This window comes from Calliphora vicina, chromosome 5 (genome assembly GCF_958450345.1).
Source record: "Calliphora vicina chromosome 5, idCalVici1.1, whole genome shotgun sequence".
Classification (NCBI taxonomy): domain Eukaryota; kingdom Metazoa; phylum Arthropoda; class Insecta; order Diptera; family Calliphoridae; genus Calliphora; species Calliphora vicina.
Genome location: NC_088784.1, coordinates 31,593,950 through 32,170,665, shown reverse-complemented (window position 1 = coordinate 32,170,665; position 576,716 = coordinate 31,593,950). Strand labels below are relative to the sequence as shown.

Sequence of the window (576,716 nt, the reverse complement as noted above, 5' to 3'; positions counted from 1 at the left end):
TTTGTGCAGATGTTTGTAACGCCCAAAAATATTGGTCTAAGACCCACCTTAAAGTATACCGATCGACTTAGAATCACTTTCTGAGTCGACTAAACGATGTCCGTCCGTCCATCTGGCTGGCTGGCTGTCCATGTAAACTTTGTGCGCAGAGTACAGGTCGCAATTTTGAAGATATTTCTATAAAGTTTGGTACATACAATTTTTCGGTCCAAGGACGAAGCCTATTGAAACTGGCTGAAAACGGTCCATTATTTCACCTAGCCCCCATACAAATGTCCTCTCAAAATTGGACTTTATCGGTAATAAATGTTTAATTTATATATGTATCTACACAAATTTCGCTCAAAATAACTTGTATTTATACAAAATTCATGTCACCAAATTTTGTTACGATCGGTCCATAATTAGTCATAGCTCCCATATAGACCCGCTTCGAAAATCATTTTAACGTGCTTAAATCTCTTAAAAATGTTGGTATATACACAAAATTCAACATAAATAACTTTCATATAGACATAAATCACACGACCTAATTTCATGGTGATCGGTCAATAATTGGTCATAGCTCCCATATAAATCCCACTTCCGAAAATCACTCACGAATATAAATTATTGATATTTTAAGAGAAAAATATTTTTAATCATTTACTTGGTGTAGGGTATTATATGGTCGGCCTTGACCGACCATACTTTCTTACTGGCTTTTATTATCAAGCGATGATAAACAAGTTTGTTTACTATTGTATGAATAAGAAATCTCCAAATGGAAAGATAACGTGAATCACGGCTTCAGCAAATACGTCGCAGTGCATCTTCATAGATGGCTGTAGAGACATCCCCAACAGTATATCGAAACACTAGTATCCAATCGCTCCCGAATGGCTCGAACAAGAGAATGAATCGATTTAAAGTTGGCAGCATTTCATTACAATAAGGATGATGACTACTGGAATCACAAGGACATACTGATTGGCGCAATGAGCAAACTTTGCTTACATATGAGAGTTTTGAAGTTTCCTAAGGAATCCCCCGGAATATGCTGTTCGAACGGTAAAGCAATTCTGCCACCAATTATTGAGCCGCCTTAGTCACATGTCTTGCGCCACTCCGACTTCCTAGCACTTCCTTCAAAATATACGAAAGTACAACTCATGCTTACAAATGACGTCCTTCGGGGCAAATAATCTCGTGAACAATGTCGGCTTCATTCCCACCTTTAAAGTTCAAGGCAAAATTGGATCATTGATCCCGCTTCCCAATGATGATGCGAAGTTTCTTCAAATTTAATTCTCAGGAAATGCAACTACAGAAGCCGAACGCTATCGAACAACATGCGTGGCATTTGCTGCTAGACTTTTCTGCCGAAACATTCTCAAAACAATTGTTAAACATAGGAAATTGAAAAATTCCAATTGATCCCGTCCCAAATGAGATTTCGGTCCCGCCGAACTTCTGCCAATTGCAACTGAATATTGAAGTCGTTGTCGACATGGTCTTACAACCAACTACAAAAATTCGGATTGGTTGTAGGAACGTGCAATTTTGGCAATGAAAAATTATAATGTCAACAAACTCATTGAGCAAATGGAATTGAAACTGCCTGGTGAAACAATGAAATACAATCGATTGACACATTAATGGATGAAGAACAAGCCCTCAATTATCCAAAGTATCGGCGAAAAAAATATCACTCAAATAAATACTTTGGGAAATCTGCAGTATCAATTTCAATAGTAAAAAAGTGGATTAATGAATTCCGTTGTGGCAGTACAAGTACAGAATATGCTGAAAGTTCTGGAAGCCCAGTTGAGGTCTCTACAAACGAAATAATTACGATATGGTGTTGGCCGATCGTAGATTGAAAGTAAGAGAGATTGTGGAAGCCTTAGGCCCAGTGGTTTAAATTTTGAATGATCACATCGGTATGAGAAAGCTTTCCGGGTGGACAAAATGGTACACATATTTGCAGTTTCTGTGGTAAAAATCAATGAATGCCCTACTCACCGTATTAAGCACCGAGTAACTATTTCCTGTTTCCAAACCTGATTGAGATTTGACTCTCACAAAAAATACTTATTGTGATGACCTCAACAAAACTTATTTTTTGGAAGGGATAAAAAAAAGTTGGAGAAACTTTGAACATAATGACAGTCATGAGACTGTACAGACCAGGAGGCCTAATGAATCCACCTGTGTTTTGCGATGTATATGGGGGATTTCACGTTAAGTGAACCAACTTTTAAAATCGATGTCTTCCGATCGGAATGAAATTTACACCAAGGTTAGACCCCTTCAATAGTAATTCAGACACAATTTTTCAACAAGATCCGTCCAGAACTCTCTGAGTTAGACATTTGACATTTTGGCCAAACATGTGACTTTTTTCATCCATGTAACTTATTACCTATTGTTCTTAGCAAAATGTGTTCCAAATAGTTTAGATTGCTATTTCTTCAATCTTTCGAAAAAAAATATTTAAAAAAAAATAAAAAACTTTTTTTTTCAAAATGGGACTTTTTTCAAAAGGGGCCCTTTTTTAAAATTTATTTTTGCTCAAAAGAAAGCTTAAGAGCTTTTTGGTCTCGTAGTGGGATGCGAGTGGAATATCTATCAAAATAAATATTTTGTAAGTCAAGACATTAAATTTTTGTGTTAGAACATTTATTTTGATACTATCCCACTCGCATCCCACTACGAGACCAAAAAGATCTTAAAGGAATAGACCTAAGCTTTCTTTTGAGCAAAAAAAAATTAAAAAAAGGGCCCCATTGAAAAAAAGTTCGATTTTGCTATATATTCCACTCGCATCCCACTAAGCGACCAAATAGATCTTAGAGGACTAAACCCAAGCTTTCTTTTGAGCAAAAAAAAAAAAGAAATTAAAAAAGGGTCCATTTTGAAAAAAAAGTCAACAAAGTTTTGGATTTTGCAAAAAAAGTCAAAAATTGCATGTTTTGAGTTACAAAACATTTTTTTTTTATAGATATCAAACTCGCATCCCACTAAGCGACCAAAGAGGTCTTTAAGGAAAATATCTAAGCTTTATTTTAAGAAAAAAAAATAAAGTTGAAAGAAAGTTAAAAAAGTTTTTGATTTCGAAAAAAAATATTAAACATTTTTTATTTTTTTTTATATATTTTTTTTTTGAAAGATTGAAGAAATAGCTATCTAAACTATTTGGAACATTTTGCTATGAACAATAGGTAATAAATTACATGGATGAGAAAAATCACATGTTTGGCCAAAATGTCAAATTTTTACACCCACTAACTCAGAGAGTTCTGGACCGATCTTGTTGAAAAATAGTGTCTGAATTACTATCCAATAGGTCTAACCTTGGTATAAATTTCATCCCGATCGCAAGACATCGATTTTAAAAGTTGGTTCACTTGACGTGAAATCCCCCATATATAAAATCCGTTGTAAGTAAATAAGTCTAATTGTTTCTTTTATTGCAGGTCACTGCATAATTGTATCACGTGCTAGAAAACTGGGCCTACAGTTTAACGACTACTGTAGAAGCTGTCAAAACGAAGACGAGGACTGTGTCTAACATATTCTGTCATTGAACGGCTCTGATCAACATGAGAGATCGTATTCATCTCGTGTTTAGAATAGGTGTCGAATGAGAGACCTGCTGTTTAATTATTGTGTATCACAATAGACTCAGTTTTATGAATGGACCCAATTGAGCTGTTTGAAGAGTGGCTGCTCACGGAACCTAACCTACATTATTTTATTCATTGTCTTAATTAAAATGGTTCCAATTTGTTTACTTGAAAACCTGACAAATAAACACAAAAGCTAAACTCACTCAGTATTGTTTACATGAACACAGTAAATATCATAAAGAAAAAATATGGTTTGTGTCAATATTGATATGAGACGACTACAGAGAATAAATTGTTTTACCTGGATATTTCTACATTAATGTATGTATGTACGTAAGTAAGTAATATTATATATCTGTTGAACGTCTGTGTTTAAACTTAAGCATCAAATGTGAATCTACATGCATCTATCTAACAATAACAAAATACAGTAGCAACACAAATGTTTGCATACAGATTGTTTTAACAGTTTCATTTTACTTTCATTAGTCAACAAGTACGAGTACTTATTAGAAGTAGAGAAAGGTAAAGATGATAAATACCTAGCTGGTAATTAATTATCATGTTCTATGAAGCACTAATCTTACAATTAAAATTATAAATATTTTCATGGGGTTTTCATTGGTTTAAAAGTTTGATATTTGGATAATATTGAGTATTTATTAGACAGATGTTTTATTATAGGGAGATTGTAAAAAGTGGATTAAACTAGTTTTTTATAAGTTTTTGACGTGGAATAACCTAGGAACTAATCTGGGTTGCAATATTTATCTAAAAATCAGAATCCAATAGTAGTCAGGATACATTCAAGATGATCCAAATCTATCACAGAATTTCCAATATTACTAAGCAATCATCTATATTAAACTCATGGCTTTAAAGACATCAACAAGTCAATGTATATCAAAATTTTAATCTTTAATCAAAACACTCAGAATATTTTTTTTTTTATATCTTTTTTCTCAAATGACAGCAACTCCCTGGCAAGGGGATTTGGATGATCCATTAGTTTTGAAATGTATTTTATACTGGAGAGTTTGATCTCCTAGCGTATTATGGGGACATAGAGATCCCTATGGATATTACTATTGCGAATGTACCATAGAACACCTGTTATTGTCCTTAACAGTGCTGACTGATTTCTTTGCAATTTTTCAACGTTAGATGAGGAGGCTCTTCCCCATAGCTGAATGCCGTATATACAAATTTTGACATTTTTTCAAATTGGGCCACTTTTTGTTATTTTTTTTCCACAAAAGAAAGTTCAGGTCATTTCCTTTAAGACCTTTTTGTTCGATTAGTGGAATATCTATCAAAAAAATGTTTTGTAATTCAAAACACAAAATTTTTGATTGTTTTTTTTTTTGCAAACTTTGAAAAAAAAAGTTTTTGATTTTGAAAAAAAATTTCAAATTTTTTTTATTTTTTTCGAAAGATTAAAGATATATGTATGTACCTAAGGACTGAGATCGTAAAATTCTTAACACACGTTTTTCATTAAAACATTTAACCCAAGTATTATTTGATTTTTTTTGATCAAGTTACCTTTGTAAGCGTGTCAGTTATTATATTTAATGTCAATTATGTTCATTTCTTGTTAATCTGATTAAAATGAGTGACCAGAAAAAAGTGCGTGCTAAAATTATTAAATATTTTCAACAAAACCCAACTTGGTCCTACAAAAAGTTGGCCAAACAGTCAAAGGTCTGCTATCAAAATGTTTCCAATGTTATTAAACATTACCGGGAGAACTTGTACGTTGATAAAAAACCTGGTTCAGGTAAAAGGATGGTCCACATTATGTTTCTAAAGCCAAAAAAATAGAAAGCATTTTCAAAGAGCTCCCAACACCTCCGGTAGGAAGGCAGTCCGGTTAGGTCAGTACTCGGACTATTTGGTATGAAAAGTTAAAGCAGGTTTAAAAGCATACAACGCACAAAAAGTTCCTGACAGGAACTCTGCTAACAATTTAGAGGCCAAAGACAGAGCACTGAAATTGAAGTCAAATTTTATAAAAAAATATACCTGCTGCATAATGGATGACGAAATGTACGTATGGAAAATTTTTCGCAGCTTCTGAGTCAATTTTTTTACGTTGCATATGCTAAAGGGAATATTGTAGAAAAGTTTAGGACCCAAAAGCAGACAAAAGTTCCCAAAAAGTTCTTGGTATGGCAAGCAATATGCAGATGCGCCAAAAAGCCAAACATTTGTTACAAAGGGCTCTATTAATACCGAAATTTACATCAAGGAATGTTTACAAAAGAGGATGTTTCCATTCATAAGACTTCTTAATGTGTCCACTCATTTTTTGCCTAATTTAGCATCTGTCACTATGGTAAGAAATGTCTTGAGTGGTACAAGAACAATAATGTGGTATTTGTAGCAAGAGAGGCAATTCCTCCAAACTGCTTGGAGCTGAGGCCAGTGGAGAGATATTGGACTTTTGTTAAAAGAAAATTGAGGAACACAAAAAAGGTGTCCAAAAGTGTGGTAGATTTTAAACGGAGATGGACAACCTGTTCGAACAAAGTGACATAAAGCACTATAAAAACCATAATGGAAGGGTTTTCGAAAAAGGTTCAAAATTTCATAATTAGTGATTAGAACTATAAAAAAAAAAAAATATTTTTTTTTTTTTTAAATTGCAACAATAATTTCAATCAAATAAAACAAGATTCAACACTGTAAGTTTAGTGGTTTCATTTTTATTAACATATAGTTGTATATTAAATATTTTTCGATCTCAGTCCTTATCTAAACTATTTGGGACACATTTTGCTAAGAACAATTGGTAATAAGTTACGTGGATGAGAAAAAACACCGGTTTGGCCAAAATGTAAAATTTTGACCCCCTCTAACTCAGAGAGTTCTTGACCGATCTTGTTGAAAAATCGTTCAGTGCACATCACCACCACAGCAGAGGCCTTCTGAACGGACTATCCTATTGGCACTTGACCTGTCGAAGGCCTTCGACACTGTCAGTCACGCAACACTCTTCCAGGACATCCTGCAGTCCACAATGTCCAACACCACGAAGAGATGGATAGTGAATTATCTGAGTGGCAGGCAGTCGCTTATGGAGTTTAGAGGGAAATGCTCAAAACCTCGTAGAATTAAACAGGGAGTCTCTCAGGGCGTGGACCTGTGGACCTGTCAGCGTTTACCTCCACAGGGTGTGGAGGTAAACCCTTATGTGGACGATTGCATAATTTTGTTGACAGGTCACAACGTTGATGAGCTTTGCGGTTTGTTAAATAGTTATCTCAATGAAATCCACAATATCTTCACTGCACGCAACCTTCAGCTATCACCCACAAAGTCATCGGCAACAATCTTCACAACCTGAACGAAGGAGGTAAAATTCAATGTCACTGAACCAGCCGAAAATCTTGTGGTCACTTTTTACAGCCCCTGCAATCACGCCTAAACTGTGAAATAGGAACAAGGTCCTCAAGGCACTAGCCCGCAGCAATTGGGGTATGGACAAAGAAACCTTGCTAGAAACCTACAAGATGATTGGCTGGTCATTGGTTAACTATGCACAGTGGTTTAGAAACTTTTTTTTTTTTGGAAATAATTCGGCATCTTGGGAACTATTGGAGATATACCTACGAAATTTCACATGGTTTGAGCTGAGGTGTTTTCGAGTCCATTTACGATTGTTCAGCTTCCTAGCGCTAATGGGGGCCAGTGCGTAGCCCCTCAAAGTTGCTCACCTCGGGTCTCAAATTTTTTAAAAAAATCGCCAAAAATGGAACTTCTGAGGAGTAAATAAAGGCTTATTATATAAGTATTTGATACTGTTGAAAACCTTAGGACTTGTGGATTGATGTTTTAGTAAAATTAAATAATTTTATAAATTTTTGGGACGTTATATGCCTCAAAAACTAAAAAAATTATAATATGGAGATTTTCCACGAATAAAAATATAAAATTTGAGTTAAAGTAAAATTTTAACAGTTAAAGATATCATAACAAAATTTGGAACCAATATAGACTCAAATGTCCTTAAATCAAAGGCATTATTATTTTTGACATTTTTTGTTTTTAAATACCGAAATTCCTAAAACGGGGAAAATGTGTTCCAAAAACTGAGTTTTTTTAGAAAAGTGCCTTCTGTCACGTTATTTACCGTGTGATAGTAAAACCACGTAGTAAGTATTTAAGAAACATATGGAGTTATATAAGTATGGATATTTTTCGAGGATCGCTGCTTTGCCTTTTTAGAATTTTTTACTCAATCCGAAATTTTTATTTTAAAATTGGCCAAGTTTGGATAGGTCTGGGGGGTGATACGTCCGCTTAAGAGAGCGGAATTTTTCTTTACACGCTTTTGCATTAAGTTATCTTTCCGGATCATATCAAAATTCAATATAATCCCGAACAAAATTTTTTTTTACAAAAGAAAAATTATATGGGCTTTTTTGGGAAAAAACGTAAAAAATACGGCCCTTTTTACAACTTCCAACTTTGGATGCGTATAACTTTTTATAGGGAAGAGATAACTGTTAGCAAGTTGTTTTTATTTTATTAAGAATTTTATCGCCAATATAGCTGATACTTTAAAAATAAATTTCGACCCTACGTAGGGCCGCCATATCTAAAAAACCGTAAAAAGATCAAGCTAAATTTAAAAAAATAAATCAATAAACCTGAATATCTCTTCAACTGATAGAGATAACCTACTGTGCCGGACCAGAAGACATTAAGCCTGTTGCTCTATCCTGATCTTAGTTGTGCCAGAACGACTCTTCTTTTACGCGGCAGAATCTTCTCGGCGTCTGCTATCGGTAGTGGGCGACCTCCAAGTACGACATTCATACGGTATCCTGCTACCTCGGAATTGATGGCGTCTCTGTAAATGTCGTTCAAAGCTGTCATATACGAGCTACGATCAAATAGATTCTGCACATAGCTCTGTATGCTCTCCTCGTATTTTCTAAGGTCCTGTCTGACATGCCTCGTGGGACTCCAACTGTGTGATGTTAAAGTTTGGACTACTCCTCCGGTGACATCCCAGAAGGAACTGTTGCTTCAGTATGACGTCATGTTCCCTGACCTGTAGAATCTTAGTTTCGTCGTGAAGGTGGTGTTCGTTGGTAATTTGGTGGCAACCTGCAGTTGCCCGTAATGCATTTTGGCAGCTTTGAATATTTATCCACAGAGTATCACTTAACGAGTAGCATAGCACAGTGGTTTAGAAACTTTTTTTTTTGGAAATAATTCGGCATCTTGGGAACTATTGGAGGTATTCTTACGAAATTTCACATGGTTTGAGCTGAGGTGTTTTCGAGTTCATTTACGTTTGTTCAGCTTCCTAGCGCTAATGGGGGTCAGTGCGTAGCCCCTCAAAGTTGGTCACCTTGGGTCTCAAATTTTTTAAAAAAATCGCCAAAAATCCATTTATGATCCGAATGAGCTGAAATTTTAAATATAAATAGTCCTTGAGAAAATCTACAAAAAATACGCTTATCAATTCCGAGGTAGCAGGATACCGTATGAATGTCGTACTTGGAGGTCGCCCACTACCGATAGCAGACGCCGAGAAGATTCTGCCTCGTAAAAGAAGAGTCGTTCTGGCACAACTAAGATCAGGATGGAGCAACAGGCTTAATGTCTTCTGGTCCGGCACAGTCCGTGCCGTCATCAACTTATGCTTAGCATGTGGTCAGGGTCCCCATGACACCCTGTACATATTCAATTGCCCAACCCTACTTCACTACGTTCAGTGAATTTATGGATCCTTTGAATCTTATAAAACCAAAAGAAAATGAATTTCGAAATTCAGGAGAATGTTAAATTTTGTATGGCCATCAGAAGAGTAAAGGTCCAAATATTAATTTTTTTGATCAACATCTTTCGTTTCGTCCCATGTATAAATTGTGAGTCATTATAAATCCCAGATTTGTTTAATAAACAAATGTAATACCGCCCTTCTATGATGAATATCTGTATGTTTTTGGCCGAAACCATAAAGCCAACATAAATATGTATGTATGTTCATATGTAAATATTTATGTCTACATATTTGTCAGTTTGGTTTACTTTATGTATTTTTTGGTTTTTATGACATTCACTGTCATATTGTTATTTTGCTAATTGCACTTAATTATTTAAAACTGCCACACCACCACTGCTCCCTTCAGTTAAGCTCTCAGTTCGGTGCGGTACGCTACAGTTCAATTCTACCAAAATAAAATAAAACACTATTTATTTTTATTCTTGTTCATTTGACATGGCAAACGAATTATACATATCGCATGTACTACTCGTACATACATATGGATGTACTAAATATTTGTTCTGTTAATTTTTATATTCGTGCTGATTTTTGTTTTCATTTTCGTTTTGGTGTGAAAAACTAATAAAAAGCATGTATGTATGCTCAAACAGTTTGAGTAATAAATATCCGCGGGACATGTATCATATGAACTTTGCATATGATAGACAGACAGACAGATGTATGATGACCTGTTTCGTAGTTACGTTTATGAAAAATTGTTATTGGAGGGGTGAAAGGCAATATATAGAAGAGCATTTTTTCTATACGAGTATTGACAAACTGTCTGCAGTATGAGTTTTAATTATTTTAATGTATTTTATTGTTGAGTACATAGAGTACGGACTGTTGGGGATTTGGATCAGTTGGAATCAGATAAGATTGTCTACAATTAAGTAAAATATTTAGTTTCAAATGCGAAAACTTTTTTATTAAGTTGATTAAGTGACATGAAATATCTAGTACAATGTAATGCACAACTAAACTGCTAAAATTCCTAGTTTGCACAATTTTAGCTATAAATCTCTTCGTCGATTAACTGATGCCCCTTATTGTGGACCATGTGAATTTCAGACGTAACTTGCTATAATTTAGCACAATTCGGTTTTGACTCAAAGACGAATATTTAAAAATTTTCAAAGTCGATCCTTATTATCACCTACCACCCACAACAATGCACTCCCAAATTTACGTCAATATTAAGTGCTTTGATTTTATTGGTCGCCGAAGTATAAAAATTCCAATACCATACTTACTGCCTTGAAAAACTATTTCAGTCACCTTAGGATAATCTCATACAGTTTATCTAAATTTATACTTTATTTCAGGGAAAATTGAATTTTTAGAGTTCCTTCATTAAAAAGACAAAAATAATTCATTAACACACCAGATCTTAAGCTGACATCTTACCTCCCCTCTTAATTGTAAAATGGGTCCTGGAACAGTTAAAAACTGACCCTAATTTTCATCAAAAAACCATTTTCAGCGATGAGCTAGGCCTATTTCTGGATGAACGGGGACGTCAACAAAAATAGAGCTTCCAATTCATCCCGAAAAAGAAGCTGTTTGGAGTTTAATTTAGGCAGGCAGTGGAGCACGATATTGGTCAGACCATACCGGCAGCAGCGAGCGCTATAGATCGATGATTACCAACTTATTTTGCCCTGAATTTGATGATATGAACTATATGTGCTTTCAACAGAACGGCGCACAGAGGGGCCAAACATACTAATTTTGCGGATTAATTGAAAAAACAAATTTCAAGTATCGTGAAAACTGAAAGTGCCAGCTTAAAGAGCACAAAATTCTACATCAGCAGGCAAAAAATTAATGTGAAATATTAAAAGGTATTTTTATAGTCACGTGTTGAAATTACATATTGTGAGAAAAAAACCTAAAAAATTTATAAAAAAAAAATAAAAAATTACGCAAATAAATACTATTTGTGATAGGTAATTTAAAAAAATTAACAAATCTAATTTTGCAGCCATCAAGTTCAGGTATTTATTGATATATTTTGGTTAAATTTAAATTTGAATTATTTGTGGAAGTGCCTTTGATATTAGTTTTTATATTGGAAGTGCAAAAAAAAAATGGATTTTGTCAGTTCAAATGGACATAAAGTTATTAGCTGGGCTCAGCTGGGCAGAGAATTTAATATAATTTAAAAGCCTGGACAGCTAGGCGTTGTTTCAGAAAAAATTAGGTTGCGCATCGCTGCGCCTCATAGGTTATATGTAAATTAGTAAAAGCTTCACCCTTTAAGTCTACCATCAAAAAGCACTTTGCGATTCTGATAAACGTTTAATTGCTGTCGTTGTTGTAAGAGATGTGCAAGTGTTGTGATTAATAATACGAGAGTCAAGTGTGAGTCAGGCCTGGACGTGGCTATATTCTTGTATTATAATGAGATAAACAATAATAAACTTTTACCAATTACTTTTCTTTATTTCAGTTTAGTTTTCCATCCGTTGATTTTCTAATCGTGAATGAATAGCACGCGGAATTTTAAGAATTTAACTCTCATGCACTCACGCTTGTATATGCTTGTTTAAAAGTTTTTTTTTTGTGATTAATTCGAAATTTTTTCTTGTGGTTAATACGAAGTCATCCGATAGCAGACAATTTAGCTTAATAAAAAATCATGTTAGTGAGCGCGATCGCGAGAATTTTTAAGTTTTATATCACTCACGTTCAGATCTGCAGTATTGTCTCATTTCAAATATTGTGTTGTATAAATTTCAAAGCAGTGCATTTAAACTTTGCAAGTCTTTTAGTGGCAGGAGTTGGGAAATATCTCTATTATTCAACCTCCCATTACAAATTAATATAATGATATCATTTTAAAACAATATGGTAGTCTTTTTATCAATAACATGCATAAATTTAGTGTGTCTCACTGATGTAGTTCTATAGATATAGGAGAATTAATAATTCATTTGTATGGGGGGAACCCGATTCCACCCTTGTATACCCTTCCGATTTTGGCGGAACGTGCAGTTTGTTTTTAGAGTTCTCCTCAGTAAATTTAGTGTGCATAACTATTGTAGTTCTATAGATATAGCACAGTTAATAATTAGTTTATATGGTGGGTAATTGACTTCCCCCTCCTATATCCCTAAAATTTTGTTACAATATGCGGATTGGTCTAAGGGCTACCCACGTAAAATTTTGCGAGTGTCGCTATTATTGTTGTTGAGATATTAATAAATCCGTAAAAAATGGGCATTTGACCCCACTGTGCGGCGTTACGTTCCATATAGCTCATCCGACATTGGACATTCTGAACGAGCGATTTGAGGACGTAGTCATCTCTCGTGGAGCCCACCTAGATCGTGCGATGCTCTCGGTCAAATTCAGTCTGACTTATGCGGCAGAGTCATTGAAAATTTGACATTTCGGATGCGCGCCACAAATCAAAGACACATTTGCACGATATTATATTCCATACATAATTTCATCGATAGACCTTTAATACGAATTAAAATGCGATGATGTCTCACACATACTTTGTTTTATTTAAATTTAAAGGCACTTAATGAAAGACCCTTTAGTAATTTTCTGTTATTATTTCTCGATTTCTTTTTAGATTAAAGCATGATACAACCATTAGAAGGTAGAATCATTAGGGAGAGAGTTAAAAATGCTATGCCTTGTTACGTCAAATAATAGAAAAATGAAAATTGAGAAATATTTTGTTTATACATACAGTACGAGACACAAATGTGTAAATAAATTTGGAAATATCTATAATTTGAATTTTTATGCTCAACATTTACCAATCTGACAATATTTTTTACACAATATGAAGATCATGATTAGTGAAGTATAGCAATACAAAAAAATTAATTTCAAGTAATGGCATTTAAATACCAGGATATCAAAAAGTTAGAAACTGAATTACACAATTTTGTCGCATTTTCTTTAAAGTTAAATAAACTTGTTATTATTATTTAGAAAAAGAACAATTTTAATCAATTTCATTAATGACAGTTAGTTAAAACATGTTACTAGTTAACAATTTACAATTCTTTAAGGAATATTGAATATGAAGAAGATTATCACCGAAGTTGCAAATTCTGTTACCGAGCAGCTGAAAAATGGTATCTCCCATCGAAAAATATCCACCAAATTCAATATTTCTTTTAATCTGTTGAGAACATAGCGAATATATGTGGTTTGGCTTTTCCAGCACCAATTTGTGGACGGAATTCAATTCTATTGTTAAAATGTGGTCTCACTGTATAACGTCTAGTTGCATCAGGAGAAGAAAATAGTCCCCGTGAGGTACAACCAAAACTATCTTCATGCTACCAAATTAAGATTTCAAAACGTGCATCTCTTAGAGAAATCAAAAGATGTGGTTTTTATGCAATAAAGATTGTTAAAAAACCTCGTTTAACTGAAAGACACAAGTCTCTTCGACTAACATTTGTAAATTTTTTTAAGAAATGGACCTTTGATGATTGGGAAAAAGTTATCTGTACAGATGAATCGAAAATTAACCATTTTAGAACTGATGGACCAAAATATGACTACCAAAAACGAAATGCGCCATTAAAAGACCGTGATTTTATGACGACTATGAAATATGGTGGTGGAATATTGCCATTTTGTAGTTGTTTTTCTGCGAAAGGTGTAGGAAAACTCCATAAAATTGGTAGTAATATGAATGCAGAAATGTATATAGACAATATCAAGACAACAGATGTGGATAGTCTGAATGATTGGCGTGGACAAATTGAAAACACTGTGATACTACAAGATAACGACAACAAACATAAGTCTAAAAAGACGCTTAATTTTTTAAAAACCGCCAAAATTACATTGCCACAATCTCAGAATTTAAATCCGATTGAGAATTTGGTGCGAATTCTAAAACGTCGCGTTTATAATTATCAAAATGCATTTAGAAACACAACTCAGCTCTAGGAGCGCTCCCATGATATCTAGGGATCTATAATGCAAGAAGAGTGTCGCAAACTGGTGGAGAGTATGCCCTCCAGAATTAAGGCTGCCATTGACGCGAAAGCAGGTTATTCGAAGTACTAAAAAAGTTACTTTAGTAATCTGCGCCAAAAGTGTGTAAATGGGTTGCAGTTATTTTTTTTAGATTACTGGAGTATAATTAAGGAAATATTTTATTTATTTAGTCCTAAAATATCCTTAATAAATATTGTTTAAAAAAACACAAAACGTTTCTTTATAAACATTGCACTTTAAAAATGGTGTCACAAAGTGTAAATATATGACCATCATTTACACATTTTTGTCTTACACTGTAGATATTTGAAATACGAAAAAATTAATTTCCGCCTTTTACTGGCTCAAGAGAAGGTGTCGCATTTGGCATGCACGTTTTGTGGCTTGATGCAGTTCAATATAATCGGAGTCATTGAAATGATGCATCCAAATCCGGGAGTGTTTCTTTTGCTCAACACCGCAGGCACTCCATTCTTTAATTTTATTTTCAGTACATTTTATAAATCTTACGAGATTTTGTTCAAATGAACATTTACACAAACAATATTTAACACGCATGTTTCTTATATTTTTTAAATTGAATTTAAATTATTTTTCAATTTAGTTAATTTTTGATGTTTTATTTCAATTGTACTTTTTTATTTTATATTAGTCTGACAATTCAAGGCAGGATGCACTAAGTAAGGTGAAATCAACAACATAGCTGATTTTTATTTATCTATTTTGAAAGTGCTTGTGTTTTGTCAAACTGAATTTATTTTGAAAAATGTTCAAAGAAAAAAAATTTTAAATCAAAAAACATGAATGAAAATGTGAATAAAATGATTTCATATAATGAAATTTGGATAAAGCACTATTAAACCTTTGTTCTTTTTCAAAAATAATTTAAATTTAACGGTCGTTTTTTAGTTAATATGCAAAAATAAAATTTTTTTATTTTTTATTTCAACAAATTCAGACAAATTCAATTTTGACAAAACCTATGCTATTATCAGCAAGAAATATTGTGTTTGTTGTCGAAACGCTCTAACCTTACTTATTACATCATGATTGAAGGCATGTATAATTGAGAACATATTTTGTAGTGATTATACCTTTTAGTGTTATATTATGGATTAAAGTATTTTTTTTAGTTGGCAATATATCGATGTCAAATACAAAGTGTTTTAGTAATTAGTCATGCAATTAGTAGCCAAAATTGTCGGGAAAATGACTGAAGTACCATGTGAGTCTCTCACGGAGGTCTACAGATCTTCTTCCGTGAGCTAAATAAAATTTGGCCGTGCGGTAGCACATCTGAGAGATATAATAAGAATGAGTACTGATGGGGAGGATATCGCTTTGATGGAAAAACCTTTAATCATTCAATAAATATTAAGATTCAAAAGCATCGACCCTTTGGGAAAGGAATTATAAACTATTTTATGACTTATACCGAATTCTGGGGTGACTAGAGTGTAAATGGGTGATTAGAGTTGTAAATCCCGACTGCAGTTATATAGTCGTTCTATAGAACTAATGTACTTATGCTTATATGTAAAGGCCTCGCTTGAATGGTCTCGTATTCCAAAATCATGGACCAATGAGGTATTCATACCTGAGGGAGGGAATGTATTACATATGAAACTGAAAGAATAGAGACCTACTAGTAACTCCTCCATTCTAATGCTGACAGATGTTCGCCTCTCAACATGACTATATCAATTGATAATATATTGATACTGCGCTTGTACGCAACTCTCGAACATAGGGGATATATATTGGTGACTTTTTGGAGATAAAGAGACTTTAGGGTAATTTCCTATACTTCCATCCTTCAAACCGCGGAATTCCTCAAGAAGCTGTTTTTGAATCCATAATGTGGAATCTTACCATAAATTCATTACTATTGGAGCTCGACTCTATGGGTTATAAGTATATATGGACTCTATCTCGTTAAAAATGGAATCTAAACTTTGGACACTCTCAGCTTGGAGCATTACTTTGACGTTGACGTCACAGGATCAGAATTGAATTAATATAAATTACGTGTCCCCATATTTCCACTACCCTATCTAACCAATCATACTCAATATGGCAAAGTATCATAGATTCAATGCAAGCTTGGAATCAAAATTCATGGGCGAGAGTTTATAAGTCATCTGTGTCCACTTATTCGTCTAGAAAGATCTTACGAAGTACTTCATGCATTACACCCAATAATACCACATGATTTTTCACTTTATTCGGTGGATGTCTCTCGGCAGACCCAGCCGCCGTAAATCCTTTAAAGTATCCCTAGTACATCGGCAGTAATTATTACGGGTGCAATTAGTGCTACTGGCGTATGGAAGTTCGGCGATGCAATCATATTGATTTGTCTCGATGGACTCCCATACACAATTGACTACTGCATTACCAAACCTCTTTGGCAATTGCTTAAATGTGTCGATCACGGATGGCAATAATTTTGGGATATAATTCTTCCAGGAGAACCCATTTGAGATATTCACTGATGGCTGTTATATTTCACAGATAGATCTATTTCATAGACTACTTTTCGAATATTAGGGTAGTAGTTCTAGGGTTCTCCAGATTGAGACCACGGTAAGGGCTGTTAAGTGGTTGAGGTTTTACCGTGCATACGGGGTGGATATTATAGTATGAGTGTCTACACGACATCCAATCTAGTTCTGAAATGACAAGCGTCTATGAACAGAACATCAATACATTCTTGAATTTTAATTTTATAATTACAGATACACCCAAATGTTCATGGTTATTGCATTGATGATTCATTGATTATTGCTCTTGCATAATGAGTTTTATTGATTGGTTAGTACAGTGGGACGGAATCAAAATTGTTTGGAAATAAATCGATCGGGATAAAATTTAACGTGGACGTAGCCAAGGAGTATAAGATATATTAAAATGGGACCTAGAAATGCTCCAGGGGTGGCGCTATGGATGCTGAAAGTAGGGTACCGTCGACATATACAATTTTTATACATGTGCCATTGTTTTGTTTCCCATCCGATTTCAAAGATTTTTATATTTTTGGAAAACGAAAGGTTAAAAAGTCCACAACTCCTGAGGGTGACACAAGTGGTTCCTGAAGGGGTAAAAATGAAGAAATTCCCCAAGCGCTCGGCTAGGTCTTGAAAAATTTTGCTTGAGTGTGCTTTTATCTCTTATATGTAATTTCCAAGTCATATGTATTTCAAAATTTAAAGTTTTAAATTTTGCCATACCTTGGTCCGCTTTTTTAACCCTCCGTTAGTCGCAATCATTTTCAATTGAAACTAGTAGCAATGTATCAAAATTATATTAATAAACAATAATAAAGAAAAAGCAGCATTTGAAAATAATATCTTCACTTTTTATTTCGTAAATATAAAAACAATATTATATTCAATGTATTAAAAAGAAAAATAAAATAGCAGTAAAAATATATTTTTTATCAAAAAAATAGCTTAAAATTCTAAAGCAAAAAAAGTGGGAATATTAAAGAAAAAGGTTTGTATGATGCTAGTTTTCGCTATCATCATCCGAAAGATTTTGCAATGGATTCCTTACAATTGTAGTACAATCATCACAAAAACGTTTTATATGCTGTAAACAAATAGGCTTATTACATTTGATATTTTGTGAGTCGCCGAGTGGTCTTGCAAGTCTGGCACCTTTTCCGGCATATAGGTTGTCATTTTCTATAGCTGCAACCGGTCTGAAGCGTTCTAAACTCTGCTGAAGAGTTATACTTATGCCTCTCTTCATTTCACTTCTTCTTTGGAGCTGTGGTAAAACTAACTCGTCCGACAATTTCTTAAGAAATTCCTTTTTTCTTACTATTGGTTGATTATTTAGGAAAAAGATTACCTGTGCGTTGATTTTACTCATGTTTATCATTGTGAAAAAGATTATCATTGGCCATCGGCGAATATTTCTCACTAAATTGTATGAGGCACATAATTGGTCTGTTGTATCTATTTCTCCTTTAGTTTGGTTATAAAATGTTATTACTGTGGGTTTTTGCTTTGCCCCTCGAGGCACGGATATGCATCTTGATTAGCTCCAGACCTTGATATTGTGCTTCGAGGGGAGATATGGAGCGAAACCGGGGCTCCGAGATGCACGGATCTCATTCCTGGTGAGATACTAGATAAGACTCTAGTCCTTGGCCCCAGGACTCCGGTCCTGTAGGATCACTGGGTTGGTCACTTTGGGTGACGTCGTGCTGGCTGTGGTTTAAACCCAAAATCGCGGGAACTCTCTTTGATGGCTCATTTTCATTCCATTGTGTTTCTTTATCCTTTCCAATAAAAAAATGCTTATATTCCTGAATTGCGACATCATCCCATTCGTCGGCGTCTTCCTCTGTATCTGAAATTTCTTGGCAGTTTTCGATCACATCTTCACCGGCTGATGTCGAGTCTTCATCCCGAAATCCTCTTCAGAGTCCGTATCTTCTTCCAAAAGTATTTTTTGGATTTCGGCTATATGCTGGGTATTATAAAGATCAAATTTTTGTCGTTCACTACTCATTCTACATTAATTATATATATACATATAATTAATAAAAACTATTGTAAGCGGTATAATTATTGAAAATTTACTTACTATATTTACGAAATGATAACTTTATTAATGCTTGAAAATGAAACGTGAACGCTCGCAATGCATCAAATTGAACAAATCAGCTACCACGTGCTTTTATCAAAAGCAAACCAAATACTAAACACATAAACAAGTGAAAATATACAAATTTTTTGTTTGTATCAACTAGATCAGTTGCGACTAACGGAGGGTTGAAAATATAGGGCGTACTTTTGGACCGAATGGACTCGAATTTCTTTAAGTGCTTTTTTAACTCTTTTTTAAAAAAAAACAGCTTTCTTTAAGAGCATATATTTATGTTTTTCTGTAAGGTATCTTTACGGAGAACATTTTGGTATAAAAACCGTGTCCTCTTTTTCGAATATGCCGCACCTACGTCTTTCAAAATCAAAGTTTCAAATTTATGCTCCGTGTTGGAAATCGGATAGGAAACAAAAAAATTGCACGTGTTTTTACATATCGAAAATACCCTACTTTGAACCTCTATAGCGACATCCCTGGAGTATTCTTAGGGTCCATTTTAATAACTTAAACTCGAATACTCCTTGCCTTCGCCCACGTTAAATTTGATCTAACAAACAGTTTAGAAATTCCAGATTGATTTCCAAAAAAATTTTATTTTTGGCGCAGAGGGGCAGAATCAAAATATTCTCATTCAGGGGGACTCTATGATTGCGCATACATTGAAGGATGTTTAAGACCACCTGTGCGGTCTATGTATGACTGCCGTTGAACCATGACACTGATAAATATAATGTAGTGGCACTGATCACACGTCTGATTGTTGTGAAGTCTATATGAGTTGTTTTTATGATGGGGAGGAGGCAACGGCTGAGGACTAAAATTGGTAAGACCATGGGGAATTTCTTCCTTCTTACCCCTTCAGGAACCACTTGAATCGCTCTCAGGAGTTGGCGACCTTTTCAACCTCACCAAGTAATTAGTTTCATCTCGCATTTAAGTATATGCATATGTAAAAATTATATTATACAAATGATTTATAGATTGATTTTGAAACCCATTTCGACTTTATCTAGCCACCATTTAATTTAAAATTCTCTATCAATTTGAATAAGCATGTAGCTAATAAATTTGATGTCATGGCAATTTAAATTTTATTAAATTAAATTCCAAACTCTTAAATCAAAATTTAATTTAAATTATTGGCTTTACATGCGTTTATTAAATACATTAAAAGGCGGTATTTTGAAAAGAAAAACGAAACACTAAATCATTTGATTTTCGACAACAAATTTTAATTGGCTGAAATTTGTTATGAACACAGAAAAACAACAAGGTTCGCTGACCTTCAAATACTCATTTGTTATAGTAATTTTGTTTATTTTATTAATTTCCTTTGACAGACATCTAAAACATACTCGTAACACTGCCATGCTGCGTTTCATGTAGAATCTTAAGAATTCTTATATTGTTTCGAATTTTTTTGCTTCCTATACTCTCTTAGTTTTAGCGTTATTTTAATTAAGATTCTTGTTATAATACTCGTATTATTATAAGTTTTGTGTGTGCTTTTTGTCTGTATGTAAAATATACATACTCATATTTATACATTTACTGGCATAGAAAAGAATTTGAACTTCAAACATCAAATGTTAATTGATTTATGTTCTACAATGATGTATTGAACACAAGAACACAATTTATGATAGAATCTTAAGATGTTAAATATGTGTATAGGAGTAAGTAATGAATTTTGTGACCGCTATTGCTTTGAAAATAAAAATTTTTGAAATTCAATTTTTGAATAAGAGACAAATTATGTTAAAAAGTCTCCCTTATATAAACCAAATTAATTCTAAGCTAAAGAAATGCCGAATAATGAATATAAATAATCGGTCCGTTCGTGGGTTCTCTAGATTTTACTATTTTTACTAGCACTGGAAATTTTCAATTCCAAAAGCAAACAAAATAATGGGAAAGAGTAAAACTACCAGGCAAACGAACAGAATGAATAACTTTTGAAGAATATCCAAAATTTAAAATGAACCTAGTAGACATCTAGTCCACATGTAGCGTACAAAGTTCAACAATACCAAACACTTGCTAATCATAGAATTAATAAGAGGAGGACAAACGTTAAGCACCATCTTAATGAAAAATACAAACAAAAAACCCTAAAGGGGGCAACATCATACAATAAAAACCGATAAATAACAATTACATGCACTCCACCATCATAGGAACACTTCCATCGATCCATCCATCCATCTATACAACACATACCACTTACTCCAACAATTTAATGTTCAACTAAACGCCACAACATAAATGGTGACACTTTTTTTTTTTTTGAATTCAAGCGCTAATTTAAACGCTTCTACTTCTTCGAATTTTCCACTCAAACATTGGACACATCAAGATTTTTACGCCACTATTGAACGGCAGAATGTTGGCAGTCCCATCATGCATTCACCACCATACTCCTCGTCCAAATACTTATGGTGGGTATAACGAGATTCCAAAAAAGCCGCACAAAAAAAAATAAAAGAAACTGTTTATGAAGGCCATTTTTTATTATTGTTTATTATTGCTTTTTTGCGTTTTTTGTTCACAGTCTTCTTTGTTTTTTGTACATATTCCGCGAATATTCATATGAAGTATCATAAAATTATAATTTATGATCGACAAACTGACATGCATTTCAATGATTGAGTAGAGTGAGTGGACCCCTTTCAATTTTGTATCATTTTTATTTTTTTTTTTGCTTTATCTCTTTGAAAAAATCGCTGTATATAGATTCGTTTATACATACAAAAATGAGTTCAATAAATATGGTGAGAAGTCAAAAATAAGGAACTTGAAATTACTTTTTTGTGGGTTATTGCGAATTGTGACTGGGCCCTACGTCAAAGGTTTTAATATTAAAATCACTGTACTTTAGATAAGTTTTACAATTGTGGAAAAAATCTGAAAATGTTTAAATGAACTTAAAACCGAATATTATCAATGAGATCTCTAGGAGGAATGTTACATGACTAGTTCCAAAATGATAGCGACCGGTAATAGTTCTAACACATTCTATGAAAACAATCCTTCACTTTAACATGGCGATTAAGTGGCAATCTAAATTCTGCTTTACTTCTTTAATTTGAAAAAAAAACGGCACCTCCAATCATTATGTCAGTTCGAGCGTAAAATACGAGAATGGTTCATTAATGACTGAAGTATGAGCTAAAGCCCACCTATGTTTTTTGAAGTATGTTGGATGTATGTATGTCGTATGCTCAGAAGTGTTCGAATGTTTAGTTTTTACTCATAAAAATGCTATTTACGGAAAAATATACATTAAAATCAACATTCCGTAGCATCCAAAGAACTTACATACATGATTCATATATCAATATATCGGGAATTCTTTGGGCTCAGTTACTATTTAAAATCGACAAAATCGGCATTAATGACTTAGTAATCGAACAAATGGATTACTAAGTCATTAATGTAGACAATATGGATATCTAATGATAGATATTTCAAAGTCCATTGCAAAGCTATAGTAAGTATATATAGTAAATATAGTAAATATTTTTTAACCCAATTTTTTTTTCATCCAAAAAATTTTTTATCATAAATTCCTTTTCCAAAAAAAAAAAATTATAAATTTATAAAAATATTGGAAAACCTTATTCAAAAAAAAATTAAAAAACAATTTCGTGAAGGGTATATAAGATTCGGCACAGACACATATAGCTCTCTTACTAATTCATTGTCCATGGACCCTTGTCATACAATTTCTCTTGATTATTTTCGCCTTCGGAATACTTTCGATTTATCCTCGCTATTATTATGTACGATTTCTGTATAATTGATAATTTTTTCCTACGACATAGAGTAAATTTAATCTTATTTAGAATCAACAATTTATGTTCAGCATATTACCTATTTTTGTACTAATGCTGAATATTTTATGAAACTCAGATCGACTGTGGTGTTTTATATTTGGTAGCTGAGATGAATAATGCCAATACAAAGCATAAAGATACTGGGCGTTAAACAAGAGCAATTACTGAATTTTAACACTGACCCTTTCTAAGCATAGGAATTTACTTCCTGGAATATAAAAGACTTCTGTGATCCTGAAATTATTACCACAAATCAGTAATTTTATAGGGAAAAATCGGTGAAGTAGAACTATTGTTTCGGAGCAAGACGTGATACAACCTCCAAAAAAGTTTATATTTATCAAAAATGCTATTTGTTTTAAATCTCCTGCAGATTAAAGAACAAGCTGTACGGAAAATGGTAAGAATTAAATTTCGATTAAGCTTTATGGTATATAAATGTCTATAGAATAGCAGTATCCATACAAAATGCAGCAAGAAAAGTTCCATCTAAAAAAAATTCACATAACGATATTTTGTCCATATTTGACAATAGGCCCCACATAAAGTTCACTTCTTAAAATCAATTAAATACAATTACAATTTTATCAGTAGTCAATAATAAGCCAATATAAGAACTACTTCTGGGACCATAAAACTCCTGCAAATATCGTTACTGAGACAAAATTTAAAATAATCATAACATACATATATATCAACGTACAATATTTTACGACGATCGCCCCTTAATAAAGAAAAGTTTGATTTTTCCCAGACTCACACCCAGTTTGGTGAATTTTGGTAAAAAAAAATATATCCCGAAAAAAATTTATGTAAATAGGTGCCGCAAGCCCCCTGAAGTTTTAAAATGCATTTACAAGGGGAACAAACAGAACAGATTTTGTAAAAATTTTGCCATTAAAGAATCACTTTTGCAATTTAATTTGAAAGAATAGAAATGTGTTTGTAATAGTCGTTCTAATGAGATATAAACGTCAAAAATTGGTTAAAAAATGTTAAAGTTATTAAAAATTTCCCAGGCCATTAACGTGCTCAGGCCACTTTAACAAGAAATGTACGAACAAAATTAACATATTTTGAGAAATCTATATATATAAAAGTGAATGTGTGTCTGTATGTATGTATGTTTATTATTTTTAGTTTGGGATCTATAGACGGCTAAACGGCTGAACCGATTTGCTTGAAATTTTTACAGTATATTTATGTATGTCTGGAAGGAGCTATAGGCTACTTTTTGTTTTGAAATTTTAAGTGGGCGTGGTACCTCCCATACAAAGTTAATTTTTAAAATCAAATATTTAGGAAACTATAATAGCTATAGTCCTCAAATTTTGCATGAGCAATTCCACTGTTTGTTTAAATATTTGCGGCAAAAATGGGAGTAGTAGCCACAGAGGGCGTATATATAAAAGTCAATGTGTGTTTGTTTGTTTGTATGATTGTTTGCGTATTTGTAATGGCACTCGACTTACAGTAAGGCAATTAATGAACAATCTAATCGGAGCGACCTTTATAACTGGGAATTATAACTTCAGAAATGTCATTTGATTTTATTCGATTACAGTTTCCTATTTGCTTAGTATTTGCAATGACAATTGATAAAGCCCAACGTCAGTGTTTGCAAGTTTGCGGACTAAATCTAGAAAATCCATGATTTTCACATGAACAGAAACTAATTTTAGATAGACTAAATATATTGTAAATCTTTACGGTACGGGTAGCGAAGCACACCGGGTTTTAGCTAGTATTAGAATAAAAACTAATATTTTGGCCATGTTTTGTTGAATGATACCAATTTTCTTACTGTTATGAATTTTAAGTAAAACCTATACATGATCTTATAGGAAAGATAATTCTAAATACGCTCTGAAAGTTTTACTAACATCGGACAACGTTAACCCTTAAATCGTAAAGACCAAAGGTAAAATTTTGCAATATTTGAAATTTCTAAATGAAAGATAGCTAAATATTATAAATTGTTTCGCCGATTTTAATGCGAAAAATACAATAAAATATAACCTAAGGTCTAGAATTTACAATAACAGTGTAAAAATGAAAATTGACCCTTAAGAGCACTTGGGGACAAAATACCCTCAATTTGTTTCATCAGTTTTTCGTGATTTTAAAAGTTTATGGTAATTTGTATCCAAAGTGTTATTAAAGGTTAATTTAAATTTTTGTGCTGCTGTTGTAAATACTGACTTTATGTTATATTTTTCTCAAGTTAACTTTCCATTCGCCAAAAGATTGAAAAAAAAAAATAATTTTTTCCGAAAATCGCAAAATTTTAATCCCAAGTACGGAAAAACTGCAACAGTTATTGACATAAATTTTTCATATTTTTATTCCCTATTATAATCTCAATAAATCCTAATGTGATGATCAAAAAATTCTGAAATTTGTTTAACAAAATTTTTAAAAATTTGAAAATGGAGATTTGAAACTGCCGTTAAAAAAATTAAATTTGGTTGGTCATACCTGCGAATAGGTTAACTGTATCCTATGAAGACAAAACCTCATACATAAGTAACTACGGATACATTTTAAGTTAAAATTACCTTTTATTTTAATGCTTATCAAAATACGTTAATTTGTTCCTAAACTAGTTGTTCAAGTGGCCTGAGACACGTTAATGGCCTGGGGAATTTTTAATAACTTTAACATTTTTAACCAATTTTTGTCATTTATATCTCATTAGAAGAACATTTACGTATGTACATATTTCAATTATTTCAAATTAAATTGCAAAAGTAATTTTTTAATAGTAAAATTTTAACAAAAACTGACAAATTTTAATTTTTTTCGAAATTTAGCGACATTACAGTTTTTGGTTCATCTCCAAAAGATTTTTACTGCAATTGGCACAAATTTTCAGCACTTAACTTTTTCTGAAGACCGCATATATCTTCGGGATCGAAATCTTCAATAATTCTGTCAGACATGTTTTCGAGAAGTTTCCTATTTAAAATCAGCGAAATCGGTCCACAAATGGCTGAGATATGAGGAAAAAGCCAGGACAACCTCGATTTTTGACCTATATCTGGATTACTAAGTCATTAATATATAAAACTAGCTGAACCCGGTATTCGTTGTTGGCCCTTAGAAAACATCTGTTTTATATTGCACCTCGATCTAGATTTTAATATACAGTGTCGTATAAAGTCGGTGATCCAACTTTCAATGTTAACACATGTAGTGTCATTCAGCTGGTTCCAATGAATTCAAAAATTTAGTATAGAAATTTCTTATTCATGCACCTAATATGCAAGAGCAAACAAAATTTTTTATCACATACCGAAAATCAAAAATCTAACTTTACACTGTTACCCAAGAGGCTTTTCTGAAGATTCCGTGAAAATTTCATCAAAATCGGTCCAGCCATTTTTGAGTCCATATGGAACATACATACACACATCCATTTTTATGAAATATAGGGCATTAGCAGTATAATGTAAAAATTTGATTTCTACACGCCCCTCCTCCCACAGACCGAATATTAAAAATCTGATTATACAATGTTAGCCCTGAAAATTTCATCAAAGTCGGTCCAGCCGTTTTTTATATATATAGATGGCATTATCTGTATAATGAAAAAAAATATTTTGCCACACCCCTCCGCCCACAGACCGAAAATCAAAAATCTGACTTTAGAGTGTTACCCGCTAGGCTATTCTGATGATTCCCTGAAAATTTCATTAAAATCGATCTAGCCGTTTTTGAATTCGTTCGGAACATGTATATTAGATCAGCGAAATGCAATGAGCTCTCAAATGAGCTCTCTTGTTTTTATTTTCACATGTACTCAAGCACACACATTGTATAAAAACAGTCAGTCTCGCATGAGCATTGATAGAAGCAGGTTGTGTTACGCTTTTATGCTTGTTTATTTCATTATTTCAGCTAGTTGTTTTTGTTTTTGCCAGAGAATAATTCTCAACTCATACAACTACAATATCTAAAAACTGTAGTGGTATGAGTTTGCATTTCGCTGTATTAGATGAACAATTTTTGTATGAGAAAATTCAAAAATCTTCTTTACGAATGGACCGAATGGACCTAATGTTGTATTTTAGGTGTCTAAAACCATACTCAGAAAATTTCCTTTACAATGATACCAGTTTATAGCTAATCGTTTGGATGGTCTCAGAGTCTATAACGGACATAGGTAGAAACATTTTTTGTATTTTATATATATGGGGCATTTCATGTCAAGTGAACCAACTTTTGAAATCGATGTCTTCCGATCGGGATGAAATTTGCACCAAGGTTAGCTCTATTGGATAGTAACTCAGACACAATTTTTCAACAACATCGGTCGAGAACTCTCTGAGTTATAGGGGGTAAAATTTTGACAATTTGGTCAAACAGGGTTTTTTTTCTTATCCATGTAACTTATTACCTATTGTTCTTAGCAAAATGTGTCCCAAATAGTATAGATAGCTATTTCTTCGATCTTTCGAAAAAAAATATTTAAAAAAAAAAATAAAAAATTTTTAATATTTTTTTTCCGAAATCAAAAACTTTTTTGACTTTTTTTTAAAATTTTTTCTCTTTTTTTTTTTTTTTTTTTTTTTTTTTTTCTTAAAATAAAGTTTAGATATTTTCCTTGAACACCTACTTGGTCGCTTAGTGGGATGCGAGTGGGATATCTATCAAAATAAATATTTTGTAACTCAAAACATAAAATTTTTGACTTTTTTTGCAAAATCAAAAACTTTGTTGACTTTTTTTTTTCAAAATGGACCCTTTTTTAATCTTTTTTTTTAGGTCAAACAAAAGCTTAGATATTATCCTTGAAGACCCTTTTGGTCGCTTAGTGGGATGCGAGTGGGATATCTATCAAAATAAATATTTTTTAACTCAAGACTTACAATTTTTGACTTTTTTTTTTGCAAATACGATTTTTTTTCCAAATGGGCCCTTTTTTTAAAATTTTTTTTGTAGTCAAAAGAAAGCTTAGGTCCATTCCTTTAAGATATTTTTAGTCCCTTAGTGGGATGCGAGTGGGATATCTATCAAAATAAATATTTTGTAACGCAAGACATACAATTTTTTAATTTTTTTTTGCAAAATCAAAATTTTTTTCCAATATGGGCCCTTTTTTAATTTTTTTTTTTGCTCAAAAGAAAGCCTAGGTCCATTCCTTTAAGATATTTTTAGTCCCTTAGTGGGATGCGAGTGGGATATCTATCAAAATAAATGTTTTAACACAAAAATTGTATGTCTTGAGTTACAAAACATTTATTTTGATATATATCCCACTCGCATCCCACTAAGCGATCAAAACCATCTTAAAGGAATAGGCCTAAGCTTTCTTTATAGCAAAAAAAAAAAATTACAAAAAGGGCCCATTTAAAAAAAAAGTCAAAAAAGTTTTTGATTTTGCCAAAAAATCAAAAATTGTATATCTTGAGTTACAAAATATTTATTTTGATAGATATCCCACTCGTATCCCACTAAGGGACCTAAAATATCTTAAAGGAATGGACCTAAGCTTTCTTTTGACTAAAAAAAAATTTTTAAAAAAGGGCCCATTTTGAAAAAAAATTCGAATTTGCAAAAAAAAAGTCAATAATTGAATGTCTTGAGTTACAACATTTTTATTTTAATAGATATCCTACTCACATCTTCCTAAGTGACAAAATAGGTCTTAAAGGAAAAGACCTAAGCTTTCTTTTGAGCAAAAAAAAATGTTTAAAAAAAAGTCCCATATTGGAAAAAAATTTCGATTTTGCAAAAAAAAATTAAAAAATTGTTACAAAATATTTATTTTGATAGATATCCCACTCGCATCCCACTAAGGGACTAAAAATATCTTAAAGGAATGGACCTAGGCTTTCTTTTGAGCAAAAAAAAAAATTAAAAAAGGGCCCATATTGGAAAAAAATTTTGATTTTGCAAAAAAAAATTAAAAAATTGTATGTCTTGCGTTACAAAATATTTATTTTGATAGATATCCCACTCGCATCCCACTAAGGGACTAAAAATATCTTAAAGGAATGGACCTAAGCTTTCTTTTGACTACAAAAAAAATTTTAAAAAAAGGGCCCATTTGGAAAAAAAATCGTATTTGCAAAAAAAAAAGTCAAAAATTGTAAGTCTTGAGTTAAAAAATATTTATTTTGATAGATATCCCACTCGCATCCCACTAAGCGACCAAAAGGGTCTTCAAGGATAATATCTAAGCTTTTGTTTGACCTAAAAAAAAAGATTAAAAAAGGGTCCATTTTGAAAAAAAAAAGTCAACAAAGTTTTTGATTTTGCAAAAAAAGTCAAAAATTTTATGTTTTGAGTTACAAAATATTTATTTTGATAGATATCCCACTCGCATCCCACTAAGCGACCAAGTAGGTGTTCAAGGAAAATATCTAAACTTTATTTTAAGAAAAAAAAAAAAAAAAAAAAAAAGAGAAAAAATTTTAAAAAAAAGTCAAAAATGTTTTTGATTTCGGAAAAAAAATATTAAAAATTTTTTATTTTTTTTTTTTAAATATTTTTTTTCGAAAGATCGAAGAAATAGCTATCTATACTATTTGGGACACATTTTGCTAAGAACAATAGGTAATAAGTTACATGGATAAGAAAAAACCCCTGTTTGACCAAATTGTCAAAATTTTACCCCCTATAACTCAGAGAGTTCTCGACCGATGTTGTTGAAAAATTGTGTCTGAGTTACTATCCAATAGAGCTAACCTTGGTGCAAATTTCATCCCGATCGGAAGACATCGATTTCAAAAGTTGGTTCACTTGACATGAAATTCCCCATATAGATAGATAGATATGGATATATAATGATAGATATTTCAAAGACCTTTGCAACGACGTATATAAGACCATAGTAAGTTGGACTTACAATGGGTCAAAATCGGAAAAATATTTATTAACCCGAATTTTTTTCCCCAAAAAAAAATTAAATTTAAAATTTAAAAAAAAGAAAATTTTTAAATTTAAAAATTTTTAAAATAACAATTCGAAAATTTTTTTTTCAAAAAATTAAAAAAACAACTTTGGAAAAAATAATTAATTTTGTTTACCTAAAAATATTTAAAATTTGTATTTTGAAGTATAATTTGGTGAAGGGTATATTATTCGGCACAGCCGAATATAGCTCTCTTACTTGTTTTTCAATACAACTGATTGTCACTCTAATGTACATATATTCTGGGTCCATATAATAATGATGGTGGGTATAAAAGATTCGGCACAGGCTCTTGCAAAAGTCATGTCACATAAAATTCCATATTATAATTGAACCATGTGAGCGTACATTAAGAGTAACAAACTTAACCATCATTTCTCTTGACTTAAAGTACAGCACAATATACAAAAAACAAAGTATCCTGTATATTTATCTGTTTACTTTGAAATGCAAAAAAAAAGCAACACAAAATATGCTAAACATAAGGAATCATATTAACAAGATGTTGGAGACAGTATAATAGATTTCTGCATCTTCTTATTATTTATGATAAACACATTGATTCTTGCAACTACAGTACAAGCATATAATGCAAGCTAATGTGCAAGACAAAAGTATTGTGCCACATAAATTTTAACTTGCCAGCACACACCCAAACTGCTAAGCTTTTGCAACATGGGGGTGCAATTGTTTTTTTTCAGAACATACGATTATTATTATACTTATTCATACAAGGAGTAGATGATGTGTTTTATGTCGTTTGGCTTTTTTATAAATTTTCTCACTTCTTAAAATGAAACAAGAGGCAACAATAAGATGTATACTTAAGAATTTCTTAGAATCGTAGCTATGTGTGTGTGGAGTAGCAGCAGTGGCAGCAATTCGTAAGTCTCCTTATTGCTGGCTTGTAGATGCAAGTAGTTGCTATAGTTGTTGCTTATAGCTTAAGGCAATTTAACAATATTTCAATTTATTTACTCAACCGTTTCTTAACAGTCATTGTCTTTATTTATTTTCCTTTCCTTTCGTTTCAATTTTATTTTTTTTTAGTTTTTTTCGAATTTGTTTCTTTTATTCCTTTACGTGCATAGTAATGGCCACTTAGGAGTTAGTATATTGAAGTAGTGAATGAAGTCAGTCCTCTGTTGGTATGCCTGCCTCTTTAATAAAGGAGTTACTAACTACAACATGTCTCCTGTATTCCTTTATCCATATACCGAGTGTCCTATTCAGAATTCCTATGGAGGCTGCCGATATTGTTTGGCTTTTCTATAAGGTTTTGTTTTATTCTCTTATTCAGTGACTTCGATTTTGTTGGGAGTGTGTTTGAAAACTAATTTAGTTTTCTAGTGAAACGAAGACAGTTATTGTTCATGTTGTTATCGCTGCTGCTGCTGCTGATAAATGGATGAATAGACGGATGTTTGAATGGCTGAATGAAGAAATGAATAGTTGAATGGAGGACTGCTGTTTTCAATTTAATGCTAACTGTGACCTGAAACGAAAGGTTAAATTAAAACAAATTAGTTTTCGTTAAAATTATAATTTAAATGCAACTAGATGATTGAAAGTTTCTTTTGACACTGGTTAATGGGAATATTTATGTGTAGTCTGTCGCAGACAACAATATCAGTTTCCTATTATAAAGATACGATTTATATATAAATATTTTTAATATTATGTTCTAAAGTAATTGATTTAAAATTAGTTTGACAACATTGGAAATAAAATGAACGTCCCACAGAGGTTTAGAAACATATTATTATAGAAATTATTCGGTAGCTAGAGAATTATTGAAGATAGATAAAATCAGAGCTGATGAGATTCGCATTTTCTCAGTTTCGTGGTTGGTTCCGACTGATGTACAATGGTTTGCGAGCCACCAAATTATTTACAAAGCAATATGTTTCTAAACCTCTAAGCGACACCTCTAAGCGACTAAAACTATCTTTAAAATATATTTGTTATTAATGTTTTGTTTTTGTTTCGAAAATATAGTTTGAAAAATATTTATGACATACAACTTACAACGCTAACACAGAGATTGTGAATTGTATAATTATTTTCCTACTAAATAATGTTTAGATAAACTTTTGACCATAATTTAATTTACTTTTTTTCTTTCACCAATAAGAATAAATATGAATGTATGTAAACTTGTAATATGTATATCAAATGTTGCAACACTTTGCTCTACTTAATTTATATAGGAAAATACAACATATAGTTATGACTTGTTATATTTAATTTAAAGAACTTTTAAATTTATAATTTAAATAAATTTACACAAGTAACAGTTTGTGACTTACTATTTGAACAAGTTGTTTACTACAACCACAATGTAAATAGGAAAACACGCAATTATGAAAAACGCTAAAGATTTAAAGAACAACCCACTTGTAAAACATAAACTTCAAATATAATAAAAAATATAAGAAAACATGATGAGATAAACTCTATTCAAATATCACCTCTTTAGAAATACAAATGACTAGTTACCAGCAAACAAACAATCAAATGGAAAAGTATAACAGAGATATTGTCAAAAAGAGACATTTAAACCAACGATATAAAACGAATGTATTACACCCTAAAACTAATCAATATAGTTTTCAAAATATTTTTGTCATGTTTGCAATTTTACCGCGGAACTTTGACACCATCCTACGAAACACAGTGGTTTAAAAACTTTTTTTTTGGAAATAATTCGACATCTTGGGAATTATTGAATATATTTTAACGAAATTCCACATAGTTTGAGTTGAGGTGTTTTCGAGTTGATTTTGTTCAGCTTCCTAGCGATAATTGGGGCCAGTGCGTAGCCCCTTAAAGTTGGTCACCTCGGGTCTCAAATTTAAAAAAAAATCGCCAAAAATTCATTTACTAAATTTTAGATGAAGAGATATTCAGGTTCATTGATTTATTTTTTTTTAATTTTGCTCGATCTTTTTAGTTATGGCGGGCCTACTGAGGGTCGAAATTTATTTTTAAAATATCAGCTATATTGGCAATAAAATTCTAAATAAAATAAAACAATACTTGCTAACAGTTATCTGTTCCCTATAAAAAGTTATACTCATCCAAATTTGGAACTTATAAAAAGGTCCGTATTTTTAAAGTTTTTACCCAAAAAAGCCAATATATTTTTTCTTTTGTAAAAACAAAATTTTCTTCGGAACTATATAGAATTTTTATATGATCCGGAAAGATAACTTAATGCAAAAGCGTGTAAAGAAAAAATTGGCTGACTTAAGCGGACACATCACACCCCAGACCTACCAAAACTTGACCAATTTAAACAAAAATTTCGGTTTGAGTAAAAAATTCTAAAAAGGCAAAGCACCGATCCACAAAAAAGCTCCATATTTGTATAACACCATATGTTTCATAAATAAATACTTACTAAGTGCTTTTACTATCACACGGTAAATAACGTCACAGTAGGCACTTTTCTAAAAAAACACAGTTTTTGGAACACATTTTCCCCGTTTTAGGAATTTCGGTATTTGAAAATAAAATCGAATTCCTTTGATTTAAGGACATTTGAGTCTATATTGGTGCCTCAGCTCAAACCATGTGAAATTTCGTAACAATATTTCTAATAGTTCCCAAGATACCGAATTATTTCCAAAAAAAAAGTTTCTAAACCACTGTGCGAAACTTAATTTTTACCTGTTTCCGAAGTCAGTTGTGGTCTAAGTAAATGTTGTCCAAAATCAGCTAATCTAATCATTCTTAGGGAAACTTGTTATATCAAACTTATCATGAGAATAAATGTAAAACTTATCTGCAGCCTAGTAAAAATATGTCAAAAATAAATTTTAAATTAACGGTATTAAAATAATCCACATAAAATTATTATTTTTACTTTCCACTACCTAAAGTGGTGAATGAGGGTATATATAAGTTTTTCATTGCGTTTGTAAAATTAAGACATATTCATTCATTTGGGACCATAAAAAGTATATTTTTTTGTAACTACTTTTACTGAAGCATGAGAGCTTAATGTAGCAAGTTTTACAACGATAGCGAATGTCAAAGACATATTCAATTGCTTACCCAAAATTTACTTATAGCGGAGCCCCAAGAAAACGCCAAAAAAACGAAGAAATGCTATTTGTAGATTTTTTATTTTTTTTTAGCATGGACCAGCACTCAGGGGATACCCCACTCATGCAATGCATTATATTGGAACTAGGAAAATAGGTTATGGGAAGGAGGATAGAGGGAGTAGTGTTTGTGGACATTTGATTTGAATTTTCCTACATTGAAAGGGACAGGAAATACTTCGACAGGAAGCTTATTCCACATACGGACGGTACGGCAAAAAAAACGAATTTTATCTGTAGTGTGTTGTGCGATCCACTGACAAATCGACCACGAATGGATGAGCCCCCGCTGATTTTTTTTTCATCATTTATTTATTGTATCTTCATTATTTAATGAACTAACAATAAGTGGTTCAAATCTTATATCTAATATTATTATTTAATTAGTCCAGCCAGTGCCGGACAAAAAATGATCATGATATAAAGTAGAAGTTTACAATCTAAACTAAGCGTGGAGTTTCTGCCAATAAGCCAATTAATTTGAATTGATTTCAATTTCATTTGAGTCAACTTTGCATCTATATGACTATTCCATGTAAGGCGACGATCGAGATGTATTCCGAGGTATTTCACTTCCGATTGTTGAATTATTGTTTGGTTATTGATATGAATAGGGGGGCATGATTCTCTACGCAATGTAAATGTAATGTGTGTACATTTTTGCTCGTTGACTTTAATTTTCCATTGTTTTAACCATTTTTCTAATTCTTCTTCTTGAGGGTTTTCATTAATGCTTAGAATAGCAGTATCATCAGCAAATGTTGATGTATGAGTGCGATTGTTAGTTGGCATATCAGACGAATACATCAAATATAAAAAAGGCCCCAGGATACTGCCTTGGGGGACTCCAGCTTCAATGGGTTGTGCAGTACTTAAAAAGTTTCCCTCTTTAACCTTAAATGTTCGACCAGTTAAATAGCTTTCCAACAGCTTATGTGTGTTTGCCGGTAAATTTTGACTCAATTTGTATATTAATCAAACGCTTGAGAGATGTCGATGAAGAGTGCAGAACAGTATTTCTTTTCTTCAAACGCTTTTCTCACCATATTTACAAGTCTATGGGTTTGTTCGATAGTACTGTGTTTTCTTCTAAATCCAAATTGATGATTCGGAATACAATTGTTTTCAGTTAACATCGGGTACAACTTGTTCATAATATCTTCTCAAATAGCTTTAATATATTAGACAATAGGCTGATGGGTCTGTATGATTCTACTTTTGTGTGATCTTTTCCCGGCTTGGGTATCATGGTAACCAGTGAAACCTTCCATTCTGGAGGATAATATTCAAGTCGCAATATAGCATTAATAAAAAATAAAAATAATTATTTTTATTGCTATCCGGGGTAGCTCCATAAGCCCCCGCTGATGAACGCGTATTTCGTAAGAAACTACGGGTATCGGGAACAAGTTCATTAATTTCATCAGAACACATTCCATTGTAGTATCGATAGAACAGTAAAACATAACCCACATTGATACCCTACTGTAGCCGATAAGCACCTTCGCCCTCTCCTGCCCATACATGAGAGTTGTATTCCATTTTGGGTCGGATATAAGTGGTGTAAATAGTAAGGAGATCAGATGAAGTGAAGTATTTCTTACACCGTCTTAGAAAACCTAGACACTTGAATGCTTTTGACACTTGAAAAATATGTTTTGTCCAGCGAACATCACACTGAATTCTCATGCCTAGAACATCGAGAGCTTCTGATTCCTTAATATTTACACCACCCATAGAAACAGATGAAGCAACATGATATGTCGTGCGTTTGTGTGTTAACATACAACATTGAGTCTTACGTGCATTAAAATTGACACAGTTCGCATGACCCCATTCGGTGATTGTCACAAGATCTTGGTTAAGTGTATCATTCATGTTTTGCCTCATTGCCCCAATCTCTTGGCCTATAGTTGAATGAATATGAATGGCAAATGTTGCTGTCGTTTGCAAAAGAATAGATAGTGTTGGAAGTTTGACTTAGAAGGTCATTTAGAAAAATAAGGAATAGAGTAGGAGAAAGACGGAGCCTTGCGGTACCCCTGAATTAATCTTGAATTCATTTGATGAGATCCCATCTACAACTCGTATAGTGCGATCTCTGAGAATGCTCGATATAAATCGAGAGAAGTCGTTACCGACACCAAAATCAATAAGTTTCGATAAGACCGCACCATGCCACACTCTATCGAATGCCAAGAAATATCTAGAGCCACCACTTTACTTTCGCCAAAACGGAATTTCATTATAGCATCACCAATATTCTATGCTTCCACTGTACCCCTTTTTCTATTGTTAGGTTTGGGCCATTTTGGTAAATTTTTTTCATTCGCTTTGACTATGGAACGGTTCAACATGTCAACTTAAAACGTTAGCTAATGTGGTATTTTTATATTTTATTACTTCTACGAAATTTTTAATTATCTTTGATGTAAAGAAAGATAACAAAATAAAAAGTTACAAATCTTATGTTCAGGAACATTTTGGTCTGTTCGGAATAAGTGCAAAAATCGAGTTTTGTTGTTTTGATGTTTTATTTTATTGTTTTGATGTTCTAATTTCAATCAGACTTGACTTAAGATAGATCTAACTGCCTACTTTCCTATGACATGCACTCAATGGTGCCCACGAAACATCAATTTCAAAAAATTATATAAACGCTTTCAATGCGGATATGTAAATCATAATTGAAAATACAAACATTATCAGAATAAAGGAATAGTGAACTCTATACAAACATATAGTTGAGTCATATTAGAAGACTATTGCTAGTTTTTTCTTTTGATGCATGTAATAAATTTCTAGTGTTTCAATATTTTGATATTTCAAGCTTTCAGTGAGATCCATAACGACCCACTTCTCCTGATTTTTTTCAGGCTGTTAATTTTTTTGATTTTACAAATTATGGTTGTACTTTCCATACATATCCTTATTTAGAATCGACAGCCAGCCAAAATTTTAGACCATACTTCACAGGTTTTCAGGGCATATATTGCCAACAAGGACAACGAACTCGACCTGTTTATAAAGATTCACATTTTCAAGACTGTTGTAATACATTGGAAAACTGACTTCCCAGTGATCCCACAAATTTCGAATACTTAGTACATTTATTGTTTTTAAAAACAATATGGAGCATAATGGTCCTATACATACGATTCGTAAGTTTATTTTTAACCTAACGGCAGGGTTAATAGATTTTAAATATATTGGGTAGAGTCAATTATGGACCGAACCTCACAAATGTTAGTAGTAAGGTTCATATAAAACTTGGTTATATCCAATTTCATAACGTTTGTCCCGGGACTAGAGACTAATGTTGGCCGATTTTCGCCATTCTTTACAATATAATTTCCGAGTACTTAGAAATAACTTTTACAAAATTTCATTAGAACTACAGTATAATCAATATATTTATGACTGCTCAAACAGCATTCCCTGGGGACACTTGTTGTTGGCTAATTTCCCATCTTCAATACCAAACAAACCTTATCAACGGAGAGTATTTGTGGAAAATGTCTGCCACCTAGCCTTGTCCAAACATAGATCGGAAACTCTCCTGTCAAAGACCTAACTCAGTTGTCAAAAACCTAAGTGGTGAAAAAAAACTATGTGAGAAAAAACTTATTCAAAAATAATACTCAAAATAATCAGAAATATGTACGTTTGTTGTTTCTCTTCACTTAGGTTTTTGAGAACTGAGTTCGGGCTTTTACGGGTGAGTTTCTGACCTATGTTTTGAACAGTTTCTTACAGGAGTGCAGAGTGGATGTGACCGTAGCTTAAACAATAAAATAATTTGAATCAAATTATAATTTTGAATACTATCGTTTAAACAAAAATGTTTACACGATTTCTTGAAAAATTTAATAATATTTTGAATTTGAAAATTCTTAATATACAGTATTACAGCCAGTATAAATACCTTTAGTAGAGTACCCCAAAAGAAATCTCTACAAACTGTTAAAATTAATGTTTAAAAATGTTGTGAACTACTACCACCACTTGAAATTTTCAGAAAAAAAAGTTGGGGAAAAAAATAGTTAAGTTATAAACAAACAAATAGACAGAAAGACAGACAGACAACCAACCAACATGTTGTGATGTGGTGATGTTTATTTGTTAAGTATTTTGGAAGCTTAGCTACTGTCTGAGCAGCATTAAACACACACAGTGGGCACCTTTCACTCCACATACCAAACAACTACTTTAAAAATCTCTTTTTTTTGGTTTGTCCTATTCAAAAGACGAACGAAAAAGAGTTGTTTTGTGATTATTATGAATATGACAGCTACATTATAGAAATATGACTGCATAGTGGCAGCAGTAAACATCTAACATAGAAGTAGTTGCAGCATGCAAGTACAATGCCTACTTAAAAACTTGATTCGTAGTACAAAAGATGCAGATACAGATAGAGATGAAATGTTTACCAAATGTTGTTGCATGTAATTTGTATGTGGTCGATGGTAGTGTTTTGCGGCATGTGTAAAGTATAACGAGAGGCACCAAATAAACAACACGGTAGTCATTCATCATATTTGCGTAGGTTGTATGGTTAAATGTTTCGTTTAGATTTGTTTTTCTAAGTTTTTTACTTTTGTTACTTTAAACATCAAAAAGAGTTGGAATTAGAGTTTTTCTTTTTTATTTTTTTAAACATAAAAACTTAGATGTGTTTTTTGAGTCTGTTTAACTGTCTTGCATTGTGTTGCAACACTTTGTTCCTTACAACTTGAGTTTTTTTTTTTTATTTCATACAAATAAGTTGTCTGTATTATTTGTTTGTCTGTTTTACTATTTGAATTTATATATAATTTATTTGTTTAAAAATTCATCATAACAGGTTGTTGTGTTTTGTTAAAAGAGGACCTTAAGTTGATAAAAAAAAAATCATTTTGTGTTCTTTGTAAATTTTTGATGAGTTTGTGCTTTTGTTGCTGAAATATTAAAACGAAAAGAACCATTATCTTTTTCTTTGAAACTTTGAGAATCAGTGCAAGAGCAATAAAACATAACTAAAACATAAATTACAAATTTCTTTTATTTTTATTCTTTTACGTTGATCAAATCATGTAGCCGTAACTGTGGTAACTGCCTTTGTAAATATTAAATATTATTCATCAGAAGTTGGTTCTCACAGTTCTAATACATTTGAAAAGTTATATGTAAAGGGTGTTTATTTAAGCCCAATATAACTTATGCAAGCGTTAACTGTCAAATGTCATACTGAGCTCACATTTTGGCATTTGACAAATCATCATGAATAGATTGACGCTTGCAAAACGCTATAAAAGTATACAAATTTACTTTCAAAATCAATAATTTATTCGTGCTACATATAAACGACTGTTTAATTGCAAAATTTTGTTCCGCGATGAGACTCATTTTTAACGTGTGACCAATGTACAACAGATCCTGTAGACTCCTTTACATCCAAAAAAATTCACCGTTTGGTGCGTTTTACACGCTGATGGCATAATCGGATCTTATTCCTTCAAAAATGAAGGCGGAGCTCGCGTCACTGTCAATGGAGATCGTTACCGCACCATGATCAATAATTTTCTGTTTGTAAATATGGATGACATTGATCCGGGCGAGATGTGGTTTGAATAAGATGGGGCTACGTGCCACACGGTGACCGTGAAATCAAAATTTGGCGATAACTTGATTTCTAGAAATCGACCTGTCAATTGGCCTTCAATGTTATGCGATTTGAAACCTCTCGATGGTTTTCTGTGGGGCCAAATGAAGTCACTGGTTTATGCAACAATTAATGCATTGGAGGCCAACAAATTCGTGTTATTCGTGACATATGGCCAGCAATGCTCGAAAAAAATGGCCCAGAAATAATTTTCAGATGTTCATTCAAGGAACGATCATTCGAATAAAAAACTGTTTTTGATTAAAATTTACTTTTTTGTGTTATTTTTTACAATTTCAAGTGATATTGGGCTTAACAAAGCACCTTTTATACCCGTTTTTATTACTCTATTAAATATATCTATTACTTAGGGGAATCAATCTGAAAATCAACAGCAATTGGATTTAAAATCTCAGCTTTCAATAAAATTTCTGTTTTGAAATTGAGAGAAATTTGGCTGAATTTATGCTTTTTGCAACTCCACAACTAAAGAGAGTTTGAAACTCTACACACATATATATGAGGGTTCAGTTATTCTCAAATATTTTATAAAGATTTAAAAAAGGTCAGTTATGTCTTTGAACTTTGTACCCCAATAATGAACCTTTGAGCTATTGAAATTTGCATTTTTATAACTCCATAATAAACTGGAGGTAATCGAAAAGATCTCCTCCGTCTAACTACATGGAACAGGTCAAAGGTCCAGGGTTTCTGAATTATGTCAAAGTTTAGACCTTGGTTGCAATGTCTTATAATTTCTGCACAATGTGAAGTAATTTGAAAGCAAGAGAGCCGTCTGTGCTTAAAGTTCGTCTGCAACACCGCCTTCTCAATCTGTTGGTCGTATCTATTACATCTTGATATTACTCATACCGAAAAAAAAGCTTGCAATCCACCGTATCAAGCGCATCTAAATCTGTTATTGAGATGACATGAATTAGGCATGCGTTGCTAGCGATGAATTCCATTTTCAGGTTAACGGACCACTCATCCATGGTTGTATCATGGGCAACCAAATAAACCCAAATAAGTTTATTACTTAAACCATCCACCATCTTTACCTTAAATATTTTAAATTTAACTTTAATCAAGGCTAGCCTAGTTGGTGACTCGTAGTTAATTATGAACTTAAGCAATTTATTATCACAAGTGTTGTATATGTAACCAACCCATTCATTCATTATATTTGTTCCTTTTAACTCCTACAAGATCACTCCAATATAATCATTCTGATGCACGAAGTTTTATTTCCTTCCTACGTAGATGAAGATTGGATGTTTCTATTTCGACTTGTCATTTCCAGGTATGTGATGATCTACCTATTCATTGACTGCCTTGAGGATTCCAATCCACGCCTTGTATTGCAATATCTATCGACCCTTTCCACAATGTATGTACAATCCAACAGCATTTACGTTTTAGAATTTCCAGATCAATCGGTTGTTGTCTTATTTTTGACCATAGCTCGTTGTTCGAAATTGTTTTGGGTCATTATATATATAGGATATTCCTTAAGCATTTGTTTACTTAATATAGATTTTAGGTCGTAGTATAGATTTTAGGTCGTAGTTAAACAGATTCAGCTTTGCACGTCTTGATATGTACTTGTTGTCTGAATGCTTAAGTTGTTTGAATGCTTGACTTGCCTTGTTTATGCGGCTTGAGATGTCAGCCTTAGAAACACCATATTTTTTCAGTATGCTTCCCAGATAATAGAATGATTCTACCTCATCAAACTATTGATTCTGCACGGACTGTCTTTGCTCATTATTAGAGTTTATTCTCATTGTTTTATTTTTGCCAATATTAATTTTCAAGCCAGCGTGTGATGCAGTTTCTTGGAATACTGACTACCTTTGTCGACATGTCTAAAAATGTGTGGGTGAGTAGGCAGATATCATCGGTGTAGTCGAGAACCTCCATTCTAACTCGAAGAGCGCAAGTAATTCCCCTTCTTTGGCAAGTTACATTATTCATCACAAAGTCAACTACGCAATTTAATAAAAGAGGAGCGGAAAACACAGTCTTGTTGTACACCATAGTTAATGATAATTTTGTTGTTACCTAGTAGCAGGAAGAAGAGCAGTTGATAGACTTTTGTTAAGTATTTATGTGCACAATCACCTTTTTAATCATACTTAAAAGAGTAATCCATCTTCAGTTTTTACGTTCTGTGAGGTCCCTTTTTTGGTATATTTATGATTACGCCTTCAGCAATTTCCTCAGAAAGAAGTTTCGTATACCAGAATTTTCGATGGACAGTGGACAATGAACCGGAGTAGCCGAGCACTGGTTAGCATTTCTGGAGAAATATTGTCTATAGCAGGCGATTATTTTTTAAGCGATTTTATTGATTTGCATATCTCAGAAATATGTGGCTAATTGATGGAAATAATTGTGTGTATCGGCTGTGGTAGGCGCTGATGAAAATAATGTTTTACAATATAAATCTTCCCAAACTTGTAATTGTTGTTTCTGGAGAAATATTATCTACAACAGAGGATTTGTTTTTTTTAAGCGATTTGATTGCTTCGGATATCTGAGAAATATATGGGCAATTGATTTGGATATTTATGTTTATAGGATGTGATTCATAGCAGCATATCATATGTTGTGTAGGAGTTGTTGAAGATAACGTTTTTCAATAGAAATCTTCCCAAACTAGTTATGGTTGTTTCTGGAGAAATATTTTTTATGTCAGGCGATTTGATTGATTCGCATATCTCAGAAATATCTTGGCAATTGATGCGGATATTTGTGTTTATCGGATGTGACTCACACCAACATATCGGTTGTTTAAAACTTCGCAAAGTAGTAATTGTTGTTGTTTAGATGTTATACGTTCCCCACCATCGTTTTAAAATGGGTTTCCTGAGGCATTTGTACTTCCGGTTAATTTAGTTACCTTACGATAGAGATCTCGAGCCCGGTACGTTTCGCCAGTAGCTTGAGTTTTTTTTTGCGATACTGTTGATGCAATTTCGTTTATCACGCCGATCACTTCGATTTACTTCAGGATTGAGGCTATTGTGCAACTGATGTAGAGTAGATTGCAGTCTTAGCTTCCTTCCTCTTCAATACCAGTCTCCAAATTTCATCGTGAATTTTTCCTATTTCCTAGGTGATTGTCTGCGACTTGAGTAAATATTTTTTTAGCTTCTGAGACACTGAGTTCCAGAGATGATTTCAATGAACCCGTGATGAGACTTGGTTATTGTTTTCAATAGCAGCTATTTTCAAGCGGATAATGATCACTTGTGATATCTGCTCCTCTTTTGTTTCGCACATCTTAAAGCGAACCTCGCCACTTTCTACTTATAGTGATGTGATCGATTTGGTTCTCAATTTTGCCATCAGGTGATGGTCAAGTAACTTTATGTATTCTTGGGAAACAACGCGCCACCAATAACGAGATTGTTTGTTGTACATGTTTTTAATAGCAATTCAACATTCTTTGTAAGCTGGCCTAATCCATGTTTACTCATTTTTCTCTCGTTGCTGGTATTGTCTGCTGAAATTTGTGCATCATTATTACAATACTGTACTTTTGCCAATACTCTACCCAGAAGTTCATAAAATGATTCCTACATCGTTGGTGGGTGATGATCTAAGTAGTTGGAGCAGGAACCCTCATATTAGCAAGGACTATTGATCCTCTTGGGAATTTACTAGGGTATTCATTCGTTCGATTAATCGAATAATTTCTTACGAATAATTATTCGAACAATTTAAAAATGACTATTTTCGAATAACGAATAATTCGAACAATTTTATATAGAATAATCGAATAAAACGAATAAATGTTCATATATATTAAATTGCTTAAAATTTTTCCAAATTCCCAATTTAAATAAGTAATAATGGCTTACAAAAATTGTATTGTTTCTGAAATTCGACACATAAATAAAGATAAATGGAGTCTTGCCATCACTGTAAATGAGTGTTCCGATAGCTCCTTCTATTAATACATAAATACTACAGCAAGAAGTTACAATTCTAAAAACAAGTCTTTCAAAATGTTTAATTTAGGACTTGAACCAATGAAAATAAAATGTAAGACATAAAATATTTGTTGTTTAGTAAAAAAGGCTGAATAATTGATTTTGAAACAGAAAACCGTGGTGGCCGTGGTCTGAACATATGCTGGCCAAATATTAGCAGAGTCGCCATTAATAATAAAAATATTAACTTAGATTAAAGTGGTGTTGAAAGTGATGGCGAATGTGATTTTGAAACGGTCATCGAAATTGATATTGAGGATGACATTTATATTGATTACATTGAAGTAGACGAAGGCCATAATCTTAAAATATATGTAAATAAGTGATGTTATTAAACGCGTACGTAAGTGTAGCAAAATATTTAATAAATCGAATGATAAACACAAAATATTAGCAAACTTACGTATGAGTATTTATGAATGCGTCAATCATGCGCTGTCGGACTTCAAATTAGCCATGTTCACTGACAATGATATCAAACTTTGGACAGATTTGTGTAATTCCTTAAGACCAGTTGATTAATCAAAAAGATTCGACAAAAGAGCTTGAGGATGTAATACAATTTGTTATAAATAATTTCGAAAAAGTGATTAATTAATTTACTAAAGAATTAGTTACTCATTTTAAACCCCGAATTAATGAACGACATACAAAAGTTCTTAATACGTTTATATTGTACTTGAATTCAGGATCATGTGCAACTACCTCAAATTCAACTGTTTTGATGAATGTTCGGGAAGGAATCTGATCAGAATATATTTGATGAAAAGTCGATCATTAGATCGACTTTGTTTTCCAATGTTTTTTTAATAAATATTATAAAACCTACATCAAAACTTCATTCTTTACTTTTTTTAAAAAAAATCAATTATTCGAATAATTCGATTAATGTTAAACGTGTGATCGAGTTAATCGAACAAGTTATCTCTTATTCGAATTATTCGAACTGGAGAAAAATCGAATAATTTGAATACCCTAGAATTTACACGATGTAATGTCTGTCAAGTTATATACGCTTTATTCCAACATATCTTGAATGCAGGCGAGAAGTTTATCTTCAACATATAGGAGATCTGAAAATATTATCGACTTAAGTTAACAGCACCCACTTTCACATGCATAGAAAATAATAAAAAATCCGACATATTTAAACAATACTAATAAATATTACTTAATTTTTCCATTACTCATACCTTCGCCCTAAACAGGATCCTTGCACTATATAAACCATTTATTTTTTCTTTTGTTTTAATTTTATGTAGTTATTTCTATATTTTTTGCAAATTGCTGTTGCTTTGGAAAACAATGAGTCAATTTGTGTTGCATTGCAATGTCATTACAAATATTATACAAGTCGTTATTGTCAATTGTGGTATAATTAATCTAGATAAAGTGTTTTATCCTTTTTTATTGTTATTTGTACTAACAATGTGACAAATGTGCTTTGTTACTGTTGCTGCTGTTTGTTGGTTTATTTGTTTTTAAAATACCCTTCACCATGAGTGACCCTTCACGATTAAGTTTGTTATTCCATTTGTAATTTCAACATTTTTCATTTTCTACTGCATGAAGTCTATATATTCTGGAGCGTTATAGATATCGGGGTCGATATAGCAATGCCCGCCTATCCGTCTGTATATTTGTCCATCTGAATGTCTATCCGTCTGTATGATGAAATCAATTTTCCATAGCCCCCAAATAACTTACATACATGATTCATACAGCAATATATCGGCTATAGTTCCGGTTCAGTTGCTATTTCAAATTCAGAAAACGGCCCACAAATGGCTGATATATAAACAGATAACCACGGCTACCTCGATTTTTAATCTATATCTGGATTACTAAGTCATTAATATAGACAATATGAGACCTCAAACTACGTAAATAATGCCAAAGAAAGTTGGACCTACAATGGATCAAAATCGGGAACAAATTTTTTAACCCGAGTTTTTTTCACCAAAGAATAGTAAAAATTGTTTTTCACCACAACATATTTGCAATCTTTACCTTAAAATATACTTTTGTAGAGGGTATATGAGATTCGGAATAGCCGAATACAGCTCTCTTGCTCGTTGTTTTTTTTTTGTTATCTATTTTAAATGAAAACAACTTGTACGAATATAAATGAAGAATGGATGAATGTTTTGAAAATAAAAACGAAAACGAAGTTGCATGTTTGAAATGTAAACATTTACAATTGTGGTAATTGAAAATCGATTTGACTGTGGGTGGGTCTTAACGTTTTGTTGACGTCGTTGTTGTTGTTTTCCCTTTTTTGCATTTGAAAAATTAATATTGTGCATTTGTTGTCATGTTGCAAATGAGTTTGAAAATTGAGGTAAAGAAATGCTGTGTGTGTGTGTCAGTGTTATGTGCTCTGACCACCAGGGATAGTAGTGGTCGCAGGTTTAAATTCAATTTAATCACTTATTACATTTGTAAAAAAAAATTAATTACTTATTAGTTATCAGTGAAATAATAGGTATTTTCTGCATATATTCAGGAATATAGAGTACTTTACAAAAATAGTTTATAAATCTTAAAACTAGAGCATAATATAGGAATTAGAGTTGAGTGCAACTTTTTGTATGATTATTTAATTTCACAAGAAATATTTAAGGTTTTAAATTGATAAGCCTGTAGCCATACTAACCATGTTCGTAAGGGACAATCAACATAATTTATATTCACATATTAATGATTTAGAAATAGCCCATTCTTAAATATTTCTTTTATGTTATATTTAATCATACAAACATACTAAAATACATGTTTATGTGTATTAGGGTGGCCCCTATTTGGTACTTTTTTGATTTGGATCTAAAGACCAAATGTTTTGAAAAAACATTTCAAATAATAAGTTTTTAGGGGTTGCACGGTCCCAGTTAAACCTCTCATTGAAAAGTAATGAGTTAAAATGCTGAAATCTGGCACATTGATGACAAGCGCTTATTAATATTTCATTGCTTTAACATAACTAAAACTAGTTACAAGTAATGACTTTAATAACTCAAGCCTTGACACTTCCCTCAGGAATACCAACATTGATCGCATATTAGCTTGTCACATAATCGCCACACTTTATCCTAAACAAGCGATGCGATAGGCTCTAGTATTTTGTTTATACTAGAAGGCAGACGGTATTTTATGCAAAACCTTGTCAAAGCCTGGCACTGTGGTTCCAAATCAAAATCTAGGTGAACAAAATTATTTGGCGATCTTTTTATATAGAATTGGTATCTCCGATTCCAAAAAAAATCTTTAAAATATCAATATACTTTTTTTTCAAGTTACAGTAGGGTCTAAATATACATATAAAAAAAATTAATAAAAAATTAAAAAAAATACGTTTTCATATCTTTCTGAAACTAAATTTTTAAAAAGATCTATATTTCAAGTTACAGTAGGTATATAAAAATCTATAATAAAGAAATATTTCTAAAAATTCAATTCCGTAAAAATTAAAAAAAAGTATTTCGGCAGGTGCTGGCGGCTACAATTTTTTTACAAAGACATTCCCCAGAAGTTTCTTTAAATGATGTATATAGTCATTGGACGGGCTTCGACGGTCTTTTTTTTTGCAAGCTATATAACATTCTTTAGAAAAAAATATCAGTATATTTGTGAACCAATTTTAAGGGACTATAACAGGAAAATGGAGAGGCCCATAAATATAAGATATACATTTAATAAAAGCCTATATCAATGTTTATCTATGTTTTGAAGTATGAATTTTTATATGGTAAAACCATTGAGATATATCTAATTTAGTAAAGCAGTAAAATATTAAAAAAAAATTAACGAAAATATGATTCAAAATTTGTTAAACTTCTGGCGCTTCTGTCGAGAAAACGAAATGTCCAATTGAAAAACCCATTTGCATTGGAGGAGAGCAGATTGTCAGCTTCCGAAAAGCTTAGTTTTTCCAAATTCTGAAGATACCGATTTTCATAATTTTGTCCACCTAGATTTTGATTTGGAACCACAGTGCCTGGGCAACATCTAGAAATATTATTGAACAGTACTTTTTTAGTTCAAAAGATTTTCCTATTTCTCCAATTTTTCCGCAATGCTCACGGAATCCGAATTGACATAACATTTTTCCTTGGATCATCTTCTCAAATAGTTTAGAAAAACATGGCAATAAGTTAATCGGTATGTAGGCTGATAGGCCTTGGTATCATTATAATTTGTGAGATTTTCCAATCATTTGGAAAAGTTCCTGGAGTCAAGATCGCATTAAAAATAATACTGTGAGCACAACAATGGCAACATCTGGTAGATTTCAAAGGTGTAATTTTTTTATAACCTAAACCAACATGGTGGGGAAGGTATATTGAGTTAGTGCAGATGTTTGTAACGCCCAAAAATATTAGTATAACATACTGATCGACTCAGAATCACTTTCTGTGTCGATTAAACGTTGTCCGTCCGTCTTTCTGGTTGATTGACTGGCTGTTAGGGTATTCAAATTATCCGATTTTTCTCTGGTTCGAATAAAACGAATAATTCGAATAAGAGATTTTAACCTGTTGAAATAATTCGATCACACGTTTAAAATTAATCGAATTATTCGAGTTATTTTAATTTTTTAAAAAAGTAAATAATCAAGTTTTTATGTAGGTTTTTTAAATAATTTATTGGTAAAGAAAAACCAAAAATAACGTTAAAGTTAACAATTCAAGTATTGATAATGTTAAAAAACATTAGAAAACAAAGTCCATCATTAAATTTTCATCAGAAATAGTCTAATCATAGACCCTCTCGAACAATCTACAAAACAATACTAGCAAACTATTTAGTTTCCGTTTTGGTGCTATGTTTTAAACAAATTTTGTTATTTGTATATGATCCTGAATTCCAGTACAATATAAGCGTATTAAGAAATTTTATACATCGTTCATTAACTCGGGTTTTAGGGTGAGTAACTAATTCTTTAGTAAATGAATTATAAACTTTTTCTAAATAATTTATGTTTCAAAATTACATTCGCCATCACTTTCAACATCACTTTAATCACTTCTGCTAATATTTCGACATATTTTCTTTTTACAAACAAATATTTTATTCCGTACCTTTTATTTTCATTGGTCCAAGTCCTAAATTAAAAATTTTTAAGGAGTGCAATTTTTGTATATATTTTTAGAAGAAACCACTCATCTACAGCGATCGAAACACTCCCTTTATCTTTAGTTATTTGTCGAATAACTAAAGACAAATAACGAAAATCACACTATTTGCTTAATGTTCTTAGCTGCCTTCCAAAGGTAGAAGTTTGTGTGCTTGGTACTGGTTAATCTTTCATTTCGAAAGTTCGATTTATGCGATTCTCTTCCCAATGAAGGTCTCTTTTTAGTTTCATACTTGCAATGGACAGCCTCTGCTTGACAGCAGGAAATCTGCTATGTTGACAATCTTTGCTACATATCCTCTTTTCGATTAGGAGTATTTGAATTTCAAACTTTGTCCCAATATCACGCTTATCATTTAATATAGTTTGGTTTAAAATGAGTGGTATTGAATTAGTGGACGTGGCACCTCACATATTTTGTTAATTCCGCATATCTGAAGAACTATAATTGCAAAAGTATTTAGACTTCCTTGCCATTAATTTCTTATCACTATACGAAGTTTAGATGAAAATGGGCTGGATTGTATTAGTGGGCGTGCCACCTATCATACAAAGTAAATAGTTATTTTCGAATACTTGGAGTACTATAATTATGAAAGTCTTCATATGAATCAATTTATTATCACTGCATGAAGTTTAACCAATAATGGGACTTATCGGAAATGGGAGTGTGAAATATAAACTTTGTCCGAATATATATCTTATCATTTTACATAATCTGGCTGAAACCACCCGTGCAAAGTAATTAGTATTTTCGAATATCTGCAGAACTATAATTGTGACAGTCTTCAAACTTTGTACGAACAAATTTAGGAGGAATTTGCCGCTTAGATTGGACCAAGGCCTAAAAGATATAAGAGTTGAAGTCTCTGATACAATAGCTGATATCTTCCTCACACTGTTTGTTAAAATCAGTGTAGATATGGCTGCTTATGTATTTTTGATATTTCAACCAATCAGTCTTGAACAATGAAGCTTCTGTATGAGATGATGGATATTGTCTGTAATAGTTTAGTAGAACGGGATATTGATCAGACGATAGTTCGTATCACTGACCGGATGATACAAAATCTAAGCAGTTTGATCGATCAACTAGAGTCATCTACAGCTGTCTGCCTTTGGGATTTGTAATCTGGAACCCCAATATGTACGCCTAGCGTTGTAGTCGCCACAAACCAGGGAATTTTTCAAAATGTTCCTTATTCACAGAAAATCGTGTTGGGCAATATATTGAGCTTATAATTAAATCTCCAACTCCGTATTCTAAACGAATGGATGTTGCTTGTAAATAATATTTGCATAATTTTTCTAGTGTCTAATGGCGGTTAAGAATTACTGGCCAAAATATAGGCCACCCTAATGCATATGTAGTGTATCCCTAACATCCCCACTTTCATTACTTTCTTATCCCAAATATTTTATTAATTTGTCAAATGTCACTTGGTTGCCAACACAGAGACACTCCTCCAAAATTTTCAACACAAGAGCACAGTTCTTTTCTATTTAAACAAACAATGATGCTGTTCATTTTCCATATGCACATGGTTTTCAAGGAAAACCTTTTCTATTTTATTGTAAAACAAATTAAAAATTACATACAAAGAAATTGAAAAAAAAAGAAAAGATAAAAGCAAGACCCTCAAATGTTGCCACAGACAAAAATTCATTCATTTTGGTAGTAAACTCCCTCTTTTTTGAGTCATGCAAAAAAAAAAAAACAAAAATAACAATGTCAAACGCATTGTTTTGCCAGTGACATAATAATGATGGCACAATACGACGACATGAAAATGTTACGAAATGGAACAGTAAAGTAAATGAAGGAGACAAAACTGTCGCCTTCTTTAGAGATGAATTAGTGTTGATAGAAGCCAACAATGACGATGATGCTGCTGCTTCTGCTAGTACTGTTGATGATGATGACGTTGGTGGTCATGCTGCTTCTATGTATTCCTTTTAAAACCCATGATAACACGAGTATTTTTATTCATATGTAATTTGTTCATGACATTTTTAGTCTAGATTAGATATGTATTTGTTTGGCTTTCTCTAGCTATTTTAATATTATAGTTGTTGTCATTATAATTAGTATTGTTGTAGTTGTAACCCTAAGGGTCATAAATAATTAAAGTTAAGATACCAAATGGTATAAATTAACTTGACAATTGTTAATTTAATGCGTTTTTTGACATTTTACCAGGGATAATATTTTATAACAAAATACAAACATACACTAATGTACATATGTATGTATGTGTTGTCTACATGTATATGTTTGTGATGTACATGTATGTCAAAGCAAAAAAGGGATTTGAAACTCATTTGTAATAAATAATTTTGTACATTAGTAAGGCTGCTGTAATTTATGTTAAGCTTTACATATGTAAAGGGTTTGTCACTAGGGATATAACAATTTATGTTTTATATTTTAACTATTCTTTAGACTTGTGTCAATCTTCAATATAAACAGAACTGTTATGGAAATGTTCTGAAAACATAACAAAATAAACACCAAAACCCCAAAAATTCAAGCACTTGAACATTTTGTTGGAATTTGACTTGTATTCACAACATAATTATGTTGTAAACTTGAAAATTATTTGAAAAAATTTAATTTTTTTCAAGCAAACAACATATGGCTTGAATTTGTGTTTCCATTTTACTGGAGAATGCTATTGAAATAAAGTGTAGTTCTACTGTAATTGCTTGATTATAATCCAACATTTGAATTACACTTGATTTCAACCTGAATTCCAGTAAAAATGCTTATCGAGAATGGATTAATGCTTAAATTTTCCCACAAATGTAATTAAAAGTGTACTGAATTCTACTGAACTTAAGAAAAACACATAACAGTGTCATATTTGACTTTGACGTGTTTCAAATACCCACCACCAATAAATACGAGAACCCATTGTTGTGGATTCTATATAAAACATTTATCTGATTCAACCGATTTAGATTTGTAGTTTCTATTACTATAAAATATCATTGGTAAATTTCACCTTGCTACATTCATGCATTACAATGATGATAATGTTCATATAATTTAATCCAAACTTTTTACCAATTTAACCTATTTTTGAATACATAAGTTAGTTTTCATCAGTAGATCGTCTTATAATTTTATAGAGACCCAGAATATATATATTTACAGTGGTTGACAAAATAATGATAACTTTTCCAAATATTTCATTAGTGGCCTAAAATCCGAAATATTTTTTTAAAAAATTTTAACATTTTTGTAGTATTTTATTTGTATACTTTTATTAACTTAATTTAACAAAAAACAAAGGACATAATTAATTAAATCCTAAAAATGAGAAAACAAAATTAAAAGATTTCTTTATTACGGCATTGACAAAACAATGGAAACTTAGGTATTATTTTAACAAATATGGTCTAAACTTTGCAATAACTCAATATTTGTTTGGGTAATATTTGGTTGGGTATCCCTTATTTTTTATAACTGCTACACATCGACGATGCATTGAACCAATTATGGTCTCCTTTGAAATATTTTGCCATTCCCTTATAACCACCTCCGATAAATCTTCCTTCCTGGTATAATTTTGAGTCTTTATTTTACGATCTACAATTTCCCATAGATTTTCTATGGGATTGAGATCTGGCGATTGGGCAGGCCACTTTAAAACACGTACCTCGTTGGATTGTAACCACTCGGTTACAACCCTAGAGGTGTGTTTCGGGTCATTGTCGTGTTGGAATCTCCAAACTAGATGCATATTTTCCTCAGCGTATGGATACATAACATCGTTTAATACGTTGTATCCTATACCTGTCATGGTATCTTTTATAATATGAATTGGTATCTTTTATAATATGAATCTTGGTATCTATTATAATATCTTTTATAATAATACCATAATATTGCCACCGCCAAACTTTACAGTCTTATTTGTGTACTATGGATCTAATCTTTTTCCCTTTGATCGTCTTACAAATGTTCTCCCATCACTGCCTCTTAAATTGTATTTGGATTCGTCCTAAAAGAGAACAGTATTCCATTTCTGTATCGACCAGTTTAAATGATCCCTGGCAAATTGTAGACGAGCAGAACGGTGGTTTTTCACAGGACGATAGCAACCAAGACCAGCCTCATTTGCCCTGCGACTAACTGTTCGGGTACTTATTTCTAATTTTAGGCTATTAACAACCTCTCGAGGAGTTATTTTTGGGAATTTCTTGAACTCTCTATTAAATTATGTTGTCTAGGAGTAGTCTTACGAGGTCTTCCACCTAAATGTTAAGTTTTTACAGAACCGGTCTCACGAAATTTCTTTATAATTTTTGAAACTGTTGATTTATTTATTGAATATTTGTCACAGATACTTTTTTGTTTTAAATCAGCTTTAAAATCGTTAATTATTTTATTTTTTAAGTCTTCACAAATCTTAGAGGATGCTTTTTACATCGTTCTTTTAAATATTATTTTCGTTTTACACTTCTTTCTTGCAGAAGTTTAAAAGTTTCCATTGTTTTGTCAGTAGCGAAATAGTGAATATTTTTAATTTGGTTGCCTTTTTTTAGAATATAATTAATTATGTTGTTTGTTTTTCAGTTAATTTATATAAATAAAACTATACAAGTAAAATACTAAAAAAAAAAAATTTATTTTAAAAAAATATTTTAAATTTTGGGCTACATATGGAATATTTGGAAAAGTTTCCATTGCTTTGTCAACCACTGTATATATTCCAATAATTCGATGTATTACAAATGGAATGACTAAATCAATTTACCCCCATATTTTTAGTGTAGGTTAATATATGGTTACGTTTTAACCTTTTCAAAACGCTGGTTTATTTCCTTTAAATAAACCGGATACTTTTGATTGCAAATAAAAGCCGTTTAGTAGTTTAAAAATTGTAACAACTCTTTATTTCTTTAAAATGTACAACAACAACAGAATTAAATAGCCACACAATGTTTTTTATACAAGTTTATAAATTCTCAGAATTACAGACACAATTTATAATGTACACGAATTTACTTGAAACAAGAACAACACACTTTAAGGCACTTAGATGATGTTTCTTCGAAAAGCGTCTCTGATCAACTCACTCACGACTGCAACCTCTGCCACTATTTATAACACTGCATTACCGTCTAGAAAGCTCTTTAACTGTCAAAGTTCGAATATTTTAGATCATACGCCATCTGTGGTGTACTTTCTACAATGTTCTTTAACTGATTATTCGAACTCGAATACAGCGTTGCCAACTTACAATCAAATCAACTGAAAGCTTTTATTTAACAATGCCCACAGATATGTTACAGTTTTACAGCACTATTACTTGAAAGCACTATGCTACTTTTAAATCAGCCGTTAAAATCGTTATATTTGAATTCAAGTACAATTTCGTAACAATATTTTCCGGATGTAGCACAGTGGTTTAGAAAAGTTTTTTTTTTGGAAATAATATGGTATATTGGGAACTATTGGAGATATTGTTACGAAATCTCACATGGTTGCAGCTAAGGTGTTATGTTTAGTTTCCTAGCGCTAATAGGGGCCAGTGCGTCACCTCGGGTCTCAAATTTTTTAAAAAAAAATCGCTAAAAATCTATTTATGATCCGAATGAGCTGAAATTTTAAATATCTACAAAAATCAAATCACGCTTACATGTGTAGGTTATCCCTATTAGTTGAAGAGATATTGACGTTTATTGATTTATTTTTTCTCGATCTTTTTAGATATGGCGGGCCTACGGAGGTTAAAATTTTTTTTTTCAAAATATCAGCTATTTTGGCGATAAAATTCTAAATAAAATAAAAAAAACTTGCTAACAGTCATCTCTTCCCTAAAAGTTATACGCATCCATAGTTGGAACTTGTAAAAAGGGCCGTATTTTTAACGTTTTGTCCCAATAAACCCCATATATTTTTTCTTTTGTAGAAAGGTCTTTTTAAATTAAGCTATTTATATTTAAAATTTCAGCTCATTGGGATCACAAATGGAATTTTGGGCTATTTTTTTTAAAAAAAATTGACACCCGAGGTGACCCAATTTGAGGGGTTACGCACTGGCCCCTATTAGCGCTTCCTAGCAATCGTAAATCAAGTTGAAAATACCTCAGCTCCAACCATGTGAAATTTCGTAACAATATCTCTAATAGTTCCCGAGATACCGAATTATTTACAAAAATAACTTTTCTAAAGCACTGTGTGTTAGTTTGGTGCACCAAACCAATATAAATATTGCTGTTTGCGCACAGCTTGTATTTATATTAAAGGTGTAAACGAAATTTTCCATAAACCTATCAAATTGCTGCGCATGTCCAAAAAATAGTCGACTTTTCGTTCACAAAGCAATACTTAAGCACAACAGTTGATGATTTAAAATCTTTTTTGCTCAGACATGCGCAGTAATGACTAAAATTCGATTATGTACAAGAAACACAAGTTTGTGTATCTTTTTGCAGAAATTTTACGCTTGTGCACCAGCTATTTATACTAAAACTTTAAACCGAAGCGTATGGGAATTTTTGTACTAAACAAAATTTTCAATGTCCAAAAAATAGTCGACTTTTACGTTGACAAAGCAGTACTTAAGCAAATAGAAAAATAAAAATTCTTTTTTGCTCAGACATGCGCAGTAATGATAAAAATTCTATTGTTGAAAAAAAAGCAAATAAGTATGTGCATCAGCTATTTATACTAAAACTTTAAACCGAAGCGCATGCGAAGTTTATGTACTGAAGTGATGAACGAAAATGTTTATTTGTTAGTTTGTTAGTTTGTTAGTTTGTTAGTTTGTTAGTTTGTTAGTTTGTTAGTTTGTTAGTTTGTTAGTTTGTTAGTTTGTTAGTTTGTTAGTTTGTTAGTTTGTTAGTTTGTTAGTTTGTTAGTTTGTTAGTTTGTTAGTTTGTTAGTTTGTTAGTTTGTTAGTTTGTTAGTTTGTTAGTTTGTTAGTTTGTTAGTTTGTTAGTTTGTTAGTTTGTTAGTTTGTTAGTTTGTTAGTTTGTTAGTTTGTTAGTTTGTTAGTTTGTTAGTTTGTTAGTTTGGTAGTTAGTTAGTTTGGTAGTTAGTTAGGTTGTTTGTTTACGGAGCTCCGCGGTGGTTAGCTGAAAATATGCGGAATTGTACTAGTGGGAGTGGCACCTCCCATACAAAGTAAACAGATAATTTCGAATATCTGGAGAACAATACTTATTCAAGTCTTCAAACTCTACATGATTTTGTTTCTTGCATGAGGTTTAACACCAAAAATGGGAGAGCTCTGATAAAGGGTTGAGTCACCTACCAAACAATGTTAACAGTTATTTCTAAACATCTTGATAACTTTAATTGCAACATTCTACTAACTTTGTCTCAATCATTTCTCATAAATTGTCTGAAAACGATCGGGATTTAAGAAAGTAAATACAGTGCAACTTCCACAATCCGGACACATATAGTTATAGGATCTGTTGAATTATCGAGTTGTCCGGACTATAGTAGTGAAAATTATTGAAATATTCTATGTGATTTAAAACATGCATTTACTCTTTTGTTGCAGATATATTTATTCAAAAACAAAAATAATATTATAAAAATTCTATATAAATAAAGCAAAAACATCGTCCTTTCCCTTAACTTTACATAAAAGAATTTTGCTTTTAAAATTTCTGATGAAATCAGGATATGATTGTTTTTTTGTTGAAAAAATCATGTGTAATTCAGCATTTTCAGCATTTGATTTGTTATAGTTGTAGATGGTCTTTGGCTATTTTCTTATACTCAATATGATTTACTTCATTACTTACACATTTTAAAATGTTCAATTTTATCTTCAGACCACGAAATAACCGAACGGTCGTTTTTCTTATTTCCATTGAGAATAAATGGTTTTTGATTTACCATAACCGAATAACATTTAAGTTCACATGCTTATTTTGGAAGTAGAAAGTTCTTTAAACTTTAATGTTAGTGAGCAAAGGCCGAGTACCTTAACTTGGTATTGAATGACATAGACATCTTTTTTAGCGAAAACAAAAAATAAATAAATAAAAATATAAATAAACCAATATAAATATCTCTTGAACCAAAAGAGATAACTAACATATGTATGCATGTTTGATCTTCTGAAGGACTATTTATATTTAAAATTTCAGTCCATTCGGATCATAAATGGATTTTTGGCATTTTTTTCAAATGTGAGACCCAAGGTGGCGTTTAATTTTGCTAATTAAGCATAAAGAGCTTTATTTACAACTTTTTATATTTTGATTATTAAATGTCCTTTTTGAACGGAATTTTTTGGATTTTCTCCTAAAAGTGGTCAAATTGACCCCTAAGAGAGGAGCTGAACCCCACTGAAATTTTCCGGGAAAAATGTTCGTAGAATATTTTAATCCTTAAATTTATGTTTTTATATTTTTGGAAATCGGATGGGAAACAAAAAAAATGGAAAGTGTCTAAAAATTTTACATGTCTAATGTACTCTACTTTGAGTCCCCATAGCGCCGCATTTGTAGGGTCGATTTTAGTAACTTAAACTCGAATACCAAAAAGTTTAATTTTATATTTTTCTAAATTTAGACTACTTTGCCTCAGTGCACTATAGGTCAAATGACCACTTTTTCTGTGCTAAATTAATAACGACTACAAAATCATGTTATTCAAACCAAAACCTGTAAGAATTTCATAAGTAAGAATACTTCTATTAAAAAAAAATGAAATTTAACCCACTAAAGACCAACAATTAACCCTTTTGCAACCATTAATGCAAACACAATTCATTTATTTTAATTATACTAAAACATTTAGTAATTGCTTAAATCTAATTCATTTTGTAAATTTAAATCAAAGAGGTCCTCTTCACTTTCATTAATTTCACCGTTTTGGTGGCTAAGGCGAAATTTTCAAATGGGTTCACTGCAACATAATAATTCAATTACTTCAGGTGGAAGTGGGGAACGATTCCGCTTGTGTAAGCGCAAATTTAAAAATGATATGGAAATTAATGGATCTGAAGTATCAATAGCTTTATATTAAGTCGGAAAATTCGTCTTCTCCGCTTCCCTTGCATCACAACAATTCTTTCAGCAATATGCAGTAAAATAGATTGCAACGGAACTTTGGCAAGGGTATCATTTGCCTTTATCGTTTTTCTTTTAACATTTGAATAATTTATATTCTTGAGTGATTTTCGGAAGTGGGCCTTATATGAGAGCTATGACCAATTATGGACCGATCGCCATGAAATTAGGTCGAGTGATTAATTTCTATATTAAAGTTATTTCAGTTGAATTTTATGTGTATACCAACATTTTTAATAGATTTATGAACGTTAAAGTGATTTTCGGAAGAGGGTCTATATGGGAACTATGACTAATTATGGACCGATCGTAACAAAATTTGGTGACATGAATTTTGTATATATAAAACATATTTGGAGCGGAATTTGTGGAGATACATATATAAATTAAACATTTATGACCGATAAAGTCCAATTTCGGGAGGACATTTGTACGGGAGATAGGTGGAATAATGGACCGATGTCAGCCAGTTTCAATAGGCTTCGTCCTTGGGCCGAAACATTATATATACCAAATTATGGTGGGTGTTAGACTAATACTTGTGGACGTTACAAACATCTGCACAAACGCATTGTACTCTACCCACTATGGTGGTGTAGGGTATAAGAAATGTATTGCTTGCGTTATATTCATCTGAAAATATGTTAACATCAATTAAAAACCGCATCAATTTTTTCTTGTTTTTTCTTTTCGTCATATTTGAAATAGATAGTTTTTTTATACAGAGGTTACCTGAAATAAAGAGGCATTACTCCAAAAAATTGCTAATAACTTACTAATTATTATTTAATCTATTATTAAAATTTGAAAGACGTCAAATGGGGTCAACATTTTTTATGGCTTACGAAAAGTCAAAGTTTTGGATAAATTTTACCGCTATGAGGTTATGTAGGAAACTGAGTTATTTTGAGGTATATCGACATATATATAAAGCAGCTTTAATGAAACACATTTATACTTACTTGTCTCTTTATTTTCCATTTTATACCAATGAATTATTACGAATACAATTCGAGAAACACGCACTTAAATTTGATCAAGCACTACTGAAATTGCAAGCACATTTATAGAAAAAATTACATCTATTGACTTTGACGCATAGCTGTGTAACGGTGCTTGATATTTAACTCATATAAAAACAAGTAAGGAAGTATGGTCGGTCAAGCCCGACCATATAATACCCTACACTAAGTAAAAGAGCAAAAACATTTTTCTTTTAAAATATAACTGGCTTATATCGGTCCATTATTTCACCTATCCCCCATACAAATGTCCTCCCGAAATTGGACTTTATCGGCCATAAATGTTTAATTTACTGGTATCTCCACAAATTTCTCTCCAAATAAGTTTTATATATATAAATTCATGTCACCAAATTTTGTAACGATTGGTCTATAATTAGTCATAGCTCCCATATAGACCCGCTTCAGAAAATCACTTTAACGTGCATAAATCTCTTAAAAATTATGGTATACACACAAAATTCAACATAAATAACTTCCATATATAATACATCATACGACCTAATTTCATGGTTATCGGTCCATAATTGGTCATAACTCCCATATAAGTCCCACTTCCGAAAATCACACACGAATATAAATTATTGATATTTTAAATGAAAAATGTTTTTGCTCATTTACTTAGTGTAGGGTACTATATGGTCGGGCTCGACCGACCATAATTTCTTACTTGCTTTAGCATATATTGTGTCCCAAAAACTAAAAAAATTGACCCAGAAGGTGAAAATGTTAGAATTATTCGATTGTAGTCAAATGTTCTGCAAATAAATCACAATTCTATATAATAAACATAGCGTATTTGTATGTATGGCTAGCAGCTACTGCAGTAAATAATTGTCAGAATGACAAAAAGAAAAATTTGCTAATCTTATGCAACTAATAGGTTCGATTTTATTTTAACTTTTGACTATGATTCAAGCACCTAAACTACTAAATCCATCACTTTTTCCTTTCTTAGTTAAAACAATTTATTTTCAAAGAATGTATTTCCATTCCTGTAATTTATTTTTAATATTTTACCCATATCAATTCTACCACTAATTCCTTAACATTTACAACATTTAATTTACCTGAGCTAATGACACTGTTGACAACTTGTTAGCCATTTAATTAATTTATGTGCTCGGGGCAACTTACAAACATACATCACCAACATCATCATCATCAACAAAATGTCTGCTTACTAGAAGAGACGCATTTGAAAAATGCAGATGCAGGATTATCATATCAAAGCAGTTGCAGCACAATCTTCTCGTTTTGTATTCAAAGTTGGACACAAAACATATGAGAATTTCTAATTATAGTTGCATTAGGAAAAGTATCTAGTTACTGGTTTAAAGTTTCATTTATTCGTGGCAGCGTTCTTAATGGACATATATAAGAGTTTGGAAATGTATACCTGAGTTTCATCATTACTTTGTTGCGCTCGTTAACGTTTGTGTAGTTTGTATACCCTACATCAGCGTAAGTGGCAAGGTAAGAGCGTATTTGTTAATGAACCCTTTTGTAACTGGATAGACTTGGTCCTAGAGTCTTCGCTTTATGCCCGTAACAAATAGATATCTACAGTGTAAAATACCAAGCAGATAAATTTACCTAAAAGGTAACTTGACATTAATTTCAAGTCAATATCTACGGATAAAAATTAACAAATATTTTAACTCCATAAGTAACTAAGCCCTGATAGATATCTATTTGTTGATATTATGGGCATTAATAGGGGAAGATATCTGACTACAATCAGATATGTGCAATGCACAAAACCATTCATGTATAATAAATCATATCTAAGGCTATTAAGGTTTCTGTGTTCACACCAAACCAAGTTTAGAATTATATTATCAGTCCAATAAGCTTACTGAACGAAGAAAAAGTTTCTATGGATGAAAGCCCTCCTCGATAGCATACATAGTGCCTATATTCCTAATGATGTTCATTTAGTTCTTTCCTGAATAACTACACAGGGAAAACAGATTAGTGATAGCAACCGAATTTATTGCCAATCGAATGATTCTACCTTAGTGACCGAATTTTACAGTTGTGGTTACAAAACTTTAGAAGGTGTAACAAAAGTTTGGTTGCTTCAACCGAAATTCTTCTTTATCAACTGCCTTTCTGTTGATAGAACTCAAAATTACTATGTGTGCAACCGAATCATTCGATTGGCAACAAATTAGGTTACTATTATGAATCTGTTTTCTCTGTGTAGAAATTTTGTATGTATTTAGATAGTACTTGAAAATACCAATATTACTTTCATCCACAGCGATCAATTGAAATGAATGTTCCCTAGCATGGAGAAACTTATCAATGTTCAAGAACCATTGTAGTATAAACACATGGTTAGCTGACCAAAGGATGTCTATGATATTTGTTCAATTCAAAAGCCACTATGTATTGTTGTACAATTAAAAAAATATACAACATACATCGATACAACACCGGTTGTGAATTGGACAATTGTTTTTTTTATGTAGCCGGACTAGATAAAAACAACCTTTACGATTTATTCTAACTGATTTTACCAATAAGGATACTTATCCTATCGCCATTGAGAACAATAGGGCAGTAGTCTGGCTTGTTCTATGACACACGACTCTGAAGAGGAACCACTAAAAATTATCACAAGAACAGAATTTAATCATTACCAAGTTTTTGCTTGAATCCCACTACGAGACCAAAAAGCTCATAAAGGAATAGACCTAAGCTTTCTTTTGAGCAAAAAAAAATTAAAAAAAAGGGTCCATTTTGGAAAAAAAAAACTTCAAAAAAGTTTTTGATTTTGCCAAAAAAAAATCAAAAAATTTATATCTTGAGTTACAAAACATTTATTTTCATAGATATCTAAAAAGGTCTTCCAGGAAAAGACCTAAGCTTTCTTTTGAGAAAAAAAAAATGTCAAGAAAGTTTTTGATTTTACAAAAAAAGTCAAAAATATCTTGTTTGGAGTTACAAAACATTTATTTTGATAGTTATCGAACTCGCATCCCACTAAGCGATCAAGAAAGTCTTCAAGAAAAATATCTAAGCTTCATTTTAAGAAAAAAAAGGGCTGATTTAAATAAAAAGTCAAAAAAAGTTTTTGATTTCGGAAAAAAAATATTAAAAATTTTTAAATATTAAATATTTCTTTTCGAATGATTGAAGAAATAGCTATCTAAACTACATTTTGCTAAGAACAATAGGTAATAAGTTACATGCATAAGAAAAAACACATGTTTGGTCAAAATGTCAAATTTTGACCCCCTATAATTCAGAGAGTTCTTGACCTATCCAATAGGTGCAAATTTCATCGCTATCGGAAGACATCGATTTTAAAAATTGGTTCACTTGACATGAAATCCCCCATATATAAAACTGCTTCCTAGTAAGTGTAATATCTATAGCCATTAGGGTGGCCCGCTTTTATATAGGATAAAAAATATGTCGATATTCACAACTAAAATTAATGTTTAGTTTGTTTTCGATTAACCGACTTTGAAAAAACAGGTTTAAACGACATTGAATGGAATTATTTTAAAAGTTTAAACAATACATTTTTATATGTAGAAAACATAAAATAACCAATTTAATTTTAGTTTTTAGTAGTCGCGAATGGTTAAAACTTACACAGTACAACACATGATTTTGGGACTCAATTCTGACAATTGCTCGTGAAAGTAGCCCCAAAAATAAGATAAGTTGGCTGCCATAATAATTTAATAGCCTTACGAATTTTTTTCCTCAAGGTTTCTTTTTTTTCACTTTTTCTATATTTTAGCATGGTTTTATCTCGTATACCGTACGGAATATCTCTTTTGTGGCTGAAGCAAAGTTTTTACTATTTTTCGACTCTAAAACAAAGATTTTTTGTTAAAATAGTATGACCAAGTCCACACGTCTATGTTGTGCTGTATTTTTTACTCGGCTGAGGTGTTCGGAATGGGGATCAGTGAGTGGACCCTCAATGTCACACATTTGAAAAAAAAATCGCTAAAAAGCTGAAATTAAAAATATATATAGTCCTTGAGAAGGTCTACAAAAATATGCTTTTATCCGTAGGTTATCTCTTTTAGTTCAAGAGATATTTAGGTTTATTTTTTTTTTAAATTTTGCTCGATCTTTTTTTTGTATTTTATATATGATGGGCCTACGAAAGTTACACGCATCCAAAGTTGAAGCTTCTTTTTATACATTGCAACTTTGTATGCGTGTTTTTTTAATTTTTTTCTCAAAAAAGTCCCTATATTTTTTCTTTTATAAAAAACTAATTTTCTTCGTGGCTATATACATTTTTTTATGATTTGGAAAGAGAACTTAACGCAAAAACGTATAAAGTAAAATTTGACTATGACCCCAGCCCTATCCAAACTTGGCCAATTTTGAAACAAAATTTTAGGTTTGAGTAAAAAAATTCTACAAACGCAAAGCACCGATCCTCAGAAACTCGTCATATTTGTATAGCCCTATATGTTGTTTATATACATACAAAACGATTTTACTATCATATTCCTGTTTTAGGAATTTCGATATTTGAAAACAAAGAATGGCAACATTAGTGATGCCATTGACTTAAGAACATTTAGATCTATATTACTTCCAAATTTTATTGTGATATCTGTAACTGTTCAAATTTTTCATTAATTCAAAGTTTTTATTTTTCTTGATGGAAAATCACCATTTTATAATATTGTTAGTTTTTAAGGTAAAATACGTCCGAAAAAACACAATATTAATTTATTTCACTAAAATGTCAATCTACAAGTCATAAGGTTTCCACCGATATCAAAAACTTATATAAAAAGCTTATATTTACTCTTCAGAAGCTCCACAAACCATGCCCACTTTCAATTCAAATTTTAATGTTTTTTCATATCTTGCATCAAGTCGGTCTTGCGTGATCAAGATTGGATAAAGTGATGCGCCCGGATCATACCGATAATGATTTGCCCAATCTTCGTTATTCCAGCACAATAGAGAAGTATACACTCGAACATAAATTTTTAACAAAAAAATTTTGTTTTAGAGTCAAAAAATATTAAAAAACTAAAATTTTTATGCTACAAAGTGATTTTTGACAGCTACTTAGAATGCCTAGATATGTTCGGATTGCATTGATATATTCACAAGAGTTATTTAGATTTATCGTAGCTACAACTTTGCAAAGTATTGTTATTGACAAATTAGGAGTCCCTGGAAGTTATTCTAAAAAAAGTAAAAAAAAAAATTTCCTATATTTTTTCAACAAAAGTGCACGAAAAAGCTATTTTGTGGAAAAAATTTTAACAAAATTTATTTGGCGGACTCTTAGCTATATTATTGTCATATAAAGTTAAGCCGTATCACAAAGTCTGAATTAGCTTAACCAAAAACTGATGACACCTTTTTTAGAGGCCCCACTGATTTTCAGAAATTTTGGGGGCCCATAAAAAAAATCGGTCACCAAAATGGACAAACTGAGTATAGAGTTTTACTACCCTTTGGTAGTAGAGTCGAACCTATATAGTCATGATCGTATGTTTTTTTCACTGTTGCACTGTGTTATGGACCGATCGTAACAAAATTTGATGACATGAATTTTGTATATATAAAATTTATTTGGAGTGAATTTTGTGTAGATACATGTATAAATTAAACATTTATGACCGATAAAGTCCTATTTCGGGAGTACATTTGTATGGGGGCTAGGTGAAATAATGGACCGATTTCAGCCAGTTTGGTTCTTGGTTCTTGGGCCGAAAAAATTATATGTACCAAATTTTATCCCAATATCGTCAAAATTGCGCAGAGTACAGCGCACAAGGTTAACATGGACAGCCAGCCGACCAGCCAGCCAGACGGACGGACATCGTTTAATCGACTAAGAAAGTGATTCTAAGTTGATCGGTATTCTTTAAGGTGGGTGCTAGACTAATATTTTTGGGCGTTGAAAACATCTGTACAAACACATTATACCCTCCCCACTATGGTGGTCAAAAATCCTAAAGTATAGTTTTTCTTTAAAAAATTAAATTTTTAGAAAATTAAATATACATAGTAAGTGAGAAATTTAGGTATTTTGTCGAATATATCTCCAAGTTTGTTTTCGGAAATGGTCATTCCAATCGTATGTAAAATGTATATTGTTACCTTTTAATATTTAGCTTAAACTTTAGATTAGAGAAATGAATCTGGTCATAAAATTCGACAATAATAAGATTTTCTGCAAATACGGATTTGGATGTAAAAATGTTATCATATTAGATGTATTGGAAATACGCATATAAATATATCTATTTTATATCCAAAGAATATAAAATAAAGTTCACTTTTTGTTAATATATTGCTATTATCGATATATTTTAAAATATTCCTAATAAAATCTCCTGTCCTCAAGCGAGTTGTCTGTCTCTAAAAGCCCTACATATTTGGGGGATAAATCCCTAAGACTGGCAAGCCTGGATCCAGCTCACAACATACTGAAATTATGATAAAAATTTTGAAAAACGGTATCTCGAAATGAATTAAACTTTCAGTTTAGTTTAGAATATCCACCACTTTTGTTGGGGTCACCCTTATATCCATATATAGATAATATTAAAACAAAAATTTGCATTTCATGTTTCAAATTTTGTTTGAAACACACTACTTTAATACCCAAATCACTTTAATTTATTAAAGTCCAAATATGTTTTGACAAAGGACACCATCCTTTGATGTATGTCTAACACTAAATGGTTTTTAAAGTGATTTCCTCTCTGACTCTCTCTCTTCTATATTCTTTATTCATATGTATATAGTACGTCTTTGGATTTATGTATAAATATTTCTCATATTCGTGCTCGTATGTACGTACCCAGATACCAAAAGTATCGTTATGATGATGGTGATGTAATAAAAAACCAACAAACAAAACTGTCAGTTTTTTGTCATTTGTCAATGTCTGGTGTAAAATGTACTTTTTTTGTTTTTGTTTTTCTTCAATCTCGTTTAAGCCACTCTAATACTCGTACTACTTGTAGATATTTTCTTAAGGGGGTTATGCATTTTTCATAAGTGTACTCTATAAATTCTAAGTAAATATTTTATATTTATGCATGATAAAGAGTGAACATTTTTTTGCAAATATTTTCTAAATTACAATTTATATATATGAATATTTAGATAATTTTGCATTATCACATGATTCAGAAAATATTATCAGGTGTAGTGTAAGGATAATCTGATATAATATGAGGTTTCAGGGAATTCAGTTATTAATGTAAATGCATTATACTCTTCAGGTTGAGCATTTTTATCAGAATCCACAATTATTGTCTAAATTGTCCAGGTCTTTGCCGAAATGTTACACCTCCTTTGAACATATAAAATAACAAATTTGTGAGTATTCCCAGACTTATTGTAGTAAATATTTCTAGTTAGGTAAACATTCATTAATGTAGGGTATTTATGAGTCGTATTCTTTACTATTATTTTCTCTAATAGTTAATTTATGTATATATTTGTATGCGTGTATATATTTTTATTATTTCATATAGTTGATAATAACACCCTGTCATCATATAAATCATACAAGAAAGTCTGCAAAACCTTCTTTTGCAAAACACACTAATCTTAATGTCTCCTTCCTTAAAGAATGTAAGTAGTAAGTATGCATTGCAAACCGGAAAGCAATGTTAATATTTACACTGAATCCTCTTTATACAACAGCGCTTAAATTATGCTAGAATGTTTACTCAGTGGAAGTTATACTCCTCTTCCTCGTCACACGATCTGAAGATATACTCTGTACAAAATTCTCAGTATATACTATTTCGTCAAACCCACTCCTTAGTTATTCTTATTATAAGATTTTGTTTCTACCTCTAGTCTAAAATTATCCTTTATAGATAATGTGTCACTCAGTAATGTACATCCAAAGCCTTTTCAGAATTGAATTATCTTGAATACAAATCTGCCATTTTTAACAGGCTTTTGGTAAAATGTTGAACGATGGATATCATAGACCAAACGGAAACAGTGCTCAAAGTAAGGCACTTCATACAACAGTTTGTAAACGCTTGCAAATCGATTAGGCATAACTAAAAATGCTTCTCTGTGCTATTTACCTCACAAAGTTAATGAGTTATGTGTTAAATTCAAATTTCACTATACCATGGTCCAGTTCTTTTAACATATAGGATAAACAATAAATAAAAATCTCACGAAAATTTTTTACAGCAATGTCTTGGTCCAAAAATAATTTATTTTAAATTTGAAAATTTTCAATTTTCGTATTTTTCGGCAGAAAACCCGCTATTAGTCTTTAATTCATAGAAAAGAGTTTCTTTCGGAACTTCTAATGTGCCTAAAACAGGCACGGATCCAGGTCAACCATTTGGTGGGGAAAAATTCAAATTTGTTCTACATTTTTTTTTAATTTTTATATTAAAACTTTTAGGTTTTGATCCGCCCCTGCCATAAAATATATTAATAGGGATATATTTTATATCATTCATTATTCTACTAGCCCTGGGTCAATTGTGGAGTTAATGGGCAAAATTCCAAAAATCTATGGGAAATGGGATATTTGTTTGTATTTTTTTGTGAATTTCTGGATTTGCTTATCCTAAATCGTAGATTTGTTTCCACCTATACAGTTGCTATCAAAAAATATACAAAAATAACACATTTCATTGCTATATGGGCAATCCACGAGATTCGCTACCACGACTGAAAACACAAAAACCCTATAAACTTTTTTCAAGCTGATTTGAATAGGAGAAAACATTATAATATTACTATGTGTAAGTATTTAGATATTACTACAACATTTTAAAGACAAAAATAATAGTTTAAAATGATTATATTTAATTTTTTAATATTTTAGCTATATTTTAGGCTAAAATTACGGCGAAAACTAGGCTCCCAATTAGCTTGTAGTATGAAATGAATTTGACTCTGATTGTTTTTTTGCTACTGTCAAATTGTTTATTGAAACCGAGAGTATATTTTCTATTCTCTTTTTTTGTTTTCGTATACATATATTTACAGAATATTTATTGTTTTATTATAAGAGAAAAATCTGTCACCTACGATATTAAATTTTATTTATTATAAAATCATCCAAAGATTGAGCCAAATTAAATTACTTTAATAAGTTATATTAAGAAATATTTAAGGTTTTAACATTAAAGCAAAATGTTAATTTCCAACATTTTCAATTAAATTTCACGGTCCTCAGATAAAACTGTTAAAAATACGATTTTAAAATGTTTTGGTGTGTTCAGCATGCCAAAATTATAGAAAACAGGTTTTCTTTACAGACCCCTTTATGGCCGAAAATTAGAGCTATTAGTTAATTCATTTAATTTTTACTAAAAAAAGTAAATCAAACATTTTATTGTAACATTTTTAAATTTATTATCATCCCAACTACTGATATAAAAAAAGTCTATTTCAGTGACAATAGAGACTTTGGCACTAATTTTGTAAATCACGTCACCAAAGTGATATTTTGTGCATAGCAAAAACAAAATTTACTTTATTCCAAAAAAACGGAAAAAAACCAGTGTGCAGTGGGCGTCTTTGAATTATCATAGAGTAATTATAATAAATGGATTAAATAAAAACTTTAGGTTCAAATTATATAAAATAAAAATAAGTTGAAATAATTGCCAAAATGAAAAAAATCTCTAAAATGAAAAAAATGTTCTAATAAAATATGGTAAGTTCACTAAAAAATACAAAATAAGTAATAGAAAATGCTCTAAGTCCAAAATGAAAGTACAGTCCGACATGTCCGACTAATTATCATATTGGGATTTATTAAGAACATAATAGGGAATAAAAATATAAAAAAGTCCTACAGTTTTTCCGTACCTGCGATTTTTGAGAAAAACTAATTTTTAGCCATGTTTTGGCGAATGAGCCGAATTTCCTTACTGTTATGATTTTTAAGTAAAAGCTATTCAGAATATTATAGTGCAGGTAATTTTAAATATAGTCTGAAAGTTTTACTAAAATCGGAAAACATTAACCCTTAAATCGTGAAGATCAAATGAATATTTTATCAATATTTGGAATTTCTAAAGGAAAGATAGCGAAATTTTATATTTTTGGACCGATTATGATGAAACTTAAAAAAAATATAACATGATATCTAGTATTTATAATAACAGCACAAAAATTAAAATTAACCCTTAATAGCACTTGGGGTTAAAAAGACACTCAACTTTTAAAATCACGAAAAACATATTCAATATGAATGGTGCTAATTTTAATGTTTTTCGGAGTTCAAGTTATTTTTTAAATTTAATAAGTTAAAAGTACACTAAAGGGTTAAAATCAATTTTATTATTCAAAAATTCTCAATAAAATATTAATTATGTTATTAAAGCAAAAATCAGGTATAAACACAATATTTTGCCGTTTGAAAAATGTGTGGTCAAAATTGAACAAAATTGTGAACATTTTTCACAATGGTTTCGTAATACTATTTTCTAATACACAACACAATATTTTAAAGTTTGTTTCCTATAAAAATCAAATTTTCATCAGCACTATTGAAATTGGCAATTTTTGAATGGTTTTAGGAGTTTGGGGTAATTTTAACCCCATGTGATTCTATGGGTTAATTTCAACTTTTCTGCTGTTTTTGTAAATACTAGAACTTTGTTTATATTTTTCTTAAATTTTATCAAAATCTGCCCAAAAATATATAACATTTCGCTATTTTTCCATGAGAAATTCCAAATATTGAAAAATTTGAATTTTGACCTTCTCGAAGGTTGGTGTTTTCCGATTTTAGTAAAACTTTCAGACTATATTTAGAATTGCATGGACTATAACATTATGAATAGGTTTTACTTAAAGTTTATAACAGTAAGGAAATTTGGCACATTCGCCAAAATATGGCCAAATGTGCCAAATGTTTTTCGCAGGTGCGGAAAAACTATAAGAGGTATTGTCATACTTTTTTCACAGTTTTATTTTCTATTATGCTCCTAATAAATCCCAATGTGATGATTAAAAAATTCTGAAATTTGTTTAACAAAATTTTTAAAAATTTGAAAATGGAGTTTTGAAACTGCCGTTAAAAAAAATTAAATTTCTTGGTCATACCTGCGAAGAGGTTAACGGTATCCTATGAAGACAAAAACTCATATACAAGTAAATATGAATATATTTTAAGTAAAAATAAGCTTTTATTTTAATATTTCTTAAAACATGTTAATTTTTTTCCTACATTTCTTGTTCTAGTGGCCTGAGACACTTTAATGGCCTGGCGATTTACTAATAACTTTAACATTTTTTAACCAATTTTTGTGTTTTATATCTTTTTAGAACGAAAATTACGTACACATTTCGATTTTTTTAAACTGAATTGCAAAAGTAATTATTTAATGGCAAAATTTTTACAAATACTGAAAAAATTTAATTTTTTCCCCTTGTAAATGCACGACAAAACTGAATCGCAAGTCGGCACGGGTTGCAATCATGATAGAAAGACAAAATTTCATATTTAACTATAGTTTTATATATATATAAAAAATAGACGGTATGCGTTCCAAAATTCCAAAAAAAAAAAAAATTTGGACACTCTAATGGTTATTAATTAAATCAAAGTCTGATGTTAGTGAGATTCTGAGATCTTTATCTGTAATTTAATGGATAAATATAAGAATTAATTTGTAACAACATTTTCAATGATGAACATTTTTGTTTAATATTTTAGATTCAAAATAAATTTATTCCAGGATTCGGTCATTTTTCAATAATTGATCGTATAATCATTCGAATATAAATGAATATTCCAACCATTTATGAAAAAATATGTTTTCTGTGTAGAGTAACAAAAAATATTTAATTAAAATTAAAATTAATGTTTTCCTTTTAAAAGCCAAATAAAAGCTATATAATTTATTGTAACTTAAATTATATTTCAGCAGTTCAAATGTATTACATACATTTAAGGTTATCGTAAATATTCATTCCTCCCAGTATTGATTAATACATAAATTTAATTACAAAATATCCTTCTTACAATTGATAGAAATTTACCAAAAACCTAATTATCATTCTAATAGTAGGAGTTGTAATAATAATTATTAATATTTTGCATTAAATAAGTAATACTTAATATTTCCTATCTTTAGGTTTTGGTTTGTGTATTAATAATAATAATATTACTAAAATAATAATAATAAATTATGCTTTTACTCTAATAACATCAAATGTTTACAATCAAGATAATTTAATAATATGCATATTATGGGATCTTAATATACTTGACATGTTTTATTACATTTTTATTGATTAATAAAATGAGACGCCATCGTCTAATTGTCTAAATGTAATTGTCGCCTTTTGAATGCCCTAGACCAATAATTCACTCATCTCCCCCTCCCCCAAATTGATTTACAAAATATACACCATCATTACAGACAATAACAACAATTTATATGTTTGTATTTGGTTTATAGCTAAAGGGGGAATGAGTCTGGGAGTAGGGAGGGGGCAGTTAAGTAGAAAGTTTACTTTTCTGTACTTGCATGTAATAAAAATACTCAAGTAATTAGAATTATGACCCCTCAAACAAATGTTTAACCAGCCATTTATTAATTTAGCTATTTTCGAAATTTCCCCTTATTAGTTTTTTTTCCTCCTTCTCAGTTTGTTTAACAGTTTACACTTTACTGTATTGTGGTTGCTATAGTTGTTGGGGTTTTTTTTTACAAAAATTTTGAAAATTTATAGCTATTGTTATATAATTTATGTTTATTATAATTATTTAATAATGCGTATGTTGGTTGTTTGGTGCATGTGTGTGATACCGAGAGTTTAACTCCTGCCTCAAAATAATATTCAATAAATAAGCAAAGTTTGTTTTACAAATGTGTTGCACATTAGGGTGGCTTGAATTTTGTTGTGGCAGAGAGGAAAGACGTAATATGTATCTAAACACCTCCGCAGAAATTGTGTTCAACATCCAGTCGCTACGCATGACACCCAATGACTCAGAGCCCAGCTATCACATTCACCATCACAGATATATGGCTCCTACCAGGTACTACTGAATCTGCAATCATTAATTTTGACCAATCTCATATTCGCGAAGTAAAAGTTTGCAAAACCTGAAGAAACTCGAAGAGTAGTGCCCTTTTTAGATTTTCGCTACTCTCCATCATCTAAAAACAAAATGATGAAAACTTAAATCGGATAACGTTTAGTGTTTGCACATTTTATTTTATTTGAATTTTTCCCAAATAATTCCCAACACACAATTAAAAACCTCCGGGCAAACATACTTGCCTGTGGTCATCAAGGGTTAATAAAAAAACGAATTTTCATCCAAACGGAGATTACTGAATTAATATTAGATCTCTCAATCCAAGAGATGTGCCAACCTAATATTTATACACTAAAGCATTAAATGTCTAAGAGTGTATTAAATTTATGCATGTTGGAAATTTATGACATTTGCATGTCTATTGTTAATATGGCGCCAATGTGTCATCAATGCTTTTTAACGTTCGTTCGTTCGTTCTTTACTTAACTCATTCATTCATGCATTCATTGATTCATGTTTATATCGATTCATTCATTCTCTACGATAATTGTCATTGAATAAAGTGTCTGCGAAAGGTCTTCAATTGATCTATGTATGTACATTTGGTTATGCGTTACATTGTATTAAATATTTTTAAATTTATTGATAAAAAGCTTTTGCCAGACATAAAAACACTTGTTTCATTTTAGCAAAACACGTAGAATTGCTTAGAAGAGCTTTTCTAAGGAAATAATATGTTATTAATTTTGAATAACTCACTTGACAAATTGGATCACAACACTGCAAAACATAAAATTTCTTCATTATTTAAATCGTTGAAACGTTTTCTCAGTAAGTGGCAATCTTGACTATTTCCAATTGTATTTTAAATTTCCAATTATACTTAAGAATTTTCAAATTGCATATCAGAAAATTTCAATTGTATTTTATAAGCATCTAAATATGCTTATTTCAAAAATTTGCAATTGTATTTCAGAATTTTCTAATTATATATCAGAAACTTTATACTAATTATAAAATATTTCAGAAATTGCAATATCTACTTCAGAAATTTCATATTGTATTTGTATTTAAGAAATTTTCATTTATATTTCTGAATATGACTAACTCCAGATGGGTATAAAAATACCCTTATAACTTTATACGAATATCAATTTTATTGTTTTTTTAGTAAAAACAAGACCGACTTTGTAATACCCTACTTTGTGCAAAAACTCCGAATCCGTTGTCCGATTTTGATTTTATAACTGCAGTACTTATGGCATTTATATTGCCGTGTATATTTTTAATTTTTTTATCTGCCATACCTGAGCCTTTAGAGTATGGACATTGTTCTACCCACTTCGGCATATATTGGTTCTAAAACGTATGTTTTTTTTTGTCATTAACTACGTATAAAAAGGAAGCTCTTAACGCATTTGTTCGATGTTTTGATAATTAGGTTGTAGATTTATAAATACCTAGCTACAGGCACGGATCCAGAGGGGGGTAATAGGAATTCCCCCCAAAACCGAAAATTTTTCATATAAAAAAGGAAAAAAAAAATCTGGAACAAATTTATATTCGAAAACTAACAAAAAATTGGTTGATCTGGATACGCGCCTGCCTAGCTATCATATAGATGGTGAAAAGTTGAAAACACATATCTAACAAGTTATGTTATGTTAACCATTTACCATCAATAGATCTACATAAGTCTGGCTTGATAAAAAATATTGTTACATTTTTTGATAGAGTAAAAGAAATTCAATAATAATTCAAAAATAAAAATTGACAAAGTTCTGAAATTTATCGAAAATTCTTCAACATCTTAAAGTTTTAATAGTTGTTGGCTAACAATTATAAATGGATGAGGCAAATAATGACGCAAACCACAGATATTTTCCATCAGCTAAAGTTGATACTTTTAGAAAATATTATAATGTCTGATTAACCCATTATTGCCCGGTACCCGAAAGCGTTAACCAATTTCAATGAAACTTTGTACGTAGTGTTTTTTAGGTCTAACTAAGGAATAATTAAAGTTTCAAGAAAATGGAACGATTGGTTTTTGAGATATGAGATGGTATGTTTACTTACCAGTGGGCTGATATGTTAAGGGTTTTCGGAATATTCCAAAATAATTTTATTAACAATAAAATTGATTTTTTCGTAAAAGTAAAGTAAAAAGTTAATACATTTTTTGGAAATAAGTTTACATTTACCATATAAAATAAAATTTTATACTTTTATATGTTTTTTAAAGCATTTTTGATGTAAACAGACATTGCATATTTGGCATTCATATGTTGTATGGGTATGACAACCAGATTTCGGTTTCCAAAACGTCTTGAAATACAATGTATTGTTTTGTTAAGGTTTGCCAATTGCTACTAATGGTCTCTTGATAGTGAAAATTCTTCACTTTCGGGTGGTCTTATACTGGTCAGCAGTTCATTTACAACAGCTGCACGAAATAGTAGTTGCGAAAATGGTTTTATTCCCTCTTTTGTTGAGACCAACACATGCAGTTTCTACGAATTCAAAAACAATGGCCACCAATATTTTTTTGATCGTACATAAATTCTATGGTTAGCTAACGGATTGTCATGTAGATCCACTCCACCCATATCCAGTCCAGTGTGGTGTTTGGTTTTGGATCCACTCTGCCGTGATTTGTCTCTCCAGCGATCGCCGTTTGTCGTCTTTTCTGGGAGTTGGGCCCCTTCATAATTTGATGATGAACCGCCATAGAGTTTTACGTTGTAAAGATATCCGTTTGATGCAGTCAAACACCATGCCTTCAATTCAAAACGAATAGGCTTTCTTTTAATAAACTTCTTACAAGAATGCATACCGAAATATGGAATCATTTCCTCATCAATGGCTAAATTATGAGCAAATATTACAGACAATATGAAACGTTTGTTTCATAAGTCTGAGAATGCTACTAAGTCTATAACTTTACTGAATATATCTTTTAGATCAATGTTCCTCTTATCAAATAAATTAATGTATCCTTTTATCATTTCGGCACGATTTCATGATATAGCTTTATAAATAATTTAAACGCCAAAATATGGGTCCTTTGACCAATATATTTTCCATTCCGGTAATTCATGAAAACCGATAAATAACAAAAATCCAACAACATTTTTATATCATGCGGCTCAACAGACAACGTGACATTGTTGCATACTAAATTCACTAGTCAGCATAAGATATATAAGGAATTTCCCTTTTTTAGAATTTAATACGAATTAAGCGAATTTTATAAATTTTGCCGAATTTGCTACACATTTCTGCCCATTGGTAAGTAAAATTACCACAAGGATAGGTGATAGTATTTCAAGTGTTTAGGTAAATTTATTTGAATTATTTTTTATAAGTAATAAAAGTGATACAAATTATTGCTTATAAACAGTTTACTGTTAGTCAATTTAACATTTTATATAATTTGTATACTTATCTTAAAATATGTTCAATTTTGGAGGTTGTCGAAAACGTTCGCCAAAGACACATAAATTAAAAAAAATAAATATCCTCCAAATTGTTTTTTTAAAACTCACTAAATTAAAACGTTTTTGAAAGAAAAGTTCACTATTTTATACATTATTAGCTTTAGAGCTGTTTAAAGAGCTGGTAAGTGAAATTACCGGCTGGGCAATAATGGGTTAAATTCAAATAACTTATGAAAAGCCTGGTAAATCTGAAATGGAGTGTATTTATAAGATCTAAAGTTGTATCTTGACGTTGAAAATAATGGAAATATTGGTCTCCATAATATAGAACAATATTTTTGTTAATGAAGAGAAAGTCTAGGAAACATTATATAGAAAATATAAGGGGTTATTGGGATTTTCAACATCACTAATAATCCAATTTAACTTTTCTATGACTACTATTAAAACCATGGTAACATGGTAACTTGATAGTGGTTCTGGTAAAGTTTTCACAAATGAATAACAAATAGAGGAGGAATGGAACTCTCTAACCCTACCCAGCACTTAGACAAGGACGCAATACACACGTAAAATTCACTAATTTTCACTATTGTCTAAACACATGGTAGACTCTAACTTATGTATGTATTGGGTCATTCGTCAAGAATGTACTCTTTGTAATGCAAAGTGGAGACAGTTGTTATTTAAACATTCCCAGATATTGCATGGTGGAGGCAGTCGTCACTTTACTGGTCCTAAGAAATCTAGAGATGGGGACATTTGGCACTTGTTTTTTTTTTGCATTGTACTTCAGAGAGCAATTATTTAACCTGTCATAATAAATCAAATGCAGAGTAATTTTTCCATTTGCAATCGACAAAATGTAGGTAATGTCTCCAAAGAGTCTATTAACTTCCTCTTAGTACAAACCTACTAATTCTGTGGCTATTGGTAACCTGAAAGTGGATTAGATTGCTATTTTCGGACTACCACCAAGAACTGTTGGTTCTAAAAACCCATACACACACATAACTACCATTTTTTTCAACATAATATAATTGTGGTAATCACCATCAGTATAAAAGAACAGATTTGACATCATCATAAATTTTAATTAAGTTGTGTCTACCTTTCACCATCTATATTTTATATAGTCATATCCACAATATCCTACTTGTAGCTTAGGAAAGTGGGTGTAATCACTTGGTTTATTTGTTTGCTGATAGAAGACATCTAAGACTACTAGACACACGGAGGGACATCTAAGACTACTAGACACGTTTTCTATAGAAATTAAAAATAAAAATAAATAATAAAAAAAAATAAAATAAACGGCTCTATAGAGCCGTTTATTTTAGAATTTTATGATTTTTTAAAATTGCTCAAATTTCACCCACTAGTTCCGCACCAAAGAATGACCTAATATTTTAAGTAGTCCAATTCTTACTTTATCTATTCCAAGATAGATACCGTTCTCCTACAATTTTCTAGAATTTTTCTAAAATTGCTATATTTTTTTGTAGTTTTCTACCCATTCGGCGTTAATAGGTTAAAATTTCAATAATTTATATTCGTGCGTGATTTTCAGAAATGGGCCTTATATGATCACCATGAGATTCTGCCGTGTAATTTTTTCTATATGAAACTTATTTTTGTTTAATTATTAAAATAAATTATTGGAGTTTGAATTAAAAATGCGGAGTTTTTTTAAAATTTGTATGTTTTATTTTAAAACATTTGACCAATATAAATTTATTCAAAGTATTGGCCATTGTTAGCTATGACTTTTCGCATCATTCTGGAAACATGCGGTTTTCGAGCCAAAAGAACTGCTCGTCTTTTGAGGCCATGAATGATTCAAGCCAATATCGGATACTATGCTCCAAAGTGAAGCGTATCCCAGAGAGAGCGTTCTGCATCGATTTGAACAAATAGTATTGGGACGGGGTACAGTCTGGACTATAAAGCGCATGAAAACCACGTAATTTTAATATTCTGGATGGTTTTCGGCAAATGCTCGCTTCAAATAATTCAGTTACGTTTGATAAAGTTTCCCTGTGATTGTCTGCTCAGATTTTAGCAGCTCATAAAAATTGAAACCTTTTGCTGCGAAAAAATACAGAGAATTTCCTTAGTGCCTTGGATATTTGCGTTTCCGGACTTCACATACGATATCTTACCTTTCGGGTTAACGTAGTGGATCCAATTTTCACTGGAAGTAAAGACTTGGTGCAAAAATCATTTTCTTTTATATTGAAGGGGCCTTTAACAATGTGACGCCAGAGACGATTATGGATATAGATCAGTCTATTATCTGCTTCATAGGTAGACTTCTGACAACTAGAGTCATCACTTCTTCTATATGGACTGCTACTATCTTTAGATTAGCGAACCGAAGCACTCCATAGGGAGGGGTTTTATCGCCACTCTTCTGGAGTCTTGCCATTAATATATTATTGATGAAATTAGACTCCATGAAGTGCAAAACTGTTGCATATGCTGATGATATTTCTGTAGTTGTTTCTGCGAAACATCTTGACACATGCTTACAAACTTCACTTAGTACACTCATCCAGTGGAGCACTGCTAGTGGACTTGGTGTGAATCCTGAGAAAACGGAACTTGTGCTTTTTTCAAGAAGGCACAAAATAACCTCGTTTCCATTATCGCGCATTAACGGAGTGTAAATAGAAGCGAAAAAACAATTTTTTTGGTACATCCTTTTATGTTTAGAGCACATTTATATCAGAAAAACTCTTGTCCAATTTTGCGTTTGAGTCACTGTATATAGTACAAATAGAAAATTCTGAAATAATATTAGAAATGGCTAAAACAGAATTATATATTGCTGAAATTCAATTGAAATTGTGTACATTTCTTTGTCATTAAAATTACAAAAATCCATTAGCCGTTGACTAAAAACATTGGTTATTTATTGGTGTCCAAACAATTTTCCATTGAATAGAAATAGTTTGAAGTCAGTCAAGTACTTTGTCACTAAAATCTGAAAAGTGGCGTTAATCACTTTGTCGAATGATTTATTCAAAATAACTTTACATCTCAAGTAAATCCATATTTCATCTATTACAAAGTTCAACTTAAAATTCAATATTCAGTACGAAAAAATTCAATATACAATAATTTTTGCTAGCCCTCTTAAATCATGAGATTAAGACTCCAACTATTCGTAAACATCTGCTGGCTGCAGTCTGCGGTAGTTAATTTACAAAAAAAAATCCTCCAAATGCGTCTCATAGCAAAAATAAACTAACAAGGAGAAACTATATGTATAACAAACCTTTCGAAATCTGTTGACATTTTGTGTGTGTTTTCGAAACGACCCCAAACTAAAACTGGAAAATCTGTCACCACCTACAAAATACAAACCAAGCGAAACAATTGCATTTGCTGTTAAAAATTTATGGACCACATGCAATTATTGAAACGCAAATATGTTACACAAAAACCCCGACGCAATATGTGTCCTGTATAGTATGTGTTGGAATACACATATATGGGCATAGAAAGATTATGACGAGTGGGGCCATTCATAAATATAAAAATATGGAAACCAAAACTTAACTCTAACGATATTCTGTTGTTATTGTTTCATTTCCAAACCCCAGTAAATAAACATTCACAATTAAATATTCCCACCTCAGCTCCTTTTAAATTAAGCCACTCTCTATGCGTTTCTAAAATACAAAATCATATTCCTTCATACAAAGTATTTGTTACTTCCATATTTCCTCTTTCATCCACACACAATCATCACCTCTAGTCGCGCCCTTCCCCACCACTAACACTTTGTACAGAGAGGGCGGAGGTGGTAGTTTTATGATCTTCAACATTTATTGACGACACCTAATTGTATTTTGTCGTGATGCAGAGCGTTATGGTTAAGGCCATAAAAGCCTGACGGTTGGGCCAAACAAACCAAAAGTAAAAACAATAACAACGTCATTCGACCGTGGAACGAGGACATGGCATTGCAACGATTTTATATGTGTGTATGAGTTACATATGGACTTTTCAATTTTCAATAGCATTATACGGTTGGTGGCGGTGAAAACTGAATATATCAAATGAAATTTTTTCGGTTTTCAATACATTTTTGAAAGTGTCGTAAATACTATAAATCTTGCGAATGTCAAATTCCAGCTCCGATAAAATAAGATTTTTTTGTACATCATGAATTTGAATCACATAGATTTTATGGCGCTATGCTCGTTGATATCATGTCACGTCCAAGGCCTATCTTGAGTGGTTTAGCATTTCAGTCTCATGGAGTAGGTGCAGTTTGGTCTTCATATCTAAGAATGTGAAGACATCTCATGCGAAACCGAAGGACTACAGACTTATTGCTTAATTTTTCATCCTTTTGAAAACTCTGAAGTGGTTGCTTGGGGTTCATCTGATAATTTAGATTAAGCCTACTTACTATCCGCCTCTCATTGTGCCTATATGAAAGACCATTTTATTGAGCTGGCACCTCTTACGTATGTGGATCATATTGGAGCATTAGTGGCTTTCTTTACCTTCGCTTTACCAACGTTTTTTATGTACGTGGTTTACCAATACCCACCCGGGTGGTACTACACTTCTATACATATATGCGACGAACAAAATTTTAAAAAATCGAAAAAACTTTATAAAAATTTTAAAATGTTTTTACTAAATTATACAGAACTGTAAAATTTGTTCAGTGAGTCTAAATTTCATTTAAATCGAAACAAAATGAAAAAAAATATTAGACTAATAAAACCTCAAAGGTCATACGGGTGGGTATTGGTAAAGCAAAGGTTAACCCTCAGAGGTATAGGGGTTTTTTGCGCCAAACGGTATAACCAGGTCTGGGCATGGGTTTTGGAAATATATAGTCAGGTGTCCCTAAAGTGTGTGTAAATTAGTTTTGTGGTAGGAACAACAAAAAATTAACAAAAAAAAAATTGAATACATCTTAGGTAGCTACATATGTTATTTTATTTTAACAAAACAAATATTATGTACTGCCTTCAAGGCCCGAATACCTGGCATCTGAATGCTGTAAACTAACCGGCTTAATGCAATACATGCAATAAAAAAAATATTGTTTGACGTATCTCATGCTTCGTACAATTGGATACCATTGCTCTTTGTTTCATAGTTGTTCTGCCAGTTCCATAAGGAAGACACGTCATCTATATTTTGCTTGAAATGCTCCAACTTGTCATGAATGACAAATGCAGACAATCTCGCAACGTCCAACTTACTGAAAAACAAGGCTAACGGCCATTGGTTTGTGGCTCATTTGCAAGACTAACCACCAATCATCTGATCCATAGTGTCCACTCCGGATTTTTCTTATTGTAATCCAGTATTTGAAATGGCTTCTGCGCTGGTTTCGATGAGTCTATGGAGGAATTATAATGCTCCGTCAGGATCGAACATCTCCTTCGGCTTCGTTTCTTCGCATGGTTCCAATATAACCCAACCATTTTATCATCAATACGTGGCCATATCATATCTGGAAAAAAATATCAACATATATTGTTTGTCAGAATCACAATATTTTTACACCAATTTAAGAACAACGTTTTCGCCTAGATTCGCAGAACGTGCTTCGTTTGCTTGTTTTCCAATATAAATTACTCCTTTCAGTGGGTAATTGGAGTTGGAGTTGCACTCCCACCAGATTGTTATGCCGTATTTGGCTGGTTTGATGGAATATATTGACGCTCCAACTTTTTTCATATAGCACACATCTTCGTCTGGTAGATATGGTTTCCATAATTGCTCCAAAACTCAGATACAGGCTGATGGTTTGATCCAACTAACAGAGTAAGGCTAATAAGAGCATATATTTCGTTTTCCGTCACAGGTTTCGTCAACGTTCGCGGAGTCTGCTCAGACTTCTGCTTCATAGGTCTGCACAGACCTGGTTATGACGTTTGAACTAAAATATTTGAAAATCTGGATTAAGCCTAACCCGGATCCACAATCGGTTTGATTTTTTGCTCATTGTATGCGGATAGTGTTGTTCCAGGATGTCATGAAATGATTTTTTTCTAATACGAAAAACAATAAACTTAAACACATTTTTATATGCAAAAAGTTTGCACAGACCTGGTTGTACCTCCGAGGGTTAAACAATGTTACCCGGGAGAAATAATATAGGTTCTACAGGTTTTTAGAAACGATCTATCCATAATAGGCTTCATAGAGAGACTTCTAAGAGAGACAAAGAGGTGTTTTATCAGCCCTTTACGTATGCGGATGATGTCTTCGTTACAGTTTCTGAAAAATATCAGGTCACTATCTCGAAGATAATGTAATCGGCACATATACTCTCTTCTTGGAGTATCTAGAGTGGACATAGTGTATTTAGCGAAAGCCGCTAATACACTTCCCAAGGAAATTCATCTTAGTGATGTGAAAATGACTCAATCCAATAGCGCAGTATTATCTAACGCCGCGTCATATTTTGTTGTCTAGATCAACTCCAGGATAACATTGAGTACTACACTCCCAGAACCTTCTTCGACGAGGCTTTAATGTGTCGATAACGGATGGAAGGAATTTTCTAATACAATGCCTTCAGAATAACCCATTTGAGACCTTCACTGATGGCTCCAAATCGAAAGAAGTGGTGGCAAGAAGATTTAACAGTATTACGTTCTTCAGACTGAGAAGATTGGATACCATCATAAGTGAACAGAATTTCTTCCTTCCTGACCAGTTTCTCATTCTTAGGAGTTAAATGCATGTTAAACATAATCTAACCCACACGTTCTAGTATATGTACAATCATAGAGTATACCAAATTATAATAAGTCTGACCTTCATTAATACAGGCTAATGGCAATATTCCGGAGAATAGTGTTTGCGGGCCAGTCATCTTTGGATTATGCCATGTTTAGTAAGGTCTTGCTTCAGTCCGCCTGATATTTAGATTTAGAGCGAATTAGCATAGTTGCAATAGAGAAATAAATGGAGTACAAAGATCAGTTCCATCAGACAAGAAATATGATTAGGTCTTAAGAGCGCAATGAGGGTTTGAGGCCTCATCTGTTATCAAAGACTATCTTAAAAGTAAAGAGTTTCCAAAATGTAAAATATTTTAATTAAATACATTGTTATTGTTGGAATAGACCTAGAACTCGAAATAAACCCTAAAGAATATATCAAATTGTCTTAAATCTTTAATATTAGATGTCAATTCTGATCATCGAAAAGAGAGAGTACACGACCAGGAAATGTCTCATCCAACAATTGAATGGTTTCACGAGCTATGTGGCAACTGGTAACGCTTCGTTGAAACTAAATGTCGTCCAAATCAATATTATCCAATTTAGGCGGAAATAATTCTTTTATAATCTCTCGATAGCGAGCACTAATAGCAGTCAGTGCTTGACCAGCCTAATTTCCAATGATTCCTCCAGCCCAAAATCCTCACCACACGGCGACAAGTTGTAGATGCATTTATTTTTCAACAATCACATGAGGGCTCTCTGAACCCCAAACGCGGCAAATTTGATGATTAACAAAACCATAAAAATAAAAATTATCTTCCTCTATTAGGATTCAAATTTGTTTTCCAAATTATTAATAAATCATCTATATTTTCATTGAAATCATAGATGGACTAACCAACTGCACTACACTTGATTTGAAATCTACCCATCCACCATATCTGATAATTCAACTTCTTCATCAGGCCTCTTTCCTTTATTATATTGTACAAATTGTTGGTTTCCACACCGACTTAATCAAACCAACGCACTTTTTGTCGCCTTCAGCTGTATTACCCCTGTGTCCATACATAGTTGCCTAAACAATTGTTGTGAGGTTTTGTACGATTTTGTATTTTTTTTTCATCTGTTGTTCTCTGATTCCTTCGAAAACACACGTTTTTGCGTTTATTTGCACACGTTCTTTACCGCATACAAAAATAACATGTTTCACTTTATTTCTGTTGCTCCCGTTGCGTTTGTTGTTTGGATGTGGATGTGGATGGCCGGTCGTCGTTGGTTGCTGGTTGTTTGTATCGGTTTTAGATGTGAATGCATTTTTCCATGATGTATGATTTGTTTTTTAGGCGGCCACTGTCAATGTTTGCACCTATTGTTTGACGAGACAAACAAAAAAATACGGAATATGTACAACAATAACAAAACGAATCAACCTAAATACAATACTATTTACAAGTACAGAGAAGGAAAACAAAAAAAAAACGAAACGTTACAATGAAAACGAAAAACAATACCAACCAACGACAGTAAACAAATTGCATTGGCGATAACGCAGAAATGGTTACTAGAAATTGTATTCATATGCAGTTTTGCATTTTGGCAGTGATGGTGAAAATAATAGCACATCTACGGATTATCTTTATAATATCGGTGCCGCTGATTAGATTAATCTCAACTTATTTCAGTAATGTTGCAAGTAGATGTTTAATAGTCGCTACCTTGGCAGGCTTAATGCTACTGGAATTAGTCTCACACTTTTGACTACACCAGTATACGTCTCCCTCCCTTGTAAGCATTTCAGGAGTACAAATTTAAAATATGAAAACTGACAATTAGCATTTCACTCCCTAAGTATTTGGTTATTACTGTAAACATATGCATACAATTCTTGCAACAATTCATGAATATGCCACAGAGGAGGCAAATCATATTTGACATACAAAGCAAAATCAATTTCATAGCTCAATAGAAACTTTCCCTACATTTACACTATGAAATCCATAAATTCGAACATTTTCAAAAATCATCTGCTTATCAACACTTTTGTTCACACGTGCCTTCGATTTGCCATGGCAGCTTAAAGATTAAACAAACGTTCAACACTTACAATTAGAAGCTGTTTTGAAAAAAAAATCCTCTCCTCCCCCCATTTCTTTAGTTATTCATTTGGTCAGTCATTCATACAAAACAAGAAGTAATTGTGCGTAAAATGCATGGGTCACGTTTTGTCGTGATACGACGAGTTTATGTTTGTCCATTTAAAGGTCTAGTATTTTGTTAATCTAGTTTAGAAAACGAACATTTGGAGAACAAGATGAAGAAAACACTTTTAATGATCATTTTACAGGGATTAAAGTTGTTTATTTGTTTGTTGGTTTTAACGGTTAATAAATATTTATACTCGTACTCTCCAGCACATAGCGAGATAGCGTCAAATGCAATCCGATTATGGGTAAAAGTTTATTGGCATGATGATTGTTAATGATGAACGACTGGGGCACAGGAAATGATGGACAATTAATTTTTGAAAACTAGAAGTGAAGTTTGTGTTTTTTCTAGGGTTTTTTAAAGAGTTTAATAATACTAAGCATAAGTGGCTTAATGAACATGTTTAAGGCTTGAAGTTAACAAAGGGTGTTTTACAGCAAGAGCTGCTATTGAACTGACCTTAGTTGAACCAAAGGGAACAAGAAAATCCTTCTGGTGCCAGCACATACAAATGTACGATATCTGCAGTATTTATGAGAAATTGTAATTACTTATTTAATTGCTGTAGAAAAGTCATACAGTTAAATATTATCACATTGTAGATAAGTAAAGAGTGTTGCAAAATGAATGCAAGATTTGAATTCACCGCCATTTGTGTAGTAAAGTGTCAAAAAACCAACCAACAACAATTTGACAGCAGCCACTTTAGTAAAATATTAGTCAACAATGTAATAGGTACCATTGTTGAATAATATCTCATAAATAGTGAATTATTTGTGGCCATAGTAAAAATTATCTTAAGCGATATAGCACTGTTTTGTGCAAACTTTTAGCTGGACTAAACTTCTTCAAGAAGTGATTGTTACTGGTGCTCGATATCGCTACAAGAGAACATCTTAAATATATTCTAGCTGATCGTACCAATCTATGATAGGTCCACAAGCAGGGAGAGTCTCAATGTGGTCTGGTGGTGATTTTCCACGAAGAAAAAAGGTTAAAGATAACAAAATTTGGAACTAATATACCCTCAAATGTCCTTAAATTAATGTCATTATAATTTTTTATTTTCAAATACGAAATTCCTAAAACGGGGATGTTTGTTCCAAAAACTGACTTTTTTTTAGAAAAGTGCCTACTGTGACATTATTTATCATGTGATAGTAAAAAAAAACTTTGTAGATATTTAAGAAACATATACAGCTCCTTCGTAAATCGGTTCTTTGCCGAATTTTTTTTTTTTTAAATTGTCCAAGTTTGGTTAGGTCTGTGGGGGTGTTATATCCCCCTAAGTGAGCGAAGTATTACTTCACACATTTTTACATTAAGTTATCTTTCCGCATTATATAAAAATATTATTCAGTCCCGAAGAAAATTTTATTCTACAAAAGAAAAAATATATGGGCTTTTTAGGGAAAAAACTTTTAAAAAAAACTGCCCTTTCTACATGTTCCAAATTTGGATGCGTATAACTTTTCATAGAGACGAGATAACTGTTAGCAAGTTATTTTTATTTCATTTAAAATTTTATCGCTAATATAGCTGATATTTTAAAAATAAATTTCGAACCTCTGTAGGCCCGCCATATCTAAAAAACCATAAAAAGATTAAGCAAAATTAAAAAAAAACAAGTAAGAAAGTATGGTCGGTCAAGCCCGACCATTTAGTACCCTACACCAAGTAAATGAGCAAAAACATTTTTATTTTAAAATTTCAATAATTTATATTCGTGAGTGATTTTCGGAAGTGGGTCTTATATGGGAGCTATGACCAATTATGGACCGATCCCATGAAATTAGGTCGTGTGATTTATGTCTATATAAAAGTTTTTTGTGTGTTCAATTGTGTGTATATACCAACATTATTAAGAGATTTATGCACGTTAAAGTGATTTTCGGAAGCGGTTCTATATGGGAGCTATGGCTAATTATGGACCGATCGTAACAGAATTTGGTGACATAAATTTTGTATATCGAGGCTTTATATTCAAATAGTGCTGTAAGACATTTTCTCGAAAATTAGGTTTTTATAGCAACGTATTCCCTGACTAATTTGTCATCTGAAATTTAAATTTAAAAAAAAATCTAACACCCAATTTATTTTGTTAGTAAAAAAAGTGCTATATGCCTATGAAATATTCGTGTATTTAATAAAATATTAAAAGTGTTTTTTATAAAATATATATTACACGTACAACACTCAATATTAGACACGAACCGGATGACATGCGTCTAAAACTACAAATTAAATGGAGAAAAACTACGTTTTCAGTTTTTCATATCGTGATCCTGTTTTCTTTTAAAAAGACTTCAAATTTTCAGAGGAGTAAACTTTTGAAAACATGTTTTAAAATACTTCTGATCATTATACTATGCCAAATTTGATGTCAAATGATCAGGAAGGGTTGTAAAATATTTCGTATTATTTTGATTTTACCCTGTCGGGATCGAAAGATGTTAAAAAAGTCCTTTCAAATTTTTATCCCTGAATATCCTTTTATATTTCCAATAATTTTTTTTCAAAAAAATAGTGAGTTAAAGATCCATATATTGAAAACCACATGACAAAATTTCATCCTTCTATCTTCACTACTTAAGTGTTAAATAATATTTTAAATTTGCATTATTTGATTTTTTATTTTAATATTTCATTCGAAAAAATATAACAAAAACCATTGTGAAAAGAAACGAAGAATACTTTTTAATAAACAAGTAAAATGGTATAGTCGGGCAAGCCCGATCAACCAACAAAATGAATTCCCTACAGCCTACATTTGAAACGTTTTGGAGTTTGTCCTGAGTAAGTAAGCTAATTTTTTTAAAGACCCACGTAGCACAGCTTCCTACAAAAAGAAATTCTGTGGAAAATTCTAAGAAGCTGATTGTAAACTTTCTTACAACTACGAAGTTCTTCTCGTATGTAAAACTATGTCCTATTCAACTAAGCAAATATTAAAAACTCGTGTTTTAGGGCCCATACCATCATGAATGTGCAATCAAGTGATTGTGCCGCGTATGAGCTTATAGTGTGTTTGTACCAGCTGCTGGTGATTACCAAAACTAGTTTCATATTTTTTTGATTGTACCAGTATGATTGAACCGATTGTTGTAAAATTAGCTCATAAAAGTTAAATAAAACCTAGCTTTCCTTTGTTTTCTAGCAATTTCTTTATTCAAAATCGTTTTTTTAGTCCTTTTTCGTTTTAGGATAATAGCAATAATAAATGCATTACAAATTTTATCGTTATTCATTACAACCTTTTCCACACAATTTTTGGTAAAAAAATTATTTTGTACCAGCATGCTGGTTGTAGTGTGTGTGTCCAGCTAAATTGCACAATCACTTGATGGCACACCATTGATGGTGTTGTATATGAGCCCTATTACTTACATAAAAACCTCAAACTTTACATTAAAGCTCATTTTCATTTTTGGTCAAATAGTGCTATCTGCTTATTTCACTGTTAGAATCGAAAAAACTTCAACTTGTAAAAACAGCTATCTAACATATAAGCGCGAATATCAGCAATTAATAAAAACTTAACATATGTAGGATTTAGACGTATTTTTTAAAAAACATTGTAAAATAAACTTTAGTTATTATTCTTATACATAGTTAACGAAAAAACTGTTTCATCGCTCTCCTGTAAAATGTTGATTTTCCTTATAGCACTATTTGAATATAAACCCTCGATATATAAAATTTATTTGTGTAGATACATATATAAATTAAACATTTATGACCGATAAAGTCCAATTTCGAGAGGACATTTGTATGGGAGCTAGGTGAAATAATGGACCAATTTCAGCCAGTTTAAATAGGCACGGTCCGTGGGCCGAAAAAATTATATGTACCAAATCTTATCAAAATATTACAAACATCTGCATAAACGAATTATACCCTCTCCACTATGGTGATGTAGGGTATAATAAATCAATAAACCTGAATATCTATTCAACTAATAGATATAACCTACCCATTTAAGCATATATTATTGAAGATCTTGCCAAGGACTATTTATATTAAAAATTTCAGCTCATTCGGATTATAAATGGAATTTTGGCGATTTCTTTAAAAAAAATTGAGAACCTAGGTGACCACATTTGAGGGGTTATGCACTGGCCCCTATTAGCCCTAGGACGCTGAACAAACGCGACTCGGAAACACCTCAGCTCCAACCATATGAAATTTCGTAACAATATCTCAAATAGATTCCGAGATACCGAATTATTTCCAAAAAAAACTTTTCTAAACCAATGTGCAACATTAGAATAAATGACAGGTATGTACTCTTTAAAATGACATGTAAGTTATTAAAGATAATCCATCTATTGTAAATCCCCCATACACCCAATATATTCTGATTTAAAACAAATAAGAGAGCAGTATTCGGCTCTGTCGAATCTTATATACCCTTCACCAAATTATACTTCAAAATACAAATTTTAAATATTTTTACGTAAACAAAATTTATTATTTTTGTTTTTTTTATTTTTTGGAAAAAAATTTTTCGAATTGTTATTTAAATTTTTTTATTTTAATTTTTTGTTTATACCCTATACTTTTGTAAAATGTAATTTCTACATTTTTCATTTCCGACCCTATAAAGTATATATTCTGGATCCTTATAGATAGCAGAGTCGATTAAGCCATGTCCGGCTGTCTGTCCCTCTGTCTGTTGAAAGCAATATTTTGAAGACCTCAGATATCTTCGGGATCCAAATCTTCAATAATTCTGTCAGACATGCTTTCGAGAAGATTGCTATTAAAAATCAGTACAATCGGTCCTCAAATGGCTGAGATATGAGGAAAAAACCAGGAAGGACAACCTGGATTTTTTACCTATATCTGGATTACAAAGTCATTAATATAGATAATATGGATATCCAATGAACGATATTTCAAAGACATTTGCAATGACGGTTTCAGAATATATATACTATATAGGGTCGGAAAATTATATTGTGCAAATTACAAACGGAATGATAAACTTATATATACCTTTCTCACGAAGCACACTGTGGTAAATCACAAATCTAGCTGGACAAAATTAAAAAATAAATGTCTGGCAACATTCCTTCTGATCATTTAATGAGCTTCTCAATACAATAAGGAACTGTAATTCATGTTTTGTTGTTTTGGTTTTTAGCTCCGATTAGGAAAAACTAAGCTTTAAAGTCAGTTGAAGTGTATTTTTTGTGTGACTTTGGTTTATGATTAAAAAGGCTACGGTGATTTTATTGTCATAATTTTTTTATATTATTATTAAGCTCCATTTCAAAGAAATATGCAAGAATTTTCATTTAATTATTTCCATTGTAACTATTAAAAAAAACTATTTTTTTTGAGAAGATCAGAAATTGGAAAAAATAAAATATTATTTTTTAAAGCTGTTTATTCCGCATAGTTGCGCTGTAAAACTATATTTGGGTTAATCTGTCAAGTGTTCACTTTAAGGTAAATCAAAAACATCTTGTGCATTTTACCGACCGCCATACTTTTTTTTTTCACTTTTCCAGTATGACCTACACAAATAAAATAAAATATTTCCTTTTTTCAAATAGAGTTAAAGCTGTTTATTCCGGATAGTTCCGGTGTAAAACTATATTTGAGTTAATCTTTCAAGTGTTCACTTCAAGGTAAATCAAAAAAATCTTGCGCATTCTTGCGACCGCCATAAATTTTTTCACTTTTCCAGTATGACTTCTACTTTTTCACGAAAGAAAATTTTTGAAGAATGGGTAAAAACTCCCAAAATACATTGCGAAAAAAAAGATGGTTTTTTATAATCGTTTATATATTTGAACTCATTTTTTATATGATTCATAAGTGAAAAGTGAACCCAACGTGATTTATTAATTTTGTCCAGTTAGATTTGCGATCTATCACACTGTGCGAAGGGGAAGGGTATAAAATTTACATTTTTAAAACGAAATATACATTTTTTCCAGATTTAACCTTCGCTTTACCAAAGGTTTTTTTATGTACATGGTTTGTCAATACCCAACCGGGTGGTACAGCATTTCTATAAATATATGCGACAAATGAAATTTTAAAAAATCGAAAAAACCTTATAAAAAGTTCAAAATGTTTCTATTAAATTGTATAGAACTCTAAAATTGTTCAGTGAGTATAAATTTCATTTAAATCGGAACAAAATTAAACAAAATTAAGTGGTTACCCGTGGGTATTGGTAAAGAGAAGGTTAACGCAGTAAGAGGCCCCACTACATATTTTAATAAAACTTGTTTTTCTAATATTTCCCGGGAATGGAAAAATTCTGGAAATTTAGGAATCCTAGTATGGACGTATCGTTGGTTTTTTAAAAAGATCATGCACAATCGATTGTCTTGCCAATTAATTAATATTGCATTTCTTATCAGATATATATTTTAAAAAAATGTTACCAATTTTTGTTGTCTCTCTAAACTAAATACTTTATAACTGCCTACATTAATTTTTAAAATTTCCTAAGTCATATAAAGACAAGTTCACTGTATAATTTAAAATCTGTTAACCATTTAATATTTTCTCTTATATTTCAATTTAACTAATAGGAATTATATAGTCCTTAAGAAGTATTCGACTCTTGTACGTGTTGCTTTCTACTTCTTTCAAGGATGTCTACCATCTATGTCTACAAATATATAATAACACTCGTTTTAAGTTAATAATTGAATACATGCAGTTAATGTTTGAGTGTCAATTGTAATGAACTTACACATGTAGATTTTAGGAATGCTTTAAACAAAGAACTTATTTACATGTTTATTATTCAAAAGGATCCTTTTATTGCGAATAAACGAACAGGGGAAAGAAATGTATGTATATAAGTACAAACAAAAGATGTAAATAAAATCATTAAAAATTCACATGAGATTTACGCTTAAATAAATTTTAACGCCTACAATATTAAATTACAAAAAAATATGCTCGTATGTATACATGTGAAAAGAAATTCTCAGTATTTAATATTTACATTAAATATACTAAGAAATTAGGGATATTCGCAGGTGAGCAAAATAAATTGTTGTTCTGTGTTAAATTTGTAACATTTTATTAGGCATTTATTTAGAACTTTTTAAATGATTTCTTTTAAAGTTTCAAAATTAGAAGAACTTCTGTTATGACCCGCCATGAATGCCCTTACTGCCTTTACATCAGAATGACTCAAATGAAAATATGGATTTTCAACAAAAACAAAACGTTTGCTATACATATATGTACTTAAAAAAAAGCTTCATTCAGCATATAAAAACAGCCAAAATAATAAAAAAAGAAATACAATACAATATATGGCATATTATTTCATTTTATTTTATCAACTTGACATTTTGCATATTAAGTCTCATATTTTGTATGTTAAGTACCTTAAGGGTAAATAAGCTTTCGTTTCAGAAAATAAAAATTTACAAAACATGAAAAATAAAGATGTGAATAAAATAAACAAACTTGAAATCAACTTAAGTAAATTTTGTGGAAGTTAAAGAAGTCACTAAATGAAAACAGGAAAAATATTCTAAAATAAACACTTTTTCTAATGCATACAACTAAAGTTGTCATTCGAATAAAAAATTATTCGAATAACCGAATAAAAAAATATTTTTTTTTCGATTGAATTGGAATAATTAATTTGGAATAAAATATGCCGAAACTTATATTCCCACCATCAATATAATACTGTCACAGATTGTTGTGCATTTTGTATAAAATATATGTATTTGATTTACTCGGTTCACTCGATTTATTTAGTTTTGTATGTTCTATTACTACAAAATATTAGTGGTAAATTAATATGGGATCAAAATATCTATAGTAGTCTGAACAAAGTTATTCATATATTTTGATCTTAAACTGCTATTACCAATTTCTAAAAAATTTCATTTTTCTAGGTCTCCTCATACTTGAAACATCAGACGGAAGTTTTGTTCTGATTTTTATACCCTAAATCACCATAGTGGGGAGGGTATAATGCGTTTGTGCAGATGTTTGTAACGCCCAAAAATAAATCTTAAAGTATACCGATCGACTTAGAATCACTTTCTGAGTCCGTCCGTCTGTCTGGCTGACTGGTCGGCTGGCTGGCTGTACATGTAAACCTTGTACGCAGAGTACAGGTCGCAATTTTCAAGATATTTCGATCAAATTTGGTACATATTATTTTTTCGGCCCAAGGACCAAGCCTATTGAAACTGGCTGAAATCGGTTCATTATTGCACCTAGCCCCTATACAAATACCATTCCGAAATTGGATTTTATCGGTCATAAATTCCGCTCCAAATAAGTTTTATATATACAAAATTCATGTCACCAAATTTTGTTCCATCGGTCCATAATTAGTCATTCCTCCCATATAGACACGCTTCCGAAAATCACATTAACATGCATAAATCGCTTACAAATTTTGGTATACACACAAAATTCAACATAGTTAACTTTCATATAGACATAAATCACACGACCTAATTTCATGGTGATCGGTCCATAATTGGTCATAGCTCCCATATAAGGCCCACTTCCGAAAATCACTCAAAAATATAAATTATTGTAATTTTAAAAGAAAAATGTTTTTGCTCTTTTACTTAGTGTATGGTTGGCCGACCATACTTTCTTACTAGCTTTTTTTTGGGTTGGAACAAAATCCAGTATCATAATTTTGCATACGTATAACTGATCTGTGTAAAATGTTGCTTCGATATCGATATTTATAACAAAATTATGTTGGTTAATGTATTTTTCGGAAATTGTCCTATTATGGGCAGATCTTCATAAAATTAGGTATGGAGAGATTTGTGTATATCGAGGGCCTATATTCAAAACCCTCTATCTTAAAAAAGACAACTTTTAAAGAGAACCAAAAAACTGTTTTTTTCATGTATTACTTGAGTTATTAAAATTCAGTGTTCAACAATAGTTTTTAAAAGCAACTACTGAATCTCATGCAATTGGTTTTTAAAATTTTGCATTATTGGGGACTTTCTGATAGATAGAGGGTTTTTCTTCTCAAAATATTCAATGTTTATGCATGAAAATGATAAGATAGAGGATTTTGCTTTTTAATAAAATTAAATTATTTTGATTTCATTTATGCCATCCGTCAGTTTTTAACGTGATTTATTTAAGATAACGGTTAATAATAAAACATAAGATAAAAAAATAACAAAAAACAATATTAAACAAAAAGTTATCGAAAAAATGTTTTTTTTGGAGTTTGATTTGTGTAAATTATCGTAAAATAATAGATGACACTTTAAAGGTAGACACTTTTTTAAGCAATCTCCAAGTTTAACCATTTATTTTTATGCAATGGACATTATAGTTTCCAAAAATAACAAGTAAGAGAGCTGAATTCGGATGTGGCGAATCTTATATAATCTTTACCAAATTATACTTAAAAATTTTTATTTAACCAAAATTAAATTTTTTTAAAAAATTGTTTTTAAATTTTTTTTTAAAAATTGTTTTAGAAAAAGTTTTTTCCAATTTTTTTTTTAATTTAAAAAAAACATGGCGAAGGGTATAAAAAGGTAAAATATTTTCATGGTAATTCAATTCAGAATCGGCATTCGCTATTTTGATAAATGATTGAAAAATGTAAAATTCATGTTCAGTATGCAAAAATTAGTAAGAAAACATGAATTTCAAGAAGAAATATTCCAAAAATAAATATTTGAAAATTAATTATTTATGACCAATTATGGACCGATTACCATGAAATTAGGTCGTGTGATTTATGTCTATATTAAAGTTAACTATGTTGAATTTTGTGTGTATACCAATAGGCTTGGTCCTTGTGCCAAATTTTATCGAAATAACTTCAAAATTGCGACCTGTACTTTACATGGACAGACAACCAGCAAGCCAGCCAGACGGACGGACATTATTTAATCGACTCAGAAAGTGATTCTAAGTCGATCGGTATACTTTAAGGTGGGTGTTAGACTAATATTTTTGGGCGTTACAAACATCTGCACAAACGCATTATACCCTCCCCACTATGGTGGTGTAGGGTATAAATATGTTTGTTTTGAAATTCACACCATCGATGAGGTCTGTTTTACTGAACATTTTACCATAAAAAAGTCATTTTCGTGAAAATCAAAGATAGAGGGTTTTGAATATAGACCCTCGATATGTGGATTATCGATGACGAACATATTGATTACGACATTTAAAATAGGTTTATGCATATTTATGTGGTTTTGTGAAGCTGACCTAATATTCGGCCTATGTCCAGATAAGTACCGATATTAACAAAATCCAGAAATTGGATTTTTGCATACACATTTCTTCTATGTGTAAAATTATGGTTCGGCTATGATCAAATGTAGATCGATCCAAACAGAAAATCATTTTGTGATTTTATTTTTACATGAAATTTATTTGCTGAATTTTGTGTGGATATTCGTATTCTATATTTTTGAAAAATAACATCTTTGTTGGCTTTCTCACATTTTTATCCATAACTCTGGTTCTACTTGTCCTATGCCCGTAAGTCTGTCTGTCCGTATGTACATGTAAACCTTGTAATCAAACTGCTAGATTGTCCTATCAGAAAATAGTTAAGCTTTCATAAATATCTTAGTTATATTCAAAACAATTTCAGCACAAATAAGTTTTATATAAGCAAAACTCGCACCACCAAATATTGTGACCAAATAAGTAGTCATAAAAATTTTGGTATTCCAAAATTCAATACAAATAAAGGGGTTTTAATGTTATACAAAATCCAATAAAAATTTAATATAATGAGATAAACTGACTCGATTTTTAATTTTGGTTATATACAAACCTGTCACCATTTGCCATCTGTACCGAAATGGCTTCCATTTCCATTAGATTTTTTTGTACGTTCGTTAGATTCCAATTAATTCAATTAATTCGCAAAAAATAAACATTTAATTTTTATACCCATCATCATGAGTAGTAAGTTTCAACATTTTTCCTTTGCGACCCCACAATCGTTATAGATAGCGAATTCGATATAGCTATGTCCGTCTGTATGTTGAAATCAACTTACCGTAGCCCCCAAATAACTTACAGACTTGATTCATACATCAATATATCGGGAATTGTTCCGGCTCGGCTTAAAAAAATATTTTTAAGTATAATTTGGTAAAGGGTATATAAGATTATATATGTCAACGGATAGGGAATTTTGTCTACTTTTCAAAAATATATATAATTTTTTACAACTAAAAAAATCATGGAATACTTTTTTGAAAAATATGACAAAAAATTTTTTTTTTTGAGTTTTTTCAAAGATACAAATAATTTAATTTGAAATAAAATTTTTATTATTGCATATTTTTTAACAAAATTTTACAGTAATATAGATTCTTCGATTTAAAATGAAAACCTGAACACCAATTTTTAAATTTGTAATCAGGAATCCCGCAATTCCGAAAAAAGTGTTGAAAACTCCCAAAAATGGGTTTTTTTAGTTTTTAAGCTTAATATCCATACCAGGGGTGGGGTTATCGGAACCCTTTACAAAATAATTAAGAACATATTGGGCCATGTAAAATGGGTTACTATATTTTGATATCGAGTATGCGATTTGAGAATTTTTGCACTAAAATTGAATTTTACATAAAAAATAGCCCTTATTTTAATGGACCTGGTCCCCTCGGTATTAAAAATTTAAAATTTGTTTTTAATTTAAAACATTCGATGTAAAGTTAGCTTTTTAAAAAGTACAAATTTTTTATACATCCTTTTAGAAATTTTGTAGATAACTTAAAAAGAATAATAGTACTTTTCTCCCAAAAAAATAGCGAAAAATCGCCTTTTTAAAATTTTTAAAATTCAAATGCATGAGACTTTGGACTCAGTCGTTATTTTTCTTTCTATTCTTTCTATATTTCATACATAAATTTATTGTTAGTCTAATAAAAGAAAAATGGAGAAAATCGGGAAATTTTGAACTGGAGTAGGGTGGGTAAAAATTATGAAAATTTAATTTTCAAATGCGAGTATCTCCTAAGTTATAAGAGATAATTGATAGCTGCTCGACGAAGAAATAGGATCGTTTTAAAAATTGAACATACCCGAGGTGTCCTACTTTGGGGAACCCTGGCCGCACCAGCGGTAGGCCCGTGCGGTCAAAATTCTAAACTTAAACTCGTCAACACTTCGTCTGTACGCATGTCAAATTTCATTCAAATCGGACAAAGGTTTAGAAGTTACAGATTTATTTCCCTCTTTTTTTTCTCATACTACAGTGCACCGGTCGACAAAAAAAAATTCTTGTGTTTCTGTTATAATGCATAAATTCTATTAATAGACACCAAAAAACACCTGAATACCAATTCCTAGCTTTTAAAGTTTGTTTTTGTCTGTTTTACGTCGAAAAGTAAGTTTTGAAGATTTTTATCGAATTATCGAACATAAGGTCGAATGGGTGGGAACCAGTTGTACATCCAAAAAGTATCTTAATTCGGCCATTCCATATCAAATTAGGCCTAATGAAACAATTTGATCCAATAAGCTTTCGAATATTTAAAAGGATTCTTTCCCAAATTATCCGAAGAGAAGATAAAATCAGGAATTTTCGTAGGACCACAAACAAAAAAATAATAAACACTGATGAATTCACAATATTACTCAATACCATAGAAAAACAAGTATCTATATTCGTATGTGCCGAATCTTATATATACATTTTTTTTTATTAAATTTTATAAATTTATTAAATTTTTTTTTTTTTATCTAGGTTGTCCTGGTTTTTTCCTTATTCTCAGCCATTTGTTGGCCGATTTTGCTGATTTTATGTAGGAAACTTCTCGAAAGCATGTCTGATAGAATTATAAAAGATTTGGATCCCGAAGATATCTGGGGTCATTAGTAAATTGGTTTCAACAAACATACGGACAGACAGACAGACGGACATGGCTTAATCGACTATATATACTTATAGGGTCGAAAATGAAAAATGTAGAAATTACATTACAATTACATTCACCTTCTCACGAAGGTGAAGGGTATAACAAGCCTGGAACAGTTTCAAAGATGTAGTTAATGGATAATTATTAAGATTTAATTGAAACTATGCTTGAAAACTTTAAGGTTTTGGGCAGCCGAATGTTCCATAAAGTTTATATGCTATATGCTCATCTGGACCAAATTAAGGATAATATGGGTGCCTACTCAAAAGAGCAAGGAGAGAGTTTTCAAGATGTGATGGACTTCGAACTGCGTTACCAAGGACAGTATAACGAAAATTCATTTGGGGTTTAATACGAGAAAGTCCAAACAAAAATATGAAAATGACTAAAAATATTAATTTTTGAACTTGATTTTATTTTAGTTTCTATCTCTAAGCTATTATTTATAATTAGTCTTGAATAAAAAGTACTATGAAGTTCAGCAAATTTTTTTTCTTTGTAACTTATCATAAAATTTTGAGAAAAACAGTCATTATTCTTAAAAATTGAAAGACTGTCTTATTTCCACAAAAACAAACTTTGGCAAAAAAAATTAGTTTTCCCCTTATTTCCAACATAGAAGTAACTAAAAAATTACATTTAGAAGTCAGACCCAAAAGTGTTATCTAATAACAAATTGGATAATACTAAAACAAGTAAGAAAGTATAGTTGGTCAAGCCCGACCATATTATACCCTACACCGAGAAGAGCAGTATTCTTTTAAAATTAGGTGTCATGTCTTCTATATATATGAAGCTTATTTGTGTTGAATTTTATTTGAATACCAAAATTTTTAAGAAATCTATACTCGTAAAAATGATTTTCGGAAGTGGGTCTTATATGGCAGCTATGACTAATTATGGACCGATCGTTACAAAATTTGTTGTAATGACTTTTGTATATATACAACTTATTTGTGTTAAATTTCATTGGAATACCAACATTTTTAAGAAATTTATGCTGTTAAAAGTGATTTTCGAAAGTGGGTCTTATATGGGAGCTATGACCACCACAAAATTTAGTGCGAGTTAGGCTTTTATAAAACTTTTTTGTGCTGAATTTTGTTTGGATATCAGTATATATAATATATTTATTAGTGCTTAATTATTTTCATATAGTGCAATCGTATGGGGACTACAAGAAATAATGGACCGATTCTAATCAAATTCAATAGGCTCCGTCCTTGGGACAAAAGACGGAGGATGGATGGACATCGCTTAATCGACTCAGAAAGTGATTCTAAAGTTCCATAGATCGTAATGAAATTCCACATAGTTATAGCTAAGGTGTTTTTGAGTTCATTTTTATTTACATGGCCTCGTAGTTAGAATGGGGACAAGTGGTGGGTCCCACAAAATTGCTCTCCCTAAACCCAAAATCAGTTGTATCCGAATGTCAAGAAATTTTATATTTAGATAGTAATTGAAATTATCTACAAAAACATACTCTTACTTGTGTGCATTATCTCTTTTGGTTCAAGAGATCAACATTCGGGGGCCGTACACTAGGGCCTTTTCCAACTGCGAACCCATAAAAACACTTATCTAAAATCATTCACGAGTTACCGAATTATTAATAAAATAAAAAGTATCTAAACCACTATACATACTAAAATTACAAGATTACTCACTAGTTTTTGTGGATTTACTGGTACTCTAAAGCTTAGAATTTCATCGAAATAGGTTGGTAAATGTTCATATCTATAACTAAGTAAATGAGGAAATTCAACACCTTTAATTTTCCGTCAATAACGTAAATTCTCCTACTTAACATACAAAACAGAATATGTTGTTTTCATTATAACTGCAGGGTAACTAAAAGAAACATGTACATTTGTTTGCCTTTAAATATTTACATTATGTGTCACCTTTTTGATCTCTTTGAAAATTCAAAGTGTTATTTCCTTAAGTTTTCCCCTCTATCTATTACTTTTTTTTAAGAATCCTCACAAATAAGTTTATATTGTACATATTTACCGGAAACCCTCCTACCCTCATATTCACACTTTTTTTCAATAATTTTATGTCTAATTTTATTTCCTATATTATGCAAGGTGTCCCTGCCCCTAGCTATTTGGATGATTCCTCTTATTTTTTTTGTATATTAAATAAATTATTTCCTTTTATTTCTTTTTGTTTTCTTCAACTTTGGCTAAACACAATATTGTGACATTTGTTTGGTACAGTAACAATAATAATAACAATATTATTATTCTTATTATTTTTATTATTGTTAGACGGTATCTACTCTACTGTCAAATTTATGCTGATGTATGTATGCTTACATAAGTCGAAGAAAGCCTAAGTGGCCAACGACAAAATTCTAGTGCAAATATAAATAAAAGGTATAATAATGTTTAAAACATAAAAATACAGAAATATGTATTTATAAATGTACCTTAAAGGTTTCTTTCTATCTACTCAAAAATGTACATAAATATTTATACTTTCATTTTTAAACCCCTAAGATTTTCATGGCCTAACAAAACTAACTTTGAATTCATGGTTACAGTGGCCACTCAAGTCGTTTATAGGAGGAAAACAAACAAACACAGGAAATTATCCTATGAAATTCTGCATGTTAGATAGTGCAGCAGGACTCAATGTTAAGACTTTTTTACATGGGTTAAGGATGCACTTTTATATCCAATGGGATAGAGAAAATTAAAATATTTTTGTGAACGAGTAAGAAGTAACAAACTCCCATTTGGGTTTTGTTACTTTAGCTGCTATTCGTAATGTATGGCCTTATGTGTATTTTGGCTAAAACTTGATTTTTCCAGTCATGCATTTTTCCTTTGGGAAACCAATTGGAATTTTGTTTTTCTGTATTTAGCACAATTATAGCTACAGAATAGAAGAAACAAATGTAAAGCAATCTAACCCAACAAAACTGCATTTCAAAATTTAAATTTTTTATATGTATATTTTCACTATTTTTGGTCCATTACATTACTGCATCACCATGACGAGTTTTTACTCCAATTGCCTACTGAATCTGAAGAACGAGGAGAGCAATTCCATGTCAATGGAAAAACGATACAAAGGAAAAAAAATGTATGCATTGCTTGCAGAAGTGGAGTCATTAGGATGAAGATGTATTCGCCGAAGTCGCGGAGGAAAATATATTTGAAGGACACACCGGAAGAGATATGCCATTAAATGTGCTATTAAGCTCAAACGGATATTAATTAATTCATGTTTTGAAACATTTTTCATTTCTCGAATTTTCGATTATTTCCAATATTATAATAAGGGATAAGCTGCAACTTAAAAATAATGTTTATTATAATAGAAAAATTAACTATAACTTTAAATTAATATTGTTCCATATTAATTTACTAGACTTTCGTTAATGTTTTTTATTGATTCAATATGGTTTTCTAGTAGTCTATAACTACAATTGTGCCGAAGACAGTTAAACATGTTCATCGGAAAAATCAAGTTTAAGCCCAAAAATTTACATGAGGCCATAAAATCCGAACAGCAGCTATACTAGCAAAACCCTATTCGAGTTTTGTTAGTTTCGAGTACTTCCAGAATTTCCACACGAGAAGAAGTTTTCAGGTTGGTATTGAAAATCAGCTAAAACGGTGCACAGTGGTATGACAATAAAAAAAGATGGAAATAAATCTGTAACTTCTAAACCCTTACGCCGATTTGAATGAAATTTCACATGCGCAAAGAGGAAGTATTGTTGAGTTTAAGTTTCGAATTTGGAGCTCATGGGCCCTCCAGGAGCGGGACCAGGGGTTCCCAAAGTAGGACCCCTCGGGTATGTTCAATTTTTAAAATAATCCTATTTCTTCGTTTGTGTTCCGATTTAAAAAAAAATACACATATAGAATCTCCTCGTCGAGCTATCAATTATCTCTTATAGCTTAGGAGATATTCGCATTTGAAAATTTAATTTTCAACATTTTTACCCACCCTACTACAGTTTTTTGGTGACCGCGGTTCCAAATATTCCCCGATTTTATCCATTTTTCTTTTATAGGATTAACAATAAATCTATATATCAAATAAAGATGTGTTTAAAAATCATGGCTGAGTCCAAAGTTACATGCATTTGAATTTAAAAAAATTAAAAAAGACGATTTTTCGCAATTTTTTTGGGAAAAAAGTACTTTTATTCTTTTTAAATTATCTAAAAGGATGTATAATGAATTTGTACTTTTTGAAAAGCTAACTTGACGCCAAATATCTTAAATGAAAAAAACATTTATAATTTTTGATACCGACAAGATCAGGTACATTCAAAAAATGCCTATTTTTTTATGTAAAATTCAACTTTAGGGCAAAAATTCTCAAATCGCATACTCGATATCAAAATATGGTAACCTATTTTAGATGGCCCAATAAGTTTTTAATTATTTTGTAAATGGTTCCGATAACCCCGCCCCTGGATGGATATTATAGCCAAAAAACTAAAAAATCCCATTTTTGGGATTTTTCAAGATTTTTTTGGGAATTGCGGGATACTTGATAACAAATTTCAAAATTTGTTTTTATTTTTCCATTTTAAAAATCTACACAACTGTGAAATTTTATTAAAAAATATTCATAAATAAAACTTTTATTTCAATTTGAAAAATTTGTATCTATGCAAAATTCAATAAAAAGCTTTTTTTGTCATATTTTTCAAAAAAGTATTCCATGAATTTTTTAATTGTCAAAAGTTATATACATTTTTGAAAAATAGACAAAATCGTCTATCCATTGATATATAATGTGTCTACCTTATGTTTTTTACGTGTCAAATAAATCAGGGAAAACTAAACAACTCGCTGAGAATTTACCCAATATAGAAATTCATAATAAAGCATGTTGCCTACATAATAACATTTTTATGAATGTAAATAACAGAAGATTCCATATACATAATTTTATTGAAATCGGAACACAAACGAAGATTTAGAATCATTTTTAAAATTGAACATACCCGAGTTGTCCTACTTTGGGGATCCCTGGTCCCGCTCCTGGTGGGCTTATGAGGTCCAAGTTCAAAACTTAACAACACTTCCTCTTTGCGCATGTGAAATTTCATTGAAATCGGTCTAAGCGTTTAGAAGTTACAGATTTATTTCCCTCTTTTTTTTCTCATTCCACTGTGCGGTGCTGTAGAATCAGAGATATGGATCAAAATGTGAGACAACCTTCAAAAAAGTTGATATTTTTCAATTTTTTTTTCCTGTTTTGTATAAATGCAATGAAATTTTGCATACGTCATTCCTATGATAAAAGTACAAATTCAGTACAAATTGAAAATAGTAAGTAAATAGTAATCGGTCCATGATTTCTTCTATATGAAAATCGCTGTACCGAATTTTGTGAAGATCAACCCATAATTAGTTATAGCTCCCATATGAGATCGATTGGTAATTTGTACTCAAAAATCATGCTAAAGATTTTATGAATATCGGCTCCCATATAGGGTTCGCTTCCGAAAATCTCTTATAAATTTCTATATCAGGTTAAAACTTGTCCTAAATACCAATATATATTGGTACATACGAAAAATTCATTACCGCACATAAACATCGTTTGTAACACATCGAAATACCCACAAGAATACATATCAGGGATGGTAAATGATTTTTTCTTTCGGTATCAAAATATTTTACTGATAGTACTTTTTTGAACCCCAGGGTACTAAAACCATTTTTTTTAAATATTTATTAACAACAAGAAAAACGTATTACAATTCATTTAAAGCATAGAAATAATAATAACTTAAAATTGAATTCAGTTCTGTTTAATTATAATTATAACATTTATGTTTATGAAATATTCTTTTATAATTCATATAGACATATTTTATAAAAACAAAAATTATATAAATAACATAAAACAAATTGAGATCATAAGTAGTTGTAAATGTCAATACAAATATACAATTTTTATGTATTTTTGGATAATAATTTGTTGCAAACATATAAATTGAAACAGCAAGTATTTGAAGATTTAGGCCCTAATTTTGTAAATCACGTCACCAAAGTGATATTTATGTGGAAAGCAAAAACAAAATTTCAAAAATTTTAAAAATTTATTTTTGTTTTATATACAAAATTTTCAAATTATGAATGGCAAATCAACGCTTGAATTTTGGTGCGTTTGTTCTGTTCAGAATTTGTACATAAAACAAAAACAAATTTTTAAAATTTTTGAAATTTTGTTTTTGCTTTCCACATAAATATCACTTTGGTGACGTGATTTACAAAATTAGGGCCTTAAGTAAATCTTTGGTTTAAATAAGATTAGACAATGTTTTGCAATGAAGTTTGTTCCTTTCTTTGGTTTTTATAATGTTTTGAATTGAAAATTCTCTTTCGACCTTAACCTTATAGACAAAATTGCAGTCATAATTCTAGAAATGTCAGAAAACATTAATTTTAACCTTTTAACGATAAATTTATTAAATTTATTTTGATTTTCTTGCGAAAACAATAAAGCAAGTTGTTTTATTTTAATTTTTTCTTTACTCACTTACACACTACAGTTTGTGTCGGCAAGAAACCTACCAATTGTAGTAAGGAAATGTAAGAAAAGATAAAATCACTGTTTATTGTTGGTGTTTTGTTTAAGCTTTGATATTTTTACAAATAAAGCTTGAGTGTCTGTAATTCTCAATCACTCTATGGTTTTATTTGTATAATACCTTTAGTTTTTCTAAAGCCTTTTGGGAAAAGGTTTCCTGATGATCTGGCCTAAGCAACCAGTGAAATGCGCATAGGAACTAGCTTATCCCCCAACAATAAATTTCAGTGAATTTATCAATAAAATTGGGAATTTAGCATAAAAACAATTTTACTAAAATACTAACACAGTACAACATTTTTCAGTTCATTGCTTTGGGACTCAATTCTGACAATTGCACGTGAAAGTAGCCCCAAAAATAAGAACTTCTGCATCATTAGTTTTGTCAAGTTGGCTGCCGTAATAATTTAATGGCCATACGAATTTTTTTTTCCTCAAGGTGGATTTTTATCACTTTTTCTATATTTTAGCACGGTTATATCTCGTATACCGTACGGAATATCTCTTTTGTGGCTGAAGCAAAGTTGTAGATATTGAATAGTAGAAAAAAAGTACGGAACATACCTACCCGAAAAAGTTGCATCCAGTGCCTTAAAAATCGCAAAAATTCCCATTTTTTTAAATTTTTTACCAATTTTTCACCTTTGTTGCTCAATAACTGGATTACAAATCCAATTATGGACCGATCACCATGAAATTAGGTCGTGTCATTTGCGTATATATGAAAGTTATTTATCATGAATTTTGTATGTATGCCATAATTTTTAACCGATTTATTCACTTTAAAGTGATTTTCGGAAGCGGGTCTTATATGGGAGCTAAGAATAATTATGGACCGATCACAATAAAATTTTTTGACAAGAATTTTGTATATATAAAACTTATTTGGAGCGAAATTTGTGTAGATACATATATAAATTAAACATTTATGACCGATAAAGTCCAATTTCGGGAGGACATTTGTATGGGGGCTAGGTGAAATAATGAACCGATTTCAGTCAATTTCAACAGGCTTCATCCTTGGGCCGAACAAATTATATGTACCATATTTTTTTTATGATCGGTCAATAATTAGTCATAGCTCCCATATAAGACATGCTTCCGAAAATCACTTTAAAGTGAATAAATCTGTTAAAAATTATGGTACACATACAAAATTCATGATAAATAACTTTCATATATACGCAAATCACACGACCTAATTTCATGGTGATCGGTCCATAATTGGATTTGTAATCCAGTTATTGAGCAAAAAAGGTGAAAAATTGGTAAAAAATTAAAAAAAAATTGGCATTTTTGCGATTTTTAAGGTACTGGATGCAACTTTTTCGGGTAGGTATGTTCCGTGCTTTTTTTCTACTATTCAATATTTACAACTTTGCTTCAGCCACAAAAGAGATATTCCGTACGGTATACGAGATATAACCGTGCTAAAATATAGAAAAAGTGATAAAAATCCACCTTGAGGAAAAAAATTCGTATGGCCATTAAATTATTACGGCAGCCAACTTGACAAAACTAATGATGCAGAAGTTCTAATTTTTGGGGCTACTTTCACGTGCAATTGTCAGAATTGAGTCCCAAAATCATGTGTTGTACTGTGTAATTCATTTAATTCGTTTTTTAGTCGCGATACCTTTACCAAAAATTAAATACATATATTTTCATTAGCTAAATGTTTAATTTCAATTATGTCAGCCAATGCTATATATAGAGTGTTAATTGACTCAAATGAGTTTTTTTCGTTTGGAAACATTTTCATTAAAAACGGAATAATACCATTAGTTTTTCCACTCAAAACATTTTCTAGAGAAAATTTGTTAAACTAGACCAAAATATCGTCATCGAAATCCAAACGTTCTCTTAAATTTTGACAAAACTTTTTATAAAATTTTTTGCAGTTTTCTCTGAAATTATTTACAATGTCGGTATCAATATGATTTATGCGTATCAAATGAGTCTCGGGAGTACCACGGTACTTTTGAACATCAAATAGTATCAAAAAAAGTACGATGGTATCAATTTTGCCAACCCTGATACATATATGTATATGTATGTATATTCCCACAAAAGTTTATATATTCTGGGTCCTCATAAGATAATAAGGTGATCAAGATATGTCCGTCCGACCGTCTGTCTGTCTGCTGAAAAAACGATAGGCCCCAAAAGAAAGGAGAAAATGACTTGAATTATTATAATTGTCTTATCATAATTAATATCGTAGTGAAATTGGACATAATCAAGTTTTATATGAACCTTAATCTACATATCTACCAACTTTTGTTAGGAGCGGTCCAGAATTGACCAATTATTAAGTATATAAATTGTCATATATTGTAAAAGGACAAACTCTATTATAAATTGCTGAACTAGATAAAATATCGTCTGGGTAAACTAGTCTTTCTAACAAAATATAAAATACTAACACATAACTTAACAAGAGAGCTATATTCGGCTGTTCCGAATCATATACCCTTCACCAAATTATACTTCAAAATAAAAATTTTAAATATTTTTAGGTAAACAAAAATTTTTTTTCCAAAGTTGTTTTTTTAATTTTTTTTGTATAAAAAATTTTTCAAATTGTTTTTTAAATTTAATTTTTTTTTTTTATTTTTTAAATTTTTTTTTAGTATTTAGTAAAATATTTTTTAAGATTTTGACCCATTGTAGGTCCAACATATATACGTCGTTGCAAAGGTCTTTGAAATATTTATCATTAGGTATCCATATTGTCTATATTATTGACTTAGTAATCCAGATATAGGTCAAAATCGAGGTTGTCCATATTAAGTTGGACCTACAATGGGTCAAAGTCGGAAAAAATATTTTTTAATCCGAATTTTTTTTCACCAAAAAATAAAAAATTTTAAAAACACAACAAATTTTTTTAAAATTTAAAAAAAAAAATTAAAATTAAAAAAAATATTTAAAATTTTAAAATAACTTCGAAAAATATTTGTTTACTTAAAAATATTTAAAATTTGTATTTTGAAGGATAATTTCGTGAAGGGTATATAAGATTCGGCAGAGGCGAATATAGCTCTCTTACTTGTTCTTATAATGCCCTTGTACGTCATATTGAAGGGTACATATCTATCATTTTTTCTCACTTCGTTATTGAACATTACAATGTAAACAACAGAGTCTATTTTTGACTCGAAAATATAGAATTTTGTACCACCATATGCGGGAAGTTTTGCTTTTCTTCTTTACGTGTCCGAAATGATGCTGGATTGTTATAAAAAAAAATTATTTTTGCACCGAATCATTACTTGCGATGAAAAACGGATCCACTATGAAGCCCGGCCAACACCAAAGCTAAATATCCATGGCGCTAAGGTAATGCGCCATGGAGCAAAAGAGTCCGAATGCAACTGGTTCTATCAGGAGAATATACGGCCACATGTTGCATTACTTGTTAAAAGTATTTAGGTTGGGAAGTTTTGCCTAACCCGTTTTATAATCCAGACCGTACCCGTCCGACTAATATTAGTTTCGATTGTTAGTTCTTGGGAGAGTCGAAAATCCAAAAAGTGCCCTGCAATTAACATACCTATCATTAAAGTTCAAACATCTTCTGAAAACTGTCTTAGAAATACTATATTAAAAGCCAGCAGAAAAAAATGCTCAAGTTATCGAGTGTGGAATAAATTTGCATCTTAGGACTGGTGAAATGACTGCCCTTATTCACAACTATTAGGAAATATATGTGTTAATATGATTAGTCACATCACTAGTGAATGGTAGGCAAGTGACTAAGCAAAACAACATATAAAATCTTAAAAAAAAATTCAAAACTGGTAGTAAGACATCTACATATTTCTTAAGTACCACTGTTCTGTATTTTTTGTTATATTTTTTTTCAAGAACTACAGATGATTTTTCTGTTGCTTTTTATTTTTTTTCTTGCCTTTACAGCAGCAACAGTTTCATAAATCTTGTTTATTTTCATTATTTTCTTCTACAATACATTTTTTTTTTACTCAACCCTAATTTCTTTTATTGGCTGTGTTATTATTGTATACAAAATTATATATATTTTTACTGTTTTTATTTAATTTTTTTTCTTCTGATACCCAAAAATAAAAAAATTAAAGGCTCTTGGCAAAATTCCCCCTTTACAATGTATTTTTTTTTTGATTTTTTCATATTCTGATTCGTGGACGCCTGTTAGCGCTGGCTTTAACAAGTACCAAAATGAATGCATGAATGAAAAATACACAAATTGTAAAAAAAAGAGTTTAAGTACTTGTACTACTGTTTGGCAACGCACTTCACAAAATTTTGCTGTTTGTTATTAAACAAACATGAGTGTGTGTATATTTTGTTTTTATAAAAAAAAACCAAAAGAAAACAACACAAATAAAAAACTAAAAATAAGTTAAATTTCTACAACTCAATATTATTACTTTATGGGTTTTTTTTATTCCTAAAGTCCTTTTCTACAAAAAAAAACACAGTTTTTTTTTTGTAGATATTGTGGCACTTTGTCAAATCGTATGTAGAATTTGGTAGCTTAAATATTTGGCAAAGATTTGTAACATCTGGCAAACAAAGCTAATAAAATACTGAGACTTTTAGGTGTACTTTATGGATTTAAAAATGAATTAATAATTAGCCTGAAACTGGTTTTACTCATTCAAAAATTTGCAAATCTATAAGGTTGCTCCTCTCAAATTGGTTGGAGACAAAATATCTGCTCATATTTAGAGGCCAAGAACCAATGAAGCCAATTTCGGATACTCTGTTCCAAAGTGAAACATATCGCAGACAGAGACGGACGGGACAAGGTCTGGACTATAAGGCGGGTGAGGCGAAACTTCCCAGTCACTTCATTATAAATAGTTTCAGATTTTTCGGAAGAGGTTTATTAGAGGTCGCTCAAACCCGATTTTAGGCAAAATCTCGACTTGAGCGACCTCTAAACCACTTTCGAAAAATCTGAAAAAGCATTCAAAATAATGGTCATGGCGTAATATTACGGTTTCATGTCTGGCCGCATATTCTGGGCGTTTTTCGGCATCAGTTGCGTTCGGTACAGGCTCCCTGTGATGTTATGGTCAGGTTAAAGCAGCTTATAATAGATAGGACCCTTTTGCTCCCACGAAATACAGAGAACTAATTTTGCCATGGATATTTGGCTTTGATGTCGATTCAGCTGGATGGCCGGACTTCATATACGATCTCTTATGCTTCGTTTCTTTTAAAGCATCTTTCTCAGCATTAATTCAGGGAAATTGGGTACCATACCAAATTTCCCAGCATTTGGCTGAATCCTGCTGCTTCAAAATTGCTGATTGAGTAGCTCCCAATGATTTTGAAAGCTCTTTTTGAGTTTGACAACAACCGTCATGGTGTAATGCCTCCAATTCTTGGTCTTCAAACTTTTCTTTGTCTTCAGTGTCAAAATCATCACTTCTGAACCGCACAAACCATCTGTCGCACGTGGAAATGGAACACATTCATCATAAGCTTTGGTGAGTAATCGGTGTGCTTAAGCGTCACTTTTTATACCCTTCAGCTTCGTGAGAAGGGTATATATAAGTTTGTCATTCCGTTTGTAATTTCTACATTTTTCATTTCCGACCCTATAAAGTATATATATTCTGGATCCTTATAGATAGCGGAGTCGATTAAGCCATGTCCGTCTGTCTGTCTGTCTGTCTGTCTGTCTGTCTGTCTGTCTGTCCGTCTGTCTGTCTGTCTGTTGAAATCAATTTTCTGAAGGCCCCAGATATCTCCGGGATCCAAATCTTCAACAATTCTGTCAGACATACTTTCGAGAATTTTGCTATTTAAAATCAGCAAAATCCGTCCATAAATAACGGAGATATGAGCAAAAATCCGAGACAACCTCTGAAAATTTCATCAAAAAACACAATGTATTGCATGCTTTGACAAAAAAACAACAAAACGTATGTTTGGATGTGCAAGTTTTGTGTATTTTGTTTTTTTTTGTGTTTTGTTTCTTTTGGCGTTGTTGTTGTTTTTTATACAACTAAACGTTTGTTTGGTTGTGTGTTGGTTTTTTTGTCAAAAAAGCAACAAATCGTATGTTTGGATGGAAGCATATGCTTTGCGTATTTTGTTTTTCTTTTGTGTTTTGTTTATTTTGGCGTTGTTGTTTTTTATACAATTAAACGTATGTTTGGATGTGTGTTGGTTTCATTGGCTTGCGTATTTTGTTTTTTCTTTTGCTGTTTTGTTTCGTTTGGCGTTGTTGTTGTTTTTTGTGTTCTTGATAAATTTAGGATGCTGTACGCTGAAAGTGGGCAATGTACAATGTACATTAGGGTGGCCCCGTTTGTATGGAGAAAAAATAAGGTATCGATGTTCCCGCCTAAAATGAAAATTTGATTCATTCTAAGACTACGTTTTGAATTTTTTTCGTCCTGGGGTCAATATTTGGCGAGCTGGATCAAAGGATAAAAAGGTCCTTTTTTGAGGTTTTTTCCATTTTTTACATATTTCTTCCAAAGGAAGTATATGTAAATTTGGTATCACATGAAAGGTCTTTGAGAGACGCATTCAATTGTTTAAAAGAAATTTAAAAAAAAAAAATTTTAATTAAAAAATTTTAAAAATTTTCGACAAAATTTTAGTTTTTTTTAATTTTTTCATAGAATTTATTCAAATACATAGATGAAATTTCTTGATCATAAACATCATGTAATTTCACCGAAATGGTTTTTCTCGTTTTTTAAAATTCAATCCAGTTCAATGTTTATTCAAATTTGTTTAAACCTAATTTCATCCCTATCTGACAATCTCTGTACTCAATTCATAGTATATGTAATGGGCATCAAAATAACTCAAATTTTATAAGCTTTCCATCGATGTATAAATTCGTATACTTTTCTTTTGTTACACTACGAATATTTAAATTTAAGCTAAAACATTATTCCATAATAATAATAATTTGCTTTTGAATGTTGTTGTTTTTTGTCGTTTATTTTTAAAGTAATGAAGAATTTGTATAAAATCATTGACAACTAGTAAAATTTTAAGAACAAATTTTTTCTCTTTTTTTTTAATTTTTACAAAAAATCTTATATATGGTCACCTTAAAATCAAAAGGGCATAACAACCAAAAAAATAAAATTTTACATTTTGATTGGAAATAATACATTGCAACATAACACATTTTAGAACACTGTTGTCAACAATACCAATTTTATTTATTTTTATTAAAGAAAAATTCAAAGGGCATATCAGACATGATTGTGTAGGTTGGGAGATAATAAATGTAATAACAAATCATTTTTATAACAAAAATAGTTTTCATACTACATATTTATTATATACTTATTATTTATTATATACTTCGTCAATTCACAATTCCAACACTCAATTTTAATTGTCAATCGTACACGGATTTAATAGATTGGAAAGAGGTAGCCTTCTCAGAGCACCCTTGCATTAAATTTTACTCAACAGAACAATTAATGAAATACAACGACTCAAGCAACATTCGATATTCCAGGTAAAACATTATAAATTCTCATAAAAATCGCGATAATAAAATTAAACTTTTTACTAGAAAATTATTTTATCTTTGGTTAAGCTATTATGTATAAAATCGCGATATTAATTCCTTTCGGATTTTCTATGTCATTCACAAAATACAGAACGATTTGTACATTTTGTCAGTCAATCCATGCTATCAGTAATCGAAAAAAATCGACCTTCTTATATTGCTAATAGAATATTTTCTATGAATTTATATTGTTAAGTTTTAACTGTTAATTAATATTTCTCATTTACCCCCAGTAACACGAAGTCTGGAAGTCAGTTTTCATACAAAAATATTCTTAACCGACAATTTAACTATTAGTTAGGCCATAACCAGTCTTCGTGTTAATGGGGGTTAGCAAACAATATACTAAATAATGTAAAAATATATGTAATAAGCAGTTTTTCACATGTTACTTAAAATTAACAACAACATTCCAAAGGAATAACATTAAAATAATCATTATAGCGCGATGTATACTAAATGTTTTAGCTTAAATTTAAATATTCGTAGTGTAACAAAAAAAAGTATACGAAATTATACATCGATGGAAAGCTTATAAAATTTGAGTTATTTTGATGCCCATTACATATACTATGAATTGAGTACAGAGATTGTCAGATAGGGATGAAATTAGGTTTAAACAAATTTGAATAAACATTGAACTGGATTGAATTTTAAAAAACGAGAAAAACCATTTCGGTGAAATTACATGATGTTTATGATCAAGAAATTTCATCTATGTATTTGAATAAATTCTATGAAAAAATTAAAAAAAACTAAAATTTTGTCGAAAATTTTTAAAATTTTTTAATTAAAATTTTTTTTTTTTAAATTTCTTTTCACCAATTGAATGCGTCTCTCAAAGACCTTTCATATGATACCAAATTTACATATACTTCCTTTGGAAGAAATATGGAAAAAATTTAAAAAACCTCAAAAAAGGACCTTTTTATCCTTTGATACAGCTCGCCAAATATTGACCCCTGGACGAAAAAAATTCAAAACGTAGTCTTAGAATGAATCAAATTTTCATTTTAGGTGGGAACATCCGCAACTTTAATTTTGGGGCCACCCTAATGTACATACATATATACTAATTATAAAAAATAATAATGCATCCACAACAAAGGTGAAGGGTATATAAGATTCGGCATAGCCGAATATAGCACTCTTACTTGTTTCAAATTAAAGAAGTAAAGCAAAACTTCCCGCAAAATTCGACTTTTTCGAAGCATAAAAAGCTTTGTTGTTTACACTATAATTTTCAATAACAAAGTGCGAATAGATGAAAGATATTTACCTTCAAAATAATATATAAGTTATTAAAAACAGAAACTGCATTCGAAAGCTACGTCGCGACGTCGCACAGTACTCTGTTCTATAGACAAAATTCGAAAATAAATGTTTCTTCCAAATTTTAATAAGATATATATAATTTGAAAGCTAAGAAGACAACTAATATACGTATCCATAAATTATTTTGATATGAACATATTTATTATTGAGAGAAGGCTCTAAAGTCAGAAAATTTTTCAGGGAAACGAAAGTGCTTTTCAAGATAGATTTTCAAAAAATATTATAAAAATTTAGGTTTTAAAAAAAATGTTTTTTGGTTTAATATTTTAAATAACTATGTATACGTTCAATTACCAAAAAACCATTTATTGTGAAATTTCACTCCTAGAATGTTTTTACATAGCTTTAAAAAATGCATATTAAAAATTAAAAAATATCTCACTTTGGTGGAAAATATAAACAAAGTGTGTAAAATGTAGTATTTTTTTATTATTGCTTTTTATAGTTAATACATTTATTTATTAAAAATAAAAATAAAATTAACGGAATTTTTGCCGCATCTTTGAAATAAATTATTTTTAAAAATCCTTATTATGGTTAATTTTAGTATAAAATGTTAATTATATCCCAAATTGAAAATTAAATTAAATCATTTAAATTGTAATATCAATTGTACAAATTATGTATTTAAAATTTTGAATAAATTTTCTTAAAAAATTTGTCCTGTTTTTTTATTTTCAATAATTGGTTCATTGGAGTTGCTAAGTATTGTTTATAATATTTATGGTTTTTGTCACTTAAAAAAAAATATTCTATAATTTTGGAATTTTGTTATAATTGTTCTCGATATTAATATTGATCTTTGAATAATAAGTGATGATGTTGTTTGACAACATTTTAGTAAAATTAGTGTATTGAAGATCGTTGAACTTCTTACAAAATATTTTTTTTATCAATATAGTTGTTTTAAAACATTTAGACTTGACTGATTGCTGGTTTCAGTATCTTCAAGTAAAAGAATAATAAAAATATATAAATTTGTAAGAGAAAAAATTGGTAATGTACAGTAGTCCAAGAAAGTCTACATACATTAAAAATTATTGTGTTACTTTAATTTAAAGCAGTTTTTTAGTTTTTTTATGAGATATACATATAGTAATACATGTCTTATGTCGATTTTAGCAAAAAAACAATTCAAATAACGCCCAAAAGTTCATCGTTATAAGAGTTATTGGTTCTGAGTAAAATATCGAAAAATTTATTCTCGGTCATGCCTACTTTTAGGTGGGCTGGGCTATTATGTTTCATAATATTTTGAACATTAAAGCCCAAAAAACCAAAAAAAAATTTCGTTATTTGGCTCAGAATCAATAATTCTAATAACGGTGAAATTTTGGACGTGATAGGAAATGTTGCTAAACCCGAATTAAGTGATGTTGTTTTAATTTTTTTTATATGAATTTATTTTTTAAACAAATATATTTCATTACCTTTAACTTACAAATGCAGCTTTCAACGAAAGAAATTTAATTTGAATTCCTGTATGTAGACTTTATTGGGCTACTGTATGTATATTTTGAAAAAACAAAACTATTTGAAAAAGTAAACTTTTTTAATACGCGTATAACTAAATTCAGTAAACAGTGCTATTATAAATGTCATTAATAAAATTGAAAACAATCCTTAATTATAAATTAAGAAATAAAAATCACTGAATATGAATTTTTAATTTACCGTTTTTAGAATTAGCAAATTTGAGACTAATACATATACCCTTGTAGATTATTTAAAAAAAATTTATATTTCCAATAAATAACTTTTATAATTATTACCATTTATTTTGCAATTGAAAATTGGATAAATTAAGTGAATTATCTCAAGAATATTCAAAAAATAGTATTTCGATTTGTATAAAATCATCGAACGAATTTTATATAAATTAGGCTTATATGGAAGTAAAAGGAGTCCATGTCTTTAAGGTTAAATTTGTCATACAATGAAACACCTTAATTCTAGAGAAAACTGAAAATGTCTGAGACATTTTAATCAATATTTTAGCTAAAACGTAATTTTTAATATTCAGGATATATGGCAGGTAGGCAAGTCCTTCATCCGAATTTGCTGAAAATTTGTATTTTATTTAGCAATGCAAAAGGGTATTAGTGTACCAAATTTCATATCTCTACGAAAGCTCCTTCTACTTTTGTCCATTCGTTATATGGGGACAAAGCACTGTGCGTCGTGTTGAGTTGAGTTTTCATCGCAAGTAATAATTCGGTGCAAAAATTATTTTCTTTTATAGCGTTCTACAATCATTTCTGATATGCAAAATTGTCTTTCAAGGTCTATCGAATTCAATTTGTATGATACCCAATTTCCCTGCTTTGGACGAATCATGCTCCTCGCAAACGTTTTGAAATTGCTGGTTGAGTAGCTCCCAGCTACGGTAAGTTCGATTTGTATGAAGTTTCACACGCACAAATAGAAAGTGTTGTCGAGTTTAAGTTTTGAACTTGGACCTTATGGGCCTAATAAGGGCGCGACCAAGGGTCCTCAAAGTAGGACACTCGTGTTACATTTTTAAAACGATCCTATTTCTTCGTTTGTACTGAAAAAATGTAGAAAATATAATTTACAAATGCGAATATCTCCTAAGTTATAGGAGATAATTAAAAGCTATACCACTGTGGAACGTTGTAGCCTATGGAACACATTCACCATAAGCACTGGTGAGAAATAGGTGTGGTTCAGCGGCACTTCTTTCAAATAAAAAAAGTAAAGCAAAACCTCCCGCATTTGATGATTCGTTGGTACAAAATTCGACATTTTCGAAGACAAAAAAAAAAAAATATTCAATAAATAAGTGAGAAAAACTGTCAGATACATATGTACTAGGGTATTCATTCGACTAATGATCGTTCGATTAATCGAATAATTTCTTACGAATAATTATTCGAATAATTTAAAAATGGCCATTTTCGAATAACGAATAATTCGAACAATTTTATGTAGAATAAAGCCTAGTACTCTGTTCATATTTGCGAAAAATCATGGTTTTTTCATGCGAAAAATTTTATATGCAGTTTGACAGCTCGCTGTTGCTTTTAATTTCGTGCGAAAGAAGTGCTGCGTATGTTATTTCGTGTGGAAAAATAAAGTTGCCAAATGTATTTCACATGTTTTCCACTATAAAAACAGAGTACAACTTTTGCGAAATTATTTCGCATATATTTCATTCCAAATATTTTATATGTAGTTTGACAGCATTTCGCACGAAGTTTTGAACAGAGTACCTAGCTTAATCGAATAAAACGAATAAATGTTCATATATATTTAAATTTATCAAATTGCTAAAAATTTTTCATAATTTCAAATTTAAATAAGTAATAATGACTCACAAAAATTGTATTGTTTCTGAAATTCGACAAATAACTAATGACAAAGGGACTTTCGATCCCTTCTGTATATATTAATTCTATTTGAGTGTTCCGATAGCTATAAATATATAAATATTACTTCAAGAAGTTACAATTCTAAAAAGAAATCTTTAAACATTTTTAACTTAGGACTTGAATCAATGAAAATAAAAGGTACGGAATAAAATATTTGTTATTGATCTGGCGAAATATTAGAAGAATCGCAATTAATAATCAAAATAATAACATAGATTAAAGTGGAGTTGAATGTGATGGAGAATGTGATTTTGAAACGGTCGTCGAAAGTGATATTGAGAATGACATTTATAATGATTACATTGAAATAGATAAAGGCCATGGCCTTCATACATAATTGATGTTATTAACCGCGTACGTAAGTGTTGCAAAATATTTAATAAATCGAATGATAAACATAAATATTGCAAACTAACGTTTTGTTGCAAGAAAAGCATTTTTCTTATACATTTTTTGAACATCTTTGTCTAACATGGTAATAAACTTTTTGCGTATTTGTAAATGCGCCAATCATGCACTGCCTGGCTTCAAATTAGCCACATTCACTGACTATGATATCAAACTTTGGACAGATTCCCTTTATTGCGTAATTAACCAAGACCACTTTATTAAGCAAAGATTCGGCAACGTTGATAGAACTTGAGGGTATAATACAATTTGTTATAAATAATTTAGAAATAGTGAATAATTAATTTACTAAAGACCCGAATTAATGAACGATATAAAATAGTTCTTAATATATATATTATATTGTATTTGAAATCAGAATCATGGCCAACCAGCTCAAATTTTTTAAAGCATAGCTCCAAAACGGAAACTAAAGGGTTTTTTAGTTTGTTTTGTAGATTGTTCGGGAGTTAATCTGATCAGAATATTTCTGTTGAAAATTTAATGATGGACTTTGTTTTCGAATGTTTTTTAACATTTTCACATCAATGAGTTTGAAAAATCTAAAATGGAAATTTTTCAACGTTTCGTGCACTCTAAGAAGTGGTAGTTATCCTTTCCAATATTGATTAACAACATTAAAGCAATTAAAGTTGTCTTGGAATCGTCTTCGATCACACGAGGTTGTTAGGATCATTGAGAGATCACTTGAATTCAAACTGTATAAATTTCCATATTTTTTTTAGATATAACAACTTAACAGTAATCCCAAATAAATGGTTTCTAAATGAAATAATAGTTTTATCACTGCATATCTTGGGAACATGAAGAAGTAGAAACAAGTTGAACATCCGAAAGTGATTGAATCTATCATATATGTTGTCTTATTCTTAGATATCCATAGTTGGTTAGTTGAAGCAGATATTCCTTCCCTATTTCGGCAAGATCGGAAACTCTTGACTCAGAAATTAATCAAAGTCATAACAAGAAGGGCGCTACGAACAAAGACCCCAAACCGCAAATGAATAAAAAACCCCAAAATTGGGTGCCTAATTCATTATGAATTAAAACCCAAAAGTTCTAAATGAAATAAATCCCCAACAGAGGGAACTAAACCCCCAAACTGAAATGAAAAAAAACACGGCTTCGCATACTAAAAACTCTTTGCATTGCTCTTGGCTTTGCTCAGAAAAGATGTGTTACATTGCCGGCATTCGGGCGGTCGCAAAGGTTTCCTCATCTGGGGTGTATCAAAAACTGGCTCCGCTCAGAAACGTTGTTTTGCGTTGCGGGCCATCGGCCGGGAGCAATGGTTTTCTCTTCTAGGGTGTAACAAAAACCGGCTTCGCCCGGAAAACCCAAGAGGAGAAACTCTTATCGGCCGAAGACCGTCTATGCAAAGAAACTTTTCTGAGAGAAGCCAGTTTTTGATACACCCCAGAGGAGGAAACCTTTGCGTACGGCCGAAGGCCGGCAATGCAAAACAACGTTTCTGAGCGTTGCCGGTTTTTGATACACGCCAGAGGAGGAAACCTTTGCGACATTTGCAATGTAAAACAACTTTTCTGAGCAAAGCCAGTTTTTATTACACCCCGGAGTAATTTCATTATGAATTAAATCCCCAATTTAAGAAATGTGATAAATCCCCAAAAAATTAACTAAGTCCTTAAAGGTTTGGGGACTTTTTCGTAGAGTCAACCAGAAGATTTCGAGATTTATAAATGTTAATGAAGTTCATCGGTTAGAGGTCACTACACTTCTGACTAAGACTATTTATCTCAATATGCAACTCATTGGAATTATAGATGTAAGAGCTAAACAACATGTCTTACCGACCTAATTGAGGCAAGCGTTCAAATTCTTTGAGACGAGTACTCTAAATTTCATTTACTATTTTTAGAAATTGATGGGATTCGTTTTTCTCTACTGTGCTCGGCATTTAGCTATCACCGTATCCATAAACAGCTTAACCAAAAAGAAATAAATCTGTAAAAGAGCTAAAAATGTACATAAATAGTCGTATATACTTTCAATTGCAAATCAATTTTTTTATAAAAAACTAGAAAAAAAATATTATTTATGTTCATTAAAACAACACTGCAGTCCTATCGATATCATCGTTGGTATTTATTTAATTTCTCGTGTAAACTCCCAACATAATTATTATAATTATTTGCAAAGTGAAAGTATTAGTGAACACCTTGCAATAAAAAGATATGCCATGTCAGCCAATAGGGACAACATTTAGTCGTACTTGACCCACTTGCTTAACTCAATGTTTCCCTTAGTTGTGCGGCACTTCGTGTACAAGTTGCTCGTATCAGTGGTGGCAGTAGAAGTTTTGGCTTCTCGTCTGTGTTGATTTCTTTCAATTTTCTGCTTCTTTGCTTTGTCACATAATTAAGAAAGTAATTTTTAAGTGGTCACAACAGCATCTGCAGTATTAAACTGACTCAATATACGATACGATGCGATAATGTACTAACTATGTACTATATAGTATATATGGTTTAAAAGTACAAGTAGTTGTATATATAGTGTAGTACCTTGTAATATACCCTCTACTCTAAGCTGGAAAAAAACGTAGAAATGGGTTTTGTAACAGAAAAACACATAGTAAATATATTTGTAAGAAAAAAAGAATTAAAATCTTTTAATTTCGTGTTTCTATGTGTTTAAAATGCTATATTTGATACGAGGGTCCTTCAGTTTTTCAGATACAGGTGAGAGGATCCATTTTAAAGCGGACAGCAGTCGGTTTTACCATCTCCGATTTTAATGAAATTTACCACATACATAATATATCCAATATGTTCCTCATATCAGTGACCTTTTCAATTGAAGCTCATTCCGATGTAAAAATATCGCGATTTGAAAATTTAAAATTTGTTTATAATTGTCTAAAATTATATACACATAATTTTCAATAGCTTTGCAATTATTCAAAGACCAGCATAATTCTTGATTCCGTTTAAAGGCAAAGATATTGTCTATAATATGGTATGAATAAAATTGTTTACGTCCAAAAGGTTAAAGGTTCAAATTTCCGAAAATTGACCTTTAAACTTTTGCATGTAAACAATTCTATTCACACAATTTTATTCACAATTCAATTTGCTTTTAAAATGGAATCAAATATTATGTTGGACTTGGAGTAGTTTCATAGTTATGGACAATTATGTGAATATAAATAAATTTCATTAAAATCGTTTTCTGTCCGTTTTGATATGGATTCTCATAGGTGGAATAATGAACTTTCTTACGTTTAAAACGAGTTCTAGTGCAATATTAGACTATGATGAGAATTTATTAATGAACGCCCTATAGGAATGTCAACTGATACAAAACTGGTCATGTGAATGATTTCTCGGATTCTGTGCATATCTTTCCAAATAATAGCCTGTTTCACAATATCGAATGAAAACTATTTCATATTTCAATAACAATATTATAATTACTCAACTCAGCTGGATTATTGACCATACATTGTGGTCTTACCACCAATTTATTTTAGGTGATGTAGGGACAAAACATTTTAGAGTTTGCGATCTACACTATAAGATCTCTGAGAACGTGTTTTTTGACTGCCTAAAGTTAGCGATGAGCAGAGCGAAGTGTTTAATAGATAATTGGCTCATTGCCGCTTCAATAATTGAGCGATCATTTGAATACAAACAATCTACAATTGAAGCTATCATATTTCAATGGAATCCAGATGATATATGTAGGTGTTCAAATGAACATAAGCAGCTGGATAGTACCATGATTAAATTGAAAGTTATTACTATATATCATAATAATATTGAGAAGACAAAACCATTTGAAAAGTTACCCAATTCAATTGGATCTAAAATTTCTAAGTGTTCACAAAAAAATAAGCATCTGGATAGTGGATTTTGATCGAGAGGTATCACTGCATATCTTGGAATAAGCGAGAAGTCCGAACTGGTTGGAAAATCCCAATGCGATTTGATCACTCCTCCTTTAGCTGATTGTTGATGACTCGATTATTGTCGAATTAAAAAAAATATGGGAAATGAAAGCTATTGCAGACGATGGTATATTAGTGGTTCCGGGAATGCTTCTGAATGTATATTGCAACCAATATATTGGAAATGCACAAAAATTGGGCCATATAAAGTCATATAGAGGTAAACTCAATTAAACTCAAGTATCAAACTACAAACGATAGGGACCAAACGAAAGCTAGCTGGCTGAAATTGTTCACAAGGTTGATAAGGTTTATTTGATACTGAAAATAGAAAATATCGTTACAGAATTTCACCTAGCCCAGTAATGAGCAATCATAAATATATCGATTAAATATGGCGACAATCCTTATCAAATTTTGCAAAAATTATTTCTAAGCATTCTGAAATAATACTGTAAAGTATGGCGAAAATCTGTTAAAATCTAGTCGCCACACCAAGGTCTCCCTCAGAGAGATATTGTTTGTACGGTTGAGAACTGATGATTTTGACACGTAAGACAAAGATCGCCAAGATCGTTTGAAGACTATAAATTAGAGTCATGAAGATTGTTCTAAAACTGAACAACAGCTTGCAGAATCATTGGGAGCTACTTAAGCATCAATTTCATTGGCTTGATTCGTTCTTGGCCTCAAAAGATGAGCAGTTCTGTTAGCTCGGAATCCATATGTTGCCAGAAAGATGGGAAAATATCATAAATATGTATTGTACAAATGTTTCAATATAAAAGCTACAAATTTTGAAAAATCCCGCATTTTTAAATTATAAACCCAATATAAAAACAAACAAGTAAGAAAGTATGGTCGGTCAAGCCCGACCATATAATACCCTACACCAAGTAAATAAGCAAAAACTGTTTTCTTTTAAAATATCAATAATATATATTTTTGAGTAATTTTCGGAAGTGGGCCTTATATGGGGGCTATGACCAATTATGGACCGATCACAATGAAATTAGGTCGTGTGATTTATGTCTCTATGAAAGTTTACTATGTTTAATTTTGTGAGTATACCAACATTTTTAAGCGATTTGTGCACGTTAAAGTGATTTTCGGAAGCGGGTCTATATGGGAGCTATGACTAATATGGTGACAAAATTTGGTGACATGAATTTTGTATATATAAAACACATTTGAAGCGAAATTTGTTGATATACATATATAAATTAAACATTTATGATGGATAAAGTCCAATTTCGGTAGGACATTTGTATGGTGTCTAGGTGGAATAATGGACCGATTTCAGCCAGGCTTGGTCCTTGGGCCGAAAAAATTGTATGTACCAAATTCGATCACAATATCTTCAAAATTACGACCTGTAGTTTGGGCACAAAGTTTACATGGACAACCAGCCAAGCAGCCAGACGGACGGACGGACATCGTTTAATCGACTCAGAAAGTGATTCTAAGTCGATCGGTATACTTTAAAGTGGTTGTTAAACCAATATTTTTGAGCGTTACAAACATCTGCACAAACGCATTATACCCTCCCCACTATGGTGGTGAAGGGTATAAAAAGTGTGGTATTTTGGAGCGTGGCAAAGAAATAGTTTTTAAGTTTCTGGAATTATTTTTAGTCGTATGGTAAAGTTGAGCCATTCAACTTTATTTTTTGTATAGGGACCCACCCACTCTAGTATATGCTGATGGTTTAAATATGAACAGTGAAATTGTCTTTGATGCTGTCTGTGATGTATTCGGGTTAAGGTTCTCAATACGTCCTCTAGATTAAGCTAGTAGTTAACTTTCAACCTAAGGCTTTGGTCATCAGGGAGGCAAATAAAGTTTTACACCAAAGCACGGTGGTCAATTCCTGCCAAAAATCCATAACTTCTTTATTTCTTCATAAAAATGTTTGAAATTTGGTATTTGTATTAAGAATAACATTACCAACCGATCGATAAATATTTCGAAGTTCAAGTACAGGGTTTGGTCAAAAATGCATGGACGTTCTAAAAATATCAAAAAATTGCATGTGAGCGGCTGAAATTTATTCCAAAAATAAAATATGTGATTAGAAAAAATTAGATTATTGATGTAATGCCTGAAATTTAGTCCAAAAATGAAGAATAGCATAAGTGATTGAAAAAAATGGTCGTACAAATTTCGGAATACATATACAGGGTTTGGCCAAACAAACGTGGACGTTTTGAAATTATCGATAAAGTTAGGTTATTCATGTAAAATTTGAATTTTGGTGTACATTTAAGAAAAACACACTTGATACATCGCAAAAAATATTATAAATTGCATGTAGGAGCTGGCCAAATAAACATTGACGTTATAAAAGTATCGAAAAAAGTATGTAATTTTTGTAAATTTCTTCAATTAGGTTTATAATTAAAAATAACATACATCCATTCCAAAAATTTCGACATACAAACACAAGGTTTGGCCAATTCAGCATAGACGTAAATAACTCTGAAACTTACATATTTTTGAAATTGACCAAAAAAATACCAAAAATATGTAGGCACTGAAATCGTTCTGGTTATTAGAATGGCAGACAATTGCAGCTGAAATTTATAGTACTTACTAGGGTATTCATTCGACTAATGATCGTTCGATTAATCGAATGATTTCTTACGAATAATTATTCGAACAATTTAAAAATGGCCATTTTCGAATAACGAATAACTCGAACAATTTTATGTAGAATAATCGAATAAAACGAATAAATGTTCATATATGTATATGGGGCATTTCATGTCAAGTGAACCAACTTTTGAAATCGATGTCTTCCGATCGGGATGAAATTTGCACCAAGGTTAGCTCTATTGGATAGTAACTCAGACACAATTTTTCAACAACATCGGTCGAGAACTCTCTGAGTTATAGGGGGTAAAATTTTGACAATTTGGTCAAACAGGGGTTTTTTCTTATCCATGTAACTTATTACCTATTGTTCTTAGCAAAATGTGTCCCAAATAGTATAGATAGCTATTTCTTCGATCTTTCGAAAAAAAATATTTAAAAAAAAAAATAAAAAATTTTTAATATTTTTTTTCCGAAATCAAAAACTTTTTTGACTTTTTTTTAAAATGGGTCCTTTTTTTTTTTTTTTTTTTTTTTCTTAAAATAAAGTTTAGATATTTTCCTTGAACACCTACTTGGTCGCTTAGTGGGATGCGAGTGGGTTATCTATCAAAATAAATATTTTGTAACTCAAAACATAAAATTTTTGACTTTTTTTGCAAAATCAAAAACTTTGTTGACTTTTTTTTTCAAAATGGACCCTTTTTTAATCTTTTTTTTAGGTCAAACAAAAGCTTAGATATTATCCTTGAAGACCCTTTTGGTCGCTTAGTGGGATGCGAGTGGGATATCTATCAAAATAAATATTTTTTAACTCAAGACTTACAATTTTTGACTTTTTTTTTTGCAAATACGATTTTTTTTCCAAATGGGCCCTTTTTTTAAAATTTTTTTTGTAGTCAAAAGAAAGTTTAGGTCCATTCCTTTAAGATATTTTTAGTCCCTTAGTGGGATGCGAGTGGGATATCTATCAAAATAAATATTTTGTAACAATTTTTTAATTTTTTTTTGCAAAATCGAAATTTTTTTCCAATATGGGACTTTTTTATAAAAATTTTTTTTTGCTCAAAAGAAAGCTTAGGTCTTTTCCTTTAAGACCTATTTTGTCACTTAGGAAGATGTGAGTAGGATATCTATTAAAATAAAAATGTTGTAACTCAAGACATTCAATTATTGACTTTTTTTTTGCAAATTCGAATTTTTTTTCAAAATGGGCCCTTTTTTAAAAATTTTTTTTTAGTCAAAAGAAAGCTTAGGTCCATTCCTTTAAGATATTTTAGGTCCCTTAGTGGGATACGAGTGGGATATCTATCAAAATAAATATTTTGTAACTCAAGATATACAATTTTTGATTTTTTGGCAAAATCAAAAACTTTTTTGACTTTTTTTTAAAATGGGCCCTTTTTGTAATTTTTTTTTTTTGCTATAAAGAAAGCTTAGGCCTATTCCTTTAAGATGGTTTTGATCGCTTAGTGGGATGCGAGTGGGATATATATCAAAATAAATGTTTTGTAACTCAAGACATACAATTTTTGTGTTAAAACATTTATTTTGATAGATATCCCACTCGCATCCCACTAAGGGACTAAAAATATCTTAAAGGAATGGACCTAGGCTTTCTTTTGAGCAAAAAATTAAAAAAGGGCCCATATTAGAAAAAAATTTTGATTTTGCAAAAAAAAATTAAAAAATTGTATGTCTTGCGTTACAAAATATTTATTTTGATAGATATCCCACTCGCATCCCACTAAGGGACTAAAAATATCTTAAAGGAATGGACCTAAACTTTCTTTTGACTACAAAAAAAATTTTAAAAAAAGGGCCCATTTGGAAAAAAAATCGTATTTGCAAAAAAAAAAGTCAAAAATTGTAAGTCTTGAGTTAAAAAATATTTATTTTGATAGATATCCCACTCGCATCCCACTAAGCGACCAAAAGGGTCTTCAAGGATAATATCTAAGCTTTTGTTTGACCTAAAAAAAAAGATTAAAAAAGGGTCCATTTTGAAAAAAAAAGTCAACAAAGTTTTTGATTTTGCAAAAAAAGTAAAAAATTTTATGTTTTGAGTTACAAAATATTTATTTTGATAGATATCCCACTCGCATCCCACTAAGCGACCAAGTAGGTGTTCAAGGAAAATATCTAAACTTTATTTTAAGAAAAAAAAAAAAAAAAAGGACCCATTTTAAAAAAAAGTCAAAAAAGTTTTTGATTTCGGAAAAAAAATATTAAAAATTTTTTATTTTTTTTTTAAATATTTTTTTTCGAAAGATCGAAGAAATAGCTATCTATACTATTTGGGACACATTTTGCTAAGAAGAATAGGTAATAAGTTACATGGATAAGAAAAAACCCCTGTTTGACCAAATTGTCAAAATTTTACCCCCTATAACTCAGAGAGTTCTCGACCGATGTTGTTGAAAAATTGTGTCTGAGTTACTATCCAATAGAGCTAACCTTGGTGCAAATTTCATCCCGATCGGAAGACATCGATTTCAAAAGTTGGTTCACTTGACATGAAATGCCCCATAAGTATATTTAAATTTATTAAATTGATTAAAATTTTTCATTATTTCAAATTTAAATAAGTAATAATGCCTCACAAAAATTGTATTGTTTCTGAAATTCTACAAATAATTATAGACAAAGGGACTTTCGATCACTGTAGATGAGTGTTCTGATAGCTCCTTCTATAAATATATAAATATTACTGCAAGAAGTTACAATTCTAAAAACAAATCTTTAAAAATTGTTAACTTAGGACTTGAACTAATGAAAATAAAAGGTACGGAATAAAATATTTGTTATTTAGCTGGCGAAATATTAGAAGAATTGAAATTAATAATCAAAATTTTAACCCTCTATGTTAAATGGGTATGTTAAATGTATGTAATGCTGACTTCAAATTAGCCACGTGCGCTGACAATGATATGAAACATTGGACAGATTCCCTTTATTGTGTAATTCCCCAAGACCACTTTATTAAGCAAAGATTCGGCAACGTTGATAGAGCTTGATGTATAATACAATTTGTTATAAATAAATTAGAAATAGTGAATAATTAATGTACTAAAGAATTAGTTACTCAATTTAAAACCCGAATTAATGAACGACATAAAAAAGTTCTTAATACGTTTATATTGTATTTGAATTCAGGATCATGTCCAACTAGCTCAAATTTTTAAAGCATAGATCCAAAACAGAAACTAAATGGTTTGCTAATCAATTGTTTTGTAGATTGTTCGGGAGTTAGTCTGATCAGAATATTTTTGTTGAAAATTTAATGATGGACTTTGTTTTCGAATGTTTTTTAACATTATCAATACTTAAATTGTTAACTTTAACTTTATTTTTTGTTTTTCTTTAACAATAAAATATTAAAAAACTGACATCAAAACTTTATTCTTTACTTTTTTAAAAAAATTTAAATTATTCGAATAATTCGATTAATTTTAAACGTGTGATCGAATTATTCGAACAAGTTAAAATCTCTTATTCGAATTATTAATTTTATTCGAACAAGAGAAAAATCGAATAATTCGAATACCCTAGTACTTACTCTTTCTTGATACTTTACAGTATTAGATGTAATTTACACTTAACCTCTAATAGCCCCATTTAATTTGTTCTGGCCTTTCAAACTTTTTTTTAATTTAGTTTCTATAGATTTTAAACTAGTTCCAAATCATTTCAGTTTTATATAAAAATAACACGCAAAAACACCTTAACAACTGCTAACTGTTTTATAAAAGCATGTGCTAATTTGCAAAAAAAAAACTTTAAAGAAAAAAGCACAGGCTACTTCAATTCAAAAGTAAAAAATCGCATTTTTCTAATATTAAAATGACAAGAAAAAACCTTTGACTTTACAGCTCTATAAATAACCATATAGTTACTTTATAGCCAAAATAATTATGATACTGTATATTCTGAAGTGTTAAGAAAAATTTACCATCATAATTTTATAAAAATTAAAAAAAACAAAAAAAACATTTTTGGCCGGAATTTACCACCGTGCAAAGGAACATTCGTGGGAGCAATGGTATTTTTGTAGAGAGTCAGGTGGCTCTTATTCCACTTAATTTCAATACTTCGACTTCATCGTCTTTCTAACATCTCCATAGTTTGGTTCCCTGAGCATATTAAGTACTACGGTAAGAAGGAGCAGCTTTGAAATGTTTTAGATGCCGTGTTTATCGCTCCACTACATGGGTATATTAAAAACGAAATCGTCACACAATATATCTAGAATGCTGACAATGGAAACATATGTATATGGTTTCAAGACAAACTTTTGTCGTTGGATCAGGTGTCGACTGTGTTGTGTGGGGGTTAAGCTTCTCAATACGTCTTTCAGATAAACCTGGCGTCTTTGAGGTAATATATTAGCTATCAGGGAGGCATATAAATATAACGCGAATGGAAATAGTGTCTCGAACAGGACACTCGAAGGACATTTAGAGGCTATGATCAGTGTTAATGTTTTTTTGAACGATCAGTAAAGCCACGTTTCCGCATACACTGTAATCGGCAACGAAAACGAAATTCCATACATTTGCACCGAAAAAAAGGTCGTTTCAGAAATCGGCAACGAAAATTGGGAACGAAACGGTACCGATCAGTAACGAAAAACCTGTCATTTGAAGCCGGAACGAAAACAACTTCAAATAGGTTGTTTTTCGAAAGTGGACCTTATATGGGAGCTATAACCAATTATCGGCCGATCTTCATAGAATTAGGTACAGCGATTTTGATATATATAAAGATTATTTGTGTCGAATTTCAACTTGATAGCGACATTTATGCTTATTTAAGAGATTTTCGGAAGTGTACTTTATATGGGGGCTATGGTCAAATATGGGCCGATCCACGAAAAATTTTGTAATATAATTTTTTTTACCACGAAACTTATTTTTGCTTAATTTTATATGGATATTCCTATTCTGTAGGCATTTATAGACAATAGAACCATATTTCGGGAAGAAATTTGTATGGGGGCTAGGAGAAATCATGGACCGATTCTTATAATTTTCACCAGAGTTACTCCTTTAATCATAAAAGTAACGAGTGCAAAATTTTTTGATATTAGCTGCAATATATTTACAAAAAATGTCCAAAAATATTAATTCATAACTTTGGTTCCACTATACCGATTTCGCTGATTTTCAATCCCAAACTGCTTATGGCAATAATAAACATTTTTCTTGTAACTCTACTAAATTTGTTTGCGTATTTTGGGCGTGAGCGTGTTTTACACAGACGGACAGACAGACGGACATGGCTCAATGGACTTAGAATTTCATAAGGATCAATAATATATATACTTTGTTGGGTCTTAGATGAATATTTCTCAATTTTACACACGGAATGACAAACTTATATATACCATCATTCACCACTTATGGTGGTGGATGGTATAAAAAACAAAAAAACTATACAAACAAAATTTTTGTACAGTAGAATCTTTATTTACCTAAATTACAGTAGAACATGGATGTGCTTTTTAATAATTATACATATGGGGCATTTCATGTCAAGTGAACCAACTTTTGAAATCGATGTCTTCCGATCGGGAAGACATCGAGCATAGAGCACCAAGGTTAGCTCTATTGGATAGTAACTCAGACACAATTTTTCAACAATATCGGTCGAGAACTCTCTGAGTTATAGGGGGTAAAATTTTGACAATTTGGTCAAACAGGGGTTTTTTCTTATCCATGTAACTTATTACCTATTGTTCTTAGCAAAATGTGTCCCAAATAGTATAGATAGCTATTTCTTCGATCTTTCGAAAAAAAATATTTAAAAAAAAAAATAAAAAATTTTTAATATTTTTTTTCCGAAATCAAAAACTTTTTTGACTTTTTTTTAAAATTGTTTCTCTTTTTTTTTTTTTTTTTTTTTTTCTTAAAATAAAGTTTAGATATTTTCCTTGAACACCTACTTGGTCGCTTAGTGGGATGCGAGTGGGATATCTATCAAAATAAATATTTTGTAACTCAAAACATAAAATTTTTGACTTTTTTTGCAAAATCAAAAACTTTGTTGACTTTTTTTTTTCAAAATGGACCCTTTTTTAATCTTTTTTTTTAGGTCAAACAAAAGCTTAGATATTATCCTTGAAGACCCTTTTGGTCGCTTAGTGGGATGCGAGTGGGATATCTATCAAAATAAATATTTTTTAACTCAAGACTTACAATTTTTGACTTTTTTTTTTGCAAATACGATTTTTTTTCCAAATGGGCCCTTTTTTTAAAATTTTTTTTGTAGTCAAAAGAAAGCTTAGGTCCATTCCTTTAAGATATTTTTAGTCCCTTAGTGGGATGCGAGTGGGATATCTATCAAAATAAATATTTTGTAACGCAAGACATACAATTTTTTAATTTTTTTTTGCAAAATCAAAATTTTTTTCCAATATGGGCCCTTTTTTAATTTTTTTTTTTGCTCAAAAGAAAGCCTAGGTCCATTCCTTTAAGATATTTTTAGTCCCTTAGTGGGATGCGAGTGGGATATCTATCAAAATAAATGTTTTAACACAAAAATTGTATGTCTTGAGTTACAAAACATTTATTTTGATATATATCCCACTCGCATCCCACTAAGCGATCAAAACCATCTTAAAGGAATAGGCCTAAGCTTTCTTTATAGCAAAAAAAAAAATTACAAAAAGGGCCCATTTTAAAAAAAAGTCAAAAAAGTTTTTGATTTTGCCAAAAAATCAAAAATTGTATATCTTGAGTTACAAAATATTTATTTTGATAGATATCCCACTCGCATCCCACTAAGGGACTAAAAATATCTTAAAGGAATATCACTAAGGGACCTAAAATATCTTAAAGGAATGGACCTAAGCTTTCTTTTGACTAAAAAAAAATTTTTAAAAAAATTTGAAAAAAAATTTGAATTTGCAAAAAAAAAGTCAATAATTGAATGTCTTGAGTTACAACATTTTTATTTTAATAGATATCCTACTCACATCTTCCTATGTGAAAAAATAGGTCTTAAAGGAAAAGACCTAAGCTTTCTTTTGAGCAAAAAAAAATTTTAAAAAAAAGTCCCATATTGGAAAAAAATTTCGATTTTGCAAAAAAAAATTAAAAAATTGTTACAAAATATTTATTTTGATAGATATCCCACTCGCATCCCACTAAGGGACTAAAAATATCTTAAAGGAACCCCTGGGGCATTTCATGTCAAGTGAACCAACTTTTGAAATCGATGTCTTCCGATCGGGATGAAATTTGCACCAAGGTTAGCTCTATTGGATAGTAACTCAGACACAACATCGGTCGAGAACTCTCTGAGTTATAGGGGGTAAAATTTTGACAATTTGGTCAAACAGGGGTTTTTTCTTATCCATGTAACTTATTACCTATTGTTCTTAGCAAAATGTGTCCCAAATAGTATAGATAGCTATTTCTTCGATCTTTCGAAAAAAAATATTTAAAAAAAAAAATAAAAAATTTTTAATATTTTTTTTCCGAAATCAAAAACTTTTTTGACTTTTTTTTAAAATTGTTTCTCTTCTCTTTTTTTTTTTTTTTTCTTAAAATAAAGTTTAGATATTTTCGTTGAACACCTACTTGGTCGCTTAGTGGGATGCGAGTGGGATATCTATCAAAATAAATATTTTGTAACTCAAAACATAAAATTTTTGACTTTTTTTGCAAAATCAAAAACTTTGTTGACTTTTTTTTTTCAAAATGGACCCTTTTTTAATCTTTTTTTTTAGGTCAAACAAAAGCTTAGATATTATCCTTGAAGACCCTTTTGGTCGCTTAGTGGGATGCGAGTGGGATATCTATCAAAATAAATATTTTTTAACTCAAGACTTACAATTTTTGACTTTTTTTTTTGCAAATACGATTTTTTTTCCAAATGGGCCCTTTTTTAAAATTTTTTTTGTAGTCAAAAGAAAAAAAGAAAAAAAATTTTAAAAAAAAGTCAAAAAAGTTTTTGATTTTGCCAAAAAATCAAAAATTGTATATCTTGAGTTACAAAATATTTATTTTGATAGATATCCCACTCGCATCCCACTAAGGGACTAAAAATATCTTAAAGGAATATCACTAAGGGACCTAAAATATCTTAAAGGAATGGACCTAAGCTTTCTTTTGACTAAAAAAAAATTTTTAAAAAAGGGCCCATTTTGAAAAAAAATTAGAATTTGCAAAAAAAAAGTCAATAATTGAATGTCTTGAGTTACAACATTTTTATTTTAATAGATATCCTACTCACATCTTCCTAAGTGACAAAATAGGTCTTAAAGGAAAAGACCTAAGCTTTCTTTTGAGCAAAAAAAAATTTAAAAAAAAAGTCCCATATTGGAAAAAAATTTCGATTTTGCAAAAAAAAATTAAAAAATTGTTACAAAATATTTATTTTGATAGATATCCCACTCGCATCCCACTAAGGGACTAAAAATATCTTAAAGGAATGGACCTAAGCTTTCTTTTGACTACAAAAAAAATTTAAAAAAAGGGCCCATTTGGGAAAAAAATCGTATTTGCAAAAAAAAAAGTCAAAAATTGTAAGTCTTGAGTTAAAAAATATTTATTTTGATAGATATCCCACTCGCATCCCACTAAGCGACCAAAAGGGTCTTCAAGGATAATATCTAAGCTTTTGTTTGACCTAAAAAAAAAGATTAAAAAAGGGTCCATTTTGAAAAAAAAAAGTCAACAAAGTTTTTGATTTTGCAAAAAAAGTCAAAAATTTTATGTTTTGAGTTACAAAATATTTATTTTGATAGATATCCCACTCGCATCCCACTAAGCGACCAAGTAGGTGTTCAAGGAAAATATCTAAACTTTATTTTAAGAAAAAAAAAAAAAAAAACAAGTAAGAGTGCTATATTCGGCTGTGCCGAATCTTATATACCCTTCACCAAATTATACTTCAAAATTTTAAATATTTTTAGGTAAACAAAATTTATTTTTTTTCCAGTTGTTTTTTGAATTTTTTGGAAAAAAATTTTTTTCGCTTGTTATTTAAAATTTTTTTTTTTTAAATTAAAAATTTTTTTTTTTTTTATATTTAAAATTTTTTTTTTTTTAAATTTTAAAAATTTTTTTTTTTTTAAATTTTAAATTTTTTTTTTTGTTTTTTCAATTTTTTTTAAAAAAAAAAAAAATTCGGATTCAAAATTTTTTTCCCGATTTTGACCCATTGTAGGTCCAACTTACTATGGTCTTATATACGTCGTTGCAAATGTCTTTGAAATATCTATCATTAGATATCCATATTGTCTATATTAATGTCTTAGTAATCCAGATATAGGTAAAAAATAGGTCAAAAATCGAGGTTGTCTTGGTTTTTTCCTCATATCTCAGCCATTTGTGGACCGATTTTGCTGATTTTAAATAGCAAAATTCTCGAAAGCATGTCTGACAGAATTATTGAAGATTTGGATCCCGAAGATATCTGGGGTCTTCAGAAAACTGATTTCAACAGACAGACAGACAGACAGACGGACAGACAGACAGACAGACAGACAGACAGACAGACAGACAGACAGACAGACAGACAGACAGACAGACAGACAGACAGACAGACAGACAGACAGACAGACAGACAGACGGACATGGCTTAATCGACTCCGCTATCTATAAGGATCCAGAATATATATACTTTATAGGGTCGGAAATGAAAAATGTAGAAATTACAAACGGAATGACAAACTTATATATACCCTTCTCACGAAGGTGAAGGGTATAAAAATATCGAAGAAATAGCTATCTATACTATTTGGGACACATTTTGCTAAGAACAATAGGTAATAAGTTACATGGATAAGAAAAAACCCCTGTTTGACCAAATTGTCAAAATTTTACCCCCTATAACTCAGAGAGTTCTCGACCGATGTTGCTGAAAAATTGTGTCTGAGTTACTATCCAATAGAGCTAACCTTGGTGCAAATTTCATCCCGATCGGAAGACATCGATTTCAAAAGTTGGTTCACTTGACATGAAATGCCCCATATATAATTCAAATAAAAAACAAGTAAAAAATTGTTTTAGATAAACGTAGTATTTAAACAGTCTGAATTTATTAAATAAGTGTTTTAATAATTTTTTTTTTTAAAAAAAGCAATATTAGGTTTTTTGAGTCCTCCTTTTGAAATTTGGTTAACACAAGTGAAGTCTTCTTCGTTATTTTTTAGTTTTAATTTTTGAATTATGTATCCAGCTACATACTCTAATGCATCATCCTCAAAACAATCAAAATCATTTTCAATTACACTTGTCAATTCATCGGCCTACTTCTCAATTTCATTCTCTAAACCGTCAACAATTTCTTCAGATTCTTCAATATTTTCATTGGTGTATTGCAAACATGCTTTTTTAAACAGGAATTTGTCAGTTTCATCGCACTCAGCATTTCCCGCAGTCCACAAACTGCATTGTTAGTTTTTTCATAAAAATTTTAAAAGTTATAAAGCCTTATTTACTAAATGAGCCAATTCATTGTAAAAACTAAAAAATGTTTGCACACAAAAATTAAAGCATGGACATTTTTCTTTTAAACTGTGTCCTCAAAAGTACTGAAAATCGTGGGTCTTGACAAAGTAATGAAAAAAACTCAAAAAAAGGCCGACAAACCCGATTTTTGGCAAAAACTCGACTTGAGCGACTTCTAAATCTCTTCCGAAAAATCTGAAAAAAATTCTCAAAAATACTCTACCCTATAAATTATGCTTGAGCCTCAACAAAATTTTTTTTTGGGACGCCCTAATATACATATGTAAGTCTGACAATTCAAGGCATGAAAAATTGAGAACTTACTTTTCTACTGATTCTACCTTGTGATAGTTATATTATAATTTACAAGGTAAATTTTGTGGAACATTTTTCGAAAAAGTTTAATAACTTTTGCAAGTTAAAACCGATTTTAATAAGTAATGTCTCATTTTTGTCTATATAAATTTTTCTTTACAAAACTTTGCAAAGAAAAATAGGTATTCATAGAAAAATATTAAAATAACTTTTGTTGAATTTGAAAAATTACGAAAAAATAAAAAAGAAAGCGAAACTATTTATAAAAACTTAAACAATATAGATTTTATACATACATTTTATGAATGCTTAATTATTTGCCTAACTTTAATTGTTTAAAATTTTTAAATCGGTCTAAAAATGTGTGAGTTAGAGGTACTAAATTACTACGACCTACCCTAAAACAGTTTTTTCATAATATCTCAAAATTTTGAGGGTGTTTCAAGATCTTTGAAAACGGTTTTAGTATGTACTCACCTAGGCCTACAAACTCCATTATGTGGATTTTCAAGTTCTGACAAAAAGTGTCATTTTGTAGCAGAGTGTTATTATTAATTATTTTTTATTTCAAATTTAAAGAAAATCAAAATGAATAAAAAAAAAAAATTTTCTTTATTGGAAGAGAAAAAAATAATGGATTTTTTCAAAAATAATGAAATTCTATTTAATATGCGACATTAAGCATGTAAGTGAACTTGAACTTCCCATTCAGCAGTTATGGCAGATCTGCGAACGTCCGATTTCTCAATTGTTTTCTGAATGGTCAACAACTGACCGATCTGTTTGAGATATCTTGTAGCAGACTCTATGACCTTATTGAAAACCTTATTGTGACAGGTTGGATATAGTACATCAGTCTATTTAGTTTATTCACTCTATTGCTTTATTATTTCCCTATTTATCTTACCACCCTCGTATGTTTATCTTATATCGTTATTGCTATTTTATTTTATTTATTTTTTTTTTTACTTTTTATTTTGAAAATTCTTTAAATTCTTCTTACCAGGACTGAGTTTTATTTTTACTCGTCCCATAAAGGAATCTCCGTATGAACCGATTTATTTTTTTTCCTTCAGCGTCTTATGTTGTATTTTCGATGTTCGTTCCATTTTTTTGGTAGTGCTGCTGTTTGTAATTGTTTGTGTGTTTGTTTGTGTATAAATATTTCAGTTTCATTCCTTTAGTTACGTTTTAATGAGCTTAAAGGAAATAAAGAAACCTTTTTAATGTGAATTTTAAGGGTTTTTTTTCCCTTTTCTTTACTCATTTCATTTTGGCATTGAAAGAAGGAGGTATAATGACAGTTCAAGTGTGAAATACTTTTTCATGGTTATATTTAAGTTTAAATGTATTTGTGTGTATCTGTGTGTGTACATGTAACTGTATTTGTAATACTAGTAAGTATAAATAAACTTATAAACCTGTATCTGAACATACAAATATATACATTCATACATATACAAAAAAAATACATTTGCACTTATACTTTAATTATTTTTCATCGTTCTTTTTTTGTTGTATCGCTGTTACCGCTGTTATAGGAGTATTTCAATGACAATATCAACAATCATGACAAGGGATAAAAATCAGAAAATTTAAACGACAAACTATGTCAACGTTGTGTGCAAGCACCGTTAAATTTAATCCGTTAAATTTCAAACAATTTCAATTATTTGAAATGTGTTGAATATTGTTTTCTTTAGGTGTAATTAATTTCAATACAATTTGTATTGAATTTTAAATACACTTTTGATGTTAAAGGATTTCTTTTAGTTAATTCCTGTTTAATGTGACTTTGATGTTCTTTGGTTATTTATAACAGTGGTGTGCGGGGAAACTTTATAGCTATACATATTAATTTAGAATTTCATAAGGACTCAGAATACTTTTTTGGAACGTCAATCATTGTATTGATATGTTACATAAGTAAGACCAAATTAATATACACTTCACTCATATGTCCAAAATGAACAAGTAAAAAATAACTGGCAAATCTTCTAACAGAAAAGTCATTAAATAATCCATGATCCCAACACGGCAAGTAAAATAACGGCAGATGTTTATAATATGTCGTTGGTATTGAAATTCCTTTTTGATAAGCTGTGCGGTTTAAAAATTTTCCTTCTCTTAATACAGCTTAATTTGAAGACAAATAAGTTTGAATGGAGGACACATAATTTGTCGATGTTCCCAATTAATGTGAGAGATAATCTCTTTTGAAGAAACCATTCCTCAAAATTTTTGTCATGACGCACAGTGGTATAGAAAACAAGTAAGAGAGCTATAATCGGCTGTGCCGGATCTTATATACCGTTAACCAAATTATACTTCAAAATAAAAATTTTAAATATTTTTTGGTAAACAAAATTATTTTTATACCCTACACCACCATAGTGGGGAGGGTATTATGCGTTTGTGCAGATGTTTGTAACGTCCAAAAATATTAGTCTAACACCCACCTTAAAGTATACCGATCGACTTAGAATCACTTTCTGAGTCGATTAAGCGATGTCTGTCCGTCCGTCCGTCCGTCTGGTCGGCTGGCTGGCTGGCTGTCCATGTAAACCTTGTGCGCAGAGTACAGGTCGCAATTTTGAAGATATTTCGATAAAATTTGGTACATATTATTTCTTCGGCTCAAGGACCAAGCCTATTGAAATTGGCTAAAATCGGTCCACTATTTCACCTAGCCCCCATACAAATGTCCTCCCGAAATTGGACTTTATCGGTCATAAATGTTTAATTTATATATGTATCTCCACAAATTCCGCTCCAAATAAGTTTTATATACACAAAATTCATGTCACCAAATTTTGTTACGATCGGTCCATAATTAGTCATAGCTCCCATATAGACCCTCTTCCGAAAGTCACTTTAACCTGCATAAATCGCTTAAAAATGTTGGTAAACACACAAAATTCAACATAGTTAACTTTAATATAGACATAAATCACACGACCTAATTTCATGGTGATCGGTCCATAATTGGTCATAGCCCCCATATAACCCCACTTCCGAAAATCACTCAAAAATATAAATTATTGAAATTTTAAAAGAAACATGTTTCTTGCTCTAATACTTAGTGTAGGGTATTATATGGTCGGGCTTGACCGACCATACTTTCTTACTTGTTTTATTTTATTTTTTGGAAAAAAAATTTTTCGAATTGTTTTTTTAAATTTAAATTTTTTCCCTAAACCACCATAGTGGGGAGGGTATAATGCAATTGTGCAGATGTTTGTAAAGCCCAAAAATATTAGTCTAACACCCACCTTAAAGTATACCCATCGACTTAGAATCACTTTCTGAGTCGATTAAACGATGTCCGTCCGTCTGGCTGGTCGGCTGGCTGTTCATGTAAGCTTTGTGCGCAGAGTACAGGTCGCAATTTTTAAGATATTTCGATCAAATTTGGTATATATTATATTTTCGGCTCAAGGACCTAGCCTATTGAAACTGGCTGAACTCGGTCCATTATTTCACCTAGCCCCCATACAAATGTCCTTCCGAAATTGGACTTTATCGTTCATAAATGTTTAATTTATAATGTATCTCCACAAATTCAGCTTCAAATAAGTTTTATATATACAAAATTCATGTCACAAAATTTTGTTACGATCGGTCCATAATTAGTCATAGCTCCCATATAGACCCGCTTCCGAAAATCACTTTAACGTGCATAAATCGCTTAAAAATGTTGGTATGCACACAAAATTCAATATAGTTAACTTTAATATAGACATAAATCAGACCTAATTTCATGGTGATCGGTCCATAATTGATCATAGCTCCCATATAAGGCTCACTTCCGAAAATCACTCAAAAATATATATTATTGAAATTTTAAAAGAAAAATGTTTTTGCTATTTTACTTAGTGTATGGTATTTATGGTCGGGCTTGACCGACCATACTTTCTTACTTGTTTCTTTCCAATTGTTTTTTTTTTAAATTTTTTTTTTAATATTTAGCGAAAAAAAAACTTGGTTTGAAAAAAAATCGGATTTAAAATTTTTTTTCCGATTTTCACGCATTGTAGGTCCAACTTACTATGGTCTTATTAAATATCTATCATTAGATAGATATCCAGATATATAGGTCAAAAATCTAGGTTGTCCTGGTATCTCAGCCATTTTAGCAATCGAGCCGGAAGAATTCCGGAGATATTGATGTATGAATCTTTTATGTAAGTTATTTGGGGACTTCGGAAAGTTGATTTCAACAGACAGACGGACATGGCATAATCAACCCCGCTATCCATACTCTATTGGGTCGGAAAACTATATTATGGAAATTACAAACTGAATGATAAACTTATATGTATATACCCTTCTCACGAAGGTGAAGGGTATAAAAAAGGGAATTAAATCTTCGAAACGGTTAGTCCGAGGAAGTGTGGTCGATTTTAAGTTTTGAATCTGAACCTCATGGACGCACTAGAGGCGCGGTCAGGTGTCCATAAAGTAGGACACCTCGGGTATAATACATTTTTAAAACGATCCCATTTCATCGTTTGTGTTCCAATTTCAAAAAAAAAATAAAATAAAAAATCTCCTCGTCCAGCACTACAAAAAACCACTATTAATATAAGAAGTATATAGTTCAGGAGATATTTGCATTTGAAAATTAAATGTTCAACATTTTTTTTATACTAATATATACTATTAATACAAATGTATATGTCAAATACAGAAAGAATTGTTAAAAAATTATGACTGATTCCAATGTTACACCTTGTATACTTATTATTGTGAACTAGTACCCAGGACAGATTCAATTCGAGTTTTTCTTTGATAGCATTTCACAGCGTCTACGCACGTTGCTTGTAACTAACATTTTCATAGACATAAGTCATACTACTTCAGCCTGAAATATCAATTAATCTGAAACTATTAATATCTATTGCTATGTTCACATTTCCAGAGTTAATCATTTCAAACGTGATTAAGCTATAATCACTTCAAAATCGAGATGATTATCCATACATTTAAATGATTTGTTAATCACTTCAAATTGACATGATTAAAACTTAATCACTTCATTAATCGCATAGAATCACCTGAACTACCTCAAACCGACTATGATGTAGCATCGGCCACCTTTCAATGTAGTAACGATAAATAAATTTTGACAGAAGTTTTTTTCCTTAAACAACCTTAAATAATTCATCAATGTTCACAATTTCATACCCAGTAAGCACCAAAGCCCCAAAAATTCAAGCAATTGAACATTTTGTTGGAATTTGACTTGAATGCAAATGTAATTATGTTTTAAACTTGAAAAATATTTGAAAAATTAAACATTTTTCAAACAAAAAACATATGGCTTGAATTTATGTTTCCTTTTTACTGGAGAATGCTATTGAAATAAAGTGTAATACAACATTAATTCAATTGCTTGACTATAATTAAAGGCTTGAATTACACTTGAATTCCAGTAAAAATGCTTATTGGGATAATTAAAAAATTTAAAGTAATCTCCTGATATCTTTAATAAAGAATTTATTTTCATATTTACTGCCTTAAAGAAATATAAATTTGTTTGTTGTTTTTTATTTGTCAACTTAATCATCTCGAATGTAATGTGAACGGCTTTGATTAACTTAATCAAAATTTTGCTTAAACGCGTTTAAAAGCCCAAGTGTGAACAAAGCATAACTTTTCATATGATAAAGTTTTCATTTCTTTTAGCCAATATATTCAATAGGGTGGACCGATTTGTATGGATAAACATTTCAATCGATATTTCGATAGCTTTTAACATGAGGCAACAAATTTCCACTACAACATATCAAAAAAATCATTTTCGAGGTTCCCAAATTTCTGAAAAAGTAAAAAAATTTACTCTAATTTTTAAGGTTTTTAAAACAATGAAAATAAAATTTGAGAAAAAGTAAATTTTTTTAATTTTTCATTTACAAAGTTATCGACGACACAATATGGATTGTTAAATCGACCCACCCTAATATTCAATATTACGATTTTTGATCTACAATTTAACCCTCATTATAAACCCCATAACACAAAAAATTTGAGATGACATCCCTAATATCGTTATAACGAAATTGATATTCTACTGTCCATTCATGCCCCGATAGTTGTCTGGAGCCTAATGAGCCTTCTGAGTGTTTAGGTTCAAAATCTCTTTTGTGCTCTTTAGGTTTGAATTTCCCTATAGGATGCCGGCCGTTCTGCTGCGGGCGGTACAGATTTATCCAATTACTTAAACGTATGTATGTATAAGTAAACAATACATTTGAATAATGTTTGTGTATTTTTACAATGTATGTGTAAGGTAACATATAGTCGCCTTTTACCCACTATTATTTCCTTATTTGCAAACTTAACTTCAAAATAAAAGAGTCCGACAATCACGAATCTTATATAAATGCGGTTACATGTAATTCGGCCTATCAAAAGTCGCAGCTCATAAAAATACACACATTATACATATAAATCCCACTAGAATCTTAATAGGATGCATTTGAAATATGTCTGCCTACTTTTGGACACATACTGTGTGAACAATTTGCGAATCAACATTCCCACATGATCCTGTCATCGATGGAATCCTTTATATTTTTTTATCTGTCTACATATGAAATTTTTTGTGTCCGATGTCAGTCAGGTAGACAACACATAAGCTGCTAACCAGGCCTTTATTTTTTGCACATTTAGAATTGGGTAGAGAGAGAAAAAATAACTATTAGAATTACTAAAGATAAATATTGAAATTCGGACAAAAAAAATGTTTGCCAACAACAAGAAAAAAATCTGATAAATAAATATACGGGCTCTCATTCCATGTGTCAATATTAAAAAAGGAAAGAAAAATGTCATACATAGTTGGCGACAGTATGTTGATGATGGCCACATAGGCCATGGTTATACAAAAAAGTTTATATTTATATAACTATTTGAATACTTTTGAATGTGTAATAGGCTGGACTTTAATTTGAACTTAGTCGAATTTATATGCTCCCAAGGTATAATTACTCTCCCTTTGTTTTTTTGTTAATACATATTAATTTTTGTATTCTATTGAAAATTACAAAAATAATATACTTCTTTACTTGGACATCTTTAACCTATTTTTACCTGAAGTCAAAAATATTGTTGAAAGCAATTTCGAATACCTTTCTGTCATCTCGGTTATGTCAAAAATTTAAAATGATGCCAAATTTTTGTTTGCATTCCGATTTGAAAGATTTTGATATGGAATCTATCAAAATTTAAGAATAAAAATACCGATTGAAAACTTTTTTCAAAAATATGGGAATAAAATTGAGAGCAGATTTTTTAGGAAAATTTTAATTTTTATAATTCAAAAAAGTTTTGTTTAAGAATAGTTTTTAATGAAATTTTACATTTATATAGAAACTTTTGATCAAAATCGAAAAGTTAACATTAAATTCCCAACAAAATTTTCAAAAATGGTATATTTTAGTTGACAGTGTTTATGGTACCGAGATCCGGGCTATAAATTAAATTTGCAAAATATTTTACATGTTATGGTATAAAACAGGTTTTAGTTTTTTGAAAGCAGCTTAGCGATTAGAGAAAATGCTGACAGGTGTTTGGTACTTTTTCGAAATTCGACCCTTTAAGGGGAGAAAACGTGTAAAAACAGTATTTTGGTACTTCTTTGGCACTAATAAGATTAACCAATAAGTATAGAAACAAATTTTAAATCGCATTATTTACTTAACAAAAAATCGTGGTTGTCATAGAATCCAATCGTTATCGGAATCGGTTTTGATAACGACAGAAAAAGTACATTGGTCTCGTGAAATCGAAAGTTATCGGTTTTATATTCGATCAAGAAATAAAATCTTTATCTATTAAACAAAAAAATTACATTCGATTTCATAAGTCAAATGTATCTTTTTTGTCGTTTTCAAAACCGATTCCGACAATGATTGGATTCTATGACAACCCTATTTTTGGTAATTTTTTCATAAAATAAATTTTTTTATAACAATACAGACAATTATTTGAATAAAATTTTACCACCGCAATGGGGATGAAAAAAGCACCAAAAAGGGGGTAAAAACAGGAAAATACATTTTATTTGAAAGTATTAAGACAATTTTGATAATTTTTTTAATATTGTTTCCTGTATTCATATAAAAATTAACTAACAGAGTGTTATTTGGAACTGTGAGTATATTGGGCCAAATCCAGGTAAACAGTTTAATACTTTTTTTAAAAAATATTTTTTTTTTCAAAAAATGTATGCAATTTTTATGATTTAAAAAATTTATAAAGACTTTTTCAAAAATATGGGAATCAAAAATTTTTTTGAAAAAATTTGATTATTAAAAAGCAATAAAAGTTTACTTATGAATCGTTTTTATTGAAATTTTATACATATATACAAAATTTTGAGCAAAGGCGAGAAAAGAATTTGTGAATTATTATTGATAATCCCACAATACCCCAAAAATTGTATTTTTTAAATTTTTGATTCAGTTGACTATATCGTGGTCCAGGCTATAAGTACCCTGCGCCATGAGTGGCAAGGGTATATATAACTTTGTCATTGCAATTTCTCCATTTTCCATTTGCGACCCCGCAAAGTATATATATTATGGATCGTTATAGATATCGAAGTTGATATAGCCATGTCCGTCTGTATGTTGAAATCAACATTCCGTAACCCCTAAATAACTTAAATGATTCATACATCAATATTTCGGGAATTCTTCCGGTTCGGTTGCTATTTAAAATCGACAAAAACCGGGAAAACCTCGATTTTTGGCCAATTTTTAATTTATATCTGGATTACTGAGTCATTAATATAGACAATATGGATACCTAATAATAGATATTTTAAAGTCCATTGCAACGATGTATATAAAGCTATAGTAAGTTGCAAATTTCGAAAAAAAATTTTAATTTTGTTTACCTTAAAATATTTAAAAAAAAATTATTTATACCATCCACCACCATAAGTGGTGAATGAGGGTATATATAACTTTATCATTCCGTGTGTAACATTGAGAAATATTCATCTGAGACCCAACAAAGTATATATATTATTGATCCTTATGAAATTCTAAGTAGATTGAACCATGTCCGTCTGTCTGTCCGTCTGTGTGTCTGTCTGTCTGTGTAAAACACGCTCACGTCCAAAATAGGCAAACAAAATTGGTAGACTTGCAAAAAAAATGTTTATTGTTCTCCTAAGCAGTTTGGTATTGAAAATCAGTAAAATCGGTTCAGTGGAACCAGAGTTATGAACCAAAATGTGAGACAACCTAAAAAAAAATTTATAATTTTAACATAGTTTTCGTTATTTGTGCAAATATATTGCAGATAATACCATAAAATTATACACACGTTATTTTTATGTTAAAAGGACTAACTCTGGCGAAAATTATAAGAATCGGTCTATGATTTCTCCTAGCCCCCATACAAATTTTTTCCCGAAGTATGGTTATATGGTCTGTAAATGTCTACAAAATTGCAGTATCCACACAAAATTCAGGAAAAATAAGTTTCGTGCTTTAAAAAATTACAACTCCAAATTTTTTGTGGATCGGCCCATATTTGACCGTAGTCCCCATATAAAGTTCATTTCCGAAAATCACTTAAATAAGCATAAATGTCTTATAAATATCGCTATTAAGTTGAAATTCGTCAAAAATAGTCCCCATATATACAAAAATCGCTGTACATAATTCTCTGAAGTTCGACCGATAATTTGTTATAGCTCCCATATAAGGACCACTTCCAAAAAACACATTAACCTACATAAATATCTAAAAAATAACAATATCAAAACAAAATTTTACATAGATCCATAATTTATACTTGGAAATTATACTACAGGATTTTGTGAATATCGGTCTATATTTGACCCTAGCTCCCATATAAGGTCCACTTCCGAAAATCAGTTAAGTACTTATAAATCTCTTATAAATATCTTTATTATGCTAAAATTCGACAAAAATAATACTCATATACATAGAAATCACTGTACTAAATTGTATGCAGATTGGATGATAATTGGTCATAGCTCCCCTATAAGGCCCATTCCGAAAAAGATATTAACCTAAAAAAAATATTAGAAACATATCGATATCAAAATGAAATTATGCACAGATCAGTAATTTGTATCCAGTAATCATACTTTTGGATTTTGTGAATATCGGTCCATATTTAACCATAGCTCCCATATAAGGTCCACTCCCGAAAATCACTAAAATCCTCATAAATTTCTTACAAATATAGTTATCAGGTTGAAATTCAAAACAAATTTATTCAATATATACAAAAATCGATGTATCAAATTTTATGATGATAGGCCCATAATTGGTCATAACCTACATATAAGAAGCACTTCAGGAAAACACATTAACTTGCACAAATATCCATACAAATTTATACTGAACCAAAATTTTACACGCATCAGTAATTTGTATCAAAGGATCGTAGACGATTTTTTAAATATTGGTCCATAATTCGGCATAGCTCCCATATAAGGTCCACTCTTGTTAATAGCGTGGTTTATATGAAATTCTACAAAAATAGCCCAGGGAAAAATGTTGATCAAAACGTATTAACTAATTATTATGTATATAAATTGTTAAATTTCATACATTCTAATAGGAAATTAAATTAAAAATTGCTGAATTAAATACAATTTTTTGTACATTTGAAATAAAATATCTTCTTCGTAAAATAGTCTTTCTAACAATTGTTATATTATTTCTGTTGTTATACCATCATACTTAGGCGGAGGGTATTTAACTTGTTTACTTGTTTTTCAGTATTAATTTGGTGAAGGGTATCTAAGATTCGGCACAGTCGAATATAGCTCTCTTACTTGTTTAAATTTAAATACACATAACCGTTGACTTAGTATCGATTTTGAAATAATTCTTTTTTCTGAATACTAATAGATTTGTTGCCAATTCAAAAATATATGTGTATGGTTCACGTCAAGTGAACCAACTTTTAAAATCGATGTCTTCCGAATCGAATCTGTTGAGCAAAAAAAAAAATTAAAAAATGGCCCATTTTTTAAAAAAAAGTTAGATTTTGCAAAAAAAAATCAAAAATTGCATATTTTGAGCTACAAAACATTTATTTTGATAGATATCCCACTCGCATCCCACTAAGCGACTAAATAGGTCTTCAGGGAAAATATCTAAGCTTTATTTAATAAAAGGGCCCATTTTGAAAAAAAGTCAAAAAAGTTTTTGATTTCGGAAAAAAAATATTAAACATTTTTTATTTTTTTTTTTAAATATTTGTTTCGAAAGATTGAAGAAATAGCTATGTAAACTATTTGGGACACATTTTGCTAAGGACAATAGGTAATAAGTTATATGGATGAGAAAAATCATAATATTTAATGTCTGTTTTATCAAACACTAATGGGCAAACAAATGCGCGTCGTGTGACCAGAAAAAAAAATTGGTATTGTTTCAAAAGTATTTTGGGCAAATACAGTTTACTGTACCTTTAGTTTAAGGATATTTTAAAAAAGTAATTTTCCACTTTAAAAGATTTTTTGTTTCATTCCAATCCTTATCTGATTTTCTCAAATTTGCAACATTTGATATTTAGATGATCAAATTTAGACATGCGAATATTGAAAATTCAAAAGTGCAAACTAAGGGCCACCCTAATATGTAGGTATATGAAGAGGCTCGATTTGACGGGATCAAAAAAACAATCGGTTACTTGTATTATAAATAAATATTTGAAATTTAATTATTAATTAGCGTTATGTGACGTTTCATTCTATTGATGAGTAATATTCATATTATTTTATTCCTCATTCGTGTCCTTACACCTTTGTCAATATTAAAATCAATTTCATTCAAATTTAACAACTAACAATTGAAATTTTTATATATGTAAATGCGTGTATGTAGTATTTAAATTGAAAAGAATAAAATAAAATAATAAACGTTTATTTTCAGTTTTCATGATTTGCATTTGTGTGAGAGCGGAGCCAATTCTATCAAATCCCTCATGTGGAAAATTTTTCCTTTCTTTATATTTATTTCATTTTAAAGGTCATACAACATTCAGAGATTTTAATATGTTACAAAGTTCAGGTTTACAAAAACAAAAAACTATATATATTTTTATATAAAAACATGTAAGAAAATATGATCGGTCAAGTCCGACCTTATAATATCCTACAATGAGTAAAGGATCTAAAACATTTTTCTTTTAAAATTTCAGATAGTGATTTTAAGAATTTGGCCTTACAAGGGAGCTGTAAGCAATTATGGAACGATCGCCATTAATTTGGTCGTCTGATTTATTTCATTTGTATGGGGGCTTGGTGAAATAATCAGCCAGTTTCTATAGGCTTCGTTCTTGGGCCGAATGAATTAAATTTTCCAAACTTGAAATAAACAGCCAGGCAGATGGAAGGACAGACATCGTTTAGCCGACTCAGAAAGTGATTCTGAGTAGATCAGTATACTTAAAGGTGGGTGTTCAACTAATATTATAGGGCGTTACAAATATCAGTTCAAATGCATGACACCTTCCCCTTTATGATGGTGTAGGGTATAAAAACCTAAAAAATATGAAAAAATATATTTTCATTTCATTTAAAATCACACATGACAATGGTCATTGAATTGAAATGAAAAACACACAAAATGGGGCAAAAAAACAAAAACTAAAGCAGAACTGACACAACACAAAGATAAAACAAATTGAAAAGTTCACTGAGATTCAGCTCGGTTAGACTCATTTGGATGGTACCATAAACCAATTTTTCAAAGGTCATGTGTGAAAAATTGTTTAAATGTATGTACAAATATTCATTCCATCATTCGTTTGTTCTTTCGTTTTTAGTTTTTGGTTTTTCATTTTTACTATATAAAAAAATAAATTTAAATTAGAGAGAGTTTATTTGGTTTTTGGTTCAGTTTTTTATTTATTTTATTATTTTGTTAGTTGCTGTATGTGGCTCTGTTTTAAGCCACGAAAATGAATTCTATTTTGATTTTTTTTTATTTATTTGTCTTTTTTATCTTTATTTGTTAGTAAAAAGCGAAAAAAATAATCCATACATACTCATAAATATTTCAACAGTATCCGCAACCACTTGAAAAATGCAAAAAAAGTAAAAAGAATACAATAAGGCAAGTAATACGATTTTGCTAAATAAATATTGCATTTTTAGAATGAAATAACGCAACACCTCTTCCAAATCTATGCTAGGTTCACTTCAAGCTAAATAAAATAAAAAGTGGAAAATTCTGGAATGTTCTGATGGGTTAAATGAACTATGGCTCTGCTGAACTATGATGATGATATATAGACACAGATTTGAATACAATCAATTTTAAATATAAAGCTATTGGTAACTATTAAAATGATGCACTGACGTTAACAAATTCCAACTAAAGTAAAATTGTATACGTGAAATAAGAAACAAAAGAGCCAAAACAGATAATGCCGTCAAAGACAATTGTATAAAATAATAATTGGTCAAATTACACATATGTATCGCAAATTGTTTCTTCGCCTTATCATGATCATGATCTAATTCTTATCTTTAGCAAATATCTAAACAAATAATTCAGGAAATAAAACTGAAATCACATATGCAAGGTATTAATATCAAGTTCTGTATTGTTATTACGAGAGTAAATCGAAAAGTTTTTAAAGAAACATGATGTTAATGATGTTTCGAAATTCTTTAGATCTTAAATAGGAACACTGCACAACAATTTCAAACTGTTTTACTGATGAATGACTTATGTGTCACTGATTCTAAATATAACCTCATTTATTACTATAATTTGCTATGGCAACGTCAAGAAGAGTTTGTGCCAATGAATATGAAAACCAAGTTAAATATAAAAGTGGCAATAACTCGGTGAATATTGATCCAAATGAAAAAAGAAATATAATGTGTGATCACTTATATTTTCAACCAAAAATCGATTTTTTTTATGAAACATTATAATTCTGTAATAGTGGTGTAAATGTAAAAAGGACGATAATATGTAATCACTTATATTTACAAGAAAAACTTTATGATATGAAAATGAACTGAAACAGGACTGCATTCTTTGATCACTTATATTTTCAAGGATAAATAATTTTTTTTATGAAAATTAACTGAAACATAAACATGGCTATAAGTCAGTAAATAGTGGTCCAAATTTATAAAGGTCTATATCTTTATCAATATTTCTATTAGTGGGCACTTCTAACTGTAATCAATGTTGAATACATGTTATTAGCATTGTATTAGACCAGGTATAACCAGGTCTGTGCAGACCTATATGGGATTTGTATGGAAATACATAGTCAGGTCTCCTAAAAGTATGTTTGAATTTGTTTGTTTCGCATTCAAGGCATGAATACCTGACATGTGAATGCTGTAAACAAACCGGCGTTTTGCAATACATGCAATGAAACCGCAATTATGCACATGCATTATTAATGTGTGAATCCCCTTACAAATAGCTACCATATGTACAGTTTCCTTTTATAATTTTTATTAACGTTCAAATTATTCATAGCTCTGCACAGACCTGGTTATGACGTTTGAACCAAAATATTCTAAAATCTCGATTAAGCCGAACCAGGATCCACAATCGTTTCGATTTTTCGCTCATTGTGTCCGGAGAATGTTGCTTCAGGAAGTCATGAAAGGATTTGTCTCTAACACGAAAAACAATAAAGATATACAAACTTTTATATACAAAAGGTCTGCACATAACTGGTTACACCTCCAAGGGTTAAAATCACTCTATGATCATTGTAGAAATAGAAATGACTCTGGTATGAGCTATTTCTAATTCTCGTGGTAACGAGAACTAGAACCAGTCAGGGCAAACACCAAGAGCATCGAAACAGCTAGAATTTTAATAGTGTTTTTGGTGTTGATTATAAGCACAAAAACGTTGAAATGTTTGCCCGCTCTCTATTAGCTTGAGAGTTATAGGAATTTAAAGTCAATATATATCAGTGCTTTAATATGATTAACATTATGAACTAAAAATTCTTTTTGAATTTGTATGACAGTACTTCAGAAATTTTTTATATACAGAAAAAGTGATTTAGCTAAGCCGGTTTAAAGTCAGAAAATATCAATATTAACAGGAAACAAATTACACTGCGTTACAAAAAAATGTTTTTGAGTACCCGCTTCTAAATGTCACTTTTTTCTTTATACCTATCGTTTATTAAACACACATACAAATTTTTTTCTATCACGTCTCATTTTTCTTCCGTAAGACTGTGCCAAATTATATCTTTCTTATATATAAGTAGGTCTCACGTTTTTTTGTGGTACACTTTTAAGTATGTTATTGTCCACCAATTTTGATGAAATATATATGGTTTAAAAGGTTATTTTTTTTCAAAATTCTTTAAATAAAAGTGGTCGAATTTCCTAAATAAAATTAAAAGGAATATGCATATTTTAAAGAAATCTAATAAAAACAACCAGAATTTTTTACATTAATCAAGTTTAAATTTATTTTTAAGTAAAAAAAAACACAAAAAATCGTCTTATATAATTTGCACACAAAATATCGTGAAACTTTAACTTTTTCTTTTGAGCTTTGATTGATCTTCTCGTTTTTAACGCCAACAGTAATCACTTAGCATAGTTGTGTTCCAATGGCCTTTAAATTATCTTTCAAGCTTCTTTACATGGTGGAAGCAGGATGTAAATATGAGCAGGATGGAACCCAACTTTTCATAAGCTTTAAATATGTCGTTAACTAACTATTCTACATTATCGGCTCTGTTGTCTCGAAAGCCTGTCTGACAGAATTATTGAAGATTTAGACACCGAAGATATCTGTGGTCTTCAGAAAATTGATTTCAACAGATGGACAGACAGACGAACATGGCTTAATCGATTCCGCTACCTATAAGGATTCAGAATATACCGTGGTTTGCAAAACAATGGAAACTATTCCAAATATTCCATATGTAGCCCAAATTTTAAAATAAATTTTTTTTTTAGTATTTTAGTATAGTTTTATTTATATATATTAACTAGGGTATTCAATCGGTTAACCGATTAATTTTGGACGGTTAACTGTTCGAATAATTTAAAATTGCCGATTTTCAAATAACAAATAAACCGATTAATTTGTGTCGATTAGCCGATTAACCGAAATTCCGTTTTTTTGCACTTTAGCATATTTTTTTTGGAATTTATTTTTCCATTTCAAATTAAAATAACAACTGACATATTTAATTTACATGTATTTGAAACTTTGTTTGCATTTACATGTACAGAACTTAATGAAACTAAACGAAACTATCAAAAGTATTCAATATCTAAAACAATCCAAAAAGGACACCAATGGTGTAACGATATATTTGATATGCTTAGAAAAAACTAAAAAAAGGAAATATTGGATATTCTTTATCATGCTTTCGATTTCTCCAACATCTACAAAAAGCGAGAGAGTTTTTCCTAAGTCAAGTTTTATTAAATCTAAAGAAAAAAATCGTTTAAAAGAAAAAAAATCAAATTATATTCTTTTTTAAAAGATTATTTCAGAAGATCACACTAAAATCCTAAAAAAAACTCAAATGTGTATACAAAAAGAATCTCAAATACAATATTTGCTATTATTTTTAGGTTGAATTGTTATGTTTTGTTTGTTTTTTATATTTTTGTACACAAAATTCGTCGTTGTATTTTCAATTTCAAATTAAAATAGACATTATTCGGTTAATCGAATAAGTTTAAATTAACCGATTATTAACCGAATAAATCTAAACCCCGATTAATTATTTGCTCGGTTAAACGATTAAACCAGAACCCCGATTAATTGAATTCCCTAATATTAACTGAAAAACGAACAACATAATTTATTATATTCTGAAAAAGGGAACAAAATTAAAAATATTCACTATTTTCATACTGACAAAACAATGGAAACTTTTAAACTTCTGCAAAAAAGAAGTGTAAAACGAAAATAATATTTAAAAGAATGATGTAAAAAGCATCCTGTTTACAGTTATTATATTTTATTTTTAATTTCTGGTAATTTTTCACAATTTCTTTTTCTAAGTTTTTCGCATAATTGCTTGTTTTCAAAGTTAACGAAAATGGCTAAAGTTAAGATTTGTGAAGACTTAAAAAATAAAATAATTAACGATTTTAAAGCTGGTTTAAAACAAAAAAGTATCTGTGACAAATATTCAATAAATAAATCAGCAGTTTCAAAAATTATAAAGAAATTTCGTGACACCGGTTCTGTAAAAACTCAACATTTAGATGGAAGACCTCGTAAGACTACTCCTAGACAAGATAATTTAATAGCGAGAGAGTTCAAGAAATTCCCAAAAATAACTCCTCGAGAGGTTATTAGTAGCCTAAAATTAGAAATAAGTACCCGAACAGTTAGTCGCGGGCAAATGAGGCTGGCCTTGGTTGCTATCGTCCTGTGAAAATACCGCTCATTTCTAAAAAGAACCGTTCTGCTCGTCTACAATTTGCCAGGGATCATTTAGACTGGTCGATACAGAAATGGAATACAGTCCTCTTTTCCGGCGAATCCAAATACAATTTAAGAGGCAGTGATGGGAGAACATTTGTAAGACGACCAAAGGATTATATCCAAAGTACACAAATAAGACTGTAAAGTTTGGCGGTGGCAATATTATGATATAGGGATGTTTTTCAGGGCATGGTATGGGCCCAATTCATGTTATAAAAGATACCATGACAGGTATAGGATACAGAACCATATTAAACGATGTTATGTATCCATACGCTGAGGAAAATATGCCCCTAGTTTGGAGATTCCAACACGACAACGACCCGAAACACACCTCTAGGGTTGTAACCGAGTGGTTACAATCCAACGAGGTACGTGTTTTGAAGTGGCCTGCCCAATCGCCAGATCTCAAGCCCATAGAAAATCTATGGGAAATTGTAGATCGTAAAATAAGGACCCAAAATTACACCAGGAAGGAAGATTTATCGGAGGCGGTTATAAGGGAATGGCAAAATATTTCAAAGGAGACCATTGACTCTTTAATTGGTTCAAAGCATCGTCGATGTGTATCAGTTATAAAAAATAAGGAATACCCAACAAAATATTGAGTTTAGACCATATTTGTTAAAATAATACCTATGTTTTCATTGTTTTGTCAATGCCGTAATAAAGAAATATTTTAATTTTGTTTTCTCATTTTTAGAATTTAATTAATTATGTCCTTTGTTTTTTGTTAAATTAAGTTAATAAAAGTTTACAAATAAAATACTACAAAAGTGTTAAAATTTTTTAAAAAATTATTTCAGATTTTAGGCCAATAATGAAATATTTGGAAAAATTTCCATTGTTTTGTCAACCACTGTATATACTTTATAGGGTCGGAAAACTATATTGTGGAAATTACAAACGGAATGACAAACTATAAAAATAAATTTTCTTTATTGGAAGAGGAAACAATAATAGATTTTTTCAAAAATAATGAAATTCTATTCAATGTGCGACATCCAAAATGCGGAAACCCAGCTTTAGTGGGATCTTGATTTGTCCCCCAGTCAGTTTATGAAAAATACATTTCTGAAACATATGTACACTCAGGTTTCGTTTTATGCAATAGATGCGTTCCAAAAAAATCGCATAAATTGAATTCGCATAAAACGATACTCTAGCTTCATATAAAAACTAATGATTCGTTCCAAAATTCTGAAAAACCGCATAAATTCAAATTTTAATTAAAAATCCAAAGCAAAATCGCATAAAAAAAACAACAAAAATATATTTATTTCCCTTTAAAAAAAATTAACAAAAATATAATTGGGGTATTCAAACTGCCTCCTGTTAGGTCGTATTTTCCTAGTGTCATAAAATATTTGTTTAGTTTAAATACATTTTTATTGGGTTTCAAACAAAAAAGTTATAAACTAATAAACTTTTAGAACTACATATGTTTATTGGTTTGTCATAAAATAACACCTTTTTGGTTTGCAGCACAACAAGAATTTGTTTAAACTAAAAAAATAGCCTAAAAATAGCCTAACCGTTTGAATCCCCCAAATATTAATTCATTAATAACAGAAAAAACAGAAAATGACAAAAAAATAAGCTAAAACATTTTTTAAGGAAATTCTGTAAATATGTACGATCAATCTGAATGACTGAATAATTGTCGGCATAGTTTAGGGATTGGTTCAACGTCACTTTCATCACTAGATGATATATTCATATCATCATATTGTAAGATATCATTTTCACCACTCGAATTTAAAAAAAAACATCTAAAATTTTAAAATCTGTTAAAATTCCAAAAAAAATCGTATAAATCGCATAAATTTGAATCCGCATAAAACGAGACCTGAGTGTATATTTTAAAATTCGATATCGTGTAATATTTACCTTTGATATTTCATAGATGAAGTTTAATTAAATGATATTTTAAAGCCTTTCTTATCACTTCTGTATTGAGAAGTAACATGGGAACAATTTTAAAATATATTAGTGGATTTTTCTGTCTTCTGCAATTGTTAAATTTAGAACTTGTTATTTCGTTCGATTACTGCAATATAATGTTGCTGCATAATGTCATAGATTTCGGAGAGGATGAGGTATTTTAGGTTTTATTTGTGTGTAACTGAAATTTTCTCATTTGTGATTGCAATCGTTAAGGTTGCCGCATAAACATTATTTCAACGATGATGAGGTTCTCGCAGCTATTTTCACTTTTAACTATTGTTTTACAGCTACCCCAGCCGATTTGTGCAGGACAGATTACATGCATAGTTTTAGTGAGTACTTATGTTTAGTTGTAGTTTTTGTTGCTGCTATTGCCGCTATTGTTGTTGGCGGTGGTGTTACTGTGGTGCCAGTAGCTGTGGCTGATGCCACACAAAAGTTCACTGGAATGCATGCGTATTATTTAGCACTTCCCGGAATAGTGGTTTTATTTTCATTTTGTCCCTTTTTTTTCGTAGATTTTATACCCTAAACAATATGCATTTTGTTTTTGCTTTATTGCATTTTAGTTGTTGTATTGTGAATTTTTGGTGGATTTTTTAGCAGTTTTTTTTTTGTTCCGATTTAAGTTTAGTTTTATTTTATTTTTCCTAAGGATTTGCATAGAGAATAATGTCGCATCAAAGGATTTGCATAGATTTATGTCATGTTCGCGTAGAATGAATATACGATAGTGGTATAGAATTTAAAATCTCTGTAGCATAGATTTGATAATTTGTTGCATTTATTTTTCTTTTTTGTTTGTCCTGGTTTTTTTTATTTTATGTTGCTAAAATTAAAATGCTGCAGAGTTAAGGAATTTAGTTGGAATAAATTCTGGTTGTGTAAGGATTGATTTTTTGTATAAATAAATAGACAAAATTTTGCTGTGTTTTTTTTAGTAGGTTTAACTAAAAGAATTCAATGGAATGTATTAAAAGGGGTATTTAGATGGCGTAAATGAATTCGAGAACAATGTGGAATCATTTTGGTTTCAATTGGTGCAACTCATTAAACTTAAGTCGAACATAAGAAGTTCCTTAAGAAACTTCTTTCTAGGAAAATACGAAACTAATTCCGATTTATATTTTCCAAAAATGGTTTCCTACTATAACTCAACAGAATATTTGTATAGCTTCGTCATTAGTATTCCTTTAATATGATAATATGGCGGATAATATCTAAAAAACCAAAAAAAAAATATCGAGCAAAATTCAAATAAATGAGATAACTTTCACACAAAACGATAGTTTTTGTAGATCTTCTCCAGGACTATTTATAGTTTAAATTTCAGCTCATTCTGATCATAAATTGATTTTTGCCGATTTATTAAAAACATTTGAGACCCGAGGTGACCAACTTTGAGAGGACATGCACTGGCCCCCAGAAACCTGAACATTGTCATGTGAACTCTAAAATACTTCAGCTCCAACCATATGAAATTTCGTTACAATATCTGCAATAGTTCCTGAGATACCGAATTATATCCCAAAATAAACGTTCCTAAACCACTTTATGCAGCAATAACAATTTTCTGAACGAAAAACCCTACAATCTATGAACCTCCATCACGTCATTCAATTTAGTAAATGTTGCGTTTACAAAAAAGTACTTAAGCTAACAATATCAAAAAAAAAAAAACGAAAAAGCACGAGTTGCAACAAAACAACAACAAAAAACTACGAATGCGCAAAAGCTGATAGTACAAGGAATAATGAGAAGCGCATAGTAAGCAATGCACATTTTGCCAGAATCTAAATTTTTTGGAAATAAATCTAGAATTTCTAAACGGCTTGTCCGATCGCGATAAAATTTGACGCAGGCATTGACAAGGAGTATTCGAGTTTAAGTTATTAAAATGGACTCTACAAATGTTCCAGGGGCGGCGCTATGGGGGCTCAAAGTGGGGTACCTTCGACATGTAAAATTTTTAAACACGTGCAAATTTTTTTGTGTCCCAACCGATTTCAAAGATTTTTATATTTTTGGAAAGCGCTCATTCAGACCTTGAAAAAACATGCTTGCATATGCTATTTATCTCTTATAATTTCCAAAATATAGGCATTTCAAAATTGAAATTTTTCCATACTTTTGTCCGCTTTTTTAAAAATACAGGGCGCACTTTCGGACGGAATGAACTCAAATTTTCTTTGTTAGTTAGACAACTACATTACCAATAATATAAAAAAGATTTCAGAGCAATATTTATTATGGATAAAAAAAATCGATTTTCAATTTAAAAATTCAAAAAAAAATAGATTTTTGCTGTTTTTTGGGCGAAAAGGTGCCTTAACTCTTTTTCTATTTAAAACAAACTTTCTTTAAGAACATATAACCATTTTAAGTTTTTCTATAAGGTATTTTTACGGACAACATTTTGGTATAAAAAACGAAACCTATTTTTCGAACATGTCGCCCCTACGACCTTCGGAATTTAACCTATTTTTTAATAAAATTTAAAATATGGGTCACATGATCTAAAATCCCAAAGCTGGGATCAGAAAACAGAAAGCAGTTTTGGAAACCCTGATATGTTCCCTATTTATCCCCAAACTATTTTTCCAGCCTCGGAGGAAATGTGGACCCTATGGACAAAATTGTAAAAAATAAAATTTTTGTGATTTTCGCTCAAATTTTTTTAAGAATTTCGGGATTCCCTTTGACCTTTTGACAAGTTTTTTAACAGTTTGTTATTTAGAATAACAAATTTAAAAAAAAAACGTTAATAATTTCATTTAGTGCTATTAATGAATAATGATTTTATTACATATTGGGTTTCTAAAAGTAAAATTTGTATAAATATTTTAATAGGATTGCAAATATTAGGAACAATTTGATTCATATTTATTCCGAACTAATTTTTTTGGATTAGATAAGTTAATCAACTACATTACCAATAAAATAAAAAAGATTTCAGAGCAATATTTATTATGAATCCAAATATAAACGATTTTCAATTTAAAAATTTAAAAAATAGTAGATTTTTGTTGTGTTTTGGGCGAAAAGGTGACTTGACTTTTTTTTTAATTAAAAAAAAACTTTCTTTAACATATAACAATTTTAGGTTTTTCTATAAGGTATCTTCATGGAAGAAATTTTAGCATAAAAAATGTCCTATTTTTCGAACATGTCGCACAGTGCTTTGTTCAATGGACAAAAATCAAAAACAAGATCATGTCTTTGATGTTAATAAAATTTATATTTTTCAATAGACAACTAAATAACTCATTCGTGTAAAAAAGACTTTTTTATAAATATCTTTTTTTGTCGTCACTAGAGGTCGCTAAAGTTAGTGCATTTTCAACATAAATTTTATGGAGAAAAATTTATTTTTTTTAAGGTTAACTAAAACCATTGTTAAAAGTTCGTTTTAAAAGATATAAACTCGCGATTGGCTGCAAATGAAAGAATATGAATGCGGAATTATGGAAAATTACTGCTTTTGTCAAAACATGTTTAACAGTTTAATCTGCGCAATTTTTAATAATTAACATTTTTTTTATTGTAAGCCTGAAATTCTAAAACTTTGTTGGAATATTAGTAAACTACGTGTTAATCTATTTTGATTATGTTTTACTATAGAATAGCCATAAGTATTATCTATAAGAAAATGTAATCATTAGTTGTCCTTTCTTATGAAAACTATTAAAATTTTGTTTTTGTTTAAATGTATAAATTTCCATTTCGTAAATTTTTAATTTGATGGTTTAGGGAAATAGCTCCATATTTTTGGGTTTTTATAAAATAATACCGTTTTTTCTTTTAAATAACTAAGAAATATTTCTTTATTTAACAAAAGTAGTTTAATGGCATAAAGTGTATTAATAGGTCTTTATTTGGTTCTTGATGTTGTATGTTTTTTTGCTGAAATCAAAAAAAATTCCAAAGTTTGATTTAATTTTGAAAAAAAACGTGTTAATCAATTTTAATTTTTCTTTAATTTTATCTAATGCCTATCTATTATTTATTATAATGTGAAATCATTATTTGTCCGTTTTGACTAGAACTTTAAAAAAAAATGTTTTTGATGGCACCCATAAATAATACATTTTTACCGTAAATGTAAGTAACTCAATAATATAATATAACCTACATATCCTTAGATTTAGATATTAATATGAGCTTCTGCTGATATTAGGAACACTTAAAGTATAGTCCAACATCCAGTTTCTAATATTACAGCTGAACCATAAGGCTATCAATATTTGAAAATGTCCGTCCATCCGTCCTTCCGAATTTAGAAAATATATAAAATATTTCAGTATTTTTTTTAAAAAAGGATATATGGCAGTTATGTAAATCCTTGCTACAATTGAAATGTTAATAACTAAATTAATGTGATATTATAAGAGAACAATAATTTCTGAAAATTAATAATTTTATTCAGGTTTATAGGTTTTTAAGGAAAAGGATGTATGGCAGCCACCCGAATCCTTGCTGCGATTGTAATAAAAATTTTCACAAACAACAATAACTTTATTAAAATGATTATAACCAAATCGGTTCCAAAATAAGAAACGATTTTTACGAATTTAAAAAAAAAAAAATTTGTGTTATACAGGATATTGAAATCTTGATGTCTTGGAATTATGAATATCCTTCCGATAAAATTTTCATAACTTTGCATCTAATATTATAAGAGAACAATAATTTCTGAAAATTAATAATTTTATACAGGTTTATAAGTTTTTTAAGGAAAATGATGTATGACAGCCACCCGAATGCGTGCTGCGATTGTAATAAAAATTTTCACAAACAACAATAACTTTATTAAAATGGCTATAACCAAATTTTAAAATGTTAGGAGTATAACTGTGAATTTTATTCAAAATTATATGTTCAGGATATATGGGAGGTACCCGTGTCCTTTCACGGATTTTTTCAAGAATTATATTTTTTCTTAATCTTACCAAAAGGTAATATTCCACTAATTTTTATTCGTCTGCAATAACTTCTTCTATTTTTGTCCATTGCCTATATGAAACCAAAGCACTGTGTGTCGCCCCTACGACCTTCGGAATTTGACCTATTTTTTAATAAAATTTAAAATATGGGTCACATGATCTAAAATCCCAAAGCTGGGATCAGAAAACAGAAAGCAGTTTTGGAAACCCTGATATGTTCCCTATTTATGCCCAAACTATTTTTCCAGCCTCGGAGGAAATGTGGACCCTATGGACAAAAATTAAAAAAAAAAAAATTTGGGGATTTTCGCTCCAATTTTTTTTTAGGAATTTCGGGATTCCTCTTGACCTTTTGACAAGTTTTTTTGCAGTTTGTTATTTAGAATAAAATATTTAACCTTTAACTTATGAGATGGTGGTAAATTTTACACCCTCTCTTCATTTTTTTAAAGTTTTATCAAAAAGGCTTGCGAAATAAAGTGCCTGGATTTTTGTTTCAAATAACATTTTGCTTTCTTTTTTTTAATTTTTTTAAATTAAAATTGTTGTATCTTATTTTTGAAAAGCAAATATTAACGAAAAAATATTAAAGCAAATATTAAAGAAAAAATGTTTTTTTAAAGTAAAATTGTTTGCAAAAATTATAAGGTGTAAAATTTACACCACATCTGCGACTATGTCAAAAATTTTCACGTCATAAGTTAAAGGTTAAAAAATTTCTCTGAGTTTTGTTAATAAATAAGAGTCGCGATTGATCAGTGTAAGTGACCAGACGTATTCTGTGCGCTTGATATTATTCCTCAGTTTAAAAAAAATTATAAGTTTCAAAAATTAAAACATTAATATTTACCAAAAACAATTACATTGCGTTTACGCATTGAAAAATAAACTCGTTTTTAAAAAAAGCAAAAACAAAAATTAACACATTTATTTGCTAACAAAAACAATTCAATTCGAATTGCAAAAAACAAGTAAAGCAATATACATAGAATGAATTCTGAAAGTGATAGCAGTGAAGACAGTGTTATGAACTGGCAAGTGATGAATAGCAGTAAACGTAAGAAAACAACAATTAGCTTAGACATGCAAAAGAAGCCAAGACATGAAGAACCTACTTAGTACTTCTAACAACAAATTTGATGCACTTGATGAAGAACCTGAAGCTGAAGCCCAACCACCAGAGGAAAGAACCCCAAAACCACCACCTATATTTATACCATGTGTAGATAATATAAGTAAAATGATGCTTTGTTTTGCTAGTGTTATTCCTAATAGAGATTTTAATTACAAATCCTTACGAGATGGTCAAATAAAACTTTTAGTTAAAACAATAGAGTCCTATAGGAAACTTATAAAGTATTTAGATACTAACAAAATTTGTTTTCATACTTATCAGCTTAAGAATGAACGTGCTTATAGAGTAGTTCTCAAAGGTATTCACCATACAACATCGACTGCAGATATTAAAGCTGATCTCTTAACTTTGGGTCATCAAGTCAGATGCGTTACTAATGTTAGAAGCCGAGTAACAAAACAACCATTACCAATGTTTTTCGTCGATTTGGATCCTTCCCCAGACAATAATAAAATATATGAAGTAAGATATATTAATAATGCTGTTGTTAAAATGGAGCCTCAACGCAAAACAAATGACATTGTACAATGCCACCGTTGTCAAGAATTTGGTCATACAAAATCGTACTGTAAAAAACCATTTGTTTGTGTAAAATGCGGAATGGATCATCCAACCGCCGAATGCCAAAAATCTAAAGATGCATCACCCAAATGTGTCCATTGCCTGCAAAATCACACCGATAACTATAAAGGATGGTGTATAAGTCGTTAAGACAAAAAATAAATAGCAATATTCGAAATTATCGCCAACCACATTTCGTTACCAACTCGCCGGAATTTCAACAGACTAATTCTCAAAGAAATTATAATAATATCCCTGCAAGTATTACAGCAAAATAATAAAACACAGGAAAATGAAACAACTGCATTAAAAAATATTGAAAATATGTTTAGCCAACTCATGAATATGTTGTCCCTTTTAATAAGCAAATTATGCAAATAAACATTAGAATAGCAGTATGGAATGCCAACGGTATTTCTCAAAAATTTAATGAAATTGAACATTTTCTTAAAACAAAATATATCGATATATTTTTAATTTCCGAAAGCCATCTAAACAAAAAATCACATTTTAAAATTAGAGGATATGATTTAATTACAGCAAATCATCCTGATGAAAGATGTCACGCTGGAGCAGCTATACTTATCAAAACAACCATTCGTTATGAAATAGCTGAAGAGATTAGAAAACCATTTATTCAAGCAGCAGGTGTTAAAATAAATTGCAACAACAATATTATACCTATATATTCAATATATATTCCGCCCAGGCATAATGTTAAATGTCAAGATTTTGAAAACTTTTTTAACCAAATTGGTCATCGTTTTTTAGTGGCTAGAGATTTCAATGCTAAACATCCCTGGTGGGGTTCTAGGTTAACAAATCCGAAAGGTCGAGAACTGTATAAATGTATTTCAAGAAATCGTTTTTCCATATTATCGACAGGCAGACCTACGTACTGGCCATCTGATCCCAATAAAATTCCAGATCTCTTGGATTTCGCTGTATTTTATGGCATTTCAAGAACATCGTTAGATATACTGAATGATTATGACCTTGACTCAGATCATACAGCGTTGGTAATAAATCTTAATTCAGTATATATTATCACCTAAAACAGACTTAAAATCTTTCTGTTATTGGATTGAGAAAAATCTTAATTTGGGAGTTTCAATTAAAACTCCTGAGGAATTAGAGAGTTCTGTTGAAAACTTTACTAATTTAATTCATGAGTCTGCATATATGTCACAACCATCTCCTATACCAAATATATCTAATGGGTCCAATGTATACGTTTCCCACGAGATAAGGGATCTCATCAGAAAGAAGAGGCAACTACGACGAATATGGCAGCGTTCCCGAAATCCGAGAGATAAAACAATTCTCAACTTAGCAACTAAACTTTTGAAGGAAAGACTATCCGAGCACAAAAACAAAGAAATTGGAAATTATCTAAATAAATTAAAAGTAAATGCACAAAAAAGTGAACATAACCTTTTGAGGGCAACTAAATACCTAAAACGACCTGTTAAACGAAATATTCCAATCAAAGATATAAACGGGCACTGGAATAGAACAGACAAGGATAAGGCCACAGCTTTTTCAACCCATTTAGAAAACACATTCAAACCTTTTCAGTTTAACCAAAATGATACGCAAATGATACGCACTTGCCAATAAAACACTATTCACCGTCGGAAGTAAGGCAGGAAATTGCGAAGTTAAATAATAAAAAATCAGCAGGATATGATAAAATTGATCCTTTTGTACTAAAAAATTTACCAAAAAAAGGAATTATTTTTCTGACGCTAATATTCAATTCTATCTTGAGGCTTCAGCATTTCCCTATTCAATGGAAATGTGCCGAAATTATTATGATACATAAAACACATAAACCTGAGAATTGCGTGACATCATACAGACCTATAAGTCTACTATCAACATTTTCAAAAATATTTGAGAAATTATTCCTTAAACGGTTATTGCCCATCTTAGAAAAAAAATCTATAATACCTGATCACCAGTTTGGCTTTCGCCACAAACACGGTACACCGGAACAGTGTCACCGACTGGTAAATGAAATTATGAAAGCACTAGAGGAAAAAAAGTACTGTTCAGCTGTATTTTTAGATATACAACAGGCATTTGACAGAGTCTGGCACTATGGGTTGCTTTATAAAATTAAAACAATTTTGCCAGCACCATACTATTTAGTACTGAAATCATTTTTAGATCAACGTTACTTTTATGTTAAAGTAAACAATGAAATTTCAAATTTTTGCAAAATCGAAGCCGGAATACCTCAAGGAAGTGTACTAGGTCCGATGTTGTATACCATATTTACTTCTGATATGCCTTGTATGGATGAAGTAACGGTGGCTACTTATGCTGACGATACCGCTTTCTTAGCAATAAGTCCGTCGACAACAGAAGCATCAAATTTAATTCAAACCCAGATTGACGAACTGCAGACGTGGTTAAATAATTGGAATATAAAAGTAAATGAGCAAAAGTCTACCCATGTAACTTTCACCCTAAGACGTGATGATTGCCCAGCAATACTTATGAATGGGACTCAAATTCCAAAAAGTAACCATGCTAAATATTTAGGAATGCATTTAGATAGGCGGCTGACGTGGAGGGAGCTCGTAAAATCTAAACGATCTCAATTAGATAAGAAAATTAAGAAAATGTATTGGCTTTTTGGTCCAAAATCTGAACTTAGTCTACACAGAGAAAACAGTACCTAATAAATACATAGTAAAATAGAACAACATTTATAAGATTTCTCTATGGTTTTTTTTCAAGAAGAAATTCTTATTATTTTTATAAGGAAAACCTTTTTTAAAAAATCAAGAAGAAAACTTACGATTTTTACTAGGCTTTCTTATTGTTTTTTTCAAAAATGTTTTCTTCTTGATTTTACTAGGCTTTCTTATTGTTTTTTTCAAAAATGTTTTCTTCTTGATTTTACTAGGCTTTCTTATTGTTTTTTTCAAAAAGATTTTCTTCTTGATTCTGTATGGCTATCTCTTTGTTTATTTAAATAATACTTCTTGATCTTGTTTGATATTATAATTCAATTTTTATTCATATATTTACTTATTCATATGTTTACTTAGAAATAAAAATTAAGTATTTTATTAACAGTATATTTTAAAAATATAATAAAATATATTTACTTAGAAAGTAATTTAATATAAAAATAAAAATTTAATATTATTACCAGTATTTTTTTACTCGAATAACTTTAAGTCCATTGTTCAGTAAGTAAAAATGGATAGGTGGACCGTCTATATCGAGCAAGTCAATGACATGAAATGTTTCTGTTTCATTTCCTATCAAATAAGATTGAAATCTTTGAGAAAAGTTCAGGTTTATAAATTTCTTACCAACCATTTTTATATTGTCTTCTTTGCATAAAAAGTCGACAATTTCATAAATATTTAGGGTATCGTCTTTAGTTACAGTGACTATATAATTAACTTTAAACGTTTTTCCACGAAAAACTATTTTATTCGTTCTTTTATACAAATGAAGATCGGTGAAATTTACTGAATACTTAACTGGTTTAATATTCTTTACTTCTTCAAAATAGAATTCATGCTGAAAGAATTCGTTATTTAAAATGAAATTTGCAAATCTTAGAGAGGACTTTATAGCTAAGGTTAGTGGGACATTTGTTCTAGAAGTAATGTTACGTACATATTGCTTGTGCAATTGATGTTCAGCCTCGAACATAAATGACCATAAATATTTAAGAGGACCTAATTTTTTAATTATTGTAGGATAATGGACAAGATTGTGGTATTTTGGTTTCAAATGTTCTTTAAATAACTCTTGATACATTTCATTATGTTGTTTAATTAACAATTCCAAGTTATTTAAGGTTGTATCATTGTAATTCGGTAATAGCAAAAGATCAAGCAATTTAACAAACAAAATTAAGAATTTATTTACCATATCCTCAGGATCTACTAGATCCCCTATCATTAAAAGAATGAGATGGAAAAATGTTTTCATCTGCTTTGCGTTCATTTTAAAAGTAGCGTTATCTATATGATGTTTCTGAATGGGTGGACTTATATTTCCAATTTCAGTTTCACCGTACTGAAACATCTGCTTTCTATAATTTAAGGTATCTATACAAAATTTTTTTTTGGTATAAATAAAATAATTTAAAATTTGCGAGAGATTGTATTTACAAACTCCAAGAAATATATCGTGCATTATATCACACGCAATATTACCAGTAATATGAAAACATGGCAAGGAATTGAAAATTGACACATTTTTTATACCAGTAATATCTGGACTATTTAATAAAACATCGCGATTATAATTACTTATATTGCGCAAAGAAGAAGGAACTTGAAAGCAATCAGTACGAGTGTGATGTTTGTTCCTCTTGCATACTCTACAAAAATAATTTGCTGAAAACGAACTGACATAACCTAATGCAGTATTAAGGCCAAGATTATCACCTAATATTTGTGCCAACTTAAAAAACAATCTATAATTAGTTCCATCTACATTGATTTCTAAGCCATCAACTTCTAATGTCTTCAATATTTTTATAAGGGGAGTTAGAGAAATAGTGATTCCATTATCACGTAAATCTTTACTTTTTATAAATCCTGCAACAAATACATTTGCAAGTTTACTTATTTGAAAGTGTGGTACGATTGGAAAACTGTAGTATATGCCACAAATTTGTTGTTGTCCGGACTTTGAACCCAAAGGGTCATTTACTTCAAAATCGTCAAGATACAAAAATAATGGAAATGTTTCATTGAATTTACCCTTGTTTGAATTTTGCCAGAAATCGCCATTAATAAAATGTGAATAAGAACTACTTTTTAAATATTGTGTAATATTTAGAAGCGATGCTTTAAGAACTCCTTTGCTTTCAAAATATTTCTTTATTTGAAAAGGAATGTCTGCAAGCGTAATTTCTGTTTTTGCTGATGTCAAAGTGGGATTGTTGTTTACAACGACTTCAGAAAGTTCTTCGCTAAGAATATATTTTTGTGGGTGTTTATAGAGATTAAGATTTTCTAGTTTTTTTAAAAAATTGTATTCACTATTTACACTAGAGAATGGCTTAGAAAATGCATTGATGGCTTCGACTAGCGAAGAATTCCCATCATCGATTTTAAGAGATGTTGTTATGAAATTATAGACTGGTGTTGTGATACACTGTGTAACTGAATTTTGAATATCAATTATGTCCTTACGAGAAAAATTTTTGTTAGAGTGAAGCTTTAATAGAAATGAAGAATGCAACAGAAGAAAAATCCTCAGACTTCAAATCATAAAAATACTGCTCTAAAAATGACCATACTTGCTTGATTTTCGGGGAATATTCAGTATTAAAAACGTAGGATAACTACAATAATTTCTATACATTTCATGTAAGAAGGACACTTCCACTTTAGGCCATCACAAAATACGAAAAAATCAGAGATTTTGGAAAAATCTGGTCCAACAACCATTACTCTTGGCTGAAGTCTTTCTTTTCTTTCTGCATACATTTCAACAATTTGCAGGATTCTTGGTTCAATATCATTAAGAGTTGGTACTAAAGTGACGAAGTCTGTTTGAGCATCGGCTATCGAAGGCTTATGTTCTTTATTAAGATGTTGTGGCTGTAACAAAGCGTGAAGCAGTATTGTACATATACAATACTTACAATCTGAATAGAATTATAAAAATTAGTAAATGCGAAATTTTACATATGTCAACATTTGAAAGAATATTTTACCTTTATTAATATTTTCATTCCGTAGATATTGTAGGTATAATTCTCTTGATGCACGGTCTTTAATTTCATTGTCAAAGACTTTAACCAACTTTTTATAAAAAGTTTCCAACTTTAGGAATAACTTATTTACTTTGTCTGGGTACAAAAAATCAAAATCTATATCGACCTTTTCAAAACAAAGTAGATATTAAAAGTTAAATTAAATCAGAACAAATAAATTTCAATACTTACAAGATCATAACCCAAGAAATCATTGTATCGTGGCCATTCTTTAAAAATATTCGTCAAAGAACTGGCATTTTTTATCTCATCCATTCTAATGTTCCTTGTTTCCCCCCAGAATGAAAGTACCTGATCCCTTGGACTGCAATTGTGCTGCAGCCAGCACTTTTGCTCGAAATATTTATCTTTGAGGGAGAAAGATAGATGTTTAAAGATTTACATACATATCTATATTACTTTAAGAAATTTTATATATCCATACCGCTATCAAAATCTTTAAAAGTTTCCTCCACAGTACTGCCACTATAGTCATCGAATTTTCCTTTTTCAACATTAGTCCATCGAGAAAATAATTTTCCTGTTGGATTTTTCTTCCCGTCTTTCCGTTTCAAAAAGTATGTTTCCTAGAATAGCCAAAACTGTTAATAAAAATATATGTACATTAAATAAAATTTGGTTTAGATTTCTTACCGGTTTTTCTTTAGGAAATACATCACAGATAGCATAAGACCATTGCTGCATTTCTGCTTTTTCTGATTTTTTTAGTCAAGATAATTATTTTTTTCATTAAAAGTTAGTACTAGCTTTCACGGTATTTCTAAGGAGGTTTGTAAGGCTAGTACCACATATAGAATTGTCTCCTGACGTTTGTGTACTGAGTGGGCAGTCAGAATATCCTGAGTTACTGAGTTTCTCTGAAATTTTTTCCAACCAATCCAATATCCGACTATTTGCCGATAAAGTTTCTTTTTCACATATGAACGGTAGGTTCTGAAAAGATGCCTAAATTAAAATATTTTTTTTATGAACATTATTTTGCACGAACAATATTTCTTCTCCATTCCCTTAGGCCTGCTTTAAATTTAATCAACTCCCCAGTATATTGTTTGTCCAGTTTCTTGAATAAATTTTCAACGTCTTCAATTTCCATTTTTTTTAATATGGTTGTTGATGTAATTCCAAAATTTAAAAGAATGTCACACGTTTCATCACATAGTTCCCAGGATTTATAAATTGGAAAAATGTCTATATTTTCCGTTAAGCTTTTGTGATCTCCCATTATTCAAAATATTATTGTTTATGTTTTTTTATGTATTTTTTTTTGTTGACATTACATTCAAATGTAACACTTTTCAATAAATAAACAAAAATAATTTTTAATTATTTAAACCACATCCACTGTCAATAATTCAATTTTTTATTTAAATTTAATTACATTTTTTAGAAAAATTGTTTTATTATCTCTTTCCACTTCTTTACTTGTCACTTGTCAACTTTCAACTAAAAGTTGTTCGCCGCAACACTTGTACAAACACGTAAACAATTATAACGGTACAAAAACAAAAAATTCATAAAAAAAAGTCTTTGTGTTGATTTGTATGCATTCATGAAATAACAAGCCAGCTAGTATAATCAAGAAGATATTCTTATTAACAAATTCAATAAGATAATTTGCACATGATCAAATAGAAACCTAATAAAATCAGTAAGAATACCTAATAAAAAACAGCTTATTAAGTAGCCTAATGAAATCTATAAGAAGTACCTATTGGAAAAAAATTATTAGGTAGACTAATGAAATTAATAAGAAATTCTTTTTTCATGCAATTCATAAGAAAACCTAATAGAATCAAAAAGTTGTTCTCTATGGATTGTGTTTTTGTTGCCAAAAATTACGGAATTTGAGTAAAAACATTGTAAATAACAAGCTTTTCTTCTTAATTTTATGTGTTTTACTTATTGAAAAAATTAAAAAGATTTATACCATTAAAATAATAAGGAATCTCTTTAAAAAAATCTTCGTTTCTTTCTGCCGGAATACTCCTCACCCCAAAAGCGTTTCATAGAGAACATCTTCTTGATTCTACTAGGCAGTTTTCGCTCTGTGTACATTTATAAAGAAGTAATTTATTCTCTATAGAGAATAAATTACTTCTTTATAAATGTATTATAAAACCGATATGGACGTATGGTATTCAACTCTGGGGTACAACAAGTAACTCAAATATAGAAATTTTACAGAGATTTCAATCAAAAACACCTCGAATGATTGTCGCAGCGCCATGGTATATTACAAACAACGCAATACATAAAGATTTAGATATTCCATACATTAATGAAGAAATAAAAAAAATTAGTAACAGATATCTTCAAAGGTTAAGTGATCACGTTAATCCATTGGCCATCTCATTGTTAGATGAAAGTGATAGTATTAGAAGATTAAGAAGAGTTCATATTTTAGATCTCCCATTTAGATAATAAACTATCTTAATGTATATATTTGTACATATGTATATATTTACTTAAATACTTTTTTATATTATTTACTTTATAACATACATTTTTATTTATGTAAATACATGTAAAATTCATACATGTATAGATAATGCTATTGATTACACTGGTAATCAATAACTTATGTGAATTTAATTATACCCATCAAATTTGCTTAATGTTCTAGGATAGATTGCAAATAAAGAAATTGATTTAAAAAAAAAAAAAAATATTTATTGAGTTTCTAAAACTAAAATTTGTATAAAAATTTTAATAAGATTGCAAATATTAGAAACGTTTGTTCCGAACTAATTTTTGGCCCTATTTGGAAGCTTACAAAACAATAATCCCTCAATTAAATTCCAAAATTATCCTATTTCATAAACATCATTTATCCTTTAAACAACCACAACTATTTAAAATTCAATTCACAAGATTGTAAATTCGAAAGCAATCAAATGATTATTGGCAACAACATCGCCCACATTAAGGTGACTTGACTTTATTATTTCTACATTTTACTTTATTTTATCTCAAACTATTTATTTTGATCTGACAAAAACGACCGCATGAAAAAAAAGCAACACAAAATTATACAACATGCATCAAGCTGTACAAAATACAACCAACCAGTAAAATGATAATTTGATTTGATAATATTTTGCTGCATTGACAACTTGTGAACATTTTTAGTTCAATATAACGAAATATAAAAAGCCATAAAAATAAGTACGTTTTCGTACAAAAAAAAAATAAAACAAAAACACTGCAAAAGTCACATGCAACCGCAAAAAGGTCACGTACTACTTTAGTTTATTTTCTTTCCAATATTTTTGTATTTTTTTTTTGTTGATGATGCTGGTGATCTTTGACATGATGCTGTAATAAAGTCACTCACTAAATATATAATGCTATACAACGTAGATATTTATCCCTAAAAATATTTATCTACCCTTAACTTAACATTTTAAAATGCATTGTATAGAATACTAAACTCATTTTTGATGATGTTAAATATTTTACAGTGATTTTGATTTTTAAATTTTACACACATACTCAAACACCCATTTATCTATAGCTACATAAAGATACGTTACTCCTCCTGCCTTTTGAAAATTTAATGTTTTATAGTGTTTGTTGCTGGTGGTTTCACAAAAATGTGACTTAATGATGCTCCTTCATATGGAGTGTGTATGTGTTTAAATTTATTTATTTCAACTGAAATACTTTTTGAAAACAACTTTATTATTTTCAATGATAAATTTTGTGGTGATTAATGTGAAAACATTAATTATAACACGGTTGGAGTTAAAACAAATATATTGTTTTATTCGTGTTTAGTTGCGAACTAAATACCTACATGTGTGGAGAGTATAAACAGGAGCGTTGTTTCGGAAATACTTGTGGTGGGATAAATTGATATGTATAACGATCTGATATTCAAATATTGATATTATGTTATTCAAAAATTAAATTAATTAATGTTAGAACATCAATAATACTTATTGCACTAAATAATTATATAAAAAAAACTTTTATTAATATAGAGAAAATCTCCTGGGGCTCATTCGCCAGATGCCTGGTGGGGTGGTTCCGCAAGATATTGTTCTATTGTAGACAAGTTCAACTCATCCACCATAGACGTCAGTTACAAAATATTTATTTGATGTTGATATGTCTCATTACAATGTAAAGTGAAGGCTGAATGCGTTTGTGCAAATGTTTCTAACGTCCAAAAATCTTAGTATAAAATCTTTAAAGTATAACGATCGACTTAGAATCACTTTCTGAGTCGATTAAACGATGTCCTTCCTTCCGACCTTGTGCGCAAAGTACATGTCGCAATTTTGAAGATATTTCGATCAAATTTGGTACATATAATTTTTTCCGCCCTAGCCCCCATACAAGTGTCCTCCCAAAATTGGACTTTATTCGTGATAAATGTTTAATTCATTTATATATATGTATATTAGAGTGCTCCAAGATTGTATGGGCGAAAAAAATGTCTAGGTACAGGACGTCCCCCCCTCTAGAATTGTTCTATGTATTGTAGAAACACGTCGTGTAAAATATTAGGATGATAGGATAACGTTAATTGGTGGCGCAACGACGCTGAAATTTTGAGGTGCATTTACAAGGGGAAAATATGCAATTTTTTCAGTTTTTGTAAAAATTTTGCCATTAAATAATGACTTTTACAATTTAATTTAAAAGAATCCAAATGTGTACGTAATTGTCGTTATAATAAGATATATAGATTGGTGAAAAAATGTTAAAGTTATTAGAAAATCGCCATGAAATGTAGGAACAAAATTAACATATTTTGAAAAATATTAAAATAAAAGCTTATTTTAACTCAGAATATATCTATATTTACTTGTATATGAGTTTTTGTCTATTTAGAATAACATATATAATTTAAAAGAATCGAATATAGAAGACAAAAATTGGTTAAAAAATGTTAAAGTTATTAAAAAATCGCAAGGCTCAGGCCTCTAGAACAAGACATTTATGAACAAAATTTACATATTTTGATAAATATTAAAATAAAAGCTTATATTTACTTAAAATATATCCATATTTACTTGTAAATGAGTTTTTGTCCTCATATGATACCATTAACCTATTCGCAGGTATGACCAACAAAATTTAATTTTTTTAACGGCAGTTTCAAAACTCCAATTTCAAATTTTTCAAAAATTTTGTTAAACAAATTTCAGAATTAGCTGATCATTACATTGGGATTTATTGAGAACATAATAGGGAATAAAAATATGAAAAAAGTATGTCAATACCTCCTATAGTTTTTCCGTACCTGCGATTTAAATTTTGCGATTTTCGAGAAAAACTAATTTTTTGGCCATATTTTGGCAAATGAGGCCAATTTCCTTACTGTTATCAATTTTAAGCAAAATCTTTTCAGAATATAATAGTAGAGGTAATTTAAAATATAGGCTGAAAGGTTTCCTAAAATCGGAAAACGTTAACCTTTAAATCGTGAAGGTCAATAGTCAAACATTATCCTATCATCCTAATATTTTACACAACATGTTTCTACAATACGTAGAACAATTCTTGATGGGGGGGGGCGGTCAAAATTCGCAATTTTATTTTTTTGGAGCACTTTAATGTATATACTTACAGAAATCATGTCACCAAATTTTGTTATGATCGGTCCAATTAATTAGGGAATTTAGATTTTTTGAGGTTTTATATAAAAAATCGATTTTTGTTCAGAAATATGAGAGATCACAGATCGAGCTCCCTTTCTTGATTAAACACTTATTGGCCAAGTTATTAGCGAATTTAGATATTTTGAGCTTTTAGAGCTCCTTTTCTTGATTAAAAGCTTATTGGAATAGTTATTAGCGAATTTAGATATTTTGAGTTTTTATATATAAAAACCGATTTTTGGTCTGAAATATAAGTGATCACAGATCGGGATCTTTTTCTTGATTAAACGCTTATTGGCCAAGTTATTAGCAAATTTAGATATTTTGAGTTTATAAGTGATCACGGATCGAGCTCCTTTTCTTGATTAAACGATTTTAGATATTTTGAGTTTTTTTTACAAAAAAAAAATCGATTGTTTGTCTGAAATATGAGTGATAACCGGAAACCGGAAATATGCTATAAAAAAGAGTTTTAAGCGCTTTAAATATGCAGTAAAAACTTTAAAATATGCTCTTAAAATTTAAAAAATATCCTCTAAAAAAAACAAACTTTTAAATAACTTTTATTTAAAAAAATCAATACAATGCATTTCTAAAAAAGGTAAAGTAACATAAAATAAACAAAAATAACATGAACTAAAATAAGTATAACAAAAAATAAATACAACATAAAAACTGTAGGTATAATCTATAAATATAAATTCACTTCTTCAATTAAGGTTATTATTGCAATAAATTACAAAATATTGACTTAAATTTTCAAATAAAAATCGTTGTCTATTGGATCTATTATACATATACATATACATACAATGTTCTTTGGACATCAACTGATGTTATAGGAGCAAATTTAAAAGACAATTGGGGTATTCACACGGTCTACTATTTGGTCATATTGTCATAATGTCCTAATATATTTTGATAGTTTAAAGAAATTTTTGTTGTGTTTCAAACAAAAAAGTTATAAACTAATAACTAGGGGGCGGATTTATATGCAAATGCATGTTTTTTCTCGAACGTCCAAATACAATGTAGACTAATTATCTATCCGAATCGCACATTTTGCTGCAAAATGGCATCGATTTGTTAATGCATATTTTATTGATAATGCATATTTTGTTATATTTTACCTCAAAATGCATATTTATATACATATTATGGCAATTTTTAATACAAATATAATTTTTTGTCGTTAATGGGCAATACATTGTTTCGATTGTCATAGAAATAGCAGTAAATTTGATCGACTAACTTTTTTCGACATCGAGAAACTGAAATTTAAAAATCCATTAAATGTGTCGAAAACATTCATATTTGTTCTCATTGCAAATTCGATTTATAAGAAATTTCGTTATCGAAAGAATTTGTAACTTCACCTACACAGTAACCGCTCCAAGCCGTTCTACGAGACTGTCGTAAACTAGTGATTTTGGATAACTTAGAGACAAATGCACTACAAAATTAACGTTTAAAGTCCCTACACTATAGATTACATATAGACACTTAAGTGACAATTGTCTTTATGATAGATTACATGGGATGTATAAAGTAACCAATTGACTTCTCTCTGCATTACAAATAGCACGTCAAAATATATAAATTGAAGTCAGCCAATTTATCAGACATTATTAACAATTTCCGTCTATAAGGGTACATTTACTAATTGCTTAATTGCTGGGTTATTACGAGATACAAATTAAGGTTCGATGCTACTTTACAGCATGATCAAAATATTGATGATTTTAAAAAGAAAGTCACAATATAGAAGCTCTATGGCTATAAACAAGTATTCATACCAAGATATTACAATTAATATAAATATCCATCGTTTTTTCAGAAGAAAAGTTATTTTAAAAATAGTTTTAGAACTTTAATTGTTTAATTCCTGGTATAATTTATAGAGTTCTAACTGCTGGCAACAGTGTTGTGCATTTGTTGGACATTTCGAAATCCATACTTAATTATTTTATGTTTCTGCACAAAAATATAAGTGCATATTTCTTAAATTTTTAGGTCATATTTTGATTTTTTTGAAGCATATTTTAGGCGCATATTTTCCAATAATAAATGCATAAAAATCCGCCCCCTACTAATAACACTATTTGAACTATTGGGGGATTCAAACGGTCTGCTATTAGGTCGTATTGTCATAATGTCGTAAAATATTTTTTTAGTTTAAACAAATTCTTGTTGTGCTGCAAACAAAAAAAGTATTATTTTATGACAAACCAATGAACATAGTTCTAAAAGTCTTATTAGTTTATAACTTTTTAGTTTGAAACCCAACAAAAATTTATTTAAACTAAAAAAATATTTTATGACATTATGACAATACGACCTAATAGGAGACATATGTTTATTGTTTTGTCATAAAATAATATTTTTTTTTGTTTAAAACACAACAACAACTATTATAATATATTAGGACATTATGACAATATGACTAATAGCACACCGTGTGAATACCCCAAATATTTCTTTAAAACTTAGAACGGTTAAGTTTGAATTAGAACTAAAATTTGATGTTTAGATGGCGCTATTATTAAAATAGTGCTTATTTTATATTAAAGCAAGTAAGAGAGCTATATTCGGCTGTGCCGAATCTTATATACCCTTCACCAAATTATACTTTAAATAAAAAATTAAAATATTTTTAGGTGAACAAAACTTTTTTTTCCGTTTTTTTTCATTTTTTGGAAAAATTTTTTTTTCGAATTGGTTTTTTTTTCTTATTTTTTTTAATTAAATTTTTTTTCTTTTATATTTTAAAAAAAAATTTTTGTTTTTTGAAAAGCCATCTTTCAATTTTGAATTTTAAACAAAGGAAGTAAAAACCTGTAACAGCGAAAAATAAGTAAGACAAAATTTGTTTTTGATAAAGTCAAAATATGCTATTAAACAGTAAAATATGCTCTAAAAACGCAAAAATATGACATAAATATGCTAATAAAACAAATATATGCAAAAATATGCATTTAAGGGTAAAATATGCACTAACAAATCGATGCCAAAATTCTTAAATAGTTCTGAAACGTGTAAATATCTTATCCATGTGCTCATTAGACTCACCAGAAAAACATGCATTTGCATATTTTGGTTTCCCTGGTGATCACAGATCGAGCTCCTTTTCTTGATTAAATGCTTATTGGCAAATTAATTAAAAATTCAGAAATTCAGAAAACAGATCTAGCTCCATTTCTTGATTAAACTTGGCCAATAAGTCCAAGTTATTAGCGAATTTAGATATTTTGAGTTTTTATATATAAAAACCGATTTTTGGTCAGAAATGTAAGTGATCACAGATCGAGATATTTTTCTTGATTAAACGCTTATTGGCCAAGTTATTACCAAATTTAGATATTTTGAGTTTTTATATAAAAAATCGATTTTTTGTCAGAAATATGAGTGATCATATATCGAGTTCCTTTACTTGATTAAATGCTTATTGGCCAAGTTATTAGCGAATTTATATATTTTAAAGTTTTTATATAAAAAATCGATTTCTTGTCAGTGTGTTCACAATTTAGATATTTTGAGGTTTTATATAAAAATTGATTTTTGTTCAGAATTATGAGTGATCACAGATCGATATACATACATAAATACATATTTCAAACACAATTTTGCTGCACTAATTCTAGGTTATGCCGTTTTTAAAATATAAAATTACCTGTTCACATCCCTCTAAATTATTTTCTAAAGTTATTGTTCAATCAATTTATTTAAATTTCTTCGGTCGCACATCTTAGTTAATTCTCAGAATAAACAAATGAGCCTGATTAACAACGATAATGATACTTGATTTAAACTATTTACATCATAATTATCAAGAAATTTTGAAATATACTACTCATTTAGGAAAAGAGCTCATGAAAAACCCGTAAAGAATACACTTATGTAGAAATCACAGGAAGCCAAAATCATCTTTACCATTAAAAAAGCGTATTGTAAACCCTCTATTTAATACCCAACAATACTATTAAGATCAAGATACAACATTTCTATATTATTCCTAGGAATTCTATTAACAAGACAACAATAAAACTTAAATCCCAAGATACATACGAGTATCAGAAATAATATAATAGAAAACAAATTAAAATCTCATTCAAAAGACAAAAAAAAAAATTAAAAAAAAAAATAATACGATGACCAAAATGTTTATTTTCAAACTCATAAAAAAATATCTTAAAATCCTAAAGATACACTATCTAAATGTGTGGTCTATAAAATGTAACAAAAACACATAAATACACATTTAAACATGCGGATGGACGTACCCGTAGTACAAGTAGTTGAACACATTTAAGGCCAAATTATAAAAGGTTCAAGACAAAATAAAAACACATTTCATTTGTTTCATTCAGGCCCAAAAAGCTGGGTTGAAAAAAAGGAACGACAACCCGAGGAGAGACCAACCACAACAAAAGAAACCAAATGTAGCAAATAAATTACAAAATGCGACAAGTAATAAAAATGACTTAATTTATTTTTCTGTTTTATTTATTTTCTGTTTTTTGGTTTATTTTTCTCTTTTTATATTTAAATAAATAAAAAATACATTTCAATTAATTATGAGAATAACAAAAACAACAAACAGCGGTAAAGATTCTGCAGGGCACCCTTTTGTTTGACTGAAACAATAATAATCATAAAAATTCCTTTCGTCTTTCTACTCATTTTTGATTAGATGAAAATGAAATAATAAGATATTATTGTTTCTGTTTTAACAAATTAACCTGAACTGTTTAACAATAATAATAATAATAATCAACAAGAGATTTTAATGGAATTAAATGATTTAGTTATAACACTCACTCCCAATGAAAGAAATGACCACAAGCATTTATCATATATAGAGTAGATAGAAATTGGTAAAAAAGGGGGGCTGTAAAAAGTTGATTCAAAGGAATTTCAAACCAAATAATTGAATTTTATAGATGAGATTTCCAATATGTAAGAAAATACTTCTAGTAGTGTAAGGGGATAAATATTGATAGCGAGTGAAGAAAATATATGATTAAAACAGAACAAAACACACGGAAACCTAATTCCAAGTGGGCATTCACCATTACAAATTTGCGAAAGCGTGAGAGCAAACCATACCAAATTGGACAAGTTTTGTTCTGCTTCTTTTTATACCCTCCACCACCATAAGTGGTAAATGAGGGTATACATAAGTTTGTCATTCCGTGTGTAACATTGAGAAATATTCATCTGAGACCCAACAAAGTATATATATTATTGATCCTTATGAAATTCTAAGTTGACCATAGCTCCCATATAAGGTCCACTTCCAAAAATCAGTTAAGTAATCATAAATCTCTTATAAATACAATTATCATGCTAAAATTCGACAAAAATAATACTCATATATATAGATATCACTGTACGAAATTGTATGCAGATTGGCCGATAATTGGTCATAGCTCCCCTATAAGGCCCATTTACGAAAAAAGATATTAACCTTAAAAAATATTAAAAACATATCGATATCCAAATGAAATTACGCACAGATCAGTAATTTGTATCCAGTAATCATACTTCTGGATTTTGTGAATATCGGTCCATATTTAACCATAGCTCCCATATAAGGTCCACTCCCGAAAATCACTAAAATCCTCATAAATTTTTTACAAATATAGTTATCAGGTTGAAATTCAAAACAAATTTATTCAATATATACAAAAATTTATGTTCCAAATTTTATGATGATAGGTCCATAATTGGTCATAACCTCCATATAAGAACCACTTCAGGAAAACACTATACTATACTGAACCAAAATTTTACACCGATCAGTAATTTGTATCCAAGAATCGTGCTACAAGATTTTTTAAATATTGGTAAATAATTCGGCATAGCTCCCACATAAGGTCCACTCTTGTTAATAGCGTTGTTTATATGAAATTCTATAAAAATAGCCGTTAAATACTTAGGACCATAATAGGTCATAGCATCCATATATTAAACCAAAATAGTACACAGATCAGTAATTTGTATGGCAACAGCATATAAATACATAAAAATCACGTAAAAATATATTATGACAATCGAATCATAATGGGCCATAGCTCCCACATAAGTCCCAAAACCAAATATTTTGAAATTTGTCTAAATATATTTGTATACCCTATTTTATACTCTGTTTCTTCACTTGAGGTTAAAAGGGAAAAATGTTGATCCAAACAAATTAACTAATTATTAAATATATAAATTTTTAAATTTCATACGTTCTAATAGGAATTTAAATTATAAATTTGCTGAATTAAATACAATTTTTTGTACATTTGAAATAAAATATCTTCTGCGTAAACTAGTCTTTCTAACAATTGTTATATTATTTCAGTTGTTATACCATCATATTTAGGTGGAGGGTATTTAAGATTCGGCACGGCCGAATATAGTACTCTTACTTGTTACATCTAAGAATCGTCATCGAAAACAAGTAGTCTTTCTATTGTATATGGTACACGATCGTGGCGAAGGATCACTGAAATCCATCGCAAGGAATATAATTTATGCAGATACTAACGCATACCATAGACATCAACCAAAGAGCTAATTCACTTTTCAACTTCATAGTTTAAAATAAACTAATAGTAGTTAACCCTGATGTTAATAAAAGTAAACATTTAATTTAAAATACATTTAGTTGTAGGATTCCTATTTTTGCATTTTGTTATGAAAAAGCATACAAATTTACACTGATTTGTTCAGTTTGTGTTTTGGTTTCCAAATATGCCTTCTTTTTTTTCTTACTATGTGAACCAATGGCAAAACAACGTTAATTAACCAAGACGATATTCGTGTTCAATTGACTCGGATACTGACAATAATTCGGAAAATAATGAAACAATTAATTTTGATACAGAAAGTATACATACTAGAAGTGGTAGGACCTGCTGCTGAGAATACTATCTCTCTTTTTTGTGCTTCTTTTCACAATTATCAACGAAAATACTAATAATTAAGGCAGATTAAAATAACAAATGGACCGATATTGATGAATACTCATTGCTAGCAATTTTTTCTCCATAACCCCTCTTGGGAGCATATGGCTTCCACAATGCATCTCCATTTTACACTATTTGTTGCGCCATTCGTTGATACTGTACTGCCTAGATAGCAGAAACTTTCTACGTATTCAACTGGTTAATCTTATAGCATGATGTTATCTGTGCCAACGTTGTTGATTCTCATAGCTTTGATTTTCTTGATATTTATCTGAAGTCCAAAATTCCGTGCTAATCTTTCCAAATCTTCTACTTTTGCTTGCATTGTTGGAGATCTTGTGCGAGAGCACATAAATATCATTCGCATAATCCAATTCGTCAAGTTGATGTGAGAGGCTCCATGTTATTCCATGTTAAAATAGCCATTTATGATCCGAACGAGCTGAAATTAAACATAAATAGTACTTGAGAAGGTATACAAAAAATACGCTTACAAGTGTAGGTTATCTCTATTAGTTGAAGAGATATTCAGGTATTGATTTATTTTTTTAATTTTGGTTGATATTTTCATGGTTTTTTAGATATGGTTTCCCAAAAAAGCCCATATATTTTTTTTTTTTTGTAAAAACAAATTTCATTTGGGACTATATAGCATTTTTATATGATTCGGAAAGATAACTTAATGCAAAAGCGTGTTAAGAAAACTTATAAAATTTTGGGACGTCATGACGCGTCATTTACCTTAAAAACTAAAAAATTACAATATGGTGATTTTCCACGAATAAAAATACAAAATTAGCAGTAAGGTAAAATTTTAACAGTTAAAGATATCATAACAAAATTTGGTACCAATATAGACCCAAATGTCCTTAAATCAATGGCATTAGAATTTTATACATTTTTTATTTTCAAATACCGAAATTCCTACAACGGGGAAAATGTGTTCCAAAAACTGAGTTTTTGTAGAAAAGTCCCTACTGTGACGTTATTTACTGTGTGATAGTAAAAACACTTCGTAGATATTTAAGAAACATATAGTGTTATACAAATATGGCGCTTTATCGTGGATACGTGTTTTGCCTTTTTAGAATTTTTTACTCAAACGGATTTTTTTTTTAAATTGGGCAAGTTTGGATAGGTCTGCGGGGTGATGTGTCCGATTAAGCAAGATATACCATGGATTCGATAGTATTATGCTGCATATGTACCGTATTGAAGACAACCTCGATCACGAAATTTCTGTTGTTAAACCGGAAGATTTGCAGGATATGGATTGCAAAATCACGGACTCAACACTAAAGGATTCAAAGATTTCTACATAAAAATCACGAGTAAAATAAGATATGACCTTTTATCTATAAGGAGCACGATCACCACACAATCTGTGGAACTTCAGATATTAACACATGTGGTGTTGTTGTCAATATGTGTTCAGAAACTGCTTTTCTGGTGGTAAGTAGATAGGAAGTTTTGGATAGATAGGAAGTTAGTCATTGCAATCCATGATAAAAAAAAACTGGAAAGTTTTACAAGTGTGCTCATTTTCAGACCATAGATATATGATATTTTCAATAGAAACTTTTCTGAATAGGAGAAAGGCCAAATTGGATGGACAGACACAAATAATATAACACTAATATCACGCTCTCTTAACGAGGCAACAACCCGAACGTGCACACCCACTATACGTAGAGCAAAGGCAAGACCTCCTTAGCGGTCTTCATACATAGCGAACTCCAGACGAAGTTTTCGCAAACTCTTCAACCAGGCGAAAAGATCTGGAAATTGGTCAATATGTTGAACATTTCTAAGAATCAGATTAGGGAGGATCCATATCAAAACGGACAGAAAACTGCTATTTTCGGATTTGACATCTTCTATTTTAATGAAATTTACCACACATATTACGGTTCCAAAGGGTTCCTCAAATCAATGACTTTTTCACTGGAAACCCTCCCATTTCAAAAATATCGCGATCTGAAAATTAAAAAAAAATGTTTAAATTGTCTAAAATTATATATACATAATTGCTCATAACATTGAAACTAATCAAAGACCAGCATAATTTTTGATTCCATTTTAAAACTAAAGATATTTTAAAATGGTGTGAATAAAATTGTTTAGTTCCAAAAGGTTAAAGGTCAATTTTCGGAGTATATATGTATTTCAATGGAAAAAATATCAAAGATCACGGTATTAAAAATGAATAAAGAACGCGGTATGAGGACACCTAAACTCTCTACTATATTCGTACAAAAAAATTTCGATGGAGACTCGATTAGTTCAGAAGTAATACAGAAAAGCGTTGTTAAAAGTACGTTTTTTCATATAAATTCATATAAAAATTTTGTAAATTTCATTAAAATCGGAGATGGAAAATCCGCCTGCTGTTCGCTTTCACTTGGATCCTCCAATTAGAAGGGTAAAACTTAAATCCTGGAGAAACTTCTGCAGCGGCGACGAAAGTTTCTCCGAGAAAAGTTGTTTGTGTGGGATCCTATCGAAAACACCACCATGACACTGAAAGTACTCATGGACACACATTGGGAACCTACCATTAAATATAGCTGGTAGATCCCAACCATACAATAGGATAACCTCTAGGGAACTTCGATCCCAACAAGGATCTACAAAACAATGTAAATTTTGTCACTCTATCATGTCTGTTTCACATGCTCGTGTATACCCGATCTTAGGGCCGAATGTAATGTGACGTTCGTTCCGAAAAGAGGAAAAACTTAGCAAAGTTTATCGTCCGTTCTGCTGATAACGTTGGAGATAATTATTGACAATCACATGCGAATATCTGTCAACCAAGAATTACTACCTTTTTCGGTTTTGCATTTCTGATTGGTGATTATGTGGTCAATTGGGTGTCGAAGAGGAATTTTCAATAATTCAATTCGTGCGTGATTTTGTAAAAACTCTTTATCTACACTAATACATAATATACATATTAAATACTTCTTTGCTTAAAATGTATTAATAATCCGCTACCTGTTGTATGAAGACATACTCATTTTCAATGATACAGGACGTTTACCCTCAACTAAAGTGACATTATCTCTAACGGATTTTGAAACTCGAATTTAAATTATTTTAAGGAATCCCTCTCACTAATGCAATCATTGACCTGAGCATCAGCATCACACAACCATTGAGTAAAACAGAAGAGAACAGACTTTAAATGAAAAAGAAGGGCCAGAAATTCAAATGTTACTTTAATGAATTCAAATCTGATGACAGAATCTTGATAATATAATACTTACCGACTTACACACATACACAGCAATCAAACATTATTATCGCATTTTTAAATCATGAGACACCTGAGCAACAATCACAGTCACAATCAAATGGGCGGACGGACGGACGGACGAACGAAATCTCTAACGACAAGTACAATTGTTGAGACAGGTAAAAGAACAAAAATGAACAAGAAACAGAACAAGAATAACAATAAAATCCACTTAAAATAATAATGGAATTTTGTATATATATTTTTTTCAAGTTGGATTCTCTTCCCAAAAGTGCAATGAACCGCCGCCTAAATACCAAAAAATCGAAACAAATAAAAACAGTACAAAAGGAATAAAAAGAAAAACAACGACAACGACAGCCAACAACGAAACAAGCGATTTATACAAATTGATATTTTTTTTATCAGTGATTTTAAATCAGCTTTTTAGTTTTTGATTTTAATCTCAACATTTAAAGCGGATTTTAGGTCATTTAAAGTGAAGCATATTCCGATTGTTTGTTTGTTTACAAACAATTCAAAATAATAACGTTACGAAAAAAATAAATAAATAAATGAACGAATAAAAAAGCAATACAAACAGACTGCAACATACGAAAAACATAACAAAACAAATACACAAAAAATAAATAAAACAAATATTAAGGGATTTAAAATAAAAACCTTTAAAAAAATAATTTGCATTTTAAATACTCTACACTGTGTCAAACGGAATATTTAAGGCGGGCGAATTTCAGCATTGGCGGAAATTTGTAGAATGAGATATTTTCGTTGAAATTAAAAATAAAACTGATAATTTAATTGCTAAAATATTTTTTTATCTATATCATCATAAACAAATAATGAGCAATAACACTTTTTTTTATTTTATTTTAAAATTTCAATAATTTATTTTCGTGAGTAATACTCCATGAAATCAGGTGGTGAGATTTAATCTAAATGAAACATATTTCTGTTAAATTTGACTTGGATTCCAAAATTTTAAGAGATTTAGATTGGAGTTATGACTAATTACACAGTGCAACAGTGGAAAAAAACACACGGTCATGACAGAATAGATTCGACCCTACTACGAAAGGGTAGTAAAACCCTATACTCAGTTTGGCGATTTTGGTGACCACTTTTTTTTATGAGCAGCCAAAGATTCTGAAATTCAGTGGAGCCTGAAAAAATGGTGTCATCCGCTTATGGCCAACAGCTAATTCAGACTTGGTGATACCGCTTAACTATATATTGCAAACAAATTTTTTGCCAAAAAAAGAAACTTTTTTTCACCTTTTTTAGAATAACTTTCAGGGACGCATATTTTTTATATTTAGCAAAATTATTCCGTTCCTACTATGGTGGTGTAGGGTATAAATAGAGCGTTGAGGCACACTGATTACTCACAAAAGCTTATGGTAAATGTGTTCCATTGGTTTCAACGTGCGAGTAATGGTTTGTTCGGTTCAGAAGTGATGATTTTGACACGAAAGACACAAATCGTCCAGGCCAGCCAACAATTTTTGAAGACCAAGCATTGGAGGCACTACTCCATGAAGATTGTTGTAAAACTGAACAAGAGCTTCCCAATCATTAGGAGCTATTCAAGCAGCAATTTCAAAAGGTTTACGAGCAGCGGGATTCATCCAAAAGCAGGTAATTTAAGTACCATACGAATTGAAGCCGAGAGACCTTGATAGACGATTTTGCATGACAGAAACGATGTTTTAACTCTATTGCGCTGAAAAATGGATGTATTTCAATAACGCGATGCGTATGTGAAGCTCTACAAATCACCCGAATAGACACCAAAGTCAAATATCCATGGCGCTTAGGTAGTTCTTTGTATTTGGTAGGAGCAAAAGGCTCCTGCCTATTATGAGCTTTTGAAATCTATCCAGACCATCACTGGGGACCCGTACCAAATGCAACCCGTACCAAATGCAACTGATTCCTTTTTAGCATTGGCCGAAAAACACCCAGACATGAGACCGTGAGACATGAGATGTCTAAACAAAAATTACCATATGTTGCCATGGATCAATCAATGAAACAATCGCCAATACCTTGAAGAATTTTATATTGTGCAGATGTTTCAAAATAAAAACTAAAAATTTAAAAAAATTAACCACATTTTTAAGTCATACACTCAATAAATAAAATAATAAATAAATTTTTATCTAATAACTAGCTAAACCCCAGTGTGTTTATAGTTAAACTATATGTAAAATGAGAGAGTTATTCGAACAAAGTTTTATTAATCTCGTAATTATAGTTATCAAGATATTTAGAAATAACTGTTCCACGCCCATTTGAAATTTCCTTTTTTTTTAATATTTTATTTATTGTCTCTTCACAAAATAATGTGAACTATCAATAATTTGTTCAAATCTTAAATCTAAATATTAATTTTTATTTACGTCCCACCACAGTTGGACGAAAAATTATGTTTAATTTATAAATCCTATCATCAGCGCAGGTCTGTTGGATTCCTTCTTCTTAGTCAAAATTTCAAAATAAACAGTATTCTATTGTTCCTTCCAGATATAGAGAAACATACAGTAAAAATTTCAAGACGATCGGTCCAGTAGTTAAGGCTCCTGTAAGTCATAGACAGACATTGAAAGTCGACTTTTTAAAAATCGAAGGGTCGAAAAGTCGACTTTTTATTTCAACTATAGAACAATATAACAATAATGTGTATCTGAAATTTGCCAAGTACTTCCAAAATCTTGAATTACTGTTGAAAACCCGGAAGATGTAAAAACGTTTTTTCTAATATCTCAATCCTAGTCATAGCAAATACTAAAATTTTGAAATGAGTATGAAAAATGCATACATTTTGACAAAAATAAAACTTATTTTTTTTAATTTATCTTAAAGATTTTTAAACAAATTTATAATATTGAAGCGAACTAGCTATTCGTGACTACTGGGATAACACGTCCAAGCAATTTGCAAATGCAATTTCTTATCTAAATAACACCTAAACCATGTTTAAGAGATCATTATAATATTTGAATAAAAACAATGGTACATGTTAGCATATTCATTTAGCTTGATAATGAATTTCACAATATTGTTGAAATTTGATCACTTTGGAAATCACCCGCACAGTAGTATAAAACAAATATAGAGGGAAATAAATCTTTAACTTTGAAAATGGATATACGCAAAGAGGAAGTCTTGTCGATTTAAAGTTTTGAGTTTAAATGAGGCCAGGGGATCCCAAAGTAGGTCAATTTGGGATCACCTCATTTGAATTCCGATTTCAAAAAAAAAATAAGAATCTTTTCGTCAAGCACTATAAAACTATCACTTATCGTAGCTGTCAAAATTTTTACAAACCTTGCTTCAGTTTTTTGATATTAGAGGGTCCAAATATTTCCCGAATTTCTCCATTTTTATTTTATTAGTAGGTCATACTAGTCTTCGTAAATAATATTCTGATGTTTTATTAATTTTTTTTAATTTCGAATCACCCATCAAGAACACTTATTGGGATTATATGTCCCAGGATAAAAGGGTGATTTCAGGATTTCTGTGTGTGCAGAACATAATATTTTTTCCTCATCTTTTAGAATATGCAAAATAAAACTCCGTCCCGAAAGTGTTAAAAATTACTAATAATAAATTTGTATGTCGATATAAACGTGTACTCTACTGGCAAAATTCTATATTTATCTTAAATGAAAAAAAATATAATTTCAAATTTCTTCACAAATTTTAATAAATATATTTTTTGGGAAATATATTTAACTAAATGATGAAAAATTCAACCACATTAATTCACATATGGGGCATTTCATGCCAAGTGAACCAACTTTTGAAATCGATGACTTCCTATCGGGAAATTCTATTAGATAGTAATTCAGGCATAATTTTTCAACAAGATCGGTCCAGAACTCTCTGAGTTAGAGGGGGTCAAAATTTGACATTTTGTCCAAGCAGGTGTTTTTTCTTATCCATGTAACTTATTACCTATTGTTCTTAGCAAAATGTGTCCCAAATCTATTTGGTCGCTTAGTCTGATGCGAGTTCGATATCTTTGCAAAATCAAAAACTTTGTTTCCTTTTTTTTTCAAAATGGAAATTTTTTTAATTTTTTGCTCAAAAGAAAGCTTAGGTCTATTCCTTTAAGACCTATGTGTTCGCTTAGTGGAATGCGAGTGGGATATCTATCAAAATAAATATTTTGTAACTCAAGACATAAAATTTTTCACTTTTTTTTTTGCAAAATCTAACTTTTTTGCGAAATGGATCCTTTTTAAACATTTTTTTTCCTCAAAAAAAAACTTATGTACATTCCTTTAGTTCTTTCCGCAGTTCCTAGAAATAAACATATATGGGGAATTTCATGTCAAGGGAACCCAATTTTGAAATAGATGTCATTTGATCGAGATGAAATTTTCACCAAGGTTAGTTCTATTGGATAGTAATTCAGATACAATTTTTCAAATCTCTGTGAGTTAGAGGCGGTCAAAATTTGACATTTTAGTCAAGCAGGTGTTTTTTTCTCATTCATGTAACATCGATTTCAAAAGTTGGTTCACTTGACATGATATATACGTAGCTGCAGTCAAATGTATTCTATTTGGAATTTGCAAGGTTTTGGTTAAATTTTGAAATGACTGAATGGATGCATGTTATTACTATATGTGTCTTTCATTATAGCTGCAACTATCAGTCGGATTTTATGATATAATTAGTGATGACCATCGAGTTATAGATTCTTATGTGGATACTGTGAGCCCACTATTTGCAGGATGTTATTTAGGCTCAATTTTGCTCAAGTTCCCACTGCAATGATGGTACCTTGGAGGAGACCAATAACTGCCAAAGACCTATAAGCGGACCGTACTTTATATGTATATGTTCGCTTTATTCTATTTTTATTCTATATTTAGCAGTTACTAATTATTTGTATGGTAAACATTAGTTTGTCATAACCAACCCATTAGTCCCAAATTACACTGACATTTTATGAAGAACAAACACAATGTATACAACAAAACCAAAAGGATGCTAAAAATTTAAGCACAATAATATACAATAGAAATATTTAGCAAAATGAAATTCCTTTATTCTTCTAAAGAGAATTTAAATGCCAATTAGGATGCTCGTGTTCAGTAAAATTTTTACTTTCAGCCCAAAATAAAAATTGTACTACCAAAGGTTGGTTGAATGGTTTGGTCGGTTCTCGGTAAGCGTTGCTAGTAAAAGTTTGTGAAAAGACATCGCTGCAAAAAGTATGTAGGTATAAATAAATAAAATAAAGCATTCTGTTGCTTTGAATGCGCTTTGGAGTTTTCGTTTTCCTCGCATTGTACTGCCACCAAAAAAAAATATAAAAAAAAGACAACGAAAACCTAAACTGAATGGACATCAAAGCCTTAGGAATTGACTACAGTAAAATGCAAAATAATTGTAATAGAAAGTTGGGGAAAAAACTGAAAACAAGAAAAGAAAACCAAAATAAAATAATACATTTCTCTTATTTTTTTTTGAGGGAAAACAGCACAATTTTCCACAAATTAGTAATGGGCGAAAAAGAAATTACATTAAATAAAATGAGATAAATTATAAATAATAGTTGGTGAAAAGCATTTACAAATAAAATGTTACTACAAAAAAGAATTCACGAAAATTTAATGAGTCGGTTAAATTAAAATGAACAAATGCTAACGTATTTGGAGGGTCATTTACCTGCTGTCAGGATAATCACAATACAAATGTTTAAGGCATAAATGTTTGGAGCAAAGTTCGATAAAGTTCAGTGAAAGGTCGAATTAAGGATAATGCACATTATAAATGCATGAAGAGGAAAATTCCTCAGGAAATTTAGTATTTTAATCACAAAAGTATGGTTTTTAAATGAAACAAAGGATTTTTTATTTGAATGAAGCGAAATATTTTTAATGAAATTTTATATTTTTAGATAATGAAACGAAATATTTATAATGAAATTTGAATTACTCATCAATTGAATGGTTATTAGAAGATGGGGTTTATAATGGTTTTGTTATTAAGTTTGTAACTATATCGAAATATTGGTCATTGAACCAAAAAGTTAATACATATATTAGGGTCTTTATAAAATTCTAAATTGATCAAGCTATGTCTGTTGAAGGTAAAGGGATAGACTTAGTGAGTGAAATTTTTCTCAAATATTCGCTGTTGATCAGAAAACTTTGGTATGGATAATGCGAAAGATCGGTGGAGTAGAACCAGAGAATTTTTTTTAGATAATTTCCTTAAATATGTTGTAGAAAATACCATGGAATTTTACACATGTTGTTCCTATGATAAAAGGCCAAGCTCTCTAGGAAATGGTAAGAATTTCTACATGATTTATGCTAGCCCCTGTGCTAGCATAAATATTAAGGTGGACCTTATTTTTTATATTCGATTTTTCAAAAACAAAGGGCAGTTTTGTGAGAGGTTAGGATAAAAATAAAATTTGACAAAAGTTTGAGCTCGATCGGTTAAAAATTGGGGTGCCACTCGAGGGTTGAAGTTCCAGAGAACATTTAAAAGCTGAACAATTTTTCAGTTTTTGTATATTGTTGCCATTAAATAATTACTTTTGCAATTTAATATAAAAGAATCGAAATGTGTACGTAATTGTCATAGTAATGAGATATAAAATACAAAAATTGTTTAAACATAAAAATTATTAAAAATTCTTCAGTCCACTAGAAAAAGAAATGTAGGAACACAATTAACAAATATTGAGAAATCTATATACATATGTATATAAAAATCAAATGTCGTTCGTTGGTAATTGCATCAGTTGAGAACGGCCGGACCAATTTAGACAAATTTGTTTTTTAAATGTTGGCTATAGTCCATCTGAGGTTTTTACGGAATGAAAAATTGTCCACGCCTACTTTTATGCCCACTTTTTTCGATTTATCCAAAATCGGAAAACGGCTGCACCGATTTGGCTATTTTTTTTTTAAATAGTAATCCAATTTAAGTTTTTACTGAAAGAAAAATTGACTACGCCAATTTTTTTTGAATATATCCAAAATCCAATTTTAGTTTTTACTGAAAGAAAAATTGACCACGCCAATTTTTTTTGAATATATCCAAAATCGCAGGACGCATAGACCGATTTAGCAATTTTTTTTAATGCTCGCAATTGTCAACAAGAGTTTTCACAGAAACAAAATTTGTCCACGTCCACTTATTAAATACATCTGAAAAATACATCGATCTGTGATCACTCATATTTCAGACCAAAATTCGATTACTTATATAAAAACTCACAATATCTTAAATCTTTAATAATTGGGCAATAAGTGTTTAATCAAAAAAAATGAGGTCGATCTGTGATCACGCATATTTCTGACAAAAAATCGATTTTTTATATAAAAACTCAAAATATCTAAATTCGCTAATAACTTGGCAAATGAGCGTTTAATCAAGAAAAGGAGCACGATCTGTGATCACTCATATTACTGAAAAAATATCGAATTTTTATATAAAAACTCAAAATACATAAATTTGCTAACAACTTGGCCAATGAGCGTTTAATCAAGAAAAACAGCTCGATATGTGATCACTCATATTACTGAAAAAATATCGAATTTTTATATATAAAAACTCAAAATATATAAATTTGCTAACAACTTGGCCAATAAGCGTTTAATCAAGATAAGCAAATCGATCTGTATTCACTCATATTTCAGACCAAAATTCAAATACTTATATAAAAGCTCAAAATATGTACATTGATTATATGTATTCTGTTGTTGCAAGACAACAGACTTAGGTTTTTTTTGTCTCTCAGTAACGCTTCTATGTATATTTTATTCTACGACCATTCTATTGTACATATTTTAAAATCAAATGTAAATCAAACATAACCCAAACCTAAATACATACATATATGAATAAAAATTATCATTCAACAATACGTTTTTTTCCTTTGTAACTATTTTTACCCATTTCAAACCGCTTCCCACAAATTCACAAATCGAACACAAGCATTTTTTTAATTTGAGAGGACAACGTCTGTCGGGTCAGCTAGTATATATATTAAAGTGTCCCTTAGAATTAAATTTTTTGAAATGTTGAAAACATTCGTAATGACCTACGAAATTCCTTCTCCACGTATGAGCTGATCGTGCCATACTTCTGATGCCTTGTGGATTCAACTCTTGTGATGTCAATCCATGACCTTCTTCATGAGGCTATGGGCTGTTGATTGAATTGTTCCCAGAGCAAAATATTTGATATCACCCTCAGCCGAATATTCGCAAGTTTCTTCGAAGACAAGAGTTCACAAACATTTGGTATCCACGTCTCCCAACCGTAAATAGCTCTTAAACGATCGAAAGTTTGATGGCCTTTCTGTATAAGGTTGCCAATGTCTTTACCCGACTCTAGAGACTTAGAATTAACTCGGTAGGTTTTGGTTTAAGCAGTGTTTATTTTAAGGACAGTCGAATCTGTTTTTGTTATTATGTTTCGCAGATTTGATGCAAATTTTGAGAAGCTGTGAGTCAAAAGGCAAATGTCATCTGCGTAATCAAGATCATTCGGACAACCTTACTGTCCCCATGTATTTTCCTTGCCGTTTTGGAGAGCACTTCGAAGAATTGTATCTGGTGATAAGACACAGTCTTACGGAGTACCGATTTTAAAATCTGCAGTTAAACTGAGCATTTTAACGTGTTTAATTCGGCAGCATGCGTTCAAATAAAGACATTTAATAAATGAGACGTGGGTATTCCTTAGTTTTCTTCAAATCACACTGTGATTAAATTTGTCAAAGTCTTTCTTGAAATCTATAAATAACATATAGAGTGGTGATCGCCATTCCTCTGATTGCTCGACGATAACACGGATACTGTTTATATGGTCGATTTGTTGAGTCTGAATCCAGCCTGTTCTTGTCATAATGCTAATGGAGATTTTTTTAGAGATTATTTGAGCGATGACCTTGTTGAAAATGCAGAGCAAAGTAATACCACGCCAGTTATTTGGGTTTGTAAGATTTCCCATCTTTGGGATATTTATCACTATCAATTCGGCAAATAGACTTTCATTTTCCAGGTGCTGATGAGTGGGTAGTTTTTGAGTGGGTCTGCCTTTAGTAATTCAGCAGATATCTACACCTGTTGTTGTATTCCATTTAAGGCTATTGATGAGTTTGTATTATCATCTTCGGTGTGACAGACAGATAATTTACTTGGATCGTCTGCATATAATTCACATTCGCAGCTGATTTGAGGATAGTACGCCACTGCAGAAATCTGCCCAAACATTGACTTGTTCCTCAGATGATGTTGGAAGTACTTCGTTTTTAAGGGCCGTTGTGGCGTCGCATGTTCATTGTCGCATATTCAAGTTTTCTCAAACACCTATAAATAAAATTGGTATGATGTGTTATCGCCGCCGCTTGTGCTTCCTTGCCGATGTCATCGATTCATTTGAGTTTGTCGTGTCCTTTGCTTCGTTTGACCATTCTGTCGGGTTCGTTGTGCTGTGCATGCAGGCTAAGTTTTGCATTACAAGTTTACGCTCTGATAATATCAGCTTTTATCGATTTGCATTGTTCGATGATAAGTCAAGTCTCCTCTAAAATCTATTGTTTTCATTCATAAAAACAGATATAATTGCTTTCCACCCGTTTAAGCCGTTCTCCTGCGATGCTATAAAAGTATGGCTTATTACACCCAAGAGGTGACCTCGCCATTTGCTGCTTATTGTCACGTAGTCAATTTGATTATAATTCTATGGAATATTACTTTGTCGGAGAACGGTTTTCTAAAAATAAGGACCATTTTTGCTCTCTTTGTTAAAAGGAATTCAACGCCACAAAACTTTTGATTATTTGGTATGTTATATTGATGATGGATATATAGAATTCATATCACTCTAACTTGTTTAAATTATAACTGTGCAAAAGCAATTAATTTAATTAAACGTAAGCAATATACTAATCTAGACAATAACTTTTCTTTTATTCGAAGTTATTGCATTCCATTTCGACTTCCAAACAAATGATATCGTCTTTTGTCTTAACATTTAATTAATATTTTATTATAAATTTAAGTGCACATAATTACAAATTGTGGGTTTATTTCTCTGATTTGTATATGCACTTCTAACATATCTTATCTTTAATTCCCTGCTACTACTACCATTTTAACATAATTAATTACTTACTTTTTTGGGAATTCTAAAAAATAACAAGATCATTGATAATAATTTTATAACTTCATCAGAGTCTATGTCTCCCTCCCTGCTAGCCCATGTAATCTGAAGAAATTTCTCACACACAAAACAGAAAAAATTAAAAAAATAAAAACAGTTGTCATCGACACAAAAATTCCTTATCAATTTTGATGAAGTTATAAATGTGAAAAAAAAATGTGAGCAACAAAGAAAAATTTAAATCAAGCCACCTGCCTAATCAAGACATCAAAGTAAAATCAAGTGAGACACTCACACAGTTGTATGAGCCAGAAGAAATTGAAGAGTAGAAAAAAAAGAAGAACTATAAAAATTAAAATCACTAAAACAAAAACAAAAAAAATACAACAAAGAAAGAAATGGGCATAATCCCTGTAATATAGTAGATGCAACGAACAAACCTACGTTGCTCATCTTGAACTAAAACGTGTAAAAAGGATGTAAAATAAGGGTGAGCCGAAAATAGATATCGCGTAAGGAAAATACTGTTCATAAGATGACGACTGACTAAAGCATCCAGTCTAATACCTATGATCAAGGACAAGGTCGCAATAATACTCGAGGTAAAGAATGGAGATATGAATTAGCATGAGCTAGCACGGATTGAGATATACATCGGTTGTTAGAATATACAACACGGCCTTAACTTTAACTTCAGACTCGTTGCAGACGCATTATATAGAGTAAGTTCGGGTAATGTGGAATACCTATTTTATATTTGATTATAATTTTTAGAATCTTAATTCGATTGGAACAGTTCTCAGCTGGTGTTCTACTACAAGTATTGGGTTTACATCCATAAAAGTAAAAAAGTTTTTTAAGTTCAAGTTTCAGAGAAATTTGGGAAAAGAGAAAAAACAACCCATTGAAAAACTTGGCGAGTAATGTGGTATACCATGTTCTTTTAATATTGTGTACTAAACCACATAACCGATGCATACTATTTAAGTTTGTAAATGAGTTGCGTTTTACTTAAATCATCTTCAATGGATGCGATTAAAGTTGGCGGCTGACCAAGCTTACCAGAAGCTTCTCAATACATTCTTCGCTTCGTAGGAGACATTGAATGACTGATGCGAAAATAATGTCCATCTTGTTGTTTCTAATAGCTCAGATAGCTTTCTTCAAATCCTCCGCTGCCCGTTTTCTTACTTCACCATTCATTGGCATATTATTTGTTTGAAATTCTTTAGCTTTACCACATTAGCCGACCAAGTGGTTTATTGAAATTATTATAAAATTAAACATATACCCTAAATATGCATATTGTTGCATGTGTTCTTCAATAGCAAAATATTCCCATTTGACTTTAAAATTAAATTAATGAAGTTTAAAACACGCGATTTTAGAAAAAAGTTAATTTTTAACAGATAACAAAAAAAATTCTACCACAAGATCACGCTGATTTTTTACAACTGACTTTTTCCATGACCTCCAAAAATGAAGTACACTCACCCAATGTTAATTTTCTGAGATCATAAAACTCTTAAGCTTGGTACCGTTACTCCTATGCTCTTAGTTTTAGAGAAAAGTAGCTATACCACATTACCCGCCTATACAATATTACCCGAACTTACTCTACCTTCAAAATCTTTATGGAAATTAATTAGCAATATAAAATTGAACAGAATATTAGGCATGAATATACCAAAGGATGTAGGTAAGTATTGGGCGAATGTCTCACAAATGCGATACTTTTTAAAATTTTGTAGCTTTTATTTTGAAACATTTGTACAATAAAATACTATTCATTTTCCAATGAAAAGCTATGACCTTTCCCCATGTTTCTGGATTCCGAGCACTTCTTTTGAGGCCAAGAATGAATCAAGCCAATATCGGATAATCTGTTTTAAAGTGAAGCGTATCCCAGGGACTGCATTGATCGAAATAAATAGTTGTCGAACCGGGTCACGGTCTGGTCTATAAAGAGGGTGAGGCCAAACCTCCCAACCTATTCTTTAAATAGTTTTTAAAAGTTACTGCAACATATGGCCGAGCGTGTCATGATGGAATATTACGATTTCATATCTGGCCGCATATGTTGGGCGTTTTTCTAACAATACTCTCTTCAAATGAATCAGTTGCGTACGGTACAGGTTCCCTGTGATGGTCCTGTTAGATTTAAGCTGTTTATAATAGATAGGACCCATTTCCTCGCACCAAATACACAGAATTTCTTTAGCGCCATGGATATTTGGCTTTGGTATCGATTCACATACGATCTCTTATGCTTCGGCTTATCGGGATGGATAAATTTTTCATTGCAAGTAATGATTCGGTGTAAAAATTATATTCTTTTATAGCGTTCAACATCATTTCGGACACACAAAATCTTCTTTCAAGGTCTTTAGGTTTCAATTCGTATGATACCCAATTTCCCTGCTTTTGAATGAATCCTGCTGCTCACAAACATTTTGAAATTGCTGTTTGAGTAGCTCCAAATAATTTTGCAAGCTCTTATTGAGTTTTACAACAATCTTCATGGCCTCCGATTCATGATCTTCAAACCTTTTTGGATTAATGAAGTAAAACAATGACGCTTTGTTGGTACAAAATTCGACATTTTCGAAGCCAGAAAAACTTTTTTATTTACACTATAATATTCAATATCTAAATGAGAATAAATGACAGATATGTACTCCTCAAAATGACATATAAGTTATTAAAAACAGAAAGCTGAATGTTTCGCTCTGGAGCGAGGACAAGATTTGCCCTAGTGAACTTATTTAAACGATTAGAAATTTCTAAGCTTTACTGACAACAACTCTTATATTTCAAGATCCAGGATTTATGCGCAGTGTTGGTCATCGTGAATTGTATGATGTTCTAGAGTAGTGTGATCTGGCTGTTCGTATGGACATAAGACCATCCGTTTCCAAAACCACTGAAGGTTTAATTCCAGAGATATCGATTATACGGTGTCACACAATTAACGGCATATGGAATCCTCTTATTGAAACCATATGTCGTCCATATGAATATCATTTAGTTTAGGCTGAACAAACTCTGTTATCACATAACGATATCGAGAGAGAATATAGTCCAATGATGCCTACAGTCCAAAATCGTCACCAAACAGTTATATGCTGCACTTGATAACTAATAAAGCGATCAATGTGGTAGTGTGGCTTTCTATGATCAGCTTCCACTTGTTGATGTTCATTCAACGAGCTCTTCTTGAAATTTACCAATCTGGTCACCGTACATCGAATTGATGGTTCTGGACTTATACCAATAGTTTTACGTACTGGTTCGATATTGACATTTGAACGGCTTGTTTTTGGACTACGAATCGATCAAATATCCACTAATTTTTCAATTACTGTGACCATATTTCGTTTGAAATTTTCGAACTGTGGCCGCCAAAGTTTATTTATTTTTGAATTGTTGAACAACGAAAACGATTGGTTGTGTCGTATAACCATTGTCAAACTATCTTTTTATACCCTACACCACCATAGTGGGGAGGGAATAATGCGTTTGTGCAGATGTTTGTAACGCCCAAAAATATTAGTCTAACACCCACCTTAAAGTATACCGATCGACTTAGAATCTCTTTCTGAGCCCCCATACAAATGTCCTCCCGAAATTGGGCTTTATCGGTCATAAATGTTTAATTTATATATGTATCTCCACCGCTCCAAATAAGTTTTACAGTACGAGACACAAATGTGTAAATAAATTTGGAAATATCTATAATTTGAATTTTTATGCTCAACATTTACCAATCTGACAATATTTTTTACACAATATGAAGATCATGATTAGTGAAGTATAGCAATACAAAAAAATTAATGTGAAGTAATGGCATTTAAATACCAGGATATCAAAAAGTTAAAAACTGAATTACACAATTTTGTGGCATTTTCTTTAAAGTTAAATAAACTTCTTATTATTATTTAGAAAAAGAACAATTTTAATCAATTTCATTAATGACAGTTAGTTAAAACATGTTACTAGTTAAGAATTTACAATTCTTTAAGGAATATTGAATATGAAGAAGATTATCATCGAAGTTGCAAATTCTGTTACCGAGCAGCTGAAAAATGGTATCTCCTATCGAAAAATATCCACCAAATTCAATATTTCTTTTAATCTGTTGAGAACATAGTGAATATATGTGGTTTGGCTTCTCCAGCACCAATTTGTGGACGGAATTCAATTCTATTGTTAAAAGATGGTCTCACTGTATAACGTCTAGTTGCATCAGGAGAAGAAAATAGTCCCCGGGAGGTACAACCAAAACTATCTTCATGCTACCAAATTAAGATTTCAAAACGTGCATCTCTTAGAGAAATCAAAAGATGTGGTTTTTATGCAATAAAGATTGTTAAAAAACCTCGTTTAACTGAAAGACACAAGTCTCTTCGACTAACATTTGTAAATTTTTTTAAGAAATGGACCTTTGATGATTGGGAAAAAGTTATATGTACAGATGAATCGAAAATTAACCATTTTGGAACTGATAGACCAAAATATGACTACCAAAAACGAAATGCGCCATTAAAAGACCGTGATTTTATGACGACTATGAAATATGGTGGTGGAATATTGCCATTTTGTGGTTGTTTTTCTGTGAAAGGTGTAGGAAGACTTCATAAAATTGGTAGTAATATGAATGCAGAAATGTATATAGACATTATCAAGACAACAGATGTGGATAGTCTGAATGATTGGCGTGGACAAATTGAAAACACCGTGATACTACAAGATAACGACAACAAACATAAGTCTAAAAAGACCCTTAATTTTTTAAAAACCGCCAAAATTACATTGCTAGATTGACTCCCACAATCTCAGAATTTAAATCCGATTGAGAATTTGGTGCGAATTCTAAAACGTCGCGTTTATAATTATCAAAATGCATTTAGAAACACAACTCAGCTGTAGGAGTGCTCCCATGATATCTAGGGATCTATAATGCTAGAAGAGTGTCGCAAACTGGTGGAGAGTATGCCCTCCAGAATTCAGGCTGTCATTGACGCGAAAGCAGGTTATTCGAAGTACTAAAAAAGTTACTTTAGTAATCTGCGCCAAAAGTGTGTAAATGGGTTGCAGTTATTTTTTTTAGATTACTGGAGTATAATTAAGGAAATATTTTATTTATTTAGTCCTAAAATATTTTTAATAAATATTGTTTAAAAAAACACAAAACGTTTCTTTATAAACATTGCACTTTAAAAATGGTGTCACAAAGTGTAAATATATGACCATCATTTACACATTTTTGTCTCACACTGTATATACACCAAATTCATGTCACCAAATTTTGTTACGATCGGTCCATAATTAGTCATAGCTCCCATATAGACCCGCTTTCGAAAATCACTTTAACGTGCATAAATCGCTTAAAAATTCAACATAGTAAACTTTCATATAGACAACAATCACACGACCTAATTTCATGGTGATCGGTCCATAATTGGTCATAGCCCCCATATAAGGCCCACTTCCGAAAATCACTCAAAAATATAAATTATTGAAATTTTAAAAGAAAAATGTTTTTGCTCTTTTACTTAGTTTAGGGTATTATATGATCGGGCTTGACCGACCATACTTTCTTACTTGTTTTTCAATATAAAAATTCTCAAAAATACCTCATTTTATTCAAACATTGTACAAATTCGTTAAACATTGAAATATTGGCATATTACTCGGTATTTATATTTTATCCATTTTTTTTCGGAAATCCTCCCATTAAAGATTTTTTATTTGCTTCTGTTACCTTTACGGACGACACGGTTCACTTACGCTTAAAATTGGACATGCTCTGGGATAACTTTCCTTGTGTTTATTTACAAGAGCCCCATACCTTTCCACAGGCCGAAGTTCTGGACAGTTGAATGGATTTACCTCCATCATTGTTTAAATACCACTCATGGGTATCTTATCCATAGTGGGCTAGAAATATGAACGCATTCTGTGTTTTTTTAAGAAAAGTTTACCCGTTTTTGTAGACACTCCGTAATGTCTGAAATGATTGGCTTCTTTTGCCACAACTGCAAATGGCTTGCCACACAAGAAACTTCTTCTTTCTGAACTTTATACGACTTCAACCAAGCATTTGCTTCGGCTATACGAAATAAATAATCAGAGCAATTAACTTTACGAGCTGCTTTTCTGATATACAGTGGTGGCCAGGAATTTAAGACAAAAATTGTTTGCTAAATTTCACGTGATTGTCAATTATTTTTTCAAATATTTCCACAAATATGTATGCATGAGGAATGTTTTAACACACAAGTGTATTTTATTCGACTGTGTCAATTCATACATATTCACCACAAATACATAAAATTTTTCTACAACTTGAACAAAAAATTTTTTTTTTAATTAAACATGTTTTCTCACATTTATATCATTATATTTTTAATATTATAAAATATTCGGACCAAATTTCGTATTTTTTGTTCCATTAGTTTCGGTCATATCATGTTATTAACATCGGATGTTCGCTGAGGTGGGTCAACGTATTTCCACATATCTTTGTCCATATATGTTTTACCGATTTTTCCAAACATTTTTCAGAAACTAGAAACATTAATAATAAATTTCATGCCCTTAGAGGTCCTTTTATTTTGGCTCTATCGCACTTAAAATTCAGTTGATGAAAAAATTCAAGTATTTGTCTTAAATTGGTGGCCACCACTGTATGTATTCGGTGCTTTTCGAAAGAGTTGTTCGACTTCTTCTGCCTTACCAATATCTGTTAGACTTTTTATTCTTCCTGATCCAGGTTTAATTTCAATGTTCAAGTTTTCCTTATATTGTTAAATGGCTTTGGAAACAGTGTGGTGGTAAACATTCAGATTTTTTTTCGGTGAACATTTTGACCGAAGTAAAAGTTGAAAATTAATGATTTAGTAAAGATAATATCTGACATATTTTTAAAACCTAAAAAAATATTAATGTGTTGGACCAAGGATAAGTTTTGACTGGAATAGTGTGTATAAGTTTTTTTTTGAGCTCACATTTTACGACTTTTCTCACACCAAAGAGCACCTACAGCGGCATAGATAATGAGTTTATGTCAACAAATTCGTTAGTATAATTGTGAATTTCTGTATAATTGTGAATTGTACTTGAATGTAGGTTAATTAATTTAGTTTTTTAGTCTTGTTGTGCTCAAAAACAAAGCCGGCAAGAATCTGACAAACACCGCTTATGCCCAATAATAAGCTTTTGCCTATGATCCTTTTTCGTCAACTTATAGTCGACCACAGCTAACCAGCTGATATCACGGTTCAGCTGGGTATTCCTCAGGTCGTTAGTATTGGTACACTTATGTTCGAATGCAGCTATTTGGGGTGAAAAGTACTACTATTTTACAGATTTCCTCTCGGTTTCGTAAACGATAACAGCTAAGTGATCAAGTCTCAGAGGAACTGTTGATTACCAGTCAACGACAACGCTCACCTTCGGTCTTCCCCAGGTCTGCAGTGCAAAAGGTGATAGTGCGTCTAGAAGTTTCTGGTACCATGACGAATGTCGTGATCTATTAATATAAAGTAGTGATCTAATGTTATGGTGGTAGCCTTGCAGGCAATTACAGTTTAATATATTATGTACCAAAGTGCATCGGTCAAGGGCAGTCAACCAAACCACAAATATTTTGTTCTAAAATTATTTTCGGGACACCCTATCTCTGACATGTACATATCTTTCGATTTTGTAAAAAATTCTTCGACATGAACTCAAAAACAAACCTGTGACAAATGCCATCGTTTTTATTATCTATCCTATGGCTAAATGAAGTTAATCGCTTTGATTGGGAGTTTGTTTTGTTGTGTGTAACTTCAGAAAACGGCAGACAAAAAAAAATCGAATAAAAATCAACAGCAGTCATCAAAGTGTATTTAAAAACTCTTGATATAAATACAAAGACTACCAGAGTACTCTACATGCAAGAACACTTGAGCGGGATAGAAATAAAAATGAAACACAGTCATAAAACCAAATCAACTTTGAAATGCTGAAGGAAGGAAGAGATAGCGAAAGAAAGAAGCACACCATGGAATAAATAAAAAAAAATATATATGAAATTGTACATCTTTTTATGGAGTTTATTAATCTCAGCAATGCTGTAAATAAAGGTCTGCTTGACTACCTTTTGATAGTGGCATTTCGAAGCCGTCCAAATGAAGGGTTGACTGACTTTAAAATTTATATTTACTCAATTAGAGTGTCAAAGGATTGTAGTAACTAGGTGCATATTTATATTTCACTACAAAGAAATGGAAGGAAATTTAAAGCTAATATTAAACGACAATTTAATAGATCCTAAATTAAGATGTTTTTTTACAATAAACAAATTTAAAAGCATTCCAAGAGGCGACTTTATAAGATTTTCGAAATTAATTTTATTTATTTGAAAATAGAAATAAAAAAAAAACATTTAAAGGCGTTATATTAATTTAAAACTGATAACAAACTGACGAAATTAAATTTAAAACGAAAATAAATAAATAAAATTGCTGTCTTTATGGCTGAACAGAATACGAAATAATGGAACGAACAAAACGAAAGTAAAGCAATCTTTGTTTTATTATGCAGCCCATAAGCTTCCGTCCGATAATGATAAAAAATATAAAGAAATACTTTAATTTGAGATTAAGATAAATTAACTGAAATATTCATTCCAAGGTGAAGCAATCACCATCAGCCGGCCAAACAATATGCTGGAATGCTGATGTGATGCGATGTGCTGATGTTAAGAAAAGTGTTGTGTGGTGGCAGACAATGGGCTCCATAAAATAAATGATGATTGTTAAATTAAACATTTCATTTTAAAGACAAAACATACAAAAGACACACGAAATTAAGGAGCTTTGCGCGACGCTTTACAGATAATAAACTCAATTCAATGGATTTGTGCACACCGAAACCCTTTTAAAGTGAAATAAAATTGAAATTAAAATGAAATAAAGAATTTGGTTGACCATGTCGGCTTTTTCCAACACTACTACTGGCAAGGCTATTTTTGAATTGATATTAGTTATTTATGCACAATAATAGATATCGCATTTGCGCCAACAAAAAGTCTCATGTATAATTAAAAATTACACTGCCATCCGTTAGCATGCAAGGTTCATATTCAAAACATAAAACCAGTTATACCAAGCAAAATTTTATTAAAATCGGACTATTCATTTTGAATTCTTCCACTGTGTGGTTTTGATGGTATCTTATAAGGGACAGTTATATTATGATCTGATGACCCCACAGAGCTGGATAAGCTTCCCGATAATAGCTTGCGAATTCTTTTCTTCGTCAAAGCTCCTTGCAAGGTAATACATCGCCACTGCTTGATCTAGATAAAAGAGAACCGAAGAATGTGAGACTTGTAATCGGGAATTGATCTCAATTGGATAATGTTATAAGTACTAAAAGTAATAGGTTTGCTGATACTGGTTTGAGGAATAGGTCCCATTCATTGCGACAAGAAGTCCATGTTATAAACTGTCTTGAACCACTGCGACATATTTGCTTCATCTAAGCTCTTTAAAAGTTGATACACTAACTCTGCCACTGCTTGATCTAGATATAAAGAGATCCGGACAATTTGAGACTTCTAATCGTAAATTGACCTGACTTGGAATATGTTTACCGATTAATATAGGGAACAAATCTACAGAAGATACAGGAAGTAATAGGTTTGCTGAGCCTGGTTCATGTTAGAAACTGTTTTGAACCACTACGACATCTTTTCTTCAGCAGTACTTCGATTAATATGAAATTTCACACGGAGGCATGGCAATGGAATAATTTAGTGTTTTTTAGACGATTGATCCTAAAGACATCACAGCAGTGGCGTTTTGTGGTCTCAAAAAACTACTAGTACTCCTTTCTTCCTAGAAATAAAGTTCTTAAGAAACTTACAATGTTTTGATATTATTTTGAAAGGTTGGTTAACGTGGTAGTTCAATGTTAGTTGGTATGTAGTTGCCCAGAAATATGTGTTTATTGACAGCTAGGGCGTTTCGTATTTTGCCTTGAAGGGACCCAATGCCCCTTTAATATTTCCAACAACTTTGAAATATCCCTTCTGTTACGTTAACTTCGCCACCCTACATTTATCTAAATTACATCATCTATTTTCAGCATTTTGTAGAAAATGTCTGAAGATACTACTTTTAGTAGTCCCCAGCTGAATTGCAATTGAAGGCATGTTAGAGATATTCAAATCAGATCCCATTCTGACTCGTTCATTAGTAGTTGTATCTTTGCGCAGGGACCCAAACTAAAGTAATGGCAGATATACGACCTAGCCTTGACAACTCATTATTACATTGTCTGACCAATTAATTTATAAATTTCAGCCTGAAAAACACTACATTCATTCGAAAGACGGTGTGAAATACCTATCTCAAGTTCGTTACAGAACACACCAGATCCAATACCACAGCTCATTTTAGAACCGTCTGTATATATTCTGGTATCAAGTTTACTTCTACACCGCTCACACCTGGAAGGAAATACAACTTCCAACACCCTATCAAAATCTGTATGTGGAGTAATATAGACAAAAAGGTTTGTTAAAGATCAGAATCTTTGGTCTGATAAAGATCAGAATCTTTCCATGGTCCTGAACTTTCGATCTTCAACAACCAGATTTATTAAGACTTGCTGAGGCAGAGGTGAAAATTATGTGAAGGTCAGCTGGAACAAGGTGCAGTTGTTAGCTGATCTCTGGACTTTATATAGTTGGTCTACGACATACAAGAGCTCCATATGTAAGAATTGCACGTACTACAGCCATGTACATCCATTTGAAAGGTAATTCAATAGACATTAACCTAGGCCCTACCGAATTTAAACTGTTTTTTTTATAAAAATTTTGAATTTAGGCTAAGAGTCCTAACGCTGGGCTTCCGAAACTGGCAGGATTTTCAGATGCTATGATACATTCGAAATTATGGCGCAATTGTCTCAGAATATATCTTCTCATGCCTTGGGACGTGTCTTCCGTTCTTCCGAATAATGCTGTATGTTATTATTTCCGATTGTTATTGTATAGGATCAAGGGTCCAATATCATTTACTGCCTTAAGAACCATCGAATGCCAAACTTATTGAGAAGCGTGTTTCAGATTTGGGTTGCTTGGAACACAACACTCTACAGAGGCATCACTCACATGTCACCCAAAACAACTACGCACTTTGTTTGCGATTATTTTAGCAACATGCTGATCAACGCATCCACGAGAACTGTGGGAACCGCATCGCAAAAGCTTATATGAAGATATTTTCATGTAATCACGCGTAATTGACCCTAACCAGCAGTATTCAGGTGCTATTTTCAGCCAAGCTCTATTGCTAATTGAGGACATGTGCATATTCATTAACAACAAAGTCTTAACTGAACTAGGAATGCCGGCTTCAATTCGGGATATAAACACTTTGCAAGACAGAGGCTTACGAAAAAATTATGCAACGTATAGCAAACGGAAATGGTGGACCATTTTTCCTCGATGCATCAAGAGGGAGAGGCAAATTATTCCTAATCCATTTAATACTGCTGAATTGTATTGTACTCGCAGTGGCATTATCGGGAATTGCATCGACGTCATTCGACCGCGGATGCAATGCGCACTCCAACTCACACTTAATTTGAGCCAGACAGAATCACCAACTTGCAAAATCAGCAAAAACTCCGGTATGGCCACAATCCTTAAACGTGCAAAATTGGAATAAATGCAAAATGACACATAAGAAATTGCTCGAAGCGCTCGACCGGAACCTGCGTGATTTTCAAGGAAACTACCAACCGATGGGAGGCACTCTGATTCTTCTTGCTGGTGACTTCCACCAAACTTTGCCCGTTATTCCTCGATCAATGCCCGGAGGTGAGTTGAAAGCATGCTTGAAATTTTCATACCTTTGGAACGCATGCGCATTTGATGGAAGACTCTTCTGCCGAAACATTCTCAAATCAATAGCTGGACATCGGAAATGGAAAAATTCCAATTGATCCCGCCACAGATGAGATTTATTTCTTTCGCCAGACAGATTTATTTCTGTCTGGCGAAACAATGAAATACAAATCGATTTACGCTGTAGTGAACGAAGAATAAGCCGTCAATTATTGTACTGAATTTTTGAATTCATTTTCTTAGCTATAACCATTCATAAAGCACAAGATCAGTCGTTGACTATTGGAGGCTTACATTTGAAAAATTCATGTTTTTCACACGGTCAATTGTATGTGGCTTGCTCTCGAGTTGACACACCAAATAATTTAAATATTTTTACTCCAAACAATAAAACAAGAAACATTGTATATCCCCTGGCCTTAAGATGAATTCACAAATATAATATCAAATTTGCCTTAAATACATTCGTTTCTTTTTAAGGGCATTGCTTGGCATTGTACTGCTACAACTTTGTCATAGGACCATCTCATCCGCCGTCATCAGGCGGATAATTAATGAGACCGTGCTTTAGTTTTTTCCGACACTGTATATTAAAGTCGAGATCGAACAGATGAGGAGCCGCAGAACAAAAGGTACTTTTTGAAAATTTAAAAATTTTGGAAAATTGATTTTTTTTAGAAGATTTCAACCCAAATATTCGAAAAAGTACCCTTTGTTCTGTTTTCTAAGGGCCTACAATGACGACCGGGTTCAGCTAGTCAAACACCAAGACAGCGGTGGGTCTAACATATGGATAATTTAATAAGCTTTGTTACTATAATTTAATTTATATCGGTTCAGATTGCACAATATTCCACACATTATACTAAACACACATATTGAACATATTTCAACTTATTTTTGGGGCAGCTAACAAAAAAACAAAATAATTTCTTTTAAATACATTTTAGATAAAATATTCAAGAAGCTTTAGATAAAGTATTTTTGTTTCTTTCCATTTTTCTTAAATCCTAAACATTTTGCCGCTTAAAATAATTTTTGGTGTTTAAAAAATGTTGGAAAAAAACGAACACATAATTCTAAAAATGTGTTCAAGTATCTGTTCTTGCATGGATTTCGTTAGTTTTTTGTTTTTTCTTCTGGCTGTCCAAGTGACTGGCGTTGAAATATTTCGTAGTCAGTTTTTACGCTTCTTTAAGATAAATATCTTTATTTTTGTTCATGCCTTTAGTTGCTTGTTGGTTTTTCTTGAGGTACAAGTATTTAGTCTTTTTTAATAAAACGAAAAAATCATTTTAATTAATTTCACTTTTTTTTTACAACTACCATTGTCAAGATTAATTTCATGTTTTCAGAGTAAAGTGTAAACTGATCTGGGTGTTGAGTTGAAATAATTTAAAAGATTAATATGGACTGGACTCGTTGCTTTTTTTGGTAGTGTATATAAAAAACTCCAATGTATTTTAGTAAAAACCACTAAAGACATCATTAGGCTGTGAAAAAAGGGTGTTAAATTTCAAAGAGATTTATAAATTTAAACTTGTAGGTTTATGAAATAAAATGCATGAAATAAGAGTTAATTTTGTGTGATCATTACACCAGTAGTCAAGATTAAACGATAAGAAAAAAGTTGAACATGCAGACCATTTTTGTTTTGGTCGTAAATTTATCAATGGTACCAGACAAATTGTGCAAAACATTTATTAAAATCTTTAGTAAAAAAAAATAAACATTCATTTTAATGTGTTTGTTTTTTTTATAATATAAAATATGTAGTCTTTCTGTTCATTGGGCGTACAATGACCACGTGCAACAATGTTTGAGATTGTGTTTAAGAGAAGCCAGTGCCAAACAGAGGTTGGAAGATATGGCCTTACTTTATGATATTTTTTCACAGATATTTAATACAGTCGTGGTCTTTGCTCGCTGCAGCCAAATGGAGTCAAAATAGTTATCGGGATATTCAAGAAACTTCACAAGTCAGAAAAGAAACATGGTAATATCATACGCCGAACTTAGGATGAGAAAGTGAGAAACGTCATGTGAATGTCTCTGCCTTATCTGGAGAAGATGGCTTAGAGTAACCATGAGCTGTTCACTAAAAGGGAGCGTAACGGAATTCTGGCCCTGTCAGTTCTATTTGAATATTGTAGTTACTCAAAGCCTTAATCCACAGATCGTTTAGGATATAGGGTTATGCTGAGACTGCCATATCAAAATAATGAATTGAATCTGACTTAACCTAAAATCAACTTTCAGTTGTATTGACTTAACGGTCGTTAATAGAAAGTAAACATTTTTTTCATCAAGAACACATCCCTTTGTGGTCGATTGGCCGGTGGACCGCACAACACACTACAGGGAAAATTCGTTCTTTAGCCTTACTGTACGTATGTGGAACCAACTTCCCGCTGAAGTGTTTCCTGTCATTTTCAATGTAGGAAAGTTCAAATCGAATGTCCATAAACACTACTCCCTCTTTCCTCCCTCCAATAACCTATTTTCCTAGTTTCAACACAATGCTTGACATGAGTATGGGTCATCCCCTGCGTGCTGGTCTAAGAAGAAAAAAAAACAATTGAAAATATTCACGATATAATGCTAGCCGATATTAGTTTGAAATTGCGAGAGATTGTGGAAGCCACAGACATCTGACATGGCTCAGTGGTTTCAATTTGGAATGATCACTTGGGTATAAGAAAGGTTTCCGCAAAATTGGTGCCACGTTCATTCACAATCGACCATAAATGCAAGGGTAAACACATGTGCAGTTTCCATGGCAAAACTTCACGAATTTGGCTATAAATAGCTCCCTTATCCGCCATAATCTCCAGATTTAGCCTCAAGTGACTAATTTTTGTTTCCAAGCCAAGATTGCCTCAAGGCATGCATTACAAAACACAAATTATCTCAAAAAGTAATTAGTAATTATTTTTTTTTTAAATTTAACTTTGACTTTAGTTACAGATTTGTTAACATTTCCCTTGAAGGTCGAAAGTTTTACTAACTTGTAGTCTCCCGATCTATTCGAAATATTTTTTATTAGTTCTTTTTCATTAGTTTTTCAATAAAATCGTATCATAATTATTGTTTTTTACACCTAAACCGACAACAATGGCCTGAGGCACTCTTCACGTTTTTGCAACTGGTTCCTAAACAAATTAATCTGATGTCTCTACTGAGTTAATTGGGTCATAATTACCCTAAACAAAATTATTCGACAACTTTTTTTTAGATTTTTAAAGTTTGCTGGTTAGAGGGTTAACTTCAACGATGAAGTCAAATATGTCACGGACTTATTGACCCGGTCTCATGTGATACATTTTATTTATATATCGGTACTGACTTAAGTATGCACAGTCTGGTGGGGGTCTATGAGATTGGATAGTTATTGGATAATGCTCAGTAAAGCGCCTTACTTGCTACCAGTGCTTGGACTATACCTGTTGAGGTATATTTTGCTAAAGTGGCATCAAGGATATCCGACTATATAAGTTGGCTTTAACGAAGCCAATGTCGGGGGTGTTTTACTATGAAATTGGCTGCATTGAGCAAGAAATTAGTGTTCCTGGAATCACGGACTACAAGGTCTCAATACTCGAATTCCAAAATATACAACCTCAATAGCATTTGCGGAAAAGCGATACTCTCACTAATCACATAGACTGTTTTAAGGGTACGCACTATTCACAGACGTATCTAAGATGGATAAATGCACAAGAGCTGGTGTCTTCATAAATGAGACTAATATACTCGAATATCATATAGATTTTCCGCATATTTCAATGTCTTTCAGGCTGAGATCTTAGCGGTCTTAAAAAACCTTCAGGATAGATAACTGCAATGTCACTGATGGGAGCAGATGTAACTTTTTATGTTGATAGTCAAGAGTCGTTGAGAGCTATGATGAGCCATGTGGTTAACACCAATGTTGAGGTTTACCACAAGAGAGCTCTAAGCTGTAATAGGTCTGCTGGAACAAGTCAAGTTTTTACACTTTACTTGGTGATAAGGGAGAAAGCTCCGGTCTGTCACTGTTATAAGACAAACTATGAGTTATATATGGATATCGCAAACCAATACTGGACCAAGGTGCTATATGACCCAAGGTGGACATTGCAGGGACCAGATTCCACTTAGAATTTGGGTTCAAGGTTCGACAAGGTCTAGAATTTGTAAATTGGAAAATACCATGCCGGGTTTTTGTAGGATTCAATATTATAGTCCAGGAATGCTGGGTATCCTTAAACAGGATGGCGAGACATTCGAAAGGCGTACACATGTAGGTACGTGAACACGGAGATATTACAGGTAACTGTGTTGCTGATGCTTTGGTGAAGTAATGCCTGACGGAGACATAGACTTCCTATGCAGGATTCCGTTACATAATTGCAAGCTACAAATTTGGAACTTTTACTGTGAGATCGCTCAGACAAGATGGGGATTCGTACCCACACGACCCAGAATAATATGGCCCCGACTAAACCGAGGGCGGACAACATATCTTCTTGGCCTGTCACGTTCATAATTTAGTAATGTAGTGGTGGTGATAACCGAACACTGCACATTTGGCAAACATGCTAGGAGACTTGACCTTCCCTATAACGACTTCTATAGAAGTTGTCAAGATGAAGAGGAGGAAACTATTTGCCATCTTCTCTGTCTTTGTCCAGCAATAGGAGTAGGGTATTCATTCTACTAATGATCGTTCGATTAATCGAATAATTTCTTACGAATAATTATTCGAACAATTTAAAAATGGCCATTTTCGAATAACGAATAATTCGAACAATTTTATGTAGAATAATCGAATAAAACGAATAAATGTTCATATATATTTAAATTTATTAAATTGCTTAAAATTTTTCATAATTTCAAATTTAAATAAACTCACAAAAATTGTATTGTTTCTGAAATTCGACAAATAACTAAAAACAAAGGGTTTTTCGATCACTGTCGATGAGTGTTCCGATAGCTCCTTCTATAAATATATAAATATTACTGCAAAAAGTTACAATTCTAAAAACAAATCTTTCAATATTTTTAACTTAGGATTTGAACCAATGAAAATAAAAGGTACGGCGAAATATTAGAAGAATCGCAATTAATAATCAAAATATTAACTTAGATTAAAGTGGAGTTGAATGTGTTGGAGAATGTGATTTTGAAACGGTCGTCGAAAGTGATATTGAGGATGATATTTATAATGATTACATTAAAATAGATGAAGATCATGATCTTAAAATAAATCGAATGTTAAACACAAATATTTCAAACTAACGTTTTGTTGCAAGAAAAGCATGGACTTCGTCTTATACATGATTTTGAACATCGTTGAACATCCTTGTCTAACATGGTAATAAGCTTTTTGCGTATTTGTAAATACGTCAATAATGCACTGCCTGACTTCAAATTAGCCACGTTCACTGACTTTGGACTGATTCCCTTTATTGTGTAATTCGCCAAGACCACTTTATTAAGCAAAGATTCGGCAACGTTGATAGAGCTTGAGGGTATAATAGAATTTGTTATAAATAATTTAGAAATAGTGAATAATTAATTTACTAAAGAATTAGTTACTCATTTAAAACCCGAATTAATGAACGACATACAAAAGTTCTTAATACGTTTATATTGTATTTGAATTCAGGATCATGTCCAACTAGCTCAAATTTTTTAAAGCGGAAACTAAAGGGTTTGCTAGTCAATTGTTTTGTAGATTGTTCGGAAGTTAATCTGATCAAAATATTTCTGTTGAAAATTTAATTATGGACTTTGTTTTCGAATGTTTTTTTACATTATCAATATTTGAATTGTTAACTTTAACGTTATTTTTTGTTTTTCTCTAACAATAAAGTATTAAAAAACCTACGTCAAAACTTCATTCTTTACTTTTTTTAAAAAATTTAAGTTATTCGAATAATTCGATTAATTTTAAACGTGTGATCGAATTATTCGAACAAGTTAAAACCTCTTATTCGAATTATTCGTTTTATTCGAACAAGAGAAAAATCGAATAATTCGAATACCCTAAATAGGATATCTGCCCATAAAGTTTCTAGGACATCGTTCTCTAAATAGTCTTTCTGAGCTTTCGGACATGAAGTTAGAGTGCATCAATGCCTTTATCAGAAATAGCTAATCAGGCCAGACACGGGAATCTCCACGGAGAGACCTAATATCCGTTAATAGACTGGTGCTTAATATTCTCCTCTCCACTATTTTTTCGAACCTCCTTCCTCTTCACTTCTTCATTCCATCTTACTGTCCCTTTCTCTTTTCATTTCCATCTGTCCCACTTTTCTACCTTTATTTTCTGGTTACGCAAAGGGGCCCATTTCCTGGACCAAGTGAGCTGCTCTCTTTCATGTCTCCACTATGCGGCTGCCTGAGAACCTAACCTAATATAATAAATAGGGTTACTATATGGCTGTGACGATGAATCTACGATAGAACGGGGAACATTGTTGGTTATAAATTGAGGAATGTATTAATTTTAAGGGGAATCATGTGGTTTAATGATAGGACAAGATGAATTTAATACTTATGTTTAAAGTGTGTTGATTTTGGTTAAATATGTAAAATATTAATATTTTAAATAAATGTTATATAAAGCTCGAATAAAAATTCTATAACTACCTACTTCTAGCAAATTTAAATAAAAATTCATTACTAATCTATGAAATGATTCATCATTTTCTTGTAATATGGTTTATAATAAAAATTATGTTCCTTCATTTTTTATAAGTTCAAATGCTTGTACATTTACCACACATTTAGACATATTTTTTGGTATGAATTTATATTTATGGGGAAAAATGTGTGTTTATTTTTTTAAGAATTTATGATTATGCTTTGATTTGAAGGAGTTTTTGATACATTATTTTTTATTTATTTTTATTTATATTCAGTTTCCACCAGTATGAGTTCGCGTATCAATAACATGTTGAGGCGGTAGGAAATCAAAAAAAAAAATTTAGAAAAAATTTACATGACGAGATTTTTTTCCAAGGGTTACGGTAATATAAATTAAGTTATACGAAGGTTTTTTTTTTCAAATACTTGTATGAGTTCAAATAAAAAATGACAGAGGGAAATATATTTATGTATATGTAAAACGATTAGATTTGTGTTAGTGAAATGTACAGAAGTGTATGAAAATGTATGTGTGCATGAGGGTAAACGGAATGTTTGTGTGTGAGCATGGTATTAATTTATGATTGCCGCCTGCTAGTTGTTGGAATTTTTTTCTGTTGTTCTTGTTGAAATTAAAACATAAATCGAAAATGTAACAACATGATTATGTTGTTGTTGCTGTTGATTTTTTATGCTTATAAATTGATCCTTTTTTTTTGTTGTACAGGTTTTTTTATAACATTTTCCTTTCAATATTTTATTTTTATTCTCCCTCCCTTTTAGAGGGTTTTACAGGGCGATCAGAGTTAATGTGTGTATATGTGGTATTCTGATACATATTCACACACACAACGAAAATAATGATTATATTGTTTTTCCTGTTCATAAAGTGGAATTAAATTGTTTATGGTTCAAAGGTATGATGCGGTATTTGATTTGCTGCTTTTGCTCGCCAGTTTCTACCGTTGGCTGATGATGGTTTACTACTGCTAGTATTATTATTTTGTTACTGTAGTTGTTTTTGTAACGCACCTGTGACCTTTGATTGTATGGGGGAAAACGAGGGCAGATGTGAAATTCCTTTAAAATAATTACATAAAGAATTTTTGGAATTTAGCAGAAGCCTGTGAAAAGAAGTTAAAAATTAAACAAAAGTTCCTGCACCATTAAGGAATAAGATTAGGAGAAAGCTGAACATTTTCACATTGATGTATACCCTATTAAACTAGTCTGTAATAGGGTGGACCTTATTTAGCTGTATGTTGATGCTCCCAAGGTCTAAAATTATTCTCCGTCATCTAAAAACCAATTGCTTAAAATTTGTGTAAAATCGGGAATGTTCAGATATTGCACATTTTATTTTAACTTTTCAGTTTTGGGTCAAAGCAGAAATCTTTAAAATAAAAATTCCAATAAAAAATAGTTTTCATTGACATATCTCTTCAATACAAAGAGCACAAACTCTAGACTAATTGAGGTTGAGCGTTGATTTTGTAAGCCACCACGGAAAAATCCATTACAATGAAAAGACGAAAAAGAAGAACAAAAAATGTTCTTGACGAACACCACAAACGAATAAAGGACCAAGATTTAAAGATAAGGAACTGGAATGTTCGAACCCTTTATAGACACGGTGCTGCCATCCAACTGGCAAATGCTGACATCATTTGTATCCAGGAAATGCGATGGTTAGGGCAAAGATGATCCAAAAAGGCAACCTGTGATATATTCTACAGCTGACATATAGAAAAGCACAAGTTCAAAAATCGAATGCGAAACCATGACGTCGGTTTTACACCCGTAAATGAATGGCTTGCTGAAATCCATATTAAGGCTAAATTTTCAACATAGCCTGCTTCGCGCACACGCTTCAATCGAAGAGAAAGACGATGGGGTTAAATACAGTTTATGTGATAGTCTTGAGGAACTCTACGATCACTGCCCGAAACATGACAAAAAAAATTATCCTTGGTGATTTCAATGCCAAAATTACATCTTAATATCCACAAGGCTGATCAGGGGATATCCAAGTCCCTGATCAGAACACGAGAAACCAAATTGATCACGTTGTGATTGATGGAAGTCATGTATTGGATGTACGGTGCATACTGGGTGCAAACATTAAGGACCACTATCTTTTTACGCCAAAAAAATCAAAAACTACCCGCGCTGATAAATAAAGAAAACTGGACACCACAAAGCTCCAATCACAACAGATAGCTAGAAGCTACTGCGCTCGTCTCTCCGAATTGCTTCAAGAAAATGCTATACATATATATGAACAATGGACCCATATGTCCCATTTAATTCGGACCTCTGATCGACCTCGATGCCACTGCAGCGAAAAGTATTGCTGATACGTAAGTCGACAGGTAGAAGAGAAAGAATGAGAGTCGCATGTTCAGATGGACGAAATAAGAACAAGAAAGGAGTGAGTGTGAAGAATTTGAGATTTTTACATGCTTTTGGCAGGCGATGAAGTCAACAATACCACAAATGAAAATTCCTCACCTGAAACGGCATCGACATACCACCGCACGACTAAATTGCGGTACAAACAGCTATAGCCCGCTTGAATAATACTAAAGCCGCTGGAGCCGATGGCTTGCCCGTTGAGCTTACCAAACGGAGGCGAATAGTTGGTAAGCCAACTGCTGTGCAAAATATGAAAAATATTCCAGATGAATGGAACCTCAGTGTACTGTGTTCTATTAACAAAAAAGGAGACCCTACCCTTTGCACCAACTACCGAGGTATATGTCTCCTCTACATTGCATACAAGATACTTTCTAGCGTGATATGTGAACGACTGAAGCCATACACTAACAAGCTGATAGGAAAGTATCAGTGCTGTTTGAGACCTGGTAAGTCCACCAAACCCTGAAAAGGACCAAAGAAAAGCAAATCGACACCCACCATCTATTCGTCGACTATAAAGCTGCGTTCGATAGCCCGATAAGGGAAAAATTTTATATCGCCATGGTTGAGTTTGGTATTCCTGCAAAGATCGTACAGCTTTACATAATGACGCTGAGAAATACTCAAAGCTTCGTAAAAATAGGAGCAAACCTCTCCGATCCATTTATGACAATGAGACAATTTAGGTAAGGCAATGCTTTATCATGTGATTTTTTCAATTTGCATGAAAAAAAATTCAAGAAAAATTATATTATCTACAATAAAAGCATTTGCTGACGACATCGACATCATTGGTCGTCACACACGAGCAATAAGCAGAGCATTTGCAGAACTCGAAAAGCAGTCAAATAATATGGGTCTAAAAGTGAACGAAAATAAAACCAAGTACTTTATTTTGAGTAGTAAAATGTCGAAGCATATCGTACAGCCCAAAACTTTCGGAGACTACAATTTCTAGGTTATTAAAGATTTTGTTTATTTAGGTGCCAGTGTTACTAACAACAACGAACTCAGCTTAGAAACAAGCGGAGAATAACTCTTGCCAATAGATATTACTTTGGGATTAGTAGACAATTGAGAAGTAAAGTCCCCTCTCGAAGGACGAAGATAACACTGTATAAATCGCTCAATTTACCCGTCCTCTCAATGGTGCTGAAACATGGCAGTGTTTGAAAGGAAAATGCTCCGTAAGATTTACGGCCCTATACTCGTTGATGATAGATTCAGAATTACAATGAACGATCTATACGCCGACGTAGATGTAGTCAAGCGCATTAAAATCGAACGAATTCGTTACCTCGGACACGTTTGGCGAATGGATAATGATGCTCTAGCTTTAAAGGCATACAAAGATGAACACACCGATGGGCAACACAGAAAAGGGCGGCCCAATCTCCGTTGGAATGACCAGATGTGAAAACACTTGGTGTCTCCAATTGGCGCCAGCATGCAGAAAACAGGAATAGCTGGCGTTCTGTTTTGCTTCAGGCTCAAACCGACCCCTGGTTCTAATAGCCATATAAAGTAAAAGTACAAAGAGCACATTCGTGTCAAATGAACATAAATAAAAATTTGAATCAGTCAAGTGATCAGACATAAATGAAAATTACTGTCTATAAGGGATGACTATTGGCTTACTTCTGGGTATTTTAGAATTACCCTCGTACAAGTCTATGTGTACATTCATATGTCGAGTATATGTATATGCAGTATGCCTGTTTGTATCAGAATGTACATAGATGAAGAGTTGTTAGTTGGCATAATTGTGTTTACTTTCAGTAAATTTATGTTAAAACAAAATAAAAGGGTATTAAACTCGGCTCCGTAGTGGTGTAAAAACATTTATAAATTGTGTATAGGTGAATTTTTTATTTCAGTGGTTATAATGAAGTTGTTTTTGTTATTTTTTATATTATTCGTCCTGTATAAACAATAAATTTATTTAAAACTATTTATTATATTTACTGCACCCTATGTCCTACTACAGTAATTTGCTTAGACGTAGGGAAAATTAAATATATTTTTTGTACTAAAATTAAAATCGTTTCCCATGAAAAGGTAAATTAGTAAAAGAATTGATTACTAAATAATTAACGTCTGCGACAAAAAATGCAGCCAGTGTAGTTTATTATTTTTGTGTTGTGTTTAGAAAATTAAGTATTTCAAAAATAATATAATATTCATGCATAACTAATAGAATTTTTTTAGGCCGGTTCAGATCCGGCCATTTTTGTAAGACTTCGATCGAACTGAATGTGCACCAATTATTTAAGGTTCCGCCGAACCCGAAAATTTCTATATTTACACAAGATTGTGCCTTACGCACAAGGTCTATACAAGATGGTCAAATTGCAAGTATATTTTTAAAAATTAAATAAAATTTTCCAAGAATTTGTTGACTGTTTCTAGTTCTATTTCACAACTGGATATTAGCCTTTAATGGCACTCTGCAAGAAAAATTCCACGACGCCAGATAATATGATTACCGAAAATAGTGCGCAAGTCCAAATTCAAAACTTAAACTAATCTATAGTCGTGGGAAATTTTATTAAAATCGGGATAGTACGATTTTAATAAAATTTCCCATTAAAATAAGTAAACGATTCATTTCCACTTTTTGTTCATTTCCCCACTTTGCCTCCTACCTCAAGACTGGGCAAATTTCAGTAAAATATTTACTGTGACATTGGAATTTATCATATAACTAGCTGAACCCGGTCCGCGTTGCTGGCCTTTAGAAAACATCTGTTTTATATTGCATCTCGATCTCGATTTTAATGTACAGTGTTAGACAAAGTCGAGAACCAAACTTCAATGTTAATACATGTAGTAGCATTTCGGCTGGTTCCGATGAATTAAAAAATTCAGTATGGAAATTTCTTATTCATGCACCTAATATGCAAGAGTAAACAAAATTGTTTATCACAGTTACCCGCCAGGCTATTCTGAAGGTTCCCTGAAAATTTCATCAAAATCGGTCCAGCCATTTTTTAATCCATACGGAACGTACATACACAAATCCATTTTTATGAAATATAGGGCATTAGCGGTATAATGTAAAAATTGGACTTTTATACGTCACTCCGCCCACAGACCAAATATCAAAAATCTGACTATACAGTGTTACCCGCTGGGAAATTCTGAATATTCCCTGAAAATTTCATCAAAATCGGTCCAGAAGTTTTTTATATATATAGATGGTATTAGCGGTATAATGTAAAAATTTGATTTTGCCACGCCCCTCCGCCCACAGACCGAAAATCAAAAATCTGACTTTACAGTGTTACCCGCAAGGATATTCTGAAGATTCCCTGAAAATTTCATCAAAATCGGTCCAGCCGTTTTTGAGGTCATTCGGAACATACATATATACATACATACATACCCACATACAAACATCCATTTTTATATATATAGATTAACATCCAAAGATGTTATTAATGAAATCAAAGAGAACGAACTAAATTAGCTGTATAAAAAAATGATACTTGTCTGTCAGTATCTGGTCTGTATCCCTGCAGCCTGCTTATGATCTTTGTTGTTCTTGTAATAGCTAAATCTAGAAAATTTGAGGTTAATTAATATTACAGGGTAAGTCGATAAGCCCATTGACTGCAACCTTGATATAAATTGGGGATGACACGATTCATAGTTGTGCCAGAGCTACATTTGTTTCTACGTGTCTGCTATGGGCGAAATCTCATTTTCAGCTGCGATATACGAATTTCTATCCAAAAAAGCCTGCACATATATCTATATGTTCTCCTGGTACATAGGAAGGTCCTTCCAACTGTATAATGTCGTAGTTTAGGTGACTCTCCAACGACATCCCAGGAGATTCACTGACTGGTAGAACGTTCAATTTCTCGTGTACCTAATGTTCAAAGGTAATTACAAGTAGATTGTGATAATTCTGATGACAATATTCTGGTAGTTTTCAACATTTCTTTACTGAGTACAACTCAGGAGCAGCGTAATTGATCACTGACCGACTAATTATCTTATAAGTAACAAGCAAGGTTTCTTTACGCCTTGATATCCTTGAAGACTGTTACTGATGACTTCGTTGAAGATGATTATTTTTGTTTATCGTCTCGGTTATATTAGCTAAATTATAACTTTTAATTGTATTGTAACATACAAAATAATTCAATAATATAAAACTATGTAACTAAGACCAACCGCCGATTTCTTTCTAAATTACTAGCAATATGATTAATGATATTTTATTCAGTGTTCTTTAAAATTACTTCTTTATAGAGAAAATGCTCTATAAGAATTTCCCAGATTCTGAATGAAACTGATAGTCTACTGCAAATTAAGGGTTGATTCCTAATGCAAACATCCTATTAATTTCACTGCTAGTTTCCAAGTGTTAAAAAATTTCAATTGTCCTAAATATCTTACACTTTGGACACATACACACATGAATATTTGTTTAAATACCTGACACAAGTATAATTAAGAAAATAATTTAATATTACAGTCAAAACCAGCCGCACACTGTACATTTGAGTGACCACAACACAAGTAGAGGTTCATTTAGTTGGTTTTCACCGATTAATTGTTGTTTTAAATTATAAAATACATTCATATGTATGTACTCACATAGATACATATATATGTAAGTATGTATATGCATATTATATACATTAACTTTCATAAATACATTTATTATTTTAGCTGTACTTCTTTCACTTGTTGTGTGCAAGTAAAATGCGCACACCCTGCTCGACAAAGAAATGAAAAGTATATTAAAAATTATTTTAGTACCAGCGTTAAGAGTTTCTCCACTCACCTCCTTTAGCATTTGCTGGTTTGTTAAGTAATTAGTATGAAAATACTGGAACCTTTAACCCAAACGCCAAGTACAACAGTTTACTTTGCCACCCAACATATACTACAAAATGATTTGTTCCATGGCTGATTATTACTGGGCAAAATACGTATAATTAATTACGTGGGTTTTTTTTACAAGGATTTCGAAGAATTTAAGAAATAATCACAATTATTTTGCAACATGCAAAAATATGTTTAAACAAATAAGTTGGTAGGTAAACAAAGTAGAGGTAGTTTTTATAAGAAGAAAATTATTTTGTAACAAAACTAGTGGGAAGGGAGCTGTCACGGTACTAATCACATTATTAGTTACTGGGTAATAGGAATCATTTAATTTCTGGTTTTTACATGAAAGAGATGAACAATTTAGACAACTTTTATTGATGACTTTAAAATTTTATGAACTTTTTGAAATCGATTTGTATTTTAGGCGGCCCATAAGAAACTCCAATTTCCATAAGAAACAATAATTATTTTTTTTTGACTGAATCCAATTCTAGACATTAAAATCTATGTAACCATTATTAAAATCCATACCAAAGTTCAATAATTTTACGGCAATTCAATGCAAAATATAATAGTTCAGACCAAAAATTAAACATATCCAATATATCGAATAAATTTTAAGAGCGATAGTGCCAAGACAAAAGGTCCTAAGGGTATGAAATTTAGTATTAATGGATTTAGTTGCTCAAAAAGGTTTCAAAAAAATCGTTACAACATTTATGGACGAAGAAATACGTTGGCCTAAGTCAACATCCACTGTTAATAATATGATATGGCCGAAACAAGTGGAACTAAAAATTTGTTCTGAAGATTTTCTAATACTGAAAGTATAATTACATAAAAGTTAATAAATAAGTTTTTTTTAAAAAAAATTTTTTTCATATTGCACAGTGGGGCAAAATTTAATTTTTTTTGAAAATAAATCTGGCATTTCTAAACGGCTATTCCGATCGGTATAAAATTCGACGCGAACAAGGATTATTTGAGTCTAAGTTATAAAAATGGGCTCTACAAATGCCCCAGGGGCGGTGCTATGAGGGCTCAAATTAGGGTATCTTCGACATGTAATATTTTTAAACACGTGCCATTCTTTTTGTTTCCCATCCAATTTTTGGAAAGTACTTGAAAAAAAATGTTTACGTGTGCTATTTATCACTTATAAATTCCGAGTAATAGACATTTTATAATTTGACCATACCTTGGTCCGCTTTTTTAAAAAGACAAGGCTTACTTTTGGACCAATGAGACTCGACTTTCTTTTGTTAGTTAGACAACTAAATTACCAATTATATGCAGAAGATCTTAAAGCAATATCGACTATATCCAAAAATAAACAGTTTTAAATTCAAAAATTAAAAAAATAATATTTTTTTTTAATTTTAATAATAAAACTTTCTTTAAGAATATATAACAATTTTATGTTTTTCTGTAAGTTTGTAAGGGATCTTTACGGAGAACATTTGGATTTAAAAACAAGTAAGAAAGTATGGTCGGTCAAGCCCTACATATATAATACACTACATTAAGTAAATGAGCAAAAACATTTTTCTTTTAAAATTTCAATAAGTTATATTTTTGAGCGAAATAAGGTCGTGTGATTTATGTCTATATTAAAGTTAACTGTGTTGAATTTTGTGTGTATACCAACATTTTAAAGAGATGTATGCACGTTAAAGTGATTTTCGGAAGCGGATTTATATGGGAGCTATGACTAATTATTGACCGATGGTAACAGAATTTGGTGACATGATTTTTTTATATATAAAACTAATTTGGAGCGGAATTTGTGGAGATAAATTAAACATTTATGACCGATAAATCCAATTTCGGAAGGACATTTGTATGGGGGCTAGGTGAAATAATCTACCGATTTCAGCCAGTTTCAATAGACTTGGTTCTTGGGCCGAAGAAATAATATGTACCAAATTTGCGACCTGTACCCTGCGCACAAGGTTTACATGGACAGCCAGCCAGTCAGACGGACATGGTTTAATCGATCGTTATACTTTAAGGTGATATTTTTGGGCGTTACAAACATCTGCACAATCGCATTATACCCTCCTCACTATGGTGGTGTAGGGTATAAAAATGTACCGTTTTTTGAATGTACGCCCTTCGAAAATTAACATATTTTTATCAAAATTTCGAATTTGGGCCACACGTTATAAAATCCCAAAGCTGGGATCAGAATACGGTAAGCAGTAGGGTATTCATTCCACTAATGATCTTTCGATTAATCGAATAATTTCTTACGAATAATTTAACATTTTAAAAATGGCCATTTTCGAATAACGAATAATTCGAACAATTTTATGTAGAATAATCGAATAAAACGAATAAATGTTCATATATATTTAAATTTATTAAATTGCTTAAAATTTTTCATAGTTTAAAATTTAAATAAGTAGAAATGATTAAAAAAAATGTTATTGTTTCTGAAATTCGACAAATTATAAGACAAAGGGACTTTCGATCATTGTAGATGAGTGTTCCGATAGCTCCTTCTATAAATATATAAATATTACTGCAAGAAGTTACAATTATGAAAAAAAAATTTCAAAATTTTTAACTTAGGACTTGAACCAATGAAAATAAAAGGTACGGAATAAAATATTTGTTATTTAGCTGGCGAAATATTAGAATAATCGCAATAAATAATCAAAATATTAACCTACATTAAAGTGGAGTGGACAATGACATCAAACTTTGGACAGATTCCCTTTATTGTGTAATTCCCCACGTCAACTTTATTAAGAAAAGATTTGGCAACGTTGGTAGAGCTTGATGTATAATACAATTTGTTATAAATAATTTAGAAATAGTGAATAATTAATTTACTAAAGAATTAGTTACTCAATTTAAAACCCGAATTAATGAACGACATAAAAAAGTTGTTAATACGTTTATATTGTATTTGAATCCAGGATCATGTCCAACTAGCTCAAATTTTTTAAAGCTTAGCTCCAAAACGGAAACTAAGTGTTTTGCTAGTCAATTGTTTTGTACATTGTTCGGGAGTTAATCTGATCAGAATAATTGTGTTGAAAAGTTAATGATGAACTTTGTTTTCGAATGTTTTTTAACATTATCAATACTTGAATTGTTAACTTTAACGTTATTTTTTGTTTTTCTTTAACAATAAAATATTAAAAAATCGACATCAAAACTTCATTCTTTACTTTTTTAAAAAAATTTAAATTATTCGAATAATTCGATTAATTTTAAACGTGTGATCGAATTATTCGAACTTATTCGAATTATTCGTTTTATTCGAACAAGAAAAAAATCTAATAATTCGAATACACTAGTAAGCAGGTTTGAAAACCTTGATGTGTTTTCTACTTTTCCCCAAAGTATTTTCCCAGCCCCGAAGGAAATGTGGACCCTATGGGCAAAATAGTAAAAAATACCATTTTTGGGATTTTCTCTCCAATTTTTAGAAATTGCGGGATTCTTTTTGATATTTCTACAAGCTTTTTTATTTTTTTTAAAATGAAAAAGCAAAAAACAAAACTCAAAAAAATTGAGTTTTGTTAATAAATAAAAATTTTATTACATATTTATAGTTTCTTAAACTAAAATTTGTATCAAAATTTGAATAGGATTGCAAATATTAGGAACAATTTAACACAAGTTAATTTTTGGTCGTTCAAAAATATTGCACGTTTCCATATTTTTGTGCCGAGATAGCGTTAGTAGTTTTGTTTTAAGTGTGCATTGGTTACACCAATAATGTTCTCAAATTGTTTATTCTACGTGTAGTTTTGGATCTATCTTAATTTTTCAATATTGGCTGTCATTAGTAAATTCGTGTGCCCGTTTCGTAATCTTATATAAACCTTTCTATAAATAAATTGATTTTAACATTATGTCCTCATCGCGAAAATGTTTTAGCAATGACCGAAATGTATACTGTTGCATTTGTGGTGAATTCACAGTCAAAAAAAGTTTAGAAATTCAATAACAAACTTAGTGAGAAACACATATTTCAATGGTGAATTAGGACCTGAATAAGACGTGGGTTCGAAACAGTTTAGCTAGACGCACTTCTTTCTGCAGTATGCGTACTTTTTTTTAGTCTGCATAACTAATAAAAAAGTTCGCTAAAGTACTTTTATTGCCTTTTGTACCTTTGTACTTCTGTTTAGCAATTTTAGCAACATTTTTTTCATAAATTTAAATTAACAGAATTTGAACTATTAAATCTACAAAAATTTCCAATAAAAGAATTTTTAAGCTGAAGCAAACATTTATATTTCTTGAATACCAAAATCACTTATTTCATTGCAATAAAAACCACACAGAGAAACCCTATATTATTCCTCGCTAGCAACTTGTTTAAATTTCCAAAATGTATCTAAATATACAATCCACATTGGAACACTAATTCAACATGTTGCAACATAAATTTAAGAGATTTTTTAAAGCACTATGCATTAAACACATTGAAGACAGCAGGCTTCACGACTTCACGAACACAAATGCTGCTGGCTGAAGTTGCAGCCGTGCGGCAGCCGGTGAATTCTTTTAAAGACGACAGCTTCAAAGTAAACAGCTGATTTATAATTCAGTGATGTCACTTTAATTTTTTATTTTAATAAAAAATAACCGTACAAAATTCCAAAGTAATTAAACGTTAAACAATTATTTTGAGTAAATATATATATGTGGTAATAATTTATGTACCTGTTATTAATTCATTTCAATATGGTTATCAGAAACTTCTCTTAATTAAGTAAAAAAAAATATATTTTTTTAAGCACTAATTTGATTTACATTTTTTATTATATTAGCAACACTATTTCTGTTTTGAAGTTGACAAAAATAGAAATTAGCCTAATTGGGCAGCAGCAGCAAACGAAGTCGTGTCGTCGTGAAGTTGTGCTGTCGTCAAAAGAATCGTCTTCATATAAACGTGTGTATTCTATTTTTGACAGATTGAAGTCGGAAGCCTGCTGTCTTCAATGTGTTTAATGCACTATGAACATGTTTAAATATTTGTTTTACTCTCCCCATAAATTGCTATAAAATGTTTATATAGAATTTAAACATGTTGCTATTACAATTTCAAGTTAATAAAATTATTACAACAAATGTTGCCTTAAAATTTAACTGTATTAACTACAGTGGGCTATTGTAACACAGCCCACACTAAAAGAGAGACAAATAAATTATTATACAATCGTGTATAAAATAACACTGCATTTCACTAACACAAGGTCAGAAATTGTTGCTGTTGAAATTAGCAACATCTAAATATATGTGAAACATTTATATTCCATGTAATTGGAACATTTAAAGAAGATACAAGATTCATATAAGAAATACTATAAGAATAATGGAAAGAACATTACTTTATTCTTTGCTGTATAGATTTGAAGAAGAAATGAAAGAAAATTCAATTAGATATTGAATAATACTAACATGGTACCTGTACTTAGGTATTGTATTATTAGTAATTCGTATAATTGTATAAAACGCTTATTAGTATTGATATAGAGGTTAAATTCAGCAAATTCGTTTATATTAAAACCCTGCTACTGGATTATAGACGCCTCATAAATGTCATGAGAAAATGTTGTTGTATTTATTCATATCATAGCAAAATGATTTTTAAAGTTTATAAAAATATCAACAAACTTGAAAACTGTATTCCTGCGACATTTCTTCTTTATATATTGTGCCCTAACAGTGGAAAATATTTAAGTAACATTAAAATCTAATCAAAATTTAATGGATGTATCAAGTATTGGTTAGATTTTTTAACAACAATTTTTGAATTTTTTTTGAAAATAAAAAATAATATAAATTTCCTCATTAACTAAGTAGTACCAAAAATATTAACTAGCAAACTAGCATTTTGTAAGGAAAATATGTGCAAGACAAAGTTTGAGACTTTGTCTTGCACATAGTAAAATTTACTAAATGGATTGAAAGTTATTGCTTGAAGTTTCCCAAATCTGACACAATGTTCTTAACCCTTCACATCATGTTGTTTTTAAAAAATTTTTTACGTCATATGATCTTCTGGTAGAACGAAAGAGGATTTCGAGCAATTGGAACTCTGTGCGATTCAAGAACAATGAAACGTCTACTAAAAACAAAAGCACTATTCAAAAAGGAAAAGAGAGGATATTTTGACTGCAGATTTGACAAGACCAATAAAATAAAATTTGTTCAATGAAACGACAATAGTGAGGTAACCGTGGGGTCCAATTTCGAACCAATGCATATGGTAAAATGCTGTTGTTTTACCAGGTTGATTGCAGAATATAATTCGGGAATGGGTGGCGTTGACATTCATGATCAATCTGTCAATAATTACAGAATAAAGAAATGGTGGTGGACGCTTTTTACCGCAATGTTGAGTTCTATTGTGGTAAATAACAGGTGGCGCAAAACTAATCCTCCTATCAGAAAATGCTATAAATTTTGCGATTGGCCCCTAATGTCAGTTCTGTTTTGACATTTGTGTAGTAAACACATGCGAAATAAACGTTAATAAACAATGTTACGCTACACTGCTCCAGAACGCGGAATATTTGCTGATTATTTATTTCACCAAAAATCGGTCGGCGACTTCATCAAAAATAATCATGAGTGATGAGGCCCATTTCTATCTTAGGGGGTACGTAAATAAGCAAAATTTACGCTTCTGGGGCACTGAAAATTCGCGTGTAACCCACGAAGAGCCATTACACCCGCTCAAAGTCACTGTATGGTTTGCTGTTTTCGCTGGAGGAGTCATCGGACCTTTTTTCTTCGAAGACGTCGCGGGCCAAACGGTTACTGTGAATGGTGAGTGCTACAGAGCAATGATCAACGAGTTCTTTTTGCCTCAACTTGATGAATTGGGATTGGAAAACATGTGGTTCCAACAGGATGGTGCAACGGCACACACTGCACGTGCCACAACCGATATGCGGAAGGATGCATTTCCCGGGCGCCTAATCTCCCGTTTTGGCGATTTGCACTGGCCAGCAAAATCGCCTGATTTGGCCGCTCCAGACTTCTTTTTGTGGGGCTTTTTGAAGTCGCGGGTTTATGTCAACAAGCCTCAGACTCTTGCAGCTCTTAAAGACAATATCCGTCAAGAATGTGAGAACCTATCGCCGGAAGTTTTGGCCAAAGTGATGGAAAATGCCATAAAAAGGGTTCAAATGACAATCAACTGTGGCGGCGGCCATTTACATGACATCATATTCTCGACTTGATGTAAAAAAAATTAAAAGACCAAATAAAAATAATCCACAAGAAGAATCAAAGTTTTTCAGTTTTTTTTAATTACAGCCAAAAAACATCGGAAGTTTACTTTTGCGCCACCTTGCAAGAAAATTGTTTAAAACTGCAAACAAACCCCAAATGGTCTTGCTAGAGTTTAAACGTAATATTGTCCTATTTTACTTACTAAACTATACCCAGAAAGTATGCACTTCCAAATGGTCATTGGCTTCTGGAGTCGCAACTACTGCTGGCCACCACTTTTCTAAAAGGATATAAAGTCCCCTACGATGATTTGAATGTCATAAAAGGGTAAGATGAAGAGCTTACCAACACATTCCATAACATTAATGAAGGACTCGTAAAGATAATCTAGATCTCTCAAGTCTTTATTAAAACTAATTTAGATCCAATAACAATAAATTTATTTTCTTCTAGTTTGGAAAAAGCTTGAAGGAAATTTGTCCTTATGTTTAGTCTTATCTTTGGAACGCGGATTTTGTTTTTAATAACTTATATGTTGTTTTGAAGGGTACATATCTGTCAGTTATTCTCACTTATTTATTGAATATTAGAGTAAAAAACATAGTTTTTTGTTTGCGTCATATGCGGGAAGTTTTGCTTTACTTTGTTAATTTGATAAATGTGGCGTTGAAGCACACCGATTGCTCACCAAAGGTTATGGTGAATGTGTTTCATCGGATTCAATGTGTGAAAGATGGTTTGTGCGGTTCAGAAGTGGAAGACGAAAGACAAAGATCGCCCAGGCCAGACCAAGAATTATTCCATGAAGATTTTTTTCGAACTCTACAAGAGTTTGCAAAATCATTGGGAGCTACTTAAGAGGTTCATCCAAAAGCAAAATTGGGTACCATACGAATTGAGGCTGAGAGACCTTGAAAAATGATTTGGTATATCTGAAATGTAGCTGGAACGCTATAAAAGAAAATCGTTTTTGCACCGACTCATTACTTGCGATGAAAAATGGATCCATTACTATAACCCGAAGCGTAAGAGATCATATGTGAAGCGTGGCTAACCAACCGAAGCTACACCAAAGCCAAAAATACATGGAGCTGAGGTAATGCTCTGTATTTGGAGACCAAAAGGGTCGTATTATGAGCTGCTGAAATCTGGCATTGGCCAAAAAACGATTATGAACTCCAGACATGAAACCGTAATATTCCATCATGACAACACTAGGTCACATGTTTCAATACCTGTTAAAAACTAGTTAGAAAGAAGTGGTTGGGAAGTTTGTCCTCACCCGCTTTATAGTCCAGATCGTGTCCCGTCCGACTACTATTTGTGTCGATCGATGCAGAACACTCTCTCTTGGATACACTTCACTTCAGAACAGAGTATCCGAAATTGACTTAATTCGTTCTTCGCAGAAGATGTGCAATTCTTTTGGATCGGAGCTATATGATGCCAGAAAGATAACTAACAATGGACAATACTTTGAATAACATGGGTCGATTCTCACCACTATCAAATGGCCCCATATATGTAGTGCCCCGCTTTATCGAAATATCATAAAAATTTCGATTTATACTTTGATATCAAGGTTTACATGGATATTAAGATGGATGGACGGACATCGCTTAAGCAACTAAAAACGATTCAGAGCCGATTTGTATAATATACGGTGAGTGTGGGACAATTAAAGAGGTATAATTTCCTTATTTGAGATTATGGTCTTCGATACTGAGCAAGAAATTTAGTGCATTTTAGTAAAAATTCGATAACGAAATATCTTTTTGATAGGATAGCTCTTTCGATTACGAATGCGGTCCCTGTTTTATATCAAACAAATAATAATTTTCGTCTTATGAATAATTTCCAGTACATATACCAAACAAATAATAATGTTCTTCTTGGGAGGATAATAAAATTAATTATTGGTTGGTACTGAACTATTGGTTGGTACTGACATAGCTTTTTATTTGATAGAAAAAATGTAATTCTTACAAACAAATAAAAAACCTTATCAAATATGCCAATAAAATAATCATCTCTATTTAATTTGTTTGAAGGACTTCGGCAAAACAGTGTGCTAAACCATGCATGTCCTACATTAGCATCGTGACCATCAAATGGTCCTTCGAACGCAACAACTTCCTACCTTGTCAAAGGTTTCTTAGGAATTGAAAGACCTCTTTAAAATTTACAACATTTAAATGAACAGAACTCAGGAGTAATGCACATATATAATTCAACTAAAGACCACTAAAAGCGCATGAGCCATGACACAGAGAGCCAAGCAAAACTATAGTAAAATAAAACTTCGGTTTTTTAAATACTCTCTTACATGATATGGTGATATATTTATGCTCGCGCTCTCAGCTCTCTGAAATTCTTAATAAACATATTCAAATACATAAGTGGTAAGTAACTGTGTGCAACATAATATCCACTGTAACAACAAACACACAGCTGAAGAAACTAGTTCCACAATATTTACACATAAATTGAGCAAAAAAAACTGGAGATTTGTTTGAGAATAAAACAAAATCCACTAACAGTCAAACAAATTAATGTGCTCTCGGCCAAAAATCTGAGTGTATTTTTGTTCGTGGTGAGCGAATAGTTCGTTTGTGTGAATGGGATTTTTTTATTATTGGGTGCACCACACAAAATATCTGTTCGCTCTACAAATTATACACATTGTATGGCCAGCGTAGTGAAATGCACGCAATTCATAAATTTCGTAAGCAGAGTGAATTCAGTGTTGCCGGGATATTCAAACGATTTGGTACTCGAAAAGGTGTTACACGTATTTTAACAATACACACCAGAAAATCTTTTACGAAATCATAGAAAAATACAACAAAATAAAGAGTTTTCTTTTAATGAAACCAAACAAAAAAAAATAAATAACGCACATTTTCGTCAATTGTCGTGATAAACGGAAAATCATACAGAGTAAAAATTTACACTTGCAAATAAATTCGGATATATAATGGTCGTCTTATAGTAAATAAAAAGAAAAAATTTTGCAAAAAAGATTTAAAGAACGGGACTCGTTATAATTCGTGAAAATTCTCCTAGATAAACATAAAAAGTTATTTTCAAAATTAAAATAAAAATTTTAAAAGTTATAGTGAAAAATTGTATTAAAATAAAATGCAAATTTAAACAAAAATTCTAAGAAAAAAGTGATTTAAGCAAGCAAATTGTAAAACCTTAAAAAAAAATTTATAATTTTTGCACATAAATTCATAAAAATTTGAAGAGTAAAATGTGCAACGTGTTTTCTTTATAAAAATCTAACAAAAAAATCCTTTTCATAACCATAACAAAAAGGATTATTTTGCCACAATAAGAAAAAAAAAAGAAAAATACAGAAATAATTATAAATGTTTTGTGTGTGTATGAATGTGAGTGTATAAAAAGGATTAAAGTGAAAAATTATAAAATATTGCAGTGTTCGCACAATAACAACAACAATAGCATAACTTTTCTTTTAACAACAACTACTACAGCAACAACAACAATACATACAATAAATAAAACGAAAACAACAGCATAATAAAAGCACAACAAAACAAGGATTAAACAAGGATTATTAATAAATTTCTAGGAAAATAGAAAAAAAGTAATGTTATATAAATTTCTGTATTTATTTATGTTTTAAAAGCAAAAACACACAATAATACTTATTTAATAAGCCTTAAAAGATTTTAGTATCAATTTTTTGTTAAGAAATATATATAAAAATAGGATTTAAAGGACATTTAAGAAATCTAAAAAAAATGTTTGTGTTTTTGAAAATAATATACATACATATGTACATAGTTAAAATAATATGAAATAGTGGCATTTATTTTGAGATTTTGTTTAAAAACAAATTGTATTATGTGAATGATACATTTTTTCTTGAATTTAAGTACATAAACGAGACAACTATTGTATAAATAATGACATTATCAACTTCTAGAATAAAATTTAGAGGAAAATAATTTTCATAATTTTTGTATGACAATTTTAAAATAATTGTTGAGTATTTTTATACAAAATTTTGAAAACTTTTTTCGTGTTTCTGAACCAGACCCTTAAACATAAGGTAACATAGAGACGAGACGTAATTGTCAAAAACCTATCTCTTGCAACAACAAAATACATGTTAGTCAACGTATTTTGTTGTTGTATGAAACATTATTGTATTTTTGTTTGACAAAACGGGGTGTCTCGTCTCTATGTATAATTCTCTATGCTTGACAATATTTGTTTGGTGAGCAATTAAATTAGATCAGTATTGTGTTACTAATACCTGTTAGAAGTTGGAATTGCTGATAAAAATTATGTATTAAATACCTATATTTTTCATCAAAATTATTCAAACTGAAATGTCCATAGACTTCATTTAAGCTCATAATAATATTCAGCACGCAGCAGTTGATATGCTTTTACTATATTTGTCTAAGATTTCTAGTCTATACCAAACAATATAATGTTTGGAGAATAGATTTGTTTGGCAATATACTATAGAAATATCTTCCAAACGATGGTTAAGACAATCGGGACAGGATTTTGCAATTCGTTTCGAGATATTGAAAATGTAAATCCCGGGATTTCCTGATTTTAGTTTTTATATTGAAAAACATTAATTTTAACATTGAAATCAATTTATTCCATTTCGCTCCGCTGCAGCGCGCTGTTTGATTTTTCGAACAATAAAATTAAAATTTTTCAAAAAAATTTTATATGTGAAAAAGGTGGAATTTCTGAAAAGTTTTGGTATGAATGTTAAGTCTCATCTTTCAGCTAATAAAAAACTATATCCCGACGTGACCATCTCCCTTCCCCTCGTAGCTTAAGGTAAATTTCAGCAATTAAATTAATTTTAATTTTTTAAAAATAGTAAAAACAATAAAATTAAAATAATAAACATGAGGAATTTTTGCCAATAACTGTTTCATAAAACATAAAAACCATGATTTGCATGCAAATGCGGACACTTATGTATAAAATTTTGAACAGGCTTTTCTGGGAAAGCAGAAAATTGGAAAATTGTTTGATCAGATATTTGCAATCAGGGCTCCTAATTACCCTAAAAAAAATTTTTTTAAACAAATAAAAATTGTATCTCGGAGCGAAATGGGTTAAATAAAATAAAACAAAGCCAAGTTCATAGAATTAAAATAAATTGGAAAAAAACGCAGTGATGCAAAAGTGAATAAAAAATTATGTAGTGGTTTTCATGAAGCAATTCTGTTTTGTTCGAATCCATAGAGTACGGAAATATTTATAGTTTTTTGCGATTACTTCAAACTTCAAACTTACAACTTAAAAACAAATACTTATGATGTACTTTTGAAACCGATTTTTCTTTTGTTTCTAAGGTAGAAGCTTTTCCTTTTAAACAGTAAAATATATTTGAACATCGGTTGGAAAATGGCTGAGATACGGTAGTTCAAAGTCAGGATGATCTCCAGCTAAAGCAAAATACTGCCAGATATCACAAAAATTAGTAAAATCATCGAAAATTAAGAATATTGAAATTTTATTAAAAATAACGTTTTTCCAACTGATTTTCAAAGAGCCTCTACTCTCTAGTCTCAAAGATTCTCTTCTGTAAGCGGCTCCCTGCTTTGAATTAAAAAATTGGGACGTGAAGCACGATTAATATTAGCAGAATGGTAAATTTAATTTTTCAAGGTTATTTTGGAGTTAAGAAATAATAAAGAGAAAACTCCAAAATATCAAAAATCATGGAATTACTCACGATTTATATTAAAAATTCCAGGTTAAGTAATAATTCATAATCAAGGGAAATTTCACAAATCACGGGATTTTCGTGATCGGGACTCAAAATCAACTATTTATATAATATGAAAATTTTCAAAAGAAAAAATTTTAATTATTTTTTTGGTATTTTTCTCCTAATAAGTAGGTTTAAATTACGAATTAAATTCCAACTGTTTTAAATGTGCGATTTTTTTAACAAATTGTATTGATGTTGTGATTTTCAATCTCTGCACTGGTTTCGAAATTGAAATCTAGCAGGCCATTTTCGATGAGTTTCAGGCCTCTGAATTAAAAAAAAAATGTTTCGAAATCTGTAGAATAAGTATTTAATCCTTAATATTTGGCACTAACTAAAAATTCTGACTAAAAAACTTAAATATTATGTTATTACGGATTAATTGAACATCCATTTAAGCTCAAATTAATAAATCTTTGTCAACGCAAAGAAAACAGAGCAAATTTTTGATCCCAAAAAAATGTACATATATACAATTAATTTTTTACATTAAGGGAACTCATTTAAATGTTTAAGTTTCCCATTTGTGCTAATAAGCTTTATCAAAAGTTTTTCTAAATTGTATAAATTTGAATTTTAAAAATTTATAATTTAAGTGAAATCTTTGCAACAAACGATGACGTAGTTTGTAAAATTTTTCTTATGTTCTTGCAGTTGGGTAACATTTCGTTATGTGCCATTTATTCATCGTTCTGTTCTAAAATCACACATTTATACAATATTTACATTTCTTGGAAACGACGGTCGCGCTAGAGTTTGGCGAAAGCGAGGAACTGCCTTAGAGTTTTGCGACTAATTCAAATGCACAATAAATCAGTTTAAGTTTGAGAGTCTAAATTGTCGCGCAAACTTAACAAAGTTGTGCAAATTAATTTCAATACAATTTTTTCTGTTCATACAGTTTAAAAGGCATTACGAATAAAGTAATAATAAATAAAAGCAAACGTCCACTTTTTATGAAAATTTAGATTTTAATACAAAAAGTTATAAAATATACTGTTTGCTTAAAAAGCGTTTGTAATTATATAGTTTTTTCTCATTGTTATAGTGTGGTATGTAAAAGTGCTAAGTCCATGTTTTTTGTCAAAATTTCGATCTCCAAATTACGTATAACTACGTTAATAAATATATAATAGCACCAAATTTGTTTCAATTATTAGCTTATTCATCTAATTTTAAATAGATCATTTTGAATTTTATTGTAATTTCGACTTTGATGGCAACTTTAGTGGTAATAGGCATTTTAAATAAAATAACGGAGTAAAATACATAAGAAATAAAAAACAAATGTTATAAGAAAATATGTTCCAAAATAAAAGTTCACCTAAACTGTATTTATTTATCATTATAAATCACACCAAATAAGTATTATTTAAAAAATAGAGGATTTTAGAAAATCTTTCGTGTCTGCTGTAAAAATGTTGAAAAGGGACTTATCACCTTTGCACACTAAGCTAACGAAATTGTTATATTATTTTCTGTGTGTTTTATAAACATTAGTTAGTTATTTATCCGTTTTAGACAATTTTAAGAATTTTTGTCATCGATTTGTGAATATTTTTGCCTATTTTGCTCTTTAAAGAATATTTTAGCATATTTAGCTTTTTATAACATATTTTTGCATATTTTACTCAAAACTGCATATTTTTGTTGCATATTTTTCATTTTTTTCTTAATGTATTGTAATTTTATTGTTTGCATTTTAATGTTTATTTTCTGTACTTTACAATTTTGTTAATGCCCAATGATAATTGTCTTCAGCTACTAAGAAAAGAGTCAATAAATTAAAATATATGAAAGGTATATAACCTTTAAACGACATATGTACATTGAATGTTAACCAAATATTTATTAACGTAAGAGAACTTAATTTTCTTATATTTGAAATTAATTGAAAAAAATACACACACGAATATTTTAAAATGAAAAATCTTTAAGAATATTTGATATTTTTTTTCAAAAATTTAACAAATAGTAAAAAATGCTTAAAAATATTAAAAGAAAATTTCAAAATGTTATTTTACTATGGACAACTTTTTAAGTATATGACAAAATTTAACAAAAAGAACAATTATGGTAGGGCACAGAACAGTGTGAAAAAGCTTTTGTAAATTACATTTGTTGTTTAAAATTTATTAAATTACCTTTCTGTTTTCATAATTATTAAAAATCATGTTAATAATAAGCCAAATTAGTTTTCAAAAACATTAGTCACCTGTTCACTGTCTGCAAAAACAACGACAGAGAATTCGTTCAAGCGCTTAGTTCAGTTAACCTCAGAATATTAATGAATAAGTGAACAAAAATATCAAACTTGTTCATTAAAAAAAAAAAATTATTTCTAATTGCAAATTTTTTTCATTTTAAGAGCATTTTTTTTCCTTTTTAAAGGCATTTTTTATGCACTTTAGAGCATTATTTCGGTTTTTCTTGGCAGACAAAAGACAAATTTTAAATAATATTTTAATTACATACTATTTAAATTAAATTTCTAACTAAGAACTTTTAATTTTAAGACCTGTAGTTAGTGTTAACAATGAGCTAAATTCTATTAATGGGAGTAAACAACTACAATATTAAATTTCCTTATTGTTTTTTTTTTCCCCGAACTGTTTTATTTGAAATACATATTTAGCGGCAAGTTTCAAATTCTCATTTAATATATGCAAAATAAATCACAACGAACAACTTACATCGGCTTAATAATTTTTAATTAATGATTTGACAAAAGTTCATCAGAGTCAACATATGTTTTTTCTTTCAAAAAAGACAATTGTCTCTAGACAATTAAACAAAAAAAAAACGCTTGACGCCAATATCAGATTACATATAAAATTGGTTTTACTTATAAGCTTTATGTTTTTAATTAAAAACACAAATAAATTAGGGATTTTTTATAGTTATTTTTTTGTCTAATGATTTTGAAAAGAAAACTTCGTAAAGAGGTTAAAATGACATTGATTGATCAAATAATAATTAAAGTGTAATGTTTTACAAAAATTCCCATGTACTTACAAACATATTTTTACATACAACATAAATTTTTATTAAAAAACCACTTCAATATTTATTTTTTTATTTATTGGAATTTTTGGTTTGAATAAATTGTATTACTATTTACAATTTGTAGGTTTTATAAATGTAATTTTTTATCAGATTTAGTTGAAGTATTTGAAAGGGGAAATTAATATAATTTTACTAACGACTTCCTTCCTTTTAGCAGAGATTTGAGTAGTTCTCATACTCAGAATCTTAGTTTCAATACCACCCTGAGGGAAATTGGTGTTAATTGTTTAAATTGTATTATCTCACTGAACTTGTTTAAATTCTCTGAACTTGTTTAAATTTTGGCAATTTATCAATAGATTTTGAAAAACTGTTGGTCAAAATTACGTGTGTTGTTGAAAATTTTACTACGATTTTTTTTCGTATATAGGTCGTTTTCGATATTCTTAATAGGGTAGGCCCATCAGTTCTAGAATATTTTACCTATTATTTAGGGTGACAACTAGTTACATAACTATCTAATTATGTAAAATTACAATGAGACTTTTTGGTAGCTGGTCCAAAGTATTCAATGCATTGGCTTTACTACCGTTTACATAGAATCAGTGAACATACTAGCTACCCAACTGGTTACTTGATCCGCTACTTAGCTAGTTATTTCAACATGTACGGGTGCTAAATTAACTCAAATAGTCAGTTAAAAATACATCTCATAGACAGTCCAATAACCGATTGCTTGTAAACAAACGTTTCATCGACAACTCTCAAATAAATTACTTCTAAAGTGCAGTACAAAATAAACGTTTAAAGTGACTACGCTCTAGGTTACTTAGAGACACTAAAGATACAATTGACTTCACGCTAGGATACATGGGATGTCAGTATACTGAAGCAAAAAGAATATAAACTGTATGAGAATTAAATCAACACAATTTGTATAAAAACAGTTTGTACGAAAGAAACGTTTAAAGTAACTAAAACTACTCTATAGATTACTTAGAGACACTTAAGTGACAATTGACTTCACGCTAGATTACATGGGATGTATAAAGTGACCAATTGACTTCTCTATATACTACAAAGAGCACATAGTCAAATGACCCAAAATATATTAATTGGGGCCAGCCAAGAGATCTGACATTAGTGACAATTACTGTCAATAAGGGTTACATTGACTACTTGCTTAACTGCTGGGTAGTATATAATAATTTGAAACCAATCCAACACGTTTTTTCTTTTTAATTTCCAGACGTTTCACAAAGTATCTAAGAGTTGTGACAAGTGCCTTTCATATAAAGTGTTCATACTAGAATCTGTTCTTGATCCCCAGAAACCTGTCAATGTGTCTATTTCCTTTTCTCTAGAGCTTATTAAATTTTAAATTTCACTTCAAGATGAATTGAGGTTTGATTTTTAAAACATTGTCAAAATGAATGAAATTTTAACAAGGTTTCGAAGCCAAAAAACCTGCTAAATTCTATCAAATTCAGTTTTATCCCATTATTTCGAATTCAAATTATTTCACAGTTCATTTCACTTATCCACCTTTCACAAAATCCATCTCTCATTTCCAACTATTTACATATGTACATTCATCTCTGTTATTTCAAAACGTTTTCTAACATTGCATATCATTTGTTTTAAAACATATTCTACTATTCATATTTTAATACCATTAACATTTATTATTTGCACAATTTCATTCGTTTTATTGCAATCTCCCCTGACAGTTGTCTTTACACTTTTTGACACATTTGCCAACGTTCAAACAATTTCAACAAAAAAATATATATCGTTACATGCACGGCAACAGACAGACTAGAAAAACGAACAAATGTTTAAACAACAATTTACTTAGAAATTTATGGTTTTTTAAAATATTAACAAAAAAAAAAATGAGAAATATTATTCATTCATAAATGAATACAGAAACTGTACTAAAGTAATGTATTTGTAGTTATCCTTTGTTGAATGCATATTTTCAGTTTGTCTATATAAAATTACTCAAATGTATACATGTAAACGTTTCCCTTATGTGAGCTCACGTTTCGAGAAAATCTCCCAGGATTAGGCAAACGAAACAATATCAAAATGTGTTTAAGCCTAAACACCAACAACAAGTCTGACAATAAAGAAAAGACAAGAGAGCTACCGACTCATCAGAATCATCAGCATTTTAATGTATGTAGCTGTTGCTACAATTTCGATGTCAGTTTTTGTAGAAAAACTCATGAAATAAATGAAGCCACGTTATTTTCAGCATCTAAACAATTTGGTAAATGGGTGTTTCCATGAAATTTTAGATTGAAACAAATACATATCAAGAGGGGATACTTCCAGTACGCAGGCGGTACAATGTTTTAAAATTGCTCAAAAATAAATCAAAAGTTGTACCCCAGGGGGAAAGGAACTAACGCAAATCTCGGCTTTTGAGAAATTCCAAAGTGATAGGGACCTGTTCTAGTTCTAACACTTTATATGAAAGAGACCTTTCACTTTAATATGGGGTTGTTCTAGAAGGGTGTAAATTGACAAACTTTAGTAACTATGTGACATTTTCAATGACTCTATTTGAGTTGGTGTTCGTCACCGTCTCGTTTCTGAATTGTTTTCGTTTCAGTTGGGTGCGTTGCGGCATAAAACAGAAACGAAATTATTTTTTAAGTTGTCAATTGGAAATTAAATAGAATTTCATTATTTTTGACAAAATCTATTATTTTTTCCTCTTCCAATAAAGAAGATTTATTTTTTTATTCATTTTGATTTGCTTTAGATTTGAAATAAAAAAATAATTAACATAATTTCGTTACTACAGCAACGAAAACAACCCACTTGAAGTTGTTTTCGTTCCGGCCCCAAATGACAGGTTTTTCGTATCTGATCGGTGTCGTTTCGTTCCCAATTTTCGTTGCCGATTTCTGAAACGAACTTTTTTTCGGTGCAAATGTATTGAATTTCGTTTTCGGTGCCGATTACGGTGTATGCGAAAACGTAGCTTAAGATGACCATGCCCACAAATTTCTCGTACAGAATTTCCTTGGTGTTCACATCTTATAATTCAGTCCAAAATAAGCTGGTAATCATCTACTTATAGCGCTCGCCGCTGACGGTGATGGCCTGTAAGCCCAAAATCCACACCAAACAGTGACTTTTTTGGGATGAATTGGACCCTCTTGGAACTCATGTGGATTGGTATAGTCCCAAATTCAACAGTTTTGTATGTTCACCCAGAAATGGCCCTCACCCTAAAATCGACAAAGCGTGCGGAATAATGCCTTAACAGAACACCCATTTTGAGATACAAAATTTATCATTTGCACTTGCTGTTGATTTGGCAAATAATTTAATTAAATGACAGCCAATTCGACATTTTTCACAATATGGCCGCTAGCATAGGTCAAAGTTTGAAAGTCCCCTTTGGAATACCCTTTATTATTAAGTATAAAACATTACCAGAGACTTTCTTTATTTCGTTCATACTATTTTGTATTTTTTTCTACAAATATGATGCAATATTTATCAACTTTTAATCATACGTTTTTTATTTACAAAAAAAAAAACATGAATAAACATGTCTAAACTTGCCTTAAAAAAACAGTGATTTGCTACATCATTCCCCTTTCCAAAATAGTTTATTTATTTTCTTAGTGTTCTTGTTAATAGCATTTAGTAGTTTATTTATTAATATCAACATACCATTTCTTAAATTGTTTTTGACGCCGTTTGCTCATTACTTTCTTAGTAAATTGACGAAAATAAATAATATTTATTTATTTTATTACACATATAAAATATATATGTACATGCAAATATGTACTAAAATTTAACTACAATATATTTATCGTTAACTTGCCAGCAAAAAGGACTAAGTTCAACTTATAGAAAATTATTTTATATTATTATTTGATCATTTAAGAGATTTATACCTAGACTAGAGTTACAACTGATTCCAAAGTTATTCATATAAAAACTATACAATTTTTGTTTGCTTTCCTTAACAAATTGTTAAAAAGCACATATGGTATTTTGCAGACAACGATGTATACTATTTAATTAATATAAATCGAAAAATGGCTTAATAGGAATAGTTGACAAAACCTACAAAGCTAGCAATTTACTTAAAACAGAAAGAAAATATTTAAATATAATAGCCATCTTTATGGATTTTAATTCGACTTATTTTTGTATTTAGGCTGCAAAATATCATATAATGAAAGGTGCTAGGTAACTGAAATTCCACAAATATTGGCAATATTGTTCATGACTTCACCTAGTCCCCATACAAATGCCCCCCATGAATACTGTTTGAGCAGTCATAAGTCAATTCAACTCTACTACTCCGAAATTACATATATACTGTATACTGTAAAGTATGTCCCTAGTCCCCATAGAAGGCCCCCCTCAGAAAATTACTTGATCATTCAAAATTGTCTTATAATAATTAATATCGTGTTGAAAGTGTACGTAAACAAATTGTATGTGAACCTAAATCTTTCTACCAAATTTTGAGAGGATCGGTCCATAATTGACCCTACACCCATATCAGCAAAATATTTTATTGTCACAAATTATTATTAAGCGAATATCTACAAAACACAATTTTCTGATATTTCCCAACGGTTTTATTATCCATCTATGTGACTAGTTATTGTTACATGTGCGGTTCCAAATGGAATACATAGGTTATAATGAAAAAAACTAAGGGTTACAAAAATACACATAGAGACAATAGAATCTCCATTATATTACTCCTACTGGGTAAAATAACTAATTTGTAAAATTTAGTACAAAAAAAGTTTAAAATGGCTACACTGTAGATTACTTAGAGACAATAAAGTGACAATTGATTTCAGGTTAGATTACCTGGGATGTATAAAGTAACTAATTGACTTCTCTCTGCACTACAAAGAACACATAAATGATATAATGTCTAAAAGGGATACATTGATTTCTTTAGCAAAAAATGCTTTACCGTCAGTAGTTGTTGTTCCAATTTCAATCAAGTTGGTGAGACTAGAACTAAAAGATGTATGTTGAAATCAACTTTCCGAAGCCACCAAATAACTTACATACACGATTCATATATCAGTATCTGCGGAATTTTTCCGGCTCGGTTGCTATTTAAAATCGGTCCACAAATGGCTGAGTTATAAGGAAAAAACCAGAACAACCTCGATTTTTGGATTACTAAGTCATTAATATAGACAATATGGATATCTAATGATAGAGATTTCAAAGACCGTATATAAGACTATAGTAAGTTGGATCTACAATGTGTCAAAATCGGAAAAAATATTTTTTGAACCGACTTTTTTTTTCACCAAAAGTTTTTTTTCGCCAAATAAAAAAATAAAATTTAAAAAAACAATTCGAAAAAAAATTTTTTTCCAAAAAAATAAATTTTGTTTACCTAAAATTATTTTTTGAATTTTTATTTTGAAGTATAATTTGGTGAAGGGTATATAAAATTCGGCACAGACGAATATTGCTCTCTTTCTTGTTTCAAATATTTTTATTTTCAGGAATTTTGATACTCACCACCACATTACAGTTGTAACACAACAAAATAATAATATTCTAAGACGATCTAGCTATGTCGTCCATCCGTCCGTCTGTTGATGTTACGATAGGGCCTCATTGAAGCACTAAAGGGATCGATATGTTTCCCAAATATCGCTATCTAAATAGTTCTCATATATAAAAAAATCAAGGTACAAAATTTTATGAAATCGGCTAATAATTAATGCTGGATTTTGTAAATATCGGTCTATAATTGATCATAGCCACCATATTAGGTCCCATTTATAAAATCTCTTAGGTACTCATAAATCTCTTATAGATGTCGGTATCAAATTCCACATATATAATACTGATGTACACAAAAATCGCCATAAATAATTTTATATAGATTTTAACACATCGAATTATTGTTCCTAGCCCAACAAAAGTATGTATGTTTACATGTTGAAGGCCTGATAGAGGAAGCGTCTTTTGTTGCTGATGTTGATTAGAAATGTTTGGTGTTGAAAATGGGAAAATCAATCCAACCAAAAAAATTTTAAACAAGAACTCTTTACTATTTCAGCTATACTCTATGCATTTTTACTATAATTAGGGGACATATATTATTAAAAATAATATACAGCTTAAGGTTTTTAACTAGGTGGTTAGTTTATTAACCACCATGGCGGTTGGCATTAAAAATAATCATGATATAAATTTACGTAGCGTATAAATTTGTTTGAAAACTTATCATTTTGACTAAATTTTCTGAACAAAAGAAACGAAATACCTGCTTAGTTGAGATATTCTCCTTCTGTGTAATCATCCGGCTCTTCCAATGGACAATTTTTTCCACCATTTTGGTTGAACCACAGCTTTAGCCAAATTTTATCATATTTTAACATCATACCACCATAATCAGATCGACTTGCTCCTAATAATTCTCATTTTCGTCGATGGTATACCTTCATGGAGTACACCCTTGTGTACATCCTTACCAAATAACATAATATTATGTAGAGAAACACTTTATATAAAACCTATATCAAAGAGTATAGTATAAAATATTACTTTGTTAGCACAAGCCAACCAAACAAACACTAAATAACAAAGTAATACTGAATTTGATGAACAATAAACAGTCTGACTTTTTTATTGAATGCTGGAAAACCCCTTTACAATATTTTCAAATTAATATATTAATGTAACCAGAGCAACCTGAAGGCAAAGGTAAAATTTAAACGATGACTTAAAAAAATTCAATTGTTTAGCAAAATGCCAATAGATGTCACTAAAAATTGTTTCAAAATTCTAGAAAAGGTGTTTAGAAAAGTGACCACTAAACCGGAATGAGTTAAAAGTTATTAATAACTTTTGTGTTCATTACGCTATTTGAAAATCTGAAATAAATTTGCCGATTACTTGACTGAAATGCTAGGCCTCTTAATAAATACTCCTAGGATCCTTCAAGGTCTCTTTGATTATGACCACCACCACTTTCCATCTTTCTTTCGATTGCAAAACCTTTATTTAAAATTTGAATACATAACTAATTGAAATAATTTAATATTTTAAAAAACTATTGTATTAAAAATTACTAAGTTCAGCCTTTAGAAAAAAATTTCTTATAAATATTTTGCTGTTAGGACCTTATTCAGTATCAGTTAAGTGCCTTTAGAATTAATGTTATTTCGTGTATTTCATTTCATTACTTTTTTGTATGTATTTTTTATATTTATTTATTTGTTTGTTAGTTTTATATTCTATATGTTTAAATATAAAAATGATAAATATCCTTAACACATGCAGACATGCAATACACTCTAGCTTTCATCTCATTCTTTTTTTTAAATAAAATCATGTAAACATGAGGGTTTTCCCTGAATCATGTGTATATATTAATTTCCAAACAATTATTGTGAGTTATAAACCAGGGGTCTGTCTAAAAAAGAAACTGCAATTACTGTGTTAACTATTTAACTAAATTTTATTTAACAATAACTATTATTACCAAAAAATTTTAGTTTTTTTTTTATTACAGAATAGAAACAGAAATTTAATATTTCAAAACTCCCCAAATTGCAACTTTATATAACAGACATAACTTAAATTCTACTGTTTAATTACATATTTTGAAAACCAAAAGAAAAAAAACTATTTGAAATAAACAAAATTAATATTAATTACTTTCACAAATTTTGGTTTACTAGAATAATGTAGAACAGCCACAAAAAAAAACTATATAAAATAAATACATATATAATTATAACTTTAATTAAAAATTTTTTTGTTATTAAAAATTTATGATATTTGTAGAATATACAAAACACAAAAAAAATGTAGATTGTTTATGCATTAGAAACATTGATAAATTATTTAAATTTACTATTTAAATTTGTTATTTTTCGTTTTAGTTACAAAGCTTTTTTTGTTGTTTGACTTTTTTTTATGTCATTGTTATTGTATAAATATTTAATGATAAATTGGTATAATTTATTTTACTATGGTCTAATTGCAATAGAGTTTAGTTAATATAAATTTTGTTGATAGTTTTTTTTTTTTGGGTAGCAAATTTAACACTAGTTGAACCTGTTGGCTTTTACAAATCTTAATGGGTGTTTTGAAGCAGAGTTAAATATTTAAATTTTCAAATTTGCCTAAGACTAAAAGTGTTCTAGTGTCGCAAAGAAACGTGTCGTAGATCTAAACTATATAGGGACAATTGACTCTACAATAGATTACTTCTGGTGGGTAAAATAACAATTTTTTAAAGAGCAGTACCAGAAAATTTTAAAGTGACTACATTCTACATTACTTGGAGACATTTAAGTGACAATTGGCTTTACGGTATATCAGCAGGTTTGTTTGTATCTTAGCATTACAAAGACCACTTGCATATCAAATGAGCCAAACACTTATAAAGAGATATCAGTCTGGTAGTTAGACATTCGTAAAAATAACTGTCTAAACCCTATTTGATCGTGATGGTATACTGACAGTTCTCATACAAAAATTGCATTATTTGGAAGTATAAATGGGACTTACAGGGGTCAATATATTCCCCTAATAATACTGCTGGACGATTTAAATTATACTTAATTTCTCCTTGTCCCATTTCTAACCTCCCCTTTACAATCTAGTGTTAATAAAGAATCATTTCTGTAACATTTCATGTGTGTTTGTGAATAAATTTTTAAACAAAGGACAAATACCATATTTTATTGTATTCAACTTTTTACAGACTTTTTTTTTAATTTTTAATGAGCATTTTTTGTCTTTTTTTACAAATCGATAAATCGTACAAACAAATTATTGTTTTTATTATGGCCATAAAAGCCAATAATTTTAAATTTACTTGTCATGCATGTGGCTTTTATAAAAATTTATTAAAGACAAATATTTAAAATTATTAAAGGAATTAAATACTATAAATGATTAGCAGGTAGACCTTGATAGCACTTCTATTTTAACTAAAGCAGGAGTGGATAATTAATAATGTATAGTGTTCAATAGCTGTAGACAGACAGATGGTTTGGGGGGGAGTTTGAAGTGTTATTTCAAGGATTAAAATAAAAAATGGGATTATTTATTGAATGTTTTCATGTTTTTTTATTCTCAATTAATTCATTAAATAATAAATTAAGAAAACAAATTGATGTGCTGTTTTTCTATAGCGAACGATTGATTTGAGTGGACGTTTTACATGTATTTTGTTTCTGTTACAATAACAAAACAAATGTTAAATTTCCACTCAAAGTGCTCGTTCGCTATAGAAAAACAGCATATAAATGTTTTGGTAAAAGTATCGAAAGCTTTTGTTTTATATAAAGGTCTTACTGCAGAAATATGATAAGTCTCATAGACGTTTCGCAAACTAATTTGAGGTGTTAAATTTGTTTCTTTAAAACTTTTATAAATTGGGTTTATGATATAAAAATGCGGGATGTGTTCAATTTTTTAGCTTTTATTTTGACACATTTCTTTCAACTTTCTTTTTGTAAACATATGGATTCCAAGCCAAAATAACTGCTCACTCCATTCCAAAGTGAAGAGTATCCAAAAGAGAGCGCTCTGCATATATCGAAACAAAAAGTAGTCGGACGGTCTATATTATAAAGCTCTTCATTCTAAATACTTTTTAACAGGTATTGCAACATGTGGCCAAGCATTGTCATGATGGAATATTACGTTTCATGTCTGGTCGCATATTCTGGTAGTTTTTCGGCACCTTCTCGCTTCAAACGAATCAGTTGCTGATGGTCTGGTCAGATTTAAGCAGCTCATAATAGACAGGACCCTTTTGCTCTCACAAAATACAGAGAATTTCCTTATCGCCATGGTTATTTGGCTTTGTCGAGAGCGGCTGATTGGCCTGACTTCACATATGATCTCTTACGCTTCGGGTTATTATAATGGTTCCATTTTTCATCGCGTGTAATGATTCGGTACAAAAATGGTTATCTTTTATAGCGTGAACGCATCATTTCAGGCATGCAAATTCGTCTTTCAAGGTCTCCCGTCTACAATTCGTAGGCTACCCAATTTCCATGCTTTTGGATGAATTCTGCTGCTGGCTGCGACATTTTGAAATGGCTGCTTGAGTTTGACAACCATCTTCCTCCAATGCATTTAATAGTTAAAACTAATTTCTGCGCCTTACTTTTTCGTGCATGCTAGGTCTTGTTTCGTCAGTAGTGCTTTGAGTGTTGGCTTCTAAACGATCAATCATTCCTGGTTTATCAGCATTGATCAAAGATTTGACATGCCCCCACAAGAAGTAGTCCAAAGGTGTCAAATCACAGGTGGAACTAGGTGGCCCATTTACAGGTCCAAAAAAATGATGGTTTAACGCGCGCTGTATGTCATGTTGCGCTGTCTTTTTGGAACCAAAAAGGAAAAAATTATAAATCATTTGCCTATGGCGTTCGCTATTCATGATAGTGTTGGCACCGATTTCGGATTTAAAGATAACCGCATTAAACACTGCCTTCGGCTTATAAATGAGTGGAGTCTTAAGAGTCTCATGAGGACTGCACTCCCTCCAGAACAAAAATCATAAATCATTTGCCCGTATCGTTCGCTATTCACGTTAGTGTTGGCACCGATTTCGTATTTAAAGACAACCGTACCAAGCAGTGCCTTCGACATGTAAACCTTAGCAAACAGTGAGTTTTTCTGAATGTAATGGAGTCTCTAGAGTCTGATGAGGATTGTGCTCTCTCCAAAAACGACAATTCTGCTTGTTTAAGCCAGAAATGGGACTCATCGATAAAGATATTTAACGATAAAAGTCTGTTTCAATACACGACACAATTAATGTTCAGCTGGCTTTAATTCTTGCACTAGTTGAATATTATATGGATGTAGGCCAAGATCTTTCCTCAAAATTTTCCAAGTAGTAAACGGGCAGAGACCGATTTTCGAGTCCTCTGTCACTGTAGGGTAGAAGGGGGATCATACGCCAGAGGGGCACATCTGCCAACACTGAATAACTTAAAAACCGAGTAATCGATTTTTGTACATTGTCAAGTTATGCATTCGTTTATCGATTATTTATCATCTCTGAAAGTTTGAAAGTTTAATTTTACATATGATGTGAGGCAGACCGAATGGTTTTTCAACAAGCTGTGAAAATATTTCAGTGTGTGAATTTTTTATGCTAACTTCTATAGTTTTTGAGATAAAAAAAAAGATATTGGTTGGTGATAGAATGTCAATAGTAGTGAACAATAAGTGACAATAGTTTTTTCGGTCATTTAATTTGAAGTATGAAAAAACTTTATATTAAACCTGAAAACTCTCTCTGGGGAGAATTTTTTATGGGGGATAGATGAAAGCGTAGACCAATATTGGCCATTTTCAATACCAAATAAACCATATCAATCCCTGTGATGTAGAGCAAAATGTTGATAAAATATAGAAAAAATCAGTCACAATTTGTTTAAATTTTTTTGCTGCTATGTTATATGAAATAAACAATAAATATCTAGTTTATTACACTTTGTTTTGTGAATTAAGTTATAAAACAGTAAAGTACGTTTATATTTTTTGATATTTTTGTCTTATTTTACAAATGACAAATCTGCCCCATCCCTATGACGTATTTACCCCATGGGTGGGGTGGTTTCGCCGTTTTTGGTCAGTCAGCTCTCAAACAAAATTCTGGGAGAATTTTTTATGGGGGATAGGTGAAAGCGTAGACCAATATTGGCCATTTTCAATACCAAATAAACCATATCAACAGAGGAGCAGCAGAACAAAAGGTAATTTTTGTGAAATTTAAAAATTTTGGGAAATATATTTTTTCTAGAAGATTCAACCTAAATATTAAAAAAATATCAAAAAATAAATTTGTAAAAAGATTAGAAAAGTACCTTTTGTTCTGCGGCTCCTCAATTGTGAAAGATATCAGTCAGATATCTCCTTTAGTTTGCGCCCTATCATGTTTTCAACATACAGACAGACGGACAGACATAGCTAGATCGTCTTAGAATTTTGTGGGGAGCCAGAATATATATACTTTTTGGCTCTAAGACCTATATTTCGATATTGATGGGTATAAAAATAAGCTTTTAGTTTCCTTTCACTTACTTCTAGTGCTCGGACTCTAAATATTTATATTAAATAGAATTTATGAGTTATATTTATAAATTTTTAAATTTTAGATTTAAAAATATTTTATTAAAGTTCTTAAAAGGAAATTGCTTACCTATAATAAAATTTATTACCAGGCCACATTTCAATTTGGACACCTTTCGAATTAATGAACAAATAATTTGTTCTCGTTGCATTTAAACTGTAAAAGATATTTATTCTAGCAATTATTTTTATTTGTTAATTTTTTCTATAATTTCCGTGAAATTTATGTAAATTTTGTTTCACACTAAATTTAATAGATATTATAAATTATACAATAACAAATTTTAAACAAGAAACAAAAAACCATTAAACAAATTCTGGTAAAAAACGAAACTTTTTTGTGTGTTTTTTTGGAAACTAAGACAGGCATAGAGAAAAATGTTTTGCTACTAAATGCCACAAGAGATTAAATGGTTTTAAAATATCACCCATATTTAACATAAACTTAAGTGGTAAAGCAAGCAGCGCATGGTGGACGACGACGACGACCTTATTACAGCCATCTCGGTAATACCACAACTATTATAGGGAGAGCATGGGATGGATGATGATGAAGAACAAAATTGTTTGTTTGCCACAGCCTGTACAGTGTTTCGGTCTGCAGCGGCTTTCTTTGTTTTGTAAGGCAATAATATGAAAAATATACAAATCTCTGGTGGCACAATATTTGTGTTTAGAGTTCTTCTTTTGTTTGCTTTTTATAAGATTTAAGACTTTATTAAGATCTTAAATCCTAAAATTAAGGTAATTAATCCAAACATTTTTTCATATAAATATATTTGTATAAATTTGTATGAGTGTAAGTTTTTCATAAGTGTGTGTTTTATGACAGACTCTCTTTAGCTACAATTTAAGAGCTGTTGTATATGCCTTATTAAGTTCAGTTGTTTGACGACATAAAGAGATTATTGTCTTCTTTAATTTTGTTAATACATTTTTATTTTAATTTTTGTTTCCCTCAAATTTAAAGCACTTTTTTTTCAATAAAAAAGTTTCATAAATTTGTAGGAATAAACATATTTATTTGGCTTCATGCTATTTTTTATTAACGGTTAAAAAAGTTTTATTAGAATTTTTTCAAAAGTTTGTTTTTTGAAAGCTATAAAGAAAACTGTTGACAGTTTGAAAATGACTTTAGACTAGATCAAATTACATGCTTATAAATTAGTTAACTTATTTTGTGTTGCATTTATATGTTAATAACACACAAGAGAAAGAGAGAAAATTTTCATAATTTTTAAATTAAAGAAAAAGAACATAAATATTAAGGGCAACATATTTTAATATAGAATGATAGTTTAGTTAGAAAACAAAGCATTAATGAGAAATCTATTCTAGCAAGTAAGCAAGATTTTAAATACAATAACTTAGGATTGTTATGACCCTTATGGAAATTATTGTAAAGAAGTCAATGTCAAAGTGTATACAAGTTTTTCATTCAGCCTGTAACATTGAGAAATGTTAATAAATGAATCGGATAAATATATATATTGATCATCGCAAAGAAATTCTAAGTCGACTTAGGCTGCCTAATAGGCATGTAAAACACTATCACTTCTAAAATTTAAGAAATTTGTACAATATTGTTCTTGAAACAAGAAGTTATGGACAAAAACGAGATACATTTCCCAAAAATGTATGTATTTTTCCAAAACAATTCATTACATTAGGTTAGTATACCCTATACCACCACAGTGGAGAGGGTACTATGTGTTTGTGCTGATGCACAGTGGGGCAGAATCAAAATTTTTTTGGATATAAATCCGGCATTTCTAAACGGCTGGTCCGATCGGGATAAAATTTGACGTGGGCGTAGACAATGAGTTTATGGTATTAAAATGACCCTAGTAGGCTCAAAGCTCAAAGTAGGGTACCTTCGACATGCAACATTTTAAAACACATGCCATTTTTTTTGTTTTCTATCTGATTTCAAAGATTTTTATATTTTTGGACAGCTCAACTCCGTCCTTCAAAAATATTACACTTTTTCATAATAAAAATTTGTATAAATTTTCTTAATATTTTATTCAACAAGAAGTTAGTAGTTCAACAGCAAGTGAGTGGTTTTATACTAAAATATGAAAACGTGCAATATTTTTGGACGGAGAACGGAGATTTAAAGTGCCATATTTTTTAATCAAATTTAGATATTGACGTGAATTTTTTTTGTAAGAACAATAATTAACTTATCTAAACAAAAAAATTAGTTCGGCATAAATGTGGATCAAATTGTTCCCAATATTTGCAATCCTATTAAAATTTTGATACAATTTTTAGTTTTAGAAACTCAATAAATATGTAATCAAATCTTTATTTATTGACAAAACTCAATGAAATTTTCAAAGTTTTTTAAATTTGTCATTCTAAATAACAAAGTGTAAAAAAACTTATCATAAAGGTCAAAGGCAATCCCGAAATTCCTAAAAATTTAAGCGAAAATCCCAAAAATTGTACTTTTTTTTACAATTTTGCATATAGGATCCATATTTCCTTCGGGGTTGGGAAAATATTTTGGGATAAATAGGGAGCACATCAAGGTTTCCAAAGCTGCTTTCCGCTTTCTGATCCCAACTTTGAGATTTTAGAACATGTGGCCCAAATTTGAAATTTTGATTAAAAATAGGTCAAATTCTGAAGGGCAAATTCGAAAAATAGGACATGTTTTTTATACGAAAATGTTCTCCTCAAAGATAACTTACAGAAAAACATAAAATTGATATATGTTCTTTAAGAAAGTTTTTTTTTAATAAAAAAAGAGTTAAGTCACCTTTTCACCCAAAAAACAGCAAAATTCTACTAGTTTTTGAAGTTTTAAATTGAAAATCGTTTGTTTTTGGATCCATTATTGATATTGCTCTGAAATCTTTTGTATGTTATTCGTAATTTAGTTGTCTAACCAACAAAAAAAAATCGAGTCCATTCGGTTCAAAAGTTCGACCTATATTTTTAAATTTTGAAATGCCTATAACTCGGAAATTATAGGAGATAAATAGCACACGCAAGCATGCGCTTTCGAAAAATATAAAAATCTTTGAAATCGGTTGGGAAACAAAAATATTGCACGTGTTTAAAAATTTTACATGTCGAAGGTACCCTATTTTAATCCCCCATAGCCCCGCCCCTGGAGCAGTTGTAAAAAGTTGCTAGTTCTCAAAGAAATATGAGCAAAATTATGAAAATTAGGAACAGAACGCACATTTTGTTAAAACCATTTTATCATTTGCACATGTTGCAAAACAAACTAAATATATGACAGCTAATTCGACAGATATATAACTTCAACTATCAACAGTCAAAGTTTGGAATTTTACTTTTCTTAATTACTTTTCCGACAATATCCAAATATTTCTGGGTTGGATATCTATGTATTGCCACCTGTACAATACTTTCTTCAACATATAAATACCCTGAAGGAAACCTGGGGACAATTGCCAAGTCACCAGTTTTGTAGACTATTTTGGTGAATTTTTGTGGACATTGTCAACGAACCGTCTACATTTTTATATTTGACTTTGATCAGAAAAATAATAACATGAATTTGAAGACGACTCTTCGAACTGTTATGAATTTGTTACTTTTTGCTTTTTTAATTTTATTAATACATCGTCAAATGTTAACAAAATATACAGTTTCGTTATCGACATCTACTTCAGTAAAGAACCAAAAGTGTTGATTAGAATTACTAAAATGTACTAGTGTGTCTATGGTTCCAATATCTACATATGGCCATAATAGAAGTCCCTAGTCAATAGTACTATCGTCAGTAGTAGACTTCCAATGACATGTCTATAGTAAATCACATTGTAGGGGATATAATAAGTCACCAGTACTGGTGACTGTGTCAATAGTAAGTCAGTACAGTTTCACTATTGACATTTTCTGCACGTCAAATGTTAACAAAGTATACAATTCCATTATCGACATCTACTTCAGAAAAGTACCAAAAGTGTAGACTAGAATTACTAAAATGTACTAGTGGGTCTATGGTTCCAATGTCTACATATGGTTCCTAGTATTTCTTTAAGTTACTAGGAAGAAAAATTTCCTTTTTAGAGTGATATGGAGGTCACTAAATTTGCAGTTTTTGCAATTTTCATTTGCGACCGCATAAATTATACTAATGCTCCCTTAGAGATAGAGGAGAAAATTTTGCAATGTCTCTCTGTAAGTGTGCTGATAGGAATATGTAGATTTTCCTAGTATCATGACAAACCCATGAACACTGTAATTGTAATATTTAATTCAATACCACAGATTACGAAGTATTATACATGTAGTTTATTATGAAGTATTATCATTTCTTAAACCCACCCACAACTCTTTTGACCAGCAATTAACCACCACTCGTCATATTACTTTATATAAACTGCTTGTTTAATTGATATTTCATTTCAAAAGAAGGGTACCACACCTCCTTGAAATCTCCCCATAAAAGTCTTAATTAAACTCTATGTGTTTAATTTTAAATTTACTAATAAATCATGCTACTTTCCTTCTAATGGTTTTTAATCGCTTTATTGTTTTCTAATACTAGCAAGAAAAACCTATTAAAGTCATTAATTTAATTCCTGCTTTTGTTCTTAGAACTAAATATTTACCATAAATAACCACCTCCAAATGATACACTAAATCCCTACATTTATGCTTCAATATTTATTGTAAAGCAATTTATAGGAAAATTTTACGATGTGCTATTTAAATTGTCAAAAACATTTTGATTTATAACGTCGCTATAGTGAATTCAAAAAACATAATTTCATACAATATTTATTTAGTGGTAGATAATAAATATACCCCTCAATAAATTGACCTTAATACTAAACAAATATTAATTTAACACAAAACTATTAAGCAACCCTCATATTGTAAATAGGAAATAGAAAAACGAACAACACCCACTTTTGACTGTAAAAAACATCCTTCCTTCCTGTACATTCCTGTTTTATTTATTTTCCCTGTTAATGCTGTTAAGCTAATCAAACAGCCAGCTAGCTACAATTAGAAGTGTATATCCCACGAGACTGATTAAAAGGGACAAAACACTACAACAAAACTACCACAATTGACCAAACCCCAGACTGAGAAACATTTTTTTTTTTACAGAAAAGGACTAAACTGCAAATTATTAAAATCCACAGGCCATAAAGTATTTTAAGTTAAATAGAATTACAATGTGGTTGATAGTGGCCAGAGTGTCTAAGTGTTTAAGCTCATTTGTCTCATACCTTATCTGTTTGCTTTTATTTTAACAAAAAAAACCCTGAACGAAAACTGAAGCCAACTTAAGTTAATCATCATAAATCATCAAAAATATATGTACACAACAAATAAACAAACAAAATTTAACTATAGTCTTGAAATTAAACCCACTACATTATCATCATCATCATCTGCAGCATATTGTTTTCTGGACTTAAACTCCTACTACTTACGTTTTCATTTCCATTTATTTGCCCACATAATGCCGTTGATTGTTATTCATCCGAAATGTGTGGTCAGCTTGGAATGGTTGCATACCAACAGCAATTGCTATGGCAAGCTTTTCGGAAAACTAAATTATGAAATGTTAGCAACATAATTAGAATACTCTACATTTAACCATGGGCAGTTAATATGGAAATAAACTTAAACTTTTAATTTAACATACAATATTTAAGGTCAAATTCCTTCTTGAAAACTTCAAGACAATTAATTGAGTTGTTTAAAATTTCTTCAGACAGTTAATAGAATAGTCTGAACATTTGAAACTTATCTCTGGATATTTTAAAATGAAAATCATACACATTAGTAACATAACGAAACACAATTTAGTACAACCAGAGAAAAAATATAATTGTACATGTTTACTGCAACCATTTCAACATGTTTACAAGTTTTTTTTAACAATATTATACTCACAGTAATTATTTATATGATTGTGGTCACAATATAGTAAAGTAATGATTCACATGATTGCCGCAATCATATATATGATTGTAGTAAATAGATAAATATTGTATTTATGGCAATCATGTTCATGATGAATCAAATTATGATATCCATAAGCCGAGAACAACATTATATTATAAATCCGTCATCATAAAAATGGTTGTCACAAGCATAACTTAACATAACTTTATCATATTATTGTTACCGAAAACATAGTTATACTTACAGTGGCCATAATATTGTTCAACATTTTTGGAAAATGTTTAAATGGTTACAGTAATCATGTTCAACTATATTTTGTCTATGCCTGTACTTTTAAGCTGAAAAACTTCTGTACTGGTGCCAATACATAATTATCCAGTTATTGACCGAAAGTACTATAAAATTACCATAATTCCAAATATTCCAAATAAAAGAGAACTTTTGGATTTTTAACCATTGTTTGGTCCAAGGCTAATACGAAATATAAAATCAGTAGAGTAACTTCGGGTAATGTGGACTACCGTTTTGTTTTTTCTAAATTTTGGCCACAATATATATGGATATTAAAAAAGTTGTGAAGCAATAAATTAGCTAATGTATTCTCTAATTGTTTTTGCAGTTGAAAATTTTTTCCGTCAAAGCATAAAAAATGTATGTGAAAATATTGTAAGGAACCCAAAAACCAGCATTAACAAAATTGGAGGGTAATGTGGACCACTATATGAGGGTAATGTGGACTAGTATTTAATACATAAAATTCATGAACCAGCTAATCATGAATGATTAAAAAATTTAATTTCAATATATTTTTATTAATACAAACTAAAAAGTCGCGTTCTTGGCTTAGATAGATTGCTTACAAAGTACATAGTTATTGTCGGGTAATATGGACCAGTAGTACATGATCAAGTAATTTAAGAGGTCCACATTACACGAACTTGGGTTACAGTGGTAACAAATTATTTTTACTTAATAATCTAAATGTGCTTAAATTCTTACCAAATATATGCAAAACTACGTGTCAACTTTAACTATATAAAACAACCAAACATTAAATTCTACCAAGTAACTGTACCAAATTTTGTTTCTTACTTGAGCCGAAAAAAATGTTGAGCACGCGCATTAATTTCAATACAAGAATAAAAAGCCAACATATCAATTACTCATGAAAGCAAATGTGCAATTGTCGTTTCAAACAAATTGTAAAATGTACGACAAATCAGTTTTATCATAACTCCAATAGTTTCTGAAAAAAGACACTGGTCCACATTAGACGCATAGTCCACAATACCCGAAGTTACTCTATTACATTGCACAATGGGGCAGATTCAAATTTTTTTTTGGAAATAAATCTCGCATTTCTAAAAGGCTGCTCCGATCGAGATAAAATTTTATGTGGGCATAGCCAAGGAGAAACTCGAATTAACTTATTAAAATGCGAACTACATATGCTCCAGGGGCGACGCTATGGGGGCTCAAAGTAGGGTACCTTCGACATGTAAAATATTTAAACATGTGCAATTTTTTTATTTCCCAACCGATTTGAAAGATTTTTATACTTATGGAAAGCGTTCCGCTAGGTTTGTGCTACCTCTTATATTTTCCGAGTTATAGGCATTTAAAAATATAAATTTTAAAATTTTGTCATACTTTGGTCCACTTTTTTAAAATATAGGGCGGACTTTTGGACCGCATGGACACGAATTCTTTTTTGTTAGTTAGACAACTAAATTACCAATAATATACAAAAGATTTCACAGCAATATCGATTATGGATCCAAAAATAAACGATTTTCAATTTAAAAATTCAAAAAATAGTAGATTTTTGCTGTTTTTATTAAAAAAAAAACTTTATTTAAGAACATATAACAATTTTATGTTTTTCTGTAAGGTATCTTTACGGAGAATATTTTGGTATAAAAACCATATCCTATTTTTCGCCCCTACGACCTTCGGAATTTGACCTATTTTTTTATTAAAATTTAAAATTTGCGCCACATGTTCTTAAATCCCAAAGTTGGGATCAAAAAACGGAAAGCAGCTTTGGAAACCTTGATATAATCCCTATTTATCGCCGAAGTATTTTCCCAGCCCCAAAGGAAATGTTGACCCTATGAGCAAAATTGTACAAAATACCATTTTTGAGATTTTTGTTCCAATTTTTAGGTATTGCGGTATTAACTTTGACATTTAGAAAAGTTTTTTTACACTTTGTTATTTAGAATGACAAATTTAAAAAACGTTAAATATTTCATTTGGTTTTGTTAATAAATAAAGATTTTATTACATATTACATATTTATTGAGTTTCTAAAACTAAAATTTTTATCAAAATTTTAATAGGATTGCAAATATTGGGAACAATTTGATCCACATTTATTCCGAACTAAATTTTTTTGTTCAGATAAGTTAATTTTTGGTCTTACAAAAAAAATTTCAGGTCAATATCTCAATTAGATTCAAAAATATGCCACTTTAAAACTCCGTCCTTCAAAAATATTCCAATTTTTCATAATAAAATTTTTTTTTTTGTATTTTTATTGGTTTAAAAGATATGCCAAAAAAGTTCTTAATAATAGTTTTTACCCATTTTCATTTCTAAAGGTTAAGAAATCCAAAAGAGTATAAAACACTTGTCTGGTGTTTTGAATGTTTTTGGTATCTGTATTAGTTTAGAAGATATAAGATGGCGAAATTACCCGTTTTTACCCCATAAGCCAAATTTAAAAACTCATTTTTTAGTGCATCTGTACCAAACCTTTTAAAATGCATTGTCATTTTTCATTTTTGATTTAACCATTTGTGGTTGAGTGGTCACTTTACTAACCACCTTTTCTATAGTCTTTAAAACATAGTTTATTCGCATCTATTGCCATTTTGCTAAATAATTATATTTTCTGAAGCCATCTTTAATGATATTTTGTAAAACTTTGCCGTCAGGGTACTCTGGTTAGATAAATATATTAATTTGAAAATATTGTAAAAATCAGTTTTTTAAGAGAGTTTCACGCATTCAATAAAAACAAGCACAGAGTGTTTATTGTTCATCGAATGCAGTGTTACTTTGCTCTTTCGGTTATTTGGTCACAAAATTTAGTAAAAAATATTCGATTTCAAAAAAATTTATACGAAACAAAAATTTTTATCATATTTATTTTTAATGTTAACCGCTACGGTGGTTAGTAAACTAACCACTTGGAATGGGATGGTTTTTTTGGTTTTGATTTCTTTTTTTTAAATTTGATTTATTTATTAAATTGTTAATAATTAATAGACATATTTAAAGAATTTATACATCTAGTTTCCTTTCACCACTAACATTTTTTACCCGTCCTCCCTTTGTATTTGTGTAAGTTTAAATTCGTCTATCTATTTTCTTTTTTCCTATGAAGGCTTTCAATCAAAATCTAATACTTAGTAGCAAAATTGTTTTACAAAATACTCTTTTATCTTAACTAATTGTACAATTATCTTAAGTACTATTTCCAGGACAAAATTATCGTTAATTACCTTTAAAGGATTGAGTTTTGTTAGTCATAATTAAATGTGTAGTTATTTGTAGAAAATATCAAGGACAAATTGTTTGACAGTGACTATAAATAATAACAAGTGTACTAAATATAGAATTTAAGTCATTGATTGTTACAAATGTAAATTTAGCTGTAATAATATTTGTTAAAGACAAGAGAATACCAAAATAAAGTGTTGAAGGGGCTGAATCATGAGGAAATTGGTTCAAGGCCAACTAAAGAAAATTTGTTTCTTGTTTAAAATTATCTAATTATTTGAAAAACAAATCATTAAAATGTTGCAATAAAATTTTAATACAATTAAGTAACCAGTATTAGTTATAGTATTCAAAATCCATAGAACTAGAATCGATCCCTACCCCAGAGTAGCCAATCCCGGAACCAGTTCTTTGTTAATTCCATTTTCTCGAGGGATTTTTCAACTTTCAACAATGCTTTAGAGTCATAGCTTAATTTAAAAGCTTCATACTTCTTTATTGTCTCCAGTTACATACCGAGTTACGTCTGAAAATGTTTGGCAAACCACCACCATCTTGAAACTTATTTTGTAATGTTTTGAATAGAGCTTTGGCATTAACTAAGCTTTAAGCTTATTGCAAATATACAAGAAGTTAAGCATCTATGTATTTTAAATACCTAATTTATGAATTATATTTAAAATGGCTATGTAGGGTATTTCAACTACATATTTCTAATTGTAATATCTACTAATTTGTTGTTAAAATTTTTTAGTTTTTCCAGCGTTCAGTGCTCTTTACAAAACAGCTTTTATAATTCATACATTCTAATAAACTGCTATGATGGTCGTTTGTGGCGTTATTTTATTTTTTTTCAAATAAGTTTATTAGTGAAAAGGGTTTTCCTTTATTTTTATGTTTTTTACTTCAACATAATTGCGGTTGTAATGCAGACGTGAATTATGACTCAAAAAAGGGTGTTAAATTATTGTAAATGGAGAGAGTAGAAACAGCGAAAAACGTGAAAGATAAAAAATTATGCAAGTTAATAAATTTGAAAGAATTTTAAAAGACATTAAGATAAACTTTTTCATGTAAATTATTGTTGTAATGAATGAGTAAATTTATAAAAAGTTGTGTTAATGATTTAAAGTTGTGTTTTATGTTGGCTGGCTTTTACAATCAAACTTTTTTTTGTAAGAACTTGATTTAAAAAAAAACAAAATTAATTAAAAACGGATTACTGGAGAAGGTAAGGGAGAATTCTGGGTAGGGAATTGTAATGAGAGAGCCCTAACTGTGAAAAATGCCTAAGAGCTAAACACAGAACTATGGAGGAGAATGTAAAAAAAACCCTATGTCCTTAAACTAAATTACGTGTGACCTAGAAACTTACACTTTTTGGAAGAAAATACTTTATTTCTGAAATTTCTAAAGACTTTGTTTTAAATATTTATGGTAACAGTTCAAATGGTATCATAAATTTTCTTCACTTAATATCAAAATCTCCTAAATGGACATAAATCAATTATTTAGCTGGAATTGATGAGGTAGCTGTAACTCTTTTATAATATTTATAAGGTTGAAGGTTTTCATAATGGCTATATACAATTTTTCTCCAAATGATGACTAATGGATTTTAAAGCATTTTTTTTGCCATATATCTAAAGTTTTTTATAGCACAATGTAAAGTATACATTTTCACATGCAAATTTTCATAAATACACTGAGAAAATTAAATGAAAATTAAACAATAGCTTCAAACTTGGAATAGTTAAAATATGAAGATACTGATACTGAAATTCTGCATTCAAATCAAAATAATATTTTGAAAATTAAAGAAATTCATAAACATTGGCTACTTAAAAGACATAGGTGCTTAAGTTCTTGGTCATTTGTAATGAGCTTAAAGCTTAATTAAAGCTAAAGCTCTGTTCAAAACATTAGAAAATAAGTTTCATTATTGCAGTCGTAAATAGGGATGTTACTGGACACAATAAATAAGTATGAAGCTTTTAAATTAAGCTTTATTATTGAAAGCTTAATTGTAGCTTTTGAGCATAATACTTAGTTAATCAAATTAAAATAATATTTTGAAAATTTAAGACATAGATGCTTCTGTTTATGGTCATTTGTAATAAGCTTAAAGCTTAATTTATGCCAAAGCTCTATTCAAAATATTACAAAATAAGTTTGAAGCTGGTGATGGTCTGCCAAACTATTGCAGTCGTAAATCGAGATGTATCTGGAGACAATAAATAAGTATAAACTTCGTAAAAATTACAAAAAGCTTTATTATTGAAATCTTAATTATAGCTTTTGAGCATATAGTTTTTATATATGAAACATTTCTAGCGGAAACTAGAAAAAAGCTCAAACAAAAAAAGTTACTCAAAATAATCACACATAAGACTGTTGTTTTTGTTTTCACATAGTTTTTTCTACTAATACATTCTCACCACTTAGCTTTCTGACAACTGAGTTAGGTCTTTGACAGGAGAGTTTCCGCTTTATGTCTGTTCTCTATGATATGAAAGCATTATTACAATAAAGATCCTTATTAATATCGAGAATACTTCGATATTTGTATAATTAATATAATTTTAACATTACAATTTTTACTACCCCTTTTTCATTTCTCTTAGTGTTTTTTTCCCATAATCTCTGGTGTCCAACACACCTACAATACTAAATATATACATACATGTTTTCTAACTAAATATATGGTATTAGAACATTTTTTTTTCTAGAGTTAAAACAAATATGCTAAAATATAAATTCATTTACACTCTTTTTTTTCTACCTTAATAAATAATAAAAATAAAACATTTTCCATTCGTTCGTTCTATTCTTTTGGAATATTAAAAATAAAAGTTACACCACCATAAGCGCCTGGGGGATCAAAATACGTAACGAAATCGTACGGATGTGTTACAGTATAATGGTAGGGATGGAGCAACAAAATACAATAAACAAATTCTAAAATGAAAAAAAAAAAATACCTTTAACATGAAATATCTCCATACACAATTGTCATAAATTTTGGGAAAATATAAAGCATTGAAAAATGTTTTAGACAATTTCATATATATACATAAATTTAGTTTTTATTTTATGTACTAAGTATAGGTATGCATACGTATGTAGTGTTTTCATATGTAACCATATGTTCTGTTATAGATAGAATAAGTTGGGTAGATGCATCAAAGGATTTGTAACAATCCTGTGGAGATAGCCACTTAACAGCTACACTAGTTACCTATTAAACTACTTGCAAGGCTTTCAAAAGGCGGTGCACAGTGTAGTGATGGCGGCCAAAAATAAAAAAAAAAAATTTGATATCTAAAAAAACTAATAATGCTATTTCATAGGCAACAGTTTAGCTAAAAAGAAATTTAAATAATTTTTTAAAAATCTTTATTTTCTAAAGAATTATTAAGATTCAAAGTTGAAAGTTTATGGTAAGTAAGTTATTATTTAAAAAATGTTAATAAAAGTTGCAAACTTTTGTGGGTTAATTTAAAAGAATAGGTCGATAAAGCAGTAAATTTTTGCTTACGATATGTGAGTATTATTATTAAAATATGGTTACACTATTTTTTAATACTATTCTTTATCCATATTTGATATACCGTTACATTGATTGTAAACAAAAGTAAAAACTAAAATATTGAAAAAGTCTCAACTTTAGTGGACCATTAAAAAATAATATAAAAATATATATTTTTCAAACTTTTATATAATATTTTCACAAGTACGTAAATTAAAAAAAATACAGTTTCGCTTCCCCAACTTTCCCCTTTCAATTTTTTTTTACAATTTTCAGTGACAATCCAAATTATAATTCGTGAAATGTTTGATATTTGGCTTAAGCATAGCAGGCATAGTGCAGCAAAGGCTGAAGTGATAAGTTATGTGGAAGATCTTTTAAAAATAAAACTTTCCAAAGAAAAAATTAAAGAAATTAATTTTATTCTTTTGAGAATAAAAACCAATTGGGAAAAGTGCCATTATATGAGAGATAGATTTGAAGATAAATGTTCTTCATGGCTAGGTACATCTTTTTTTTAAATGATGAAAACTTATGTTTGGTAAGTACAAATATATATTATGTTCGTTTTTGTTTTTATCTAAATTTTTTTTAAGGCTCCCAGTACCAGTCAAAAGGGTAGACCACTGCTAGTCTTTGATGATTGCTCCGAGCGAACTAAAAGGAGGAAAGTAAGCGATTTAGTAGCTTCAACAGACCAAAAGCTTCTGAAAAGTGCATTTAAGAGAGTTTCAGATCCAGAAATAAGAACATCTATTTCTGTTGATAAAACATTGGCTCTATTTATGGATATGAATTTATCAGTTAAGCAGTACCAGACGATGAAAGCGGTTGTAAATTCCGTACACAAAAACTGTTTTCCCTCCTACTATTCTTTACAAAATGAAAAGAAAAAATATATTCCAGATGGTATTTCCATAACAGAAACATCTGTAGAAGTGCCACTACAAAATCTGCTTAATGCAACAGCTAAAAGTTATTTGGATATCAATAACTTTGAACTAAAAAACGATGTCATTTGTGAAATTAAGTGGGGATTTGATGGCAGCTCCAGTCATAGCATCTATAAACAGAAGTTTAGTGATCAAGATGCTCATGATGAATTTCTTTTCATGGTTTCTTTTGTTACGCTAAGATTTATAGATTTTTTTACTAGGGAAGTTTTGTGGAAAAATCCTAAAGCCTCATCCACCAGACATTGCCGACCAATTAGTTTCTATTTAGAAAAAGAAAATTCAAATTTGATCCGAAATGTTCAAACACGTATTCAATCGGAAATAGATAATTTGGAACCATTTTGTTATAAATCATCTGACATGGAACTTAATGTTCATTTCAAGCTACATTTAACAATGGTAGATGGAGCAGTGCTGAATATTTTGACAGAAAACAATAGCTGTTCCTCTTGTTTTGTGTGTGGAGCGAAACCATCACAAATGAATTCGATTGAAGTTTTTGACAGAACAGTTAAAGAAGATTTTTATAAATATGGATTGTCCACATTACATGCATGGATTAAATTTTTAGAATGCATTTTACATATATCATATAAATTGCCATTAAAAAAGTGGAAAGTATTCAAACTCGATGAGAAAAAAATGTTAAGTGAACGCAAATTAAAAATTCAAGCCGAATTCAAAAAGGAAGTTGGAATTATTGTTGACAAAGTTAAATCTGGCTTTGGTACTACGAACGATGGTAATACTGCCAGAAGATTTTTTAATGACTTCCAAATTTCATCAAATATAACAGATGTTGATCCAAATCTTATAAAAAATTTTTCTTTAATATTGAGAACCCTTTCCAGTGGAAAAGAAATTAATTTACATAATTTTGAAAATCTTCTCAAAGAAACGTGGAAATTGTATGTAACAAAATATTCTTGGTACTATATGCCTGCAACGGTCCACAAAATTCTTGTTCATTAAGCTGAATTTATAAAACACTCAAACATACCTATTGGCATGTTATCTGAGGAAGCTCTAGAAGCAAGCCACAAAATTTTCAGAAATACAAGAAATAATCATACTAGAAAAAACAGTCGTCAGTCAACTAATAAAGACCTTTTCGAACGAATGATATTGATGTCGGAACCGAAAATATCTCTGTTTAGTCAAGATAATAATAAGAAAAAAAGATTTTGCTCTGATATTAATAGTTACATAGTTGAACAGGACAACACTGAAGACAATATACCAAATTTAATGTTAGAAAATTTCCTAAGTGAATATGACGAAAGTGATTCTGAGTATGAAAGCGATGATTAATTTAAGTTCATACATGTATGTATACGAAATACTATTTACTTTTATTAATATTTAATAAAAATTTATCTAAAAAAATAAATAATAAGTGTTTTTGTATTAAAAATTAAAATATTTTCTATTTTTCTAAAAAAGGACATTTTAGGGTTGTACCTGTCCTTACTCGAGATCAGTCAATTTTTTGTTGTAAAATTATGGACATTTAAAGTAATTCGTATAAAAATTTTATGAAACTGATTTTTTTCCATTTTAGCTTATTATTATTTTTAGGTTATATGGGAAGGACACAAATCCTTGCACCAATATTTTCCAAATTTTCGAATTTATTATGTTTTATGTATTTAAACAAGTATACTAAAGTTTGTCCTACTGGTGCAACTCCTTCTATTTTTGGCCGGTCAATATATGAAAACAATACACTGTGCGGTGTTTTTACATTTGCATTCACTATAATAACTAGTGAACAAGAATTTAACACTACAGCATGAATTCTTTGCTGTCAATTTCTTTTTGAGTACTTCTTAAATCCTTCATATCAAAACAGGTCCATATAGCTGTATGTTCTTAATTGTAAGCTTCGCTCGGTATTAAATTAAACTCATAATTTACTTGTGCAAAGAATTTTAAACTTGTAATAAGTTCGACAGTTGTTATGAGCATAGATAAACACACATAGATCGGCAACTCTCCTGCCAAAGACCCAACTCAGCTCTCAAAAACCTTAGTGGTGAGAATGTATTAGTAAACAAATCTATATAAAAACAAAAACAACAGTCGTAGGTATCATGATTTTGAGTAATTTTATTGTTTGAGTTTTTTTTCTAGTTTCCGCTCCATATGTATTTCTCTATGGCTATGAACTCAAAATAAATTATATTTAAGAATGACTGCGAATGTATTAATCTAAAAATTAGCTTGTTCCAAGTATTCCGAACTTATTTTGAGCTCGAGTTCCTACTAGGTGTAATCCAAAAATAGGATTGATTTGAACTGATTCAAAATGTAATTTGAATCATGCAAATATATCAATAAATACATCACCAATCGGATTTTACGCTACAATAACAAATAATTCAAAATAAGGAAACAGAAATTCACTTTCTAGCTTTCAACTAAGCATATTCGTAATGACTTTTTTTAATGGTACAGATATACATTTAGAGCATTTATCTTTATATTATAGAAATACTAGACCTCTCTAATTAACGAAACATGTAGTTAGATCAAGGGAGGATCGTACAGTTAACTGTGTGAGTTCACGAAACAATATGCCTGGTCAATAGTAAATTCTCAAAGTGTTGAAAGATTTTACCTTCTCATTACTCTTTTAAATACGTACACAGAGAAAACAGATTCGTTGCACACATAGAATTTTTCGGTTCTATCAACAGAAAGTCAGTTGATAAAGAAGAATTTCGGTTGAATCAATTAACTTTTGGTTACCCCTTCCATAATGATATAGCCACAACTGTAAAATTCGGTCACTAAGGTAGAATCATTCGATTGGCAACAAATTCGGTTGCTATCACGAATCAGTTTTCTCTGTGTAGTAATGTCGGAATTTTAGATAGCAATCCCTTATATTTGAAAATTTTGCCATTTTTTCAAATCCACTTGATTTTGACAGAAATTAAAACCGCAAGAAATAAGTCGGGTGAAAGTTACTGAAACTGGGAGATATTCCCCTCTTCCTCGCCAATCCATCTCTGGATATCATTCGTACACAGTCACGAATTGTCTGTATCGCCAAACATGTTTTTTATGAAGTCTGGGTCTGTTGTAGTTAACTGTGCGAACTTAGAGACCAATTTGTCTGATTCGTAGAAATTCCTGAGGAGTTTAATAGATTTCACTGTTCTCTCACTATTCTTTTAAATACGTAATCATCTCGTGACTCTAGTTAGCGTTCTCTCATCCTTCTAAATTACTCTACTTTCAATAGTTCACTTCAAAATATATTTATTGTGAAAGCAATTAATGCCGATACAATTATATCAGGTATTCCACTACATTGTCGGAAAAACTGAAAATCTTGCCATGCTGTCTTAAGACACAAATTTGCGTCTCTCACTAAACTGGATAATCGGCTTCACATGAAGCGTGGGTCTGCTGTAAGATAGTTAAGGACTGCACAGTGGTATAGATAAAAAAGGGAAATAAATCTGTAATCTAAACCCTTAGTACGATTTGAATGAAATTTGGCATGCACAAATAAGAAGTATTGTCGAGTTTATGTTTTGAAATTTGAATGCATGGGTTCACCAGGGGTGCTGTCAGGGGTCCCCAAATTAGGACACCTCGGCTATGTTAAATTTTTTAAACGATTATATATCTTCGTCTGTGTTTACTACAAAACAACCTCGCCTTAGCTAGCAATTATCTCTTACAACTAAGGAGATATTCGTATTGGAAAATTAAATTTTCAACATTTCTACCCTACCTACTAGGGTATTCAATCGATTAACCGTTAATCGGTTAACCGATTAATTTTGGACGGTTAACTGTTCGAATAATTTAAAATTGCCGATTTTAAAAAACAAATAAACCGATTAATTTGTGTCGATTAACCGATTAACCGAAATTCCTTTTTTTGCACTTTAAACAATTTTTTTGTATTTATTTTCCCCTTTCAATTCATATACAAATTTCAAATTAAAATTAGATATTTTTGGAACATCCAATAAACATGATTATTATTGAGTATGTATAACAACTGACATATTTAATTTACATGTCATTGAAACTTTGTTTGTATTTACATGTATAGACGAAACTTTTTTTTTTAAATGAGTCTTTTGTCATAACTAAACGAAACTATTAAATTAATCAAAATCTAAAACAATCCAAAAATGAATATGTATTCTTTATCATTCTTTTGATTACTCCAACATATACAATCATCGAGTGTTTGTCCAAGAAAAGTTTTATTAAATCTAAAGAAAAAAATCGTTTAAATTATATTCTTTTTATATAAGATTATTTCAGAAGATTTCACTAAAACCTTAAAAATTCAAACATCGCTCATTTGCTGCAACAACGTCATAATTCAAAAAAAGTTGTTTCGATAAAAACGTCTTTGAATGTTTTATGACATTTTACTATTTCTTAAATAAATTTTAAACAAATTTTTACTTATCAAATATACGAGAAAACATGAATTTTAATTTTGATGTTTACAACAAAAAAATACACTCATACAAAAAATAATTGACTTTTTTGAAAACTAATAATTTTGTATTACTCAGTTCAAAAAACAGGGATTTTGAGTTATGACGTTGTTGCAGCAAATAGGCGATATGTTCACAAAAATTATCTCAAATACCTTATTTTCCGTTTTTGTACACAAAATTCGATGTTGTATTTTCAATTTAAAATTAAAATAGAAATTATTCGGTTAATCGAATAATTTTAAATTAACCGATTATTAACCGAATAAATCTAAACCTCGATTAATTATTTGCTCGATTAACCGATTAAACCAGAAACCCGATTAATTGAATACCCTACTACCTACTCCAAGTTTTTGATAACAGCGGTTCCAAATATTACAAGATTTTATCCATTTTTCTTTTGTTGAACTAACAACAAATGTGTTTGACAAACAAAAAAAGAATTGTTTAAAAATCGTGAAAAACTTCAAAGTTATATGTATTTGAATTTAAAAATTATAAATTTTTTTCCGCTAGTTTTTGGAAAAAGTACTTTTTTCTTTTTAAGTTATCTAAAAAAAATCTAAGAAGTTATATCAAAAAATTATACCGTATGAAAAGCTAACTTCAAATTTAATATTTTAAATGAAAAGAAATTTGAAAATTGTTGATACGGACGGCACCAGGTTAATCCAAAAACATAAATTTTTTATATAAAATTCTATTTCAGGGCAAAAATTCTCATATCGCATAGTAGATATGAAAATATAGTAACCGATTTTAGATGGTCAAATATGTTCTTAATTATTTTGTAAAGGGTTCCGATAACACCGCCCCAGGTATGGATATTATAGCGAAAAAACTAAGAAAACCCATTTTTGGGATTTGTCAACACTTTTTTGGGAATTTCTGGATTCCTGATTACAAATTTGAAAAATTGTGGAATTTCATCAAAAAATATTCATAAATAAAAATTTAATTTCAATTTGAAAAATGTATATCTTTGCAAAAATTCATTAAAAATCATTTTTTGTTATATTTTTCAAAAAAGTATTCCATGAATTTTTTAATTGTTAAAAGTTATATAAATTTTTGAAAAATAAACAAAATCTCCTATCCATTGATATATAACATGTCTACCTTCTGTTTTTGACCTAACAAATTAATTAGGGAAAACTTAACAACTCGTAGAGAATTTACCTAGCACTGTTATCTACATTTGAATACATATTTGGGGTATTCACACGGTCTGCTATTAGTCATATTGTCATAATATCCTAATATATTATACTAGTTGTTGTTGTGTTTTCAACAAAAAAAATATATTATTTTATAACAAAACTATAAACATAGGGGGAATCAAACGGTCTCCTATTAGGTCGTATTGTCATAATGCCCTAAAATATTTTTTTAGTTTAAACAAATTTTTTTTGGGTTTTAAAAATAAAAGTTATAAACTAATAAGACCTTTTGAACTATATTTATTGGTTTGTCATAAAATAACACTTTTTTTGTTTGCAGCACAACAAGAATTGGTTTAAACTAAAAAAATATTTTACGACATTATGACAATACGACCTAATAGCAGACCGTTTGAATCCCCCAATAGTTCAAATAGTCTTATTAGTTTAGATATTTTTTGTATATTTTGTATATATTTGGACATTATGACAATATCACCAAATAGTAGACCGTGTGAATACCCCAATTGCATATATTAATTAGTACAGATATGCAATTAATATGACAGGTGTCAAAAAAGTACTCTTGAACCATATGATTATTTTGACAACCATTTTATCATGATTATGGTTAGCAGAGCAAAAATATAATTTTCCATATTCAATTAGTGTGAGATATAATTGTTCCTTTATGTTGCCATAATATTATAATCATCTGGTTCCTATACATATGTATTTATGTGAAACTTATTGATTTTTTTGAGACTTAAAGATATAGAAAATGCCAAATTTCATAAAAACTACACAAAAATTATGCAGATCATCATGTCGAAGGACCACCCAAAACAAATGATCCTCGCTGTCAAAAATAATCACAACACTAAGAAGTGTATACAAATTTCGTTTCAGCTGCTTGTAATGCTGACATTTTTGTTTATATACATACATAGTACATTCAATGGGAAATAGAATATTTTTTTGAATTATGATTTTCCAAAAAAATAAGCTGGAATATAGAAAAAATATTACACACCACAGAGCTACATTTGTTGGATACGTTTGATACTTTAACAGCAGTGTTTTATTGTATAGCAGCACATGATGGCATGATGGGTATTGTTTATAAATGAGACACAATAATTCTTTGTTTATACTCGAGTATGAAAAGTGAAAGAAACGCAACGCAACAAAACCAAAGCAAAAAAAAAATTAAATAAAATTTCATTTTTATTTTGAAATACAAAAACAAATGATGTTTGTTACAAACAGCATATAAACTCTAGGGATTTAAACAATATATGAAATGGGGTTATATTCACGGTAAAATCATACTGGCTACATAACATTTTGCTGTTACGCTTGTTTTTCATTTATACCAAAAGGCTTTTAATCTAAACATCATGACAGAAAATCTATGGCATTGGTTTTGTTGGCAGCAGGCTGTAGTAGTAGGCAGCAGTCATTCAGTATGGCTGTCTTTCTGTCTGTATGACTCTCGGTCTCTGTCGGTTATTGGCATGGTGTTGTAAACCGCAGGCCTGGTAAATACTTTACAATTTATTTTTGCGTTTTGCTGTTGTTTGTTATTGGCCAGGAGTAATGCGTTGGTGTCTGAATATGTTTTTTGTTTCTTTCGGATTTCCAAACAAAATGAAATTGTTAAATTTCTTTATACTTAAATCCTTAGTGATTTGTAAAATGAAGCATATTAGAAGCGTATGCATATTAGAGCATGTCAAAACAAAAACAACAATAGCTAAAAATGATGATAATATAAAGTAAACACTCGAAAATAAATGTTGGTAAAATGTACTTCAAAAGTAGAGAACTTTATAATACTCCAGGTGGAAATTTCATTTTCCTACTGAATTTTTTACCTGCGCCGCTACAGTTTCAGGCTGTCAACCAAATTTTCAGCCCATTTATCCCTCGATATATGGCCGAGATATGAGCAAAAACCTACAGCAAATCTGCCACCAATAACTCTCCAATTGGTTACTTATTTTGGTTAAAATAACTGCATTCTAAAGTTTAGTACAAAATAAACGTTTAAAGTGACTACCCTCTAGATTACTTAAAGACACTTAAGTGACAATTGACATCTCGCTATGTTACATAGGATGTCAGTATACTTCAGAAAAATTATATTCTTTTATTAGAATTATAGCAACACAATTTGTATAAAAAAATTAAAGTGACTACACTCTACATTACTTAGAGACACTTAAGTGACAATTGACTTCATGCTGGATTACTTGGGATGTAAAAAGTAACCAATTGACTTCTCTCTGCACTACAAAGAGCACATATGTGTCAAATGCCGCAAAATATATAAACTGGATATAAATTAGTGAAAATTACTGTCCGCAAGGATTGCTTAACTGCTGGATGAATTTTAGGACTTTTGTCAGCATACTGCTTTATTTCTTTGAGTGTTTTGATCCATATTCTATATCATTAACGTTGCTAATACATGTAAAACAAAAAAAGGATTCGTTTATTCTCATTCATTCTAATCCAACAATTGCTAAGTAAATATATCGCTAGGGAATTTTTTCCTTTATACTCTTTGCTTATAATACGAGTACAGATACATATATATCAGAAAATTGTATGAACCCAGCAACAAATATTATTAAAACTTCAGCCAATAATCATTTTTACTGGAATTCAAGTTAAAAGCAAGTGTAATTCAAGCCTTGAATTATAGTCAAGCAATGGAATTACAGTTGTATTACACTTTATTTCAATAGCATTCTCCAGTAAAAAGGAAACATAAATTCAAGCCATATGTTTTTGATTGATAAATATTTAATTTTTAAAATATTTTTCAATTTTAAAACATAATTACATTCAAGTAAAATTCCAACAAAATGTTCAAGCGCTTGAATTTTTGGGGCTTTGTTGCTTATTGGACAACTTCAACTGATGAGGAGAATAAGTAGTAAAAGACTAGATTTAACTGACTATGAATTTGAATGAAACTTGATTTGAATATTTGGACCAGTGTTGCCAGGAGCTGGCGAAAAAAGAAGCTATATTGGCTTCAAAAAAAGCCCAGAAAAAGCTAAACTGATTTAGAAAAAAAGCTAAAATATTATAAATTAAGAATTTTGGTTTATACATATTTATTTTTAAATAAAAAATTAGAAAATATGTTCATAAAATTCATCTGCTTTACTTAAAGGAAGTACTAAAAAGTTAAATACTAGATTAACCATGTCAGAAAATGGACATTGTTGGTTCTATATTTGTCCATTTGTAGTTTAATATATTCTGCCCCTGAGCCTTAAGCTTCGTAATTTTATTAGCACTTTAATTTTTCACTATCAATATGACATAATATATTTTTTTGGTTTTACTACTTTATTATCAACGGGAAAAAAATTGATTTTGCGTAGAGTTTTCATATGGTAATCTTTGTCGCAATTGCTCAATTAGTTTAATTTGTCGTATTATTTTTGTCATAATCTTCACTAATTAAAACGTTCTTTATTTTATCTCTCATTCATCAAACTAGTATGAAAAATGAGTCAAAAACATTAAACAATTTTCAATTGGCGACGATAATGGATCAAATTCCTTGAATTTTAAATCAGAAAATGATTTATTTACTTTTTGTACTTTGTGCAATACTGGTTTTAAAAAAAGATGATACGCCAAATTATAATCAGTGTATTAATTACTTAAAAGTTTGGCTTTTTAGAATTGCTGGTTTGACGAAATTAAAACAAAATGGGTTTTAACTCGAAGCATAGATCCACAAGACGTTTAACGGCTATTGATCGCCATCGAGTATCACAAGTCTTCAAGAGTTTGTGGGGCTCTTGTCCATTATATAATGATGAATATAATGTGTAATAACAATTTTGTCTTGAAAGAGAATTTGCTAGACATTTAAGCTTTCAGATATAAAATACTCTATTTCATTTTGAACCACTTGATATTGGCAATTGTTATTTGTTCTTTTAATACTGCACAATTCTTGAGTATGTTGAAAAGCTAAATGAAAATCAGTAATGAATTAAAATGAAAATGGCTCACAAATATAAATTTAGCCTTTTTATTTACTCTTTAGTCTCGAAATATTTAGCCTTTTTTAATTTCAAAATTAATTTTGATACAAACAGGTGTTCTGTGTAAATTTTATATCAATTGCTTAAAACTCACTAGCTCTAAAACATTTGAAATTATGTCATATCACTCAACTTGTCAAATAAGTGTATAAAATATAAGATTTCCAGGTCAATATTAAAATATCCAAACTCAACCAGTTCTCCAGTTCAAGTTAGTTCAATTTCCTATTACAGACTGTCTATAAATCGTCACTTTACCCCCACCAAGATCAATGTCAAAGTGGCAGGTTCATTTCATATACATAAAACGTTCGATCTAGAACCGCCCCCTAATCTCAATGAACTACAACTAGGTATAAGTCTAGTCCCCTCTCATAGTCAATAGGGGTGGCACATAATGGTTTAGTTTCCTGCTAAAGACACGAATGACCACAAAGTTTATGCAAATTACCAGTTTAGAAAAAATAATCATAATCAATAGCTTGTCAGATTACAACAGAGGATGAGAGGATAACATGTTGTTATACTCTATATTTCATATTCTCTTTATGCCGACCACTGTTCTAATATGTACATGTAAGCCTAAAATAAATTTCAAATTCAACTGAAATACAGAAATGCTTAGATCAGAATTTGCCTCAGTTATTATTAAGTTTGAGATCACTCTTATTTATGAAAACATTTAAATAATTTTAATACCATTGTTTTTTTATTGCTAAGAAGTCCTGAAAACTTTACTCATTATGTGCTACTCTCACATATTTTGCTGGGTATTTTCTGTAATTTTTTATTATTTTGTTTTTTTTTTGGTTTAACCAAAATTATAATTATGTTTGTTTAATTTAAAAATAACAATACAGCTGAAGGTAGAAAAAAGAGTAATTTGCCAGCAGTTCTAATGAAAAGTAAATAATATTTAAACAATACAGATTTGTTTATCCCAAAATATTTTTTCATATTTTTGAGGCATATTTACTCAACTTTGTTAATGGTTAAACTCTGAATGCGGCAGGAAATTTGTGGGAATATCAAAAGCAATATTTTATATAATAGGAAATAATAAATTAGCAAATTTTTAGACTATATTTCCTGTCATGTATCCCTTTTTTAATCACTTAATCAATAAGTTAATTGGCAAGATCAAATTATCAGAAATTTACTTTTGTTAAGATTAATTGTGAAATTCTAGCTACGATAAATGCCATTTTCTTTATGAGGACATTTAGCAGAGACACAATAAGCGAAGACACAAAACAGTGTTGCATAGAAAATCGTAATTTCCATATGATTTGAAGCAAATTCAGTAGTTTGAAGATTTATCAGATGTTTAGAATGTGTGACAAATCGTATAGTTAGCAAATAACTTATTTTGAGCAGACTATGGGGTTTTGTATAATACTACAATGTCATGTGTTCAGATGATATTAGGAAATTTTACCCCTAGAACATACAGATAACATAACTGTGGACATTATTAACATATCTGTGGATATTGTTAACATTAACATTATAACATCGAATAAAAGCTTTGAGTTGTTTATTGTAGAAATAGAACTTTCAAGAAGCATCGATAGATGATACTGGAATGTTCTGGATGGAAATGTAGTGCATATAAGGTAAGGCAAAGCATTGTGAAATTAATAAGGATGAGTAATATAGATAAACACACCAGGGCAGACCTAACACAATTGTCAAAAACCTAAGTGGTCAGAATGAGAAACAATATGAAAACAAAAACAACACTTTTATGTGTGATTTTTTGATAATTTTTTTGTTTCAGTTTTTTCTAGATTTCGCTCTATGTGTATTTCTCTATGCTAATACTCCGAATGGAATTATTTGGAATACAGCTGAATTGAATTAATAGCATCATTTAAGATATAATTTGTTTGTCATTTGTACTAGAATATGATTTGTGGCAAACAAAAGTTAAAATTGTTGATCATTTGGAGCCGTTATTGGTAGTGACTCTATGGATATTTCCTTCCATACCGACAATCGTCTCCGCATTAGTAGTGATTCCTTATAGCGGTCTCTTGAATAATCTGGCATTAATATTAAAAACAGATGCCTACAACGTTCAGACGTTTCAACGTTCTCAATCTTAGATGATTGCTAGAATATCAGCCTGATTCCTTGTATAATGTTCGACCAACGTTTGAAAAATATGAAATATGATTGCTTTTAAGCCATCGTAGTTGATTCCAAATTATATTAAGCTTTAGTTTGTAGAATATTCTTCACAGATCAAATTGATTTTTGAGAAATTATTGTGAAAGCAATAAGGCCGGCTAATAATTCCTCTTGAAAAGAAAAAAAATTAAGTAAGAAAGTATGATCGTTCAAGCCCGACAAAAACTTTTTTCTTTTAAAATTTCAATAATTTATATTTTTGAGTGACTTTCGGAAGTGGGCCTTATATGGGAGCTATGACCAATTATGGACGGATCACTATGAAATTGGGTCGTGTGATTTGTCTATATGAAAGTTAACTATGTTGAATTTTGTGTGTATACCAACATTTTTAAGCGATTTATGCACGTTAAAGTGATTTTCGGAAGCGGGTCTATATGGGAGCTACGACTAATTATGGACCGATCGTAACAAAATTTGGTGACATGAATTTTGTGTATATAAAACTTATTTGGAGCGGAATTTGTGGAGATACATATATAAATTAAACATTTATGAACTATAAAGTCTAATTTCGGAAGGACATTTGTATGGTGGCTAGGTGAAATAATGGACCGATTTTAGCCATTTTCAATAGTACCAAATTTGATCGAAATATCTTCAAAATTGCACATGGTTTACATGGAGCCAGTCAGTCGACCAGCCAGACGGACGGACAGACATACATCGTTTAATCGACTCAGAAAGTGATTCTAAGTCGATCGGTATACTTTAAGGCGGGTGTTAGACTAATATTTTTGGGCGTTACAAACATCTGCACAAACGCATTATACCCTCCCTACTATGGTGGTGTAGCGTATAAATATTGAAGAACACTACTTAATTGGGTTAGGCATTGAATAATATTTCTGGCAGAATTTCCAGCCGAAACCTTCCAAACAGAAGTTTCAGTGTTCAATCACATGTTGAATCATTTGGAGCCTTGTAATAGTACTAACTCTGGGAATATTTTCTTCTATATCGACAATCGTCTTTGGATTATGAATAATCTGACTATATAAGCGAAACTGGGCAACTGTTCTTCATATTTAATATTAAGGACTTGTCAAGACAATTTGCAAATCAAATATTACAGCATAATACTGGCAACCTGATAAAAGACCATTCAATTTTAAATACTTTCAATATTGCTACAGCAACAACTACAACCAAACCTGCCCAAACAGAATTCTCATTAAAAAAAAGTAAATTATTTTGTCTTGATCTCTTCGTTCATAGACATTTTTGTGTGAAAAGTTACAAAAGTGAAATTAATTGAATTTGTTGCTCTGGCTGCTTGTCGTTTGCCAAGCTATGCCACAATCTAATTTACGTTAAATTTAAACCAACAAAAAATGAACAGAAAAGCAAGCATGAAGAACTTCAATTCCCCAAACCCAAGAAACCAAGCAAAAAATCGTATTTTGTATACATTGATAAGCCTATAAAATGTTTTGGATCCAAACAGCAATTGTAGCTAGCAAAAAAAAAAAAAAACCAACATAAATTGTTGTTAATTACAAAAAAAGAACAACAACAGCAAATGCCAACAACAACCTAACCAAAGAAAATAATTTCACCTTGACTACTACCACTACAAACCAAATTACATACCTATTTACACTCACTCTCTCACTCACACTCTGTTTCGCTCTCAATCCTTTGCTGCTTTACCGTTAGGCCTAGAAACACGCAGGATTTCTTAAACAAATTAATGTTGAAAGAATGAAAAATAAAGGAGTAAAAAGTGAAAATTGTATTTGAAAAGGTGGCAGGAGAAGAAAAGAACGACAGCAGCTTTTACACGCATATTTGGTGGCAATATACATACATATTTAAGTAAACATCGATGACACTATTAACGGCACTAATTTGTTAAAGTTTTAAGATATGGTTAAATTTTTAAGAATAACCTAACTTTCTATGTCATAACTAAAAGCATTATAGATTTTTTTTTCCAAATTTCTCCGTTCTCATAGTCTGTGATGTTGAAATTTTCCTACCAAAAACCAAAAAAAAAAACTTATAATAAACAAAATGTGCGTGTATCTATGTTCACCTTTAGTGTTTGTTGTCGTAGTACTATTTTATTATTATAATTTTTGTTTTCATGTTTCTTCATACACTACTAAGTATAAGTTGTTAATTAAAAATTAAACCGCATAACCTCAAAAACATGACAAAATCTAACGAAAACAGCCAAACGAAAAACAACAACGGCAAAAAGAAACATACCGCCATCAAGACCACCAGCAAAAAAATGTTTGTTTATGTGCGTGTGCACCTTGGGTTGGTTGGTGGTTTTTTTTTGGGTGGTATATTAAATATTGCCACCCATTATGTCTTTGTATTCATTCCGCCCTAAATGTTTGGCGTTTCTCGTTAAAACGCCAACAGAGTTGAGCACCTGTAAGAAGGAAATTTGAGAAAAGATTTTAATTAAAACACCTAAAGCAAGGAGTATAGAAATTTTATAAAATGTATATGTATGTACGTGATAATTCAATAAACGATTGAGAGAAAATAGTTTAGTTTTATTTATTTGAGACAAATATTTGCAATAACTAAAAATAATAATATTTTTTTCTCGATCAATTCGTTTCTCACTAAAATAAGAAAAAACAAGTAAGAGAGCTATATTCGGCTGTGCCGAATCTTATATACCCTTCACCAAATTATACTTCAAAATACAAATTTTATATATTTTTAGGTAAACAAAATTTATTTTTTTTCCAAAGTTTTTTTTTCATTTTTTGGAAAACTTTTTTTTTCGAATTTTATAATTTTAAAAAATTTTGTTTTGGTTTTTAATTTTTCTATTTAATTTTTTTTTTTTAAATTTTAAAATTTTTTTTTTAAATTTTTTTTGGTGAAAAAAAAAAATCGGGTTAAAAAATATTTTTTCCGATTTTCACACATTGTAGGTCCAACTTACTATGGTCTTATATACGTCGTTGCAAAGGTATTTGAAATATCTATCATTAGATATCCATATTGTCTATATTAATGACTTAGTAATCCAGATATTGGTCAAAAATCGAGGTTGTCCTGGTTTTTTCCTCATATCTCAGGTATTTGTGGACCGATTTTGCTGATTTTAAATAGGAAACTTCTCGAAAGCATGTCTGCCAGAATTATTAAAGATTTGGATCCCGAAGATATCTGTGGTCTTCAGAAAATTGATTTCAACAAACAGACGGACATGGCGTAATCGACTCCGCAATCTATAAAGATCCAAAATCTATATACTTTATAGGGCCGAAAAATTATATTGTCGAAATTACAAACGGAATGACAAACTTATATATACCCTTCTCACGAAGGTGAAGGGTATTATAACAAGTAAGACCCTACACTAAATAAATTAGAAAAACATTTTTCTTTTAAAATATCAATAACTTATATTCGTGATTGATTTTCGAAAGTGGCAGCTACGAATAATTATGGACCGATCACCATTAAATAAGGTCGTGTGATTTATGTCTATATGAGAGTTTTTTTATTCACCAAATTTGATCGAAATATGTTCAAAATTGCGACTTGTACATTGGCTCAAGTTTTACATGGACAGCCAGCCAGACCGACGGACGGACGGACGGACGGACGGACGGACATCATTATATCGACTCAGAAAGTGATTCTAAGTCGATCGGTATACTTTAAGGTGGGTGTTAGAATATTAGTTTTGGGCGTTATAAACATCTGTAGAAACGCATTATACCCTCCCCACCTTCTGCTACAGCAAGAAGAAATTTTTAGCGACAGTAAAATAAATTTTTCAACTGATTTTCAAAAAGACTTCACTGTTTGAAAGGTAAGATATATGTATCTCTTTTCAATAAAAGAAACAATATTAAAATCAATTTCAAAACAACATATGGATTCCGAGACAAAAGAACTGCACAGTTTTTGAGGCCAAGAACAAATCAAGCCAATATCGGATACTCTGTTCCAAAGTGAAGCGTATCTCAGAGAGGGCGATCTGCATCGATCGGAGCAAATAGTAGTCGGATTGGGTCCGGTCGAACTATAAAGTGAACGATAAAGTGGTAAAACTTCCCAATTACTACATTCTACATACTGTTTAACATTATTGAAACGGTTTCATGTTTTGCTGCATATTCTGACCGTTTTACTACCAATCCTTGCTTCGAACGAATCAGCTTCAGCTCTTAATAGATATACGACAGGTTGTTCACGTCTCACATACGATCTCCTACGCTTCGGTTTATCGTAATGGATTCATTTGTCATCGCAAGTACTGATTTCATGGAAAAATTATTTTCTTTTCATTTCGGTAATGCAAAATCGTCTTTCAAGGTCTTTCGGCTTCAATTCGTATGATACCCAATTTCCCTGCTTTAGGAAGAATCCTGCTGCTTGAAAACATTTTGAAATTGCTGCTTGAGTAGATCCGAATGATTTTGCATGCTCTTGTTGGGATTTACAACAATAATTATTCATGGAGTAATGCCTCCAGTTATTGATTTTCAAACTATTTTTGCTGGACAGGGCGATCTTTTTCTTCCGTGTAAGAATCACCACTTCAGAACCGAACAAGTTATCTCTCGCACGTTGAAACCGATGGAGCATGTTCACCATAAGCTTTGGTGAGGAATTGGTGTGCTTCAGCGGCACTTTTTATCAAATTAGATAACACTGCGGAACAGAGATTTTGGTGCCCGAGATTTGAACTACCTTTTGTACACGTTGATGAACCCTCATTACTATGTTATACTTGTTTTTTTCCAGTCAGCTCGCGTTTTCGAAATATCGCGGTTTTTATATTTTCATTGAATACCCTATTTTTTGTGTTTTTCTTAAAAATTTTGGCTAATGCAGCTAAGAATGTGATTTTTTTTAGCATGAGACTGGTCTACATAAACATATGCTTCTTTTGAATATAATAATTCTAATGGATATTTTGGCATATTTGTCTGATCTTTCAGGAAAGTTGAAATTTGACTTTTTTAGCTTTATCTTTAATAAAATTGTGCATTATGAAAATTTTAAATAAAAATTTATCACTGCACATTCAAGGCATTATAGCGAATATAGTTTTTAATTAAAATGAAAAATTAGTTAAAAATTTAGTGAAATATTTAGATAATATCCCGAAATTTTACATCCTAAAAAACAATTTTTTTTATAAATAAATTTTTAGGTAGTCATTAGTCTTATTTTTTAATACACATTTAAATTTAACTAAAGGAATGTAAATACTTCATTTGACGTTTTTAAAATATTGCGAATTTTGAATTTACGTGATTTACAGCGTTTTTGGTGAAATTATCTTAAATTTTTTTTAAAAAACACTAGTATTTTACAGAAAAAAATAAATTTTTACAAACATATAGATTTATTTCTACATTATATATACAGGAATTGTCTATGTTGCGAATTTGAATACCAAAGTAAGCAAAATATAATTGAAGAACAGTGTTGTAATTGATTTTCGCTGATCTTTTAACATATATTCGTCACAAATGTAACAAAACATATTAGGATCTTTAACACAGCATCTCATCTTACTAGCCATAATGAAATAATATAACAAGAGAAATTATATTTATAAAAAAAAAAACAGATGTAAAACATTCAAGTTACGAACATTTATATAGTTTTTTTAATATGAAATACATATGAAAAATACTGTAAAACTTTGAGTTATTTGCCAAATAGTTTAGTATATTATCAGCGAATTTTCAATATTTTTATATAAATTAGTTTACTGATAAGTTTTTATTGTATATAGTGAAACAATTTTGAACCCTTTTCCCATAGGTCAAACTTATAAGGATGAAACTGAAAAAAGTTAATTTTCAACATCCTTGCGATATCACCAATATATCCTGAAACTTTGATAAACAAAATTGATGTCAAAGAAAAGATAATTTTGTGTAGAATACCAGTACAAAGATGCGCTTTTAATTTTAGTCTCCATTTATGAAAAAACCCAACAAAAAGAGAAAAAAATACAGAATAACCAAAAAAATTAAAACCGCGATGTCTTAAAAACAAGAGCTCCTCAAGAAAAACTAAATATAGTTTTGACTATGTAATGTCCCATACATGTTTTATCAAAAACATTTTCCGCGGCACCAAACCAAAATGTCAATTTTGTTCCTCTGTGTAATCAAAGCAAAACTTCCCGCATATGACGATTCGCCTATTAGGGAAAAAGTGCGATCAGATAAGGTCAATTTACATTGACCAGCAAGTCACACGATCTGTCAAAATGTGAACGAAGTTCATAAAAATAACAGATAAGAGAAAAGAATCACAATCAATAGCTGGTCAGATTACAACAGATAAAGGAAGCGCATTACAGATTATTATATTGTTTTTTCTATGTTGTTTTTAAGCCGGCCTCTGGTCTAAATGTTATTTGTAATACACCTTTTTACATGGTGACAAAATACGGATGATAATTCAATAGTCCAGTAACTAGATCTGTGAATTTGTTGATTTTTTCTTACCCAAGCTTATGAATTTTGATTTTCTCTTCATAAAGACATCTACAATGTCTTAAGGTTTAAGGGCAGCTTAAAAATGCCTCTAGTATGCTCCACAACAGTCTATACTGAACTTTTTCAACTCCACTTGAATACCTAGAAGGAGCTCTTAATACTAGTTAAAGTTTCCAATAATCTTTTAAAGAATGTAAAGATTTCTTTAACACCGAGAAATTGCGTATTTATTTAATGGCTTTCTATGATATTTTCTTATTCTTTTATTTTAAGAAAATGTCACAAATGTTACATCTGGGGAATACATTTGGGTATGAGCATATAAAAATAAGAGAAGAAAACATGTTAAAAAGAAATTTTTTCTAAACTTAATTTGATGGGTTGAACTTTAGAAATAGAACCATTAACTTTAACTTAAATATATTAAATACTATACACATGAAATTTTCTAATATTAAGGATGTTAACCGATTAATGATTATTGAAAAAAACAAAAAGCTTTTTATTTGTTAACCATCATGCACTGGTAATCTCACTAGTAAATAGGAATCCTCATATAAAAGTCTTTATTTCTTTATAAAGTTTAAGTAATCGCAAAACAACCAATTTTTACTTCTAGTATACCTTAAGTCTTCAACACTGGCAGTTTAAATGACCTTTAAACTTTTAAAAGTTTCTGAAAATTTACAAAACCAAGAGATTTCTTTCAAATCAAAAGTTGACCTAGAACAACATTAAGGTTAATAAAGTTGTGTAACTGTCTATTTACCACCACAAAGGTGTATAAGGCAGTGGATGGGTGGTTGTGGGTAGATTTCAGTGGCTGTTTAACTTGACTATTACGCACATTAACAACTGGAAACGATGTGGAAGCAGCAAAAAAAGGCAAAAAGAAAAACCTCACAACAAGACTGTCAATAATGTCAACTATTTTCATGTGTTTTTTTGTTTTGTTTTTGCTACTCTGTTTATAGCCTTTATAAACCCACAAAGGTATTTGGCATAAATAAGGACATTATTTCTGTCGTTTTTATTTCTTTGTTCTTTGTTTCACAAGTTTATTTGTAAGAGAAAAATGTTCTTAGCTGGCAAATAAATAGACAAACCAACAAAAAAAAACTTGCTTTTAATTACTTTCTTTAGTTGTTCTCTAAGGTAAAATGATAGATGGATGGCATGTTTTTAGATACATATGTATGTTAATAAATGAGTATAGTTTAGATTTCTATAACTATTTATGTCCTTGGGTTTATTAGTATGTGAAGCATATGAACTAGTTTTATTTAATGTCGTTATCTAGAAGCTTTAAGGAAAGAGCTAATTTTTGCTTTAGGACATTTTTTGATAGGTATTTAACATTCAACTAAATTAATGTTAATGAAGACACGATAATGCTGACAATTTACTTAGTAAGAAACTGAGTTGAAATGTTGAATCCTTATATGATCATCCTTTACAAAAGTAAAGGATTTAAGGATACTTTTAAAAGACTGGCAAAGTTTCTTTTACTTTTTTTTTTTTGAAAATCGATTTATATTTATCTGTGTGTGTGTAAAACACTTTCCTTTTCAACAAACTAGTCCAAATATAATGAGACTTACCTACAATAATGATTATTATCCTAGACTGTTCGGTATTGAAAATGAATGGAATCGGTTTGGTAGAAGAAAATTTGTGACATAAAATGTAAGACTAACTCGAAAAAGTCACATATTTTTTTAAGAAAAATCAGCAAGCAGTTGCACTGAATGTTTGTTTGATTGTGGGAAGCTGTAAGAATTTGTTTCTGTACAAGTCGGGATTAATTTGCGTAATTCTAGTTTCAGTTGAAGGTTAAGCAGTTTTTCTGAGAGTCGATTTATATTCTTTTGTGTGTGTAAAACACGTTCACGTCCAACATTTAAGCTCAAAGTTAATAATATTCACCTATACGGATTATGAGTAACCTAGACTGTTTGGTATTAAAAATCAATAGAATCGGTTTGGTACAACAAATGTTAAGAAGCAAAATGTAAGACTACCTCGAAAAATTCACAAATTTTTTAAGAAAAATCCACAATCACTTGCATTGAATATTTGTTGGATTGTGAATAGATATAAGAATTTGTTTCAGCGATAATTTGCGTAATTCTAGTTTCAGTTGAAGGTCAGACAGGTCTTTTGAGATTTCATTTATATTTCCTTGTATGTGTAAATCACGTTCACATCCAACATATAAGCTCAGAATTAATAATATTCACCTGTAATGATTATGATTATCCTAGACTGTTTGGTATTGAAAATTAATAGAATCGGTTTGGTACAACAAAAGTTACGAAGCAAAATGTAAGACTACCTCGAAAAAGTCACACATTTTTAAAAACAAAAATCAACAATCACTTGCACTGGATGTTTGTTGGATTGTGGGTAGATATACGATTTTCTTCAGTGCTAATTATCGTAATTCTAATTTCAGTTAAAGGTCAAGCAGTTCCTTTGAGAGACTATTTATATTCTTTTGTGTGTGTAAAACACGTTCACGTCCAACATATAAGCCCGAAGTTACTAATACTCACCTACAATAATTACTATTATCCTATATTGTTGGGTATTCAAAATAAGAGGATTCGGTTTGGTAGAAGAAAAATTGGGAAACAAAATGTAAGACTACCTCGAAAAAGTCACAATTTTTTTAAAAAAATCAACAATCACTAGCACTAAATGTTTCTTGGATTATCTACCCACAATCCAAGAAATCCAAAAATTTGTGTAACAATTTATTTTATTGTTAATTTGCGTAATTTTATTTGCAGTTGAATTTCAAGCAGTTCTTTTGAGAGTCGATTTATATTCTTTTGTGTGTGTAAAACACGTTTGCGTCCAATATATAAGCCCGAAGTTAATAATACTCACCTAGAATAATTACTATTATCCTAGATTGTTGGGTATTGAAGATGAGTGAAATCGGTTTGGTAGAAATTTTTTGTGACGTTTATAGGTAGATGTAAGGATATATTATTTGAGTTAATTTCAATAATTCAAGTTTCAGTTCTTTTGAGATTTGATTTAAATTCCTTTGTGTGTGTAAAACACGCCCACGTCCAACATATAAGGCTGAAGTTTGTAATACTCACCTATAATGATTATGATTATCATAGACTGTTTGGTATTGAAAATCAATAGAATCGGTTTGGTATAACAAACGTTACGAATCAAAATGTAAGACAACATCAGAACAGTTGTATGGTTTTTAAGAAAAATCAACAATAACTAACTCTAAGTGTTTGTGGATTCTTTGGAAAGAATTGTTTTCAATAATACAATGATTATCTTTCACATAGACTATTTGGTATTGAAAATTAGTAGAATCGGTTTGGTAGCAAAGCATTTAGGAAACAAAATATAAGACAACCTCGGAAGAGTTTTGTATGTTTTAAGAAAAATTTACTACATCTTACTCTAAGTCTTTGTTTGCTTGTGTGTAACTGCAAGAATTGGTTAAATTGAGTTCAAGTTGTGCAGTTTTAGTTTCAAGTGAGTATAAGATTAATCGTAATCCCTTTAGTCCTCAAATTTCCAAAAATTAATAATTAATTTCCATAACATATTCATGTATAATTAGTATACTTCAAACTGTCAAATGAAATATTAACAAAACATTTAAATACTTTTAAAAACAAACTACAGTATTACCAATCAAAGTCGCCAGTAATAATTCTAAAACTCCTGTCCTTCTTTGTTAAAGAAAATTCTTCCAAAATTAGCACTTGAAAATTTCCTACCTGCAACCACTTAAACCAGAAATTTTTCCTTAAAAATCATTTTTTAATTCCATTATCATCTTTAACCAATCTACACATACAACATATCTGGCCTTTTTTTACATTCTGTTCTTGGCATAAGTGTAGTTATAATATTTTTTTACAAATTGAAAAATTGTGTTTTTTTTTTGTGGTTGTTTGTCAAAAAATTACAAACAAATTTTTGTTATTTTTTTTTTCGTTATTGTGGTTCGTTTTGGAAAATTTAAGCATAATGTTACATAAACTCATGAATAATGTTTTCAGGAATAAAAAAAATATCGAGAAAACGGATTTTTTGTTTTTTTTTCGTTTTTAGTTCGTTATTTCAAGTGCTTTTGTAAGTGTTTGTTGTTGTTACTACTGGCATTTGCCGTAAAGGATTATTTTATAATGTTGCTCTGCTGTGCTGTGTTCAAGGCAACATTTATCCTTTTTTTTATTATTTATGTATGTTTTATTTTTAAAGAAAAACCTTAAGATGGTTTCTGTTATTATTTGTTGTTTTTTTTATTTTGTTTTTCAATTCACTTAGTTCTTGTTAGTAAGTAGAGTAAAAAAAATTACTTGATTTAGGTGTACAAGAAGTAATGACGTCTGTTTTGAAAGGGGAAAAAGGGGATTCTTAAATTCTTTGGGAAAATATAGAATATATATAGAAAAACCTTAAATTATAAAGTAATGATATTTTCGAATGTTAAAAAGTATGGAAAAATCAATAATGTACATTTTTCATTGAATTTTTTTAAAGTACCAAAATAGTACTTTCTCTAGACATGTTTATCCTAAGACTTTAGAAAGGGATTTCACAATGTTTTTAAATAATAATTAGAGAAATACTTTTTTTTACCATAATACCAAAAAAATACTATTACGAGTATCTAAAACAACTTTTGTAAAAGTACCAGAAAAAATACTAAAAAAAAGTACCAACAATTTATTTTTCTTAAACTCATGTTTAACTGAATTTTGAAGCGTTTTCAAGTTTAATCAAAAATTTTCTTTTTATCGTTCAAGAAAGTACTTTTTAATTTTTTTTTAAATTTTTAGTTTTATAGCTGTTTTCAGTATAGTACAAATCTATTAAAAAAAGTATTTTTTTGATACTTTTGTACCAAAAAACGACTTTTTTTTTAAACTTCGTTTAAGAAAGTATCAAAAAGTACTTATTCTAAATATTTCATAAACTTCGTTCAAGAAAGTATCAAAAAGTACTTATTCTAAATAAATTTTTTTTAAAGTTTTCAGCAAAAGTACTAAAAAAGTACCAAAGTACTAAAAAAAGTATCTTTCCTAAAGTCAGGTTTATCGCAATTATAAATTGATTTATCGATATTTATAGCATTGTTTTTTAATAATTATTAGAGAGAGATATTTTTTACAATAGTACCAAACGTATCAAAGTACTTTTTTCTTAAACTTCGTTCAAGAATGTACCAAAAAGTACTTTTTTAAATTAATTTTTTTTTCAAAATTTTTAGTTTTATAGCTGTTTTCAGAAATAGTAAAAATCAATTCAAAAAAAAAGTATTTTTTTTTTTTTACTTTTGTTTTATAGCTGAAATTTTGAAAAAAAAATTAATTTTTTTTTCAAAATTTTTAGTTTTATAGCTGTTTTCAGAAATAGTAAAAATCAATTCAAAAAAAAAGTATTTTTTTTTTTTTACTTTTGTACCAAAGAGTACTTTTTTCTTAAACTTCGTTCAAGAAAGTACCAAAAAGTACTTTTTCTAAATATATTTTTTTTTCAAAATTTATAGTTTTATACAGTTAAAGCAGTTTTCAGCAAAAGTACTTAAAAAGTGCCAAAATATTAAAAAAGTATTTTTCCTAGGTCATGTTTTTCCCAATTATAAATTGTTTTATCGATATTTATAGCATATTATTTTTAATAATTATTAGAGAAAGACATTTTTTACAATAGTACCAAATGTACCAAGAAAGTACTTTTTTCTAAAACTTTGTTCAAGAAAGTACCAAACTTTTTTCAATGTAATATTTTTCAAAATTTTTAGTTTTATAGCTGTTTTCAGCAATTAATTAAAATAGTATTTTTTTGGAACTTTTACTTTTTTCTTAAACTTCGTTAAGAAAGTACCAAAAGATACTTTTTCTTAATTTATTTCTTCTAAAAATTTATAGTTTTATATAATTAAAGCTGTTTTCAAAGTCATGTTTATCGCAATTATAAATTGATTTCTCGATATTTATAGCATATTTTTTTAATAATTATTTTATAATAGTACCAAATGTACCAAAAACATGAATTTTTCTAAATTATTTTTTTTTTCCAATTTTCCAAAATTATTAAAAAAGTTAAAACATACAAAAGTATTTTTACAAAACTTATATTTATCCGAATTATAAAGTGATTTCAAGTTATTTAATTAGATAAATATTTTTTTTACAATAGTACCCAAAATGTACTTTTTTCTAAAAGCCCAAACTTTTTACTAAATAGTACCCAAACATTACTTTTGTAAACTAAATTTTTTATAATTTTAAACTACGCTTTTAAATTTTTAGTTGTTTTCTGTAATAATACTAAAAAAAGTAAAAGGTACCAAATACTATAAAAAAGTACTTTTCCTAAATTCATGTTTTACCCAATTATAAAGTGATTTCACGTTATTTATAACATATTTCTTTGAGAAATAATAAGAAAACATATTCTTTAAAATAGTACCAAAATGGCACTTTCTTCTAAAAGATCTTTAATAAAAGTACCAAAAAAGTACTTTCCAAAATTTTATTTTTTTTTAACTTTAAAGTATATTTTTAAATTGTTAGCTGTTTTGAGTAATATTTGAAGATAATTTTGTATTTTTTACACAATTTTTAAAAAGTACCAAATAATTATTTTCTGAAATGCTGTATTTTTTCAAACTAAAAGTTTTTTAAATGCTGTTTTATTTTTGAAAAATAATTTTAAGAAATTCATAATCATTTTGATACCAATGTTTTCTAACAAGGAACTTTCTTAAACGGATTTCAAACAGTTATTTAATAGTTTCATTTTGAAGGAGTTTTAAATTCTATTTAGGTGAGGACAGTGAGGAAAAGTATCCAAAGAACCTGGTGGCGAATGTTTTGTCTTCTTTGGTATACTTACATAATAGTATTTACCATTTAAGAATCTCTGGCTTCCATTGTCTGACTAAAGCTCTGGATATTAGAATTTTAGCCTGTGTTACAGTAGCTAACAAAATCAACACGTGTTGTTTATTATGATGTTTTTCTTACACACAGATGTTTATGTTTCATTTTTACAATATTTTTTTTTGTTACTTATCTGCTCTGCTCTTCTTTTACTTAAAGGCATTTGAAATGATTTTTTATGATATTGTTGCTGATGCTGGTACGAGTACAAGTATGGCATAAAAAATATTATGATACAAATGTATAAATCACATAAATTCTTTTTGTTTTTTTTTTTATTTAACAATACCATAAATCATATTTTCTCCATTTTACGTGGAGGTTTTTATTTTGATTTCTTTTTATATAAAGCTTTTAAAACTTACAAAAAAAAGAAGAAAACAATAAAAACAAAATTAATCTGATTTTCCACACGTTTTTTAACACATATTTTCACTTTCTTTACAGGCAGACCTGAACACCCAACCAACCACCATTTCCTTGGAACGTGCTTTTTAAACGCCAAGTGTTTGCAAAAATGTCGCGGTTTTTTTTATTATGAAATTTTCGTTTAAATGTTAGATTTCCCTATGTTTTCATGAAATCTTAAATTATTTTGTTTGTTTTTTGGCCAAAAAGAAAACAAAACAAATTTTTTATTTACTTTTATTTTCTTATTATTATTTTTTTGTAACCAAAAAAGAAAAAAAATAAAGAAAAATTTATGTTTTGAACATAATTTTGAAGAAAATTCTAATTAAAAATAACAAAACCAAAATAAAAATAAACCACCATCATCAAAAACATAAATTATAATAATGCCTAACCTCAGCTGGTATTATGTGACAATTGGACTGATTATAAATGGTTTTGGTTTTAAGGGATTACAAGCCGAACAGCATCCAGCTACAGCAGATGAAGGTAAGTGCCTTTAAATTACATTTTTTGTTTAAACATTTCCCTTGTAAAATAATTTCCCATCATGAATTATTGAGAGACAAGTACTTTTATTTAAATATTTAAGTGCTATAATAAATAGCAATTAAAAATCGTCAATATTTTTCTGCCTATTTACTTGAATACTCGTAATCCTTTTGTAAATACCCACTCCTATGCATACCTACAGTATAATGTATATAGATGGATTGTTTTTTGCTGTTGTATCGGTTTTTTTTTTTTTGCTATTGTAGTTGTTAACAGCAACTGCAATAAAATCCCTGCTCAATCATTTTCAATTAAATGTATTTAAAAACATGAACTCAATTCAACCACTTCAGTAAATGGCACAAAACGAACAATGCCTCACTTAAAACAATACAATAAATACTTGTGCTGCTGCAGGGGCCTCAGAGGAGGGGAAAAAGGGTAAAAGTGAATTGTAAATAAACTAAGTATTTATGTACTTTATGCAAAAAACTACTAGTTAAAGTAAAACACTCCTAGTTTAAGCTTATCAAACAAATGTTTATAACAAAAATGTATTTTTTTTAATTTAAATTTTTAAAACTTATGTCAATAAAAATAAGCATCCTTTTACATTCTTGTTTGATAAAATCATTTTAATTACTTGACTAATGGAAACTTTCATTACGCAGTAATAGAATAAATTGCAAATGTATATACCACGACTCGAAAAGATTTTAAGCAACGCTCTTTAATTCACCATATCAAGTTATGTTGCCTAATCATCTATTCCGTGAGAGTTTAGTATTACCCCCTTGGACCTACATGATTTTAACAGAGGACAATGACAAAATACATACTTCGAAGTTTCGTCTAATAACCCACAGAATCGACACATTCTCATAATCAGCAAGCAATCATGTATGTATCCAAAGTTCGCCCTTACATAATAAGAATAAATGAATCCATCAGCGCAAAAGTGTTGTAACCCGCAATTTTTTTTTGTTGCTATTTTGGTGTAACATACAGTTCTTACATTACCAATATCAACACAAAAGTGGGGTAAGCTACCTTTTGGTATTCAAAAGCAGATGGAGCTGAAAATATAACAAAATAATGTAGCAAAAGTGGTGTAAGTTAAATATACCACTAAATAAATAGTTTTGAACTGATAGCTCAACAGTAGGAAAGTAATTCCTACTCAATCCAGGAAGCTGAATTAAATTTTCCAAGGCATATCCAGAAGAGATACTAAAGAAAGGCATCGTAATAAAATTTATTTTAAAAAAATATTATAAAATTAACGCTTATTTTTATATAAATTTAGTTTGAAAACTTCCTTTTCAAAAAGCACCAGAAATAACAATAATTTACTCTATAATGTTAAATGTTAGTCATTGTAAACTGAAAATGACAGTTAAACGCAATTTTCTGCACAAATTTAGTTCTACTACTGTGAAAAGAACTCTCAAGATAAAGCAATATATTTCAGGAAAAAAGTACCAGACACTAAATTATAATAATTTTAATACGGCTTTGTAAAATGGTATCCAAAAAATATCAACTGCAGCAAACATTTCTGATTATTCATAAAAAAAAATTATTTTCATTAATTTTAATAAAACAATAAATTTTGAGATTTTTTTATTATTTGAAAAAAGTACCAACATGAGTAAAAGGTACTTTATAGTCGAAAATAAAACTGAATTTCTTTATTCCAGTGATATTTCCATATCAATTCCAATCATGTTTAGCACTCATATTTTCAAGAAAATGTTTAACTTTTATTGAATTTTATGGTACTTTTTTAATGCGTACTTTTTATTGAAAGTACTATTTCATGATAATTGAATTTATAGTAATCATTGAAATGAAGAAACTCCATATTTTTTATCTATAAGTACTTTTCTAAAAACTTTAATAAAAAGTACCAACTAAAAAGTACCAAATTCACATCACATTTTTTTTAAATTAAAAAATTAATTAGTTGTTTCAATAAAGATGTAAAAAAAAAGATAATTAATTAAAAATCCTAGTTTAGTACCTTTGAGAAAAAGTACCAACTATTGTAAAAAGTACCAAATAAAACCAAAATACTGAATTTCATAGTTCCTTTGATAAAAGCATTAAAAAATAACTTTATGTACATGTCTAGCACACATTTTTCAAGAAAATCATAAACATTTTTTAAAATAAATGGTACTTTTTTAATTGGTACTTTTTATTAAAAGTACTAAAGCTATATTTCATGATAATTTAATTTATAGTAATCATTGAAATGAATAAATTCCATATTATTTATCTATAAGTACTTTTCTAAAACCTTTAATAAAAAGTACCAAATTCACATCATATTTTTTTATATTAAAATATTAATTAGTTGTTTGAGTGAAGAACTAAAAAAATAGATAATTAATTAAAAATCCTAGTTTAGTACCTTTGAGAAAAAGTACCAACTCTGGTAAAAAAGTACCAAATAAAACCACAATACTGAATTTTGTATTTCCTTTGATAAAAGCATTAAAAATAACTTTATGTACAAGTATAGCACACATTTTTCAAGAAAATCTTAAACATTTTTTTTAAAATAAATGGTACTTTTTTAAATGGTACTTTTTATTAAAAGTACCAAAGGTATATTTCATGATAATTTAATTTATATTAATCATTGAAATGAAGAAATTCCATATTTTTGTATCTATAATTACTTTACTAAAACCTTTAATAAAAAGTACCAACTAAATAGTACTAAACTTTACATCATAATATTTAAAATTAAAATAAATTAGTTATTTGAAAGAAAAATTTATAAAAACCATCAATTATTTTAAAATATATATTAGTACCTTTGAGGTAAAGTACCAACTCAGGCAAAAAGTACCAACTAAAACCAAAATACTGAATTTCATAGTTCCTTTGAAAAATACATTTAAAAATAACTTTAAATACAAGTTTAACACATTTTTCAAGAAAATCTTAAACATTTTTCAAAATTAATTGTACTTTTTTAATTGGTACTTTTTATTAAAAGTACTAAAGCTATATTTCATGATAATTTAATTTATAGTAATCATTGAAATGAAGAAACTCCATATTTTTATCGATAAGTACTTTTCTAAAAACTTTAATAAAAAGTACCAACTAAAAAGTACTAAACTGTACATCATAATATTTAAAATTAAAATAAATTAGTTATTTGAAAGAAAAATTCATAAAAATATATATTTAGTACATTTGAGAAAAAGTACCAACTCTGGTAAAAAGTACCAAATAAAACAAAAATACTGAATTTCTTAATTCCATTGCTATATGCTTTTCAAAATAACTTTAAATACTAATTTATCATAAATTTTTCAAGAAAATCTTAAATATTTTTTAAAATTGCTGGTACTTTTTATTAAAAGTACTATAGCTATATTTCATGATAATTTAATTTATAGTAATCATTGAAATGAAGAAACTCCATATTTAAGTACTTTTCTAAAAACTTTAATAAAAAGTACCAACCAAAATGTACAAAATTTCACATCGTATTTTTTTTATTAAAATAGGAATTAGTTGTTTTCAGGAAAAATTAAAAAAAAACATCGTAGTTAGAAATAGATGTTGTGTACCTTTCAGAAAAAGTACCAACTCTGGTAAAAAATACCAAATAAAACCAAAATAATGAATTTCATAGTTCCTTTGATAAAAGCATTTAAAAATTACTTTATGTACAAGTCTAGCACACATTTTTCAAGAAAATCTTAAACATTTTTCAAAATTGATGGTACTTTTTGAACTTGTACTTTCTATTAAAAGTACTAAAGCTATATTTTAAGTTTATTTAATTTATAGTGGTCGTTACAATGAAGAAATTCAGTATTTTTTATGTGTAACTACTGTTTTAATGACCTTAAAGTAAAAAGTACCAATTCAAAAGTACTAAATTTGACATCATATTGTTTTTAATTAAAATAATAATTAATTGCGTTAATGATAAACAGAAAATTATTTAATAAATTAGAAATTCGTATTAAGTACCTTAGATGAAAAGAACAAACAGCTTAAAATTAAAAATTTTCAGTAGTGGCAAAAAACTGTTTTTTTTTAATACATTAAAATGAAAGTTGAAGACGGATACAACTCTATTTTTCGGCGAAATAGTTGAAAAAATTATATAAGATTTTTAAAGTGGGTTGATATGACCACTGTAGAAAGATATCTTGCAAAAATTGAAAAATTTTGAGTTGATTACCTTTAGAGGAATGTGTTATTTAAAATACTAGTTATTTGCAACTTTTGGTACTTTTTTCTTTGTACTTTGAAAAAAGTACGAATTAAAAGTACTAAATTAATATATTCTGTAAGGTGGTAATTGGTACTTTTTCCCATTGGTACTAAATTTGTACTTAAAACTAGTTTTGTAACTAGTTCTCTTTAACTACAAGTTTGTCAGGGTACTTTTTCTAACACTATTTTAGTACATTTGTAAAAATGTGTCAATTAAAAGTACTAAATTGTATAAAGTTATATAATTTTATTTTACTTAAATATTTGATATTACTTTGTTTTTATTATTACTATTTCAAAACTAATTTAGTACTTTAAACGATAAAAAGTACCAAATGTTTCATATTTCAAGAATGTAACATATTAAATATTAAATTTAAGATTTATTTACTACGTATTACTAAATAAGTTAGCTAAAACTTATAATACTCCTTAAACTAAACCCATATTTTTTTCTCAAGAAAAATGTCCTCTTTTTCAAAATCATTTTAAGAATCTGTAAAATTGTATTACAACAGCAACAAATAATCTGTGTCTATATATAATAAGACAACAATTCAATAGATTATTGTAATGTTTTAATACTTGTTACAACAAATAAAAAAAATGAACACATTACAAAGGGACAATACAATTTCAGCAGCAGCAACCAGTACAAAATCACACACTCTTTTATGAAAAGTACAGGAAAATGAAAACGCAATTTAATAAATAACCAAAAACCATTCAAGTGTAGCAAACAGAGATACATACTACAACCATTTCAGAGTACACTAAAACACATGGATACAATAAAATTTGATGTAAAATCAATGCTGTATAGGGTAGTCCACATCTCTGCCACAGAATTGCTTGACTAAATGACGAACTAAATGAATGACTGCCAGTGAACGACTGAATGAATGAATGAAATACACATGATGATGATTCAATGAAGTTAGAGAAGCATTGTTTGTTCTGCCATTCAATACAATACAATTACAAGTACATTTTAAAGTGCTTGTGAAAATATCTAAAATGAAATATTCTACACTCACACTCCAACCATGCAGCAGTTTGTAATAAACTTCCAACAAAATAATTGAAAATAATCGATTTTTAATCTGATTTAAAACACTTAATACCAAAGTCATGTTATTTAGTATTTTTTATTTTTTTTTTTGTTTTCCTATTTTCATTATTTCATTCCTTATTTGAAATTCTTTTGACTTTAACTTTAGTTAACAAATGTTATACAAGACAAAATTACAAAGAAGAGCGAGCGCTCATAAAAAGAATCATTGAATACAAACGACAACTGTCAATAAATTTTCTTTTTTCTTTCCCGAGAAATAAATACATGATGTGTGTTTGTGAAATGCCACCACCCTGCAATGCAATTGTATCATAAACAATTTATTATGGTGGGTTCTTTGTTGGTAAAATATTAAATGGAAATGAAAATTGTACCCAGTAGGAAATTAAGGTGAGAGTTAGGTTTGATTAAATTAATGAAATTATGAACCAAAGGATCACCATAACAAATTGAGTTTATAAATGAAGATCAAAATCCTCTGTAATAAGAGATTGAAAACATTCCATGGATTCACTTTGATATAGCACTACCCAAAGTTTACTGGTACTTCAGAAGACCACAATGTTTATTAAATAATCTCTAGAGCATTGGTAGGCGTTCATATTGTTGAGATTACGAACATTTTCGTGAATTTACACGTACACAACCCGAAAGTAAACAAAACACACAGCAAGAGCGTAAAAAATACAAATAACTCATTTAGTTGCAAACAATAGAGCGTAAAAATACAAATATTTCATTCTGTTGCTTGATATTGTTGCGAATTTTTTATTTTTAACCCATAAATGCACACAAACTACAATTTCTCTTTTTGCGCTTCCCTGCTCTAGAGTATCATTAGTATTGTTGCGTTTTTTACCTTTTAAAAACGGTAGTTTATTTTCTTTAAATAAAACGGATACTTTTTATTTCAAATAAAAGCAGTTTAGTAGTTTAAAATTGTAACAGCTCTTTTTTTTATTCAAATTTACTCAACATCAGTTTAAATAGTTACTATGTGTTTTTAATACACACACCATTTTACCATAGTTATAATATTTAACTTTGACTTTACTTTGTTTCTTACTTAAAGCCTTTCGTCGACTATATTTCTCTTATTTCTGCTTTATTGCCAGCATTATCTCTTGAGTTGCTCCCCTTTTTAGCTCTTGAAACTTCATGACTGCTTATTATTAAGCAATCCCACTTCTAACGCCAATTGGTACGTTTTTACCTTTTAAAAACGATGGTTTATTTTATTTAAAAAAACTAGATACTTTTGGTCGCAAATAAAAGCTGTTTAGTAGTTTAAAATTGTAAAAACTCTTTATTTATTCAAATTTACACAACAACAGTTTAAATGGTCACACACACACTTAAATTACACTTTATACTGGACAAGAGCGTAGTTGATGTTAACAGCGCCTGTGATAAACTGCAACCTCTGCAACTATTTATACACAGCGCCAACTTTCGAGTAGCTTCTATAATGATCTTAATGGACAAAACTAAAATATTCGAATTCTAGAGCTTTTAGCAGCTTCAATGTGAGTGCCAGACAGTTACAGACCGTTAAATTCAAATCGCTAATGCAAATTCGTAACAGTTTTATTTTTTCTCATAGAATTCATTAGTCAAGCCACTTGATAAGGGTCTGAAACCTGAATTTTTTAAATGCCTCTAGAATATTCTGGCTCAGATTATTTGTCAGTACACTTTCCTCGCACTATTTGAGAACTAGATTTAGATCCTACTACATCCTATCCAATATCGTTACATAGTCAAACCCAGTCAAAGATATAAACGGATGGTTGGCATAACCAAATGTGTGGAAAATTAAGTTTCTTTAACAGGCTGTCACAGTAGGAACTATAATACGGCATTTTATATATCCAACCTAATGATCCTCGAGATATAAAGCAATCAATCACAAAATCAGATCTGTTTGGAGTTCCTTTCATGTAAGTTGCCTTTAACCAAACAAAGAATGCGGATTCATAGTAGCAAACGAATTTATTGCCAATCGAATGATTCAGATTTAGTGAGAGAATTTTACAGTTGTGGCTACAAAATTTTAGAAGAGGTAACAAAACTTGGTTGCTTCAACCGAAATTCTTCTTTATCAACTGACTTTCTGTTAATAGAACCAACAAATTCTATGAATACAACCGAATCATTCGATTGGCAACCAATTCGGTTGCTTTTACGAATCTCATTTCTCTGTGCAGAGACAATATATAAGAGAAATGGTTTTAATGAGATTGTATTTGCTTCAAAAGTTAAATAATAATATATTGTTACGAAATTGTACTTCAATTCAAATATAACGATTTTAACGGCTGATTTAGAAGTAGCATAAAGCTTTCAAATAGCTGTGATGTAATATTTACATTGAATAAAAGCTTTCAGTTAACCATTGATCGTAAGTATGGCAACGCTGTTTGCTGCGACCGTATATTCGAATTCGAATATTCAGTTAAAGAACATTGTAGAAAGTACCCACAGATGGCGTATGTATTAGAAAGCTCTAGACAGTTAGAGAACAATCTAGAGTGCAGATGGCAGTGTTATAAATAGTGGCAGACGCTTTTCGAATAAACATCAACTGAGTGCTGTGTTTTTCAAGTGAATTTGTGTACATTATAAAGTGTGTCTGGATTTCTGCAAATTTATAAACGTGTATAAAAAAACATTGATTGACTATTTAATTCTGTTGTTGTACATTTTAAATAAATAAAGATTTGTTACAATTTTTAAACTACTAAACGGCTTTTATTTGCAATCAAAAGTATCCGGTTTATTTAAAGGAAATAAACCAACGTTTTGAAAAGGTTAAAACGCAACAATATTTTTCCGTAAGGTAAAATGTGAGTTTATTTTGAACGCATTTGTCGAAGCTCGCACATTGTGCATATGAGCTGGACGTAACTTGTTTAGACCACCAGATTACATTGCAATTATTTCTCCATCATTTAAATATGAACAAATTTCAATTCTTTATTTCCTACCGGGATCTTTTCACATTTTGAATAATATCCAGCACATGACTTGCTTAGAGGATGCTAAAATGTGACACTTGCAGTCATGTGTATTACATGAAAGCGACATAATGACATTATGATTAACAGTCAACCACTAAACAAATTCAAACACCCAGAAAGTAACGAGAGACGCAGAGTATGCAAGCGAAACTCTAAGGGGAAATAAAATATTTCATCAAATTTTTGGTACCCAATAACTGACATTAAATATAATTTTTAATACTTTAAACAAAAAAGGTTTTAAATTTAAATAAGGCCACACACAAAAAATCAAACAAATGTACAAAATTACAAAATTACGGCTCATAAAAAGTTAATTTTTTTTCAGCCCTCCTTTGTAACGAGTACATTTTTTGTTTGTTGTTGGTGCGAACCCATTTTTATTAAAATCAAATTACATATTGAATAATTTTATTTTTTTATGGTCGTTATTGTTGACAGTCAAGCAATTTGCACGAGAGAGAGGGAGGGTGAAATGACATTAACATATGGGATACAATAAATGAAGCTGTTTTAACGGCTTAAAATTTCCATCCATCAAAAGTATAGATTTTTAGCCCGTTGCTCAAGGCCTGGGTGTTTTAGGCAAAAATAAAATCGGCATTCGAACCAGTCATTTCAGGTCCATTTATTTGCTTTGTTTGATGAAGTGAAGCTGAACGATTTTATACTCACACACTCTGAACACATTAAGTGCCATTGAAATAATTTTGTTTTCAATATACATTATTTTTTTTCAATAATACATTCCCTGCTACATATATTTTGTACGACTTCTAGTACTTTTGTTGAGGTTTTTCCCCATTATTGAATGTTTCATTCATTTGTATTTTTTGTTTGTGTGATGACGTCTCTCTCTATTGAAAATAAAAACATTTGTTACAATTTCTGTTACATTGTTAAACTTTGTTCCGTTTAACAGCTGTGCAATGTCTGAATTTCCGTAATATTAAAAAGGGAGTTACTGCTTTCAACCTTTTTTTCACTTTCTTCTTCCACCCCGTGTTCCATTGCCATTTAGCGGACATTTTTCAGTATTACAATATTGTACAAATACTCTATTATTTAAATTTTTCATTTGTAATAATTTGAGGTTTTCAATTCATTGTGTAAATTGTTGCGTTGTATTTTGTTGTTTTATTGTTACGCCAAAGTGTTAATGGTTCTATTTACTTTTACATCATTGAAGGTTGACTGTTTTTTTCTTTCATCATTTCATTTCTATTCTATTTATTTAATGCTCTGGCTGTATGTTATTTGTTTGTTGCTACCGTATTACAGAGCAGAAAATTTATGATAATAAATAAAAATTGCGTAAATTTTTAAAACATGATGTTACAATTATTTATTTAAACTCGATTTCAATTACAAAATTGTAAACGAAATACTCAGTGTAAATACAATGTAATAACGCCCACATAGAGTATAGTGTATGATGGATATTTTTGTGGCAATTGTTAAAATAAATACTATTTTTTGTTAAAGGTTTGAAAATATTTGTAATGTGTATTTAAGCATTTAATATAAATTTTTTGAAATGGTCCTAACTTGACTTTTTAGGGTCTAATAACAATTTATTTGTCAATGAAGTGATATTTATTGACTTTTAATATTAAAAAGATTTAAGCAACCCAATTGAATTAAGTAAATATCATTTGCATATTTGTCTATGTTTGTTTTCAATATTATATAATGAAATTTGTAAATAAGGAGTGAGATCGAAAAATTCTTAACACACGTTTTTCATTACATTTTTTAACCCAAGTATTATTTGAATTTTTTTTTGATCAAGTTACCTTTGAAAAACATGTCAGTTATTATGTGTAATGTCAATTATATTAATTTTTTTGTTAATCTGATTAAAATGAGTGACCAGAAAAAAGTGCGTACTGAAATTATTAAATATTTTCAACAAAACCCAACTTGGTCTTACAAAAAGTTGGCCAAGCATACAAAGGTCTGCCGTCAAACTGTTTCCAATGTTATTAAACAGTACCGGGAGAACTTGTCAGTTGATAGAAAACCTGGTTCAGGTAGAAGGAATGGTCCACATGATGTTTCTAAAGCCAAAAAAATAGAACGCATTTTCAAAAGAGCTCCCAACACATCCGGTAGGAAAGCAGCCCGGTTAGCTCAGTGCTCGGACTATTTGGTACGAAAAGTTAAAGCTAATGCAGGTTTAAAAACATACAAGGCTCAAAAAGTTCCTGACAGGAACGCTACTAAAAATTTAGAGGCCAAAAACAGAGCACGGAAATTGAAGTCAAGTTTTATAAAAAAATATTCTTGCTGCATAATGGATGACGAAACGTATGTTCTGGCAGATTTTTCGCAACTTCCAGGTCAAAAATTTTATGTTGCTGATGCTCGAGGGAATGTTGAAGAAAAGTTTAGGACCCAAAAGCAGACAAAATTTCCCAGAAAGTTCTTGGTATGGCAAGCAATATGCAGTTGCGGCAAAAGAAGCCACTCATTTGTTACAACGGGCTCTATAAATACCGAAATTTACATCAAGGAATGTTTACAAAAAAGGCTGCTTCCATTCATAAGACTTCATAATGTGTCCACTTATTTTTGGCCTGACTTGGCATCCTGTCACTATGGCAAACAAGCCCTTGAGTGGTACAAGAACAATAATGTGGTATTTGTACCAAGAGAGGCAAATCCTCCAAACTGCCCGGAGCTAAGGCCAGTGGAGAGATATTGGGCTCTTGTTAAAAGAGAATTGAAGAGTACAAAAAAGGTGTCCAAAAGTGTGGTAGATTTTAAACGGAGATGGACTACATGTTCGAGCAAAGTGACAGAAAGCACTATAAAAACGTTAATGGAAGGGTTTCCGAAAAAGGTTCAAAATTTCATCACTAGTGATTAAAACTATAAAAATAATTTTTTTTGTAAATTGTAATAATAATTTCAATCAAATAAAAAAAAAATTAAAGCTGTAAGTTTAGTGGTTTCTTTTTTATAAACATATATGTATGTTAAGAATTTTTCGATCTCACTCCTTAAGTACATTTTTGTACTAATTAAAATTGGCTTGTAATCATTAAAATAACTTGAATTAGTACCAAATAAACCATGAAAATATGTTAAAGCTTAAATTTGTAATAAGTACTTTTTTGGTACTATTCGTAGTTATCCTAAAATCATTAAAATAACATGAATGTTATGTAATGAAATTTTTACATAAGTACTTTTGGTTCTATTTAAAATTGGCTTGTTATCATTAAAATAACTTGAATTAGTACCAAATAAACCATGAAAATATGTTAAATCTTAAATTTGGAATAAGTACTTTTTTGATACAATTCGTAGTTGTCTCAAAATTATTAAAATAACATGAATTAGTACCAAATAAACAATGAAAATATGTTAAAACCAAAACTTAGAAAAAATACTATAAAAGTGCCCACTGTTCCATTATTTATGGTGTTATAGTAAAAGAAGTTTGTATGTATTTAAATATCGTATAGGGTTATACAAATATGAAGCTTTTTCGAGGATCGGTGCATTGCGTTTTTAGAATTTTTTACTCAAACCTAATTTTTTTTTTTTTAAATTGGCCAAGTTTGTATAGGTGTAGGGGGTACCATGTCCGCTTAAATACGCCAAATTTTACTTTACACGCTCTTGTATTAAATTGTCTTTCCAGGCAATATCAAAAATGTATATAGTCCCGAAGAAAATTTTTTTCTACTAAAGAAAAAATATAGAGACTTTTTTGGGGAATAACGAAAAAAACATGTTTCAACTTTGGATGCATATAACTTTTTATAGGGACGAGGTAACTGTTAGAAAGTTGACTTTTTAAGAAAAGAAAGGCAAAAGGTAGGTCCGCCATATCTAAAAAAAACAAAAAAAATATCGAGGAAAATTAAGAGAAAAAATCAATAAATAAACCTAAATATTTTTGCAACTATTTTAAAACTCTGTCCTTCAAAAATATTGCACTTCTTCATACTAAAAAATTTTAAAAATTTTCTTAATATTTTATTCAACAATAAGTCAATGGTTCTGACTTAGTCACTTTAAAATATTGTTACGTTTTAACCTTTTCAAAACGTTGGTTTATTTCCTTTAAATAAACCGGATACTTTTGATTGCAAATAAAAGCCGTTTAGTAGTTTGAAAATTGTAACAACTCTTTATTTATTTAAAATGTACAACAACAGAATTAAATAGTCACTCAATGTTTTTTTTATACACGTTTATAAATTCTCAGAAATACAGACACTTTATAATGTATACGAATTCACTTGAAAAATACAGCACACTTTAAGGCACTCAGTTGATGTTTATTCAAATAGAGTCTCTGATAAACTGACTCACTACTGCAACCTCTCTCACTATTTATAACACTGCATTACCATCTAGAAAGTTCTGTTTCTACAATGTTCCTTAACTGAATATTCGAATTCAAACAGCGTTTCCAACTTACGATCAATGGTCAACTGAAAGCTTTTATTTAATAATGCCCACAGATATGTTACAGTTTGCTATTACAGCACTGTTATTTGAAAGCATTATGCTACTTTTAAATCAGCCCTTAAAATCGTTATATTTGAATTCAAGTACAATTTCGTAACAATATGAAAAAGTGGAATATTTTTGAAGGACAAAGTTTTAAAATGGAATATTTTTGAATCAAATTGAGCTATTGACTGGAAATTTTTTGTATAAGATTAAAAATAAACTTTTCTAAACAAACAAAATTAGTTCGGAATAAACTTGGATCAAATTGTTCCTAATAATTTAAATTCTATTAAAATTTGTATACAAATTTTAGTTTTATAAACTCAATATGTAATAAAATCTGTATTTATTATCAAGAGTCAATGAAATTTTCTGACTTTTTTAAATTTATCATTCTAAATAACAAAATGTAAAAACATTTGTCAAAATGTCAAAGGGAATCCCGCAATTCCTAAAAATTGGAGTGAAAATCCCAAAAATTAAATTTTTTTAAATTTTTCCCATTGGGTCCACATTTCTTTCGGAACTAGGAACATATTTTGACGATAAATAGGGAACAATTCAGGGTTTCAACAGCTGCTTTCCGTTTTCTGATCCCTGCTTTGGAATTTTAGAACATGTGGCCCAAATTTGATATTTTGATAAAAAATAGGTAAATTTTCGGAGGGTGTAGGGACGTCATATTCCAAAAATAGGACATGTTTTTACAGCAAAATGTTCTCCCTAAAGATACCTTACAGAAAAACATAAAATTGTTATCTGTTCTTAAAGAAAGATTTTTTTTAATAAAAAAAGAGTTAAATCACCTTTTCGAACAAAAAACAGCAAAAATCTATTATTTTTGAATTTTTTAATTGAAAATCGTTAATTTTTGGATCTATAATTGATATTGCACTGAAATCATTTGTATATTACTGTTAATATAGTTGTCTAACTAAAGAAAAGAAATTCGAGTCCATTCGGTCCAAAATTATGCCCTGTATTTAAAAATAGCAGACGAAGGTATGGCAAGATTTTTAAATTTCAATTTTCAAATGACTATAACTCGGAAATTATAAGAGATAAATAGTACATGCCCGCATGTTTTTTCAAGATCTAAGCAAACGTTTTCCAAAAATATAAAAATCTTTGAAATCGGATGGCAAACAAAAAATAGGCATGTGTATAAACCTTTTACATATCAAAGGTACCCTAACTTGAACCCCCATAGCGCCGCCCCAGGAGCATTTCTAGGGCCCATTTTAATAACTTACACTCAAATACTCGTTGGCTACGCCCATGTTAAATTTTATCCCAATCGGTCCAGCCGTTTAGATACACCTGATTTAATTTCTAGAACATTTTGATTCTGCTGCACTGTTGACAGCTGTAAAAATGTTTCTGAACGAAAAAGTCTACCTTCTATGAACCCCCAACACGTCATTCAATTTGAAATGTTGCGTTTACAAAAAAGTACTTAAGCTAACAATAACAAACGAAAAAGCACGACTTGAAACAAAACAACAACAATAAAGCAAAGAATGAGTAAAAGCAGTTAGTACATGAAATAATGAGAAGCGCATAGTAAGCAATGTGTAACATAAGTAAAGCTAGTAGGGAATTATTTAAAAGGAGTGATTTGTTCAGTAGAATTTTGAGGTATAATAAACAATAATATATGACATATTACATATCATTGGAAAGGTAAAGAAGTCTAGTTTTTGAAAATATTAACAAAAACTGTAATTTTAGTAGGGCTCCTTAAGGAAAAGCGTGTTTAATCAACCAAATTTTTTTCGTTCAAAACCAAATGTTATTCCCTGTGATTTTCACAAACATATACAATTTTTCATTATTTGGCAGTACATTTAATGTAAATTTAAAACTCCCATGACTATTTGATTTGTTTTATATTTAACTTAATAAATGTATAGCTGGCTCTAAACTATTTTCCTCTAAACATTCTATTTGCAAAATTAACATTTACCACTATGTACCAATTTAGCTTATTACCCAATATTACCTAATAAATATTTATTATATTCACTATTTAAATATTATTTGAATTAAATAAAAATTGTCCATATACAAACTGTGAAATTAACTCGGTTTGTTGCTCTAAACAGCACAAAAGAAATCATAAATTGTATAATTTCATGCAAAATTTGAATTTTATATGGAAACAATTTGAAATTTTAGGAAAAAAAGAACTCAAACACAAATAATGCCAATAATTACAATTGCCAAAGTGGCATGTTGCAGCAAATGGCTTTTTCTATTTTTTTCTTCTATTGTATAGTACGTTTTTATGGCAAATTGATGTTGTACTCGTATGCAAATAATTTTTAAACAATATACTTAAAATGTTAGAGAGACATTAAAAAAATATGTGAAAATTGTGTGAAATGCAAAACGGAAAAGTTCATAAAATAAATGGATGATTTTACTGGGTGAGTTGCGCACGATTTGAATAATCATGAACGGGAATTGATGTTGAAATTTGGAAAACTGTTAAGTTACTCAATACTCGTAATATAAAACATCTGTTGTTTAAACAGTTTAAAGTAAATGGTGGAATAAACCTCTTATCATATAACTTTTTGAAATCATCATTGGTATAAGTTAAATTTATTGGTTTAATTATCAACAAATCGTTAACTGAATTATTATAAAATCAATACAATTATTGGGTGTATGACTTAGAAATGCAGGTTTTTTAAAATTTTTAGCTTTTATTTTGAATTATTTGTACTATATAAATTTATTCAAAGTTTTGGCCGTTGTTAGCTATGACCTTTTCCCATCGTTCTCGCAACATATGGATTCCGAGCCAAAAGAACTGTTCAACTTTTGAGGACAACAACGAATCAAGCCGATATCGAATACTCTGTTCCTAACTGAAACGTATCTCAGAGAGTGCGTTTTGCATCGATCGCAACAACTAGTGTCAGACTTGCAAATCAGAGATGTCATGATGTAATATTATGGTTTCATGTCTGACCGCATATTCTGGTCGTTTTTCGGCCAATGCTCTCTTCAAACGAATCAGTTGCATTCGGAACATGTTCCCAGTTGTGGTCTGGTCAGATTTCAGCAGCTCATAATAGACATGACCTTTTGTTCCCACCAAATACAGAGCATTACTTTAGCTCCATGTATATTTGGCTTTGGTGTCGATTCGACTGATTGGTTGGCCATCCTTAAGTACGATGTCTTATGCTTTGGGTTTTGTTTGCAGCTAATGATTCAGTGCGTTTTATAGAGTTCAAGCATAATTTCGGACATGTAAAATCGTCATTCAAGGTGTCTCGGCTTCAATTCGTATGGTACCCAAGTTCCCTGCTTTTGGATGAATCCTGCAGCTCGCAAAAGTTTTGTAATTTCTGCTTGAGTATCTCTCAATGATTTTGCAAGATGATGTTGAGTTTGACAACAATCATCATGGAGTAAAGCCTCCAATTTTTGGTCTGGACCTGGGCGATCTTTGTCTTCCGTATCATTGCTTCAGAACCGCACAAACCATTTCTCTCACATTGAAGCATATTCCACAGAAGCTTCGGTGGGAATCGGTGTGCTTCAGCGACCCTTTTTTAAAGTTAAAGAACTAGAGAAAAACTTCCCGCCTATGACGATTCGTTGGTACAAAATTCGAAATATTCAAAGCAAAAATAAACTTTATTGTTTACACTGTAATGTGAGAATAAATGACGGATATGTACTCTTCAAAATGACATATAAGATATTGGGAACATCTATTGTATATTGAGCATTTTTAATTCATACACCCAATAAAATCTAGAAAGTCGACCAGAAAATCTCTGAGATATAAGCAAAAAACCAAGACTACCTTTTTGGCCAATTTCTTATCTATATCGATTACTAAGTCATTAAAATAGACAATATAGATTTTTATGATAGATATTCCGAAGACCTTTCCAACGACGTATATAACGGAATGCAGGCACGGATCCAGGTGCCTGCATTCCGTTTTTTAACCCCTGAATCCGCGCCTAACATAATGGCTCATATTCGGGAAAATATATTTTTTAACCCCAGCTTTTTAACGTTTTATAACAGGAATTTTCTTCTATTTGTTTTCCTATTGATAATTTTAAGGAGTCGATAATAGAGAATTGCGTTCGTTACTTGACAACTATGATTGCCGGTCACTGCTCTATATACACTGCACACTCATGAGTTTTCTAGATTCGAGCTGTTCTGTTTCCTTTTTTACAAATACTAAAATCAATATTAATACAAATGTTTGCAAATTCCTAGAAAATAACAGTGTTGCATTTAAATTGTTCATAACGTTTCAACTCGTAAAATATTATGGAAATGCATATGTAGGTTATAACTATTTATTTATATATAAATACCTACTTCAATATTAATATATAGAAACACAAGTACCTACTCACTTATTTATGTACATATATAAACACATGCACTAAATATATATTTAACAATAAATAAGTACATAAATATTATATACAAAAATGTGTTTTATATAAATGTTTTCCAAAAGGTTTCATTTGATTATGCCCTGAATATTGCTACAGAATTTATAGATAAATTTATATTATTAATTAATGGCGCCGCCATTAAGGTACTCAATGTGAATATTTAATTTAAAGTTTTTTTTTATTAAACAAATGTTTGAAGACCTATTAAAAGAGATTATTTGGTTTTTTTATTTTTTGTATTTCGTATTGTATTATTATAAATAAAACTACGTGCTGTTCTCTATATTTAAATACCACTACGTTAAAATGTTAAATATTTAATAATAAAATTAATACTTATTTCCACTAACATGATTGTTATAGAAACATTAATTGATTTATATGTTTTAAATTCAGTTTTTAACAGGAATTGAAAAATTACGTTTCAGGGAAAAAATCATACAGACAAATTAATTAAAGAATGATGTTTTATGGAGTATTTCAAAGAATTTTAATATTTAATAAAAAAACATTGGGTAAATTATAATGAAAAACTACATTCACATTTGTTTGTAACGGCATGCGCCAAACAAATAGCTTTTATATGTTGTGCATTCCTCGGCCCAAACTTGAGAATTATTCCATTCCATTTTTGGTGTAAAAAGTAAGGAGATCACATGGAGTTCAGAAGCTCTATTTTGTTTTATTGCTAGATTCAAGTATCGTTAACAGAGAATGTTTTAGGTAAAGAATACCATAGAATAGTCAAAGAACTAATAAATCTAGTTACAATTGACAAATTCCAACAAAACACACTCATGAAATAACTACTTCCAGAAGCGGTCTAAAGAAGGTTGCTTGTTTTTTTTACCGATTGCATAGAACAAGTTCCAATGTTTACAATTCCAAGCCAAATATGTTGATTAAAGAATTGTTTGGATTCTGAAATAAATCTGTCATTTCTAAACGGTCCGATCGGAATAAAATTTGACGTGGGTTATCAAAATGAACTATAAGTTATCAAAATGGGCCCTACAAATGCTTCAGGGGCGGCGCTATGGGAGCTCAAATTATTGTACCGAAAAGGTGACAACTCTTTTTTATTAAAACAAAAACTTCCTTTAAGAATCTATAACAATTTTATGTCTGTAAGCCATCTTTACGGACAATATTCGAGTATAAGAAACTTGTCCTTTTTGGAATTTGAACTACTTTTTTTATCATAGTGGGGAGGGTATAATGCGTTTGTGCAGATGTTTGTAACGCCCAAAAATATTAGTCTAACACCCACCTTAAAGTATACCGATCGACTTAGAATAACTTTCTGAGTCGATGAAGCGATGTCCGTCCGTCCGTCTGGTTGGCTGGCTGTCCATGTAAACCTTGTGCGCAGAGTACAGGTCGCAATTTTGAAGATATTTCGATCAAATTTGGTACATATTATTTTTTCGGCTCAAGGACCAACTCTGTTGAAACTGGCTGAAATCGGTCCATTATTTCACCTAGACCCCATACAAATGTCCTTCCGAAATTGGACTTTATCGGTCATAAATATTTAATTTATATATGTATCTCTACAAATTGCGCTCCAAATAAGTTTTATATATACAAAATTCATGTCACCAAATTTTGTTACGATTGGTCCATAATTAGTCATAGCTCCCATATAGACCCGCTTCCGAAAATCACTTTAACGTGAATAAATCGCTTAAAAATGTTGGTATATACACAAAATTCAACACAGCCAACTTTCATATAGACATAAATAACACGACCTAATTTCATGGTGATCGGTCCATAATTGGTCATAGCCCCCATATAAGTCCCACTTCCGAAAATCACTCAAAAATATAAATTATTGAAATTTTAAAAGAAAAATGTTTTTGCTCTTTTACTTAGTGTAGGGTATTATATGGTCGTGCTTGACCGATTCTGTGTGGTGGTGAGTAGGCGCATTTTTCAAACTATTTTATAGCCATTATTGATTTAATTTACTTTCAGTGATATACCGCCGAAGGAGTACGGTAATAGCTATTAATTATCTTAATCTGATGTTGTTATTTGGCAGCGGCTGGGAATCTAGCCCAGGCCTCAAATACCATATCAAGCTTAATGATCGAACGCGTTTTAACTCATTATTTGGTAATTAATGTTTTTGTTGGGATGTTATTACCGACAACTAATACAAAAATTTTAAAAAATGTGAACATGCCTGACTCTATCAAATAACCTGGTATTATGTAGACCAAATAGAACGAAATACCGCACCATGGCGGTATGCATTAATCGGCATTAAAGAGTAATTACCACAATATGTTTTCCGACCCTATAAAGTATATATATTCTGGATCCTTATAAATAGCGGAGCCGATTAAGCCATGTCCTTCTGTTTGTCCGTCTGTCTGTTGAAATCAACTTTTCGAAGTCCCCAAATAACATACTTACACGATACATACATCAATATCACCGGAATTCTTCCGGCTCAATTGCTATTTAAATCGAGAAAATTGGTCCACAAATGGCTGAGATATAATGAAAAAACTAGGACAACCTCGATTTTTGGACCTATAATGGGTCAAAATCGGAAAAAATATTTTTTAACTCGAATTTTTTTTCACAAAAAGTTTTTTTTTTCGCTAAATATTAAAAAAAATTGAAAAAACAAAAAAATTTTAAATTTAAAAAAAACAAAAATTTAAAAAAAACAATTCCAAAAAATTAAAATAACAACTATGGGAAAAAATAATTTTATTTTACCTAAAATATTTAAAATTTTTATTTTGAAGCTCTCTTACTTGTTTTATCTTAAAAAAGTTCTCTAAAGAGTACAAAACTGTTCATACCAGCCCTGTAACGACATAAGTAATGTGTTGTTAGTTTTCTACACAACCGGCTTATAATTTAACAGATTTTCCACTTAATCCCCAAAACAATCGGAGTAACTTTTGTAATGAAAAATAAATCTAAAGACACTGTTGTTTATAAGCGAAATCTTTTATGTATATTTTGTCACTTTGAATTTACTCCGTTAGCAAATGCTGAAATTGATTACATGTCTTATTTTACAAAACCCTTTTTATTTTAAATACTACTCTACTTCCAACTCTGTAATTCTTCTCTTAATACCCATTATAATCCCTGTATATTGTTTAACAAATAATTCCTCTAAAACAAAACACATTTGTTTATTAAATCATTAATTGTGATATGTAAACAAAAACCACCCTCTGCCACCCTCTTCCCAGTATCTGCTTAATCTGTTTTGACACATTTTGGGCCAGATGATAAACAGGTATTTAACGTATCTTCTTTTTCTATTTACAAACTACTTACATATTTACTATTTTGTGTTTGTGTTGTTTTTCGCTGCTGAAATTAATTTCCAGTCATTTTATCTTTATAAATCACTACGTAATTTTCGTTTTAATTTCTTGATAGTGTTTCCATTTAAATGACACAAGATTGATTTCCGGCAGTGAATTTGTCTTCTAATGCAAGTAATTAATTATATTGGCCAGTATTGCCAGCAAAGTAAAAGTAAAATAATGCTGTGTTTTTATTTGTGCTAAAGATTAACAATTAATTACGACAGCTGATGAGCTAAATGGAGGGTGTATCTGTCTGGTCTCTCATTATTTCATAGTGTGATTGGCTGATGTTTTATTTGTAAACGTAAATTTCTATTTACAATGTTATTTTATTTCGTTATTAATGACATTCAAACTAAACATGTCATGTTTTTGTTTTGTTTTGTTTCTTTTTTTTTAAATGTCAAACAAAATATTGTTTATTTAAGATTGACACACGACAACCAGAATATATAAAAATATAAAATTTTACTACAAGATTTCATATAATGTTGATGTTTAAATGCCTTAAGAAAAATTAGTTTCATCACTAGTACATGTTCTAAATAATTTTGTTTATGTTTTTTTTTTCAATTCATTTAAATTTTTAATACTTTTTGGTGTTTATACTAAAACATTTTAAATATGATTTTAATCCCTTTTTTTACACAAAAGAAAACAAAAACTACCAAAATTCATGCATACATGCTACATATGTTGTTTGTTAATAACAACCAAAAAAAACATGATATATTTTTAATAATCTCAATAAATTTTCAGTTTTTCATAAATTATGACATTTATTATCTGTAGGTGTAAATATAAATTTTATTTTATGTTGTATTTTTGGTTTATGGGGTCCATTATCTGGTGACATTTTTCTTAAAATGAAAATAACTGTGTGAAAGTATTTTGTTCAATAATTTGTTTTAGAGTAAAAGGAATTTTTTAAAAAAAACGTTTTTAGTTATGGTATTTGAAATATTAGGACTGGAAAATTAGATCACAAAATTTAAGAATAAATAGATTTTTTGGTGATAAAAAGCAATCGTGTTGGGCATCTCCTCTTTCATTTCAATTACAGAACTAGGTATTCGAGATATATAGAAATTTATTATACCCTTCGCCATGAATGGCAAGGTAATTTCTACCTTTTTCATTTGCGACCCCACAAAGTATATATATATTCTGGATCGTTATAGATAGCGAAGTCGATAAAGCCATGTTCGTCTTTATATTGAAATCAACTTTCCTTAGCCCCCAAATAGCTTACAAACATGCCTCATACATCAATATATCGGGAATTCTTCGGCTCGGTTGCTATTTAAAATCTAACAAAATCGGACAACAAATGGCTAAGATATAATTCAAAATCAGGGACAACATTTTACTCGATATCGAATAAAAGAATCTCAAAACAAAAAAAACTAGTAAGAAAGTATGGTCGGTCAAGCCCGACCATATAATACCCTACACCAAGTAAATAAGTAAAAATATTTTTCTTTTAAAATATCAATAATTTATATTTTTGAGTGATTTTCGGAAGTGGTCCTTATATGGGAGCTATGACCAATTATGGACCGATCACCATAAACTTAGGTCGTGTGATTTATGTCGATATTAAAGTTAACTATGTTGAATTTTGTGTGTATACCAACATTTTTAAGCGATTTATGCACGTTAAAGTGATTTTCGGAAGCGGGTCTATATGGGAGCTATGACTAATTATGGACCGATCGTAACAAAATTTGGTGACATGAATTTTGTATATATAAAACTTATTTGGAGCGAAATTTGTGTAGATACATAGATAAATTAAATATTTATGACCGATAAAGTCCAATTTCGAGGGGACATTTGTATGGGGGCATAATAATGGACCGATTTCAGCCAGTTTCAATAGGCTTGGTCCTTGGGCCGAAAAAGTAACATGTACCAAATTTGATCGAAATATCTTCAAAATTGCGACCTGTACTCTGCGCACAAGGTTTACATGGACAGCCAGCCCATATTAGGCCCACTTCCGAAAATCACTCACGAATATAAATTATTGATATTTTAAAAGAAAAATATTTTTACTCATTTACTTGGTGTAGGGTATTATATGGTCGGGCTTGACCGACCATACTTTTTTACTTGTTTTCAATATAAATCACGATTTACGTTGTTTATCCTCGTGTGTTGTTTTTCACACATACGGTTTATCAACGGATTTCACACTAGCAACATATTTGTTTGTCTTAAAAATCATGATTTACCAACAAAAACATATTTTTCTTAAAATTGTTTTGTCTTTTTGTCATAAATTTAGTTTATCTACAGCACAGTTTAGACAAACATTTCGATTATGAGTAAGATTACATACATAATATACCTTTTTGGCAGAAAAAACTTATTTGTCGTGCAAAATACATTGAAATTCCATATGTGTGGAATACCACGCAATGTAATTTTTTAAATATCTTGACATCAGAAAATATTTTTGAATAAAATGAAATTGATGAGGCAGGAAAAGTCAAGAAATAAAATTATAAGTTTTCTTGCTAAATTGATGCGACAGCAAAGGTTAAGTAAGATATTTTATGAATATCGCTAATACATTTTTTTTAATAATATATAGAAATTAATAAATTTGTGTTGTTTCCCACACAAGGGTGAGATGAGGGCTAATATATAGTATTTAGTTGTTTCATCGTTTTCGTCAAATATTGTACATTTAGTATAAAACGTAACTCACCACAAAAGGCGGCAGTGCAAACAAATTTGACATTCTGATACATTGGGCTAAAGATGGTTAAAAATAAACCCACTTCTAGCTCCTATAAACATGAAATTCAAACCAACTTTGCAAGACACTACTAAGATTTTTTAAATGGTCATTCATTAAGCGCTTCATATCTTTGAATTTAAGTAAAGCAAAGTAGGTGTAAGATATCATCGAAATTTTGGATCACAGCCTATTTCAGAATATCGAAAGGAAGATTTGGTTTGTATTCTAAGCGAAATTAAACAGATTTTGGATTCCCTAACTTCATATTTATGTGAACTTCATATGAGTGTTCTTTTGCTTAGAAAGCAAACGAAATATTGAAAGGGCTATCGATGACATTATGTGTGGATTATAACATCGTGACCCACAACGCCGAGTGGCGCGCATCCGAAATATCCAATTTTCTATAACTCTGACGCATAAATTTGGCTGATTTGAACAGATGGCAATGTTTTATGTTGGCTTTGAGGACTGCTTATTCGCACCGACGTGCCACACCACAAGAAAAAGTCTAATCGCAAGATCCCGATGGCCAGATCGTATCACCTCCACGTGACAGGACCATGCCCTCAAATTGCTCATGAAGAGTGTCCAATATGGCATGAGCTGTGTGGCACGTAGCGCTATTCTGTTGAAACCACATGTCGTTGGTGTCCAATTCAGACCAAAAGAAGATGGTAAACATCGACCTATAGCGCTTGCCGTTGAAACTGAATAAATATCAGCCAATTCGACTGATGTAGCTTCAACAGTATGGCCGCAATCAACTGCAAAGATCTAATGCCCTTATTGGAAGACCCTTTATTACCGCTGGGCTACTTTTATTTCGCATTGTAATCATTCACTCAGTGTTAGCAATTAAAACCAAGTTATTAGCTCCTTTTAAAAAAAATAGTCAATAAAATGTTATTTTCCCTACTACACACTATAATAGCGCTTTGTGAAACTTTTCCACTTGACCTTTTCATGTTTCCAGTTTGTTCCCTTATAAAGTACTTAGAAACACATATTTTTGTTGTTGTAATACCTAACATCTCTCAAGTACATTAAATTCGGCCAAAAAAGCACTTCTATCAAAGACTTTTGACCTTTATTGGTTGGAAAACAAAAAAATTTGTAGAAAACTATAATCATAAAATATGTAGCAGTATGTAGGTACACATGTTTAAAAGTACAAGTTGTTAAATAAAAATTCAACTTATACTTAATAGAAATGAACTTAAATACGAGTACCTATGGTAAAGTAAAATATCAAGTACTACTAGAAGGATATGGCTGAGTATGATATAAATTTTGTGTGTTGGAGCTACAATTGAATGGGTAGTATATTAAATTTATAGGAACACTGGAGGTCTGATATTTAGTTTCTATTTATTATATAAGTAAAATGTCCATTTAGTCATAACCTTTCAAATAAAGTCTTGAGAGAGCAAATCAATAAGTGTCTACTGGTTCGAAAGGCTTAAATGGAAACGGAAACAGTTTTTAGCGGTAACCGTAATTGATGTCATTTCGGTAACAGTATTCGGGATGGAATGGTCAAACTCGGACTTAGATCATAATTTCAGTTTCAAGCTTGAACAAAAAATAAATTTCTTGTGTAGCGTTTCCAATGTCTACTCTCACTTTTTTGCTCCATAAACATAACAATCCTTTTTATGCTCAACCTGCTCCAAACACACTGAACACAATGGTAGAGTATGTGTTGTTTATTTTATGCTTAACTTCCAGTTAACCAGTACATAACACAAGAATAACCAAAAAGCTTTTACAAAGAAATCACACAAGTCAAGGCTGTTTAAAGGAAGAACAATAAAAAAAAATCCATTACACAAATAGAAGAGCATGGGCGAATTTCGCAAACACAGCCATAGGAAAATGCCAATAAATCTGAAAATTCAAAAGAATATACTTAACTCCTTAAGTACTGAATGACCAATGAAGAACCTAATGTTTTTCTGTAGAAAGCTTTGAAAGCTTCTTAAAAGTTTTTTTAAATTAACTATCTAATGGTTTTCTGTATCTTTAAGTACGAAATAATTTGATTTTTCTGGAAAATTCTGCCTTCGGAATTTTAACCTGTAGTAGTTACTAGGGCTAACATGTTATGATTTGATGATGATTTCGCAGAAACAGTCCATTATTTGTTCAGGTTCTTAATGAAAGTTTTTGGAAATACCTAATATTTTTCTGTCGAATAAAACTTGTTTCTAACTCTTTATAAGAAATTAATGTATTTAGTTGTTCTTCTGTTTTCTTAAGGCCTTCAGAGTGTTAAACTGTAGTTAGTAGCTGGCATCCCACCAAATATATTAGATTCAAATAACTGTCTAAGATGTGAGCTCAATATAAAATGTTAAAGCGATTACTCTGTGTAACAAAAATCTTCAGTCTCAATCTAAAGTCTCAAGGCTGAAGAATATGTCCTGAATTTTGTCACGCAGCTAATTCATGGTTTGATAGTAAAAGAAGTTTGCATATATTTAAGTAACATATATGGTTATAGAACTATGGAGCTTTTTCGAGGATCAGTGCTTTGGGTTTTTAGACATTTTTACTCAAACCTAATTTTTTTCTTAAATTGTCAAAGTTTGGATAAGTCTTGGGGGTGTTATGTCCGCTTAAGAGAGTAAAATTTTTATTTACAAGCATTTGCATTAAGATGACTTTCTGGATCGTATAAAAATTGTACATAGTCCCGAAGAAAATTTTTTTCTACAAAACAAAAATATATAGGTACTTTTTTGGGAAAAAACGTAAAAAATACAGCCCTTTTTACATGTTCCAACTTTAAATGCATTAAAGTTCTTATAGAAAGTTGTCTTTATTTCATTTAGAATTTTATCGCCAATATAGCTGATTTTTTGAAAAAAAATTTCGACTCTATGTAGGCTCGCCATATTTTAAAAATCAAATAAAGATCGAGGAAAATTTAATAATAATATCTCCAATAGTTCCTCAGATAACGAATTATATCCAAAAAATACGTATCTAAACCACTGTGAGCAGCTATAAAAATTTTTCTGAACGAAAAAGTTTACCACCTATGAACCTTCAACACGTCTTTCAATTTAGTTGAATGTTGCGTTTACAAAAAAGTACTTAAGCTAACAATAACAAAAAACAAACGAACAGACACGAGTTGGAACACAACAACAACAAAAAAGCAACGAATGTGTAAAAGCTGTTGGTACATAAAATAATGAGAAGCGCATAGTAAGCAATGTGTAACATAAGTAAAGCTAGTAAGGAATTATTTAAGAGGAGTGATGTGTTCAGTAGTATTTTAAACTAAAGTAAACAATATAATATGACATATTATATATCATTGGAAAGGTAAAAAAGTCTAGTTTTTGAAAATGTTAACAAATTTGTAATTACAGTAATTCTCCTTAAGCAGAAGAGTGATTAATCAACCAAATTTTGTTCATTCAAAACCAAATGTTCTTTCTCTGTGACAAACATAATAGTTTAGCCTCACTGTTTGGCAGCACAGGTCAAAAGGCTTTTAGCAATTTAATGCAAATTTAAAACTCCCATGACTATTTGTCTTGTTTTATATTTAACTTAAACTATTCTAAACTATTTTGCTCTAATTTAGCCATTTAGCTTATTACCCAACATTACCTAATAAATGTTTATTATATTCACTATTAAATAGTACTTGAATTAAATTAAAATTGTCCATATACAAATTTTGAAATTAACTCGGTATGTTGCTCTAACAGTACAAAAGAAACCATAAATTGTATAATTTCATAAGAAACTGAATTGGAATATTTTAGAGAATAATTGGATTATAAGACGGTAGACTGATAGACTAAAACTCTGAATGTAAAATTCGACATTCAGCGACATTTAAATAGTAGAATTTTCGACTTTTTCCAATGTGTGAAAATCGGCTTTTCGAGTTAAATCATTTAATTATACTTAAATCAATTTTGTATTCATACCAAGATAATAGTCTGATTATAACGCGGTATTATACTTGCCGAGGGTAGTGTTTTTTAGAGAAAATTCTGATATTAATCTCAGCATATAAGAAGAAGTATTAAAATAAGAAGTATTAAAATAAGATGGAACAGTCGAAATATAAGTCAGCTTTCGGATCATAGGTCAGGCTTGTAGTCGGTAATTTGGGTAGTATAAAATGTTAGTCCAATTCTAAGACTGATTAAAAGTAATCTGACTACTTATATGACAATAGTCTAGAGTATCAGACTGTTTTTTGAATATTGTCTTACAATAAGTGGACAGTCTGAAAATAGGACGTCTAAATATGAATATAAGATGGCAGTCTGTGTATAAAACAGAGGTCTGATTATAAGATGACAGTCTGAGTAAGAGACGCTAGTCTGAGTAAAAGGCGGCAGTCTGAGTTAAAGACGGTAGTCTGAGTAAATGACGGTAGTCTGAGTAAAAAACGGTAGTCTGAGTTAAAGGAAGTAGTCTGAGCAAAATACGATCGTCTGAGTAAAATACAGTAGTCTGAGTAATAGACGGTAGTCAGAGTAAAAAACGGTAGTCTGAGTTAAAGGAAGTAGTCTGAGTAGAATACGGTAGGCTGAACAAAACGGTAGTCTGAGTAAAAGGCGGTGGTCTGAGTAATAACAAAATAAGAGTTATAAGATCGTGGTTTGACTAAAAGGTAGTCTGAGTATCGGATGGTAGTCAGAGTATCTTAAGGTAGTCTGTGTCATAGAAAAATCTAGAGCGGAAACTCAAACAAAAAAAATTACTCATAATAATCACACATACGAGTGTTGTTTTTGTTTTCACATTGTTTTTTCTACTAACAAATCTCACCACTTAGGTTTCTGGCAACTGAGTTAGGTCATTGACAGGAGAGTTTTCGCTCTATGTCTATTCTATATGGTCTGGGTAACGGATGGTAGTCTGGGTCGGATGGTAGTCCAAGTATAAGACTTATTAGTAGTCTGAGTAATAAGAAAATAAAAGTCATAAGATCGTGGTTTGACTAAAAGGTAGTCGGATGGTAGTCCGAGAATAGGACTTATTGATTGAACGTAGTGTCAGTTTATGACGGTCTGAGTTACGATTATGACTGAGTATAAATCAAACTAAAAACTGTGTATGAATATATAAGTATATAGCGAAATCAATATTGTAAATGGTCCTGTGACAATAAGACGCAAGTCTAAATAAATGATGGTGGTTTTTTGTCAGATGCAAGTCTGATTATATATGATAGAGTAACACCCAAAACTTTCGCTGGGTTATCTCATACAATTCACACTAATAAAAGCAGTAACTGACCACACAGACATGAATAGAAACCAAAGCTACAATAAAAAAGTGTTTTAAAAGTAAAAGTATATAGTTTTAACTTTTTCTTCTTTTTGGCTCGTTTTTATTTAGTTTTTTTTTTTTTTGTTTTCAAACATAATTTCAACAATTTTGGTTTTCTGTAATTCATTTCTAGTATGCTTGTGCGTTTTTTGTTTTGTATTTTCTAAGTGTGCTGTTAAAAGTTTGGCTTACAAATAAAGTTAGTAAAATATACATAAACAAACAAACAACCAGGCAAATAAATATATAAACAAAAATATCCATCAAGCACAACACTAACAAACAGAAAACAAACACCAGGAATACTTGTGTAATTTAAGTACATATGTATATTTATATATATATACTGTACCTATATATATACATAAGAGATCCTTAGTGTTTGTCCTTACACACATGAGTTGAAAACACAAATTGATTTGAGTTGGGTTGTTTTTAGTTTTTCTTTTTTTTGGTTGGTTTCATGGCATCACTGCATCCTTCTTGGTTTTCATGTTGTATGTCTTGTAGTAAAGTCTACATATTCGTTGATTTTATTTATTGTGGTGGTTGGCTGCTTTTTGTAGTGGTTTAAAAGGGGGCTGTCTGAAAAGTGATTTTGAGGGAAATACAGGAAAACTAAAAAATAAATTCCCTTGAAGTCCGCCATATACAAATCAGTCCCACGATTACCTATAATAAAATTATTTTTTTCATTTAGATTCGAAAAAAAAATTTGAACTTTTTGCAAATGTATAATTTGTGATTTGATATACGTATGCATGGAATTTTGTGACAAAATAAAGGCTGGCCGAATGAATATGCTTTCATAATACGCCATTTTGGTAGAAACAGCACATTTAACAACAAAATTCTTAGAAATTACGTATGTGTGGAAAATCACACACCAACGTAAGCAACGTTATTTTGTAAATATCTCGTTATCAAAACAAATATGTGAATCGATTAATGCATTTTCTGTGTTTAATTGATCCGGCACAACAATTTTTTTTTTTAAATGTATAGAAATGTTAATTTTGTGTGCTTTCCCACACAAAGGAGATATGAGGGTTAAAAGCAATGAACATAAATTCTTTATTTGGTAATGAATTTACTATCACCATGCTCTCTTAGCTTTTCCTAGGGCAAAATACATGGAAATTACATACGTGTGGAAAACCACACATCAAAGAAAGCAACGTTACTTCTTAAATATAAACAATATTTTTTATAAAAATGTATTTTTGAATAATTTAATGAGTTTTCTGTTTAATTGTTGTGGCAGAAAATGCCGTGAAACTTCATCAACATTGAATTTTTTAAATAAAAAAATATACTAATTTTGTGTGGTTTTCCACACAATTGTTAGATAAGGTTTAAAAGCCATGAACTATATTACAATTAATTACTTAATACCAATTTACTTAGAAATTACGTATGTGTGGAAAACCACACACCTCAGAAAGCAAAGTTATTTTGTAAATATCTCGTTATCAAAACAAATATGTGAATCAATTAATGAATTTTCTGTGATTAATAGAAGCGGCACAACTATTTTTTTAAAGAAATGTACATATAAAAATTTTGAGTGGTTTCCCATACAAAGGTAATATCCACATGTATTTTCAAATCATTTAATGGGTTCTTTGTTTAGGGAAATGTCATGAAACTCCATTAACTTTGAATTTTTTAATTTAAAAAAAAAATTAATTTTGTGTGGTTTCCCACACAATCGTGAAATGAGGGTTAGAAGCCATGAACTTAATTTCTTTATGTGGTAATGAATTTACTATCACCGTGCAAAATTTTAAAACCTTGTTCAGTTAGCCTTCCCCTCTTGATAGCTGCTTGTTGTTGATTTAAGGAAAATGTTTTATGAAATCCTTCCTATTAACCTTGTTTTCTTCGCATTTTTTTACTTATTTGTTTTTTATTTCCATTTCACTTGTATTTGTTTATTTGATTTCTGTTTTACGAGAAGATATATTCATACATACCAAAAAAAAAAGGCAAAGAAATTTGAGAAATTTAGCTAAAAATCTTCAGAACAAGAAAATGTGCAAATATACCAAAAAACCGAAAGAAAAAAAATCGAAGGATATTGTGGTTGAGTGACTTCTTAAGTAGTTTTGTTGATTTTTGTTTTTAACATTCAGCTCGTAAAATACGAATTTGTGTTGGGTTTTCAACTCTACTTTGCTCGTGTAGCTGATTTGTTGCTTTCAGTTCTTCAATTTGCTTTTTGTGTTCTATTTCATTTGAATGCTTAACATAGCGGCAACAGCTGTATTTGTTTGTTGTTTGCATGAGTCTGTGTGTTTGTTAAAGGAAACGGAAATGCCAGTAGGTTACTAAAAATGCTGTACAACAACTATTAAAGTTAATTTTTTTCTCTCTTCTTATACTTGTTAATTTTGTTTATGTATGGATAAGTGTGTTAAATTGTATTTGTAGAAATTAGTATTTGTGTAGTTTTTGTTTGTCAAAAAACTACAATTTGTTGCTGGGTATTATTGCCTGATATTAGGATTGTGTGAATGAATGAGTGAGTGACATGTTATTAGGCGGAATAAAAGAAACATGTTGGAAAGTTTAATATACTTTTAGGCGTTAAGAAACTTCAAATTAATTGTTAATGAGTTTGGAATTAGTTGTAGGGGAAATACTACAGCCTTTTAATATTTGCTTTTAACAACATTCTCTTGAGTTATATAGCCTTCAATTTCTTTAACAATATTTTAACCTGATCTTGTAACTACTCCAGATATCATGTTTTCATTAGTTTTTATTCCTATTTATCTTTTTAACAATTTCCCTTTGTCTGCTAGAATTTTTCGCAACTATGTTTTAGTTATTAAACCTAATATTTTCTGCTGTAATATTTCCTTTTTATATATTCCTCACAATAGCTTTACATTTTCATTTATTACATTATTTGTATTGTTATTGATATTTTTTGTGAAATTTCCTTTATTTTTCAGTTTTTACACGTTTTTTTCAGCATATTTATTTATTTTTCTCTTTTTTTTGGGGGGAACATTTTCACTGTTCAATGTGTGTGACTTTGCTCTTTTATTTTTTGGCTGCTTGTTATTTTTACCAAGTCCTATTTGTTTTACATATTTAAGGATTAAGTTTTAGTTGACACAGCTGTTGTTCTAATTTTTGTGCAGTTTTTTTTTTGTTTTTCTGTTGTTTTTCATTATTTTTTTTTGGTTGTATTTGTATAAGTTTTTAAGCCAAAAACATAAGCAAACAATAACAAAAAAAAATATCCATAAAAATTTATACATTTTTGTTTGTTATTTGTGTGTTTCGTTTGGCCAAATTAATAATGAAATTAGTCCAAAACAAAAATATTTAACAAATGTTTACTACTCAACAAAAATACATAAATTTTCTATTTAACTATTTAGATTGCTGGATGTGGCAGCGGATTATATTTTGCCATAAAAATTACTAATAACAGCTGCTAGTTAAATATTTAGGATTTTGTTATATTTTTTGGCTTTTCATGTGTATTAATTTTTGTGAGCATATTATGTTGAAAATCCTCTTTAGGTGTTGAAATATGTGTATTATAAAATATATGTGTTAAGAATATTTATAAATTGGGAACAGTTTCTTCTCTCAAACTGAGAAGAGTTTTATTTCTAAGTAGGAACAGTTTTAAAAAACTGTTTAAAACATGTTTGCTAATCCGAATGCTTTTGTAGTTTGAGCACCCTCCCCCCCAACATTGTTAAAATCTTAAGTGCATAAGCTATTATTTTCGGACCCTGGTAGGTTCTACAATCATAGTTCTTTACACAGTCATATTTATAGCATCAATCATAAGTCTTAAAGTTATATTTCAGCATCAATCGTTTGCATATATACAGTTAAATTTCAGCAAAAATCATGGGTATCTGCACTGTCATATTTCACCAGCAATCGCATATCTCTATACTGTCATATTTCACTAGCAATCGTATGTATCTATGCTTTCATATTTCACCAGCAATCATAGGTCTCTATGCTGCTATATCTCAGCAGTAATCGCATTTCTCCATACTGCCATATTTCAATCTATGCTGTCATATTTCAGCAGCAATCGAAAGCCTCTATACTGTCATATTTCAGCAGCAGTCGTAGATCTCTATACTGTCATATTTCACCAGAAATCATACTGTCATATTTCAGCAGTAGTTGCAGGTCTCTTTGCTGTCATATTTCGGCAGCAATCGTAGGGAATATGCTGTCATATTTCAGCAGCAATTTTACGTCTCTATACTGTCATATTTCACCAGCAATCGTAGCTCACTATATTATCATATATCATAGCAATCGTAGTTCTCTATACTGTCATATTTCAGCAGCAATCGTGGGTTCTATATTGTCATATTTCAGCAGCAATCGTAGGTCTCTATACTGTCATATTTCAGCAGCAGTTGCAGGTCTCTTTGCTGTCTTATTTCAGCAGCAATAGTAGGTCTCTATGTTGTCATATTTTAGCAGCAATCATAGGTCTCTATACTTTCAGATTTCAGAAGCAATTTTGCGTCTCTATACTGTCATATTTCAACAGCAATGATAAGTTTGCTAAAATTTCAAGTTCTTCAGCCTTTTTTACCATTATTTCAAATGTATGGCAAGTTATGTTAACCACTGTATACAATTTCAAATATATTTTAAATTCTAGAGTGGACTAAATCACTTATATGAAATTTATAGCAAGAGTTGAGTTAGAATTCATATTGTATTACATCAATACAATAACATTTATTATGTTGAAAAATTCCCTCAAACAAATTGATGGATGATAAAATCAATATTATGAATTATAAGGAAAAATAACTAAAGTTTAAAAATATCCTACTTTATGTATAAATTAATGGGAAATGCTTGGGTTATATGATGAAAAAATTGCTATATTTTGCAGTTGACTCCTTTTTTTTTTGAAAGTTCTTCGTTGGTAACAAATTCTTGAAGTAAAAGAGGGAAATATTTTTAAACGGAAATTATTAGTGAGTTAAAGTAAACCCGTTAGCCATTAATTTTAATTTGAAAGTCTTTATATTATAATAAATAAATCCACACAAATTCTGATGGCACTTCGTTTGAACTACTTTAGCTATCACTATTCTATGAAAGTTGTACTTACAGTTATTCACGGGGTATAAATGTGCATAGACTTTTTCAAAAATGCCTTTATTATGTAAAATAATGGTGAATGTTAATGTAAAATCCCAGATATTCTCGAAACTTATGAAATTCTAAGTCAATTTAGCAATATATGTTCAACTGTGTGTGTAAAACATTATCTCACTCAAAATACAATACCGAAATTAATAAGATTTATCCCAAAATATTATCTATTGTCATAGTAAGTTTGCTATTGAAAATCAGTTAAATACGTTTAGTGCAAAATTATTTATTAAGCAAAAAACAAGTAAGAAAGTATGGTCGGTCAAGCCCGACCATATAATACCCTTCACTAAGTAAAAGAGCAAAAACATTTTTCTTTTAAAATTTCAATAATATATATTTTTGAGTGATTTTCGGAAGTGGGCCTTATATGGGAGCTATGACCAATTATGGACCGATCACCATGAAATTTGGTCGTGTGATTTATGTCTTAATGAAAGTTATTTCTGTTGAATTTTGTGTATAAACCAACATTTTTAAGCGATTTATGCACGTTAAGGTGATTTTCGGAAGCGGGTCTATATGGGAGCTATGACTAATTATGGACCGATCGTAACAAAATTTGTTGACATGAATTTTGTTTATATAAAACTTATTTGGAGCGGAATTTGTGGAGATACATATATAAATTAAACATTTATGACCGATAAAGTCCAATTTCGGAAGGCCATTTGTATGGGGGCGAGGTGAAATAATGGACCGATTTCAGCCAGTTTCAATAGGCTTGGTCCTTGGGCCGAAAAAATAATATGTACCAAATTTGATCGAAATATCTTCAAAATGGAGACCTGTACTCTGCGCACAAGGTTTACATTGACCAGCCAGCCAGACGGACGGACGGACATCGTTTAATCGACTCAGAAAGTGATACTAAGTCGATCAGTATACTTTAAGGTGGGTGTTAGACTAATATTTTTGGGCGTTACACACATCTGCACAAACGCATAATACCCTCCCCACTATGGTGGTGTAGGGTATAATGAGGCAACCTCGATAATAATTTATGCATGTATATGGCACTTGATAGCGCTCATATTGTTGAAGCTACATCCATCGAATTGGTTGTCTTTTATTCAGTTTGTTTTGCCAAATCACCATTAACGGATATAGCGTTCAACAACACGTACAAATGATAAAATTGTTTTACCTAAATGGGTGTCCTATTCGGCCAAAGTTCCGCGTGCTTCTCACTTTCTCATTTTACGGTGAGGCCCACCGTCATCGTTGACGGCGACCACTATAGATAAATGATTACCAACTTTTTTTGGTCTGAATTAGATGTGGTATGGACACCAACGACAAGTAATTTCAAATGGATGGCGCCACATAGCTCATGTCACTTTGAACTCTCCGCACGAGCAATTTGACGGCATGATCTTCTCACGAGGATGTGAACTGGCCATCAAGATCGTGCGATAAACATTTTATGGTGGGGTTTTCTTAAGTCTCAGGTCTATTAGAAGAAGCCACAAATCACAGCGAATCTCCCTTTCAAACGAATACAAAATTTCGATGATATTTTACACACACTTTGCTTTATTTAAAGACAGGAAGCGATTAAAAAATGACCCATAATTCAAGAGAAACTTATTACACAAAACTCCATTGTATCCAGAACTGTGGTTGGCATAAAGAGGACATGGATTATTCATTGTAATTTTTGAGTTTTATTTGATCAGATCAATTCATAATAATAACTTCATTGACATTTGTGCTGCTTACAGTTGAATAAATGATCTGGTTTAATCCCTTGCTGGCTATGATTGCCAACCACTGATCTAGTATGTTCTTTTTGGTTTTACAAAATTTTATTTATGTAAAAATTTTCCATTTTTAGTGGCTTAAAATTATGAAATATCATGATTTTTTCCCCATTTATTTTTTGCTGTATACCTACTACCTACCTATCAAATATTGGCTATTAATGTTTTATTTTTGTATTCTTCCATTTTATTTTTTTTATTCCACCAACAATGACCACAACCAATGACAAAAAATTGTGTGGTCATGATAAATTTAATGTATTCTTTTTTTTCTGTTGCTCAGTGTCAATCTAAAACCAATACATCATCTTAGGAATTGTTATTTTGGCTGTGTCATTTGGAAAAATTGCCACTTTCTTAACAGGCTTTTTTTCAAAAAAAAAAAAGAATAACCTAGCACTTAAATTACTGTAATATCCTTGAAAGGCATACAAATTTTTTTTGTCATACAACAGGCTTGTTTAGAAAAAAAATTACAAAATTTATCAAAAAAAAAAAAATGTAAAGAAATTCTGGGAGGTGGTAAGAAATCTGTGCTAAGGAGAATATTTAAATACATACACAAGAGATATATATAAACATAGATACATTTATCACTTTCCTGTTAAGAGTGATAAATAGAGAAATGTTATGATAAATGATTTCTGTAGTTGGAAACTTAATTTAAAACTGACAAAAAATATCTTTAATGAAATTTAAAAAATACAAAATATTGGTTTAATGTTTAAATCATAGATAATAGATATAGAGCGGAAGCTCACCTGTCAAAGACCTAACTCAATTGTTAGAAACCTAAGTGGTGAGATTGTGTTGGTAGAAAAAACAATGTGAAAACAAAAACAACACTCGTATGTGTGATTATTTTGAGTAATTTTTTTGTTTGTGTTTGTTTTCTAGTTTCAGCTATAATGATCATTTGCTTTAGCGTTATTGACGAAAAAGTACTGCTGCTTCAGTTTTAATGAAATTTTTATAATAATTAATTTTATTTCTGTAGTTGCTTGTTAAACCGCAAATTATTTTGTAAAATCACCAATTACCGAAATGCGTGTTTGTTTTATTTAAATTTGTTTCTAGTAAAACATTCATTACCTTTATTTTGGCATCTCACCTTAAGGGCGTTTCACTTGTTTTACAATTTCTTTTTCTTCATTCATTTTTCATATTTTGCATTCTAATTATTTTAATGAATTCTAATTAACCTGATGCTTAAGAAAATAATATTATGTAATGATTAAGGACCAAACAAAAAATAACATGAAAATAAAATTAAATTTTTAAACAAATTATAACAAAAATTTTCCTTTTAATTACTGGCGTTTGAGTGAGAAGTTTGCAAGTCTAAATCATATTTTATTTATCACATTTTTACGAGTATTTAATTACCATATGAAAGTTTGTTAACAAACAACTTCCGTTAAATCCTGGCGGAAAAACAAATGTTGAATATCACTCCCTATTTTCAATTAAAAATCTTTATAATTGTCACAAATGTGTGTGTGTGTATCATAACTTTTACTTTACTGTTTGTTTTATTAAATAAAACAACAATTTCGATAAAAATATATAACACTGCTGGCAAAACAAACAAAAAAAAACTTTTTTTTTTACACAAATTATTAAAAAAATAAGATAAAAATAAAATTACCTTCATTATTTTTCATGGGTATTTTTTTGCCATTGTTTTGTTGCCCAGGAAGGCTTTTTTCAGCGCGTGCCATTCAACAAACAGCCATATGTGTTTGCATTACATAGATTTTTATCAGATAAAATCTTTTATTTTTTTATTATTTTTATTATTATTGTTTTATGTTCGTATATTTTTTTAAATTATATAAATTTTTTTCCATTTCCCTTTAACTACTCATATTTATTTTTAATATCATGGCCAGTACAGCGTAAAACTGAATTAAATCTGTTTGCAAAAAATATTAAACATTTTAAATAGTTATATACAAAGCAAAAGTTTTTTCTTTCTTAAACAGCAGCTTGTTAATGAATCAAATGAAAGTCATGAGAACACCAACTGTTCTCAATTGATTTATTTCTTTATTTTTCGCTAAAATTTAAACTTTTTTTATGAATAAATCATTTTGGCAGAATCTATTTTTTAAATAGTTCTTTGTTGGCAAATTAATTCGCTATGAATTCAATTAAACTGTGCTGTTTTGTAATAAAAACTGAAAATGCCTTTGCATAAACAAGCAAACATATAGAAAAAATTATACCAACTGAGAATAATTTGTATTTAAAACTGATTTAAACTCAACAACTGTGTTTACTTACACATCATTTCGAATTGTTGGAAAATGCTTAAACAAAAAAAAAAAGAAAACACATATGGTCAATTCACAAGGTCTCCTATCATGTCATGCTGTCATAATGTCCTAATATTTCACGGCTTAACCGACTCTTAAGCGCTCGGCGCAGGTCAACAGCAGTGGTTACCATAACACAATAAACATACCATACCGAGTATTTTTATTTGCTTGAAAGACAATAATAACATTTTCAAACCATTGTGAGATATTAAGACATTATGACAATATGATATGATAGTAGACCTTGTGAATTGATCAATAATCTTGGAAATCGTACGTATGTTTACAACATTGGTCGGCACTCAAAGCTACCAGTGACCGAAAATAATGGGCTATTTATACATAAATAACCCGCATGTTAACGAAGTTCATAAAAATTATCAAATAAGAAACAATTATCAAATTATACTTCAAAATAAAAATTTTTAAGTAAACAAAATTTATTATTTTTCCAGTTGTTTTTTTCATTTTTTGGAAAAATTTTTTTTCGAATTGTTATTTTAAAATTTAAAAATTTTTTTTAAAAAATTTTTTTTTTTTAAATTTTAAAATTTTTTTTTGTTTTTTAAATTTTTTTTTGTTGAAAAAAAAAATTCATGTTAAAAACAATTTTTTCCGATTTTGACCCATTGTAGGTCCAACTTACTATGGTCTTATATACGTCGTTGTAAATGTCTTTGAAATATCTATCATTAGATATCCATATTGTCTATATTAATGCCTTAGTAATCCAGATATAGGTCAAAAATCGAGGTTGTCCTAGTTTTTTCCTCATATCGCAGCCATTTGTATATCGATTTAGCTGAGTTTAAATAGCAAACTTCGCGAAAGCATGTCTGACAGAATTATTGAGGATTTGGATCCCGAAGATATCTGGGACAGATCGACATGGCTTAATCGACTCCGCTATCTATAAGGATCCAGAATATATATACCTTATAGGGTCGGAAATGAAAAATGTAGAAATTACAAACGGAATGACAAACTTATATATACCCTTCTCACGAAGGTGAAGGGTATAAAAATCATATTAAATAGCTGAACAGATTATATCACACAAAAATATTGCATAATATGTTATGATAATCCATGTTCTCTTTATGCCGACTACTGTACTAGATGTAATGGAATTTTGTGTAATAAATTTCTTTATAATATAGGGTCCGTAACGGTTATAAGTGATATCAAAAAAGTTATTTTTTAACAGTTATTTTGTGAATTTAAAAATTAAAATCAATCTAAAACAGTTATTTTTCAACGTAAAAATAAAAGTTCGCATGAAACTCTTAAAAAAAGAATTTTAAATAAAAAAACTCATTTGAGGAGTTTTATTTTTCCCGTCAGAAAAAAACTCATTTGAGGACTTTTATTTTTTCCGTAATAAAAAAAAAGTTATTTGAGGAGTTTTATTTTTCCCATCAGAAAATAAAACTCATTTTATGTAAATAGACACCTAAAGCTTGACACTGGTTACATTACAATTTTTAAAGCCTCTTGCATTGCAATTGAATAATTTTTCATTAAAATAAAATCAAGTGAGATTTTAATTTGTTATTGTTTGATTCAAATTATTAAATTGTAGTTTTTTTTTTCTTAAACAAATAAATTACTACAAAAATTACATCAGATAGACTCAGTAAAGAAAGATACTGAAAAAAGTAGAAAATAAACGAAAAGAGTATTATTTTCAGACGGGAAAAATAAAACTCCTCAAATAACTTTTATTTTATGACGGAAAAAATAAAAGTCCTGAAATCATTATTTTTATGACGGCTATTTAAACCCCCTTTTTTAAGTGTCTCATGCGAACTTTTATTTTTACGTTGAAAAATAACTGTTAAATGTGGAGTTCGGATCATTTTTTTAATATCAGCATAGATTCTGAAAAAGCAGGTCAATACGAATCTAGTATATGACTCCGTTGATTTTGATTTAAAATGTTCTGGATAAACGTTGTTTACGGTCCCTGTTATAATATTATGTACACAGAGAAAACAGATTCGTGATAGCAACCGAATTTGTTGCCAATTAAATGATTCGGTTGCACACATAGAATTTTTCAGTTCTAACAACAGAAAATCAGTTGATAAAGAAAAATTTCAGTTGAGGAAACCAAACTTTAGTTATCCCTTACAAAATATTGTAGTCACAACTGTAAAATTCGGTCACTAAGATAGAATCATTCGATTGGCAACAAATTCGGTTTCTATCACGAATCTGTTTTCTCTGTGTATTGATCTCAATTTTCGGAAAATCTGAAGCAAATAAAACTTAAAAAGAACACGTTGCAACATTGATGACCTTTCACACATACTCTCGATTCATATACGAATTACAAGAACAAACTAATCAACAATTATTTTCTTTTAATATCTGTGTAATATTTTTCCAGGTCGTCTCGGATTTTGCTTTATAACTGTTTTTCTTCTCAACAGATTTAACTAATTTTTAATACCAAATTTACTAGGACAATAGTAAATATTGTATGTAAATCTTCATAATTTCGGTATTGTATTTGAAGCGCGAGAATGTTTTATACATACAGTTAAAAAGACAGCTTAATTGAATCGTTTATTTCAAAAACCAGTCAAGCAGCAAATTTATTGATTTTGAGTAAATCAAAGAGATCTTTCTATCAAACTAAAAATTACTTTGACAATATCATATTTTTTCCTATGAAAGTTGTTAATTTGTGTAACTGTTTGATAAACATAATACTTGTTTATCTATATTAACATATATTTAAAAATAATAATAAAATTTTCACTTGACTGGTTTCTGAAACAAACACCATCACTATTGTAAATTTCATACAAAATATTCTAATTTTATTAGGAAAATGGATTAGGGCCTAGTATTACACAGTATAAAGAAAATCACTTGACTTATTTCTGCACTAAACTCGGATTTCTCGACTTTGCTTCACCACGATAAAGGGCAGTAATTATTTTTTTTGCATTAAAGGATGCATTTACCTTTATAAAACAGTAATCGCGTAACAACTCAATTTATGATTTTTTGTTGCTTGACTGGTTTTTGAAATAAACGATTCAATTGACTTAAACTTGCATAAAGATCTAGAATATCTGGAATCTTAATGAAATATTCACCATTAAGCATTTTTTAAACAATTGATGAATATTTATACTGCCTAAATGATTTGCAGTACAAATATCCAAGCGTTATGAAAGTTTAAGTACTTCAAATGAAAAGCGAGTAAAACTTATTAGCAGTTGACTATGTTATGGAAACTGTACAATACATCAATCTCTATTTCCCTTTTAAAACATAACCCAAAATTTCAATAAATGTCTTGTTTTTATCCAAAATTTTGCTAACATCTAAGAATTTTCTCAAGAAAAAAAAAAACCAGTCAACTGAAAAATTATAGCTACCACCTTCATCACATTCATCTATTTCATATTAATTTATTTATAAAAAAGGCTATTTTTTACCATTGTCCTTAAAATAGAAATTCATATTATTGATTTTATCATCAATCAATTTGTTTAGAACCTAAAATTTCATACAAATGTGGGGGTATTTCAACATAATAAATTTTTTTTGCACATTTTATATGTGAAATCTTACTAAAACTCTTATAAATAATATATATTCTGAAGACAAACTACTTTGTTACTTTATCAACACTTTAAACTAAAAGCTTTTGCAAATTGCGTGAAGTTTTTTTGAACTAAAAATATGTTATATGCAGTGGGAAATATAATTATGCTTACACTTGAAATAATTCAACACTAACTTTATAGAATAATGGGCAGAAAAACTTTAATTTTAAAATATGATACCACTGGTTTTGATACATATATCACTTTGAAAACATACTCAGAAATATCTAAGCAGGAAATGACCTATTATAACTTTATTGTTTGATATACATATTTTAACATAAATTATAAATAATATGACTGCATAAAGACCTATGATTGCAGCTAAACTCTGACTGTATAAAAACTTACGATTCTAGCTAAACTTTGACTGTATAAAGACCTATGATTGCAACTAAACTCTGACTGTATAAAAACTTACGATTCTAGCTAAACTGTGACTGTATAAAGACATTCTATAGCAGCTAAACTGTGACTGTATAAAGACCTACGATTGCAGCTAAACTGTGACTATATAAAGACCTACGATTGCAGATACACTGTGACTGTATAAAGACCTACGGTTGCAGCTAAACTGTGACTGTATAAAGACCTACTATTGCAGATACACTGTGACTGTATAAAGACTTACGGTTGCAGCTAAACTGTGACTGTATAAAGACCTACGGTTTCAGCTAAACTGTGACTGTATAAAGACCTACGATTGCAGATACACTGTGACTGTATAAAGACCTACGATTGCAGATACACTGTGACTGTATAAAGACCTACGGTTGCAGCTAAACTGTGACTGTATAAAGACCTACGGTTGCAGCTAAGCTTTGACTGTATAAAGACCTACGATTTTTGCTGATATAGGACTGTATAAAAACTACGATTGCAGATAAGCTGTGACTGTATAAAGACCTACGATTGCAGCTAAACTGTGACTGTATAAAGACCTACGATTGAAGCTAAACTGTGCCTGTATAAGAAGCTTCTATTGCAGCTAAATGGTGACCTTCGACGGTTGCTGATATATGGCTGTCTAAAGACTGATATATGACTATGTAAAGACCTACGATTGAAGCTAAACTGTGGCTGTACAAATACCAACGATGTTTGATGATATATGGCAGTATAAAGAGCCACGATTGAGGATCTTGGCTGCTGCTGTATGACTGTATAATGACCTACGACGGCTGCTTATATATGTCTGCATGATTGAAGCTAAACTCCGACTGTATATATACCTACGATTACTGCTGAAATATGACTGCATAAAGACTTCCGATTGCTGCTGAAATATGATTTAATAAATACCTAAGGTTGATGGAGAAATATGAATGTGTATATAGGCCAAGAACGAGTCAAGCCAGTTTTGGATACTCCGTTTCAAAGTATCACAGAGAAATAAATGGTAATCGGACTGGGAAATTTTTGGACTATAAGGCGGGTGAGGCAAAACACTTCACTGTAAATACTTTTTAACAGGTATTGCCATCTAATGATGAAATATTACGATTTAATGTCTGACCGCATGAATCAGTTGCATTCGGTAGTAGTTCCCTGTGATTTGGGCAGATTTCACAAGCTCATAATATTTCACATCTAACGTATCAGATTATCGTAATGGATCCATTTTTCATCGCAAATAATGATCCGGTGCAAAAATTATTTTCTTTTATAGCGTTCAAGCATAATTTCGGGCATGCAAAATCGTCTTTCAAGGTCCCTCGGCTTCAATTCGTATGCTAACCGAATTCCGTGCTTTTGGATGAATACTGCTGCTAGCAAACGTTTTGAAATTGCTGCTTGAGTAGTTTGACAATATTCTTCATAGAGTAAGACGTGAGCAATCGGTGTGATTCAGCAGAATTAAAGAAGTAAAGCAAAACTTCCTACATATGACGCTTTGTTGGTACAAATTTGAAATTTTTGAAGTAAAAAAAAATAGTTTTTCATTTTCAAAAACTAAGTGAGAATAAATGACAGATATGTGACCTTAAAAATGACATATAAAATGTTAAAAACAAAAAAACTCGTTCAAAAGCTACCTCATCTATTATAAATCCCTCATTTTTAAGTAAAACTCCCATATAATACAATCGATCCCACTAAGTCATATTTCCTTCATTTCATTTATTTTTATTTCCATATTCATCAAATCATTGAAATGTTCTTTTAATAGTTTTACAACCTCAAAACCAGTCAAACTCAAATAACAATTAATTGATTGATTTTATTAACTCTATAAATTAAATAGACATACTAACCATATACCTATAATTGTTTAAAATTGTTAGCCATAAATAAAAAAAAATATATCAATTCGTTTTTTTTTTAAATTTATTAAAGTTTTGTGTTCGTTTCTTAGTTTATAGTAGAAAGTATTTTATTTTGTTATGCTAATTATAATAATTATTATAAATCGCTTAAACTTTTACTTAAGGATGTATGCTTAACACGCACATGATTGTTCTTTTGCTAAACAATATCTTTGCCACATAAGAAGTATGGTTTGAAAAACCTAAAGAAAACGTTATAAAGTAAAAAACTAAATTATTAACATAATTTTTATAACACCCAATTGAAGAGCACAACATTTTGCAAAATGATGTTTTAGTTATTATGACGCTGGTTTTTTCTTTTACTAACTATATGTTTGTATAAAAAATCAATAAAAAACCTTAAAAGTTTGCATGTCTTTTGGCAATTTATTACTAAGCAACACTCATTATATATGATATTTTTTTTAGTTTCTTTTTCTAAAATACATACAACAAATTCCTAGACTCTTGTTAGTGGGTTGATTGCACTCCATTAATAAATATAAGAAGAAAACATTTGAAACCATAGTATATTTACAGTCCTTATCAATTTAACAAGCCTGCCGCAAAATAAAAGTGGCTCCTCAAAGTAGGCAACATAATTTATAACTAAATAAAGCCTTATTGCAGTCTCTTTTTGAATTTGTAATAAATTGTTTACAAAAATCATCATTATAATCATTGATTTTATTATTATAAGATTCTTTATTAAAACTAGATAAGACATTTTGTTTTGCTGGTATTAGGATTTGCTGTTTTGTGGGGGAACTGTTGTGGTGTTTCCTTTGCTGATTTTTGTATTTTTCTTTAATTTGTGTTGGGCTTTCATTCCTAGGGAGAATTTCTTTCAACGCATGAAAGCAACGACGATTGCTAATTACTCTAGTTATAACAAGAATTAATTGATGATAAGGTAGGCTGGCTGAAAGGATAAACTTAAAGTAAATAGAAAAGAAGAAATGTGTTTTTTAGAGTCGGCATAAGAGAATTTTAACATGGCTCTACTTGTTAAGAAAATAAAATCAATCAATAAAATCAATTAATCTTTAGGATCAAAATCGATTTTTTTTACCTTTTTTCCCTTGTTCAGGTCCATAGGTAGCAAACCGTTCAAAATTCAAGGAAAAAATCCACTACAAAAATGTACCTAAGATCTCGGTAAACAACTTTCTAGAACATATTACTTCCTATAAACAAAAGCATACTTTTAGGCAGCTTTAAAACAAATTATTTCGAATTTTTTAAAGTTTTTTGCGATTTTGATCTTGAAGATGAAGTTTTTTTTGATTTTATATGTTCACAGTTTTTATTCTTTATGACAAGGGCTACAACTCTGTCTCAGAGAATAAATCAAAATTCCGAACTGTTTACATGATATGAGCCTGAGAAAATTATCACTTTTTTGCAAAAATGACACCGAGGCCCCAAATCTTTGGGGTCCCATAAAAAATGTTCATGAATTTGGGCAGAACTGGGAGACACGGGTCTTTTTTATACCCTCCACCATGAGTGGCAAGGGTATATATAAGTTTGTCATTCCGTTTGTAATTTCTACATTTTTCATTTGCGACCCCACAAAGTATATATATTCTGAATCGTTATAGATAGCGGAGTCGATATAGCCATGTCCGTCTGTGTGTTGAAATCAACTTTCTGAAGCCCCCAAATAACTTATATACACGAATGATACATCAATATCTCCGAAATTCTTTCGGCTCGGTTGCTATTTAAAATCGAGAAAATCGGTCCACAAATGGCTGAGATATAAGGAAAAAACCAGGACAACTTCGATTCTTGACATATATCTGGATTACTAAGTCATTAATATAGACAATATGGATATCTAATGATAGATATTTCAAAGACCTGTACAATGACGTATATAAGATAGTAAGTTGGACCTACAATGGGTCAAAATCGGAAAAAATATTTTTTAACCCGAATTTTTTTTTCACCAAAATTTTTTATGATTTCCTCGTTCGAATTAAAAAAAAGTGTTATGAAAATGGGTTCAGACACATTCTCAATTTGAGTTTTATTATTTAAGTGTGTCAAAAGCTTTGTACATCTATATTTCTTAGTTTCCTTTGTAGGGCATTAATGTAAATAAGAAATGTAAAACAATAAAGTGTTTAGTAATCATAATGAATAAGATTAATATTGTAATTATAACATAATGGAAAAATTAATTATTCTGTGGCTGTGAAATACACAAGCCAGTGAGAGATTAATTTCATTTATAATCGTGATTTAATACAATCTAGATTATGAATTAATAAGCAACATTATTTTTATCGCAAACTAATGATGAGTTTTTAGCAAAAAGTTCATCTAATAAGCTTAAGGTAAAGTAGTAAAGACAACAAAATTTAAGCAATGAAAACACAGGGCAACAAAATCTAAAAAATTTTAGAGACTTTTAAACCACTACTAAATTTTGATGTATTATGGTTCCAGTAATACAAATAAGGTCCAAATTTTAAATTCTTTGGAGAAATTTTTATGTGAAATTTTTTAGATGTTTCTCCACATAATTAATGATAACTAAAAAACGGTTAGTCCGATATTATTAAAATAAACTTCGACTGATTTATATTTACAATAAACTTTAATCCGTTTATATATTGCGTTTTCATCGGCTCAGTAGTTTCGGAGTTATAATAACAAATTGAAGCACAAAATATATTTTTTACGTGAAAATAGCATTTTTTTGTATAAAAAAAATCATGAAAAATCGAAAACGACAGAAATTGTTCAAGTTTATTATTTTATCGAAAAGCCATATGAAATCGAAACAAAACAAGATATCGGTCATAAAAATCGATGGATTTTTTTCGAATTTATTTACAATTAAGTGAATTCGCCCATTTTCACAAAATTTTTGTTTTTTGTTTGATATACATAAAATTGAATAGTTAATGTTCTTCTTTCGCATGATTGAATTTTGAAACCATTTTCTCCATGCTATGTACAAATTTTCACTTATATATTGCGTTTCAATCAGCTCAGTAGTTTCGGAGTTATAATAACAAATTCAAGCAAAAAATATATTTTTTACATAAAAATTACAATTTTTTTTGTTTTAAAAAAATCATGAAAAATCGAAAACGACAGATATTGTTCAGATTTATTACTTTATTGCAAAGCAAAATATAATAGCAACAAAATGAGATATCGAGCATAAAAATCGATGGATTCTTTTCGAATTTATTAACAATTAAGTGAATTCGCCCATTTTCACAAAATTTTTGTTTTTTGTTTGATATACATAAAATTGAGTAGTTAATGTTTTTCTTTCGATTAATTAAATTTTGAAAACATTTTCCCCATGCTATGTGCAAATTTTTACATATATATTGCGTTTCAATCGGCTCAGTAGTTTCGGAGTTATAATAAAAAATTTAAGCAAAAAATATATTTTTTACATAAAAATTTAATTTTTGTTTGTTTTAAAAAAATCATGAAAAATCGAAAACGACAGATATTTATCGCAATTCCATATTTAATAGAAACAAAAGGAAATATAAGTCATAAAATGTTATTAGTTCTTTTCAAATTTATTCACAATTAAGTGATTTGTTCATTTTCACAAAATTTTATGTATTTAGTGTATTTAAACAAAATTGAATTTGTTTATAATATTTTAGTATTAGATATTATTTATTCCAGCTTAAATTATTTTAGCTAGTGTTACAAGTTAACTTTTACAACATTGTATTTAAAAATCTTACAGTTTTGAAATACTTTAATTTTGTTCTTTTTAATTTCTTTAACATTTCCTTGAAAACTGCCTTACCTTACTTGATATTTGTTATGTTCTTTTAATTAAGTACCTAAACAAATATTTCTTAAATCCTTTTTATTTCCTTTTCTTTTCAAAACCTTGTTTTATTTATATATTGTACATTGTTTTCCATATAAAACTTTTCACCCAAATTATTTGTAATTTTTCTTTATGTTTTTTGTAAGATTTCTGGAAAAAACACACAAAAAGATATGTGAATAATTCAGATTTCTTTGTATAGAGCACATGCTTTATGGTATTAAATGATAATTTTCTGCTGCAACTAACAATAGAATCCAAAGTAGTTTTGTATATTTCCCTGCAAGCTCTCTAGTCTGTTTGATTCTTTTCATAGTTAAAACGAAATTTTACTTTGAATTTTGCTATATAATTTATATGTGAATGTGATGTATATGAAGAATATTGTTATGGTAATATATACTTACTAGAGCAAATACTTACTTACTTGATATAAATATACAGAGCATAAAAAAGGGTAAACCTTTTAGAAAAAAAAATATCAAGAAATTTATTTAAAAAATTCAGGATTTGTCAGCAAATTTGACTTTCATTAAAATATTAAATAACTTATAGACTTAACTACCAGCCTAAAATATTTGAAAATCATCCCAATTTTTAAGGGATTCCCTAAAATCAACCCGTACACATACCTAGATAAATAGATAACTTTAGTACGCCTTAACTTATGCAGCTTTTTATTTAACACAATAGTATACAAGCACGTTTACCGTTAACCTAAATATACTTAAACACATGCAAGCATACAAACATACACAAGTACTTACCCAATATACAGACAAGTATACCAGCAAACACTTGCACATCAACACGTACCCTAGCAAGGATTATAGGACATACACTCACACATACATATATAAAAATTGGAAAAACTTAAACAGATACATTACAACCTACACTACCCCACCAACACACACAGATGCCAAACCAAATTCAAACTTTGTTTTAAAAACTTTCAAAAAACGTTTTTTTTTTTTCTTTCGTATCTTATATTTTTAAAACAACATTTTATTTCTGAGTAATTAAGAGTAAAAAATTGTTTTTAATGTGCATTATTAATATAATTATTTTTAAAAAAAACTTTATTTTTCTTTTATTCTCTTTACAGGTATGTAACGTGCAATTTTCACCCCCTCACATGAGAGATAAATAGTTTGTGGTATTTAGGGTAAAGTTGAAATAATATAGTATGTATAATTATTTAATGGGGAAACAATATTTATATGGATAATAACTTTCTGAGAAGTATAAATAATTATTGCAAACAATTTAAAAATGGCAATAAATATGAAAATAAATGAAATGGGGAAGATTGAAAATAGATCTGAGGGTAAGAGACTGAAGTTTGATCATAAAAGCTAAAATATTAGGACTTAAATTTTATAATTTAAAATATGATATGTATAATAATTCAGTAAGCAAAATTTAAATTGTTAGTTGCTTGTAAAATGACAATAAATAGATATGAAAATAAATGAAATGGGGAAGAAAAGAGTTGTATATAAATTCAAATTTATTTTATTGGGTATTCCGTTTATGGTCCGCTCATATATCATATTTAGCCAAAAATTCTCGACGAAAAAAAAAGAGTTTGGGCCTTTCTATTTTAAGGTAACGATATATAGAATCTCCTCGTCGAGCACTACAGCTAAATTCTCTGTGAGTTGTTAAGTTTTCCCTAATTAATTTGTCACATAAAAAACATAAGCTAGCCATGTTTTATATCAATGGATAGGGGATTTTGTCTATTTTTCAAAAATGAAATACTTTTTTGAAACATGTGACAAAAAAATGCTTTTTATTGAGTTTTTGCAAAATTTTTCGAATTGAAATTAAATTTTTATTTATGAATATTTTTTAATGAAACAGTTATATCGAGCCCTTAGCGCCAAATTATCGTAAGCGACAAAACACAAATTTTACAGGAGAAGGTTTTTTTTGATTATTTTGAAATTTATACATAGAATTAAAAATGTTATGATGCGATATAATATAAATTTGTTCAAGCTATTTGTCTATTTTTCAAAAATATTTATAACTTTTGACAATTAAAAATTCATGGAATACTTTATAGAAAAATATGACAAAAAATGTTTTATATTGGATTTTTGCATAGACAAAAATTTTTCGAATTGAAATTAAATTTTTATTTATAAATAGTTTTTAATGAAATTTCACAGTTATGTAGATTTTTCTAATTAAAATGGAAAAATAAAAACGAATTTTGAAATTTATTATCAGCAATCCCGCAATTCCCAAAAAAGTATTGAAAAATTCCAAAAATGCTAATTTTTAGTTTTTTGGCTATAATATCCATACCAGGGTCGGGATTATCGGAACCCTTTACAAAATAATTAGAAACATATTGAGCCACCTATAATCGGTTACTATATTTTGTTATCAGATACGCGATTTGAGAATTTTTGCAATAAAGTTTTATTTTACATAAAAAATAGATGTTTTTTGAAAGGACCTGGTCCACGCGGTAACAACAATTTTAAAATTGGTTTCCCTTTAAAATATTTTATCAAAACTTAGCTTTCAGAAAGTAGAAATTCGTTATACATTCTCTTAGAAATTTTTGGGGATAACTTGAAAAGAAAAAAAGTTCTTTTTTCACAAAAAATAGCGAAAAATCGCTTTTTAAAAATTTTTTAAATTCAAATGCATATAACTTAGGACTTAGTCATTATTTTTAAACAGTTCTTTTTCCATTTGACACATACATTTGTTGTTAGTCCAATAAAGGAAAAATGGATAAAATCGGAGAATGGAATGGAACCGCGGTCACCAAAAAACTGGAGTAGGGTGGGTAAAAATTTTGAAAATTTAATTTTCAAATGCGAATATCTCCTAAGCTATAATAGATAATTGATAGCTACGACGAGGTTTTTTGTAGTGCTCGATGAGAAGATTCTACATGTATAATGTTTTTGAAATCGGAACTCAAGCCAAGAAATAATATCGTTTTAAAAATGTAACATACCCAAGGTGTCCTACTTTGAGGGCCCTTGGTCGCGCCCCTGGTGGGCACATGATGTCCACGTTCAAAACTTAAACTCGACAACACTTCTTCTTTGCGCATGTGAAATTTCATTCAAACCAATCTAACCATTTAAAAGTTACAGATTTATTTCCCTCTTTTTTTTCTATACCACTGTGTGTCGCTTACGATAAAATTTGTTTACTGTAAAATATAAGCATTGACTTACGATAAAATCTTACCCCCTATAATTTTGATGTTATTAACAATTTTGATATTCTGGGAACGCTAAAATATCAGTCGGTCCATAAAATTTTAATTTCTGCAATAAAACAAAAATTTTAAAAATGTCGCTTACGATAATTTGGCGCTAAGGGCTCGATATATTGTATTCTTCTATACAATATGGAAAAACTAAAACAGAATTTGAAACATGTAATCAGGAATCCAATTCCCAAAAAAGTGTTGAAAAATACCAAAAAAAAAGAAAAACAGTATTTTTTTCCCAAAAACTAGCAACAAATCGTTTTTTTGCTGGTATAAAAATTCAAAACTAAAACTCGACAAAACTTCTTCTTTGCACGTGACAAATTTCATTCAAATTGCACTAAGGGTTTAAAAGTCACAGATTCATTTCCCTCTTTTTTTCTATACCACTGTGCGTTGTCATGATGGAATATTAGGGTTTCATGTCTGGCCACAGATTCGGTCGGTTTTTGGCCAATGCTCGTTCGGTGCAGGTCCCCTGTGATGGTCTGGTCAGATTTCAGCAGCTCGATACGTCTGGTTGGCAGGGCTTCATATACCATCTCTTACGCTTCGGGTTATCTTAATGGATCTATTTTTCATCACAAGTAATAATTCACAACATTTCGGACATGAAACATTTTCTTTCAAGGACTCTCGGCTTTAATTCAAATAGTAACCAATTTCCCTGCTTTTGGATGAATCCTGCTGCTCGAAAACATCTTGAAATTGCTGCTTGAGTAGCTCTCAATGACTTTGAAATCTCTTATTGAATTTTTGAATTTTCATGGATTAATGCCTCCAATCTTAGATCTTAAAACATTTTTGGCTTTCCTGGGCGATCTTTGTCTTCCGTGTTAAATTCACCACTTCTGAACTACATTCACCATAAGCTTTGGTGAGCATTCGGTGTGCCACAGCGGCACTTTTTTTCAAATTAAAGAAGTAAAGCAAAACTTCCCGCATATGACGCTTTCGGTTTTCTAAGCAAAAAAAACTTTTTTGAGAAGTGAGAACTAATAACAGATATGTACCCTTCAAAATGACATATAAGTTATAAACCGTGTTTTATTGTAAATACCGCAGTTGTAAGTCATATACCCAATATATTTCCTTGTTTTCCTCTTTTATATTAAAAAATTTTGGTTTTGGGGGGAGGGGTGAATTTCCTTTTTTCACCCTCCTGGATCCGGGCCTCAGCTAGCTTAATATATGTAGATTTAAGTTATCATGTTTCAATATGGAGTACCAGCAACAGTTACTGCTTGACCTGTCTCATTTTCTAAGAGGTATGCGCTCCAATGATGCATCCAACTTAAAATTGACACGTTGTGAAAACATTTGTTAACCGACAATGACATGTGTGTTCTGTGAAACTCAAATGATTAAAATTTTATGTTTAACAAACCCATCAATGTGAAAATATGTTTCATCGCCTAGAGTACCTAATATTGTTTCAAAAATCAGCATTTACGTTCAGTAATTCATTTAATAAACTCTCTTTACTCTGAATGGTCATTGTACATTGTAAACTTTGTAACTTCGATCTCCAATTCTTATCCACGATGTCGAATTTAATGGTTCTCGAGTTTTGCAATACTCTCATGGAATTGTTTGATATTAAGATTTCAACGACTTGTTTTTGGATGACCAGTCTGTCTAGCATCTGAATTTTTCAATTACCTTCTTCATAGTTGATAATGTTAAATCAATATTCCGATTCTATTTTGTACGAAATTTTTTAACTATGGCTTTCAAATTTTCGTTATTTTTGAAATATTATGCGTTGTTCTCTCGTGTAATACTCCATTTTTACTGAACCTAAACTGTCAGTTGTCAAATTAGCGGCAAATTCAAAGCTTGCATAAATTTTGAAACACTCTTTATATTAAATATAAAATGTCTTTTTTAACGGATGTTGCTTCGTGAATTCTATTATAAATATGTATACATTACAAAAAGTTTTTATTTCATATAAAAGTTTTCTCACAAAAAATCCCACGATTTCCTTTATTCGTTTTTTAATGATTTCAAGGCATAGCTTAATTATTTGGTTTTGTTAAAATATCAATTAAGACAAATTTAAATTTCTCTCAATCTATATCCAAATTCCTAGAAACTCCACTAATTTTTTACTCTTTCTCAAGTGCTATGCTTGATCATTGAAAATTGCGCAATAAAATAATTTGTTTTACGAGTAATATGAAACCATAAATCTATATCACAAGTATCTTATAGAATTTTATTTTATTATAACAAAAATAAACATAAATACACTCTTTCTCCAACTCATACATTCAATAAATATTGGGCAAAAATAAACTGAAATTTAATATTTATGCATATTGATTGACAAGTTATAAAGGTATATATTATTGGGATTCCATACTTATGTTTGTTTATTATTATATTGTAGATATATAATCCTAGTTTATTTTTATGCCATTGTCGTCATTATTTATTTTTGGTAAAATATTAGTAAGTTATTTTTCTTTATTTATTTCGTATTTAGGACATACTCCTGCATAAAAAAATAAATATATGTTTATATAAAATAAACGTTTTGGTATGTGAAAAGAAATCAAATCAATTGTTTTATAGACCCCTTGCCATAACAAAAAGAATGGGTAAAAAAACAAACAATTCTTGTGCATAAATATTGTATGAGTATTAAACCAATAAACAAAGAAAACGATTTCAAAATTCTTTGAATAAATTGAGAATTTCTTCAAACTCTCAACCGTACATATGTACTGTTGTATTCCTACAAATAAACCGCCTATTGTCATATTGCATGCTTCACATATCGCTATATCGCTATGTGTATGAGAAAAAAAGGGGGAAGATGAAAATTGTTTATATCGTGTGTAATAATATAAACACAAAATCAGCAAAGTGTCAAATTTTAGCATTGACAAGTGTCTATATACAACACACAATCACAATATGAGACTCATGCAACTGTTTACACATACGAAAACGGAATTTAATTTCAATTTCACATATTCGAACAGATATCAATGAGTAAGGAAAGGTTTTGCAGTGATTCATTAAAATTTAGCGAATGAAAATGATACATTTTCTAAAGAAATTTATATGAACTTTTCCCATCTTTCTGGCAACATATGGATTCCGAGCCAAAAGAACTGATCATCTTTTGAGGCCAGGAACGAATCAAGACAATATCGGATACTCTGTTCCAAAGCGAAGCGTTACCCAAAGATAGCGTTATGCATCGATCGAAGCAAATATTAGTCGGACGGTTCACGTTCTGGACTATAAACCAGGTGAGGCAAAACTTCCCAACCACTTCATTTCTGACCGCATATTCTGGGATTTTCTCTTGCTTAAAATGAAGCAGTTGCACATTTCGAGTGCCACCAAAGGGTGGTCCTTTACTAGCTCGTTGAAGGATCGTCTGGTGGATGTAGTCGTGGTTATTCCTGATACCAGAGCGGCCATTTTGTCGGCAACCTTTCTCCCTTTCGGTGATTTTTCTCTCTTTGTATTTCGGCGTGAGCAAATAAGGCTAATTGTCTCCTTCATTACAGGACACTGTATAATTGGGACACATGCTAGGAGATTGGACCTACGGTATAATGACTACTGTAGGAACTGCCATAATGAAGAAGAGGATGAGACGGTGCCACACCTATTCTGCCAATGCCCGGCTCTGATAAACCTGAGGGAACGTATCCTCGGAATACCATTCCTATCATGCTTAGATGAGTTATCAAGGATAAGTCTTAGACGAATCTACTCTTTCATCAGAGAATCTGGAACCTAACCTAACCTCTCCCTTTGTCTGAGAGCGATTGCTCGCGATTGGACCTCTCTGTGTCTTCGGCTGCTGACTTAAATGTGCTGGGTACGGAATCAAAAAACCTTTGGTACTCATCTACCACAACTTGGTATTTTGCGCGATCTTCCTCATAACGCTCAGCATTCTAATCAATCTTGTTAAGAATGAATAGCGGCTTGGTATATCTCATATTTCAGGATGTCTTCCTGACTCTTCCTCTTTGTTCTTTTTTTCTTCAACTGGTCGCTAACTTTTGCATCCGATTGAAAAGGTTCATTTGTCGGGTTCTTAGAGGGCAGTAGATTACTGTGTCGTTCACCCACGCTGCCTAACATTTCGACCAAAGTCTCTTGGCTAGAGGCTAACAGGTCATCTTCTGAAGATGATCCAAGATCATCGGTTCTCTTCTCGGTGTTGTTGTTTTTTTTTTCATTATTGTAGTTCATTTTTGGTCGCACGAGTAGGCACGTAAAGGGATGGACCAGCCTTGCAGTGACGCCGTAAATACACTGGACAAAAATAGTTGCAACCGGCCCGTGTCTGAGGGCAGGAGAGCTGTTATCGATTAATCCTCTTTTAGCACTAATTAGCAATTCATGTTCTCGGCACTGCTACCAACCACGTTAACCTTACAGGAGAGCTGTTATCGATTAATCCTCTTTTAGCACTAATTAGCAATTCAGGTTCTCGTCACTGCTTAACCTTACAAGTGGGGGAAGGGATGAAAAGAGGAAGGGAAAAAAGAGAGGGGAGGATAACATTTGGTCGTAAAGGCTTTTGAGTTCATTTTCTCGAAAGTTTACCCTACATCAGCGGTATCTACAACCAAGATAAAAACCACAGCCAGAACTAAAGCCACCACATCGCGATAAGATTGTTATCCAGGTGGTGATGAAGAAGTAGATTCGTCTAAGATTTATCCTTAATAGCTCATCCAAGGATGATGATCTTAATCTTCTTCATTATGACAGCTTCTACAGTAGTCGTAGTACCGTAAGCGCAGTCTTCTAGCATGTGTCGCAATTATAAAGTGTCCTGTAATAATGGAGACAATTAGTCTTATTCGATCACGACGGAATTCCATAAGGAGATTTGTTCTGCTGACATCATATACGGTCCAAGTCGAACTCGTTGTAGCACGGGAAGGTTGATTAGTCCACCTGTTTTGTGTAGTCTCATGTAGTTTCTGCTGAACAGCCATCATGCATTGAACAAAGGTGTCGATCGCCTCCTCATTCATCATCACACCGCTTTTGGGCAATTCATCTGCTATACAATTACCCTGATTTCAATCGTGTACAGGGAACTTTATATGGTTCCCTCTTGTTATGTTTTACAACAATCTCCATGGTGTAATGCCTACAATTCTTGGTCTTCAATCTTTTTTGGGCGTGCTGGGTTTCTCGCACATTGAAACCGCTTTGGTAAACAATCGGTAATCTCATAAACTAAAATTTTAAAATCTGTTCAGTTTAATTGCATTTTCAAAACTGCTCCCTTAAACTTCAAACGCCCATCATACCCTCTTTATGCCAAAAAAAGAATTGAGGGATTGCAAAAACAAGCGAAAAAGAAAATACAAACAAAAATCGGTTTATATCTTTTCTTCTTTTTAGTTTTCCTACTTCTGTCAAAGTCTTCCAATTTCATTCTGTTGTCAGCAGTAAGAGAGTTTTCTGTTCATTCAGTCTTTAAGTAATATCCTCTCAACAAAATTTTTCTTGTTTATTTATCGAATGTCTTGTTGTTTAGCTGTTTTTGCTCGTCTCCTCATTCTTATTGTTGTTGTTTTTGTTTTTGGCAGTTTCTTCTATACGTTTTGGGTTTGAAAATGAAGTCATTTTCATGTTGTGAATTACTTATAAACTTTGACATGATAAACGCATATGTCAATTGTGTAACAGCAATAACAACAACATCATACACAAACATATAAACAGTGCGTGTCATTTTATGTTTTATACTGTTATAAACACAACACCATTGTTTTTTTTTTTGTTTTTGTTGTTTTATAAGTTTCATGTGTGTGGATTGAATGGTTGCTGTTGTTGATGATGTTTTGTTTCAAATAGAATTTTTATGCCATAATACAATTTCACTCTGTTTCATTCATCATACACACTTTACACTTTATATTTTTATGTGTTTGAATGACTGAATGAAACATAAAAGTTTATTGAATATTTGATTTTATGTTGTTAACAGAAACACAAAATAAGGATCCACAAAATAAATACATTTATGTGTATAAAAAAAATACTATTATTAGATTGAATATTTAATGAAAATAAATCATATTAAAATGTTGGTGAGATTTATTGCTTAAATATAGAGTTGTTTTTGTGTACCTATATATATTATTAAATTCAGCTAGCTAAATAGGTGTTTTAAATAAATTTGAATACAATTATTATATCAATAAATTTTTAGATGTGAATAGTGAACAAATTTGGCATATTATTGCAAGATTTGTTATATAAATTATTACTTTTGTACATATATATTGTCCCGGTTCGATTGTATTTAAAATCGAGAATATCGAACCACAAATGACTGAGATATAAACAAAGAACCACGACTATGATTTTTTACCTATATTTTTATCAATATCTGGATTACTAAGTCATTAATATAGTCAATTTTACAATATTTCATAGACATTTGAAATATGGTAACGCACTGTGGCGTGGCACCTGTAGAACAAGTGAGATTGCAAAAATCAAAAATAACATGAGCACCTAAAAAATATTAAATAAACATATTGTACAGGAAACTGTCCAACAATTTCAAATATGGTACTTTTATTACAATACGGTTCTTAGTTCAGAAGTTAACTCATTTTCAGTGTTCAAAAAAACAGAAAAGTAATTTGGTCCGCTTTCAGATACATTATCTCGAAAACTAGGTAAGGGATCATCATTCTTTTTGATTTTATTGATAGATCTATTTATTAAAGAAAAGAATAAACACAATTTTACTGCTTGCTCAGGTAAATCGATATTAACAAATATTTGCCATATTTTCTAAAGAAGTTTTTTGATTATTCCTTTACAAAAATACAAAAATTTCCAAAAAATTTCTAAAAGTAATATTTTAAAAAGAAGATATGGTTCAAAAAATGTGTTACATGCATTGAAAACCCATTAAATATACCTTCTTTTACGGATTATGATTCTGGAATATTTTACAAAATTTCTTTAAAAAAATTTTTAAACTTGTTTTAAATAATTTTAAATCATAAAGGCCTTTCAAAATAAATATAAAAAATCAAAAATTTTAAAAAAAAAATTTTTTATTACACTTCACATAAAATAGATTTTTCCACAAATTTCAACATTGCTAACCCACATAAAAGGCGTAAAACCCTTTTCAAACACTCATTTCATAGCTGGATCAATTATATATCATATGCCTTTTAAATTTTTTGATTATCTCATTACGAATTTTTCAACGAAAATACTCAAATGGCGCCACTGTACGACGTAGGTTAGGTTATGCTGTCGGGCAGCTTTCTAGAAGAAGCACGAAAGAAACAGCTCCTACAATTGGTCCCTATTTGTTGCCAGATAGAAATTAAAAGAAAGAGAAATGTCAGATAGAGTAAAGATGTGGAAAATATAAAAAAAATATAGCAGAGTTCAGGAGAAATAAAGATATTATTTTATTCCAGTCATTTGCTGGATACTAGGTCACCCCAAGGAGATTTTCCTGTCTGGCATGAGTAGACAATTGTTATTCCTTATAAAGGCGTTGATACATTCTAATTTCATGTCAGAGAGTTCAGAAAGACTACCACCTCTCGCACGTTAAAACTAGGGTTTTTATCCCAGGAATTCCCGGGAATTTTGCCAATTTTTCACTACCCGATTCCCGGGATTTTTATTCGAGAATGCGGGGAATTAAAAACTGACGAAAATACATAGAAAACAAGTTAGAACTCTATTTTTTCACCAAAAAACAGGCAATAATAGGTCGTTTATTATTTATTTGGGGTTTTTCGTATGAAAATTTAAAAAGTTATTTTTTCATATTTTATTTATTGTATCTTCACAAAATAATGTGAACTATCAATAATTTGTTCAAATCTTAAATCTAAATATTAATTTTTATTTACGTCCCACCACAATTGGACGAAAAATGATGTTTAATTTATAGATCCTATCATCAGCACAGGTCTGTTGGATTCTATTAAAAAGTGAATTTATTATTTATAGAATTTATTTCTTATTGAATCATTCTAATTTCTTTAAATTTCTTCTTCAAATTCATAACAAAATAGCTTCAAAAATTTATTTCAGTTCAAACAAAGGCTTTGGACTGAATCTAAAATATTAAATATTACGAATGGATTTATGGAATGAAAGGCTGACATTCTTTAATTACGGATTAAGATTTTAGTGAATTGAGCTCAAATTTTATTAATTAATTCGAAGCTCTGATATTTAATAATTATAACACTAAGTTTTTCTATGAAATTTGGCTATAATATTCCTAATTTACAGTATCATTATATATTTCGGGAATAGCTGGGTACCCGGGAATGTAGAAAAAATTTCCCGATTCCCGGGAATCAAAAAAGGTCGGGAAATTAAAAACCCTAGTTGAAACCTATGGAACACATTCACCATAAGCTTTGGTGAGCAATCAATCGTTGAGCTTATACACAAAAATTTTGAAAACAGTTCAGTTTAATTGTATTTTGAAAACGGCTCCCTTAAATATCAAACGCCCGTCTTTATACCAAAAAAAAAGAATTTATTGAAGGAAAGATGTTCCAGAAACCTGATGCGGACAGTGACAAAGAAGACGAAAAATTATCTCATCCTCCTATTTATTCTGACAGCTTCTACAGAAGTCATTATAGGGCATCCAAAGCCTGCTTGCATGGTTGCCAAATTTACAGTGTCCACTGATGTTATCCGCCTTCGGTTTATCCGATATCATATCATTCTGGTAGTCATACAGATAGGTTCATATCCCCATCTTGTCTGAGCGAGCTCATAGTAAAGGATACTAATTCGCTGCTTGCATTTAAATAACGGAATCCCGCATAGGAAGTCTATGTTTCGGTTCACATGCAACACAGTTGTCTATCCGTGTCCTCGTATTCAAATGAGTAAGACAGTTGAATGTCTCGCCATTCTATATAAATATGCGCGACATTCCTGGACTATGTTCGTTCTATCAGAGATTCAATTGCGGCTAGACTATCAGTATATAAACGAATATTCCTGCCTAATATCTTGTTATAACTGAGCCAGTTATACGCCCTTTTAATAGCCGATATGTCAGCTTGAATAATAAAACATTCATTTGGAATTTTGAACACCTAGACACCTTTGCCAACACGATCTCCCTTTCTAGAGCCGACCGTATAGACTGAGAGACTCGTTGTGTTGAGTGATTCCATGTTGTATGGAATTGAGAAGCCAACGTTTCTCGATAGAAAGGGCCTGGAAGTACAATAATCAGTATCATCTAGAAGATTCTATATACTTGCAATCGCATTAAGCCTGAAAGTCTTAGTGAATTCCATTTAATATTGTAAATAGCGACTTAGTTGCATTCGTTCTTAGGGCTCCTGTTATCAGGAATGTCATCCTCCAACGACGTATATAACGCCATAGTAATTCGACCCACAATGGGTCAAAATCGTGACAAATATATTTTAACCCGAGTGTTTTTTCACAAACAAAATCATTTTTACCACAAAATTGTTTCTCAATCATATTTTTTCTTAGCAAAATTCTTACGATTTCTTAGAAGGAATCGAGTGAGAAATTAGATCAGATTTGTCTGGACTCTTTCGCATCATTCATTGGCAATGATATAAAGTTAGTGTGAAATTAGTTGTTTGCCTTTCCAGAGAGGAATATCCATATCACAACTGATGTCGTTCAAATCTAAGATGGTAATATCAGTCTTAAGACATACAAGGGTTACAGATGAATGTCTCGTTATCTGCTCTAGAAATATCCTATATAGTGGGAAAATTTATAAAACATTCTAAAGGGATTTAATGACCGGATATTCCTGCTTGATATTCCTTGATACTGAAGTTCTTAAATAAAATTGTTCCAATATTAATAAATATCAAAAAATATTGAAGTATTTCCGAAAAACAGTTTCAGCTATTAAACGGGCTTTTATATATCTATTATTTGGTACCAAATTTATCCTTTACGGCACCAAACATATAATTTTTTTTTTAAAAACGGCAAAAGTTTTTGCAACAACAGAAAAAACTATAAGAAATTTTGCATTACTAGTTTGATTTAATGCCATCTGATGAAAAAATCAGTGGAATGTCATATTTTATAGAGACTACATTAATATTAATTATTATCAAGTATATTTAGGAAAATAAACATTTAAAACTGGTCCCAAGTTTAAACAAATTTAAATATGTTGCTCTGAATTATTCATTAGCTGATAATTTGATTACAAAGAAATTTTCTTAATTAAACATCTAGATCATTATTAAATATTTAATTGATTTTGATGACTTAATTAGCAATGTTATCAATTAAAAATAATTTAATTTTCTGGTTTTCTGTTAACATCTAATGATAATTTTATTTATATACAGCCACATGAATTTGTAACAAAATTCATTAGAAATCATTAAATATTTATAAATTTCATAATTTTCCTTAAAACAGCATAAATTATTTAAACATTTATTTATTTTTTTAACTTAAATACAAATTTTTCAAATATCTTTATCGCTTTTAAAAGATAAAAGAAAACTTGTTTATTTTTAATCCAAAAAGCAAAAAAAAAAAGATCGAAAATACAAAAAAAAAACTGTTTGTCTGTCTGGTTGGCTGTCTTTACTTTTATAATGACATTATGATGAATTACAATTCGGTTTGGAAAAATGGAAAATTGTGTAGAAAAAAAAATTAAATAAATTGTTTAAATGTTTGTTTATGACATGATGTCACTATTAAATCCGTTTTAGTTTTTGTGTGTTTTTCTAAAGTATGAAATTGTCTATGTTTAATGCAGTTATTTATGTTAGAGAGAAAACAAATTGTAAAAAAAAGAAATGACAAATGCAATCTTATCGTAAAATAACCTAAATGAAAATGGAAAATAAATACAACAAAGACTAGATAAAGAAACTGTGGTTTCTATCTACTTTTCACTGTAGTCATGTGCAATATGATTTTGTTAGACCTACATCAAGATGTTAAATTTAGAGGTATTATAAATAATACAAGAGATTTGTTACTCTTAAAAAATGTATATTACACCAGACAAATTAAAGGAAAAATACCAGCAGCCAAACCTTTGGGCTTCACATACGATATCTCATGATTTGGGTTGTAGTAATTATTACATTTTTCATCGCAAGTAATGATTCGTTCAAGCATCATTTCGGACATGCAAAATCGTCTTTCAAGGTCTCCCGACTTCAGTTCGTATGGTACACAATTTCCCTGCTTTTAAATGAATCCTGATCCCCACAAACGTTTTGAAATTGCTGCTTGAGTATCTCTCAATTATTCTCCTGCTTTGTAGGGTGCTTTGTATTTCCCATATTACTGTCTTTAAATTTAAAAACAGTTCTTCTAACTCTTTAAACAATTTAAAATATAAACATGTCTTTTTTTACTAAATAAAGACATTTAAAAATTTAGTTTAACATTTTTTTATTTCTTTATCAGATAAACTGTGAATTTGTTATTTATTTGTAAAAATATTTCTAACAAATATCTCTACGGTTCAAACTCAATTAAAAGACGCCATAAATTGTTTGAATTTTCAAAATAAAAAAAACGAACCGATTATGCATCATAAACATTTATCAAACAATATTTGTTCTATTTTACTAAAATGTTTTTCTATTTTCAACAACAACAAATTACATAAATAAAAAAGAAATATGTATCGCCTAAAAACGTGACTTTTTTCAATTCTCTCATATTTAAATTTTTATTTTTTTTTGAGATACCAAAACACAATTTTATTTACTTTAAACACTCTCAGTATTTTCAATACAAAAATCTTTTTTCGTTTTTAAATATTTAAAAATTTCTGCAAGAAAAAGGCAAAATAAAGTAAAAACTAATAAAAGTATTGGTTATAAATTTGCTACAGAAAGTTTTGAAGAACACGTACAAATATCATAAAAATCACTTGTTTTAATTTTCTTTTTTTTCCAGTACAACATTAATATGTTTGCCACGCAAATTAACTTTGCATTTTGTTTATACTTATATAGCAATTTTCCTGCAAACAATAATAACATAATTTGCTGAAATGTAGCGTAATGTACTGTATATGCTGAACTCGTACTCTTTAAAAAAAATAAACCTTAGAAAAAAACAAACCAAATTTACAATTACCCTGCTTTAGAAAAACCAAAGTATGTCATTATGGGAAAAGAAACAGAGTTTCGCAAACTTTTTTCTTTCGCATACTGAACTATAATTTTAAATTATGTTTTAATACATTTAATGATAAGTAGACAATTTAGTAACTTTTGTTAGTTTAAAACAAGTAAAAAAGTATGGTCGGTCAAGCCCGATAATACCCTACACTAAGTAAAAGAGCAAAAACATTTTTCTTTTAATATTTAAATAATTTATATTTTTGAGTGATTTTCGGAAGTGGGCCGTATATGGGGGCTATGACCAATTATGCACCGATCACCATGAAATTAGGTCCTGTGATTTATGTCTATATGAAAGTTTACTATGTTGAATTTTGTGAGTATACCAACATTTTTAAGCGATTTATGCACGTTAATGTGATTTTCGGAAGCGGGTCTATATGGGAGCTATGACTAATTATGGACCGATCGTAAAAAAATTTGGTGACATGATTTTTGTATATATAAAACTTATTTGGAGCGCAATTTGTGGAGATACATTTATAAATTAAACATTTATGACCAATAAAGTCGAATTTCGGAAGGACATTTGTATGGGGGCTAGGTGAAATAATGGACCAATTTCAGCCGGTTTCAATAGGCTTATAGGAAAAAATAATATGTACCAAATTTGATCGAAATATCTTCAAAATTTCGACCTGTACTCTGCGCACAAGGTTTACATAGACAGCCAGCCAACCAACCAGACGGACGGACATTGTTTAATCGACTCAGAAAGTGATTCTAAGTCGATCGGTATACTTTAAGGTGACTACTATTTTTGGGCGTTACAAACATCTGCACAAACGCATAATATCCTCCCCACTATGGTGGTGTAGGGTATAAAAAAAATGAACATGTCACTTTAACATGGCGATGTCCAATGATGTGTCAAATTGACACCTTTTAGGCACTGTGTGACAGATCACTGAACTAACCCTGTTCTTTACGGATGCTAACTGACCTCAAAGAGTCAGTTAAAAAGACACCTCTCCAATAAATTTTTTTCTGATGGGTAAAAAACTACTTTCTAAAATGCAAAACAAAATATACCTTTAAAGTGACTATACTCTAGATTACGTAGAGACACTACAATGACAATTGACTTCACACTAGATTACAAGGGATGTGTAAAGTAACCAATTGAAACTTCTCACTGCACTATAATGAGCACATGTATGCCAAATGACCATACACAGGTCAACAGGAAAAAAGGCTTGACAAACCACTATATAGATTTGATACATGCTAAGTACAAAAATGGTAAAATTTTTCATACATTTTTTTGGAAAAATTTTTAAGTAAAATTACAAATTTAGTTACACGATTCTCCATATAATTAATGATAACTCAAAAACTCTGATGTTATTAAAATAAACCGCTCAGCAGTTTTGGAGTTATAATAACAAATCGAAGCAAAAATTATAGTTTTAGTTTTAAAAAAATATATATGAAAAATCGAAAAAGACATAAATTGTTCAGACTTACTACTTTATTTCAAAGCCACTTATAAGAGCAATGAAATGAGATATCGGCCATTAAAAACGATGACTTCTTTTCGAATTAAGTCACAATTAAGTAAATTCGATCATTTTCGCAAAATTTTAGATTTTTGTCTGGTATACATGTAATAGAGTAGTTAATATTCTTCTTTTGAATAATTGAATTTTGAAAACGTTTTCCCCATGCTATTTACAAATTGTTACATATACATTACGTTTCAATCGGTTCAGTAGTTTCGGAGTTATAACAACAAATTGAAGCAAAAAATATATTTTTTCGTGAAAATAATAATTTTTTTTTCGTTTCAAAAAAATCATAAAAAATCGAAAACGGCTAAAATTGTTCAGACTTGTAACTTTCTCTCAAAGCCACATATAATAGCAACAAAATGTGATATGGATCATAAAAATTGATAGTTTTAGAATTTATTAACAATTAAGTGAATTCGCTCATTTTCTCAAAATTTTAGTTTTTTGTTTTATATATATAGAATTGAGTAGTTAATGTTCTTCTTTCGATTAATTAAATTTTGGAAACATTTTCCACATGCTATGTACAAATTTTCACATATATATTACTATTCAATCGGCTCAGTAGTTTCGGAGTTATAATAACAAATTTAAGCAAAAAATATATTTTTTACTTGAAAATAAATTTTTTTTTTTTTGTTTTAAAAAATTCATGAAAAATCGAAAACTACAAAATTTGTCAGATTTATTACCTTATCGCAAAGCCACATGCAATAGAAACAAAATAAGATATTGATCATAAATATCGATTGATTTTTTTCGAATTTATTCACAATTAAGTGAATTGGCTCATTTTCACAAAATTTTAGTTTTTTGTTTGATATACATAAAATTGAGTTGTTAATGTTCTTACGATTAATTGAATTTAGAAAACATTTCCCCCATGCTATCTACAAATTTTCACATATATATTGCGATTTAATGGGCTCAGTAGTTTCGGAGTTATAATAACAAATGGAAGCAAAAAAATATATTTTTTACGTATAAATAGAAAATTTTTTTGTTTTAAAAAAAATGGTGAAAAATTGTTTAGATTCGTAGCTTTCTCTCAAAGCAACAAAATGAGATATCGATCATAAAAATCGATTGATAGTTTTAGAATTTATTAACAATTAAGTGAATTCGCTCACTTTCACAAAATTTTAGTTTTTTGTTCGATATACATAAAATTTAGTAGTTAATGTTTTTCTTTCGATTGATTATATTTTAAAAATACTTTCCTCATGCAATGTAAAAATTTGCAAGTATATATTGCGTTTCATTTGGCTCAGTAGTTCCGGAGTTATAATAGCAAATTAAAGCAAAAAATATATTTTTTACATGAAAATAGGATTTTTTTTTGTTTTAAAAAATTCATTAAAAATCGAAAAATGTAAAAAAAATTTAGATTTATTGCTTTATCGCAAAGCTGCATAAAATAGCCCCAAAATGAGATATCGGTCATAAAAATCGATTGATAGTTTTCGAATTTATTAACAGTTAAGTGAATTCGCTCATTTCCACAAAATTTTAGTTTTTGGTTTTAAAAAAAATCATGAACAATTGAAGTAGGCAACAATTTTTCACATTTATTAATTTATCGCAAAGCCACATATAATAGGAACAAAATGAGGTACCGACCATAAAAATCGATTTATTCTTTTCGAATTTATTCACAATTAAGTGAATTCGCTCATTTTCACAAAATTTTAGTTTTTTGTTTGATATATATAAAATTGAGTAGTTAATGTTCTTCTTACGATTAATTGAATTTAGAAAACATTTTCCCCATGCTATCTACAAATTTTCACGTATATATTGCATTTCAATTGGCTCATTAGTTTCGAAGTTATAATTACAAATTGAAACAAAAAATTAATTTTTTACGTGTAAATAGAAATTTTTTTTGTTTTAAAAAAAATTATGAAAAATTTAAAAAGGCAAAAATTGTTTAGATTTGTAGCTTTCTCTCAAAGCAACAAAATGAGATATCGATCATAAAAATCAATTGATTCTTTTCGAATTTATTAACAATTAATGGAATTCGCTCATTTTCATAAAAATTTTGTTTTTTGTTTGATATACATAAAATTGAGTTGTTAATGTTCTTCTTTCGATTGATTGAAAGATTAAATTCTGAAAATATTTTTACCATGCCATGCAAAAATTTCCACATACATATATATTGCGTTTCAATTGGCTCAGCAGTTTCGGAGTTATAATAACAAATTGAAGCAAAAATATATTTTTTATGTGAAAATAGCATTTTTTTGGTTTCAAAAAACCATGATAAATCGAAAACGGCAAAACTTGTCCAGATTTATTACTTTTTCGCAAAGCCACATATAATGGAAACAAAATGAGATATCGGCTATGAAAATCGATCGATTATTTTCGAATTTATTCACAATTAAGTGAATTCGTTCATTTTCATAAAATTTTAGTTTTTTGTTCGATATACATAAAATTGAGTAGTTAATGTTCTTCTTTGGATTGTTTGAATTCTGAAGACATTTTCGCCATGGTATGCACAAATTTTCACTTATATATTGCGTTTCAATCGGCTCATTAGTTTCGGAGTTATAATTACAAATTGAAACAAAAAATTAATTTTTTACGTGTAAATAGAAAATTTTTTTGTTTTAAAAAAAATGATGAAAAATTTAAAAAGGCAAAAATTATTTAGATTTGTAGCTTTCTCTCAAAGCAACAAAATGAGATATCGATCATAAAAATCTATTGATAGTTTTAGAATTTATTAACAATTAAGTGAATTCGCTCATTTTCATAAAATTTTAGTTTTTTGTTTGACGTAAATAAAATTGAGTAGTTAATGTTCTTCTTTCGATTGATTGAATTTAGAAAACATTTTCCCCATGCTATGTACAAATTTTCACATATATATTGCGTTTCAATTGGCTCAGCAGTTTCGGAGTTATAATAACAAATTGATGCAAAAAAATATATTTTTTACATGGAATTAGCTAAATTTTTTGTTTAAAAAAATCATGAAAAATGGAAAACGGCAGAAATTGTTCCGATTTATTGCTTTATCGCAAAAACACATTTAATAGGAACAAAATGAGATATCGATCATAAAAATCGATTGATTCCTTTATAATTTATTAACAATTAAGTGAATTCGCTCATTTTCACAAAATTTTAGTTTTTTGTTTGACGTACATAAAATTGAGTAAAATTTTGTGAAAATCTGAGATTTAAAACTCCTGGTTGTCTTTACCCAACCATTAAACATATAAATTCATTTGCAAAAAAAAGTCTTAAAGTTAAGAATTTTGAAAATGTTCATAAAGTCTATATATGTTTATTTCAGTATGAAACAAAACTTTTGCGTTTCTGTAAACATTGTATCATTTTTATTTGAAATGTTAGTACTTACACGCAATTTTTTTTGTTACTTTTACATTTAATGTTTTTTTATTAAAAGTCATTAAAGCTTGTTGTTAAATTACCAAATAGAATGTTCATTTTCCCCGAAATAATGTAGAAGGCACAGAAAAGGAAAGTTAATAGGTTATTAAAACGCGAAAAAATATGTATGTGGGCTTATACATATAATTTTTGACTTTTAAATGTAGGATGTTGGAGAATAAAAGAAAAAAATTGTAACAAAATATGTTTAATTTTTTGGGTTTTTTAAAGTTTTTAAAAGTTTGTGATATTAAAAATTTAATTTGTTGAATATTAAAGTCTTTTAATGTAGAACATTTCAATATTTTTATATGCACCTAAATGTTTAAAAATATCCTTTTAAACACATTGTATGTTAATGAAGTGGAATTGCCTAGAGCTAAACAAATGTAATTAATGAATACTTCCTATCCTTGTTGCTATCGAAGGTAAAATAATAGAGATATTAGTGATTTTTAGTTAAATTTGAACTATTTTTTTCAAGCTAAATTTTTGGGGTACTTTAAAATAAAATTTTTAATAAATGCGTAATTAACCCTAAGCTCTCGTAGGTTGTGTCTTATTTTTGACTTTCTGATTAAATTTTCCGTTTTGGTGTATTCAGGGACTTATAGTAAAATTTCACGGATAATATTTTTGCGGAACATTTTAACGCCTTGAATCTGTGTTTTAATGGAGTTTTTTGTTCTTTTTTAAAAGAAGGACGAAAAAGACCCATGCCTTGAGGATCTAGAGGGTTAACATATTCTACAAAAATGTTCTCCGTAACATTTTACATAAATTTGCTGAACACATTTTATATCTAAAATGTAAGAATCACATGGTTTCTTATGCCGATTAACAATAAGAATGTGCCAGAGTTGGAAAACATTAACCCCCCCCCCAAATGAAATTCAGATAAAAACTTTCAAAACGCCTATACACGTGTCTCTTTTTCTTGTCTCCTCTATCAAAATTTATTGGTCGGTCATTGTAATTTTGGAAAAAAATTTGATTTTGTTGTATAGTGTTATTTAAAACAAATATTAATTAGTATTATGTTTTTCAAAAGTTTTAACAAATTCCAAGAATTTAACATGAGAGTTATATTCATCAGAAAATACAATCTAACCCTTATCAAAACTCAATAAAATTTCATGGCTTTTCCCAAAACCCTAATGATTTTCTAAAATTTTCCTATATTGCTTTCACTTTTCAATTATTACATCAAGTTCTAATTAGTAAACTTATAATTCTCAACAGTTTCTCTAATTTTTGCTGAGTCTAGAAAATTGTTCAAGGTTTCTAATTATTTTTTTTTTTGTTTTTCTAAAATTTTAATTAATTAAACAAACAAACATTCACTTATATTTTCCTCACACATCTCCGTTGTAAAGATGTTGCTGTATGTTTTGACAAGTCTTAAGAGTTGAACAAACAAAATCCCAGAAAATTATATTTTCTTTACATACAACTTGTACTTGTAATTAATCACTTTCATTATGGTTTTTTTTAAATGATTTTTTTTTTACCCATGTGTTAATAAAAATGCTCCAAGAAAAACGAATCATTTAACAACCATTATTTAAGTAAACAATTAATTTTGTGCTGTTTTTTGTTTTTAAAATCAAATACAAACATATAAAATAAACAAACTGACGAATTAGTATGAATAATCACAGCATGTGTAAAATGAGAGTTTTTCCCATTCATTTGCCATGTATGTAATAAATTTAAAAAAAAAACTGTTTACAATGACTTTTCATTAGGCCATAATATTTTGACATATTGGCTAAAAACAAACAACAGTTTAATATTAATAACATTTTAAACCGTAAGTGATTATCACGTGTGTTTTAGTTAAATATTTGGTAGATTTTAATCGATTAATCGTTGAATTTTTCTTGATAATTTGAATGAGTTGCTGTTTTCGTGGTAAGATTACATGTTGTCAAGATATTGAACAGGAATACTTGTATTTGGTGTCGTCGGATATGTTTAATACAGTGACTTGACATATCTTTATAATATCATGCTCTGGGAGTTCCAAATGAGAATTTTAGTACTTTTGCCAATTGGAACGACATTTGTTCTGAGGCAGATAAAAGGCTTACATGACATATTCAAAATATATTAGGGTATACAAAACAGTTTTTCGTTAAATTTTTGGTTAAATTTTTAAGGATATGCAAATGAGCCCTTTAAAAAATTGGACACATTTTTTTGTTAAAAATGATAATTCAAATTTTGTTCTAAAATTTCTATGTGGGTTTTTCATAGAATATTCAAAACCAAAACGGGTTTCGAATATTTTATATTTCCAAATTATTCGTCAAACCGAATTTTTTGTAACACCCTAACCACAAAAGCTTTAAAATCGATTTTAATTACATAAAGTTGACTATTATTTTAAATTTACCATAAAACAAATTTCAAATATCATTTTAAATCGTCACTTTTTGAATTTTAAAGGAAAGACAAAAAACATAATAAAATTTAAAGTGTAATGGTTACAAATACGATTTTCTATCTTTAATAAAGTTCGTAATTGATGCGTTGTACCAATATCCATTAAAAACTCAATCTTGAATTTTTTGGTTGTTACTCCCTTTTGCATTTCAGGTGACGAAATGTTGTTTTATTATTTTAAAATAAGCTTTTTGTTTTGAACTTTTATGTACATTTTGTTTTTTTTTTGAAATTTATTTTTATACCCTACACCACCATAATGGGGAGGGTATAATGCGTTTGTGCAGATGTTTGTAACGCCCAAAAATATTAGTCTAACACCCAACTTAAAGTATACCGATCGACTTAGAATCACTTTCTGAGTCGATTAAATGATGTCCGTCTAGTAGGCTGGCTGGCTGTCCATGTTAAAAATGATACAGTTCGCAATTTTGAAAATATTTCGATGAAATTTGGTACATATTATTTTTTCGGCTCAAGGACCAAGTCTATTGAATCGGTCCATTATTTCACCTAGCCCCCATACAAATGTCCTCCCGAAATTGGAATTTATCGGTCATAAATGTTTAATTTATATATGTATCTCCACAAATTCCGCTCCAAATAAGTTTTATATACACAAATTTCATGTCACCAAATTTTGTTACGATCGGTCCATAATTAGTCATAGCTCCCATATAGACCCGCTTCCGAAAATCACTTTAACGTGCATAAATCGCTTAAAAATGTTGGTATTCACACAAAATTCAACATAGTTAACTTTAATATAGACATAAATCACACGACCTAATTTCATGATGATCGGTCCATAATTGGTCATAGCCCCCATATAAGGCTCACTTCCGAAAATCACTCAAAAATATAAATTATTGAAATTTTAAATGAAAAATGTTTTTGCTCTTTTACTTAGTGTAGGGTATTATATGGTCGGGCTTGACCGACCATACTTCTTTACTTGTTTTTATTTACATTGATTGAAAAACATTTTAATTTATTTGAATGCATGTCTTGGAAAAAGTGTTTTAAAATACATATTTCTTATGGTTGGAAAAAAACAAAAGCTCTATTTTAAAATAACGTTGACTTTAACAAAAATTAACTTTAACATTTTTGTAAAATTTATAAAATTTTTCTAATTTTTTGTACTAAGTAGCTTTGCCTGCTTTTTATACTTCTTGACAATTTTTTCTAAAAGCTGTTGTAAAAAATATTCGAATAGAGCCGATTAGAATTGGATATTTGGCTTTGGTGTCAATTCGGCTGGTTGGCCGGGCATCACATACAATCTCTTACGCTTCGGGTTATTGTAATGGCTCCATTTTTCATCGCAAGTAATGATTTGGCGCAAAAATGATTTTCTTTTATAGCGTTCAAGCATAATTTCGGACATGCAAAATTTTCTTTAAAGATCTCACGTCTTCACTTCGCATGGTACCCAATTTCACTGTCATGGTCTTCAATCTATTTTGGCTGCCCTGGGCGATTTTTGTCTTTCGTGTCAAATTTACCGCTTTTAAACGGCACAAACCATTTCTCGCACATTGAAACTGATGGAAGTCATTCACCATAAGCTTTGGTGAGCAATCGGTGTAATTTTTTGTCACTTTTTTCGAATTAAAGCAAAACTTCCCGTATATTACGCTTTGTTGGTACAAATTTCGTTAATTTTTAATGGTCATCAAAAAATAATTAAGTAAGAAAGTATTCGAAATATCAACACATGACATTAACATTTTAAAATGATTTCGTTTATATGGCAATCGCGGCTTTTCTTGTTAAAGCTCTTTCTGGAAGTCCGAATGCGTTTATTCGTCTTACGAGTAACACGAATAATGTTGGCCTAAAAGGCCAGTGACTTAACGTGGCCCCGCAGGAAATAATCGAGAGCTGTCAAATCGCCATTGTAACGACAAGTTTTCGCTCTCGGCTGGGGTATACAAAAATTTATTTTTGTGGGTTGTGAAAGAAAAAATATAATGGGATTTCAATAAAACGTTATCGCTAATTAACAGGTACATTTCTCTAAATCAAGTTATCACCAAAATTTGATTTCAATATATCGATGGTTGCCCCCTAAATATTATCTCGCTCGAATCAATGTTATAGGTAATTTCAAATATTTTTCTGGATGTGCGGAAATCTATAGGGTCTGTTTTGGATTGGTCTCACACCATATGAGGAATTTTTTGTATAACAAACCCATTAAGCCTCATCGCTGAACGCAATTTTGCGATAAAACAATCGTTTATAAGTTGCGCGAATCGATTACTGACTTTTAAAGGTCGTAAATGTCAAAGAGTGAGCGGAGTATGAAAAATCGTTTAACAGTTAATCTTTTCGTAATTTCAATCGGTCTTTAAAAACACCCTTTACTTGTTTTGCATGCTTTTTATACTTTTGACAATAGCTTCTTATTTTCGCCTCGAAAATCTCAGGGTGATTAAAATAAGTTGTAAAAAGTAACGAATATATAGCGTAACAGAGCCTGTTTGTATAAAATTAGAAAGTTTTATTTTCCAATACCGATTCCAGCTGATTATGACATATTTTCTATTTTTTTTCGACGAGGTCTACAGAAAAGCTTAATTTTAATAAAATTTTATACATAGAAATTTTAGACACATTCTACTGATCTGGAGCAAATCTAAAGTCCTAATTCGATCTGCCAGTTTGAAATAGCTGATTTATTTCCAAAATATTTTAATTCTGCTCCACTGTGCTGTGTTATATTAGTCTTTAAGCGGTTGATAAATTTATATAGAGCCGGGATGATAAACGCAGCACAATTGTGCTTTTCACATTTCACTGTTTAAAAGTATTTCAGTACCCCAATGACAGATTAAATAATTGATAAAAAACAGATTTTTTATGATTTTATCCATGATCAGATTGTTGAAATATTTGCTGAAAATTTCTCCTTTGGAAAAATATTGATTTAACTAAACAAACTTTAATTAAGAAAATATCTGAAGAAAATTTAATTTTTATAATTTTAATGATCTTCGTTGACATTTGTATTGTTTACAGGTTAATAACCGATCATGCTCGGCTCCTTATGGCTATAAGAGCCGACTACTTTCTTAGTATAGGAGAGAAATACACCTTAAAAAGTTTATAGTTCAGTTATATATTTACCTAAAAATATCTTTAAATTGTAGCATTTCCACTACCCGATTCTATTAGTTTACATCACTAATTAAGAACCTCATGATATATTTCACACATACGCCTAAACACTCTCACTCTTACAGAAAATCCAATTAATTAATTTTTCACTTGTAATTTATTTGTATTTTCATTTCTTACTGTTTTTGTTATTTTGTATCTGTTTACATTTTCAGTATATTTCCTAAGCCATACAATGTTTTTCTAAGGATTCTACCAAAAAAATAATAAAAAGGAAAACAAACAACTAAAAATTTTCTTTAACATTTTCTTACCAACTCATCTAGTATTTTACTAGAAACATGAAGAAGATGTATTACTTTGATTTGTTTCTAGTTTTTTTTTTTTGGTTTTCTGGGCTGATGTTTAATGGGTGTAATGATGATGGCGCCAAACTTTGTATCATTTAGATAAATCAAAACTGGGAGAAAAAACTAAATAAATAAATTCTATATATTTGTTGATGAAATAACATAAAAAATCTTTGCTAGCTGATGATGTGTGGTAGATTTGTAATATAAATACAAAAACAAATAAGAAGACATACATTTTCCACACATTTACTGCTACAAACAACATAGACTAAAATAAATATTATAAATACATATAAACATCAATTATAACTTTGTTGATTTAGCAATAAAATTGTTGACTTTTGTTATGTGTATTTTTTTTGTATTTTCCTTAAAGAAAAATATACTCTTACTTATAAGATTGAGATACATTTACTTAAATGCACAGATATACTTACATTATGTTTTTCGAATACATACATGTACTTAAGTGTAAGTGATATGTTTGTGTTGATAACATGTTCAGGTTCACATTCGTACAGATACTGTATCTATAACTTTGTTTCCTTTTTTTCTTATGTTTGGTCCTTTAGTATATTTGCCTGTTTGTCTTTCCGTCTATCATTATGACTGTCTATCTTATATGAGTTTGAGTTTTCTTTTTAAGAATTTCTCAGAAATTAATTAAATGTAAAATATTTGACATTTAGAATTTTGTTGAAAACAAAAAAATATATACTATATGACTATACTATGTGTATGTGGTTATATCCTACATACATACGCCTTTAGGCTGTCAAATTAATTATCTTACAAAACATCACAAAAGTTGTTTTAATATTTATAATTAATTTATTGTAAATCATTTTTTTGTTTTTAATACATGTCAATAAACAAAGTGAAAGGTCAATTTTAATCGAATTTCCGAAATGTTTTTACAGATGTAAATAAAGTTTACTTAAAGTACACTCAGAGAAAAAATATGATTTTGGTAAATAAAACGCAAGGCAACAGAATCGATAAAAATTTTAAAGGATTTTTAAACCACTACACAATTTTGATGTACTGTGGTTCCACTAGTAAAAATGTATTCCAAATTTTAAAGTTTAATATTTAAACTCTGTGAAGAAAAATTATACATTTTTAGAGGTTTCTCATCATAATTAATGATAACTCAAAAACGGTACGTCAGATGTTATTAAAATAAACTTGAAACTTGCGTTTCAATCGGCTCAGTAGATTCGGAGTTATAATAACAAATTGAAGCAAAAATATTTATTTTTTACGTGAAAATACCAAAATTTTTTGTTTTAAAAAAATCAAGAAAATGGAAAATAGCAAAAACTTTTCACATTTATTACTTTGTCGCAAAGTCACATAAAATAAGAAGAAAATGAGATATTGGTCATAAAAATCGATTTATTATTTTCGAATTTATTCCAAATTAAGTGAATTCGCTAATTTTCAAAAAATTTTAGTTTTTTGTTGGATATACACTGAATCAATTAAGTCTCCGTACAGACATACTCATAATATAAACTAGCAATTTATGGTCACTTTTCAATACATATTTAAAACTTTTTTTAATTCATTTTAAAAATAATTCATTATATAAAAAGAAATCAACATAAAAAAAATACAAACGTTTTCCTTAAAAACATACAAATTTACATAAATTCAATAATTGTACGAAAAGTATCACCAAAAAAGTCTCCGTACAGTTAACCGTTTTAAGGCTAGGAATCCCAATATTAAACTTAATTGCATTTAATATGTGGTAGGTCCTCCTTTCTAAGCAATTGCTTAATTTTAATGGCTGTGCATGGAATGGACCAGCTTTGTTGTTGTCAGGGAATCCAAAAATAAGCAAATTTTAATGGATAGAAAGAAAATTATTATTAACTTGCAAAATGAAGGAAAAAATCTAACCGAAATCAAGGATATTATAAAAACACCACGCTCTTCCATTCAGTACGTTATTCAACAGTTCAAAAAAACCGGAACAATGGCAAATAAACAAAGAACTGACCATCCAAGAAAAATAGATCACCACTTAGAGAGAAGAATTGTACGATTTGTAGAAGGTAATCCAAAAATTAACGCATGTTTAATTGCGGGAAACTTGAAAACTAGTGATGAATTAACGGTAAACCCCCAAACTGTAAGAAACGCTCTTAAACTAAATGGATACAATGGTCGAGTAAGCCGTAAGAAGCCTCTTGTTCGAAAAGTGAACATGAAAAAGAGATTGGATTACGCTATCGAGCATATTGATAAAGATTTTTTTATTTTGGGATCGAGTTATTTTTAGCGATGAAAGTAAATTGAATGTTTTTGGTTCTGATGGAAGAGAAATGTTATGGAGAAAGCTAAATACTGAAATGAATCTGAAGCATTTGACGCTAACCGTAAAGCATGGAGGAGGTAACGTTATTGTTTGGGGTTACATGGCTTCATCTGGGGTGGGATAACTTATTTTTGTTGAAAACACTATGGTATAATATGCATACCTTAATATATTAAAAGAAAACTTAAAACAAAGTTCTGGAAAATTAGGCTTGGGACGTTTGTATTGCTTCCAACAAGACAACGATCCTAATCACACCTCTAGATTAGTAAAGTAATGTCTTATTTATAATGTTCTTAAGCACTTAAATCGCACAGCTCAGTCACCTGATCTCAACCCGATTGAGCATATATGGGATCACTTGGAAAGAAAGGTTCGGCAGCACAATATAACAAGAAAAGATCAGCTAAAAGCCGTTATAATGGAAGAGTGGTATAAAATAGATTCCCTGACAACAACAAAGCTGGTCAATTCCATGCACAGCCATTGAAATGCTGCAATTGCTCAGAAAGGAGGACCTACCACATATTAAATTCAATTAAAATTAATATTGGGATTCCTTGCCTTAAAACGGTTAACTGTACGGAGACTTTTTTGGTGATACTTTTCGTACAATTATTGAATTTATGTAAATTTTTATGTTTTTAATGAAAATGTTTGTAGTTTTTTTATGTTGATTTCTAGTTTATAAGATTTTTTATAAAATGAAGTAAAAATTTTTATGTATATATTGCGTTTCAATTGGTTGAGTAGTTTCGGAGTTATAATAACAAATTGAAGCAACAAATTTATTTTTTACGTGAAAATAGCAAATTTTTTTGATTTAAAAAAATCATGAAAAATCAAAAGCGGCAGACTTTGTTCCGATTTATTACTTTATCGCAAAGCCACTTGTAATAGGAACAAAAAATATATCGACCATAAATATCAATTTTTTCTTTTCGAATTTATTCACAATTAAGTGAATTCGCCCATTTTCACAAAATTTTAGTTTTTTGTATGATATACACAAAATTGAGTAGTTAGTTTTCTTCTTTCCATTGATTGATTTTTGAAGATATTTTCCCCATACTATGTACAAATTTTCATATATAGATTGCATTTCAATCCACTAAGTAGTTTTAGAGTTATAATAACAAATTGAAGCAAAAACAAGTAAGAAAGTATGGTCGGTCAAGCCCGACCATATAATACCCTACACCAAGTAAATGAGTAAAAATATTTTTCTTTCAAAATATCAATAATTTATATTTTTGAGTGATTTTTCGAAGAGGCCTCATATGGGAGCTATGATCAATTATGGACAGATCACCATAAAATTAGGTCGTGTGATTTATGTCTATATGAAAGTTATTTATGTTGAATTTTGTGTGTATACCAACATTTTTAAGTGATTTATGCACGTTAAAGTGATTTTCGGAAGCGGGTCTATATGGGAGCTATGACTAATTATGGACCGATCGTAACAAAATTTGGTGACATGAATTTTGTATATATAGAACTTATTTGGAGCGAAATTTGTGTAGATACATAGATAAATTAAACATTTATGACCGATAAAATCCAATTTCGAGGGGACATTTGTATGGGGGCTAGGTGAAATAATGGACCGATTTCAGCCAGTTTCAATAGGCTTGGTACTTGGGCCGAAAAAGTAATATGTAGCAAATTTGATCGAAATATCTTCAAAATTGCGACCTGTACTCTGCGCAAAAGGTTTACATGGACAGCCAGCCAGCCAACCAGACGGACGGACGGACGGACGGACGGACGGACGGACATCGTTTAATCGACCCAGAAAGTGATTCTAAGTCGATCGGAATACTTTGAGGTGCGTGTTAGACTAATATTTTTGGGCGTTACAAACATCTGCACAAACGCAGAATACCCTCCCCACTATGGTGGTGTAGGGTATAAATATATTTTGTACAAATAGCAAAATTTTTTGTTTTAAAAAATTTATAAAAAATCGGAAACGGGGGAAATTGTTCAGAATTATTACTTTATCGCAAAGCCACATGTAATGGGAACAAAACAAAATATCGGTCATAGATACTGATTGATTTTTTTCGAATTTATTCACAATTAAGTGAATTCGCTCATTTTCACAATATTTTAATTTTTTTGATTGATATACATAAAATTTTACATAAATTCGTTCGATTGACTAAATTTTAAAAACACTTTCCCCATGCTATCTACAAATTTTCACATATACATATATTGCGTTCCAATCGGCTCAGTAGTTTCGGAGTTATAATTGCAAATTGAGGAAAAAAAATTATTTTTTACGTGAAAATAGCAATTTTTTTTGTTTTAAAAAATCATGAAAAATCGAAAACGGCAAATTTTTTCAGATTTATTGCTTTATCGCAAAGCCACATATAATAGCAAAAAAACGACATATTGATTATAAAAATGGATTGATTCTTTTCGAATTTATTCACAATTAAGTGAATTTGGTCATTTTCACAAAATTTTTATTTTTTGATTGATATAAATAAAATGGAGTAGTTAATATTCTTCTTTCGATTGTTTGAATTTTGAAAACGTTTTCCCCATATTATGTGCAAATTTGCATATATATATTGCGTTCCAATTGGCTCAGTAGTTCGGAGTTGTAATAACAAAAATAAGAAAAAAATATATTTTTTACTTCAAAATAACAACTTTTTTGTTTTTAAAAAATCATGAAAAATCGTTAACGGCAGAAATTGTTCAGGTTTATAGCTTTATCGCAAATCCACATATAATAGCAACGAAATGAGATGCCGATCATAAAAATCGGCATTGTTTTCGAATTTATTCACAATTAAGTCGCTCATTTTACAAAATTTTAGTTTTTTGTTTGATATACATAAAATTGAGTAGTTAGTGTTTTTCTTTCGATTGATTGAATTTTGAAAACATTTTCCCCATGCGTTTCTTAATTATTCGGAAGAGTAGAGAAAAAAATTCTTTAAAAAGTCGTAAATTATATCGTTTATAAAACTTTAAATGAAAATATTCTAAAAATAGTGATCTTTTGATTTATAATTATAATTCTAGAATTTTACAATACAATTCTGTAGAACATAAATCTTTAGCTCAATTTAGAAAATTATAGCTTACTTTTCAAATTGTAACCCCCTTAAATTTTCTTGAAAAAACATCAATTCATTTTATGGATGCAAAACCCTATTGCCCCATTATTAAAACACCATACGGAAAACTTCATTTCAAATATGTAATTTCAGTTTGAATTGTACTTAATATTCAATTAAAATAAATCAATTTTTGACCCCAATATAATTTTATGCTCGATTCCCAAAGAAAATCTCTAAAGCTGTCTATGTTACAATTACGTAATTTATTTCTAACAATTCATGCATTAGAGGTTGAAGAAAAAAACTCTTTTTTTCATATTTTTCTCATCATTATTACTCAATCATATTTCAGCCATAAAATTTTGTAATGAAAAACAAAAAATCGAATTTCTGTTTGTTATTGTTATTTGGCTTTCTTGTCTTTGTGATGAACAAAGATCAATTAGTTGCAAATAGAAAACAATTTTTGATGTCAGCTTGACGAAAAAATCAACAAAAAAAAAAAAACGGACGACGAAAACAAAATAAATATTTTTCAATTAAATATTCATAGTTTTATCGTTTTTCTATCACTTTGATGTCTTTAACCCAGTTACAGGGATAAACATGCAGCAGAAAATATTGTTTTTTTTAGATTTTCATATGATTTCTTTCGGTTTTTTTTTTCTTCTTCTGATGATTGATGCATAATGACTTTGAATATTTAAATACAGAGGAGAGAGAACATCTGGCTGGAACAGTGAAGTGTAGCAAAAGTAATGCAGTGAATATATTGGATGCAAAAGAAACTATGAACATATTTCTAGGAATAGCATAGGGAGTTTGTATTTAAAATACTGTGAAAGTACCAGAAAGTAGACTCTTTGATGGAATTTGAATTTTAGTAAAGACAACAAAGATTTTGAATTTAAATATGTGTTTCAATAATAAAGTTAGGGTTACTTGTTTGTCTTAAGCAGTCTGTTTGAATTATTTACGCCTGAGCTTCTTGGCAAAAATATCACCTTTAAGACTTTTACATAATTTTAAACCCTTTTAATGAACATTTAAGCCAAAGGCTCTGGTTTTCAAATACAAAATGTGTTAAACAAAATACATACTCGTATATAAGTACTTATGAATATAAAAATAAATAAAATCTGGGCGTAAAATTTTGCTTTTATTACACGTATTTTATATACAATTTCACAGTGAATTTCCTTTGTAATTTTGCTTCAGTTTTTTTGTTTTTTTTTTGTAATAAATGAATGACTTTAACAATTTGACAGCCTGTGTAATTTAACTTGTCTTTTTCTATGTAACACAGGCAACAACAGAAAAGCCGCCTTGATGCTTGTTATTTTGTATATTTTTTTTTTGCTTTGGTTCATACATAAAAACTCAAATAAAATCTGGCTAAAAGGAATAATTGGAGCATTATTAAATTAAGGTACTCTTTCAGCAAAGGTTCCCTTTCGCCCATACAAACACACATAAATATCATATTTTGTTCTGTGTTTAGGTTACAAATAAAAATTCTCGCTTTCATACCAGAGACTCCTTTAGTAGTGGCTATATAAAAATCCAGTTTTGTGTCATTAAAATGTTGCAAGTTGTTATAAATTAAGGTAGAGAATAGAGCTCAGGGAGGCATAAAGGTAATTGAACTTCTATATATATTTTTATTACAGAAAATCACATTTTTCATATATATAATTGTTGCAGTTGTTTTAATGCATTTAATTTAATGCTAATTGACATTGTCTGTAAGTAGATATGGTCTACAATAAAATTGCTGTGGACACTCCTACTCATAGGAATAAAAAAGAATATTCATTGGAGTTTATTAGGTTTAATAGAGCTAAAGAATTTAGCTGTACTGGCTATAAAATCTAATTCAGCCAACTCAATTAAAATAAATTTACTTTCAAATGGTTCAAATGTTTAATTCAAGTTTTTCACTCAATGTGAACTATATTCAGCTAGCTGGATTGGAAGAAAATTATCTTTTTAACCAAAAAACTTTCTTAAATGAAATTTTATTAATTGCGTGATTATTTCTTCTTTGAACTCATATCATTTCACACTAGTTAAATATGATTTCTTTATAAACAATTATTAAAATTTTTACTAATTTAATTTACATTAAAATATTATGTAAAACTGACCACCTCTGTTTACATTATCCACGCGTTTAAAATTTTATATTGTTTAAAATTTTATGTTTTTCTTTTGTTCAAATTCATCTTCATTGATCTTCGATGAATGTGATTTATTTGTTAAAGAGAATGTAATAAAATAACACCCAATCAGCTGACACATAATTTAAGGCACACTTTTTGTTAATAATAGAGATTTCCACACTGTTTTCTCTATACATACTTTAAATATACTATGTAGGTGTTGAAAACCAAATAGAAACATAAGTATTTTAACACTTTACAGTGTAACAATTATTATATCAACGCTTTTATATAAACATCCTACGCCAAAATAAAAACAAAGTAGAACAAATACTCTGGATTTATGAAGTGGTCGCAATTCTAGAGACCAATTACCCCATAGTAGCCTAGAGAAAAGCAATCTACAGAAAATAAGCTTGCAACAAACCAACATTTTCTTTGGAAAAGTAGCAACGATATATTTTCAATATAAAAGCTGCTTGAAGCGTCTGAGCTCGCTTGTATGGAAGCTTTTTTTGTATAAAAAATATTATTGTAGGAATGGAAAAGTTATTTGCAGCAAAACTATATTTCCATTGAAAGGTTTGTTGGAGTAAAGCAGTTGCTTGCTTCTTTTTTTCAGTAGAAAAGTTGCTTGTAGCAAAGCTTTATTTTCGATACAAATGTTGCTTGTAGCAAAGCTTTATTTTCTATAGAGCTGTTGCTTGTAGCCAAGCTTTATTTTCTATAGAAAAGTTGCTTGCAGCCAAGCTTTCTTTTCTATAGAAAAGTTGCTTGCAGCCATGCTTTCTTTTCTATAGAAAAGTTGCTTGCAGCCATGCTTTCTTTTCTATAGAAAAGTTGCTTGCAGCCAAGCTTTATTTTCTATAGAAAAGTTGCTTGCTGCCAAGCTTTCTTTTCTATAGAAAAGTTGCTTGCAGCCAAGCTTTCTTTTCTATAGAAAAGTTGCTTGCAGCCATGCTTTCTTTTCTATACAAAAGTTGCTTGCAGCCAAGCTTTCTTTTCTATACAAAAGTTGCTTGCAGCCAAGCTTTCTTTTCTATACAAAAGTTGCTTGCAGGAAAACTTTATTTTCTATACAAAAGTTGCTTGCAGGAAAGCTTTATTTTCTATAAGAATGATGCTTGTAATAAAGCTTAATTTTCAACAGAAAAGTAGCTTTAACCATAGCCTTCTTTTCTATATAAATGTTGTTTGCAGCTAAGCTTTCTTTTCTATAGAAAAGTTGTTAAGAGCAAAGTTACATTTTATCTAGAAAATTTGAATTTTCTATAGAAAAATTTATTTAAGCAATGCAGCTATGAAGCATTAAAACTATTGTGGATACAAGTTAAATAAGAGTTGAAGGGTCTCCAAAAATGATTTCCTGTACGATGACAAAACTGACAAAATATAAATAAAAATACAAAAATAATAAATAAACAAAAAACGGCAATAAAATTAAATAAAAATATGTAAATTTTTTATCGATAACAAGTGGGCGCACAGTTTACATTTAAAATCGACTAAACCCAACCAAACCAAATACACAGAGTCCATAAATTTAAATTTCGTTTGTTTGTTTATCTGTCAGCATTTAAAATGACATGATTGGGTGTCATCAAAGAGTCAATAATTTTCGAACTAAATTTTTTCGTTTTTTTTTTTTTGTTTAATTTTCAGAGACAAATTTCGATGGTAAAGTAGAATTAAAATTTATTGGTTAAAAATAAGGCAGAAGAAAAGAAAAAAAATATCTTAATTTTAATATGATTTTATTTGTTGTTGTTTAAAGTATCTGCATGTGTCTTTATAACATGACTACGGGTGTCTTCATTCACTTGTCATCTGCCTATTTAAATTTTGTAGAAGAGTGTGTGTGAGATCTGTATGTGTTTAAATATGTTTTTCAGTTCAACTCATGTTAATTCAAGCTCAGTAATATTGTTGATGCTTGTGTTGCCTGGCATTTGTATTGCTGTCATTTGCCACTTGTTGAGTGTTTGCAAATTGTAGTTATGTGTTGCATGCATTCCAATTAATTAAAGTGCATCATCATCATGATCATCTTCTTCAACATTTGCCTTGTTCTTCCTCATCTTCGTCAAGCAGCAATGGATGTCTGTGTATTGGGGTTTCGTAGCTGGTTGGATACTCTTGAATAAGTATGTATCTATATCTTATATTTATTTAGATACGTACTTCCACTTGTTTCTATGTTATAGTAAATTGTCTATTTACATACTTATTGGTTGGAAGATTGTGCTCTCATTGATAGTTTTTGAAGATGTGTAAATAAAATTTTTAATTGTTTTCTTCTTTCCGTTTCTTTTTAAAAAATTATTGTTTTTATATTTTTAATGAATATAAATTCAGATTTTTTTTGTATATATTATGAAAAACTACTTCCTTTTGTTTGGGAATGATAGGAGAAACGTTTTAATTGTAAAACACAAGGCAACAAAATCTAAAAAATTTTAAAGGCATTTAAACCACTACACAATTTTGATAAATTGTGGTTCCAGTAGTACAAATATGGTCCAAATTTTAAATTCTAAAATTATAAATTTTTTAGAAGTTTCTCTACATAATTAATGATAACTCAAAAGGGCTTTGTCAGATATTATTAAAATAAACATAGAAAAGTTGAGATTTACATAGCCTTTAATCCTTTTATATAAGGCGTTTCAAACAGCTCAGTAGTTTCGGAGTTACAATAACAAATTTAAGAAAAAATATATTTTTTGCGTGAAAATAGCTAATTTTATTGTTTTAAAAAAATCATGAAAAATCGAAAATCAGATTTATTGCTTTGTCACAAAGCCACATATAATAGGAATAAAATGAGCTACTGATCATAAAAAGCTATTAATTCTTTTCGAATTCATTCACAATTAAGTGAATTCGCTCATTTTCACAAAATTTTAGTTATTTGTTTGATATACATATAATTGAGTAGTTAATGTTCTTCTTTCGAATGATTAAATTTTGAAAACATTTTTCCCATGCTATTTATAAATTTTCACTTATATATTGCATTTCAATCGGCTCACTAGTTTCGGAGTTATAATAACAAATTGAAGCAAATAAATATATTTTTTACATGAAACTGCAAAAGTTCTTCGTTTTAAAAAATTCATAAAAAATAGAAATCGGATGAAATTGTTCAGATTTGTTGCTTCATCACAAACCCACATGTAATGGGAACAAAAACAAATATCGGCTATAAAAATCGATGGATTTTTTTCCAATTTATTCACAATTAAGTGAATTCGCTCATTGTCAAAAAAAAAATGTTTTTTTGTTTGATATACATAAAATTGAGTAGTTAATGTTCTTCTTTTGTATATTGCGTTTCAATCGGCTCAGTAGTTTCAGAGTTATAACAACAAATTGTGGCCAAAAATATATTTTTTATGTGGAAATAGCAACATTTTTTGTATTAAAAAAATCATGAAAAATCGAAAAAAGCAAAAAATTTTCATATTTATTGCTTTGTCGCAAAATCACATACAGTAGAAACAAAATGAGATATCGGCCATAAAAATCGATGGATTTTTTTTCGAATTTATTCACAATTAAATGAATTCGCTCATTTTCACAAAATTTTATTTTTTTGTTTGATATACATAAAACTGAGCAGTTAATATTCTTCTTTCGATTGATTGAATTTTGAAAACATTTTTCCCATGCTTTGCACAAATTTTCACTTATGTATTGCGTTTTCATCGGCTCACTAGTTTCGGAGTTATAATAACAAATTGAAGCAAAAAAATATATTTTTTACGTGAAACTGAAAAAGTTTTTCGTTTTAAAAAATTCAAGAAAAATAGAAAACGGATGAAATTGTTCAGATTTGTTACTTCATCACAAACCCACATGTAATAGAAACAAAAAGAAATATTGATCATAAAAATCGATTGATTAGTTTTGAATTTATTCACAATTAAGTGAATTCGCTCATTTTCAAAAAAAAAATAGTTTTTTGTTTGATATACATAAAATTGAGTAGTTAATGTTCTTCTTTTGATTGATTGAATTTTAATAGCATTTTACCCATACTATGCACAAATTTTCATATATATATTGCGTTTCAATCGGCTCAGTGGTTTTGGAGTTATAGTAACAAATTTAAGTAAAAAATATATTTTTTACGTCAAACTGAAAAAGTTTTTCGTTTTAAAAAATTCATAAAAAATAGAAAACGGATGAAATTGTTCAGACTTGTTGCTCTATCACAAACCCACATGTAATAGAAATAAAAGTAAATATTGATCATAAAAATCGATTGATTAGTTTTGAATTTATTCACAATTAAGTGAATTCGCTCATTTTCAAAAAATTTCGTTTTATGTTTGATATACATAAAATTGTAAAATTTTTTACCATTTTTGTATTAAGGTTATTCAAGCCTTTTTTTGCTGTTGACCTGTGTAATAGAAAAGTATTTCGATTTCCCAGTGAAAAATTTCTAGAAATTTGAAATGCTTGAGTTTTATACAATTTACAAAGTTCCTATTAATGAGATTTCTTTGCTGTTCACAATTTGTTTCTTCTGATATTTGATTTTAAGATATTTATTGATTTTGTCCTACGAATAATATATATGAATATTTCCTTATATGATTAAAATTCAATTTCCCATAATTTATGTTTGATATACTGAACAGATCATTTACCTTTTGTCCTTATAAAATTAACAACCATTAAAACTCAGTTAGCAACTCCTAAAGTCTGAGTTAAATAACAATTTAGTACATCCGCTTGCAAATACCAATTTCAATTAAACAACTAATGAGTTTTTAAATTAAATTTTGCCTGCAATTGACACAAAACTTGACAAAATGATTTACTGGGTATGTGTTATTCTTATAGATTTGCAACAGCTACTTGTATTGCTTGCTCCTTCATGTAACCCTGTTTTTTTTTTGCATTTAGTCTACCCATATACCCGAATGTCTGTCTATATAATTCTTTTTTTTATAAATTATTCAATTCATATACTTTAAAAGCATTTATTCCTTCACTCACTCAGTCATGCATTCATTCATTCGCTTATTCATTTATTCATTTGTTTTCATAGTGTATAGTGCATTCAAACATTTCATTCATTCATTCAGCAGCACCACTGACAGTAAAACAAAAGCTTGCTCTGCTGCTTTAAAACTCAAGTCAAGTTGTTGTCTTGTTTTGTTGTATGTAATTTGATTTTTGTTGTTGTTGTTGTTATAGTTGTTTTTATTATTATTATTGTTTTTGTTTTAGTCCTATATACGTTGTTTTTTCAACACTACAAGTGTTAAGGAACTGTTGCAACAACTTCATGCATACAACATTATCAGGGGAACTTCATACAAAATGCATAAAAATCAAAAAAAGGAACTTGTATTTTTATCTTCTTTAGAATAAAGGAATAATAAAAAGAAATATAGAATATAAACAGAATACCAGTTGTCACATTGATACGTTTCCTTCTATATTTATGTTTATAGGAGGTTTGGATTAAAAGTTATGGGCTTCCAAAGAAAGCCAAGGGGAGTCTAAAAACAAAATTTTTCTTTCCAAAGAGATTCCCTCTTTGTGAATACTCGATAGTTCAGAATCACATGTATCTGGATTCCAGTGTCAAAAACACCAAAAAGTACCATTGGAAGAAAAGTACCACAAAGTGTTCACTTGTGGATTTTCATTTACTTAATTTAATTTGTGCTTAATTTTATTTTTGAAGGTTTATTAATAAAGAAATACAAAAAAGTACCAATAAAGTAAAGGAAAAGTACCATTAAGCATCCCTATGTAAATTCTCACTCTTTCATGACGGCAGGTTGCCATATTTCTATGTCATATTTTAAAATTAATTATTGTAGGCACAAAAGTACCATAAAGTGAATTAAAAAGTACCACTAAACACTTTTTGTGCATTCTTAATTCATACAGGATCATATTTTAAGATTCTATGTTCATTATTATAAATTATTCATAAAGTACTTGCAAATTCTCACTTAATCAGGATAATATATGTTTAATTTCATGTTTTTAATGGGTGTATGACTTAATATTGCGGGATTTTTTTTAAATTTTAGCTTTTATTTTGAAACATTTGTACAATACAAATTTATTCAAAGTATTGGCCATTATTAGCTATGAACTTTCTGGCAACATAACTGCTCATCTTTTGAGGCCAAGAACAAATCCAGCCAATTTCGGATACTCTGTTCTGAAGTGACGCGTATCCCATAGAGAGCGTTCTGCATCAATTGAAATAAATAGTAGTCGGACGGGGCAAGGTCTAGACTATAAAACGGGTGAAACAAAACTTCCCAAAAACTTCATTCAAAATAGTTTTTAACAGGTATTGGAACATGAGGCCGAGTGCTGTCATGATCGAATATTACAGTTTCACGTTTGGCAGCATATTCTGGACGTTTTTCGGCTCGCTTCAAACGTATCAGTTGCTTTCGGTATAGATTCCCTCTGATGGTCTGCTCAGCAGCTCATAATAGATAGTATCATTTTGCTCCCACTTAATACAGAGAAATGGTACCTTAGCCCCATGGATATTGGGTGTTGATTAGGCTGGTTGGCTGGGCATCACATACGATCTCTTACACTTAGGGTTATTGTAATGGATCCATTTTTCATGTGCAACAATTATTTTGTTTTATAGCGTTCAAACATAATTTCGGACATGCTAATTCGTCTTTCATTTCTCTCGGCTTCAATTCGTTTGGTACCCAATTTCCCTGCTTTTGGATGAATCCTGCTGAACGCAAACATTCTGAAATTGCTGCTTGAGTATCTCTCAATGATTTTGCAAGCTCTTGTTGAGTTTGACAACAATCTTCATGGAGTAATGCCTTAAATTATTGGTATTCTAACTATTTTGGCTGGCCTGGGCGATCTTATTCTTATGTCTAAATTACCACTTCGGAATCGCTCAAAATATCTCTTACATTTTGATATCGATTGAACACATTTACCATAAGCTTTGGTGAGTAATCCGTGTGCTTCAGCTGCAATTTTTTTTTAAATTAAAGAAGTAATGCAAAACTTCCCGCATATGACGATTCGTTACTACAAAATTCTACATTTTCGAAGCAAGACAAACTTTGTTGTTTACACTATAATGTTCAATAACTAAGTGAGAATAAATTAAAAAAGTACCATTTATGGGAATAAAAAAGTATCGTAAAGGTTCCGTTTTTTGGAACCATTAAAGGAATAAAGTACCACTATTTTTCATTAATATCCTATTTTTCATTAATAATCTTTTCAACACCTATCTTAAATTTGAATTCGTTAATCAATTTAAAATCTTACAGAAGTATCATTTGAAGTACAAAGTACCAACATTCCATATTTCCCCGTGTTCTAATTTTCCTAGTACTCGATTTTCTTTAAAAAAGCTGAAAGTTACCCTATCCTTCATTTATTTTTAAAAGCTGAATTTATGTTGGTAAGTTAATTTATTTAAAATATTAGAAATGTACCTTTAGAAGAAAAAAGTACCAATTTTCAGTGTACACTCGTCGATCATGAATTTTCACAGATTTCCTTTTGGTGAAAGTTTGTGTGACACAGATATAAATCAAACGAGGTAAATCTGAATTCATTTGTTCAGGAAAAACTGTGTTTTATAAAAGTACCAATTTATTAACCTGAATTTGTCCAACTTTTTAATTTTTATTAAAATTGGCTCAATAGTTTTGAATATAATGCAATTTCCAGTTTTAACCCTTTTTGTTTATTTTTCCCATACTGAGTTCATAACGTAAAATTCATATATCTGTATCAATGTATAGAAAAGGATATTTTATAAAAACAAATCTAGGTTCCAAAATGTACCAAGGTGCCATAAAAAGTACCACAATACAGTAAGCCGTTGTCTCCCTCAAAAAGCTTGAATTTCAAAAAAGTACCAAACACCTGTCTTCTTTGTTTAGTATCTGTATCAGTTTAGAAGTATTAAGGTTATCAAAATTTTAAGTGTTTGTAATTTTTTACCACTAAACATTTGAGTTTCGAAAAATTTCAGTCCAAATTTCACGTCATTAGCTTCAGGCGATTGAGAACATATCAGTCCTATTCGCTTTTAAATTATTTTTCAGGTGATCAATATGGTGGTGTAGGGTATAAAAACTTATCATACAACCCAGTTAATAGTTATTCACAGAATTTTCCACTGCAGTAAGTGAGAGAGTGAGTGAATGAGTAGCATGCCCTCCAGTCTATCACATGTATGACTGATATTTTGCAGCAGCAACATCTGAAGCAAGTACCCCTGAATGTAGTTGAATTCTTAAAGTTTAATATAAACTTAAGAGTTTTTGTCTACCTCACCTTTTTTCAACTTGTATTGTTGGATGTTGTCATACAATTTTCCTTGTTATACTTATGTTGTTACTCTTCTTTTGCGAAATCTTCTTCAGTTGCCTCTCCTACTCTTCATTTTGTGTCAATGAAGTGTGTCGTCTTCTATATAAACCTTTAAATGCGTGCAAAATTTATATCTTGCATGCATGAGAAACACTTGTCAGTAGATGTTTTTGTCGTTGCTGTTGTTGTTTTGGTTCCTGTTGCAAGTCGGGTTATTGCCTGATTTTTGTGGAGCGTGAGCGAGAGGTTTGTGGGGAAGGAAAGTTTAGAAGGTAGAAAAACATAAAAACAAGCCGTGTCCGTTTGTACATACTACAACTGCATGTGAAAATATTGTATGTTAACAAGCATCATGTTAAATTATGCCTTTTGGAAATGTGTTCGGCAAAGTTGACGAATTTCAGTCAGAGGTGTGTAATTGTGAAATAAATATTTGCTTTCGGTTAGACACGTTCAGTAGTTTACTAGTGTCATACGAATGGTCTCGAAACATTTGTGCTTATGAACTAGATCAATCATGATTTACGCACGAACTGAAACTTTTCATATGAAACTTGTGAACTACAATATCTCTGACAAGTCCAACCTAAAGGCGATAATGAGGCAAAATGTTTAGTCTAACAGAAGTGCTGATGTTGACATGGAAGTCAAAGGTCGCTCAGGCCAGCCAAAAAAGTTTGAAGACCTAGAATTGCAGGCATTACTCCATGAAGATTAATGTAAAACTCAACAAGGGCTTGCTAAATCATTGGGAGTTACACAAACAGCAATTTCAAAATGTTTGCGAGCAGCAGGGTCCATCCAAAAGCAGAGAAATTGGACAACATATGAATTGAAGCATGTCAGAGATGATGCTTGAACGCTATGAATGAAAATAATTTTTGCATCAAATCATTTCTTGCTATAAAAATTAATCCATTATGATAATCCGAAGCTTAAAGGATTGTATGTGAAGCCCGGCCAATCTGCCGAATCGATACCAAATCCAAATATCCATGGCTCTAAGGTATATCTCTGTATTTAGTGGGAGAAAATGGGTCCTTTCCATTATGAATTGCTGAAATCTGACCAGACCATCTCAAGGAAACTGTACCGAACGCAAATTATTCGTTTGAATCGATCATTGGCTGAAAATCGTCCAGAATATGCGCCCAGACGTAAAACCGAAAAATTCCACAACGCTCGGGTACAAGTTGTAATACCTGTTAAATGAATGAAGTGGTTGATTAGTTTTGCCTCGTCCGCTTAATAGTCTAGACCGTGCTCTGTCCGACTAGTACTTGTTTCGATCGATGCAGAACGCTCTTTCTGGGATACGCTTCAGTTTGTAACTGAGTATTAAAGTATTGGCTTGATTTTTTCTTTGATGAGCATTATTTTGGCTCGGAATCCATATGTTCCCAGAAAGATGGGAAAAGGTCATAGCCAGTGGTACGCAAAAAGAGGCATTTAATTTGTGTGCTCTTTTGGATAAAAAATAAAATATCCACAACAACATCAAGAAACTGAATGTGTGTATTTTTACGCTCTATTACGCTCTTTTGTTCACATTCGGGTTGTTTGACGAAAATCATCGTAACCTCAACAATATGAACGCCTACCATGGGTCATAGCTAACAATGCACAGTGGGGAATTTAAAAAAAAAACGTGGAAATAAATTTGTAACTTCTAAAATTTTTGTTTGCGGTCCGATTTAAAAGATTTATATATATGTGGAATGTACTAGACGAGATCTACAAAAATTCATATCTACGAGTTATTCGCATTTGAAAAGTAAAATTTTATTTTATTTACCCACCTTGGTCTGGTTTTTTGCTAATAACGGATCTAATTCGTTCCCAATTTTCTTGTAATATATTTTTTTGAATTAAAAAGACATGTATTAATAATAGTAAGAAATAATTGTTTAAAAACCTCTACTGAGTCAAAAGTTATGTGCATTCAAACTTAAAAAAATAAAAAAGTCGTTTTTTCGCCATTTTTTTCGAAAAAGTACTTTCATTAATTTTAAATTATACAGAAAATAAGAAAAAGATAAATAGTATGTTTATACTTTTCTGAAAGACAACACTTCGGGAAATATTATAAAAGCAAAATAATATCAAAATTCATATTATTGCGTGGTCCAGAGCTTTCCGAAGTAGACCTATTTTTTATATAAATTTCCACTTTAGACAACTTTTTCTGAAATCGCATAGCCGCTTTCAAAATATTAAGGCCTGTTTTGTATGTCCCAATATGTTCTTCAATATTGTGCAAACGGATTTCATGGCCCCGAGATTAGTGTCTTCAATAAATCAAAAAATCTAAAAAGTCCCAATTTTGGGTTTTTTGGAAAGTTTTTTGGGAATTGTGGAACTGTCGTTAACAATTTACAAATATCTTTTCCCTTTTGGATTTGAATCGAAAGTTTCTATATAAGTGTAGAATTTCTTTAAAATCGATACATAAACAAAACTTTTATTTCATTTTAAAAATTAAAATTTTTCCAAAAAAATCAGCTATCATTTTTTATTCCCATATTTTTGAAAAAAGTCTTTTATAATTTTTTTAATTCTTAAAAATTTTGTACATTTCTGAAAGGAGGACATAATTTCCTACACGTTGATATAAAATCAACAACAAACTGAAAATTTATAGAAAATTATTAATAGACATTGCAATGTCCAATGCATGGAATAAATTCATATTCTTTCAAAGTAAATTCTAAAAATTTTAAAAAATTCCGCATTTTTAAGTCGTGCACCCATTAGAATGGTTTTCAAAGTATTAAAATCTACTTAAACTTCTTGCGCCAAAGTTTAACCACCACTGCTGGCCGCAAAAAAAGCAACACGAACATAATTATACACATCTGCTTAATAAATTCAGCATAATATCAATAAGTCTTAAGATTTGAGCTTATTTTTTTTTTGCTCTCATTATACTCTTGAATAAAATGCTGAAAATCCTCTAAAAAAAACAAGCAGAAACCCCAAGGGGAAAGACACACTCTACAAACTCAATGAGGCTTTTGAAGCCACCTTAATTGGTAGCACTTCTTTTTTTTTTTGTTTTTTTGCCTTGCTGACTATCTCAACTATTAATTACTTATAAACATTTTGTTAGTCTGATTTATTATTTTCCTTTTTATTTAAAAAAATCTTAACTACAGCTTTTATACATCAGCCTGATCATCTGCAAGATATACACTTAAATATCCAGCCGGTTTAAGTCGGGCTTTTTTTCTCGTTATGAATTTTTTTTATATATATTATACCAGCATTGAAATATTTATCTTTATGGCGCTTGCTATAAAGTTAATTATTATTAAAATTGCAAAAGTAAGAATTTCTGCAAATCCTGTTTGCTATACCTGAGATAATCTTTTGCTGAAATTGAAAATTATAAGAAAACTAATTGTGATTTTCAATTAGAGAAATTTGTTTGTTTGATGTAAAAATATTGAAATTATTTTATGAGTTTAATGGAAATATTATCTAAATAGTTGTGGATATAATCGTTAGATTAATGAATGACTATTTATTGTAGAACATCATGGAATAAATTGTATTTTTTATAATGAATTGTGTAATTCATAACAGTCAGTGTTAAGATGTCAAATTATAGGCAAAAGAAAATGAAGCTAACGGTTTCATAAATATCGTTAAATTGACAATTCAGATAGCCTTATGCTTAGAATAATTAATTAGCAATATAAAAATTATAATTTTATTACCTTAACCTTTATTCCTTTAATTACACTTTCCTTTCTCAACCACAATTTAAATAAATTTAATAAAAATCAATTGTCCAACAAAACGGTTTTTTTTTCGTTGACTAACTTAAATGTTTATTACAATTTAGCTTTTTTAAAATACGGTTTTGTTTTCTCTATTAAAAAGCCATTTATTTGTAAACGTTTTCTCAAGTTTATTGCACCAAAGCTAAATATACTTATATATTATCAAAATAGCCAATAATCGTAAAAATTTAAACGAATTTTAACTACTTCCTTCCGTTAATAAATTCACCCAATTCATGGCCCACCAGAAGAAGTTATGGACGCAAAATTTACTAAAGAAATAGAAGAAAAAATAATAGAAATAAATAAAACTAAAATCAACCATGCCACACAACAATCACGTTCTTTGTCACCACAGCTCAAACACATAATTTATCAGCAACACCAAACAGCAAGTGACCATGCAGCCCGGTACTTTGACAAATTAACATAAATAAGTATTAAGAAAAATAGCTACAAAAAAAATTCGAATAAAATATAAGAGTCTAGGTTATAAGGAAGATGGTTTTGCTTTAAAAATCATATGACTTGGCATAAACCACACATTAAGTTAATAAAATAAGGAAAAATACTAAATAATATTAATAAAACTGTTTAATTTTCTGAATTTATTGGGATTTCAAATAAATTTATAGAACTTTAATACATTTGTGAAAATATTTGGTCAATTCACAAGATCTCTTATCATGTCATGTTGTCATAATGTCCTAATATTTCACGACTCGGGTCTCTGCTGGTTGAAAGACAATAACAACATTTTCAAACCATTGTGCAATATTAGGACATTATGACAATATTACATGATAAGAGACCTTGTGAGTTGACCAATTGTATTAATATTCAGCTAGCAGAACAACAATTACAATAATTACAAAGTGATAAGATATCTCCAATCGACCACTTTGCGCATGGAGACTAAAGTAGTATCATTGGAACCTTCTAAAGCATTTTACCGGTACCGTGAAATAGCTCCCAAATGAAATAACTCCCTATGAAATAACTCCCAATGAAATTATTCCCATCAAAAATGAAATAATTCCCAAACTTGAAAAATGAATTAACTACCAAAGGGTAAAATGAAATTATTCCCAATAATCGGCGGTTCCATAATTTTAAAAATATTAGTCCCAAAAAAGCGAAATAACTCCCAATGAAATAAAGCCCAATAGAAATTTTAATAAATCCCAATCTGAAGCAATTTATTTATGTAATCTAAAAAAAGGAACCACAAAAGTGAAATTATTCTTCGCTTACCAAACATTTTTTGTATTGCGGGCCTATGGCGTAGCGCAAAGTTTTACTCCTCTGGAATGTGTCAAAAACTGGCTTTACTGAGAAAATTTGTTTTGCATTGCTAAGGTTTTCTCTTCTGAGGTGTATCAAAAACTGGCTTCGCTCTGAAAAGTTTTTTGCATTTGCGGCCTTCGGCCGGTAGCTAAGGTTTTCTCCTCCGGGGTGTATCAAAATCTTTCTTCGCTCGGAAAAGATTTCTTTCATTGCAGAAAGGTTTTATAATATTTCAGAAAGCCGATTTACATTTCGCACCAGATTAAGAAATCGTTGCAACCTGACAAAGGCCGACAATGTAAAAAGAATCTTTTCTTAGCGAAGCCGGTTTTTGATATACCCCAGAGTAGAAAACCTTTGCGCCCGGCCAAAGGCCGGCAATGCAAAAAACTTTTCTGAGTGAAGCCGGTTTTTTTTTATGGGTTCTGCTTTTGCAAAGTAGAACCCAACAAAAATTAAATATGTAACTCCCAATACAGTGAAATAACTTCTAATTACCAAAATAAAATGAAATAAAACCCAAAAAAATTTCATTGGGAGTTGTTTCATTGGGACTTATTGCATTATGAAATAATTCCCAACAAAAAATTATGAAATAACTCCCTATGCGTTAGGAGTTGTTTCATAATGAAATAAGTCCTAAGTTGTATGAAAAATTTGTTGGGTGTTATTTCATTTTTTCGTGGGGAGTTATTTCATTTGGGAGTTATTTCACGGTACCCATTTTACCGGGTGTGGCATGATGATCTCGTTTTATTTCAAGCTTAAATGGCTCTGTTCTTTCTCCTTCCCTGAATATGAATTGTTTTACTGGAGACCTGAAATGGATTTTCATTTATTCTTTCGCATTCCCTATTTAAATTTTCATGAATGAAAAATCCAATTTATTCATTCGCAGAAGACAGTAGTATTTGCCACTGACAGTCTTTTGACCATAGACCAGATCTTTCTCAAATTAGATTATTGAGAATGAATATAGAGGATTTACTAAAACTTACGACTATATACAGATAAGGAGAATTGTCTATTGTCACTCAAACTACTTGTGAGTTCTCCACAATCATATCTTCGTATGCGAAACGTTGGAAATTGTTGAAGTTTTAGATGCACTTTTGATTCTAGGTACGAGAATACAGTGTGATTTTCTTTGATGCAATTGGAAAATTTAGGAACTTGGGTTTCTTGAGATGTTATTGACCATAATTCTCTTCTTTCAGACTAATTCGTACATATATTTCCGACATTCGACCAAAAATATATTAAAATTTCTCTATATGGGCCAAAGTAGCAAGGCCTAATCCAAAGCTTTTTGACGTGTTTGAAAGAAGGGTGTTGAATCTTATAGGGGACGAAACTGTTACCAGGTCTATTGATAGTCAGGAACATCATTGGAACATTGTTGGCTTAGCCTTATCTTACAGACATTATTATGATGCTTATTCAGCGGAGATAAGTTGCCATGGTAGAAAATCAAAACACCTAGATAACTCCCATTTAATATCGATTGGAGTATCGACGGCCACCAATGCTTTGCAAATTCAAATCAAACGTCTACAAATATTTCCTCTTTCCTCGCTCTCATGGCATTATTTCCTAATATTAACACAATGCACAGCGCCCCTTATATTCAGTAAGAGATGTGCTTAAGATTAAAGTGGATATCTTCATTATTGGCCTAACCCCCCCACTGTACTCTTAACACTTGTTAGAGACAATTCATCTATCACCGCCACCGTGTGTATTGTAAGAAACTCACAATTCTCTTCGTATATTGACTACATGTAGCAATATACAAGCACCTTATTGAGGAGCTCGGGCTATTTTATACCTGCCATTCCATAGCTTGTTAATCAGCAATGCCTAGGATAATTATCAGAGCAGCAGAGTCCGATCTGGTAATCCAGTTTGACTTATGATATCCAACCATTATGTCACAAACACTACTACTCCAATACATTTCCTAAGGACTGAGCAGACTGCATTTCGCTATTATATGGTGTATGACTTAAAAATGCAGGATTTTTTAAATATGTTAACTTTTATTTTGAAACATTTGTACAATACAAATTTATTCAAAGTATAGGCTATTGTTAGCTATAACCATTTCCCATCTTTTGAGGCCAAGAACGAATCAAGCCATTTTCGGATACTCTGTTCAATATTGAAGCGTACCCTAGAGAGACAAAGCTTCCCAAACACTTCATTCTAAATAGTTTTTAACAGGCGGAGTATTGTCATGATGGAATATTACAGATTCATGTCTGGCCGCATCGTTTTTCGTCCAATGCTCACTTCAAATGAACCAGTTGCGTTCGGTATAGTTTCCATTTGATGGTCATCATCTCAAAATAGATAGGACTCTTTTTCTTCCATCGAATACTGAGCATTGCCTTAACGCCACGGATAATTGGCTTTGGTGTCGACTCGGTCGCTTGGATGGGCTTTACGTAGGATATCTTACGCTTCGGGTTATCATAATGGATCCATTTTGCATCCCAAGTAATGATCATTTCGGACATCAAAATTCGAAATTTTCGAAGCAAAAAAAACCTTTCAAAATGACATATAAGTTATTAAAAACAAAAACCGCTTTCAAAAGATACCCTATCTATTGTAAATGAATCTTTACAGCCAGCAACAGCACTTAGTAAGATGCAATAGGTTGCCCAAAGTCACTAGCACAAACATCAGGCTTTTAACTAACAATATTGTACCCGCTTTGGGTTTTAAACACAGCCATTGCTTTTTTAATGAAGTGACTTCATCAACAGCCAGTGAGGACAAGTCCTGGGGCTACTAACGCCCCCAATGCCGGATAAAGCTGCGAGTTATCCTTAATTTAGAAAGGCCCTAACTCGTGTTGTTTTTTGCAAGCCCAGACTTTTGTTTATTTAGCCAAAAAATCTCGACTTAAAAAAAACACGAGTTACTACCTTTGTAGATTAAGGTAACGATATGTACCCAGGAACTCAGGTTTCGTTCCATATCTAGCTATTAAGCACAACGTCAAGGAGTGGAAAGATCACCAAGATGAAAATCGAGCAAGTTGAATTGAAGGTTTCAAAAAACTATCACTAATTTTATCATTTGAGGAAATTCCTTAACATCTCCGGAAAACTAAATACAGCCCATAAAATTTGGAAATTTTATAATTTTCCAAGAAAATCCATGATTTCCAAACCCTGCACCCAAGCAGCATATTAAATGACTTTAAATTGTCAGCCAGCTTTAAAATGTTTATAATTAATTTAAAAAAAAACCTTTGCAAAAATAAAAAAAAACCAACAACATACTTATGCCGTGTGTACTTTTTGCTCTAAGACAAAATAGAAAACCGCAAGCACGTGCAAGACCACAAAATTGTATATAGCGTATTTGTAAACAATAAAAAAAATCTTCTTAAAAGAAATAATAGAAAAAAATAAACACATTTTTAATTAAAATCAATAGAATCAATTTAATTTTGTTACTATTAATAACATATAGAGCATGCAAACGCACACAAAACATGCCAATCGTACTTATTGCAGTTGTATGATTGTATATTGTACAAGAGTATCTATGTATCTGACCGAACTAAACTTAAAACATTGGCAGCAATACAACACATACACTTAATACTTTGTTTTAACTATTGGCTGCATTGCAGTGCTAAAGTTTTCTTGTCTTGGTTTCCCTTTCCTGCCCTGCTCAACAACAACAAAAAAATACTTCACAAGAGACAATGCACAGTGAGTTGATTAGTGAAGAAATAGGGTCTGAATGGAGACAAACTTTAGCAAGTTATAGTGTTTTTCTATGGCCAAACATGATAATTCCTTTAATATTAGTCTCTCTCTATTTATATAGCAAATTTAGTTTTGTTCTTAAAAATGGCATAATTTCTTTTTCTTTTAGCTCCAGTGTGCAACTTGTGTTTGAGTATATAGTCATGTTGCAAGTGTAGCTGTGTATAGATATTTGTAGTTGTAATTGTGGTACGTGTTAAAGTATACTTTTGGTCACGTTCATTGTAGAACCAATAACTTTATAGAAAAGAATCGAATAAAATTGAAAGAAATAACAGAAGAAAAAGAAAAAAACAACAGCAGCAAGCAAAAATAATCTAAAGAAAATAGCACGAGTACAATAGTTTTCTTTTATTATTTTATTTTATAGTTGTTGTGGTTGTTCCTTTTATAGCTTCTTTGTTGTTGCTAGTATTTTCTTCATACAAAGTTATTGTAATTGTCATTTTGTTGTATTAGTCTAAAGTGAAGTATCATTATATACAATAGTACTACAACTCTACTTAAACTTACAACTCCCCACACTTCCTCCTTTCCCATTCCCTTTCCTATCCAACACTGTGGCACTGTTTCTCATAGTTTTTCTATGACTATGCAGAAGTTCAACTCGTACAATTGTAAACTTGTGATAAAAATAATGGAAAAAAACTTCTATTATTTATAATTGAAGTATGGCAACATTTGCTATTTTATGTGGCGTCAGTCACTTTGCCACATTTGTTGCTCAAGTGCGTGCTGTATTATTTTTTCATATTTAGTTTTGCATTATTAGTTCTTTTTTTGTTTTATTTTTTTTTCATTATTACAATTACAAACTGTTCACTTTAATAGGTTTTAGCTATTTTTAAATTTATTGCTGGTCTTTCATTTAATACATATAGTGAAGGGGTGGCGCAAAGGAATGAGTTATTGTTGTGGAATTTTTCAAAAAAAAAATTAAACAGCTTAATCGTAAAACAAATCAGGAATTTTTGCATACAATAAAGAATCACAACAAATTAATTAAATTAATTTGGTTTCGCAAAAGCAAAGGTATGATCGAATGTGAGCATTTCTACAGAACAAATTATTTCTTCTAACATTTTATTTTAATGACATTTGCTCTTTAGTAAAGTATAGGCATATTTGGGGTTAGAAAGTAAATTACAATAGCTGTCAAATGAAATATCAAAAACTGAGCTGTCATAATTGAGAATTTGATTGGAAGCATTTTTAAAAATTGAAAAAAATTTAATAAAATCATCGTCAGTTTTGGAAACAAACTAATGTTGTCAGTGATCCTTGGAAGAGTTTTTGAAAAGAGAGCAGATATCTGCAGACCTTCTAGAGGTTGACATATTGGCAATTCCATGTCATCGTACGTGCATATGAAGTGGAATAGATTTTGCAAAAATAAGGGTATATCGTACGTGACAGAAATCGGTAATTTCTTACAATAAACCAAATATTTATCCTCTACAATCCGTCATATTTAAATGAAAACAGTCATTGGATGATTTTATAATAAATAAAATTTAATATCGTACGTGACATACCGTACGCGACAGATTTGTCTCTTATAGTAAAAAATTATATATTCTGAAATATAGGTATGTATTTAAAAGCTAAAAAATAAATAACAAAATAGTATATATCTTTTTTCAAAATACAAGGTGATAATACCAAAAATACAATCAGATTCAAATTAATTTTATAATATTTACATACTAATTGGGCGCTTAGTTTTCGCCGCCATTTTAGCATTAAACATACTAATTAAATTAAAAAATTAAATATAGTCATTATTTTGGCCTTAAAATGTTGTAAAAAGTTCTAAATACCTTCACATTGTACAATTTTAGCGTTTTCTCCTATTCAGATCATCTTGCAAAAAAAAGTTTTAATGGTTTTTTTCATTCGTGGTTGTCATTCTCATGGAAATATGCAATATATTTCATTATTAATTCCCATATTTCTATTTTACTTTGATATCAAAGAAGAATTGTTTTAATACAATTTACTTCCCAACCACAAATTTGAGGACCCTTTATTTATTGTCCAGCTATTTGTATCATGATTGCACAAATCGTATAAAATCTTCCTAGCCACAACAAATTAATACAAAAAAAAATATAAGAAGCCGATTAATTAACACAAAATTTTTCTGATGAATTTTTTCATGTTCTAATGTCACGTTATTATATTTAAATCATTGTTGGTTATCAGTACTATGCGATCGCTCTAAATTAATGCAATACAAAATTAAGTGACTTCAACTAAAAAATAAAGTTACCGCCTAAAATATTCACACTAAACATTTTATTTTGATATTTAAAGTATTGTTTCGAAATTGCACTATCAATTTGAATTTACGGGCTGTAACAACTGCTTGCAACATTCATCATGTTTATAGACATGTCCATCTGTAGATGATTCTACTAATCAACAATGTTGATATCACGAAGTTATTAGCATTGTTGTACCATTGAAGCTGCTAAAAGCGCTATAATTCGAATATTCTAGTTTTGTCCGTTAAGATCTTTCATGAATCTACTGAAAGGAAGATGGCGCTGTGTATAAATAGTGGAAGAGGTTGCAGTTGGCAATCAAAAGTATCCGATATATTTAAAGGAAATAAACCACCGTTTTAAAGGGTAAAAACTTAACAGTATGTATCGTTCGCTATCGTGAATGTATGTTTTTTCATAAACCAAGTTTGTATTATTTTAACATGCAGAAACATGACCCGGTATTTGGGAAAAATTGAAAGAGATACACCATTTTTAAATGGTGTATGATACATAATATTTAAATTAAACTCTCAGTGCAAAAACTAAAATCTAGCCTTATATTTGAAAGAAAACACTGGGAATAGCAGTAAAGAAGGCATTTATAGAGTCAAATTATTGAAGTACTAAAGCAGCAAAGCAAACTTTTACATTAAAAATGGTACCAATAACATGTTAAGATTTCTTATATCACTTCAAGTGAGAACGAATGTCGCGTTCTGTACCGAGGAGAGACCCACATCAAGCGTAACAATTGTACAGCTCACTTGAGTCGACTCAATTTTTATTTTATAATTTTTTTGTTTACCAAATTTATCAAAAATCTTTTACCTCAAACATTTTTTCACTTATTTTTATCACCAAAATATTTATCCCCAAAATTATTTCATATAAAACATTTCGTAGTCCATTTGCATCAATTAGACAATTAATAATGTTAAACTACAAAATTGACAACCAAAATACGTGTTAGAAGTTTTCTTTTAGTACATTCCTATTATTCACAACTTAACCCTTTAAAGGACGAAAAATATATTCGATGTTAAAGAAAATTCGTGCATTAAATGTAAAACTCGATATATGTATATTAATTAAAATAAATTACTTATTACTAATATATACATAGTTTTAAAATAATTTGGAGCATCGAAAGTTGAAAAGGTTCAAATATATCTGGAGAACTCTAATTGTGAATGTCTTCAAGCGTTTGTGTAAAATTTAGAAATGTTAGTGTCAGCAGTTAAATGAGAACTGTTTATGTGAGAGTCCTCAAACATAGTGTAAATTCCTTTGTTGGCAGTGAAGATTGTCATTCTAAGTTTTTTTTAATGAATTCAGCTAACTGAATTAAACAAATTGTTTAATAAACAGATTATGAAAAAAAAATATTTTTTTTTAGTTTAGTTAGCTGAATTGCATATTCCTTTGAAATTGTAGCACATTTTTTCATACAATTCATTCATAACAATTTTTAAACAGTCATATTAGTTTTCAGTTTAACAATTATTTGAAGCACATTTCAATATTTTTTTTCTGTTTTATAAACATTTCTACATTAACTCAAGTAACAAAGTAAAACTACAGCATTTAATAAAAAATTTAATAAATTATTATTCATTTTTATAACCATCACCAAAAAGATGGGTGGTATATTGAGTTTGTCATTTCGTTTGCAACATATCGAAATATTAATCATAGAACCAAAATGTATATAACATCTGGGTTCTTATAAAGCTCTAACCCCCATTAGCACGAAGCCTGGTTATGCGTTAACTAATAGTTATACTGTCGGTTAAAATTATGTTTGTATGAATACATAATACTGTTAATACATAACCAGACTTCGTGTTGTCCGTAAGTCTGTCCGTCTGTTATTGGTTCGATAGGGGATACAATTTTTCCCGACATACTCTTGGCCCATATTTGACTCACTTCCTAAAATCACTTAAATTGGCAAAAATTTGTTATCATTATTAAGTTAATCTTCGACCAGTTAATGTTTAAAAAATTGTATGAAGGTAGAGGTCCATAATTGGCCATATAAGGAACTTTTCCGGAAAACACGATTCATAATTATACATAACTCCTATATAAGGCCCACTTCCGAAAACTACATTATCATCTAGCAATAAGAAGTTTATCACAGATATTTTCTAGTAATAGAAAATATCGGGTGAACTAGATATAACACTACGTACGCGTATTATATTGATGGTGGGTATATAAGATTCGGCACAGCCGAATATAACACTCTTACTGTTTTTATTTTTGGAAATTATCATATTTGATATTCACATTTCATATTTTTATAACATTCCTAAAGTTTCTTTGAAATACAACATGAGTTTTTAACAAAAAATTAAAACAAAAACGAATATGTGCTTGTGTTACGAGTAGTATAGTATTTATATTGACGTCAATATAACGCCCATTTCAGCATTTTAAAACATTTACAAACACTGATTCACTCACTCTGCTAACTTACAATGAAAGGGTGCTGCTACCATCCAATACAAAGAACACCGATCGACCTTTAACTCATTCACAATTGGGTGCACGCACCAAAAAAAAACATTGTTCATTGAAAATGCTCTCTGACAGTTTTAGATGGAATATCATATTATGCGTATGAACTACATTTTCAAATAGTTTGTGTGTCTTTTTTTTGGGGATTTTTTTTTCGAAATTTTTTTTGTAATGTAATAAATTATTAAAACGTTTGTAACTGTAAAGAGGGGAGCACTGCAAGAAGCTAAAGCAGTTTAAATCATTATGTTGTATAAACTACATATAAATATCTAAGAGCAATGTAGCTATTTAATATGTATAGAATGTAGCAAGTAGTTTGTGTCACTTAAACTATTAAAATAGTGCTTATAACTGTTATTGTTGTGGCATGTACGAGAAATTACAATGTTTGTACAATGTGAATGAACATAGATAGGCACCTACAAAACATAACAAATATTTATAAAACTAATTTCCATGTACCAAAAAAAAATTAATATAATGTAGGCGTTTTGGTTACTTATTTCCCAGAAATTCACTTCAAAGGAATTGTTGGCTTTTTTGCTTCTCTTTGTTAATAACTTTTGTTCAATTATTAATATCAATTTTGTAGAAGTGATAATCGTGTCAAATTCATAATTTTGTTGGTGCATGATAGTATCACTTAATGGAAAAAAGTATTGTATGTAAATATTTTTGTGCGCAGAAAACAGGGTTTGGCTCTTCATGTTCTTGGTAGCTTAAATATTTTCATAGAATTTTCTTTAAACAATACATTATTGATAAATACAAGCAGGAATTATTAATGAAGTTTAGAATTTGTTTTGAAATTGATATTTCCGTAAAAGTGATTTTGAAATACAAGTTTCTCTTTAATTTACATACAAAATAAATTATATTTAGGTTATTGTTTTAAAAATATTGTCATCAATTTATAATGTTCCATAGCTTTCAAACTAGGTTAACACGTAGGACGAATATACGTTCCATTGTGCGCTCAACATTAAATTTCGGTTAAAAACCCAGTTTAGTAGTGTTTCCACATGTCCTACATACTAAAGAACCTGAAAGCCCCATGAGGATTTAGTTTAGACTTATCAATAGTAGATTGCTCAAATTCAGCATGATATTCCTTCAATCCGTCGTCTCGTTTATTCATGCCATTGTCTGATATGATAATTTTGTGCCCATTTCGTTTATCGCTTTAGTATAAATACTTCCCATACGCTTCAGTTTAAAGTTTTAGTATAAATAGCTGCTGCACTTAGTTGGTTTCTTTTCAATAATAGAATTTTAGTCATTACTGCGCATGTCTGAGCAAAAAAGAATTTAACTGTTTTGTGTTTGCTTAAGTACTGCTTTGTCAACGTAAAAGTCGACTAATTTTTGGACAATGAAAATTTTGTTTAGTGCAAAAATTCTCATACGCTTCGGTTTAAAGTTTTAGTATAAATAGCTGACGCACAAGCGTAAATTTTGGTTATTACTGCGCATGTCTGAGCAAAAAAGAATTTGAATCAACATCAACAGTTTTGTATCTGCTTAAGAACTGCTTTGTCAACGAAAAGGTGACTATTTGTTGGACATGTGCATTAATTTGTTAGGTTTATTGAAAATTTCATTTACAGCTTTAATATAAATACATGCTGTACGCAAACATCTATATTTATATTGGTTTGCTGCACCAAACTGTCAACAGTACAAATGGAATTTGCTATTTAAAAAAAATTACGGAAAACATAAAATATATATAAGTCATATCAATCTTTACTTCCTTTATATAGGGGTCATTCCTACTAAGCCGATCCCGCCCAATTTCGGCCTAACATCGTAAAAATATAAGTTATTCAGACCAAGCTTAAAGACTCTCGTAATTACTAATTATTTTCTTTGCAATAAAGGTCCCACTCCCATTGTTCCGGCCTCGCTATTTTTTAGCTAAACTTCGTAGTGACAAAATTAATTCGTTTTTTGCTAAACTCCGTACAATAATAATAAATTGATTCATACAAAGTTTAAATACATTTACAATTATAGTTCAACCTTTTTCATCCAAACTATGTAAAATGACAAGAGAGTTATGCAGATAAAGTTTGAAGAATCTTGCAATTATATGTATTTCTCAAGATATTTAGAAGTTTCTATTTACTTTGTATGTCCAATTTTTGGTTAAACCTCATGTCACTGATACGAAAAAATGTTAAACACTTTTACAATTATAGTTCTCCAGTTATTTGAAATTATTATTTACTTTGTATGTGATATGCCACACCCACTAATCCAATCCCGATTTTCAGCGAAACTATTCAAAATGATAAAAGATCTATTCGGAGAAAGTTTGAGGAATCTTGCGATTATAGTTCACAATAAATTTAGAAATAACTAATTTCTTTGTATGGTAGGTGACTCACCCCCTGATCCGACCCCTCCAATATTTGGTTAATACTCATGCAGTGATAAGAAATTGAATCGTATAAAGATTGAAGACTTTCACAATTATAGTTATCCAGATATTCGAAAATAACTATTTACTTTGTATGGGAGGTGCCATGCCCTCTAATCCAATCCCGCCTATTTTTATCCAAATTCCGTACAGTGAGAAGAAATTGATTCATACAAAGTTTAGATACTTTTACGATTATAGTTCTCCAGATAAATATTTACTTTGTATGTGAGGTGCCACGCCCATTTATCCAATTCCGCCCATTTTCATCTAAAATACGCACAATGGTACCGCAAAGTTTTGCGACTTTCACAGTTATAGTTTACCAGATATTCTATGTATGGGAAGTGCCACGCCCACTTTCAAAAACAATTATCTTCCCGCTATAGAGAAACATGCAGTAAATTATCAGGAGGATTGGTCTAGCGGTTTAGGCTCCTATAAGTCACAGACGAAGAAACAAATAAGTACATAAACAGACATGCATTGCTGTTTTTTTTACCCGGAAATCGATATTAGAGGTGCAGATACGGCCACATTCCGATAAAAAGTTTGGTACTTTTCTAAAACCTAATTTTTCTTAAGCCAATAATCAGACATTTGGTAATATCTATCACACAAACAAAATGAAGAATTCTGAAAATTTAAACTTTTTGGATGTTAGAGTGGGAAAGCGGTTAATTGGTATTTATTTTTATTCTAATGGTACTTTTTTAATATTTTAAATTAATGAACTCAAGTCCAGCACAAAAGATAGCTAGAATGGTTTTGAGTGAAGTAAATATCAATTAAAGTGGACTTAATGGCACTTTCTGCCTATAAATTGTGGCAAAAAGGAGACCTAATAGTACTAAAATAATGAACATAAAAGCATTAAAATATATATAGCAGATGATACTGAATGAGTTTGAATCCACAAAAGGGGATTTTTTCTACTAATGGTAACTTTTGTATTTTCTATAACTATGAACATAGAAATATAAAATTGTACATATATGGTCGTATGCGAGGGATTAAGAAGTTTGAATGTTCTGTAATAATGAATCCAAAATTAGGCTACATTTATGATCATTAATGCAGTGAGTAAGCACAACGGGGGACTTATTGGTACTTTTCCTTCCATCTAATAGTACTTTTTGAAATTTGTATAATAATATATACCTGGAAAAATTAAATCAATTAAATTTAGCGATTTTTCTATTTGCAAAAAATTAACATTATACATTTTGGAAAACTAAACTTTAAAGGCAAAATATCAATTTTGTTTCTGTGATTTAACTGATGAAAGTTTTGGCTGTAAAAAAAAACAAAATCAACTAAACGATTTTAAAGATATCGTTTGTTTTAACATTTTCAAATTCAAAGGATATCAGGGAGCCGCAGAACAAGTGGTACTTTTTCGATCATTTCATATTTTTGGAAAATTGAGTTTTATTTATTTCGGCCCCTTACAAAACTGCATGAACCTGGAAATGGTTACAAGTTTCTTACTTATCAATAGATACATCTAACTGCCATAAGTCACCACATTAAATATAAAGAATGTTTGATATAAAACCATTTGAATATCGGAAAAAGAAGCTTTTGTTAAAAAATAAAGATAGTTTTTTATTTTTTGTTAAAACTTTTTGTTAAAACTTTTTGTTAAAAACAAAATTTGTTTAAACAATAATATTTTAAATGAATCAGCCTAACTACAAAAGTCCATAAAGTTAACTATTATTTTAAATTTCGTACCATAAAACAACTTTCAAATATAACTTAAAATGTTGTTTTATTATTTAAAAAAAAAGCTTTTGTTTTGAACTTTTATATACATTTTGTTTTTTTGAAATTTCTTTTTTTTTATTTACATTCATTGAAAAATATTTTCAATTATTTGAATTTATATCTTGGAAAAAGTTTGGAAGCTTTTTTCAAATAAAAAAAAGTTCTATTTTAAAATAAAGTCGACTTTAACAAAAATTAACATTAAAATTTCTTTTATAGTTAGGGTGAATGTTTTTAATCCTGATCTAATATATAAACAAATTACACATTGAAATTAAATTATTTTTTTTTTCGTTTTATACTAGTGTACGTTTTGTTAAGCACAATTTTTTCTGGAACCCATTTACTTAGTAAGACAATTAAAAAATTTTGCTAACTTGATTGTTTCTAGAAGATTTCAACCCAAATATTATAAAAATACCTAAAACCAATTTTTGAAAAAATACTAAAAAGTACCTTTTGTTCTGCGGCTCCTCATCTGGTGTCATCTTTTGTTTTCGCAAACAAAAAACTGACAAATCGTATAAGCATTTAACAATTATGACTTCATGAAAATATCTGCCAAAGTTCTCTGAACTTAAGTTATTAATAAATATTTTAATCATTAAATCTAATATAATAACACATACCGCTGAAAAGACAGACATCATACTTCAGTTTAATGACATTTTCAAGTCACGTTATGACATTAAGTTTTGACATTATTTAATGGATATTTTGTCTGTGGTGAATTTACATACATATGTATGTATGGATTTGGTTTTGTATAAGCGGCTTGTTTATTATATTTTCCATATTTGTAAACAAATAAATTTTTATTACTTGATATTTACATATGTGGACATATTTATCAGTTGTAATATTAAATGTATAAGTCATTAATTAATTAGGAAATTGGTAATGCGTAATTAAGAAAACATTTAAGGTTAATTAATTGAAGTTTTATCGTTGTTAAATATACTCTTACTCTAGCATAAATATACATATGTAAATAATTATGTATATTTAATAAATAAAACTTGTAAATTCTAGATAATTGTTTAATTTATTAATGATTTTTATTGATTTTTATTGCAGGTCCTTTATCTGAAGTGCAAACAGCTGTGGGCCTAGAGGTGGCTTTGCCCTGTGATCTTATGCCTGGCACCATGATAGCCGATAAAGTACAACTGGTGATATGGTATCGCCAGGGGAATGTTAAACCTATCTATACGTAAGTTATTTTAAATTGTAAATAATTCTTTTACCTCGGTTAAGGCTCTCCCTTATAAAAGATTGTTTAATGTGTAACTTGTGTTTAATCGATTATTTAAGTGTTTAATGATTTATAACGAAACAATAATCGTTTTTCCTTATATTCATAGCTTTTAAACAAATATAATGAATATTTATACAAATTTTTTGTCTTAACAAATATTCAAATGATTGATGACAATTTCTTAATTGTTTTTCATAATATTAAAAATGGGATATTTCAAATTGAAGAGCAAAGAAACTCCCCCTAATTTTAAACTCAAATAACAAGAGGTTTTCTAATGAACAAATAAATAATAGACCATACAAATTAGAGCAGTCACCATGGGGGGTGTACTGACTGCCTCTATTCATTTATACCCTGTAGTGTGGAGATTTCTTTCAAAAGTTGTCGCTTCAATTGATAATTTTTTTGAAAAATAAACAAATTATTTAAAATTTAAATCTGAATTTGAATACTTAAAAACCAACTCAAACTTATTCATTAATTATCACAATTAATTAAACAAATTGAAGACAAAAAAAGCTTACTTTCGATTCGATTCAAAGAAACATAAATATACAAAACACACGCATTTCTATGTAGTGTCATTAGGCGCGCAGTTGAAATAAATTTATGAAGCATAACAAATGTTATTAGAGGCGCCTGTTTAGAACACCAACCGCACCACAACACATCACATCACGGTAACCAAACGCCACATACTTGCAACACTCATAATGAAGTGAGCATGAAAAATTCATAAAAAAATTCAACAACAAAACGAAAAACAAATTCATACATATAAAAACAATTAAATGCGGGTGTAAATAATGTTTATGTATGTTTCATTAATATTTTTCTGCTTAAATTTATTTAAATTCATTTTTTTTATGTTTTGTTTTAATGTTAAAATTATACTTACATAAATTAAGCATTCTTTTTGTGGTGTTTCCAAAATAAACAAAATATGTAATAAGAAAAGAATCAGTTAAAAGCAATTTGTTAAAAGTTAGTCATTAAAAGTTAGCCTAATTCAAGGGATAAGAAATATAGTATCATGGAGGGGTAAAGTATCCTAGAGGGGAAGTAAGTGAAACGGAACTGTTCTACTACTAACATTTAATTTAAAAGTGAAATGTTACTTCAAAATGCTATTGGCTTAGGAGATAGTTAATCGACACTTTTTAAACAATCACGGATAGTCAAGCTGCTATTATAAGTAGCAATGAGCACAGGTAATCTTAGGCCTTAAGTAGTCAGCCGCTGTCACAAGGAACTTGAAGATCTTATTAGTATTAAACCTTGCAGGGTGGCAGATAGAGTTTTTATTTTCCCGCACTTGTTCACTTCCCTCTAAATCGGTATTAATTTTGAAATTTCCCGGGATACCGGTAATTCCCGCCCAGAACAAATTATTCAATTTTAAGAATGTAGACTTGGTTAAAGAGCTAACAAATATCTTTGGTTTTAAAATGTAATTGGATACAAATAAAAAAAATTCAATAAAAATTTAATATAAAGAAATAAACTGACTCGATATCTAAATTTGGTTATATAGAAACCTGTCGCCATTTGTCATTTGTATCGGAATGGCTTCAATTTCCATTTGATTTTGTTATACCTTAGTTAGATTCCAATTAATAAATATTTAATTTTTTTAATTTTGAGCTGGTAATGTTTTGCTTATTAAATCATAAAATAAATAAAGAATAAGTAAAAATTTAAGAAAACCCAACAATATTAAACAAAATTCAATTACACAGAAGTTGGTTTTATTTCAAAAATGTTTGTTTACTCTTTGGAAAAAAGCTAAATACTAAAATAATTCCACTTTCGAACGGAATAGAATTCGGTGACAGCCCTGAACATTCACGATAATTCCTTGGAATTCTCGTACAATTTCCCGACCCGGGAACTGCCGCGTAAAACTCTAATGGCAGGCCACAAGAATATTCTAGGTAACGAAAAAGCAGGTGAACTAGCGATGCTCGTACCGAGAAACTATGGAATTGGATATTTTTCCATGATTGTCCGAAATATTCCTACTTACAAAACAAACATCAAGAAGTAAGTGAATAAATCGCTGGAATGTTTTAGACAGTTGCAGGCAAACAAAATACTTATGGGATGAAACCAAAAGCAAGAAGTGTAAAAACCTTTTAGGAATGAATAGAAAGCAATTGAGGATGATTAGTAATCTTTCCACGGGTCATAATACTCTTGGTCCGGATATAGTAAGATTTAGAATTTTTTAGCTACTACTTTTTATGTGAATGCCCTGCCCTATCAAATAGGCGATTTAACATGGTTACCATTGGAATACATTAATTTTTTTCGACGATGGCTTTCAGAACGGGAAAGGACGCAAAGCAGAAGAAGAAATTAAAAAGAATCATAATGAGACTTAATAGCCTCTACTTATGAGAACTGGATCCGTGTCAACCTAATAACCTAACTCTGTGACAAAATTCTTCTGCTTTGAATATTTAATACTTTAATTATGTCTTAGATAGAAATCAATAGAAGATATATCTTTTGAACGCAGTTTTTGTTTTATATGTTATTGAACATTACAGTGTAAATAACAAAGTTTTTTTTGCTCGAAAATGTCGAATTTTGTGCCCACCAAGCGTCATATACGGGAAGTTTAGCTTTACTTCTTTAAAAAAAGTGCAACTGAAGCACACCGGTAGCTCACCGAAGCTTATGGTGATTGTGTTTCATCGGTTTCAATGTGCGAGAGATGGTTTGTAATTTTAAGAAGTGGGGATTATGACACGGAAGACAAAGATCACCCAGGCCAATTAAAAAACTTTGAAGACCAAGAATTGGAGACATTACTTCATGAAGATTGTTGTGAAACTCAACAAGAGCTTGCAAATTTATTGGGAGCTACTCAATCAGCAATTTCAAAACGTTTGCAAGCATCATGATTCACCCAAAAGCAGCGAAATCGGGTACAATACGCACTGAAGTTAAGAGACCTTGAAAGACGATTTTGTATGTCTGAAATGCTGCTTGAATGAAAAATCATTTTTGCACTGAATCATTACTTGTGATGAAAAATGGATCCATTACGATAACCCAAAGCGTATGAGATCGTATGTGAAGCCCGACTAACCAGCTGAATCGACGCCAAATATCCATGGTACTTAGAAAATGCTCTGTATCTGGACCATTATGAGCTGCTGAAATCTGGACAGACCATCACAGGAAACCTGTACCGAATGCCACTGATTCCTTTGAAGCGAGCATTTGTCGAAAAACACCTAGAATATGCAGCCAGATATTAAACCTTAATATTTCTTCATGACCCAGCTATGCCACATGTTGCAGTACCTGTTAAAAACTATTTAGAATGTCGATGTTGGGAAGTTTTGCCTCACCCGCTTTATAATCCAGACTTTTCCCCGTCCGACTACTATTTGCTTTGATCGATTCAGAACGCTTTCTTTGTGATATGCTTCACTTCAGAACAGAGTATCCGAAATTTTCTTGATGAGCAGTAATTTTTAAGTCAGCTATTAGCCTTGAAATGCTTTTCCAGTTCCTGTGCAAATGTTAAATGGTTGCTATCATTATTGCGATGACAGACGTCCTAGGCTTGACCGTTCTCTTTTACAATATCAGGCTATGGTGGAAGTCATTGTGTAGGACTTAGGTGTCACAAGTACTTCCTGGCTTTCAACAAAAATACCAATTCGCCAATATCTAAGACTGACAGGCGCTGGTTTTCTCTGTAAGACGAATTGGTAAACTTTATTATGATTAAAGTGAGTGACAAGAGAAAAGTGCATACTAAAATTATTAAATATTTTTTTTTAAAATTAAACAATCAAAGGTCTGCAGTCTAACCGTTTCCAAAGTTATTAAACAGTATCGGGAGAACCTGTCCGTTGATAGAAAATCTTATTCAGGTAGAAGGAATGGTCCACATGATGTTTCTAAATCCAATAAATAGAAAGCATTTTCGAAAGAGCTCCCAAAACATCCGGTAGGAAAGCAGCCCGGTTAGCTCAGTTTGTATAATATTTGGTACGAAAAATTAAAGCCAATGCGGTTTAAAAACATACAAGGCTCAAAAAGTTCCTGAAAGGAACGCTACTAAAAATTTAGAGGCCAAAAACATTGAAACAAATTGAAGTCAAGTTCTATAAAAAAATATACTTGCTGCATTATGAATGACGAAACGTATGTTCTGGAAATTTTTCGCAGCTTCCGGGTCAATATTTTTATGATGTTGATGCTCCAGGGAATGTTGTAGAGAAGTTTAGAACCCAAAAAGTTCTTGGTATGGCAATCAATATGCAAAGGGCTCTGTGAATACCTAAATTTAAATCAAGAAATGTTTACAAAAAAAGGATGCTTCCATTCATAACACTTCTTAATGTATCCACTTGTTTTTGGACTGATTTGGAATCCTGTCACTATGGTAAGCAAGGTTTTGAGTGGTACAAGAACAATAATGTGGTATTTGTACCAAGATAAGCAAATCAGCCTGTAGCTTAGACCAGTAAATAGATATCGGGCTCTTGTTAAAAGAGAATTGAAGAGCACAAAAAAGGGGTCCAAAAGTATGATAGCATTGAAACGGATATGGACTATCTGTTCGAACAAAATGACATAAAGCAATATAAAAACCTTAATGGAATTGTTTCCGGAAAAGGTTCATATATTCATCACTATTGAAATAAATTCAAATAAAAAAATTACTCAAAATAATCGCACATACGAGTGTTGTTTTTGTTTTCATTTTTTTTTTAATTCAAAACATTCTCACCACTTTTGACAACTGAGTTAGGTCTTTGTCAGTAGAGTTTCCGATCTATGTATGTGTATTTATCCATTCAATATTTGTACAGTATTTGAAAATTTTTTTGTCATAAGTAAAATGTGTTACAAATGTTTAAAGAAATTTTGTAATGTTTTTAAAATATCTTTAAGAATATAAATCTTCGTTTCCAACTGCAATGATTTGCATTTTTTTTTAATAACAATTTTTGACCGCAAAACTGCAGATCAATCAGTTGGTTACGAAAGTTTGCAAAAGGGTGTGTGTGTATGTCACATTGATACAAAATCAAATAACAATTCCAACTGAAATATAGGAAATTTGTTTGGCAATAAAGTACATTTGAAACAGCTGTAACACAGCATAACTAACATACAGCCATCAATAGCAAGTTAATACCACAAAACTAATTTTGCATTACTTTATGGCTAATGCTGACATTATGTCACAGTGTTGTGGCAATTGTCAAATGAAATCTGTCAAACTGTCGCTTAAGGAATTTCAATAAGATTTCTATGAAAATACAATTCCATACAATGTTTGTCATACATAAATATACGTACATATGTACACACAGGGAGATTGGAATCAATGCAAGTGTAAATTAAAAATTTCATACATTCTTCAATACAGTTTTGTGTTTATTTTACCAACATCTGTGCCTGCCTGACTGTTTGGTGGGGTGGTTTAACAAATATTACTCATACACTTGAAGAAATGGGTTTTTTTTTTGCTAATAAAAAAGAAATTATTGTAATATTCCGAACAATAAATTCATAAAAAATGGTTTAATTTAAAAAAAACAGCATACCAACATTTAAGTGTTTGTGCGTGGGGGTGGATGGTGTTTCGAAAAATCTTTAGGAATGGCTATAATGTTTTTCTTTCAAGCTCTGAGCTGTTTCCGTTCTTGTATTTTTTTCCTGCAGGAAGGGGAACAAAAACAGCAATTCCTCTGCTTTGTTTTTATTTTCAAGGGTTTTTATTATTCTTTTATAACCCCTTGTTTTGTTTTTACAAGAAATAAAAACAATAAAAATGTAAATCAAGAAAAAATTTATAAAAAAACAAAACGTCAAAGGACTAAGCTTGAAAAAAAAAATTTAAAAGAAAACAAAGAAATACTTGTAGCATGTTAAGAAACATTTAAACATGAAAAAGAAAGTAGATGAAATGAGAAAAAAATATATTCATTATAGAGAGAAATAACAAAAACAGCAGCGTCAACAACTACAAACAAAAGCCATCGCAATACATACATAAGCAAATCACCGTTAAAAGAATAAATTTGCAATTTAGTTTTCAGTTTCCTTTTCCGTTTTCAATAGAACAGAAACTAAGAAACATTCATACATACATATATTCCAGAATTTATTTCTACATATTTCCAATATTTCTTAAAATCATTAGATTTTTCTCTGACTTTTTCTCTGTTACTTTTTTCTATCAACCTTAATAAGTGTCACACGTTAGTGCTGACATTTCATTGACTGAAATTTTCCAGATAATTTTACATGACACTTACTAAAGATATTTTGTATTGTAATTGTCACACGTCAGTTGTATTGCCTAAAATGAAAAACACTAGAAATTTATTTAGCTATTTAAATTTCTAGGTAAGAATTTTAAATAGTTTCTGTTATTTACTTTTTATGTTGGTGGCTCTTAAATGTTTCCCCCTGGAAAACAAAAAATACAAAATATTTTTAATGTTCTCAGCTCTCAATGCACAATTTTATCATTACTATTTGGATATGTCAATGTCGCTGCTATTTTTTTTTTGTTTTTGTTGCTGTCATCGTAAGCGATCTTTCACTTAATAAGATATTTCTAATGATAAATATACAGTGAGTGTTAAAATAGAAGATATTATAATTAATTGAAGTATTTTAATCTGGCTCAAGTAATATTTTCAATTGTAATAATTTAGAAGAAGTTTTTAAAGTTTCTCTCCCTCAACATACACGCAGAGAAAACATATAGTTGGGCATGGTTACTGTAACCATTTCATTATTGTTCCAAGTTTTTTAACTATATTATAGTCACAGTAACTATTTACAGGATTGTGGTAACCATAATATGGTTAATTTACGATTCACATGATTGTATGAACCATATATATGGTTACAGTAAACAAATATATTTTTGTGACAACCATTCATATGATGAAGGACTGATCATATTATGTTGCTATCGGCTTAAGGCTTATCATAATCTGAGAACAACATTTTATGATAAAATTAAAATAAAAAAATGTATTACCCTTCATTACTACCAACACTCTGATTTACTACTATTTAGATTGAAGAATGCTATTGATATAAAGTGTAATACAAGTATAAATCGCACACTTGCTTTCAACTTGAATTTCAGTAAAAATGATTATTGGGATCAATTAAAATTATTTTAAATCATAAAAAATCAACTCAACTTCTTGAGTATCTTTTACTTTAATCAATGTTAGTTTATTATAAAAAGTAAGACAAAATAAATCAAAACATAAAAAAACCACCCTATTCCAAGGTTTTTTGTGGAGTGGTTAGTTAACTAACCACCGGCATTAAAAATAACTATGATAAACATTTTTGTTTCGTATATACTCCACATTAGTTATGTGGACTAATGACACTAGAATGGATATTGGTTTCAACGACTATCGGAAGAGGTTTCATCAAAATGTGGAACAACAAGGTAAGATTGTTGTCCTCTTCCTCAAATATCATCCGTACAGTCGAATTTCCATTAGGAAATATCTAGGTTCATTATATCCAATTTCATATTTATCCTCAATTCAGGTTTACTCATGTCTAGTATTCTCTTCAACGTCCTGTTGCTCATAGATTTCCTCAAACCTTTATACATTTCATATAGTTAATCCACAATGTGCCTGCATTGAGTCTGAATTTATCCATTGTCGGCTTGTATACAAAGTCATGCTTGAAAAATACTGTATAAGTTCCGCAAACTTCCCGTGCCAGTTTCTTTCTTTAAACTGTCAGTAAATACTTCAAAAGCTTCAGTAATATGAAACAAAGACTCCCAGTTATCTCTTGGCGAACTACTTTCGGTGAAATTATTTTATAAATATAATAGAAACGTAATGTAATGTAAACAGTTTTTGTATTCTCTAAGTGATATTTGCTTATTAAATATAAGTGTTCAGTTGTTTTAATATTGAGTTGATTATTTTGCCTCAATTTGAATTGAGTCTGACGTAGAGACGCTACGGATCAATAACCTCGGTAGGCGTAGACCTTCCAGCTCCTGTAATACTCCACAATTCTGTATATTCGTTTCCGGAATGAAGCTGGGGTATATACGTTCATTATGGGTCCATATGCAAGTGATCCATGTGACAAGATTGTTCGTCCTAATTAAGTATATCGAATAAATTCCTGGCAGGAATACATAGCCTTTTCATTTTTTGACCTTCTGTATCTTCTCCTTGTGAATAGAAATTTCTGCATAGAACCATTTCTGAGGATTAACATCAGCTCCATCGTCTTACCTGTCTGGGAGTACATTCCAATACTCCTATATAACCATATCATCAGCATTTCCTATCCTTTCCAAGTGTGTTAAGATCGACGATCGACTACTAATTTCAATGGCGTAAATGACAGTTCAACTTATTTCAACATGAATTCGCCGTTCCTGAATCAACCAGAAGTCACTATACTCCTATATCAGGGAAACAAAATTATTAGGTGATGAGATACACAGCGGGAATGATATCACCAGACTGGGCTACTTCCAATAGGTTAGCACAATATATTCGGAGATTAACGGACCAATGTGAGATGATTTTACAAAATCAAGAGAATACTTAGAAATTAATTTGCAATACATTACTTTCATATGCTGGTTATTCGATTTTCAGTTGTCAGTTTTTTTGTAGCAATCTTACTGGGTTCTGATATTGAGTAGCATTAGCAGGATGCTACATTAGATCATTAATTTTGTGTGAGTCCTAGATTAGACATATTCGAGATAAATACATATCAAGAGTAACAACTGATTTGAAGCAACTCAAGACGTCGAATTGGATATGCAGATGGTTTATAGTCCCTTTTTAAAGTCTCTTTAGCTCTGCAGTTTTACTGGGTTCAGATAGGACTTTCTGATATTGAGAAGCATTAGCAAGATGCTATATCAGAGCATTTATTGTGTGTGTGTCCTATTTTTGGCATAGTCGAGGTAAATATTTATCAAGAGTAGCAACCGATTTGAAGCAACTCAAGACGTCGGATTGGATATCCAGGAGCCCGACAATATACCGAAAGAGAGCATACTTGTAATATTCTTGGCATCCATTCTATTCAAACTACTTCTAATACACAATATTAGGTTTGAAACGAAATGCTTAATTTTTCCTATTCTCTCCATAAAAAAACTGCAGTACTCCCCCATAATTCTAACATCCACTGTACATTTTCTATATATACTATATTTATCAAGGGTCTCTTAAAAACCAAACGAAAACAAATATAAATAAAAAACACTTATTAAACATTTTATATTCCAAGGGATTCTATGAGTATGACTATGATTTCGCCCATTCTACTCATGTCTACATGGCTCCGCTATATATCGGGTGGTTCGGGCAAGTATATTTTTGGGATGACAGCTAATAAAAGTAAATTAAACATGTCACTTTTTACGATTTCGTTTCTATTTTTTTTTTGTGTTTTTCGTATTTTATTTTATTATGTGTTAAAGTTTTTGTTGTTGTTATTATTTGGTTGGTTTTTATGCCCTTTAGTTGAGAATGATAGATAGAAGGTATTTGTTTTTATTATTTTTTATTTGGTGAGTAAATGTAACACCTTGATAGGAGAAGACAAATTTGAAATAATGTTGCAGTCGAGTGATTGTTGATGTTGACATTTGGAGGCAACTATAAAACTGTGGTAGATGGCATGAATGGAGTTGTTTGCATAGCTACTACACCTAAATGAGTCATTTGCTAGTAATTTGGTTAGCAAAGGAATTAAATTTAATTAAAAGAAAATTTAAAGAATATTTTTTTTGGCTTCAGGGAATTGTTGATATTGCACCGGAGAGCTTAAATAGTTTGTAGTGAAAGTAAATACATAGTTTTTTTAATAGTTTACAGACCAAACTCAAATCCCTTAAGACATTGGCATTGAAATTCTAAGAAACTAATTTCAATGTTACAAACCAGGCCTTTTAATTAGGTAATTAAGGTCAATTATATTGGCTAAGGGGACTACTTAAATTTATTTAATATAATAAACCTTGTACCTTGAAATTTTGTAAACATTTTCCACAATTTATAAATAAATCTAGTTCAACAAAATAGTTTTATTATTGTAAAAACCCTGTTCTAGTATATATTTCTTGTTTAACATTGCTGTGAAGGGCATTTCAAATTCGACCTTTTCCCCAAGTACCATTTATCCTTCGGCTGTGGTTTCTCTTAAGTCTATCAAAAGGTATAAAACAAAACTCAACAGTCTGCTGAAATGTTTTATTTTTTTATTAAACTTTTTTTACTAGACTTTTTTTGTTGTCGTATATTTATTTGCTTTTAGTAAAAGTTTATTTTCTTACAATTCTGTGTAATGTTAATGCAAGTTAAAGTAACTTTTTTATATATATATTTATTTGTTTTTTTTTTATTTTTCTGCTGATGTTTTTTTTTCATTTTAATGACCTGCATATAAACGTACATTAAGTGCAAATTTTACAAGAAAACAAGTAAACAAAAATATGCTAAACTCGGTTATGTTGAATTTAATATACCCTTCACCACCCAAATATATTATAAAGAAAGAATCCGCAATTTACAGACAGACGGACGGACATCGTTAAAAAGATCCGCTAGTTATAAGAATACAGAAAATTCATATAAAGATTTAGGAATCAAAAATGAATATTGTAAATGTTACAAATGGTATGGCAAACTTATTTTCCTACAATTGTTCAAACAAGACATACAAACTGTAAAAAACAACAAACAGCCAAGTTAGAAAAATAGAAGAAAGTTTACTAGACTACTTGTGGATTTAAAACTTAGATTAGAAAATTAAACGTAATTTGATTAATTAAATGCTGTTCTTGTCGTAAAGCGCCTTAGCCTTGTTGTTAGCAGTGAGGGAATTGAAAGAAGTCTAAATCGATTGCTGCAGGTCAATACATGCTTTTATTCAATGTATCTATAACAATTAAATAGCATACTTTAAGGTGTTATTTGTTTATAAGAATATACAGCATACTGTGGGGATTTCAACACATTTATAAAGAAAAGAAAATTCATATTTTTCCAATATAGCTGAACAGCACAAACCGTCTTTCACATATTGAAAATTAATGAACAAATTCGACTTTTTCGAAGCAAAAAAAACTCAACATTTAAGGCTCAAATTAGCGTACCTTCGACATGTAAAATTTTTAAACACGTTCCATTTCTTTGTTTTCTATTTCAAAGTTTTTTATGTTTTTGGAAAGCCTATGTAAGTCTTGATAAAATATGCTTGCATGTGCTATTCACCTCTTATAATATCCATGTAATAGGCATCTCAAAATTTAAATTTTAAAATTTTGCCATACCTTGGTCCGCTTTTATAAAAATATAGGGCGTAGTTTTGGACCGAATGGACTCGAATTTTATCAATTCTCAATTACATACAAAAAATTTCAGAGCAATACCAATTATGAATCCAAAAATAAACGATTTTCAATTGAAAAATTTATAAAACTAGTAGATTTTTAATGTTTTTTGGGCGAAAAGGTGACTTAACTCTTTTTATACCCTACACCATATTAGTCTAACACCCACCTTAAAGTATACCGATCGACTTAGAATCACTTCCTGAGTCGATTACACGATGTCCATCCGTCCGTCTGGCTGTCCATGTAAACCTTGTGCGCAGAGTACAGGTCGCAATTTTGAATATATTTCGATCAAATTTGGTACATATTATTTTTTCGGCCCAATGACCAAGCCTATTGAAATCGGTTCATTATTTCACCTAGCCCCCATACAAATGTTCTCCGGAAGTTGGACATTATCGGTCATAAATATTTAATTTATATATGCATCTACACATATTCCACTCCAAATAAGTTTTATATATATTATTCATAGCTCCCATATAGATCCGCTTCTAAAAATCACTTTAACGTGCATAAATCGCTTAAAAATGCTGGTATACACACAAAATTATACATATTTAACTTTAATATAGACATAAATCACACGACCCAATTTCATTGTGATCGGTCCATAATTGGTCATAGCTCCCATATAAGGCCCACTTCCGAAAATCACTCAAAAATATAAATTATTGAAATTTTAAAATAAAAATGTGTTTGCTCTTTTACTTAGTGTAGGGTATTATATGGTCGGGCTTGACCGAACGTATTTTCTTACTTGTTTTTATTAAAAAAAACTTTCTTTAAGAACTTATAACAATTTTAAGTTTTTCATTTTGGTATTAAATACATATACTACGCCCCTCGAAATTTGACTGATCCCAAATCTGGGATCAGAAAACGGAAAGCAACTTTAGAAGCCTTGATGTGTTTCCTATTTATCCCCAAAGTATTTTCCCAGCCTTGAAGGAAATGTGGACGCTGTGGGCAAAATTGTAAAAAAATACCTTATTTGGGATTTTTGCTGTAATTTTTAGGAATCGCAGGATTCCCTTTGACGTGTTGACAAGTGTTTTTACACTGTTTTATTTAGACCTAGTTGACCGCCCCGGCTTCGCCCGGTAGCTATTTACTAATGTTAGTTCTTCAAGTTTCTCCAACCCATTCTTATTTATTTGCAAATAAAATATATAAATTTGTGCTGCATACTTTAGGGGGCTTTTTTTATTACATTTGACTGGACTAAAAAAAAATTCCAAGTTTTAACCGGAATTTGAATTTTACAAACCATCTCCTGAAAATTTCGAATCGAATAAAAAAAAATCAGCCAAATCGCACCAGCGATTTGTATATAATGACGTGATGTAATTATATACATGACCATTTCATTTTTATGTATATAGATGACAAACTTTCATTGAGTTTTGTTAATAAATAAAGATTTTATTACATATTTAATGTGTTTCTAAAACTAAAATTTTTTTTATTTTTTCTTTTTAATATTTTATTTATTGTATCTTCACAAAATAATGTGAACTATCAATAATTTGTTCAAATCTTAAATCTAAATATTAATTTTTATTTACGTCCCACCACAGTTGGACGAAAAATTATGTTTAATTTATAGATCCTATCATAAGCGCAGGTCTGTTGGATTCCTTCTAAAATTTGAATCAATATTTTAATAGGATTGCAAATATTAGGAACAATTTATCCACATTTATTACTAACTAATTTTTATACCCTTCACCTTCGAGGGAAGGGTATATATAAGTTTGTCATTCCGTTTGTAATTTCCACAATATAATTTTCCGACCCCATAAGGTGTATGTATATATTCTATATCCTTATAGATAGCGGAGCCGATTAAGCCGCGTCCGTCTGTCTGTCCGAAAATCGATACACAAATGGCTGAGATATAAGCAAAAAACCAGGACAACCTCGATTTTTGACCTATATCTTGATTACTAAGTCATGAATATAGACAATATGGATATCTAATGATAGATATTTCAAAGACCTTTGCAAAGACGTATATAAGACCATAGTAAGTTGGACCTACCAATGGGTCAAAATCGGAAAAAATATTTTGTAACCTGAATTTTTTTTTCGCTAAATATTAAAAAAAAAAATTGAAAAAAAAAAAAAATTTAAAAAAGAATTCGAAAAAAAAAATTTTACAAAAAAACACTTTGGAAAAAAAACAATTTTGTTTAGCTAAAAATATTTAAAATTTTTATTTTGAAGTATAATTTCGTGAAGGGTATATAAGATTCGGCACAGCCGTACACGCAGAGAAAAAATATAATTGGGCATGGTTACTGTAACCATTTATATAGTGTTACAAGATTTTTAACAATATTATAGTCACAGTAACCATTTACATGATTGTGGTAACCATAATATGGTTAATTTACGGTTCACATGATTGTATCAACCATATATATGGTTACAGTAAACAAATATATGTTTGTGGCAACCATATTTATGATGAATAATTTTATCATAATATGTTGTTCTCAGATTATGATAAGCCTTAAGCCGAGAGCACCATAATATGATAAGTCCTTCATCATATGAATGGTTGTCACAAACATATATTTGTTTACTGTAACCATATATATGGTTGATACAATCATGTGAATCGTAAATTAACCATATTATGGTTACCACAATCATGTAAATGGTTACTGTGACTATAATATAGTTAAAAAACTTGTAACAATATTGAAATGGTTACAGTAACCATGCCCAACTATATTTTTTCTCTGCGTGTATATATCTCTCTTACTTGTTTTTGTTTAGATAAGTTAATTTTGGGTCTTGCTAAAAAAAATTTCATAAATTTTCTTAATATTTTATTGAACAACAAGTCAATGCTTCTGAGTCACATTAAAATACGAAAAAAAGCAATATTTTTAAAGGACGGAGTTTTAAGGTGGCATATTTTGATATGGTGAAATTTTTAAATTTTAATTTTGAAAGGCGTATAATTCGCAAATTTTAAGAGATGTCAAGGGCTTTAAGAATAAAAATATGTGACCGTTTAAAAAGGTAGCTTGTTTGAGATTTTCTATTTTGATACCTCAAAGCGCCACTGAGGGTGTGAGTTTTGATAAAATAAACTAGTATGCTCCTCTGCTATGGCTTTATGAAATTCCATGTTAAGCGGTTCAGCCAGAAGTATTTCCAAATTAGTTTGTGTTTGCCCCTCTGTGCTCTGCCTTAAAGTATTTTGCTACATTTTTAATATCAGTTCATTAAATAAAAATCATCCATTTGTACTAATTTAAAGAATTTATAAGTCTCCAAAAAGACGCACAATTATTTTCCAATTTCCATTTAAATTTTGTATTAACTTTTTTATTATTCTAAATAATTATTTTGTGTTTTAATTAATTTCGTTTCCTCTATGGCTTAATCGCCCTTCATGTTCGTTTAATACATTCATTTTCACCAATAACCATTAAATATTTTAGCCAATTTATATTGATGGGTCTCTTAAAAAAAGTCATTACAGCGGGTTGGTTTTTTATTTTTTTATTTTTGTTAATTTTTGCTTTAAAAAAGTGAAAAAAAATAAACTCAAAATGTCAACATTTAAACAACAACATTTTTTTATGTTTTGTAATTTATTTGTTAATTTATGTTACAACCTTAAAAACTGGAGGGAAAAAATGTATGTACGTGAATTTTTATGATCTGTGTAAATGTTGTGTTTAAATTTAGTTTCCTTCGTTGTTGTCATGTTTATTCGAAAGTATAATAATAATGAAATTCTCGGGGTTTTAGTCTTCATTTTTGACATGATTTTATTTTTTTCATACAACAATATTTGTTGTTTTATTGTTTGGAAGTTTTGGAAAAATCATGTTGTTTCACATTGAATAAGGGGGGAAAGAGAGAGATTAGTCAGAAATCGATTCAATACCTGAGGGACGTGTTTTGTTTTTCTTTCTATTGTTACCATTTCGTCTCACTGTGTGTGTATGTTAGAGCATTTAAATGTCTTAAGATTAACACCATATTTTTCTTGATTTTTATAAGTATTTGTGTATATTTGAATAGATTTGTATTCGTGTACAAACATATTTATTGATTCATTTATAGCATATTGAACTTTTTATTTCTTTAGCATATTTTCCAAATTTAATACTCATAATGTGAGATTTTTATTGGGTTACTTGTAATTTGTTTGAGATTAATTTATAATCGTCTTGTCTTTAATGTTTGAAGCTTTAAATTGTTGTGGAATTTGAAATTCTAAATTAAGTATTTTATTTTCTTGTCACAACTTACATATTTAAAAGTGTGGTTTTTATGATTATTTTCTGTAATGTCTTAAAAAGAGATCAAATAACTGCTTTGGTTTAGTAGTTTTATGAAGATTAGAATTTTATATTATAGAAAAGTAAAGAAATTTTAGTTTTCAGGTTTGTAATCAATATCTAAAATATTAATTTAGTTAATGTGTTTTTAAGGGATTAATGTTTTGGTTTAAAAAGCCTTTAAGCCGAGTTATATGTTAACTGGAAGAATTTTTGTATGAAAACTTTCAGTATAACTTATACATTTTGATAATGAAGTAAGCAGTCTTAATTATACTGTGCTACACCAAAAATATCATATGGGCAATTCCATATAATCGTGCTTGGCATTTGTACGCCTATAGAGTGGAATAGATTTTGCAAAAATAAGAGTGTCTGACAAATAATTAGGTCTTTATGTTCCATTCAGAGGGTACTGTATTTTAAAATAATAAAAAGTTCTTTCGAAATATTGTTGTCCAAAATATTGAGCGAAATAAGCGTATATCGTACGTGACATAAAACGGAATTCATTTTGAGATACATGTAGAAATATGCGAAAATATTCGAATCGTGAGAGGCTTTATGGTTTCTTTTAATTTCTTACACTTAACGAAATATTTTTCCTTTACAATCCGTCATATTTAAATAAAAACAATCTCTGGATGATTTTATAAAAAAAAATAAATTTAATATCGTACGTGACATACCGTATGTGACAGATTTTTCTCTTATAATAAAAAAATATATATTCTATAAATATATGTATATAAAAACTAAAAAAGTGAATAGAAAATATACATTCGGTTTCAATAAAGAAATTGACAATAGCAAAAAATAATCTGAGTCAAATTCATTTCATACTACAAGCTAAGTGTGAGTCTAGTTTTCGCCATAAACATACACAAAAAAATTTAAAAATAAATATAATCAGTTTAAAGTATTATTTTTGTCTTTAAAATGATGTAATATGATGTAGATACTTTCACATATTAACATTTTATTACTTTCTTCTATTCAAATCATCTTGAAAAAAAGTTTCAAGGGTTTTTGTGTTTTCAGTCGTGGTAGCGATTCTCATGGAATTGTTCATATAACAATTCTGTTTTATTGGAGTCCAGAGAGTTCAAAAATATTTATAGTTTTTCTCGATCACTTCGTTGAGTACCTTTTGTTTAAAGCAAACTTAGTGAAATAATGATATTCTTAAATTCATATGTTGTTTTAAAACTGATTTGAAAATTTAAAATTTTATTTAAAAGTCATCTTTTTTTTCATTTCAAACAAAGCAGACTTTTTGAAAATCGGATGTAAAATGTCTGCTTACGGTCGTTTAAGTTTCGTAGAATTCACTTTCTTCAACAAATTTAAATTTTCTTCACGATTTAAGTTGGTCGTGAGGCAGTAAAGTTTTTTTTTATAATTTTAGTGGAAAAGTATAATTCTTTATACGGTTATTGTAATATTGTTCCTGCCTTTAATGGCTTTTAGTTTCATGTGGAGCCTTCTATGTATCGACACCAAATGAGGCTTCTATCTATGTGATACCGTTATCAGACTGTTGGATGTTCACAATATTTAGTGTCATTCGTTGACAACTTCCACTCCTAAATGAACACTTTATGTGATTACTTTTGATTTCATTTAATTATATTCTCTAATTTTTTAACCACGTCTGAGATAAGTTCTAGATGCTACATTTGAGACCACTAGAGAACTAACAAGTAAGAGAGCTATATTCGGCTGTGCCGAATATTATATACCCTTTACCAAATTATATTTCAAAATAAAAATTTTTAAAGGTAAACACAATTTTTTTTTCAAAGTTGTTTTTTTAATTTTTTGGAAAAAAATATTTTCGAATTGTTTTTAATTTTTTTAATTTAAAATTTTTTTTGGTTTAAAAAAAAAATTCGGGTTAAAAAATATTTTTCCGATTTTGACCCATTGGAGGTCCAACATACTATGGTCTTATATACGTCGTTGCAAAGGACTTTCAAATATCTATCATTAGATATCCATATTGTCTATATTGATGACTTAGTAATCCAGATATAGGTAAAAAATCGAGGTCGTCCTGGTTATATCTCAGTCATTTGTGGACCGATTTTCTAGATTTTAAATATACTTTATAGGGTCGGAAAATTATATTGTGGAAATTACAAACGAAATGACAAACATATATATACCCCTCTCACCAAGGTGAAGGGATTAAAAATTGAAATTTTAAATTCTTCTAATAGGTACATTGTTGTTTCTAGAACACTTCCCTGAGGTACACCAGCATTGATTGCATAATCGCTTCTCACATAATTGCCGCACTTTTTCCTAGACACTAGTATTTTAGGTGTACTACTTATGCCCGTAATTTCAACAAATAGATAAATGGCAGTGCTTAGTTACTTATGGAGTAAAATTATTTGGTAATTTTTACCCGTAGATATTGATTTGAAATTAATGTCAAGTTACCTTTTAGGTAAATTTAACTGCTTGGTATTTTACACAGTAGATATATATTTGTTGAAGTTACGGGCATTAGAAGACAGTAGGCATTTAATCTGATGTATTAGACCAAAACCCTCGGCTACTTCTAGAAATATTACCGAACAGTTCGAAAGATTTTCGTATCTATCTAACTATGGTGGTGTTGGGTATTATTTGTTGGGGTGTTTGGTTGTATCACATTATTCATATATTCAGCGAAAACTATGGTCTTATCCTTTGCACTAGGTGCCCTCTTCCGAATGAAGGGCATAATAAAGTAGCTTTTCAAAACACGTAAGTAAGTAAAAGTTTTTGTGATAACATGTTTTTTGACTTTTAAGGTTTTTTCATTCAATAAAACATATCCGACAGTATCTTGCTTTAGATGAGGAGCATCCTGATTTTAAGCTACTGTAACTCAAACATTTTCCAAAGGATTTTTACAAACATTTTTTAATAATCAGTAAATTAAAACAAATTTATCGAGAAAACAATAAGTACTCGTATTTCCATACTCTATGAAACTGCTACATGATAATCCCTGCATATTTTATTCGTTCACTTTTGCATCACTGTGTTATTATTACTGATTTTTGAATTTGAATTAATTTAAAATTTCCAAAACTTTTTTCTTTCTCTTTGGTTACAATTTGTTTATTTTTTTAAATTTTAGTTTTCAAAACCAGAAAAATATTTTAAGAACTTTTTTTCAAAAAAACAGTGTTGTCGTTATCATGGTTTGTTGTAAAGTTTACAACTTAATATTTAAACAAAATTGTTATTTTGTCACCTCATAAAACAAACAGCATCACACATTTTTATTTAAATTCTTTACTTTTTTTGTTATACATAGTAGTATATATATGGGTAATATTAGGATGGCCCTTATTTAACAATTTTTGGAATATCAATGCTCCCAAGGTCTAAAATCTCCTTCATCTAAAAATAAATGCTGAAAATTTGAGCAAAATCTGATAATGTTTAGAAATTGCAAAATTTGCTTATATGAAGATGTAGGTCAAGATGCGGTAACATGAAATAACTCCTAATGAAATGAATCCCAACAAAAATGAACTAATTTCCAAAATAAACAAGAAATAACTCCCAAAGGTTTATAATAACCAGGGAAACCAAAATATGCAAATGCATATTTTTTCTGGTGAGTCTAATGAGCACATGGATAATATATTTACACGTTTCAGAACTATTTAAGAATTTTGGCATCGATTTGTTAGTGCATATTTTTGCATATTTTACCCTTAAATGCATTTTTTTGCATATATTTGTTTTAAGAGCATATTTATGTCATATTTTGCGTTTTTAGGGCATATTTTACTGTTTAATAGCATATTTTGACTTTATCAAAAACAAATTTTGTCTTACTTATTTTTCGCTGTTGCGTTACAGGTTTTTACTTCCTTTGTTTAAAACTCAAAATTGAAAAATAGATTGCTTTTTTAATATAAAATAAGCACTTTTTTAATAATAGCGCCATCTAAATATCAAATTTTAGTTCTAATTCAAACTTAACAGTTCTAAGTGTTAATGAAATATTGTCTTTTAAATTTACTCCTATAACATCAGTTGATGTCTAAAGAACATTTTATATGTATACAAATGTTTTCAGATCCAATAGACAACGATTTTTATTTGAAAATTTAAGTCAATATTTTGTAATTTATTGCAATAATAACCTTAATTGAAGAAGTGACTTTATATTTATATAAAATATCATCAAAAAATACCTCTCGAGGCCTTTTCATAGCTTATTGTTTTTATGTTGTATTTATTCTTTGTTATACTTGTTTTAGTTTATGTTATTTTTGTTTATTTTATGTTACTTTACTATTTACTATTTAGAAATGAATTGTATTGATTTTTTTTAATAAAAGTATATTTTTTGGTTAAAAATTATGTAAAAGTTTGTTTTTTTAAGAGCATATTTTTTAAGTTTTAAGAGCATATTTTAAAGTTTTTACTGCATATTTAAAGCGCTTAAAACGCTTTTTTAGAGCATAATTTCGGTTTCCCTGATAATAACACTGTGCGACAAGACTTTTGGAAAAACACTAGTTCTAGACAATGTAGATTCGATTGTATTCGATACTCTTAAGGCAAGTTTAGACCTTAAGAGTATCGAAAGATTGTAAAATAAGGACCTCCCTAACATATATTGTTGCTTTTGTGGTTCTTCGCAATCATTTTCATTTTAGTACGAATTATTTTTCTTTTTACACATAAACAGAAAACAACACATACATATACATATAATTTTATGCACAAATACACACATACATTTATAGCAAAACTTTATGACGCCCTTAGGTAAACTTTTTGTTTTGTTCCGTTAACCAAGAATGTTAAAGGAAAAACGTTAAAAGACAACAGAGCAGCAAATAATGGCAACAACAAATAACATTTATATGTATGTGTATGTTAATATTTATATATGTATGCATAAGTGTAAATATATATTAATTTTTACTCGCATTTGTTGTATTTAACATTGATACTTTTCACTCATATACACAAGTAAGGGGGAGTTCCATTCCCAAAGCACTAGTCCTCTAAATATTAATTTAAAGCTAACATTAGTTAGTTTTCAGCAGTTTAAAATTCACACGATCGTTGTATTCAGGATTACTGCTCAATCACATAACAAATATTTCCGGATTTTATTAGGGATATTCAAAATACAGTGTTTTCCTTTCGACTGTTATGTATAGTTAAATCAAAAAGTATACAGAATATGGTTATGCATGCAATGGCTTCACGGATTCACAGAAATATACGGATTCTTATTCCATGAAATTGTTGAATAAATGTGGCTGAATTTCATTGATGCTGCGCACAGTCAAAATATTTGGGAAATAAATCTGCCATTTCTAACTGGCATGAAATATTGGCGTAACAGAGGAGTGTTTTTTTACTATGGAAGATCCTTAGCATCAGAGCTGTGGGGTCTCAATGTAGGGCACCAAAGGCATGCAACAGTTTTAAATGGAAATTAAAATTTCAAAGATTCACTACACGTTGACCCTATTTTTTCATAATATCGGACACAATATGTGACTGATTTCAATGAAATTTTTACTAATAGTTAAACAATAAATAAAATAAAACATTTTTTTTATTCTGAACTATCAACAACTTGTTCAAATCTTAAATCTAAATATTAATTTTTATTTACATCACACCACAGTTTGACGAAAAATTATGTTTAATTTATAGAGCCTATCATCAGCGTAGGTCTGTTGGATGCCTTCCATATGAAAAAAGAATTTTGTATCAACAAAGTGTCATATGCGGGAAGTTTTGCTTTGCTTCTTTAATTTAAAAAAAGTTCCGCTAGAGCACATCAATTGCTCACCAAAGCTTATGGTGAATGTGTTTCATCAGTTTTAACGTGCGAAAGATGGTTTGTGCGGTTCAGAAGTGGTGATTTTGACACGGAAGACAAAGATAGCCCAGGCCAGCCAAAAAATATTGGAGACCAAGAATTGAAGGCAGTAATCCATGAAGATTATTGTCAAACTCAACAGGAGCTTTGAAAATCATTCGGAGTTACTCAATATACAATTCAAAAGCGTTTGAGAGCAACAGGATTCATCCAAAAGCAGGGGAATACGGTACCATATGAATTGAAGCCGAGATATCTTGAAAAATGATATTGCAGTTTTATGGTGTGCGGTTCACAAGTGGTGATTTTGACACGGAAGACAAAGATCGCCCATGTCATCCAAAAAAGTTTGAAGCCCATGAATTGGAGACATGTTGGAAACTCAAAAAGAACTTGCAAAATCATTGGAAGCAATTTCAAAAAGTTTGCGAGCAGTAGGTTTCATGAAAAAGCAGGGGAATTCGGTACTATACGAATTGAAGACAAGAGACCTTGAAACACGATTTTGCATGTCGGAAATGATGCTTGAACACTATAAAAGAAAATCATTATTGCACCGAATCATTACTTGCGATGAAAGGAGGATCCATTACGATAACATATAACGAAGCATAAGTGATCGTATGTGAAGCCCGGCCAACCAGCCGAATCTATACCAAAGCCAAATATCCATGGCTCTAAGGTAAAGCTCTGTATGTTATGAACAGCTTAGGACCACACCATCACAGGAAACTTGTTTCGAATGCAACTGATTCGTTTGATGCGAGCATTGGCCGAAAAACGCCCAGAATATGCAGCCACACACATACTGCAATGCCTGTTGAAGAGTATTTAGAATGAAGTGGTTGGGAAGTTTTGCCTCACCCGCTTTATAGTCCAGACCGTGCCCCATCCTACTACTATTTGTTTCGATCGATGCAGACAGCTCTCTCTGGGATACGTAATGTGTTTTAAACATTACGCTATTAAATCATAACTAAAATTGTTCACTTAAATATGAAAACCACCTCATACTTAGGGTGGAAAAAACAACTTTTCATAAACACCCAGGAATCATATTATCTCCCCTTTTTCGGTAACATCACTCTTAGTTTTCTCTGGTTGCTGTTGGTGTTAAAGTGATGAAAGTAGAGCTTTTCTTTAAATATACAAATATCTTTGTTTTTCTTTTCTTACATACGTACCTTCGTTTCAACCTTTGTCAAGGGGGAACAAAAGTTTGCTTTCCCCCCCTACAATTTAAATTGTTTGTTGTCTAAATGTATAAAATTTCTTAATGTTTTCTTCAATATACTGTTGCTGATGCTCCTGCTGGCTGATACTGGTGCTGTTGTTGTTTTACAATGTTTATTTAACATAAACATGCGACAACAATAGAATTTTTAATCGAATTTCAGTTTTTTGTTGTTAAACGCGTGTCATTTTTATTTACACGCTAACAATTTTCTGTTTGTGTTTATATTTCGCAATGTCTTTTTCTTTGGCTTCTTTAAAATACATCATGTAATTTCTTTATCTGTGTGAGTTTTTTTTCTTTTTTGAAATTTTTTATCGTTTTGAAATTGTATGTGTTAGAATGCTATTTTGCCATCATTAAAATGTCAAGCATATCGACAGGGAAAAATGCTAGGAAAGGTATGTGAAATGCTAAATTATAATGATATTTTAAATCCTTATAAAGTTGGTCATTCTCTGCTGTTGATGATTAAAGACAATTTCTAAGGAAAATTTTATATCTATTAGGATTTTACCAAATTGCAAAACAATTAAAACTTACTATTTCATTGTTTTTATCTCAATTTTTCTATCAGAATTATATGTACTAGCATATCCCGGTGCACTTCGCTACCCCTATTCTAGTAAAATTAAGAAATATGAATGGATTTCTGATACAACGAATAAGAAATTAATTCGTAAAAAGTTTTAACACTTTTATAATTGTAATAATTCTCCATATATTCAAAATTAAATATTTACTTTGTATAGGGTGTGCCACGACCACTATTCCAATCCCGAAAATTTTCAGCGAAACTATGCAAAATGATAAAAGAGCCATTTATACAAAGTTTGAATAATCTTGGAATTATAGCTCACAAAATATTTAAAAATAACTATTTACTTTGTATGGGAGGTGACTCGCCACCTGTTCCTATCCGTCCCATTTTTGCTTAAACTTCATGCAGTGATAAGAAATTGATTCGTGTAAAGTTTAAAGACCGTCATAATTATAGTTCTGCAGATATTATACAATATACAATAACTATTTACTTACTGAAAAATAAAAAAAAACCTGCAAAATATTTCTTTCAAGCGACTTTAAATTATTAAAATCTTCTTCTTCATTGTTTTCTATAACAACTCTCACTAAACTGTTTAATTGTTTCTCTTATTTATTTACAACAACAAATTGGACAAACACGCATTGCTTTGTTTACTTTTTAGCTTAAGGTTCACATGTACACGTTTTTGCATATGTGTTAGTAGCACCTTTAAACGCTTATAGCTCCTAAAAAACTGAACCGATTTCAATAAAATATATATTCTGCACTTCTGTGAATAAATCCCTTTAAAATGGTATATTTCTTGCCCAAATTGAATGTATAATGTGAGCGTAAAAGGGGTCTAAAGAAATCGACTTGCCTATTAATATTATGATCCCTTTAATAGCCTTTAGTCTTAAAGACCTTTACTTTAACTTATTCGCCAAACAAAAATGTCTGTGAAATCATCATCCAGGGTTAATAAACCTTTCATAGCTTGTAATTTTGAGAATTTCCCCAAACAATTTCCGTTTCCTTTTCAACAAACGCCCACCAATTGACCACACACCATCAGAGTAACGTAAAATCGGAGGGCAAAAAATAAAAAGAAAATGTAATAAATAAAAACTTTTCAACGCCACATGATATTACATTGAAACCAAGTATGGAAATTAATAAAGTTCTTTTAATACTCTTATAAGTAAAACTAATTACAAAATAGAAATATTTACTACTACAGCAGGCAACAACGAATATATGAATAATAAAAAAGACTCATATATAGAAAAACGAAAAATGAAATAAATCTATTTTAATACACCCCTACACCCACATCTATCACACAATCATTTATAACCAGCAGTTCTGGGATATTGTCCCGAACTAGTGAATTTAGCTATCAGTTAGGAACTGCACTAGTTACAGAAATAGCTGTGACTAGTTATTTTATCATAAGGGCGCCCTAGGAGGAAGTCAATTGCCCCTACTGGATTACAAAGAGTTTTCAAGATTGCTAGCTCAAAGTGATCATACAGAATTAATAGCAACAAAATGAGATATCCACAAAATGGCATACAATTTTGTGAAAATTAGCGAATTCACTTAATTGTGAATAAACTCAAAAATAATCCATTGCTTTTTATGATAGCAATAAATCTGAACAACTGCTGCCGTTTTCGATTTTTCATGATTTTTTTAAAACAAAAAAAAATATATTTTCACGTAAAAATATATTTTTTTCTTCAGTTTGTTATTATAACTCCGAAACTACTGAGCCGATTGAAACGCAATATATAAGAGAATATTTGTACATAGCATGTGGATAATGTTTTCAAAATTCAACCAATCGAATGAAGAACATTAACTACTCAATTTTATGTATATCAAACAAAAAACTAAAATTTTGTGAAAATGAGCGAATTCACTTAATTGTAAATAAATTCGAAACAAATCAATCGATTTTTATAATCGATATCTCATTTTGTAGCCAATATATGCGGCTTTGCGATAAAATAATAAGTCTTAACAATTTCTGAAGTTTTCGATTTTTCATGAATTTTTTTAAAACAAAAAAAATATATTTTCCCGTAAAAAATATATTTTTTACTTAAGTTTCTTATTATAACTACTAAGCCGATTGACACGCAATATATATCTCAAAATTGGTACATATCATAGGGCAAATGTTTTCAAAATTCAATCAATCGAATGAAGAACATTAACTACTCAATTTTATGTATATCAAACAAAAAACTAAAATTTTGTGAAAATGATCGAATTCACTTAATTGTGAATAAATTCGAAACGAATCAATCGATTTTTATAGTCGATATCTCATTTTGTTGCCAATATATGTGGCTTTGCGATAAAGTAATAATTTGGAACAATTTTTTCGTTTTCGAATTTTCATGATTTTTTTAAAACAAAAAATTTGGTACTTTCACGTAAAAAATATATTTTTTGGTTCAGTTTAATATTATAACTCGGAAACTATTGAGCCGATTAAAACGCAATATATATGTGAAAATTTGTACATAGCACGGGGAAAATGTTTTTAAAATTCAATCAATCGAATGAAGAACATTAACTACTCAATTTTATGTAAATCGAACAAAAAACTAAAATTTTGTGAAAATGAGCGAATTTACATAATTGTGAATAAATTCGAAAGGAATCAATCGATTGTTATGGTCCATATCTCATTTTGTTGCTAATATATGCGGCTTTGCGATAAAGCAATAAATCTGAACAATTTCTGTCGTTTTCGATTTTTTTAAAACAAAAAAGTTGTTATTTTCACGTAAAAAATATATTTTTTGCTTCAATTTGTTATTATAACTCCGAAACTACGGAGCCGATTGAAACACAATATATTTATGGAAATTTGTACATAGCACGGCGAAAACGTTTTCTAAATTCAATCAATCGAAAGAAGAACATTAACTACTCAATTTTATGTATATCGAACAAAAAAATAAAATTTTATGAAATAAGCGAATTATCTTAATTGTTAATAAATTCTAAAACTATCAATCGATTTTTATGATCGATATCTCATTTTGTTGCTATTATATGTGGCTTTGAGAGAAAGCTACAAATCTAAACAATTTTTGCCTTTTTCAATTTTTCATAATTTTTTTTAAAACAAAAAAATTTTCTATTTACGCGTAAAAAATATATTTTTTGCTTCAGTTTGTAATTATAACTCCGAAACAAATGAGCCGATGCAAACGCAATATATAAGTGAAAATTTGTGCATAGTATGGTAAAAACGTTTTCAAAATTCAATCTTTCAAAAGAAGAAAATGAGCGAATTCACTTAATTGTGAATAAATTCGAAAATAATTCATCCATTTTTATGGTCGATATCTCATTTCGTTGCTATTATATATGGCTTTACGACAGAGTAATAAGTCGGAATAATATCTGCCGTTTTCGATTTTTAATGTATTTTTTACAGGGTTTAATATTCAGCACCAAAATAAATAGTCTCATGTAACGACTGAACTGAAAATAGTTTAAGTCTTCAATTTCAACAATTTGCTTACTGAAAACAGTTGACTGTGCACACACATTACAACAGCAAGCAGCAATCGACTTTGTTTTTTTCCAGCAGCCAAACGAATCAGCAGTCGCCATGTTTCAGTATTCAACTCTACCGAACTGATTAAACGACTTCAGCAGCAAAAACATATCTGTGTGTGCTGCTTACGCATTGTCAGTTTCGAGTTTTGTTTTTCGTACTACGCAGCGTAACAAAAACTGCTAGCTCGACTGAATAGTACGACTGGCTAGTTTGGCTGGTTGTTTAAAATGTGTGTACAACAACACACACTTTATGAAGTTGAATCGTATGATTTTTTGGTTTTTGTGTTTACATATCACTTGGTGATCGTTTATGAATATGCGCCAATGTTATTATTGTTAATAGAAATAAATAGGATATTCTTATATTTATTATACCTTAATTAAAAATACTTCTTAAAAAATAAATTTAATAAAATTATTAATTAATAAATTTAGAATAAAAAATTGTTTTTTTTTATAATATTTTATATTGAATAATTATCATTTGCTTTATGATTTTTGGAATATATTTACTAATAAAACAAGTAAGAAAGTATGGTCGGTCAAGCCCGACCATATAATACCCTACACCAAGTAAATGAGTAAAAATATTTTTCTTTTAAAATATCAATAATTTATACTCGTGAGTGATTGGGCCTTATATGGGAGCTATGACCAATTATGGACCGATCACCATAAAATTAGGTCGTGTGATTTATGTCTATATTAAAGTTTACTATGTTGAATTTTGTGAGTATACCAACATTTTTAAGCGATTTATGCACGTTAAAGTGATTTTCGGAAGCGGTCTATAGGGGAGGTATGACTAATTATGGACCGATCGTAACAAAATTTGGTGACATGAATTTTGTATATATAAAACTTATTTGGAGAGAATTTTGTGTAGATACATAGATAAATTAAACATTATTGCACTAATCATTTTTGAGTTATCTTTAATTATGTGAAGAAGCGTCTAAAAAAATTCACAATTTTACTTAAATTTTTTTTTAAAAAAAACTCTCCATGAAATTTATAATTTAGACCATATTTGTACTTAGGTAGTCATGATGCATCAAAGACTTTTGTTGCTGTTGACCTGTGTTATTAGTAAATCTTACTGTCTCTAAGAGATACATTGACTGCTTGTAAAACTGTTGGGTTGTTACACCAACATACTGGGATATAGTTAAGTATGTATGTCCCTATACTTATAGAATTTCTAATCAACCTAATAATAATTATTGTTTCTTACCATAAGGATCCCTAAAGTGTTTATGAAATAAGTATATAGTGCAAAATACAATAAGCACATAGAAAATACATATGTATGTATATTTTACATTAGGGCTATAACTTTGTACATTTTTTGGAGACGAATTGTCGCATTCGTGATCGAATTAGCTTTAGTACTGGAAAATAAATTCAACAATAATTAAGTGTACTAGACTTCCTGGTTGATATCGAATTTTACTCCATCATGAATATGGTAACTAGGTCCCTGAATCCAAAAGGTATTTAAAATTTGCGGCTTAACATCCACTATTCCTGAAATAAGGGATTACTAATTTATAATTTATGAACATTTTAAAGAATTGTTCTTATTCCTAAACGATCCAAAACTAGAGCTTTCATAAATATTAGTAGTATCAAATTTTATTTACCCCCCTAATACTTATTTGTATGTACATTTGGTATATTTGCTACATATTGGTTTTTGGTTATAACTACGTTAGCAACAGCAACAACTACAAGACCATCTGCATATTCAGTTATTAATTGTAATAATTACAAACCACATGTGATTACCAAGCCCATTTAATAACTTTGCTGGTTTGTGTATTGTCGGTTGGACTTGGTAGTTAAGTCATAAGTGTTTTCATTTATGAATATTTATTCGAGTAAATATACTATGTATGTACTAAATGTAGTTAACAGATGAGGCTATAAAAGTAGTACTAAATAGTCTAGCTATATTACAATATACATATATCAGACGACGGAGATACTTATTATGAGGGCATTAGGAAGGCCTCTTTACTGAATATTTTTCCCGCTGGGAATAGTTGTTAAACAATGTATCTAATATACTTTCATTCTTCTTATAGTCGCAAAAATATGTCCTAAATTTCAAATCTGATCTCGTGAAATCATCTTCGAACACTGCAGGAATTTGTGTCAATTGCTTTAAACTCACTTAGGTAAATATAACAAAAAAATTTGCAACGAGAGTGTAGTGTCTTTAAACTGTACGATACTGAGGGTCATTAGAATGTGACGACTGGGACCGATAGCTAGCGACTGAATGCAGGAATATCGCAACTTAATTTCTATTAACGAGATGCGATGATTATTTACTTTTTGAGGCCTGGAATTGAAAATGGGTGACCTATGGTTTAAGTAGCATCGATCTTTCAAACATTATTTGTCAACGCTTTTGATAGTTTAGTGCATGTCAATTGTGTAACATAGAACTGCGATTTGATATCGGTAGACGATTTGAGGTCTGAAATTAAAGATATAAAATTGGAGGTCTTTGGTTTCTCTAGGATGGCGCACCATATCATTCTAAATTTTACCCATTGTTAGTCGAGGGTGTCGGGGTGGTCAATTGTACGTATGAGAATTGAAATTTTATTCCTTAGATTCTTTGTTGGATACCATTTGAAGGCTGAATATCAGCTTATTCATTCAAGAGAGCAATATATCGTAAATTTGGTGTATTAGAAATGTTTGGTCTTATTAAGCCTTAATATTACAGTGTCATTTTTGTAAAATTAAACATTTTGAAATGTTAAATATGAATTTATAAAACGATACTAAAAAATTCCTATGGAAAATGTTCAGGTTTCAAAATTATTCCCAGCATTTTTCATACACATTGCATACATTTCAAAACATTTTATAAAAGGATTCTGTTAATTCTCAATCTAAAATCGATTGGTTGGAGTGCAAAAAATCATAACTTCATTTCGAAGATTATTCGCATCAAATATAGGCCGAGAGAACACTTAAAATACGTTTCAGTGAAACAGATTAGAATCTCGAAATGGAGTTGAACCCGCCTCATCCTGACAATTTGCCTAGCGGGGTACAATATATCTTTTAAAGTACTGCTTTCATTTCAAAAACTAAAAGAACAAGTAAGAGAACTGTATTCTGTTGTGCCGAATCTTATATATCCTTCGCCAAATTATACTTCAAAATACATATTTTAAATATTTTTAGGTAAACAAAATTTATTTTTTTTCCAAAGTTTTTTTTTAATTTTTTGGAAAAAAAATTTTTTCGAATTGTTTTAAAATTTTTAACTTTTTTTTTTAAATTTTAAAATTTGTTTAGGTAAACAAAATTAATTTTTTTTCCAAACATTTTTTTTAATTTTTTTTTTTGGTTTGAAAAAAAATTCGGTTTAAAAAATATTGTTTCCGATTTAGACCCATTGTAGATCCAACTTACTATGGTCTTATATACGTCGTTGCAAAGTTCTTTGAAATATCTATCATTAGTTACCCATATGTCGTTTGAAAATAATCTCTTCACTTTTATTTCGAAAATATAAAAACAATATTAAATGCAATGTATTTAAAAGAGTAATGCTAAAAAAATTGCAGTAAATGTATTATTTTATCAAAAAATAGCTTAAAATAGCTTCAAAAAAATGTTTGCCTTTATCAACCAGATTAGTTGCGAGTAACGGAGGGTTAATGACTTAGTAATCCAGATATAGGTAAAAAATCGAGGGTCCTGGTTTTTTCCATATGTAAATAGGAAACTTCTCGAAAGCATGTCTGACAAAATTATTGAATATTTGGATGCCGAAGATATCAGGGGTCTTCAGAAAATCTACGCTATCTATAAGGATCCAGAATATATATACTTTATAGGGTCGGAAAATTATATTGTGGAAATTACAAACGGAATGACAAACTTATCACGAAGGTGAAGGGTATAAAAATTAAAAGACAATCTTAAATTTATGAATATTGAATCATAGCTCTTAAAGTCTTTAAGAGCTATTCTTTGTCTTTATCTGAGATATTTTCTTCAAAACTTCATAAAATATTTAAAGATAAGTTAAAAGTCCCCTGAGTGATCTAAATATGAGAAGCTTTTCCTAATCAACAGAGAAACAGATACATACATCGCTGATTAGCCAACAATAAGTCCTTTTTATACCCGTCGACATGAGTGACATTATTTATTTTTTCTTAAAGTAGACTTTGGTGGAGGATATAAGATTTGGCACAGCCAAATATAGCGCTCTTACTTGTATTAATAACCCTTCATAAGATCAAAAATATATTGAGGTGAGCAGGTGATCGAGCAATTACATTTGAAACTTTTTAGTTGCGCAAAGACGGTATGTACTTCCGGAACGCATCTCAGTTGCTTAATTTCGAAGAAAACTTTAATAAAATATCAATTTAACTTAATAAGAATTTTAGAAATTTGTTTCGCTATTACCACTATTTTTATTAAAGCCACTGTATTTAGCCTTATAAATATAATTAAAAATGTATACATACCTACATTAACTTATACTTTCATATCTATATAAACTTATTTATTCATAAATGTATGTAGATATTTCATTTCTGGCCATAATAAAGTTTAACCGGAAAATATTAAAATGCAGTAATACTCTCTAAATATAAATAATTAAACATTTATCTGCTACATAAATGTCCATCATCGTTAACCTCCTCAAAATCATTTCATTTTCATACTCATTCTCTTCATTATGATGTTAAATAAATCTGTATTTTATAAAAAAAAAAATATTTTGTTTCTTTTCAGTTTTGATGCCAGAGGTCGTTCATTACATCAAGGTATACCATGGGCAGATGAGAATGTATTTAAAAATAAGGCACATTTTTATTATGACTCAAATCCGCCAGCTTTAAGGATTAAAAATATACAAATAAGTGATGCGGGTCTCTACAAATGTCGGGTTGATTTTCATAAATCACCGACACGTAATTGGAGAATTAATGTAACTGTATTGGGTAAGTAGACGACTTATTTTAATTTGTTTCTTTTGCTTTTTGTTGGATCTTTTTCTTTTGGGTTTTTTTCGGTATTTTTTTGTAAAGCTTTTGATTTTTGTAAGGAATTTCAATTCGTTTGTGTCTGGCTGATTATTACACTTGAAAAAATTTGTTAAGAATTTATTTGGTTAATTTTGTTTGAAATTGAGAAAAGATTTTGGCGTGCCTTTTGATGTTAGAGGGGTTTGATTGTAATGACCTTAGACAATTATGAAAAGTGGGAGAGAAAATATGTAATGGGAAATAAATTTAAGTCCCCACATAGTTTTATTTACCCTCTATATATCTTGCATATAACTGAGTTTCCTAGTTTAAAATGCATAACATTTTTAATCACCCACTAACGCCTTTGGTTTTGCCTGTTTTTTTTTATAAAAAAATAAATGCAATAAAGTAAAATTTAAATATTAGTCACTCAGCTTAAAGCCATAATTTTTGGGGTTTACTTTTTTTCGGTTTTTTTTCCTCCTGGTTGTTAATTTATTTTGGTCAGAATAAATAAATCTATGTCTCTATTTTAATGGGTGTTTTCACTTGTGTGTCCTTGCAAGACAGGCAATATTTTTGTATACGCTGGCATACGTATTCAGTGCCCTTATTTAGCTGTTTTTTTATATTTTGTATTCAAACACACTGTAAATGCTATCTAACCTTTATATTTAATAATTTATCTTAACTTGGTTTATTTTATTTTATTTATTTGTTGTTTTGTTTGTTAGAGTTTGTTGTGAAAAGGATTTTTTTTTAAAAAACAACATAGAATAAATAAATAGAATTCGTTGTCGTTTATATTCATTTTACTCTTCTGTCTGTGTCGATTTTTAGTGCCGCCCACACAACTGACAATACTGGATCACCATGGTGCTGCTGTAAGAGACCAAACAGCCGGTCCCTATTTGGAAGGTGACAGCATTAATTTAACATGTTTATCGAGTGGTGGCATACCACCACCTCGTGTTTCATGGTGGCGTGAACATGCTTTGGTCGATGATTCATTTCAAGTGCTACCAGATGGTACAGTGCGCAATGTGTTGCATTTGAAAAATATTTCACGCAAGGATTTGTTAACGGTAAGTTTTTATTTTCCATTTTTATTTTTTTTTATTTTTTATTTCATACCATTCTATTCTATTTCAGTTATATAAATGTGTAAAAATTTACACATATCCCTTCAGTTTTTGTAGAGGCAATGTATGCCTTTTGTATAGTTTCTTGGCTGACTGAAATTTGTATATTTTTTAGTCATATGACAATCTAGCTTAGGCTCATTTGCGACCTTAGGGTCCCTAAGTAATCCAGAGTGTAGCCTCTTTAAAGACATGTAAATAGACTACCTAATACATCCCCAGTAATGTAGTGTAGACTCAATTGCCACTTTAGTGTCCCTAAGTAATCTAGAGTGTAGTCTAAGATTTTGAAATCCGGAGGATAGACTTTGTAATCTATGTAAAGTAAATTGATTACCTCCTAGGACACTTATATGTTAAAATAACTACTCGAATAGCTAATACGGTAACTATTTGTTACATAAAATCTTTAGATCTGAGCTGTTCACTAGAACTATTGGGCTACATGTGAGTTTAGTTGTAGGAGATTACATACCTACGTGTGTATGTGTCCTTTAGAATATGTGATTATGTGTTTTGTGTTCTCTGTCTGCCAGTTATCCTTAAACTTAACGAACCATAATAACAAAAGAAATATCAACATCACCGCCAGCCATGTTTTAAGGCCAACAACCAACAACTAGTAAAATATAAAATGACTACTCATTTTTATTTCTTCCATTTATTCCCGCTTCTTATATTATTTTTCTTGTGTCTTTTTTCAAATTCTTGTAAACGTTCCACTAGTCTTAAATTATATTGAATAAATTGTACAATAATAGAATAGTAATGAATTATACGGGGAAGCATTGTGATTTCATGTTTTAAATTGCTTTAAACACAGAGTGCCGCTTAATCAGATTGGGATTTCTGTTTTCTTTTGTTCGTCATGCTTTTGGCTAGCAGGAAGTTATGAATTTTAAACAGTGACAGTGATTGCGATTTTGGGAGAAAAAATGGCAATGTAATAAATAAAGTTAAAAAATTAATAAAATTTGGTGGAGATAATTCATTGTTCAATTAGATAATGAATACTAAGAATCATCAAATTAGATTCATAATTTCAACGTGTGACCTCATTACAAAATATACAATGTGACTTATTTCATCCCAAAAACCACCAGTTTCATATCTGGGTAGTTTAAAGTCTGCTTTTCGAATAACAAAAACTGGAGATGGATTATCTCTTTTGATACATGTCAGGCTAGTTTAAAGTCTACGTTTCGAATAACAAAAACTGGAGATGGATTATCTCTTGTGATATATGCTTCCGATTACTCTATTTTTGTTAGCACTTACAACGTTGTCTTTGAGAATCTAGTTAAAGAAAACTAATTTCACTATTTTATCAAACTCTTGAAAAAAGTCATAGTTTCGCTTAACAGGAGGATTACAAAGTTATGTATCTGTGTAATTTGTTGCTCCATAGCAGGGAAAGGCAAAACATGGGCGCCGCGTTTTTCATTTACTCTTCTCTTACGTACGTGTACACACGCATTGTAGAGAATTAAACAACTTTTAATCAGTCTAGCTTGAGAACTCAAACAAGCAGGTTGTGTATCGTTTTTTTATCGCACAATTTAAGAATCAGCGTTGCCAGTGAAAAAAAAAATGTCCCAAGTTTTGAAGATGTATGATGAACAATATGAGATTTTACATTTTTAATTGTGGAAAAGAGACGAAAGTTTACTGGCAACACCGATTCGTAAAATGCAATAGAATAGGTTGCCTTTCCCGGTTCCATAGTGACTTCATTGATATTGAAGACCTTCATTGGTAAAGTTTAAACATTCTAGAATCGTTTTAAAGAGTTTTGATATATGCATTACAAGTTCATGCATATTCTGTAATTCCCCTTTGTCCTATTAATAACAATGACGATATAGTGCAGGACATTTACAAAGAAATTAGATAATGAATTTATCTTCCTAGCTATGATAATGTCATCTGAGAACATTTTAATCTTCATTAGGCTATACCTAAGATCAATAGGTCATGTTGCCTACTTCATCAATGCACATTTTACATTTGTTACAGATATTTAGATTCAACATGAAGGCACAACATACCACAATTTACTTGGTGAAATTTAAATTTGACGATAATTTCTTTCTATCCATCTTTTTTTACTATCCATCTCGTTCATGCGATTTGATGACATTAAATTAGTTTCTATGGGGATATATAAACTGGACAGTCCACAAAAACCTGCGAATCAATAGAGTTGGATACCCTACTGTCACCAACAATCACCTTCTCCATCTCCTATATTCCATTTTCGGTCGGATATAGGTGGTGAAAATAGTGAGGAGATCAGATGGAGTAAAGTAATTCCTACACCGTTTCAGAAATCCGAGATACTTGAATGCTGCTTTCGACTCTTGAAAAATGTCTTTAGACCAGCAGACTTCACATTGTATTCTCATGCCCAGAACATCAAGAGCGTCTGATTCCACAATATTTACAATACCCATAAATACAGATGAAGCAACAGGTCTGTCATTCGTTTTTGTTTCAAGAAATTGTCAGAAGGTCCCGATTAAGGGAATCATTCATGTTATGCCTCATTGTCCCAATCTCCGACAGGATTGTTCTGTAGTTGAATAAAAATGAATGGCAAATGTTGCCGTCATTCTGCAAAAGAATAGTTAGGGTTGGTCGTTTAGAAAAATAAGGAATAGAGCAGGAGAAAGAACGGAGTCTTGCGGTACCCCTGAAGTTATCACGAACTCGTTTGATGAGATTCCATCTATAACAACTCGTATAGTGCGATATCTGAGAAAGCTTGATATAAATCGACGTGATCGTTAAGTAAATTGTTGGACTCCAAATATTTAAACAGATGGTAGCTTAGCATACTTTTCATAACTTTGGAAAGTGCAGAATAAATTGCTATTGGACGGTAATTTGTAGGGTTATTAGCCTCTCCCTTTTTTGGAATTGGCGTGACATTAGCAACCTTCCAACATACAGAAACTACGCCGGCACTATATGAAATGCTGAAAAGGTACAAGACCAGCGCTGGTATGCCATCTGGCCCATGAGACTTATTAATGTTTAAAACCAGTTTTACAGCACGAGCTCCAAATAATATATTTAGCATAGTCACTAATACTCTTTCGAGTTCGGGCAGTGGTTGATCACTTTCCGGCATGTGAGGTTAGATTCATCGACCGGGTCAGTGAATGTGTTCCTTTAAAAGAGTTGGAATTGAGGAACTAGCAATATTCTTTACTCTCTTAACGAATGACCAAAAGCTTTTCCTACCCCGTGGAGCAGTAAGAACTTTAGTACATTGGCGTTGCTCGTATAGAGCTTGGCATAAAAAGATCTAAACTTTTTGCGTTTTGGTTATTGCTCCAAGTCCGCTTTGCATCCTCTCTGGATCTGATTGCTGTTTTGCACGTCTGATTAAACGAATATTTTTATCTAGGTCTCATCGAAGATTTTTTTGATGGAATGAAAGTCTTCATTCTCAACATGATTATTTTCTCAACCATTTTAGCCAATGCATTGATATTATTGTCTAGGAAACAAAGTTTCCAATTAAAATGAATTGGTTATAAGCTATGAGACGTGTTATCCTATACATATATTTAATGAAACTTGAGGTAAATATATGTTGGGGTCTAACATTTACAATAACTGTGCAAAAATGCATTTCAACCTTTAAGAGCACTTGGGGTCAAAATGGCTGTGGTTTTCGTGATTTTAAAAGTTGAGGGTCATTTGGACCCCAAGTGCTGCTAAGGGTTAATTTCCATTTTTGTGTAGCTATTTTAAATTCTGGTCTTTATGTTATACTTTCCTCAGGTTTCATTAAAATCGGCCCAAAATATATAACATTTAGCTATCTTTTCATTACAAATTCCAAATATTGAAAAATTGACCTTAGACCTTTGACCTTCATGATTTAAAGGGTAACGTGTTCCGATTTCAGTAAAACTTTCACGACATATTTAGAATTGCTAGAACTTTAATATTATGAATACACACAGAAAACAAATTGGTCGTAAATCGGTGTTCAGAATAAAAATTTAATAGAGTTAATCGAAATTTTATTGTAATTATTAAAAAACTATGCTCTTAATCGAATTTCTATGTTCAGAATTGAAAATCCATAACTGTATAAGAATTAAGGTTCTAACAACAGTAAAATACGATTATTTATTCGGTTTGTGTCTTTACTAATGTCTATTCAGTTAATTTGGAAACCACAATCGAATTGAATCAAGTATTTTGTGTTTCAGTCCCAAATATTAATACTTGTAATCGAAAAATTCGATTAGTATATATGAAAAACAATACAATAAATTGTTTTGACATATGTATGTTAAAATAAATATTAAAATAAATTGAAATTTCGACATAATAGTATTTATGAAAAATAAAACGATATACAAATAACTAAAAGAAAGACTTGTATTTAATTTAGAAATGTTAGCCGGTTAAAACAAACGGGTTAGCTGATTTTGCCTCCAAAATATTTTGTGTTCATAAGTATAAACATGCTGTTTTCTAAAAAAATTGTCTTGTATTTTAACTGAAGTCATTATAATATTTTTTCAGGTTTAAACTTATCAATTACTCTTGAATTCTGCAAGAACACAAGTCTTAATCATCCTGAACATGGCCCATAGCCTGTATGAGAAATAAGTTATGAGTTGTGCATCAATATTTGCAATAGTCTATTATTCTGTTCATCATATCTGTGTGGAAGCCAGCAACGTGCCTAAATGTTGTCAGTTATTAGCGTACAAAATGCATATTTTAACCCATATTTTATGTATCTTTATTTTTTAAAGAAAATAAATTTTAATAAATCGAATTATTTGAAAATTAATTTAACTATAATAACTACTGAATTGTCGGTCTCATTCACCGAATTATTTTTGAAAACAGTTACGGGTACCATATATATTCAGTAATTGCGATCGAATTAAGTGATAGTACTTGCAACCGACAACATTCGATTGGCGCCAAATTCGGTTGTGAACACGAATTTGTTTTCTCTGTGTAGGCTTTACTTAAAATTTATAACAGTAAGGAAATTGGGCTCATTCGCCAAAATATGGACAAGAAATTAGGTTTTCTTGAAAATCGTAAAATTTAAATCTCAGGTACGGAAAAACTGTAAGAGGTATTGACATAATTTTTTCATATTTTAATTCCCTATTATGATCTCAATAAATCCCAATGTGATGATCAAAAAATTCTAAAATTTTTTTAACAAAATTTTTAAAAAATTAAAAATGGAGATTCGAAACAGCCGTTAAAAAAAATTATTTTTTTTGGCCATACCTGCGAATAGGTTAACGGTATCCTACGAAGACAGAAACTCATACACAAGTAAATACGGATATATTTTAAATAAAAATTAGCTTTTATTTTAGTTTTTCTCGAAATATGTTAATTTTTTTTTCTAAATTTCGTATTCAAGTGGCCTGAGACACGTTAATGGTCTCGCGAATTTGGTATAACTTTAACATTTTTTAATCAAATTTTGTCATTTATATCTCATTAAAACGATAATTACGTACACATTTCGATTATTTTGCATTCAATTGCAAAAGTATTTATTTACTAGCTAAATTTTTACAAAAACTGAAAAATTTTAATTTTTTCCGAATTTTGGCGATAATACAGTTTTTGGATCATTTTGACCCAAAAGGAGATACAGGGTTAATTTCCAAAATCTTTTTTACTGTAATATTCTATATAAATAAATCTAAATATTTCTAGAAAACAATGCAGAAAGTTAACGAGTTTCACCAATTTATTTCATATAAATAGTAAAATTATGCATATGTCTGAACTTTGACTTCGATGAGTGTCCAGAGTTTCTAGGCCTAGTGCCACAATATTCCACCCTGAATTCTTTGAAATCGGCTGTCACTCTAATATATATATATATATAAAATTGTTAATTCGAACGAGTTTAAAATCCCTGGAGTCACTCCTCTAATAACAAATTGAAACGTTTACTAAATATAAAGTGCTTTGTAAAATGTTATTCAGCAAACTATAAAAAATTATTATTATTTTTTCAAATTCCTTACTTGTTCTGTTCATTGTTGGCAATATGAAATATTGCCATTACCAACAGTCTTATGGCATTTGGGAGCCATATGGTTTGTGTTTTTAGTTTAGCTATTTGTAAAGATTACTACATACAAAGCAAACGAAACCGTTTATTGTAACAGAACCCTGTTCTATTAATTTTACCTTGCCTTGATTTTTATTGTGCCAAATACATATTTCATTTATCAATCTTAACCTTTAAGGATAATAAGGTGAAGGAATATAGAAAAGGAATAACACACAATAGGGCACCATGACTACCGCTGTAACAGTTAACTACAGTTAAAGGACATTGATAACACTGGCTGTACAAGAGAAAAAGAGAATGAGAGGGAATTGTTAAGAGTGAGTAAAAGAGTGTGCTTGGCTGCTGTTTTTATATTCGCTGTTGCTGTTGTTGTATTTTGATATATTAACGTATTAAGTTTTACGGTTTTGTACCTTTTAAATCACATTTCCCCGACGATGTATTGCTGGCATTTTTACGTTTCCGTTAGGAAACTGCAAAAAAAACCTAGAGAGAAAAGTAAAAGAAAAAAAGAAGCGTTTATTTAAGTGTTGGCCATTTATTTTAAAATAAAACAGGTATAGATTTTTTTCTGTTTTTATTATTTTTAAGAATTTTTGCAAAAAAAAGAAATATATAAATTCCTAGTACTTAAATCTGCAAAGGAGTGTGGCAAATACAAGAAAAAAACCAAATCCCGGTGATAAATTTAAAAACTGTTTTATTTTTTTCTTACACGTTTATGTCCTCCTAGCTTGACTTCTAGTTACCGAATACATTTGTGCGTGCAGACTTGTTTTCAGTTTATTTTTCAACGGCAGGGGGATTCTCTGTGCTGGGTTTTTCCTAATGAATGAAATGTTTAACGAAATTTATTTGTATTTATTTAGAATCATTAACTTTTCTATTATTTTAAATAAGGTGTTTAAATTTTCTTTTAATTTTTTTCTTTTTTTTGTTGTTGTTTTCTCCATCCTTCCGTTTCCTTTAAGCTACTAAACATATTATTGAAAAGAAAAATGTGTGTTTTTATGTGGAAAAGTAACTAAAGAAGTGGGTTTTTGTTTTTTGAGTTCATTATTAAGATCAAATTGCCAACATTAATATTTAGTTGAAGTGTTTTGAAAAAAATAAAAAAAAAAATATTTCGTTTTTAAGTCCAAATATTGCAGGAGTTTGTTTGGGTGGTTGGGTAATTGCTGTAATCGAAATAAAATTTAATGAAGCAAATAAAACTTGGTATAGATTGTAATGGATTTTACTCACACTAGCTGGTAGTTTTTGGTTGAACGTTTTTTATGGCCAATTATTGGGTAATATAATATAATCTTTTGCAAAGGCATGATGGGCAATTTTGGAAATGTGGGCAAAACAAATTGTATGTTTATAATTGTATAAAAGCTATTAAATTGTCAAGACTTTAGAAAATATTTCGTAAATACATACATATGTAAGAAAATTAAATGGACAATTTTATTTTAAAATTGTTGGAGTAAAATTGGTTGAAAACATTGCTTTCAAAATAGTATATTTTTAGGAATTCCTTTGATTTTTAACCTACATATATTTTGAAACATGTATACAACATAAATTTGCGTTGTTAGTTATGACCTTTTCCCATCTTTCTGACAACATATGGATTCCGAGCCAAAAGAACTGCTCATCTTTTGAGGCCAAGCATGAAGCAAGTCAATTTCGGATACTCTGTTTCGGATACTCTGTGAACTATCGTTGTCATGATGGAATAAATACTACGGTTCCATGTTTGGGCGTTTTTCGGCCAATGTTCCCTTCAAATGAATCAGTTATGTTCGGTACAGGTTCCCTATGATGGTCTGGTAAGATTGCTCTCACCAAATACAGAACATTACCTTAGCGCCATGAATATTTGGCTTTGGTGTCGATTCAGCTGGTTAGCCTGGCTTCACATGCGATCCCTTACTGTTCGGATTATCTTTCATCACAAGTAATAATTCGGTGCAAAAATTATTTTCTTTTACAGCCTTCAAAAAAGATATAGGACAAGCCAAATCGTTTTTTGAAGGTCTCTCGGCTTCAATACGTATGATACCCAATTTCCCTGCTTTTGGATGAATCCTTCTGCTCACAAACGTTTTGAAATAGCTGCTTGAATAGCTCCCATGATTTTCCAAGCTCTTGTTGAGTTTTACAAAAATATTTGCATGGGGTAATGCCTCCTATTATTAGTCTTCAAACTTTTTTGACGATCATTGTCTGCCGTGTCAAAATCACTATTTTTGAACTGCACACACCATCTCTCGCATGTTGAAGCCGATGAAACACATTCTCCATACGCTTTGGTGAGCAATCGGTGTGCTTCTGCAGAACTTTTTTCAATTTGAAAATGTAAGGCAAAACTTCCCGCATAATAGCTTCTCTCGATTTATATCGAGTTTTCTCAGAGATCGCACTATACGAGTTGTTATAGATGGAATCTCATCAAACGAGTTCAAGATTAATTCAGGGGTACCGCAAGGCTCCGTTCTTTCTCCTACTCTATTTCTTATCTTTATAAACGACCTTCTACGTCAAACTTCCAATCCTATCTACTCTTTTACAGATGACAGCAACATTTGCCATTCATATGCATTCAATTATAGACCAAGCCTGTCGGAGATTGGGGCAATGAGGCAAAACATGAATGACACGCTTAACCAAGATCTTGTAACAATCTCTGAATGGGGTTGTGCGAATAGAGTCGATTTCAACGCACGCAAGACTCAATGTTGTATGTTAACACACAAACGCACAACAGATCATGTTGCTCCATCTGTTTTCATGGGTGGTGTAAATATTAAGGAATCAGAAGCTCTTGATGTTCTAGGCATGAGTATTCAGTGCGATGTCCGCTGGACAAAACACATTTTTCGAGTGTCGAAAGAAGCATTCAAGTGCCTTGGTTTCCTTAAACGGTGTAAGAATTACTTCACTCCATCTGATCTCCTTACTATTTACACCACTTATATCCGACCTAAAATGGAATAGAACTCTCATGTCTATTTTGGAGTTACTCGACCGCGTACAGGAGAGGGCGAAGGTGCTTATCGGTGACAGTAGGGTATCCAGCTCTATTGACTCACTGGAACATCGTCGCAATGTGGGTTGTGTTTCACTGTTCTACCGATACTACAATGGTATGTGCTCTGCAGAAATTAGGGAACTTGTTCCCTAAACCCGTAGTTTTTTACGCAACACACGTTCTTCGGCAAGGGCTCACCAATTAGTTGTCGACTGGACAGTGGATCGCACAACACATTACAGAGAAAATTCGTTCTTTAGCCGTACTGTCCGTATGTGGAATAATCTTCCTCCTGAAGTCTTTCCTGTCACTTTCAATATAGGAAAATTCAAATCTAATGTCCACAAACACTACTCCCTCTATCCTCCCACCCATAACCTATTTTCCTAGTTCCAACACAATGCTTTGCATGAGTAGGGGGTCATCCCCTGAGTGCTGGTCCAAGAAAAAAAAAAAAAGTTCCAGAGCTTTCTGAATACTCTATGTCAGGGGCAATTGTAGGCAACAGTGGTGCCGACTAAATCATGTCCGATATGAAAACTATTGAGATATAAACATTGCTACACATCATTAATATCCGTAATTATCTAAAGAATTCGTCAACATTTCCATACCCCTGAATGCCTATAAGTCCCGGATGTTTTCTTAGCTCGACGTGTTAGTGATCAAGCTGGGTTTAGAATATTTGAAGTGTTCGACACAGATATTGAAAAGTTGACTCACTTGTTAGTTGATATAATAATGTCTGTTCATGTCGTCTAAATCAAAACTTTGTGATACATTTATAGACAGTTGTTAGGAAACAATAATATCCCATTATTAACAATAATAATAATTGGATATTTCCACTAGAATTTATAATGATGATACCCAATTATAAACAATTGGTCAATTCGCAAGGTCTCTTATCAGTCATATTGTCATAATGTCCTAATATATCTCGACTCGGCAGCTTGGCTTAACCGACTCTTAGGCATTCGGCGCAGGTCTCTGCTGGTAGGTTACGATAACACAATAAACATTTGGGGTATTCACACAGTCTACTATTTGGTCATATTGTCATAATGTCCTAATATATTATGATAGTTTAATCAAAATTTTGTTGTGTTTCAAACAAAAAAGTTCTAAACTAATAAGACTATTTGAACTATGTTTATTGTTTTGTCATAAAATAATACTTTTTTTTGTTTAAAATACAACAACAACTATTATAATATTAGGACATTATGACAATATGACTAATAGCAGACCGTGTGAATACCCCAATTGTATACAGAGTAGTTTTATTTTAGGACGTTTTTTGGTTGAAAAACAATAAAAACCATTGTGAAATATTAGGACTTATGACAATATGACATTATAGTAGACCTTGTGAATTGACCAAGTATTTTACCCCAACCAATTTATAGCAACTTTTGAAAGGATATTTAACCTTAAAACGGATCTTTATGATCTGTGCTAAAGGGTCTTCCAATTTGGTCTTCGGAACATTGACTGTTGATAACTGACATATTGTTGAAACTATATCTGTCGAATTGGCTGTCATTTATTCAGTTTGTTGTACCAATACGCGCAAATGATAACATTGTTCTATAAAACTGTGTGCTCTCTTAAGGCAACGTTTCGCGCTTTTCGCCCATTTTAAATCATCTTCAGCGATAAGGCCTATTTCTGGATGAAACAAAATTGTGTTATTAGTACGACACCAATCCACAATCAACTTGCTATTGTAGTCTTTACATATAACTAATTATTTTAGTAATGTTAAAGTAAAGACTTATTTTCCTATTGGTAAGTGTTTGTGGTAAGTAAGTACATGCCTCCAATGAAATCAACGAATTAAAACAGTCAGCTGAAATTTGTAATGTAAGTTTTTACAGCTAAGTTAAAATATTTAGCTGAGTTAAATAGTCATTATGATAATTACATAAGATTCTCAAAATGAAACTTAAGTTTAATTATTAAATAAGTAGAACTTTGTATGATTACATTAATATTTTTGACATTAAATCGATTTTCTTGGAATTATAATTCCATAAATAATGCACACTTAAAGAAAGCTTAAGAACCTTTTATAATACACACCGGATATTATATGTTTTTTTTAAGAAATACTATATTTTATTTTAAATACATTTCTATAGAATAGGCAAAATTATGACAGGGTGTTTAGGGAAGTGATATCGACAACGGTTCTATACATAGACACGTGTAATACTTTATCTAATACAAAAAAGTAGAAAGAAACCGGAGTAGACGAAAATCAGGTCTCCCGATTTTCTTGGACTTTATCATAACTAGTATTTAGTATTATAGCCGAGTGCGAGAACTCGCATTTACATCCTTGTATTAATTGATATACGGGTCTACTCGATAAATTTATCATCATGACCTAGCCGCCAAATAAAACTTTATTATATTATATATGTAGATACAAATATCTTAAATAACATTTCTCAGTAACACACCCTTTATGAATATTGTCTTAAATACTTGGAAATATGTATGTATGTGTCATCGTATTCATCAATTTCCAATGTAACTGACTGGCATCAGTTAATACTATTTAGAACAATTTTGAAATGTTCAACATGTTTTAAAAAATTTAAATCGATTTTAATCATGCTTCATGTTAAAAAATATATATATACCCGGAGAATGTAAACACAATTATCACTACTAATCCGATTAAACTGGTACAATATTTTTCTTTTCTGCTAGAGAAAATATCAAAATGGTCAAAGAACATGAACAAGGGATAAAAAAAGGGGGAGAATTAAAGTAGAAAATGTGACAAACAAAAGTTCAAACAGTTAAGTAGAGAATGGTTCTATAATTTAAATATGTTTTTATTTTTTTTTGGGATTTAAGAGAATGTGTGTTGGGTCAATATGTTTTTTTTTTGCTGGTTAGAATTTAAACACATTTCAAGGGTTTGGCTACTTATGTTCTTTTTAGAAACAAACTTACTAATATTTTTAATTAATTTAAACACCTGATTTAATACCTTTTTTTCTGTAACTGCTGCTTGTTTTATATTCCCCTTTTTGAATGACCAAACTCATGTTAAGTTGGTTTTTATGTTTATTACTTTTTTTATGTGAATGTATGTATGTATTTTTCAGATTTTCTCCCTTTTGGTTTGAATTTGAACTTAAGTTTGGTAGTTTTGTTAGTTTTTCATGGATTTTAACCATAATTTGTGTGATTTTTATATTTTTTTTTGTGAATTAATTTTCTTGTTAGATGTATAACATTAGATTTTGTCACAAATTTATTAGATTTTCTTTTGTTATTGGTTCTTATGTGTTTGGTTTTATTTGTAATATGAATACATATGTTTTTTTGGTTGTACATATTATTATGCTTTTGAGGTTATGTTGGGAATATTTAAAATATGTATTTGACACGTGCATTAAATTGTTTTGGAAATTGCTTTTATGTTGTAGTTTATGGTGTCGATGGGTGTTAAGGGATTTTAATGGTATGTATTAGAGGTGGTAATAATAATGGGAGATTTCCATAATAGGTTCAAATGGTCAAAAGTTTTGGAGCAGGGGTTTTAAAGGCGGGTGATTTAAAACTAACCGATCTTATGTTTAAACTACAGTACACAAATTGGGAATTATATATTGTGGTACTTTGAAATAAAACTTGTCTTAAAATGTCCTACACCCGGAAGACATAGCTTAAGAGCTACTTAATGTTAGCTTTGGTAGTACTTTTAAAAAATGTACCTGAAAAAGTACCAATACTGAACTAAAGCTATTCAGTTTTTTAGACAACCAAATTTTAGTTTCAATACTATTTCTTAACACAGTCATATATCAGTCTAAAACCTAAATTTGTATTGGGTGTATGACTTAAAAATAAGTACTGGATTTACAATTTTTCGAAAACACCAGTGATTTTTTGATTTCTACAAGACCATGCAAATCATTATAAGTTGTCCGACTTCTTTTTTTTCAGAACCGTATCTATTATTCAGACAAATCTCCAACAAACCGAAATTTTTAAATTTTAATCGATGTATAGATTTTTGGATTTTCATTATCTTAAAAAAAATAAAATAATTTGTGGTGTTAACTCACTTTTGAGGCTCTCTGTATAAGTCATTTCGAAGGGTACATATCTGTCATTATTCTCACTTAGTCATTCAACATTATACTGTTTTTTTTGTTTGGTCTTAGAAAATGTCGAATTTTGTACCAACAAAGCGTTTTGCTTTACTTCCTTAAAATTACCGCTGAAATGTGGTGAATGTGTTTCATCGGCTTTAACGTGCGGGAGATTGTTTGGGCGGTTCAGAAGTGGTGATGATTTGACACGGAAGTCTAAGATCGCCCAGGCTAGCAAAAAATGTTTGATGAGCAGGAATTGAAGGTATCACTCCATGAAGAAAAATGGACTTTGCTTAAATCCACAAAAACAGCCTGTTAGTTCATAACAAAACATTGAAACCAAATATTGAACATGATATTAAAAGCAACAACAAAAAAATTGCGATTGTTCAATCAGCTAAAAATCTTGGACTAGTATTTAATAATAATCTCTCCTGGTCTACCACATCCAATCACTTGTTGCCCAAACGTATTTGAAACAAAGGACACTTTGGACAACTCAATTCTATACACCGTTAAGAATAAGAATTTTAATTGCATGGATATGGGTGCGAACTATTTGCAAACTGTGACTCAGTGAGCAAAACAAAACTCAACGTCCTGTTTTACAACATAACCAGATATGTTTACGGATAACCAGATATGTCCTCTTTCACAAAATTGCTTTTTGGTGTATCTTTTGACAACTTACTTAAAATAAGAGTTCTCATATTTCTGCATAAAATCATATACACTCAACAACCAGAATATATATTCCGTCTTCTACGTTTTCGAAGGTCCCCCAGGGGAAAGAATATAATCATACCCCGCCATCGTAAGATAGTGTCCGAATGGCAGTTTGGAACTTACTTCCACATATCCAACAAATAAACAGCAACGCTATGCATTTTAAGAAGTTTTTGTATATTTTTTTTGTAACTAATTGTTTTTAATTAATTATTTTAAATTTAAATTGTTCACACTCCACTTTATGTTAAGTTTTTCTTTTTTTTATAACATCCATATCCACATATAAATTCCTGTACTATAATTATAAGACTTGTCTTGCTGTATAGGAAACCAATAAATTAATAAAATAAAAAATATAGATGGGAGCTACTCAAGCAGCAATTTCAAAAAGTTTGCGAGCAGCAGGATTCATCCAAAAGCAGGAAAATTGGGTACCATACGAAATGAAGCCTTGAGATCTTGAAAGACGATTTGGCCTATCCTAAATGTTGTTTGAAGGCTATAAAAGAAAATCATTTTTGCACCGAATCATTAGTTGCGATGAAAAATAGATCCTTTACGATAATTCGAACCGTAGGAGATCGTATGGATCCATTACGATAACCTGACGCCCGACCAACCAGCCGTGTTGACACCAAAGGCAAATATCCATCAAGCTAAGGCAATTCTCTGTATTTGATGGGAGCAAGAGGGTCCTATCTATTATGAACTACTGAAATCTGACCAGACCATCACAGATAACCTGTACCGAATGTAACTGTTTCATTTGAATAGAGCATTGACGGAAAAACGCACAGAATATGCGGCAAGAAATGGAACTGTAATACACGGCTCGGCCACTTGTTGCAATACCTGTTAAAAATTATGTAGAATGAAGTGGTTGGGCTTTATAGTACATACCGTGCCCCATCCGACTACTGTTTGTGTCTTTCGATGCAGAAAGTTCTCTTTGGGAAACGCTTCACTTTGGAACAGAGTATCTGATATTGACTTGATTCGCTCTTGGCCTGTAAAGATGAGCAGTTCTTTTGGCTCGGAATCCATATGCTGCCAGAAAGATGGGAAAATGTCATATCTAACAATGGCTAATACCTTGAATAAATTTATATTGTTTAAATGTTTCAAAATAAAAGCTAAAAACTTGAAAATATCCCTCATTTTTAAGTCATACATCCAATATTTAAGCCTTTCATACGAAATTGTGTACTCACTAAAGGAGATCTACCTATTCTAAACCTTACCTATTATTAATTTATCAAAGAACAACATTTTATTTAATGTAAATATAACGATTTTGTAATAAAAGTAATATTTAAAAGGAATTTTATAATTATAATAAAAAAAAAAATCTGTCTCACTTTGTAATTTATTCCGTTTTGATAGTGAATTAATAATTATTAAGACTTTTATCCTTATTTAATGACAAATCTATAATTCTCAATATCTCTGGCTGATATTTTCAATCAAACTTAATTCAAATTGTTTTTATGGCATAGCAATATTTTCACATTTAGTCATCTTAGGTATTATGCTGTGATGAAGGCAAAAAAATCTGTGTAATTTTTTTGTCCTTTAGCAGACAAGGAAAAGGTCCTGAGTTTCTCTCATTTCTTTATGAGTGTTTTGCATTTATTAGTATTGTATGAGTATTAATATTATAGACTGTTTGTTATTACTTTCCAAATAAAAAGAAATGAAAAAGTAAAATAAAGTAACTTTACATTTAGTCTTCTTATTTAAGGGGGGGAGCAATATTTGTATGGATAAATATGAATGTAGGGAGGAGTGAGCTGTTGAATGGTTGGGTGTGTTGATATTAATTTCCATTTCTATTGAACAATATTATCATTTATTTTTCCTTTTCTACTGTGTCTGGCTTTGGTTGTCGGTAGAAGTATTTGTTTCTGAATTTTTCCCTTAAGGCTTTATACTAATTTGTGTTTATTATACATAGAATCTTGTATACTTATGGGTTTTTTTTGTCGCTTAGAGACTTCTTTACTTTCCCTTTTTAACTTGAGTTTCCTGTTGTACAGGCACAGAGGCTTGTTGTTTATTGACAGTATTATTGTTGGCTGCATTGAAATTTGGTGGGGTCCGTCCTTTGGGGTGTATGGGTAGTAAGCAGAATTATTAATATATGTATTATGTATTTATACTGACTGGCTGGAAATGTTTTCATAGGTCGCTCTCTAAGCAGATGGAGAATTTAGATACTGTATAAAAACAGAAAGGTAAATAACAAAATATGACTTAAGTGTGGGCGTCAATACAAGGATATAAAGCAGACAAACGCTACAACAAATCCATACACTTGTACTTACATTTATTTTAATTTACATATTTTTATTTGTATTTAATTCAAATTACATAAATATGACATTAGGAAAAACACATTTCCTTGGTGAACTTTAACCACATCAAATGCTGAAGAAGTATTACGTAGTGAATATAACGCCAATTTCAATTTATTCGTAGTAGTAATGAAGGAATAAAATCAATTTATAATCTTGAATATCAGGAATAACCAATTAAGGTAAATGTGTCTCAAAATAGAAGAAACTGGAAGGGGTGGGATAGATATTGCTATAAGTGTTATTTGATTCCTATGCTTATATCAGTCACAATATTTATATAACAAACACGTGTAGTTATGTAAAGGAATTTTGTGTGACGAAAATAAGAATTTGGGTATGTATTTATAAATGAGGAGCCGCAAAACAAAAGGTACTTTTTTAAAATTTAAAAATTTTGGGAAATTGATTTTTTTCTAGAAGAAAGCCAATATTATAAAAAATACAAAAAAATCAATTTGTAAAAAAATTCGAAAAAGTACCTTTTGTTCTGCTGCCCCTCAAATATAATCGAGTTTCAGTTAACTCTTTTTAATGAGTCCATATAAAGAATTGGCTGGCTTTCTCATTATTTTTGGAATTATACAAATAACAAAACAAGGGAATCCAATCGAGTGACTAAATTCAGTTCGCTTTGTTCTTCCTTTGAGGAAAAAATCATAAAATTTACCATTTTATATTGGTATATCTAAACAATTATATTAACATCCCTAAAATATGCTTTACATCCTTAAGGTATGCTTTCTATTTTACCCTGTTGCTGATACAACTCTGAGTTTTAACAAAATTATCATTATTATTTATAATCCCATATAATTTTTACAACACAGACTCAATAAATTTAAATATTAAATAAATAAATAATTTTATTTTGTTTCCATATCAATAAGCCAAATAAACAGATAAACACAAGACATATAAAATTACTGCTTACCAAAAAAAAAATTCTACACTAAAAACAAAAAATTTTAATTAATTTTTTGCACTTCGCCTTCTATATATAGAGCAATCAAATACCACATTTATATTTCAATTGCATTGAAATAAGAAATAAAAAAAGAAACACCAACAAAATGCGTTGAAATGTTAACAGGAAAAGCAGCAGTATAACAAAAAAATTAAATATACACGCTTCATTGTGAAAATATACACCCTGCCGGTTTTCAACGACTTTTAACAGCATTCAACAACTATCATCAAGTTTTTTATTGATATTTTTTTTTTATAAAAAAAAACCGTAAAAAATATTATAATATTCATACATATGTATGAAACACAACATGCTCCAATTAATTAATCAACATGTTAATAGAATATACCAAAAGGAAAATAAAATATTTTTATTATGCCCAGCTGGAATTTGCATTAAATATGAAGAAGTCATAAGAACTGTGAGAATAATTGGGAGTTATAATTCGTTTTATGAAAGTTTTTGGAGGAAGAGGGTGGTAGACAAATGATGACTTAAGGACATGTGTGATTTTGTAGTGTTAGGCATAAAAACAGCTTAACTCCATATATCATTCATTGTTATGGTAGGCTTTTCTTGGGAAATTAGTTACAAGTGTGATTTTTTTAAAACTATTATAATTTCCTACTGAGCCTTTCTTTGACTCTTGATTTAGGCAGAAGTATCATACTGTGATTATATATCAATGGTCCAACACCTAAACAGCTTGGATTTAACATGGTTTTGTAATTTCGAAATTAGTTCAGTTGTATTTTTTGTAAAGTAACAACAACAATTCAACTACTAATTAATAAATTAAATTCATATCAGTATTAACTTTGAAGAGATTTTCAATTATCTCTTAGGGAAATTTGTGTCAATAGATTACAACGCTCTAGCCATTTGAACGAGTCATTTGATCATTATGCTAACAAATTACGACTAATGCATTTAACTCCAACGTTCGTACCATTATTTAAATATCAAAAACATATTTTCGTTTAATATCACGACATAACCAAGAGCGATAAAAGGTGTGACCTCGAAGGCCATATTAAGGTGATTAGTTCTAAATATTAAGAATACACCACTATGGGATAAAAGACCCGTGTCTCCCGGTTTTGCCCAAAATCATGCACTCTTTTATTGGCCCCCAAAGATATGGGGCCTCGGTGTAATTTTTGCAAAAAATTATAATTTTCTCAGGCTTGCAAAAACTTCGGAATTTTGATTTACTCTCTGAGGCAAAGTTGTAGCCCTTGTCATAAAGAACAAAAATTGTGAACATATAAAATCAAAAAAGCGTCATCTTCAAGATCAAAATCGCAAAAAAACTTTAAAATATTCGAAATAATTTTTTTTAAAGCTGCCTAAAAGTATGCTTTTGTTTATAAAACTTTAATTTTTTCTTTATGATAAGGGCCTCAGAGACTAAATCAAAATTCCAAACTGTTTGCAAGATATGAGACATAGAAAATGATCACTTTTTTGCAAAAGTGACACCGAGGCCCCATAACTTTGGGGGTCCATGAAAAAAGTGCATGACTTTGGGCAACACTTGGTCCTTTATTACGTACTGGTGTACGTATATGGTTATATTTCCATGACTTAAAAAATTACACACAGTGTAATACAAATGAGATGTTTCAAATTTTGATTCCGGATACCAGATTTTTGGGTTAATAGTGGGGCCTCGTGCGCTTTCATATGGTCGGAATTCGTTATCAACTTTAATCAGAATTCGCTCGACAATACTGTAACTTATACAGTCATATTTATAATCACAATTTAGTTACCAATATTTGGTTTTAATACAGTCATATTTTAGGTTCAATCGCTGGGGTTTTTATAGTCATATTTTAGCTTGAATCAATATAGTCATATATTTGCTTCTTTAATCTTAGTACTTTAATAGTCATATTGTGGTATTTATACAGTCATATTTGTGTTTCAATTATTCACCTTTATACAGTCCTATATTAGCTTCAATCGATGTGGCCTTTATCCGCATTTCTATACAGTCATATTTCAGCTTCAACCGTAGAAGACATGGGTTAATATTATACGGTTTGACTACAATTTTCAGCGTGAATGTACAGCAATTTTTTTATTTATTATTTCTTAATTTCTTAAATAAATAATGTAATTTCTTAAATAATAATGTAAATTTAAAATTTTCGTGTTTTTTCACTTGCAGGTTTATACATGTCAAGCCAGTAATGGTCATGTGGTGGCAGCTTTAACCAAAAAAGTAATATTGGACATGAATTGTAAGTAACAATTAATTAAACTGTTAACAAATAATAAAAAATATATATATCAAGCATAATGGAAAAAACATAATTTAATTAAATAGTTAAAGCAAACATAACTAATGTATATTTTTCAGCTATAAAAGAAAACTGCTACTGACACTTTAAACTTAAATTTTGAAAAGCATACTTTCAAGGCTACAATTTATTTGTGTTATTTCTTAAAGTAGAGAATACAATCAATCAAATAATTGCGGTTTTTATTAAATACTTAAGTTTCTGATTTAATAACTTTGGAAATGCAAGGGTTTTTCCAAGCTTTTTCTTAATTAAAAGAGGTATTTTTATTGTGGCTCAAGTTTTTTTTAGTATAGTATATTTTTAGGATTTAAATTAAATACATAACCGTAATTTCTTTGTCTCTCTCTAGCACACAATTATAATATTCCTAGACACACCATTATTACACTTGCCAACAAATAATTTAAAACTAATTTTCGTGCTTCAAAGTTTTGCCATAATTTTTCATTATTTTTTTTTTCTTTCTATAATGTCACATTCGTTTGTCCTTTATTACTGTTATTAATAATATAAAATGTCTTGTTGTTATTTTGACTTAAGAAAGTATGGAATAAAAAAATATTAAAATGAAAAGAAAAATACATATTTAAAATTCATTATGCAAATATCCTGTGCTGTGCTGTCCTTGTACCAAATGCATATTGTTTGTACTTATAATGTAATTTTTCATCAAGAAATTAAATAAAACAATAATGTTAAGAAAAAAAAATGAAAGAAAACTACATGGAACATTTATGCATAAGAAGAAAATAATGTTAAAGTGAAGGTTAAATATGTCAGGGTAATCATTTTTCTTATTATGAAGAATATTAATTACTTTTTGTGTGCATAAGAAAATCAATCAATCAAGTGAAAAGGAAAACAACTAAAAGCTAACATACAAGATGTTAATGCTAAAAAGTGATTGTTTTCCGGGGCATTAAAACATCCTACAAGTAAGCTAATATTTACTAAACACTTAATAATTGTTAGAATTGTAAGATTAGATTTTGTCTTGGATTTATCGGATGTCGAAGATTGTTGAAGTGGTGAAAGCTTTTAATGGTTTCAAATAAGATTTAAACAAACAGGCTAAAGGAAAATAGCTTTCAAATATTGTCAATATTGGTTACAGCTACAGTTTATATTTTGGACATTTTACTTAATCAGGTCTCCAGTCAACAGGCTAATTGCAGTCGTAATCCAGCTTCAATCGAAGGTCTTTAGATAGTCATATTTCAATCGTAGAAATTAAGACAGTTTTATATCAGTCATATAAAGTCATGTTTTAGCTTCAATCGTATGTCTTTATACCGCTATATTTAAGATTCAATTGTCATATTTTAGCTTCAATCATTATATTTAACCTTCACTTATAGGCCCTTCTATAGCCATATTTCAGCTTCAATACAGTCATATTTTAGATTCAATCGTTGGTCAGTATACAGTCATACTATAGTTTCAATCACACATCTTTATACAGTCATATTTCGGCTTCAATTGTAAGACTTAATACTGTCATATTTTACCTCCAATGATTCGTCTTTATATAGTCATATTTTAGCATCTATCGTAGGTTTTGATGCAATCCTATTTTGAGTTAATTAAATTAGGATACAACGACAACATGTGGAAAACATCGCTAATTTGAACATTTATTTCAAACAAAATATCAGCCACTCATCCAGAACGCTACATACGACATGATAACAGTTTTAATGATTTTTTAAGCCATAAACATTCTAGCAAGAAACACATTGTAGCAACATAAACAAGTGTCAATACCAATTAAGAGAATATTCGAGCTTTTTAATTAGCTTTAGCTTTCATAACACAACAATAATTGGCTTGCAATTTTTAGCATGGAAACCTTTATCCGCAGCAGCATCAACACCATAGCCACCCTATTCATGTAGCCACACCATGAAAACATAGTCATTAAGTCTATTTTAAAAGAGGTCAAGATCAACACTTAATGAGCAAAGATTTCTTTTCAATTTTTTTTTCTGTTAAAGCTGTTAGTTTGTTGTTGTCCAGTAATGACAGCAGCAGCATCAAAAATAAATAATAATAATAATAATGAAAATGAAAATACAAATTAAACTAAGAAGAAAAGAGTATAAAAGAAGTTTTTCGACACTTAGCAAGAGTTTAAGCGAAACTCATTAACATGAGATTTTAACTTGTCATATTACAATGATGATACTGCTGCTGCTACTGATGTTGCTGATGATGATGAACAGCTAATTATTTTGATGACCAGCTGTGCTGTAAGTGAAATAAAAATAAACGAAAGAAAAAAAAAAAATAATAAAAGAAATCAAACAATAAAGCCAGCAAGTTTAAGTAAAATATACATACAAAAAGCTGTTGAATTCAGCTAAAACTCATAATAGATATTTAGGCACATGCAGACATATTATTATAATCTCTAATACAAAACCACAAAATAAAACATGAAAGCCAAATATGAAATAAAGAATCTTTAAGATCTTCATATTAAAATGATTTCGACATTATAAAAGAAATTGTTTTAAAAAAAAAAAAATTATTTAAAATGTGAGGCATTTGGACTTTTGCTTACCAAATCCATCTTATGCTAAACATCTGCTTATGAAATTTATAAAACAAACGTTTTGTAGTTATTCCATAATACATAATAATAAGTAATAATAATAAAATCAAAGTATAACTTTAGGCGTTTAACAATTATACTAAACTGCTGGCTGGCTGCTCACTTGTCTTGTTTTGTTTTCTTCCCACCCCTGCCCCTATGAAATTTAATTTAAATTAAATTATTTAAATCCATGTTGGCTGTCCACTGAATTAAATTTCTTTTTCGAAAATTAATTACACTCTTCCTTTTGGCTATAAAAACTTTTCATTTCCATGTTTATTTATTTTTTTTATTTTTCATTTCTCTACATTCTTTATTTCCTTTTCGGCATATTCTTATACGGCTTACCTTTGTTGCGCGCTGGGTAATTAAAACTGAAAAGTAAATGTTTTAATTTCTTTGTGGTACTACTCATAAATGTTGGTGTTCGAGGGAAAATGAGGGAATGAAGTAGAACAAGCTAAAAAAAGAAGCTAAAACCTCTTAAAGTATAGAGCATACTTTATGGCAAAGAAGCCAAATGTTAGACATTTACAATTTAGTGACTTTTTAGCTAGGCCAATAACCCATCAGTTTTATTATGATTGCGTGTTAGAATTGAATAAGAATACGGCTAGAAAAAAATGCCAAAAATAACATTTAAGGTACTTAGACATAGTTGTTTATATTTAGTATAAAATGTAAAAAGAAAATAGCATAATTTTTAGCACAGCAACAATTAGCAAATTAATAGTGTTGAATGAAGTTGAAAATAATATAATGGGATATTAAATTTGTTGGCCAAAAATTAAGACATTTCTTAATTTGTATCAAAACCATCAATAATATAAAAAAACATACTTTGGGGTTATTTAATTGATTTCCCTGCAGCCTGTAAATAGGCTATATTTTTCATGAAATATTTTTTCAGATTAGTTGTGTCATAGATTTGCTTTAATCGTGGATCTTTATACAGTGATAATTTATCTTCAATCATATGGGTTCATACATTTATATTTCGACTTAATCGTTGGTCTATATGCAGTCCTATTCTAGCTTCAGTAATGTTCTTTATATAATTACATTTGACCTCCAATCGTGAATTCTCCAGTTAAATTTTAGCTTCAATCATAAATCTTTATAGAGTCATATTTTGGCTTCAATTCTTGGTCTTTATTCAGTCACATTTGAGCTTCAATTCTTGGTATTTATACTGTCATATATTAGCTTAATTTGTAGATTTCAGAAAACCATATTTTAGCTTCTTAGGTTGGCCAATCATAGGTCTGTAGAAAGCCATATATTAGCTTCAATCACATGCATTTATACAGCCATATTTTGGCTTCAATCATAGGTCTTTCTACAGTCATATATGAGCATTAAAAGTAGGACTTTATAAAGTCATAATTTTAAAATTCCCGGTGTTTCAATTACGAGATGTTTTCAAAACGACATATTCCTACTAATTATGTCCAGCTCAATATTCTACTTAAAATTTTATTCTGACACAATTATTTATCACTGTAATTGACCTAATTAACAAACAATGAATTGTTAACAATTTTAATATTTCATGAGCTAACAATACAATGTAAAAAATTTGGCAACAGCTAAGGCTTAAAATCCTTTTATAAATCCCCCTCCCCCTAAAAGTAGGCCACATAAATCCTCATGGCAGGCAATACAGTTTTCATTCATTCATTTAATTTGTAAACAATTCTAGTAATTTCATGTTTAAACATGAACTCAGTTACAAAGTGGCAAAAGAGATAAAAAAAACTATACATACACACATAGCAAAAGAGAATTTTAAGCAAATAATACAGCCATTGCCTAAAAGTAGGCCACCAGTTTAATACATACATAAAATATGTAAAATACAGACAAAAAGTGGGACACATTTTCTATCTCCAACAAAAAATAGAAAAAAAAGTTAAAAACACAGCATAATTTTTGGCCACAAACTGAATTTTAATTTTATGTAACAAATGACACCATAATTTTTGCTACACATTTCAAATATTTCAAATTCAAGGCCATTTTTAACCTGCAACCCTCACAGAGTTTTAAACAATTTTTAGGTTTTTGTGTTAAAGGTTGTAATTTAAAATTCCTAGAATTTAATTTTATGCTATTGCCACAAGTTTTTTTTTTGCTTTTCTTTTTTTTATGAATTTATTATTACTTTTGCTTCAACATTTTTCCATTTTTCTTTTTTTTTGTGTGTGAAAAGAGAGGTATTTGGTGTTTTCGCTTTGCTGTATACACAAGTATACTCTTTGATAATGATTTCTTTTGCACCAATTACTTTAAATACCCATTAATTTAAATTATTTACAGGCGACTAAACAAAAGCCTAAGTTTTTTTTTATATGTTTGTATGTGAATTTATATATTTTCATTTCCATATAGGAATATAGAAAAATCCATGTGTTAAATTACCAGCCATATAATTGCCTTTGACAATCCGATAATATATATGAATTTAGGTATTTTATTATGTGCAACGGGTTTTGTGTTTATGTTGTTATATATTTATAAAGGTAGAAATAGAGAAAGTATTTAATAAAGTAATTTTGTTATTTTGCATAAAATAAATACATATGTAAACATTTCCCTATAATTTATGTGTTTTGTTAAAAGTAACAAGCAAATAATTGGAAAATGCCTAAAAATATACCATGTAATTTAAATATATTTTTACAAGCCTAAATATAGACTATGAAATGTTTGTTTAAAATATTTGTATGTACATTGTACATACAAATGTTTATGTTGAAATTAAAACAATTTTTCATTAGAAATTTATATGCAAGTAAACAATTTTAATTTATTTAAAATTGTAATATTTACAAATATTTCCTGGTAGGAATTTTCAGGTAAAAGTTACATATGACTAGGTTATTTTTCTGTAAATTGTGATAATCTTACAATATTTCAAATATTTGTTTATTTATGAAATAAGTTTTAAACAGCATTAAAAACCAAGAGTTTTCTAAGATTTAAGGGCGATTTTCAAAAACAAAATGTTAATTTTTCTAGCATTTTTTCTAGATCACTCTTAGATTTTTCCTAAGCCATATTTAAGCATTTATAGAAGATAATATTACCGTCATATTTTAGCTTCAAACGTAGGTGATTATGTGGTCATATTCTAGCATATTTTGGCTTCATAAAATTTTGTAAAAATTAGCGAATTCACTTAACTGTGAATAAATTCGAAAAGAATCCAGCGATTTTTCCGATCGATACCTCAGTTTGTTCCCATTACATGTAGCTTTACGATAGAGTAATAAATCTGAACAATTTCGTCCGTTTTCGATTTTTCATGATTTTTTCAAAACAAAAAACTTTTCTATTTTCATATAAAAAATATATTTTTTGCATAAATTTTTTATTATAACTCCGAAACAACTGAACTAATTGAAACGCAATATATACATGAAAATTTATACTTAGCATGGGGAAAATGGTTTCAATATTTAATCAATCGAAAGAAGAACATGAACTACTCAATTTTATGCATATCAAGCGAAAAACTAAAATGTGGTGAAAATGAGCGAATTCACTTAATTGTGAATAAATTCAAAAATAATCAATAGATTTTTATGAGTAATATCCCATTTTGTTCCTATTACATGTGGCTTTGCGATAAAGCAATAAATCTTAACAATTTCTGCCGTTTTATATTTTTCATGATTTTTTTAAAACAAAAAAATTTGCTATTCTCACGTTAAAAATACATTTTTTGTTTCAATTTGTCAATATAACTCCGAAACTACTGAGCCGATTGAAACGCAGTATATAAGTAAAAATTTGTACATTGTTTGGGGAAAATGTTTTCAAAATTTAATTATTCGAAAGATGAACACTAACTACTCAATTTTATGTATATCAAACAAATAACTAAAATTTTGTGAAAATGAGCGAATTCACTTAATTGTGAATAAATTCAAAAAGAATCAATAGATTTTTATGAGTAATATCTCATTTTGTTCCAATTACATGTGGCTTTACGATAAAGCAATAAGTCTTAACAATCCTACCGTTATCGATTTTTCATGATTTTTTTAAAACAAAAAATTTGATATTCTCATGTAAAAAAACATTTTTTGTTTCAATTTGTCAATATAACTCCGAAACTACTGAGCCGATTGAAACGCTATATATACATGAAAATTTGTACTTAGCATGGGGAAAACATTTTCAAAATTCAATCAATCGAAATAAGAACATTGACCACTCAATTTTATGCATATCAAGCGAAAAACTAAAATTTTGTGAAAATGAGCGAATTAATTCGAAATGAATCAATCAATTTTTATGACTAATATCTCGTTTTATTGCATTTTATGTGGCTTTATGATAAAGCAATAAATCTAAACAATTTCTGCCTTTTTCTATTTTTCATGATTTTTTTAAAAGAAAAAAATTTGCTATTCTTAATTAAAAAATATATTTTTTGCTTTAATTTGTTATTATAACTCCGAAACTACTGAGCCGATTGAAACGCAATATATATATGAACATTTTTACATCATTCAATCAAAAGAAGAACACTAACTACTCAATTTTATGTATATCACGCAAAAAACTAAGATTTTGTGAAAATGAGCGAATTCACTTAATTGTGAATAAATTCGAAAAAAATCCATAAATTTTTATGATTGATATCTCATTTTATTCCTATTATATGTGGCTCTACGATTACGTAATAAATCTGAACAATTTCGACCGTTTTGGATTTTTCATGATTTTTTTAAAACAAAAAAATTAGCTATTCTCACGTAAAAATATATTTTTTGTTTCAATTTGTCAATATAACTCCGAAGCTACTAAGCCAATTGAGAAACAATACAAAAAAAATACAAAATTTAATTGAATAGAATTTAAAATTTAGACCATATTTGTACTACTTTAACCACAATACATCAAAATTGTGTAGTGGTTTAAAAAGCCTCTAAAATTTTTTCGATTGTGTTGCCCTGTGTTATAGATCTCTATACAGTCATATTTTACCTTTAATTATATGACTTTATCCCTCCAAGGTACATACCACAAACCGTTCACTCACCGGTCCATCATCGTTATATTCCTAACGATCGATAACTCATTTTGTTAAAAAGCCTTTACATTCTATATTTATATCCTTTTTAAGCCTCCCACACAATTGCAAATATTTGTCTTATTTAAAAAGGACATTAAACAATTTGCTACTAAGAACATTTCAAAAGTCCAAAGGCACTTTATGAGTCATAAAGTAAAAGAAAAAAGCTTACTGCTATTTGAAAAAAATTTAAGTAAAAAAAAATAAAATGACAAGAAAAATTATTAAGGATAATAAAGTTTAATAAGATTAACTTCCGAAAACAAAAGCAATAAAACAAAAATCTACTTTAAAGCCAAGATATTTACAATACATTAAACCAAATATCTTTATTTAAAAAAAAATAAGGATAAAAAAAGAAAAATACTTAAAAAAAAAGTAAAGATTAAGTAATAAAAAAAGGGTAGTTATTGTAATTACAAGAAATTTGTCAATTTTACACATTTAGTAAAAAAAACCCTTAATATATAGACAAAGCAATTTTTGTTTAAATACAACACACAAAAAATTAATTTGCTGTAAGGAAATTCAATTTGTTTTATTATTTTTTTTGCAGATTTCTTAAAATAAAGCGTGTTTGTTTTAAGCTGTTGCAAACAATAGCTTATAATTAATATTTTTCGAAATAAATTATTATGTTCAAACGACAACAAAGAGAAATAAACCAAAAAAAAAATATATAAAAAAAACAAACAACACAAAACATAAAAATAAACTGCATAAACTTTACGAGCATTTATCACCCTTTTGGATATGCTATACATTTTTTTATTATTTACTAAACTGGCATTGTATTGTAATTTATTGTAAAGAGGGTTGGGTTGAGCAGGTTTTTACAAGCGAATGAGTGTGTGTGTTGTATATTTTTAGTGGCAACAACAATACTTACACGTTTTAGCAATTACAATAGTGACAAGTCTTTAGGTCTTTTGCCACCAAAAAAAAGGAGAAAAGTAACAACAACAATAACATGTAGTTAAATAAAACACGTGCCTTAATAATTACGGTGTTTTGCAGTTTATTTTCTTTACAACATCATTTATATATGAATGGATGTAGGTATGTATGTAAGGATGTGTGTGATTACTATACTTAAACTTCCTTTTTAAAACAGTTTCCTAACAATAGCTATTGTCCTGGTACGACTATAACTTTCCCTATTGTGCTCCTTTCAAAACACATACATTTACTTACGAGTGCATGTATTCAAGTTTTGACTCCCACACATGCTGCTGTCTACATATGTATATATGTATGTTTACATCCCTTCGCCTGTTTTCATTGTTAATTGTTTGGGACATCATAAAGTTTATAACTTTATTTTTGTTTTTTTGGTGATTTTATTATTTAATTTTTGTTACCCCCTGCCCACCCCTTGTTGGCTAAATTTATTAGATTTTTCTCTTTTATATTTCAATTACTATTATTATCATTGTCATCCTCATGTTCATGTTCATGCTAGCGAACCTCTTCTTGTATGCCACACAAAAAACTGTGTGTCAGTGCATTTTAGTTTATGAACCAGCAAAAGCAAATCACCCTTAATAATTTATTAAAAAGGAAATGAGTTAATGAACTTCTTGTTCAACATCATGTTTTCCAGACACTTAATGCACTGTGCACATTATTGTTGTATAATAAGTACCAGAATTCTTAATTTGAACACGGACTCACACATACATATATACATATTTACTTGTAATATGATAAATTAAGTTGTTTGGTGGTGTTATGCGGTCTATAATTCCCACAAAATCAGCTTTTGTTTGTGTAGTGTCGTTAAAAGGTTGATGGAAACGTGTAAGTTTACTGATGATGTTGATGATGATGAGTTGAAAATAGTAAATGTCATTTAAAGGTTTGTAGTTTTATTTATTATTTACACGTAATAATATACGGTACGCTTGTAATGACATTGCCAAATCCTTTAAATTACTGAGAATCATTACTTATTTACACTTCTTACTCTTAAAAAAATTCAAGTGAAATTTGATTAAGAAAATAAATAAAAAAAATAATAATGTGGTGTGGTTTTCTTTTGTGGCTTTTAGACCTCACAACAATGCTTCTGAGGGGTCTTTAAGGTCCTTCCTCATAAAATAAATTCGCATACTCCTTTACTACTCAATTTTATGTATATCAAACAAAAAACTAAAATTTTGTTAAAATGAGCTAATTCACTTAATTGTGAATAAATTTGAAAATAATAAATCGATTTCTATGCTCGATATCTCATTTCCTTGCTATTATATGTGGCTATGCGATAAATCAATTAATCTGAACATTATCTGCCGTTTTTGATTTTTCATGATTTTTATAAAACAAAAAATGCTATTTTCACGTAAAAAAAAATGTTGTTGCTTCAATTTATTATTATAACTCCGAAACTACGGAGCCGACTGAAATTAAATATATATATGAAAATTTGTACATGGCATGGGGAAAATCTTTTCATAATTCAATCAATCGAAAGAAGAACATTAACTACTAAATTTCATGTATATCAAACAAAAAACTAAAATCTTTTGGAAATGAGCGAATTCACTTAATTTTGAATAAATTCAAAAATAATCAATCGATGTCTATGCTCGATATATCATTTCGTTGCTATTGTATGTGGCTTTGCGATAAAGTAATTAATCTGAACTATTTCTGCCGTTTTTAATTTTTCATGATTTTTTAAAACAAAAAGTTTTGCTATTTTCACGTAAAATATAAATTTGTTGCTTCAATTTATTATTATAACTCCGAAACTGCTGAGCCAATTGAAACGCAATATATTTATGAAGATTTGTACATAGCATGGGGAAAACGTTTTCATAATTCAATCAATCGAAAGAAGAACATTAACTACTAAATTTCATGTATATAAAACAAAAACTTAAAATTTTCTGAAAATGAGCGAATTCACTTAATTGTGAATAATTTCGAAAGGAATCAATCGATTTTTATGACCTATATCTCATTTTATTTCTGTTACAAGTGGCTTTGAGATACATTATTAGATCTGAACAATTTCTGCCGTTTTCGATTTTTCATGATTTTTTTAAAACAAAAAGAAATTGCTATGTTCATGTAGAAAATATATTTTCTGCTTCAATTTCTTATTATAACTTCGAAACTATTGAGCCGATGGAAACATAATATATGTATGAAAAATTGATCATAGCACGGGGAAAATTTTTTTTAAAATTAAGTCATTCGAAAGAAGAACATTAACTACTCAATTCTATGTATATCAAACAAAAAACTAAAATTTTGTGAAAATGAGCGAATTCACTTAATTTTGAATAAATTGGAAAAGGATTAATCGATTTTTATGATCATTATTTCATTTTGTTCCTATTATATGTTTCTTTGCAAATCTGATCATTTTCTGCAGTTTTCGATTTTTCATGATTTTTTAAAACATAAAAAATTGCTATTTTCACCAAAAAAATATATTTTTTGCTTAAATTTGTTCTTATAACTCCGAAACTACTGAGCCTATTGGAATGCAATATATAAATGGATTAAAGGTTATGTAAATCCCAACTTTTTTAAGTTTATTGTAATAACATGGGCTGAACTCTTTTTGAGTTATTAATAATTATGTATAGAGACGTCTAAAAAAATTTATAATTTTACTTAGAAATTTTTAATAAAAAATTTGGACCACATTTGTGCTACTGGAACCACAATATATCAAAATTGTGTAGTGGTTTAAAAAGCCTTTACATTTTTTTCGATTTTGTTGCCTTGTTTTATTTGCATTTTCGTTCGTACATATGTTTGCATTGGCATAAAATAAATGTTGCCTACTTTTAAGGTTTAACTTCGTAACCTATTTCACAGCCACAAAGACAAATGAGTTTTTATGTTTTTTGTTTTAGGTTTTTTTGTTGTTGGATTCTTCTTTGAAACCACAAAGTATATAAAGTACTATCATTACAACAAACTGACTGGCTAACTGACTTGGCTTTACTCTGACTTAAACATTTTAATTTGTAGTCAGCAACTCTTTATTTTAAACAAATATGTATGTATGTACTTACATACATATGTAAACACAGTTTAAAAACATTTTTCAAGATTTTTCATTAATGATAAAAATTTTACCCAAAAAAAGTAAGAAATTTTAATGTAAATTTTCCCAAGCAAAAGGTTATAACTGACTTAAAGCTAAATAAAAGGAAAGGAAATATATATAAAAAAAACAATTTATTTTTAGCATAGGAAAGAAAAATTTAACAAGAGTTCAAAGGTTTTTTTAAATATATTATTACTATTTGTGCAAAAAAAAAATGTAGGAAAAACATATGTATGTAAAAAACATAAAATGTGGATGTATGCATGTAAATCATTTCTACAAAGGTAAATTCATTATTTGTACTGGTTGAAAGAAACTGAAATGTAAGATACAAAAAGATTAACACAGATTAAAAGATAAGAAATAAATAAAAAAAAACAAAAAGAGAGATACTGCACAAAACAGCTCAAATGAAAGTAGTTTGTTTGTGAAAAAATGCAATAAAATAAAAGGAGGAAATGTAAAGAAATTAACCAAAGGAAGAAAACTAAACATACAAAAGAAAAGCAAATCATTTAAATGCCATTTCATTAAATTCTTTATATGTTTTTTTTCTCTTTTATACTTTTAGTACCCCCTTTAAGTCTGCTACTGCAGGGTTTAAATCATGCCTTAGTAGCGGGTACCAGAACTCATGTCACTTGTACAGCCGTGGGAGCTAGACCAGCACCTCAGATTTTATGGTCCAAAGGAGGACAACAGCTTAAAGGTGCTACACAATCGGTAAGTTTTATGTTAACAGTATAACAAAAAATCTCTACTAATGAGTTTTCTTTTTTTCCAGACTTCCACCGATGGCAATACCACGGTTTCTGAGTTGCTTTTAATACCCGTACCCGAAGATAATGAACGTCAAGTACAGTGCTCTATATCCCTTAATCCCAGCATGACCTCACAGCATTTACCCGAAGGTCATACTACTATAACGACGGTAATGGGTAATGGCAATACCGGTTTATTTTTGAAAGACTCTAGAGTATTAAATGTCACACGTAAGTATTTGTTTTATAGTATAGTTTTACTTGCTTATTTGTTTGGAAATTATTGTAAGCATTTAGGCGCTTGTGTTTAGTTTTTTTTTATGTTTCTTTATATCGATAATAATATTTTTGTTTTTTTTCTTGTTATTTATGTTTAGATGCTCCCATTGTTGCTTTGAGTCTGGGTGCTCCTTTGGATCCAAATAATTTGCTTAAAGGTTCTGATGTCTATTTGGATTGTGAGGTTAAGGCGAATCCGGGCATTACCAAAGTGGAGTGGTATCATAATGTAAGTATATTTTTCAATTTCTATTAACAGTGGAAAAATAGGTTTTCGTTAAAGTCAATTAATAACAATTGTTTAATGAGTTTAAGGAGAAGATTAGATTGTTTTCATTACTATATTTTCCAGATAAAATGGAGTAAAAAATTTAGTTTCAAGATAATTGCTTAAATATTCAAAAAGTACCAAAGCATTTCATATAGTTAAATTTAAATAAATCAAAATGTGTGTTAGATATCATCGACATTTTTTATTCATATGAAAGTCTTGTCAATGTCATTATGTATGCAATATAACATCGTTCTAATGTTTGCGACAGCTTCTCTGGGTGGCGCGCACCAGATATGTTCAATTTTTTTTTAATTTCCCGACCTTTTTTGATCCTCGGGAATCGGGAAATTTTTTTCTACATTCCCGGGTACCCGGCTATTCCCGAAATTTATAATGATACTGTAAATAAGGAATATTATAGCCAAATTTCATATAAAAACTTGGTGTTATAATTTATTAAATATCAGAGCTTCGAATTAAATAATAAAATTTGAGCTTAATTCACTAAACTCTTAAGCCGTAATTAAAGAATGTCAGCCTTTTATTCCTTAAATTCATTCCTAATATTTAATTTTTTAGATTCATTCCAAAGCCTTTGTTTAAACTGAATTAATTTTGAAGTTAACAGAATTTATTCAAACTTTGAATGATTAAATTTTTGTTAAATCAAATCATTTACAAAATTAATTGAAAAAATTGTCTTAAGCCTTTTTGTACTAGATTTGAATTGAAGAAAAATTTAATAAATTTATGAAGCTATTTTGTTATGGATTTGAAGAAGAAATTTAAAGAAATTATTATGATTCAATAAGAAATAAATTCTATAAATAATGAATTCACTTTTTAAATTTTCTTACGAAAAACCCCAAATAAATAATAATAATAATAATAATAAGCGGTCTATTATTGCCAAAATATAAGCAATAAACTGTAAAAACTTTCCACTGTTTTTTGGTTAAAAAAAATAGAGTTCTAACTTGTTTTTAATTCCCGGGATTCCCTACTAAAAATCCCGGGAATCGACTAAAATTCCTGGGAAATTTGTACCGGGATAAAAACCCTAATTCTAGTGCATAAATCAAGCAGAATTTGATCGATGGCATGGTTATGTTAGCTTAGAGGACCGCTGTGTTTTGCGGTTTATTCGCATAGAGCTGCGACTTAAGAAAAGCACACAATATTGGTGGCTGGTTCACATCACCTCCACGTGAGATGACCATGACCTCAAATCGCACAAGTGGAATGGCCAATGTAGTATGAGCTGCATGGTACCGCCATCCTGTTGAAACCACATGCCATTGGTGTCCATATCATGCAATTCAGGCCCGCATGAATTATTTTTATCATCGACCTAGAGCGTTCTCCGTTGACATTGATGGCTTGGCCAATGCCGTTCTCAAAGAAATACGAACCGATTATGCCACCAGCCTAAAATCCACACCAAACTGTGACTTTTTCGGAGTGCATTGATGCTCTTGGAACTAATGTGAATTGATATCGTTCCAAATTCGACGATTTTGTACGTTAACGTATCAATTCATCCAAAAGGGGCCATATCGTTGAAGATGATTTTTATATGAAAATTAGCGAAACTAAGCACCCATTTTAATGAAACAATACATAGTAATTTGGAAAAATAAACTAAATAAATGACAGTCAATTCAACAGATGTAGCTTCAATAATATATATGGCCGCAATCAACTGTCAAAGTTCGGAAGTTTCTAATAATTTTGTTTCCATAATTATTTCTTTAAATATACAAAAATTACATAAAAGTACCATTTGTTAAAGATAATAAAGTGAGGCCTAGATTATCCGTGATTCGATTAACCGGCAACATCAATTATCCGGGAAAGAAAAAGAAAATATTTTTGGATCAATTTCAACTTTTTTGCATCGATTAACCGTAATTAACTCTATTATCCTGGATTATAAGCAACATTTTTTTTCGATTATTTTTGAACAATCAAACACAATGTGAATAAAAACAGGGGAATTCCCTCGACTTTTAAAGTTTTGTGTAGAAAGTGATGCTGTTATTGGCTTTCAATGTTTCCTGAAAGTGAATGAAAAGGCTAAAATATTCCACTCAAAATTAAACAAAAAAAAAACGATATGGAATTCACAACCTTAATTCTGCAGGAGAAAATTATTATATAGCTGCCACAATTTTTGTGGAATAATTAAATGAATTCATATCAATGGAAAAATTCAACAATGAAAACATTATTGTGAAATTTTTCCCACCAAATGTGATGTCTTTGATCTATCCGATGGATCAGGAGGCAATATGGAGCTTTAAATGTCATTATGGAAGAACTCTAGTGTAAAAACTAGTTACGTCAATCAACAGAGAAGAATTTAAGAAAGCACTGTTCTCAACTAACAACGCTTGGAACGCTATTACTTTTGCAGTTTTGAGAAATGCGTAGAATAACTTACTCTGCCCAGAAAATGAAGGGGTGTAGGCATATGTCCGAAATTTAAGTAAATCCTTAAATAATTTTATTATTACTGATATAATTATGTACTTACAACAATATGTTTTAAAAAACTACTCAAAATTGGTAGTCAATTAACCGGGAAAATTGATTATACAGAATCCTTCCGGTCCCGACCAATACGGATAATCGAGGTCCCACTGTATTTAAAAAAAAAATCAACAAAAAAAACTTCCACTATATATTTGCCATTAAAAACAGACTTCTGTTATGTAAAATATCCAATATTTAAAAATTTCGTGTTTTCACCTGGAAACACATAAATTGTGTAAAATAATAATTTCTTGGTAAAATTCTTTTCATCTTTTTATACAGCAATTATTCAATAATAAAGCCATCTACATCATAAACAAATAAATTGATTTCTAAGTAATGCAGCATATTGTTAGGCTGTCATATTAATGGAAGCTTTTTTAAAAGAAAATAATTTAAAAAGAATTCTTGTCTTGTTAATTTCCACCAATAAACTTAACTACCAAACAGGTCCTTACAAATAGCATGAAAGAGACAGAAATGAACTGACAAGCTTAGCACAAATTAATATAAATATATTTACATTGGAATTTAATTAAGATTAGTTTGTTGTATATATAAACTTCAGTTAAGTTTCCAAGAATTTTAATTAATAGAGTTCATATTAATTTGTATATATTTATTAAATGCTGCATACCATAAGGCTTTTTTTTAATTAAATATGAAGTAGTGAAAAATATAATATTATAACCCAGCAAAAACACGGGGAATATTGTAATAATGTAACAAAAAATCAATCAAACTTTTTTGCATTGTGTTTTAACTTACTTTTTAAAGCTTTTGTAATCTGTTTGAATTGTTTTTGCTTTCTACATTATTTTATAATTTTCCGCTGTTATAGTTTTTATATTTTTATTTGTAAATATTTTTTTTTTAAATTTATGTTTATTTAGCAGCATTTTGAAATATAATATTTATTTCCTCTTATTTTTGTGCTTAAATACATAATAATGTTATTACAGATTTGTTTTATCATTTTCTTTTTTGTCGTAGCAAAGTGGCACAGTGATTTGTTTATATAAAGCGAATGTGTTAAAATATAAAAAATATGAAATTTGGTAAATGGTTTTATATCGGGCCAGGAACTCATATTCCTCTCATATATTCTCAAATTGAAAAGTGTAATATTTTCCATAAAATAATAAAAACTAGCAAGAATTATTGTTTGTGAAAACTTCCTATCCAAATTTGCTATCGAAGGTAAAATAATAGAGATATTGGTGACTTTTAGTTAAATTTGAACTATTTTTTTTTTTCATGCTAAATTGTTGGGGTACTTTAAAATAAAATTCTTAATAAATGTGAAATTAACCTTAGGCTATCTTTTGTTATGTCTTATTTCTGACTTTCTGGTTGAATTTTTCGTTTTGTTGTATTCAGAGACTTATAGTAAAATTTCACTGACAATATTTTTGCGGAATATTTTAAACCCTTAAATCCCTGTTTTAATGGTGTTATTTGCTCTTTTTTAAAAGAAGGACAAAAAAGACCCATGCCTTGAGGATTTAGAGGGTTAACATATTCTACAAAAATGTTCTCCGTAACATTTTACACAAATTTGTTGAACACAGTTTAACCTAAAATGCAAGGAACACATGGTTTCTTATGCCGATTAACAATAAGAATGTGCCAGAGTTGGGAAACTTTAACCCCCCCCCCCCTCAAATGAAATTCAGACGTAAACTTTGAAAACGCCGATACGGACCCCAAAGTCCGATGAGACCAAATAGTGTAATCAACTGATTTACTTTACTGATTTATATTCAGATTAGAGATGCTAATCGGGACTGATTTTTGAAAATCCCGGGGATCGGGATTTGGTAAAGAATCCCAAAATCCCGACCCGGGGTTTCGGGATTTTCGGGAAATCTAAAATCCCGAAAATTATAAGAAAGAGACTTACAGAATTATTTATTTAGCAATTAATTTTTATTAGACACTAAAAATCATACTATTGCATCTATGGTTTCGTCTGCCATTCTGGAGCGAATTTTGTTTCCGACATATGCTGCTGCCGAAAAACATCCTTCATATTGGCAAAATCGTTTGCAAATACTTATAACAAATCTGCAAGTATTTTCCTCTTGTTGCTTCAGAAATAAAGTTATCTATTTCTTTTACAAGTTGCAAATCTACATTATAACTAGGTTTCATTATTGTTATTTGGGTTTTTTACGTTTATTAATAATATCTTTTAGCCTTTGAGCTAAATCTGAGATAAAATCAATTTCGTTTGAAGAGGATTTAAATTTAATTTTTTTAGATAACTTACAAAAAAATGTGAAGAATTGATTTTCCAGAGCCCTACTCTAGAAAAACCAAAACTAGCGCTTTCCTTTATTAACTATGTTATAGCAGGAGTTGAGCTTAACATCTTTGCTGAACATCACTTTGCGATATTCGGGCATGTAGAATATCAAAAAGCATAAAAAAGGCACACAAAAATTACAATTTCCCCTATTTATTTATGAAAAACGGGATTTGGAAAATCCAGAAAATCCCGGGATTTAAAAATAAAAAATCCCGGGCTTCGGGGTTTAAGAAATCCCGAAAACCCCCGGATTTGCGGGAACGGGATTCCCCGTTTGGTATCTCTAATTCAGATACCTGAATCACCCAATGTATAAGTAATATATAATTGATAAATATTACTCATACGCCGACATGGTTCATGTGAAAAATAAAACAATAACAGAGAAAAACTTTTTTATCTCAACTTAAGTAAGAAGCTGACTCGAGTTCTTTTTTGTTTGTATGAATGAATGAAGATTTTGCGATTTTTCAAATAAGAATTATAAAAAGTGACAGCGATTTAACTGTGGGAGATGTAAAAATATTACTATCACGCTATGTTCTGGATTGCTTACATGAATATTATGAATGTGTTCCGCTAAAAATTGGAATTTTATTAAATTTTTGTTAAATTTCTATTAATTTTTGAGGTGCTCATACGTCGGTTGTACTTCAGTCAAATTATCGAGACGTATCTTAAACGACGTGTATTTAATTCAAATATGATCTTGTATATATACTTTTTAATTGTATGATGACATGTCAATTTCCTGGCAAAAAATGTGCAACAAATTATTTTTTTTTTTAAAAAAATTGGTTTCAAATCTTTACCCCTACATAACTTCTTAGTGGTTCCTCCATTTTTCGTAATTGATATGTATCTCTCAGATTGAAGTACGCGGGCATTATTTTCCAGTAAAATTCAGTTTTATTGATGTGAAAATTGTTTAGGATTTAACCATATATACTTTCTAGGGTCGCAAGTAAATATCTGTGAGTATTTCATATTTAAGTATTAATTAAGGCTGATAGCTTTCAATCAAAATGATTTTTAATAAATAGTATTTATATTTTATTTTGCAACAAATCACTGTGTATTGTTTTTATTTTCTTTTTCTGTCCATCCTTTTACTGACTACTTAATGTTCTTTGCCTTTATTTTCTGTTATTCCTTATTTTTTTATTTCTTATCATTACGACCATAGTAAACAAGTTAAGAGTTATTGTGAAATATTGAAGTTGTCTGTCACTTTCTAAGAGTTGGAAATAAAAAACAATTAGTATTGGCTTATAGATTGATAAGAGACAGCTAAATATTTTTTATGTGATTTGTACTAGAGATATTTTCTCAAACGTAATAGTTTACCTAAATCATATTTCCTTTTTTTTAAGCCTAAAATGCATAAATAAAAACTTATTACTTCAAAACGCTTTGTATTTTCTAAAGTAGGGTATTACAAATTCGCTCTTAAGCCACCCTACATAATATTTTTTTTATATATATTTTCTACTCATTAAAGTATCACTTGAGACATAAAAATCCCCGAGTTTCCATGTTCTTTGGTGTGTTTAATTTGCACTTAAACTGTATATAATTTCAACTGTGAGCCGTTCGAGAGTGTTTATACTTGTATGTATACAAAAGTGTGTTTGTGTCAGAGTATGAGTTTCTGGGTTGTTGTATTAGTAAATCTTTTTTAGGCATTAAATAATATTTTTTCCTTTGTATGGATTTTGTATACATTTGGAGTAGTATAAGTGAGTGTGTGTGTGTAAGTAAGATTTTGTTGTTGTTTATTGTTTAAGTACATACTTAAACTAAAGGTTCAAGCCATAACGTAGTGTAACAGGAAACAAAGCTGTAACAATAAACAGGCAACAACACCAAAACAAACAGAAAATACTTATGTTTATGTATATTAAGGTAGCCCTTGTTCCGAGCCAAAAGAACAGCTCAAATTTTGAGACCAAGAACGAATCAAGGCAATTATGGATACTCTGTTCCAAAGTCAATCGAAACAAATAATAGTCGGACGGTGCAATTTGTGGACTATAAAGTGGGTGAGGCAAAACTTTCCAACCACTTTATTCGAAGTACTTTTCAACAGGTGCTGCAACATGTGGCTGAGCGTTGTCATGTTGGAATATTATGGTTTCTGCTTGAGTAACTCCCAATGATTTTGCAAGTTCTTGTAGAGTTTTACAACAACCTTCATGGAGTAGTGCCCGAAATTCTTGGTCTTCAAACTTTTTTTTGGCTGGCCTGGATGATATTTGTCTTCTGTGTCCAAATCACCACTTCTGAGCCGCATAAACCATCTCTTATGTTGAAAGCAACGGAACACATTAACCATAAGCTATGGTGTGCTTCAGCGGCACTTTATATACCCTACACCACCATAGTGGGGACTCTTGTAATCACTTTCTGAGTCGATTAAACGATGTCCGTCCGTCCGTCTGTCCATGTAAATTTTGTGCGCAAAGTCCTGGTCTCAATTTTGAAGATATTTCGATAAAATTTGGTACATATAATTTCTTCGGCCCAAGGACGAAGCCTATTGAAACTGGCTGAAATCGGTCCATTATTTCACCTTGCCCCCATACAAATGTCCTCCCAATATTGGACTTTATCGGTCATAAACGTTTAATTTATATAGGTATCTACACCAATTTCGCTCCAAATAAGTTTTATATATACGAAATTTATGTCACCAAATTTTGTTACAGTCGGTGCATAATTAGTCATAGCTCCCATATAGACCCGCTTCCGAAAATCACTTTAACGTGCATAAATCCCTTGAAAATATTGGTATACACACAAAATTCAACAGAAATAATTTTCATATAGACATATAGATCGGTCCATAACTGATCATAGCTCCCATATAAGTTCCACTTCCGAAAATAAGTCATGAATATAAATTATTGATATTTTAAAAGAAAAATATTTTTGGAAAAACATTTACTTAGTGTAGGGTATGATCGGGCTAGACCGACCATACTTTCTTACTGGTTTTAAAATTGAATTGAAAATCCAATAATTGCTAAATTTAAGCCACCCTAGTATATACATTTATGTATGTGTAAACTCAATACTTAAACAACAGCTTATGAGTAAATACAAACGTAAAATTAAAAAAAATAATAAAAAACCTACAATAAAATAAAATGAAAAAGTGTTAAAGCATAAAAGTTGATATGAAGTATACTTCCTCTATTTAAGCATTATTACGTTTTACTTTTTTGTATTTTTTTTTTCTATATTTTTTTCCTACTTCAATTTTAGCTTTTTATTATAACACAAAAATTATAGCCTGAAAATTATTCGTTTGTTTTGTAAATGTGGCTGTTGATTTCTAGAACGTTTAAATTGCAAACAGAAAATGAAAGAAAATATAAAAAAGAAAATAATTACGAACAATTTTAATGAGTTTTTCTTGTAAGTATTAAAAACAAAAATCTTGAAAAAAAGAAAATTAGTAGAATATTTATTTGATACTATTCTAAAAATAGAAAAAGTCATGTCAATTTACATGGTAAAGCTTATTATACGAAATTAAATAACATCATTTACCACTTATAAATCAAATACTTAAAAACATGCATTCTGAAGAACTTAAATTATATAAATAAAATAAAATAAAATTTTATTTTAAAAATATAAAATCTTCTAAACAATATTTGTTTTCTACTCAACAATTTTCCAGAAAGCTTATACTAATCCCAGCTTGTCTCCATAAATACTAATAAAACAAAGCTTATACTATTTTAGCAACCCCCTAGAAAAACAAAAAAACATTTAATAACCCTTTCAATCTTTATGGCAACATTTTCTAATTTTTCAATTGCCTTTGTTACAGCACAAAAAATCCAGCTATACTTCAATGTATAGTATTGTAGTAAATCTTCCTTCCACTCTATTGTTTTTGTTTGAAACTTAAAATTGCAATTGTTTATTTTGTATTTGTCAGCAAATGTTATTGCGTAAACCACTTTTACTGGCAACATTACTACAACCTACAAATAAAAATAAACAGAAATTTTATAAAAACACATACATAAACACACATGCTCATATACACTCACACACACACATACATAGTTATACAAATAACAACAAAAAATGTACTTAGTACACATACACAGCATTGAACTAAACCCTTTTTGTTTTTGAAGTTCAGTTTAGTTTAGTTAAGAGTAGAGCAATACTCGTTATTTTCTAGAGTCAGTTTAGTATGTAGTTTTTGTTGTTGTGGTTGTTGTTGTTGCTTTTTTATATTTATTATATACTTAAGTATCAACATACTCGAAACCAGGGATACCTAAACCATAGAGAAATACACATAGAGCGGAAACTAGAAAAACACTCAAACCGTTGTTTTTATTTTCATATAGTTTTTTTTTACTAATACATTTTAACCACTTAGGTTTTTGACAACTGAGACAACTGAAACCTACTGAAACATTCTGAAACACTAGGCTTAATGTAAGCTTTTTCATTGAGTTGCTAAAAATACGTATCTTAAGTTCAAAAGATTTCAAATCGAAATTTTGTATACAATCTTAGAAGCAAACACAAAACTGTGTAAGTTCTCTTTATTATGCCTTCCACTGCATTCTGACTATAATTTGTAAATTTTCATTAGCGGCCCTATGAAGGGGATGTTCACACTCATGCAATGCATTCTATTGCAACTAGGAAAATAGGTTATGGGAAGAAGGATAGACGGAGTAGTGTTTGTGGCATTTGATTTGAATTTTTTTACATTGAAAGGGACAGGAAATACTTCGACAGGAAGCTTATTCCACATACGGATGGTTCGGCTAAAGAACGAATTTTTCCTGTAGTGTATTGTGCGTTCCAATCGACCACAAATAGATGAGCCCTCGCTGATGAATGCGCATTTCGTAAGAAACTACGGGTATCGGGAACAAGTTCCGGAATTTCATTAGAACACATTCTATTGTAGTATCGATAGAACAGTGAAACACAACCCACATTCCTACGATGCTACAGAGAAACACTTGAATTGGATACCCTACTGTCAACGATAAACACCTTCGCTCTCTCCTGTACACGATCGAGTAACTCCAAAATAGTCTTCAAAGCACCGGTCCACACATGAGAGTTGTATTCCATTTTGGGTCGGATAAATAATAAGGAGAATAATAAGGTAAACAATAAAGAGATCAGAGGTGAAATATTTCTTACACCGTCTAAGAAAACCGAGGCACTAGAGTGCTTCTTTCGACACTTGAAAAAAAATGTTTTGTTCAGCGAACATCATACTCATTCTCATGCCTAGAACATCGAGAGCTTCTGATTCCTTAATAGCAAAAAATGAAGCAACATGATCTGTCGAACGTTTGTGCATTAAAATCGACTCTGTTCGCACAACCCCATTCAGAGATTGTCACAAATAACTGGTTAAGTGTATCATTCAAGTTTTGCCTCATTGCTACAATCTCCGACAGGCTTGGCCAATTGTTGAATAAATATGAATGGCAAATGTTGCTGTCATCTGCAAAAGAATAGATAGGGTTGGAAGTTTGACTTAGAAGGTAATTTAGAAAAATAAGGAAGAGAGTAGGAGAAAGAACGTAGCCTTGTGGTACCCCTGAATTAATCTTGAACTCGTTTGATGAGATCCCATCTACAATAACTCGTATAGTTCGATCTCTGAGAAAGCTCGATATACTTAAATCGAGATAAGTCGTTACCGAGACCAAAAGCAATAAGAACGCCTTGGAACTATCTAGAATCTAGTGAATGGAACGACACCATTTTTCCGATATGAGGGTAAGAAGGTCCCCCGTAGAGCGTCCTCTATGAAAGTCGTACTACCGGTCGCTAAGCAAATGGTACGACTCTAGATATTTCACAACTCCATAACTTTGGAAAGTGCAGAACAAATTGCTATTGGGCAATAATTTTTAGGGTCGAAGTACACTGCTTCAAGACCAGTGCTGGTATACCATCCGGTCCAGGAGACTTTTTTATATTGATATACTCTAAAACCTTTTTAACTGCGCGAGCTCGAAAGAATATATTCGGCATAGTTACTGATACTCTTTTAAGCTCGGGTAGTGTTTGATTGCTTTCCTCTAAGTTCGAATTATTTGCAAATAAGTCAGCCAAATGGTTAGCTTTATCAACCGGGTCAGTGAATGATTGGACATCCTTTAAAGGAGTAGGAATAGAGTAACTAGCATTGTCCTTTATTCCTTTAACGAATGAACAAAAGCTTTTGCTGCCCCGGGGAGCAACAAAGTAGCTTCAGAGTTGTGGTCCAAAATGTAAGACAACCTTCCAAAATTGTATTTTTTTTTTGCATGAACTAATTGCAAAGAATACCATGCAATTATGCACTCATTATTCATACGATAAAAAGACAAACGCTGTTAAAAAGGATTTATCTTAGCCCACCTACAACTTTCTTCATGGAATATGGCTTTATGCTACTGTCATGCCTATAGAATAGACGTATCTTTACAAAATTCAGCAACAATGAGTCTCGTGAATGGCCAATAATAATACGAGTCTTATATAATTTTGTATTATAATTATTTATAAATTTTTGTTGAATTTTATATATCGATATTTATAAGTTAAGGAAGTAAGCCAGTTACTTTAACTTAACTTTGTTTCAAATGCGATAAAATTGCTACCTGTAGCTTGATTACAGGTTCAGTAATAAGTAGTTTGATTAAAGTAATTTACCCTTTATATTACTTAAATATTTCGAAATGACAGTGAGTGAGCAGCAATCAGTTGGGAATCACTACTCAGAATACACATGCAATTTATGAGACCAAATAAGAGAATGATAATGATTTTTTGTGTATGGGTAGCTAGCTGTTGAAGAGGTTTCAGTTGCTGCTGCTGTTGTTGTAGTAAGTAGTTGTTGTTTTTGTTGCTGCTGTCTAAACAATCATAGTTGATGTTACATGTAGCAGTAGCTGTTGTTATTGTTGGTTTTGTTTTTAAGCTTCAAATGTCATTGCATATTTATTGTCGTTGTCGTTTTTGTTGTTATTTCAGATGCAATAAAAAAGTATAATGAAAAAAAAAGAAAAGCAAAAGAAATAACAACAACAAGAAAAAAATGTGGAAAATGAGATAGAAAAACTGAAAGTAGTTATTTGTATGTATGTATGTATGTAGGTCTTTAGTAGAAAATCCTTTTCTATCAACAAAAAACACACATACAGGCATAGTGGTACACATACATACATATGTATGTGTAAAAACTTATGTATACATACATATGGGCAATTCCACGAGAATGACAACTACGACTGAAAAAACAAAAACCGTTGAAACTTTATTTTCAAGACGTTTAGAATAGGAGAAAGTACTAAAATTGTATTACGTGAAAGTATTTAGAGCTTATTACAATATTTTAAGGGCAAAAATAATAGTTTAAACTGATTAATAAGAACCTCAATTTGACTGTGATTTTTTTTTATTTTTAAATTTGAGGGACATTTGGACCCAAAGTGCTCTTAAGGGTTAATTTATATTTTTGCACTGTTATTGTAAATCTAAGACCTTATGGGATATTTTTTCTCAACTTTCATTAAAATCGGCACAAAAATATATATAATATTTCACTATCATTCATTTAGAAATTCCAAATATTCAAATTTATTTAGAAATATCTGAGTTATAAGATTCTGTATAGGTTTTACTTAAAATTCATAACAGTAAGGAAATTGGTATCATTCGCCAAAATATGACCAACAAATTAGTTTTACTCGAAAATCGCAAAATTTAAATCGCAGGTACGGAAAACCTGTAGGAGGTATTGACATGTTTTTTTAAAATTTTTATTCCCTATTATATTTTCAATAAATCCCTGCGTGATGAGCAAAAAATTCTGAAATTTGTTTAACAAAATTTTTAAAAATTTGAAAATGGAATTTTGAAATTGTCGCAACATGTCGTTCCAAATTTTAAATTTGTTTAGTCATACCTGAGAATAGGTTAACGTTATCCTACGAAGACAAAAACTCATACACAAGTAACTATGGATATATTTTAAGTAAAAATTTGTTTTTATTTGAATATGTCTCAAATTATGTCAATTTTGTTCCCACATTTCTTGTTCTAGTGGACACTTTAATGGCCTGCGGAATTTTTAATAACTTTTACATTTTCTAACCAATTTTTGTATATTACATTGCAAAAGTAATTATATAATGTCAACATTTTTACAAAAACTGAAAAAATATAATTTTTTCCAGTTGTAAATTTTCTCAAGCACTTCATTCCTTGTGCGGCACGCCAATTTTTAACCAATCGAGCTCAAACTTAGTCAATTTTTTTTTATCCTAACCTCACACAAAACTCTTAGGCTAAGATTGCGGCCTAAATTAGTTCCGATTTATGTCACGTACGATATACCCTTATTTCGCTCGATATTTTGGACAATTTCGAAAGAATTTATTATTTTTTAAAATGTAGCCTCTGCATGGAACATAAAGATCAAATTATTTTTCAGATACTCTTAATTTTGCAAAATCTATTCCACTCTATAGGCGTACAAATGTCACGTACTATGACATGGAATTGCCCATATGTATGCGTATGTAGGTATATAAACATTGTCGTATGGTTTTAGAAAGGCTTATGGTAAATTGTTTAGAATTGCTTTTATATAACGCTACATACATATATACATAAGACTATATACATACATCTGTACATACTTAGCTATATACATACATATCTAGGTATGTGTATATAACATCTGTATAAAAATATTAACTGTTTTTTTAACATGTGTATGTACTTAGTGGTAGCTCACTACTACCACTACATACTTACTAAGCTAACAGCCATTTTTTATGCGGAAATAAAAACTGCCAGTATAACATTACTTCCACACACACATACAGATACACGTGAGACTACATTCACATGCAGCGTATGTATACATGTTTGTTGGTATCTTCACTTATAGTAGCAGTCTCTAAGTAGATCTTTTATACTAAAGTTGGTTGTTGTTTTATTTTAGTTGTTTGTTTTTCCATTTTTTTTTTTTTTGCATTTGTTATTGTTCGAGTAGTTCAAATGGAAAATCATTTATTTGCTTCGTTTGTGTTTTTTTTTACAGAACACAAACACAAACGGAACAAACACAAGCCAAACAAATGAATATACTCTGTACGTTTGTTTAAAAAAAGCAGCAAAGGAAAAATAAATTGTCTAGAAGTAATCGTTGCATAAAAGGCAATTTAAAATATATATAAAAAACAATACGCTAATCAGTGGGTGTATCTGCGTATGTAGATTTGCTGATACAAGCCCCGGCCTACTTCTGTACTTCCCCTTGTAAAAACAAAGACTTTGTGGAATATTCATGCATATATTTTAGGTTTGTAGAGATAGAGACGTTAAAGCTGCCAGCTTACCAACTAAACAAAAAAAACTTGCTTGTATTCTATAATATAATGCTTAGTAGTAAGTAGTAAATAGCAAGTATCAAATGAAAGTTAATATGTTTTTATGCACAATAAATTTTAAATTGTTAATAATTTCAAATTTCTCTTTTATGTTGTTTAGCAAAGAAACATGTTTAGCTTTTTCTATTTAATTTATAAAGGAAACCACAATTTTATTTTTTATGTTAACAGTAGGTTTTAGTTTCAAAAGAGAACAATTGTTAAGAATTTGTAAAAAATTATATTTGCTTTTAAAGTAAAAATGTTAAGGAATTTGATATCAATTCCTTAACATTTCTGAAAAATTATAAAAAATTTATATTTTCGATTTTAACTACTTGCTTTTATCAATTTTCCTTTATTTTTAATGCTTGATTTTAAAGTAATTTTTGCTGTAATTATAATAATATATTATTTTATCAAATCAGGTGAAAATTGTAGAATTTATTCTATATTAATATAAAGATATTAACTTACCAAACAATTTTCATAATGACACCTAAAAGTATGCTATGGAAATTACATAAAACCATAATAATATACGAATTTAACAAATTTATGATGAGCTTTAGAAAAAATTTAATAATTTTTACATTTCTCAACAGATTTGGATAGAAATTAATATATTTTATTCGAAATATAATATTGATTAAGAATGTGCACAAAAATATATTTGGCTTAGAAATAAAATAGGAAAAAATTAACATCAAAGTTGAAAAATTTAAATTTTCGACTTTAATTTCTTGCCTTTAATAATTATTTTATTAAAATTAAAAGGAAATTTTTATTAAAATTAAAAAAAAAAATTATATAAGGTTTTAAACATTAAAAAAAATTATATTTTTGATTTTAGCTTATTGCCTTTTTTAATTTTTCTGTATTTTTATGCCAAATTTTAAAGAATTTTTGTGTTCTATTGTACTATTGTAGTATACTACTCTTTCAAATCAAGTGAAATTGTAGAATTTATTAAATTTTAATATAAATAGTACGATTTTCATAAAAACACCTAAAATTATGCAATGAAATATTACAGAAATCCAAAAAATTAACAAATTTATGATAAGCTTTAGAAAAAGTTTAATAACTTTTACATTTCTCAACGGATTTGGATAAAAATTGATTTGTTGTATTCAAAATAAAATAATATTGTTTAAGAATGTGTACAAAAATATATTTGACTAAAAAGAAAAAACGTGAACAAATTAACATCAAAATTGAAAAATTTAAGTTTTTGGCTTTAATAATTTTTCTAATAACGCATTTATATTTAATTGCTAAATTTAAAAGAAATGTTTATTCGGAAGAATGTCCACAAAAATATATATGGCTTAGAAGTAAAAATACACATTTTTAACTTTTCATACAATTTCCATAACAACTCCTAAAATTATGCAATGAAATATTACAGAATTTAACAAACTTAGGATGAGTTTTAGAAAAAGTTAAATAACTAATACATTTATCAACGGATTTGGATAAAAATTAATTTTTTGTATACAAAATAGAATATTGTTTAAGTGTGTGTACAAAAATATATTTGACTTGGAAGAAAAAATGCAAAAAAAATAACATCAAAGTTAAAAAATTTAAATTTTTGGCTTTAATAATTTTTCTAATAACGCATTTATATCTATATGCTAAATTTAAAAAAAAATCTTTATTCGAAATATAATAATATATCATTCATTCAAATCAGTTGAAAAATGTAGATTTAATTCAATATTAATATAAACACTTTAACTAACCTTACAATTTCCACAACGACACCTAAAAGCATGCTATAAAATTAAACATAAAAACAAACATATTTTTAATTTATGATAAGCTTTATGAAAAGTGTAATAACTTTTACAATTTTCAATCAATTATGGTAAAGGTTGAATTATTTTATTCAAAATAGAATAATGTTTCGGAATGTGTAAAAACATATATTTGCATTCAAAGAAAAAATTCAACAAAATTTATGTTAATTTTGTTTAATTTGAAGAAGCAAAAACATGATAATTGAGGAGATATTACGTTATAAAGTATTGAGAGATACAAGTTTTATAGGTATTTGAATAAAATATTCCACAATCTACTTGAGTTGTGTTCGTCGTTGTCTTGGAATATCTCAAGGAATATTTTTAAAGTCCATGGCTTGAGAATAATTAGTGACACTTTCTTCATATGTTATATAAGCTACTTGATAACCTTCAGAAATTTAATTTAAATTTGTAAATAATAGAAACAAACTCCTCTAAACTTTATATTCATTAGAAATGTATTTTATTATTGAAATTAACAATGGTAATGTTTTCCTATATTAAATTATTTGTTGCTCTCTCTCTCTTCTTGTGTTTAGTTTCCAAATCATTTAAAGTATAGAATTTCGTTTCCTTTTCCTTGTCGGGTAATCCAAGTACTTTTAGCGAGTGTTAGTTGAGTGTTGTTAGCTAAATGGAATTTTTAATAAGTTTTTCCTGTACTTTCGCTTCAAGAAAAGAAAACAGCAAAATATACAACAAGCATCAAACTTTTTTTTCATTTTCAAAGTTGCATTTGTTGTCCTAATATTATTGTTGTTGTTGTTGCTTTTGTTAGTGTTGAGCTGGTTTTTGTTAACATTTGTTAATGCAGACATTTAGACAAGTATTATATTGTACCATCCAGTCTATAGAGAGCTAGGTTTTTCTTCCTGTACATATTTACTATATTTATTTTTATGTAGTTGTTTTTATTTTAGTTTAAAAACAAACAAAAGTTGCTCATACAAAAAAGGCTGTTTGTTGTTGGTTCTAGGAAAACATTTGAAAATCTATAGAACATTTTATGTACTAAAATACAGAAAGTTTATTTTTCGCCACTATTTGAAATTTATTTTTTTTACATTAAAGTAAAAAGTTTGTCTTTTTTTTGCTGTTTTTCAAAACTATAGCTTGTTCAACATGGCTTTTAATTTGAGACTGAAGTTAAAAGTCAAATTAACAATTTTTAGACAATTAAGTTTTGTTTTAAAGTTTACCCAAAACAAACAGAAACAGTAATAGCTAAACAATTATTTAAGTGAAGCAAATAATTTTTAATTTCTTACCAAGAACCCTTCATTTATTATTAATTTCTGTTGTTTTATTTTTAAAATTTCATTTTAGGATAAACAATTGCATTCCTCGCGTGGCATTATTATCTCCAATCAAACGCTGGTGCTGCAGGGAATTTTGAAATCATCTCATGGCCAGTATTTCTGCCGGGCCACCAATATACAGGGCAGTGTTTCCAGCAATGAAGTGTATTTAGATGTAAAATGTAAGTATGATTTTTGAAATATAAATTTTTTTATACCAAATTTCACATTTTGTTTTAACCCTTTATGTAATTACTCTTAATGTAACTGCTTAGAACTGTTCAATTCAATGATTTAAATTTAAAAAAAAAAAAATTTCGACTTTGGTTTCTTGTTTTTACTAATTTTTCTTCTAAATATATGTAAATATTATTCATTCATTGAGATCGGAAACAAATTTTAGAATTTATGTATTTTTTATATAAAGACTTAAAATTTCCTTACAATTTTCATAACGACACCTAAAATTATGCAATGAAATGTAACAGAAACCCAAAATAAAGCATGACGTTTAATAAATATTACAATTTTCAACCGATTTTGATTAAAATTGAATTATTTGATTCACAATTAAATATGTAGTATTTAAGAATGTATAAGAAAAAAGTTTAAAAAATATATAAATTTTTTATTTTGACACTTACCTCTATTAAAATTTCTAATAATTCATATATATTTAGAAGTTAAATTGTAAAGAAATTTTATTTTTAAATTGTTTTGTATAAAAAACCATTTAATTTTTTCAAATCGTATGAAAATTGTAGAATTTATTTAACATAGCAGTAATTTCTTTAACTTTACATACAATTTCCATAACGACACCTGAAACTATGCTATAAAATGTTACAGAAACCCAAAAACGTATAAATTTATGACAAGCTTTAGAAAAAATGTAATAACTTTTACAATTTTCAACCGATTTCTCTAAAGTTTGTTTTATTTTATTCAACATATAAAATACTTTAAAAATGAGTAAAGAATATATTTGCATTTGAAGAAAAAAATTTAAAAAAAGTAACATCAAAGTTGAAAAATATTAAAATTTTGTACTTTGTACTTTGGCTATTTACTTCTGAATATATTAATATATCACTTATATTGAAATCGTTTAATAACATTAGAATTTATTAAATTTTAATATGAAGACTTTAACTTTTCATACATATTTATGATAACTTTTAGAAAAATTTAAATTACTTTTACAACTTTCAACCGATTTTGATTTATTTTAGAGTGTTTTTTAAAAAATCGTAAAAAAATATTTGACTTCAAAAAAAAAATTAAACGAAAATTCTAAACATTAGATTTTGACTTGTTACATTTTTTAAATATTCTATTTACGGCTCTATATTTATGTACTTAATTTTAAAGATATTTTTGTTCCAAATATAATAATATATCATTCTTTCAAATCGGATGAACTTATTCCATTTTAATATAAAAATTTTAATTTTTCCTACATTTTCATAACAACACCTAAAACCATGCTATGAAATATTACAGAAAACTATAATAAAGCATAAATTTAACTAATTTGTGTTAAGTTTTAGAAAAAGTGTAATAACTTTTACAATTTGCCATTGATTTTGATAAATTTAAAGTTATTGTATTACAATAGAATATTCTTTAAAAATATATAAAGAAATATAGTAGAATTTTTAGAAAAATGTTAAAAAAAAAATTTACTATAAAAAAATTAAAAAAAATTTATAAAATCAGTGCTAATTTTGATTGCACATTGCACCTTGATTCTAAATGTGTCTGGATCCAAAATGTATATTGTTTATAGGATCCCAAATGAAAACTGCAAACGAAATATCAGAAGTATATTAAAGGGTATGCAAATTTAATATGGAATAAAAACCTATTTCATGAAAAACTTCAGTAAAATAACTGATAAAACTTGAAACGACAAAAAGAAAATAAATTTGTTATGAGACATCAGCCCTTTATATCAGCTAAATAGAGATTTTTGTTAGATCTTTATACCTTATCATAAAATCTAGCGATTTTCCTGAACATTACTATATTTTAGCTAACAATTAAAGCATACTTTAAGGATTTTTCACAAAAGTCATACAAAAACTCTGTGACATAAAACCGCTCTAAATTTTTGCTTTTCTTTGCCATTCCTTACAATTTTCCACATTGATGTAACAATTTACTACAGTTAAGCAGTTTTTTGTTGCAACCTATTTTCTATTAAACTAAAAACAGGCACACATACAAACATTCTCTATTATAAAATATCCATAACACAATATCCTCATATAAACTATATGAAATATTCTATTATAAGCTAAATTATAAGATTTTATATAAACCATGTACATATGTATACCTATAGATATACATATATGTAGACTTGTATATATATGTGTTCGAACTAAAAGCCTTGTGTATTTGCCATTTTCAGCTGTAATAGTAACTAATATTACCCCTTTTTCAATAGATGGCATAGTTGAGTTTAGCGTGTGGCTTGAGTAGGAATGTAAAAGATTTACTGGCATCTTTGTCAGGGCTGTTTTCTATTTTTCTAGTTCTTTGTGCCACAGTTTTTACCAGGTTGTATAGATACGCATGTACTATACTGTAGGCTCCCTACTTGAACAATGTATTGAATTTCAACAACCTGTTCATATTTTTTTTTATAAGTACTCATACAAAAGAATGGCTATGTTACTGTAACACTGCCTTTGCATTCATAAATAAGTAGACGTATACAGCATACATACATAAGTAGTATGATTTCAATATATGTATGGCTTTTTCTGGTATTTTTTTTTTGTTTCAAATATAATACCCCGAGAATGGATGATGGTATATGGAGTAAAAAGAAATAAGAAACTAATAAAGGAATAAAGAAATATAAGTACATATAAGAAATTGGTACACAAAAGTTAAAGTATGTATATGTGTAATTGAAATTTTAAAGCATACTTTAAGGTGCAATGTTTTGTAAGGAAATTTATTAAAGCGACTAGTTAAAACAAGTTTAATAAAACGCAAGTTAAACAAAAATATGTATATGTTTAAAAAAATATAGCATATTTCTAGGAGACAATAAATATAAAGCATATTAAAGGGATTTAACAGCTAAAATACTACAAACAATTTAAGCTCAGTTTAATCGAACTTTAATCATAAAAATAAAATATAAATATAAACTTTGATTCCATGAAAATATGTAAACAAATCGACATCAAAGTTAAGTTTTCGAATTTGTCTGTTTAACTGTATTAAATTCTGTATTAAAGCCTACAAATTTATGAAAATATAGGAATTTTGCATTTAATTGTATTTTAAATATGAGAGCTATCTAAACTTTTATTTAAAATAACTTCAATGATATTTTTTTAACCTACATATAATTTTTTTCTCATTATATTATAACAATGATATATAATTTTCTAAAAGCTGTTTAAACCTTTTACTTTTTATTATTTCATTTAAACGTTTGTTAATTAATTTCCATTAAAATTTACTCAACCATATAACTAATTGATACAATAACCTTTATTTGTACATTTTTTTTTCAACTCCCACAATCTGCTCATTTTTCTCTCCCCATAGACCCACCTGTTTGCAAATCAGATTCAACAATAATACGCGCCGCACTTAAACAAACCATTAATATAACATGTCAAGTGGATTCGAATCCTCTTGATAATCTAAATTACAAATGGCACTTCAACAACTCACTTGAAAGTCTCATAGAATTGCCTTTAAATATGGGCATGATGATGATGAGTGGTGGTGCTGGTGGTGGTGCAGGAGGCATGGCTGCCTCACTGCATACACCCTTAAATGGTGCTGGCTCGAATGCAGGTGTACATCATGTGCAACAGCAACAACATCACCAAATGTTATTACATGCGGATGCAAGTCACGCTTCCGCCGGATATTATCAACGTAGCAAAAGGAAACACACACAACAACAACCCATACAAGCCAAAGTTGTGCATGGTCGCCATGGTCGTGTTGCATTGCGTGCAGTTAACCCACTGCAACAACAGCAGCAGCCTACCCACATCGATGCCTGGTCAAATGTGCAATTCGAAGATGATTTCGAAATTGACCACCAACAGCAACAGCAGCAACAACTCTATGATGACAATCATGCTACCGCTATAGCTGGAAATCATCATGCAAATGGTGATGGTGATGATGAGGATGAAACCGTAAATGGTGTTTATGCCGATGATTTACCACCCTACACCCAAATGGTCTATTCCAATCTGATATATAAAAATCATTTAGACAACAAACAACGTGGCAACAAGCAGCAAACACCAATATATCAACAGCAGCAGCAACAACAACAACAACAACTATTGCACTCACAACCCTTGCATGACATTACGCACAATAATCAATATCAGTTGGCCGAACGTAAACGTTTGACAGCTTTGCATAAGCAACAACATCATCGTGTTGCGGTCACCACAGCCACACCGCCGCCACCTCCTCCAACGATACCTTTGAACAATGTCTACTCGTATCACATTGAATCGTATGAAAGTTTTGGTGCCATTTCATGCGTGGCCAACAGTCCAATGGGTCAATCACAACCATGTTGGTATCACATACAACCAGCAGGTAAGTTTTTGTGTTTTTTGCAGGGAATTTTACTTCTACCATTATGCATGCATTTTGGCAAGGGTGGGCTGGCGAAGTTCATTGTCCGAAAATTAAGTATTTAATAGAACCGCATTTATTGTTTTGCAACAACATTAATGGAGTTGCTATAAACAGTTTAGAGCAAGTAGTTTTGTCAATAATTATTTTATAATAGATTTTTGTTTAAATGTGTAATGCTTTGCTATCTTGTTTATTTGACAAAACTTTAACCATTAAATAATAATAACCATATACGAACACCACTATATGGGCCCCCAAAGATTAGGGGACTCGGTGTCATTTTTGCAAAAAAGTAGCAATTTTCTCAAGCTCATATCTTGCAAACAGTTCTGAATTTTGATTTACTCTCTGAGGCAAAGTTGTAGCCCTTGTCATAAAGAACAAAAATGTGAATATATAAATAAAAAAAAACTTTATCTTCAAGATCATAATCGCAAAAAACTTTAAAAAAAGTGAAATAGAATTTTTTAAAGCTGCCTAAATGTATGCTTTAGTTTTTAATAATTTAATAGTTTATGGCCCAAAACACTTAATTTAGTTTTTTCTTACTAACTTATATTAACCTACATAAGAAAAAACTGAAGGAATTTAGTGTTTTGAGCCATAAACTATTAAATTATTATAAACTAAAGCATATTTTTTAGGCAGCTTTAAAATTTATTTCTAAATTTATTAATTTTTTAAAGTTTTTTGCGAGGCCGCAAGTCTTTGGGGCCCATAATAAAAAAGTGCATGACTGTGGGAAAAACTGGGAGACACGGGTATTTTTTTTTTGGTCTTTTATCACGAAGTGGTGTTCGTATATGGTTATATTTCCATAACTCAAAAAATTACACACAGTGTAACCAGAAAAATTCACTACCAAAAGAGGTTAATTATTGTACATATGTTTGTCATTCCGTCAAATTTGTAAAATTTTCAGAATTTTGTTTTAAAATTAAGGAAAACAATTTAAGGTCTTTTGAGCATCGCAAATCTAAAAAGTGCAAAAGAATGCCGACACTCGTATATACATAAATATTTCCTTTGAAGTATACACTTTATTCCATAAGCTTTATTTAATAACTTTTCCATTAACGTTCATTTTTTCTACATTACTCTAACAAAAGCCTTTCACTTAGCATTAACAATTTAATTTCAATGAATTTTCAAGTGATCTATAAAAAATGATATATTTTTAAAGCTGATTACAGATTTTTTGTTGTTATTCAAAACATTTCAATTAAACTGAAAAAATATTTTAAATTAAAGTTACATGTATAAATTTTTGTTTATAATTCAGTTTATTTACATTATTTTTATTTTTATTATAATTTAAATTAATTTCCCATTAAAAAGTGAACGAAAAAAGAAATAAATTATAATAACAGATTTTACACATACTGCAAATATGGCTGCAAAAATGCACACATATGTGTATTAATACATTTATATGTATGAATAGTATATTAAAGTTCATTATTTATATTTCTCCTTTATGATTTCCTATTCAACCATATATAAATATAAATATTTTTTTTTATGTACTACAGACTTATATAGAAAAAATAATATATATTTTTCCGTTTATATTACAAACAAAATATATGTATATGCACGTACTTGTAAAATGTGTATTTACTACCTTTACAATGCTAAAACATTTATATAGATCAGATATGGAAAATAGTATTCAAATAGTACTACTTTGCATATATTATTTGAATTATTAACCCTACAGTGACGACTATGTGGGGAATTGAGACAATATATCCTATATATCACGACGATCTTTCTAGAACATTATCTAAATGTATGAGTGACGATAAACAGATATTTTTCATCTATATTTGAGAGACCAGCAGTATCCGAAATGGAAAGTTGTATTAACTCTTTCAGCCACAGTTTTATGTTTATAATCAAAACAATTGCATTTTTACTTTAATTAAGGCTCATATATTCTGGAAAATAAGAAAAAGTAAAAATACAGCTAAAGGTTTTTATGAAATAAGGTGGTTAGTTTATTAACCACCATGACGGTTGTTTGAAATCTTGTCATTTTGACAAAATTTTCTAAACAAAACAAACGATATTGCTGTGAATGTGAGACATTCTCCAATTTTTTATATGATTTGATATACCCCCACGTCCTGTGTAATCAACCGGCTCTTCCAATCGACAAATTTTTTCACCATTTTGTTTCCACCACAGCAGTTTGGGTAGATAAGTCACTAACAGAAGTATTTGCCAAATTTAATAGAGGTATGTGAACATTCGAATCAAAATCTCCACCATATTTTGGCTGGACTCGCGTACAAAATATCTTCAATTTAACAATTTAAAATAACATAACATTATGTAGAGAAACACATTATATAAAACCTATTTTAGTCACAGTGGTTAGTAATCTAATCACTCTATTACATTATTTATCAAAGAATGTAGTATAAAATATTACTCTGTTAGCACAAGCCAAACAAACCCTAAATAACAAAGTAGCGCTGAATTTGATGAACAATAAACACTCGACTTTTTTGTTGAATACGGGAAAACCTCTTAAAAAAACTGCGTTTTACAATATTTTCATAATAATAAATTAATCTAGCCAGAGCAACCTGTTTAAGGTGGTTAGAAAAGTGACCACTAAACTGGAAGGAGTTAAAGCTATGAAGTTAAAATACACTGGTAATACAGTATAATATTAAGTCAAGCAGGAATGCTATTGCTACCAGTCACATCTTCAAGCGATATCTAGCATTATGTTCTAATTCAAGAGCTTTTAAAGCAATGATGTCCTTAGCATAGCACAATTGTGCTAATTAAACACACACGCACACTTATTCTGTTTTATCTAGTAGTCACTGAGACAGCGACGAATGCACATGCTTAGCGGATGTATTGCTATACCCTGCAAATAATATTGTACTACATGAACCATTTTAGATGAAATGGAGTAAAAATAGACTCATTACAACATGGTCCAAGGTAATGACAACTTAGTTTCTTGTTAACAGGATTTCAACATACAATTTTGTGAAAATGAGCGAATTCAGTTAATTGTGAATAAATTCGAAAATAATCTATCGATTTTTATGATCGATACCTCATTTTGTTTCCATTACATGTGGTTTTGCGATAAGGCAATAAATTTGAAAAACTTTTACCGTTTTAGATTTTTCATGATTTTTTTAAAACAAAAAAATTTGCCATTTTTAAGTAAAAAATATATTTTTTTCTACAATTTGTTATTATACCTCCGAAACTACTGAGCCTATTGAATCGCAATATATATATAAAAATTTGTACATAGCATGAAGCAAATGCTTACATAATTCAATCGTTAGAAAGAAGAACATTAACTACTCAAATATTTGTTTATCACACAAAAAACTGAAATTTTGTGAAAATGAGCGAATTCACTTAATTGTGAATAAATTCGAAAAGAATCAATCGATTTTAATAGCCCATATCTCATTTTATTGCTATTGGATGTGGCTTTGTGATAAAGTAATAAATCTGAAATCTGCCGTTTTCGATTTTTCATGAGTTTTTTTAAAAAAAAATTTAAAAAATAAGTTTTTTTTTCTTAAATTTGTTATTATTACTCCGAAACTACAGAGCCTATATAAATGCAATATATAAACGGATTAAAGGTTATATAAATCTCTAAGTTTCTAAGTTTATTTTAATAACATTGGACTAACTCGTTTTCAGTTATAATAAATTATGTGGAGAAACATCTAAACAAATTTTACCATACTTAGGTAGCCATAATGTATCAAATCTATATAATGGTTAGTCAAGCCTTTTTTTGCTGTTGATGTGTGTAATATTTCGCATACAATTTTATTGAGATTGTTGCTTCATTCATGTTAAAAAATTAAGCATTCTTTTTGATTCATTCTTGTTAAAAAATAAAGCATTTTCTTTCAATGCAATTCTATCTCGCTCATTAAAACAACTGCAGTTTCAACTTTGGGCATCCTTGTTTTAAACTTTAAACATTAACTGTGAAGCAACACTCTGCTATTAACATTGTTTATAAACAGAAGTTTCTAATTATGGAAATGTTAATAAACATGATTAATGTTACAAGCAGCCGTTACAGACCGTTAAATTCAAATTGATAATGCGATAAAATGAAAAGTTATGTGTTTAATTTTCCATAGAAAATAGTGTTATACAGAAAATTTTGTATAGAAAATAGTGTTATACGCAAAACTTTTTTATAGATGAAACTGTTATACACACATTTTTCTAAAGAAATAACTGTTATACAGAAATTTTTTTGGATGAACTGAAACAGAAATTTGAATTTTGAAATTTGAATATGTTATAGTTTCAAAAAAACTTTCGATTGTATCCACTTGCCCATGCCTGATTTAAACACTATAATATGCATATGTATTTATTTCTATAAGTGTGTGTGTGTTTAAACTCACACCAACAGTGAAATAGCCTTAAGTAAATATAAATTTCAATTAATTTGTTATACAATATGTTGAGTGTGTGTGCGTTTTTTTTTTTTGTTAGACCTTAAATACATACACAAATCTTTGTGAGGATTTATATAAAAGGTAGTAACATGCATTTAAAATACTGTCATGTGTAGCAGTTTTTTACATGCCCTCGAACTTATTAAAGGGCTTGACAAAATGTTTAAATATTAATTAACAATAGTTGTTTGAGGTTGATCTATATAAATTTGGATATTATAAATAAATAATTTCTTTTAAAAATCATTTCATAGCCTAAGCATTTGATAGAAATGTTATAATATTTGTAGCATACTTTTAGGTTTACCCTATATTTTTGACAAACACTCGCATTCATAAAGCTATTAGGATAATATTGTATGAAACACAAAGTTTAATGCTAAATTTACTTTTAAATTTTACTAAAAACTATACAATACTGTTTTGTTTGGTATATTTTTTCTTTGCATGGTATCTGTATCATTTGCTTAAAGACCAACAAATAGTTTTTGTAAAGTAAACATTGTTCATAATAAAGAACATAATTAAAGGAAAAGCCTTTTGTTTCCAAAGGGAACAGTAAAATTTTGCTGGGCTATGATTTTTCATATATCCACAATCTACCTGGTTTACGTGCACATTTTACTTAAATACTATTTATCATTTCATGTTCACACAGTTACCCAACTTAACTCTTTGTTTTATAATAAAAACCTATTTTTTTTATTTCTTCTTTTTGTTTCCTAAATAGTTTAAAATATTGTTATTGTGTTTTTAAGTGATTTAAGTTATTTAAAAATTATGATTTTTAATATTGGTTCTTTGTTAATCTTTTCATATTGTCTGTATCCCTAAAGGTATGTTATCTTTTGTTTGATTTTTTTCCTGTTGTTATAAAACTGGACAATAAAGGAATTTTTGTATCCTTTTTTAAATACTCCTTTGTACAAGTAAAATTTAATAAAAATGTTATCATTCTCTCAGAATACTTATGTAGGAAACAATTTTACTTAAATGTGCAAAAAAAAAAATGTTCTGGGAAAACCCTAAATTGCTGACAACATAAAAGAATGAGAATTTTTCATGCAATTATTTGGTATGTGTGTTACAGAGTAAAAATAATAACCAGATTTTGTATTACATATTTGAGGTGAAAAATTTTGGATTATTCAGCTTTTGTTTGAAGAAAAAGGGGGAGTGGAGGGTGGAATTAATGTGAAAAGTTTTAAAGTTTGGATATGTTTGTACGTAGAGAAAAATTATGGTTCGGCATGGTTACGACAACTACACTGTGTCCTTTGTAACAATGTTATATTTTTATCGCATGATATTTTTGCAAGTAGAGTTTTATTGTCTGTAATTCTCATTCGCTCTATAGTTTTATTTGTATAATATTGTTAGCTTTCCCAAAGCGAACAACAATGGATATTATTGAATTTATCAATAATATTTAAATTTAGAATATAGCACATTAAACTAAAACCTATAAAAATTAAATTTTGTATTCCCAAAAATTACTTATAATTATTATACAATATGATTACTTTTTATCATTAAATTGCATCATAATATGATTACATCGAATCATAACATGATTACTTCCAATCATATAATGATTGCTTTGAATCATATTATATTTCTGAAACTATTACGATATTATATTACGACTATATTTGATAATAATATGATATTTTATGAAGCTAATAATGATCATAATATGTTTGGTCCACAATCATAAATCATATCATCATATGTTGCTCTTAGATTATTTTTTTTTCTGAGTGTGCATATTCAAATAGAGAAGATAAGTTTATCTTACACATTATTCATTCAGGTTTCAACTGTGCACAATGGGAACAATTTTATTTAAATTTATATAAAATCTGAAATATCCATAGATCGATAAATCGTACTTTTAATGTAAAGAACAGTGTTTTCTCTTTTTATTATTTCCCATAGTTATTGAAATTTCTACTGCACGAAAAATTGTTGCATATATGTATGTGTTTGATAGTTCAGTGATTTTCCAATCCTTGTTATTTAGTTTGAGATTTTTATTCAAAATTTTTATGGGAGTCGTTTGCTAAAATTCAATTACATATATATTTTTTATAATTTTATGCAAACTTAATTATGAGATGTGGTAATTTTACAAACATTTTTTTTTAATTTCTCATATTTCTTTTGACCACAATTAAGCTTAATTCATAAACAGTTCATATACATAAGACGAATCATATATTAGACTGCAGCATAAAAATGCAGTGTAAAAAAATATTCTGAAAAACTGTTTACTACTTCTGCGGTCTTTAATATAATACAATTTGTTTTAAGTATAAGACATTGTGTCTTTTGTATATGACATTGTGTCTTTAGTATAAGACAATTTGTTTTAAGTATAAGTTATTGTGTCTTTTGTATAAGACATTGTGTCTTTTGTATAAGGCATGATGTCTTTAGTATAAGACATGATGTATTTAGTACAAGACATGATGTCTTTAGTATAAGACATGATGTCTTTAGTATAAGACATGATGTCTTTAGTATAAGACATGATGTATTTAGTACAAGACATGATGTCTTTAGTATAAGACATGATGTCTTTAGTATAAGACATGATGTCTTTAGTATAAGACATGATGTCTTTAGTATAAGACATGATGTCTTTAGTATAAGACATGATGTCTTTAGTATAAGACATGATGTCTTTAGTATAAGACATGATGTCTTTAGTATAAGACATGATGTCTTTAGTATAAGACATGATGTCTTTAGTATAAGACATGATGTCTTTAGTATAAGACATGATGTCTTTAGTATAAGACATGATGTCTTTAGTATAAGACATGATGTCTTTAGTATAAGACATGATGTCTTTAGTATAAGACATGATGTCTTTAGTATAAGACATGATGTCTTTAGTATAAGACATGATGTCTTTAGTATAAGACATGACGTCTTTAGTATAAGACATGATGTCTTTAGTATAAGACATGATGTCTTACGTTTAGTATAAGACATGATGTCTTACGTTTAGTATAAGACATGATGTCTTACGTTTAGTATAAGACATGATGTCTTTAGTATAAGACATGATGTCTTTAGTATAAGACATGATGTCTTTAGTATAAGACATGATGTCTTTAGTATAAGACATGATGTCTTTAGTATAAGACATGACGTCTTTAGTATAAGACATGATGTCTTTAGTATAAGACATGATGTCTTTAGTATAAGACATGATGTCTTTAGTATAAGACATGATGTCTTTAGTATAAGACATGATGTCTTTAGTATAAGACATGATGTCTTTAGTATAAGACATGATGTCTTTAGTATAAGACATGATGTCTTTAGTATAAGACATGATGTCTTTAGTATAAGACATGATGTCTTTAGTATAAGACATGATGTCTTTAGTATAAGACATGACGTCTTTAGTATAAGACATGATGTCTTTAGTATAAGACATGATGTCTTTAGTATAAGACATGATGTCTTTAGTATAAGACATGATGTCTTTAGTATAAGACATGATGTCTTTAGTATAAGACATGATGTCTTTAGTATAAGACATGATGTCTTTAGTATAAGACATGATGTCTTTAGTATAAGACATGATGTCTTTAGTATAAGACATGATGTCTTTAGTATAAGACATGATGTCTTTAGTATAAGACATGATGTCTTTAGTATAAGACATGATGTCTTTAGTATAAGACATGATGTCTTTAGTATAAGACATGATGTCTTTAGTATAAGACATGATGTTTTTAGTATAAGACATGATGTCTTTAGTATAAGACATGATGTTTTTAGTATAAGACATGACGCCTTTTCTTACAATCTAAAAAAAAAATCCGAGATAGGTGTTAAGGCCGATAACTTGCTCATTTTGAGCCATATAATCCAGCAGCACCCTAATAGACATATGATTTAAACAGAAATGTATGCAATAAATTCATGTCATACCCATTAAACACAAGTGCGAGTGCTGCAAGCAAACCATTTCATTTAGAACAGAAATTTTGAAAACAGCACTAAACTTTCCTATAAAACTTAATTATCAATTCATTACGCTTTTTAAATAATATGTGGAATTTTTTTTTCTTTTGCAAACATAACGTTTCTTTAATTTTAATGACATTTAAACTTTTATTCTAATTGTCAATAGTTTTTCAGAAGAAAAAAAAATAATAAAAAATTAAAAACAAAACTGCAACATTGCTTGTCGTTTGGTTTTTCCTGTACTTTAGCCTGTGGCAATAAAATACTGCATAAATTGTTGGCCCATCATCATAATAAATGTTAAAAAGTTTATAACCTCTCTCTCTCTCGCTCCACTTTACTCCTGTGTGTTCCTTTCCAAAACTGAGTAACAATTTTCTCTTTCATTCTGTATATATGTTTGACTTTATATTTTTTTTGTTGTATTTTGGTATATATTTTATTATAACTACTTGTATTACACTTATGGCTTAAAGCATATTGTTGACCCTAAAAATGTTGGTTAGTATTGCATGCTAATGTTAAATACATACACACATATACACACACCTATATACAAGCCACATGCCACATACACGTTCACTTTCACATAAACATGCATAAAAAGGACTTATACATTTACATTTCTAGGAATACAAATACAAAACCTAATACTCCTTTAAGCTGTTGTTGTACTTAGGTATGTATGTCTGTACATATGTATATATACATATTTCTATGTATGTATATAGTAGTAGTTATGTATGTATGTACCCAGTAGGGAATTTTAAATCTAGTTTATGTAAAAAGTTTATACTTGAGAGATTAATGAATTAAAAAGTAGTTCATACTTAAAAAAAAAACACAAAATTGATACAAAAAGCAAAACTAGTTCATGGACGGGTTGCAAAGAAAAGTAATTAAATATTTTTTTTGTATTCTTATACACAATATGCAATATATTTCGTACATACTTATTAGTGTCATAGCTTGTGTCATGGCTGGTACATTAAATGGTATTGAGTGGGGAGCTCAGTTCGAAAGATGAAATTTATTAAGCAAACATCAGCAATTTTCAAGAAATTTGTTGGAGCAATTACTATTATTTTACAAAATTTCAGTTTTTTTGAAATGAATATGCTTTTGTGTAATATACTTAAACTTTTACTTGAAATATGCATAAAACCAAATGTGTATGAGAGCATAAACTATATTCATTCGTTTGAAAGACCTATCGATGACATTATGTATGGAATACAATATCGTGAAAATATCAGTCGAAATGCTTAATTTAGCATGACTCTGGCGCATAAATCAGGCTGAATTTGATCGATGCCTTGGTATTTGTTGGCTTTGAGAGCCGCTGTGGTTTGTAGATTATACACATAGACCTGCGGCTTAAGAAAACCCCACAAGAAAAAGTTGAACGGGATCCAATCACACGATGTCGGTGTCTAGTTGAAATCACCTCAATGTGAGATAACCATGCCCTCAAATCTCTCGTGCAGGATGTATAATGTGGCATGAGCTGTATGGCATGTAGCGTTGTCCGGTTGAAACCACATATCGTTGGTTATCATCGAACTATAGCGCTCTTTGTTGACGGTGATGGCCTGGCCAACATTGTTCACGAAGAAATATGGGCCGATGATGCTGCCAGCCCAAAAACCAAACCAAGTAGTGACTTTTTCCTAACGATTTTGATGCTCTTGGATGTCATGTGGATTGGTATCGTCTCAAATTCGACAATTTTGTTTGTTAACGTAACCATTCATCCAGAAATGGGCTTCATCACTGGAAGTGATTTTTTTTATTTAAACGAAATGAAACCGAACAGAAACCCGTTTCATGTGGAGTTTATGTGGAATGTTTCTTGATATTTCCCAAAATATTTTAGGTCTATTGAGCTGGACCATTTTCAATTTTTTTAGAGTATAGATTGAAAGTTTTTTTTTTCGATCCCAGCAAACGGTACATATATAAGGTTTAGCTTGACTATAGGTATTTCACAATCTGTATGATTCTTCAGGGATATTTTATATAAATATTTTAAAATTATAATTATTACTCCGCACAACATGATAAAGTCCATATAAGTTTGAAACTTTACACTTCATATAATCAAACAGCATTTTCAGATATTCATCTCGTAATATCTTCTTGCTTTAAAAGGACTATACATTTCCAAAGGAAGTGAAATTTGAAAATGTTTTTTAATTTACACTTTTATCTTGACGTCTCTATTTAAAAAAAAACTACCAAAAATGTCCTTCAAAATGTTAAAAAAATTCCATTCCACATGTCAAAAATAATAAGTTACGCCCATGTTAAGTTTCACATTCAAACATTTAATATTTTTGGAGTTGTTAGTCTTGCACTATACTAACAATTTTGGAAGTTCTGATTCCAATACAGCTTCGAATATAGAATAACATTCAGATACATTGAGATATTGGTTAGGTTTGATTCCACATCATTAAGAAGGAGTAGTGAAAATATGTAGATCTTGTATTTCCTTGAGAAAAAGAGCCATACAGACTCCACGAGTAGTGAATTTATTGCCAGCTTCATCAGTAGGATTTATAAAACACCTTCTTGAGGAGCATCGCAGTTTGCCACCTTATAGATTGAGCATACAGTAGAGTAAATTACAGATTGAGCATACAGTAGAGTAAACTACCTTAGGGGTCAGAAATCTCTTTATGAAGGCAATAGTGAATTGATCGATGCCAAGTCCCTTTAGAACAAATAATTCTAATCCCGAAATATCATTTTTGAATGTTCCGTTTATGTTCAGGAAAGCTAACAAGCATATGAAGCTTTACATTTTATATCAAATCTGCCACGAAAAGTCTCTCCAAGTAGGCAAAAATGGACAGGCCGATGCCAAGTCTACATAGAGCCGATAATATCGCTCGCGGAGTAACATTGTTGAAAGTCCTCGCTATGTGGTAGTATGTTGGAACATTTTTATAAAAATTCGTTTTACTCATCAATAAATCTAGCAACCATGAAGTTTTTTTACTTTAAAGTAGGATGAAAAGTCAATAAAATTCAAAAAAGTTCGACTTTTCACAAATACCAAAAGTCGACTTTTCTAAAAGTCAACCTTTTGTTTTAACTATAGATCCCTAGTGGATAGTCAATCAGCCTCTCCAGAGTTATCAGAAAAAATTATGATTGACTAGTGGGTCTGTAGTTCTTCGGTTTCGTATGAGATGGCTTCCCAACTATAGGTATGAAGACTACCTTGCGTATATTCCATGATTCCGGAATAGAACACCATTCAAGATAGGCCTTATATATCCAAATATGACAGTTTATAGTTCTGCAGATCAGATACTATAAAGACCCATGGATGTGTAAAAGTCAATTTTACCCAGGGCCCAATTCAGTCTCTTCAATAGAGAATTTGCATATCGATAGTCCGAGAGATGAGCCTGTAAAATTTATGTCAATAAGGTGTTCCTCTAGTGTTTCTGGTCGTCTTGGTTAGTTGTCCAATTGTCATAACATTTCTGTATATAACCAAGGAAAGTTGATATTGTTGAGAGGATTTTGGTTGAGGATTGGTCTCAGAAGATGCTTCCACGCCACTACCTAAGAGACTCGCATCCAGAGATTTGCTTTCCTTGTTATAGTTTTAAAACTGTTCGACAATGACTTACAAGTCTTCCTTGACTCATTAAAAAACTATTTTTGTCGAGTTTCCGACAGCATAGCAACTAGTTTAATCCTGAACGGGTGTCAGAGAAAAAACATTCCCTAACTATATCAGAATACAAGGAACTAATTAACATTGAGAACCTAAGTCCTGTTCGTTACAATGAAGGTAGGTTCCGAACTTGAAATTTCCTACAGGGTACTATCAATAACTATGCATAATATATTTACATATATCTACAAAGTTAGTAGGTATATTTACCGTAATTTTTTTGTTGCTCCAAATGGGTCTCTGTGTTAGTTTATGATACCACTTTTTGCGTTTGTTTGTTTGTATGCTGATATACACACACAAGTATCAACAAACTAAAATTCAGAGAAGAAAAAAAGGAAACATGTTTATGGTAACAAGTACAAGTATATACAATTCTTTTTTCTATAACGAATAATATTTTTTTTTACTAATGCCTTTTTAACCCGTTCTACTGGCACAACTAATACTAATACTTTCTCTAATATCACTACAATTTTTAGCAAACATATGAAACCGTAACTACTTCTACCACTACTTCATGTGATTTTCATCTTTAAAGTGTAGGTAGCAGTTAAAGTTGGTTGGTTTAAAAGGAAAAATTTTTGTTTATGTATGCAAGTGTATTACAGTGGGTTTATGAGTTTTTATGTATTTATGTATGATTATCATCATATACATATAGTTTTACAAGTATATACTTAATATTCTTTTGCGTACAAAAGTGTATAGTGTTATTTTGTTAGAATGCAGAAAAAAAAGACTAGTGGCTTATGCATATATATGTAAAACGAAAGCAGTTTGGAAAGAGCTTTGAAAATATAAAATGAAAGCAATTGTTTATAACTAGTCGTAATGGAGAGTTTTAAAAGAGATTATTCTATCTTTAAACTTTCAATTTAATGAAGTCAGCCTGATTTTGCATTAATTTTTCTATCGAAGCCCCTACGACACTCCAACAATAATGCTGGTCCAAAAAAATGGATAATTCCGTTAAATAAGGCACAAAGCTGGTAATAAATCTGTATCGAATGTTCTTAAAATAATTTTTTAATCGCCATTAAAATATTGTTTAATAAAATGTGTTTTTTTAACAAGAAATTGTTTTCTAACTTTATCGTAACTCCACGCTTTTCTTGTGTATAAATTTAAAATAAAAAAATTGCATTTTTACATTAATCAAGGTTAGTTTATTATAAAAAGTAAGATACATTAAATCAAAACATAAAAAAACACCCCATTAAAAGGTTTTTCGTGGAGTGGGGTGGTTAGTTTACTAACCACCTGCTTGTTGATCTTTAAAATTGCCTTGGCTATCTCTTTACCCCATCGTTACTGTTTTATTGGTCCTTGAGTTAAGATAGGTATTGCTGAATCCTTGTTTGATCAGGTTTCCAAATCTAGAGCTCTAACAATCTAATCTTTTAAATGTACTCTTCAGATTGCCCACTTATTGGCATGTGTTTGTCATGTAGGCTGGTCGTATACTAATACTCTCATCTATATACATTTTCTGCAGAACTTTTAAAATTTATGGCATAAAATTTACAAGTGTTTTTGCTTTTATTTAATTTTTTTCCCAGTTATTCCGTTTTTCACTTTTAGCAAAGTTTTTAGTGGCAATTTTTTTTTTGTATGAAAGTGTTGGATATATTTTAACACGTTTAACACAACATAATTATATAATTGGTTGTGAAATTGAATTTGTGTACAAAATTTTATGCAATTAAGAGAAACACACACACAAACAAAATAATACTTAATTAAATTTTATATACACGAGTAGAACGCCAAAGTACATTTATACTTATGTACATTGAATGTACATTTCAATAATTAAGTTTATAGTTACCATATATAACATGCCATGAAATTACAATTTTAAGCACTTTATAGAATTATATTCTTATTGTTTTCATTTCTATTTTGCAGATCTTCCGGATCCTGTTAAAAACTGTACTGCCTACAATGCAACCGCAAATTCTATGCAGATTCAGTGTATACCTGGCTACGATGGTGGTATACCGCAACATTTTCATGTGCAAGTGTACGATGAATTGAATCGTCAAATATTATACAATACCTCATTTCGTAATCCTGAGTTTACCGTTAAGCGTTTGCCCAGCGATTCGGTATTTGTGATACGCATAACTGCGGTCAATGCACAGGGTGCCAGCAAAATCTCCTATCGCGTACGTGGTCGTACGCTGTCGGCACCATTGCTGAGGACAGGTGAGTTTTAGTTTAAAATATATTTAGTAAATATGTAATTTGTTTAAGTTAGATTGCAAGGAGCATTAAAGGTTTTTAGCATTAAATAAGTGAAAATCAAATAAATGACTAAACTAAATTGTTTGTACCAGTAAAATGTAAACGAAGAGACTGATAATAAGATGGACACTTACTGGCCAAAAGCTACCAGTAAAACTCTTAGAAATCTTTTTATTTTATAATCATATTTAAAGAGATGTTTTTAATAATATTTGTAAAAAAAAATTTAAACAAGAGGATGCAAAATCACTTACTAAACTGCCCACATTTCTATTCTACGCAGTCCGCAATGCTGTGACAATTTGTTCCTGTTTTTGATCCATTTCTTTTATTGAATATAATAGCTGAGTTCTACACAAAACCAAAAGAAAATTTCTAACATATTACAAGATATTCCAAATTAAAGAAATGATCTTATTTTCGAAAAATCCTGGGTCTAAAAATGCTCTCTGTCGCACAGTGGTATAAAAAAAGATGGAAATAAATATGTAACTTTTAAACCCTTAATCCGATTTGAATTAAATTGGATATGCGCAAAGAAGGAGTGTTGTCGAGTTTAACTTTTGAATTTTGACCGCATGGACTACCAGGCTTACGGCCAGGTGTCCCCAAAGTAGGACACCTTTGGTATATTAAATTTTTTAAATCGATCCTATTCTCTGCGAGTTGTTAAGTTTTTTCTTAATAATTGCCTCGTAAAAAACATAATGTAGACATGTTGTACATCAATGGATAGGGAATTTCCTATATTTTTCAAAAATATATACAACTTTTGACAATTAAAAAATTCATGGAATAATTTTTGGGAAAATATGACAAAAAAAACTTTTTGTTGAGTTTTTGCAAAAATACAAATTTCTCAAATTGAAATTAAAGTTTTATTTATGAATATTTTTTAATGAAATTTTACAGTTATATAGATATTTTTCTATTGAAAATGGAAAAATAAAAACAAATTTTTAAATTTGTAATCAGTCATGCCGAAATTTCCAAAAAAAGTTTTAAAAAATCCCAATAATGGGATTTTTTAGTTTTTTTTTGGCTATAATATCCATACCAGGGGCGGCGTTATCGGAACCCTTTAGAAAATAATTTAGAATATATTTGGCCATATAAAGTGGTTTTTTTATTTTGATATCGACTATGCGATTTGAGAATTTTTTCCCTAAACTTGAATTTTACATAAAAAATAGGCATTTTTTAGATGGACCTGGTCAGCTCGATATCAACAATTTTAATTTTTTTTTTCATTGAAAATATTTGATGAAAGGCTAGCTTTTTAAAAAGTATAATTTCCTTATACATCCTCTAAGAAATTTTTTGCGATAACTTAAAAAGAAACAAAGTACTTTTTTTCCTAAAAAATTACCGAAAAATCGCCTTTTTAAAATATGTTTAATTCGAATGCATATAACTTTGGACTTAGTGATTATTTTTTAAACAATTCATTTTCTATTTGACACATACATGTGTTGTTACTCCAATAAAGTAAAATTGGAAAAAATCGGGAAATATTTGGATCCGCTGTTATCAAATAACTGGAGTAGGGTGGATAAAAATGTTGAAAATTTATTTTTCAAATGCGAATATCTACTAAGCTATAAGAGATAATTGAAAGCTACGACGAAGTTTTTTGTAGTTTAATTGTATAATTTTTTTGAAATCGGAACATAAACGAAGAAATAGAAACGAAGAATAGGATGTAACATATCCGATGTGTCCTACTTCGAGGACCCTTGGTCAAGCCCCTGTTGGGCCCCTGAGGTCCAAGTTCAAAACTTAAACTTGACAAAACTTCCTCTTTGTGAAATTTCATTCAACCGCACAGTGGCGGTAGTTATATACAGGAGAGCGGCAAAAATAGTAATGGTTTGAATATCGTCTTGAAAATTCTACAGCATATTCTTGTCGATATGAAAATTAATTTGACAAAAGGTGGGCGTGGTCACTTTCACTGAACTCCCACTTTGTATCTGTATATTTAAAAGTGAATGTGTGTTTGCTGGTTTGAAAACTATAGACGGCTAACCGGCTGACCCGATTTGCTTGAAATTTATACAGTATGTTCCTGTATGTGCGGAAGGAACTATAGGCTACCTTTTGTTTTTAAATGTCAAGTGGGCGTGGTACCTCCAATACAAAGTTAATTTAAAAAACCAGATATCTAGGAAACTATAACAGCCTCAAATTTTTCATGAGCAATTCCACTGTTTGTATAAATATTTGAAGCAAAAATAGGAGTAGTAGCCACAGAGGGCGTGGTACCTCCCATATGATGTCAACTAGAAAATTGAATATATACTGTAAGAGATAGAGCCCATGAATTGTGTACGTTTATTCTACCATTTACATTAATATTTAGGACAAGAATGGGTGGACTATAAATAGTAGGAGTGGCACCTCACATACAAACTAAATTCTAAAATGCAGATCTATCTATATAATTGTATTATAAAAAGAATTAAAACTTTGACTGAATTACTTATTTAGGTCAAAAATTAACAAAATAGTGGGCGTGGCACCTCCCATAGTTATTACAATTTATATATTGGGGAAGCTATAGCAGCTTTCAATATTAATATTTAGGACAGAAATTCTTTCTGTTGCGTGTTCGCGAGTGCGAAAACATACATACTTATAGGTCTATGAACCAGATAGAAAAACAAAAAATATTGTATTTCCTAAGGCATTAGAACAACAAATAATTAATACAAAATATTATATACTAAAAATTAAATACAAATATTTTTTGTTCTAAACTTTTCTATTTTATTGCAACTCACATTAAGATTAGAAAATATTAAATAAATAATGTATGTACTTTTTATTAAATTAGAAACTAATTTTAGATAGATACAATATATCTATTATAATGGAGAGGCATGAAAATCGGCATTTATTGGACGTTCCCTTTATAATAAATTAAAAAAAAATATAAATAAACAAATAAATAAAAATATAAATAGTAAATGTTCAATAATAAAGAAGTACACCACTTAACAAATTATACAGCACAGAACATAGTACTGAAACTTACATATATAGAATATTAATGTGAACTAGGCATTTTTAATGTTACTGAAAAAGGCTCAAAAATGCGCAGCTAAATTAAACAGAATCGTAAACCATATACTTTTTGTAATATATATATAAAAGTTTGGTGGTTGAATTTGATTGAGAAACATTTTAAAACTCTAAATTATTTCAAGAATCCTATGCATTTTGAAAAGAGCTAACCCGGTTCTAAATCTAAGTCTGTGATTTTAAAATGTAGTTTCCATATACAACATTTACACAAATAGGACGCTCTATGACACAGTATAAACCTGGTTCCAAGTGGGAATTTATCAGACAAATATCATGTCTTCTTTATAAGAGAGGGTGAATGCTTCATTTGCTTTTCTGCAGTATTCTATTTCCCTTTAAATAACTAATGAAATAGAAAACAAATTTCCAATTGCAAAACCTTTAACCGCAAATCTAAAAACATATATTTTGCTCTACATAAATATTTTTATATAAACCTTAATTAATTTTTATACATTTTTACTAACAATTCGTAACGTATGTTTTCTCTGTTTAATCTCACTTTCATTTCATATGGTTACCGCTTTGTTGGACTTCTTTATGTTGTTGTTGTTGTTTTTGTTGGATAACCCACAAACTCTCATCATTTTACAATTCACACAACCAAAAATGTGCAAAATCGAACTAAATGAAAAATGAAAAAAAAATATAAAAAAAAATAATCACACAACAAAACAATTGCACTTCATTCAACAAATAGCATCCTCTACGGCGGTTTTAGTTCAGCTAACACCATTGCTGGGAGCATTGGTTGGTGTCATAGCAACACTTGTACTGGTGGCCATTTGCATTGTGATTTTCATGAAATTTCGTACAAAGCATACGCGTCGCGGCCCGAACGGTGATACCACAACAACTGAAGCAGACAAAGGTAGCGCTGAACCACTCTCACGCAACATGGGCAGCCATTCAAGTTTAGAGGATAAAAATCCTGACGTTATACCGCAGGAAACGAACAGTGAAGATGAATTTCATTTGGAGGAAAAGGCATTCGATCGTTTGAATATGGAATCACAGCGTATACTTTACACACCAACAGCCAGAATAAATACACAATCACCACCACCGCCCTCACTATCGCCAACGTTTGGCAAACAGGTATGTACATTTACTTGGCTACATAGTTATTGGTATTCACTTTTAGCTGTATGTGAGTATAAAGTATTTTAGTTTAAAAATTACTTTGTGCTGCAAACAGGGGCGTTAAATTGGGTGTTTGAGCTAGACAGTAAAACAAAAAAATTTGTTAGTTTACTAAGACTCTTAGTAGAGGTATAGTGGTAGCTGTTACAAAAAAATCATTTATTTGTAACAACTACCCGGCTATGTTTACTCTTAGTCTGGCTGGACTCTGCCATGGCTACACAACCATCAGCCATCAGCAAGCAATTGAACCAACATCCAAACTAAAAACTAATAATAACAAATGAAAGAAGGTGTAAAGTTTGTTTTATTATTTTTCGTATACTAAAACCAAATGGTCTTTATGCTCTGTAATATTTACTCTATGAGTAACTGCTGGGAGTTTTTGGAAAAAAATTGCAAATTTGCATACCCTCCGTTTCATTAAGGAGTTACAAAGGAGGTTTTGATTTGTTTATCAAAACTAAACTGAAACAGCCATCGTTGAACATTTTTAATCAAGTTGTGTAAATATTTCGCAAAAGTATTATTTTCAGTTTCCTGAGTGTATGCTTTAATTTGTTACTGTTATGCAAAGCCTTGAAAAGTAGGCAATTATTTTTGGTCATTACTGTGGAGTATTAGTTTTTGTAATGAAAGAGAGGTGTGTTCATTTTGGAAATTAAAAAAATAGTTAATGAAAGTATTTTTTTAATGAAAATCTATAGTTAATTAAAGATTTTGAGGGTTATAATTGTAAACGCCTAAAATTGGGCAATGTTTTTTCAAATATATTTTAAATATGCTTATTAGAGGTCTGCAGAAATTCATTTGTATTTGCATATAATTGAATGAGCAAAAAGTTTTATAAAAACAAGTAAGAGAGCTATATTCGGATGTGCCGAATCTTATATACCCTTCACCAAATTATACTTCAAAATAAAAATTTTAAATATTTTTAGGTAAACAAAATTTATTTTTTTCCAAAGTTGTTTTTTTTAATTTTTTGGAAAAAAAATTTTTCGAATTGTTTTTTTAATTTTTTATACCCTACACCACCATAGTGGGGAGGCTATAATGCGTTTGTGCAGATGTTTGTAACGCCCAAAAATATTAGTCTAACACCCACCTTAAAGTATACCGATCGACTTAGAATCACTTTCTGAGTCGATTAAACGATGTCCGTCCGTCCGTCTGGTCGGCTGTGCGCAGAGTACAGGTCGCAATTTTGAAGATATTTCGATGAAATTTGGTACATATTTTTTTTTAGGCTCAAGGACCAAGCCTATTGAAACTGGCTGAAATCGGTCCATTATTTCACCTAGCACCCATACAAATGTCCTCCCGAAATTGGACTTTATCGGTCATAAATATTTAATTTATACATGTATCTCCACAAATTCCGCTCCAAATAAGTTTTATATGCACAAAATTCATGTCACCAAATTTTGTTACGATCGGTCCATAATTAGTCATAGCTCCCATATAGACCCGCTTCCGAAAATCACTTTAACGTGCATAAATCGATTAAAAATGTTGGTATACACACAAAATTCAACATAGTTAACTTTACTATACACATAAATCACACGACCTGGTTTCATGGTGATCGGTCCATAATTGGTCATGGCTCCCATATAAGGCCCACTTCCGAAAATCACTCAAAAATATAAATTATTGAAATTTTAAAAGAAAATGTTTTTGCTCTTTTACTTATGGTGTTTTCTTTTCTTACTCAAAATGTTGCCTATATATTGTGTGCCATTTATTAAATGTTACCCATACCCTCATAATGTGTTGCATTTTTAACGATCACAATAGGACAAAAATCATTACCATTTATGCACTTTTCTTTTATGTAGCTTCTAAATATTATAAAACCATACTTTTTGCTTACATAAAAATTGGTACATTTCTTTACATTTCATTACATGTAGCATATATTCAGGGTTTTAGGGTAACATTATTAGAAAAGAACACGACCAAACTACATTTTTTTCAGAAAAGAACACAAATAAGGGTAAATAGGCAGAATAAATGCATCATTTATGCCAGATTAGTGTATTGTATTATATGGTCGGGCTTGACCGACTATACTTTCTTACTTCTTTTTAAATAATTTTTTTAATGAACTTTTTGGCTCCCAATAAAACCTTGTATAAAATAAAATTTCTTCCCCTAATGACCTTATATTTTCATTTAACTTGTCAGAAAACATAAAATAATAAATAAATAAACTACATATTTATTATTAATTTACTTCAATACAAAAACGCCCATAATCTAACAACAATTTTAGCTTAAATTATCGCACCCTAAGGTATGCTTTAATTTTATTTTAAATCTTAAGTATGACTTACTAAAATAAAGTTTTCTATTACAAAACAACGACAGTTACCCTATACAAAAACAAAAAATAAAGTAAATAATGAGAAAGAAAACAACAACAGCAGCAATGCATAGAAGTCTTAAGTATCCGTCGGTCGTCCCTGCCACTTAACAACAACAATTACTGTTATTTACACTTAATGCTAACAACATACTTACAAAGTGAAAGGAAAATATAAGACGACAAAAAAAAACACACAAATTATATATAAGACTTGGCAGGGAAAAACAGTGGCAAGATCATTATATACACAAACAAACACAACAACCTCATTATATTTGGCGTCATCACATCGTCCTCATCATCATCATTGTCATTATTTCAACACAAACAATAATAAAAAAAAAATAAACAATGAAAAAGTAAAGCAAAATATTCCACAAATACTAACACCATCATAAACACTACTAATACAACACCCTAACACACTCACTCACTACTCATTTTATACAAATGAAAAGCAAACCACACTCTAACACGCATACAGACAGAAAAAGGAACAGGAAAACTAAACCATTAACTAACAGCACACACATACAGATTTAAAACCATACAAATGGAGAGACTAAGTTACGAACAAAAACTACCCAGCAACCATAATTCTATTGTTGTCTTATCACTTTGATAGCCTGTCAATAATTTGCAGCAATTTAATATTTTTTTTATAGTTGTATGAGTATAAATATGTATATATATACATATACAAACACAGAAACCTAAACCCTATAATAAACTGTATACATACTAGTATGTATGTGTAAGAACATGTTGAAGAAGTTGTCCATCTAAATGAAATGACAAACTAAATGATGGAGTGTAAGTAATAGAAATGAATGAAAGACACACAGCCAGACAGCGAACATGTACACAAGCAAAAAAAAAAAAAGTAAAAGAGATGAAAAAAGAGACAAGTAAAAATAATAATAAACAAAACTAAACTAAACTTTTATTTCAACAAATATTATGGCATATTTATAAGGTGGTGATTTTTCTTTATTTTAATAGCATACTTTAGGGGGCTTTTTATATTTGTGCATTTTTACAGTTTTTTTTCTTCTTTCGTTTAGCTTTAAATGCCCTACACCGAGGGCGAGTAAAATTAGTTTGGCTAGGAGGTAGCTGGCTGTAGTATATGTCTACTGCAAAGGCCAGTGGGGTTTTAGGTGTCTTTTTTAGCAGCAGACTGCTAAAGAAAGTGTGTAAATAAGGGATTAGTTTTTTATTTGTTTTTATGATAGAATATTAGGGGATATATTTGAACGTAAATATGAAAATAAATAAGTAGCAGTAATGGGGTGAAGAATAATTTTGAATAAAAAATTGGTAAAAATTAATAATTCGGCAGGCACAGTGGGGCCTGTAGAACAAGTGAGGTTGCAAAAATCAAAGATTTCGTGTGCCCCTAAAAAATATTCAATAAATCTGTTTTACAGGAAACTGTCCAATGATTATAAATATGCTACCCTTATTGCTTTTAGTTAACGAGTAAACTCATTATTATTTTCGATTCTATTGATAGATATATTTATTAAGAAAAGAATATGGAAAAAATATATTGTTTGCAATATGTTTATTGAGGTAAATCGATATTTACCAACTATCCATTTCTTCAATATTTCGCAACTTTGATTGAAAATAAAAAAAACTATAAATTTCTATATTTGCCATATATTCTAAATAAGTTCTTTATTCCTTTACCTAATACAAAAACTCCCAGATGCCATCCCTTGTCCCATTTTTGGCTAGGGGTACAATTTTCAAAAAATACATGTTTCCAAAAATGTGTTGCGTGTATTTTTAGGCAATTTAAGACATATAACCGTGAAAACCCTAGATATAGATATACCTTATTTTACGGATTGTGAGCAATATTTTACAACAAACTTAAAAATAATTTTTTTTAAAAAAAAATTTAAATCTTTTCTAAATATTTTACAAAAAACATAAAAATAAATTTTAATAAAAATCAAATATTTTCTGGAATAATTTAAAATCTTATAAACCTTTAAAAATTAACATAAAATATCAAAAATTTTAAAAAATATTTTATTTTACTTCCCATAAAATAGATTTTTCCACAAATTTCAACTTTGCGTAGAACCCGTTCCAAACACTGATTTCTATAATTATGCCTTTTTTGGTTATATCATTTGGTTCAAAAGTTATGATTTTTGCAACGAGACTATGCGACGTATTGCTATTTTTTCCAATATTATAAATCAATCTAGATATCATTTAATGCACGAAATATACCCAAAACAAAATGGTACATGTTTCGCTCTAAAGCTGCTGTTTTCAGAGATATTACAAAATCGTAATATGGCTTCTTCTTAAAATGAGTTATACTTGGATATTGGTTACATTCTCATGCATTTTATATTATGCGATTGGTTCCAAAAACCATTGACAAATTTGATTTTGTAACTAAATAAGATCATCATAACCTAAAAATCTAGTTATTTGTCTGAGTATATCACGAAACGAAGTTATGAATAGGAACCTGTTTCGTGAAGGTCTTTATGAATCGGTTGTATTAGTAGATATTGCAAGATCGTAATATGACTTATTCTCAAAATGAATTATGCTTGGATATCGGTTACAGTTGCAGAATTTTTATGTTACTCGATTGTGTTTTATTCTCCAGATCATAAGACTACTTATGCTGCTGAATAGCCGTCGTGATAATATCTGTAAAATAAGAATAAGCTGCCAACATTCCGACGATGTTCTAAAGTATCAATAAACTGAGTAACAGCTTCTTGCACTATAAGATCAACTGCCCTTCTTTGAACACGGTTCAGCGGCCTTAGACTTGCAGCTCCGGCCCATATGTGGAAATTATATTCCATTTTTGGACGAATGAAGCTAGTGTATATACAAAGAAGGTCGGAAGGGGAGAAATATATCTGACTCCGTCACAAGAAACCCAACCGCCTAAAATATTCCTTCGCAACATCGAATATATGACTAACTATTACAACGGACGTCACACTGTATTCTAGTACCTAGAATCAAAAGGTTATCTGAAACTGATTGTGGCGAAATCTCGAGACGTTTGTGTGCCAATAGGCAACACTGAATTTAGAGGGCATTGAATATTAGCTCGGTTCAATTCACCCCATCTGGAGATTGTTGTAAGGTCTAGATTTATCGAGTCATTCATACCCATTCTTGAGAGTATAATCTCAGAAAGTGTTGGTCCATGGTCAAATGGATATAATTAACAGATATTAATGTCATCCGCGAAAGAATAAATTGAATTTGAAGTGTTTGTTAGTAGATCATTCATGAAAATTAAAAAATTACTATTTTATAATTACTATTACTATAGTAAGTCCAGGAAGGAAACTATAAATCCCGACAGAGATCAATTTCAAAACTAGTCCCCAGTTGAATGACTATTACGGAAGCCATATCGTCTGTCAATCAGAACTCTATTCGATTCCAAATAATTGACAAGGTGATAGTTTAACTTGCTTTCCATAACCTTCGAGAGCGCCGAACAACTTGCTATTGGGCCGTAATTATCAGGATTGGTTGGGTCGCCTTTTTGGTGGATTGGATGGACTTTGGCAATCTTCCAACAATGGGGAAAAATCCCGGATTGATATGAAAGGTAGAAAATGATACATTAAATAGTTTTCTGAATGTTGATCTATTTATGTTTAGAATCTCCTTTGTATTCTCCTAGTATGTCGGAAGCATAGTGAGAAATTAAAAAAATTTAAATAAATCTATAAAGGGATAGTTCGATTTAAATAGAACTTTAGAAGAGGTATAGTTGAGTTTTTATTTTAGTATTGTACCTTATAACGGTTTATGTCTACTCAAAATCTCCTTACAATTATAGAATTTCTTTTACAGTTTAAGAGATATCCTCAATTTTAAATAAAAATTAATTTTTTTACCGACACTAGTCTAATTTTCTGTTTTGTTTTAATCGCGAGTACCAGAGCCATAGAGAATTATACATAGAGACGATACACTCCTCTGTATTGTCAAACAAAACAACAACAAAATACATTGACTAGAATGTATTTTGTTGTTGCAAGAATTAGGTTTTTGAAAATAGACTTAGGTTTTTGATAATAACGTCCTGTCTCTATGTTACCCAATGACCTGAGCCTTTCCTAAACGGAAAACTGAAATCCAAAACATTAAAACTTTTTGGTATGCTTTAATATGATTTGTATTACTGTGGATATGGTAAATATAGCCAAATATCTCAGAAATAAGATTTTTGGTTTTTTTGAAAAGTTTTTTGATGAGAATAAATATCAATTTTTTTTCTCTATAGAATTTAGTTAAAAATTGTATCTAAATATAAATTTTCAAAAGACACGATTTCCTACACTTTGGTAAATAAAACGTAAATAATCCATTTTACTAGTCAAATTAATGGATTCAAACTGGAAATTTGCTTATATTTTCTTTGACACTGCGTTACCAATCACGGCATTATCAAGCGAGCAAGAAAGCAATAACGTGAACGATTTGGGCAACTTGTTAAGACTTTTGCTACGAAATCTGACTGATTTTGATACAAATATATTCCGTGCCTAAGACATTTTTTGTAGTTATAGTTTTGATTTTTGTTTTCAATTTTGTCCATTGAAAACGACAAATTTGTGTAAATGGGCATCATTATTGAGGAGTGTACTTCTACACAGAGAAAACAGATTCGTGATAGCAACCGAATTTGTTGCCAATCGAATAGTTCGGTTGCACACTGTTATGTTATATTAACAGAAAGTCTATTGATAAAGAAGAATTTCGGTTGAAGCGACCAAACTATTGTTACCTCTTCCAAAATTTTATAGCCTCAACTGTAAAATTCGATCACTAAGGTAGAATCATTCGATTGGAAACAAATTCGGTTGCTATCACGAATCTGCTTTCTCTGTGTAGTTATATATAGAATGCTCTCCTCCTCACATTCAATCACAGCATTCCAACTGGTTTTATTTATAAATTCCGATATCTTAAGAGGCTGTTCTTATGTTCAAGATGCTGATTTTGAATGTCAGTAAAACTACTTTATTTGAAAACTGTCTCTAATTGTTTACTTTTTGCTTTTTTATATTTATCTCATAATACCTTTTTTTAAAAATACATCAATCTCATCCTTTTTAAATAAACTTTAAACTTTATTTATTTGATTTTATTCGACCAGAACTAGACACTACAAGTCTATTAAAACGATTAGATAATTCATTTGATTTTCTTCCCAAATATTAAGCAAATGTTAGAGCAAGTACTTAACAATGAAGACAAAGAAAAGAGAAAACTTTATATAAGTTTTTCATTAGGAAGGTCATTGATTTTAATGTTTACACAACAATAATGTAATATACAATATAAAACACACTAAAGGCAGAAGAATAAGTTTTCCTAAAACGGAAGTGCGTGCCCAAAATCTTAAGATAAACAACAAAATACTTTTTCTATAAGTTTGTGTATATGTTGCTAAATTCTGTTCTTTATCTTTTCCTTTTATACTTTCATAATTTCCCAAAAAAAAGCTCATACGTACACAGGACAGGACTCAGGACCTAGACAAGTTTATATTAAACAAGAATTATAATAGTAAAAGAAGCAAGAGAAAATAATATGTAGAAGTATACTGCCAACTCCAACTATAATAAACCGGATGTTGTTATGAATAGTAACCAAAAAACAAAACTGAATATGACTTAAAGCTAAAACTGTGCTTGTTACTTACAGCCTGTCTCTTCCTTATACTATTTCAATATTTTGTTTGTTGTTGTTGTTTTGTTTTGTGAGGAAACTTAATCACACTTATACAAACAAACAAAAAACTCACACATACATAGATACATTTTCCATGAAATATGATTATAAACAAACACACTTTTGCACTCATAGAGTGAAATAAAAACTAACTAAGAGTAGAGTGTAGAGAAGTATATTGTGTAGGTGTATTAATAGACACGTTTATTTGTCTGTTTTGTGATTTGTCATTTACCCTTAGTGTTGCATGTGTTTTGTACCTATACATACATATGGGCAATTCCATGTCATAGTACGTGACATTTGTTTTCCTATGGAATGGAATAGATTTTGCAAAAATAAGAGTATCTGAATATAATTTGGTCTTTATGTTCCATTCAGAGGGTGCTATATTTTAAAAAAATAATAAGTTCTTTCGTAACATCACAGTCCAAAATATTGAACGAAATAAGGGTATATCACACGTGACATAAAGTGGAAGTAATTTTGAGGTACATGTAGAAATATGCGATAATTTTGCGCATCGTGAGAGGCGTTTTTTTCTTTTAGTTTCTTACACGAAACCACATTTCATCTACAATCCATAATATTTAAATGAAAACAATCTTTGGATGATTTTGTAATAAATAAAATTTAATATCGTACGCGACAGATTTTGCTCTTATAGTAAAACAATATATATTCTGTAAATATTTGTATTCAAAAACTAAAAAATAAAAAACACAATATATATACGGTTTCACATAGTACAATTTCAGTGTTTTCTCCTATCTAGAACATCTTGAAAAAAACGTTTATGGGTTTTTGTTTTTTCAGTCGTGGTTGACATTCTCGTGGAATTGCCCATATGGAGGTATACATGTATCTATGTGTGGGCACGGGAGTGTTCTTGAAATCCTTTCAAAACATTATAAAGCAGTTTAAATTTTTCAAATTTGTAATCATCTCACAGTGCAGTGGGGAAAATTTCTAAAATAGTGGAAATAAATCTATAATGCCCGAACGACTAGTCGGAATTTAATAAAACTTTTCACGGCCTTAGAAGAGGTGTAGTCAAGTTTAAGTTTTTAATTGGACATTACAGATTCTCCAATTAGTACATTTCAAGTATATGCAAAATTTTAAACGATCCATTTTTTGTGTTTGATCCGATCCGACAGACATAACATAAAAATGCGGAAATTTTTAAAATTTTTAGCCATATGGATTCCGAACCAAAAGAAAATGCTCATATTTTAAGGCCGAAAACGAATCAAGCCAATTTCAGATATATACTCTGTTCCAAAGTGAGGCGTATCCCAAATAGTTGTCAGACGGCAAACTTCCCAACCACTTCATTCTAAATACTTTTCAACAAGTATTGCAAAATGTGGCCGAGCGTTGTCATGATGGAATATTACAGTTTCATGTCTGGCCACATATTCTGGGTTAATTTTTCAGCCAATTCTCACTTCAAACGAATCAGATGCGTTTGGTACAGGTCTGGTCAGATTTCAGCAGCTCATAATAGAGCTGCTCCTCCAAATTCAGAGAATTGCTTTGATAACGATTCGGCTGGTTAGCCGGTCTTCATTCACATAGGATCACTTATGCTTCGGGTTATAGTAATGCATCCATTTTTCATCGCAAGTAATGATTCGATGCAAAAATAATTTTCTTTTATAACGTCCAAGCATCGTTTCTCACATGCAAAATCGTCTTTCAAAGTCTCTCTGCTTCAATTCGAATGGAAATAAATTTTCCTGCTTTTAGATGAATCCTGCTGCTCGCAAACGTGTTGAAATTGCTACTTGAGTAGATTCCAATGATTTTGCAAGTTCTGGTTGACAATCTTCATTCGTGGCCTTCAACCATTTTTGGCAGGCCTGGGCGATTTTTGTCTTCCGTGTCAAAATCAACATTTGGGGAGCCGCAGAACAAAAGGTACTTTTTGGAAATTGATTTCTTCTAGATGATTTCAACCCAAATATTATAAAAATACCAAAAAATCAATTTGTAAAAAAATTCGAAAAAGTACCTTTTGTTCTGCGCCTCCTCATTTGTGAACCGAATAAACATTAACCATAAACTTTCGGTATTCGTCAGCGACACCGTTTTATTTTCAAATTAAAGAAGTAAAGCAAAACTTCCCACATATGACGATTTGTTGCACAAAATTCTACATTTTCCAAGCAAAAAATCTTTTGTTGTTTACACTATAATGTTCAATAACTAAGTAAGAATAAATGACAGATATGTGCCCTTCAAAATCACATTTAAGTTTTTAAAAACAAAAATCGCGTTCAAAAGATACGCCATCTATTATAAATCCCGCATTTTTAAGTCATACACCCAGTAAATTATTATTCAAAATAAAGTTTTCCTCCCTCTTTTTGGAATTTTTGAAGAGTTTTGTGAAAATTGTTGGATTTGCTATAAATTTTCATTCAAAAACATTCATGAACAAAAATTTTATCTCATATAACAAAATTTTAATTCAAACAAAAACTCAACTGAAAACATTTTTGCAAAAAGACTTTCATGAGTACTTTAATTATCGAAAATTGTATGCATTTTTTAAAAGAAAACACAATTACCTACACTTTCATACATGAAAGTTATATCTTATCGTTTCCACTAGTTTTATTAATGTCTTCAAATTATACAACTCGCAGTGAAATGAATTTAAAAAATGTATATCCATCAAATATTTGAATAAAACTTTACCACTATTCAAATGAATTATTTCAAAATCAACAATATTACATTTTTTGACACTGCATTACCCTTGACGGCATTACCAAGTTCTTTATTTGAAAAGCATATATTTGACTAGTGCAGAGAAAAGGTAGACGACCTATTATAACTCAAAGTGTATGAAATTTTGCCTTAATTTCAAGAATATATAACTAAAAAACTCATGGAAATCGTTGGCAAAAATAACCCACTATAATTGGAATCTACTATAAAAAATCTACTAGCTATATTTGAATCCATTAACTTGACTAACGGAAAAGATAATACAGACATATTACATATCAGTTTAAAAAATTCTATGAAATTTTTAATAAGTAATAATAAGACTTAAAAAACTTTACACTTTGCCCTCGTTTCTACGTGCCTCTCTTTATGTCTCTATGTTTATAAATCTATATACATATATATTGAACAATTTGTAGATAATGTCAATTTAGCAAACAAACTGTTCATGTCTTTCAAGAATATCTATCTATTGATAACAAAATATCTTTCTATGATGGCCTATAACAAACACATACATGTGCCACATCATCTACTTCCTCTTATGCATCTTATACATCTCCTTCTGGTTAATAGGCATTTGTTTCGACAATAACCGGAAACATTGAAAAACGGATATAATAGTCATTTATAATTTTTGTTGATTTATAGGTGCAAGAGCTGGAAAGAGAGAAAAAAAATAAATTCACACACAAAACAATATCTACCAAATATGAAAAGTAAAATCAATAATGGCACATTTATAGATGGAAAGTGACAGCAAATAATGATATGGATAAACTTAAGGGGGATTATGAGATCGAAAATTTAATTTAAATTTCTGTTTTTTTTTTAAATTTTATCACAAAACTACCAAAGTTAAGAGCCTTTTAGTTATGGTTGAATGAAGTGTTTGCTATTTAAAAAAGTTTTCCGGTATATAAGTTTAATTTTTTGTTTATTATTTGTTTTTTTATACAATGAAAAAGTTTGTTATTGGTTTAATTTTTTATATTATAATCATGAAAAGTTTTAGTATAAGCTGTTAAGTAGGTTTTAAATAAAAATTATTATCAGTGGGAAAAAACTGTTGGCCAGTGATAAGTATTATTGATAATTCGATATCATTTAAAGAGACTTAAAATCATTTTAGAATTAAAACAAATATTTGAAAGTATTTTTTGATAATAGTCAAGGATGTAAGATTTGTACTAATATATTTAGGTGTGGTTAGTAATAGCTTAAATATATTTGTAATATTAGTATGCTTTATATTTAATGCATCAAAAAGGTTTGTAACTAAACTAAATATAGATCTGCTGAGCTCTCCATGGTGTGATGGGTGTGAATTTTCAAAGGAAAGTAAACCGATATTTCGATTTCAATAAAACTTTGGACCTTAAATACGAACGGGTGGCGGAGTCATGAGACCGAAAGTAGGGCACATCGGGTATATGAAAAATGATGCAAATATTATGTGATTTAACCAATTTGCAAGATTGTAATAGTTTTTATTCGAATAAGCTTAGCTTATATTGCGAAATTATTCCAAAATTTAGTTTTCATAAGAATGTACTAAATTATCTTAAATTGTAAAATTAAAAAAAAAAAACATACGATTAAACTATTCCCATTTTTAATCGAATAAATTATTTGGTGTTTCGAGTAAAAATTCAAAATATAAAATAAAATCATTGTTTATGATTTTAGCTCCAAATTAACACAAATTAATCGAATAATTTATTCGAATAATATATGTTTATTTTTATTCGAATATAACTTTTGTGAAATTATTAAAAAAATTCTGTTTTAAAGAATACAATTTATTTTCTTTAAATACATAAAATAAAAAATATTGTTTGTGGTTTACTCGGAAATTAATACAAAATAATCGAATAATTTGTTCGAATAAACATATGTTATTCTTTGTAGTTTTAGACACCAAATAAACGAATAATTTATTCGAATAAACGTATATTATTCGAATAAATATTTATTCGAATATAACTTTTACGAAATTATTCAAAAATTAACTTTTTTAGGAATAAAATTTCTTAATTTATAAAAAGAATTATACGGTTCTTTTTACAAAACATAAAATCATATCATAGAGATTTTTATTTTTATATACAATTTTTTATACAATTTATTCAAATAAACAAACATTTTTGAAAAATTACACTATGCAACAAATGGAGACTTTTGGAAAAACACAAGATCATGACAGTATAGGTTCGACTCTACTACCAAAGGGTAGTACAACCCTATACTCAGTTTGCCCATTTTGGTGACCGATTTTTTTTTATGGGCCCCCAAAGTTTCTGAAAATCAGTGGGGCCTCTAAAAAAGGTGTCATCAGGTTTTGGTTAACAGCTAATTCAGACTTTGTGCTACGGCTTAACTTTATATGGCAATAATATAGCTAAGAGTCCGCCAAATAAATTTTGTTAAAATTTGTTTCCAAAAAATAGCTTTTTCGTGCACTTTTGTTGAAAAAATATAGGAAGAAAATTTTTTTTTTTTACTTTTTTTAGAATAACTTCCAGGGACTCCTAATTTTTCAATAACAATATCTCGCAAAGTTGTAGCTACGGTAAATTTGAATAACTCTTGTGAACATATCAATGCATTCTGAATGTGTCTAGTCACTCTACATAGCACATAAAGATCACTTTGTACCTTAACAATTTTCGTTTTTCCTATTTTTTGACGCTAAAACAAAGATTTTTTTGTAAAAATAGTATTATCAAGTCCACACTTCTATGTTGTGCTGTATTATTTACTCGGCTGAGGTGTTCGGAATGGGGATCAGTGGGTGGACCTTCAATGTCACACATTTATAAAAAAATTACCAAAAAGTCATTTATGATCCGAATGAGCTGCAATTTCAAATATAGATAGACCTTGAGAAGGTCTACAAAAAATATGATTTTATCTGTAGTTATCTCTTTTAGTTCAAGAGATATTTGGGTTTAATATTTTTTTAAATTTTGCCCGATCTTTTTTTCGTATTTTAAATTTGATGGGCCTACGAAAGGTCGAAATTTGTTTTTTTATATATGACGTATATTTGCGATAAAATTCTAAAGAAAATAAAACAAATCTGATAACAATTATTTCGTCCCTATAAAAAGTTACACGCATCCAAAGTTGAAGCATCTTTTTATATATTTCAACTTTGTATGCGTGTGTTTTTTAAGTTTTTTCCCAAAAAAGTCCCCATATTTTTTCTTTTATAAAAAACTAATTTTCTTCGGGACTATATAAATTTTTTTATGATCTGGAAAGAGAACTTAATGCAAAAACATATAAGGTAAAATTTGACTAACTTAAGCGGACATTGTACCCCCCAGCCCTATCCAAACTTGGGCAATTTTGAAAAAAAAAAATTAGGTTTGAGTAAAAAATTCTAAAAACGCAAAACACCGACCCTCAAAAGCTCATCACATTTGTATAGCCCCATATGTTGTTTATATACATACAGAACGTTTTTACTATCATGCTGTAAATAACGTCAAAGTGGGCTATTTTCTAAAAAAAACTTAGTTTTTGGAACAAATTTTCGCCGTTTCAGGAATTTCGGTGTTTAAAAACAAAGAATGGCAACATTAGTGATGCCATTGACTTACGAATATTTAGGTCTATATTACTTCCAAATTTTATTGTGATGTCTGTAACTGTTCAAATTTTACATTAATTCAAAGTTTTTATTTTTCTTGATGGAAAATCACCATTTTAAAATATTATTAGTTTTTAAGGTAAATGACGTCACAAAATTATTCATTTCACTAAAATGTCAATCTTTAAGTCATAAGGTTTCCACCGATATCAAAAACTTATATAAAAAGCTTATATTTACACTTCAGAAGTTCCACAAACCTTGCCCACTTTCAAAAATTTTAAAGTTTTTTCATATCTTGCATCAAGCCGGTCTTGCATGATCAAGATTGGATAAAGTTATGCACCCGGATCATACCGATAATGATTTGCCCATTCTTCGTTATTCCAGCACAATAGAGAATATACACTCGAACATACATTTTTAACAAAAAAATTATTGTTTTAGAGTCAAAAATTAGTAAAAAACTATATATTTTAAGCTACAAAGTGATTTTTGACAGCTATTTAGAATACCTAGGTATGTTCGGATTGCATTGATATGTTCACGAGAGTTATTCAAATTTACCGTAGCTACAACTTTGCGGGATATTGTTATTGAAAAATTAGGAGTCCCTGGAAGTTATTCTAAAAAAAGTAAAAAAAAAAAATTTTCTTCCTATATTTTTTCAACAAAAGTGCACGAAAAAGCTATTTTTTGGAAACAAATTTTAACAAAATTTATTTGGCGGACTCTTAGCTATATTATTGCCATATAAAGTTAAGCCGTAGCACAAAGTCTGAATTAGCTGTTAACCAAAACCTGATGACACCTTTTTTAGAGGCCCCACTGATTTTCAGAAACTTTGGGGGCCCATAAAAAAAAATCGGTCACCAAAATGGGCAAACTGAGTATAGGGTTTTACTACACTTTGGTAGTAGAGTCGAATCTATACTGTCATGATCGTGTGTTTTTTTCACTGTTGCACTGTGTTATTTAAGAAAAAAAATGTAAGAGTTTCTGAAATTATAAGATGAAACTAATTATTCGATTCAATTATCTAATATTATTTATTTAAAAGAAAAACTTTTTTTATAGCGAATAAAATTTTTTGAAATTATAAAAAAAATGTTATTCGATTAAATTATTCGGTTTTTTTATTCGGGTTTTTCAAAATTATTTATTAAAATATAACTACTTATTTTAAGATTGACTTACAATTTTTTATGTTTTAGTAATAAAAAAATATTCGATTTAGTTATTCGTTTATTTGATTCGAAGAAAATTTTTTGTTTTTTTTTTCGATATTATTTAATAAAAAATACTTTTTAAAGAGTTAATTAAATTTTCTTATATTACGAAAAAAAATATTCGGTTAGTTGATTTGAAAACTTTATTAGGTTTTCGAAATTATATTATTTACATCTTTAGAATAATGCAAAGATAAAAAATCATTCTTTAAAATATTTGGTTATTTTATTCGAAGAGTTTATTCCGTTTTTCCGGAACTATTCTTTCAAAAACCTCTTTCTGTATATGCGAAAGAATGAATTCGTATTTTTAACCAATTATGAGATGAAAAATTCAAACTATTTTGTCGGGTATTTTATTAAGAGTCAATAATTATTTGATTTAAACAAAATAATTCATTTTTGAATAAAAAAATGAGTTAAGTGTTGCGAAAGCTAAAAATTTTAATCAGTATTCGAATAATTTATCCGAATACTTTATTCGAATATTTATTTTCCAAAATAAACAGTTAATTTCTTAATACATATAATTTTAAAGCCTAAAAAGTTTCATTTTGGAAATATTTGAATAGTTTTTTTTGGGAATTGTGAAATTTTCATTAAGAAAGCTAAATTGTGTCTTCATTTATAGCAATTTAATACAAAATTTTGTTAAAGCTGTAAAATTTTATTGAAAAAAAATTAATTTAACTTTCAATAAAATAAAAAATGAGTTAAGTGTTGCGAAAGCTAAAATTTTAACAATTATTCGAATAATTTATCCGAATACTTTGTTCAAAATTTTTATTCGAATATTTATTTTTCAAAAATATTCCAAATATTCTAAAATATGCCATTGTTGGAATATTTGAATTTTGGGAATATTTCATTAAGAAAGCTATGTAAATTGTGTCTTCGTTATAGCAATTTAATATATTTTCATTTCATTAAAGTTGTGAAATTTCATTGAAAAAAATAAATTTACTAAAAAACTAAACCGTCATCTGTTTTACTTAATTTATTAAAAAGGAGTTTTATTAATTTTTTAATTGTTAAACATTTTATACTTTGCTGTAAAGTATGTCTTTCTTATCTTTTCCACTACTCAAATTATTCAAATTAAACAACTAGCAGTAGCTTCACTTTGTTTTAATGTACTTTTAGTAATGGAAGTGGAAAAAAATATATGACAAAACTGCAAGTATCAGCAAAATTTACTATATATTGTTGATTTTGAATTCATTATACATATATTTAGTAACTAAATAGTTCTTAAAGTTCCATTGATTTAATCATAAAGTAGGGCAATGTGTGAAAACAACTGAACTCTAAATATACAAATCAGTATAGCTTATAAGTAGTTGTGTATCAAAAAAATATAAATTCACACAAAAATGCCTTTTAATTCTATGTACATATTATAGGTTTAATTTTAGTTTTTGTGTCACCATCACTACTTTAGATTCTACATTTCCCTTTTTAATAGTAACAATTTCATTGCCTACATTCTGCAGTTTTTACTACCCCCTTCAATTCAAACCAAATTAATCGTTTATTTTTGCCAATAACTATAAACACTTTTCGATTTATACTACACTAGAACAGATACGTAAACCTTTTTTAATTAAATTTATTTTGTTTTTATTCTGTGCCACCGATAAATCTTCGCCAATTTTTTTAAATCCTCAATAAACAACAATTTTAGCACCTCCACTCATTCTCTAAACAGCCACTTTGATGTTGAATGCCAACAAAAACTGAAATGTTTAACTATAAAACTACATTTTTTTTGCACTACACGAAATATTTTGTCTCTTCTTCAGCAGTTTATTTTTTATGGTTTTTGTTACAGGTATCAACTTATACGTCTAATATAAAACGTGACTTAAATATTTATATTAGAGCCAGCAAAAAAAAAAAAACTGAAAAAAGCGCTACCCATTCAATCTTTCACGCCATAAAGTTTGTTTGTTTTTTTTTTTGTCAGCGTAATAGCAAAAAAAAAGCACGAATTTATGCAAAAAAAAATATTTGTCAAATTTACTACTACTACCATATATACAAAAATATACACCCACCTACACAACAATTTTTTACACCTGCTACCAGGCAGTAAACTAAAAGAATTAAATCAGTATTAAAGAAATATCAGAATTTTCTCCATTTTCCTTTACTATTTGTTTTAAAATATTGCTTGGTTTTTTCATATCCTTCTTTTTATTAACACTTTCTTTGCTCTCTATGCACAACTTAAATTTGTAGGAGGCCAGGGAGCAGCGTTTATTCAAATATGTAAACGGTACAGTTCAATTCTTCCTTGCGTATCCATAAAATACTTATTTGGGCTGTTAGTTCTCGTCTATGTATATTTTCTATATTTTACTACCTTTTTTTGTAATAAAATCGATTGTTTTGTGTGCACTTCTCATATTTATTTTTTTTCTACTGCTGTAATAAATTGACACGTCAAGTTATCAATACGTGTAATGGTGTACCTAAATATACATGAGTAATAGGATGGTCCTTGTTTTGCACTTTTTGGAGTTTTGATTCTGGAAATGTGTAAAATTGTTATATATAACTTATATATTATAAGTTGCACATTTTATAAATAAATAAAAAAATAAATATATTTAAAATATATTGGGTGTATGACCTAAAAATGCAGGTTCCGTTTCTAATAACTTATATGTAATTTTGAAGGGCGCATATCTGTCATTAATTCTCACATAGTTATTGAACATTTTAGTGTAAACAAAAAGTTTTTTTTGCTTGGGAAATGTCGAATTTTCTGCCAACAAAACGTTGCAAACTCATGGGGAATTATTCAATCAGCAATTTGAAAACATTTGCAAGTAGCAGGATTAATTCAAAAGCAGAAAAATTGGGTACCATACGAACTGAAGCTGAGAGACTTTGAAAGACGATATTGTTTGTCTGAAATGCTGCTTCAGCGGTATACAAGAAAATCATTTTTGCACCGAATCATTACATTCAATGAAAAATGGATCCATTACGATAAACGCTATAAAAGAAAATTATTTTTGCACCGAATCATTACTTTCAATGAGAGATCATATGTGAAGCTCGGCCAACCAGCAGAATCGACACCAAAGCCAAATATCCATGGCAATTTCTGTATATTGTGGGATCAAAGGGATCCTATCAATTATGATCTGCTGAAATCTTGTAACCGATAAACGCATTCACCATAAGCTTCGGTGAGCAATCGTTGTGCTACAGCGGCTCTATTTTCCAAGTAAATACCTCCATCTGGGATGGAGGTGCTTAGGTAAATACCGTCCGAAACTTCCTTGTGATACTCCAAAAGTAATTTGCCATCATATGTTCTTTCGTCACTTTTAAATCTTGATGTAAATGTTCTCCTTATTCTTCGCTATACGATCTAAGAATTTCAAGAAACTTGTCTAAAATACATGCAAGATTTTGAAAGCTAAATAAAAAGTCTATAACTAATTGCTCGTAATTTTAAGCCTTCTGATTCACAACATCAACAAAAGATTTCCAAGCCGCTGCTTTTAAATCATTCATTGTCTCTAATTTTTCATGTGTGACCCCACAAAGTATATACATATATTCGGGATCATTATAGATAGCGAAGTCCATATAGCCATGTCTGTCCATATGTTGAAACCAACTTTCTTCCGGCTCGGTTGCTATTTAAAATCGAGAAAATCGGCCAACAAATGGCTGAGATATAAGGAAACAAGGGACAACCTCGATTTTTGGGCTATTTTTTATTTATACATATCTGGATTACTAAGTCATTAATATAGACAATATGGATATCTAATGATAGATATTTCAAAGTCCATTGCAACGATGTATATAAGGATATAATATAAGGATATAAAATAAAAAACTATTTTTATAAAAATTTTTAAATTTTATTTACTTAAAAATATTTAAAATTTGTATTTTAAAGTATAATTTGGTGAAGGGTATATAAGATTCGGCACACCCAAATACAGCTCTCTTACTTGTTTTTTCTATGCTCAAAACTGGAAACTTCTAATGCCTTCACATACTGCTTCATAACTCTCAATCTTTCTTAATCCAATGGCCATGTTTTGCTCTGCTGTTCCATAAACTGATGAAACATGGGAATTGTGTGTACCCACTTTGTTGACCTACTATGAAGTAAACAATATTTAAATCAACTTATATAACCGATTGGTATTTCGAGTCTTATTATAGCCTTCGCCATATGTGGCAAGAGTCAAAGTATATATATTCTGGACCGTTATAGATAGTGAAGTCGATATAGCGATGTCCGTCTGTCCGTCTGTATGTTGAAATCAACTTTCCGTAGCACCCAAATAACTTACATACATGATTCATATATCAATATATCGGGAATTCTTCCGGCTCGGTTGCTATTTAAAATCGACAAAATCGGTCCACAAATGGCTGAGCTATAAGGAAAAAACCGGGAAAACCTCGATTTTTGCCCTATTTTTGATCTATATCTGAATTACTAGACAATATTAATATCTAATTATAGATATTTCAAAGTCCATTGCAACGATGTATATAAGGCTATAGTAATTTGGACAATGGGTCAAAATCGGGAAAAATATTTTTAATTTTGTCTAAATTCTTTTTCCAAATTTTTTTTTTTTAAAAATTAAAAAAAAAAATGGAAAAAAATTTAAAAAAAAAAAATTAAAAACAATTTGGAAATATTTTTTTTTTCAAAATTTAAAAACAATTTAAAAAAATGAATTTTGTTAACTAATAACATTTAAAAAAAAATATTTTTAAGTATAATTTGGTGAAAGGTATATAAGATTCGGCACAGCAGAACATAGCTCTCTTACTTGTTTATTTTAAAACAAGCACCCCAGTTTGCAAAATGATTCGAAGTTATATCGAAAGTGAATAATATTTTCGTAAAATTTTATCGATATCGACTTCGATATAATGTCGATAATGTGCGTGTTTTCCTAAGTAGAGTGCAGAGCGATAAAGAGTCGAAAATCGTTTATTATTCTGATTCTAATTTTTATCGATATACTATACCTTTTTCGGTATTAGAAATGTTCTAAAATGATTCGATTTCGATTAAATATATGAACAATTTCGTATACTTTATACCATCGAGCAATTTCTTCTTGAAATAATGCATATTCAATACCTTTATTATTATCCAATAATGTTGCGTTAGATGTGTTTTAATTTTCAAATGCAATAAACTCTGCACATATTTCTGATGTTTGCTGATTTTGAAGATTCGAATTGTCAAAAACAACATCAATAATTGGCTGCGCTTTTCTTTTAAGACGTCTTCGATCCATTTTTCGTGTTAAACTATATTTTTATGAATATGTTATTGATAGGATAATAAACAAAATTTTATTTTCTCACAAATTGACAAAAGAATAATATGTATGTATATGAATTTGTCAATTTGTGAAAAAATAAAATTTGACATTAAAAAAAAAACTCGAACACCATTTCTATAAAGTATTAAAATACGATATTCTAAAAAATGTAGATTGGATAGAGCATCATAATAAATTCATATTTTCGATTTTAATTCGAAATAAGTTCGATAAAAAGAACTGACTCGAAATGTTGCATACTGGGACTTTACACACAATGTTTGAAACTCAAGGCTTATTTATGACCTAAATCTATATTTTAAAGTAATTGAAATAGGTGTTTCTCCTAGGTCTGGGGTTTTCCAAACTTGTTGACTGTTAATTAACCACAAATTGTGCCTATATGATAACGAAACGGGCACTCGAATTTACTTATGGCAACTAATATTGAAAAATGATATTGTTCTTTATTTGTTGGCTTGTATAATAGGTGTAACCCTTTCAATTTCCATTTTGTATAGTAATTTAGCATTTATTAGAATCGAAAACATTTAGTTAAGTTTCTAAAATTTCGTTTAAAAAAAATTTTGAAAATAAACATTTTTTTCTCAATACCTAAATTTTGTATTTATTTTACCCAAAACTCGATACTTTAAATAACTAAACTTCTTCGTGCTCAAATTGTCTGCAGTTTGTTTTTACAAAATACAAAAATTCCAAAAATAAGGGAACCCTAATGTGTATGTGACTGTGTAACTATGCTTAAGTGTAAAGGTATGAGTTTCCTGTTTGCGGTATAACTGTAACATTAAAATATTTGAAAAATATCGAACAATTTGGAAATTTTATGAAAAATTGTTCATCCTTTTTGTTCAGTTTTTTTTTTTTTTTTTTTGGTGTTGGTGTTTTTAGCTTGCTATTGTAGCTAAAGGTAAAAGCTTTACTGCCAAAACAGCAACAACAAGAACTAATAATAAAAAAAACAACACAACAACAAAATTATTGTTACTTTGTTTTTAAGGTTAAACGTCAGAGCCATAAAAACGGCATGTGGTTGTTTGGTTTAGACTGTAAAAGGATACACAAAATATGGCTGTAAATAAAAATATATTGTATTAAATAAAACTTAAGAGTTATTTGCTTTTTAGGAAAAATAACAACTATAGTTAGGTTACTCAAAATATTGCAGATGTTCTATAAAAATATATGTCAATAAATTTGTCAGACATAAACTTAAATGAATTTAGGAAGGATGCTAGAAATAGTGAAATAAAATACGTTTTATGAAGTAAATATTACGGCTAGTGATCATATTTATTTAAAGCCTTTAGAAGTTCTGGTTATTGCTACAAATAAGTTAAAAGATAACTTTGTCAGGTATGATGGTAGTAAATTGACAGTTTTTCCTTAACCATATTTACATAAACCTTAATAATTATACCCACTTTAATAACCTAGTAATTTGAATTAATTTAAATTTTGTTTTTCTCTTCACTTTCTTTTCATTTTTTTTTCTAGTATGGCGAACTATCGTTGACAACAAATCCCGCCTTTAGTCTCTACAATACACCACAACGAGCTCCTGCTGCCCAAAGACCCGTTTACACAGCCCCACCACCCCTGTTATCCACACGAACGCCACCAAATATTTACACACGCATACCCGGACGCACCTATTTACCAGCTTACGAGACACGCACCTCACCCACCTCCCCCTACGGCTCTACGACAACCTGCACCATGCCACTGTTGGGAGGACAATCGAATGGCTCACTGCAAACAAACAGCAGTACAGGTACTGGCATGATTGGCAGTATGAGTGGTGTGGGTGTTGTGGGGGGAAATGGTGGTGGTGGCGGTACACTAAGTTTAACCAGCGGCAATTCAATGGGCCATTGCAATACATTGCCTCATCCTAATACACAACATCAACATCAGAATCCAATATCAACAGCGTTGACCTCATCGCTGACATCGGGGAATATAACGATTGGTGCTGCACAATCCCTGCTCACGTCACCGCGTACCCATTCCGCGTACAGCAATTCAACGACAACAACAATACAATCACCACTTTTAGCCACCAGCACTCTATTGGGGAATGGAAATTATGAAACGATATCTTCCTGAGAATTACCTAAAGATGACATTAAATGTCAGATTGTATGTATTGGTGGGAGTAGTACGTGTACAACAACGTCCTCGGCGGAACGTACAACAATTGTTTAGAGTGTAGATACAAATACATAAAACAAAACAAAAACTAAATTATAATTTTAAGGTTTTTATATTTTATATACACTTTTCATTTTCTGTATTATATTGAAACTAAGGGAATAATTATTATTTATATTTTGTATATTTTGTGTTAGTTGTTGTAAAAGCCAGAAAGTTTTTTTTTAGGTTTTTAATTCTCATCTAAACCAGGGAACAGTTGTAAACAAACTAAGGTCGCTAGAGAGCTGGAAATGTTTTACAAAATGGAATTTTTCAATTGTTTAAATACATTTCTGCTTTACTTTTAACCAAAAACTATAAGAGTTGTTTAATATACATACAATAAACATAATTTAAATATCTCATGTCTTCGTTAAATGAATAATTTTTAAACGATTAAATTACTCGAACAAAAATATAGATTTAAAAACGACTTAAATGCAATAAAATTGTACCAAATTTGTTTGAAGTTTCGAATTATAATGAAATATTTACTCGATTAATTGTTAATCGAATAATATTTATTCGAATAAAGCGTCTTATTATTTATAGCGAATATTAAATCGGGTATTAATTTTGATTAAATTATATTGCCATTGTTTAATAAATAATTTTTAATCGATTAAATTATTCGCATAAAAATGTATATTTAAAAACGACTTAAAATTACTTTATTTTAACAAAATTTGTTTGAAGGTACTGATTATGCAAAAATATTTAAAAGAGTAATATTTATTCGAATAATTATTAATCGAATAAATTTTTATTGCAATAATTATTAATCGAAAAATATTTAATCCAATAATTATTAAAAGCTCAATATTAAATCGAATAATAATTCTTCGGTTAAATTCCTTTGTTATATGAATAATTTTTAATCGAGTAAATAACACGAATATTTAGGATGACCTAAAACTACTATATTTGAACAAAATTATTTTGAAGATACAAAATATGGTAAAATATTTAAGCGAATAATATTCATTCGAATAATTGCAACTTACTACAAACAATTTGAATAAATTTACTGAACAAATTTCACAAAATGAACTAAAAAATGAATAAATCCATTCATTCGAATAAATTTGAGTCGAATAAAATGGCAAAAACGATACATATTAACAAACAAATCTCCATAATATTTTACATAAATAATTGTAAAATTATACGAATACATTGATTTGAATAAAATACAACAATTATTTGTTTCTAATAAAAATTAAAATTATCTGGTGTTTGAAATTTAATCGATTAATAATATAATCAGTTTCTCACTTTTAAATTTATTCGAATAAAAATGAAAATGCAGCAGTAATATAATAAAATAATAGTGATAACAAAAAATTAATGTAAAATTTTAAATAATTGATTGCAAAATTATTCGAATCCATGACTGCAATAAAATTTATTCGAATAAAATATTAAAATTCCAATATTCCAAAAAAATACCTGCAAGTTGGATCCAAACATTATTCGAAAAATTCTTCCTTAAGTATCGAGTATTTTTTTTTTTGATTATTTCTGTTAAAATAGTTCTACATTTTTATACGACTACACAATTAAATCGACTATAAATTTTCTAAAATTATTAAAATAAATAGTTTTTTAAAAGTAAATTAAATATGAAAAAAAATTAATCGATTAAAATATTCGGTTCTTTCAATAGAAAAACATATTCGCAACTTCGAGAGATATCGCATAATCATATAGCTATATTGTTTATGGTTAATATTGATTCCACAATTATTCAAAAATTTCGTTTTAACGATTAAATTAATCGGTTCGTTTATTCGAATAACTTGGGTTTTTTGTACAACAAAAATACTGCATAAAATATTATCATATAGTGATGTTGTCCATGTCTTTAATAAAAGAATCAACATGAAATAATCGAATAATTTATTCGAATAAACATAAATACATGCATGTCTATATGGATTCGACTACAATTTTTACGATATTATTTTACAAATTTAAATGTGAATTAAATTTTATTAAATTTAAACAAACAAATTTACTAAATTATTTGGTTCTTTTAATCAAATAAAATATTCGATTAAATTATTCGCTTTCATTAATCGAAAAATTTATTCGGTTCTTTTATTAATTTTTTTTTTCAATTATAAAAGGGAACATTAATCTATTAATATATTTGTTTATTTGAATCAGATGATTACTCTTTAAAGAGCTTGATGTATAAAAAGGAAAACATAGTCGATTAAAAATTATTGAAAATTTCTTTTGAAGAGTAAATTTATTTTTTTATTAGTTATATCAACATTTTTTTTAAGAGTGAATTATTATGTTTTGTAATGTGAATTAAATATTTTCAATTATAAAATAAAAAAACATTTGATTAAATTATTCGGTTATTTGATACGAATAATTTAACTCTTTTTCAAAGAGATAACTAAATAGTGTTGTATTATATAACGAATGTATTAATCGATTATTTGTTTCGAATAATTATTGGGTTTTCAAAATAATGTATTCAAAAATTCCTTCGTCAGGAGTACGTTTACTTTTCTGAAATTATAAAAAAGATAAAAGAGATTTTGTTAATTAGTTCGAAGAATTTATTCTGTTTTTCTAAAATTATTTAAAAGAGAAAATCTTTCGACTAAATTGTTCAATTTTATTTCTATGAAATTATTTATTAAATAAATTACCTTTTTAAGAGTGAATGAAATTTTCTGAAATTATAAAAAGTAATAATTTCTTAAATTATTCGGTTATTTTATTCGAAGTAATTATTCGGATATTTGATTTTTAGAAATTATTCGATTTTTCCGAAATTATTTATTAAAAATAACTTAAATTGTAAAAAAAAAATTATTCGATTATTTTGCAAATTAAATTAATAGTACGAGTGCTTCAAGAAAAATATAAAATTAATGGATTAATTTACTCACTTTTTGAAGAAATTATTTGCTTTTTAAATTTTCGAATAAAAAACTAAGTTAAGTATTGTGAAAGGAAAACATTTAAACATTTATTCGAATAATTTAATCGAATAAATTATTCCAATATTTATTCTAAGAAAATCTAAATTCAATTTTTATATGAAATTTTTAAAAATATTAGATTGTTTTTTAAAATATTTTTTCAAAAAATATGTTTAAATGGAAATCCATTTTAATTGAAAGCCTGTCAAATTGACAGCTAATGTAATGTTTCTTTCAGTAAAGACATATGAGCAGCAGCTGAAATTAGTAATCTCACCTATAACTCCTTTACGAGAACAAGCTCAGCTTTCAGTATAAAAGGCCTTGGATATGTTTACACTGTACTTTTGCATAAAATCTATTTTACTTTTATTTTCAAACACCAACTTTGCAACCCAAACGAACAAATTTTGAAATAAAGACTTCCAATAGAAACCAAAAAAAACGTTAAAAATAAAAAGATTTAGAGAATATAATAAAAAATAAACTAAAATGTAAAACAACAAAACCCAATAGCATTTAACAAACTAATAAATATACCAATCATAAAACAATAATCAGGTATTTACAGATTCTATGGCCACTGTTAATATTCATAACAAATATATCCAAGTAACAAAGTACATACTACGAATTTTAAATAAGAACACTCCTAAAAGTATGCTAATGATTAATGTGTTACATTATTAACAGAGGTTTTAAATGAAACTGTAAGTAAACTTGAATATGTCACAAAAAATGATATAAGAGCTTTTGCTATTAACCAGCAAAATATAGTAAAATTATTAAGAAAACTTAACAGAATAGTGTAAATAATTTAAACAAATTGTAAATATAAATTAAATTTAAAGAAAAACAATTAACTAAATAAAATAAAAATTTAGTTAGACACAATAATTATAAAAAAAATAAACCACGAAAAGACTATTATAAATAAAATAATTACTGAACACATAAAAAGTAAAATATAAATTTCTAAATTTTAATAAAAAAAGAAACTATTATTAATAAATAATAAAAACAGCAACTATTAAGGCACCTAAATTAATATAAAACTAAATTAAATAAATAATAACAACAAAAAAACTGTGTATACCTAATAATATTAGACCAAAATGTATAAAATTTCAGAATTTTTTATTTACTTTACTTTAAAAAATCTATATTAAAAGCACAAAATCTTGGTTTTAATTATTCTTTAATCATTTAATCATAATATAAATTAAAATTTTTTTAACGAATATACTTTTAAACCTATATAAGTGAATTTAGTTTGTAAATAAATTTAAATACTTTAATCTATACTGTTTTTAAAAAATTTAAGTTTTTACAATACTAATTTTAGTTTTATAACAAAAAATAAAAAAAGTTATTAATTTTAACAATTGTGTTTTTTAACTGTATGTAGTATTATGTATAAATTTTAAATATTCTCTTTATAAATATATTTTTTTATAATAATGACTACAAATATTATATGTAAATGCATTTATTTTTTAGCTACCAAAATAATAAAAAAAGGAATATATAAAAACCACAAAGGTATATATAATGTATGTATGTTTTTCTCTTTTTTTTTACTTGTATGTATAAAAATTTTAGTGAAAAAAAAATACTGAAATACAAAAAATTAGTTATAAAAAATTTAAATATAGTTGATATAAGATCTATATATAAAATAATGATATAAAAAAAAAGAAAAGAAAATAATAAAAACAGAAAATATAATGAACAAATTTAACAAAATAATTTGAGTGTTTTTATTTGATAATTATTTAAAACAATAGTTATTATTTCAATTGTTATGGATATTAGTAATAAATTTGAATTCAATAATAACACAGGGCAATACGCCAACATTTTCCAGACTACTAAACAGAAAGAGATTTTTGTGGAGAAAGTATTTTAATTATTGGAGGACCTTTGGGGAAATGTGGACTAATATATAAATGGGTGAATTATGCAAATAATAAATACCTTTAAAACTAGAGAAAAAAACTAATAACGCCAACGCCATTAGCAGCTAAATACAGAAGGGTCAGCTATTTTTATTTCAGAAAATTTAAAAAATTCCAGAGATTGCACGATGGGGCCAATGAACAGTTTTTGAGGCAATAAATCACAGGAAACCGATAGACCTTTCAAATTTCGTACAGATAATAATAATGAGCTTTTAAGTCTTCAGTAAAAAAATTATGTCAATCGGGCAATGCCACGCCCATTTCCAGTAGGTGGATTAAAGTACTACTGCGGTTGATGATCACCGGGAAATAATAAGTTTCTGAGTTTCAAATAGGACATATAAATGCTCACCTAAGACTTTAGTAATCAGTTCAAGTCAATCCGCCTACTGCCACACCCACCTCTAGTGACAGGAAATATATGCATGGCTATAGGCGGATCTTGAAATTAAGCGATAATTGCATCAGTTTGTTCAAGATACATTTATTTAGAAACTTACTTTAAATAAACAAAATAATTCATATTAATACATTTAAGAAAATTACTTAAAAAAATAATAAAATTCTTGCTGTGTTAGTGTTCACAACATAAAAGTGATTTTCGGAAGTGGGCCTTATATGGGAGCTATGTCTAATTAAAGACCGATCGACATAAAATTTGGTGGTGCGATTTCGGCTTATATAAAACTAATTTGTGTTGAATTTGGTTTAGATATCTATATAAATAAGATTTTTATGAGAGCTTAACTATTTTTAAATATTGCAATCGTATGGGGGCTAGGAGAAATAGTGGACCGATTCTAACCAAATTCAACAGGCTTTGTCCCTGGAGACAGGAGAAAAGCTTGTACCAAATTTAGTCGAATTTTCTTTAAAATTGGAACCTGTAGTTTGATTAAAAGGTTTACATTGACAGAAGGACAGACGGACGGACGGACATCGCTTAATCGACTCAGAAAGTGATCCTGAGCAGATTGGTACACCATAAGGTGGGTGTTGGAACAATATTTTTGCCCGTTATAAACATCAGCACTAACCCAATATACCCTCCCCACTATGGAGGTTTAGGGTATAAATATCCAAATTTTTAAGATGGTTTTTTATAGTACACATTATTACCTTTCCCCACACATATATTTTTTCATGGATACGGTCGGATAAACAAAGTTCTATTCCAAAGAATATATGGACGACAGCAAAAACTTCACAAAAAAGACAACACAAGTTGACACAAAAAATTATTTACTACATCTAACTTATTTTTGAAATTTTTAATAACATTTTAATTTACACACCTTTACAAGTGTTTTCCATTTTACAAAATTTTTATAATCTTAAAAGTGTTTGTTTGACGACTAAAATTCCTTTGTTGTTTCATTATGATTGAATGTCGGAAAATGTAACAAAGCAAAACTTGGCAACTTTGGCAGCTCGGCATGTCGCCATGAGTTGCCACCTGACTTTAATTTTTTAATATTTTAGTGTTTCAAAGTGTTAAATATAAAATTCCGTTATTATTTTTTTAAATGGTTGACTTGAAAAAAAGGACTTTTTGCCTCAAAACCTGTCATTGGCTCCATCGTGGGTTGTAGCGAAAATGGTAATTTTTTACAATTTTGTCCATAGGGTCCACATTTCCTTTGGGGCTGCGAAAATACTTTGGGAATAATTAGGGAACACATCGAGGTTGCCAAAGCTATTTTTCGTTTTCTGATCCCAGCTTTGGGATTTTAGAACATGTGGCCCGAATTTTAAATTTTGATAAAAAATAGGTCAAATTTCGAAGGGCGTAGGGGCGACGCATTCTAAAAATAGTATATGGTTATAATACCAAAATGTTTTCATGAAACTTTTCTTATAGAAAAAACATAAAATTGTTATATTTTCTTAAAGAAAGTTTTCTTTTTCCCGTTTTAATAATTTAAACTCGAATACTCCTAGTCAACGTCCACGTCAAATTTTATTCCGATCGGACCAGCCGTTTAGAAATGCCAGATTTATTTCCAAAAAATTTAGATTCTTCCAAACTGTGCATTGCTTACTATGCGCTTCTCATTCTTTCTTGTACTATCAGTTTTTACGCTTTCTTTTTTTTCAAGGTCTTATGGTTTCTTTTATTTTTTCCCAAAAATTCATTTCATACAATCAATTTTCATCTTAAAAACTAATATAATTATTCTTATTTCATTCCTTAGATACTAGGTATTATACAAAAACTCTCCATCTATTATAAAGAAAATTTATATACAAAAGATGCAGAAAGAACAGGAACATTTATTTACAAAAGAAGAAGAAAAAGTGAAAAAATATTTGGATAAGAGGTAGATCATTGAGCAGTGTTATACACTGTATCACTATTATACAATGTATGTATTCTCCAGTGGTAAAACCGGAGGTCTGCACCCTGGAAGAGAAGGCCAGCTTCCCTAAGGCTCAATAGGTCCACCGGGGAAAGGTACTGTATCCAGATTCCTGTCCCTAACGAAGAATTGCCTGACTAGTTCGTTCCCAGAAGAACGAGCACCCTCCAAAAACCCCAAGGGCAATTCAGTCATAAAGACATCGATCCGGCCAAATCCGACCGCCCCATAGACGGACCTACAGGATTGCCTACGCAACACACCATCATGTCCCAAACGGGGCCACATGCCAGGACAGGTAACAAGAACACCCCTCTCCCATCTCCTAAGCCTCTCCATTTGAGATGATGATATACCAAACCAAGCTGGAAAGGCATAGGAAACAAAAGATCACCTGACGATAGATCAAGAGGCGCACCCTCTTGTCAAGTCCCCATCTACGTGGCACGGTGGCTCATGTCTCAATTTCATCGGCCAAAAGTCCAACTTTTTGTTAACTCCGATTTCAAAAATTTTAATGCCATTCAATAGTAAACACATTGAAACTAAGGTAGTCAAAAAATTAGATGAAAATATTATCAATTGTGTGCGTGGCATGCTGTTAAAGTCAAATATTTTATGTCATTTTATAAAAATGTGATTTTTGTAAATTTGATCAGAAGTAAACTATCATCACTCGCAAACTATTATAGATAATTGGATGATTTTTCTTTTGTTATATTGGTAGGATAATAGTCTTTAAGAGCTGATAAGTATGAGTTGTCATTGTACCGTTTATACCTGATGTGTTATTAATTTTTTTCTCAGGTACTATATTTTAGCAAAATTTGAATTTCAGTGGAGTGAAAGTGCTTAGGGCCAAAAGGGGTTAAACAAATTTTACAACCAGGAGAAAGTCCAAAGTGTCCTCTTTAAGCCTATATATACTTGTTGAACACTTTTTTCATTTGAATGAAATTACTCCCAAATCTTTGTTCTATTTTTATTTTATTTGTTCATATGACTGGCGCAAAGTACAAGTCGCAATTTTGAAGATATTGCGATAAAATTTGGTACATAAATTTTTTTCGGCCCGAGGACGAAGTCTATTGAAAATTACTGAAATCGGTCCACTATTATTTGGAGAAAAAATCAAGAAGTTATCTGTCCACCAAAAAAAAATATTTTCTAAAATATATCTATCGGTTCAAAAGTTACAGAGTTTTGGCCGATGAAAAACGAAAATGAGCCACTGTGCGTTGTAGCACACCCTGATACATCGCATAGACCCTCTTCGTCCTCTCGAGAACATTATCGATGTGGCGGTAAAATTCAAAGTTCCCGTGGAACGTCACTCCCAGGTACCTCATTCTGTCCGAGACGCTAATCGGCTCACCTCCCACCACCAGACACGGAATGTGCCTCCTCCAATTCGGGTAAATATACCTCCGCCTACCCTTAAATGTCATGGACAGTCTTCCCAATATTCAACGAGATACCCCACTTGGAGAAATAACCCGCAAGTTGGTCCAAATAACAATTGAGCCGATTATTAACTGCCCTCGCCCTATGACGTTTTTTTCATGTTATTATTAGCTTAAGTACATTTTTGTAAACGCAACATTCAACTAAATTGAATGACGTGATGAAGGTTCATAGGTGGTAGACTTTTTCGTTCAGAAAATATTTATTGCTGCATACAGTGGTTGGGGAGCATTATTTTTTGGATAAAATGTGGTATCTCAGGAACTATTGGATATTTTGTAACGAAATTTCACATGGTTGGAGCTGAAGTGTTTTTGAAGTAGATTTGCAGTTGTTGGGGTAATGGGGACCAGGGCTGTCAGATGTGGCGATTTCTCGCCAAACGTGGCGATTTTTCATTGCCTTTGGCGACCAAAATTTCCAATTGGCGACATGGCGATTTTTTGGCGATTTACAGACTAGTTGGCGATTTATTTGGCGATTTTTAACAAATTATTTGTTTTTCTTGAAATAATTTCATTTCTTTGATATTTATTAACCGAATAATTAAAATTAATCACGTATTATCTGATCATATGGATGCAATTAGCATACACGATCAAATAGTTTGAACAATATTAATTTTTTCTTCTAAAATATTTAAGCCGTCTTAATAACTTAATATGCTCATTAAAATTGCCTATTGGTTCGCCGGATTCTTTTCTGCCATTGGAATCTATCGATTTTGGTACAGAATTTGGAACGGAATTACAAAATATAAAAATGGAGGAATATGATGTAGAAATTTTAAAAGAAAATGCTTTTTTGTACTTAAAAAACTTTTAAAAGAAATGCTTAAACAGTTTCCAGAAAATATAACTATTTTTAAAGTATAATGAATTTTCAATATTAAAATGTGGAAATTTTCGGTAGTTCAAAATTCATTCATTAACTTTATTTAAATCCAAAATTATCTGCAGAGGAATATGAATTGTAATGATCAAAATTAGCATATATCAATTAAACTTAGATCTTTAAAGGTGAAATTTCAACAAATTTGTTAGATTTTTGGCCACAAGTTTACAATTATTGCGATGCAGCTGGAATTGTTAAAAGCAAACTGAAATCTGGGAGTGAATGAATGTTTTTGTGTATTTATTTCATTTAATACTCAAACTCAGACATTTTGGAAATTTTCGGTAGTTCAAAATTCATTAACTTTATTTAAATCCAAAAGTATCTGCAGGGGAATATGAATTGTAATGTTCAAAATTAGCATACAGTGGTGGCCACCAATTTAAGACAAATACTTGAATTTTTTTCATCTACTGAATTTTAAGTGCGATAGAGCCAAAATAAATGGAACTCTAAGGGTATGAAATTTATTATTAATGTTTCTAGTTTCTGAAAAATGTTTGGAAAAATCGGTAAAACATATATGGACAAAGATATGTGGAAATACGTTGACCCACCTCAGCGAACATCCGCTTTTAATAACATGATATGACTGAAACTAATGGAACTAAAAATACGAAATTTGGTAAGAATATTTTATAATAATAAAATTATAATGATATAAATGTTGAAAAATATGTTTATTTAAAAAAAAAATTTTTTGGTCAAGTTGTCGAAAAATTGTATGTGTTCGTGGTGAATATGTATGAATTGACACAGTAGAATATAACACACTTGTGTGTTAAAACAGTCCTCATGCATACATATTTGTGGAAATATTTGAAAAAATAATTGACAACTACATGAAATTTAGCAAACAATTTTTGTCTTAAATTCCTGGCCACCACTGTATATCAATTAAACTTAGATGCGATGCAGCTGGAATTTTTAAAGGCTTAGCATTGGCCGTTCTAAACATGTTAATTTTACCAACCAAATATGTATGTAGAATTCCAAAAAAAATATTTTGGCGACTTTTGGCGATTTTTCGTTTAGCTTTTGGCGATGGAGGTAAAAAAAATCTGACAACCCTGATGGAGACCAGTGCATGGCCCCTCAAATTTGGACACCTCAGGTAAATTTTTTTAAAAAAATCGCCAAAAATCAATTTTTTATCGAATGAGCTGATATTTAAAATATACGCTTGGTTGTCGTGTAGATTATATCTTCTAGTTTAAATTAGGTCGCATGCTTTCTAGCTATATGAAATTTATTTTTGTTAAATTTTATTTTATATACCAAATTGTTTAAGGAAGTTATGCTTGTTAAAGTGTAATTTTCACAATCTAATCTTCCGACCATATAAAGTATATATATAGTATAGATAGCGGAGTTGATTAAGGCATGTCCGTCTGCTCGTCTGTCTGTTGAAAGGAAATTTCTGAAGACCCCAGATATCTTCAAGATCCAAATCTTCAATAATTCTGTCGGACATGCTTTCGAGAAGTTTCCTATTTAAAATCAGCAAAACAACCTCGATTTTAGACCTATTTTGACCTATATCGGGATTACTAAGTCATTAATATAGAAAATATGGATATCTAATGATAGATATTTCAAAGACGACGTATATAAGACCATAGTACGTTGGACCTACAATGGGTCAAAATCGGGTCAAATATTTTTTAACCCGAATTTTTTTTTCATCAAAAAAATTTAAAAAACTAAATTTTGTTTTCAAAATTTCAAAAAAATTTTAAATTTAAAAAAAATATTTTAAAAATTAAAATAACAATTTTGTTTATCTAAAAATATTTAAAATTTGTATTTTGAAGTATAAATTGGTGAAGGGTATATAAGATTCGGCACAGCCGAATATAGATCTTTTACTTGTTTTTATTAAATTTTAATTGGATAACTATATTTTTAAGAGATTTGTGTTATTTTAGGAAGTGGACCTTGTATGGGAACAAAGTCCAAAAAAAAATTATATGTGATTTCTTTTTATTTGTGTGGGTACTTATATAAAAAATACATTTATGACAAAAACGTTCTATTTCGGGAGGACATTTTTATGAAGGCCAGAAGAAATTTACCAATTTCAACCAGTTTCAATGGTTCTCCCCTTAGGCCGAAATATTCAAAACTGCGGCTTGTACTTTGGAGAAAAGTTTACAAGGACAGCCAACCAGATGGACGTATGAAAATCGTTAACTGAACTCAGAAAGTCAATCGGTATACTTTAAGGTGGCTGTTGTACTAATATAAGTAAATATCAATGTTGGTTAAAAAGTAGCAATCGTTTAAAACGTATTATTCTTTCATTATAGTTAATATATTTCGCTATTTTCAACATTTGCATTCGGATTGAATGTTATTTGTATGCATGAAGAAATATCCAATACTTTCAAACCCGAAATAAAATGTTAAATATAAAAGTTCCTAAAATATTTCAACATCCACGGTATTTTGGCATTATGTTCAATTAAAGCTACCATTAGACATTTTTATATTATTCATACATCGCGGATGGTAAATAATTCATCGGTAAATAATTCATCTATTAAATATGTGCAAAGTCGAGTGACTGTAATATGTGCTGTATTTAATTTGTATGTTAGAAATTATGAATACAGATATTAAATTAATGAAAATTTTTTTTTCATTAATTCTTATTTCATGAGTAGGTTCATAGTCGAAATAAATGCGATAAATTGTGTTCACATCTTTCTAATCAGCCCATTACACAAGTATGAGCATGTACGATTGACATTGAATTAGAACATTGTAGATTTCTCTCTGAATAAAAGCAGATCATTCTAAAATCTAAACTTTTTCTCATTCTAAAATCAAAACTTCTTCATTATATATTTTAAATTTGGTATTCTATAGTCATTAGCATACTGTTACCTATTTGCTGCTTTATGTACCATTGTCATTACTTTACACTGGTTCTATTTCCACCCTTTTGAAATGTAAATATTAAATGCCCAAAACTATTAAATTCTACCTTTTATATTATTGATACTCATATGTATACACTCTGTTATCCTTTGATACTGTTTGACAAATAACTTGATATTTTAAAGATCGATAAAATGTTTTGTTCTTTTCTGTATAAAAGAAAACAAATGGGTTAAAATACTTAGTCCAGTTAACAAATTGTTATTGTGTTTTTCACAAATACTTAACACTTCATTCCTAAAAAAAAACTGTATTAAACAATATAAAGCAATATTTATTATATGTAAGACACAGCAAAATCCCTTTATTGTCAACACCTTAAAAAGAATGTTTGTTACCCTTTTTTACTATTTCTATACCCTACACCATCATAGTGGGGAAGGTATTATGCGTTTGTGCGGATGATTGTAACGTCTAAAAATATTAGCCTAACACCCGCCTTAAGGTATACCGATCTAATAAGTCATACCGATCGACATTACATTCTGAGTCGATTTAATGATGTCTGTCTGTCTGTCTAGCTAGCTCTCCAAGAAAACTTGTCGCATTTATAGATACTTCCATAAAATTTGGTATATACATTTTTTGCGGTCCAAGAACGAAGCTTATTGGAAATGGTTGAAATCGGTCCACTTCCTAGAATCTCTTTAATGAGTATAAATGTCCTAAGAATGTCGGTATCCGAATAAAATTTAACCTAAATAATTATATGACGATCGGTCTATCAATAGTCATAGCTCCCATATAAGGCCCATTTCTGAAAATTGCTTAAACTAGCATAAATATCTGAACAATTATAGTATCTAAATAAAATTCAACAAAAATAAGTTTGAGAGATACACAAACCTTCACACCTAATTTTATGATGATTAGTCCATAATTAGTCATAGCTACCATATGAGGAACATTTTCTAAAATCACTTTAAATGAATAAATCTCTTAGAAGTATTGCTGTCATGATAAAATTTAACTATAGACGATCGGTCCATAATGGATCATATCTCCCTCATAGGGTCCTCTTCTGAAACAACACTTTAACACTTTTTTGTAATGACAGTAAAAACACTATTATCTAGTCAGGTATCACAAATTTATTTTAATGGATATATTAAGGAAGAGGTTGTGCGATTAAAGGATATTTAACTGGAATGTTCGAAACCTTTACAGGCACAGTGCTGCCATCCAACTGATAAATTTCCTTGAAAATTACTGCTATCCAGGAAATGCGACGGTTAGGACAAAGATGCTCCAAAAAGGCAACCTGTGTATTTAAGCGGGAGTTCGGTAGCGGCTTTATAATCAACAATCGGCTGTACAACCATGTCGTCGGTTTTACACCCGTAGATGAATGGCTTGCTCAAATCCGCATTAAGGCTAAATTTTTTCAAAATAAGCCTGATATGTGCACACGTGCCCACCGAGTAGAAAGATAAAGGGGTTAAAGACAGTTTTTATGATCACCTTGAGGATTGATCTTGGCGAGGATTGATCTTGACGATTTCAATGCCAAAATTGCAAAGAAGAACATCTTTGGGCTTACAGTTATAAATTTAGTCTCCATGATAACACCGAATGCAACTAATTGACTTGGAAGCGGATCATAACAATGGGATAAGCAGTACTACATTTCAGCATCTTAATATTGGTTTTCGTAACATACGATAATTTCGCGCAAAGGGGTCCATATGTCCCATTCAATTCGCGCTACTGCCAAACAGGTACTCGGGTACGATCATCCTAAAAGGAACCAGTGGTACGACCAGGAGTGACTCGATGCCACTGCATATCGAGCAACCCTCTAGCCAGCTGCTACGCAAGTCGAGAGGAATGCTGCTGAGTCGCAGGGAGAAGAGAAAGGATGAGCGTCGCCTGTTCAGACGGAAGAAACAAGAACAATAAAGGCGTGAGTGTGAAGAACTTATGATGTACTCGAAACTAAAACGAAGTACTTTATTTCGAGTAGTAAAACGTCACAAAATAACAAACAGCGCAAAACTTTCGGAGACTACAACTTTGAGGTTGTTAAAGACTTCGTTTATTTAGGTGCTAGTGTTAACAACAACGAACTCAGCCTTGACTCTTGTCAATAGGTGTTACTTTGGGCTTAGTGGGCTTTTGAGAATTAAAGTCATCTCTCGAAATACGAAGATAACACTGTAAAAATCGCTTTTAACTGTCCTGCTCTATGGTGCTGAAACATGGAATATGAAAATATCAGACGAGTCATTATTGGCAGTGTTGGAGAGGAAACTTGCTAGTAAGATTTACGGCCCTATACGCGTTGATGATGGATTCCGAATTAGAAGGAATCATGAGATACTCTAAAGGCATACAAGGAAGAATCCACCGATGGGCAACACAGAAAAGGGCTTGGAATGACCGATCCCTGTCTGAGTAAGTAAATACTGCTCAAGAAAAAATTAGGATTCAGTGGGTCAAAAGACGGAATTATAAAGATTTCCAAAAAAATTTATGTAAATAGCTCTGGAGGAATGGAAATCCAGAAAATGCTCTTGGGCCCCTATAGCTTTATATTTCCTCTATTTTAACGAATTCTACTCATCTGGATAAGTCCACTTATTATTAATGCCAAAGTGAAATTTCGACAATATCGGACAATGAAATCGAAGGGCAAGCGTTAATGTGTTAAAAGGAATAACACAATTTTAATTTCATTCTACTTCAGTTTCATGATATCATAAATCCGTCTATCAAAACTTAGGGAACCGGTCCATATATATAAATTCATACCATAATTGATGATAGCTCTCAGTAAACTTTCCAAAAAATATATATTTTTTATATATATAAAGCACATTTCAAAGAACTGTTAGGATTGGTAAATAATAGACTCTAGTTTTATTACAAAAAATGACTTGGATTATTTATTAATAGTAATCCTTTAAAATATTTATAATATACTATATATAAATTTATATATTTATTGTATTTGGAACCAATGCCCTCGGAAGAGGGCATGGAATGCAATGACGCCGCTGGTCCAATCGACACTGAAGATACCAACTCAGTTTCCGAACTGGTTGGTACCTTCTTTGAACGGATGGATGAGGCGGTGGACGAAGACGCCCTCCTGAATTCTGACCAGGAGGACGCCGACGTCACCGTTGTACATATTGAGCATGGTGAGGGTGACGCAAATTAACCTTCACCACTCTAAGGCAGCATCTGCAGCACTGCTCCTCCGTATTGCTAAGAACGGGGAGGAGCTAGTCATGGTCCAGGAACCTTGGATCCATCAGGATCGTATCTGTGGACTATGTCTGAAGGGCTATAAGCTCTACTACGCTAAAGGCGCAGGTAAAATTAGATCCTGTATACTGGCTAAAAGCTCTTTGAATATCTTCATTCTGTCTGATTACAGCAATGAAGATACAGTAGCAGTCTCATGGGAAACCAATGAAGGCAGTTTGTTGTGGTTGATTTCCAGCTATATGGCGCACGATTATGGGGAGCATCCGCCAAATGATGCTGTCCGCAGTGCTGTCAATAAGGCGAATGGGTCCAAGATACCTTTGATTATCTGTGCTGACGCTAACTCGCACCACATCATATGGGATAGCAGTGACACCAACACAAGAGGTGAGAGTCTTTTCAACTTCATTCTTAATAGTAGTTTGGAAGTAGTAAATAGGGGTTCAGAACCCACCTTCATTGTTTCAAACAGAAGTGAGGTTCTAGACCTAACACTTGTGAGTGCTGAGCACCACGGCATGATTACTAATTGGGCTGTCGCTAACGACTGCTCCTTTTCCGATCACCAATATATTGACTTTGATATTAGTGTAACTTATAGGAGTGTCAATAACATTCTAAATAGGAGGAAGACCAATTGGGAGTTGCAATGCAACGCAATTTCTCTGTCTTTACCAAACCCGCCCTATATTGAGAGTAGGGAAGATATTGAGGTAGCAGTTGAGACATTTACAGAAGCGTTTCAATCGGCTACTAACTTGGCCTGTAGGCCGACCATCCGCAGAGGTAAGAATAAGCCTCCATGGTGGAATCCTGAAATAGCACACGCCAGAAGGATGTGTCGTAAACTGTTCAACGAGGCTAAGAGGTTCGGCAACTGGCCGGCATACAAGTCCTCATTGAATCACTTCAAGAACCTTACGAGGAATGCGAAAAGGAAAGCCTGGAGGGACTTCTGTAGCGGCGTGGAAGGATCCTCTGAGACTAACCGATTACGTAAAATTTTATCAACCTCTCCGGTTGTACCAAGCTATATTCAGAAACCCTGTGGTAGATGGACTCTGAATAGTAAGGAAACACTAGAGGTCCTACTAGACACTCATTTCCCAGGTTGCCTCCCAGTCGACGTTGAAACTGTGAATGGGGCTGCTGATTCTGTTGCTCCGTGTAAAAACTCTGTTCCCGTGAACAGAGAAAGAATACAGTGGGCGATCAAAAGCTTCGACCCATTTAAATCCCCTGACCGGATGGCATTATCCCTGCTGATCTTCAGAAGAATGAAGAAATAGTTGTACCATGGCTCATTAACATACACACAGCGTGTATCAGATGGACTTATATCCCTACGTGGTGGACGAGGTGTAGAGTAGTCTTCATTCCTAAAGGAGGTAAGGCGACTCATACTAAACCAAAGGACTATAGACCAATAAGTCTCGCATCCTTTTTGCTGAAAACCCTAGAAAGGGTGATTGATGTATACCTGAGAATGACCATTCCGACTGAACTCATCTCTAAATCCCAGATCTGTGGAAACAGCTCTACATTCGTTAGTAGGCTCCATTGAAGAGTCGCTATCATATAAGGAGTATTCACTTGTTGCTTCCTTGATATCGAAGGTGCTTTTAACAATGTCAGGCCCGATGCCATCCTATCTGCGATGGATGAACTGGGGATTGATCTGTGTGTACGCCGATTAGTCGGAAAGTTACTCGGCTATAGAGTCATATGTTCTACCCTAGGTGGTATAAGTGTTTCAAGAGTGGCCAATCGAGGAACCCCACAGGGAGGTGTATTATCTCCACTTCTGTGGAACCTGGCTATGAATACCCTGTTGGTCAGGATGGACAACAGAAGGATTAAAACAGTCGCGTACGCTGACGATGTAGCCGTTTTTATATCTGGTAAATTTCTGGATACAATATCTAGTTGTATGGAATCGGCATTAAGTACACTGGTTTTCTTCTCTAGGAGGTATAAGATCGATGACTTTAGACCACCTAGACTGAATGGAATCAGTCTTGAAATTAGGGATAATGCAAAATATCTTGGCATCATTCTAGATAAGAGATTGTCCTGGAATATGAATATTCAGAACAGGATTAACAAGGCCTACGTGGCCATCTACTCCTGCAAAAAGGCAATTGGTACTAACTGGGGCATTATGCCGAAAGGTATCAATTGGATCTTCAAAGCAGTCGTCAAACCCATCTTGTTCAATGGAGTATTGGTGTGGTGGCAGGCCTTGGATGATGCTACTCACCGGAAGGCCGTTGAACGAGTTCTAAGGACTATTGCGATACTGATTACAGGCGCTATAAGGTCTACTTCCTCTAAGGCACTTTTTACTATTCTAAACTGGTAACCAGTGGATTTGATGGTGATACAAATGGCTCTCAACTCTGCTGTGAGACTAAATGCGGGTTGTTCGTGGTCTGGTAAGGACCTTGGATTACTGCATCGCAAAACCTTTTTTCGATAGGCATTTCCATATTATGATCCCGAACAGGGATTTATGGCAGCGCGGACTCTTCCCTCCTACTGATGTCATACGAATATATACTGATGGCTCTAATAGGGGAAACAGGGTCGGTGGAGGTTTCTATATTGAGAACTTTGGGATAAAAACCTACTTTAGGCTACCTAATTTCTGTACTGCTCTTCAGGCGGAAATTACTGTCATTAAGCGTGCATCCAACTGGCTGAGGTATTATCGAATAACTGATGATATATGTATATTTACTGATAGCAAGTCTGCAGTTAAAGGAATAGCGGGTGTCTTTACGACATCTAGGTTAACCGAGGAATGCCGGGTATCCCTGAATGAGATAGCAAGACATTCTAGGATAACGCTTATATGGGTCCCTGGACACGATGGAAATCAGGATAATTGTATAGCAGATGATTTGGCCAAAAGGGGTGCGATGATGAGTGAGGAGGCAATCGATCCCTTTTCTGGTATTTCCCTTGTTAAATGCAAGATGGTTCAGCAGAAACTATATGAGACTGCACAAAACAGGTTTACTAATGCACCTTCCTGTGCTACAGCGAGGTCGACTTGGCCCATATATAATGCCAACAGGACGAATCTACTCGTAGAATACCGTCGTGAGCAAATAAGGCTAATTGTCTCCTTTATTACAGGACACTGTTTAATCGGGACACATGCTAGAAGATTAGACCTACGGTACAATGATTACTGTAGAAGCTGTCATAATGAAGAAGAGGAAGAGACTGTGTATCATCTTTTCTGCCAATATCCGGCTCTTACATACCTAAGGGAACGCATCCTCGGATTTCCATTCCTATCATGCTTGGACGAGCTATCAAGGTTGGGTCTAAATAGAATCTACTCCTTCATCCGGGAATCTGGCTGGTTTAATTTGGAGGCAACGGAAGTATTGTAAATACCCTGATGTCTACCCCCTGGGTATAACAATGGGATCAGATTTGAATGGACCCAAGTGAGCTAACCTAACCTTGTATTTGGACAGAAACACAAAATAGTCAAATCGCTGAAACAGACTTTAGGTCTTCATTATTCCTCAAATAATGGCATAAGACGCTCCTTAAGTTCGTTATAAGTTTTCAAAGTGATGCATGGTAACATCGCTGTAGTATATCATGTAGTCGGCCTTCACCGACCATACTTTCTAATTTGTTTATTTTACTTTTTTTTTGCATATCCTACAAACATACTTATATTTTACATATGCGTTTAACAATAGGAGCTGGCTTGTTGAAAAAAAAGAATAAAATTAACAATATTGGCACGCATAACTTAGCCATATCACACATCCTCATACAGTTAAGGTACTTTTAGCCACGAGGGTACTTGTAAAACTGGGCAAATTTAATGTGTGTTTGCAAAGTAAAAAAATAAGACAACAAAATGCGATTGTAGGTAACACTGAATAGAGGTGGCAGTTACTAATAGTAAAATCCAATTTAAATACAAGGCTTTTACTGTATGTGAATGCATTAAGGTAGCCCTTGTATTGGACTATTACGATTTTCGGTACTCCAAATCATGAAATTATTATATTATACCCAGGTGCAGACAATTTTAGCAAAATTCGAAACTTTAACTCTTTACGGTTTAGCGGTCACTTTACTAACCACCTTTTCTACAGTCTTTAAAATATATTTTTTTGGCATCTATTGGCATTTTGCTAAACAACTATATTTTTATGTTTTTTTGCAATATTTTGCCGTCAATTTGAAAATATTGTAAACCGCAGTTTTTTTCAGAGACTTTCACGCATTCAATACTTTTCTATTTCGTTTGCTTGGTAAGACAAATTTTTCAAAATTATTCGATTTCAAATAAATGTATACGATACGAACGTTATCCAACTTTGATCAAATTTTCAGCAGTTGTTTCTTAGATACCGGAGTACAATTTATACTTCGGGAGCATCAAAATTCGGAAAAAGTACCAAATATGGGCCATCCTAATGTATGAGCATGAATATAATTGTGTATGTCGCAGAATTTCTTGTATATGTGTATTTATTTACCTTAACACAATACTTTCAATATATTACTTACTCTATACTCAAACAAAATTACATACAAGCAATGTTGGTTAAAAAAGTTTTGGCTGAAGGTATTAAGATCAATATTTAGGGGAAATATTTAAAATGGGAGAATCCAACTCAAACTGAAAATTGCTAATTTCTGATTTGCCATCTCCGAATTCAATGAAATATCTCACAATTTTAAATATAAATCTGAGATAAATTTATGGCTCATAGGTCAATTCTAGCGGTATAAAGTTCGAAATTATATACAGTGAATGTCACTTAAAATCGTACACCATCGTAGTCAAATTTTATTCATTAGTTTTAGAAAGTTGATGTTTTGGAAATATTTTAAAATGCTATTTTTATATTGTGTGTGCTATTACCTATCAGAAAATTGGGTATAATTTTAATTGCCCTTATCCACAAATAAAAAAATTGGGTAAGACTGTCAGTGCCCAGAATATCAACGCTTCATTTAAAATCGTAAAGGCACTAAAAAATAGCAAATGATACCCTACAAAGTATTAGGATTATTTAATATTAAATTTTTTTTTAATTTTTAAAGTTTTAATTATAATTTAATATAATTGTACGAATTTAAGTGAAATATGAATTTTGTGTTGTTCTTTAATTTTCATCAATATTTTTTTAACGAATTGAGGTTTTGTTAACTTTTTTGTTGAAATACATATTTTTTGTTCCAATTAATAAAATGACTTTTAATTTTTTATATAATCACCTATTATTGCCTGTATAATTCCAAAATATTTTAAAAAAAATATGTTGTACGATTTTGAGTGACACTCACTGTACCACAAAAACTGAAAATTTTGATATTCTTGAGAATGTCAAAATTCAAGTCATCTCTTTTGTCGCGAACTGTAGCCGCACTATCGACATTTGAGTTCATTTTGTTGGTAACTATGGAAAAGTGCCTGTTGGTCTATGGAATATTTTCAGTTTTTCTTTTTTAAGTTCCAACATTTTTTGATATCATACTCCTATTGCCCTCTATACGTTTACAAAATATATTTGTATATGTCATTTCTTTCGCAAAATGTATATATCAGTGTATATGCGTTTTTATGTTTTTTTTAAACTATTTTGTCCCTACATGTTAATACTTTATTTAAACTACCCAAAACCCCTTCAATATAAATATGTGTGATATTGTAAGAGTATTTACATATATGTTCACACTAGGGTACTGTAATACTATTTGTTGCTCTATGTATCTTCAGTGGTAAAAAATAAGTTTTCCTAGAAGGCCTTAGATCTCTTATGTCAGCCAAATAAGACATAAGAGATCTAACAGTCATGTCATATTTAGATGGTGCAATTGAAGACTAGTTTCTGGAAGATCTACATATATTAGTACAATTTTAGAGAAGGCCTCTCACAGAATATAAAAAAAAGATGTAGGCAATTTTTTAAAGTCCGTTAACGTCTTCAATATAATTAGGCCGATAACACTATACAACACCAAACAAAATTACGAGGTCCGACCAATAAATTTTGATAGAGGAGACAAAAAAAAAAAGACACGTGTATCGGCGTTTTGAAAGTTTACATCTGAATTTCATTTGAGGGGGGTTAAAGTTTCCCAACTCTGGCACATTCTTATTGTTAATCGTCATAAGAAACCATGTGATCCTTACATTTTAGGTATAAAATGTGTTCAGCAAAGTTATGTAAAATGTTACGGTGAATATTTTTGTAGAATATGTTAACCATCTAAATCCTCAAGGCATGTGTCTTTTCTGTCCTTCTTTTAAAAATGAGCAAAAAACACCATTACAACAGGGATTTAAGGGATTAAAATGTTCCGCAAAAATATTATCCGTAAAATTTTACTATAAGTCCTTAAATACACCAAAACGGAAAATTCAACCAGAAAGTCAGAAATAAGACATAACAAAAGAGAGCCGAGGGTTAATTTCGCATTTATTAAGAATTTTATTTCAAAGAACATTTTAAGTATATAGCAAATTTATGCAAAATATTACGGAAAACATTTTTGTAGAAAATGTTAACCCTCTAACTCCTCAAGGCATGGGTCTTTTTTGTCCTTCTTTTAAATAAGAGCAACAAACTCCATTAAAACAGGGATTTAAGGGGTTAAAATGTTCCGCAAAAATATTGCCCGTGAAATTTTACTATAAGTCCCTGAAGACTGCCTATCCAAATTCTTAATAAATACGAAATTAACCGTAAGCTCTTGTTGTAAAAAGTTGTTTCTATGAAAGATAGTTTTGATTGCGCATTAGATATAAAAAAGGACCATTTATGCCATCATTAAGGCCTGTAAAGTTAAAGCCTTTTATATTTTACTGCAAGGTTTATATACTTACATATTTGTGTGTATGTGGAAATATTTGCGTCAATGTGTGATTATACACCCATGCATGTATAGGTGTATATTAGGATGGACAATATTTTGTTCTTTGGCGATTGTTCTTTGTCATCTAGTAATCAATAGCTGAAAATGTGAACAAAATCGTATAACGTTTAGAGGTTACACATTTATTTTGAAGTTTCGAGTTTTGGGACAAAGAAGCAATATTTTCAAATAATATTTTTTTAAAAAAAAAAAAAAAATTAATTAAAACAAGTAAGAAAGTATGGTCGGTCAAGCCCGACCATATAATACCCTACAATAAGTAAAAGAGCAAAAAAAAATTTTCTTTTAAAATTTCAATAATTTATATTTTTGAGTGATTTTCGGAAGTGGGCCTTATATGGGAACAATGACCAATAATGGACCGATCACCATGAAATTAGGTCGTGTGATTTATGTCTATATTAAAGTTAACTATGTTGAATTTTGTGTGTTTACCAACATTTTTAAGCGATTTATGCACGTTAAAGTGATTTTCGGAAGCGGGTCTATATGGGAGCTATGACTAATTAAAAATTTGGTGACATGAATTTTGTGTATATAAAACTTATTTGGAGCAGAATTTGTGGAAATACATATATAAATTAAACATTTATGACCTATAAAGTCCAATTTCTAGAGGACATTTGTATAGGGGCTAGGTGAAATAATGGACCGATTTCAGCCAGTTTCAATAGGCTTGGTCCTTGAGCCGAAAAAATAATATATATCAAATTTCATCGAAATATCTTCAAAATTGCGACCTGTACTCTGCGCACAAGGTTTACATGGACAGCCAGCCAGCCAGCCTGCCGACCAGACGGACGGACGGACATCGCTTAATCGACTCAGAAAGTGATTCTAAGTTTTACATGGACAGCCAGCCAGCCAGCCTGCCGACCAGACGGACGGACGGACATCGCTTAATCGACTCAGAAAGTGATTCTAAGTCGATCGGTATACTTAATATATATATACTTTTTGGGCGTTACAAACATCTGCACAACCGCATAATACCCTCCCCACTATGGTGGTGTAGGGTATAAATAGTTCTTGTGTTGTGTTTTCCCATAACAATTTTAAATATAGAGAGCATCGGAAATCACAAAAATGCCAAATTAGGGCCACCCTAGTGTAGGTATATATACGATATTGATACTTTTAAGTAACTGCCCTGCAGTTTTAAAATTAATAATTACTAACTTAACAGTTAAAGCTACAATGCTACAAATACAATACTCTAGTCATATTTATATATACCGGTATTTCTTAGCTATCACATCCTACTATAGCAATCACTTGTTACTTTTTATACCCTTCAACGCTAGAAGCAAGGGTATATATAAGTTTGTCATTCCCTTTGTAATTTCTACATTTTTTATTTGCGTAACAAAGTATATATATTATGGATCGTTATATATAGCGGAGTCGACATAGCAATGTCCGTCTGCCTGTCTGTATGTTGATATCAAGTTTCCGCAACCCCCAAATAACTTACATACATGATTCATACATAGAAATTTTCACTATAGACCCGGTTCGGTTGCTATTTAAAATCTAGCAAATATTCGCACAAATAGCTGAGATATAAGGAACCAATACAACCTGGATTTTTGATCTATATCTGGATTACTAAGTCATTAATATAGAAAATATGATATCTAATGATATATATTTCAAAGACCTTTGCAACGCCAAACAAAAATTTAAAAAAAAATTAATTTTGTTCACTAATAAATTAAAAAAAAAAAATTTATTTTATTTTAAATATAAGAGATATATAGTTGGAAACTTTTCAATGGAGAGAAAATGGAAGAACACAAGAATTACCGCTACAACAATTGTACGCCAGGTTACATGTAACTTTACGGAAAGTAGTACTGAAATATTGGAACAGATTGCCTGGTTGTAGGGAAAATGAAAATGAAGGCTATAGATAACACATTATCATTTTTGGATATAAGGAGTGAGATCGAAAAATTCTTAACACACGTTTTTCATTACATTTTTTAACCCAAGTATTATTTGAATTTTTTTTTGATCAAGTTACCTTTGAAAAACATGTCAGTTATTATGTGTAATGTCAATTATATTAATTTTTTTGTTAATCTGATTAAAATGAGTGACCAGAAAAAAGTGCGTACTGAAATTATTAAATATTTTCAACAAAACCCAACTTGGTCTTACAAAAAGTTGGCCAAGCATACAAAGGTCTGCCGTCAAACTGTTTCCAATGTTATTAAACAGTACCGGGAGAACTTGTCAGTTGATAGAAAACCTGGTTCAGGTAGAAGGAATGGTCCACATGATGTTTCTAAAGCCAAAAAAATAGAACGCATTTTCAAAAGAGCTCCCAACACATCCGGTAGGAAAGCAGCCCGGTTAGCTCAGTGCTCGGACTATTTGGTACGAAAAGTTAAAGCTAATGCAGGTTTAAAAACATACAAGGCTCAAAAAGTTCCTGACAGGAACGCTACTAAAAATTTAGAGGCCAAAAACAGAGCACGGAAATTGAAGTCAAGTTTTATAAAAAAATATTCTTGCTGCATAATGGATGACGAAACGTATGTTCTGGCAGATTTTTCGCAACTTCCAGGTCAAAAATTTTATGTTGCTGATGCTCGAGGGAATGTTGAAGAAAAGTTTAGGACCCAAAAGCAGACAAAATTTCCCAGAAAGTTCTTGGTATGGCAAGCAATATGCAGTTGCGGCAAAAGAAGCCACTCATTTGTTACAACGGGCTCTATAAATACCGAAATTTACATCAAGGAATGTTTACAAAAAAGGCTGCTTCCATTCATAAGACTTCATAATGTGTCCACTTATTTTTGGCCTGACTTGGCATCCTGTCACTATGGCAAACAAGCCCTTGAGTGGTACAAGAACAATAATGTGGTATTTGTACCAAGAGAGGCAAATCCTCCAAACTGCCCGGAGCTAAGGCCAGTGGAGAGATATTGGGCTCTTGTTAAAAGAGAATTGAAGAGTACAAAAAAGGTGTCCAAAAGTGTGGTAGATTTTAAACGGAGATGGACTACATGTTCGAGCAAAGTGACAGAAAGCACTATAAAAACGTTAATGGAAGGGTTTCCGAAAAAGGTTCAAAATTTCATCACTAGTGATTAAAACTATAAAAATAATTTTTTTTGTAAATTGTAATAATAATTTCAATCAAATAAAAAAAAAATTAAAGCTGTAAGTTTAGTGGTTTCTTTTTTATAAACATATATGTATGTTAAGAATTTTTCGATCTCACTCCTTATAAAGTGCCTTCAACAATGTGAATATACCCGCTATATACGAATTCCTAAGCTAAGCGCGTTGTTGGGCATCATTTTGGTTGCAGTAAAGAATATGATCGGTGAATGGGCACTAATGAGTCGACACACGGGTTGTCTGCGATTGCTATTTAAAGAATATCCAAAATGATCTGCCCATTTTGTTCATGTGAAAGAACCAAAACTGTTATGAGTCATGATAGGGACTCGATCAGACATAGGAGTAGTTACTGTTCACTGAAATACTTGAAATTTAGTTTATTGAATTTACTCTTCATTAGAATCTAGCTATTTTCTTAAAGGTTTTTAAATTTATAGACACAGTAGACACCGACCAGTGCCATGTATTTATGAAAAAATAGTGTCATAAAAGTCAATGCCATTATGTCCTGAAAATAGATTTTCCAACTATATAACTTTTAAAGGTACAAGTTCGAATTTACAACTGCCCGTAGATTTATAACTCGTAATTGTATTGTACCATCTAGGAACGTCGTTGAAGAGTGCCTCAGTAGGAAAAATTCCAACAATATATGGGGAGCCGCAGAACAAAAGGTAATTTTTTGCATTTTTTCAAAAATGGGTTTTTTGGTATTTTTATAATATTTGGGTTGAAATCTTCTACAAACAATCAAGTTAGCAAAATTTTTATAATGTTTTTGCTAAGTAAATTTGTTCTTAACAAAACGTACAGCACTAGTATAAAAAGAAAAAAAATTATTTAATTTCAATGTGTAATAGGGTGGGTCAATTTGTTCGGATGCGAAAAAACATGACAAGCGTATAGCAAAATTGGAATCTACACAAAATTCTAAGAAAATTTCCAAAAGAAAGTATGGGTCTAAAATTAAAACCTAGCTCCAGCCGAGAGACATAAAGATTTAAGATTTAACTCTGCTACAAAATAACACTTTTTTATAAGAAAAACTATTTCTTTTTGCACAGTGTTTTAAAGACAATTTTATGTAGACAAAAATGAGACATTACTTGTTAAAATTGATTTATATTTGCAAGATTTATTAAAGTTTTTCGAAAAAAGTTCGAAAAAATTTACCTTGTAAATTAGAAATTGTACGAATATTTTTTTTGTTTTAATTCACATGTGCTGGGTTAGAAAATACTAAAAAAGGTGTTAATGTAAAGTTGAATACCTTTTACAATTTTCATCCGATTTAAATAATTAGAACTATGTTTTCTTAAGAACTAAATTTCCTTTATACATTGGTATACATTTTTATAAACTTTCATATCAAAAAAAAAAAAAGCGACTAAAATCAAAATTTCTTAACTGTGTATTTTGTAGCTTCTCAGCGGGAGCTAGGTTTTGATTTTTGACCAATAGTTTTTTTGGGAAATTTTCTTAAAATTTTTCGTAGATTACATTTTTGCTAAATGCCTGTTGACCAAAAAAAATTGACCCACCCTAATGTGTAATTTTTTATATATTAGATTAGGATTAAAAACATTAATTTAAATTATTATCGATTAAAAATAAACCCATGAAAAACATACTTTTTAATTTTGTTTATATTTTAACAAAAGATTATTTTTCCGATATTAAAATTGTTTTATATCAAACATCCTTAACATTTAATGTGGTGACTTATGGCAGTCAGATGTATCTATTGATAAGTAATAAAATTCTTACCATTTCCAGGTTCATGCAGTTTTTTAAGGGGGCGGAATAAATAAAACTCAATTTCCCAAAAATTTGAAATGTGCAAAAAAGTACCTTTTGTTCTGCGGCTCCTCATATGGAGTGATCTAGGATCTAGCCAATTTATTCTGTCCTAGCCTTTTTATTTTAAACTTATCTTGAACATTTTTTGGAATTTTAAAAAATGAAGCAATATTTTTTGTCAAAAATGTCTTATGTATTCGCCTGTAGATGATTTTATGAGAATATTATTGGTTTTATGAAAACAGTCTGCAAAATTTTTAAAGAAATTTTCGGAAATGGGCCTATATGGTATCTATGACTAATTGTGGACCGATCATCACAAACCGATCATCACAAAATTTGATGAGGCGAGTTTGACTTATATAAAACTTATTTTTGCAGAGTTTGGTTTGGATATCTACATATATAACTAAGGTATTTATGAGAGCTTAACTATTTTCAGAAAGGGCAATCGTATGGGGGCTAAGAGAAATAATGGACCGATTTTAGCCAAATTCAATAGGCTTTGTCCTTGGGGCAATAGATGAGCTTGTACCAAATTTTCTTTCAAATTGCGACCTGTAGTTCCATTACAAGGTTTACATGGACGACAGACTCAGAAAGTGATCCTGCGTAGATTGGTATACTTTAAGGTGGGTGTTGGGACTATAATTAGGCATGTTACATCACCATTAACCCAATATACCCTCCCCACTATGGTGGTGTAGGGTATAAAAGGTCAATATTTATGAATTTTGTATTCAGTTATTTTCGTTTTTTGCCATTTTGCCAAATGGCTAGACCATTTTTAGTTCTAAATCTAGACATTTTCTGAGCTGAAGAGTTGGCAACCTTGATTAAGGCAGTACATCGCCAACATTGATCAGATATTAGATATTAAATATATTTCTGAGAAAAGTTAATGTCAATTTCTACACTAACTATGGCAGAGACGAATTAGTATCAACATTTTATGCACAGTTATAACTGACACTGGCTGGGAATGCTGACATTCTGCTACAAATCAACCGACACCAATCTAAGTTATCAACAATTGTTGTAGTACTTTGTCTATGATGATAATCCTATCTAGGATCTATATTTTGGTAAGGCTATGTCTTATATAATATACTTAATAATCTGCACACCTTGTCACGGTATCAAGAAAATTATGGGAATTCATCGATAAAGCTTAAGCTAAATATATCATTGCTGTCGATGTTGAGTGGAATTAATTAATAGAATTTAAAAAAATCATTGATGAAATGTCAAATCTTACGGATATTAAGTTGAAGCGTATTATGACTCTGCCTAAGCAGCAGTAGTAATACTAGTTCCATAATAATTATTATAATCGGTCTGTGTGCTTAAATTGACTTTGAAACCACGATGGTAAAGATAACGCTATTTTCAGAATATTTGTAATTTTTAGTGGTAACGATCTAGTTAGTAATTGATCCCTCATATATTTAATTAATCTATCTATCAAAAGCATCACTTGTTGTTAACCCGGCTAATAAATTGTCAACGTTGAACTATTTCCATGAACTGCAAGGTGACTATGGTGACTACGCAAATATAAAATAGTATTATTTCAGCACAATTTGTATGTGTGGAAATGTCAATTTACACAGAGAAGTTCTTTAATATTTGAGCCGACACTATAAGATTTCTTTTTATGATTTTAATTTTATTTATGCAAAATGGTTTTACCAGGAAAAGTGCAATATAATAGCATTATTAATTTTATTTCAAGGAATATATGTGTTTAAAAATATATATGAAAGATACATTAGTACTTTAAGGAATGACAACAAAAAATTAATTTATTTATTAAAAGAGAAGAGGTTAAATTGGAGTGGTGATTAAAATGAGTGAATCAGTGCAAAAAACACATGATCATGACAGTATAGGTTCGATTCTTCTACCAAAGGGTAGTAAAACCCTATGCTTAGTTAGGCGATTTTGGTGACAAAGTTTTTTTTATGGGCCTCCAAATTTTCTGAAATTCAGTGGGGCCTCAAAAAAAGGTGTCATCCGTTTTTGGCCAACATTTAATTCTGACTTGGTGATATCGCTTAAATATATATAGAAATAGTATAGCTAAGAGTACAGCAAAATTTTTTTTATAAATTGTTTGCCAAAAAATAGCTCTTTCGTGTATTTTTTTGAAAAAAATTTAGGAAGAACAATTTTTTTCACTTTATTTAGAATAAATTCCAGGGACTCCAAATTTCTCACTAAAAATATTTAGCAAAGTTGTAGCTACGGTAAAACTAAACAACTCTTATAAACATATTAGTGCAATCTGAAAGTGTCTACACACTCTAAATAGCTCACAAAGATCACTTTGTATCTTAAAATTTTTCATTTTTTACTATTTTTTTACGCTAAAACAAAGATTGTTTGTTAAAAAACTATGATCATGTAAGTGTGCTGAAATAGAGGACAATGGGCAAATCATTATAAGTATGATCCGGGCCCATTACGTTACCGGCTTGATGCAGTATATGAAAGACAGACATAGAGACCGACAGACATAGCTAAATCGTCCACATAAGGATCCAGATTATGTATGAGAAGCCGAAGACTAAAAGGTACTTTTTCGAATTTTTTTACAAATTGATTTTTTGGTATTTCTATAATATTTGGGTTGAAATCTTCTAAGTAGAAAAAATCTATTTCCAAAATTTTTAAATATTCAAAAAAGTACGTTTTGTTCTGCTGCTTTTCATATACTTAAGTGGGTCTGCGATGAATATTTTGATGTATTACAAACGGAATAACGATATAAAATATACCCTCATCTTTTTTGTTGAACCAAGTTTAATGTACATAGAAATGGAATTATCCAATTTGTCTCTTATCCAAATCGATCAATGCTTAACCCATTAAAAACAAGTAAGAAAGTATGGTCGGTCACCCCGACCATATAATACCCTACACTAATTAAAAGAGCAAAAACATTTTTCTTTCAAAATTTCAATAATTTATATTTTTGAGTGATTTTCGGAAGTGGGCCTTATATGGGCGCTATGACCAATTATGGACCGATCACCATGAAATTGGGTCGTGTAATTAACGTCTGTATGAAAGTTAACTATGTTGAATTTTGTGTGTATAACAAAATTTTTAAGCGATTTATGCACGTTAAAGTGATTTTCGGAAGCGGGTCTATATGGGAGCTATGACCAATTATGTACCGATCGTAACAAAATTTGGTGGCATGAATTTTGTGTATATAAAACTTATTTGGAGCGGAACTTGTGGAGATACATATATAAATTAAACATTTATGACCAATAAAGTCCAATTTCGAGAGGACATTTGTATGGGGGCTAGGTGAAATAATGGACCGATTTCAGCCAGTTTCAATGGGCTTGGTCCATGGGCCGAAAAAGTAATATGTACCAAATTTTATCGTAATATCTTCAAAATTGCAACCTATACTCTGCGCACAAGGTTTACATGGACATCCAGTCAGCCAACCAGATGGACGGACGGACGGACATCGTTTAATCGACTCAGAAAGTGATTCTAAGTTGATCGGTACACTTTAAGGTGGGTGTTAGACTAATATTTTTAGGCGTTACAAACATCTGAACAAACGCATAATACCCTCCCCACTACCAACATAGTGGGGAGGGTATTTGTTTTGTAGGGTATAAAAATCTATTTAGATACGAGAGTATCTTTTGTCCTGGTTTTTACTCTGGTGCGCAGTATTTATTAACATTTCTGAAGTGATCCTCATTCAAGAACTCAAGTCATCTCCCTGGCCATGTATTCAATGAAATCCCACTATTGGCTCTTGAAAAGTGAGTTAAGAATTCATCTCCACTACAGAAGAATACCCTTTGCTATGGATTCAGTTTCCTATCAAATTTATTTTCATTGCTGTCCTGTTTATGGTCAAAAGCAATCTGTAGTAACATATGAAATGCATCCATTACATATCATCAGCATTAAAATCAACATCACTTTTATTTAAATGAACATTTCTTTGATTATTGCCTTTATTATCATAAACCCAGCATTCCTGCAACTTTTGCTTTTTATTAGAATATTTCTGATTTTGTGTAAAATAAAAAAATAAATAATTATAATTATGTGTCTGTGTGGCAGTAGAGGCAAGTTTGAATCTCAAACCAGTCTATAGGAAAACTCTTGCTGATTACGTTCGTCTTTCAATTTAAATTCCAATTAAATGCAGTTTAACATAAGCACACTTATCACTACTTCTTTTTAGTTTTGACTTCTTGGTAGCTCTGTGCAATGTTGATTTTGAGTTGCAACTCTTGACTGACGCAATGCACACACAATCGTATGAACATTTGACTGGCACTCTAAAAACTTTGCATGTGCAACATATTTTCTAGATAAACTTTGTCTAAAAAAAGAAATAAAACTGGCCATTCGAGATAGACCAAAAATTGAAGAAAAAATAAGAACAAAAAAATAACAGCACCTATCATGTGGTTAAGGAAGATTTGTGTGACTATACATATATTAGGGGGTTCCAAAACCTCATGTAGGAGAAAACTGATATTAATAATCATTCTGTTTTTGTATTCCAAACGGATCATGTGAGTACAAAAATGTATCTGAAATATATTCAAACTATTTTTCAATCTAATTTAAAAATTTTCTTTGTAACCAACTAGTGTTACCCTAATATTGTATAGGTAAACACACATATGTACAAAATCAAGCAGAAAATTATTTACTTACCCACCTTAAATTATATGTCTGTATGTCTGTATACAAACTTGCAAAATGCAAATAAATTCTATCGCATTTGTTACTTAAGCGTAATTACTACGTGAATATTTTGGTTAAATCTTTGTTAGCAATTGGCTTTGAAATTGCTTTCTGGGGTTTCACAAACGTAAACATGTTTTAATTTCATTATAATTGTAAGTGTATCTCTTAGAAATTCAGTTTAAGAAGGTTTTTAATCTTTAATATTATTGAATTCAATATCATGAGGACAACATACTACTTAGAATGCTCCTACATACATATGTCCATTATGGTTTTATAGTTGAACCAAAAAGCCAATTTTTCGACTCTTTTCGATTTGAAACAAGCAAGAAAGTATGGTCCGTCAAGCCCGACCATATAATACCCTACACTAAGTAAAAGAGCAAAAACATTTTTCTTTTCAAATTTCAATAATTTATATTTTTGAGTGATTTTTGGAAGTGGGCCTTATATGGGAGCTATGATCAATTATGAACCGATCACCATGAAATTAGTTCGTGTTATTTATGTCTATATGAAAGTTAACTATGTTGAATTTTGTGTGTATACCAACATTGTTAAGCGATTTATACACGTTAAAGTGGTTTTCGGAAGCGGGTCTGTATGGGAGCTATGACTACTTATGGACTGATCGTGACAAAATTTGGTGACATGAATTTTGTATATGGGGCATTTCATGTCAAGTGAACCAACTTTTGAAATCGATGTCTTCCGATCGGGATGAAATTTGCACCAACGTTAGCCCTATTGGATAGTAACTCAGACACAATTTTTCAACAACATCGGTCGAGAACTCTCTGAGTTATAGGGGGTAAAATTTTGACAATTTGGTCAAACAGGGGTTTTTTCTTATCCATGTAACTTATTACCTATTGTTCTTAGCAAAATGTGTCCCAAATAGTATAGATAGCTATTTCTCCGATCTTTCGAAAAAAAATATTAAAAAAAAAAAATAAAAAATTTTTAATATTTTTTTTCCGAAATCAAAAACTTTTTTGACTTTTTTTTAAAATGGGTCCTTTTTTTTTTTTTTTTTTTCTTAAAATAAAGTTTAGATATTTTCCTTGAACACCTACTTGGTCGCTTAGTGGGATGCGAGTGGGATATCTATCAAAATAAATATTTTGTAACTCAAAACATAAAATTTTTGACTTTTTTTGCAAAATCAAAAACTTTGTTGACTTTTTTTTTCAAAATGGACCCTTTTTTAATCTTTTTTTTTAGGTCAAACAAAAGCTTAGATATTATCCTTGAAGACCCTTTTGGTCGCTTAGTGGGATGCGAGTGGGATATCTATCAAAATAAATATTTTTTAACTCAAGACTTACAATTTTTGACTTTTTTTTTTGCAAATACGATTTTTTTTCCAAATGGGCCCTTTTTTTAAAATTTTTTTTGTAGTCAAAAGAAAGCTTAGGTCCATTCCTTTAAGATATTTTTAGTCCCTTAGTGGGATGCGAGTGGGATATCTATCAAAATAAATATTTTGTAACGCAAGACATACAATTTTTTAATTTTTTTTTGCAAAATCAAAATTTTTTTCCAATATGGGCCCTTTTTTAATTTTTTTTTTTGCTCAAAAGAAAGCCTAGGTCCATTCCTTTAAGATATTTTTAGTCCCTTAGTGGGATGCGAGTGGGATATCTATCAAAATAAATGTTTTAACACAAAAATTGTATGTCTTGAGTTACAAAACATTTATTTTGATATATTCCACTCGCATCCCACTAAGCGATCAAAACCATCTTAAAGGAATAGGCCTAAGCTTTCTTTATAGCAAAAAAAAAAATTACAAAAAGGGCCCATTTTAAAAAAAAAGTCAAAAAAGTTTTTGATTTTGCCAAAAAATCAAAAATTGTATATCTTGAGTTACAAAATATTTATTTTGATAGATATCCCACTCGTATCCCACTAAGGGACCTAAAATATCTTAAAGGAATGGACCTAAGCTTTCTTTTGACTAAAAAAAAATTTTTAAAAAAGGGCCCATTTTGAAAAAAAATTCGAATTTGCAAAAAAAAAGTCAATAATTGAATGTCTTGAGTTACAACATTTTTATTTTAATAGATATCCTACTCACATCTTCCCAAGTGACAAAATAGGTCTTAAAGGAAAAGACCTAAGCTTTCTTTTGAGCAAAAAAAAATTTTTAAAAAAAAGTCCCATATTGGAAAAAAATTTCGATTTTGCAAAAAAAAATTAAAAAATTGTTACAAAATATTTATTTTGATAGATATCTCACTCGCATCCCACTAAGGGACTAAAAATATCTTAAAGGAATGGACCTAGGCTTTCTTTTGAGCAAAAAAAAAAATTAAAAAAGGGCCCATATTGGAAAAAAATTTTGATTTTGCAAAAAAAAATTAAAAAATTGTATGTCTTGCGTTACAAAATATTTATTTTGATAGATATCCCACTCGCATCCCACTAAGGGACTAAAAATATCTTAAAGGAATGGACCTAAGCTTTCTTTTGACTAAAAAAAAATTTTAAAAAAAGGGCCCATTTGGAAAAAAAATCGTATTTGCAAAAAAAAAAGTCAAAAATTGTAAGTCTTGAGTTAAAAAATATTTATTTTGATAGATATCCCACTCGCATCCCACTAAGCGACCAAAAGGGTCTTCAAGGATAATATCTAAGCTTTTGTTTGACCTAAAAAAAAAGATTAAAAAAGGGTCCATTTTGAAAAAAAAAAGTCAACAAAGTTTTTGATTTTGCAAAAAAAGTCAAAAATTTTATGTTTTGAGTTACAAAATATTTATTTTGATAGATATCCCACTCGCATCCCACTAAGCGACCAAGTAGGTGTTCAAGGAAAATATCTAAACTTTATTTTAAGAAAAAAAAAAAAAAAAAAAAAAGGGCGTATTTTAAAAAAAAGTCAAAAAAGTTTTTGATTTCGGAAAAAAAATATTAAAAATTTTTTATTTTTTTTTTAAATATTTTTTTTCGAAAGATCGAAGAAATAGCTATCTATACTATTTGGGACACATTTTGCTAAGAACAATAGGTAATAAGTTACATGGATAAGAAAAAACCCCTGTTTGACCAAATTGTCAAAATTTTACCCCCTATAACTCAGAGAGTTCTCGACCGATGTTGTTGAAAAATTGTGTCTGAGTTACTATCCAATAGAGCTAACCTTGGTGCAAATTTCATCCCGATCGGAAGACATCGATTTCAAAAGTTGGTTCACTTGACATGAAATGCCCCATATATAAAAGATATTTGGAGAGGAATTTGTGGAGATACATATATAAATTAAACATTTATGACCGATAAAGTCAAAATTCGGAAGGACATTTGTATGGGGGCTAGGTGAAATAATGGACCGAATTGAGCCAGTTTCAATAGGTTTGGTCCTTGAGCCGTAAAAATAATATGTACCAAATTTGTACGAAATATCTTCAAAATTGCGACCTGTACTCTGCGCGCAAATTTTACATGGACAGCCAGCCGACCAGCCAGACGGACGGTTGGACATCATTTAATTGACTCAGAAAGTGATTCTAAGTCGGTCGGTATACTTTAAAGTGGATGTTAGACTAATATTTTTGGGCGTTACAAACATCTGCACAAACGCATTATACCATCCCCACTATGGTGGTGTAGGGTATAAAAAGTAGATTTTTTTAAATTTTTTAATAGACGACTTTTCGCTTTTTTCTACTTTTTGTCCTATTGCAATGTTAGCAAATAAGAGATATACCGAATCTTGCATATCATCCCGATCGGAAGACATCGATTTCAAAAGTTGGTTCACTTGACATGAAATGCCCCATATATAAAAGATATTTGGAGAGGAATTTGTGGAGATACATATATAAATTAAACATTTATGACCGATAAAGTCAAAATTCGGAAGGACATTTGTATGGGGGCTAGGTGAAATAATGGACCGAATTGAGCCAGTTTCAATAGGTTTGGTCCTTGAGCCGTAAAAATAATATGTACCAAATTTGTACGAAATATCTTCAAAATTGCGACCTGTACTCTGCGCGCAAATTTTACATGGACAGCCAGCCGACCAGCCAGACGGACGGTTGGACATCATTTAATTGACTCAGAAAGTGATTCTAAGTCGGTCGGTATACTTTAAAGTGGATGTTAGACTAATATTTTTGGGCGTTACAAACATCTGCACAAACGCATTATACCATCCCCACTATGGTGGTGTAGGGTATAAAAAGTAGATTTTTTTAAATTTTTTAATAGACGACTTTTCGCTTTTTTCTACTTTTTGTCCTATTGCAATGTTAGCAAATAAGAGATATACCGAATCTTGCATATCCTCCATCAATATATGTTGGTTAGAGTGTCCCTTAGAATTACATTTTTTGAAATGTTGGCACGGTACCCGCTGAAATCTTTTATAATGACCTAAAATACCACCAACAAAATGTTTAGCTTGTTCTTTTCCCGTGCCGACTTTAGATTTAGTTTTGCGGTGCATTTACAAGGGGAAAAATTCATTTTTTCAGTTTTCTATTAAGTAACTACTTTTGCAATTTAATTTAAAAAAATCGAAATGTGTACGTAATTGTCGTTCCAATAAGATTTAAAAGACAAAAATTGGTTAAAAAATGTTAAAGTTATTAAAAAATCGCCAGGACATTAACGTGTCTCAGGCCACTAGAACAAGAAATGTAGGAACAAAATTAACATATTTTGAGAAATATTAAAACAAAAGTTTATTCTTACTTAAAATATATCCATATTTGCTAGTATATGAGTTTGTATCTTCATATGATACAGTTAACCTATTCGCAGTTATAACCAACAAACATTTTTTTTAACGACAGTTTCAAAACTACAATTTCAAATTTATAAAATATTTGCAATTTTTCATGGAGAGATATCGAAATATTATATATTTTTTGTACGATTTGGATGAAACTTAAGAAAAATATAAAATGAAGTCTAGTAAAATATAAAATGAAGTCTTGTAATATGGCCAAATAATTAGTATTTCTCGAAAATCGCAAAATTTAAATCGCAGGCACGGAAAAATTGTAGGTGTTATTATCGTAAATTTTCATAGTTTTATTCCGTATTATATTGTCATTAAATCCCCATGTGATGATAAAAAATTTCTGAAATTTGTTTAACAAAATTTTTAAAAATTTGAAATTGGAGTTTTGAAACTGCCGTTAAAAAAAAAATATTTTTTTTGGTTATACCTGCGAATAGGTTAACTGTATCCTATGAAGATAAAAACTTATATACAAGTAAATATGGATTAATTTTAAGTAAGACTATTTTTTGTTTTAATATTTCTCAAAACATGTTAATTTTGTTCCTACATTTCTTGTTCTAGTGGCCTGAGACACGTTAATGGCCTGGCGATTTTTTAATAACTTTAAAATTGTTGTTAACAATTTTTGTCTTTTAAATCTTATTCGAACGACAATTACGTACACATATCGATTCTTTTAAATTAAATTGCAAAAGTAGTTTTTTAATGGCAAAAGTTTTTAAAAAAAATGCACTTTTTCCCCTGTAAATGAACCTCAAAACTCAGGCCACTAGAACAAGAAATGTAGGAACAAAATTAACATGTTTTGAGAAATATTAAAACAAAAGTATATTCTTACATAAAATATATCCATATTTACTTGAACAATCTAAAAACTTTGTTGGTGGTATTTTAGGTCATTACGAAAGTTATCACGGGTACCGTGTCAACATTTCAAAAAATTTAATTCTAAGGGACACTCTAATGTAGGTGTTATATTTGGGTTAGGGTAAATTACGGATCGATCTTCACAAAAATTGGTAGAAAGATTTATGTCCAATTTTATCACGAAATTTATTATTATACATAAGACAACTGAACCCGGTCCGCGTTGCTGGCCCTTATAAAACATCGGTTTTATATTTCATCTCGATCTCGATTTTAATATACAGTGTCGGACAAAACTAAAGCACAGACTCCCCCGACGTGACTTCGCACCCGAAACACTTATTATCTGTAGCCAGATGATGGCGGATGAGGTGGTCATATGACAATGTTGTAGCAGATATCTATAAATATAGTGCCATGCTCTGTTTCTTGTTTTTTTATTTGCCAACTCGGGAGCAAGTCACATACAATTGACCGAGTGAAAAGCATGACCAAATGTAAGCCAGCAATAGTCAACGATTGGGCTTGTGTTTTTTTAATGATTATAGAAAAGGCAAGACGAAACGGAAACTGGAGCCGCTTGAATACCGTTGAAAATCATTGGTATGCGTGGAATCCGTACGTGGTCGCCTTTGAATCTACCACCGATGATTGTTGCCTCAATTAAATTTGGTAAACATTTTTTGACGGTCAATCTTGTTCCGTTGCGGAGAAGCATTATCGGTGATCCAACCTTTAATATTATAAGACTGGGGATTATCTTGTCGACAACTGCATGAGTATTCATTGCAATTTGCCTTTGGTTTGGCGGGAACGAAATCTCATTTGTGGCGGAGTCAATTTGAATTTGGGTCTTGCAGCAAATGTACATGCATGTCGACAACGTTTGGCTTCTATAGCTTCATCTCCAGTCAAATAAATTTGAAGGAACGTCATGTGAAAGCATGAGTTGTACTTTCGGATATTTTGAAGTGTTTGGAAATCGGAGTGGCCTCATAAATGTTACATAGAAACGGCTCAGGCGGCTTAATAATTGGTGTCAGAACAACTTTACAGTTCGAACCGCACATTCTAGGGGATTGCATAGGGAACTTCAAAACGCTGCAATGTCAACAATGTTTGTTCATAACTCCAATCAATACATACTTGTTATTCTTGCAGTCATCATTCTTATTGTAATGAAATGCCGCCAACTTTAAATTCATTTTGTTTATTGATCGAGCTATTCGAGAGCGATTGGCTTCTAATTTTTCAATATGCTGTAGCTCTCTATGAAGATGCACTGTGACGTATTTGCTGAAGCCGTGATTCCGCGTTCTCTTTCCGTTTCTGCAGTTCAGATGTAGATAGCCTTTTGCGATTTTCCTCAAGACGTGATTCGTGTTGTCTTTCTGTTTCCGCGTCTCTAGACATAAATGCATTACTAATCTGATTTAACTTATAACGCAAATCCAATCAAATGAAAACAAATTTTATTTGAATAAACCTTTATTTTTTTGTTTATATTTCATTATATTTAATTTTGGTATGTACCGAATATATTCCAACAAAGCATTCGCTTCAGAGTACTGTGAATTAAAATTTTTAGAATGATGTTAAGCAATGAAATGAAAATTGTCAAATTGGACCTTGTGTCCAGATCATATATACATCATAATACTGGGTTTTGAAATGCTGATCTGTCCATAATCGCCATAGCTCCCATATAAATACTCATATCTAAATTTAGTCTATATAAATCCCCAGGAACAGATGGAATTTGTCCATGCTTTCTACAATAAGGAGGTGACATTATAGTCCCTCAACTATACAGAATCTTCAAATCATGTATAATGGCTTGTCATGTGGCAACGACTTGGTGTGAGGTTAAAGCGTTCTTTATACCTAATGCTGGGGGTAAATCTGAACAACTGCCAAAGTCGTACAGATCAATTAGTCCCAGCTCGTTTTTCTTGAAAACGACGGAGAAATTACTCGATATATTTTGATGAATCCAACACACCATTTTCAGTTTGGCTATCAACCTGGTAAATCGACGGTTACTGCCATTCATCACCCTATCTCTGCATAGAAAAGGGGTTCCGCAAATTATAATGAAATTAATTTTAGAAATGATGTCATAGAGGGTTATTCAGTTGGACTTAGGAGGGTGATCGAAAACCATACAGGCAACCAGAGGATATCCACAAGTTGGCGTATTATCGCCTCTATTATGGACTCTGGTTATCGATGAACTACTGGAAGAACTTAACAACTTAGTATTCCGTACATATGGCTACGCCGACGACTTAGTATTTTCTGTTACTGGTTGGGATGACGTAACGATATCGGATATGATGCGGAATGCTTTAAATATAACCACCAAATGGTGTTTGGATAGGGGGTCAACCATCAATCCAGCCAAAACAAAACTTGTGCCATTTACCAAACGAAGAGTTATTTTACTCATAGTGCCAACATTGAATGACTCATCCATAGCGTTTTCTAAGAAGGGTTACACTTGATAGGACTCTCGCTTGGAATTCTCATTTATCCAATACTATCAAAAGAGCTGCTAGAACAATATATGCCCGCCAGCGACTTTTTGGTAAAACGTGGGGGTTAGGACCGAAGATGATCTACTGGTCTTTTATTACAGTTATAAGGCCAATAATAACATATGGCATGGTGAAATACAGTGGAACAGGTGACTGCAAGATCGCTACTTGATAAGGACTATCGGCTCATCTGTATTTCTATTATTGGGTCCATGAGGACCTATCCCACTCATGCTCATTCCACCCTTATATTTATTGGTAATGGAGGAAGCCCATAGGAGTGCACCTAGATTACCGGAGATATCTCGCTTAATGCCGGGTGATCTGGTTGGGCACTTAACATTCTAGGTATCTTTGGGAATAATCCTAGTATTGCAGTATCAGACTATATATAAGAATCTGGGGTTACAAAGAAAATTTTAAGGTACCTGAAAGGGATGAGTGGCTAAATCAGACATGGTGACAATATAATGCCGATCAAGTGTGGTTTACCGTAGGTTCCCAACATGCAAATGGTGACACTGGGCTGGTTCAATTCAATTTTAAAAGGGGTATCCCAAAGGGTACATTCCCATCTACATTTCAGGCAGAAATTTACATCATCCTTATATGCTCTAACAAATGTTTGAGAAGGATAATTAGAAATAATAGGATATTTGTTATGTCGGATAGTCAAGCTGTTCTTAGAGCCTAATCTTCATATGAAGTAAGGTCTGGACATCATTAAATGAACTTGGCACACACAATGAACTTATCTTGTGCTGGGTACCTGGTCATTTTTGGCCAATAGATGTGCCCGACGCCCATCCATATGCACTGAACCGTTCTTTGGCATCCCACGTGCACCCAGAGAAAATTTATCGTTCCATAGTGTATCCATGGTTACATTATACACTTTCTTGGGCTGAATCGGAATTCTCCCGATTTTGGGACAATTTACCAGGACCTAGACAGTCCAAAAGGTTCACTACTCAGTCCAAACGTAGATCTCAATTGTTGCTATCACTCGGAAAGGTTGAATGGAGATTATTTACTGGATTATTGACAGAACACTATGGATTTAGGCATCATCAATTCATTTTAGGTTATGTTGCGAATGAGCAGTGTAGGTTTTATGAATTTCTGAACATATTTTATACGATTGCCCAATGCTGACATTACGCAGAACATGATGGCCCCAGGCGATGTAATTGATCTCTCATCTAATAGAATAATTGTTTTCATACACAGCCTAAATCTGATATGATTGAACTTTAAGATCCTATGGGTCGTAGTGCGTGAGGCCTCGCTAACAAAAACACTCATAAAAATATTGTAAATATAATTTATGGGATGAAATTACGCGATTCACAACGATACATACCTTTTATATAACACCCTCATATATATTGATGCTGTCATAGCTGGGAACTATGGCCAATAGTGAACCGATGGTCATCAAATCAGGTCGTGTGAATTATTTCTATATGAGACTTATTTCCGTTTATTTTTATGTGGATATCAATATTTTTCATTGATTGTATGCTTCAAAAATTATACTTTAATTGCTTTTTAAATTCTACAGGAATCAAAACAATTGCCTTAGCAATTACCAACAAAAGCAAATATGTACAATCTCATACGAATACTCAATTTAGTAAATTACCATTGTCTTACTTAAATCAATTTAAAATGTCATGTTGTTTGTGTCCCGTTTTACATTTTGTTGAAATACTTAACAAAGAATTAAAGAATCTTTAAATAATTTATATTTTATTCAAATTCAACAAAAAAGTACTCGCATTTATTCCGTTTGTTTGCTGTTTTTTTTAGTTTTGTACCTTAAAGTTACTGACCAACTTAACCTCATTTTATGCTGCTTTATTCCACAGCACAAAAAGGTTCAATGTTCTTGAATTATAAAAATAACAACTACAAACAACAAAAATCTTTTTTTGGAAAAAAAATCATTCGCCAAAAAAAAGAAGAAAAATTTATTTTAATTTTTTATAATTTTTTTTACCTTTCGAAAATGAGACCGAATACAAGCACAAGTGTAACCTCGGCAATAATAAGAAGAAAACATTTACTCACATTCACAATCACACAGCAGAACGGGACAGGATGGAGCAGCACAGTGTAGTGTATAGCCGTGCTGAGCTGAGCAGCAACAAATGCCATTAGCAAAATAAGTTGATTTTTTATGCACACAGTCGACCAAAAATAACAAAAAAACATCAAAATATCCGTATAAAATAAAATATCACAACAAAAAAGGAAAATAAAAATAAGTTCCTTAAAAAATTACACACACATTCACACCGAGTCTAATACTCGCACACCTAAACAGCAAAACATTCAAGGATAATCCTCGTTAAAATGGAATGTTTTCAATGGATATTCCTGTTTTCTTTTGTAGAGACGTAGCTGTTTCCCTGTCTCAAGGGGCAAGACCTTTAAGTTAAAACTTTTTCTTTCATTTCCAGGAACCATTATGTACAGGGAATTAATTTAATAAATTGGTTTTAAGCTAAACACTTGCTCATTGTCTTTATTTTATTTCAAGACATTATGATCTTTATCATGTGTATAACACACATAATAAACTGAATATGGTTTTACTTTGTTTACAGACGTATACGGATAATTAAGCACTTTGAAACAAGCTTTTTAGAAAAAAACTACACAACTTTTTTTATATTGTTTCCTCGCCTTGTTCCATTTTACATGATAATATAATTATTTCCGTTTAATATCTAAAACTACGCCCCTGTCCTCTGTTACTAAAAAAAAGAAAAGAATAAAAATGGCAAAGCATTTGGTCGATTATCTTTTACACAAAAAAAGGCTTATTACACTTTATGATAATGTGTTGTAGCTGCAATATTATACTATTTACCAAACCCAAAGGGAAAACTCCCAACAAGCAAAAGTGTTAAATAATTAGAAACATAAAACTAAGGGCCTAATTTTGTAACATAAAATTAAAATCATTTTAACACATTTATATGAAAAAAAATTAATTTATATAAAAATTTCGAAATTGTATTTTAAAGAATCGTCATAAGCGGGATGTTTTGATTTACTTCTTTAATTTGAACAAAAGTGCCGCTGAATCACACCGATTGCTCAAAAAAGCTTATAGTGGATGTGATCCATTGGTTTCAACGTGCGAGAGATGGTTTGTGCGATTCAGAAGTGGTGATTTGGACACAGAAGACAAAGATCGCCCAGGCCAACCAAAAAAAGTTTGAAGACCAAGAATAGGAGGAAATTGGCTACCATACGAATTCGAGAGCCTTGAAAGACGATTTTGCATGTCCGATATTTAGCTTTAATGCTATAAAAGAAAATAATTTTTTCAACGAGTGATTACTTGCGATGAAAACTGGATCCATTACGATAACCTGAAGCGATCGTAAGTGAAGCCCGGCCAACCAGCCGAATCGACACCAAAGTCAAATATCAATGACGCTAAGGTAATTCTCTGTATTTGGTGTAAGCTAAAATCTGAAATTGGTCAAAAAACACCCATAATATGCGGCCAGAACTGAAACCTTAATATTCCATCATGATAACTCTCGTCCACATGTTGCAATACCGCTTAAAATTTATATATAATGAAGTAGTTGACAAGATACGTCTCAACCGCTTTATAGTCCATACCGTACTCGATGTTTCGCTCGGTGCAGAACGGTCACTCTGGGATACACTTCAATTCAGAACAGAGTATTCGAAATTGGCTTGATTCGTTCATCGCCTCAAAAGATGAGCAGTTCTTTTGGCTCGGAAACCATATGGATTAATATGAAGTTTACAAATGTTTCAAAATAAAAGCTACAAATATGAAAAAATTCTACTCAAATTGCTTACGTACATATGTAATACATACATCAAAATATTCGCTATAGACTCTGTTGGGTTGCTATTTCGACCCACAAACGGCTGGTATTAAAACTACGACAACCTAAATATTTGAACTATTTTTGTTGTATTTTATAGCGTTCAAGCTGAATTTCGGAAAGAAAAAATTGTCTTTCAATGTGTCTTGGCTTCAGTTGGTATGGTACCCAATTTCCCTGCTTTTGGATGAATCCTACTGCTGAAAAACAATTTGAAATTTCTGCTTGAAATTTCCCAATGATTTTGCAAGCTCTTGTTGAGTTTGACAACATTCTTCATATAGTAATGCCTCCAATTCATGGTTTTCAAACTTTATTGGCTGGCCTGCGCGACCATTGCACAGTGGTTTCCCTTATATGAACAAGCGGTCAATAATCAATATCTCCAAAACTAAAAAAGCTGGGATCTTCAAAATTTGTCACCTCATAGCATGCCTTAAACTTAAGTTTGCAAATTTTTAAGAAAACATATTAACAACTGTAACCACAGTAGCCCTTTGATCTTTCAAGGGTTAATTGGCTTTTAGATTTGTTTTATGAATTTTTGAAATAAAATATTTCAGTATGAAAATTTGTTTGTTTTAAACAATTTAAGTAAATTTTTATTCCATTTTAATTCATTTAAATTATACACTGAAAAAAAAAACTAAATTAAAAAGTTATACAAAGTTATATAATGCAATATGAGGTATTACTAAGTAATATAAGGTAGTAAGGAAAAATAGGGCATTAATATATATCAAATATTAATCAAATTTAAAAATCCTTGACTTAAACTACTTGTTTTCTTTGTTGGTAAGTTTGGCCTCCAGAAATAAATGGATCTGAACTTAAAACAGCCTATTTAGAAGTTCTGTATTTGTAGCATTGCGCGATATTTTTCGGGTATGTTGCAACCTAAACGTTTTATATGCTTATTTTTCGCTTCAGCTGCTTCCTCCGATAATTCACCTATTGACACTACTACAAGCTTGCTTACCTCAGCTCCATGGATCAGATTTTTATGTACCGATGCAAAAATAAGACGGTGCACAGAGGGATTTTGGTGTCAAAAAGTCAATTTTTCAAACACTTAATTTCAACAATCAAATGATGCAATTTTGTAGAGAAATGTTTATAGATGAAATGTACACTTATAGTTTTAAGAAAAAATTTATTTTATTTTTAGAAAATTGAACTAAAGTCCATGCAAGGGTGTTAGCAAAAATTTACTTATATTTTCACGCAATTCAGTGGTATAATTTTCCTAATAATACCATTTACCTTTAACATATTTGAAAAATATAACATTTCAACATCAGTAAAAAAAAATTATGGGGAAACCATAAACCGTTAAGAAGACATGCCCAAATCTATAAGACTCTAATTATTATTGTATTTTTGATTTTCCATGGAGAAAAAAAAATGTAGCCCCACTTTCCCCCAAGCTCTTTTTTTAATAAAATGAAAGGTGGGAGTGTCTTGTTTCTTGTTGTCTTGTTTTCATCCTGTTTTCGGAACAGGATGAAAACTTAAAATTTTTTGTCGAATAATAAACGAAATATCCAAAAAATTCTTATCTATGTATGGGTTTCGTGGGCGGTGTGCGTGACCGATTTTATTGAAACTCGACATGTGTTCCTTTTTGGTTTCAATAAATGTATGTACCAAATGTCTAGACTTTTGCTTGGATATAAACAATATTATGCGAAAAAATCAATTTGGATCGTATGGGCAGTGGGCGTGGACTTTTTTGATAAAATTTATTTTTTTTTTTAATTTAGTCTATATAATTCTCGGTGCCAAATTTCAATACTCTACGACCACCCCTTATAATTTTTGCTCAAAAATGTATTGCATTTGGATTGCATGGGCGGTATGCGGTGGGCATGTCCGATTTTAATAAAACTTACGTTCTTCTTTTGTTTCAGGAAATATATGTACCAAATTTCTAGACTTTTACTTGAATAGGGAACAAATCTATTTGGATTGTATGGGCAGTGGGCGTGGTCGATTTTGATAAAATTTTACTTGTTTCTTAGTTTGGTCCATATAATTACCTGTGCCAAATTTCAGCGCTCTACAACCACTGCTTACACTTTTTGCAAAAAAATGTATGAAGCATTCTTCTGTGGGGCGGGTTAGTATATTACAGATTACACGCCCATCCGCAAATTTCCGCAACTAACTTCAGCACTTTTCTTATCTTAAGAATCAGATTAATACAATGAAAATGAAACCTACGGGGGAATCTTGGGGGAATACAACTAAAACTTTAAGTAAACATAATGAAGTTTTACAAAAAAGTAACAAACATATAGGTTAACTAAAACCAAAGAATATAAAGTATAAAGAATGTGCATTTTAACATAATTTGGAATATTTTTCAAAAATATTTCATGATGCGGGGGGAAAGATAGAAGGAAAGGATAGAGAAACAATGAGCGTAAGAATTCGTGGCTCTCATCGTTCGTACTTCTGTATATTTGTGAATACTTTAGTATGCGTGTGTGTATATGCATTGATAATTTTCGTTGCTTGATCAAATATTTATTTCTTTTTGTAAACTTAGTCTGTCGTCAGCTTTTAACAAAGAAGGGTGATAGCGGATGTTTTAAACTTTTGTGAACGCAGATGAATTATATACATATGTATATTTTTTTTAATGCATTTTTATGTATGAAATTTTTTGTCTTACTATTAGCTTCATTAATATATTTATTAAATATAAGTATTTATACAATATTTGTATTATTTTGTAATAAAAATTTATACAAAATATTTCGCAATGGATGCGAATAAAAAAAAAAAAAATTCTTTGCCATCAGGCGTAAAATGTTGCATAAAAACATGCCAAAAATCTAAACGACAATTTAAAGGTTTAAAAATGTTTAAATTTCCTTCTTCAGACAGGATGCTAGGACAAATTTGGCGGGAGAAATGTCGAATTCCTGAGAAGGATTTCGATAAAAATCTTTACATATGCGATAATCATTTTTCGAGTACATATGTTGGGAGAAAAAAATTAAAGGCGGATGCCATTCCAACTGAAAACATGGACGCAAATGACGAGGAATCGGAAGATCTTACCTTAGAGTTTCGTTTTTCCCCAAAAAATGTAGAATGTAAAAGTGTTGAAGCCCCCTTTTGCACAAATTGCGAAAAACAAATGCAACTAGTAAATCAGTATAGAAAAAAATATTCCAATCTCCTAAAAAAATACCAAAAAAGTAGAGAAATTTTAAAATCGAAGAGACGCACTAAATGTGTAAGAAAGTTTAGTCGTAAAAATGAAGAAAAGTCTCTTAGAAAATCGATTGATAGTTTAAAAAATATTGGCGTAGAAAGCAAAACCTTTTGTAAGCTTCTGTTGACCTCTCGGCCAAAGGAATATTCTGAAGAAGTTAAATATTTAGCCCAGAATATATTTTACAAATCCCAATCCACATATTTTTTTTTAAGGGATAAATTAAATTTACGTCTGCCACATGTTTCCACCTTAAATCGGTGGGCACCAATTAAATTCCTTCAACCAGGATTAAAAAATAATGCTTTTGAATCCGTTAAGCAAAAATGCGCCCAGTTGGATGACAGAGATGCGAAGCATATGGTCTTAATAATGGATGAGATGAGCATTAGAAAAGAGTTGAGGTATAATGCAAGTCTGGATTTAGTAGATGGGTTCGAAACCCTAGCATTTGAAAGAACCAATAGAATTGGCACCCATGTCTGTGTTTTTATGATTAAGTCCATTTTTTCTAATTTTACGATAATTTTAAATTATTTCATTTCCCAAAACGGTTTATCTGCAGATACATTAAGTGAAATCGTAAAGGAAAATATTAAGATTTTGGAAAGCATTGGTATAAAAATGTGTGTCCTAGTATGCGATCAAGGCTCAACAAACCGAAAATGTTTTTCCAACCTTAATGTATCTGTGGATAAACCGTTTTTTGAAATAAATTGTCAAAAAATTTTTTGTATGTATGATTTCCCCCACCTGGTTAAGTCTTTGCGGAATGGGTGGTTAAAATGTGACTTAAAAACACCGGATGGAACTGTAAGCTTCCAAGTAATTAAAGAACTGTATGAAATGGAAGAAAATGCAAAAACTAAAATGTGCCCAAAGTTGACAAGGCAACACATTTGTCCTAATACTTTTGAAAAAATGCGAGTTAAATTTGCAACACAAATTTTTAGCAAAACTGTTACCGCTGCCATTAAAACTATATGCGAAACTACAAAATTTAAGAAGAGTTCCGCAGAATTGGCATTGTCTACAGCACAGTTTGTGGAAAAAATCGACAAAATTTTCGATTGTCTTAATAGTGGCTCTCTTTACGGTGATAACTGTTATAGATCTGCAATTCAGCTAAACAGTGAAGCACATAAATTTATAATTTTTTTTTTAGAATATTTAGAAAAGGTGGAATTTGTGGACCAAAAGAAGCGTGTTTTCTTTTTAAATGGGATGAAGCTCACCCTTAATTCAGTTCTTATGTTAATTAATGAAATTTTAAAGGAAGGGAGTGATGTATACTTCTTGATGACAAAATCACTGAATCAAGACAAATTGGAAAACACGTTTTCTGTATTGCGCCAAAAAGGGGGAAACAATAACAACCCATCCGTAGCCGAAGTAAATAATATTTTGGCAAAAATTATGGCGATTAAAATAGTTCAGTCAAGCTCTTCTAGCAACTGTGAGCCTGTACAGGACGAGATAATGCAAGTTGATGCTGACTTTGAACCAGATTTATCTATTAAACATAAAGAACCAAGTTGCAATAAAATTGACGATGTTGATGTTGATTTTGACAGCCACATATATGCAAATTGTTTTTTGGAAGATGTTTTCGATAATTCTGCTTCTATAAATTTCGAACTTGTTTCGATGAGATACTTTGTTGGATATGTAGCATTTAAAGTCATTCCAAAATTACAATGTGAAAAATGTAGTGGTGAATTGAGAAAGATGGATGAAGTTGTAACAGCTCCAAGCGAGCTTTTTATATACTTTAAAAATTATCAATCGCTAACGGATTTTGGAAATTTAGTTGCTCCATCAGATAAATTAATGGATGTAAGCAAAAAACACATTTTAATATTTCATAAAATCTTTAAAGCTGAACCCCAAAAAATTGGTATAAAATCCTTTATTATTGAGTCATGTAAACGTTTGACCCCAGAGTGGTTTGCCGACGCTTGTTTTGAACACAAAATAAAAGTATTGGACTTTCTACTATTAGTACTTCTCCGAAAGCATTGCTCTTGGTTTATAGAAAAAGGAAATTCCAAAAAAAGAAAAATACAAATTTTATCAAACGAATAATTATATTTAATTTATTAAAAAATAATAACTATAAAATACTGTTTAATGCTTAAGAATAAAAAGTGAAAAATAACTTAAATTTTTCGTATTTAAAAAATGATTTTATTTATTCTTAATAAAACAGAAACAAAAAAGTTACTTTTTAATTTTAGAATAAATACACAAAAAAAGATGTTCAAGATAAAAAAATTTTCAAAAACAACTTGAAAAAAACTCTAAAACAACCTTTAAAAAAAATTATAAAAACATTTTTTAAAAAAAAAAAAATATATATAAATTGCTCATTAATGAAATATTTTTCTTTTGGGATAATCCATGTCAAAACTATTTTATTACAAAAATACATATATATATATAATTAAAAAATATTAATTTTCATTAAACAAAGAAGTTGTGAATTTTTTGTAAATAATAAAACGCTCTTTTAATTACTAAAATTTTTATTTCTTAAAACACAAATAATAATTAAAAAAAAAAGAAAAAAAAACAAACTTAAAAATGAAAACATTTCTAAAATAATTTTTTTTCATTTTTTATAAAAAAAATCTCTATCAAAACTATGTTTTAAAAAAAATGAATTTTTTTTATTTACTTTAATTTTTTTAAAAACTCCATTTTTTTTCTAAAAACACAAATAATAATTAATTAAAAAAAAACAAACTTAAAAATGAATATACAGTACGGGCTCGATTTGCGCAACCGAAAGGAAATCGGGCTGGTTGCAATCTTCAAAATGTTGCAATAACCGACCACCAAATATAGTACTATTTTGATATATTTTTACCAAAAACATGCACTTTTCTTGATGATTAAGTAATCAATTATTTTAATTAAAAAGAAAAAGTTCAAATAATACAATAAAATTAATAAATAACTCAAAAAAATATTTGATATCAAATTTAAGGCAAAATTTCATAAAATAATAAACAAAGTCAAAATTAAAATTTCCCAGTATTCAGTATAAAAATTTTATATTTAAAGAAAAAAGGGAATAAAATGAAAAGAGAACAAAAAATAAGTTCTAAATAATGTTTTATTTGAAATAAAAAAATTAAAGTTGCACTTATCACGACTTTTTTTTTGAAAAAAGTTGCAGTTATAAAGACTGTAATGTTAAAAAATAGGCTGTTGCGCTAATCGGTCAGTTGCAATAATAGGTAGTTGCACAAATCGAGCCCGTACTGTATTTCTAAAATAATTTTTTTTTATTTTTTATAAAAAAAATCTCTATCAAAACTATGTTTAAAAAAAAATGAATTTTTTTATTTACTTTAATTTTTTTAAAAACTCCATTTTTTTACTTTAATAAGCCTTTATGTGTTTTGAACACTTTTTTAAAAAAAGGATTGTTGATAAATAAACAATTTTTCAAAGATTTCCATTGAAGCAGAAAATTTTCTATTAAAATAAAAAAATTATCAAAAATTGTTCTATTAAAGAAGAAAATTTTTCAACAATTTTCTATTAAAATAATGAATTTATCAAAAAAAATATATAAAATAGAACATTTTCTATTAAAATAAAAAATTATCAAAAATTTTCCATTTAAGAAAATAGAAAATTTATCAAAAAGTTTCCATTAAAATGGAAAATTTATCAAAAATGTTCTTTTAAAATAATGAATTATCAAAAAAATTCTTTAAATAGAAAATTTATCAAAAAATTTCCATTTAAATAAAAAATTCATCAAAAAGTTTGCATTAAAATGAACATTTTTTAAAATAAAAAATTTATCAAAAATTTTCTATTAAAATAAAAAATTATTAAAAATTTTTCATTTAAATAGAAAATTCATCAAAAACTTTCCATTAAATGGAAAATTAAAGTAGAAAATTTATCAAAAATTTTGCATCAAAAAGAAAATTTCCATTAAAAAAGAAAATTTTTCAAAAATTTTCTATTAAAATTTATCAAAACTTTTCCATTAAAATATAAAATTTATCAAAAATTGTTAAAATATAAAATTGATCAATAATTTTACATTTAAGTAAATAGAAAATTCATCAATAATTTACCATTAAAATTGAAAATTTATCAAAAAATTTATACCTATTACAATAAAAAAGTATCAAAAAATTTTCAATTAAAAAGGGAAATTTCTCAAAAATTTTCTATTAAAATAGAAAAATTATCAAAAAAGTAAAATAATAAAAAAGAATTTGTCAAAGATTTTTTATTAAAATGGATAATTTATAGATCTTTTTAATTAAAATTGTTTAAAAGTTAAAATAATGAAATTAAAAATTTATCAAAAATTTTCTAATAAAATGTAGAATGTATGTGTCTATAGTTTTTACAGAAAATTTTCGAAAAATTTATTTTTTTATAGAACAGTTTTTTTTATTTAAAGAATATTAATATTTTTAAATTGTTGTTCAAAGTTCTTTTAGACAGAAATACAAATTTTTCAAATACTAAAAGAAGTTATTTTTTTCAGCAACCAAAATGATCAAAGAATATACACATACAAATATACTGACATAAACAAATACGTACGATGAGAGCCACACATTGTTACGCTCATTGTTTTGGCTTCTTTTCCTTCTGTCTTCCCTCCCGCCAGGAGAATTGTTTTTAAAAATATTCATATAACATACATAATCGTACAAACGTACGATGAGGCAACACATTGTTACGCTCTTTGTTTGTGTTTATTTTCCTTCTGTCTTCCCCCCCTAATCAAGAAATGATTTTTAAAAAAGATTTTGGTGAGAGCGTCGTAATGGTCGTAAAGTTAAAACCGGCCATAAGAAATTTTACTTCTACATAATGCGCATTCTTTATATCCATATTCTTTGCTAAAACATTAATTTCACAAGAATTACAACACAAGTTAGTTTTTATTATTTTCAAAAGATAAAATAAAAACCTTTAAGTTCAAAATCCATTGAAAATAATTTAATTTTGTACACTACAGCAATTGCAAGACCGTTTTGAAGTGCACTTTTGCTTTGAATTATTCTTCCAGCGTTCAGCTGCGCTTTGCAAATGAATATTTGCTCATGCTTTCAAGACACAATTTTTTTGCATTTTGTCTAAATATTTTGTGAT

At 30.2% G+C, this 576,716-nt stretch overlaps 1 protein-coding gene across 1 annotated transcript; it reads left to right on the top strand.

Moving 5' to 3' along the window:
- The first annotated feature begins 285,168 nt into the window (after nucleotides 1–285,168).
- side-V (sidestep V) lies at nucleotides 285,169–524,135 on the top strand. Its single transcript, XM_065513915.1, has 13 exons — nucleotides 285,169–285,308; nucleotides 394,125–394,260; nucleotides 426,013–426,221; nucleotides 427,089–427,333; nucleotides 446,848–446,920; nucleotides 459,306–459,457; nucleotides 459,519–459,726; nucleotides 459,873–460,003; nucleotides 477,457–477,610; nucleotides 481,002–482,027; nucleotides 496,137–496,436; nucleotides 500,263–500,660; nucleotides 523,233–524,135. The coding sequence occupies exons 1-13, from the start codon at nucleotides 285,206–285,208 to the stop codon at nucleotides 523,842–523,844; spliced, it is 3,747 nt and encodes a 1,248-aa protein (XP_065369987.1). The 5' UTR covers nucleotides 285,169–285,205; the 3' UTR covers nucleotides 523,845–524,135.
- The last annotated feature ends 52,581 nt before the right edge of the window (nucleotides 524,136–576,716 follow it).

Coding starts and splice junctions, on each gene's coding strand:
- side-V (XM_065513915.1), top strand. CDS start 285,206: ATGCCTAACCTCAGCTGGTATTATGTGACAATTGGACTGATTATAAAT. Junction 426,222..427,088: donor AATTAATGTAACTGTATTGG/GTAAGTAGACGA, acceptor GTCGATTTTTAG/TGCCGCCCACACAACTGACA. Junction 459,458..459,518: donor TTAAAGGTGCTACACAATCG/GTAAGTTTTATG, acceptor CTTTTTTTCCAG/ACTTCCACCGATGGCAATAC.